The sequence below is a fragment of the Leguminivora glycinivorella genome, chromosome 8, assembly GCF_023078275.1.
Source record: "Leguminivora glycinivorella isolate SPB_JAAS2020 chromosome 8, LegGlyc_1.1, whole genome shotgun sequence".
Taxonomy (NCBI): Eukaryota; Metazoa; Arthropoda; class Insecta; order Lepidoptera; family Tortricidae; genus Leguminivora; species Leguminivora glycinivorella.
In genome coordinates this window covers 14,791,378-15,274,520 of record NC_062978.1, presented here as the reverse complement: position 1 = coordinate 15,274,520, position 483,143 = coordinate 14,791,378, and the positions used below count along the sequence as shown (strand labels likewise).

Here is a 483,143-nt window from a genome sequence, read left to right as displayed (position 1 = left end):
TTTGGAATCAGCACCCCCTAAAACCTATTTTACGACACCCATGACGACTTTTGTGTCAAAGTGACAGTCAGAAATGTCAGATTGAACATTGGTCATTAATTTTGGAATCAGCACCCCCTAAAACCTATTTTACGACACCCATGACGACTTTTGTGTCAGAGTGACAGTCAGCAATGTCAGATTGAACATTGGTCATTAATTTTGGAATCAGCACCCCCTAAAACCTATTTTACGACACCCATGACGACTTTTGTGTCAAAGTGACAGTCAGCAATGTCAGATTCCAGATTGGTCATTAATTTTGGAATCAGCACCCCCTAAAACCTATTTTACGACACCCATGACGACTTTTGTGTCAAAGTGACAGTCAGCAATGTCAGATTCCAAATTGGTCATTAATTTTGGAATCAGCACCCCCTAAAACCTATTTTACGACACCCATGACGACTTTTGTGTCAGAGTGACAGTCAGCAATGTCAGATTGAACATTGGTCATTAATTTTGGAATCAGCACCTCCTAAAACCTATTTTACGACACCCATGACGACTTTTGTGTCAAAGTGACAGTCAGCAATGTCAGATTCCACATTGGTCATTAATTTTGGAATCAGCACCCCTAAAACCTATTTTACGACACCCATGACGACTTTTGTGTCAAAGTGACAGTCAGCACTGTCAGATTCCAAATTGGTCATTCATTTTGTAATCAGCACCCCTAAAACCTATTTTACGACACCCATGACGACTTTTGTGTCAGAGTGACAGTCAGCAATGTCAGATTGAACATTGGTCATTAATTTTGGAATCAGCACCCCTAAAACCTATTTTACGACACCCATGACGACTTTTGTGTCAAAGTGACAGTCAGCAATGTCAGATTCCACATTGGTCATTAATTTTGGAATCAGCACCCCCTAAAACCTATTTTACGACACCCATGATGACTTTTGTGTCAAAGTGACAGTCGGCAATCTGAGGTACTACATATTCGTAATCTGAAAGTAATCAAGTCAATAATTTCAGTTATTTTGAATCGACTATGATTCCGAGTTATTGGTAATAGTAATGATTGTATAGATGATTAGTGATTCCTTTACATGTAATGGTAATTTACCGTTTCACTTGATTACATTACAAGTAATCTGACACCCAGTAGTGTCAGATTACAAAGTAAAATCAAGTAATCGTGTAATCCGGAATCGATTACGATTTCCCCATCTCTGGGTTTAGTTATATGGTTCATTGGTACTGGTGACCACCATCTGGCTCCATCATCAGACCCTGAGTACCACCTCTTGTCAAAGGTCTTGTTGAGACGAACCCAACGAGCCTAAACACGAAGTCGTTTACTTACATGGTTCACTGGTACTGGTGACCACCTTCTGGCTCCATCATCAGATCCCGAGTACCATCTTGATGTGTCTTATCATCTTGACCGTATTGTAATTTTCACATTTTTATCATCACAACGTTGTAATACTTTAACATTCAAACATAACAAATTATTACAAAAGCAAATATTTACGGATCTAGGATCAAATTCGTTGGTCGCTGTTTACACACACACAATGCGAGGATAGCCCGTGTAGAAACAAGGCGTCCGACCCACACAATAATAAATATTCTCGACGTTTGCGATGAAAACTCGGAGACCAAAGCGACATACGTCTTACCTGCTCGAGCTCCGGCGCGGCACTGAAATCGCAGGCGTCCGTCGCCGGTAAAATAGCGACAGGAAGGCTAGTTTTCAAAAAATTGGCAAAAAATCATGATAAAATATTATAACGACAAATGGATAACAGCAGTTTAAGCACATTGTGCAGATTATTTATATACTAAAATAACTTCGATAACATGTAGATTTTCGGAGAAATGATCACTTGTTTCGATGTATTTTCAAGACAAAATTGAGTTCGTTTTACTTTCAATTTCTCAATTTCAAAGGATTAAATGATAAATATTGTTTAATGGGCCTTAAGTACAAGATATTTGGAACTTAAATTTACCTCATTTATGAGAGTGATCTTATCAAATTGTACATAATAAGAGCTCCGAATTCTGTGCTTCACGCGGTTTTTCCTAAACGAGCATCAGAAAAACAATCATTACTAATTGAAAAAGCTTTTTTTTTTCATATGTTTTTTATTTAACCGACAGTTAATAAGATGTTCTAACTGAAACAAGTACTTTCACTGTCTTTTAGTATGAGCAAAGTGTACAATTTTGTCGATAAATATTGTGCATTTTACAATATATCGCCTTTTTTTGTCATAGCGCTCTTAAAAGTGAAATGTAAAATTTCTTATGAGATAATAAATTTCTTTAACCCGATATGTGTTTAAAAAAAACCTACTTCCCATTATTTTTTTTAGTTGCCTCCGCAATTTAAATACTACTTTAAACGATGAGCCAAGTATAATTATTTAGGTGCTAACATCTAGATGACTACAAATATTAAAAATCTTACGCTTTACAATACTAGGTGCCAATTATTATTTTAGTCGCCAAAGTATTGTTTAATGTTCCTCGGCAATATTTTTGTCGCTTGAAATTTGCTGCCGTTTTTTCAATAATAATGATGCTTAATATTTGAGGCTCATATATTTTTTTTGTCGCCACAATATTAAAACACAGCCAAATTATATTATTGTATGCCCGACTTCACTTCCCGTTTAATATTTTAGTTGCCCGGTTAATTATATGCCTTTTAAAATTAGCACAAAAATCGATCAAGCACATTTTATCGTGGGAAGCTTAGTAAGTAAAGGTCGCGTACAGGTTTAAGGACGTCTCTAAATACATTTCAGAGAATCTACCTACTCTATGCTTGGCATCGATTCACATGAAAGCCCGTTTTAGCTGCATCCTGTTATTGATGAAAAAGGAATAGGATGTCTTAGGTCACGGCTTTATTTGACGTTCATATGCGCATTGTAATATGCCTACTTGAAAAATAAATATTTCATTTTCAATTCATTTTTCATTTCACGGTGCAAGGACGTTCCCCTTGGGATTTATTAAATTGGGTTCTTACTACGCTCGCGTTTTCAGTTTCACACTAGAATTTAAATAGTACATTACGATACAAGTGCGGAAAAAAAGAAGTTCGAAACGAGTGGCGAATATAGTACATTACGAGAGTTTTTCAGTACAGATGGTCCTTTCAGTTTCAATCTGACAAGAAATAAACCACTTCTCTCTGTACTGACAAATTTAAACCGATACGAGTTACGAATTTCCTTTTCGAACGTGTATCGTACGACGTTTTTCAGTACAAATGGCCCTCAGAAGTTTCGACCTGACAAAAAAAGAACCAATTTGCGCACTAGTGCGGGCAAAAAGCGCCATCTGTAGTGAAAACTCATTAACGCACATAATAGATACAAGACAAGATCAGAGAAAATAACATGTAAGTATGCAAGAACAACAACTAATAGTAGGTACATTCCGTTACTGGCGCAGCGCAGGAAGCTTGTATGTCATTGCTTCACGAGTCCGGAGACATCTACTGATTAAGGGCGTTCCCTGCACCAATGACCTTCGATTTGAATCCATTGATATTATGATAGTTTCTAAAGCCTATCATATTAGCAGCACCGTCTTTAAACAAAATAGTATCTCATAATTACTTCACAGCTCATTGTTTCTAGTGATATTTGGCATCAAAGTTGAACAATTTTAGGGTCAAAAACTGGGTTTTTGGTCGTAACTTTTTTTTTTTTTATTTATTATCAGAAAAAGGTACATTTATGCAGTAACACGTGTCCCACAAAACGGTTTACACAGTTTGACTGTGGGATCAGAGTCTGCCCATATAACCATAATCGGTCGCCGTTCCTACGCAAATCCTCCTATTTTGTGTACACACAGGTCTTCGGGTCTCAATGCTTAGTCGCAGTACGGTCGACGTTTAGTCGCGGCGACCCAAATGGGGACGATTGGTAACAGGCACAAATGGTCACAGAAGTGACAGAAGTGTGCACTACGCGTGCACACACTGTTACCGTTTGGCGACTACTTTCCCAAAATCATTCGTTCATTTCATTCTTTTCAAATGGCGACTGTCAGAGACGTCAAAGTAAAAAAGAAATAAAACAATTTGACATTAAAATGTAATGGCGTAAGAATTTGTTAAAGATAAATATTGTTTGCATTTGTAATATAATGTGGGCTGACTACCATGGCCAAATAAATTGCTCGAGTGATTTCATAAAATAAGTCTAAATTTATCAACGCGCCATCAATTTACCTCAGTTTAACCAGTAATAATATTATTGACTACTCGGTGTTTGCGTGTTATTTATATTGATTGGTGAAGTTTTAGTGCTCCGGTGCATATACTATACTGAAATAATAAAAATAATGCCTAGAAAACCCTTAAAGTTGTTAAAATATGGATTAAGACGGTAATATTCCATGTAAAAAACAGTCGCCAAACGGTCACCAAACGGTCGACAAACGGTCGCAAAATGGTCGCAGCGTACACGCGTGACCGAAAGCAGTGAATATTTATTGGATTTTCAAAATGGCTAATATATTCATTTTTTCCAGGTATCCTCAAACTTTATAAACAATTAAATATGCCGTCGTACTCAGTTGTCCTCACTAAAGAAGATTTAAAAAAAATTGTAACGTGCGTACCGAGCTGCTGGGTTGTAAAGGATCGGGGATCATATTATTATGGTCTTCTATAGAGCAACTAGTATTTTGCGGCATTTCACAATTGACACTTGACTTGTTGAAGTAGTCGTCATTAATATTACTATCAACATTAATTTCAGCGATCTGTACTTCTTTTGTCAAGATTTTTGTATAGATAAGTGTCCACAAATTTGTAATGTTAAAGAGACATAAATAAAACGTAGTAGAGTAAATAATGTGTTTTTTTTGTAACCCAAACAAAATACTTGTAGATACGAGTGCGGAAAAGAGGAAAATCGATACAAGTAGCGATAAATTAATACACGAACGAAGGGAGTGTTTTAAATCGACACGAGTTGTGAATGTCCATTTCGCACGTGTATCGTACGACGATTTTCAGTACCTAAATCTAAGCTAAGAGTTTCGACCAGACAAGAAATGAATCATTGCTTGATTTGCTCGCACTACTGCGTTAAAAAAAGCAGCATCTGTACTGAAAAAAACTATCATTGCGCAACAGAAATTCTATTAATATCACAGTAAATACTCTATTTCATTTGATTCCTACTTTTATTGTGTAAAGCAACACTACACTTCATTTTTATCAATAAGAATTAAAAATTATATATTTAATACATTAAGTAACTAAGTATAAAGTGCTTATCTATTTGTATAATCATTCTGCACTTTTCTTAACTTTCCCGCATTTCTATAAAATGTCGAAGAGTGCTTAAATGGTCGTCGTTGTTTATTATTATTTAATTCGCTCATATTTAAATGATTCAAAGCAACCAGTCCACAACTTCACAAGACAGTTTGAGAAACCTTCGTATTTCAGATTGTCATTTGCGGATACAGTGGTTTAGGAGCAGTTCGGTAATCAGACCTACACATGTGTGTACAAATTCTGTCAATGTCACTGTCAGAAACCGTTCTGACAGTGACAATGACAGCCACAAATTCGTCCACATGTTGTTACCGTTATGTGTGCAAACGTCGACTAATAAAGTGTCGTTAAAAGTCATTCTGACAGTGACATTGACAGCCACAAATTCGTACACATTTTGTTACCGTAACGAGTGCACACGACGACTACATTTTGTTATTGTATCAATACGGTCGCATTGTTTGCACGACGTTACCACGCGTTATGTCACATTTGACAGTTAGTTACTGATTTGAAGATTTTGCGACTGAAATGGTTGTATGGGTGTTCGCTAATAACTAAGAATAAAATAACACTTACAAAGTATCAATTAGAAACTTAAATAGTCTTCTTTTGAATATATTTCTATTGGCCTCCGACCTGATATCTGCAGGCAGACTGTTTAAGATGTAGGGTAGACGATTAGCCAGACACCTATCACCATAGTGGTTAGTCACTCTTGGCACATTGTACTTGCCTGCAGTTACTGATCTGGTGCCGTATGTATAATTTACAAGTGATAAACTATGATCATGACTTCCATGGTGACTAAGTGCTAATGTAAATTTATGCTTAAGGTGGTAGAATCTTACATATCTTAAATAACTGATTATAATCTGACTTACATTTATTTTTAGTCTTTCTGTTGACTAGAAGTTTTAAAAATCTTAACTGTAGTTTTTCAATTTTACTTATGGCAGTTTTAAAAGTTAATCCGTAGCAATTTAGGGCGTATCCTATAATAGACTCTACTAAAGATTTGTACAGATGTTTTAATGTATTTAAAGGAACTTTGAAGCTAAGGTGGTAGAACTTGCCTAGTAATACTCTAAGTTTATCACAAATATAATCAACATGATGGGACCAAGAAAAGTATTCATCTACTTTGACTCCAAGGTAGGTTACACAGTTAACTTGTAAAATAGGTTTACAGTGGCAGAGGGTTTGGTAATTATGTATACAATGGAAGTTATTATTATTTTAATTAGTTTAAAATTAAAATCTCTCTTGAATTTTTAGAAAAGTCAAAAGTAAATTTAAACATGTCGATTTCATGTAGGTATGTAAACACCCTTCACTAAAATCACATTTCGATTGACATTTTGAAAAATTATAAAAAAATTAGTATGATTTTCTTTCAAAATATGGCTCTTACGAATAGAGATAAAAAATTGAAGAACCGATGGCCGTTGGTCTTTATAATTCTATCTGTTGTACAAATTTAGGAGTTTCAACTCAAAATTGTCAAAAATCGATGAAAATCGTGTGGAGCGCCTTAAGAAACGACGTCTACCACGAATGTTCTCTTTCCAAACAGTCTAAGTACATACATTCAAAGAAGTTTGGGGTCATTTATGTGGCCCTGGATTACAGATTAATAGATTTTATTTACATTTACATAGGTACCTATGTTTTTAAATTTCTAAAAATAAAGACTATGACACTTGCCCACCAAGAGCGAGTAAGCGATTAGCTGTCGGCGAAAGATGAGCATTTCTTTTTTTTTTGCCACTTTTATGAAGTGTGATATTTTTGATAAAAAAATGCTATTTCTACTCAGAATTACTAGGTTTTTCAATCCTAGTAATTAAAAAAAATTGTCCCATACGATTTTTTCTTATTTTGTTACCATTTGCCGTACATGTTGTATGGGGTAACAAAAGAGGAAAGTAACAAAAATGTATGGAAATTTTGGGACACCTTTTGTCTCTCAGTGAGATTGAAAGTACTCGTGATTCTGAGTACAATTGACCTAAAATTCCCTAAAACAATCAATTTTTTTTTATTGGCAAAAAAAAAAGAAATGCTCAGATAAGGATTCTGTGTAAGTAAAAGAAACACATATATTAATAGTTCATCGCGAGCTGTTCACACTGCTGACGAGAACACACGGTCTACTGGTTTGTCGTATATATTTGAGAATTTATGTGCAAGGTATAGGTAAGGCTCAAAATTGTCTTTTTTGGAGCTTACTAGTTTTTTGATGCTGAGTAAGATACTATAGTTGTGGATATTGAGTACTATTTATCAATCCTGTGGACGCAGTAATGACGTGAATCTAAAGAACTGGACTTTCTAGGGCACGTCCCACTAGTAAGCTATGAGCTACCGGCTATAAAAACGAACAAAAGATAAGCACCCCGTGTAAATAAAAGAGACACGGCGATGTTTGTAGTTACTCGCCCAGCGGTGAGGCTATCAAAACCGCCGTGTCTCTTTTATTTGCACGGGAGTGCTTATCTTTTGTTCGTTTTTATAGCCGATAGCTCATAGTCATAGCTTACTAGCTCGCGGTGGGACCAGTGCGTAAAGCTGATGGTAATTTTGACATTAAAAGGTTGCAAAAAACAATATATTTATAGTAATCTAAGAGTTTTTAAATGTTTTATCATGAGAAAACAACTGTCTTCCAGCGCCAAGGTATCAAACTATAGATACTACATTGTGCACAACTTTCAATAGTGCGACGCCCTATCAAACAAACAAGTGCAGTCATAGATTGGATAGGATTAAAAAAAAATGATTGAGTAAATAAATACTTCTGCGTGCGTATCTGAATGCACAAACGCTCACGAAACGAAACGCTCCTAGATATCTATCTCTATAGCTGTTGCGTGTTGGCGCGACAGAGCCAGACTACCTTTCGCGGCGTTTCGTTTTCGTTTCGCGTCGTTGAAATGCTATTCGGCTACGGCGCCTGGAGATAATTGCTCTCAAAGCCGAAAAAATGTGAAACTATCACCATATTCACCATCGCTGGCGCGATCAAAGAATTTTAATTAGGTACTAGGTACTACGAATCTTTGAGATGGTCGGCAGCTACGTTATTATTACCTATTCAATAGGTAGTAAATAAAATTGTACAAGGGTGCACATATTATTTACAGCGAGGGCGTACATTGAATCCTGAACGAAGCCGAGGATTATATAATTGAATCCTGAGAGTAGTGGGGAATTCAAGTGACACAATGTACATTCATTTTTATACAGTTCATTTTTTTTAATTACTGAGCTATGTAGCTAATACTTATAAAGATCTACACATACGGAAGCCTCCCATATGCGTATCAAACACGAGATTTTTTTCTCTTTGATGACACTGTTAGAAGTTAGGATTAAGTAGTGGGTACATATACAAAAACTTATTAGGCATCATGTAGCATTCAGCTAATCCAATTAACAACCAAATATTGATATTTTAATGGTGTATTTTGTTATCGCACTACGTACCAGCGAGACACAGATAACAGGAAAAATTGACACCCGAGGAAGCGAAATATTCCAATATTAAACCGCGAGGGTAGCGAGTGATTCAAAAAGATAAACTTTGACACCGAGTGAAATACAACATTTTTCCCCACATCGACACGAACAAAATACTGACTATCAATTTATTCAATATTTATGATTCAAAATCATCATTTATATACCTATACATAAAATCTACAAGCTAGCTTAAGACCTCAAGTTAAAATTTGTATGAAATTACTTTGCACTCTTGTGGATAAAATACAATTTTGCTATCTGTTTTCGAATAGCAAAGAGATACTTTACCTACCAGTTGGTGTCATGAAAAACTATTTATTCAATTGAATGCTTTTCTTTCAGTGGCAGCCGGTGCTACGCCGTAGAATGTCGTAGCAGATCGACAGACAAAAGCAGAGCGGCGCGAAAAGACTGTAGCTTATGCGAGACCTCGGTGCGCAACGTACGCCCGCAGGGACATCGCAACGTAACCGATTTGACGTACCTATATAAAGGCCCTTATATACTTAACAAATACAATAAAATGGGATAATTAATAAAATGTTTTTTATTGGATTCTGGATATTGCATGTAAAAGCTTGAATTAATTTTTTTTTAATATATAGTTTTTGGATATAATCCAGAAATATCTATATATAATAATCTGCCCAAACTGCAGCGGGCTAAGTGCTCACAACACAAATACTGGGACACGCACTTACGCTAACGCTTTAACGCTTACGTTAACGCTTTAGTAATAGAGGCGTTTTCCAAAATTTGTCAGCATTTTGGCCGATTATCAAATGGCGACTGTACTTATCAATGCCGTGAAGTCGATCAACTCTTTTAAGTGTAACTATAAAAAGTATTTCAATAGTACTAAGCGTGTAAGCGGCCACATCTATAGCAGTCTCTCTCTGTTTCTTAAAAAATAAGTCGCCGTAGCTATATGTGTTCTAATCTGTTCCTGTTTATTTACTTTTTTGCTTCTCTCTCTTTGTTCTAGTTCTGTATGTTCATTACCTATTGTGTTTTTGTTCTTGTTTTAGTGTTAAGTTTAATTATAATTATAGTGCCGTGTCTCTTAGATACGGTCTACGCTGAGTGGCATCCTATTTGGTATAACAGTACCTGATGATTCACCTGCATCTATGTATCTTGTTATATGTTTTATACTAAATAAATATTGTTTCTTTCTTTCTTCTTTCTTCCTTTATATATTAATGTATCTATCAAATCAATATCAGAATACTGCTCCAGGATCAGCTCCTATTTACAATCGGAAAGGACATGACTATATTGATTAGTGTGTACAGGTGCCAGCAAAGTATGTTAAGGTATAGAGCGGGGCAAATCTCGACTGAGGGGCAATTGTAACTAATCCATTTTTTTTCAATTATTACACTATGATATTGAGTTCTACATATATCAACTGAATACGCCTACCATATATAACCGATGGACACTATTCAATAAAATAAAACTTGGAAAAAATGGACCAGTTATATTTTTGTCCCCCAGTCGAGTTTTACCCCGCTGTACCTTACTCTTCTAAGGCCGATAAAATACCTTTTTTGTATCTTATTTTGTTGTGCAATAAAGATTAAATAAAATATTAAAATATGTGATACTACAAATGATATCGTGCCAGATATTTTTGCGCCCCACGTGAGTTGTGTACGAGTAACATATCTTGAAATCACTTTCAGCAGCAGTGCAGTCACCTGCACGTAGGTACCTATGTAGATTCCAGATGCAGCCAGTGATTTGTTACATACCATTACCAACGCGATATAATCAACATACATACATATTAATACATAATTTATAGATCTGGTTTTAGCGCCTGTAATTTTAAATTTGGCATTTAAGGAACTCCAGTCAGGGCACCGATTTTTGAACTCTAAACGAACTCGAAATTAAATTCTACTAATAAAACTGAAATAGAGTGGTCAAAACCACTAGTTTTTTCAGTGACGAAATCTTAAACTCAAATTGAAATTCTAAAATCGCTCCCGTGGTGCCGTAGCCGAATGGCATTTCTGCGACGCGAAACGAAAACGAAACGCCGCGAAAGGTGGTCTGGCTCTGTCGCGCCAATACGCAAGAGAGATAGAGATAGATATCTACGAGCGTTTCGTTTCGTGAGCGTTTGTGCCATTCGACTACGTACTCTGTTCAAATAAAGCCAATAGTAACACTTGATGAAATTTTGTCGTCGTCTTCGATCGGTGTTTATGAAGCACCCACAATAACTGTTGGAACACGCACAAGAGTATAATACGTTACTAGTCATGTGCAGTGACCAATAGTTGTTTTGGGCTTCTGGGTTTTTTCTACGAGGATGCGGCTGTTGATCTGAAACAGGACACGAGCAAATAGTACGGGAAATACAAACAGAAAAACCCGTCAAAAGAAAAATAACTTTATTAAAAAAATACAAGGAAGATTGAGTTTTTATGAAACACGTTGTTAAATAAAATTACACTTGTATGTTGTACCTACAGAAAATACATTGATTATGCATGATTGTAAAATGAGTGAATGATGTCATATTAATAAAATGATTTTCAAAACAAACTACAATATCCGCAACACGCTTCGTCAACACACAAAAACTAACATATTATCTACAATATATTTCCATCCTCTCTCTGCAACTTGCTAAACAATTATTCTATTATAAGTATTCTTTCTTTTGTGTAGTCAGCACGCTAAAAACGCCGTTATAAGTATTTGGGACCAAACCGTTTAAAAACCAACTGTACAATCCTAATAATTCAAATTCATAGAAAGCCACGTTTCATCATCTCCAAAAAAATACCTGTAGTAATGAGGAGGCACACTCAAAGGTTATGACAGATGGCGCCACCTTATTAGTCCATTGTACAGATAAAGAATTTCATTCGTGAGAGCGAAAATCTATAAATGGCAGTGTATGAATGACAGTGATATGCCTAGGCACTTGCACAGGCGCCGCCTGGCGGGATAAAATGTCAGTGTGCCTCCTCATTCACACGCATTGCTCTTTTTTTACAAATTACCTACTAAGTACATACATTTGTAATGTACCTACTATTTCAGTACATAATTATGGCACTATTTTCTCTCACTAGTGCATGAAATATACTCGTACCTTAACTATGAAACTTTGATAATACATTTATGTAATGTAAAACAGTGTCCCATACACGTCGTGCTTAGTACGGCTTCTTAACTGCGTGCGTAGCCGAATGGCATTTCTCCGACGCCAAACGAAAACGAAACGCCGCGCCAGTTTGTCCGGCTCTGTCGCGCCAATATGCACGAGCGATAGAGATAGATATCTACTAGCGTTTCGTTTCGTGAGCGTTTCGTGAGCGTTAGTGCCATTCGGCTACGCACCCTGGAACTACAGTCCGGTGTGGCAGAAATCATGAAATTTGGCATGCATATAGCTTATAGGTTTATATGTAACTATACTATCTTCTTTACAAATTATCACTCTATTTTTTAAAACTAGACTTACCATTACGCCTGTCTGATTCACTCAGGAAGCTTAATCCTGTAAAATCTAAGGACCAATTTACACAGTGCGAGAACTCGCAAGTGAGTTTCATAATTGAATGTGTTTGATTGGTGTGCTGAATTTTAAGTTCTCAACTGTAACGTTCGCGTTAGAGTTCGCGCGCTATGTAAATGGGCCCTAACACTGTACACACCACTTTTGTAAAAAAAAGAAACCATTATTACAGGACTACGAAAATTTTATCGTATAATAATATTTTCAATGCAGTAATTTGTTTCATTTGCATGATTAGGTACATCGAATTCATAAACTGTAAAACATATTACAGAAAAAAACTTACAACAATATTTTTTTCTTTTTATTCATAATTTCAGCCACATTTCAACACAAATATAAGGAAAATTTTCTTAATGATTCTTCTTCTTCGGTCCCTCAACAGTCTCAACACTGATCGTCGCAACCACATAGGGTCCTTAATTTGTTCATCAAGGCTCTCCATTCTGTGCGATTCATTTTGATTGCTACCGAGGATGCTGTTGTAGTTGTAAATGTAAATATAAGTATACTAGTAAGCCACCTAAGGCTGACCATTATGTTCGAGAAAGTAAGTACCTAGTTGACTGAAATACGGAATACAAACCACACCAAGCAGGCAAGCATGGTCGCGCGATAAATAATAAAATAATTAGGTACTATTTGTAAGTTCGATAGGGACGGCCTGGGTGCGTAGCCGAATGGCATTTCTCCGACGCCAAACGAAAACGAAACGCCACGCCAGTTAGTCCGGCTCTGTCGCGCCAATACGCACGAGCGATAGAGATAGATATCTACTAGCGTTTCGTTTCGTGAGCGTTAGTGCCATTCGGCTACGCACCCTGATGTTTTATCGTTTATCGCGCGACCATGATGCCTGCCAAGAGCAAGGTGCATTAGGGTAATTCCGAATTACAAAAATGCTCTGGTAATTCCGAGACGGGAATCTTGATATGACGGAAATAATGGTGATTTTTGTGCGACTTTCGAAATTAGACGACTTTCGGAATTACCCTAATGCACCTTACTTAAAAGTTGTCTAGAGTCTATAGGTACATACAAGGCTTTGATACTGACTACTGGTGTCTTTAACATAGCTACAGTTATTATTTAAAAGTTGAAAAAAAAAATTGAAACTTAGGGTGGCCTTGTACACCGTTACCTATTTTGTTATTGAGGTTATGAAAGTACTGATTATATTCTTGAGCTTAATTTGTATTGCTCAATGCGGTGCATTCGTAGGTAATATACGATTTGAGTGTACACTGAAACTCAAAAAAAATCTACCATGTGCGAGTCGGTTTCCACCACAAAAAAAAATATAAAAAATATTACATTTTGATATGTAGAGGTATAGTTTGAGCTATATCTAACGATACTCCACTTGGCATTAACAGTTTGCCCCTCTTTCATTTTGGTTATTTTTTATAATTAATCACTTAATAAATTAAATAAATTAAAAAATACTTTAATAAAATAAAAAATACTTTAAATTTACAGAGGTTAACAATGTTCATAAGTATACCTCGAGATATTTAAATCAGAGAAAACCCATCTCACTTGAACATTCTTCAAATAAACAATCGTTCACGTTACAATATTAAGTATGTACATATTTACACACTAGACTAAGGTAATTTTACTAATTTTATTAAAACTTCTTGAAGACAGATGCATTTAATGAAGAGTCAAAAATTACTTTCGAGTAGCGAAAATATTTACATACTGACTTTTTTAGGGTTCCGTAGTCAACTAGGAACCCTTATAGTTTCGCCATGTCTGTCTGTCCGTCCGTCCGTCCGTCCGTCCGTCCGTCCGTCCGTCCGTCCGTCCGTCCGTCCGCGGATAATCTCAGTAACCGTAAGCAGTAGAAAGCTGAAATTTGGTACCAATATGTATATCAATCACGCCAACAAAGTGCAAAAATAAAAAATGGAAAAAAATGTTTTATTAGGGTACCCCCCTACATGTAAAGTGGGGGCTGATATTTTTTTTTCATACCAACCCCAACGTGTGATATATTGTTGGATAGGTATTTAAAAATGAATAAGGGTTTACTAAGATCGTTTCTTGATAATATTAATATTTTCGGAAATAATCGCTCCTAAAGGAAAAAAAAGTGCGTCCCCCCCCTCTAACTTTTGAACCATATGTTTAAAAAATATGAAAAAAATCACAAAAGTAGAACTTTATAAACACTTTCTAGGAAAATTGTTTTGAACTTGATAGGTTCAGTAGTTTTTGAGAAAAATACGAAAAACTACGGAACCCTACACTGAGCGTGGCCCGACACGCTCTTGGCCGGTTTTTTAGCAAAGTCTTCTGCCGCGCTACCATTGTACCAAGCCTCGGTGTTCGAATCCTACCCACATCCCCTGTGGTTAAATAGGCACAGATGTCATATATACCATAGATCAAGCAAACGTATCTACTTAGCGTGTCAAATGAACTCAGTGAAATCCACTGAGTTGTTCGTCTTTAATCGCAGCTTGCAGCGGGCGTCAATTTTTGTAAGTTGAAGTCAATCAAAACATAAAAAACCGGCCAAGAGCGTGTCGGGCCACGCTCAGTGTAGGGTTCCGTAGTTTTCCGTATTTTTCTCAAAAACTACTAAACCTATCAAGTTTAAAACAATTTTCCTAGAAAGTATTTATAAAGTTCTACTTTTGTGATTTTTTTCATATTTTTTAAACATATGGTTCAAAAGTTAGAGGGGGGGGACGCACTTTTTTTTCCTTTAGGAGCGATTATTTCCGAAAATATTAATATTATCAAAAAACGATCTTAGTAAACCCTTATTCATTTTTAAATACCTATCCAACAATATATCACACGTTGGGGTTGGAATGAAAAAAAATATCAGCCCCCACTTTACATGTAGGGGGGCTACCCTAATAAAACATTTTTTTCCATTTTTTATTTTTGCACTTTGTTGGCGTGATTGATATACATATTGGTACCAAATTTCAGCTTTCTAGTGCTAACCGTTACTGAGATTATCCGCGGACGGACGGACGGACGGACGGACGGACGGACGGACGGACGGACAGACAGACATGGCGAAACTATAAGGGTTCCTAGTTGACTACGGAACCCTAAAAATGCCTCGTTACGTGATATTCAATTGCAACAACACAAAAATTATGAACAATCAAGAGCCTGAGACATATTTAAAATTACAGGCAAGAAACAACTTCAGTACAAAATTTGACACGCTCGGCCCCTATACAAATAGATGAACTTGTTTCTTCTATATAAATAAAGTTCTGTGTAAATAGGTATATTTTACAAAACTGATAGCATAGAACCTATTTGAGCGTTTTACAAAAAAATATTGAAAACCTGATTTTAACAAATCGGGACTTTTTGGAGTCAGTCTACTCAGAACTCTCTGTAATTCCATTAAAATGTCCCTATACAAAGTGTCCCTTTTATCACCTACTTACGTTATGTTTTAGAAGTTTTTTGACTTGTATGCGCAAAACGTCGATAGTGGAGACTACAATTTCCACAATTACTTTTGGGACATTTGTTTATCATCAGAAATAAATGTGCTAATGAATCTGGGATCCAATAACCTAAAATTATCAACATCTGTGAGATTCAGGTAATTTTTCGTCGTATATTGTAGAAAATATCCATCGAAACCCAATTAAAAACCATGACATGACTATAGCATTTTTTTACAAACAGAAAATAAATTTAAATAAGGCAAGTACACATACTCGTAGTGGCACTTATGAAATAAAAATAAACGATTGATTATCTCCAAAATACACCCTTGAAATAAATGGACTTAGAAAAACGTTGTATATAATTACAATTTAGATTGCTTTCGTTTATATCAAAACCCGTATTATATTACTTGGAACAATTATGGGATCTTTGAGGTATTAAGAAACGTCTCAAATTTTGAAGGCTAGTATTTTTTGCACTTTAATGAACAAATCAAAAATTTACAAATAATGAAGTGGAACTGCTGATGATGATCAGAATGGAACTCTTCATCACAGTCTGGAAATACACCATGGCGTGTTTCCCTCTCCTGGCGTCTTTTTGCTATGAAACTTTATCGAATCTGAAAAAGCTATGTTATGTAACAGGGGACAAATGTGTACGTAAATACATAAAAAACTGATAACGATAGTATTCTACAATTACAAAGGATAGATATTGTAACTACTGGATTAATATTACAAGTACAAAAAATATATAGACACCTGCAGGGTTAGCACATGTTTGCCGCGAGAGTATGTCGACGCGAAATATACTACACGTCCTTACGTCATCAATACAGTTAGAAGAAGACGTGTCATCTATCTCGTGGACACACTCTCGTGGCAATCATGTGCATATTAGATTTTGATACGATATGGATTGGATATGTCAGTATTGTCAGTATCAAAACTGATGTTTTTGTTTGGAAGCTTCAATACCTACTTAACTTTGTTGTCAGACACACAATGTGAATTTGTCACTTTTGACACTGGAACAGTGTAGTGATATAAACAGAATATAAATATAGAAAGCCCTTTAGTTGAAATTCTCTCAACAACGCATGCGTAACATTTCGCTACATTTGATTTTTATGCGCGCTATTTTTACAAATTGTAAACTGTGATACTAGCTATCAAAAACGAGCTTACATAATATTACCATATTTTATTATGACTTAAAAACAGCAAAAAATATTTTTAAAGTACTTTTACGTAATCAGACGAAAACAACACAGTCATGTTAATCTATAGATTTTCTGTGCATCAGAAGACAATAATTAAATTTATTGTGCCGAATTCGATATGAGTCTAGTAGCCTGTTATAGTTTTCGATTTTTGTTTTGATAAAATTAACTAATAAATATCCTTAGATGAATAACTCAATAGGCACGACATTTGAATTAAGAGTAATACCGAGCACAAGTAACATTTTATTAAGGTATACGGGTATTAATTTAATTTGCATTTATAAGAAATAAATAATCAAAAATAACATTTGATATTTTGATTATATTGTAACATAGACAAATAATATTAAATTATACATTACCATTTCTAAATTCCAACCCTTCTTAGATTCCCTTTTTCAATTTCTAATTTATCAATACTTAATAAATATCAGCATTTCCTTAATTCCTTTTTCTGTTATTTTGTATTTGTGATGTGATTCAAATACTGATCAATATGGTGTATCCCCATTCTCCAGACTTCTTATGTACATCATAAAAGCACATAATGTAATTTCTATTTCAGTATTTTTTAATTCACGCTGATCTCCTGCGAGGCTTCTTCTTTACACTGGCGCCCAACGTGGGGCACGAAACTAAGGCGACCACTAAAAGTCTCATGTTCTACCGACCATTCAGTTTTAATCCATGTGGTTATTGGGGTTATATATTTCGTGGAAGCCAATAAGAAACTGGATTTTTACTTGACTTATACAATTTACTATTATTAAAGTAATTGATAAAGAAGCACACAGGAACTTAAAACATATTTCTTGCCGACAAATAAAGGTGACGTGTTTCGAACTGATCTTTTACGCCTTACGGTAACATTGTTCTAGAAATAAATAAAAGAAAATATAACAGTAGAGCAGAGTACGCCACTAAAGGCTAAATCTATATAGTTTGTGTCACTAAAAACAATGTTCTTTTCCGTAGAAATGTGCCAAGGAGAAAAAAATATCTTCGGCGAATTAATACTACATAGCATTCATAGAAATCTGTAAAAATAACTGTATAAAAAATAAGGCACGCACAGAGGAAAATAAGAAAATAGTACAACAGGAACGGAGTGATCGGACAGAGCGAATAATTTTAAATTACTAACTACTTTAAATAAGTTAAAATGATCCGTATATATTTGTGAAATAAAAAGGATTTATAGATTCAAAGATGTAGGCAAATTAAAGTTTATCACGGGTTTCCTTATACGTCATAATTATGCTTACACATAATTGTAAAATATGTACATTAAAGCGCTGGTAGCCTAACGGTAAGTGCGTGCGACTTTCGTTCCGGAGGTCGCGGGTTCGAACCCCGGCTCGCACCAATGAGTTTTTCGGAACTTATGTACGAAATGTCATTTGATATTTGCCAGTCGCTTTTCGGTGAAGGAAAACATCGTGAGGAAACCGGACTAATTCCAATAAGGTCTAGTTACCCTTCGGGTTGAGAGGTTAGATGGCAGTCGCTTTCGTAAAACTAGAGCCTACGCCAAATCTTGGGATTAGATGTCAAAGCGGACCCCAGGCTCCCATGAGCCTGGATAACATTAGGAGGATAATGATGTACGAAACGAAATTTCATTGACATACATGTTTAAATTTTATTGAACATAATTATGTTTTACACATTGGAGTGAAATTATTTGTTTATATTTATTATAGTCCGATTCCCCATTCCATGTTCATAATGATATAGTTATGTGCAAAGACACAGCTGAAAGTTAATAAACATAATCGTAGACCTGTTAAAATAACAAAATACACACAAAGCCATAAAATAAAAGTTCATAGAAAATTATAAAAAATAAATGATTACACAAGCAAAACATTTTAACATAACATATACATAGTATGAAGCTGAAATAAGTATTTCTATAAAAATATGTGAAATGATAATGAACCAGTAATAGTGGCTATGTGTAACTTTATATTATCTATATACGTATAAGCAAGACTGACTCAATATTTATTTAGGGAAATTCCCAAAAATATTATAGTTATAATAATATAGAAGTAACTGCATGAAAACTCGATTTACTATCCAATTAACAAATCTAAAAACTTTATGTATATAATTAGGTAGGTACTTTATTGAACCAAAAAAAAATCGGCATGCGAGTTAATTTTTAACATAACCACATTTATTAAATTCTGTTACCCAAAGCACATTATTTTAAGTTACCCCACAAATGTACTAATCGTACGTATCCCAACTTAACTTATTTGAATATACGTAAAAAAACACGTCAGTAAAATTGGCAGTAACACCGTCGTCGGCTGCACCGTAAATTCTTCGCTCGCAGATCATGAACCGCCCGCAATAGCCGCTGTCACACGCACAAGAGTATAGCTGTTACTAATCTTGTGCAGTGGCCAGCAGCTGCTTTGGGCTTCATTCGGATCCTCTTCGGCTCAAAGCATGCTCCGATAACGCTCAAACAAATAAAGCTAACACAAAATAACACTAGAGCCCTTCCAACATAAGTAGGCAATGATTTTGACAGCCTCGTCGATGCAAACGTTTATTTTAAACGTCAAAATTCGATGAAATTAAGACGTTTACTTAACCGTCGCTCGCATAGGCGGGGTCTATCAAATTTATTGCCAACTTTTCTTGGCCTAACTCTAATACCAAGCGCGTACTGACAACAATGTATACGGCTAGAGTAGGGTTTGTTTCGAAAAATAGTTGACATTGCTAGAAAAGTGTTGCCAATAATCGCTGATTCCTAACAATAAAGTTTTAAGCGTAAGCTGTGGGTAATAGGTATAGGAGGTAAATAGTAGGTATCTTAATACGGTAATATTTCCTACCTGTAACCTATACATATTTTTAAGGAGCGCCCGTTTAATGTACCTTACATTTATATCTAAAAAAACCGTTTGATGACATACCGTTCTAATTGCAGTACTGGCTTTATATAGGTAGTACCTCCTAAGAGAAGAATGGGAATATAGTACTTAGCTATTCGCAATAAAGAAACACTTTGTTCCACGTCAATCCTGTACCTACCAGACTATATTTTGGCAAAACAAAAGTAAAAACTAAATAAAAAAATGGCAACACTTGTATTGTCCCTTTCAAATGAACATGCGTGACAATGTTGCCACGTTTTAGTTACCTTCTCCTATTTTACTATTGTACATCTACAAAATATCTACATCTATAGTTTTTATTCTTTTTTTTAACAGGCCGCGTATGTGTACCGAGCCGTTAACAAACCTGCCAGTGTCGGGTGGCGCGAAGCCCCGCTCGGAAACCCTACTACCGGCTTACTGATGCACGCAACACTCGATACTAATGCCATTTGGAGCGGACTAAACTCTGTTGAGGACGAATTAAAAATATCCGGTTATAAAAACGGTATCGACCCGCCAGTCAATAACCACTATAAAACATTTTATATTGAAAAAAACTTCCGACACTGTGGACCGATTTTTATCAAACATAGCTAAGAACAATCCCGACTAATTTAGCTTTCAAACCAAAAAAAACGTAATCTAAATCGGTTCATCCGGTCGAAAACTGTGAGGCCATAATACAGACACATACTCAGAACACAGTATAATAAAGAGTACTATCGTATCGTGCTCAGAGGGTTAAAAAAACGTATCTATTTAAAAAAATCGGCGCAGTATCCACAAGAGGATAAATTTAGCATAACATGATATTCGGAAATAATTTTATATTGTAACACCACGGTTATGAAAATGGATATTTTATAAAAAGGTTGTTTTCATTTTGCCTGGGAGATTTTTTTTTATACTACGTCGGTGGCAAACAAGTATACGGCCCGCCTGATGTAAAGCGGTCACCGTAACCTATGGACGCCTGCAACTCAAACAGTGTCACATGCGCGTTGCCACCCCATTAGAAACACATTGGATTTTAATTTAGATTTTTAATAAAAAAAAACTTATTTCGTATTCTTAAAGAAATCATTAACTAAGTAAAAAACCACCATTTCAAATTAGGAAAGAATATCAAGAATAACTAACTTATAATAAATACAATGGTGATTTAGTATCTGAAAACATATTTAAGAAAAAAAACTGGAAATCCACTAGAAAAGCAGCAAAATGGAGACCTATATTTTCATAATTACGAGTATTGATGAGTATCCATGCTCCATGCCCCACGGTTCACGATGTGACTATGCCTAAGCATATGAAGTCTTACTAACCGTGGTTATATATGGTTTGTCATATCATATCAACCATCATCTTACGTAATATTTGATATTTAAAAACGAAAACCGACATTTTTTTAAATGTATGGTGAGTTTATGCAATGGTGCAAAATTGACAGTTGACGCGAAAGTTAACTGGAAAATGTAATATTTCTTTCTTCTTCTTTTCTTCTCGTACGCTGAAACTGGCTGTCCTCCCTCATCGCACTGGATTCTTGTCCAACTCGTTTAGCTGTCAGGCAATTCGTCTATGGAATGCCCTCCCTCTGCCTGTCAGGCAAGCTCAGAGTAAACTCTCTTTTAAAAGCAAGTTGCGTAAGCACTTATTTGCAAACATTCGAGATTAAAGTCTACTTGATGTCTCGCACTAGGTAGGTACATTTATTTATTTATGTATATGTGTATTTTATTCATATATATGTATTATTCTAATATATATGTAGGTTTACTTATTGTATTTGTGTATGTTTATTTTATAATAGTAGGTATCGACTTGTATTTAATCGTTACAATCTCATACTGGCTTTATAATCTTGTGCACCAAACTAACTATTTCTGTTTTGCCCAATGGTTGACTGGTAGAGAATGCCTTAAGGCGTTAAGTCCGCCATTTGTACTTTTTATTGATAATTTGTGCAATAAAGTTTAAATAAATAAATAAATAAATATTTGAAGTAAATTATTTTTGTACTATTTCATACATTTCTGTAGGACCTAAGGTACTTTAATTAGTTTTTCATTGTAAAATTTCGTATCTTTTATCTTCACTCTGCCTTATACATAGGTACCCACTTGCCTAGCCGGTTGAAAAATCCTTACAATATTGAAGTTATTCGCTGTCTTAATTTTAAACTATGACGTCTCATTTTTACCAGAAAATTACGAGAACACTGGAAAAAGTTATACTTATGAATAAATGACTTCCGAATCCGAGTGTGGGCTAAATCCGAAAATAGATTTAGGTGGGATAGGAATAACTACGTAGGAAATAAACAAAGTGCTACCCCATAATTGATGTATCAATAATATGACTCACACCCACATTCGAACAAGAGTTATAAGTTATCAATACGATACCGAACTGTCAGTGCCAAAAATTACATTGATCAACTCAATTTTTATTGTATGATTGGTCCCATCTTTACCAAAACCTAGATCTGGTAATAGGATCCTCGAGGAATAGAAGGAAACTCCTGTCTTGAAGGGTTACGAGTACATAGTTATAAACAAATACAAAAGTATTTGTAACTGTTTCTTAGCTATGGAAATTTGGTAGGTAGCTATAGGTAATTAAAATGATTTATCTAGCCTAATTATTTGAACGCGCAATCAAAAAAGGCGCAGGTTTCATCAATCACATGAATGAATGAAATCTGTAATTCAGTATTTCCTAAAAAAAAAAAAACATTTTGATGAAATAGAACTGTTGATAATGATGACCACGAAACTGTCTAATATCTCATGTACTTGGTTCATATACAGGGTGAATTAACGAACGTATACAAAATAAGTGGTTCCGGCTCTATTAACGACGAAGAATATAATGCACATACTCAGGTCTTTAAATTCTACGTAATTACATTTTGATAATTTTCTAATAAAGTAAATAAATAAAATTCTCGAAGTGTGGTCACTCATTGTTAGGTACGTCATAGCATGTATTGAATACGTCAGTAGTGTCTTGTCAGTTATCAACAATTTTAAATGAATTGTGACAAGTAACACGTCAGAATGCATTTTATTCATAAAATATCAGCCTAGACAAACAAAAAGGTGAGTTTATACTACAAAACCATGTAAGTATGTTTGAATTTTTTCTCTTAACAACCTAGGTAGGGTAACCATGTTGTGACCAAAATAACAAGATTTTAGGAAAACAATGATACTAATGATTATTATCTAATTTAACAACACGCGACCTAACATACCGTTTTAGCAATAGGAAGACGAATTTAAAGAACATGTTTTGTATTACGTTCATTGAAACACTCTGTATAGTGATTTACCCTTTTTATTATTTTTGTTACGCACTTCAGATTTTAAATCAGTAGGTAATTGATTATCTTTTGATAACGCGTCAGTGAAGCCAGTTATCTTATCATATCACGTGATGCAACGCAAACAAGAGTTTAGAGATTTTATTTCAAATTATTCAAGATTAAGTAGCAAATCGTAGAATGCTTCACAACTAAAAAGCTCACTTTTTACAAAAAAAAAATGCTATACGATAATATTACTATCCAGTATCAAAAGCATGTATATGGCTTTTCTTACCGATAATAGCTATAAAATGACTTTTTATTAGCAGATTTTTCCAAATTTTGTATACGCAAATGTTTATTTATTTGATATCGGGAAGACTTGTAAGACCATTTTAGTTTAGCAGCACAGCATATGCTTAGCTGTCCTCATTGCCAGAGCTTACCGTAGAAATTAGTCAATCTGTCCTATAAGTTTATTTTAAACTAGCTTTCGCCCGCGGCTTCACTCGCGTTAGAAAGAGACAAAGAGTAGCCTATATCACTCTCCATCCTTTCAACTTTCTCCGCTTAAAAAAACACGACAATTCGTCACTCCGTTTGGCCGTGAAGGACGGACAAACAAACAGACACCCGCACTTTCCCATTTATAATATTAGTATGGATTGTGCTATTGGTAATAAGGAACTGAGGCAAATTATAATTTTGGCACAGCGGCTGTTATCATTAGCAATTAGATGGGAATTATCAGAATTTGGGACCCCCCAATTAGCGCAAGTTATTAACAAAAATTAACTCACTGTCAGTTTTGTGACGATAATTAAGCATGAAATTTCAATAACAATATTGTTTTTTATTTGTTAATTATATAAACTTTAGGCGATAATCTACATTCAGAATGGGAAAAAAGAAAATTTTTAGACAGATTTTCTGCTTAATTGTCGCCACAAAACTGACAGTGAGCTAATTTTTGTTAACAACTTACGCTAATTGGGGGAACCAAATTCTGAAAATGCCCAGATACCTAATAAAATGGCACAGATTCTTTTTTTTTATTCATGTATTTATCTCTTTTCTTTATTATTATTATAAATGGGCTTACTCTTGGCCACAGACTAGCCAAAGGCAAAGACGTGGCATACGATGGAGTGAGCTCGCCCAGAAGATGCCTGTTCACTTTTGATTTGAAGGATTGATTACATAATAAATGAATATAGTAACATGTATGTATTATGTACCTATTCATTTTGAAATATTTGGACACGTTGATTTGAGTTGAAAATTACTTCTTCTAGTACGTATGAATGAGCTTCCAGCCGATGTTCTGTCTACATTAATATTATGGAGTTCTTCAAAATAGGAGTGTACCTACAGATTTCTAAAGGGTTGCCAATGCGTGCGTAAGTAAATACCTCTGGAGTTGCAAGCGCCAATAGGCTACGGTGGCTGCTTACCACCAGGCGGGCCGTAATATTATTATGTTTTTTAGTACAATGTGGTATACGAAAAATGTATACTACTAGTATGTGTATATTTTTATAATTTTTAAACTACTTAGTTGGATTGGTTCATCGGTTGGACCAAACTTCGCAAAAATTTTGAATAAAAATATCTTTATGATTTTATTTAAACCCTGTCATTTGTGATCATCATAAAAATTTCCAATTTAATTATTTGTATTACACAGCGTTGTATTTAATTATAAATTTATCAAATAATCAATAATTGTTTCAAAGTTTTTTGTAAACATATTCCAATAGTTTTTCATAATCAATATCTCTAAATACTCACTTGAAATAAACACAAAAAGGAAAACACTAGCGGACTGTCACAACTACGTGAAACACAGGTACTATATGAAAGTTCGGACGTGTGTGCGCGGGGTGGGCCGGGGCGCGAGTGCGGCAGGTCGAAGGCTGCGGCCTACCCCGCGAGTACAGCCGAGGTGCTATTATGTCCTGCAAGTGACCTATCCGTTTGAGTAACAAGTTACAAGCGACAAGCGTGACCAAGCCCGGCCGCAGATGAAAAGATGTCTCCAGTGTTGAGCTTACCGAAAACGTAAGGTGATGAACTGAAATATACAAAAAGCTGTTTGCTAAATAAACTGAACACTTCTATACAACCACATATTTTTTTCTGAATTTATTTTATCCAATGGCAGTTCACCATTGAAAGCTTTGGCTATATTTATATTATTTGATATTTGTATAGTTATCTATTATGTATTTATTCGTATATATTGCATGTTAGTGTAAGTTATAAGTTATTAGTTAGTTATTGAAATCATTCCAATTGTTGCCGCGCATTTGATATTTTAACAGGCAATCTTGTACGTGTGAGTCAGACATAACTTTGCTCATTTTTTATTGTCTTTTACTACATACTTTGTTGGAGTTCGTGATTGATACGGTGGTTAAAAACATCAAAAGGGCCTTGTCGAGCTTCGCAACCAAATTAGTACCTACCCGAGCTGTTGGTGTCAAAAAACAACGTCGTTGTTAGTTGTGAAACTTATAATTGATTGAATTATTACATACATAGAAGCATTCGATTTGCGCAATCGATGTATGTAGGTAAGTAGTGGATTTGTTTTCTAAGTTATCGCTTATGACTTGTGCCGCAGTGCAGCGTCGCGACGTTTCCGCTTCCACACGGGCCATTCTCCTAGCTCATTATAGTACTTCGTTAATTTAGTCATTTAGACCAGTTACATAATTCCCGATCGATGTCAGTGGCGGTCTGTGCAAGCCCTTACTTGAAACATGATAACGTATTCCAATTAAGTACTATTGCTGTAGGGATGTCATGGAGTTGGGAGTGAAGGATTTCAAAAATTGCAATAAATGTTCTGTATGCGATCATAATAAAATCTATGGATGCGTTCACGGGTTTGTAAATAGTGCGAAAAGTGCCTGACGTGATAGGCTTTATCGCGCGAGCGTACTTGCCTGCTAGGTTTGAATGATCTGCAAATCGCAATTCTGAATTAAGTACTTAGTACATTTCTTGAGTAGGTTTGAAATTAGGCAGGGTAATCGTATTATTGTTTTTTTAAATATTCAATATGTCGGATATTTGGCAAAAAAATAAGGAGAGGTTAAGGATTGGGTTGTACTTATGTTACCTACCCACGCCACGACATTTTAAGTTTGCTGTAAAATCATTGCGAATACATTAAGAAAGTTGTACGTTGTAAGTATGTGTGTATAAAGTACTATATAGTACTATACATATGTTTTACCGTGGAAATTGCAGCTCACATAGCCACTAGGGCATAAATAAGATAATTTAAAAAATCTTGGCATGGAATAACCCGTAATAAGTGTTGCCACGTCTGTGCACTGTAATTTGTTCTTTAAATATTAAATATCTGGGCAACCGAGCTTCGCTCGGTTCTGTTTCGTATCCTTGACATGTGTCGCCATCTAGTTCAAAAATGAATAGTACCTACATCGAGCGAAAGAATTCTCAGCCTTAACAACACAACTACTCCACACGAGATGGCGCGCATTTCGCCACAAAAACTCAAATAGTGTATGTTCTATTCGTTTTAGCCTTGACCTGTGTCGCCATCTAGTGTTTGCAATAAATAGTACTTACATCGACCGAAAGAATTATGTCTTAACAGTACAACTACTGCACACGAGATGGCGCGCGAAGAAAAACGCATGAAAACTCGAAAATTCGCGTTTTCCGGGACCTAAGGATAAGTTAGACCGATTTTTCACCCCAAAAACCCCCACATAACAAATTTCTGCGAAATCGTTAGAGCGGTTTCCGAGATCGTCAGTGTAAATAAATATATAAATAAATAAATAAATAAATAAATAAATATACAAGAATTGCTCGTTTAAAAGTATAATAATAAGTTAATAAATTAACAGTTATAGATAAATGGTAATAACGAATAAATTAAACCAAAATAAAAATAAAATAAATATTGGGGGACACCTTACACAGATCAACTTAGCTCCAAACTAAGCATAGCTTGTACTATGGTTGCTAAGCGACGATATACATACTTAAATAGATAAATACATACTTATATACATAGAAAACGTCCATGACTCAGGAACAAATATCTGTGCTCATCACACAAATAAATGCCCTTACCGGGATTCGAACCTGGGACCGCGGCTCAGCAGGCAGGGTCACTACCGACTGAGCCAGACCGGTCGTCAATTATGACTGTTATTTACTTAGTTCAAACTTAAAATATTGAAACTTCAACAATAAAGCTTAATTAATTAAAAAAATGTAAGTAATTACTAATAATCTATGTAAGTGAGATGTTTGTAAACAATGTTTCGCTATACCCTTTTAAGGGTCCATTATGTGTCTACCCATGTAACATATTGGTATGCTAATCTTATACTTTTAAACGAGCAATTCTTGTATATTTATTTATTTATTTATATATACCGACGATCTCGGAAACCGCTCTAACGATTTCGCTGAAATTTGTTATGTGGGGGTTTTCGGGGGTGAAAAATCGATCTAGCGTAGCCTTAGATCCCGGAAAACGCGAATTTTCGAGTTTTCATGAGTTTTTCTTTCGAGTTAGTAAACGTAAAATATGGTCGTTAATTTCGCCGCGCGCGCATCGATTCCGCTTAGCTCAGTCGTACGAGGTCGGTCTAATGTACGCAGATAGATCGTAGGTGTCAGGGTTTCGAATCCCGGCCAGAAATTAAGTTTTTGTTTTTTGTCTTTTTTTTTGTTTTTGTATTTATAAGAGTATTTTTTTATCTAAAGACGTGATATATTAAAATAGAACCGAGCGAAGCTCGGTCGCCCAGATATTAAAGATCTATATATCTACTATTTTAAAAACATACGAGTGTGATAATCTCTTTACGGATATAACTTTAACCCGACAACGGCGCGATATATGGGTTATGGTTTTAGCACGTAGGTAAGGTTTTTATAATAGGTCTTGGAATGCTCGACGCTAGGAAACCTTAGTAAAGAGGCCGGCGCCTCCCCCTTACAGGATTACGGACAAGCCGGCACAATGATTTAAACCTAGCGCACGTGTCCACTCTCCCGCGGCAATTATAATTATATAAAAGCCGAAGTACATTCCACGACAATTTATTTTTTGATAAATGATACGTAGGTGCGAGTAAGCTCTGAGCTATCGTCTATAAAAACGAACAAAAAATAGTCGCTCCCGTGTAAAGAAAAGAGACGCGATGATAGCGCGGGCGAGTTACAGCTCGTAGTCGAGGTATGAACTATAAATCGCTCGCTTTCTCTTTTATTTACACGGGACTTAATAACACATATCGTCACTACTTTAAAAAAAACTTGTATCTTCGTCGGTCGATGAAAAGAAAATTGTAGTAAGTATGTATGGAATGCATATAGACTTACTGCGTTTTAACTTTGAGGAGCAGCGTGAGATACGAGATTTTTTCAAAGTAGTGACGATATATAATTTATAACTAAAATGTATGTAATTTTTGGTTCTAATACGTAACCGTTTGGGGATAACTTTTCTGTTTCGTACTTAACGCATTAGAAGCTCGTGGTAGCAACACTAGTTATCGCCCCTGTTTAGCGTCTTCAATCTCGTGCCGTCAAGAACTATGGACACATTCGCAACAGATAGCAACGAGCGCTGCGACTACGAGTACTTACAAATGTTTGCGCCGGGACTTAGACCTACGATTCAATGCCTAAAACAAGGTAAGCTTATTATATCGTTACCACAGGCCACTTAATGTTGACAACCGGTCTGGCCTAGCGCGTAGTGATAAAAGTAAAGTAAAGTAAAAGGTATTTATTGTACACACAAAAAAAAACTTAAACAGAAATTGAGTTATGGTCTTACAACTAAGTGACAGTTATATAGGTACATTTAGGCATTATCATTAGGATTTTCTGGTTCCTACACTAGGCAAAGCCTGTCTCGTAGGTAACCGTTTCAGACATGATATTCCATTGACATGATTTGTGCGAAGGCCAATAAGACACTAATGAATGAAGTGATAACCACAAAATTAAAATTTTGAAAAAACCCCCGACCACGACCTAGTGGACCGATTTTCATGAAACATGGCTAAGAACACTCCCGACTAACACAGCTTTCAAATAAAAAAAAACTAGATCGAAATCGGTTCATCCGTTCAGGAGCTACGATGCCACAGACAGACACACACACAGACAGACAAACAGACAGACAGACAGACAGACAGACACGTCAAACTTATAACACCCCGTCGTTTTTGCGTCGGGGGTTAAAAATAGAAATGAAAGTTAAGCCGCCGTCCTGGGTTCAAATCCCAGTAAGGTTATTTATTTGTGTGACGAGTAGATACAGATATTTTGTTCCTGAGTCAAGGATGTTTTCTAGAAATATAAGTATTTGTGTATTATTTATATCGTTGTCTGAGTACCTATATCACAAGCCTTCTTGAGATTACCGTGGCACTCAGTCAATCTGTGTAGGAATGTCCTATAATATTTATATTTATTAAAACAATTAATGAATCTACGGTTGTACTAGATAGAAGAAACAAGTCCATCTATTTGTATAGGGGCCGAGCGTGTCAAATTTTGTACTGAAGTTGTTTCTTGCCTGTAATTTTAAATATGTTTCAGGCTCTTGATTGTTCATAATTTTTGTGTTGTTGCAATTTAATATCACGTAACGAGGCATTTTTTATGTTTTGATTGACTTCAACTTACAAAAATTGACGCCCGAAAGCTGCAAGCTGCGATTAAAGACGAACAACTCAGTGGATTTCACTGAGTTCATTTGACACGCTAAGTAGATACGTTTGCTTGATCTATGGTATATATGACATCTGTGGTTGTACTCACGTTATTATATCGCTATTGCTGCGACATGCTTTGGGCCAATGTTGATTAATTAATTATTTGAATATGTCTCACGAAAATTTAACGTGTATATTTATTGTTTATATCATTGTCTGAGTACCCACAACACAGGTACAGTCAGCAGCAGAAGTTGCGTAGCGGGCAAGGTGTTCAAAATGAACTTGACACGATCTTATTTTTAAGACAATAAGAGCGTATTAGGATCATTGTGAACACCTTGCCCGCTACGGCACTTCTGCTGCTGACTGTACCATCTCGAGCTTGCCGTGGGACTCAATCTATGCTGTGTAAGAATGCCCTAATTGATTTGATTTATTTTTTCTTTGTTTTGATTTATTGGTTTGAATGATAATTAAAATTACTTCGACTATTAACCTACAATCTCTATAGTGTTCCAGCTTGCCATCTCACTTACATATTCAAGATATCATAGTGAATACAACGCAACCATATACATAATATATCCGAAATGACTTTAATGTACAGTAACCTAAAACCTGAATTTATACTATCTACTAGGATGTATAAGGTGCTGACCAATGCTTAAAAAATAGTTGTCATATATAATTGTTTCCATTGGGTTAAAAACCCCTCGTAAGCGAGGAGCCGAGAGATTAGTCATCGGAGCCCGAAGCCCTGCGGATGCGGCACCCGACACCGCTCGCGGGCGCGGTAGTGCACGCCAAGTCTCTCAATATCAATAGAGTTTTTAAATAGTACTAGTAAATTTTTTTCGTACTTTCAGAAACGTCACGGTCAAGTAACTTACGTAGTTTGATACAATTGATAAAATAAACATTATACTTAGATACTTGAAAATATTAATTTTAAAGTGTTGATTTTAATTTTCAGGTGCTTCACTTATGTTTTGTCTGACATAATTACTTTATTTTCAATGCAATCAATGGAATCAAATCATTGGAATCATTAATACTAGGGGACACTTTACACAGATAAACCAAGTCCCAAAGCGTGTACTATTTATGGGTAGTAGACGACAATTTATTTATATAAATAAGTATGTTTGTAACTACCATTGACGCAGTATAGATAGTTTTCCTAACGAAATTAAATTCAATCAATTATCAGTTTTAAGTTACTTTCAAACCGGAGACAATTTTCTTAAGGAAGTTACATACATTTAGTGACGCAATGAAGTAAAACATTTTTGAGGATTTTTCTCTCTTCTTGCACGTTCGCCTTGTGCCGCGATCGACCGGGCGAGTGAAGTGACAGACGAGCGGAGGCTATGGCAGTTCCGGCGAGGTTTACACTTAATGTAGGCCAGCACAGCACGCCGCACAGAAAGTGTTGGCTATTGGGGTTTTTGGGTTCCGTAATATATTTAATGAGGGCGTGGTTGGTTACAGCAGCAATACTCACTGTCTTAGCAGACATAATGTAAATATCTAGTTTCCGCTACCTTAAGGTTGTCTTAAAGAAATCGCTCTTTAGCGATAAGACCGCTTGTTGTTTACCTTTGTGTTGCTTCTTTATTTTGTATTGTTGTATTTTATCGAGGTGTGCAATAAAGAGTATTTGTATTGTATTGTATGTCGCGAGAACTTGGCCCGGACACTTCGTGCACGTTCGCCTTGTGCCGCGATCGACCGGGCGAGTGACAGACGTGCAGAGGCTATGGCAGTTCCGGCGAGGCATACACTTCCGGTAGGGACAGCATAGCCACAGCACGCCGCACAGGACGTATTCGGTTTAGGGTTTTAGGGTTCCTTAACATATTCCATTATTTAAAGTAAAATACCTAAACCAGTATGATATTATTTTTTCTTTTCTCAAAAATAATGGAAAACGAGGATGGACTCATGAAATAAGTAATTATGTTGGGCTTGAAACTGTGTGTGATGTTCATTAAGTAGGCAGTTGGGATTACCTCAATTTATATTTCATTATTTGTATTAATCTATTAAAAAGGACATTTTATGCTGATAATTATTGTCATGTTAGTTTAGTCAGGTATTGTTTACTTTTTTAATCATACGTTATTTAGCATTAATTAATTACTCCCAATTTCTCTACCTATTCTTAAAAACTATGTTTGTTTACAGTTTCTACCCTGCTAGTTTGTAAAATGACTTATGTTATGGTTTATGAAGAGTCTCTTTGTTGTTAATGTTATGAGAAAGTTACTACAGCACCACAATTTACTTACAAGAGTGGCAAGTTAATTTTATACGAATTTTACACATACATACATACATACAATGACGCTTGTATCCCATGAAGGGGTAGGCAGAGCACATTAAACTACTCAAGTTTCAGTGCCACTCTTGGCAAATAAGGGGTTGAAAGAAAACGAAACTGTGACATTGTGATACGAATTTTGATATAGGTAATTCCTTATGTCAGCTTATAGCATTAATTTTCAATTGAACTTTATCTGTTACTATTAAATATATTTTAATTCGTTCGATTAGACGTGTAATATTAATCATACTTAGTTGTGGTAAAAAAAAAAATATCCTTACTCACTTTTAGAATTAATTGCTACGCTTTTTTTTGCACTTTTTTATCTACCTCTCAAAAAGTATTTTTTAAATAATAACATGTCTCATTGAATCCATTAAGTAAAACAACGCCAAGTAATCTGAAATAATTGTAACGACAACAAACGGGCGCGGGCAGACGCAGCGTGCCACCTTCCTCTATAAATACTCCGACCTTCAGATTAAAAATAGACGCCGAACCTCCGACCGAGGTCGGGAAACTAGGCCAGCGTCTGTCTCGCTCTAACGTACCGGGGCGAACGGGGGAGACAAGGACGCGGCACCCTGCAGCACCCGTGACGTAGCAAGCCGTTCATTGAATTTTACAGACGCTTAGGTAGGTTGGTGCATTGAGGTTTATTTTAACGTTTTGCTATTTTTAGTATGGATTATTTTAACATTATTTTAAAATAAGCCTTAAAGTATACATAGGTACAGCGTTTAGTTCTTTTTTATGATAATTTAGTTTAGTTTTTTTTAGCTCCGAAATAACACTTTATATTTTAATTCTATACCTTCGTACTAGGTACCAATTTTAAAAGGTTTTTTAAAGAATTTGAGCTCGAGATTCCATTTGTTCGGTGAGAGGGCCGACTTCTGGTCTCGTTGGCAGGGTTTTCATGGCTCCTGTAAACTTTAACCTACAGAATGTAGGTTTTAGCGGCACTATGACGTCAAGCGGGTGTGGCAGGGCCGCATGACGTCACGGGAGCGCTCTGACGTCAAGCCAGGCCCCTCCACCCTCCTTTGGAATAGGAATTGCTCCTACAGTTTTATAGATACTGTTTCTTTGTGGTGTTTTAGATAATACAGTATATTTCAGATAATATATAGATATCTACTTAACAATGCATTTGTTCATAGGTTTGTTTCAAATATATTTTTTTTAAATAAAATGTTGATTTACTCGTACGCCGTAAATAACGAGAAGTGCAAAAACAATCAATCAACCACTACACTAATTTCGCGCTTGACGAGGTTTTCTAATAGTTACTGTAACCAACGGTTTTTTGTGCTATTTACATTGTGACTAAACAACTCAGATATATGTTACACCCTATAGGACACAGAAACTTTGCAGGCCTCACTTGGATCCCTAAATCTTAAATTAGTTAAAACGACAGATTAAAACAAACGCAATTGTGAATGAGAGCAAGTAGAGGTACCTATGTATTTATGGAACCTATATAAAAGTTACAATATCGCCAATCATATTAGTAACCTATTTTATAAATGCAAGAATAACGCACTTACGTGATGTCACTGCCACTTGATTTCCATGTTTCATCTAATCAATTCATGTTAGATAATTCAGAATTTATAAGATGTGTAATTCAGTTTTTTTTTATCTTACGTAAAATAATTCTAAAATTTACCTAACTCTATCTTTATAATCTTTTTTTCTATAATTTACCAAGTATGTAATATTAGAGTTGTCGTTATTTCTATTCAACCAATTGTAACAAAACTGTTGTGGTTGTAACCAAATATAATGTAATATTATTGTAATACGCATAAAATACATTTCGGTATTATTACCTACTAGCTTTTGCCCGCGGCTTCGCTCACATTAGAAAGAGACAAAAATTAGCCTATGGCACTCTCCATCCCTACAAATACCCCACTTAAAAAATCACGTCATTTGTCGCTGCGTTTTGCCGTGAAAGACGGACAAACTAACAGACACACATACTTTCCCATTTATATATTAGTATGGATTTATTAAAAATAAAGTTACTACTCGTAGGAAGAGAATCAGAGATTTTTCAATGATGCAGGATGCCTACGTGACGAACGTCACAAGCTTGTGAAAGGTGTCCTTGCGGTGTTTGCTACAATTCTATAAAGGAAATCTTTTAGCACAATCAAAAATTCCTAAATGTATAATACACATATTTAAGGTCAAGAAGACAATCATGGTTTGAATTGAAATAATTAAAAAACATCCTGCAAGTAGGCCACGAGGGCTCTTTAGTCAATATAGGTTACAAAAAAATCTTTGGTCGTGATTAATATTTTACAACAGCGAAATATCATTTTAGACATACATCATACCAAACATTTAATATTGATGTTGTTCTTGGAATTGGAATAAAATGTTTTTATTTCAATGCACTGGAAATATTTTGGTATTCCAAAAATTATTGCCTGTTATTAATATTGTATGCTAACAATTTTGAATCGAAGTCGAAAATTGTTTTAAAAAAATATTTAAAATGCTATAACAGCTTACAATATAATTCTGAATATGACCGGTTTAACCATTATTTGTTTGTAGAAATACTGTAGGTATGTTTTTAGAGTTTACTATTTTGTGTAGATATCAAATAAATAAAACTTAAGGGTTTTGTAATTCGTATAGGCTAATTGGCCCTTATGATCAGTAAGTGTAAGCAAGACGGGTTAGGTCTTTCCCATCACGAAATCCATTGGGACCAACACGCAGAGGCCCTTTTGACACATTGAGTGGATGCTGCCATTATCACGTTATGGGATGCACGCAGAGTGCAGAGGCAGCAACCGTAAGTTATTTGGTTAGTTGTGTAATTTATACTATTTATGACAAGTAGTATTTTCAGTATTATGGTTGCGCAAATTATAAATAATGTGTACTTATGTAATAAATGAATGTTTATTTTGTGTCGGACATTTTTACAAAGATATTTGAAAACGTAAGTATGGCAAGTTTGTTACGAAAACATTTTTTTTCAGTTAAACATGTCACAGGACATTTCGAATGACAGAAATGCTCGGGTAATTTCGGAAGGGGAATCTTGATATTATGGAAATAATGATGATTTTATGTGACTTTCGAAATTACCCTAATGCACCTTACCTAATAAAAAGAAGAGGGAGGAGTTTTGCTAATACCAAAGAGATAGATCTGATGACCAAAGCATCAAGTTTCATATTGGTTTTGATTTTAGCTTTTCTGCATTAAAATAGTAATTTTGCTCCATCGAAAATTATAGATTGTGTTGTGGTCAGGCTCTCAGACTTTTGGTCGGTAATATTGCAAAATGATTATTGTTGTTTTAATTTATTAAAAAATTGAAATAAATGTCGTCACAGGACAATTTTCAAAAATATGCTTTTAATTTAAGATTGCGTTTAAGTGAAGTGGCAAAACTCTTAGGAACAAAGTGATTAAAGGTCTTATGATAATATGTGAATGAATAACCCGATGTGCTAAATCACGTGTTGTAAGATATCTCAGAGAAAGATAAAGAGTGTGTTGGTTTCAAAGAAAAGAAATACCAATATTCCTTTATGTAGGTACCATTATAAAAATTCTGACTGATTTAATTTTTCTCTTTGGACAAAACTAAACCAATTGTGAAAAAATCGGGTGATTAATTTTCAGTTATGAAGTGGGAATTTCAGCATCTATTTATAGAAATTAAGCGAGGAATGCCCGCGTGGGCGAATCTACGGAGCTACGAGCCAGACGGCGCGTAGGCGGCCTACGGCGTAGCGTGGCCCGTAGCTCTCACGTGCTAGTTCTAGCTTGCAACTTAGTGCGTGTGGAAAAGCTACAGGCTTGACTTTTGTGGCAGTTTGTGACATCAAACTTTCATAAGCTTAAAAGTTACAGTATTATTATAATGCTTTAAATTTTTAAGTAGAGAAGTGATTTCAGTATAAACTTAGTGACAATGTTTGTAATGTCACAAGCTGTCATGAATAAAGTAATCGCTTGTTTTACTTACCCCTCATCATCCGCCAATCAACTGATCCTCTATATCATGCCAATAATATTTCACATACGATCCTACTTACAAAGAATTTGGGGAACTTGTACATCCTTACGATGCATCCGCGTAGGCGGGCGTCAGGCGACTGCTACAGCCAGCGCAACGAATTCCCTTCAGCAGTTAGGCTTGAATGGGTCCGCGCCACCATTGGTCGGGCCGGCGTGACGTCATTACGAAAATCACAATGGTGTGGCCTCATCTGCACAGACGCGCGTGTGTGCGTGCGGGGCATGAATGGGTCGCAGCCTGCCGCGCCCGCGCCGCGCCTCCCGATGACGTCACGGCTCAGCCTCTAAATTATGCAACGGATATCTCGCGCCTATGATAACTTCTCTGTACCTGGGCGGCTTGTGTTCGCGGACGCGAATTAAGATATGCTTCGAGTGGACTTGTTTGAAAATGCATGGGCATGTTATTTACTACAGTTAAGAAATCTAGGATACTTAGTATTACTTACTTCGTAATTATTTTAAAATACATATTTTGTAAATATTTGTTAAAGGTTATCTTTGACCCCGGCTGCTAATACTGGTCCTGGGTTCGAATCTGACACACAATTCTGATATACAATGATCACGGATATTTCTTATCACTTTAAATATTTATTTATCGCTTATCTGTAGCATACTAACCATAGTACAAACTATGCTTAGTTTGGAGCTAGACAGATCTATTTAAGGTGTCCTCTAATAGTTAACGGTTGAGACATTTTTTATAAAATTATTATTTAAGTATACAAAATACAAATAATTTATTAATAAAAACATAATTGTACAGTGATTGTTCTTAAAGGCTAAGAATTGTTATACATAAGAGATGTTTTATACAGATGCCTGAGCTAGGATAGTTCCTGTGTTCCTGTGTATGAATGCAGCAGCGGCTAAAGTTTCTTTTTTTAACTTCAAGTAATGTATGAAAAACCAAAAAAAAAAATAGGCAATCCATTAATCCATTACAATAAAAAAATGTATCAAATACAGCCTCCTCTTAGTATTATCTTTTCTACCCAATCTTACGGCCCAGCCACGACATTGGTCTAAGCGCGACAGCGGTGAGCGGCAGCCATACGTGCGAATGAAAAGTCCCATCGCTGTGTCTCGCTCCAATGTATGGACGCCGCTCACCGCTGTCGCACTTAGACCATTGTCGTGGCTGAGACGTTATGCTACCCATATAGTGTACTAAGAATATCTAGGGGCACGCCAGTGTTGATAGTGCTCGCCATGTAGAGCAAAAAACAGAGGCGCAGCCGTACCATACTATCCTTCTCTGTAAAAGCTCGGAGTTTCGTTAATTTATATGAATTTTGAATTAAACGCCTCTCTTTATAGCAATAATTGTACCATTTTTGTCCTTGATTGAAAAGCTCTAGACGGCCATTAAAATATCAAAGTCTACATACCTACTATAATACGTAGGTATAATGTATCTTCTTCAGTCGGTCCCTCAATGCTGAGGATCGTGACATCATGTCATTCTGTTGAAGACTAGGTCCCTCCATAGGCATCTATTCCTCGCCAAGCGCATGGCCTCGTGCAGTTTTAATTTCATGGGTGCAGTAATTTGAGCACACCATCTAGTAGGGGGAGGAGCCTGAGGTCTCGTGCCTTCAACTTTGCCCGTCATAATGATTCTCTCCAGGCTATCTGGCGGGCGACGGGAGATGTGACCGAAATAACGATGGATTTGGTCCTGGCATATTGTTGTATAATATACATACATATTATAGATTGATACATACATATACCTAATACGTACACTAGTATGTTGGCAGTGGCTTCGGCTGTAACATGTGTAACATGTGTATTACGTCGTGGCATTACAAAAAAGGCATTTATGTATTAAACAATTGGACGAGCATTAACATAGAGATGGCCACAAAAATACCTGATACAATCTTTTTTCTAGATTCATAAGAGCGGGTCAGATATATATCAATTACAGAAGATTTCTTAAGCCTCATATGAAAGAGTAAAACAGATTAGAAGACAAAGAGGCTATTCTTCTAGGCATATAATAAAAACACCTTTGCAAAGAAAGGAATATTGCAAGGGCGCAATACAGAACATTTTAATTGTAGGCCAAATCATGTACATTGTCTTCCTACTCGTATGAGGTACCTATTAAGAAATTATCAACAGTATTTATATTTTAACATCCGAACTTATGTCTTATTTTTGACGTCCAGTCTCATCCAGTTGGTAGAGACTCTGGCCGTAAAGTCGATGAATTAGTTATGAATATTTTCTTTGTATATATATTTATATAATTGTCTATTGTCTAAGTACGTACTCAGAACACAAGCCTTCTTGAGCACAGTGAGACTTGTCAATTTATGTACTAATAATCTATATATATAGAAACTCTCGCTAGGTGGCTGGATCAGAGGCCAGATGCAGAAGGTTTGAGGCCAGATGATCTTGGACACGGCGTGGATAGTCCGACGGTTCCTCTCTCTGCAGCCCGAACCACCGGCAGCTTGGGCCCTGCCCCGCTGCTGGCGGCACCCTAGGTTAGGTTTTTTATAATGTGTTTATATATTTTGTATTGTTTTGTAAGTGGTTTTGTATTTTACTTTTATAGTCATATTATAAACTAGCCTAACTTAAGAAGAAAGATAAACAAAGATTATAATATATATTAGTAGTAATAATATTTACTACTTATAACATTTATTAGGCATAAAGGTGTTAGTAAGCCCCAAAAGACAATAATACTTCAAACTGACCTTCGAACTTTCAGAATGCAAGTATCAGCGGGGATGCGTCGGGTCGTTGCCCTCCCCCGCGCCCCGCCCCGCGCCGCGCCGCGCCCTGACCCGGTCACGCCGCAACAAGTGCCGGTGTATCGACTCTGCCCGTTTGACATTTAGGCGCTGAAGGCTGAGCTGAGCCCGTGCGATTTTGGTTTCTTAAGGCCCTGTTACACGCGAACGCATGCGATTTTAGATACATCGAGAATTATTAGAGGTATAACTAACTGTACATTCAATTCAGCTGATCGATCAAATGCCGCAGTGTAATGAAACTCGCAAGAATTAATTCTAGCTCTCACCCTATAAGTTCAGCCACAGAATCACATTTTGTTACTACGTTATGCTATCTTTTGCTGAAAATGTAAACTAAATTTGCACGGATTTAATGATGCATTCAAGTTAATCAATAAAAGCATTTTGGTGCAGCGCAAGAAATTTTTGTAACATATTGTTTTGCTTATGCCGATCCCGTGTAGGGTTGTACACTGCACAGCCATGAAAGACGTTGTCCCTCACGTATGTACAGTCAGACAAAAAAGTGGTTTATCACTTTTCGACCTTATGTGTTTAAAAATAGAGTCGAAAAGTGGTGAACCACTTTCTTGGCTGACCGTACTACAGACGCTGTTTAAATCATCTGAAATAAATGAAATGAATTGCTTTGTTCTCTCTCCCATCTTCCGAAAATGTCTGGTCTTAAGGAACAATCTTTTGTAAATTTTCGAGAAAGAAAAAAATGTTGGCTCCAAAATCCGGCCCGGGAAAGATGTTTTCCGGCTCTCCACTGATATCTTTCAAAATAGTGAGTGACATAAGTCCGTTTTCACATTATCCGATCCGACATCGGAAGTCGGAAGGATTTCAATGGAAAAAATCCAAGATGGCGCCAGTAATGTGTGGGATATCGGTCCGATATCCGATATCCATTATTATGATTATTATGATTATGATTATGATTATCGGATCGGATAATGTGAAAACGCACTAAGCAGCACGCAGTGTAGTACCTAAGAATGCATTCCTTCCTTTAAAATTCCTTTGGAAAAAGTTTGCGCACCACTGCCTTACAACTTCAATATACAGAGTGGGACCTGTAACAAAGGCGAATAATTGAACTGTAGGCTATTCTCCTTATACTGATCAACATTTGTTCAGTGACTTTTAAAAATTATGAAGTCTCTAAATTTTTAATTTTTCATACAAAATAAATATTAGCTTCAATGTACGCCATTATTGTTGTCATTGACGTTGTCTGTCACACTTTAGACTTAACAGAATTCGCAATACATTACCTCTTAGAAAAAACTTTCAAGGGTGATAAAAATCAAAATACAAGTTATTTTTAAAAGTCGCCGAACAAATGTTGATCAGTATAAGGAGAATAGCCTAGAGTTCAATTATTCGCCTTTGTTACAGGCCCCACCCTGTATACGTTAATAATTATTTTATTAGATAACCTCGTGGGAGTTAGTATACAATAAAATGTAGTACATATCAATTCAATGTTCAGATTATGAAATGTAACACAATGTACGGTCCTATGAGTATGAGTCAGTGTAAAAGTGACATTTTTGATTGAATTTTTGTTTATTTATATTTTTAAATAAATAAATTATAGTCTTCTTAATGTTCGTATCGGGCAGATACGATCAAGGTAATTAAAGAAGTTATCATATAATAATAATTATATTCGGTTTGTCGCTATGTATTTTGTGAACACCTTCCTTTCAAGGCGACCTCCGACGTCACAGGGTACAGCCTTGGAACCCTGTAACGTAGCCTAGTCAATAAAGACGTGTTTGAGCTGTTGTGGTGAACCAGCTCTTTAGAAACCCTTTCCGTTTTTATGCTGAAAATATTAATTGTTGTTGAGTAACAAATTAATATTAAGCTCCGCGCCGGGGAAACGGAGGTCGCGGGTTCGAACCCCGGCTGTACCAATGAGTCTTTCGGAACGTATGTGCGAAATGTCATTTGATATTTGCCAGTCGATTTTCGGTGAAGGAAAACATCGGGAGGAAACCGGACTAATCCCAATAAGTCCTAGTTACCCTTCGGGTTGGAAAGTCAAAGTCGCTTTGGTAAAAACTAGTGCCTACGCCAAATCTTGGGATTAGTTGTCAAAGCGGACCCCAGGTTCCCATGAGCCGTGGCTAATGCCGGGATAACGCATTTAATTTGAGTTTTATTCGAGCTTCCTCCCATGCGATGTCCTTGTGTGGCGTGTTAAGAATTTCACCACCCCCTTTCCTCCCATACGGACCATAAAAATCGACTATGGGTTCAATTATGGTTTGGGCGATGGATTAGCAACCTGTCACTGCAATACCACAATTTTGTTTCATTTTCTCTATCCTTGCTAAAGTGGCACTGAAACTGACCAACTTCATGTGCTTTGCCTACCCTTTTTGGGAATACATGTGTGATTTTATGTACGAGTATTTCTGTCGCAATTTGCGCCCTCTTTCATCACATCGAATACTTACACCTACAGCATCTTTCAAGTATTAATATTTACCTACCTATCCTTCGTTAACTGGTTTATACATACTTACACCAAAACTACCAAATATTTCCAGTCTGTCGGTGTTTTACAGGTTGCACTTCGGAGAGTGTGCTCGAGCTACACGACCTCATTCCACCTTCCCCAGTCTACCATCGGACTCTTAGACGAACGGCCGGTTTCCATCCTTTCTTGGTAGATATTCCGCGAATTCGCACGAATCGCTTTGCTTCTTCTTTTCTTATGCGCACTGCCAAGGAGTAGAATTCCTTGCCGGCGGCTAAATTTCCGAGCTCATATAACCCGGCAACCTTCAAATCAAGGGTGAACAGGCATCTTCTGGGCGAGCTCACTCCATCGTAGGCCACGTCTTTGCCTTTGGCTAGTCTGTGGTCAAGAGTAAGCCCATTCCCATTAATAAATATATGATATATATACAGTATGTAAACTAACGAAAACCATTTACTGTAACCCGTAAATGTCCAGGTGATACTGAGAAACTTTTACTATGGGACCAACACCCAAAACGCGAAATAAAAATTTACTCTCCCATAGGAAATACTTACTATAAAATAAAACTACCTATGAAACTGTCAGAAGATATTTTCGTGATTTCGGGGTTGATCCCATAGTAAAAGTTTCTCAGTATCACCTGGACATTTACGGGCTCCAGTAAATGGTTTTCGTTAGTTTACATACTGTATATACATATATATATATTTGGTCAGCGTATTTTAAGCGGGCCCTATAAATGTAGACCTGACACTGTCAAGCTCATTTGAAAATTATGAAATGAAATTATTAGGCGTAGGTTCATTTAGATTTAAAAATTTCGGTAAATATTGCATAGACATAAAAACTCCTCTTAAGTTCGTCAGCGTAGTAGGTAAGCTTTTTGATTAATTAATTTATTTTCGAAGACCCACTTGCACCAAACACTTAACTCAGGGTTAGTGGGCTGTCATCTGTCAAATTCCATAAAAAATGGTGGGTTAATAATTTGTGGGTGGGTTTGTTGGTGCAAGTGGCCCTTATTGGTATTAAATAAAACAGAAGAAATTAGGTACATGAATATTTTGAAACGGAGACAAAAATATCATAAAATGTAACAGTGCACTAGGAAAAATCATTAAACTATTTCTGCAGCATAATATGCTATTGTATAAGTATATAGGGTCAGTAACGCAGGCTCTCATCTATTTTTAACGCGTCAACCATTAAGCCTGCTAAGGTAACGAACCCAATCATGGACAGTTTAAGAAAAAATTTCGTCTGTTTTTGATATTTCACTGATAAGTGTAAAAATTCTACCGCTAACCGTGTTTGTCTTGAATGTCCTATCCTTCTTTCACATTTCAAGCGTATTGCAGAATAGATTTTCCTATTGGTTTCTTCATAGTTAACAAATTAAAACTAGGTGTTTTTTCTCCAATTATGGACGGCAGTTCTCCAGTAATGGATCCCCCATTATGGACAGTGAAATAAGTTTAAAATTTTACTTTTAAAGCCAATTGATACTCAATGGGTAATTTTATATAACATAAATAAGATTAGTTTGGGTTATTTTAACATAGGATTGTTTATTTTAAATTTTGGTTTTGTAAATTGTTCCTTGTCCATCATAGGAGGTACGCAGTTTTTCGGTTCCAGTAATGGACACTCGCAAAATAACGCTATTTCTTTATATCTTTGGAGCAACAAACAAGTATGTTTTATACCTTATCTCATGCTTAATGCAACAAGTAAAACTTATTCAAGTTTACACCAAGTATAATTTTTTTATTATTTTATACATGAACTCAACTCTCTTAGCAACATTACTAAGAATTATTCTTGATATTTTTTTCAGTAAACTGATGAATTTTATCTTGTCGGCAAATCCTTCAGAAATAACCGAATTAATTGAAACTTCAAAATGAAACAGCTCTACAGCTCTAGTTTATGGTACATAGCCGTCAGTTTTTAGAAACTAATTTTAGATACTTATTTTTAAGGATTTGTGTTTTTTTGTCCATAATGGCATCACCGTCCATTATGGGGTATTTCACCTTACAGCAAAATAGCACAAGTTCTGCGTCAGATCCACGCAGGTGGAGCGCTGTTCGATTAACAACACCGGCCAAGAATGAACGGTGCGCGTCAGCCTGCGTGCTTCGATTCATGAATAGAGGCTTGCAACCCGGCATGACCCAGTTTTTGACTTTATCCCTCGCTGCTCAGAACCAAACAGTACCAACCACCTTTAGTCCAACCCGCTGTTTGCACCCGTATTCCTTGCTCCTTATTCGTTGCTTTAGCTTGATGGTTACCCATGGGATGCGCTGGTATGAATTTGGTGTGCTAGCTATGACGTCAGTCGGTGCGGGGCGGGGGGGATGCATCGGAGGAATTGGGTCAGTTTCATTCTGAAACGGGCGAAGGGCGCGGGGTGCGGGCAAAGCCTTGCTCGATCAGATATTTATCTGATAATAATTATATAAGTAACGATCGCCCTGTAGATGCAAAGACAACTGCTATAAATAGGCGATATTTTACTCGTAATACTTTTTAAAAATAATATGGTAGAAAACAGAGTACAAATTGTGCCAATTTTTTCAGGTTTCAGGCATTTCTTAGTTTGAATTTTCAGGCATTTACATAATTATGTAAAATAACCGATAGTAATTTTATTCGAGGCAAAACTGTGGGGTTAAAATGAATTTTAACAAAGATCATAACTGCTACAAAGGGCCATTTTGCTTTTTCATACATGTAGATTTATTAATCCATCCATATACTTATACTATACTATATACTATATATACTATATATACTTACTATATAATATTATAAATGCGAAAGTAACTCTGTCTGTCTGTCTGTCTGTCTGTCTGTCTGTCTGTCTGTCTGTCTGTCTGTTACGCTTTCCCGCTTAAACCACGCATCCGATTTTGATGAAATTTGGAACAGACAATCTTTAGACCCTGAGACAGAACATAGGCTACTTTTTATTTCGAAAAAAAGGGATGAAGGGGTTGAAAAAGAGGTTGAAAGTTTGTATGGGATTTCTTAATTTTAAATGATAAAACCATGAAACTTTATATTTTAGCACTTGATAAGAAATCATTAAACATATATTTAAAGTCACATACAGGTCGAACGCGATTAATTAACATTATTTTTACCTTTAAAATAAACATGGTGGGAAATAAACATTAACTAAAAGCGGGTAGATTATATTTATTTGTCTACCCCGAACATTTATATAAATTAATATCGGGTAGTTTTGTGTTGTTTACATCTCCGGTGACATTTTGCTGGGACGTCAGTCTTCCGCGACCACGGCCAGTGCAACCTGGCCGAAACGTTGGGAAAAAAGGTAAAAATAATGTTAATTAATCGCGTTCGACCTGTATGTGACTTTAAATATGTGTACAAAGCGCGAGAACTTAAAGTGTTATATCATTAAACATCTTGATAAGGGATAGCGATAGGGAAAGCGATAGGGATAGCGATAGGGATAGCGATAGGGATAGCGATAGGGATAGCGATAGCGATAGCGATAGCGATAGCGATAGCGTTAGCGATAGCGATACGGATACGGATACGGATAATATGGGTATCGTTAGAGGGATACGGATAATCGGTCGGCGGTCTCTTACAATCAATGTGCTCTAAGACGATCGTTGTTTGCTTGCTTGAAGATTACGTTTGCGATAAGTATAAGCAAAATGTAAAAAATTGTAAGGGATAATAGAAAAAAGTACTTTTTACCCACCGATCATAGTGTCGAAATACGGGCTATGTGGGATGTTTATAAAGGTTTCCCCAGCGTATATAGAATTACCTACGCTGTGGTTGATGTGTAATATTTCTACAATCATTGCAAGCAAAAGTATTATGTGCAATCGAAATAATCGCAGATAAATATACCTACTGAGAAACCTACGGTCCCTACGGATCCAAATGAAAATCTTAATGAATACTTTTATTACGCGGGCGAAGCCGCGGGTAAAAGCTAGTTATCACATAAATAGGATAATGAATGTTGATTCAGTGTAGGAAAAATGTAATGATGGAAATGGAAATGTTTGGACTGACTCCACGAGACAGGCCTAGCCTAGTGTCACAGTATAACTAGTGTGGTGATCAAAGTTAATACACACACATGTAACTTTTTGGCAAATAAACTATTTTTTTAAATGTTGTAATAAAAAACTTCCTATAATGCGGTCATACACGCATGTATGGCAAACTCATTTGCGTCTATCCTGTAGAGATATCAAAATTAGTGACCTTACAAACACGGTATGCTAAATCTGATCCTTGTAGGCGGGATACATGTTTTCACTACAGTAAGTACCTGATTCATAAGAAAATCGTACATCCACCAGAATCGGTATCTTTTATAATATTATAGACAAAATGACTCTTTCAGTACAGATGGTGTTTTTTTTACGCACTAGTGCGAGAAGTGGTTCATTATATGCCAGGTCGAAACTTCGGAGGCTCATCTGTACTGTAAAACGTCGTACAAGTGCGAAAAAAAGGAAGTTCGAAACGACTGGCGATAAATTAAAACAGGACCGAAGGGAGTGTTTGAAATCGACACTAGTAACGAATTTCCTTTTCTGGTCCAAGAGCTGGCAGGATTTTGGAGTAGGTCCTTGAGGCAACCTGGAAAGGCGTTCAGATGCTTCTCTGATCATAGCCAACATCAGGTCTGCAAGTCTGGCAGCTGGGGAGCGGGGCTTTATCGAGCTATGAATTTTTAAAGATTTAATTTTTTGAGGCCCAAAAAAGGTGTTTGAGGCAACCCGGAATTATTAAAAAGTGAAAATAGAGTTCCTCAGAAGTCGCATAGTATTTATGCCAGATCATTTGGCCGGGTCCTTCACCGTGCCAGAATGGTACAAAGTGGTAAAAAAAAAAAATTCCAAAAAAGGTTCTTGAGGCAGTCTGTCATTTTTACCAGTGAAAGATGAGGGTCTAAATAGCCATGGAAAAATAATGCCATGACATGAGGTGGGGTCCGTACCCTGCCATTCGATCTTGAAAGTCAATTTTTTAGATTTTCGTAAATAACTCGTAAACGGTGGCCCACAGCAAAAAAATATGTTAAACAGAAAATATCTACATAAAATTTCCTACAAGAAAGGTTATGTACGTTTTTTCGATAGGATCAATATATAAACGGATAATTTAGTAAGAAAGTTTTTTTTAATCGATTACATGCTCCGTTTTTCGTCAATACCTCGTAAACGGTGGCCCACAGCAAAAAATTATGTTAAACAGAAAATATTTACATAAAATTTCCTATAAGAAAGGTTATATAACTTTTTCGCTAGGATCAATTTTTTAGTTGGAAAGTATTTTTAAATAGATATTTGGGCCGTTTTTTGTTGATAACTCAAAAACGGTGGCTCACAGCCAAAAATAATGTTAGACAGAATTAATCTACATAATATTTCCTACAAGAAAGGTTCTATACGTTTTTTCGCTAGAATCAATATTTTAGTTGAAAAGTACTTTTAAATACATTTCATGGGCAGTTTTTAGGGTTCCGTAGCCAAAATGGCAAAAACGGAACCCTTATAGTTTCGTCATGTCCGTCTGTCCGTCTGTCCGTCTGTCCGTCTGTCCGTCTGTCACAGCCGATTTACTCGGAAACTATAAGTACTACAGTGATGAAATTTGATGGGAATATGTGTTGTATGAACCGCTACAAAATTATGACACTAAATAGTAAAAAAAAGAATTGGGGGTGGGGCCCCCCATACATGTAACTGAGGGATGAATTTTTTTTTTTTCGATGTACATACCCGTGTGGGGTATCAATGGAAAGGTCTTTTAAAATGATATAAAGTTTTCTAAAAAACATTTTTCTTAAAGTGAACGGTTTTTGAGATATCAGCTCTCAAAGTCGTAAAAAGTATGTCACCCCCCCCCCTCTATTTTTATAACTACGGGGTATAAAATTCTAAAAAAAATAGAGGTGATGCATGCTAATTAACTCTTTCAACGATTTTTGGTTTGATCAAAGTATCTCTTATAGTTTTTGAGATAGGTTGATTTAACTGTAATTTTGGTTTGCTGCTACGGAACCCTTTGTGCGCGAGCCCGACTCGCACTTGGCCGGTTTTTTGTTAATAACTCGAAATCGGTGGCTCACAGCCAAAAATAATGTTATACAGAATTAATCTACATAATATTTCCCACAAGAAAGGTTCTATAACATTTTTCGCTAGAATCAATATTTTAGTTGGAAAGTATTTTTAAATAGATTACATGGGCCATTTTTTGTTAATAACTCGAAATCGGTGGCTCACAGTCAAAACTAATGTTACACAAAATTAATCTACATAATATTTCCTACAAGAAGGGTTCTATAACATTTTTCGCTAGAATCAATATTTTAGTTGGAAATTATTTTTAAATAAATTTCATGGGCCGTTTTTTGTTAATAACTCGAAATCGGTGGCTCACAGCCAAAACTAATGTTACACAGAATTAATCTTCATAATATTTCCTACAAGAAAGGTTCTATAATATTTTTCGCTAGGATCAATATATTAGTTGGGAAGTATTTTTAAATAGATTTCATGGGCCGTTTTTTGTAAATACCTCGTAAAAGGTGGCCTACAGCTAAATAAAATGTTCACGAGAAAAAAATCTACATAAGATGTCCTACAAGAAAGGTTCTAAGTATACGTTTTTTCGCTAGAATCAATATTTTAGTTGGAAAGTATTTTAAAATGGGCCGCTTTTTGTTGATAACTCAAAAATGGTGGCTCACAGCAAAAAATAACGGTATACAGAATTAATCGTCATAATATTTCCTACAAGAAAGGTTCTATAAGATTTTTCGCTAGGATCAATATTTTAGTTGAAAAATATTTTTAAATATTTCATGGGCCGTTTTTTGTAAATACCTCGTAAACGGTGGCCCACAGCTAAATAAAATGTTCACGTGAATAAAATCTACATAAAATTTCCTATAAGAAAGGTTCTATACGTTTTTTCGCTAGGATCAATATTTTAGTTGGAAAGTATTTTGAAATAGATTACATGGGCCGCTTTTTGTTAATAACATCAAAAACGGTGCCCCATTACCAGAAATAATATTAAACAGAAATAATCTATATAATATTTGCTACAAGAAACGTTATGTAAGATTTTTCGTTAGGATCAATATTTTAGTAGGACAGTATTTTAAATAGATTACACGAGCCGTTTTTTGCAAATAACTCGAAAACGGTGGTCCACAGCTAAATCAATCTTCAACGGGAATAACAAATATAAAATTTGCTACAATAAAAGTTTTGTACGTTTTTTCGCTAGGATCAATAATAATTAAATAGATTTATTTACACAAAGAAAATTACACAGTATGACAGTATACAAAACTAAAGCACCGTGAATTTTAAATAAACATTACAAGTAACACAAAATTAAATATTAAATAAACAGCAAAATCAAAACATGACGCTCAACATGGGTTCCATATAGCCCGGTCTACTGCCACGAACCATATCTGTTTTTTTGATTACATGTTGGAAAAGATGGACTCGCACCACCAAGTAGATGCGATATACTTCGATTTCAAAAAGGCATTCGACTTGGTCGACAATGACGTACTACTGTAGAAATTTGCAGCACTCGGTTTCACCCCAAAGCTCTTGTCGTTTTTTGCTAATTACTTGAAAGATCGTAGCCAATACGTGCAAATGTCGAACTTCCGGTCTAGAGAATATTATACGCGTTCGGGAGTTAGCCAGGGGAGCAACTTGGGTCCGACACAGTTTCTTATTATGGTAAACGACCTTTGCAGTAGTATTGTTGGGGCGCATTTTCTCCTCTTTGCTGACGATCTCAAGTTAATGTTGCCAATAGATAGTTCCTTGGACTGGGACTTTCTCCAGGAGATGGTGGATACAGTGTCACGGTGGAGCGCTAAGAACAAGCTGGAGCTTAACGCTAAGAAATGTAAAGCCATCACATTTACTAGGTCAAAAAACCCGATCACAGCGAGCTACCATCTTTCTGGCGTTCCGCTGGAGCACGTTTCCGCCATCCAAGATCTTGGTATTGGGTTGGATACTAAGCTCAACATGCACGATCACATCATAAGCATTTGCAAGAAGGCTAACAAGACGTTAGGTTTTATCATGAGAACAGCCGCACAATTCAGTGACGTGAAAATTGCCCTACTATTGTATAATGCGTATGTCAGAAGCAAATTAGAGTATAATGCGATACAAACGCGTATAAACGCCCATCTGCTCGCAAGAATATCAACATTAGGTGCCACGTCTAAAAACTCATTCACTATTTGCAGTGCACGAACTAGCGGTTACTTGCGGCAAAACACGGTTCGAGCGGCCGGCACCGCCAGTAGGGGTGCCTATATTCACGAAAAGCATAATTATTTCGTCACAGAGAGAACAAATAGACGGACCAGCTGGGATACTAAAACCGGGCAATCTGACTCCCCTTCAAAATACCACATACAACAGACATCAGCACGACATTACGCCTAACTTCTAACGAGAAGAAACCCAACGTCCCCAAAAGGAATTTTGTTGGGTACAAGAATCGGTAATACCCGTACATTTTTTTATAAAAGAAACGCAAAAATGTTTTTGGACCTTTTCGAGCAGCAGGATGTAGGGCGCTTCATGGGGATTCCAAACGGCTGAGGCTGTCTCAAGCTTACTTCTCACCAGGGCAGTATAAAGAAGCTTTATGTCCCTGGGATTGTCAAATTCTTTGGCGTTGCGGACAACAAACCCAAGCCTGCGGTAACAGTCTGCAGCAAGCATTGTCATGTGCTCATGAAAGTTAAGGTGGGAATCTAAAACATAACCGCACAGTTGTCAACATTGAACTGAAGTTTCAGAAGTTTGTTTACAAGACTCAATTCATAAACCCGATCAATATCACTTTGTAAAGATTGTAAGTCAGAATCTTCCTGGACCCTATAAATTAGTTTCAGGTCATCAGCATAGAGTAGGCATTGCGCATGCTTAGGCACCAAGGCCAGATCATTGACCATAACACCAAAGAGCAGAGGACCCAGAATAGAGCCCTGACTGACCCCGAAACGGGTGGGGTAGGCACTCGACACAAAGCATCCGTGCTGCACATATTGCCGTCTATCACGTAGATAACTAGCAAAAAGGCAAAGCAGTTTAGGCGAGAAACCAATGCTGCATAATTTGCTTAAGAGTACGTCGTTATCTACGCGATCAAAGGCTTTTTTGAAATCAAAGTACAGCACGTCCACCTGCATCCCTCTATCTAAGTAGCGCGAAACGGAATCAACCAAGGTTAAGAGGCCTTATTCCTAAAGAAGAGCGTTTTTTGCAAAATGTAACATTTTTCATTCAAAACTATAATGAAACTATACTTAAGTGATTATTAAAAAACTGATAATGTTTCTAAAAGAACATATCTTAAGCTAGTTAATCATAATATAATATTTTAAAATATGTCTTTTTATACTTAAAACAAATCAGTTTTTTCGGTAGACGTTTTCAAATTTCGTAGTGGGATCACTCGTTTAGAATCGTGATTGTGCTGTTAAATATGTTATTTGGGGTAATAAATGATCACAAATCACAATCCTATTTGTTATATCCAGCACGGGAAGCATGGTCGCGCGATAGACGAAAAAATATCAGGCCGCGGCCGTCCGGATATCGCACTTACAAATAGTGCGATTATCGTCTACCGCGCGACCATGCTCCCCGTGCTGTACGAGGTAATCATCGTTTGACATTTTAAGACATACATACATACTAAAGTAAAATTCATAATCCTACGGACTAAATTGACAAATGACTGACAGGTAAAATGATACCAGGAACAGCAAAATTAAAATAGGGAAGAGTATATGTCGATAACAATATATCGACAAGTTGTAAAGTACATACAACAGACAAGTTTAAATCAAGAATAAGTATATTAGTTTCAAATAAGAGGTACACATTTTGGTTTGTTCTATGTATCTTCGAGGTAGTGGATGGATACCATGCATTTTTACCCACTAGTTTTAAAACATAAAAAGGTTTCCGAGCCTGTAGGTAAAAAATAAAATACCATGTCCGACGATAATAAATTATCTGTCACGCTATGGCAAGTATATCATAAATATCTATATAATTTTCGAATAATATTATTGCTGCTTCGAAATATAAAAAATATCTCTAATTAGCGGTCTACAGACCTTTTGATCTGTCGAAATCACAGAAAAAGTTGGTATATTGATTAGCCGATCAAATTGCCAATTTCATTGTCCCGTCTGGGTGCACCTTAAATCTACGATGTAATAATAATTTGAATATCGATAAGAACGACACTGGCCAAACTGTGGCAACATTCGTTCCCACTTACTTGTCAATTTGGTCCGTAGGATTATGGATTTTACAAGTAAAATTCATAATCCTACGGACTAAATTGACAAATGACTGACAGGTAAAATGATACCAGGAACAGCAAAATTAAAATAGGGAAGGGTATATGTCGATAACAATATATCGACAAGTTGTAAAGTACATACAACAGACAAGTTTAAATCAAGAATAAGTATATTGGTTTCAAATAAGAGGTACACATTTTGGTTTGTTCTATGTATCTTCGAGGTAGTGGATGGATGCCACGCATTTTTACCCACTACTTTTAAAACATAAAAAGGTTTCCGAGCCTGTAGGTAAAAAATAAAATACCATGTCCGACGATAATCAATTATCTGTCACGCTATGGCAAGTATGTCATAAATATCTATATAATTTTCGAATAATATTATTGCTGCTTCGAAATAAAAAAAATATCTCTAATTAGCGGTCTACAGACCTTTTGATCTGTCGAAATCACAGAAAAAGTTGGTATATTGATTAGCCGATCAAATTGCCAATTTCATTGTCCCGTCTGGGTGCACCTTAAATCTACGATGTAATCATAATTTTAATATCGATAAGAACGACACTGGCCAAACTGTGGCAACATTCGTTCACACTTACTTGTCAATTTGGTCCGTAGGTTTATGGATTTTACTTTAGGAGGACCCTGGGTAGTTTTTGAAGCCGCCATTTTTTTTCAAAATGGCCGACTTTTTTTTTTTTTGTCGATTTTTCAAGTTTATCCTAGAGTGCTCAAATTTTGGTCATAGAATCTCTGTAGGGTCTAGATTAGAATGATATAAATTTTTTTTGAAAAATGCTACAAATGTGAAAAAATTTTCCACTTTTTTGTATGGCAACTTTTAAACCGTAAGAGATAGCCGGGGGGTGCTCGATCAAATGTCAGACCCCGACAGAAGCCCGAGTAGAAAAAAGTTGCATCAAAAAAATTCAAAATGGCCGACTTTTTTTTTTTCAAGTTGGTCCGAGCGCGCTGAAATTTTGCATGCGGAGAGGTATGGGCCCCTAGAATACAAATGTCAAAAAATTTTTTTCGAAAATCCAAGATGGCCGCCGTTATGGCAAAATAAATTTTTCAAGTATTTTCGCGAGCCCGAAAGGCGAGCTTCAGGGTGGGAGGCCGAAGGCCGACCCCGCGGAGGGCCGCAGGAACGGAGCTCACCTTTAGGCTCCCACCCGGGCCAAATCCAAGTAATTTCACTGCGGGCATAAAGTGCTCCCATACAATTTGCTTACAAAAGTGTCTTAAACAAGCGTAACCGGCGGGCCGAAGGCCCGACGGTGGAGCTTCGGAGCCGAGCGAAGGCCGAAGGCCGAGCTCCGCGTAGGGCCTAAGGCCCGGAGCGTCCCTGATCGACTCGCCGGCGGTCCGGGAAGTTGGAAAAATACTTTCCAACTAAAATATTGATCCTAGCGAAAAATATTATAGAATCTTTCTTGTAGGAAATATTATGAAGATTAATTCTGTGAAACATTAGTTTTGGCTGTGAGCCACCGATTTCGAGTTATTAACAAAAAACGGCCCATGAAATCTATTCAAAAATACTTTCCAACTAAAATATTGATTCTAGCGAAAAATGTTATAGAACCTTTCTTGTAGGAAATATTATGTAGATTAATTCTGTATAACATTATTTTTGGCTGTGAGCCACCGATTTCGAGTTATTAACAAAAAACGGCCCATGAAATCTATTCAAAAATACTTTCCAACTAAAATATTGATCCTAGCGAAAAATCTTATAGAACCTTTCTTGTAGAAATTATTATGTAGATTAATTCTGTCTAACATTATTTTTGACTGTGAGCCACCGTTTTTGAGTTATTAACAAAAAACGGCTCAAATATCTATTTAAAAATACTTTCCAACTAAAAAATTGATCCTAGCGAAAAAAGTTATATAACCTTTCTTATAGGAAATTTTATGTAGATATTTTCTGTTTAACATAATTTTTTGCTGTGGGCCACCGTTTACGAGGTATTGACGAAAAATGGAGCATGTAATCGATTAAAAAAAACTTTCTTACTAAATTATCCGTTTATATATTGATCCTATCGAAAAAACGTACATAACCTTTCTTGTAGGAAATTTTATGTAGATATTTTCTGTTTAACATATTTCTTTGCTGTGGGCCACCGTTTACGAGTTATTTACGAAAAACTAAAAAAATTACTTTCAAGATCGAATGGCAGGGTACGGACCCCACCTCATGTCATGGCATTATTTTTCCATGGCTATTTAGACCCTCATCTTTCACTGGTAAAAATGACAGACTGCCTCAAGAACCTTTTTGGAATTTTTTTACCACTTTGTACCGTTCTGGCACGGTGAAGGACCCGGCCAAATGATCTGGCATAAATACTATGCGACTTCTGAAGAACTCTTTTTTCACTTTTTAATAATTCCAGGTTGCCTCAAACACCTTTTTTGGGCCTCAAAAAATTAAATCTTTAAAAAATCATAGCTCGATAAAGCCCCGCTCCCCAGCTGCCAGACTTGCAGACCTGATGTTGGCTATGATCAGAGAAGCATCTGAGCACCTTTCCAGGTTGCCTCAAGGACCTACTCCAAAATCCTGCCAGCTCTCCGTCTATTATGTGGTGACGTTGCTATAATAGGCGAGACGACTAAAAAAAACGAATTAGTCCGTCAGTTATATTATCATAGAATTTTAGACACGTATTTTTTCTTTTTCTCGTAAACGAACGTACAGTGCGTTGAAGTTTCGCGTGACGTCACGCCTAGGTACAATTTTTACTTAGAAGTGACGTCACAAGCCCCCACTCCGGAACTTTGATGCTCTATATCTTTGTATTTTTTCATTAATTAGAAAAAGCGAAAAATATGTGTTCAGTATTTTTGGACGATCTGACGGACTAAACAGAATGCCATTTTTTTATGTAGTTGTCATCCCTATAAGACGATATGACTATAGACTCATAGATGATAATGATATGACTATAGACTACAGACTCATAGACAGTACAGATAGCAGAGAGCGTTAAAAGCGTGACCTGCGTGACAGTCTAAAAACTGTTGTCGTAACACAAACTATTGTAATTTTGGTTACTTATAGTTACACCATGGCATAGCCGTCGTCGCATTTTTAATAGTTATTTGTTATACAAGGGGGCAAAGTTGTATTTTAACGCCGAGTGTGGAATTGAAAAACGAGCAAGTGAAAGGATTTTATAGTTGAACCACGAGTGAAGCGAGTGGTTCGAGAATAGAATCCTGAACTTGCGAGTTTTTTAACACACGAGAAGTAAAATACATTTGCACCCGAGTGTAACACAAAACTTTTCCCCTCACTATAGCGAGGAAACTACAACGCAAAAAATGTGTTTATCACTGCTTCCAGTAGTTCCACAGGTGGTAAATCATCTTTATTACTAGATTCACCTACTTTTATCAATTTTAAAGCAGTTAATTTGACTTTATTCAAGGTCAAATTACTTTACCCACTAGTGGATAAAATGCGTTTTTACCCGCTGGTATTAGAGGACAAAACACGTGTTTCCGAGCTAGTGAGGGGAAAACAAATAAACTTTATGAATACGCCCTCTAGCCAAGCATACAAACGTTGACGCTCTGTATCATTCCGTAGTTTTCTCTCTATCGCTCTTGGCATAACAAAGCCAATTGCGTATAAATCTTCCTTAACCAGATCTCGAGACTTCCTCCGAAAACGATTGTACGTTTGGCTATAGTAGAGGCACAGATGGAAATACTAAGTTTAGTTCGCGAACAAGAGCTATGATTGAGCCTTTTGATTTTTTATGAATTGAAATATAGGTATAAGTATGACAAGAAATTACCGTCGGGCACATTTGCAACACCAGGGGGGTCACAACTTCACAAGTGCGTAACCCGCTTTTAAGACAGGAGTAGAATTATCTTTTCTTGAATTCAGAATTTCTGATCCAAAGTTCGCGAGATACTTTGATGCAGTCGAGTACGTTATTATCTACACAATGACGCATACAAAATTGTATTAAATATTTAACCCACCCCACGGGGGGTATCCCTTGTGGTGACGGGTTAAGAATTTCACCACCCCCTTTCTTCCCGTGGGTGTCGTAGTAGTCGACTGTGGGATATGGGTTAAATTGTGGCGTAGGCGAGAGGCTGGCAACCTGTCACTGCAATGTTATAATTTGGATTTCTTTCAACCTCTTTTTGCCAAGAGTGGCACTGTAACTTAATAGTTCATGTGCTCTGCCTACCCCTTTATGGGACACAGGTCACAGGCGTGACTATTATGTATGTATGTATGTAAAATATTTAAACATGACTGAGCACAAAATAGGTGTTTAGATATTTATGTTTGTGTAGTGTGTAGATGTAAATGAAGACTGTACTGCGTGATCTCTTACTAAACTCGCCACAGCAGATAAATTGCTAGTCGCGCCATCTTTTCGAAGAGAATGTAAGCAATAAGCCAACCATCTATTTTAAACTCGCTACTGCTCAGCTTTTGCCGACTGTACAAATTAGTATCGTGTAGATTCGGGAGATGGCGTTGTATCGTTGGAAAGTTGACTGTAATATACGCTGAAAGCATGAAGACAATCTTATTTATAAAAGAACATAGATGGCGCTGGGTGTATCGTAATTGGAAAATAAATTGTATAAAAATTGTAGGGTGCATTAATTATTGTTGTAATGTGGTTGGGGTAATTTCGAAATTCGTCTAATTTCGAAAGTGACATAAAAACCACCATTATTTCCATCATATCAAGATTCCCCTTTCGAAATTACCCGAGCATTTCTGTGTTTCTAAATTACCCCAAAGCACCCTATCTACTAAAAGTTGTTTAGTCTGTAATTTAAAATCTGAAATATGACTCATACCATTCTTTTATCTGAAAAAATTACTAGACAGAAGTATTTTTCTACGATTTTTAGAATTTTAACTATGTACCATACCTGTCAAGTTATGATTGTATTATAGTGATGGACAAAGATATAATGCGATAAGCCTTTAAACATTGTAGGGCTAGGTACCCTGTGTGCGTAGCCGAATGCTCACGAATCGTGAGTGAATCGTGAATGAATCGTGAGCGAATCGTGAATGAATCGTGAGCGAATCGTGAGCGAATCGTGAAGCTTTGGGCATTCGGCTACGCACACTGAACAGAAAACCTGGCGTCTTCGAACGTGCGAGGCCGACCCCAAATAAGGGGACAGTCATTGAGAGAAAAAGAAGAAGAGACTTTACTAAATCTTCCGAAAATGGTCTACAGGACGGAAGGCTAATTGTTTTTCCCCGATTATATCCCCTTTCCTCGTTCCGTCGTTATCTTTTATTGTTACTGCTTGTATGAGTAAGGCCGTTAGTGGCTCGCGGTTCACTGCACAGGTGCGGGTCTTGCCAACAAAACAATACAATTGAGTCGAAAAGTCCAATTTCCTCTTGCGATGTGGGCCCAAAATCAAGATTGTGATACTTTAATGTAAACCACGTGGTAAAGTATAAAGTGTATAAGCGCTACACATTCGTCCTAAATACAACTTTCACACTTTTCCGAATCTTCTCACCATCCTCTTTGCGTTATCCAGGCGTTCGTCAGCGCTTCTATTTATAGTTTTCGCGTTTAATTCGATAGCGTAACCGTCATGCAAAAAAAAAATTTGTAACTGTTGGGTCTAGACGACGTTTCCATACAATGAGTCTTTTTCCGTGACGTTTAACTTTAAATTTAAAAATGTACTGTCAATTGTCCATTCCAAAGTAATACATCAATAACTTTGTGCTAACGATAAAACTGCATATAAAATATTTTTAGTTGCTAACTAAAGATAGAAGGGCCATTACCTAGTTTTCAGCACAATTTAGAACGACAATTATAAAACTAGGCTTAGAATAAATTTAAAAGTGGAAAATGTCTGCCTTGGGTGAGACTTGAACTAACGGAATAGATACTCCAGTGCTCTGCCAACTGAGCCACCAAGACTTCAACCAAACCAGCGAATTTTTCCACCACTAAGGTCAATGGGACCCGTAGCGACATCTACCGTAAGAGTGTTAAACTTCTTAAACGGCAAACGGAGTTCCAAGTCATATTGGAAATTCACCAGTTACGATGCGCTAACCATGCTAAATTATTAACTTCTGATTAGCAGAAACGTCTGCAATCGATGCCACTGAGTTCAAGTCTCATCCAAGGCAGACATTTTCCATTTTTAAATTTATTCTAAGCCTAGTGGCATCGCAGTAGGCGCGCAGTGGCATTGCAGACGTTTCTGCTAATTAGAAGTTAACAATTTAACAATTAAACTGAACGGATTGAACTCAAATTTTATTCCACTCAGAACCACTACATGTCAAGCCCAACATTAAGTAAGCAAGTTTCGGTGACAGGAATTGACATGTAACTTTTGGACAAAGGATCCCTGTTGAAATATGGCCCACTTACGGAAAGCAAAAGGTTGCCGCTATTCGTCTGTTGCGAGAAAAAGAAAAAGAGGTGCGGTTTGTCAAGCGGAAACCTATTGCCATCTGAAATAATACGGTATCAATTGTTTATGTTACTTCTATCGTTTATATTACAAAATGGAGTCCTTTTCGTTTTAAATATAGCTTTGGCGCCTCATTTTATGAACAAAATAATGATAGATGAAAAAACTAAAAATTCAAGAAAAAATACATTTTAGTCAATAAATGATTTCAAACTTGTGTTGACTATTATATTAATTTTATTTTCCGAATACAAAATAAATCCAAAGTACCTACTATACCTATTTGTATTTTTCTAATTCCTTACTTAAAAATAATTTAATCTAATAATTGCTTAATATTATAAATGCAATCAAATCATCGTTTAATTACAGGTAAACTTTATTGTTGGATTTCAATACGTAATTTTCAAAATGCGCGTGCACCAGTTTCGTATGTCTACGCCATGAACACTCGTAAGTTGGCCGATCGCACTGAATTGAATCAGCAAAGTTCAACACAAGTCGAGCCTAACCTTAACCGCTGAAGTACGAACTGCTTTCAACTCCTAATCACTTATTAAACATCGCCGGAACTTCCCGACATTATACTAACTAACAAAGAAGTTACGGCTTGCACAACACTGAACATGAGAAGCATTGTAATTTATAGATAGTTAGTTATTCAAAAGTTGGAGTTTATTTTTGCTTTGAACTCCTACTCTGGTTCTCTTATAGCCGAAAATTGTATGGCCCAATATCACTTCCCAACTCACGTTTCGCGGAATTTTATTCCCCCGAATGTTCATTCTCCAAGCTCAATGTTAATTGAATTTAATTTAAACTCAAATCAATGGCAATCAAAAACTCAGACTTCACGATTTCCAACCACCAATAAAAAGGTATATTATTTATTATACTGTTTCAGTTTCTTAAAGTTCCATCCGCACTATTTGTTAATTCGTTGTTCAAAGCGAATCATAATACATTTAAAATGTTAGCTTAACTAGCAATTAGCGTTCAGTGGCAGAGGTCCAACTATCTGAGTACATAGATAATTTGAGGAGACTACTGTTTGTCTAGTTAATAGCTAAATAAGATACTTGAATAAGTTGTGTCCCAAATTATAGAAATGTAATCCATACTATCCATAGTCAATAATTGTCTCGTTCTTAAGAATAAAGACTGCGTGCACCAGTTACTTATATCTCGAGTCATAATCAGTATATCACATACACCATTGTTCCTGAGGATGCAATGTTCAATTTATATTTTGGGGCAAGTGCCAAGGAAATTATAATGATGTGAGCCCGCGCGGAATTTTAAATGAGACGCAATGTCGTTGAATTACCTACTTCAGGCATGAGATGCGCTAATGATTTCTTCTGTTTCAAATTACCTATGTAATACTTACTGTTTTAGCTTGGGTCTGTGACCTTGCTTGCTTTAAACCTACCGCCGTATTCAATGTTTATAAGATGTAAATGTCACTGATGATAAGTTTCTCTACATAATACAGAGAACAAACACATTCTGTGCCATAAAACATGTGCTTAGACCAGCTCTGCTCTGTGAAATCACTGTTCTTAACAGTTTTAAGCTACTTCGTATTGAATTTCAAAAACTTTTTGTTTTAAATTTATTCACTAACCCTTGTCATAAAGCAACCGTAAATCACAGACTTAAGGTGATCTCTTTCGCGTTCAACTTTGTCCCGAATTAATTTCCGAGTTGCCAGGTACGGTCCGCGGAAGTTTGTTGAATTACCTGCGACGAAGTGGCTGAGCTGGCTTTATGTAGTGTGTATTCCCATCGATTTCTATCGAGGCCAATGCTCAATTGAATTTAGATCCATTACTTCGCGAAAGTCACAATCGCTTACGCGTCGTAAACCTTTCGCAGCTAGCTCTCCCTATTGCTCTTCTGTAGTGGCGCACAGAGATAGACTGCGTTAGGCCGTCTGATATCCATTAATTTCTGAGACTCTAGCTGTGCTGTACGTGACGTACATAACCTAACCTATCATAACATACTTAACATGACCTTGCGAGTCAAAGCGGGCGTCTTCAATAATGCCCCGTTCTACATTGGTTAGTCTGAGCATTCGACTTGCTTTGTGAGAAAATATATTACTCGTAACATAACCATTTTCTCGAGCGAAAAGTTATGGGTGGTATAAAATGTCACAATACGTAACAATCAGATATACAAATAAAATACTTAATCGTTAGAAGGAATATTACCTACTATAGTTGCGTACAAACAGCGTGTATGTTGAATATTATCGCAAACATTCAACAAATTTCTACAAATTGTAATTTTTTCATGTTTGACATAATTAACTAGAGTGCCCTACTCAAAATGCCTGCCATGTGTCTAATGTAGTAATGATAGAAATAGAAAATATTTAGACTAGTTTTTACCCTTCCGTCGAGATTTCACCTCGCGTGGGATTTAAGTAAGTCACCAGCATCAGCAGCTATAATATGGTTGCACCGGCAACGCAGTCGGTCGTGGGTTCGAGTTCTGCCTTTTTCATTTTCCCTCTAATTAAAAAATATGTAGTATTGCTTGCAGACGTTTCTGCTTGATAAAAAAATAAAATTAATTAGTTACATTACCTATTTCCCGAACTTCATATTGATATGACAATTTCAACCGTTTTTGACTCTGACCTGATATTACGGAGAAAAATCTCGTCGATTTGATATATACGTGGCGGTATTTTAATAATGCTGCGGGCGACATATGTGATTGTCAGCTCCCATAACTTCCAGCTGAGTAATGACGCTATATCTGTTAGAAATCTTTCTTGTGATATCTTTCGAGTCCTTAGAACTCCGGTATTTCGGGACGAAAAACGTTTCGAAATTGCCTGTCTAACACTTACTTATGTATATGGCACAAGGGATGCGTGAAACCCCCTGAAACATAACTGCAGCATATATTTTATTGTAACATATTACTTCAACCAAAGTTATGGCGTTAGCTAAAACTATACAATAATGGAAATCTAATGCTAAAGCACTTTAGAATTTGGCGAGCTTTAGCATTCTTACTTCGTGATTAAGTAGCTAAGAATTCTTCATTTTTGAAAGAACAGCCCCTTTAGCACAACTTGCCTTGTCGTGCGCAAGTCCATACTTGAAGTCGCGCTTGATGTATGGACTCGCGCGCGACAAGGCGAGTTGTGCTAAAGGGGCAGAAGTGATATAGCATAGGGGTAAAGATTAGGGCATTAAGATATCAAAATAAATGTATCTTAATTAGTAGAAATATTTTACCAACACATCAGTGTTCACAGCTCATCAAGTAAATAACTCTGCACCGTATAAGCATTTATTATTTTATTACTTATGTAAGTAAATTTAATAATAGTTATAGAGACAAAACTACCTCCAAAATGATATTTTGTTCAGAAATAATTCAAAATCCCTTTACTCTAGGCAACCATGGATAAGCTATAAAATACGACTTTATTTAATGATTAAAATACACGGTTAAATAACAAAAAATAAAAAAAAATGCCATCTGTACGCAATTTATCAAAGAAACCTACTTATGTGCAATGTGTCTATACGAGCATAGAAATATTACACATAGAATGATAGTTTCCATACAACTCATCTGCCAACAATGAAGCCAAAACCCGATCGATGTGTGCGTGGAACGCTCCTGTTTTACGCTCACCCCACGCACACATGCATATTTTTACAAAGTCGTTTATACATCATTTGGCGGAAAAAAAATCATTGGACTGGCAACATTTATAAGAAATGGCGGACTGAAATGTAGGTAGTACCGGAGGTAAATAACACGACAAGACTGTGGTGAACTCTGTATATTTGACTGAAGATACATCGTGTTTATATAGTAGGATATTATCTAATTATCTATTAATGTGGGAGTTATCATGGTATCTATTCCATGATACTATGTGCTCATATTTCAAAGGTTAATTGGTACTTGATACTTGATACTTTATTATCTTATTGTTAATCTAATGTTCTCTAAAGGTTATCTATTTAAGATGTGTGAGTGTATGACGCTGCTATGACTGTGACCTCACTACAGCTTTCCCCTTTTTTTTCAAGACAAAAATAGTTCAGTACTTAACTATTTTTGACTTACGTTTATGTACTTAATTCTATCGATTATACATTTTTGGTTAACATATTAAAATAATTCTTATTACTTAATTCTATTAGTTATACATTTATATAATAAGTATTAAAAGAAACCTTAATGCTAATTGAATACACAAGTCGCTTACAAAGTCTATTTATAATATTTAATTCATAACATAAGATAGTGAATGAATACCTACAATGCTACCTGAACAGATGTTTACTTTTCTGACATCTCAGCAATAATATGATACCTGTATCAACCTGTATATTTGTTGCGCATTTTGCGATTCTTTATTTAGATGGTGGCATCTGATCTTGAGATAAATTTATTAGTATCACTGAGGAGAAGTTTAGAACGTATGTATTTAGCATATATTTGAATGTATAGCAGTAAACAAAATTTTTTTTTTCAGAATATGTACATGCTCACCCTTTTTTTTTTAATAATTATTATCTAGGGTGCCTACATTCTGAAACCAGGTAAGGCATTATAGCTAAGTTTATACACTAAAAAAAACACACTTAAAATTAAAGAAATAGTTAATGTTGTTTGCATTTTACATAATTATTAAAGTCATGTCCAAGATTAAATTACATGATAAATACTTGTGTTTATCATAATATTCGTCATAATTTGATGTTGCTTAGGTACCTATTTATATTGTCATTTCTCTGTCATAAATCATAAAAGAGTCAGTGCTCTAGTATATTATTGGTCATGTCCGTATTTTGCTTGCAAGTCTTTCCATATTTCTCATACGTTTATTTTAAACGTATCTAGTATATTTATTTATTTACTAGTCTATATATAACACTTCATTCATAAGATGGTAAATGATTACATTGTTGCATGACAGGTGTTTACTTATACTGAGATGTGTAATATGATATGTAATTGCTGCGCTTTAGCGATTCCTTATCTGGATGGCGTCATCTGTTGATATGTTTTAATTACTAGTAGCATTATTCAGAAATGCTTTATAAATCTCAGTTAGATAATAATATTTTGTTATTATCTATCAATCTATTTTCTTTTTTTTTTCAATTATCTATTTGTGCTAAGGGGATAAAATACCATCGGTAAGTGTGCTGGAGTCCAAGTGCATCATTAACGATAAGGGTACCGAAATAAAATATTTATTTGTCGCTGACGCTGGCAATTACAACATATTATATAATATTTCATGCATTGTGGCATCACTTTTAAAGCATCACACAATTTCACTAATAATTTCGTGTTTGTTTCGCGTTATGCTTTAGGTATATTTTTTTTTTAAGTATTTTCTATTCATAATTATTTAGTTTTTTTTTCTTCTAGCTGCGTTGTGTTTGTGATTTTAGTTTTACTACTACACGCTATAAAAGAAAGGATGTAGTTGCGTACAATTACACTTTTGGTTTTGGGTATTTATATTGTGGTGAAAGTAGTTCGACTTCAAAAAATTTTTTTTGAATTTTTGATACCGATTAATTTGAAATTTATTGTTGGCTGCTTTTTATTTGTATTAAGTTGGTTGTTTTTTTTTTTTTAACGTGTTTGTAAGTGGGTTGTATTCGAGTTATGTATATTTTTGTCATTTTATTTTAGTAAGGTCTGATTGTTTGTGGTATTTTTATAGATGATTTAAACTATTTTGTATAGCGTAATCAGGCTATAGTATTTTTTTAGAATAATTTTACAAGAGAATGCCAAGAGATGTTAATTTATTTGGTAGTTCAGTTTTTTTTTTGTGCTCGAGATAAAATATAATACTTACATTAGTTAGTTTATTTGAACTTTCTAATTTTGAGGTAATAATATATATTAACCCAATGGTTGACTGGTAGAGAATGCCTCAAGGCGTTAAGTCCGCCATTTGTACTCTTTTTTGTAAATTTGTGCAATAAAGTTTAAATAAATAAATAAATATATGATATTTGTATTCTAGTTACTTTTGTGTGTTGTGTATGCAGCAATTCTGACTTGTGATTTGAGTTAAAAAAAAATGTTGTACGTATAGCGATTTATGTAGTGAGTATTGTGGTTATTTTTATTTTTCATATTCTTATCCCCTCTTTTTTTATAGTGTTTTTTTTTTTAGATTTGTATTCCTATTTTAATAAATTTTTATACCTATGTCGTTTTGTGATATCAATTTTGTTTGGGGTAAAAGTATTTGTTTTTAGTACCTACACCTCTTTTTCGCAGATAAAACCTGCTTACTAAACTTGTTAGAGGTGTTTTTTTTTTTTTTACTACTGGCGATTACAATTATACTTTTAGTATTGTTCATACATTCAGGAATTGCTTTTAAGCATCACACTATTTTGTGTGTCCAAGAGTCTCCACGATTGATTCTCGATCGAATCATGGTCAGCCGTCAAGGATTTCATACCTGCTTGTATTATATAGAAATCAATTCCCATGAGCCATAGTACCTTAATGTCTGCATTGGGAAATAATGTAAGCTTCTTCGTGATACATAAAGTTCACTTTTCTTTTAAAGAGTACACTGCGCATTTTAGCGCATCCGGTCGGCCGACCCTACATTACAATATATAAATATTAAGGATACAAAAAAAATATATTTATTATAGCGCGCTGATACATACTCAATAAATGTAGTATGTTTTTCCAGACATATGCTTTCACACATTAGAACGCAATAGCTTTGCGTGTGCCCAAGGACCTTCACAATTGAGAGCTCGCTCGAATTGGTTTTGGTTTCAAGGGGCCTGTGTCTGGTTTGTATCCTGGTGTACTCTGCTTACATTATTATTTACTAGCTACCCAGTATTGTTAATAATGTCGGTTTGAAAACATAAAAGCATTTAAGAGTCACAATAACTTTTAGGTGATCAGGCTAATCGTTGGTTGCGACACTTAACTGATTTTGCTTTCCCGACAGTCTTGTATAAGTTACAAAAAAAAAATCTAATTCAAAATTAATTTTGAGATACTTAGGGTATGAACGAGAAGGAAGTGTTTCATTCACAAATTAAAATTAGCCAAAATATTTAACTATGTTTTTATAGAAAAATCCGCTATGTTACATTGGCTTCAGCTCTGCGCACGCCTCCCAAGTTCCCAACCCATTATCTGCGATGGGAGACTGTTTAAAAATATATTCTTATCTTTTTTATTTAGCAGTTTTAAAGAACCTTGAAGCTATAATATTAAATCGATGAGGGGTAAGAACATACTGAAAGGTTAAAGATAATAGCGACCCCTTTAAATGATAGTGTCGTTAGTCCTGCTCGTTAAGAGCGTTATAACATTTCGGCGTCGGGCGAAATTAGGTATTTTACCCGCCGCGCGAGCCCAATATGCCGACCCTTTCTAGCACGTCTTATCACTCGCTCGCACTACAATAATGGACAAAACAATCTTGATCCTTTCTATGGAATTTTGATAACAACCACAATCTACTATCTCGATATAAACTTTTGGTTTCTAATAAACATTATTTTGTACGAAAATACGAGAATATAGCGCGAAATAATATCAATTATGTTAAAATTTATTTAAAAAATTAAAGTAATAATTATAAAAGTAGATCCCATCCCAAATATTTGCTTTTGTTATATGATAAGTATTAGAGTAAAGTATATATTAATATGATGATAAAATAAGACAAATACAATTCTAATTACTTCAAGGTGGTGCTCAGGGTCTGATGATAGAGCCAGATGGTGGTCACCAATACCAATGAACAATATGACTATACAACTTCGTGGTTTACATGTCATTCTAGCATTTTCACTTTCACATTTCAAGTGCATATACCACGAGTATAGGTTTTCGGGTGTGCTGATTTAAAAATTAATGACCGATTTGGAATCTGACATTGCTGACTGTCACTTTGACACAAAAGTCATCATGGGTGTCGTAAAATAGGTTTTAGGGGTGCTGATTCCAAAATTAATGACCAATGTGGAATCTGACATTGCTGACTGTCACTTTGACGCAAAAGTCGTCATGGGTGTCGTCAAATAGGTTTGCGGGGGTGCTGATTCCAAAATTAATGAACAATGTGGAATCTGACATTGCTGACTGTCACTTTGACACAAAAGTCGTCATGGGTGTCGTAAAATTGGTTTTAGGGGGTGCTGATTCCAAAATTAATGACCAATGTGGAATCTGACATTGCTGACTGTCACTTTGACACAAAAGTCGTCATGGGTGTCGTCAAATAGGTTTGCGGGGGTGCTGATTCCAAAATTAATGAACAATGTGGAATCTGACATTGCTGACTGTCACTTTGACACAAAAGTCGTCATGGGTGTCGTAAAATAGGTTTTAGGGGTGCTGATTCCAAAATTAATGAACAATGTGGAATCTGACATTGCTGACTGTCACTTTGACACAAAAGTCGTCATGGGTGTCGTAAAATTGGTTTTAGGGGGTGCTGATTCCAAAATTAATGACCAATGTGGAATCTGACATTGCTGACTGTCACTTTAACACAAAAGTCGTCATGGGTGTCGTCAAATAGGTTTGCGGGGGTGCTGATTCCAAAATTAATGAACAATGTGGAATCTGACATTGCTGACTGTCACTTTGACACAAAAGTCGTCATGGGTGTCGTAAAATTGGTTTTAGGGGTGCTGATTCCAAAAATAATGACCAATGTGGAATCTAACATTGCTGACTGCCACTTTGACACAAAAGTCATCATGGGTGTCGTAAAATAGGTTTTAGGGGTGCTGATTCCAAAAATAATGACTAATGTGGAATCTAACATTGCTGACTGTCACTTTGACACAAAAGTCATCATGGGTGTCGTCAAATAGGTTTCGGAGGTGCTGATTTGAAAATTAATGACCGATTTGGAATCTTGACATTGCTGACTGTCACTTTGACACAAAAGTCGTCATGGGTGTCGTCAAAAAGGTTTCCGGGGGTGCTGATTCCAAAATTAACGACTATTTTGGAATCTCACAGTGCTAATTGTCATTTTGACACAAAAGGAATCATGGGTGTAGTCAAATAGTTTTTAGGGGTACTGATTCCAAAATTAATGAAATGATTTAAAAAGTTATGACCGATTTGGAACCTGACATTGCACAGTACCCCTGGAAACCTATTTGACGACACCCATAACGACTTTTATGTCAAAGTGACAGTCAGCAATGTCAGATTCCAAATTGATCATTAATATTGAGATCAGTACCCATGAAAACCTATTTGAAGACACCCATGATCACTTTTGTGTCAAAGTGACAGTCAACAGTGTCAGATTCCAAATTGGTCATTAGTTTTCAAACACCTCCGGATACCTATTTGACGACACCCATGACGACTTTTGTGTCAAAGTGACAGTCAGCAATGTCAGATTCCAAATTGGTCACTAATTTTGGAATCAGCACCCCTAAAACCTATTTTACGACACCCATGACGACTTTTGTGTCAAAGTGACAGTCAGAAATGTCAGATTGAACATTGGTCATTAATTTTGGAATCAGCACCCCCTAAAACCTATTTTACGACACCCATGACGACTTTTGTGTCAGAGTGACAGTCAGCAATGTCAGATTGAACATTGGTCATTAATTTTGGAATCAGCACCCCTAAAACCTATTTTACGACACCCATGACGACTTTTGTGTCAAAGTGACAGTCAGCAATGTCAGATTCCACATTGGTCATTAATTTTGGAATCAGCACCCCTAAAACCTATTTTACGACACCCATGACGACTTTTGTGTCAAAGTGACAGTCAGCAATGTCAGATTCCAAATTGGTCATTAATTTTGGAATCAGCACCCCTAAAACCTATTTTACGACACCCATGACGACTTTTGTGTCAGAGTGACAGTCAGCAATGTCAGATTGAACATTGGTCATTAATTTTGGAATCAGCACCTCCTAAAACCTATTTTACGACACCCATGACGACTTTTGTGTCAAAGTGACAGTCAGCAATGTCAGATTCCACATTGGTCATTAATTTTGGAATCAGCACCCCTAAAACCTATTTTACGACACCCATGACGACTTTTGTGTCAAAGTGACAGTCAGCACTGTCAGATTCCAAATTGGTCATTCATTTTGTAATCAGCACCCCTAAAACCTATTTTACGACACCCATGACGACTTTTGTGTCAGAGTGACAGTCAGCAATGTCAGATTGAACATTGGTCATTAATTTTGGAATCAGCACCCCCTAAAACCTATTTTACGACACCCATGACGACTTTTGTGTCAAAGTGACAGTCAGCATGTGAGATTCCACATTGGTCATTAATTTTGGAATCAGCACCCCCTAAAACCTATTTTACGACACCCATGATGACTTTTGTGTCAAAGTGACAGTCGGCAATCTGAGGTACTACATATTCGTAATCTGAAAGTAATCAAGTCAATAATTTCAGTTATTTTGAATCGACTATGATTCCGAGTTATTGGTAATAGTAATGATTGTATAGATGATTAGTGATTCCTTTACATGTAATGGTAATTTACCGTTTCACTTGATTACATTACAAGTAATCTGACACCCAGTAGTGTCAGATTACAAAGTAAAATCAAGTAATCGTGTAATCCGGAATCGATTACGATTTCCCCATCTCTGGGTTTAGTTATATGGTTCATTGGTACTGGTGACCACCATCTGGCTCCATCATCAGACCCTGAGTACCACCTCTTGTCAAAGGTCTTGTTGAGACGAACCCAACGAGCCTAAACACGAAGTCGTTTACTTACATGGTTCACTGGTACTGGTGACCACCTTCTGGCTCCATCATCAGATCCCGAGTACCATCTTGATGTGTCTTATCATCTTGACCGTATTGTAATTTTCACATTTTTATCATCACAACGTTGTAATACTTTAACATTCAAACATAACAAAGTATTACAAAAGCAAATATTTACGGATCTAGGATCAAATTCGTTGGTCGCTGTTTACACACACACAATGCGAGGATAGCCCGTGTAGAAACAAGGCGTCCGACCCACACAACAATAAATATTCTCGACGTTTGCGATGAAAACTCGGAGACCAAAGTGACATACGTCTTACCTGCTCGAGCTCCGGCGCGGCACTGAAATCGCAGGCGTCCGTCGCCGGTAAAATAGCGACAGGAAGGCTAGTTTTCAAAAAATTGGCAAAAAATCATGATAAAATATTATAACGACAAATGGATAACAGCAGTTTAAGACGCTACGATACCCCTCATTTCTCCATACAAACGCTCTCGCCTGTTTCCTCTCTGGTTTTTGAAGCTAGATCAATGGTTTTTTCAACACAGACTTTTATTATCAATATCTGTGTCGGACCGTTTTGCTTTTTTTGATATTTTTGTTTTAAAAGGAATTAGAGCCTCTCAAAGTTGGCCAAAACGGCTTAATTGAATTTGCCAGAAAGAAAGGCGTGGTATTCAAAACTGAGATCAATTATCCAAAAAAACGAAACGGTCCGACACAGATAATTTCCTTGTCATTCTGATTTCCAAATTTCGTAACGATTGGTTAAGTTTTGGAGGAGGAAACAGTCGAGAGCGGAACCTCGATTTTTGCAGTTTTTACGCGGGATTTCGCGCCTGAGCTGCAGTTGTCCCTATCGCACCAAATTTAGGGGCGGGGCTAAGTTTTTATATACGTACACTAAAATAAAGTGATGGGAAATACTCGTGTGTGTGTGGATTGAGTGAGCACCTTCCGAAAATAAAAAAAAATATGCTGATCATTTAGTAAAAGTTCTAAAACAATTGTAAAACGAATCTCTGAATTTGTAAAAAGATAAATCAAAAGATACAGCCATTAACATGTGCTCACTCAGTTCTCACAAACTACCAACGAAAACAGTGAATATATTCATTTAACATATAATATTTATATACTAACATTTAGTAAAAAATAGGCCAACCTACCTCTATAAATATTAGATCACCTAGTGACGTATTAAATTTTTTACAAATAGTTTCTTATGCTCACTCAATCCACACACTTTTGAAAAGCCGAATTTTGATAAAAAACATAAGATTTAGACCGCTATTATATGTGTATAGTTTAGTAAAAGTGAAATGGGAATTTGTAAAATACAAAACGAACCACTAACGTGTCAGGTTTTTTTATAATAAATTTTTGTAAGTGCTCACTCAGTCCACACGTTTTGAGAAAGTTAAAAATGTAAATATCTTACGATTTGTAGCACCTAAGACACTCGAAAGTACTTCAACATTTAGTAAAAATTTTTACTAAATATCCACCATCTAATATTTTATATTCGTTGTCTGCCCATACAACCATTTCAGTCGCAAAATCTTCAAATCAGTAACTAACTGTCAAATGTGACATAACGCGTGGTAACGTCGTGCAAACAATGCGACCGTATTGTTACAATAACAAAGTGTAGTCGTCGTGTGCACTCGTTACGGTAACAAAATGTGTACGAATTTGTGGCTGTCAATGTCACTGTCAGAATGACTTTTAAGGACACTTTATTAGTCGACGTTTGCACACATAACGGTAACAACATGTGGACGAATTTGTGGCTGTCATTGTCACTGTCAGAACGGTTTCTGACAGTGACATTGACAGAATTTGTACACACATGTGTAGGTCTGATTACCGAACTGCTCCTAAACCACTGTAACCGCAAATGACAATCTGAAATACGAAGGTTTCTCAAACTTTCTTGTGAAGTTGTGGACTGGTTGCTTTGAATCATTTAAATATGAGCGAATTAAATAATAATAAACGACGACGACCATTTAAGCACTCTTCGACATTTTATAGAAATGTGGGAAAGTTAAGAAAAGTGCAGAATGATAATACAAATAGATAAGCACTTTATAGTTACTTAATGTATTAAATATATAATTTTTAATTCTTATTGATAAAAATGAAGTGCAGTGTTGCTTTACACAATAAAAGTAGGAATCAAATGAAATAGAGTATTTACTGTGATATTAATAGAATTTCTGTTGCGCAATGATAGTTTTTTTCAGTACAGGTGCTGCTTTTTACACGCAGTAGTGCGAGCAAATCAAGCAATGATTCATTTCTTGTCTGGTCGAAACTCTTAGCTTAGATTTAGGTACTGAAAATCGTCATACGATACACGTGCGAAAAGGACATTCACAACTCGTGTCGATTTAAAACACTCCCTTCGTTCGTGTATTAATTTATCGCTACTCGTATCGATTTTCCTCTTTTCCGCACTCGTATCTACAAGTATTTTGTTTGGGTTACAAAAAAAAAACACATTATTTACTCTACTACGTTTTATTTATGTCTCTTTAACATTACAAATTTGTAGACACTTATCTATACAAAAATCTTGACAAAAGAAGTACAGATCGCTGAAATTAATGTTGATAGTAATATTATTGACGACTACTTCAACAAGTGTCAATTGTGAAATGCCGCAAAATACTAGTTGCTCTATAGAAGACCATAATAATATGATCCCCGATCCTTTACAACCCAGCAGCTCGGTACGCACGTTACATTTTTTTTAATCTTCTTTAGTGAGGGCAACTGAGTACGACGGCATATTTAATTGTTTATAAAGTTTGAGGATACCTGGAAAAAATTAATACAAGAATTAAGCCATTTTGAAAATAGCTTTCGGTCACGCGTGTACGCTGCGACCATTTTGCGACCGTTTGTCGACCGTTTGGTGACCGTTTGGCGACTGTTTTTTACATGGAATATTACCGTCTTAATCCATATTTTAACAACTTTATTGGTTTTCTAGGCATTATTTTTAATATTTCAGTATAGTATATGCACCGGAGCACTAAAACTTCACCAATGAATATACATAACACGCAAACACCGAGTAGTCAATAATATTATTACTGGTTAAACTGAGGTAAATTGATGGCGCGTTGATAAATTTAGACTTATTTTATGAAATCACTCGAGCAATTTAATTGGCCATGGTAATTAGCCCACATTATATTACAAATGCAAACAATATTTATCTTTAACAAATTCTTACGCCATTACATTTTAATGTCAAATGGTTTTATTTCTTTTTTACTTTGACGTCTCTGACAGTCGCCATTTGAAAAGAATGAAATGAACGAATGATGTTGGGAAAGTAGTCGCCAAACGGTAACAATGTGTGCACGCGTAGTGCACACTTCTGTCACTTCTGTGACCATTTGTGCCTGTTACCAATCGTCCCCATTTGGGTCGCCGCGACTAAACGTCGACCGTACTGCGACTAAACATTGAGACCCGAAGACCTGTGTGTACACAAAATAGGAGGATTTGCGTAGGAACGGCGACCGATTATGGTTATATGGGTGGTTTTAAAGATATGGTGGCGTAGGCGAGAGGCTGGCAACCTGTCACTGCAATGTCACAGTTTCGTTTTCTTTCAACCCCTTATTTGCCAAGAGTGGCACTGAAGCTTTAGTAGTTTCATGTGTTCTGCCTACCCCTTTATGGGATACAGGCGTGATTGTATGTATGTATGTATGTTTAAAGATATTCAGACATAACTTTTCTCATACAAATGTATCAAGCAGGGTGACCACACTATGTCGGCTCCTGATTTTCCCCACCTTCCCATTGTCATATTGAGATTGGGGAGTTTCGTTCAATTTTGATAATAGTTTACCGGATTTGTAAGTGGGAGCGAGAAAAGAATAACTATTTCTCGCTCCCACTTACAAATCCGGTACGCTCATCTGTTAGCGCGATTAGATTACCAGGTTCTGGTTTCTTACTAGTGAAGTATTATATTCTTTGTTTCTTACCAATTATCATTCATGTCCTTTTTAATGCATGCATGTCGATATGGTTATTATCCTGACGTCGATAAAAATTACACAATACACATCATCACTAGGCCAAGAACATAACCTAAAAACAGTTTGCAGATGGATAATTAATATGGTATTAGTTTAATATTATCAAAATTAAACGAACGAAACTCCCCAATCTCAATATGACAATGGGAAGGTGGGGAAAATCAGGAGCCGACATAGTGTGGTCACCCTACTTGATACATTTGTATGAGAAAAGTTATGTCTGAATATCTTTAAAACTAGACAACGAATATAAAATATTAGATGGTGGATATTTAGTAAAAATTTTTACTAAATGTTGAAGTACTTTCGAGTGTCTTAGGTGCTACAAATCGTAAGATATTTACATTTTTAACTTTCTCAAAACGTGTGGACTGAGTGAGCACTTACAAAAATTTATTATAAAAAAACCTGACACGTTAGTGGTTCGTTTTGTATTTTACAAATTCCCATTTCACTTTTACTAAACTATACACATATAATAGCGGTCTAAATCTTATGTTTTTCATCAAAATTCGGCTTTTCAAAAGTGTGTGGATTGAGTGAGCATAAGAAACTATTTGTAAAAAATTTAATACGTCACTAGGTGATCTAATATTTATAGAGGTAGGTTGGCCTATTTTTTACTAAATGTTAGTATATAAATATTATATGTTAAATGAATATATTCACTGTTTTCGTTGGTAGTTTGTGAGAACTGAGTGAGCACATGTTAATGGCTGTATCTTTTGATTTATCTTTTTACAAATTCAGAGATTCGTTTTACAATTGTTTTAGAACTTTTACTAAATGATCAGCATATTTTTTTTTATTTTCGGAAGGTGCTCACTCAATCCACACACACACAAATACTCGACATCTAATGTCGATAATCTAGTGATGTGAAAAGTTATCGATATACTACGTCGAAATATCGACATACCGTGTTTGACGAACTTTTTAGTTAGAAATACGTACTATTATATGTTCATATTTAAAATTGGTGGTCCAAAAAAGACCAGTCTGCTCCGAGACCACGGGGACAATGCCGTCCTTGAAACGTCGGAGGTTAGTGTTTAAAACATAGTAAATACGCGATTAAGTCCGGTTTGCAATTTTAAATATGTGTAAAAATCGTGAAAGTTTGAATCTGTATTATATATTCTGTGGAAATACTAAGTCCATATTTTTATAAGTATAGGTACGTAACAATTGCATACAGGTATAGGTTTATTTTATACATGCATAACTTTTCTCGTCATTGGTTTACTAGTAACAATTTTAAAGTTATGCTGTATTTTACGATAGATTCCACGAATATTAGGCAACTATTTGGTATTCGGTCTTTTCAGCCATTTTGCCGAAAATTTGGTATTCGGTCATCATTGTTTATTTATTACTATTCTGCCGAACACCAATTAGGTAAGTAGTTATATTAGTCATATTATATGTACTTATTTACACACAATAAAAACAGACATAATATTAATTATAACAGACATAATATTGGGTTAAATTGTGGCGTAGGCGAGAGGCTGGCAACCTGTCACTGCAATGTCACAGTTTCGTTTTCTTTCAACCCCTTATTTGCCAAGAGTGGCACTGAAGCTTTAGTAGTTTCATGTGTTCTGCCTACCCCTTTATGGGATACAGGCGTGATTGTATGTATGTATGTATGTATGTATAATATTAATAATTTAAGTCATGTTTTAAAATATTTAAAAAAACGATGGGCCTTATTTAGTAATACATAGTTTGTTCAGGTTGGTACCAGTACCTGCCCTTAATAAGGCCCAGTGCTTATATTTCTTCTAAGTTTTATCAATCATGCCGTTTTGTATATTTTTTTCGCAGACATAGAATCAAAAAATGCCCTAAATAGTTACTTCTCTAAATAAGGCCCATCGCTCGCTTCTTAAGTTTTATAACTTTGTGTAAACATTGTGTTCATGAATTCAATCATCAATTTTTGTGATAAGTATTTATACTACGGTCTGTCGTCTAAAACACATTTATTCAGGACTAGCTTTTACCCGCGGCTTCGCCCGCGTAATAAAAGTATTCTTATTGAAACGTTTACAAAAATAAGATTTTCATTTGGATCCGTAGGTTTCTTTGTAGGTACATCTGTCCGCGATTATTTCGATTAAGGTAAAGCGGGGCAATTCTCGACTGGGGGGGCCATTGTAACTGATCTATTTGCTGTACGGTCAGCCATGAAAGTGGTTTCCCACTTTTCGACTCTATTGATCAAAAAGTGGTAAACCACTTTTTTGGCTGACTGTACCTTACACATATTACTATTGTTTTAAAAGAAATTCTTGCAATGATTGTAGAATTGTTACACAGCGACCACAGCGTAGGTAGTAGGTACGAATATGTATGTATTTTACCTATATAAATATTTATACTGGGGAAACTTCATACAACCCACATAGCCAGTATCTCGACGCTATGGTCGGTAGGGTAAAAAGTACTTCCTTGCATTATCGCTTACAATTTTTTCCATTTTGCTTATACTTATTGCAAACGTAAACTTATAGAAGGCAAGCAAACAACGATCTTCTTACAGCACATTGAATGTAATAGTTATTACGGATGCAGGATACTCGCCGATGCATACTTACTAATCCCTTCCCACTGAGCCACCTGCATTTTACACTGCCTAGATATCGATTGCCGACCGATTATTCCGACCCCAATCCCTATTCTTATCCCCGTCCCTATCTCTATCCTTGTCCCCGTCCCCGTCCCGTCCCTGCCCCTGTCCCTCCCCTATCCCTATCCCCGTCCCCTATCCCTATCCCTATCCCTATCCCTATCCCTATCCGCATCCGCATCCGCATCCGCATCCCTATCCCTATCCCTATCCCTATCCCTATCCCTATCCCTATCCCTACCCCTACCCCTTCCCTACCCCTACCCCTACCCCTTCCCTACCCCTACCCCTACCCCCTACCCCCTACCCCTACCCCTATCCCTTCCCTATCCCTAACCCTAACCCTATCCCGTTCCTGTCCCTGACCCTGTCCCTGTACCTGTCCCTGTCCCTGTCCCTGTCCCTGTCCTTGCCCCTGTCAAATTATCATGCTAGGAGGTGAACTTTGAAAAATCCTTTCTTAGTGCTCCTCTAAGGAACTTCCGTGTCAATTTGAAATCTCTTGAACCAGAAGTAAAGATAAAAACTAAACCTATACTTATGGCTATTTTGGATATTTTAACCCCATTGCACAACAACAGGGGAGAAAATTTCTTTTCCACCTCATTCGATTTTAAATATTTATCGTGATCAGCGACCCGATAAACCATAAAAACGATACCCATATTGTGTTTTTGACTTTACCCCCTTTGCACCCCTTTAGGGGTCAAATTTTCAAAAAACCTGAAACATGTCTTTAGGAATCCTCCTGTGAAGTTTCTAATAAAATAGTCAAACTAAACTTGTTTCCCGATACAAACTTTGAACCCCCATTTCACCCTTTTAAGAGGAGAATTTTGAAAAATCCTTTCTTAGTGCTCCTCTACGCCATATAAGGAACCTATGTGCCAAATTTGAAATCTCTAGGACCAGCGGTTTCGGCTGTGTGTTGATATGTCAGTTAGTCAGTCAGTTTCTTCTTTTATATATTTTTTGATATTTAAACCCCATTGCACTACAACAGGGGAGAAGGTATTTCACTTCCGCCTCGTTAGATTTTAAAAGCGTTGTATTTATCGTGATCAGCGACCCGATTAATCATAAAAACGATACCCATATTGTTTTTTTTGACTTTATCACCCCCTTTTCACCCTTTTAGGGATTAAACTTTCAATAATCCTGAAACATGTATTTAATCTATGTCTTTGGGAATCTTCCTGTGAAGTTTCGAATAAAATAATCAAACTAATCTTGTTTCCACATACAAAATTTGAACCCCCATTTCACCCCCTTAGGAGAGGAATTTTGAAAAATCCTTTCTTAATGCTCCTCTACACTATATGAGGAACATATGTGCCAAATTTGAAATCTCTAGGACCAGCAGTTTCGGCTGTGCGTTGATATGTCAGTCAGTCAGTCAGTCAGTTTCTTCTTTTACATATTTTTTTGATATTTAAACCCCATTGCACCACAACAGGGGAGAAGGTATTTCACTTCCGCCTCTTGTACTTGTACTATGGGTGCTAGGCGACGATATAGCGCAGGACACCATCGCGAGCGCAGACTTCTGGCCGAAAGGTGTGGTTTTTCGGCGATTCCGGGGCAACTTGCCGAAGCCTACACCGGGGCAAACGATGCAACGGAGCCACGCTGTTACGTCATCGCCCAAATAAATTGTTTGGTTTTAAACTTTATTGTTTGTTTTTTTTTCATGTTCTTACTTACTGTTTTTTTTTCTTTTTTGTTATCTAAGTTTCGTGACGCATTGGTTTTACTGTAATGTCATGTAAACATGTTTTTACTAATAAATAAATAAATAATAAATACTTAAATAGATACATACAATCACGCCTGTATCCCATAAAGGGGTAGGCAGAACACATGAAACTACTAAAGCTTCAGTGCCACTCTTGGCAAATAAGGGGTTGAAAGAAAACGAAACTGTGACATTGCAGTGACAGGTTGCCAGCCTCTCGCCTACGCCACAATTTAACCCATATCCCATAGATAAATACAAAACCATACTTAAATAGATAAATACATACTTATATACATAGAAAACATCCATGACTCAGGAACAAATATCTGTGCTCATTACACAAATAAATACCCTTATCGGAATTCGACGAACGACGAACGACGACGGGAATCGAAGACAACATTAAAATTAGGTAGTTAATTAAAGTACTTTGAAGTAACCTGCTGTCCTACGGGATAATAGTACATTACGATACAAGTGCGTAAAAAAGGAAGTTCGAAACGAGTGGCGATAAATTAAAACACGACCGAAGGGAGTGTTTTAAATCGACACGAGTTACGAATTTCCTTTTCGCACGTGTATCGTACGACGTTTTTCAGTACAGATGAGTACAGTACATATAATGAACCACTTCTCGCACTAGTGCGTAAAAAAACACCATCTGTACTGAAAATATTATAATATATATAGGTATCCATATATTTTTATTCTTTTCCTTCTGGCTACCGTCCTTTGTCACCCATGTTTCACAACTAAAGAGTAAGACGAAAATGACGAGTGAAGATTCTCTGACTGAAACAATTACTTTTCATATTAGGTATTAATGTTTACCATTACACACAGAGCACAATCTCATCGGTAAATATTGACAATTTTACTTTATTTCGACGTGCGTTTATCATAGCGCTCTTGAATAATACGATTTTGTAAAGAAAATATCTCCTAGATACATACTATCAATTGTGTCGCTTAGTTTCAAACTTGGGTACTTAAATCCATTCTGCTTTAAGACGATACGGTAGGGGCCAATTCTCCATACAAACGCTCTCGACTATTTCCTCCCTGGTTTTTGAAGATAGAGCAATGATTTTTTCAACACAGATTGTTATTATTTTTATCTATGTCGGACCGTTTTGATTTTTTTGATATTCTGCTTTTTAAAGACTCTAGAGCCAATCAAAAATTTCCAAAAACGGCCTTTTTCATTGTGGCGCAAAAAAAGGTGTGATACTCAAGATTGGTAATAACTAACCAAAAAAGCTAAACGGTCCGACATAGACTCTTTCATTGTTATTCAGATTCTCAAATTTCGTTCCGATTGATTAAGTTTTTAAGGAGGAAAGAGTCGAGAGCGGAACCTCGATTTTAAAGATTTTTTTGAAATATCTTTTGACTGAGTTGTTCTTAATGGACAATTTTTTTTCGATAAATCTAGTTAATAACACTTGTATATTTAACTAAAATTCCCAAATTGAAAGGGAGGCTCCTTTCCATTTTAGCTTTTTCGCTACCGTATTCTCTTAAGATTGAATATATTAAAAATATATATTAACCTTGTAGCAGAATGGATTTATCCAGGTTTGAAGTTAAGCGACACAATTACGCTTAATTCGGTATGTAAGAAATACCTTATTTTTTGTTAAGTTACTGATGGGCCTTATTTCATACATGCAGCAATTTGGGAAAAGTGCACCTACTTAATGCACAATTGCACATGGACCCAATTTTTGACCCATTTACACTTATCTAATTATAAAATGTACATAACATTTCGAGACTTTTAACCGGGCCTTATTTGTATGTAGATTACAGATGCCCTTAGTTGGTAGATGAAATGAGTGTTATATACGTTTTAATTCTATGGTAACAGAAATGCTGATATGTAAGTATAAATAAGTTTTAAATAATAAAAATATCAAAAGTATCTATACGTTTAAGTACCGATACCTAGGTTTAAATTTAGCTGGCAAATTAGTTAAGCATTTTTATGGTTGGTCTTGTTCTGTGCTAAGCCTTGTATTTCTAATGCTAGGTAGGTAATATGTATACACAACCCTAGAAAATTAGAAATATAAGATGCATATGTAGCTTTCCATCTGAAAAAGGTCCTTATGCTTCATATGCAATAAGATTTTGTTTGGCAGATTTTTTGTTAGAATTCTGCTAAAAAGTTCTAATTACCTTGGAACATAATCCGGTGTCTGGTAATATAATAGGTACCAAATTGTTACCTAGTTAAATTTTCCTACGCTGTCACTTCTGTCAAACATGTGCAAAAAAAAGAATAAGATTCACATACATTTTTGGTAGGTAGATACTGTCAACCAATTATGTAGAATCCTAGGCCACTCTAGAACCCTGTCGTATTGACACCGTCATTTATTTGCTACAGAAGTCAGTTTTACTTTTACTGTGAAAGGGTCTAGATTGGCCAATGACCTAGGATTCAGATTAATTGGTTGATTGTACGTACCTACTCCTATAATATGGCTTCTCTTTGAAATCGAAAAGGTTTTAGCTTTTTACATACCGAATAACTTTATTTCGCTAACAATGTGACTCTTAAAAGAAATCATCTTTTAAGATAATCACATTATGTATAAGATAAGGAATTGTATCTACCATTCCTTAAAACATTACAAATTTGCATTTTAGTCAAATCAGTACACTTAATATCTTCACGGAGTCCAAAACATTATGCGTAAACACTTGTGCCGGCGCGCGGCGGTGGACGCGGGTGTGTGCGTGCGCCACGCGCACGCACACAGGGCCTCTCTGTGGGTGCCGCCCCCGTCAGCGCGACGGCGATAAAGACCTAAAAATCTCAAATTTGAATTCGTGCTTCGGTATCGTATCCTCTTAAGCACATTGTGCAGATTATTTATATACTAAAATAACTTCGATAACATGTAGATTTTCGGAGAAATGATCACTTGTTTCGATGTATTTTCAAGACAAAATTGAGTTCGTTTTACTTTCAATTTCTCAATTTCAAAGGATTAAATGATAAATATTGTTTAATGGGCCTTAATTACAAGATATTTGGAACTTAAATTTACCTCATTTATGAGAGTGATCTTATCAAATTGTACATAATAAGAGCTCCGAATTCTGTGCTTCACGCGGTTTTTCCTAAACGAGCATCAGAAAAACAATCATTACTAATTGAAAAAGCTTTTTTTTCATATGTTTTTTATTTAACCGACAGTTAATAAGATGTTCTAACTGAAACAAGTACTTTCACTGTCTTTTAGTATGAGTAAAGTGTACAATTTTGTCGATAAATATTGTGCATTTTACAATATATCGCCTTTTTTTGTCATAGCGCTCTTAAGGGTCGTTTGGAAAAATATCCATGTTTTATAAAGAAGTCGATAAGGTCTTGATAAACGTAGGGGAAAACGGTGCTATATTATTTAAGTATAACAAGTAGGGGAACGTACTTGAAATAATTTTGTCGGGCTAACGCAGCACCATTAAATCAACACTTCGTGGCTTCACTGCATCACTTATTTATTTTGATATAATATATTGCAAACATAGTAGTCAACCAATTGGAACCCTAGGCCACTATACAACCATGTCAAAATGACAAGCAGTAAGAGATTTGTTCTTATCTGATTACGTCACTATGACATAGGTAGTTCTACAGTGGCCGAGGGTTCCAATTGGTTGACTGTACCATCTAGCTATGACGGATCTTATTTTCACGGATTCGGATCGGACGTAGTGCGAAATCGCTCTAAGCTGAAGTTTATTCCGACCCGATTTTAGAGTAGTACCTATAATTTATTCGATGCTTCTTTCGGCCAAACAACACGCAATATTTCTTCCGCCCAGGGGAAATGTTTAAACCGTCTACAGTCAATTTCGCGAGCCCATTACTTACTGCAAACAATTACCATGGCTGAATTGGCTGGAACTGGCTGGCTCGCGTTACTTATGGAGTGCGGGTTCGGAACGACCGTGTTCTTTGGTGAAATTTCGAGATACATATTTTAGAACAATTTCTCGAAACATAACAAGGCACACCCAGGGGAATCAGGATGAATCCTACCTTTATATCTAGGGTGACGTTATTCATAGTTAAATAAAGCCTAATATAAACAAGAAAATAGGTAGTAGAAATGGGTTGTGGGGAAAAACAGGCATTCAAATTTTTACACAAATATTTTCACATGTGGTCGTTGAATGTACGAACAAACGTGTCATGCTATTTCAGTCAGTCTAATAACAGAAAGGCGAACAATTTCGAGAAATAACGACGGCAAACTATTATGCACTGCATATCGTCACTACTTTAAAAAAATCTCGTATCTCACGCTGTTCCTCAAAGTTAAAACGCAGTAAGTCTATATGCATTCCATACATACTTACTACAATTTTCTTTTCATTGTCAGACGGAGATACAAGTTTTTTTAAAAGTAGTGACAAAAGTACCTATTGTACATTGTACATAACTGATATGGAATCCGATTTCACTATAATATCGCTTTGACGTCGGTGTGAGTTCGGATTTGCTCTCAATATTGTCTGTGTTAGTTGAATTTTTCTGTGTTACATGATGATTTTATATGCAAAAAACTTTTAAATTCATTTTACATATTTTTGCTGGTGTTTTTTTTACGTAATTAATTATTGTATTACGGACGTCAAAACAGGACTATTTTTTTTACTTAGGTACCAGAGTTTGTCAATTACATTTCTTAATTCTTTTATAGCCTATAATGTGTCCCACTGCTGGGCAAAGGCCTCCCCAGTTTTCCGCCACTCGTCACGGCTCTGTCTGTGCATGCTCTCGCCAGCCGCCACAAAATGAGTCCAGGTCTTTCCGCCATCTCATCTTTGGTCTACCTCGGCCTCTGGTAATTTGTGGCGCCCATTCGGTCGCTACCTTGGCCCATCTCTCCGGATGCATCCGACACACGTGTGTCGGATGCAATTACATTATACTACTACTACTAGAATGAATGTGTAGATTTTAATTTTGTATTTTTTTAGTATTAGTTATATATTTTGTATAATTAATAAATTTAATACTTAGTTTTAAGAAACATTTGCATGTCGTCATGACGATGACTGAATTCTTTTACTTGTCTTCTTACACGAACATCTGTACCTTAGTTATAAGTATTCTAGCAAATAAATTTTTTATTCTTATTCTTATTCTACATAATATATTTTTAACTTCACCTGTAGATATGTATATTCTTTGTATGTATATTCAGCATTATTTAGATCAAAATTCCAAGATTTCGCGCATGTTTAAATTAGACGGACGGGTAACGGACATAAAATATTCAGTGATCTGTAAATAGATGCCGACACGGCAACGTCGGTGGATCAGAATGTTTACGTCATGCGGTTAAATACACATAAGACAGCTAGTCTTAGCGGCTATGTAAGGGGCATTTTCTTTGAATTTTCAAAATTTTCATTTTCGAAAAAAATTGAGTATGTTCGGAGTAAAAATAGTGGAATTAAAACCCTTTTCTTTTTGCTCCAAAATTTTCGTTATTACAATAATTATTCTTGCAGACGACTGGTTTAGCCTAGCGGATAGTGGCTCTGCCTGCTAAGCGGCGGCCCCGGAAAGGGAATTTATTTGTGAGATACATTTTGATGAGTTTTTGACAAACAACAGGTTCAAACAGAGTTACGACGATTAGTGAGCTGTAATTGAAACGTAGGTTCGGGTTCTTTTTTCTCTCTTTTCTTTCTCATTGAAAGTAAATGTTGTTTTCATAAAAAAATTGTGTTGAATTCTGAGGCAAGAATGGACTAAACCAAGCAAGCTATTTTAATATTTTTAGTATTCTTGAAAACATTGTTTAAATTTATTGAACTGTGTTTTCAGATCGGACATACGTTCGCGTTTTTCCTCGGAGTGCCACAATGGAAACCATATCCCACAGTCGACATCCACGGGAGGATATATCTAGTGGAAAATTCTTCTGTCAAAAAGTTAGGATAACAAAAACTTTTATTTTTACTTTATTCAAGTATAAGATTCCAACATGAGTTAATAATAGTACTTAATGTGTCTTTGCCCGTATCCTTCCAGCTAATGCGAGTCGGAAGTTTGATCACGATAACTCAAGGAAAACATATAAAACTTATTCTCCGGGTCCTTTAGATGCGTGACTAATGGGTAGCTACTTCATTCCGATAACACGAAAACCAGTGAAAGTACGCAAGCAAGTCATTTGCCGCTTCTTACCACCATCGCCTTACGAGACAACATTTCCATCTCCATCATTTCAGATGGCTAGCAGTTCTCAACTGTACGTTCCTCCAGAAACATCCTGCCCCGCACAGCTAAAATCTGAAATGAACTGTCGCTTGCGGCATTTCCGGACCGATACGACCTTCAAACCTTCAATAAAAAGCGTGGGTGGGTGGGCTTAAGCCTTAAAGGCTGGCAACGCACCTCCACGACTTCTGGTGTTTCGGGTGTCCGTGGGCAGCACTTATTGCTTACCATCTGGCGACCTATCTGCTCATAAAAATGAGATCGTGAAATATTTAGGCTTGAAATATATAAAGACTCCAGGCAGGCAATTATGGTCGCGCGATAAATCATAAAACATCAGGCCGTCCCTATCGCACTAATTGTAAGTGCGATAGAGACGGCACGATGTTTTTATCATTTATCGCGCGACCATAATTGCCCTGTAGGGATGTTTACGAAGTTATCACACTTTTACGACTCTTTCGATAAAGACATTATTGTATTTATATCTTTTAGCCCGGTCGATACCGAAGGCAGTAAAAGATTAGTCGCTTTGCGTTACAAAAAGCAGGGTTTGCACGTCAACATCGTGACCTAAAAATGCGAAGTTGAGCATTTTCAGAATTTGGGACCCCCCAATTAGCGTAAGTTGTTAACAAAAATTAACTCGCTGTCAGTTTTGTGAGAACAATTATAAAAAAATGTCTGCCTGCTGTCTAACAATTTACTTTTTTCACATTAGGAATGTAGATTATCGCTTAAATTTTATGTAATTAACACAAAAATAATATTTTTATAGAAATGTCATGCTCAAAAATTATCGTCATAAAACTGACAGTGAGTTAATTTTTGTTAACAACTTACGCTAATTGGGGGGCCCCAAATTTTGAAAATGCCCTTAACTACTTAAATCAATTGTACAAAGCATCTCAAGAAGTCTTAATAGAGAAATGTTTTTAAGAGGGTGAGTGCTTGGAACTGAGGTATATATTTTATTCAACTTGTGTCATTATGCTCGCCTTCGCTTTAGTGAAGTGTTATTTTTTAAATGATACCAAGTCCTCGTAAGCATTCCTCATGACAACGGATGTCATTGACGTTTAATTGTATAAAGATATGAAAACTTTGATAAGACTCGTAAAATTAGATGTTGCCATAAAATGAGGAGTGTCTTTTCAAAAGGACTTATTTCTATATTTTTTATTTCTCTAGGAAGACATAGATAAAAATAACCTCTGTTGACTTATAGAAATAAATCCTTTTGAAAAACACTCCTCAAATATATTGAAAATCAGGCCACCCCCTAGGTAATCCAGTCCAGTAATCAACAACATTTTTAATTTTTGTTCAAGTATCTATAAAAAATCTAAAATTAACTAGTGTACGATATTATAATGTAAATGTACTTCGGTTTGCTTGAAATCCGGCTTCAGTCAGTTACTTAATTGTAAGCGGAAACCGTCTTATATTTAACTATGAAGTTTCCTTAAACACCAAGCTGCAATATTTTAATTATTTAATGTAAGACGATGGTATAAGGTTTAATTAATTTACGGTTTTAATTAAGTCGCTTCGAAACAAAACAAAACCCACGAGTTTTAAATATAAAATAGGTAAGTAATACATTGTGAAAGTGTACGTAGCTTAGTAAGAAAAATAAAAAGACAAAATAAAATAGTTATGATTTTTTATTTCGTAACACCTACTCTTTTTGATTAGGTATGTTTTTTTATTTAAGCTATCCAAAGGTTATCTGGTATAGATCGCTCTTTAGCGATAAGACCGCCTGTTGTCTGCCTCTATTTATAATTATTTGTTTTGTCTCCACTGTATCTTTTTTCTGTAGGTATCTTTTGCTGAGGTGTGCCAATAAATAGTATTCTATCTATCTATTCTGTCTTATAAAGGGCAGGAAGCTAAAATGATTTGTTAAATCGTGTTTGTGCTTAGACAAACGACATGAGATTAGTGTTCTCGATATCGAAACCGTCATGAAAAATGACGTTCATTATGGAGAAAGTGAACAGCCCCCAAGACGGTTACTTAACTAGAACTAAGAATAGAGTAGACTACAACGTACAACGGCCAGTAAAGTAAGAAATGTCTCAGTTGTCGACCGAGGTGGAGCCAAGAACAACAAACATGTGATCTGAGGCTTTCTTTTTTACTGACCGAGGTGTGTATACAATTTTTCTGTTCGATGAAGCTGGGAAGTGGTAACTTCGTTTAGCGCAAATATAATTTTAACGTATTGAAAACTCACGGTAGCAGCACTGCTAGTTTGTATGTGTATCAGCCGCTAAACCTGCCAATTTAGTTTGTGTTGCATATCATCAGAACTGGTACTGAATCACTCACAGTGTTCCAGTAAGAACAGGCGTCTGCTCTGCGGAAATGAAAATGTACATAAGACTTTCTGAGCGAAAATGAACTACCGCTAGTTCCTGGGAAGTTGTTCCGAGTTAATTCCTAGAACTAGGTCCTAACTTTAATTAAAGCACTAATCGCTTTCATTAGGGGACAGTTGATAACGAAGCTCTGCTCGTGACCTCGGGGTGTGGGCGGTTGGTTATCTGTTTTAGCAGCTTGTACTTAAAATAATTAAACTTTGTCAGCACAAGGACTCTGCGCTGCGGTAAAATTTTCAACATTGACACTGTTCTGCTGTTTATGACAATTATGACGTTTTTGTTGTTAGTTTTAGGTTTCCGTACCAAAAAGGTACAAAAAGAACCCCTATGATCCGGTTCTGTCCGTCTGTTTGTCTTACGCTATCGATTTGATATTTCGAATAGTTATAACATTGTCAACCTCTTCTACATACTAAAAGTGTTATTTTTTTTAAGCTGTCTTCAATTACCTACCTGCAGAAAACTAAACAAAATCGGTATGATCATGGGCATAAATACAATAGCTGATATGTAACTAAAATGAATTAGCAGGTACTTTTTGTATTTGTCTTATTAATACGTTTTCACCAGTAATAAATGTATTCCAAATAAATGTAAATAAAACTGTGAACAGGTGCTACTTATGCATAAGTGTACTAAATCCGTTCGTATAACGAGCAATCTATTTAGTTACATAGCATATATCTGATGTTATTTCGGTGATGGTGTCAAAACGACACTGCTCTAAAAATGTCTGTAACGAAAGCTGGGTAGCGGGTAGAGAAGGGAAGTCCTCATATTGCCATAGCTTACAACACCACCCACAAACTGTTACTAATAACCAGTATAAGTGGGATTTCGGTATTTGTATAGTGTGTGAATGTTGAGATCTTGTTTAACTGGGGTGTTATGTTATGATTTGTCTTCAGTAGGTAGGTGTTTGATATAGCAGCCAAGGATGCGCGGGAGTTTGGGAGAAGCTGTTCGGAAAAGTGCGCGGGGGCCGGGGCGCGCCCACGCACTGCGCGCCGCACCTTACCGCCCGCCTCGCGCCAGTCAGCAGCTGTGGCTCGTGTTGGCTGAACCATCTGTAGGGCCATCCTCTTTTTCTTACCGTAGGTGAGTCATAGTGACGTTTAATATCTGTACTAACTGCAAATCGCGTCGGCAAATAAGTGAGTTTAATCGAAGTGAAGTGATAAATCAACTATGTGGTGTTGGATCTACTGATGCATCGCTACAGTGTGTGAATAAATATGATTTGTGCGAGCTCCGAAACAAGCCGGTGTGAATAGCTCTCAAAACGTGGATTGTTAAACCGTGCACACTGCCAAACTAACTGTTAAAACACTAGTTGTTAATGTTCTTGTAACATGAATAACTGTCATAAAATGTTATACATAAATACCTGCCATTTCATGCGCCCATTACATATTTGAAAGTTCCTTGAATGGTCCTTCAAGACAAATTGAAAAAAGTACATATACGATAAGGAATTAATTCAAAAAGAAAGCAATGTCAACAATATATTTTATTCTTAATTTTAATCCGATGTATTACAATTGTTTCAAATACCAAACTTCTAATTTAAAATCTTAGTACGTTAACAAAAAACAAGCATAGATCTAATTACAATTTTGAGAGGTTTGTAACCAAAGTAGCGCAGCATACCACCAAATTAGGTTTGGTGGGAATGTGAGCCGACCTATTTCCGTCGCGCGCGCAGCGGCCGCGCGGGCGCCCGACGCTCGGCCGGCCCGACGAGCGCCGACCGCCCCCGAGCTCCGATCTAATAATGGAATTTTCTTTCAGCAACATTTTATTTCGAGAAAAATAGGATTTTCGTGCCGTCCCAAATAGTTTGATGCGACCTATATACTGATTGAATGGTTTATTATTAATTTAGTCTTGAAAATAACTCCAATAATATTAATATGTAGGTTATGGCAAAGTTGCTATTGGTTTTAAAAGTTTTTTAAACAATGAAACCCTATACTATCTTGATTATATTATTAATTTAATTCTTTTTTGACATAAATTGGATACAATATTGTTGAAAAGATTTTTTTTTCTACAAAATATAACGTTTTGACATCGCGTATCAAGTGACAGATTCTGTATCCGTGACACTTGGCTCGGCGCCAAATATTAGGTTTCAATTAACAACTTTATTGTTCCGCGGTGAAATTGCCAAATACGCATTTTACAATAGCCATTATTATTAATTAACTAGAACATCCTCGCAGTTCAATACAAATTATTGTATTGAACTGCGAACTGCTTATATTACAAGATAGGAAAATTATTTTATCAGTTTACACATAAGATGACACGAGTCACGAATTTATGCAGAAAATATAATAAATATTTAAATAAGTGGACAAATGAAACGTTTTTTAAGGGACTGTTATTTATAGGTATGTCCCATTTTTTCAATATATTTTTTAATAAATTATAACTTATAACGTGAGACATCAATCTCATAGTTACATAGGCACAACGCACATAAATATAGTAGGTAACTTTGTTGATGTGAAAGACAACGCCTATAGCACTGTCGTCAATGTCAATGGTTAAAAGGCTCCTAGGCTAGTATTAAACCATAGTTAAGCGCCCTATTTTGAAGAAAAGCAGTTCAAGTTAAATATTTTTAAATAGAACCAGTGTCAATACATAATACGGGAATTATCTACTCAAGCTACTTTTGAAAGAAAATTGAGTAACGTAAAGTTGAGATTAATTGTTTGTTAAAATTAATAAAATTCATCAGTCTCCTTCCCTTATCCTAGTCATATGTTCGGCGCAGCATATCCTTCTCTAAATTAATTATTTTACTTAATTTTTATTGCCTTTTCAGGACACCTAATTCAACACATACACAATGGCGGATGATGATGTAAGGTATGTAAAAAGCGTGCTCGTGATATGTACTTACTGACTTTTAAGTATATAACTTTCAGGCAAACTTATTTCATATTAGATAGTAGTTTTAGAATCGTATTTGAATTACTCTTAGATATGGATATGGTCTGTCCGTTTGACATTGATATGTCAGGTCCCAACATTATTCAGAATACGCCTGTATATGATCTCCAATGCCACTGACCTGTCAGAATTCCTGCGTTTCCTGATAGCGATACGACGGGCAATTTGGACAGGTATAAAGACACTATCACGCAATTTATCATTCTACCTACAGTTTACAAATGTGAGCTGTATTATATCATAGGAATTTTACAAATGAAGTCCAATCAGAAGTTTACTTTTAGTACCTACTTACTAGTTAAATGTTACTTAATGCATTTACCTTTTAGATTTAGATGCACAATTGCACACACATATATCAGCGTGAAAAACTGCATCAAATTTTATTCAAATACAGCGTGTGGATTCCATACGGGCGAATAATGTATCCAGTTATTGTAACTGATCATAGGAATCGTATGGGATAATCATTTTGTTAAAAAGGGTTATTAATTAAGAGTATTTAATTTTTTTTATCTGACCAAGCAGCAATGTACGCCGTCCAACTTAATTTTAAATAACATAAACGTCATGTCGTAGTCGTAATGACGTTTAGGTATAGGCACGCTAATTGATATGGACATAATACACTGCGTGCTAAATTATTGTATTTGAAAAAAAATATCTCTTCTATTCAAAAAAAACATGTAATTAGGCTCCTTATAGGTACGATACTAATCTTTATTAAGATATTCGCCCATATGGAATACACTATCAAAATTATACACTATCAAAATTGATTGTATCAATAACGAAATTGTTTGTTGAAACGGAAAACGATCTGGCATATTTTTTTTAATAACCACGATTTTTTGTCAAATAAAAAACAGATTGTTTATGATTCCAAATAGAAACAACTTTAATAGTGGCCTGTATGTTTTTGTCACTAATGTTTCTTTTTTTTTCTTTTCTTTTCCATTATTTGCGGCTGTCCCGTCGATTCCGTCGTGTTCCTGAACTGAATGCTGCAGTATTGAATGCGATGTCCCCTCGAGACCCAGGTACTTATTGTTGTTATAACACAATAACACTCGGCGACTCTACACAACTACACATCAGATGATACATAATATTATTTTCTTTATAGATTGAACATCCTAGTACATACTATAATAATTTAATGGGTATATTCAAATTGTAATCAAGTGATGTATAATTACACCATTTTTGTTATATACCCAAGTGAAAGCTTTTACATCAAGGAATTTACTATATTCATTTTATTACCGCGAAAAAACCTAAGGTGCAGTGAAATGACCTATCCGCAGGGAGAAGAAGATATTGTTACTACCATAAAAAAATCTAAATACATACTTTAGACAATTATTGAGATATACATAAGTATTCATCATTTGCTCACGATTGTACAAAAATGTTTACAAAAACTAAATTACAAAACCCACAGGGACACTTCTAAAACTGACGATAATATTCTATTGACGATATAATTAAATCGTTAATCGTTGAAAACCGGTCAGAATTTTCAAGCACTGAGGTTATGATTACACATGAATTTCTGTTACAGCATTTATCTATTACGTTCATTTTATTATGACGTTTGTAAGTCTGTGTTATTGTGTCTATGGTCGTAAAGGAGGCTAATTTACTCGTACGTGTTGTACCTAATATCAACCAACCGAACAATTATGCTAACACACATAATTTAATAGTACTTTTTGTAACAACATGTCATGGATGTTTTTTTACATGAGATATTTAACATGCTACGATTGTAAAAGCTATACATATGTTAATAGCGTATCTATATATAGCATTTACAATTATAATTAGAATAACTAAAACTCTTGGAATGAATATTTACGCAATTCATGACACGATGTTAAATAAAACACACTAAACACCACTATTGCACACGTTTTCACTAATGCACACACGCACTACTTTACCCGCACATCCATAAATATTGCACCAATTTGTTAATAAACACTATTATAATTATGTCGCACAAATGGCTAATTTACATATACGCCAATTTGAGATATTTCCAATTAGGAGATATATTATGTATGTAAATAGAAAATAATGGAGCTATTCTAGCAGGCAGTGTGTAGATTCTGGTTGTTCCGAATCTCATCAGTAAATAACTGCCTGAGAACATTTTGCTGACAATATAACGTGATGTCAAAATCGAACAATTTAACTATTGGAAATCCACGCATTCACATTTTCATACTGACTAATATTTTAAAAAGAAATAAGTTCAATTGCTCTTTATCTCAAGTTGGTGTATTTATTATATATAAAGTTTTCTGTTTACCTACATATATGTAGGTTTATTTGTATCTATTGCAAATGTCGTTTTCGTATGTGATGTACGTAATCAAGACCTACATTTTTGTGTTATATATAAAGATCGGCCGACGAATGCCAATTATATACCTACGTTGTTAATGTAAAGTTTAATAAGTATTCAACATTATTGTACCCTTATTTGTGTTTACGTTACCTTCTGTTCGTTTACCCCTTTCAATGTCACCTCTGTTGTAATTATAATTTGGGTACGTACCAAATAAGTTTGGTATATTTTGTCTGTAATTTATGTTGTAAATTCTAATAGATTTTTTTGTATATTTTTTCGTAAATCAGCCATATCGAAAGCAAACATAAAATGCACCATGAATGTGTAAGCTTTATTCTTATTTATGAAATAGTTGTTCATTAGTTACCATTATTCGTAATGCATTTTATGTACCTATTAAATGTTAAAACTAACTTTGTTAGTTGTAATTTGACCTGGTTTTAAGAATTCTTTTATTTCTTTTTCAGAAAAAGCGTCTCGAGGAGGTAATGTACTAGAAACAACGGAACACTCAAACACTACTTTTTCAGTTACTTTCCTACACTTTTTCTAAACATTCCCCAACACTCAGCAACACGCTACACAATACTCAGCCCTACGGACCCATTCGAATTGTATATTCTTTAAATATTAGATCTGGCTACGATATGATTCATTTTTGTTTGAAAAAGGTCACATTTGATTCTCAACTGACCAATCGGTGTCATTGCGGTGTCATCTTAGAAGATGTGCAGCAGTATTCGAATACGGCAGTTGGTTTATTTTTCAACCTAAACCAGTAAAAGTAAATATTTGTATAATATACCAAAATGGTATGTAACGAGTTTGATATAGGTTAATCACCAATAACTAAATTATTACATAGATCAGAGGATATATATGTTACTGTTATCTACACTATGTTTAAAGGATGCTGACATGCTATAATGTGTTATTCCACATAAATTTTGCAATAAAATGTCAACTTTAATCGTCAAATTTTTGAGATGACATCTAATTGCAAAATGCATGTGAGATGACAAATTATTGCGTATTTAGCATCCTATTAATGTGATACTTATAATATGTTGTTTACTCAAATGAGAACATGAAAACAATACTTAAAACTGTAACCTTTCATACCTAAATTACTCACACACTCACACAGCAATATCGCAGCAATACATACCGTTCCCCATAAAACACCTAATTTCTCGATATTATTCCACATTTGACTTGTGCAGGCGAAGAAGGCCAAACAGGCCGAGATCGACCGCAAGCGCGCGGAGGTGCGCAAGCGCATGGAGGAAGCTTCCAAGGCCAAGAAGGCGAAGAAGGGTTTCATGACCCCCGAGAGGAAGAAGAAACTCAGGGTGAGTATCGCTAACACTAACCTCGCACTTCACTACTGATTACAGTGTTTTTTGGCACTTTAGCTAACCAATAATTTATATGTGGTTCTTTAATAGTTGCTGCTGCGTAAAAAAGCCGCTGAGGAACTGAAGAAGGAACAGGAGCGCAAAGCGGCCGAGAGGAGGCGCATCATCGAGGAGAGGTGTGGTAAACCCAAGAACATTGAAGATGCTAACGAAGGTAAATATACCTCGGCCTTTTAAACTATCTATTACTCATATTCTCAATTATTAAGTAGCATTATAGCAAATACATATTTTAAACACATTTTCCCAACGTATATAAAGTTAAGCACTCAAATCTATCTTTATTTTGTCATATGCTTCACATCCCCACTATTTTGTGTATCTCTATCACCAGTTACCCATGTGCATACATGTATGTGTCACGTTATAGATGATCTTAGGAGGATTTGCAAAGAACATCACGAACGCATCAATCGCCTTGAAGATCAAAAGTATGACCTGGAATACATCGTTAAAAGAAAAGATGTTGAGGTAGTGAGACAAGTCCAATTTTGTCTCAACTCTTTTGAACAACTCACCAAACTGACATCTCTTCTCTTTCATATTTAACGTTATTTGTGATGTCGAAGTGGCGTGTTTTTCTCAGTCTGGTTAACAGATTAAACGTTCCTTCTAGGCCACCGGGAGTCTCCCGCGCCGCCATCTTGTCTATCCTAACGCGTATCTTATCTCTTCTAAGCTCCATGTGAAGTACTGTTTTGATTGTTGTGCGTATGCTGACTACTTTCTATTTCCAATTTTATTAAAATCTTCTTTTCATCAAACCTTAACCGATACGTTGTCGGTGTAAGCTGTCGGTGGTTAGGATGTATGGGGAGATTGGCGCGGCTAGCGAACACTTGGTAATACTTAAGTTATTTTGTAGCGGCTCTAACGAGCATCATAACCGGGTACCATCAGCGTATCGGCAAGCTCGAGGAGGAGAAGTACGATGCGGAAGTCGAAGTGGCCCGCAAACAGCTCGAGGTCTGATCTGGTTTGGGCTCTACGCAGTACATAATATGCAATTAATTCAGAGTAGTTCATGCCGATAATGTGACTAGTATTAAATTTGTTTGTTTTCGCAGTCCACTCATAATGATCACTTGCGGAGCTGAAAGTAAAAATACCAACATCCCTAACAGTGTGGATAACAAGTATAAGTAAAATGCTGAAATAACATTGAGCCGTTGTAGTCGCCAGTCTGTCGCAGACAGTGCCTAAGTTAGAGATCATCGAGAGCCTGCGCGTGCGCGGCGCCATGTAGCTTCGCTTTCGCTTGGTCCTCCGGCCGTAGTCCCAGCGTCGCATCCCACACTACACCACGAATATTGTAATGTTCACCTGAAAATGTGATTGTATTTTTCTATAGCGGAACTGCAGACGATATGTCAAATGTACTGGCACAGACTATACAACCTTGAGGGGGATAAATATGAACTAGAACGAGCCATTCAAATTAGGAAAATGGAGGTAATCTGGATATTAGGATTGGGAATGCATTATGATATGATTTGATACTGATTTAGTTGTTACGACATGACATGATAGTTGTACGGCTCGACGCACACATGCACACGTCGCTCCACGTCGACAGACGCTGGTCACTCACACCGATGTCCATGCTCATTCTGCTGGCTCAATAATCTGTCTTTCCTTTTTCTTTAGCAATGCTCAAGAGAATAATACAGGAGTATTATGACCGCATGTATGTGTGTGAGGGCCAGAAGTGGGATTTGGAACATGAAGTCAGGAAAAGAGATTATGAGGTATTGACCAATACTTTATAACCATTGTGAATATCACAGTCATCGATTAAGTAACAAACGTGCGCGTGTGACAAATCGTGTACATTGTTAACGCTTTGTAAGTTTTCGGTTGTTTGTTGTTGAATTGTAAATAATAGTCGGGGCCGTCGGTAGTGCTGTATAGAGCAGATATGTAACGTAGAGGTCCTCGGGCGCACGGGCGCAGGCGCAGCCCAGCCACGGTAAGGCGTGCGGTGCAAAATCGATCACGGCGCGTCATCCGACAGGAGCTTACACCGCTAACTACACTAACGACAGTAACCGCCCGCTCGGCGAAACGTAACAGTAACCACACACTCACCACTCAACCACGCGGCGCCCCGGGCTCCGCTGCATGCCCGCGTAACTTCATCTCACTCGTCGCTCATCTCATCTCCATGTGACGCGTCATCTCGATACGAACGTGTCGTAGGAGCCAGCCGTCCTCGACGCAAGGTAGCTCTTCTTAAGCTTCCTGTTATCTGTAAGCTTTGCCTGTTGCATGACATAATCGTATACTTAATATGTAATAACAATCGCCGCATCCGAATCCTTATTAACCGTCCCCTAAAATAGTATGGCACTTGAATAATATCTTAAACAGTGTGACAGCTATAATAATAACCGATCTTCGACGTTTCAGCCGCTAGTGTGACGCTTCGCGTGTGTTGCCGAGCTTAGTGGCCTTACTGAATTTTCTCTTTTTGATGATAACAATTAGAATTTACGTTAAAGTACTGTTGGAACGCTGGACTGGTTCCTCTATTGGCACACGCAAGTGCATAGTGTAAGTGAAACTTCTTGTTCCAAATCTCCAACTTTTCATGTATGTGCCAACATTTCCGCGCGAAATGTTTTTGCGTGTTCGGTTGTTGATATATATGCCCCATATACCTTATTCCATACCCTTTGTTATATTTTAGACACGGATTGTGTTTAAATAGAAAGTGCCATGCTCTGGTCGATGTTGCCCTTCCTTCCCTGACCAGCCGAGTGCCCAGCGCTCGAGCACTCGCCCGGGACACAGAGTGGTGTATACTATGCTCACTTGCGAGTCCAGAGACACACATACATATCTCAATTACTATCCACATTCGCAAGTCAGGATCGATTTTGCACCGTCACTCCATAATACACATTATACGACGTCTTACTCATACATTAAATGTCGATGTTTAGTGATTGTTGTAATGAAACGTTCTGTTTTGAGTAGAAAGACTCACAGTAAAATACAGTGCTCAATATGCTGCACCTTCGACTAGCGGAGGCACCTACTGCCGTCCGCTGTTCAGTATGCTAACTATATAAAGTCGAAGAATAGTATATTGATGGCGCCGTATTTCATATGTAAAATATTGCACTTGATGTTAATGTACATTAGATGTGGAGACAGGTGCTGCTGGAGACCAGCTACCGATGACGAGGCACGATGAGTAGATTTTCTGCACGAAATTAGTAAAATGTGGAATAGTTTAGTTGGTAAATCATAGTAGGCAAAGAGCACAGGTTAAAGATATAAAGGCATAGTGTATTGGGATATGGGACTGACCTATACCGATTATTCTACATACAGACAACAGAAGTAAATATCTCTGTATACAGCTCGCTAATAACACTGCCTAATCTTCGCTCAGCTATATCTTGTTCTGTGCTTTGTTGTATCATTGACCGAGCGTAACAGCCGGCCTAACAAATGCTCTCCAACGCGATGTGTTGAGTTTTTCTGATTTCTTCTGTAAATGTGTTGCATGTTTTGTATTCATGTAATCTTTCTTTTGTACAACATTTGCACACAGTTCCACAGGTTTGAAAAATTTGTATCATCTACATTTTAAGAAAAAGGCCTTCAGCTTCACCTCGAATTATTTTAAACATTTAATATTTCAAACTCACTTTCAAACTTGTGGAATGTAATTCGGCATGTTTTTGTTATTTGTTCTTTAATACTAAATATGTTACCTACTGTAATTTTGATTCTTAATCTTAATTTCATTGTGCTGTAAATGTTTTCATCTATTATGTTTTTCTTTTTAATACAAATATATTATAGTTTCATGTAGTTTCTTATGTTACAACATCTGTTCTTCTAATTTAAAGTTTACATAAGTCTTTAACGATGAGTTCTATTTTCTTCATTATTTTCATTATATCGTGAAAACTTTTGAAATAATAAATATTATTCCGGCAGATCTCCGACCTGAACTCCCAAGTCAATGACCTCAGAGGAAAATTGTAAGTATCAAACTCATCACTTGCACAATGCGTAATTATGTTCCATTGCCTCCGTCCCATCAAAACAATAGTTATTTGTTATACAACGGGGCAAAGTTGTATTTTAACGCCGAGTGTAGAATTGAAAAACGAGCAAGTGAAAGGATCCTATAGTTGAACCACGAGCGAAGCGAGTCGTTCGAGAATAGAATCCTGAACTTGCGAGTTTTTTAACACACGAGAAGTAAAATACATTTGCACCCGAGTGTAACACAAAACTTTTCCCCTCACTATAGCGAGGAAACTACAACGCAAAAAATGCGTTTATCACTGCTTCCAGTAGTTCCACAGGTGGTAAATCATCTTTATTACTAGATTCACCTATTTTTATCAATTTTAAAACAGTTAATTTGACTTTATTCAAGGTCAAATTACTTTACCCATTAGTGGATAAAATGTGTTTTTACCCGCTGGTATTAAATGACAAAACACGTGTGTCCGAGCTAGTGAGGGGAAAATAAATGTTTCACTTTTGGATACCTATTTTTATACAGATATTTTTATTTACTCATAATTTTGCTGCTTACGACTTTTCTGCTTTGCCTAAAGGTTGATTGGTAGACAATGCCTTATGAGATTAAGATCACTTATTGTACGTTGCACTTTTAAGATTCATAAAGCATCTAAAGCAAAACTTACGATATATTTTCCAAATACAAGGATAATAAATGTAGATAACGTGAGTCGCGTTGTCTGCGACAGCGGATGTGCCTCTGAATACGATCCGCTGTAATGATATTCGCGCCGGAGAGTGCGGATTCAGGGGCTCTTGTCTGCTCTTCACTCTCTTTGTAGACGCGTACGCGTCACATGCGACTATGAGAGAGGGTAAATAAAGTATCTTTGGATGTATCGTTAGCTATAGAATGGTATCTGATAGCCACTAAGGATTTTGGTATTTATAACATAAGATGTGGCTTAGCTATATTTTGTTCGGATGCCTAATATTGATTCCAAATTCAGATTTTAAAGCGTTAAATCAATCCATGTAGTGAAGAGCAAAACAAAATAACCAATTTAAGGGAGGGATCATATAGACTTAAGAATTTATATCTAGATAGAAAAGAATTGATACCTATTTAGTATACTTTTATTTTAATACATCGGAAAGTACTTTGGCATATAAGCTTTCTTAATAATTGTTATCTCACAATATATTACATATGTAGGGTGCATTAGGGTAATTTTGAAAGTAGTCTAATTTCGAAAGTCACATAAAAATCACCATCATATCAAGATTCCCCTTTCGAAGTTTCTGTGATTCGAAAGTACCCCAATGCTTATAACACAACTAGACTAAGATAAAAAAAAAACAGTAAATAACATTGCTTGTTCTTCCAGCGTCAAACCTACACTCAAGAAGGTGTCCAAATACGAGAACAAATTCGCCAAGCTCCAGAAGAAGGCCGCCGAATTCAACTTCCGTAACCAGTTGAAGGTCGTCAAAAAGAAGGAGTTCACCCTTGAAGAAGAAGACAAAGAGGTAATTTATTCCTTTTTTTATTTATCCTTTTTGATCGTTAGCAGAAGCGCGATCGACAATAAATGGTACGGGTAAATGTGTCTGGCCTTTTTACTCGTTGTCACAGGTCTGGTGTTTTTGGGAGTTCATATTTTTGCTATCATCATTGATTAAACAGGCCAAACGTGAAGGCCAGACTCTCTTTAACGTATGACACACTTACCCGTATTGATCTTAGCAAAGTCATCATAGACAATTTTAGACGAGACTTAAAGATTCGAATGGTTATGAGATTTCGAAAAAATGAACAGACTTGAGATTGTTTCTTATTTTACGAATCACGGCATACATACCCGGTACAGACCAGGTTCACTAGTAATATACGACTACTTAATATAGTATTTATTTAAGTATTTCTATAAAAACAAGAAAAAGTTCTAAACACTGAAAAAGAGTGCTCAATCAGTGGTTATTGTTTTCTATTAAACGTTGCTATTTTAGTATATATCAAAGGTATATTTTTACGTGAAAGACATCTAAGTATTTAATTTTTTTGGAATAAAATATATGTTTTTATATTACGAAGGTATAATTTACTTACTTTACTCAGACATAAAATATAATGAACTCATTTCTAAAACACTTACAAACTATAAAACTCACATAACAATATAACCGATAGGTAGCTAGTAACTTTTCACATCTTACGATATTACACTTCCACCTATTATCGGCCCTATTCCAACTTTATGATAGGTACGAGTACTTTAAATATTAGCTCAATATATCTCAGTGTCAAAAATGACATTTCCGTTAAAGAAATTTTATTTTTTGCACTGACATATCCAATCCATATAGTATTTAGAGCTAATATTTGACGTATTTTCAAGTTCGAATCGGGTCGTATTTCCCGGTCGGATAACAACTTTATCGACTCGAAGTAAACTTATTTATCTTCTTAGAAATAAACTTTTCTCTACTAATATTCAACAGGCTAAGAAAGCGGAGAAGGCTGATTGGGCTATCGGCAAGAAGTAAACACTGTAACAAGTCTTCACAAACTTAACCCATCTAAATAACACCCCAAATCAACTATGATGGAATTTATTTATTACATATTAATATAAGAATACATTTCTTTGTATTATTTAAAATAACTTATTTCAAATACCCGAATGATACTTAAAATACTAAGGTGAGAAAAGTTTGGGTGAACTCGGTGTACTTGCTTACGCTTCGAGTCCTCGCACTCAATGTTATATTCTAGTATAAACGAGCCCCTGCTTCGCAAACCCTGAGGTTCCGTTTTTAACTAAATATGTAGAACACTATAGGGTGCTAATATATATTTATTTAGCTTTTGTAACTAACTCTGTACATTATCTTTGGTAGGTAATAATTATTTGACGTAAAAAAAAAAACTTTCAAACCCGAAATCTCTTGAGATGGCCGTATAAAATAATAAAGGTAGCAGTAGCACACAGCACAAAGGTCCAGAACACACGTATACGTACATAACAACATTATACAGTGTTTGATTAGATTACATTGAGCGGTGTGTTAATGTTACCATATTTCACAGGGCGGCGTCGGAGGAAAGGTAAACGCTTATAGAAGGGACACGCCAGCACCACAGTGTAGACACGTTTTACTGCATACGACACACGTGGCACGCTGTAGATCATTCTCACTGGCTTTATATATTAACAGGCTAATTTTAACTTACACTAATGTCATTAGGACGTATACAGAATATCATTTAAATATCGTGCGTTTCGCTGTGCCTTCCCGTGTGCGTAGCGGAATGCCCAAACGCTTCACGATTCGCTCACGATTCGTTCATGATTCGCTCACGATTCGTTCATGATTCGCTCACGATTCGTTCATGATTCGCTCACGATTCGTAAGCGTTTGTGCATTCGGCTACGCACACTGTAGTTGTGATGTCGCGAACGAGACTCACGATAACTAAATGAGATCTTTTAGATATCGTTCCGACGTCAGTGTATGTTTGAATTGGCATGTAAATAAATCAATTTAAGAATGGCAGCTAGTTGCGAAATTAGTTTACTCTTGCACAGGCACATTATCTACACTTTTCTGATATTAAAACCAGTCATCAATTGGTTTTATGCACTTCTCTATCTTGCTTAATCGTTCTTTAAAGCAGTAGTCATATTTTGATGATAGCTAAAATTCTGTTTTATGAGTGATTATATAGGTACAAAGAACAGGTTGCCTATGTTTTATGAGATTACATATGTTACGAAGAGCTTCATGATATGCTTCTGTGTATTAGAAGCATTGTAAAAACTTATAGTGTATGTAAATAAGCTTCAATGATTATGGGTGTGAAATGTAGGTACGATGCTAATTGGAAAGTGTAAGCAATAAATTAAATGAATCTGATGGCATTTAGGGGAGCAAACGTGATGCGTCGACATGCATTACGATACAAATGTAAGGTACAGCTGGGCAAATCTCGACTTGGGGGCAAATGTAACTGGTCCATTTTTTCCATGTTTTACAATGTTTGCATTATTAAATAGTGTCCACCGGTCATATATGGTAGGCGCGTTCAGTGAATACATGTAGATTTCAACATCATAGTGTAATAATGGAAAAAATGGATTAGTTACAATTGTCCCCCAGTCGAGATTTATCCCGCTTTACCTTATTCATATGTTTGTTTTGCTCAATCAATACCTTTTCTTTTATAGCAGTGGAAGGAGCTGATTAACTAGTCGTCTGGAACTGATATTGTCGCCATTGTAAATATGTATATGAACGTGTTTATTTATGTACAGGCTTCGTGTGTGAGCGTGCTAGTGAACAAAGCGCTGTAGCTCTTGATAATTGATTAAAGACAAAAAGCGCTCTCTATTCATGGAGTTTTATTATTGTTTACTAATGCTGTGTTATTTTTTTACAGAAAAAACCAGACTGGTCCAAGGGCAAACCCGGCGATCAGAAGGTAAAAGAGGAAGAGGTTGAGGCATGAAGTGTTAAATCACCTACCAAAAACTATATGTGACCTTTGTCGTATTCCAGCCGACCTTATTGCCATAACTGTCTCAAATTCAATGTGATCACCCATCCCGTTATGTGGCTAGTCCGACCCATTGGGAACTCCTTTCCCAGTTCAGCCTATGGCAATAGTTCCTCCATTATTGTATGTATTGTCTATAAACCAATCATGTCTACCATTTCGAACATGTAATTTTATAATTATTTATTTATTACAATAATGTTTTTATAAGATATGTTTAATAAAAATTAATATTCTGTACTATGTTATGTGTTGTCTTATGAGCCTTTGTTCCCTAGTCCTTTTATCCCCGCAACCAGTGAAGTAGCGTAGATATTATGTGGACTTGTATTTTATCCATGTTTGTGTTGGTATATAACATAATTATGTCAAATAGAACTCCTTACTAATGAAAACACAATTTGTTGATGTAACTTCGTAATAGGTTCCGGTGATGACTGTAATGCGACGGTAGGAAGGTCGCGTAAATGTAAGTATTTATCGTCTGTCAACATATTTGTCAGCATTAAGTATTTCTCGCCTGTCATCATATCTGTAAGATACAAGAACCTATAAATATGCAAGTGCAATAGAGACAGACATAGTGACAGGTGATAAGAATGGAACTAAGTTGCCACCAGGAATTAAAATCAATTATCAATTAGCACCGAAAGCGCTGTGATAAATAATATAGTAATTTTATTTAAGGGTTTATGTTTCGAGATTGAAATTTGTGATTTGCCAAGTATAATAATGACTTATGTTGTCGCATATCTGCAGCATGCCGAATATCTAGATATCATGATCGTGAAATGCTTATCAATAATTTTCAAAGGAATATCAAAATCATATATAATGTGGAAACAGAATTTCTGTACGCACACAATAAGTATTGTATTAGCAGAACAATTTTATTCCTCGTAACATGGAAATGGAACATACAAAATGTATTGAGACTATATTATGAGTTCTTTGTCAGCGAATACACGGAAATAGTTTATTAGAAGTATGTACAGTGAGCATCAATAGTAGCGGATGAAACAACATGCCAAAACTATCAGACATTTTAAATAAATTGTTTAAATAAAAATAAATCTATACAGTTCTCGGCCAGATATGTCGTAATTAAATTAAGTATATAGAAGCATTGTTTGATCTGTCACTTTTGTTGCTGACTGTATACGAGTACAATACAAATGTAGTTTATGTAGCATGGAGCTTGGGCCAGGTCAGTAATATCATTACCATGGAGGGATGGATTTGGAACAATTTAAAGTATTCGTACTTAATACTTACCTACCAAACATATAAATATCTGGATTGAGAATGGAGACTGGCTAAATTGACAAAAAGTTGGCAAATAAATGTACATATTATGGTATTGGGCAATTCCACGTAACTGTAATGTGAGTGACCACTTCATTGCATGTTTTTTTATTTATGATGCAAATTGAAGTCTTAATTTATCTCTAGATAAGCCTACTTTTAATCCTTAGATATATTGATATTTAAATTAGCACCATGAATAAAAAAACATGCAAATAATTGGTCACTTACATTACTCTGTTACATGGAATTACCCTATTTTTGATTTCGACATAATAGAGTATAATTCCCGAAAAGTTTGTACATTTGGATCACGTCTCCGGTTTTGATAAAAATTGGTGGGTATGTAACCTTCCTTTTTTGTTACCAGATTTCTATACATTTTCGATAACTAAAATGGAAAGCTTCATACAAACTACCTGGGACATTTTGGGAAACCTAGTGGATCTTGCTCAGCATCATGGAGTTTATCAGCCTACCAATTTTTATCAAAACCGCAGACGTGATCCAAATGTACAAACTTTTTAGGAATTGCTGATTAAAATATTTATTACAAAATTACAAATATATCCAACTTATATAAAGCATTATTACAAGCATAAGCACTGACCTATTTATCCGTATAAGGCCACCTGGCGTTACCCCACGTGCTCCAAACATTGGCAGGCGCCACCTTCACTGTTGGTGAAACGCCAAGATTTATAAATGATTAGTGTTCACGTTCAGCGGCAGTTGTGCCTATCTAAGGAAACTTGGTGGATACATGCCAAAGCTTTAATATTTACTTTTTCTTAGGTTTAAAAACAAAATAAATATTGCTCGATATTACCTATTGGATAAATGGATATTGGATAAAATATGTTTAAAACTGTCAATAACTATTTTTACGATGTCATGTAGTAAATATAAAATAATTAAAGCCCTGGCCCCGTAGCCGAATGGCATTTCTCCGACGCGAAACAAAAACATAACGCCGCGAAAGGTAGTCTGGCTCTGTCGCGCCAATATGCAAGAGCGATAGAGATAGATATCTACGAGCGTTTCGTTTCGTGAGCGTTTGTGTCATTCGGCTACGTACCCTGAAATATGCAGTCAAGCGTAAGTCGGAAAAAACTTAGGTTACGAATTTCACTAACTGCCACTGCAAGGTGTTACCAAATCTCTTAAATAGTGTGAGCGCGTTTAAAAATTACATATAAATTCACATTTATTTCGATTTTTACTCGTGATAACTGAACGAAGAAAGTAGGTATATTTTATTGTACGGAAACTTTGGAACGCCGGTTTTTGTTAGGAGTACAATACAATACGAGTACAATACAAATATTCTTTATTGCTCACAAATATTAACAAGATGACATCAAAAAAAATGTTAAAGACATAACTTTAACTATGGTAGACAACAGGCGGTCTTATCGCTAAAGAGCGATCACTTCCAGACAACCCTTGAATAGTGGAGACAAGACACAAAAAACAACTGATTTGATTAGGTGATAGTGAGAGTAGTGACTATCGAGAACTTAAAATTCTTAGCCGCAAGTAATTGGTGCACAAACGGCGTAAATAGCAATTTTTTGTAAAAAAAATCTAATGGTAGTAGGTAGGTAAGTAAAGATGGATGGACGGATACGGACAAAGGTTTATTTAGGTATTATATTGCTGTATTGCTGTATCTTCTGTATCTTCATGCCTTAGGAACGTGGCAACAATATAATTATATGCGCGTGCAAATGGTATAGTAAAAGGCGGGTTCAAGAAGCAAAATCCTTGTAAAAGCGTCTGTTCATTAATAGATAATAACAATACTAAGCCGAAAAGCTCGGTAACTACTATTAAAGGTACTAGCGGAACTTACCAGTTTAAACAAAATAAACTTTGAACTTGAAGTAACACTATGGAAACGAATTATAACTATTGCGTATATTGAATAATACAACTCGACGTAACGCTTGCAATAAAGTTTGATTAGCCTCTGGTTCTTGCCAAGGAGAAGCGATACGTACATAGGATGTAGCGCGAAATAATCAAGAAATATCTAAACTTTGATAGGGTAGGCTAGGGCTTGACTGTACCACCAGCTTGGAATCCAGAAATCCATTTGATAATTACTAAATATTTACTACGTACGCCTCAAGCTTACTACTCAGATATGTCCGAGATTTTTTTCTATTAAATGTAATTATCTTTGGCGTATTTCAATCATCCAAGGACCTAATATTGCTTCAGCACAGGTTTATTCTCAGTACACGAAAATAAAAAATGTAATAAATAAAGGTAAATATTTTTCATTTCTTTTTAATGAAATGATTAATGGTGTTATGCGCTCATCCAAGCCGCACTAACTCAGAATGAATTACGAAGCTGATAACTAAACCTGAATTTAATTTAGATTCATCTTATTTAGTACAAAATAAGTAGTTTATTTTGCGGAATAAATAAGATGAACATGAAAAAAAAAAATGAAAAAATATTTATTAAGTAAAGAGTACATTACAAGTTGATTAACATTGGTAACCGCACTAGGCATGCCTGTATCGCGGCAACCAATAACATACGTTATGCCAAAGTACGATTCAACCGGTTGACAGATTTGAATGTTTGGTCAATGTGACTACGCCTACAACTAAGTATAATACTTACAAAATAATGAAAGAAACAAAACAACATACATCAACTATCCTTATGAAATTTCAACTTTTTCGAGTTTGGACAATTCTTTCAGTCTCATCGTAATTTAATTTGGCTAGCCATTCCCGTAAAAGCTGCTTGGTTTTAAAAACTGATACGCGCTGAAACATATACGCGTATCGCATTCAGAATGGGTGGACGTGAAGACGCGGGTTCGATTCCCGCCTCGACCACTTAAGGACTTCGCCACTATTAGTTTAGTGATTTCAGTTTTACCTGGTAGGTACATTTAAAACACAAGAAAGTATTACTGTCAAATTCTACAGAAATGTACTTGCTGTAGTAAAATAATATTATACTCCTATACAACAAAATAATAATATATTATGCAGAAGCTGTTGCAAATTCATTGTCCCTGCATTTCACAGTAAATTGCTTTGAAAAAGAGCATGCTAAACCAATTTAAATCAGTCATTGAGCTGTGAGCGTTTTATCCAAAGCTTCACAAATTGCTTGTGATTATCATAAAGTGAACGTCGTCACCGCCGTGGCGCCTGTGCTTTATTAAATTTTATCTCGCCAATTTGGGGTAAATCCAAATATATAAATACATAGGTATAGGTACAAGGCTTCATTAAGATTTACCGGTATATTAATTAGTAGGTATGTTGTAATTTGTGAAGAATATTTTGAATCATCTTTTCCTCCAGTGACACATCTTAGGTAGGCATTGTAGGTAGTATTCAAGAGTGGCAGAAGAGTGTCATTTATTGGGCCTTCGCGTGTCGAGCACTAATACTTTTGTCGTACAGTATTTATACGTTTAGTAATAATAATGAAATACGTGTTTACCTCTTCTTATACATACGTCGAATTACTCTTGGCAGAGTAGTTGTGGCTACGTTGAACCACTAACGATTCTACGCCAGCTCAACTTGGTATGTGTATTTGGCACATTTTGTGTTAAGTGAGGAGTTGGTAACGTGTTTACCTCAGCAATTCCCGTCAACTTTGTACAATGCCACGTCAGCAAATTTTAATTGATCCTATTTTGTTACCAACATTTAGTAATATAATTCGACTTTCGTAAGATATATACAGGATAATTGTTATAATTAAGAAAATATAGATACTAGAGAACCTTAATGACGAAATAAAACTTAATAAAATCTCAATTAATCAACAAAATCTTGGTAACAAAATAGGAATTAATAAAAACAAATTTAACTTTTCCCTTAATTTTTGTACAAAGTTGACGGGAATTGCTGACCTACGCAAGTGAAATTTGATTAAAAAGTTGATGCTTTGCTTTGAAGCTATTATTAAACAGCTCTTCTACAATTTACATTATAATAAATTTACAATTTATTATAATGTTTGTGTTTACATCTATTTCTCTCAAGGGTAGAAAAACTTCAATTAATTGCCTTCATGAAAATTCTTGAAATAAAGTTCTAGCTTATTCTTTGCGCTTTTAAGCCTGTTGCTTAAATACTTCTGTAGTGTTATGAGACTTGTAATTAACTAAAATAATATACAGGAAGGAGAAGCCGCAGCAGCTCCCGCTGACGGCGCCGCAGCCCCGCCGGCAGAAGGCGCGCCGCCAGCTGAAGGCGCGCCCCCCGCGGAAGGCGCCGCGCCTGCAGAAGGGGCCCCTCCAGCGGAAGGAGCCCCCGCAGCGCCGGCGGAGGGGGCCCCCGCGGCAGAGGGCGCCCCGCCCGCCGAAGGCGCGCCTCCGGCGGAAGGGGCCCCGCCAGCAGAGGGCGCCCCTCCTGCAGAAGGCGCCCCTGCCGCACCACCAGCAGAAGGAGCTCCTCCCGCGGAAGGGGCCCCAGCAGGTAATCCCTTAATTCTATATAGAGGTACATGCCAAAGCAATACAATATTTGAACTCCCAACTCACGTCAATTAGGAAGCTATTCACAAAATAGAAACCTTAATAGGATTAAATCATATATTTACACATAAACACGATGTGTCGTAGGTTTAATGTGTAAGAGTAGGTAACTAGGTATATTCATGCTCTTGGGCAATTACTTAAATATATTATTGTTTTTTAACAGCACCCGCAGAAGGCGCGCCACCGGCAGAGGGAGCGCCCGCTCCACCTGCAGAAGGTAAAATAAAAATTATATTTTATTACATATTTATTTTATGAATTCAAATAATCGCTGAAAGGGCAAGGGTGGCCAAACAAGGCTCACCAATATCAACGTTATGGAGCTAAATGTACAACGTCATTTGTATTTACTACTAATTCATAATTATAATTATTAATTAGAGGAATTAAATATAAAAATAATTTCGTCAACCATACTGGTATTCTTATAAAATTGAATTTCTATCAATGGTGTATTTTTTTCATTACAACTAAAATTAAACCTAAAAATAAAACTAAATAACAAACTAATGTCATGCACAGATTCCTTTCACTGTACGGTCAGCTCATTTTATACTGGACATTTCAGAGTTAAGCATAGTTAAGCTATGACGTTCCAGTATAAAATGAGCTAGAAGTGGATCAACAATTAAAGTCCGTGACTGTACTATGCATGCTGCTTACACATTACCTAGAGCTAAGAGAAAATTGATGTTCATGACATAAATATGGGATTTAAATTAATTAATAAAAAGGAAGGGATGCTTTTCATTAAATGCTATTTTCATGCCGATGTAGTACGATAATGCAAACACGTCAGCAGTTCTCGAAAAGTTTGTACAAAAATTAAGGGAAAAGTTAAATTTGTTTTTATTAATTCCTATTTTGTTACCAAGATTTTGTTGATGAATTGAGATTTTATTAAGTTTTATTTCGTCATTAAGGTTCTCTAGTATCTATATTTTCTTAATTATAACAATTATCCTGTATACTTATATCTTACGAAAGTCGAATTATATTACTAAATGTTGGTAACAAAATAGGATCAATTAAAATTTGCTGACGTGGCATTGTACAAAGTTGACGGGAATTGCTGACGTAATTGAATGTCAATTATAATACATTGGCATTTCTATACTTGCAAACAAATCGTGTAGCCATTGTGCCAACGGTCTACGCTCCATTGAAAACGAATCGTAATCATCACTAAGCGTTCGTTATCTTAGCGCAAGCTATCTGCACCATGGCTGAGCGCAACATGGCTGTGGTTACTTCAATTCACATCAATTTTCTCAGAGATTATCACGTTGGCTAGCACGGATGACTCCACGGCCACGGCGGGTGGTTGTGGGTGGAAAGGAGAGCGTGGGTACATTTTTTCGTTAAAAATATTGCATAACAAATAAATTGTTTTAAGGAGCCCCTGCCGATGCGCCAGCACCAGAAGCCGCATCTGCGGAAGGTACTTTATGTTGTAAACGTGTTGTAACTGTCGTTTGTGTCGAATATGAGTTCTTTATTCAGTCATCTTTATGCAATAATTTATGGGATGGCCATACATCAACTTTTACTATAAGACCAAACCCGAAATCGTCAAGTTCTCGGGATTGTCAAGATTTCGGGTGGGGCAGCATAATTAAAAGATTCTTTCAACATAATGGCTCATATAAATATTCACCCGTAATATAATTGAAGATGACTAAATAAATACGATGTATTTAGAAATTCTGTGTCGTCATAATGTATTTGTCTTTGAAGAACTCAGTCATGTGCCGAGTTTATGTTACCGTGTATCTTTTCTGCACCCAAAAGTTAAGGACACTGGCGATACAAATGCCCTCAATAAAAGTCTGATACACCCGAAAATTACGTCGGGACAAATAACGTGCATTTGTCTTCCTCTGTAAATTCCTTGTACAGTCAGCAGCAGAAGTTCGGTAGCGGGCAAGGTGTTCACAATGATCCTAACACGCTCTTATTTTCTTAAAAATAAGATCGTGTCAAGTTCAATTTGAACACCTTGCTCGCTACGCTACTTCTGCTGCTGACTGTACCCAAAGTACCTATGTTATTCAGTGGATAGGTTACCATTAAAAAAATGTGTATTACACGCATAATAATTGACAGAAAGTCACACATCTCGTTAAAAATACGTGTCTACTTACCATTATAGTCTAGATTATTATTGAGTTCTTGAGCTTTTTTGTCGAATGTCTTCCAGTTTTTAGATTCCCAGAGTAACTGCAGCGCTATCTGGAGACTATGTAAATTATGTATTAGGTATGAATTTCTCACATATTTTTAGTTAAAAATTGACATGGGGAAGCATCATCTAGGTCACGTGTTCAGGAACAGTTCATTCTGGATACGAAGGGACTTTTGTGTCGAGTTATTTTTAACATTAAATACTGGAGTGACACCAGCGTTTTTATATGTCTAATATGTCTTTGTCTTACGGTAACAACAAGTCATTTTATTTGTGCCTTAATATTCCTACGTTCTGTCTAAGTCTAGGCTAATGTACAGTAAGCTTCAAAAGTGCATGGCGAATTTATCAATGAATTAATAATTTTCCAGCCATTTTCGCAGCTTACTGTAGGTGTACATTTCTGTGTTGTGTTGTATGTTTTATATGATTTACTCAAGTTCCTGACTTCGTCTCATTTTGCTTTCGTGATCAATTTTGATGTGTCACTTTCGTTAGTGGACAACAAATATCATCAACTTAGACGACACAGACTACCGACGAAAGTGACGAATAAAAATGGGTGTCGAAAACAGAATGGGAAAAACATTTTTACTTGACAAAAAACGAACGAGCATATTCAACTCAACTTCGGGAATACTTTTCGTTTGTATCCATATTAATATTATAAATCGGAAAGTGTATGTGTCTGTTTGTTTGTCCGTTTTTCACAGCAAAACGGAGCGACAAATTGACGTGATTTTTTAAGCGGAGATAGTTGAAGGGATGGAGAGTGACATAGGCTACTTTGTGTCTCTTTCTAACGCGAGCACAGCCGCGGGCAAAATATAGTTCTTAATAAAGTTATATTATTTCTTACAGCTCCCGCAGAGCCCGCACCCGCACCTGAGGCGGCGCCTGCGCCCGTCGAAGGTGGGTTGAAGTGAAGTGGTTGAAGTATGATTAGGCGACTGAACTGGCACACACGATTCATTACTACTGCGCTTTTATTCGATCTAATGAGCACATTTCATTATGTTTGTTCGTTAGCCAATAATTACTTAGATGTATGTTAGGTAGGTACCTACTCTAAACCAGAATCTATGAGTAAACTGTTGATTCTTAATACAATAGTTGCGATTTTGAAACATTAATAAAATATCGACAATGTAGGTACACGATATTTATTTAAACTTTATTGCACAAAAAAGAAATGTCTAATGGCATTCTCTACCAGTCAACCATCTGGCTAAATAGAACAGATATCGTTCATTATCATTTCGTTTTCGGTATCTTTCATTGCTGTAGCTCTGAAACTTGAGCAGTTCCATGTGCTCCACCTACAAATTTAAATTGTAGTTGTTGAACCTCAAAGTGGATAAGTACCTCAAACTATTCAATGGCATTATTAATTGTTGTTACAAATCATACAAATCATTATTAAACACAATAAGTCTTCTTTATTTCACAATCAGTTGCCAAAAGAGCCATTTTTTGGCAAGTTTTGCGCACTGAATTGGAAATAAATAACGAAATATTTGATTCGAAATCTCGACTTGTATTTTAGGCTATTATTTTGTACGTAGAATCTTAAATCTACCCTGAAATATATTAAGTGTTCTACAACTACTAAACATACTGATTATAATTGTATATACTTTTAATCCTTAATAATTGTATATGTATGTATGTTACAATGTTATTTTATCTTTAAACGCACAGCAAAATAAATAATAGAATTATGAATTGCATGATAATTCTAAAATGCTTTTCATTGCGATTATAAACACTAAGTACCTACTATATTGTATGCCAGCAGGGGATAATTCGTAAAATGTATAAATTGGATGGGTTTCTATGAAAACAAAATAATTCATTAATATTTTTCTAATAAACATGTCCCAAAATATACCTAATCCCAGATAACTTCATACTATTCGTAGTTCATTAGTTTTCGGAAATAACGTTTTAATTTCCATCGATTGTGTTACAAGTACAGCTTCGCAAAAAAGAAGTAGAAATCATTGAGTAATTATTATATTACTCAAAGGTAGAAATTAAAAATTGACAACATGCGTCATAGCATCGTCCCGTTTTCTCACACATATTGATTTGAATGGAGCGACACTACGATGTTGCCAATTTTAAATTTCTACTCTTTTTTGCTAGGCTGTAAAGTAGAAGCCTCCTTTTAAAAATAAACACCTGCTATATTTTTTACTTTCACTCGATCAGGCTGCCATGAAATTAGAACGTTGTTGCCGATTACTAAAAGACTATAAGAAACAAAATCAATAAATAACCTATTCATTTTGTTTACAGCATCCGCCTGAAGCAACTCAGCTACCATCCGATGACATCAGAGACATCACACAAAACGTATTTATTACAAGATAGGATCTTTTCTACCGTACAATCCGTACATCATTGATATTTGTAAATACATTTTCTATAATTAAAAAAATAATATTATGAATACGTTTTTCATTTCTATCTTGATGCTCAAATAAAACTGTGTATAATAAATAATAATAACAATATTTTAGACGAAAAATCAATAAAGATAACAATAATATTTAGTATTTATGATAAATTCATATTTGGCACATATATGTACACCTTGTTTTTATTGATTTTGTTTACTTTAAGTACTTAAAAAATATTTTAAGTCAAATACAATTGATTTATCTAGTATCTTAACTTTCACTGTTATCGTAGAATAAATAACTATTCTATGACTTGAGTTGTCTCTGCTGTCAAATTCAACGTAGAAATACCGTGTACTCGCAGGTACTTACCACAAAAATATGTGAATGATGTCGGTCGAAGGAAAATCACGAGTTTCATGCATACAATTTATGCATGAAATATGCTATTGATATAATTGGCGTAGATACCTACTGTGCAAAACATTGCTTGTGTACACAGAAATACCGAAATAAAAATGTTGCGTTTATGAAAAGAGAGATGGGAATGTGGGTTTTTATTCCCAAAAAGCAAATTTAAAAACTAAATTTATCCATATAGCTCCCCTCAGGTACATAGTCTCGTTTTGTTTGCTTTTTACGAATATCTGTAATAAAATGTAAGCTAAATAATTGGCAACTTATAGTTATGTTTGATGTAACAAGATTATTAATTATTACCTACTTGTAACAAGTCCCGTATTTCGTTTAATATTATTCGATAACTTCGTCAATAGCTATTTCTGGGAAAGGATTATAAATAGCTAATATGTTGGAAATTAAATGTATTGGAATTATTCATTATACTTTTAAGTACAAATAAATCTTGAATTATTTGTATTTATAATGAATACTTTATTTCCAATAGTTATAGAAATAACCATAGAATAAATTGACTTAAGCAATTACATTTCATTCGCAGGCGTTATATTTTTTTTAGTTGGTTTCTCCATAGGAACTATGAGAAATCGAGTTTTGAATGTAAGCTCTTCAAAGGATTCAATTTCAGTAGATACCCAATCTCAGTAACGAGACTAATGAGACATATCAACGCCCTTCAGTTATCGAAAAAAGCTTACGAGGATTATTCAATTATCGGAGGTGATATCGAATGGTTTATAAATTAGACGGAACTCTAACTTGGGCCCTTATGAGTGCGACCCTAATATCTCAGGCCTTATTACAAGGATGGAATCCCAAACAGTTCGGAACTCAGGAACAATTTTGAACCTTTCTGGAACATTGTGAGTCGAAGGGCAATTTAAAGTTTGCGGTTTAAATTGTATGGCCATTATTAATTAATGGATGGTTAATGAAAATAAGACAGAAGGTGAGCTTGAAGGCAGGAAATGTTTGGGAAATGGGTGAGAGCTCCATACCAAATAATTTCATGTTACCTAAATTTTAGGAGATACATAACTGTGTCATGCTTCTGATTTTATCACTTATCTACCTATGTGGATAAATTATCCGTCACGCTTTGACAAGTATGTCAGTGTGAGAGTGACAGATGTCTTATCCACGTGGATAAGTGATAAATTTGGAAGCATGATACGCCTGCAAGTAGCTATTTATTAAGAAGAAATCATACATACTCGTAGACACGCTATACACGCTAGATATACACACTAAAATTCAAGTCATTAATAGGTAAAGTTACTGTGGGGGAAAGGGTGGGGTAGCTCTCTGCAGCATGGCCTGTAGCCAAGAGTACAATCGTTGATGCTCTGGGGCGAAGTCAATTGAGTATCGTTCGACTGTACGTTTCGTGAACTAGAAGGTAGGTATGACAAGGAGGGCTGAGTGGCGAAAATTTCAAGAGATTCGTGTAATTAAGTAATGTTATTAATGTACGCGTCACCTTCGCGTCAGCCGCGTTTACGACGCCGCGTCATTCCTCGAGGACATACAAAATGTAAACAACATACTCAAGTAAATTACCCGAATTAAAAAGGGTTAGAGTGTTCTCGACAGGGATAAGGTAAATTAAATTAGATACCTGCTTGAATACCCTCCTACGAAAACATGTATACATACTCATATAAAATTACCAATTACCGAACTCGCTGGCTTTGTTGATATTTTTTAATTATTGCATAATTTTGTAATCGTAAAAACGTTCAACATATAAGTACTTATTATTGTGTAGGTAGTAGGTAGGTACACGTATTCTTTATTACCTTTCGTATAATATTACTTCAATAGTTTTGGTAATGCAATACATGAAATATCTTTTGAGTAGTACTTGACTTACTTTAAAAATTGCGTTTAAAAAAAACTTGTACAAGCATGGACTGCGCACGGAACAGTCATGACTGTCATCAGCCATTTTTAGGGTTCCGTAGTCAACCCAGTTTCGCCATGTCTGTTTGTCCGTCCGTCCGTCCGTCCGCGGATAATCTCAGTGACCCATAGCACTAGAAAGCTGAAATTTGGTACTAATATGTATTTCAATCACGCCTACAAAGTGGAAAAATAAAAAGTAAAAAAAAAATGTTTTGTTAGGGTACCCCCCCTACATGTAAAGTGGGGACTGATTTTTTTTTTTTCATTCCAACCCCAACATGTGATATATTGTTGGATAGGTATTTAAAAATGAATAACGGTTTATTAAAATTATTTTTCGATAATATTAATATTTTCGGAAATAATCGCTCCTAAAGGAAAAAAAAGTGTGTGTCCCCCCCCCCCCCCCCTCTAACTTTTGGGCCATATGTTTAAAAAATATGAAAAAAATCACAAAAGTAGAACTTTATAAATACTTTCTACGAAAATTATTTTGAACTTGATAGCTTCTGTAGTTTTTGAGAAAAATACAGAAAACTACTGAACCCTACACTGAGCGTGGCCCAACACGGTCTTGGCCGGTTTTTTAAATTAAGATTACGAATACAGTCATTAAGAAAGTCACACTAGATAGGCTCCCCACAGACAGTCTTAAAAATTCATAATCTTAAAAAAAACTTGTATGCAATCTGACAGTTCAAACTGACACTGACAAGACACTGACAGATCTGAACTGTCAGATTGCATACAAGTTTTTTTTAAGATTATGAATTTTTAAGACTGTCTGTGGGGAGCCATAGTCCCTATTTCTCCATAATAAGTCGGATAGGACATACACGATGAATACAATGTATTCATGTATCAATGTATTCATGATGGATGGTGATAAGCAATAATGTGTCAACCCACAAAAACTAAAAAAACGAGATTTTTATGCCATGTTATAGCTGGATTTTTAAACTTCTATTTGCAAAAATGACCTTTTCATTTTGAAAATTTTTACTATCCCAAAAGTAAAAAAATAGGTTAACACAAATCCTTTATCGTGTGTTGCCTGTTTTGCATTAATGTGTCAAGAACCTTAACTTATTATAGTAATTGGCAGAAGACATATTTAAATTACAATAATGTGTTATGAGGGTTGACTCAACGATTTTTTTACACTTGACTCATTCTTGCAAAACGTAAAAAATTACATAGTTACCCACTATGAGACTTGAATGATTATTGCAAAATGATATTTTATTCGTTGTTTTATGCTACGACCCGTGTTATAAAACATAAGTCATTATTGTTAAATTATATTCGGGTCATAAATTGTTCGTTTTTGGTGTAAGTACCATGACACTATATTGTAAAATATAACTATTAATATTAATTTATGTTTGAATAAGTTATGACTTAGTCCATTAGTATATTTTTGCACATGAATGGTAAATTCAGTACGATATTGAACATTTTAAGTCATGAATATACATATTCGTTATTATAATTTGCAAACATTTTTTACAAGTACGTGTTTATATAAAAATCTAATATAAGCTACTATTTTTTTATAATTACTAATTACATTAAGACGTGTTAATGTATGCATAAAAATATTGTTTGATTTTTGAATACTTACTGAATGGTAGTTTATTATTTTGTTAAAGATATTTTATGTTTTGTTCTTGTACAAGTCATGAGTTATTCATAATTTAAATGACTTAGTCTATTTCTTAGCGTAAAAAAATATTTTGTTGTATATTTTAGATAAGTAGTTTTTTTTTAAAAGATGATTATTTGGTTTTTGTAACGATTTTTTGTTGAAAAAGCACAGATAATTTAAATATGTGTCTAGAAATGATCATTACTCTAATAGTTAATTTATAGTATTTTATTCAACAGGCGTTTAAAGGAGGTCAAGAAATATGAGTGGCGTACTTTCCACGAGTATTTTGGAGTCAGTTAAACACCATTGCATACTTTTACAAAGACCATGCACAAGTGCATGTCTAAAACTAAGTTTAGTTTTTAATAGTTTTTTTTTAAATAATTCTCGCGAAATTCACACTGCTTTCTGTATTGCAAAGGTTTGCACTGTCAGCTCAGCTGCCCAAAGCCTTCCCGCGCACGCACGCAGTATCGTTAATGCAATGCGTTGCCATGATTACAGAACCAAACAATGCGTTTTCAGTTTTTTCGATACGCACAATCCTGTAAATGACGAATAACAGTTCGGGAGTAGAAAAATCATTAAAAGGTTTGATTAAAAAATAATGTATTGATTCCTACATACCTAATAACATAAGTGACCATGACTGATATGTTACTTAACACTTATAAAGTGAAAAATATGCATAGGTAGAGTATTTTACAACAACAATTTATGTGCTTTAACATGTTTATTTAAGACTAATAGATATTTTTAAACAATTAGCAAAAGTGGGTTAAGTATCATAACACAGTCTTGAAAAAGTTTGACGTCGTCGAACAATTCGCAATAAAAGAAAAGGGCATTATTTCGTCAAATTGAAGTGTGTTTTGAAATTAAGCTACAATAATCACTACTACTGAACGTATTATAGCTGAAAAACACAACAATCTATATAAAAACAATTTTTATTAAGAGAAACACAAAAAAATGAGAAAAAATCTTTAGACGCCATTTTCTCAAAATGGTTGGCGTGTGGGTTGACACATTGTTGCTTATCAGCATCCGACATAAGAGGCGTCTCGTCGTTAGGCGGCGTGTCACGTCCGCGTTAATTATACGAGAGCCAAAAATTAGGAGTCGGCTTCAGCGTTTCAATTAGAGGTAGGAATTGGCAGGCACGAACGGAATGTCTTGATATACCTGTATTGATCAACCGTCGTTAAAAGTTAGGATATTTTTTATTTGTGTAGGTATTTAGGTACAGTCAAGACTAAAAAATATGGGTCTGCAAAAAATGCTCAAAAATATGGCCCCTGCCTCTTAATTCAAAGACATTAACACTTTCGAAACCGGGCTCTACGCGGCGCTACGACATTTTCGCTACATACGGGGAAACCCATGTAATCGGCTACGCTTCTACGAGCGGTGTGCCCGACAGTCGGGTTCTTGGTAGCGAAAGTGTTAAAAGCCGTGGGTTTCACTAAAGAGTGAAAGCGATTGTCGTTGCACGTTGGCTACTACCCCTACCACAGAATATATAATAGTACAAGTACAGAAGGCCCACTGCTTTGATGTTTACGACATGCCGCCTTTTTAAATGCCTACAAAACTCTTACAAAGAAATGAGCCGCACGTGCGCGGCGCCCGGCGATAGGGTTGCCTATGGACTAAAACGCATTAATACTCAGATAAAATGTTATCCTATTATATTCAAGTCTTGGTTACTTTCTAGGTATATATATATAGTATTTATATATTTTTGTTTGAGTTCCAACATCACAAGCCTTATTGAATCTTTTTGGGGGAGTTAATCAGTAGTAGACCTGTTTAAAAATGTCTATGGTATTTATTTTATTCATGATATCTATTTAACTAAGTATTATTAGCCATTCCACATGCGGACATCGCATATGAACCTTAAAAAAAACTCGGACGTAAAGCAACGTAACAAAGTGCGAACGTGCGTTCCGTGAGCACGCGCGCCACCCCTGATTAGGCCGCGAACTCGCGGCCGCCGGCATGTACTTGTAGCGCGGCGATAGAATCGCGGAGTGAGCCGCCCCTGCCCCTACTAGCGACCCTAACTAGCGACGACAGATCTCTTACCAGCGTTTTAATAATGCCATAAATAAATATTATGTATTTTGTAGTGTATTTTTATTTAGAAATGAAACTTAAGGAGAACAATACAATGAGATAATAATAACTCCGTACAATCGCTCATACCGATTCAGTTTTTTATTAGTTGCTCTGAACCTGGGTACTTAAACTACTCAACGACCAGTGCACGTCATAAATTGGAGATTAAGTGCGCGAGCCACATTCTGCCATAAATCCATATTTATAGTTCCATTTAGAAACGTAAAACTTTAAGTGGTGGGGTTGTGAGAGTCAGAATATTGCCGTGGATGCTATTATTACACACGTAGTTTATAATTTCAGATCCCCGGTTCAAATAGGGTTAATGTTGTTTTAGTTTCATATTTTGACTGGCATTATTTCAATTAAGTGAAGGGAACTTATCATTTTTAGGTTCTAAAAAACATTGAATACAAAACAACCTTAGGGGAACGAAAGTTTGTAGTGTGGGATCACAATTTAATACCCAGATAGTGACTAACTAATTTTTTATGGGAAAGCGGCCGTTTCCTTTGCCTTTCGGCTTAAGGGTATTTTCAAAAATTCGGACCAAAAATTAGTGAAAGTTGTTAGCAAAAATTAACTCGATGTCAGTTTTGTGACGACAATTAAGCTTGAAATTTCAATAAAAATATTGCTTTTGTGTTAATTACATAAACTATAAGCAAGCAAGCATTTTGAACATGATTGAACAAAGTTGGTTTTTAGACAAATTTTGTTCTTAATTGTCGTCACAAAACTGACAACGAGTTAATTTTTGTAAACAAATGTCACTAATTTTGAGTCCCATTTTCTGAAAATGCCTTTAATTATCAATTCAATACAAATATATTCTAATGTTGCAACCACGGTGAAATTTTCTATTTAGTTTAATTTTCAGCATTTCAAGCAAACGTTAAAGTATTCCGCCGCAGTCATAATCCATGTGCCACTTATGCGGATAATCGTTTTGCCTCGAGGTACTACTTAGTCATATATGCTAGGCATAAAGTTTCGAGTATTTATGTTTCAAAGCTTTGTTGAAATATACGGATTTAACTTTAAACTTGCAAGCTCTGTAGGGCTATGCATTGTGTAGTTAATTTAATATTGTAATCCTCTCTTACTATCTAAGCTTTAGCTTGCCACGAACGGAATTTGCCGCCAGTTAAAATTAATCCTGACACACAAAACATGGTGCAGAAATTTGCTTTTAAAATGTTCTTAAATACTTTATCTTTATTAAATTAATTTGAAAAATGCGAGTTCGATTAGACTTCGCTGCCCGTAGGGTACCCAAATTGTCGCACCCAAATTGTGAACTCAAAATCATAAAATCGGCCAAGTGCAAGTCGGCTTCGTCCACCGAGAGAAGTTTTTGAGATGTATATTTTTTTAGTTTTGCCCTGTATCTACGCGTAGTGAAAAACGATATTATTTGATAAATTTCTGAGTCATACCTAACCTAATATCTTTTATATTTCTTTGGAAATGTAGGAATAATTTAGATCTTTCTATCGCGCTAATCTAAAAGGTTTTTTTTCAGCTATAAGATATTGTAGACCTGAGTAAGTGGTTTTATTTTCGACTCAACACATCCCTCCACGCGTTCCCAAGATGAAGGGTTTTGACAGCCAGACGGACTATAAGGGTTCGGATTTTCCTTTTAACGTAGACCGTAAGAAAAAGTTAAAGTATTTCTTGATTATTTTTTAAACTTGGCTTATAAAATAGTTAAGAAATACTTTAATGATAACTTTAGGGGACATTGTTACTTAAGGAATACCGATTTATGACACTGCCATATTTTGACAGATCAGTATTAAAACAATTTTACAGAGCACAAACAGAACAATTAATCAAATCAAATCTTTTGACTATCTTAGCAGATACTTAAGTTATTGGAACGTTACTCTCATTTTTATTATACATCTCGCATCGATCGATGGTATTTTCTTTCAGTTGAACACGATCAATTGAGTTACAATTTTTTTTTTAATTAAGCCCATCTTAAATATATCGGAAGAAACTGTCATAGGGATCATGCTAAAGCAAATTACTATAAATTTATACAAAATTAACCGTTCAAAAAATTATATTAACTTTGATCGCCTCCTGTCCATAAACCTATTAGCCAATTACGTGGTGAAATTCACGATACTCATTAATCAAAGTCGAACGAGTCGAGCGGAGAAAAACCAAACCTAAATAACTTTTAAGAGCTCGTATCACGCTGGTTTAGGTTTTCGGAATACGGACCTTTCTATGTTTATTTAATATACATTCCAAAATTCGTAATCAGCAAAAACTAACTTATGTATTTGAAAAAGCTTAAAGTCGATTCTTGCCTGCGCTTGGCGTCGGGGACGCTTTGACAACTGACAGGCACACCGACAGGCATATTTTTTGATGATATTTATAGAAACATTTTCAAGATATTGACATGAACAGAAAAACACTAAAAACAAATAGGTATATTTTGGGGGTCTCTATTGGTTCCCATAATTTTTTTAGTCCGATTTTTACAATCCATAACGTTGTTAGTCATAATTTTTAATAGTCATATTATCATTAGTCATAAAGTTGAATGTCAGAAATTAGAGGTCAGATTTTTGCAAGTCATCATTATTGTTAGTCATAAACATTGTTTGACATAATAATCAAATTGCATTTTGTATTATGGACATAATGTTGAAAGCAATAGACATGTTTGTCATAATTGTCGTAAAGTATATTTTCGCAAGTAATAATGATTACTGTCCACATTAACTTTAATCATAACATTCGATGGGATCTATATTATTTTTCATTAAGTTTGAAGTCATAATGTTTGTTCGTGTTCACTATCGTTTTTCGTTGGGCTCACTGATTTTCCCGCCATTTCGTCTTTTACATGTTATGTGTTTAATTTTTTCATGTTGCTTTTAAGAATATTAGGCCCGGCCAGCGATTCGACGAAGCCCCGCTACGCGGGGCTCCTATTTCTGCTCTGAATGACACAAGGTAACTAACGAACCTACCCGAGAAATGAAAATTTTCTCTTTGAGCTCACTGATTTTCCCGCAATTTCGTCTTTTACATGTTATGTGTTTTATTTTTTCATGTTGTTTTTAAAAGTATTAGGCCCCGCTAGCGATTCGACGGAGCCTCGCTATGCGGGGCTCCTATTTTTGCTCTGAATGACACAAGGTAACTAGCGAACCTAGCTGAGAAATGACGATTAAAATACTGAATGAGCTCACTGATTTTCCCGCCATTTCTTCCTTTGCATGCTGATTTTTGTAGTATTCGGCTTCGTCAACGAGTAGAAGGGGGGCAGGGGTCCTATTTCCGTTCTAATGGACGCGAGGTAAATGCGGACTACCAATAAAGTCATAAGGTATAATGTATCGATTGTCCACATTTTCGTTAGTCATAATTTGGTTTTTCTCAAAAACGCGTAACTTTTCAGGATTGCCATAAAACAAACCTAACCTAACCTATCTATAGGTGACCCTAATGAAACCGTTTCAGAATTATGACTAATGATAACCTGGCTAACAAAGGGATCCGTTTTAAATGTTATATTCATCAACTTTCTTGATTCTAAGATTATAGTATTCTATAATATGGGTTGTTAACGTTAGAACTATTAAACGTTATTCGTAACAAAGATTATGACTTATGAGGTTTATGCCTTAAAACTGTATGCAGAACAATCAGTAGGGCTTCAAAAAATATGCCTAGTAATATTTCTGGATAATTATTGTTATGCCTTTCAATTTTATACTCATCAACTTTATGACTTTTAAGGTTATGGCATCCAATATTATGGGTTGTTAATGTTAGTACCATTAAGCATTATTTGTAACAAAAATTATGACTAGTGATGTTTATGACCACAAAATATATGAATAACAACTTATGACTAACGAAATTCTGACCAAAAAGTTTATGGGAAAGAAAGGGGTCCCATATTTTGGTTATTTCAAAAACAAACTTTTGTTATCTTAATGAGGCTACGAAATTAGTAAGTATTAAATTCGTGAACAAAATTAAATATTCATTTCAATAAAAAACAAAAGAAAGAGATACGACGCTCCAGGGCACAAAAGTTTCCATTATTAAAGTTAACTTTTCCATCAAAATAACAAAAGAGTTTGAGGTTGTCTACGCAGTGCCGACTGTCAAATGTTATTAGGCTTAGAATAAATTTAAAAGTGGAAAATGTCTGCCTTGGGTGAGACTTGAACTCACGGCCTCTGGATCGATACTCCAGCGCTCTGCCAACTGAGCCACCAAGACTTCAACCAAGCCAGCGAAATTTTCCACTACTAAGGTCAATGGGACCCGTAACGACATCTACCGTAAGAGTGTTAAACTTCTTAAACGGCAACCGGAGTTCCAAGTCATATTGGAAATTCACCAATTACGATGCGCTAACCATGCTAAATTTTAACTTCTGATTAGCAGAAACGTCTGCAATCGATGCCATTAGGCTTAGAATAAATTTAAAAGTGGAAAATGTCTGCCTTGGGTGAGACTTGAACTCACGGCCTCTGGATCGATACTCCAGCGCTCTGCCAACTGAGCCACCAAGACTTCAACCTAGCCAGCGAAATTTTCCACTACTAAGGTCAATGGGACCCGTAGCGACATCTACCGTAAGAGTGTTAAACTTCTTAAACGGCAACCGGAGTTCCAAGTCATATTGGAAATTCACCAGTTACGATGCGCTAACCATGCTAAATTTTAACTTCTGATTAGCAGAAACGTCTGCAATCGATGCCATTAGGCTTAGAATAAATTTAAAAGTGGAAAATGTCTGCCTCCACGCTGTCGCGTAATGGACCCTGTAGTCAGAGACGCAATTCACGTGTCACCAATCACCATGATACAGAGGTTTTTGTCCTAAATTAAATTTCAGGGAAGAATGTTGGAGGAGAAAATTAGATTTTGTGTTTCTTTTCTTTACCTTTATTAAATGGCATTTAGTAGTACCTACGGAAATTCGCTGGACAGCCACTGTTCTCTACAAATAATCACAGTTATTCTCTCAGAATTATGAAAAATTATTTTACATCGATTGATTTCTTATCCATAGATTCTCCTATGTTTGACTTTGTTAGATTTTTTCATTATTGTAAAAATTATAACTTAAGATCAGGGTTTAAACATTTTTCTTAATCTTATGGTTGCCGTTAGATCAATACGATTGTCTACAAGATTAGGGTAATGCATTACGATTGAAGATATTTGTATTACTGTGTCAGTCAAAGAACAACAGTCAACGAAAAAACGAAATCACAGGCATACCAACACTCTAATGAATCTGTCACCAAGGCTTTCGATGCCCTCTGCATTTACTCTTTGTGACTCCTTGTCAATCACAATGACGGAATATCCATACTAAAATGATAAATGGGAAAATGTGTGTGTGTTTGTTTGTCCGTCTTTCACGGCAAAACGGAGCGACGAAGAGACGTGACTTTTTAAGTTGAGATAGTTGAAGGGATGGAGAGTGACATAGGCTACTTTCTGTCTCTTTTTAGGGTTCCGTAGTCAACTAGGAACCCTTATAGTTTCGCCATGTCTGTCTGTCCGTCCGTCCGTCCGTCCGTCCGTCCGTCCGTCCGTCCGCGGATAATCTCAGTAACCGTAAGCACTAGAAAGCTGAAATTTGGTACCAATATGTATATCAATCACGCCAACAAAGTGCAAAAATAAAAAATGGAAAAAAATGTTTTCACCACACCAACTGGTAAAGGCATTCTTTGCTATTCGAAAACAGATAGCAAAATTGCATTTTATCCACAAGGGGGCAAAGTAATTTCATGCAAATTTTAACCCGATGTCTTAATATGTCTGCTAGATTTTACCCTATAAATGATGATTTTGAATCAAAAATATTGAATAAATTGATGAATTTGATTTATTTTGATGTTTTATAGTCGGTATTTTGTTCGTGTTGGTGTGGTGAAAAATTTTGTGTTTCACTCGGTGGCAAAGTTTGTTTAACCTTCGTGCCTTGATACCCTCGCAACGCTCAAGATTCCACTTTTTGAACCACTCGCTACGCTCGCGGTTCAATATTGGAATCTTTCGCTTGCTCAGGTATCAATATTGGCACGTGCGGTTAAACAACTACTTTGCCCCCTTGTAAAACAAATAACTATTTATTAGGGTACCCCTCCTACATGTAAAGTGGAGGCTGATTTTTTTTTTCATTCTAACCCCAACGTGTGATATATTGTTGGATAGGTATTTAAAAATGAATAAGGGTTTACTAAGATCGTTTTTTGACAATGTTAATATTTTCGGAAATAATCGCTCCTAAAGGAAAAAAAAGTGCGTCCCCCCCCTCTAACTTTTAAACCATATGTTTAAAAAATATGAAAAAAATCACAAAAGTAGAACTTTATAAAGACTTTCTAGGAAAATTGTTTTGAACTTGATAGGTTCAGTAGTTTTTGAGAAAAATAAGAAAAACTACGGAACCCTACACTGAGCGTGGCCCGACACGCTCTTGGCCAGTTTTTTTAACCCTTCACCTCCCTAAAATGGGGGTGGAAGTTTGTATGGAGCATTCCACAATTTTCGAATTTAACGCGAACGAAGCCGCGTGCAAAAGCTAGTTTTACACACACCTTTAGAGAAGTAGAATATATATTTTAATAAGTAGAAAACTGACACATTTTAAGCATGTAAGCAATTTAAACTGATGAATAAAAATAAAATCTTATGGAACTTTTCCGAATTGGCCTGAAAGTATTTATGAAATCATGTGATTCCTTATTTTAATTACCTTTTGATTATTCTAAACATACGTAGGTGCAAATTAATACGATATGTTATATGGCTGCCTTCTTACATGAAAGTAAAGTATCGGCATGTAAATCGAGCCTGTTTCATTTCACATCTACGGTAAAATTATGAACGAAACAAGTGCCTTGTAACAGAAATAGAGAAATATTACTCTTACGTTATTTAGTCGCTCATTCATCAAATATTAAGCACTGATTTAAACTTTCACGATTATTACACATAATTATAAGTTGATAATCAAAACCAAGTGCGGGTAGTTCGAAAAACTCGCGCGGCTGTCAGAAGGTGTTGATGTCATTTCAAGCCAGTCTTCCCCGAGACCACGGGGACAACGCCGTCCTTGAAACGTTGGAGGTCAGTTTAATATGTAGTTATACGCGATTAAGTCCCGGTTTTTAAAAATAAATATTAAGCTTCGCTGAACGCAAATAGTACATCCGTCATCACCGATTCTGGTTCAGTTGCGGCACGTTGCGGATTACCTACAGTAAAATTGCAAGATGCTAGGGGGAATAAATGTCTGTAGCATGTTTCAGCTAAGGACAATGACAAAATATCAACTCCCTTGGGCTTGTAGCCAAGAGTACTATGTACTGTTGATGTTTCGGGGAGAATACGCAACTGCACCTGACACTCCAATGCGGAAGTAGCGTATCCCAGTTAGTTCAGAGGGATACGCTACGTAGCGTAAACAATTGTATTCGTGGCTAAAAAGCCGCATTTTACATTGACCGACCTGTGCGGCGTGATATACACATCGGTAACTCGTGGCATTTTTGTGGCACTTGACAGTTGTTAACAGACTAGTGATATGACAATGTTTCTCTTGTACCTACGAGTCGGGAAAAAGAAACCAATTAAAAGAAGGAATGTTTATCATTATATATATTATGACATTCGTGATAAACAATTAATATTTGTTCTAAATGTTTAAAAGTCAGACGAGAGTCAATTAATATTTGTTCTAAGTGTTCATTTGTTGGATATCCGGATAAAACGGATATTTTGAATATGTTTATTTTATTTAACAAAGCCCCACCTTGTAGGGAATAATTATTTATTATTTAATCTTTTCTGAAAAAAAAAACACTAAAACTTGTCACATAACTATTCTGTCAAGTGCCACCTAAATGCCACGAGTTACGGATGTGTAGCTGATATCCTACAAGCATTTTTTGTATCTAGCTGCAAACCATACTTACAGATCTTATAGGCAGAGAGCAGTCCGTGCGTCAGTCAAGTTTGAATATTTACTAAGTGGCGGGCGAGGTACCTTAGAGAGTCAACCAATAAATGGCCTAGAAAACCTGCCGTTGCATAGAAATCACTTGGATCCAGAGGTTCTTCTGATAAGTTTCGCAACTTAACACGTCCTGTGTATGATCAACTCTAACCATTTCCTCATCCCCAAGTTATTATTCCTCATAAGGCATAATAACTTGTTTAAGCGCCCAGAACTAAATCCAGTCTACGTAGCCGAATGCACAAACGCTCACGACAATATCCTTTTCGTAGCTATCTATCTCTATCGCTCTTACGTATTGGCGCGACAGAGCCAGACTACCTTTTTGCCGCGTTTCGGGGGCGTTTCGCGTCGCAGAAATGCTATTCGGCTACGGGGCCTGTTTAGAGTGTTTAGGCTAAACAAATTTAGGTATTTATTAATACCTACCAGAGTTACTAAAGCCTTCAATCTTCATGGTTACTGAAAAACAAAACAGGCGTCTTTACGAGGTCAAGCAACAACGTGGTAATCTAATGCTTTTACTGTATTAGCTTGGCAATATATTCAACTCTGCGCAATTTTATAGGTTTTGAGCATTCCTTCTTCTTGTTTTCTCTTCTTTCAGTTTATGGCATAGGGACCATGTTCTTTATAATTAGGCATTTATCCATACTAATATTATAAATGGGAAAGTGTGCGTGTGTCTGTTCTGGGGCCCGATTTTTGAATCTCACTTTCACTATAATACCGGTTGAAAACGGTGAATTGCCTATTATTTTCAGTGACAATTTTCTGAATTCGAACGCCGTGAGACTCAAAAATCGGCCCCCTGTTTCTCCGTCTTTCACGGCAAAACGGAGCGACGAATTCACGTGATTTTTTTAGATGGAGAGTGATATAGGTTACTTTTGTCTCTTCCTAACCAGACTTCCCTAAAAAGGGGAGTGGAAGCTAGTATCCATGCTCCAGCATTTCGCGCACGAGCACGAGCGAAGCGGCGGGCAAAAGCTAGTACATGTTATAAGTAAAGTTGTGAGTATAACAATCCATACTAATCCATACTAATATTATAAATGGGAAAGTGTGTGTCTGTTTGTTTTTCCGTCTTTCACGGCAAAACGGAGCGACGAATTCACTTGATTTTTTAAGTGGAGATATTTGAAGGGATGGAGAGTGACATAAGCTTTTTGTTCTCTTTTAACCCTGCACTTCCCTAAAATGGGGGATGGAAGTTTGTATGAAGCACTTCGCAATTTTAGAATTTAACGCGAGCGAAGCCGCAGGGAAAAGCTAGTCTAGTACTGTATGTTTACTTGTCTATTTTATGAACATAAATGGGATGCTATTTAGACATGCGTAAAGTCTACTATTTGTTTATGCCTATTCCGTTTTTTCTGGAACTGCCGTAAACAGATCATTTCATTACTTTCTGTGGGCAACAAAGGCAATACTTTTTAAAATACATATTTTACAGAAAAAACCGTTTTAACAAAGAGGATCAAGTATTAAATACAGAGAGTTACTGTCAAAGTAAGATGTGTAATCACAGTGCATAGATTGCCATCTCTCGACACAAGCTTAAAACTTTTAAACCTCAGTTTTGACAATTTGGCCCATATTCTTAGCTTGATAAGTATGTGTTAAAATTTCAATTTATTAATATTAGCGCCATCTAGCCGAGCGTTCCCCAAAGGTGTAACACCATCTAGGCAACCGTACCTATTTCTGTATGGTTATGAGGTACGTTTTTTTCTTAGACTGTAGCTGTCTACTTAATACGGAATTATGTCTTTGGTTTTAAGTAGCACTCTACTTAGCCTACTACTGCGCTAAGTAAGTAAGTAGTACTTTATGTGCCTATATAGAAATTACAAAGGGCCATACCTAAGTATATGTGACGTTATCTGGGTAAAGGGACCTTATTTTCGATGGCACTTACGGCGTTATGCTCATATACAAATATGACGCCGCGGGACGTAAGCACCATAAGGTCCCGTTACCTAGATAATGTCTCAATGTAGGTACCTACTTCAAAATGTCGTATATACAATACACGTGCATGCGAAGAGGGAGTTCGTAATTCGTATTGATTGTAACAACACTCCCTTCGGTTGTGATTTAATTTATATTCCGAATGAATACTTCAACGTTTTTATTTCATCATCATTCCCTTGCCCTTTTCCCATTATTTGGGGTCGGCGCAGCAGATCATCTTCCTCCATTTCTCTCTATCAGCCGTCATTTCCATACTAATACCTTTCACTCTCATATCGTTGTTCACACATTCCATCCATCTTTTCTTAGGCCTTCCACTACCATTGTATCCATCCACTTTCATATTTACCACTCGTTTTATAACATTGCTTTCATCCCTCCGCATTACATGCCCATACCATGCTAATCTACTTCCTCTCAATTTCTCTGTCACTGGCGCTACTTTCAGGCTTCCTCTTATATACTCATTCCGAATCCTATCCAGTCTTGTCACACCACACATCCATCGCAACATTCTCATTTCATTCACATGCAGTCTTCTCTCATCATTCGTCTTGGTGGCCCAGCACTCACTTCCATACAGGACGACAGGTCGGATAACTGATTTATAAATTTTCCCCTTCAGCCTGAGAGGCATTCGGGGATCACAGGTTGTGCCTGTAACCTGTCGCCATTTCATCCATCCTGCATTAATCCTGTGCTGAACTGCTCTGTCGATCTCGCCATCTCCCTGAATGAGAGAACGTTTTTATTTGAACAAAATAATTAATAATGAGATCCAAAGCAACATCATTACATAAGAAGTTGGCTTTGTCTATAGACATTGGACAATAACAGCGACGTCGCGTCGTTAGAGAAAGGGGCTACTCTAAGTTCTAGGCAAGGACTTCAATTTTATTTATACTTTTAATTTGAGGCGTGGATTGCTGCCTTGGAAATAAATATGGTTTGCAGTATGGGCATTTTCGCGAGAAGAATCACAAAAAATTTTTAGGTGAATTTTATGTTTTTCCTACTCAGAATCACGAGCCCTTTAGATCTAGGATAAAAAATGAAAGAGACAAAAAAATGCTCCCAAAATTTTCTGTTATGCTGGTACTTTCCAGTTTGCAACCGCTAAACAAAGTGTTTGAAAAATAGTAACGAAGTGGAAAAATTTGGGACGCTTTTTTCTGCCTACTAGGATCGAGAGGGCTCGTGAACCTGAGTAGGAAAAACATTAAATTTACCTAATTTGGTAAAATAAGTTTTTGAATCTTTTTTCGCGAAAATGCCCGTATCCCATTTTTACTCCTTCTCGTTTTGTAATTTCGTCTTTCTCTTCTTCATTCTCTCTCTTTTGGTCTTACGAGTACCTACACTTTCAGAAACCGTACCTGTTGCACAATATATTCTTATGTAAACGTCGTAAATATACTTAGGATGCAGAAGCACCTGTAAACAATAATCGCATTTTTATTTTATCGTCCTCGTTATGGCCAGAGTGGCATTCAATCTTTACGACTATTTATATTTTATTGCTTATACACCGTGTTTCCGGTATCACTCAAAACCTCAGACACCCCAACTGATTTTTATTTTTTTAAACGTATCTACAATGTTCATTTTTTAATCTGATGATTATTATTTTTTTAAATTGAATTTTTAATTTTCTGTGCAGCTATACTCGGCTTTTAACTCTATACTTAATAAAATAATTGCTAGCTACCATCATAAACCTTCAAACTGTTTAATTGTGTATGTTATTGCATCGACATAAGGCTTACCAATAGACAGCTATGTCACTGTAAAGCACTTTAACCTGTGTCACAGTAAACTTCAAATTGGACAGGTGACGCAGTAAGCAAATTTAAACCTAACATTCAAAATGACAAAGTTGTAATTAGGTACGAGTTCAATTTGTTATGACTTATGATAAACTTTAAAATTAAACTGACGCACAACGTCTATCTCGTAGCGGAAAAAATAATCGTCCAAGTAACCAGCCAGTATTAATACCCTTAAATACTGAAAAAGGTATACAACCTCTAACAATATGATATGCACAATGTTGTATTACGAATTTGTAGAATGGGCACGTAAACAATAACTAATAATACAAATTAAAACAAAAAATATTACCCCCATCAAGATATAGCTCAATCGATTCTACTCTCGATTCTGAACAAACAGTTTTCAGGTTTTTAGTGTTAAGTGAAACACGGTGTATATACATAGAGGTAAATTACTTACGCAATAAAGAGTAGATGAAATGAAACCTTTTGCACCGTAGGCATATAAAATAAAATAAATAAATAAATATTATAGGACATTCTTACACAGATTGACTGAGGCCCACGGTAAGCTCAAGAAGGCTTGTGTTGTGGGTACACAGACAACGATATATATAATATATAAATACTTATATACATAGAAAACATCCATGACTCAGGAACAAATATCTGTGCTCATCACACAAATAAATGCCCTTACCGGGATTCGAACCCGGTAAGGGCATTTATTTATTTTTATACACCGTGTTTTTTTTTTGTTTTCCGTTAAATTCGACACGTAGCAATTGCGTTCAATATTAGGAACCACCTGTATATCACTTTTAGTTAAATTCGCAAAAAAAAATTTTTCAACATTTTCATACATAATAAATTGATTTATTAGTGTGAGAGACCCGTAAGAATAACATTCAAATTAGTGTCAACTTGTCAAGTGATTGACGGCACATGTCAAAACAAAGAACATTAGGAATTGGTAAATGCTTGTCACACACGTGTTCAGTAATTATCTTTATTTTTTTAATAACTCGATAACCGTAAAAGGTAAGACGCTAGTTTCTTAGAGCAATTAATTGTATTTGATCTGAAGAACCTTCCCTTAAAGTTAACAGAATTCAATAAAAACAGGGTGTACATAATAGGAACAGGGTGCGTAGACAAGTAGCCAGTCGTTAACGCTCCGCGGCATGTCATAGTTATCGCCAGGGAGCGTACTTTTCGTGCCGATGACATCAATTTGACGTCACGCTCCATATAGGGTGATCACAAATTGTTTTATTGTAAATTATTAATCATTAGTCATCAATCATTTTAAGTTATGAATTTCTTTGCATGGTTATGAATGCAAGAAGGATGGTGTGCTTTACGTTAGAGAGGAATTCTCTTTTCTACGTATTTATTGTAATGTGTTCTTAACAATACTATTTAATTAAATTTATTTTTTATAAAAACAAATCAAATAGAATTCACGTTTCACATTTCAAGTAGTTATTATTTATGCCACATGTAAATGGACTACTGGCCCCGTAGCCGAATGGTATTTCTCCGACGCCAAACGAAAGCGATACGCCGCTGGCTCTGTCGCGCCAATACACAAGCGCGATAGAGATAGATATCTACTAGCGCTTCGTTTCGTGAGCGTTTCGTGAGCGATTGTGCCATTCGGCTAGCCACCCTGTATTTGAAGTAATTTGTACACGATACAATACAATACAATACAATACAATACAATACTCTTTATTGCACACCTTGATAAAATACAACAATACAAAACAAGGAAGAAACACGAACAAAGGTAAACAACAGGCGGTCTTATCGCTAAAGAGCGATTTCTTCCAGACAACCTTAAGGTAGCGGAAATTGATAAATTTATATAATGTCAGTAGGTGTCAGCAAATTCGAAGAAATAAACTTATCGCACAATATAGGCAAAAAAAAAAATATTATACATAAACATACATATATAAAGATAAATAACTAAATGCATAAATATATAAATAAAATATATATAAATAAATACACATATAACAGTACCAGGTTATTTAGAAGGAGTAGTCAGACAAAAATATTACGGAAGAGATAAAAAATGGAGTTTAAGTAGTCTCTTGAAAGAGTTAGGAGACTGAGCACGTCTTATGTCATGAGGTAGGGAATTCCAAAGTCGCACAGCTTGAAAAGTAAAAGAATGATTATAGAATTTTGAAGTAGAGGAGGGGACAGAAAGAATTAAATTCTGGGCGCACCTTGTAGAACAGAGATAACTAAAGCGATTTTTAAGATAGCGGGGAGTAGCAGGGTTAAATAAGATAGAAGAGACAAAATGTGAAAGTTACGGCGAAGACGGATAGGGAGCCACTTGAGCTGCAAACGGAAGTGAGATACATGGTCATATTTGCGTAACCCAAATATAAACCGAATGCAGACGTTTTGGATACGCTCAAGCTTACTAAAATGATTGACGACTAATGATTAATAATTTACAATCAAACTATTTGGGATCACCCTATACGGAGCGTGACGTTAGATTAATGTCATCGGCATGAAAAGTACGCTCCCTGGTTATCGCTCACTCTCTGTCACATTGGTACGGAATATCGTTAGATAAGTACGATACGAGCGTGAACGATGTGCCCTCCACTTGTACATTATGCAGTATGCACCCAGCCGACCTAGCCGAATGACAATCGTTGATGCTATAGACGCCGATCGAAACGCAGCCGCAGTCTGGCTCTGTCGCCCCAATACGGAAGAGCGATAGAGATAGATAGCTACTAAACAGATATTATCGTGAGCGTTTGTGCATTTGGCTACGTACCCTGGTAAGCTACATTTTAATTGCGACAGCGCTGATGACGACTGCTACTTTATAAAATTATTTTTAGGGTTCCGTACCAAAAAGGTACAAAAGGAACCCTTATGGCGCCGCTCTGTCCGTCTGTCCGTCTGTCACATTGCTAAATATCTCGAGAACTACTTATGCTATCGATTTGAAATTTAGAATATTTATGAACATTGTTAACCTCTACAAATTGAAGGTATAATCTTTTTAAATTTATTAATTATAGAAAATGGCAAACAAAAAAGGAGGGCAAACTGTAAATGTCAAGTTACTAGGTCAAGTGGGATATCGTTAGAAAGAGCTCAAATTGTATATATCAAAACTATTTTTTATAATTTTTTTGTTGTGGAAAAAAAAAGAATTTGAAGGAAAATTTATAAGGAAAGAAGAAGGAAAATATCCCTTATCTCCGAAGTTTACCGACGAAAAATTATGAAAATTTTACGAAACACTCGTTTTGTGCTAAATATTACAGGAAAAATAAAACCATGTCTGTATTTTGGTAACTTTTTTTTAAGTAATTAAAAACTTTTCTGATTTTAACTTTTAATCTACCCAGCCTTGCGGATGTATATCGTTTTTTAAATGAATACGAGATATTACGTAAAATATCTTCTTTCAAATAAAATAAAAACTGTCGAAATCGGTTAACATTATAAAGAATTATCCCTGAAAAACTAACATACTATACAAGTCGCACATAGTTAGCAAATTCACCGAGAGATGGCGCTGTACACGATAATACACATCATTCGAGACATCATCATCTGAGAAACTTGAGATTATTTTAACTATTGAAAGTTTGTACGGAACCCTCGGTGGGCGAGTCTGACTCGCACTTGGCCGGTTTTTTATTTTTATGACACGTTTTTTAGTAACGCAGTTATTCGGTATCCGGTTTCATAATTATATTTCAATAATACCAGGCAGGTTAATTGGAACATCTCTTTTGAAATGCATTAATTACTCACTCTGTCTATAGTATTAACAATTATTTATTTTTGTTATTTTTGTATTAACAATCCAAGCATGCAATATAAACGAATTAACAATGATTCGTCAAAATAACAGTTTGTTTCTTGATTTATGTTCAGAACAAAGGTTTTTATTAATTTAGCGCATCTTTGAATACTAAGTGACTGAATATTCAAAAGTAGATTAGAGTCGTACATGTGCAGTAATAGTGTGCAATGAGCAATAATCATACACTATTGTGTATTATCGTATAGGGTTAAGTAGCCTATTGGCTACTTGACCCTTTTTAGGGTTCCGTAGTCAACTAGGAACCCTTATAGTTTCGCCATGTCTGTCTGTCCGTCCGTCCGTCCGTCCGTCCGCGGATAATCTCAGTAACCGTTAGCACTAGAAAGCTGAAATTTGGTACCAATATGTATATCGTCTCACGTCTCCTTTATAAAACCAAGCGACTTATACAGCGTGTCCAAAACGCTTGTGCCCGTTTTTGTTTTTCTATACCACTGCGGGCCCATGTGTCACCTTTCCTTAATCAGCACTACATGCTGAAAATGCACCACCGCCGTAAGCTTCACCTTGCCTCTTTACTCTTTGGAGTGATAAACTGTCAGTCTCCCATATATCTATACGAGAAGCTGTCCATACGCAGGCCACGAGGGGGCCGGCGGTCTGAGACTCGACTTCTTACTCCTAGGCACGCATCGGCAGCCTTCCGGGGCAGTTATTCCTATTCAGCGAGCCGTTGCTGGAATAATATACCTCCTCCGATCAGGAACCTGCAAAGCATTCATAGTTTCAAGTTAACTTTAAAAAAATCCATGCTTGAACATCAAATGAACGAGGAATGCCTAAGACTCGAGACGAGCTTCATTTAAAACACTCCACACGCTGCGTTACTTACCATAGTTTTTATCCCAGTTAGCAAACGTCCTTTCACATAAATTATTCAAGTGTAGTCCCAATCCAATAAATGTTGTCTTTGTTAATATTTTTCGACTTTTTCTGCCATAAAAGATTGCTTTGCGTGAACTGCGGCCATATTTGTTATTTTTGCTTCTTCAGCTGACAGCTATACGTCATTGGTGTGTTGCCACAGATGCTGTTAGCTGTTGACGTTAAATTATGGTCGCGTTCACACTTAAAAATGTTTGTCATTGTATTGTTCCCTTTATTTTAATGTATAATTTATAAACTCTGGAAATATTGTCTTATTTTAAATTGTGTACTTTTTTGCAACTTTTTATCCTGTTTGTGATGTGTGTGTGCTTTCCGTGTTTTCACTCGCAATGGCCCCGACGGAAGATCAGCGTTGGCCCTCCCAGGCTAACACCATGCTGAGTCGGGACCATTTCGTGGCAATTATTATGTATGTACCTATATTTTTGTGTTGTGTAAATAATTTCTGTTTTCACTTGTCACGAATAAATGATTTCTATTCTATTCTATTCTATTCTATATCAATAACGCCAACAAAGTGCAAAAATAAAAAATGGAAGAAAATGTTTTATTAGGGTACCCCCCCTACATATAAAGTGGGGGCTGATATTTTTTTTCATTCCAACCCCAACGTGTGATATATTGTTGGATAGGTATTTAAAAATGAATAAGGGTTTACTAAGATCGTTTTTTGATAATATCAATATTTTCGGAAATAATCGCTCCTAAAAGAAAAAAAAGTGCGTCCCCCCCCCTCTAACTTTTGAACCATATGTTTAAAAATTATGAAAAAAATCACAAAAGTAGAACTTTATAAAGACTTTCCAGAAAAATTGTTTTGAAGTTGATAGGTTCAGTAGTTTTGGAGAAAAATACGGAAAACTACGGAACCCTACACTGAGCGTGGCCCGACACGCTCTTGGCCGGTTTTTTAAAGTCTATTTTATATTATTTATTACTGTCCAATTAACCGAAAAAAAATACTACCATATTTTATTACGACTTGAAAACCACAAAAAACATTTATAAAGTTTACTTTAACTTAATTAGGCAAAAACATCATTAGCCATGTTAATCTATTAGTGCGGGGCGGAAACGGCTAATTAGTATGAGAGTACAGTCCCTGCTGGCAGAAAGCATGAAACTTGGCATGTATATAGCTTATAGGTTTATAAGAAAATATGGAAGTAGAAACACGCCGAGGTGTCAATGTTTTCCCTCTTTCCCCCCACTTTTGTTTCCCTGATTTCAGTTTTTTAATGTTTCCATGAAAACCGTTAAAGCTACCATCATGATGTCTAGGAGAAATATTTTTTTCATAAAATTCTCTACAATATTGTCTTTGGAAGTATAAAGCTAGAACTTATAATTTTCAAACTATGCTCATTTTCCCCTAATGAAATTTCTCTTTGGTGACCTGAACGATAAGTAAGACTAGCGACTTTGCTCTTTTACCTGTGGCGATGTTGCTTCACAAAATTGTTCCTTGGGTCAAACTGATCAGATTTAGCTTAATAGTCATGAAATCGCACGTCACAACCCCCCCACAAAGACAAAGGGAAAGGGCCGGTTTCCTCGGTGAAAACTATGCATTACTTCTTTTTGCTCTTAGTGACTAGGGCGAATCGTATATCATTTTCGTGTTATATAAGGACGAGTTAATCATTTCTAAAAAAATCGTTGCACCTTTTCATACAAAAATAACGATTTGTCACTGTTCTGAACGTAATAATGCATGCTGTTCTTATAGAAACACAAAAATCACTATATCCTATGCCTTTAATATTTGAGGAGTTCCCTCGACTTCTCCAGGATTCCATCATCAGAACTGGGTTATTGGCTAATCTGTCCTATGTTTTATTTGTTGATAATTGCCGCGATGTAACTGTAAATGCCATAACTTCCATACTTAATGAAATACATACAAATTCATTATATTGCTATAAAATCGTTGTTTATGTATGAAAAGGTGCAACGATTTTTTTTAGAAATGATTAACTCTTCTTATGCTATTATCAGCATAGTTTGAAAATTATAAGTTCTAGCTTTATACTTCCAAAGACAATATTGTAGAGAATTTTATGAAGAATATACTTCTCCTGGACATCGTGATGGTAGCTTTCACGATTTACATGGAAATATTAAAAAACTGAAATCAGGGATACAAAAGTGGGGGGAAAGAGGGGAAACATTGACACCTCGGCGTGTTTCTACTTCCATATTTTCTTATAAACCTATAAGCTATATACATGCCAAGTTTCATGCTTTCTGCTAGACCGGACTGTACATCTGGTTAAGAACTCGTACTAAGGTGGATGTACCACTGCTCGACAGGTTAAGGGAAAATATTTATGTGTTTCGTGATATTACGATAATTTACCCATCTATACAAAACATATCCATCTTTTTTGGGAGATGTGACCTTTAACTTTATTAAATGCAATTAGTTTCATACAGTGATAATATAAAAAAATCTCAAAATTAAATAAAACGTAAGTCAATACGCTTGTCCGAATAACTGACAGGTGCTTTTGCTGGCAGTCCTAATAGATGACATCTAAGTATGATTCAGGAAAAACAGTAAAAAAACAAGTGTTTTGGGTTAAAATTTACTACAAAATTAAATAATTTAATAAAAAAAAACGTATTCTGTTGATAACATTTACTTTTTACGTGTTACATTTATGTAATAAAATAGAATAAGTCGACTCCGCATTTTGAGCAAAATAAATTATGTAATGAACTAAAATAGGATTCCCCAAAATAAAAATTGTATTCCACAGGTTCTGCAATACTTTGCCGGCTCCACTTCTTCGTCGTTTAAATCCACCTCTGTATCTGGAAGCATCACGAAGAACAGATCCAGGAAAATGTTTTGTGAAAAATGACATGTCAAGCACTACCCAAAGAAATTATACAGATTTCACTACATTTAACGAGAAAACATATCAATAAAACCGTAAAAGATATACAAAAAACTGTCTATGTGCATGTAATTTGTTTTTTTCAGTAAAGTTAATGTGACTTACAGAAAAATATGCTGATAATATGAAACTGTAAACGATTCGTTTTGGCTACTTTAATCGTGATATCCTGAAAAAACGGCTCGACAAACATTGGGACTTGGAAAATAACGTAACAGTCCCAATAAATGCCAGCCGTGTCGAGTTTTAGACTTGCGACGGTTTTCAGTCCTAATAAATGACACGCTTGTTTATCACAGTAACAATGAACGAAATCGACATTTAATTACTTAAATATCTTCCCGCACATTCTAGCACCAACACAATTATAGAATATGTTCACAACTTACCGTGAAAGTATTTTAAATAAGTCAGCAAATACGAGCAAAGCTTAACCAAATCGCTAACAAAATTGAGAGATTGATTGCTCATGACAATGTCATCACATATATTATTCATTAATTGAAAAAAGTTTCTATATTTTATAATATGGCGTATGAAATGTGAAGGCTACAAACATTTCTCATCTAATAAATCTAATTGCGATGAATGTAACGGTAATCTTATCTTATTAATCGCTATTTAAACCATGGGTGACGAGTACTAGTACCGCGTCGAGCACTAGTACATCCACCTTATATAGATTGTCTGCGCATGACGTAAATCGAATTGAATTCAAAATTTTCTGACATTTAAGTTATGAGGCATAAAGTTCATCATGTCAGTGATTAACTCGACATTAAGTTAAGTTAGGTTCTATGACGTCACTACACGTCTGACAGCGTTTTCGGTGGCCAAAGTTAAAAAAATATTACACACATTTTTAATCGAAAATACATAGCCACCATACACTTTTAATACCCAAAATCTATAAAAACTGGTTTCTTATGTCAAATACTACAGGAAACAATCATTTCTTGTGCCAAATTCGATAAGAGTCTAGTAGCCTATTGTTTTTGTATTGTATGGAGCTTTGGATACTGTTAATTATTTATTATCACTAATAGATTAACCGCCCTTATTCATAAACGTTCACTAAAGATATATAGCCGATAAAGTTCGTTTGTCCCTTTCCGACGTATTGGTGTGATAGAAAGGGACAAACGAATTTTATCGGCTTGATAACTTTAGTGTATGTTTATGAATAAGGGGGTACGTCTTTTCTTAGATTTCTAGTTATATACCGTATAATTAGGTATAGAAAAAAAATATGTATATATGAAAGGTATCTTCAATATGCAGAAATGTAAAACCACCCTGGGACCGTGAGAGATGACAAATCGTCGTTCCCGAATAATCTATTCTCCTCGCACCTCAAATGTTTCCCCGGGCTAAGGGCGGACATTTGTCAAAAATCTCTCGCGACATCTCAATCTGTAACTTTCAGTTACAAGAGCGCTGTGCAGTATCATTTTCACCACTCCAACTGGTAACGGCTCTCTTGGTACTTCTAAAACAAATGACAAAGTTGCAATTTATCCACAAGAGTGAAAAGTTATTTCATTAATTTTTTTTTTAACTTAATGCCCCTCAGATAAGAAATACTCAAGATTCCACATTCTGAACCACTCGCTACGCTCGCGATTGAATATTAACATCTTTTGCTTGCTCGGGTATCAATATTGGCTCGTGCGGTTAAACAACTTTGCCCCCTTGTAAACCAAATAACTTTTCACAACCTTAGAAAGGGATTTTCTACTTTTAGAAACAGACAGTAAAGTTTCGCTTTTTTGTTATCTTTCGCAGGGTTCGGTCGGGTATTAATACTACCAACATTATCATAAACAGTTAAGTAGAATCAGACTGACCTACTTAAGGAACGATTTGACAGCCTCGCCGGTGAAACTGTTATTAATATAAAACGTATTTTTTTATGACGAATCATGACGATTAGGTACATACATACCCCATGCTGAAACGGAGCTATCAATATTGATGCTTAATACAATACGAGTATGTTGGTCGGAACCTAACAAACTTCATTACATTGTAGGGAACTAGGTACATAACAACAGTTTTATTGAAGCAATACCACATCTTTGATATTCATACTTTCATACTATTCATACTAATATTATAAATGGGAAAGTGTGTGTGTCTGTTTGTTTGTCCGGCTTTCACGGCAAAACGGAGCAACGAATTGACGTGATTTTTTAAGTGGAGATAGTTGAAGGGATGAAAAGTGACATATGCTACATTTTGTCTGTTCCTACGCGAGCGAAGCCGCGGGAAAATGCTAGTTTATTATAAGTTGTTGCTTTACAGATTCATACCTGTTCATACGGTTCCTTGTTTGATAACTATTTTGTATTTCGCCTTGAACACACATCCAAAACTTTAACATCAGCTTGCAACTAATACTGCCAAACTCGTAGTTCTGCAATTGTTTTGATTCAATATTTTGTAAGCTTGAATTATAATTTTGGTCTGATACATCTAATGAAATCCACATTCATTAAGAAACTTATGGTCTCACAACTGGATGAGATTAGCCCAGGACCGGGAGAAGTGTGGCGTACTAGAAGAGAGGCCTATACTCAGCAGTGGGCGATAAAAGGCTGATATGATGATGATGATGATGATGATGGTATTTAGTTTTTTTTGCTCCACCACCTGCAAAAGAAAAAGATAACTTTCAATTTTAAAAAATCTAATATTTTCCAGTATGATGGTACTATTTCCCCGTATCATAACGGCGTTGTTATAATGATTCATTTTGTTTGTTTTGTATGTGGTATTAGCCTGTAGCATACCTTCGCATCCTGATTCACAATTCTAAGTTTTACATTTCAAAGAGCGGTGTTGGTTTTTTGAATAAAATAAAAATCCAGAAATATTTTGACAATCAGCTAATAATTTTGTAATGGTGAACGTAAGTATAAATTCCTTTACTTTGACCTTTTATACTCAGTTTCAAAAAAATTCACGCCATTAAGCAATTTATTTAATATGCTTTCCATGCGTTTTCCCCGAGCTAGTGTTTTATATACTTATGGACACACAAGACTCTCAACTGGCTTAATTTGAAATATAATGAACTAAGTAGTAGGCGAGTTTGTACCTATTCAGAAAGTTCAGGATTAGAATGAATTAGTGTACCAAATTATCAGAGACCAAGCCTGCATTTGCAATAGACACACATACCGTTTTCATACTATGAACAGGAAACTCTTATTATGCGCATAGAAAACATGCTTTGTTGAACGAGCATTTCCACCAACTATAAAACCATTGCGGTGTGTTGAACTCTACGCTATACGCCGTTCGCTTGAAAAGCGGTAATGGATTACAGTTACTCAATATTTTGCTTACTGATTATAAGCGTCTGTGAAGGATTGCTAGTATCGGGGTCCGAGTGGAAATTCTGAGTCAGTACGGCGGCAACGCTGTGATACTAGCAACGTGTTTGCGAGTCCCGAATACTTTTAGGTCGATGTTACGCGATTTTCGCGCGCAATTCGGACTTCAGATTTGACATGAATGTGTCCAGATGTATAACAGTTTATTCCAAGCACTGATATTCAAAGAAAAGTGTAAATATTAGTGATTTAAGTGAATGTGTAATATAATATATTATTGTACATAATAGTGTTTAGTGATTACGGGTGGCCAGAGCGTAATATTGAAAAAATCTTCCACTGAAAAAGGTAAGCGATCTTTTCGGAGCATTAGACTCGGTAATACGCCTAGGGCGGTTTTCAAAGAATTTGGGACGTCTGAAATCTTATAAATGAAGGGGACAAAGCGTTGAAATATTTAAAATGTCCCAGAGTTATTTTCGTGTAAAGACCGTAACGTCCTTTAAGGACGTTTCAGAAAAAAATATCGATAAAGAGTTATTAAAGTTAAAGCATGAATCTTAGGCGTATTATTCTGAATTGTAAGGAATTCTAATTTTAGTAAGTGTCGGCAATAAATAATACTCATAGATCAGTATAGGTAATAAGTAATTTATATACGTAAGATACTTGTAAGATACGTAAGATGTTTCAACAATATATAAACTATTCTTGTTTCGATAATTATTAAGAACTTATCAAACACATAATAATAAAACATAAAAGATTGAATGTGTTATGTACCTCTCCAGATGGACCTACGCTTATACGCTAGTTCAAGGTGCGCCTGCATGTGACTGTTTGTGTTGTCGTTGTACATGTTATGTCACTGCGACGCAAAGTGACTCACATGGCTACATATGGTCAGGTACTGCCTTGTGTTTGACGGCGTAACTGCATTAGTTTACTAATAGATATACGGCTTTTTGTAAGAGAATCTTAGCGGAATCGTGATGTAGGCGTTAACAAACGCGCACGCTAACCTGTGTATAAAGAGTGAAGCGGTATTGTTTTTTTTTTTTATCTAAACCTTATTTGTCATTGTTATCCCTTGTTCCCTAACTAGGCACGACTAAGCGCGTATCAATAATGAGACTCGTGTCGTATATATTTTAGTTAGTAAATAAGTTTCGCGGTAACCGAAGACAATATTCTTTATACTAGTGAGTAATCAGTTTAATAAGTAACGCTGAATTTTTAATTTGAAGTAAATAGAAAATACGCCAGGACTTAGCTGCGAACGATGAAAAAAGTGTATAAAACGAGACATTTAATATTGGTTCTATTCTTGATGAAATAAATTGGTAATATCTTGGTTAGAATTAGACTAAGACGGTTCTGTCTACTTTTTCTAACAGAAGTGATTGATAATGTCTTTATATTAATTGGTCTGCAGTTTTTCGGCATTTTTTTTTCAACGGATAAGGTTCATAATATTATTAACCTACCTAATGTATAGGTACAGATTTTTATCAATGCATTTATTAAATCTTTATTTTAATCTACTTGTTTAATATTAATACCTACATGAAAAACAATGTTTAGGTACATGTTTACACTGACGATGCCATCGTGGCTGATTGGACTTAATTTTTACTTTTAAATGTTTTTGTTTGTCATAGCTACCAAACCTATCAAATATTATTAAACTATCAAACACTAAAATAAATAATATGATATGTTTCCATCTAATCCATCCATGCGAGCCAGTTAATTCGATTAGCCATCGTATAAGCGGCCCTTATTGGGCAATCCGACTACAGTAGATGAGCCCGAGTCGCATGGCTTGTAACATCCTAATCAACATGTTCACGGCCCGGCGGTTCAATCATAGATATAGAAAAAATATAGACCGAGGGTATTAAGCAGGATCTAAATAATGGTGTAGGTGCAATCTGAAGTCTCATGAAGCATACCATATACTCCATATACTCTACTCGATCTTCAATGAGTAGATACCGTGGTATCGATGTTACACTCCAACTTATGAAATTTACAACCTCGTAAGGCCCAATGTATATTACAATGTACAGTATATTGTTGCAATCTAGTTTGAATCTTTTATGAACCAAATAAAGTAGAATTTTCATTGATACTTTGATTTTAGAAACAAAACGAAATTCGTACCAAATTATTTATAGAACAAGGTTCAAATTCAAAATGGGAAAAGTAACTATGGTGGGCCTTACGAGAATAAACTTACATGACTATCAGTCATATATTTTTGTAATATAAAATATCTGACACCATCACACCACTGACACGGGAAGAAGAAATATGGAAAGTGGTGCCATGATGACGTCACACGTGACGTGACTTACATGACTATCAGTCATATATTTTTGTAATATAAAATGTCTGACACCATCACACCACTGACACGGGAAGAAGAAATATGGAAAGTGGTGCCATGATGACGTCTAAGGGTTTCTGCTATCTATTGTTCGCACATTTATGCGAAATTACTTTCACACGCTCCTATATTTAACTAATCTCTGTTTGCAATTCGACCTTTAACATATAGATAACAAGATAATTTCTAGTGATAATACATACCTACTCTGTAATTGACAGTATAATGGAAAGAGATAACAAGATTGATTCTCAAATGTACGATTACGCTTACAACGTGTTTGGTGTCTCGATTGTCAAAGGTCGTGATTTAACTTTGTCGAAGATGTTATCTGCTCGTAGCTACTTACTATTTGTTTGGGGACTTGGGACCGTTCGTTTAGTAAGTATTAAATTATGATGGATTACTTAATTATTGTCAGTTGGTAAACATTTGTGAATATTTCGTAAGCAAGGTGTGACCTCCGACCCGTCGATAAATTATACAAAACAATGGCAACATAGTAAGTAGGTAGGTATAGTATGTATGCTTGGTTGCTTACTATGTAACTAGTGGTTCTGTGAGCTGTAGACCTATGCGATATGCTTAGAAAACGTAAAAGTGAAAAAACACGTATAGTGCATTAGGGTAATTCCGAATGACAGAAATGCTCGGGTAATTTCGAAAGGGGAATCTTGATATGATGGAAATAATGGTGATTTTTATGCGACTTTCGAAATTAGACGACTTTCATTCGGCATTACCCTAATGCACCTTATAGGTAGAAGTCACTACTAAAATTTTATTAGTCGCGCTGATAGACGCTCCTGGTGCCTAATTTTTTTATAACAGTTTTCACATTTTTTAATTTATCCACAAAACACATATTTAATAAGAAATGCGACCTGTGCACGAGAAATTCCAGACATAAAAAAAGAAAATAGTTAAACCTACTGATGTGCCGACGGAAAGTTTCCAAAATTCTGAAATTTTCACATAGGAAAGCTTCGGAAACTTTCCATACTTTGTATGGACAATTGTATGGATGGGAACTTTCCATTTCATAAATTTAAATTGCCTTTATTTTTCGTGAAAGTTTCGTGAATTTTTCAAGAAATTTAAGATTTTTTTGGAAAGTTTCCGCTACTTACACATCACTAGTTAAACCGTAGACCTAATACACTGTCGATTTGATCAACAAAGTACCTATAAATGGATTAGGTACTATCAGCTGCAAAAGTGGATGGCGAATTTCTCCATGCAAATTTTGCAGCTCACTGTACCTACGCTGTTGCTCCAGTCAATAAAATTCTATTTTTTTTAATACGTACTTACATGCCTCCTCATGTACGGGTACATGTACTCCTCAACACTCGAACTGAAAAAACAGCCATGAAACAATCTTCATTATTTTCGTCGAACATAGTCTGATTCGGGAACATTCGCATTCAAATAGCGCGACATTTTAGACAGAATCAAATTAGAATTTGTGTGCTCTAAATCGCTTCAATGTGCAAATGAAATAGTGAACTTAGTTGACAGAGTTGAATCAGCTGAATTATTTACATGGTTAAATCAATTTGTAGCTACGTTTACGTTTCTTAATAAAGCAGTGGGGTTCGTTTCTAAAAACCTTTTTGTTTTTCTCTTTGGCTTCAATTTATTAAAAAATGAAACTTTTATTTTATGGCACCTATAAGCCTATTCCAATCAGTATAAACGATCTGTAAACCATCAAGTCCATCAACTTTTTTTGGACAAACTGTCGGGTTCTGGGTGATGGGAGCGACTACACAAATAAATAATTGGGTGACGCAAATCTCGCAGACGAATTCAGGTATGACTCCTATTTAAATCAGCTTAAAATCGAGGATAGTAATCTACTATTAGGTATAGATTTAATACACAACGCTTTAAATTTGTACTAATAAGCGAAACATAATTGAACAGACGGCGCTAAATTTCAAATCTGGATAATTTTACAGGAACTACTTTTTTTATTATTATTATTATAAATGGGCTTACTCTTGACCACAGACTAGCCAAAGGCAAAGCCGTGGCCTACGATGGAGTGAGCTCGCCCAGAAGATGCCTGTTCACTCTTGATTTGAAGGTTGCCGGGTTATATGAGCTCGGAAATATAGCCGCCGGCAAGGAATTCCACTCCTTGGCAGTACATGATAATTCCAAGAATTATTTACCAATATGAGCCTAAAATTCCTTTGTGCTTACTGACAATAGAAGGTACTGTCGATGTACGTGTAGGTACCGTTACACGTGACAACTTTATCTTCTGTGGCAACTTTACCATAGAAGGTAAAGTTGCCATATTTGATGGGTATATGCGACAGCTTTTTAGAATTAGTCTGAGGTTTGAGATACTGAAAACAAGAGCATAACAGTAGTGCAGCTTACGTTAAATTTACCTACATGCTGCATAATTAACATTGAAATATAGTTGTGAATAATTTATATCAGTAATTCAGCTCCGAAGAATAGCGTCAGAACTACTCAGCTGCTACCCACTCGCATCTTTGTGTTGCTCCGTACTACGCTTGAATGGAAAATGAACGTGAATTCTTTGGACAACTTTATTCCTTCCGTCTTGTTTTAGTTTCAGATTACGTGGCAAGAATTCGTATATTTGGAGAAGAAATATTTTTGTTTACGGGGCCATGCGTATATTCTTCGCGTTTAGAAAAAAGTTGAATTGCAAAACTTTCGTGACGACTTCAGTATATATTAGACGTCATAACAAAACCAACGATATCGTTGTCAGTAATAAGCATTATAAGTACTATACGTATTCCCGTAAATGTATGACAAAAAAAAGTGTAACCCACTCAATTTATAATTTTGTTGTTTTTGTTGTTATCAATGGTTATTTTCTCAATAGTTACTTGGTCACGTTATCACTTCTTAAGTGACCCATTAAGATTAACTTGAGAGCAAATTATTATTGTGAACGCTGACTTATTTTTATAGGTCAGTAAGTTATTTAAATAAATAAATATTATAGCACATTCTTACCTTTGACTAAGTCCCGCGATAAGCTCAAGAAGGCTTGTGTTCTGGGTACTCAGACAACGATATATAGAAATCATCCATGCTCAGGGACAAATATATGTGCTCATTATTACATACATAAATGCCCTTAAATGTATTCGAATCCAGAACGGCGGCTTAGCAAGAAGGGTCAATATTGACTAGGCAAGACCGTCGACCGGTCGTCAATTCAACGAATAAATTCCTTTCACATTAATGGTGTAAACATTAAAAATTACGCACTGTAAGAAAAAAATAGTAAGTATATGCAAGTTCTTTTAAATCTCCATAATTTTATTGTTACTAATAGAATACATACTAAATCGTCTCCAGTTGAAAATGTATTAGTTATATCTTACTTCAGAGAGCTACGTGAACTTATGTCATTGATTTATTAATCATAGGTATAATCATAATACAGCACATCATGGGGCTTTACTCATACACTGGAAAACTCATCAGCTGTGCACATACTCCTCCAACCCTTTAGTTCGGCATCGGATATGACATATATATTCAGTCTATTCGTAATTTCAATCTCAATGCAATTGTCCCAACGTTGATATTCCTTCCAGATCGGTTTTACTGTTAGAACATTTTAATATCAAACCTAAGGAAGTAACGACAACGCAACTGTCGTTGACAAATGATGCCTTGAAACAATTAATGCAATGAAACTCGAGTTTCGTAATCTCCAGTTTATTATAATTGCGATAGAATTTCATAATTTATGACATTTATTGTTCATTCATTTCGTGAAGAGTAAATGTGTCTAAAGGCTAAGTAACTAAAACGTAAATAAAATATAAGTTTAGGCGGACGAACAATGTTTTATCGGCTTTTCTTCCATTTCATATTATGCCTCTTAATTTCCAGAACCTTCAAGCTTCACTCGAGTCAACCTCACGGGTACGACCCTCTTGACAGATAGAGGCGACAGCACCGCCATCTAGTGCAGCGTGACAGCTAATTTAGTGCATTAGAGGATGACTAGGTATTTCTTTGCGTGAAAAGCACAGTGTGGGATCAGACCTCATTTTTGACCATGGTCTTTTTATTGTAAAAACCGGTAGCCTAGACCAAAACAATGCTACGACTAAAACTCCCGAATGTCAAATATGACTAGTTTACGAGAAATTATTTTTTGAAATTTAGGGCAAATGTACCCGAAAATTGACTAAAACTCAAAATATCCTGAGAACGGTATCGATTATCAAAAAACACTTTTAAGAGAACTTATAGAACTACCAATATACTATCGTATGAAATAATCAGCACGGTCCTAACATCATTCATATCGGTATTAGAACCAAATTAGTCATTTTCTATTTTGATTTTTTTTCTCGAAACTTCCTGTATATTAGCATTTCTTTTATTTTTTTACTGAAAGGTGATTAGCTTCCCTATATGCTATAATTTTTGCATTAAGCAATTCCATAGGATCTAGAAATTATGGTGTGTTTAAACGTCCCATATAAAATCCCCATAGAGTAATTAAGCACACCATAATTTCTAGATCCTATACTATAGAATACCGATATGAATGATGTTAGGACCGTGCTGATTATTCCATACGATAGTATATTGGTAGTTCTATAAGTTCTCTTAAAAGTGTTTTTTGATAATCGATACCGTTCTCAGGATATTTTGATTTTAAGTCAATTTTCGGGTACATTTGCCCTAAATTTCAAAAAATAATTTCTCGTTAACTAGTCATATTTGACATTCAGGAATTTTAGTCGTAGCATTGTTTTGGTCTAGGCTACCGGTTTTTACAATAAAAAGACCATGGTCAAAAAAAGACCATGGTCAAAAATGAGGTCTGATCCCACACTGTGAAAAGGGCTCAATTTACAACAATAATGCCTTGTCAACCGAGTCCAATACTTGTGGCTTAAAATGTCAATCATTTTCATTCCAAATGCCAAGGTTGACGGTTGTCCTTCGCAATATAGGGTGAAATAATGAGTGTTGGGCATCTTTGGGATGACAAGTGATGGGATTTTTGATTCATTATGTTGTTTTTTAATCGTAATTGTTTAAATGTGCAATATTTTACTAGCCTTTGACACATCACAACAACACTCCTCAAGCTCCCTAATAAGCACGACGTAATTCGATACGAACTAAGTGCATAATGAAATCGGGCGAGGTCGCGCCGTGATCTCATGATGTTAACAGCTGCGTAATAATTCGCTGTTTGATGCAGCCGCCGCCGCTCGGTGGCGTTTGGCTAGACAGCAATCTCATTCACAACGTTAAATCGATTAAATGGGTACCATATACATATACCACAGTGCAATAAAATATTATACCTACATTAAATAATTTCTTGACGAAATTGTTTCCATGTTTAGGGGGAAGTCCCCTAACCACGGACGGCAGGTAACGCCGGACACTCGCGTATCCTGGCAAATTATAATACGTCTATTTCAGACCTAGGCAAAATAGTGCATACTAATACACGGTCATAAGATACGAATTACCAATAACATAACCACAGCCACAATTGAGTGAACTGAGAAATTATTATTGTGGTGTGAAATGTTAAACAAAACCTTAAATACAAATAATAAATGTGCGATAATGTTTAAGCGGACTGTAAATTTTGGGTTTTTTAATTTTTTGATCGACACAAGGTTATGAACACGAAAAAAAACAGTTATGAGATTACTTCGAAAAAACACCTTGAAATTCAGAGGGAAGGCAACTAACCTGGGCTTGTAGGATGTAGAAGCTCCTGTGTCAGGCGGCGAGGTCCTCAGAGACCAGATCGTACTCACCAATACTCCAAGGTTACCTGCACGCCTGATATACCACAGCTCCAGTGTCTTCTTCTTCTGATCTCAAGGCACAGAATCTATTTCTAGCAACTTTTTGATTAGTTTAAACACAGCTAATACGAAAATTAAATATTCGACGAAAGCGGGCTACAAAATTCAGCTTACCGCGCGGAGCTTTTTCGAGCAAGAGAGCCTTAAAAACCTTATTATTCAAAAGAGATTTAAAAATGAATAACATAAATAACAAACTTTTTATTAAAATAATAAGCAAGAAGAGTAAGGATTGATTCAATGTAGCCAATGTAGGTAATACAAATAAGAAAAAGTAGGTAGGTAAGGTAAGGTAGGTAGTAGGAAAAAGTACTTAAGTTATAAAATTGTTGCAAAAGACAGCTCCGATTTTAAAACCACAATTTTAGTCTTAGTAAAAGAACCGTAAAGTTCTCAGATTTATTTTATCTCTGCATTTGACTGTTCTTTTGGGGCGGAAAGTTGATAATACATATGTGCAATTCCTTCACAAAAGGGGTTATTATGCTTCATCGACCATAAGGACGAATTTCTGTTGTAGTTTCATATGAAAACGTCCTTATTGCAGTAAAAGCATAAGGGCCCATTTTGTCATGGAATCACACATATACTTTTGCATAGTTTCATAGCGCATTTCTACGGATAGTAAAAATACCATAAAATCTGAATCTTTTCTGCGGGAATCTTTTACAAACGTAAAATATCCATTATATCGAACTTTTATAGTTATCTTTTATAGTATCCTGTTTTTCGTTTTTTTTTTATTAAAAATGGAAGAGTTATATAATATGTATTGGTTGCCACTGTTGCCAGCTATGTTATTTTAGAGTAAATACTTAAAAATAAATTCCTAAATAAATAATAAACTTTATCATCTTTAAGTACTGTAGCGGTTTCTTCCAAGTAACCTCATTTTCGATACTAGGGACAATCCAAGGAAGGCGCTCCATTTTTCCAAATTTAATTACGGTAGAAAGGCTTTGGAGCGTAGAGGTCTTTGTGATCTCTAAGAGCTGCCTACTCCCTCCCCAAAGCTTGTGGGCTTCCTCCCTTTGAATTTCTTTAATCTGTTACCTTTCCTTTACGTATAAGGTTAGGTACAACCAAAGATGTTAATTGGGTATTCACCAAACAAAGTATAAGTAAACGGAATGTTATTCCTACCTACACATACATGGGCATTTTCAGAATTTGGGTCCCCCCCAATTAGCATAAGTCGTTAACAAAAATTAACTCGCTGTCAGTTTTGTGACGACAATTAAGCATAAAATATGTCTAAAAATTTACGCTTTTCACATTGTGAATGAAGATTATCGCTTAAAGTTTATGTAACTAACACAAAAACTATATTTTTATTGAAATTTCATGCTTAATTATCGTCACAAAACTGACAGTGAATTAATTTTTGTTAACGACTTACGCTAATTGGGGTGTCCCAAATTTTGAAAATGCCTACATACATGACTAATTATTTATTTCCAGTTTGCAAAACAACACAAACCTGTGATATGAAAGTACATTGCGATACAAGTGCGGAAAAGATAAAGCTCGAAACGAGTGGCGATAATTAAAACACAACGAAAAGAAGTGTTTTCAATCGACACGAGTTACGAATTTCCTTTTTGCACGTAGATCATACAACGTTTTACAGTTAATATGATGGGCCTTACAAGGTAAGAGCGTGCGACTTTCGATCCGGAGGTCGCAGGTTCGAACCCCGGCTCGTACCAATGAGTTTTTCGGAACTTATTCGATTGGATGTCATTTGACATTCGCCAGTCGCTTTTCGGTGAAGGAAAACATCGTGAATAAACCGGACTAATTACAATAACACTCAAATAAATTGGATTCACTATATCCTGATATTGATGGTAAAAAAAAACCAATAAGGCCTAGTTACCCTTCGGATTGGAAGGTCAGATGGCAGTCGCTTTCGTAAAACTAGTGCCTACGCCAAATCTTGGGATTAGTTGTCAGAGCGGATCCCAGGCCGTGGCAAATGCCAGGATAACGCAAGGAGGATGATAATGGGCGTTACAAGTTTCTACACGACAACTTGACAAGTAAACTAGTCTTGCGAAGTACCTCAGGTCCGAAACACCATATCTACGAAAATAGTCATTTGTTTTACAAGGGGGCAAAGTAGTTGTTTAACCGCACGTGCCAATATTGATATCCGAGCAAGCGAAAGATTCCAATATTGAACCGCGAGCGTAGCGAGTGGTTCAAAAAGTGGAATCTTGAGCGTTGCGAGGGTTTCAAGGCACGAAGGTTAAACAAACTTTGCCGCCGAGTGAAACACAAAACTTTTCACCACACCAACACGAACAAAATACTTACATAAAACATCAAAATAAATGAAATCCATCAATTTATTCAATATTTATGATTCAAAATCATCATTTATAGGTAAAATCTAGCAGCCAGATTAAGACATCGAGTTAAAATTTGTATGAAATTACTTTGCCCCCTTGTGGATAAAATGCAATTTTACTATCTGTTTTCGAATAGCAAAGAAAGCCTTTACCAGTTGGTGTGGTGAAAAAATATAAACAAATAGGTATGTTTTTGTTTATGTTTATCAATGACTGTTTATATATATTCGTACTTGACTAGCAATCGGCATGCTAATACAGAATCGCTATTCTTCACATACCTACTCGTATTATACTGAACACATACATATGAATTAGATACATTACATAAGGAGCAACGACGTTGAATGAATAAATGTAATCAAAATGTTCCTTGAATCTTGATGTTCTGAAGATTGTCATAATGTTACCAACTGTAATGTTGGTTTACAATAGAATTGTCGATTTTTCTCTTCTTTAGCGGAGTAATTTTATTCGAATGTATCATATTAAAATTTATTTATTGAAGTGAAACTTCTAATGAGACTTCCAACTGACAGCGCGTAACACAGTCATTGTTACTTTGCGTTAAAATGCCGCTCACTCAGCGCGTAACATTCTGTCTCAACGCGACTCACTCATTCCATTCATTCACTTATTCACTCAGGCAGTGACAGAAAAGAATGCCCAGAATGGTTTTGAATGTCGGAATGGTTGGTTGGAATACTTGGAATGTGGTGTTTTATATTTAGATCGAGTGCAAAATGAGTTAATGTTTGTTTTTTCAATAATTTGAGCAAATAGAAATGTAAAATATTTTAAACAGTAAAAAAATGGACGTAACTAAACGCAAAAAATATATCATATATTCATACGATTGTTACGAATTATCTTACATACTTGATTAATTATAAATATACAAATTATTCATTATATACAGATTATTCATTATAATTATACAGATGTAGTGTGAAAAGCTTTTCCTTCGTATTTTTTCGGAAACGTTCGTATTTGTCATGCTAGTTCAGACAGTGTCAGTACGTCTTGTACTGAGACTGACTGTTCGTTTCCGTAATAATACCACAGTATAATAAAGAGTACTATCGTACAGTATGGCCACTCCCGCTCCCCGCTGAAAGTGCCGCCCACCCCCTCTCGGTTACCTCACAGTTACCACCTGTCAAAAACACGAACAGTCGACCTGTCATATTTCACTCATACAAGCATAGTACGCGTTCACCTACACGAGCTAAGACTGTGTGCTAGCAATGCGCCTCTTTCAATATATTTGATTGCTAGTGTCCGAGGTGTGACAATACGAAGAAAAATCTTTTCGCACTAGCTACATCTGTAAGTACCTATTACTCGAACAATACGTGCAGCTAAAGCTAAACAAGTTTCATTATCGAAACAGGCATCCCGTAACTTAATCAACACAAAACGGAGCTATTTTCAACGCGTCAACTATAAAATACACCGCGATCGCATTTCTCCAGTCCATTGATGCGTGTCCACACCATTCATAATGCGTATCTACACATACGCATGCTGTGCCGTTGTACCGTACCACAGACTACACTTACACAGACACCGGTGTAATTATAATAATAGACAATATTTAAGTAGGTGATTATATATTTGATATATGTAGAACCAAAACACTAAAACAAGCTTAGCGTACCTTAATTTTATCCAAAATTATACTAAATTTACATAAATTATACATCATTATTTTTAAAATCGGGACTTAATCGCGTATAACTACATATTAAACTGACCTCCAACGTTCCAAGGACGGCGTTGTCCCCGTGGTCTCGGAGAAGACCTAATCCTCGGAGAAGAATAATATTCAACATTGATTTTATTCGTTCTCGTTGTAAGGAAAAATATGAAAAGGTAATAATTCTGTAGTCCAGTTATCTAGCTTATAAAATAACATTATTTTAAAACTAAAACACGGTCGTACATATTCAAATTTATGAAGATGCCGACAGGGGCCGACCGCATTTTAGTTACAACTTTAAGTAAGTATGTATCTAAAATTGGAAGTGTTTCCTGATTTGTATTACACACTATTTTGCATACACATACTTAAAGTTTATAATTATCAAGAAAGCCTTTTGTTTGCCTAAAAGGTTTTCGAAGTAATTGCCATTTGATTCGAAGTATTTTTAGACAAATATTGATGTCGTTTAACTTCCATTTACTGTATAAAGTAGCATGATAACACACATGTAAACTACTGAATTTTTAGTTTAGGATATAAGTAATGCGACAACATCAATTTTAGCAGCCTAAAGTATACAAAATTGAGCTCAGCTCACTCAGACGTGAGCACTATTTGCGGGTTTTCTTAAACTAGCGTCAGGAAAAAAATCATAATTAATTCAGGGAGTAACTTTTCCTTGATGTTAACTACTGATTTTGTAGATAAGAATACGCGCTGTTAAAAACAAGTGCTTTTCTTATCAATAAGTATATACTGAAACTAAAACCGGACGTAGAAAACTACCAGTTTTACGATTTTCTCCTTTTTGATATTGACGGCCTCTTAAGTAAAATAACATGATTTGACCAGTGCAATTGAGCAGCATCTTACACTATAACATAGCATAACCGCCTAAGGTTCAACCCTAAAACTATTTTATAAACGTTCCAAAATTATATGAGTACTGGATGTAACGGTTAACAAACCTGGATCAAGCGGCCGCGTTACCACAATAAATTACTACAAGAGATCGTATGTATACTTGTGTAGTGACTTTGAGTTTACTTGAATGCTCCGTCTAGTAGTTATCGTGGTCTGTGTGTACGCATCTGGCAGGGGCACGTGGCCACGTGGTGTAGTAAAAATAGCCGGCAAGGTGCGGTGAGCGCGCGCTCTTGATCGATAACGCTTATAGGACAACGTTACCTTTTAAGACGATACGATACAGATCAATTCTCCATACAAACGCGCTCGACTATTTCCTTCCTGGTTTTTGAAGATAGAGCAATGATTTTTTCAACACAGATTATTATTATTTTTATCTGCGTCGGACCGTTTTGATTTTTTTGCTATTTTTGTTTTAAAAGACGCTAAAGCCAATCAAACATTTCTAAAAACGGCCTTTTTCAATATGGCTCAAAAAAGGTGTGATACTCAAGATCGGTAACAATTAGCCAAAAAATCTAAACGGTCCGACACAGATTATCTCATTGTTATTCAGATTCTCAAATTTCGTTCCGTTTAAATAAGTTTTGAAGGAGGAAAAGTCGAGTGCCGAACCTCGATTTTAAAGATTTTTTCGCAATATCTTTTAACTGAGTTGTTCTTAATGGACATTTTTTTTTGATAAATCTATTTAATAACACTAGTATATTTAACTGAAATTCCCAAATTGAAAGGGGGACTCCTTTCCATTTTCGCTCCCGTAGCGTCTTAAAAGGTTTTTTTAGAAGTCATTTGAAAGTTACCTAGTTTTAAAGCAGGAATTTCTGAAATCAATTAACAGTCCGCCGCACGGAAAAGGTCTATCAGCATTTTGGCACTGTACATTTTTACTTCAAACTGACATGCTTTAACGTAGGGCAGTCTGATCCTCAGTGGGCCCTTTTAGTGAGGTCAGATACCATATAAATGTAGTCTTGTCCCAGTGTTTACCTTATCCCAAATATGCTATATGGACCTTAATGGTTAGCAAGCACATCGGAACTGGTGAATTTTCAATAGGTAAGCCTTGACTCCGGTAACTGTTTAAAGGGATCGACTGACGTGCAGATCTGTCTACCGTGCGGCAAAAGCCCGAGATTTTAGGAAAGGCTGTTGTTGTCTGGAGGACTGATTGTCGGTCTGTAAGCGCCTTAAAAAGGTATAGCGCCAGAACGATTTGAAAGTAATATTGTAATTAAAGAACTAAAATAACAGAATATTATAATAGTATGTATCTAATAGTTGCTAAAATTCCAATCGGGCAAGCATAGTTCTCCATGGTATCTAGCAATAATTGATATATTGTAAAAGAAGTGCGCAACTTATGGCCCATACTTTATTTATATAATTATCTTATTATGCAAAATAACCTTGAGAATTACTCATCACCATCATAATTATATTTAAAACCAAGACGATCCTTCACGTCACATATTTATTTAATCTCGCTATTACGAGGTTGCTGAAATGAGTTAAGGTTTGCATCCTAATAACTACCTATTTACTTATTGTTAAGGATGCATGTTTTCATATTAACGTATGTTTGTAAACACATCATATACACCAGACGTGACGTGACAAAACTCCGTCGCATTACGTCGTAAACAGTCGGGATAAAATGGCTGCAATTTAAACGTCTATCATCTCATGCACTCTCACGATATGTACTCGTTAGAACAGGACAGAGATGACGACGGATGGTAAAGCGTGACCATCATAGGCCTGCTGGTGTTTGCTTTCGATTACCAAGGCATTATCAGTATGTTTAAGATGGATTAACATCGTGATGTTAGAATATACTTCTACTTGTATGTTCAATTAATGATACCTTACAAATATCGAATAATTCTGGGGGTGTTTCGCTAGAAAGAGTGCCGAAGATGGCATCTTCTACGGGTTTATTTAAGAATAACATCTTCAGTTACCCGTAACCATAATGCGTGTACAGATGCGTCGAAATATCGGGAGCTCGACGAACCCTGAAAATAAAAGGTAATCAACTAATCACGGTATATATCAATACAAGTAATATACCTACATGCGTCAACAGCCAAATAACTAAATTCGACTAACACTCTGGGTTATCAAGCAGATTAAGTGCCTTACTCGATCAGCCCTTAAGTGGCACTTAGCGTGCCTGGCTGTCCCTGTGCACAGGCGCTCCCGAGGGGCCAGCCAATAGTTGCACGTCGGACAGCACAGAGGGCGTACCGAGAATGATGTTCGACGTGTTTCCTCTCTGTCGCATTTGTATATTTCGTTATACGTAAGGCCAACACTCCACCACGCATAAGACGGAGGTAGGAAACTCGAGCGAAATCGTCTTTTCAGAAAGTTGTGTACATTTTTTATCGCGATTTTTTCTTATCGGTGTTAATATTGTATATTTCAAAACGTAACATAAAAGCATTTCCCGGTCTGCCAATATCCAGGAAAGAACTAGATATCTACTAGCTACCGTACGTTTGTATGGAGAAGCGGTCGTCTCTTTTCTCTTAACAACCGTAGTTGAAATGGAAAAGCTCAAACTTATTAACAAATTCAAACTGATTTTCGAAATACACTTCTCATTTAGGTCAAACGTACAGAAGTAATAATAAAAAGTATTGTTGTTGAGGTTTAATAAAACGGGCGAAAGTTTGATTGCTCTCAGGAAAACTTCGTCTGCACTTCGTATTAAATAAATTGTACCTGTACCCAATTAAAATCTCACTAAAAAATTATAAATATTAATGCTTACTTTTATTATCTTCCTACTGCAACTTACTGTTTCTATTTTACTGGATTCTAACAGCTATCCTCTAAAAATCTAAGGCATTCATTAAGAAGATAGCATGATTTATTTAAAAGTGCAGAAAGAACACTTGCGAAGAAAGCGTGAGAATAAGGCGCAGTTCTGTTCTTTTAAACTTATAATAGTTTTATAGTTTTGCTTGTACTAAACGTTGGATGTTTTTAGTTCTTATGTTACACTGTAGTAAAATTCAAACGTGGACGATAGATCTGACCGATACTTATTTTATTATGTTAGGAAAGTTGCTTTAAATATTCAATTTCAGAATATAATTACGACGAGTAGCGACAGTGTTTACCTACTTTCAAGTAAGCGAAATTACTTACTTGAGCTGAGCTTGCTGAATTCCAGAATTTTCGTTCTGAATCTAACTATGGATAAAATAACATTCGCTGGGAGGAGAGGACTAGTTTATTTAAAAAAAAAAATCCTGAAAAAAATATTTCTTAATACAGATTTTTTTACACAACGTATTAGATATAAGCGGACAGCGTCTTTGATATATTTTTAATTATCAGAAAACAATGTCAGTACCTATATATATCTCCTTATACGCCGCTGTGGCGGGTATTTATATAAACTGAATAAGTACACCACGCATACGAGACATACAATATTCAAAATTAACTGCATTAAACTGATGTTTCATTAATTTAACAAATTAAATTAAAATCGTATTGGTGAATCCTGGCAATTAATTATATCATCAACGTTGTACGCGTACCTAAATTAAGGCTACATGACGAGTCAATATTTAGTGCTGTCATGTCTACATTACAATATTTACAAGTGGTATAATGAATGTTATGGCACAACAAGCGTATATTAAGAGCATGAAGGTCAGAATACATGTATCATGATCACGGAAAACATGCATATAGCTACGTCAAAATATCGGAAGCTCGACAAAAATCAAAAAGGTAATCATGAACCATTCAAAACTCATTAATTTATTGTTATTGTTTTCTTAATATTTATAAGAATAAACAGAGTTATACTCAAATCAATTCGTTTTGATTTCTTAGTTCGAATCCATTTAAATCAATCGTAAAAGAATTAGAACGTTGAACTTTTTTTAATCCAATTATAACTTATTTAGACCCTGTCTTGTATCCGATTAAAATGTAAACTAAAACAATGATACCTTTTTTAAAACACGAGGTAATTTTGAGCAGTAAATCCGATAAGCCTGAAGCGCTAGATAATTTAATTCGGGAGCACTTAATACATATCGCGACGCACAATCGTACCATCTTATTTACTATTCCTATAGCAGAAAATCCTTCTTGCATTCGAAGTACTTAGTATGAGAAAAGTTAGTCATTCCGTGGACCAACTTCGTCAAGCAGAACTGCGGAACTACTTCGAATAATGCAATTAAGGAACTGCAATAGCATTGTTTTACATACGAATGCAGTTCGTATGTTGGATTTGTAATAAACGTTTTATAAGTAGATCTCATAAACGACGAAAATATGCAACAAAAAAAACTTATACCTAAGGTACAGCGGGGCAATTCTCGACTGGGGGCAATTATAACTGATCCATTTTTCCCATTAGTACACTATGATGTTGAGTTCTACATGTATCCACTGGACACATCTACCATATATAACCGGTGGACAGTCTTTTTAATAATGCAAACATTGTAAAACATGGAAAAAATTGACCAGTTACATTTGCCTCCCTGTCGAGATTTGCCCCGCTGTACCTTACAATTTATTGAGTTAAAGCAGCAGCTACTTTTAGTTTGAATAGTGTACATCTTTCGTCTGTCTTGACTAAATATATTTATATCAAAGTTTATAATGTTTTTTTTTTAAATATCATACGATGAGTAACCAAATTTTATGCTTTAAACCATCGCGTTTTGTACACTAATGTGACTTCCTTTAAACGCGAATATCAGTCATCGTACATTTTTTAGCAAATACGAGTATGGTGCAGCATGGTAAAAACAATGGAGTTTATACCGACATATTTTTCTCGATAATAAAGTTCATATTACTGTTATTAATCCTAATGAACTTTCCAGCTAAATTCCGGCATACATGTGCTCTTAACGCAATACCATACTGTACCGAAATTACAAAAAAAAATTACGGTGCCTGATCATTTTTAAAACATTCCGTGCCTCTATAAACTGGACTAAAAAAAGTGATTTACTGCGCCATCCAGCCTGCTGAAAATTTCCGTCAACGTAATTATTTGCACAATAACGATGTGAATAATTACCCTTTGACATCGCAAGCACTCGGGCTAATTGGTTGTAGGTGTAAGCAAGAGGGAGATTCAAATTGCATAGTTAGCAGCACTGGAATTCAAAATAATGATTTCATTTTTACATTTACATTTTGAACATGGCATGCAACAGTCGTGTTCAGTATATATTATTTATATTCGAAGTTCTTGATTGTAGTTCACTTTTTACCACCACCACCATGGCCAGGCTCCCATACGGTCTTTCGGGCAAAGCGAGTATGGCTTCGATTAATCTACTGTCAATAGCGGTTCGAAAATTTTTACTATTTTACAATAAATAAAATAAAAAATAAAATAAACCAAGGGTCAAAAAACGCCTGTCATTTAGACAATTTTACCCTGCTCTGTCCAAAATATATACTCTTACTAGCTTTTGCCCGCGGCTTCGCTCGCGTTAGAAAGAGACAAAAAGTAGCCTATGTCAGTCTCCATCCATTCAACTATCTCCACCTAAAAAAACCCGTCGATTCGTCGCTCCGTTTTGCCGTGAAAGACGGACAAACAAACAGACACACACACTTTCAAATTTATAATATTAGTATGGATATACCGGTGTCAATCTTTCAATATGTATGTGTGTCCTATAGCTAGAGTGCACACTAAGATTTTGAATTATAAATGGATTCCAAATTATGGCTATGATTTCAAAATGACGAGTGATATTCCAAGCCTTGTTCACAACTGACAATAAATCAAATACAAATCTTAACCATAAACTTTTAATGACATGATTATTTAGTTAGAATCGGCCTCTTTGGTTGATAATTATCTGGTACCATACCAGTTACTTAAACGCATTTCAGCGAGTTTAAATGCGAACTCTTCGTGACGTGACATAACTAAAAGTTACTTTTTGGAGTAGGAAATAATGAGAGAGGCGGAGTATAATGAAGTCATGAAGAACAAAATACACGATATTATCCAGTTTAGTTGGCATAAGAAGTTTCTAACTTGCTACTGCTATACTGAGAGAAAAAATAGCCAGTTTTCATGTTCGTTCAACAAATGTTTTTGTTAAAATAGCGCCTACGTGCTCTTTGGTTCAAACAACAAGTTAGATTTTGTTATGTGTAACTAGTACATTCTACACGTTACTTGTCATTTAAATTAACAATATAATATATTTGAATCAACAAGTCACTTTTATAAAAGCAACATGACACATATTGTTTTAAACATATGTTTGGCTGATTCAATCAAGTAATTATCTTTTGACAAGTTTGACCTCAGTCTAGTGTAAAATCAACTGCTTTAAAAAAGTAAACAGCATTATTATTACTTGTTGCACTACTGTACAAAATAGTACATTACGATACAAGTGCGAAAAAAGGAAGTTCGAAACGAGTGATGATAAATTAAAACACGACCGAAGGGAGTGTTTTAAATCGACACGAGTTACGAATTTCCTTTTCGCACGTGTATCGTACGACGTTTTTCGGTACAGATATCACTCCGAAGTTACGACCTGGCATATAATTAACCACTTCTCGCAGTAGTGCGTAAAAAAAGACCATCTGTACTGAACAATACATTAAAGTACCAAAAAAAATCCAGATTCCCCCTACGAAAATGAACTGTCATACAATGACACGATCTGTCATTCCTCGCATCAAGTAATACTCGTTTAGTAGATATTTTGCTTGGCTTTAAAGTATGTTTGAAAATAATTAAAAGTTGTGGCAGGTAGCTTAATTAAGTAATCACGAAATTAGGACACACCTAATTACCATAGCAGTAATTTTGGGACTAACCTAACAAAGCAACATATTTGATGTTTATGTACAATGTTTTCAGAAGGGATACAAAACTTGACGGCTCAGAATATTACAACAAAGTTCCATAATGGAACGCTCAACTTATAAACTGCCGGCTCCACAAAAGATTTATGTCTGTCTTTGAAATCACGGTTCTTTGGCGTCTTGACATAGCTCCGTGTGCGGGTGTAGCGTATCATAAACGACTTAGCCACTTATTCATAAAATACTAACGGTTTTGATTAGATAAACTGTGATCTATGTGACCTCGGCAAAAATCAAAAATGTAATCACGGTCTATATCCCGGTAAATATAAGTCTAATAAGATATACTCATATAACTTTCTCACAAATATACAAAATGAGTGAGTAACTTGAGAGAAAAACGCAAACAATTTCTAACTAATTCAGCACGGGTAGCATGGTCGCGGGATAGACGATAAAATATCAGGCCGTCCCTATCGCACTATGAGTAAGTGCGATAGGGACGGCCAGATACTTTATCATTTATCGCGCGACCATAATTGCCTACCAGATCTACATAAAAAGCGTTTATGAACAACGCTACTGGACCAAGATCCCTATATAATAATTACTGTCATATTCGAATTTTTGAAACAAACTTAAACAGTGAACTGTTAAAATTATTCATGGGTCAAGATGGAGGGACGTAGTGCTAAAAGATATGGCTGAGTGCAGTGTCCGAAGACGACGTCAAGGATAGGGCGAAGTGGAAGCGGTTGGCAAGGAAAGCTGACCCCACCACCATGTGGGATTAATAGCTTGGAAGAGAGAGAGAAATTAAAAGAATCGATCTTTACAAAACGTTGCAGATAAAATTTGGGGCAATACCTACTCATATGCCCAAGCGGCAGTAAAAAAATAAAAAGAAGTACGTTATCAAGGCGGGTCGCTCACCACCTGCCTTGACATCCATATTAGCATTGCTTAGGCGAATAAAATACTAAAGAGTTAGGATCAATATAACTGTCACCTTGAGATTGTATACCTAAGTAAGTAAACGTTTCGTTTGTTTGAGTATTTATTAAAACGCAGCTCTTGCAAACAAATTAATTAGAAAACGAAACGTAATATTTTCCAATATACGGACACTGGCTTTAATTGTTGAGCCACTTCTAGCTCATTTTATACCAGAAACGTCATACCTTATCTATCAAAAGAAGAGTGACACCTAAATGACTCAACAGTTAAAGTCCTTGGGTGTAAACTAGGGGTTCTGCGCTCTGTTAATAGGTACTATTTTCAATTGAAAAGCACCCTGACACTGTCCGCTTCGACAAAAGTCAGTAAGCAATCGTAATAGCACCCTTTGCGAACGTGGCTCACTGAATACCCTTTTTGAGGCTTTCGTGCATATAATATCATAAGCTTCTGACAATGGAGGCACGGTTCGCTTTTTTGGTACTGGAAACTTGACGACTTTGCGACATACGAATTGAACTTGGATTATTAATTTTGCTAGTATTGTTTTTAGTTAAATACAGGACTTTTAGAACACATACTGACTTGCCTCAAGTATTATCGGTAAAAATCACATGCAAACCGTACGTTTAAAATTAGCGAATACTTATCACATTTGGTAAAATCCTGTACTTCACAGAACTTTTTGACGTTTAAACCTAAAGGTTGTACCTACTTCTTCAGTTTTTCTCGACAGTGAATCCAATAAAAGCCAACGTGAAACAAAAACTTCTCAGAAAAGACTCGATTTAAATTGTGCGCTTCAGTAGAATTCGTTTATTTTCGTGATGGCATTTTTGTGTCAGAATGAAGTGTAGAGAGTAAGAACACTAAGAACGATTTAACTTATTAGATGCAAATGGGTTGAGAATGTTGAGATTCGTATCATGCCAATTGTTAAGGAACGGTTTTTCAAAGAAGTGTTGGTACTTTACAGACATGAGTTCAAAATACTCACTTTTGGGTTCATTTTACGTACCTACATGAAAATTCCATACAAATAGTGACCATTTGGCAAGAAAGTTTTGGTAAACTCTTTATTATGTTTAAGGCCTGATAAATAGTACAAACGATGATAAGTAAAATAAGACCAGAAAGTCAATATTTTGACAACTTTTTCTTCGAAAGGCTTAAAGTTTGGTGCACTACTGGCGATATATTTTTATTATTACGACGTCTTGAAAAATTGGAGCGAATCCACGTTTGTTTGTTGCTTTGAAATAACGAGCCGGGTTGTGTTTGCTCGCAAACAGTCAAACAACGTGACACTCTGCGGAGCTGAAATTGCTGAAAACAAATAACGTAAGCCAGCGTCTGGGATTGCAGGCTCTGGGTACCTACATGGGTATCACGGATATTAAGAATGCAGGTAAGTATATACGATGAAATAAACTAACGGTATTTTGCTATTTATACCTACGTACCTAGAGGTACTTTAGAAAAATGATTTTCATAATATTCTTACTGTCAGTAACAGCGGTTCTATGTGGTAAATATTCAACTAATAGCAAGGATAATTTACATAGGATTTACAATCTTCATATTAAGAATCGTACCTCATTTTTTAGCGCCACCTATTAAACACCATCGTAACTACACTGATGATGCCTACAATTTTCTTTTTTAAATGTGTATTGACATGATATCATGATATTAAAATAAATAAAAATATGTCATTTAAAAAATAAAAACACGGAAAACTATTAGGGGAAAATATTATTTTGGCCACTTCTAGGCTGCGAAACAGCGCCATCTAGTTTTTAGCCTAAAAAGCACTACATTTCAGGGATATGCTTTTTTGTATGGGCTTTGTCAGTCCCGTATTATATCGTTCTTGCTAATAGGTACATAGATATATTAATTACAAGGTTTCCTTACACCTTCAGTGGACTCATTATTGTGTAATTTTATTGTTGCCAGGAAGTTACACCTCAGTAGATAAATACGTATCGTTATAAAATTAGGTTTAAAAAGCAATTTACAATCCTTAGTATGATAATAATGGTGGTCTAGAGGCCCATATTCTTTCAGTCTCTATCTACATTCCGCTATTTCGTTGGCGTGCTGAATTGTATGTAACCTCATCATCATCAGTCCGCAATGTAACTAAAATCCGCGTAAACACTGTGTAAACATCGTCCGCACAAACTTTAAAAATATGAGGACGCGATTCATAGGAGCGGGCAGTTTCATGGGCCTTTATATAAGGTAATTCATAAATACAAATCAAAGACTAGTATACTATACATAGTCCAGTAGTACCTATACCGGCCCTCAGAAATTGTACTGACCTAGTTTATATCTGAAAATTAAAACAGCCCCCTAAATAAAACTGCACGTTTCGACTCTTCCGTATCTGTAGCACAGCCTCAGTGAGCGACTCGTGTAGTGTAGGTACTCAAACATTACACGTGTATCAAAGTTTAACTGTGACGAGTGGCTCTGAATATTCCGTTTAATTAAAAAGCTTTCCGGCAAAGTCAACTTTGATAGGGCCGCCTGTTCCTCGGCGCAGGCATTCTCAGTATTATAGGTACATGTTTCACAACATGCTAAGTACCTACTAACTAAGTATGTACCTGCTGTGCTATCGTTCAATGAAGCCCCTCGCCTTAAAGGGACAGAACTAATTATTTACAAAGAGTCTTTGCTATTATAATGTACAAAAAACGAATGAGCCAAAATAAAAAAGACAAACATCTCAAATGATCAAAGATGACCTTATTCATCTATTATTCATTAGCAATTTTTGTCAGTCATCTTTCCTACTGACAAAAATTACGAATGAATAATAAGTGACCAAAATGAAAGAACGAATAAAACTATCCAAAGTGATTTCACTACAATTTGAGCAAAAAATATAAAAATATTGTGTAGTAAGAATGTACATATCTTTTATATCCAACTCGCGTTATTTACGTACTAAAGCAGACATACATACCCAAACTTTCCACGAGGTCACAAAGTCGCAATTTTTACTAAATCATTTGTAGCTTCGACTTGACTGATTACTTAAATATTTTATTATATATCTATGTTAGGTACTATCCTATAATGTAATAAAATAAGTCCCCTGTCTCCCTTATGTATTTTTGGAAAATAATAAATCGCGTTCCAGCAAAGGATCATCCAACAAATCCAACAATGGAACGCCAAAGGAAATTGACCGATATTGAATTTCATATCGTGACAATATTGATGAATGAAAGTGTCTTTGGAAATATTCTTGGCAAAGGCTAAGTTAGCTTTAAGGTTATTAAATTATGACTGTGCACTAATTAAAAAGTGACCATGTAATTTAATTTATAAAATAATATCAAGAACCATAGTTATGTATAACATTTAAATTCCTGACATATAACAAGTAGATATCGTAAAGTAGTAGATCTAAGTAGGTAATCAAACACAATGCTCTCTCGCTTGAAAAGCGGCTTCTGCGACATCGCTTCGCTATTCCCTCGACCGTCCATGTTACTCTACTTTGAATGTGCTTTGAATGTAGCAAAGCCAATTGAAATGAGAGTGGCAAACGAAAAACAAGAATGCCCATTTGCTAATGCTATGTTTTCCTAAGATAGCTGTGTCGTCCGTCATATAGCGACTGTCTCCATATTCCGTATCGTTGAGTACGGAGTATGTACAATTGTACATGCATCACTAGCCTAGAAGACCCGAGCTTTAGTAAAAACAAGCATCGTACTCATGCATTTTACTATAGAATAGGAAATTTCCTTCTGGCCTCGTTTAAGTTTTCACGCAGATGATACAGATGGATGGACTTTAACCCACCTATTTTTTTTAATATTTTTTATGTAAACTAAAAATGCTTAAAGAAATATTGTTATCAAAATTTGAGTTTATATCCAAGCTTTCGTTAAAACTGATACTAGTAATAGCCCTAATAAGTGTTGGGCAAACATTTATATTATTACAATTGCCCATTTTAGAGAACACCTACAAATGAGTTAATCTACTCCCTATGAAACTTCTGTCTGTTACTACCAAACTTTTTCAATATATTCCCTTTACGTCCGTCATTAGGACCATGAGGAGCAGCCGTTACTGAATGTCGCTTCAATATTCAATGGAATGCTCATCGCACCAGGCTGCGTTGACAAGAGGCCAATCGTTCGCGCTCCGTAGAGTATTAATCTTATCTCATCTCCTTCTATCGGTCTCCCCATTAGTGCGTCAGAGAGATAAGTAACTACAATTCGCTATTCAGCGTGAATGATTGGCCTTATGTCTAGGCAGTAACTCTATGAAGAAGTCTTTAAAAGAAGCCATTTTCAGTTTTGGTGAAAATTGTCAACATACTCGTAAGAATGGTCAATATTAGGACTGCCAAAATTTTATACTTAAAAAATGAATTTTAAGAATTTTTCAAATAATCCTTAATGTTTAACCAATTTAAGAAAAAAATAGGAAAATAATTATCACGTAGATTTTTTAACGTCCATATTGCCAGACAGGAATAATTCCTGCAGAATGCTTAAAACAGAAAAATAAATAACTCTTTAAAAAAGTCGACTTCAAAAGGGATGAAATTAAAACATCATTTTATAGGCCCAACTGGTTTGTTTGAAGTTGATGCTAAGCCAACATTTTTCAGATAAAACGTTTTTATTTTTCCGTATAAAATGACTACATATGACACGGGTGGATTCTAAGCGTACCTCACATTACGGTACCCATTTTAACATTGTCGCAACGAAAGCTAATTTTATGACTTCTTTTGCCTTGCATTATGTTACTAATATTTACTCTCGTATACTAAAATATTGAAAGGGTATCCGTTGATGTTTTTTAAGAAGTTTCACCCATATCCTCAAGCATCGTATGTGGGGAATTTGCTAAATATCAGCACCATCTAACCGAGCTACAACCATAAGTGTGACGCTATTTGAACGAGCATGTTTTTCTTTTTGGGAATCAAGACGGACATCGGTCAACTAATTAGAAATTCGAATCGTCCCACGATAAGTCTGCATAGATTTTAATAGCCCCGCCTCTGCCAGGGTTAAGTAAATGTCATAATTTCATCAAAGTTTGATGTTTAAAATGTCTGCACTGGCGAGGCTGTGAAAATCATTGCAAATTTATCGTGGATTACCTATCTAAGCCACCCTAGAAGCCTGTCTTATCTTATTGACACCGTTTGCCTACTATTTGCCATTAAAATCACATTAACGCTTACTGTGTAAAGGTTCTACTCTACAGTGACCTCTAAGATTCAAATTGGTTGACCATAGGTTTTTTTTAGAGTTTATTTGTCTTATACGGAGTTATAGTCGTTGATTTTAAGGGTTTTATTATACATTTACACTCGCGTAAGCAATAAAAGTAAGACGTGTCGACGAGGCATGTGTAGATATGCAGCTTAGGATTTGCACTCTACGCTAGCTATACGAGCTCTTATCCTGAAGGAGTTAGCTCAGTCGTCCGTGCGCGGAATAAAAGCTAAGTTCCAAGATACATTGTTTTCTTGTATGTATACATGTTGTTTATTCCAAGAGTAGTGATGGGAAATTTAAGAATGCAATGGACACGGAAATGTAATCATTGGAATCATTGTCACCACAGTTTCTCAGTCACTGGAAACTTTGAGAACTTTCACATACCTTTCTAACTACTCGTAATTTACTTTATAACACTCGCCGTATTCCTTTAATATTTACCTTTAATAATAACAATTTTCAACAGTTAGTTATTTAAATTAAAAACTACGAAACTCTAACCAAATTGTATTTTCATCATGTATCTCCTTTTAAAAATATATACACCGAAAAACATGCAGTAACGGATGTAAATCATCTGATATATTCATTGGCTACCGCTTTGAGATAAACGAAGGCAACTAAAAGTAATTTATAGCTGAGGAAACCGAAAACAGGCAAAAACAGATCTACGTCGGTTCACTGACTCGCTACAAATACATAAGATAGGTATGGGTACCCGTGGCAGCGGTTGAATTTTGGCTTCCTAATCTTAGTTTAAGCCTAGTTTTGGCTGTTATCTACTCGTATCTTTTTCTGTATTGATCGTGAACGATTGTCACTAGCTCGGCTAGGCTGGCCGTTGTTTGGTAACAATGGTACGATAATGTATCAAAATGACGTTTCTTCAACAAAAACGCCACTGACATATCCGATCCATAATCATTTCCGAACTCTTACTAATATTTGAATTATATTAAATCGCGTCGTTTTCAGTATTCACAAACTGGTGGTAGGTATAATAGGTACCTACTAATTGATCTGGTTTTGTGGCTTATATTTCATTAATGGTGCCACATCCATTAAAGGGCTGTTTACCTAACGCACACATCGCTTTCCATTCAATGTAACATTAACACTATTGATTTAAGCTTTCACGGTTTTTTACACATACTTTAAATTACAAACTGGACTGTCTAAGTGTCTACTCCTGTTTATGCAGGCCCCTGCAGTCTTACCTACCTGATAAAAGTGATGACAAAGCCGTGCCTATATTATGTACATAATAAAAATAAATAAAATGTTGGTAGTGATACTCTACTTCTGTTACAAAAGCATTCGGTAGCTTAAACATTTTATTTCGATTTCGATTGGCCTCAAAATATTGATATAACTTATGTTCATCTCGTTCGTTGTTCCGTAAAACAGGATACTTACATACATAATATAAATTTCGTATAAAGTCCTTAATTCTTATATGGGGAATGAATATAAGAATTAAGAGCGCTATGACAAAAAAAGGCGATATATTGTAAAATGCACAATATTTATCGACAAAATTGTACACTTTACTCATACTAAAAGACAGTGAAAGTACTTGTTTCAGTTAGAACATCTTATTAACTGTCGGTTAATTAAAAAACATATGGAAAAAAAAGCTTTTTCAATTAGTAATGATTGTTTTCCTGATGCTCGTTTAGGAAAAACCGCGTGAAGCACAGAATTCGGAGCTCTTATTATCTACAATTTGATAAGCTCACTCTCATAAATGAGGTAAATTTAAGTTCCAAATATCTTGTACTTAAGGCCTATTAAACAATATTTATCATTTAATCCTTTGAAATTGAGAAATTGAAAGTAAAACGAACTCAATTTTGTCTTGAAAATACATTGAAACAAGTGATCATTTCTCCGAAAATCTACATGTTATCGAAGTTATTTTAGTATATAAATAATCTGTACAATCTGCTTAAATTGCTGTTATCCATTTGTCGTTATAATATTATATAATGTTTTTTTGCCAATTTTTTGAAAACTAGCCTTCCTGTCGCTATTTGACCGGCGACGGACGCCTGCGATTTCAGTGCCGCGCCGGAGCTCGTATAGGTGAGACGTATGTCACTTCGCTCTCCGAGTTTTGATCGCAAACGTCGAGAATATTTATCGTTGTGTGGGTCGGACGCCTTGTTTATACACGGGCTATCCTCGCATTGTGTGTGTGTAAACAGCGACCAACGAATTTGATCCTAGATCCGTAAATATTTGCTTTTGTAATATTTTGTTATGTTTGAATGTTAAAGTATTACAACGTTATGATGATAAATATGTAAAAATTACAATACGGTCAAGATGATAAGACACATCAAGATGGTACTCGGGATCTGATGATGGAGCCAGAAGGTGGTCACCAGTACCAGTGAACCATGTAAGTAAACGACTTCGTGTTTAGGCTCGTTGGGTTCGTCTCAACAAGACCTTTGACAAGAGGTGGTACTCAGGGTCTGATGATGGAGCCAGATGGTGGTCACCAGTACCAATGAACCATATAACTAAACCCAGAGATGGGGAAATCGTAATCGATTCCGGATTACACGATTACTTGATTTTACTTTGTAATCCACTACTGGGTGTCAGATTACTTGTAATGTAATCAAGTGAAACGGTAAATTACCATTACATGTAAAGGAATCACTAATCATCTATACAATAATTACTATTACCAATAATTCGGAATCATAGTCGATTCAAAATAACTGAAATTATTGACTTGATTACTTTCAGATTACAAATATGTAGTACCTCAGATTGCTGACTGTCACTTTGACACAAAAGTCATCATGGGTGTCGTAAAATAGGTTTTAGGGGGTGCTGATTCCAAAATTAATGACCAATGTGGAATCTGACATTGCTGACTGTCACTTTGACACAAAAGTCGTCATGGGTGTCGTAAAATAGGTTTTAGGGGTGCTGATTCCAAAATTAATGACCAATGTTCAATCTGACGTTGCTGACTGTCACTCTGACACAAAAGTCGTCATGGGTGTCGTAAAATAGGTTTTAGGGTGTGCTGATTCCAAAATTAATGACCAATTTGGAATCTGACATTGCTGACTGTCACTTTGACACAAAAGTCGTCATGGGTGTCGTAAAATAGGTTTTAGGGGGTGCTGATTCCAAAATTAATGACCAATGTGGAATCTGACATTGCTGACTGTCACTTTGACACAAAAGTCGTCATGAGTGTCGTAAAATAGGTTTTAGGGGGTGCTGATTCCAAAATTAATGACCAATGTTCAATCTGACATTGCTGACTGTCACTTTGACACAAAAGTCGTCATGGGTGTCGTAAAATAGGTTTTAGGGGGTGCTGATTCCAAAATTAATGACCAATGTTCAATCTGACGTTGCTGACTGTCACTCTGACACAAAAGTCGTCATGGGTGTCGTAAAATAGGTTTTAGGGGGTGCTGATTCCAAAATTAATGACCAATTTGGAATCTGACATTGCTGACTGTCACTTTGACACAAAAGTCGTCATGGGTGTCGTAAAATAGGTTTTAGGGGGTGCTGATTCCAAAATTAATGACCAATGTGGAATCTGACATTGCTGACTGTCACTTTGACACAAAAGTTGTCATGGGTGTCGTAAAATAGGTTTTCATGGGTACTGATCTCAATATTAATGATCAATTTGGAATCTGATATTGCTGACTGTCACTTTGACATAAAAGTCGTTATGGGTGTTGTCAAATAGGTTTCCAGGGGTACTGTGCAATGTCAGGTTCCAAATCGGTCATGACTTTTTAAATCATTTCATTAATTTTGGAATCAGTACCCCCTAAAACTATTTGACTACACCCATGATTCCTTTTGTGTCAAAATGACAATTAGCACTGTGAGATTCCAAAATAGTTATTAATTTTGGAATCAGCACCCTTGGAAACCTTTTTGACGACACCTATGACGACTTTTGTGTCAAAGTGACAGTCAGCAATGTCAAGATTCCAAATCAGTCATTAATTTTCAAATCAGCACCTCGGGAAACCTATTTGACGACACCCATGACGACTTTTGTGTCAAAGTGACAGTCAGCAATGTTAGATTCCACATTGGTCATTATTTTTGGAATCAGCACTCCCTAAAACCTATTTTACGACACCCATGATGACTTTTGTGTCAAAGTGGCAGTCGGCAATGTTAGATTCCATATTGGTCATTAATTTTGGAATCAGCACCCCTAAAACCAATTTTACGACACCCATGACGACTTTTGTGTCAAAGTGACAGTCAGCAATGTCAGATTCCACATTGTTCATTAATTTTGGAATCAGCACCCCCGCAAACCTATTTGACGACACCCATGACGACTTTTGTGTCAAAGTGACAGTCAGCAATGTCAGATTTCACATTGGTCATTAATTTTGGAATCAGCACCCCTAAAACCTATTTTACGACACCCATGACGACTTTTGTGTCAAAGTGACAGTCAGCAATGTCAGATTCCAAATCGGTCATTAATTTTTAAATCAGCACACCCGAAAACCTATACTCGTGGTATATGCACTTGAAATGTGAAAGTGAAAATGCTAGAATGACATGTAAACCAAAAACAATTTGAGTGACATAAAGAAGTAAAGTAATAAGCCTGGAATCGAAGTAAAGTGGAATTCAGATTACTTAAGTACTTGATTACCGAGGAATCCATATTACAGGAATCTATATTATACCGATTCCAAAGGAATGGATTACAGAGGTAATCATAATACAGCATTACAGTAATTTTCATATAACAAAAGCAAATATTTGGGATGGGATCTACTTTTATAATTAATTTTTTAAATAAATTTTAACATAATTGATATTATTTTGCGCTACATTCTAGTATTTTCGTACAAAATAATGTTTATTAGAAATCAAAAGTTTATATCGAGATAGTAGATTGTGGTTGTTATCAAAATTCCATAGAAAGGATCAAGATTGTTTTGTCCATTATTGTAGTGCGAGCGAGTGATAAGACGTGCTAGAAAGGGTCGGCATATTGGGCTCGCGCGGCGGGTAAAATACCTAATTTCGCCCGACGCCGAAATGTTATAACGCTCTTAAGGACTATAATGCTTGGGTAGGTTACCTGCAAACATTAAGACTTAACTTTCCGAATTCTGTATTAAACTTTCAACATGCCTTTTAACATACTTTTTGCCTCTTCTAAATTAGATTGGTGGTTTAAGTATGCCCGAGCCCATAAAATGTGTTTAATTGATCGGATTTTCCGCTCACCGCACCCTGTGATGCCGATAGGTGCCATTCTGCTTAACTCAATACTCTCAATAGGCATCACCCTGTTGCGGTGACACCGGCTTTCTGAGCACACACGTCCATTCGTTTTCTAAAAGAACTTTCACAGAGTGATTTAGCGCGCGAGGATCGAGCAAATTGAATGTGTATGTGTACCGTCATTCTGGGTGTAGTTAGCTAGCAATATTGCACGAGAGCACGGGACAGACATTCACTGATGAAATTGCAGCGTAGAAAAAAAAAGGAGGACTTTTGTTAGGTACCAAAAACTAACTTTGGCAAGTACCTCTATATTCGTATGAGAGTTTTAATTAGGATTAGGTGCATAAAATGAGTAAATAATGGTAATAATTTTTAAGAAAAAAAAAACCGCCTTCCTTTGGGGTTCTGGTGATAAATACTTTCAAATGTTGGATTATGTTATCAATTCGTCTGTATATTTTTTAATGTTTGTTATTCGTTATCTCCGTCATTTCTGAACCAATTTTGAAATTTGGATGATTCTGAAGTACTTACAGATGAGAATGATTATCAGAACGGAACTCTAACCAGGGGCGGCTCACTCTTCATCAGCAGTTCCACTGCACCAAATGTCACTGTTCTGGACGTAAGTGCATGCTGTTCTTATAAAAATACCAAAGTCACTATAAGTGTGCCGTTCAGATTTGAGGAGTTCCGTTCTGACCATCATCAGCAGTTCCACTGCACCAAATGTCACTGTTCTGGACGTAAGTGCATGCTGTTCTTATAAAAATACCAAAGTCACTATAAGTGTGCCGTTCAGATTTGAGGAGTTCCGTTCTGACCATCATCAGCAGTTCCACTACACCAAATGTCACTGTTCCGTACGAAAATGCATGCTGTTCCTTTAAAAACACAAAAATCACCATATGTATGCCTTTGAGATTTGAGGAGTTCCCTCGATTTCTCCAGGATCCCACCACCATTACTGGGTTCTGAGAAAAATGGGACCAATCTGTATGCATATACATTTAATAAAAATAAAAAAATTCCAAATCGGTCCAGTAACGACGGAGATATCGAGGAACAAACATTAAAAAAATAAAAAATAAAAAAAATACAGACGAATTGAGAACCCCTTCCCTTGAGATTTGGAAGGCGGTTAAAAAGGTTACCCTCATCTGGCAGAATAATTTTGGTCAGAATCACACTTCGCATAACATGTTTCGCAGAAATACTTTTGGTCGAATGTTAATTTTGCAAAAAAAATAGTTGGCATTATTACTATCACGCATACGACACACTTGGCAGAATATTGTTCTGCAGAACATTACATTGGTCGAATTTGATTTAGCAAAATTTTATGTACCAATAATCATATCGAACACAAGAGCAAGATTCTGACACGCTATCAAAAAGGAAATACTGTCCTAGAGCCACCGTTAGGTACGACGACGAGCGAAGCGAGGAGGAGTGTTAGGTATCTTGCATCCCTAATACGTCGGACTGGCTATCAAAAGCCAAATTAAAAGGAGAAGGACAACTATGCCGCCTAAATATTATGCACAAACATTATCTGCGAAAGTACTATTCGACTAGAAGACTATTATGCTCATTAACATTATGCCAATATACCATCCGGTATTATAGAAATCTGCGAAATGTTTTATGCCAAAGCATATTCTGCCTAAAGTGTTTCTGCTAAACGTGACTTCTCAAAAATATTCGAAAAAAGTGTCTGGAAGACAATAGTGAACCTTTGTGTAGGTTGTAGGCAAAGAGCATTGAATCACTACGTTTTAAGAGTCGGCACTCTCGAACGACCCTCGAACCGATTTATGCAGGCGTTTTTTCGACGGTCGTGAGGTCATGTCACTGCTACCAACACAAAGAAAAAATCGCTAGGGCTCGACCAACCCAGTCCCTAATATTTATCGATATCGATAAATTTGCGATATTTTGCAGTATGGCGACTTAACAGTAAATTTATAGTATTTATACATATATTTAAAAAAATGTCTGGAATGGCTGTCAGAGGCGTATTTATTTCAAGGATTTGGCGTTGGCATCCTGAGCCAGTCAGGATTACCGCCCCGTTAAGTGACGATAAAGTATGAAATTTAAGAAAAAACGCTGCTTCGCTATTCTAAAAAGAGCCTGCCGCCTTTAATACGCCCCTGTATAAAATGAATAAAACAAAAGCAAAATATACTATCACTTTTCTTTTACATGAAGTAATTTTTCAACTACTTTACAGTACTTCTCAGTTGAACTAATTTTGAGGCGTTTGCAGAAAATTCCTATTTGGCAATTCATATTTGGCACTGCCTCCTAATTAAGAGTTTTGTTATAAGCCAGTATTTGTTGCTTCAATATTCGTGTTTCTTGCATGTTTACCAGGGAAAGTTAATATTTACTGCAAAAAGCCTTGAAAACCTTTGCCCAACATTATCTTCATACAGGAGATGGATAAATATGCCGATTCTTCGTTACCTGTTAAAATTACCCATAATCGTCATCTGAAATAAAGAGATTATCGATAAGTTGGTCACACTCTATTGCTATTTTAGGTTATTTGTTTGTTTACGAAAAAACTTATTTACAGAATGTTTTCGCTTAAATCGTAGACTGTACATGATAAGTACTACTTTAAATTGATTAAATGAGTAATTGTTAGCAACTCGAAACGAAAATATAATAAAATACTAGTTACCGACCTGCATATATCCAGTGCAAAGCTAGGCAAAAACAAGCCACCATCACAAATTTCACACTTTCTTATTGGTTTGCCCGAAATTTCTATAATAACTTTAGTTATTTTATTATTTACTTACAAAATTCAAACAAGTTACGACAGATTTGACGTTGACGACTTGACGTTTTGAAAAAAAAAACACGTAGGTCAGGCCATAGACTAAGGAAATATTATCTATGTATTTTTGCTACCAAAATTTAATGGACTTTAGTACTATTAATAATAGATGTCATTTTGATTTGATAGCATTTTTTTTGTGTCGTAATGTTGGGAATCATTGCTTGATGATATTATCATACTATGGAGTGACGACGGGCTGGTTGTAGGTATATCATTGGTCGTTTCATTAAATCCGCTATTTTAACAACTTACTTTATTAATTTTATTATATTCACGATCCATCCCAAAAAGCTGCCCGGTTATAAAAGATTTAATAATACGCGGCACTCGAACCGTACAGTTTCACGTCTAGAATATCCAGACGTTGTCTTAGACAATGCTGTTATTGACTTGCCACGGAATGGCTATTGGAATTGGTCGCACAAAATGAAATCTGAAATTTCAGTGCAACATGAAATGAAAATAGCTATTTTCGGGATCCAAAATTAACCTGCTATATTTTTCCTCATTTTTGTATAGTAAATGTAGACTAAATTAATTATTAAAAGCCCAATTTGCTATTCAAATTCAATGCCAATTTACAATCCAATGCCAATTCGACTTTTTTATTATTTATTTGAATACAAAATAAATCTAAAGAATTACACGTACCTACTACGTGTGGTGACCTGAACGAGCGGTCATTATGATGATACAGAAATGCCGAAATGAAGTTATTAAATGTACCTACTTACACTAAATATTTTGTCATAAACTTGTTCAATCACCGGCATAAATATGTGATGATTTCTGTTCCTTGTCACATTAACGTCTAACGTCGACAAGGTACAAAAATCATCACTTATTTATGCCGGTGACTGTTCAAGCCTTATTAAGCTGCTAAAGGCGCTAGGGTCATCAGGGCATATCAAACTTGGCAGTCCTTGTCAAATAGAACCGTTTTTCCCCCGAAGGGTAAAAAACGGATATTTAGGTTCCTGCCGAAGCTTGAACCACTAATGAGATTAACACCTTCATAACTCGGCCCTAATCGAGTGAATTCCTCGACTAGTAGCGCCATCTGGCGCGCCAGTCAAGTACTAGTGTCGCCCGGTTACCAGCGCTCGGCTGCTTTTTCCTCAGTACCTTTAGCCGGCAAGGCCCTTAAGGGTGGTTCAAGCTTCGGCAGGAACCTAAATATCCGTTTTTTACCCTTCGGGGGAAAAACGGTTCTATTTAGGTGTCCGTGCCTTCGCTTGAACCACTAATGAGACGTGTTTAAACCTCTGCCGGCGCTGGTTAGGGCGTACTGTGACTGATATACTTTATTTATACAGAAATATCATAATAAGAAATAGGAAGGTATACAAAGGGATGTTTAAAAATTTAGCCACTAAGGTTTCATGAGTTGAAACTAACTCCACACAGCACAGCACAGTTATCCATTATGACTCTATGATGGTGGTGAATCACTTAATTTATGTATAACATAAAACCGACAGGAAGCCAGTAGTTAATAGATCGGTATTACAATATTTACGGAAATAAAACCTGTTATTTCAATAACATTTTTGTGAGAAAATATCTGTAGCAACCCAAATTCTGAAGAACTTCCCCTTCATCAATGGGTGTTACATCAACGTCGGCAAAATTTGTCTCACGTTTCCCTTACAACAGTCCCTAGTCAGAACAAGTTCATATACATGTTTTTTGTCTTATAAATTCACCAAGATACTAGTCTTCTTCTGCTTAAGATAACTATAATTATATCATGTAACTATAATACACAATTATATCATAGCACTGCCATGAGCATTATGACATTATGTTGAAATTTTTATTTTTAATGTAAATTGATTACTGTACCATAAGTAATGCGCCTATATGTATCTCCGAATATGCACATATTATTGTTAGCATACTGAGTAATAAGCAATATTGACATAGCTTAAACATTGTCTTACATAGCCCACTGCCAAATGTCAACATTTCCCATTGCATAATGTATTATGAATTCTATATATGAAATATACATTTGCCAAAACAATTGAAATGGACGCTTGAGTTGGAAGAAATTGCACGCTATCATATGTTAATTTGTAATGTATACCCACATCACGATAATGTATGCGTTACTGCTGGACTGGTAGCAAAACTGCAAATAAGATGATAATACATTTTCGGCTTCTGACTGAGTTGACAATACCATGGCCATGATTAGCTAACGATCCATATAATAAAAGGTAAGCTCCTACTCAAAGTCTTAACGAGAACGAAAACTATGCAAATTTTTCCTATTAAATTAAAATGGGTCAACTGAGCAAAAAGCTTTGGGATACAAGCGATTGAAACGAATCAATGATCTAATGAGTCACACATACTTAGGCGAAGATCAAATGAAGGCAATCATTTCTAATTAAATTGACTTTGATACTTCCATGAATATACATGAATGTTAATGCGGGAATCCTCTCTACACTGTACGCGTCAACTTTATTTAGTCTTTTACTATGTCCTTTATTTAGTCTTTTAGTCTTTTACTGTGGTGTACTAGTGTACATACTAGCTAGAGTATGCTTTTTTCGATATTTGAAATATTTAATTTGTGTTTGAATAATTATATGTGACGCATATATTTTTAGGCTTATCATTTTTATGACTTATGTGCTGACTAGCCGAATTTATAAAGGCAAAATTGTACGATTCGTGAGCTAGTAATTCTAAAACATTACGACTTATGGCTCTTTAGTCCATTTCGATATTCTAATAAGAATGTAAGACGACAGATAAATCTTCAAATAAGGGTTAATGTCGTTAATGATGTACGATTACCCATTTATAATTAAAATTCAGTCATCAGCTTAAGATAGTAAATAGTTTTCTTTTCGGAACTTTCGTAATTTATCACCAAATTGCAAATCAATATACTCTATATTGTTCTTTTGTGCGAATAATATAAATGTCTCACGTTCTTTATAAACTGATGTATACACATAAACATACGGGTTAATATTTACTGTATTCTTGCTTATTTCCCAAACTCCATATGCAGCGGGACTTCCCATAAACAAGATGCAACTGTTATGTAGGGTAATACCTGATTGTACAATTATACCGAGATGACAATTATTTATTTATCGTATGGCATATAATTAGAATTTTCTTAAAAGTCGTACGTGCGCACGGCTGTAGCATGTAGCGCCACGGACGATGATGGTATTTACACTTGCCTATCATTAGAGACCAATAGGTCAAAATATCGTAGCTATAAGTACTGCGTACCTTAAGCGCTGAGCTTTTATTTTTCATTTAGGTTTCAAGACCTTACTTCTGATAAATATAGTTCATCAATATCTATTTAAACGGCAATAATTTTAAGTTTTCTGTTACCAATAGAAACCCATTTTGCCTAGAATCTGCGCTCCCTTTTATGAGTGTCCTAACATTCTTGTATGTCAGGTATATTAGGAGTCCGAAGTCTCCTAAATTAAGTCATAAGCACAGTAATATTATAAACATCATATTTCTACTTCCTTATACTAAATTCAATTGGGACTGGGACTCGTCCTCTGACCTTACGAACCGTTTTTGAATACGTTGTGGCGTCTCCTCTGTTACTGACAAATATATAAATGGCGCTTAGTAAGCAACTGCGGAAATGTGTATCGATCCTACAACGCGCTAATTGATTTCCAAAAGTTAATTGTAAATATACAACTTCTGTTAATCTCTCTAGGCCCCAGAAACCTATTCACAAAACATTTGTCAAATGAAATAAACGGGAATTTTCTGTTAGTAATACCGCAGTAGCGGGCGATCATTTTAGGATGCGAGCGCCTCTTTATTTGTAAGAGGAAACTGTGGTCTAAAATCGAAAGAGATTCATCCTTCAATTTACGTTTAATTTATTATTTCAGAAACAGGCCTCCACATTCAGTGACTACTTTTCAACATTTTATCCATAAGAGTGCCTTAGCAAATTGTGAAAATCGGCTTCTCTCGGAAAATGTATTGCCCTATTGGTTTTAATGAGCTTAAAGTGTTTTCGATATATCATACACATACAACAAATAAGCACTTTGAATACAATTTACCTACATGGTTTCTTGCTTTGTTTTGTGTAGTTGTTTGAGTTTAGGACCAACTTCATTTACATCGGTCAAGAGATGTAAACCATAGTTCTTCGCTGTAAATAGTTTGAGATTATTGTTCGGTCGTCTCTTTAATATAATTCGTTAGTTATTTATAGAAACATAGGATTCGTAACATTACGCCATCGAACTGGGCAACCGACAAATCCTTTTACGACGAGAGTCCGTCCTGAGTAACAATGCAACAAGGCATACTAAAATGCTACTGTACTAAATAACATATCCTTTAAGTCATTTTGCCAAACTATCCACAAAATATCGTACATATTTGGGAGTCAGATTTCCGGTACGAGTTTGTTGTCTTTGTAATTAACCTCTTCAAGGATTGTCTGTAACCTTGGTCTAGCTAACGTTAGTAATAATGCATGATTGAGTATTCTAACCGTTGGTCGATTAACGGCAGTTTGAGGTCAATTTGTAGTACATATATGTATATATCGTACTTAGAAAACTTTCCGAGCTACAGCTCGGCATTTAGAAATAAAAAGCTACAGCTTTTTATTTCTAAATGAATTGGTTTTTGATTTTTTGATTTTGATTTTGATCTGGAACATTATCCGCCATTAATCCGACTGGATGTTTCAGCCGGACAGCTATAAGTTTGCTGAAATACAGACGAATATCCAGGTTTCACAGAGTAATGAGCCTAGTACAAGAATTTTCCTTTGCGGTAAGTTATTTTGTAGCTAATAGTCAACATTTGCTAAGTACCTGAGTGGTTCTTCTGCATTTCTAAAGGCCGTATCAAGACCCAAGACCATGCGTCAATTATTGACGCCCGTGAGTTGATGAGACTAGAGCTCTAATCGTTCATTTAAAAGAATCTGCACTCTAGGAATAGCGTAAAACAGTGGCATAAATTAATGGATTTTCTTTTTTTTTTTTTTTCCCCATTGGTATCATCGCCGCCCCCTCTCCCTTTCTGATTGGGCAAGAAGGGCTTTGTAATATAAAGTGGTTTTTCATTCTGTTTAGCATCACTATTATGTATATTTCTTAATTCGCTTAGTATCTGGCAACAAAGTGCTAGTTAATTGCTACCGAAGCTCCACCCACACGTTTTTAGATGTGGAAGTGGATTTTTACAACGTCAAACCTGCTAATAAACCTCTATCATGACGAGCATTCTAAAAGTTGACATGACAAATTAGGTTGGCAATAACGGAGCGTTGCTTTACAGTAATTGGATCACACATTCGTCATCATTATGGCCGTTCAGATATTCACGAGTGAGAGAAATTTGGACATTCCTCACAATCATTCATCTGTTGGTTAGGTGACCACGCTGATTATGTATTAGCTAATTAGGCAATTGAGACGACGCCGATGTTATTCACTTTACCTGTCTAAAACGAACCCACTTATGGGAACCCATCACGTGATGATTTTTGTCTAATAAGACAATGACTAAACTGTGTAATTGTGTATGTCTCAGGTTAACACGTACGCTGTGGTTCTGATTCGAAAGACCTTCTACGAAGTACATATGTTTAGAAATACCTTATACAAAGTATGTTTAGTTAAGCGTTGTGCTAATTACCGCAAAGTAGATGTTAAAGCGACATAATCTCATTGAGATTCGAATACAAATACAACATTTTGCCTCGTGATCATAACGCTCGTCTCGTGACACGAAAAGTGAATTAGTGCATAGCATGTAATAACCCAATGGGTTCTCACAGGATGTCGTAAATCATCGCATAGGGCAACGAAATCCAAATTCCAAGTCGCTGCAAAGTTTAATCTTTTACGGGGCGACGCTTGTCAATTTATATGACAGTGTACTTTTTCGCACAGCACAACTTTACTCATGTTGTCTCTAATGACGAATCATGTCAGCATAATGAATGATCTCCTTTGTCATATCACGAGGCGATGCTCTATCGGATCGTGGGCCCTATCTTTTCATAAGCCAGGTTATCTAATGGGACCTCATCTGTCGTTTCAAGACATCTCTTGTGACGAACCTATGTCGTCTCACGGGACGTCGCTCTGTCTCCTCTTACGTGAGCGTAGCATTTGTCCCTAATATTCTTTATGATGGTGCATAGGATTACACTGCGTCCCATCGCTGTCAATTTTCTTCATCGTCTCCATGTCACCACACAGGAACAACCCTGTAGTCTCGCGGGACAATGCAATGTCGTCTCATTGGACGACGCCTGTCGTGTCACGGCACGACGCCATGTCGTCTAACGGGACGACACCTGTCGTCTCACTTGACGACGCTTGTCGTCTCACGGGACTACGCCATGTCATCTCACTGGACGACGTCATGTCGTCTCACGGGACGACGCCTGTCGTCTCACGGGACGACGCCTGTCGTCTCACGGGACGACGTCTTTCGTCTCACGGGACAACGTCTGTTGTCTCACGGGACGACATCTTTCGTCTCACGGGACGACGTCTGTCGTCTCACGGGACGACGTCTGTCGTCTCACAGGACGACGTCTGTCGTCTCATGGGACGACGACGTCTGTCGTCTCACAGGATGACGTCTGTCGTCTCACGGGACGACGTCTGTCGTCTCACGGGACGACGCCATGTCAGTCTCACGTGAGTGAGGCATATGTATCCGCGTACTTATGACGGTGCCTATAGGAGGTCACTGCGTCTCGTCGCTGGGCCAAAGGCACCGAGCGGAATATCACGAAGTTAGAAGTAATCATAATCTTTTCGATGTTGTAAATTTCTCGAACTTTTTAAGATTTGCTTTTGTAAACGTGTTGCTCGGCCGAGTTACAAAAGCGTACTGAGGAAAAAGCAGCCGAGCGCTGGTAACCGGGCGACACTAGTACTTGACTGGCGCGCCAGATGGCGCTACTAGTCGAGGAATTCACTCGATTAGGGCCGAGTTATGAAGGTGTTAATCTCATTAGTGGTTCAAGCGAAGGCACGGACACCTAAATATTGAACTTCTAAACTACAGTTCTTATTTAGTTCGTCCTTTCGACGAATCGCTGGAGACAATAAAACAACTGCTGACTACTATTGTCGCAGAACACACATTCCGAGTCTCAGCAGGCAATGTCCGTATTTCTTTCCGCACTAAAACTAATTTAAAACACTTCCAGCCAATAGCCGTTGTAAAAGTCTAAATCACTCCTGACTTAAACTTTATTCCCTGTGTGAGCATGTGAGAGGGTTTCTCTGTAATAAGTGTTGCAGAAACAATTCGGGCTAGAATATTTAGGACAAAAGAAACAAGGCGGAAGAGCGTTTTTGGTATTTATATTAAAACGACTGCTTAAGTGCTTACTAAATTGTACTAAGTGGCAGCGGTAAAGGAGTATTTGGCACATTTCGATAAAACACTGGTTGACTTTACTGGTAGACTTATTATTGGTCTCTGCACGAGGCCGCAGTTCTAACCTAACCTAATTTTCAAATGTGTGACCTGTTATATAAAAATACCGTGTAATACTGAACAATTAAATTAACTATTAAATAGTTCTGCCGATGAAAGCGAATTGTTGATCAAGTAATACTCACTCTAGAAGTAAGATTTAAATGAATAGCACAGCTGAAACAAAATACCGCAAAACATTTTACTAAAACCAAAGACATATATAACTCCGTATAGACAGATAAAGTCTAAGAAAAAAACGTACCTCAGTACCATACAGAAAAAAAGGAACGGTGGCCTAGACGGCATTATACCTATGGGGTACGCTCAGCTAGATGGCGCTAATATTAATATTTGACATTATAAATTAAAACATATCAAGATAGGAATATGGGCCAAATTGTCAAAACTGAGGTTCAAAAGTTTCAAGCCTGTGTCAAGAGATGGCAGTCTATGCACTGTGATTACACATTTGACTTCGACAGTAACTCTCTATAATACTGGATCCTCTTTGCTAAAACTCAAATCGATTAATGGTTGTCGTTGAAAACTGTTCGATGAAACGTTTGATGGAAAAACAAGGGGATACCAATGTCATGAAATTTTGGCTCCGCCTTTTTACGCTATTACTTATTTTGATTTACATTTATGTTCAATTAAAAAATAGTAGGTGTTTCCGATTGGCAAAGTTTGTCAAGGAGATATGTGTGCGTATAATACCTACCACAAACTGTATTAAATTAAAAATGCGACGCGACATTTCGGTTTTTATTACCCAGTATTTATTTTTCCTTCATTAAATATAGGTACACCATATTCAGCAATAAATTATTTCAATATAAAATAAAAGGAAAAACTGTTTTCACCATTAATTTCTAGTGCAAATGGGGCAAAGGGCATCAGCGCCTAACCTATCTATAACATATGCTACAAACGGAGCAAGGCAAGAAGTGCGAATGTCCCGAATGGCTCCCATCTGACACTTGTGCAGGATATATGAGCGACTTCCCTTTCGGTCCGTCATCGTAGATGAAATACTATTACAGATACGTTACGATAAATATGTTCACGCAGTTTAATTCACGCTTATAATGCTTTATGCATGCGATCGAAAGCAGAAACATATATTGATGAAAATTCATAAGTTTCATAACACACATTAATAAGCGTAGTTTACGTTTTATATTTTATCTGTTTACAAAATTACTAAGCTTAATTTCACCAAAATATCCTCCGTTAGATGCATAAAGATCAAGTGACTGACAAACTGGCAAATATACAAACTTTTACCATAAAAAAATGTGTTATATCTACCATGTAATAAATTCCTCTCGGTCAACGTCGAGATATGTTATATATTGGCACAACACTACTCTGTAGATACGTAGGTACTCAGCTTTTATGGAGGTTGGGAATATTTTGTAACGCGAGAAAGTGTCGATGTTTTTCGTGAAATGCTAAAAATTAGTAACATTTTAGGCACTCAGGTACGTAGCCGAATGGCATAAACGCTCACGAAACGAAACGCTCACAGATTTAAGAAAAAGGAAATTTTTTCATCTGAGGAAACGCTCGTAGACATCTATCTCTATCGCTCTTGCAGACTACCTTTCTCGGCGTTTCGTTTTCGTTTCGCGTCGCAGAAATGCCATTCGGCTACGGCACCAGAACACGTTAAGAGCCTATTACGGACATTGTCGAATATGTTGTCAGTAATTGTCGTTTATAGAGTTCCGTAGCCGAAATGGCTAAAACGGAACCCTTGTGGCTTGTATTTCAACACTTAGATTTGTTAACTTTCTACTTCTACATCTACATGTTATCGTTGATCTTAGTTTATATTGGGTTGGCACAAAAGTAATGAGACACTTTGTTTACGTTTTATATTTTTTATTATTATTACAATACAAAAAGCTTAGTCGATGATGTAATCACCATTAGCATCTATGACTTCTTGCCAACGATCCGGCAAAGTTTGGATGCCTTTCGCCCAGAACTCTGATGGCTGTGCCTCGAAAAAGTTGTTCAAACTCCACCTGTACATCATGGAAATCATTGAATTGTTTACCCCGCAAATGTCGTTTCAGGGCTCTAAACAAATGAAAGTCTGATGGTGCGAGGTCTGGAGAATAAGGTGGGTGGGGTATCGTCTCCCAGCCCAAGTTCTGCAGCTGTTGGCGAACGGTAGATGCGACATGAGGTCGAGCGTTATCATGTAGTAAAATTACAGTGGCTCGTCTTCGTCGTTTTTTCTTGATAGCAGAAGATAGTTCGGTGAGCTGTGTTGAATATTTGTTAGCGTTTACAGTTTCATTGTGTAATAGTTCATGAAACAGCATGCCTTGCGAGTCCCAGAAACAACAAAGCAAAACTTTTAACTTTCTTTTGACTCAGCTTCGGTTGAGTTGGTGGCGTTTCTTCTCGAGGCAGCCAAAAAGCACGACGTGTATCGTTCTCATAATAAATCCATGATTCATCTCCCTGTCAGATCAGTCAAAAACTCTTACGTCGGGGTCGCAGCAAAAGTGATTGACAGATGGCGACACGGACTGCACGACTGGCGTCGGTAAGGATGTGCGGTACCCATCGAGCCAAAACTTTTCGATACCCAAGCTCATGCAGATGGTATTCCACAGCGTGGTGACTGCAGTTAAGTGCTTCCGCTAATTCACGAGTAGTAGCATCAGGATTCGACTGTAGTTCGCGGCGTAAATCGTCATCATTGAATGCAGGTGGTCGCCCTGAGCGTGACTGACTTTCAAGGCTCCTGTCTCCTGATTTAAAACGGTCAAATCATCTGGACACCGTGGCATGGCTTGTACTTCCAGCGCCCAATGCAGTGTTGATATTGTCAGCCGCAGCCCGCGCACTGTGGCCTAACAAGTACTCGTATAAGTAAAGTGTTCGAACTTGTCGCTCGTCCATTTTATTTCAATCTAACTAAACCAATCACGAGGGCGGCTTTATATACCCTCACATTAGAAGTACCTAGAATGTTCTACAACATACTAGAATATTATCGAAAACAATTAACTTAAGAAAGGAAATGTATAGAGTTTTGTAGAGTGTGTCACTTTTGTGCTAACCCAATACATATTCTCCTTTGGAGAAAGGAATTTTAAATTCGCTTAGCAATCCCTATAAAAGTTACGCTACGTTAGGAAAAAATACCTAATAAATACTGTGTTAGTGTAAGAACTAGCTATGGAGTATAATTATAGTGTGATGTGATCAAATTGTTACTTAATACAAAGGCATTTGCAAAGGATGATAATTTCTTACCTATTTCGTTTTACATCGCTGGCTGTTTGCATTTGCAACAAAGCCGTAATGGCGGCAAATTTTATTTCAGAAATAACTTGCACACATTCTATTGCGAATATTGAAATATTCACTAACGTTTTCGTCTTCGTCGCCCCTTGTACTGCCCTCCTTTGATATATTATATCAAAAGGGACTTCTATCCATACTAATATTATAAATTGGAAAGTGTGTGCGTCTGTTTGTTTGTCCGTCTTTCACGGCAAAACGGAGCGACGAATTGACGTGATCTTTTAAGTGGAGATAGTTGAAGGGATGGAGAGTGACATAGGCTACTTTTTGTCTCTTTCTAACGCGAGCGAAGCCGCGGGCAAAAGCTAGTATTAAATAAAACAATTATTTCTCCGGACGGCATTTAGGTACCCGACCTCACACTCAGTTGCTGTCATCGTGGCACCAAGTGTGTGAGGTCGGATAATGCCTTACGTAGAAATTATTATTTATTTAATATAGAAGTCACCTTTGATATAATATATCAAAGGAGGACAGTACAAATACCAATTATAAAATTATCTCTTTGTGGTCAGCTGGGCCCGCAGAGCCCTGAGCCCGCAGGTTCAGTTGCCCACTTCGTTTTTTTCATAGGTGACTCGACCCACGGCTTCAGTCGACTACTAATTTACCGATAAGGGCCCGCTCATCCCACGGGTTCAGTCAACTACTATTCACCAATAAACAACAAAGATCCAAAAAAAATCTCCTAATTATCAAAATGTAATTTATACAATTTTTGAAGAATGGAGATGTAAATGCCAGGCACGTGTATGACTGTATGTGCCTACAGATTTCTCTTAAACATTTTATGTTCAATTTTCTCTTAAACTCTTTACAAATATAACTATGTATGTATAGGTCTAAGGCAACGATAACTGTTATAGTATGAAAATATTGTTATTGTTTAATATGGCATGAAACTCGAGTGAAATGGGAATTGTTTCTCTCATTTTGTGAAACCTTAACGCTCGAGGCGCTATTCAATGTTGCTTTTGAACAGCTCATGATATTAGGTAGGTACTCATTTTGAGCCGTAGTGAAGACGTGTTATGCAAGCTTATAATATTACTTGTTATTTGATATTTGGTAGATTTGCCACCTATCTCAAGCGATTAAGTATAGCAAAGTGCTGAGCGGTGATTTATTTTAGATTTTTTATTCAAATTTGAGATAACGAATTAGTTTCTATATTATAACTATGAACAATTTTTTCCACTTAGTAACGTAGTCCATGTTTACTTTTTTACGTGTCAAAACGTTTTTGATAAACGCTATAAGAAGGCCTGTTCAAATATAGGACTTACAGTTTGTGTAAAACAATCCTATCCACGTCGTGCGGCGAGAAACGAATTAAAATAGTTGAATACAGCTCGGGGCTGTTTCCAGCCAGTTTACCACAAGCATACTCATACAATTTTAAATATAAAACTTATCTAACGTACAAAGAGCACGTAGCAGCAAACAGAGCTCACACTAGCGAACTATGTATAAAATTCATACATTATGGGTGGCATTGTTTACAGTGGTTCGGGTATCGCGGGAGACCCCGCGGTGTGGTTTGCATAAAATGTAAATCCTTGTTTAGTTTGGCCTCCTTGGCTATAAGCGTTGGGATGGACTTCTTAATATTAAAATGAATGGCTGTACCCGCTGATAAGCATAACACTTACCCGCTTCCGTTTATAAATAGAATTATATCAGTGTCTTGAGTTGTTGGATTTTCATCCATAACATTCGCTGTTTTACCTGGAATTAAGAATAGCTTGTTAATGAAGTTCCTTTGTTTTATTCTAAGGTAAGTAGGCAGTTGTATTAATTAGGTACTTTATTTATTTTTCTAGTGATTAACAGTTACGAGTACTGATTCAGAATTGATCAAAAAAAGACAACAACTGATTTATTATTTACGGGAGTTGAACAAAAAATGCCGAATGTAAAAAATAACCGGTAAAATCATTTTTACTAAAAAAGGGCCTCGAGTTTCAAATAAAGAAAATAAAGAAGCTTAGAGCCAAGCCCCTTTCACCATAGAAACACATTAGCTAATTAGATATTTCATCCCGTTGAGTGGGTCCTCGTCTCGCGTTCCGCTCCACAAGTGTTTCGCGCGGTGTTTGTTTACGTTCCACACACAAACATGCAGATGTAGCGTATGAACGTTCCTGTTCCTCGGAATATTTCCCTAATCTCAAACCTAGGTGCCGAACGACTATTGCAGATAGGGCAAAAGGAACTTTAGGGACAGACATAAAGTTCACTTTGCCCATCGGTACGCTAACGAATATCACAGATAGCAGTCCAAATATTACCTACGCGTGAACGTGACGTTCGGATTTCCAGCGAATACTATTTAGTATTTATTGCCGCAGTGCAATACTGAGCGTAAGCTTTAACAAGCAAACGGTAATAATATAGAAATATAAACACAAAACATGGTACAACACTAATTAGTAAAATGCCTAGGTTGATTGTAGATGTAGAATGTTAAACAATAACAAAAAATAACAGTAAACTTAACGTTACATTTAACAAAATAACGTTAACGTTATGCAATTTCCAATTATTTTATTCTTCAGACAAATTTAAATCAACGCGGCATTTAATAAACAGCCTAGGCGTATAATAACCTGCCTCATTTTACCAATTGAATGCGACGTATCCATTGGGTGGGTCCAAGCTGGTGCAATTTATGGCTATGTGGTCGAATCTTCTCATCACACGTTTCCTCCGCATTTTATATTATATCGCAGATTTCCATACATGTCCAGTTGCATTTTATCAGAGACCCGTTCAATTTTTCGCTACGTCAGCGACTTGTTATACATCAACAGCCCTCCCGGATACTGTTTCCAATCGGGGTGTCAGCAACTGAACACCGAACACGGATTACGAGCGGATTTTGTGTCAGAGTCTGCATCTTTTTTATTACATTTTACCTTGCGTTTTTCAGTTTGGAAATTATAAACGGTTTTTTTATTCCGTAAGGTTTTCTTATTCCCTGAGCTTAAAGAAAACTTATATTGTAATAAAATATATGCTTGAGATAATCAATGACTTATTTTTCTCAGATAACCTTCTACCAGCGTGCTTGAGTAAAAGCTAACACCTGCCTTGTTTACGTATTGGATATTTTTTAGTAATGTTTTTATTCCTACATTTGCTCCTAACTAAATATACCGGACGAGCGATATTCGAAAAATCATTGTTGGTCATAGGGTTTAGTATTCATTTCGTTGGTGGGTTTAATCATAATTTAGGTATTATATTTTGTTACTAAAAATTTTTTATGAAAAAATGAATTTGACACTTAGTTTCCTTAACCTACTGATAGTACTGATCCATTACCATGTACCGTGTTTTATAAACAAAACTTTACAATATGTTGCCGTAATGGCTTGAAATATGAAACCATTAAAAGCTTGTTAGAACAATTCCCCGTAGTCAGCAGCAGTTCGAGCAAGCTTTTAAAGATTCTTAACACAACTGTTTAAAATAATTATAACAGCTGTCAAAAAATGGCAGCTAAACCATAACTAAAGATATATGAACCATATCGGAATTTTATTAGTTATGCCTCGTTTGCAGTAATATTAAATGTAATAAAAATTAAAATCATGAAACGAAATAGTATTTTATGCAACAGGCGTTTAAAGGAGGTCAAAAAAGACGAGTGGCGTGGGTAACAATTTGAGGCGAAGCCGAAAATTGTTAATAAGACGCCACGAGTATTTTTTGACTTAGTTAAACACCGTTGCATACAATACTTTTTCTACGACCATGCACTTACTTTTTAATAGTTTTCTAGAATAACTTTCGTAAAATTCGCACTGTTCCCTGTATTTTGACTTGTTCTCTGTAATGATCCTGCACTCACCCTGTCGCTCGCACTCCCCCGCGCCGCCGCAACCCCCGGCGCCCCGCGCACCCACGCTATATCACTTAAAGGCTACCTATAACAATACTTTAAGAGCTATATCGTGTGCGCGGGACGCCGGGCGGGGGCGGGCATCTTTTATATAGGGTTTTAACGATCTATGCTCGACCCTGTAAATGACGAATAACAGTTCAGGAATAGAAAAAAGCTATTTTTACGCGTATACCTGGAAAGACCAATAAAAACATACAAGTCTGTAACACGATGATTTCTTTCAATATAGAATTGTATCCATTATTTTCAATTTAAACTGTATTTATTGAAGTGACATTGTGTAACAGTTATTACATATAAGTAACAAATTTTATTAGGAAGATACAGGTTGCGTAGGTGTTACGTATTCTCAATTATTGGTAACGGTTATTAATTTACATAATTATAAGAATAATTAATGAATATTAAAGGTATAAATTAATAATTATTCTAAATACAAAAATTCCTATACAATAACTGTATTTCAACTGTATTTCATCTGATCTACCCTAAATCTCATTTCAGAAAACATGAAACTTTTGTGCAGTGGAGTTCATAAATAAGTGTACATTTCTTCACTTAACTTTATGCAATAAGGTGAAAAAATATATGTACGACATATTTATGAACTCGACTGTACACGATACACGACTATTTTTTTGCTGAATGTTGTCTATCATTCGGACTTAGCTATTGATCGACTACCTATTACTTGGTTTGATTACTCGCTTGAGATTTTGCTGATAGTGCTGCCCACTACAACAAACCAATGTATATTAAACTTACTTATATTTTTTTTACTGAAGTTAATATGAACACAATGCAGTAAATATAATATTGCACAGTACTGTTCCTTGGATTAATAAATGAATCTTTAATTAATTAATTAATAAAAGTTTGCTGCATTTCTGAGACCATAAGAAGCAAAAAATGTTGTATGAACTTTCCCAAGATAAACTTCAATATAATTTATAATTTATTGAAATAAATTTCCATAGTGTACCTAGTCTGTAAATATTTTTTGATAAATACTTTTGCATGCTAAATTGTATCTTGTTATTTAATACATGTTAATAAAAAGATGTAATATTTTGAAAAGAAGTGGCCCGCCGAGTTTCTTGCCGGTCCCATAGTGGATACCCTCCTCCAACTGAGGGGGACTGAAATCTTCTCGAGGCTGAGGCGTAGGGTTAGAGCCGGCGTAGCTTTATTTGACGTTCATATGCGCATTGTAATATTATGCCTACTTGAAAAATAAATATTTCATATTCATTTAATTTTTTTAATACATTTCGCCAAAATAAGTGCCACCGTCGCGCTTTCATCACCGCACCTCCCGCCAAAGAAACAAAGTTCATCCTCACTTTCTCGACACGTGGCAAACCATGAACAAACGGGCCTCTCGCTCGTTTTTGCCCAGAACGTGCAAGTTGTGGAATGACTACCTTCTGAGGTGTTTTCCTTGCGCTATGATATGGGGTTCTTTTCTTCAAGAATCAGGTATTTAGGGTTCTCAAAGGTCGGCAACGCATAAGTGGCTCCCCTGATGTTGCTTATCCATGGGCGGCGATGACTGCTTCCCATCAGGCGGCTCGTCTGCTCGTTTGCTGCCTATTTCATAAAAATAAAAAAAACCTTGACAATTTTGGACATCTATCAATAAGGATAGTAACATTTGCCCCATAATGTCATTAACGCTATCGTCTATTTTTTTTAATGTTTTTAACTTAGAAATTACGTACTATGCTAAACAATTTTAGATATTGTAGGCTTGAAATGTGGTCAGTAATACGCTGTTAAATTAATTCGGTTTGCTCATGTTACATCGTACTTATAAATTACGAGATGCAAGTATGAAACTTGGCACTATAGGCACGACTAACTTTGCCCCAATCGCATCAAGCAAGGCAAACATTAATATACGCTTATCGGGGAAGCCATTAACGTGTGCCACCTGCGAACCGACTGCGAAAACTAATTTTATTTACATAGGATACTTGTGTAGCGTGAAACCCTCTCGTTGATATTGAGCGTGTGACTTTCAATCCGCAGGCCGGTTCAAACCCCGGATCGCATCAATGATGTTTTAGGAACTTTCATCAAGTCTATGAAATTTCATTTGATATTTACCAGTCCTTTTTCGGCAAAGCAAAATGTCACGTGGCGTGGGGCCTACTTTACCCTCTGGGTTAGTTAGAAAGAAGGCATGCTGTTTTTTGTCAAATTCTGTGATTAGATGCCAAGCTGACCCCAGGCCACAAGCCGTGACAAAATTGCCGGTATAAAGTTGGAAAAAAGAAAACTTAGCATCTAGGTACACTAGCAGAGATTGCAGATAATATAGTGTAAGTAGGTATAAGGGGCCGAATGAATATCAATTGACCAGGCGATATCGGACTATTAGTCGCAAAATTTTACATCTGGCATACGCAAACTTCTATTTCTCTTTGAAATAAGAATAATTACTTAATATTCAATAGCAGTTTCAGAACTTTCTAATAAACAAAAGGTAGGTACTTAATACTTATTCGCAGTTTGACAGTTACTCGTAATGTCAAGCCGTATGATATGAGCCCCTTCGTTTATACTAATTACATTGCTAATGCTCTGAAAAAGGGTTAGTCCCAAAACAGTGAAGTGAAGTGAACCATGGCGGGATGAAATCTGGCCCTTCAAATGACCCTACGCCAAACGGCGTCATTAGACGGGTTCTAATAAAGCTAACACGGGTGCTGGCGCAATACTCTAGCGTTAGATGGAAATCATTACAAGTTTTACCCCATTTTTTTTATAAGGCCGGCAACAGACAGTCTTAAAATTCATAATCTGAAAAAATCATAATCTTATAAAATAAGATCGACTGCCTTGCCACACACATTCTTAAAATTCACATTATTCGCAATCTGTCAGATCAATCTGAAAAAAAATCATAATCTTAAAAAATAAGACTGTGTGGATGGAATAAGACAGTCGCGAAATTGTATGGAAATCCGTGCACTCGATCTGATTTCATAAAATTATGATTTTTTAAGATTATGAAACTTAAGACTGTCTGTTGCCGGCCTAAATCATATCGTAAAAAGTACACGTTCCATTTTACGACTAGGTACTTACCGAGCTGTTTTAATATTAGTCTAGTTTACTAAGACGGAATAAAACTATAAACATACTATTAAGTGATTAATATTTAAAACATTAATATTTCATATGTAATTGTTTACTTTTAGTCATACTAAACATAATTTATAAAATGGTTTATACTTTGAAAAACCGGTCATAGGCCGGCAACAGACAGTCTTAAAAATTCATAATCTTAGAAAAGATTTGTATGCAAACTGACACTGACAGATCTGTCAGTGTCAGTTTGTATACAATATTTTTTTAAGATTATGAATTTTTAAGACTGTCTGTTGCCGGCCGTAATGAGTCGTGTAAACAGAACAAGGTTGGAACGAAACGCGTCTTCTACTGTGAAAGTGAGGCGTTTACCAAGCCTCCCTAATAACAAAATTTGTGAAATGCATATACTCATCCTTGACTTCTTTATGAATTAGATAATGTATTGAAAAGGGATGGATATAAATGCTAGTTATTTCTCTTTTTGGTAGGTGGTCAGTAGTTTCTTGTTTTGCTAGGGATGTTACTTTGTCGATTCTATTATCGATAAAATACACGCTTACTCATGTTCTCACCTTTAAAATAATATAAACTTGATACATATAAAAGTAACGAAAACATACAATATCTATTATAAATATTTCATTAGGATTATTATGGCTTTTTGCCCATGAAAGTCACATATTCATACTGTATTCTTGGCTAACCAATCTAACCATACCTACGGATTGCAAATAAATAGTTTGTTTATGTACTCAATACCTACATAACCGCTCATTATTTTCGCTCATTATATCACATTATCATATATATTTCATCATAGATGTGTATGTCTCCCTTCCTCTTTAACGCGAAGAAAAAAGACGGCATGTTGTCTGTGATCATGTGATTTCTATGATAGTGCAATATCGGCCTAAATAGTATGTGTAAAAAATACGAGTATATGAGAAATCAATACATTCTTCTCTTCTCTTTACGCAAAGACCTAAGTACCTAAAATGATTTTATTTAGCATCTATCTCATGTGAAGTCCACCACTCGGAATCTACTTACCTCAATAATATCTTCTCTACCAAATGGAAAATAAAATAAACGGCAGTGTAGGTGACATAATTTATTATTTCAATAGTTTCAACTATTTTTAGTTTCTTTTAATCATCTATGAGAATATCTGGAAAAACTAAAAAATATTAATGGTTGAGTTCGCTAGACCTGTTACATTACCAGGTCCGTGATGCCTACCAATAAACATTCATGTCCTTTTTATTGAATGAATGTCGATAGGGTTATTATCCCTGACGTCGATAAAAATTATACAATTTACACATCACTATCATATAAACATAACCTAAAATCAGTTTGAAGAAATATCGAAAAAACATGAATAAAACTATGCAGAATTTAATACGGCATTAGTTATATATAAACTATCAATATCGTTTTTAGGGTTCCGTACCAAAAAGGAAAAAACGGAACCCTTATAGGATCACTTTGTTGTCCGTCTGTCCGTCCGTCCGTCCGTCTGTCAAGACCCTTTTTCTCAGGAACGCGTGGAGGTATGAAGCTTAAATTTATATCAATTACTCAGGTCTACTGTCCCTTGAAGCTGTGAAAAAATCAAACTTCTAAGCCAACGCAATCAAAAGATACAGCCGTTTATGCCGCAAATTTTCGACACTTGCAAGGGAATCAAAACCTACAGGGTGCTTCCCGTGAACTCAGAATCTTGAAATTTGGTACGAAGCAACGTCTTATAGCATAGATAAAGGAAAAATTACGAAAACCATAAATTTTTAATTACATCACATAATATATTTTTTTTTAATAATTTTAACCTTACTACCCATTTCCTCATAAACGCGTAGAGGTATTAAATTGAAATTCATACCAAATACTCAGGTCTATAATACCTTTAAGCTGTAACAAAATCAAACTTCTATGTCAACGCAATCAAAAGAAACAGCAATTTAAGCTGCATATTTTGAAACTCGCAAGTACTCGCAAGGGAATCAAAACCTAAAGGGTACTTCCAGTCGACCTAGAATCTTGAAATTTGGCATGAAGCAACGTTTTATAGCACACATAAAGGAAAAATTCCGAAAACCTTAAATTTTTAGTTACATTACAAAATATATATTTTTTAATAAATATAAACTTATTACTTTTTTCCTCATGAACGCGTAGAGCTATCAAGTTGAAATTCATATCAAATACTTAGATCTAATTGCCTTTAACCCGTAAAAAAAAAAAATACTAAGTCAACGCAAAAACGCAAAACGCAAAAGTACAATTGTACGGAACCCTCGGTGCGCGAGTCCGACTCGCACTTGGCCGGTTTTTTATGTTTCGTTTAGATCCTACAAATAATATTATCAATAATTGAACGAAATTCACTAATGAAAGGTTACATGTTCTTGGCAGTTTTCTTTTCACCATGTACGTGAATTACAGTCCTTAATCACACAGGCCACAGTCACATAAGGAACTTGAACACATCACAAATAGTAACATAGCAGGTTAATCAACTATCTATTAGGAATAAACACAATATAATTAAAAATCGGCCAGAGATATTTGACTTAATATAATACGACTATGTACAGTTGTCAAAGGTGGACACCGACTGTGAAAGATAAACACATATTTATTTTGGCCGTATTGTAACTACTGAAAGGCAACCAAAAGGCAACCACTTGGCAATCGTTTAGTGACCACCTTCGGGAAAACGAAAGAAGTTCCGGATTTTTGTCGCATTCGCTCATAAACAAAACGTAATAGTGTGTTGTGAGTAAGATTCATGTCACCATGCTCTTATTTTAGCATGGCTTCCATGCTTTAGTTATACTTCCGTGGCGTTTACCATGTTATAACTTAATGCACGTTCAAAAACCTTAATATGTTACGCGATTTGGCATAATTATTTTACATTGTTTGCAATACATCGGGGCATAAATGGATCGATGAAATTAAAATGTAGTTATACATTAAACAATCGTCCCAAAACTCCCAAATCGCAAATGTTTATGTTTTTATGGCACACAATGAAATAAATAAATTGTGTTGGATGAATAGCAAAATCGAAAGTATGCACGCAAGTTTAAAAGCTTCAAAAATATGCCTTTGTATTGTCAAATAATGCGTCAATATCAATGCGAAAATTTAGAAAGTGAGTTAGAATTGTTTATCGTTTTATTTCGTTGTAGTAGTGTTTTTTCGCAACTGTATTAAAAAACGTGCTTCGTCACACGTGCGAGAATGTCATTCTTCTCGCACTTATAACGAAATTTACTATTTCATTTCAGACGTTTCTATCCATAATTTGTTGTAGCAAATTTTATGTTCGAGAGATTCATTAATTTCATTAATTTATATTGTTTCAATGTGTCACATGGAACATTAATAATAAAAAAAGTTTCACCCTGGCTAGTCCATTGCTTAGACATAAATAATCATAAACTTTTAAGTAAAAAAATCAATGAATAAAATATGAGCCGAAACTCCCAAGCAAGAAAACGTTTTCTTGTTTGAGCCCAGTTAGTTGAATAGAGTGAATAAAATGTTGTCGACCAATTTATTCTTTTACCTGCTGAAGCAACAAGGCCGACGCGTGGGTGGAATTTTAATCGTACCTTTTGAAGTTCACAAACACAACTCAAGACAAACATTGGCATCAATAGAAAGAGTTGAAGGTACGGTTTCAGCTTTCATGAAGTAGGAAGTGCGAACATGATTGAGTGTATTGTTACGCTGTATATATGTATTATAATCTAAGACATATGTAACTCCGTATGGATAAGGTCTAAGAAAAAAACGTACATCAAAGCCATAGAGGAAAAGGTACGGTGGCCTAGATCTTTGACTTTGACTAGACCTTTGGGGAACGCTCGGCTAGATGGCACTAATATTAATATTTGACATTTTAACACATATCAAGCTAACAATATGGGCCAAATTGTCAAAACTGAGGTTCAAAAGTTTTAAGCTTGTGTCGAGAGATGGCCAGTCTATGCACTGTGATTACACATTTTACTTTGACAGTAACTCTCTATAATACTCGATTCTCTTTGATTATAATATATTACATGTCAAACACTACACTGTTAAATAAATCAGTTAAGTTATACACTATAATTTTAAATTTTCTTAGATAGCTAAAAGGAAACCTGTTTCAACAACACGAAAATAATCTAATTACCTCATCAGGTACTTAATACGCGAACACTAGTTCTAATTACCTCATCAGGTACTTAATACGCGAAAACTCAAAGCCTGTTCAAGACATAAAACGAGGAAACTGCCAAAAGTTGTCTCGGCTTAATTTTAACATCCTATTTCAAATGTTGTATTCGCACATGCACAAAACATTATGTTGGAAGTCAAAGCCTAAGTACGTCCAACAAGATACTTATCAAGAAGGAAATTCAAAAAGTTTTGTACGAGTAAGTAAGGTGGTTGGTAAGAAAAGACGAGAAGCCTGCAGGATTTTCTTTTGAGCTTTATCTCAATTTCTCAATATTGGTAGTGCAACTAATTCGTTCTTATATAAATACCTCTATATGATATAATTCTAGTTTCATAAACGGGACTCAATCGCATATAATTAAGTTCTGTTTCGGTCTGTTGGACTCGCCCACCAGGGATTCCGTACAAACTTTCACTATAACCCTTAAACATGACTATGTCTATCTCTCGGCGATAGAGGCTAGGCGAAGGCTAATTGCCTTTATGGTATGAAACCCTAAAAATTACTGTCATGAGTCATTCTAGACATGATGAGACTAATGGGACTCTCAAAAATGTAAAAAAAGTGAAGAGTTCTCACATAAGTGTTACGGGTACCACTTAAAATTATTCAATTTCAATATTTGTGTTAAAGCTCGTCAACAGTATAGATACAATATCCAGGTCCAAGAACACTTAACTAAATACTACTAAACATTCTTAAGCAATTGATCCCACGATAATAACGCCGAGTTCCTGCTTTTTATCAAATACGAAACGTGGTCAAAGGTATATTTATTTAAACCAGGTCATAATTTCTGTTCTTAAGACGTTACAGAAGGTGTCAATTCTCCATACAAACGCTCTCGACTATTTCCTCCCTGGTTTTTGAAGATAGAGCAATGATGTTTTCAACACAGATTGTTATTATTTTTATCTCTGTCGGAGTGTTTTTATTTTTTTGATATTTTTATTTTTAAAGACGCTAGAGCCAATCAAAAATTTCCAAAAACGGCCTTTTTCATTATGGCGCAAAAAAGGTGTGATACTCAAGATCGGTAACAATTAGCCAAAAAAACTAAACGGTCCGACACAGATTACTTCATTGTTATTCAGATTCTCAAATGTTGTTCCGATTGATTAAGTTTTGAAGGAGGAAACAGTCGAGAGCGGAACCTCGATTTTAAAGATTTTTTTGAATTATCTTGTAAATGAATTCTTCTTATTGGACAATTTTTTTTCGATAAATCTAGTTAATAACACTTGTATATTTAACTAAAATTCCCAAGTTAAAAGGGGGGCTTCTTTCCATTTTAGCATTTTCGCTCCTGTATCGTCTCAAGTTTTTGTAACCAATTAATTGAGGTGGAAATTTTGGATTGTCTTTAGATGAGAATACGCAGATGGAATGTGAAAAAATTGTTGAAATTCAAAATTATGTAACGGTATTTTGTTCAGTTCTTCTATTCCGTTGGCTCCACTGTGCATTCGCCTCATTCCGAGCACGAACGCTTGCGTGGCCTTGGGTTTTCGATAAAAGCTTCCTGTAACACAAACTACCAATATACTCTAACCTCCACAGTTCTATCAAGATACCTTTCATCGGTCTCCATTTGCATTCAGAGGGACGCACAGAGAGATCTGCTTAGACTGGCCATCGGTAAAGGGTTACGAGTAATTGTTATGTTATGAGGGACTCATTGTGGGATCAAGTTTCGGAGTAGGTAACTTAATGACTTTGGTAATAGTGGCCCATTGAAGTTGGATGTTATAACAAATTTTGATAGAGGTAAAATATCTTTATATTTACAAAAAAAAGTATGTTAAGAAGAAACGTAGGTATTCAATTTTTTAAATTAGTAGTACAATTTCGCCACTCCCTTTCCTCCCGTGGATGTCAGGCTCGACTCGACTCGAAGTCGACAGTCAGATATGGGTTCAATTATCGAGTGAACGATGGGCTAAAAACTTGTCACTGACATATCACAATTTCGTTTTCTTTCAACCCCTTGTTTTTTTCTTTAAATAAATTAAAATTAAAAAAAAAAAAAAAAACACTTTCATATGCTGTATCTGAATACAGAAGTGAGTTTATGTATGTACATTATCCTCAAAGTAATTCGAATACCTATACGATCGATCAAATATGCTTTATGAATGGAGTAAGCCATGGATAAAATAGTGCCTAAAATTGAACAATGCCTATTCAGTGTTAAAAGGGTCTGAAAGGCTTCCAGTCATGATTGTACGTGTATATTTTATGAACATTTTGTTCTGTTCTTACAACTAAACGCTTTGTTCATATGATTTTAAATACTATTAGGTATACAGCTCAACGTCTAAATGAATTGATTGGGATCAGAATCTACAATAAAATCGGTCATTACAAATGCCAACCTAAGAAAGCCTGAAGCATCGGTCCCAAGTTATGTTGAAAACGAAAAATTTCCCCTTAGGTCGCATGGTCCGATTGACTAGTCCGATCAATCGGAATACGAATATTTTTTTCCTGTTGGCTCGATTGATCGGACTATAAGTCCTACTATCGGAGTAATGGGATTTTAAAAGTTCGTCTCGACCATGCGACCTAAGGGAAAATTTCTTACCATAAATTATTTTTCCGCTAATCCTAATAGAAAGCACCTTAAATACAGATAAAACTTAATTTATGCCAAGAAACCCATATTCGCGATTCGCGACTGGTAGAGAATGCCTTAAGGCATTAGGGCATTAGGTCCGCCATTTTTACTTTTTTCAATTGTGCAATAATGTTTAAATAAATAAATAAGAGTAGATTTATAAGTGTATCCTATAAAATGTGCGTTAGTTTTGGACTCACGTCAGTTGATTCGTTTATTCGTTCCAAGTATTAAGTGGCATAGAATAGTACATTACGATACAAGTGCGAAACGAGTGGCGATAAATTAAAACACGACCGTAGTGTTTTAAATCGACACGAGTTACCAATTTCCTTTTCGCACGTGTATCGTACGACGTTTTTCAGTATAGATGGCCCTCCGAGTCTTCGACCTGGCATCCCAAGTAGCACAGATAGCTGTATAACTGCACACATCAGGGTCTATTCGGAGCTTTACGCGTTTTAGCACTGTTATAAGAGCGTTCAGAGGAACCTTCAGCTGCATAGTAGCATTCAGTGAAATTTAAACAGCTTAAGCAGTTTAAGAGCTGCATTACGGTGGAAAACAGTACCACTAATTTGCCAATAGTGCTGTAATGGTATGTTTGCAACGACCTTATTCGGCTATTAGCATTTTTGACAGCCTAGAACGTAATAAGAGCTGTGTAGTAGATCACACTACGCCAAAAGCGGTATAAGAAGCCACTTGTGACCTTTTAAAACGCTGACTATTTAAGATAGCACATGTGGACGATTAAAAAGCCAAAAAAGGTATAATGGAGAAAATGTGGCGTATAATACTGCTTAGAGCTTTTATACTACATATCAGCCTTTATATCTCCTTTATTATAATCTGCATAGCGGCTGTTTGAAACACTCACTAGACGCCTGGTAGCTATTTTGTGGCTCACTTGTGTACCGTAATAATGGCTATTGCTTTATAGTGGTACACGTGTAGATTATTAACTAGGAATAAGCTGAATAAATGTTATTTTATGGTAACTTGTAACCTCCTCGTCTTTATTATGAATCCACCATTTTTATTGTATATCCTATAAATACATCCTGATTAATTTTCGAGTTTTATGATATTTTGGGTATAAATTATGAATGTATTTGTATCAGTTATTACTTTTTAATACCATAATGCTAACTTTGTATTGTATAAATCTCTCCAAAACACAAAAAAATATTTCGACAATGTTTCATGAGATCTTATTTATTTATCGTAACTAATTAAAAACTGAATATTTTCGTGGCGCATTAAAATTTTGTTAGTAAATATATATATACAATGTCGGTAAACTTTCATTCCCAAACACATTTGCGTAACATATACAAAACAAATCGTAGTTACCAATACCAACAGATTCACCATTAAAGTTTCCTCACTAAAGTTCCAGTGTGTTTACCAAATAGCTAGAATAATAAGTAAAAATTTGTTTGCATTTCATATAAATGTATGAAATATGTGACCCTTTGGCCGAGTAAGTGGCTACTTGTGTTCTCTTATTCTGCCGATATTCAGCCCTTATAACTCTTGCCACCCTTATACCCCCGTTACTTTGCTGCTATACCGCTTTTGCTGAATAAGTGGCTACTTGTGTTCTCTTATTCTGCCGATATTCAGCCCTTATAACTTTTGCGACCCTTATACCCCTGTAACATTGCTGCTATACCACTTTTAAAGCACTATGTACGCTTAAGGCTGTCTACTTTGTGTAATGTATGTGGGTAGATTTAGGTTTCTACAATAGAGGGTAGATTTCTCACATTGTTTGTCGATGGATTAAACGTAATACTGAACGGACGTGTTTTTGTGATCTCCTCATATCCTGGATTCCCTAGACCCTCGGCAGAAACTCTTCACTTTGTGCCCATTTAAGAGTATTAAGGGCTGTATACGCTATTATAGAGCTTTTACATAGCGCTTTATGTACCTTAAGTACAGCCTAAAGCGTTAAAAAATGCCTTTATTCAGCTGTTATACAGCAAATGTGTGTTACTTGGGATATAATTAACCGCTTCTCGTGCGTAAAAAAAACACCATCTGTACTGACTGAAAATAAATAACTAATATTGGTCTAACGGTTACGTCTCTTTATAGAAAACACTAGCCTTAGCCCGCGGCTTCGCTTGCGTTAGAATGAGACAAAAAGTAGCCTATGTCACTCTCCATCCCTTCAACTATCTTCACTTACAAAATCACGTCAATTCATCGCTCCGTTTTGCCGTGAAAGACGGACAAACAAACACACACTTTCCCATATTAGTATGGATTATACAACACATTCATTCGCTCATTGCTCAGGCCATCAATCTCTGACCCACCATACTGCGATAAGGAATTTATTCAACCATGGCCGCTATCAGAACCATTGTATGTATTAAGATATTGTATTATTGTACCCAAGATCGCGGATCAAGTAGGTACAATCGGAATCGGAAGTGGATCTCGGTCGGTACAGACAGACGACCCGCACCTAATTCAGTTTCGCTTTCGACCTTTCAAAATACGGATTATCCACTAGATAGCGAGGATGAGATAGCTCGCAAACACTTCACACAGGGTCATGCAGGGCTACTATGCAATAGGTATTATATTTGAGAGCGCGACCCTTCAAGCTTCGTCCAACCCGAATTTTATTGAAAAACATGTGCTATTGGATAGTGCTTGGTATAGACTACTTTCCTTTTAGTCAAATCAGTTTCTTTCTAAAGATCTGTCACTGTGTGAATTAAGTAATATGAAGACGAGTCACGGTCAACTCATTTATTTTGTATGTACCTATATTTCAAGTCAATTTATTAAATAGAAGTTGGGTTTAAAAAAATAGCTGCCATGTTTTCCTTACATCTATCGGGTGATTTTGTTTCGTGCAAGTACCTACTATTGTAAGTAGGCGACAATATTGTACATTAATATAGGTACACGTAGTTAGTTATACACATAGAATACAACCGTAACTCAGGAACGTAGATCTGTGGTAATCACACAAATACATAAACATCCTTACCGGAATTCTAATTTCCAACCCAGATTCCAGAACCATTGGGTTTGCAAGCAGGTTCACTATCAAAAAAGGTAAAATTAAATGATACCCGTTTTCATTCCAAATTCGCCATATTGCTTCGACATGTAAGGCCGAACGGTCGCGTTGTGGGCAAGCTCTAAATAGCTAACCAAAGGGCCGAGCACGTAATGTTGTGACGTCGCTGGCTCGGTGCCAGTGAAATATCAGTGATTTTGCCTTATTCGCAGCTAGGTGCTGATGCGTTAGATATTTGCGGGGTTAAAACTCTTTTACAACTCTAAAAAGTATTAAAGTTAGTATCTCGGGCCGTTTCTTTCACTCAGTAAATAATTGTACTTATCATAGATATTTTATGTGTTTATGTGCCTGTTAAAGTGGGTAAAGTTCAGTAGATAAATGAATCTCACCTATTATAGTAAGAAGTACATTTTTTTTTGCTTATTCAAATAGTTTAAAATATGAAACCTATGTATAATATCTTTCTGATACTTAGATTGTAATGAGGGACGAAAATAGCTTGCCATACTATATTATTTATTAACAACCTACACATTAAAACATATTAAATAGGTAGCAGTTTCTATTTTTTTAGCTAATTAGATAACGCGCTTGCTGAAAAAGTTGTTTATAAAAGTTGATCCCTTTCGACTCTCTAACCTTTCCTAATTTGAATAAATAAACACACGAAACTTAGTTTATTCAGCACGTTATATGTATACTTGAAGAGGTAGGAAGTAACACACAGGGAAGTTTTCATATCTCGTGAATGAATAGGAAGCAGTTTTTCCCCGCAGCCGGCAAGTGCGGTGAAGCGAACAAGCGTATTGTGATGTAAAACATTGGCGCCGCTCCTGTGGGCTTTACTATTCACACTCAGACAAAGTGGAATATCGACTAAACACATACGCTTATAGCTACTCTAAATCGAGAGTAAACTTCTGATAGAATTCAAATTTGGGAAGTTATGAACGATTTTCATTAAAACAATACTCGTTATAGGCTACGAGCTTTTCATGGTCATCACCAGGCCCCGTAGCCGAATGGCATTTCTACGACGCGAAACGATAACGAAACGCCGCGAAAGGTAGTTTCGCTCTGCCGCGCCAATACGCAAGAGCGATAGAGATAGATATCTACGAGCGTTTCGTTTCGTGAGCGTTTGTGCATTCGGCTACGCACGCTGCACACCAGCCCGGGAAAATGTGAAGCAATGTGTAATGAACCCTCGTGGTCTTCAACTGCTCTTCAACTTTTGGTAAATCAAATAACTGTAACTAACTAAACATAAGGTACAGCGGGGCAAATCTCGACTTGAGGGCAAATGTAACTGGTCCATTTTTTCCATGTTTTACAATGTTTACAATATTAAATAGAGTATATATGGTTGGCGTGTTCAGTGGATTCATGTAGAACTCAACATCATAGTGTAATATTGGAAAAAGTGGATTACTTACAATTGCCCCCCAGTCGAGATTTGCCCCGCTGTACCTTATATCTAAAGATACTTTCTAATTAAAACTGTGTCAAATTATTGTGAATTAAGAAAACGGTTCTGTATGTATAGTGTTCAAAAAATAAGTCGCTGTCAGCTAGACGCATAGAAATGCAAACAAAAAATACAAATTGAATAAATGATGAATTATGGAATAAAGAATGCTTAATGAATTAAAATTATATAAATTAACAGATAATTTATGATATGAGTAATGTCAACTTCGATACAATCTTGAAAATTTGAATTAAAAAATATGAATATGGAATATAAAATTATTTGGCAATTGTTATGAATTAAATTATAATTATTAAATGAAAATGACTGAATTATAAATAATGAATATTTAGAAAAAGTATTAAAAACTTGGGGTCTTCAAACGTTTCTTAACAACCACCTTATCCAATTTGATAAATTAAATACATTCAATGAGCAGGCAAACTGACATTTTTTCACGCCAAGTGGCGCCACTGAAACCGCTCGCCATCACTGTCAAATCACATACGTTTTTTCGAAGATTATTTTTTGATTCCTACCTACATGGTTACAGTAGCGATATCTCGTTATAATCAGGTGCATGTTGCTTTGCGTAAGAAACACATATGCCAGAAAAGTCTTTGTAAACATATTTTTCATGTTGTTTTCAGGTACTTGCCCCGCGGCACTTTCAGCGGATGCGGTGACAGTCGAGAAACAGAACACGGCGTGCTAATTACTCGTAGGACCGGCAAGTTGCATTTCGGTTAAATAATGTTTAGTTTTAGTTTTAGTTTATTTATCTCGTTTATACAAATTTCACACAATTAAAATTTACATTTCAGCTTATATTACTATTCGTATAACTATCGTTACAAAAGAAATAATAAAATTAAAATTACAAATAAAAATGGAAAAAAAGCAGTGTGAACAAAAAAATATTAAAATGTCATATTGGTAAAAATAAAATATATAAATAAATAATTCGGTTAAATGTTAGCAAAAAGAGATTTTAATACCTAACTTCCTATTTTTGTACATGGTGCTTACATGAACACCGAAATATTTCAACTTAATAAATTTATAATCACCTAAAATTAACTTTAAGCATGTAGGTACTTAGGTTATCATGTAAGAGCGGTACTTAGTGATACTCGTATATAGGTTAGTGTTACTAAAATTCAGCATAAATAATTATGTGAATCGGATATATTTTATTCAATAGTGTCTGATGATGGTGACAACAAGGTAAAACAACAAGGCGAATTTAACTAATTCTGTTTATTTTTAACTTCTGATTAGCAGAAACGTCTGCAATCGATGCCACTAGGCTTAGAATAAATTTAAAAGTGGAAAATGTCCCAATGTGGAAGTGTGGAATGTGTGTGTGTAGTGTGTACGGGTCCCATTGACCTTAGTAGTGGAAAATTTCGCTGGCTTGGTTGAAGTCTTGGTGGCTCAGTTGGCAGAGCGCTGGAGTATCGATCCAGAGGCCGTGAGTTCAGGTCTCACCCAAGGCAGACATTTTCCACTTTTAAATTAATTCTGTTTATGTTTATTTCTTAATGTGTGATGTGTGATGTGTGTGAGTGACATTTGTCAGCAATAGAAGCTCATATTAAATTTAAAAAAAAACGTGCATTTTCTATTATCTATTATAGATGTATGTAATGCGGAACCTGTAATTTGTAAATATTTTCTTTTCGCCCCATAAATACATGGCTTAAATGTTTCGATTCTCTTCTCGTGCCCGTGTAAAATATTATGCTTTATTGAAACCCGTCGCCCTTAGACCTTAGAGGTTCAAGTTTTTAATTAAAACCATAAAACAAGGACTTATTCCTACAGTGAAATCGGCGTAGGGGAGAGTGGGTTAAGGTGGATCAAGGGTAACAGTAGAACTAATGCAATAACTTTGCTAATATTCCTTGCACAGAGGTAACTTGTGCCAAGGTAAGCTCACGATGTTACACCGCTGACGAGTATAAGGTATATTCCATTTGGTGTACCTAAATTGTTTAAGTTTTAGAATTGTAATGATAAGCAACGGCAACTATTTTATATTTATTTCAAATCGGTTTATTTTATTATTTCAGGATTCCTATTTAATACTTTCCAACTGATATTTTTTGCATGATGTTTTTAGAGTTCTTAAATACAACTAGAAGTCATTAATTACACACACACATATAACTGAGTGTGTATGTGGCTGTTACCAAGGCACTCAGCTTTTATGTTAACTATTAATTAATTAATTTAATTAGAATAATTAAGTTATTTAAAAATGTATTAGCTCACTGTATGGACTTTGGTCTGAAATAAAGATATTTTTTATTTTTTTTATTAATCATTAAATGTAGCAGTGTAAATAAACTAAATAATAGTACACATAAAGGCTAAAACAACCAAAATAGCTATGATCGCAGCGACATAACAACTTGTGCTGAATGTATGTGTCCAATGAATAAGGAAGAATTGCATGCGTACACTTGGCTAGACTCCCCAGCAAAATAAAACAATATACTACATATGCTTCTATACCGACGACCATGCTCTTGACGACCGGTCTGGCGTAGCCGGTAGTGACCCTGACCGCTATGCCCCGGTCCTGGGTTCGAATCCCGGTAAAGGCACTTATTTATGTGATGAACACAGATATTTTTTCCTGAGTCATGGATGTTTTCTATGTGTATAAGCATGTATTTATCTATATAATTATGTATACTGTCGTCGTCGCCTAGCACTAATAGTACAAGCTTTGCTTAGTTTGGGGCTGGGTTGATCTGTGAAAGGTGTTCCCCAATATTTATTTATTTATTTATTTCTACCCTACATTTTTAGTAATGGCTCCAAAAGCAACAAATCTTCACACAATCAGTATACGTTCCTCTAAACCACTGACTATTGAATATGGGGCCCGTTCAACAAAGTCAATTAAGACCAGCCAATTTTGTGAACCTTCGCATTTCCAAGCAAAATCATATTATAGACGGCTTCGTAATAGGTCCCGAAACAATTAGGCACCTTAATTAAGTTAATATGTACCTATGGAGTGTTTCACTGATAAAACAACGAGTAAGAGGGGGAAACGTTGAGCCCGTGGCTTGTTAGTGGCATGGTTGGCTTTGAGGCTAATGTCAGTTTGCTATTAAATATCATATTCATCCGAAAAATATTATCTAACAAAGCTTAACAAGTACTCTTTACGAATATTATTTTGGGTTGGATTGCGATTTAGCCGTTAAAGAATTATGAAAAATAACTGATTTTCATCGTATTAAGTAGAATGTATTTATTACAGATTAGTTTTTCGCTGGTACAGTCAACCAATTGGAACCCTAGGCACTGTAGAACTATGTCATAGTGACGTTATAAATCAGATTGTAAGAAATTTCTTACTGCTTGTCATTTTGACATGGTTGTAGAGTGGCCTAGTTCCAATTGGTTGACTAAACAGTCAAGGTACCAAATGTGTATAAAATGCCAAAAATGGCACTTTGTTCGTATCTATATGTATTGCCTTGTCTGTACAAGTATCTACAGCTTTTTGTATGGTATTTACGCCACCACGCCCTGCATTATGCGAGGTCCAACACGAATTGTTGGGTTAATTTTATTTGTGATGTATTTTTCATTCCGTCTAAAGATGTAACAGCGCGCTCAAAGTAATGGGACGTCTTTGAATGAAGAATCTTGCGACTAACGTCAAACTTTTAATAGCTCTTTGCCAGTTTAACCTCTCTTATACTTCCGTGCCGAGTTTACGGCTTGAATAAAATGTTTTAGTTGACACTAGCTTGGCATCGTTAAATTATACATTTTATACAAGCGTCGAGTTACGCCGTGGCTTGCGTGGACGACGGTCGCGCGATGGTCGCACGACGGCGATACGACGCATACGAAATCAAACCTTATCGATATGGAAGTAGACGATGCGATGAGACGCGACGGCGACGGTCGCGCGACCGTCGCCCACGCAAGACACGGCGTTAGGGTTATGGATTTTTAAGTAAGATTAGTTTATTTTGATTATAGTTTTATTTATATAAATAAATTACTAATGTTTGACCCTTCTACAACAATTATATTCAACTCTACTCGTATCCATACTAATATTATAAATGGGAAAGTGTGTGTGTCTGTTTTTTTGTTCGTTTTTCACGGCAAAACGGAGCGACGAATTGAGGTGTTTTATTAAGTGGAGATAGTTGAAGGGATGGAGAGTGACATAGGCTCCTTTTAGTCTCTTTCTAACTCCACACTTTCCTTAAATAAGTAGTGGAAGTTTGTATGGAACATTTCACAATTTTCGAATTTAACGCGTGCGAAGCCGCGGGCAAAAGCTAGTAATAAAGTCAACGGCGTCAACGCAAATTTTTAACAAAGATTATTTTCATCACATTTGCTGTTTAAAGGTATCATTGCGTCTACGTGTACTGAAGCATAATGTAATATTTTATTCCCAAGGGAATAATGGATTTAGTTTTAAAAATTAATACAATCCGTACAATACTTCAGGCAAAGGATGTTCCAATCTGCCAAGGATTTTATTGCACAACCAAAATTTGACTATTAAGCTATAAAATATATTGTACGGTATGAAAAATGCATTTTATTTATGTTTTACAATTATTTCAGACATTTCAGTGTGTTTTGCATTTATTTCGTAAATTTAACTCAGACAAATTGCTATAATTTACAATCAGACAATATGCTCTCTACGCACTTGACCGCGTGCGTACGCGAGGCACCCGCCGTTGCCTAGCAACGGAGAGTACAACAGATCAAAATATTTAAATGAATGAAAAATAAGTAAAATTTTAGTTTAATTATATGATTTATATGCTTTTTATTAACCGTCGCCTCATATCTCAAGAAGGACGGTTATCAAGTCGTCTGTATGTTTTTTTTTTTATTTTTTATGTTTGTTCCTCAATATCTCCGTCGTTCCTGGACCGATTTTGAAAATTTTTTTTTTGATTGAATGTATATATATACAGATTGGTCCCATTTTTCTCAGAACCCAGTTCTGATGATGGGATCCTGGAGAAATCGAGGGAACTCCTCAAATCTGAAAGGCATACATATGGTGATTTTTGTGTTAATAAAGGAACAGCATGCATTTAGGTACGGAACAGTGACATTTGGTGCAGTGGAACTGCTGATGATGGCCAGAACGGAACTCTTCAAATCTGAACGGCACGCTTATAGTGACTTGGGTATTTTTATACGAACAGCATGCACTTTCGTACAGAACAGTGACATTTGGTGCAGTGGAATTTCTGATGATGGTCAGAACCGAACTCCTCAAATCTGAACGGCACGCTTATAGTGACTTTGGTATTTTTATAAGAACAGCATGCACTTTCGTCCAGAACAGTGACATTTGGTGCAGTGGAACTGCTGATGATGGCCAGAACCAAACTCCTCAAATCTGAACGGCACGCTTATAGTGACTTTGCCATTTTTATAAGAACAGCATGCACTTTCGTCCAGAACAGTGACATTTGGTGCAGTGGAATTTCTGATGATGGTCAGAACCGAACTCCTCAAATCTGAACGGCACGCTTATAGTGACTTTGGTATTTTTATAAGAACATCATGCACTTTCGTTCAGAACAGTGACATTTGGTGCAGTGGAACTGCTGATGATGGCCAGAACCAAACTCCTCAAATCTGAACGGCACGCTTATAGTGACTTTGCCATTTTTATAAGAACAGCATGCACTTTCATTCAGAACAGTGACATTTGGTGCAGTGGAATTTATGATGATGGTCAGAACCGAACTCCTCAAATCTGAACGGCATACTTATAGTGACTTTGGTATTTTTATAAGAACAGCATGCACTTTCGTCCAGAACAGTGACATTTGGTGCAGTGGAACTGCTGATGATGGCCAGAACCAAACTCCTCAAACCTGAACGGCACACTCATAGTGACTTTGGTATTTTTGTAAGAAAAGCATGCATTTAAGTTCAGAACAGTGACATTTATTTAGTTATGTTTGTTAAGCATATGTTTTGAAGTCAAAGTTTGTCAAGCTTCGATTTCTTATAATATAATCGGATTCATGAGGAATTGAGGAAACTCCTCAAACCTTAACGTTATACGTATATTCATTTGTGTTTCCATCTAATAATTAAAGCATTAAAAGCAGTTTTAAAAAATACTTACACATTTCTACATAATCCAACATTCGCAAGTAGCTTTCACCAGAACCCGAAAGGCGACGGTTTTTATTTTCTTAAAAATTATTTGAACGTTGCATTTAACTTTATATGCAGTATTTTCGTATTTGCTTTCGTTCAAAAAGTGTTTGTTATCAAAAACAATGGATTTAATATGAATAATTTGATGTAGATGATGATACACTACTGGTCGCAAAGCCGCCGGTTGAAGGTTTTGCCTTATGACTGTTTCTTCTGTATTTTTCTCTCAAATGTGATGAAAAACATTGTGTGTAACTCAGGAGGTAAGGGCATTAAAGACTTGTGTCTATTATTCACTCCTGCCTGCGGAGTCGAGAATAATAACACGCGTCTTTAATGTCCCCCTTACCTCCCTTGTTGCACAATGTACTATTATAATGCATTGCCATGCATCGTACGACTTATCTCACAATATCACCGAATCTATTATGTGAAAATTTTAGGAAAGTAGGTGCAATGAATATTTTCAATAACTTACATATGCTTACTGATTCTTATTTTTCCTACCATCATTTAATTTTTTTGACAATCTTTGTGACGTCACATAGTTTAACGATAGTAAAGTTTACTATAATCATTTTTATCTTATCATAATTCAGTTTAATACAACTAATGAAGCAAAACTTTTTTAAAAGAAAAATAACAACAAACATAATTTTCTGTAAAATGATTTTCGCGTCTATTTGGAAAGTTACGGGCCCGGCTTGTTATCGCTTTGAGCAATCTACACTGAAAACCCTAATTTCCGGTAAACGAGACTCAACATCCCAACTTTGTGAGATCCTGTTTCATGAAAAACCTTTTTTACCCTCATAATGACTGAGTTCCCGAAAAGATTTTCTATGGCTGTTTTTACTCTCTAAAAATTGTTTTACACGTACAAAATAATAAAATGAAATACGACGAACGAAAGACAAATGCGCCAAACGTATAAAATTCCTGGAAAGCCGACCATTTCTTGTTAAATATTTTGAGGAAAAGAAAAATCCCGAAAGGTGCTCTGAAAATATGAACCAAATATTTACAGTAACAATATTCGACTTAAAGTAGATTAAAGGCTTAAAAAGAGTGCTGCAAATTTATTATCTTTGACTATACAAGCTGGGAGTATTTTTATTATCTATTTTATGAAACTGGTACGCTTAACGGTATAATTTTACCTAGGCGTAGGTATGTATCTAATGTTTTCGTAAAAAAATCTTGTTGTTATAACATTGAATAGTATCACGACAAAATTATAAGTAAAAACCACAGAACTTAATTTAGATAGAAGAAACAAATTCATATATTTGTATAGGGGCCGAGCGTGTCAAATTTTGTACTGAAGTTGATTCTTGCCTGTAATTTTAAATATGTCTCAGGCTCTTGATTGTTCATAATTTTTGTGTTGTTGCAATTGAATATCACGTAACGAGGCATTTTTTATGTTTTGGTTGACTTCAACTTACAAAAATTGACGCCCGAAAGCTGCAAGCTGCGAGTAAAGACGGACAACTCAGTGGATTTCACTGAGTTCATTTGACACGCTAAGTAGATACGTTTGCTTGATCTATGGTATATATGACATCTGTGGTAAAAACACATTGCATCCAATAAAACTAATTAGGTATACGTCTCAGACACGGCAGTGCCTCAGCCAAGACGAGATAACTGAAATGCAAGGGCACTTCATAGATTTGCTCGGAGCGTTTCGTCATTTTGTGAACGCTCACAACTTAACTTGGAATTATGTAGGTACCTATATCAGATAAATGAAATTCTTGGGAAAATGTCAGTTGTGACAACTTGTAAACAACGGCAGTAACGTGGCATCTCTGTGTCACCCCATAATAGCCTAGGAACCATCCGGTCTTGCTACTACTGGGAAAATAACTTAATTCTATAACAGTACTTTTTATGTCACCAAAAATTAAGTTTGGTAATTTGAAATAGTTTTTTTAGTTAATCCACCAAAATTTGTGACAAAAAACGTATAATAGAAAAAAAAAATATTATTTTAATTCACTAAAAATCAGGCGAAAATGGAATCAGGACTTTTGTTTTAAATTCGACTACTTTAATTTATGACCTTTATAACACATTAAGAAACCACCTATTTTTGTGAATGATACTTCGTAGTAGCAAAAAGCGGACTAATTAAATCAGTTATGACACAAGCAATAAAAGGACAAGTGAAGTTATGGTTGTTTTGTATATACATTATGTGTTGAAACACTATGAAAACTGAAACCACCCCAAAAACAAGACGGATGTTCAATATTTTACTAGCTCGGAATAACATTCACGGCAAAAATTACATAAGCAAAAAAATTGGAACAGACTTTTCGTTAGGATCATAATAAAGAAGAATAAAAATTAATCCACCTTTAAATGCTCGCCAAGAAGCGCTAAAACCACATACGTACGTACTGAAATAAGTATTTTCATATTCTTCTTACCTACAAACTCTCTACCATTGACGATGTAATTTCCTACATTATTTCAAAAGTGACTTATGTGTTCAACCGCATTTTCATTACATCATGGTATAATAATATATTTCGTCGCCACTACTATCGCTTAAATAGCTCAGGTTGTACAGGGTTCGATCCCCGGCAGTCGAAATGAACTTTTTTTGGTTTTTATTTTTATTTTATTTTTCTTTTACCCCCTTTATTTAAAATATTGTTTTTTTTTTTGTTGTATATAACATTTTATTTAATGCTGTGAGTAATTTAGGTACAGTCAAGATATTTAATTCCCTAGCCATTTTAAAATGTTATTAGACACATGTAATGCAATAAGGTCGAAAACTGTATTTCAGTATTAGTATTGATTGAAGGTAACCTAAGGTTCAACATCGTTCCTCCCCGCAACCGCAATACTCTGTCTTAGCACAGATCAAATAATACTAGTCTTAGCTAACCATTGCTAGACGTTATGCCATTGAAATAAGGATTACAAATGTACAGTGACAGTTGTCCGGTATGACTCATAGATTTATATATTATTAAGCTAGATTGAGTTGTTAGGCCAAAAAGTGTGTCCACATGAGAGGGTAAAGTTGGGGCTGGTGTCCCTCTCGCACTTATTGCCACTGTCAAAATTATTTGAATGACGTCATCACTGTCATTATTTGGGGATACCAGTCAATATTCAAAGTTACTACCAAATCTACTAATACCGAATTAAAGGTTTTTTTTAATTGCGCAAATCTTTGGTTTTATGGCTTCATAATAATGACTTACCAATTCGCTACAAGGTATTAATATCCTTGCCTCGATATAATACAAAAATCATTTAAGAAGTTTATTAACTTAGTTGTCATACAGGTAAAAACACTACTACTATAGTAATCTCTTTAACACTGGTCACACGTGCGAGAGGGACACCAGCCCCAACTTAGACCCTCTCATGTGGATACACTTTTACTATCCTAACGTTTTTCTGCACCGGTGATAAAGTTCAATTTATTATGGCAAAAAAAGTGTGAGCTCAGTCCCTAGTCCCTATTGAAAGTCCATGGTATGACTCAATGAAAAATTGGCTAAATAGTAATCGGAAAACAAGCAAAAAGGGTAGAATATATTTCTATAAGTTATTTCGTTGGATTATATTACAAAATGAATGTATAATACATTATAATACTCGTTGTAATTGTATAGATTTAAATAAATAATTTTATTAGTTCAAATTAATGACCGTCAAGGAACAAAAACTAATTGAGTCGCTATTAGACCGTTTTCACATTATCCGATACGATAACGGATGTCGGAAGGATATCAATAGATGAATCCAAGATTCCGCCTGTAATGTATGGGATATCGGTCCGACATCCGATATCGGATCGGATAATGCGAAAAAGGTCTACATTTTACACTTTTGAAAACCAAGATTAATTAGAGTCAGTTGTATGGTCGGTATGTAGTGTAAATAAAAAGTCGAAAAGTAGTAGGTTCTTTCTATACTTTTTGCTATGTATTTTATATTTCAATAGGCAGGCTTCTGTACCCATATTACAGTACTTTCAATATGTGCTATCCTATAATTAAATTCGGACACTCGCGTAGACACTTCTAATATTATTTGAATGGCATTACCAACATTAAATCTCCTTTTGAAAATAAATTTTAAAGAATATCCCACTATCAGATCAGAGCCACTGGTATTTAATTTAAAACAAATGCCTATAATAAATAAATCCGATTAACCTTTGGGTTGTCTGCTGTCGAATTTAATTATTTTCATAGAAAATATTTTAATTTGTATCCTTCCAGCTCGAGATTCTTGAAAGCCCTGTAAATTTTTCTTTGTGATAACAAGATATGACATGTCAGGAAATTTACACATACATACATTACATACATTTATTGTAATAAACGTAGTACAAGTGACCAAGATAAAGATGATACAGTAGGGTATTTTTAAAGTTTATGTAATGAAGAAGTAAAATTGCGGCCTTTTTTAGGTATTTCTATTTATGGAATAAATTGGAAATATCTAATACCTACATACTTATTATATATTGGTAGCGGCTCCATTCGTTCAATATTCGTTCGCAATTCATTTTGACATTTAAGTCATTTGAGCATATTATGACAAAAGGTATTTTGATAAAGAGTTTTTAGTGTGTCGCAGTTCCATTTGCAATTTTGATACTTAGGTCTTTATACACTAAGTTGGTTATGGCATGAACGATTTTTTTCCTAAGCAGATAAGAAGTTAACGTTATTAGCATGAACAAGAATGTTATAAATGCAATTATTTAGACCCAGATTTTTAAAACATTTTTGTTATGAATTGTGCGTCCTTGTATTTAATGTATTTGCAGTAACTTGTACTTATCAACTTATAATATAAATAAAACATAAAAAAATGAATTAAAAAAGCTGTAATATCTACGACCTACGTATGCGACGACTGAGATTTGAACCCGTGACCTGTGGCTTGTAAGTCTAACGATAATCGCCGGGGCTATACCTGGCCGTGACATATGGGTCGAAATTAGACTTTGCATAGCTTTCGCGTTTGTAACAAGCGTTGCTTCAACGATTCTGAAGAATGGAAGAATACATTTCACAAGATGACGGAGATCTGTCAAATGGTAGAAGAGAAAAACGTGAGATAGATGTATGTACTGACAAGTATATACTCTTTTCGACGACTGTCAAATTGCATGCCTAAAATAAATATGTAATTTTTTAAATTACTTTGGACTTTATTATCGGTGGGAAACGTCTGTTTTTAATCTACCTAAAATATTACTTATGTAGAAATAGGCATGTAATGAGGAGGAACACTCAAAGGATACGACAGATGGCGCCACCCTATTAGTCCGTGAGACGTGAGAGCGAGAAGCTGATAATTATGTTTTTTTTCTCTCTCTCACATATGAATGACAGTGACATGCCTAGACTCTTGCATAGGCGCCGCCTGGCGGGGTAAAATGTCAGTGTGCCTCCTCATTTACGTTAATGTGTAATAGAAGAACAGAATAAAAAGCATGCGACACGGCTCATCACCTACTCTCGGCCCAGCTCCACTGGCGTGGTGGTTTGCCATATGGATTCCTAAATGTAAGACACTAAGGTCCAAACCAAACCACGCAAAAAATGTAAATATATTATTAAATTAAAGTATTAAATAAAGGTCAAACTTATTGGGTGGATTATCATGCTGTTAATATTGTTAAATAGGGACAGTAAAAGTCAACCTCGTACTATTATCTGTTCCTAATTTGCCCGGTCAAATATTTAGATTTTTTTTATTTCCATATAAATATATTGGTGGTTTTTATATGCTAAATATCTGAAATATTATGTGCTATTCATTTCTGCTTAAAAATATCTGTTGTTATATTTGCTCTAGAGCACGTTAGACCAAATTTAAAAATTCTATATCATTAAAAAAAGTCTTATTTCCCGTCATATATTTAGGTGGCTTTGGGTTGTAAACCTTAAAACTGATTTTTTTTACATGTGTCCACCATTAAATTACTGTGAGGTATTTTGCTGAAAGAAAACGCTTATTTTTTGGGCGTAGTTTTTTTTAATATCTTCTATTCTAAACTATTGGTGGATTCGAAAATATAGGTTTTTTAAATTGCGATTAAACGCTGTATATGAAAAAAAACTACTGTTGTAGAATTATTTTCAAAAATATCGCACCGTTCTTAGGCTATAAAGCTACTATCTACAGAGTTCTGCGATAGAAACATAACTGCAATAAAAAAGGTAGCGGCGTATAAAAAATCCGTTTATAAAGTAGCAAAAGTTGCGTGAAGTTGGCAGCGCGCCATGAAGACATAAGACGGTAGTATGTACGTACGCGTTCATGTGGATACTTTCTAGGTTACCAATGCCTATTACAGAAAAATCATCAGCCTTTTGCGTCGCCGTAGATGCGTGAAAGGGTAAAATGTAAAGCGTGGCACGATCATGTGGTGCGGAGTGATGAAAGTCATGTTGCGAGAAAGGTATCATGAATGAATATGAGGAAAAAGGAAACCCAAATAAAAGGTGAATGGGATGTGTGAGAGATGATATGAAACTTACGCAACTGACATGAAAGAAAAACATGCTGCGCCGAGTCCAAGTAAATAAAACAATGGCAAGCGAATAATGATGGTACTTAATGACCAATGCATATTTTACGGGTAAGTTGATAAAGTCAATACGAGGAAGTCTGTATACACGGTGAATCTGAGTAACCCGACAACTACAGGGTGAGGCTAGATATCCTTTAACCGTATCTTAGACCATTATGGATTTATCTTCTGTGTACATACCAAATTTAGATTAAACTCTAAGGGAAATCTGGGAGGCTGACAGCAACACACTCACACTTGCCTACAATCTCGGGACGTTGTCATAAATACGTGTCACTCATAAATAGGAAATGACTGAGAAATTACAAATTTGGGGACGACAAGAAATCTTTACTATATCGTTTCTCCGTTTAAATAAAAAAATAAGTATAATGCAATACTTTGAAGATTGAAGAATGACGACGTTAAAGCTGAACCGTCATTATTTAGGCCTAAACTAAACTGTGGCTGTGATTTTCAGTTTAATTAACAGTAGAACTACGTCAGTTCCCTTTTTGAAAAAAAGCACCGACTGCTATTTTGAGATATTTAACAAATACTGTATTTCCATCACGAATGTCAGAGGCTAATAACGCATCCCCTCTAGCCGAGATATACCCTGAAACCTGCAAAGCTTATGCCAGTATTTGGTAGACACATCATGAAAAAGAAATTTTCAGTTCTGACCTGATCTTTTCCCTAAATAAAATATTTGGATGCACATAATCCCGGAGCGTTCTCTGTGGAATTAAGGCTTCTGTGGGGAAGTGGGGCGTAATTCGAGAGAATGGGAAAAATTCCCTCGGCTAATACTGCCCTGCCAAGAAGAAAGAATAGATGATCTCTAAAAACCCTACTAAAGCAATATTCCACATTATTTTCGGATAGAACATACTGGGAATTAAAACTTCCACGTTGATAATTTGTAGGTGAGTGGTGTACACTTTACACAGACGCCTTTACCTCATAGCCATATTCTGCAGGGCTAACATGATGTCATTCATGACATTAATTTTTCGTACGCTGTCAAAAATTTGGCATTTATTTATCAATCATAATATGTACGTACATTCATGTTAAACTTGAAACCGTATGGACTGTGCGACTTTAAGCATACGAGAGGTTAATATAATAAGACAAATATGTGTATCTATGTCAAGATACTGTCGCGCCACTTGTGGTGAGCTATCAAATTTTAATAAACAAAAGAATAATTCTTTTTCATTCTTTATTTATTTATTCCTTTGATTAACATTAACAGTCTAGCTAAACATGTCAACCGTACAGGAGGGTATAAACATGATAAGTCACAATTATAATATTTGAGTCGGGAAAAGAAATATACTGCACGGCTTCTTAATGGAGACGGATTCCCAAATTAGGACACATTGTGGAAGTAATTTGGTGGCGAGCCCCCGATTCTCCTATAATTGGGTTACCTCGATAATAAGATAAATAATGCTTGTCAGTGTCCGGTTTCTTATTAACTATTTAAGTTGTGGTTTAGCTTAATGAAACATAATTAAATCAGTTAATTTAGGGGTTGTATTAATTTACGGAGATACTTTCAGTAGATATACTCCGCTTGTAATGCGGATTTGGGGAGTATCTCCCTGATTTTAATTTTAATTAGCGTGAAAAGTAAGGGATACGTTTATTGTGTCAGATACGAATTGGATCGGATCTGTCAAGTCAAGAAAGACATTTTGGTTTGAAGAAACGACTACATAGGGTACATAGGTAAGGTATTTTATATACTTTGGGGATCTTGGAAATGGCTCTTACGATTTCAATGACATATGCTACATGTAGGGATATAGAAGGCGTAAAATCTATTTACATTACTTAGCTAGGTCGTATCTCTGGAAACGCGCATTTTTTAGTTATTAGGCATCTTGTTTTCTGACCAACGCTCGGTCTTCCAGATATTTAATAAATATATAAGAGAAAATCTTATAAATGATAAAATTAACCAATCGACTTACGACAGCGGATCTAGTTTCCAATTTCGCGAAACCGAGAGAAAACTATCTCTACGAATATAGAGACGGCTTAAGAGAGCCATAGACGAGCACCGTATTAACTTTAAAATGAATTTTCTAATTTTACGGAGTCTGCACGACAGCAAGACATCCGCCTCGCCGAGTGTTACGTCGACAGTTTTGTCCAGTGTCTGGTCTACTTATACGAGTAGCTGTTCAAATACCTTGTTTTGCTACTACTGGTTCCTATTACCTACATTAAGTATACGTAGGTAAGGTAGGACCTACTTAATCAAGGCGCGAGTGTGTGTCTGTTTGTTTGTCCGTTTCACGTCAGTTTTGCCGTGAACGGAGTGACGAATTGCCGTGATTATTTAAGTGGAGATCGTTGAAGGAATGGAGAGAGTCATAGGCTACTTTTTGTCTCTTTATAACCCCCCACTCCCCTGAAGAGGGGGGTGGAAGTTGGTATGGAGCATTCCGCAATTATGGAATTTAACGCGAGCGTAGCCGCGGGCAAAAGCTAGTTATTTATTTATTTATTTATTTAACCTTTATTGCACAACATAAAGTACAAATGGCGAACTTAATGCCTTAAGGCATTCTCTACCAGTCAACCATTGGACCAAACAGAAACTTACAATTGGTGCGGAAAATAAAACAGAAATTTAAATATATAACACTCGTGGCCTCTTCATCAGGCAAAGACCTCTCGAGGCTCTTAGCTGTATCCAAACCGGAATCCGGACAATGGCTCCACGCCTATCCCTCACCCAACACCGGTACTTTGATAGACGCAAGTACCTTGCGCATAGCCGTCGGTCTCCGGCTTGGAGTAGCAATATGCACAGACCACTCGTGTGCTTCCTGTAGGGCCCCAGTAGACCGGCTGGGCCACCACGGCCTCTCCTGCTCCTCGGGCGCGGGCCGCCTTTCTCGCCATGCCGCCCTCAACGACATCCTCAGAAGGGCTCTCGTCAGCGCCAACGTCCCCGCAGCTCTGGAGCCCCAGATCGCACGGGACGATGGCAAGCGCCCGGACGGGATGTCGTTAATCCCTTGGCGAAAGGGCCGCGCGCTGGTGTGGGACGCTACCTGCGCTGACACGTTGGCAGCGTCCTACATCCAAGTGACCCGCAAAAAGGGTGGGGCGGCAGCTGACGCCCGGGAGCGGTTTAAGGCCAACAAATACAGCTGTCTCGGCGCCAACTACGAGTTCGTAGCGTTTGGCGTCGAGACACTCGGACCGTGGGGTAAGGGAGCGCGTGGGCTTGTAAGGGATTTGGGGAAACGGTTAAGGGAGGCAACAGGTGACCCTCGCGCCGGCAGCTTTCTCGCGCAAAGAATTGCTATTGCAATACAGCGCGGGAATGCTGCTTGCGTGATGGGCACCCTGCCGAGGGGCCAGGGCCTGGAGGGTAGTTTTTAGTTTTTATATTTATTTTTATTTTTATTTTTTATATAAGTTATAGTTTAAGTTTTTTTTGTCCACTATCTGTACTAATGTATAATCATAATCATGTTAAATCACATAAATTGTTGTTGTAAAATACTCTACCTATGCATATTTTTAACTTTATAAGTGTTAAGTTACATATCAGTCATGGTCACTTATGTTATTAGGTATGTAGGAATCAATACATTATTTATGAAATTTAAATAGATATAAGTCACTATCTAAATACTATATGCATCATCAATATACATACATTAAATAAGTACAATCATATACATACATAAACTAACTAAAATATATAATATACATATATATACAAATATATACATATATATAGTACCCATTTAACCATTACTGTCTAACAACGTTGGTGTACCTGCGAGAAGTGCTTACGTAATTGACGTTTGAAGGAAAACTTGCACTAGTTTACATATTTTTAAAGTCAACACTTATAGTTTCACCATGCTTGTTTGTCTTTTCGTCATCAAATTTGCCCAGTGGACGTTAGTGCTAGAAGCTGCAAATCAGCATGGGAACATAAATAGAACATGGCAATGAAAAGAAAAATACAAAAAAAAATGTTATAGAGTAGTTTTCTTCACAGTTATTTTTCGTTTTAACCATGTGTCATAGGTAGGTATATTAAAACGAATGAGGGTGTGTAACAAAATGTTTTTTTTTTTTTTTGGAAATAATGATCCAAAAGAAAAAAGTGTTACTTACTGAGGCTTCCTAGAAGTACAAAATTAGCCCGATAAAGAGATAAGTAAATATGGTTACACTTAATATGTGTTTCATGCTACCTCTTATAATTCTTTAGTGCAGAAAATAGTTATTATTTAAAGCAATGTTTTTCTTTCAGTCATTGAAATTTCAGAGAACGATATAATGATACTTCCAACCCGAAACACATTAATTCCTGCTAACCAAAATATGAGCGTTAGTTATTCTCATAACGTCATTTGCGGCAATTCTTGCCATCTGGAACTGGCCAAATGAGGCACTCTCGTGTATGCGTAAGTAGTGTCCCCCGTTGCGGGCACTAGTGGGCGAAACTACCGCAAAAAAATATAAATCCCTTGTAAGGGCGTAATAAATTGGTGTAACGAGCGGCGGGAATCTTGTTAGGGTCGAGGCGGGCCATAAAGTGAGCGGCGCGCGACGCTACACGAGCCACTCGTCCGCCCTGTGGGACCCGCTCCTCGCGGACGCCGTAAATGTTAAAGGTTGGGACACGTGCGTGCCACGACGACACTTAAGTTACATATAAATCTTTATGCCTACATATTTTGTTCTTACCAAACATATTCGAATTTTCAGAGCCTGTCAACGTATGCTACGACAAATGGCACGCAGCGTTGAGTTATGCTTGTGTGAAACTAAAGATACGAATAAAAACGAAATATTTGTTGCAACATCTGTTACGCGAAACTTAAACACGAGTTTGTAAAGGAGGACTGTTTTATTAAAACTTTCCTAAGTTTCTTTTTGGAAGATTTCCTATTGTATCTACATCGAATGAAAAAGGGCTTTCAAGTTTTCTTTCCTTAACCCTCAATTTCTCTATTATGAAATGCTTTTATGCTTCGAATTAATAAATATATATTTTATGAGTATTAGTTTATTTATTATTATATATGTATATATTGGTGTATATGTATATATTTGTTACCATGTGTATACAAAATTTGCATTTAATTCTTTTAGTGGTTGTACCTTTTTAAATTGGTCACTCATTGTGAATTCGCTTCTATTCATTTCCTCAAAGGTTGACTGGAAGAGATACCATTAAGGGATAAGTCCGCCTACATTGTATATTACCTACTGACTCTGTAACTGTGTCTCTTTTGTTTCCTTTATGTACAATAAAGCTTATACATACATACATACATACTTGAAAAAAAAAGACTTAGAGGAAGTAAACTTTATAAATCAAAGGCGATTATGTATGCGCTTATAATGTTTTTGAAAACCCTGAAGAAAGTGTTTTTTATACCTTAAAATAAACTTAGAGGACCTAAAGTCGAAAAGAGAAACAGAAATATCAAAATAAAATAAAAAAAAACCGGTCAAGTGCGAGTCAGGCTCGCTCACCCAGGGTTCCGTACAAACTTTCAATAGTTGAATCATCAAAATGTTATTCATAGAACTCTACAGATTTGACTAAATCCCTCAAGACTCAATTTCCCACATAACAAGTAGGTAATATTTTAATATACAATTTTATTGTTAGACAACGTCCAAATAAAATCAAGACTATTCGACCTCAATAGTTTACGACTTACGACATGTCGCAAGGACGCTCCTAAACCGACCTCATTATATCAGGAAAAACGCGATGTAGGAATGAGCGTTCAACGTACAGCGACATCTATCGGCAAATTAAGTAAACTAATGCGCGCGAGAAGATGATTTTTATGGAATAACTGTTTATTGCGTGAACCGATTTTAACCATTGTGGCTCTATTTGAAAGCAGGTAATTTCATTGTTATTTTGTTAAAAATTACAGGTACAATAAACACCCGCAAGGGTGTTGAAATTGAAATTGTAAATATAAAAGGTTTTTAAAAATTTTAAAAAAAGTTTTCAAGATACGTGTACCACCACGAAATTATAAAAAATAGTTTTGATATGTACAGTTTTGAGGTCTTTTTAACGATACCCCACTTGAAATTTTCAGCTTGCCCCCCATTCATTTTGGCCATTTTCTGCAGTTAATATTAATAAATTAAAAAAAAATATATTTTCAATTTGTAGAGGTTAACAATGTTCATAAGTATTCAAAATTTCAAAGCGATAGCATAAGTAGTTCTTGAGATATTTAATAATGTGACAGACAGACAGACAGACAGATGGACAGAGCGGCGCCATAAGGGTTCCTTTTGTACCTTTTTGGTACGGAACCCTAAAAACAGAAATATTACAGAAATAAAAACCAATTTCGTGATAGGTAATTACACCTACAATCAAAACATCAAAAAACAAACTCAAATGGCGCCCATATATCCAAAGTCAGACAGTGAGTGGTAAGTTCTGAATCATCCACAGATATATTGATTACAAAGCCTCGATGTTGTTTTGTCTCTATTGTGAAAGTTTTGTGCGATGTTAAAACAAAAGCGGACCGAGATTGAAATATTGATGAAAACAACCAGGCGTAGGCATACAAAGAAACCAATTATTCTTTGACCCACGGCCATTCATAATGCTGAGATTTCGCTCACTCTCGCTCCCTACGCTACGTCTACGTGATACTCGTAACTTCCTGAATCATTAAACATCACGCCTTCATTTCAACAAAAATATCCTCCTTTCCGTTGTTGTTTCCTTACAAAAAGGGTGTAGGTATTATTACTTATTAAGAAGTAATTTTCATGCTGCAATAATCAACAAATCCGTGTGGTGACGGGTTAAGAATTTCACCACACTCTTTCTTCCCGTGGGTGCCGTAAAAGTCGACTGTGGGATATGGGTTAATTTGTGACGTAGGCGAGAGGCTGTCAACCCCTTTTTGCCAAGAGTGGTACTGAAACTTTAGTACCTAGTTCATGTGCTCTGCCTACCCCTTTATGGGATACAGGCGTGATTATATGTATGTATGTATGTAATAATCAAACAAAATTGACTCTAAACATACCATATCATAGTATAGGAATCTTCTTCTTCCTCCTACCCTTATCCCACGTTATGTGGGGTCGGTACAACATGTCTTCCTCTTCCATTCTCCCCTATCTTTCGTCATCTCAACACTCACATCTTTCTTTCTCATGTCCTCTTTCACACAATTCATCCATCGTTGTTTGGGTATCATAGTATAGGAATATATACAATATATTTAAGGCCTTTTTATTGAAATGTTATTAGAATACCATTTCACAGAATACAATTACAAAAAGTACTGTATGATTTCCTCTAGGTACACCATTGAATCTCTCTATTAACAAAGGCTTCTAGACAATTATTACTGACATTACAAAGATAAGGTAAGGTTGTCTGGTAGAGATCGCTTTTAAGCGATAAGACCGCCTGTTGTTACCTAGTTTTAATCGTTTTATTAATGTAATCTCCTTTTAATAAGTGGTGCACAAAAAAGTATATATTATTATTATCAGTATTTATTTTCTTTCTTAGACTAGGCTGTTTATAATATGAATATAAAAGTAAAATACAAAAACACATACAAAACAATATAAAACACATATAAACACATTATAAAAAAACCTAACCTAGGGTGCCGCCAGCAGCGGGGCAGGGCCCAAGCTGCCGGTGGTTAGGGCTGCAGAGAGAGGAACCGTCGAACTATCCGCGCTGTGTCCAAGATCACCGCCTTCTGCATCTGGCCCTTGATCCAGCCACCTAGCGAGAGTCTCTTAAGATGTTGGTCGAGACTCTTCGCTATGAGACCGTTCGCTGAAACGACTATCGGAACAATGATCGTTGATTCAACATCCACATGGCGGTTATCTCGTGAGCCAAGTCTAGGTACTTACTGGACTTGTCCTTCTCGGCTTTCACGAGATTCTCATCATGGGGGATGGTGATGTCAACGAGCACTGCCCGGCGTTGCAGTCGATCTATTATCACAATGTCAGGCTTATTGGCTACAATAGTCCTGTCTGTGATAATAGATCGATCCCAATAGAGCGTGACCATTTTCGAGAACTGGCGCAGGTAAGTACTTGTAGTACGGTACTTCGCGGTCCACAAGGCCGTATTGAAGAGCAAGTTGCTGGTGAATAATCCTGGCTACGAGATTATGTCTGTGCAAGTACTCGCCGTTAGCAAGATGAGAACAACCAGAAATAATATGCCTGAGTGACTCTCCGGGACGGCGGCATGCCCGACAAATGTCGACCGTACCGTCCTTCAGGATATATTTCCGGTAGTTGTTCGTCATCATAACTTCGTCCGCAATTGCACAGGCAAAACCCTCGGTTTCTCCGAAGAGGTCCCCGAATCGTAACCAGTTCACCGATGCGAGCAGATCTACATCGGGTCCTTGTAGAACCGCCCGTGTAGCTGCTTGCTCACCCATACCGCCTTGCGGTCCGCAGTATTTAGTACCACAGGTTTGCGCCAGTTCTCTTTCGCCAAGGAGAGCGGCGTGAGGTTTCCGTCCACTGCCACCACATCACGATGCATCCCGCACTCGTTGTTAAAGAAGTAATTCCTGAGATTGTACACCTCACGGTTGTGGAGATCTTAGGCGTTTAGGAAGCCTCGACCTCCGCACTTCCGTGAGATGTACAATCTCATAACAGACGAGCGCGGGTGTAACATACGGTGTGTGGTAAGCAGTGAGCGGACCCTCCGATCCAGGGCGTCCAGCTCAGTCTGGGTCCACCGTAGTATGCCAAAGGAGTATGTGAGTAGAGGCATTACCCAGGCGTTAAAGGCGCGCACTTTGTTGCCTCCTGACAAAAGACTGTTAAGGACTTTTGCCAGCCGACTGAAAAAGCGCTCCTTCACCGACCGTCTAATGCCAACATCCTCAATACCCAACGACTGTGACATACCAAGGTACTTATAGGTTTCTGATTCAGAGATAGATCTGAACGATATCGTCTCAGAAAGTTGTAAATTTTCTGAATTTACAACCTCCCCCCGCTGTACATGCATGACCGCACACTTATCGACACCAAACTCCATTCTGATGGCGGTACTGAAAACTTCTGTGGTTTTCAATAGCACCATCAGGTCTTGGGTGTTCGGTGCAAATAGTTTGAGATCGTCCATGTACAGAAAGTGAGAGATGACTTCACCCTCTCTCCGAAGCCGGCAACCTAGCCCAGAATCCTTCAGCAGCGTGCTGAGGGGATTCAGAGCTAGGCAGAACCATAATGGACTCACACTGTCACCCTGGAATATTCCTCGCTCAATCCTTATGAAGTCCTGCGGGCCAGGGGGGCCATCCCTGCCTCCTGGTTGACGAAGGACTGTGGTCCACTGCCTCATACATGCAGCCAGGAAGGATATTAAAGCTGCATCAAGTTTATACAGCTCCAATACCCTTCTCAGCCATGAATGAGGCACCGAATCATAGGTCTTCTTATAGTCAATCCAAGCGGCCGAAATGGCCCCCTTGTTCCGCCGAACTTGTAGGCAGATGGTCATGTCTATGAGGAGGAGCTCTTTAGTACCACGGGACCCAACCCTACATCCATTTTGAGCGGGAGCCAGAATGTTGTTAGCGACAATATGCGCGTTAATTTTTGCTCTCAAAATGCATGTAAGGAGCTTGTAAAGTGTAGGCAAGCACGTGATGGGTCTGTAGTTTTTTGCTTCCATGGTACTACCGGACTTATAGAGCAGGAAAGTAACACCAGTTGTTAGGGAAGGTGGGAGAGAACCAAGATCGAGGGCTTGTTGAAATTATTATTTGTATGTCTTTCCCATCACGGAACAATGGTATTCCGGACCTTTGGGAGGCGTGCGCGGGGCCGAAGCCAACACGTAGAGGCCCTTTCGACACTTTAATGAAATGTAAGGGGTACACCGAGCGGATGTTGCCCTTGCCCGTATCATGGGACACACGCAGAGGCAACACCCGCCAGGGTGTAAGGACTATTTGAGAGTTAATGGAATCTAAAATGAACTGGTCTATTTTGATGAAAGTGATGGACTAAATACTGGGCTATGGATAAAAAACCGGACGCCTGCCTAATAAAACGGTATCCAATTTTATTTCCGGCAGACGGTGACTCGTCCCCACAAGATGGGCCCCCACAAAAAGCGACATCCAAGATGGCTCAAGGGCAACACCGGTGTGAGAACTCAAGGGTGTCGAGAGGTGTACACCGCTTTCTGCCCAGTGACTGTGAAGCCACTGCACCAACTCGCGTCTTATGCAAATTTTCACTTCCACCCCTGGAGCATGTAGCCCTAACGACTCCACTCTGGACGGCCAGCCAAGGCAAGCCAGAGGTAGAGAGTACTGTCCCACCCACCCGCCTTACGGGTAACAGAACTCCCCAGGAGCACTCGGGTACGTGGGGTCGCTGTTCCCCAACAGCTCGCCACAAGCTGCCCTGCGTTGACTGATTGCACTGGTGAAACCAATGGGCGATGGGGTCGTCACATCCCTACGCCTAAAAAATTATTATTATTATTATAAGGCACGGCGACACAAATATTGAGTTTTATGATTTAAATATTGAGTTTTAGTTAATTTACTAAAAATTGGAAATACAATTCTCAAAGATATATTTCGGGGTTGATTCTGCTCAGTCTGGCCTATGTATATATTATATATTACAGCACAGGAAGCATGGTCGCATTGGTCGCGCGATAGACGATAAAATATCAGGCCGTCCCTATCGCACTTACAAATAGTGCGATAGGGACGACCTGCTATTTTATCACTTATCGCGCGACCATAATTGCCTGCCAGGGTGTAAATCTAAATAGCCTACCCGTATATAAACATGAGTATGTAAGCAAAGTTAACTCGTGTGAGCCTATAAAAATGTTTGATTAGTCCATTACAATTCTAATCATTTTATTTTAGGGTTTTATCTCAAACAAAATTTTTTTATTACCTACGAAGAGTACAAAATTGACGCGTCGTCGCGATTGGATGCCGTCGTCAAAAACCCCGACCCTGTAACCCGAAGCCTTCATCATTACCCGACAAAGTTGCCCGCACTTGATCATGCTCAGATGACAGCAACCAATATTAACTTTTCCCATACATTATTGAGATTCACCGTGTTTCGACTTTTTCGAATATAAATTTCGCGCTCCAAGTGTGAGGTTATCAGTGGAAATTTAAAAGTCCCTGGGGTTCATTACAGTGGTGTTGTTGCCGGGTTGTTTATATTTAACCTTTAGCATAATGTTTACTTGTGTTTCAGCTCAAGTCCCCGACATTATTAATTATGTGGTTTTCTATCTCAGTATGCTCTAAGTTAAATTAGTTCACATGATGAATCATAAGGACCCTTTTGAAACAGATCGCCACACATAGTAACGTTTTTAATTTTAAATAATGATAAAAAAAGCAAGGAAAGACTGTGCCTTGAGCCAGGCGTTCTTGGACCTAGCTAAAGAAATAATAAGCATAGAGACGCGTCATAAGCTCCAAACAGATCCAACAGCAAACAAGCATACGGCTCGCCTTATGGTTAGCTGCCACCGTAGTCTATGGACGGCTGCATCCAGAGTTATTAACTGTTTCATGCGTGTTGTAGACCCTATACACACTTCATAAATACACTCCTTTTTTGAAGAACTCTATACTTTAGACTCTCGACAGCTTATTCCACAGTCGATGATGATTTTTTAATTGACCCCTAAAATAAATAACTAGGACATATTTTATCTACCAACTGCCCAAATATACATTTAATATCATATTTCATACTGTATGATTGAGAGATTCATTCTAATATTAGATATTAGTAACACACATTATAAATTATATATATATATATATTTGTTATATTTAACTTTCAGTGTCATAAGTAAATTCTTGTTGGAAAACATGTATACGTTCCACATATAGATCAACTATCTTTTATTACAATTGGATTACGCCTCTGGCTCTACCTACGCAAGTGTAATTAATCGAGTTACGTAACAACTATATTACAGGTTTAACCCGCCCGTATTATTAGATATGGTATTAGAATTTGTAACGAGTAATGACCTGGATATTGTAAATATAGGCGATACGCCAACGTTTGTAACTAGGGTCAGACGAGAGGTGCTGGACATAACCATGGCATCAAGAGAAATAAGCGGCAAGATAAGGAACTGGAGGGTGGACGAGGAGGACAGTATGTCCGACCACCGTAGGATACTCTACAGTATTGAATGTCGCATAGAAAAGATGAAAATAAGAAATCCACGCAAAACAGACTGGACAAAGTACGAAGAGAAGCTGAGAGAATTGGCTGTCTCGGGGATAAGATACAAGACCGCTGCGGAGCTCGAAAACGGGGCGCAGAGGATGAAAGAAAGGATAACAGAAGCTTACCATAAGGCTTGCCCGGAGAAAGTGGTACAAGCCGGGAGAGGGCAACCATGGTGGAATAACGAGCTGCATAAGGAAAGAAAGAAAGTGCGGAAAGCGATGAGGAGAGCCGTAAAGAGGAATGACCCTCAAAGCTGGGATGCATACAGAGCAATCAGGAACAACTACACGAGACTAAGAGAGAAAGCCAGACAAGAGGGCTGTAGAAGGTATACGGGAGATATAAACAGCTACTCAGAGGGGGCACGGGTGGTAAAAGTACTCTCGGGGGAAAGAGCGTGTCAACTAGGTAGTTTGAGAGAAAACGGAGTCCTGATCACGGAACCGGAGGAGATATTAGGTGTCATGCTGGAATCACACTTTCCGGGATGCGAGGAAGTGTGTGAGAGAATAGTACAGGCAGGACTGGGGAGCCTGATTGGGCGGCGGCCCTGGAGGTGGTGGAGGAAGATAGGGTAGAGTGGGCGATTAGCTCCTTTGCACCCTTCAGGGCTGCGGGACCGGACGGGGTCCTACCGGTCCTACTACAAAAGGGATATGATCACATAAAAGAAGACCTAAGGGAATTGTACAGGGCGAGCATAGCACTAAGATACGTCCCAAAGGTGTGGAGGGAAGTAAGGGCAGTATTTCTGCCAAAACCAGGGAAGAAAACGTACCAGGAGGCTAAGTCCTTTAGAAGTATAAGCCTATCATCTTTTATACTAAAGACGCTTGAGAAGGTAATAGACAGGCATATAAGAGAGAAGATTGAATGCAGCGGGAACCCGATACACGGGAATCAGCACGCATATATGGCAGGTAAATCCACAGAAACAGCTCTACACAATCTCACAGTGAGGGCGGAAAGAGCAATAGAAGCCAAACAATATGCATTAGGTTGCTTCTTCGATGTTGAAGGAGCCTTTGACAGGGCTACCTTTGAGGCGGTAGAAGAAAGTCTAAAAAGAGAATGCATCAAGACTACGATTGCTCTTTTCCGCAGGGGGGATGTTTGTCGCCCCTAATGTGGTGCCTATTGCTGGACTCCTTGATCAAAGAGCTCAACAGGGGGGGCGTGTACATGCAGGCCTACTCTGACGATGGAGTGCTATTAGTGAGAGGGACGGTTCTTAGTGTCATGAGAAACACGATGACCAGAGGCCTAAAACAGATAGTTAGTTGGTGTAGAGAGAGGGGACTAGATCTAAATCCGTCGAAAACAAAGCTAGTACTTTTCACAAACAAGAGGATGAGAGAGCTAGAACCCATAAAAATACAAGGTACAGAAATAGAAATAGTTGAGGAACTGAAATACTTGGGGGTGACCCTAGACAGTACACTCAGATATAAGACTCATATCAAACAGCAAGCGTCAAAGGCTATGAGGACACTGTTTCAATGCAAAAAGGCAGTAGGAAGGAACTGGGGGCTAAAGCCTGGAGTGATCCACTGGATATACAAGACGATCATACTTCCGAGGGTGCTTTATGGTGCAGTGGTATGGTGGCACAGAGCCCAAGTCAAAGAATACAGGAAAGAGTTAAACAAAGTACAGAGAATCGCATGCCTCATGATGACGGGAGCAATGAGAACCACCCCGACAAGTGCCATGGAGGTGCTGATGGGTCTAAAACCTCTGTGGATTGAGGTTGAGAAAAGAGCCACGGAACAATGGTATAGAATGAAGGCATGCAAGGAGTGGAGAGGAAGCTGCGTGGACAAGAGACATGCACTGATACAAAGAGAGGCTCTATCAAAACTTGAGTTGGTGATGGGCTGCAATGACCTAATAAAAAGGAAAGAGATTTTTGATAAAAAGTATAGAATACATATAGGTGAAAGGGAGAGCTGGAAAGTGGAAATCAGACACCCAACAATGGTCTGTTTCACGGATGGCTCGAGGAGAAGCTCGACAAAACTAGCAGGAGCGGGGATAGTCGTACCCAAAACAGGAGATAAGGTTTCAATACCGCTGGGAAGATATGCAAGCGTGTTCCAAGCAGAGATACATGCAATAACACACTGTGCAAGGCTAATCAAAGAAAATCGACAAGAAGGTGATGTAGTGATATACACAGACAGCCAGGCCGCACTTAAAGCTTTAAACAGAACATCGGTTACGTCCTCGCTTGTAAAAGAGTGCAGGGAGGAGCTAAATGCGGTAGGGGAACAGAGAGTAGTCACGGTTGCTTGGGTGCCGGGACATCAGGGAGTTGTGGGCAACGAGAAGGCTGATGAACTGGCAAGGGCGGGGGCGGGAATGGAATTTGTAGGACCTGAACCGGCACTGCCCATGTCAGCGGATGTCACGAAAGGAGTAATAGACAAGGTCAATGAAGCTAAGGCACAAAGGGAATGGGAGAACGAGACTGGATGCAGACAGTCGAAGATGATGATCAAAGGCATGGACCAAAGAAGAACCAGGTATCTGCTGAATCTAGGTAAGAGCAGTCTGAGAATGTTGACAGGTATAATTACTGGGCACAACACTCTCAATAGACACCTCAAGGTAATAGGAATAAGTGATGACGAATCCTGTCCACATTGTGGAATGGAGGAAACAAGCCTACATTTGTTAGCGGAATGTAGTATGTATGCGGCACCGCGATACAATACATTTGGTAGAGACAGACTAAAAGCAGAAGAACTCAAGGATGTCGAACTAAAAGATGTCCTTTTGTTCTGCAGGAAAACAAGAAGATTTGAAGAAGGAAGTGTGGGAATGCTGCCGGAACAGTAACCTGCAGCTCCAACTCCAGGGAATTGGGCTGAATGAACACAGCAAGTGATCGACAGCCCGCCTGTCTCCGGCCGGGCGTCCCTACACTACATCTACATCTACATCTAGGATAAGGCAATTTATATAATTTCGACTGAAGATGCTGGTTTTGATGGGTAGAGCGCTATTTCCTTGATAAGTTTGCGTCACTGTCACTATATCATATTCGTCGTATAACCTGTATGCTAGTCTATTGACACCATCAGCACAGTATAATAAAGAGTACTATCGTACAGTATGGCCACTCCCGCTACCCGCTGAAAGTGCCGCCAACCCCCTCTCGGTAACCTCACAGTTACCACCTGTCAAAAACGCGAACAGTCGACCTGTCACATCTTACTCATACAAGCATAGTACGTGTTTACCTACACGAGCTTAGACTGTGTGCTAGGAACGCGCCTCTTTCATATATTTGATCGCCAGTGTCCGAGGTGTGCCATCAGTGCCTGTATGCCATGTCCTTACGAAGTAATATATAATTCGATGCTAGGTTAGGTTAGTGTCTGTCTCTACGGGTGTCTGTAAGACTTTAATATAGTTTTCTGGTGTAACAGCAGCGCCGAGGAAACAGTATGATTTTACGCAACAGGAACGAAAATGCTAAAATGGCGAGGTGCCGCACTCGACTGTTCCTCCTCCAAAACTTGATCAGTCGGAACGAAATAATCTGTGTCGGACGGTCTAGTTTTGTTGGCTACTTGTTACCAAGTTTGAATATTACACCTTTTTTAGCGCCGTAATGAAAAAGACCGTTTTTGGAATTTGGTGGTCTCTAAAATCGTCTTTTAAAGGCGTCTTTAAAAATCTAAATATCTAAAAAATCAAAACGGTACGACACAGATAAAAAATATTTTATGTTGAACAAATCATTGCTCTACCTTCAAAAACCAGGGAGGAAATAGTCGAGAGCGTTTGTATGGAAAATAGACCCCTCCTGTTGCATCTTAACACGCCTAATAAAAACTTTTTGTTTATACATGTATGCATATGCTATCGCGTGTCAAAATTCAGAATGTAGGGCATACGTAAAATAAACTCAAAAAATAACTAACAAAGCAAAATAAATTACATGAAAATCGTTTTCCATCGTGCAAATTGAAGCATCTACCCCTTTAGAGTGTAACTGGCCCTAAAACGAATTGCGAAATAAACAATTGTGTAGAGAGTTATCACGCTGTGCACGTTTTATTGTGTTTTTATTCATCCCTCACTGTGTGGGCCGAGTGTGCTGGATTTCCTTTAAGACGGCGGAGGTTGCTGCCATAAAATATGAGACAACGTGTCTACTCTCTGGACTTGACGGAGATCCCTAAGAGTTCCTTCTCGTGAATGCTCTGATATGTTTTTAATTACATGAAAAATAGATTCAAGGAGTCGTTAATAAATAAGTATAATAACATTAATAACTCAAACATTAAAGTGACACCAGTGACATGAAATTACTTTAAATTACCTTTTAAATCAGTATTACATTTTAAATCAGTAGTTTCTCTGTTAATACTATTGCGATCTCAATGAGTTATTTATTATAAATAAGTTACAAACACCCTAATCGACGTGTTCATATCCAATATCCATATCCATCCATGCGTTGTATACAACTTATTTTAAGCCAAAAAATCATGTCAAGAATTGAAGTTGTTTACAATCTGGGGATTCTGGAAATCGTTATTCACCAATCGTTAATTAATTAATTATTCTATATTTTTTGGCTGTCCTCGAACAGTTATTTATGTAAGAAGTCCCGTATTATTTCTGTAAGAAGCTTTCGGATAATTTAAGCACTCCTTAATTTAAGGAGAGTGAAATTATAATTAGCATAGGTAACTAAACTACGTAACAAATTTAAGTCTTCTATTAAGAGTATTTTTATTCAATTATCACGCTCCGAGCGCCTAATTAATTTAGGGTGGCAATTTTCCATTAAACAGCTCGTAAAGTTCAAGTATATTCGGATTAATAGCGGATGAATGTCCGAAAACAATGGAATTTCATTCGATCGATTCCCGACTCATTGTCTAGTCTAACTTCGGATTTGAATTGAAAATGAGAAAAATTCCGCTTCTCAGTACGGTACCAAAAGTACGGTTTGCAAATTGTTTTGTCGTCTTGCGAACAATGGCTCTGGTTTATGAATAAAAGTGAATAAGTATTAGAATATTATTAATATAAAGTAATTTTTCAACTTGTACTTTTGTAGAAAATATTCTGAACTTAAAAAATAATCCCAAGGCTTTTTTCACTTATACATATCGTCACTACTTTGAAAAAATCTTGTATCTTCTTCTGTCAATGAAAAGAAAATTGTAGTAAGTATTATGTATAGAATGCGCATAGACTTACTGCGTTTTAACTTTGAGGACAAGCATGAGATACGAGATTCTTTCAAAGTAGTGACGATATATGGAATTCATCCTCACATAACATAGGTTTGACAGTTATTAAAAAGTCTAAGCGAAACTGAATGTCTTTGATATTCTCTATAAATTTCAATAATGGGAAATTGTTTTTGTGTGATCTCTATTTTCTATGTAACGGAAACATCATCATCCTCCTTGCGTTATTCCGGCATTTGTCAAGACTCATAGGAGCCTGGGGTCAGCTTTGACAACTTTACGAAAAACCTTTACGAAAGCGGCTACATGCCATTGACCTTCCAACTCGAATTATTGGAATTAGTCCGGTTTCCTCACAATGTTTTCTTTAACCGAAAAGCGACTCGAACATATCAAATGAAACGACATTTCGCACATAAGTATATTTATTTATTTAAACTTTATTGCACAATTGATAAAAGTACAAATGGTACGAGCCGGGGTTCGATCCCGCGACCTCCGGATTGAAATTCGCACAGTCTTACCGCTAGGCCCCCAGCCCGTCGTTTCGATGTAACGGAAACACTAATATAATGTAAAACTCTCTTTTCTGTCCATACGAGTGAACGAGATCTCGTTCACACGCAGCTAAATTTCCCTAGAGATGTATATGAAACCGTCTGTATTCTATATTTAAATGGTTTTCTAGTTCAATTAAATTGGGTCAAAGAGTGGCAGATTCAATAAAATCATTCCATCCTTGGCATAAAATCACAACATCTCTGGGTGAGCAAGCGAAGTAGCTTTTGTTAGTGCAATGTTGCTATTGCAAAAATATGTTAATATTTGCTATTTCCTGAGTAAATGTATTTATCTTAAAGGTCCTTTCGTCCATATCCATTAGGATCCTTCCACACTTTTGGAAAACCACAAGTACGTTTTTTGTTATATGACCATTTAGTATTTCAATGATTTATTAAACCATGGTTTGATATGGTTTCGTTTGGGCTAAAATATAATGATCAATGATTTAAAAACAACCATTGAACAAATGATACCAAGGTTCAAAGAACACCCTCAAATCAAAGCACCAAGCCAACAAACAAACTAACCGGGTCCAAGTTCGTCCTGTCAAGCTTACGCTTTGTTCCATCTACAAACAAAGCGTTACAACTGTTAATGTCTCGCCTCTGTGCTTACGAGTCAAATATACACTGCGTTTGTATGTTGCCTCTCAAGAAACCCTTTTCTAGGCCGATCGCAACCTCAAGCTTTGTCAAAAAAATGCAAATATCTATACTAATAATCCATACTAATATTATATCCATACTATAATATTATAAATGGGAAAGTGTGTGTGTGTCTGTTTGTTTGTCCGTCTCTCGCGGCAACACGGAGAAACACAGTGACGTGATTTTTTAAGTAGAGATAGTTGAAGGGATGGAGAGATTGGAGAGTGACATAGGCTACTTTTTGTCTCTTTCTAACCCCCCACTTCCCTGTAATGGGGGTGGAAGTTTGTATGGAGCATTCCGCAATTTTCAAATTTAACTACATAGTCACTTGTCTGGAAACTCCGATCAAATATAAACCTTAATCCGAAGTCTTAAGTGATCGCTAGGCTATCCCTGGAAAAGGGTTAAATTGTTCTCTCGGAAGATTTAATTCAATTTGTTCAAAGAGCGTTACAAGATGTAGTCGTGTATTTCCATTAGAGTTTTTTTTCTCAAGAAAGTATTATAACATATCTAAGTATATGGCACTGGTAACATTTTCATGGCACTATTCCATCACTTAAATACAGGTGTATACATATAAGTAGCTGCAGACATATGTCTCGTTTTAGATGTTTGTATGGTAGTGCAGATATAATGCATTATATTTTTCTATCGTATATTATTCTATAAAAAATTCTCAGAAATGTTCATATTTATGGTCAACGTTAATACGTCTTGAACAGGCAGACTGAAAATACGAAGGAAAAACATTTCGCACGACATCTATTCTGTACCATTATTTCAGTAAATCTCGTTTAATATGCCCGTAAATATGTTGTAAAGATACGTTTTTGTGTTCTGCAGCGTTGGCAATCGAAGCCTGAATCTTGAAGAAATGTTATATCAATAGACAAACAAGTTTTGGGCAGATACTACACCAGTCATAACAAAAATAGTGCCACGCGGGACAGCCATCAAAAAATTTTTAACACGTCTAATAAAAAAAGCATTAATAAAATATATGGGTTCTGAAGTCAATAATAATGGTAACTATGTACGGACGGAGTAAAAGAGTACCTAGGTTAAATTTTTCCCCTCACTAGCTCGGAAATACGTGTTTTAACCTTGAATACCAGCGGGTAAAAACGCATTTTATCCACTAAAGGATAAAGTAATTTGACCTTGAATACAGTCAAGTTGATAAAAGTGAGTGAATCTAGTGACGAAGATGATTTACCACCTGTAAAACTACTAGACGCAGTGATAAACGCGTTTTTTGCGTTGTACTTTCCTCGCTATAGTTAGGAGAAAAATTTTGTGTTCTCGCTTCGCTCGTGGTTCAACTATAGCATCCTGTCACTTGCTCGTTTTTCAAATCCACACTCAGCGTTAAAATACAACTTTTCACACTTGTATAACAATAGTTATTTGTTATACAAGGGGGCAAAGTTGTATTTTAACGCCGAGTGTGGAATTGAAAAACGAGTAAGCGAAAGGATTCTATAGTTGAACCACGAGCGAAGCGAGTGGTTCAAGAATAGAATCCTGAACTTGCGAGTTTTTTAACACGCGAGAAGTAAAATACATTTGCACCCGAGTGTAACACAAAACTTTTCCCCTCACTATAGCGAGGAAACTACAACGCAAAAAATGCGTTTATCACTGCTTCCAGTAGTTCCACAGGTGGTAAATCATCTTTATTACTAGGTTCACCTACTTTTATCAATTTTAAAGCAGTTAATTTTACTTTATTCAAGGTCAAATTACTTTACCCACTAGTGGATAAAATGCGTTTTTACACGCTGGTATTAAAGGACAAAACACGTGTTTCCGAGCTAGTGAGGGGAAAACGACTATTATTAGTTTATAATTGCAGTCTAAACTATTTTCATAGCAGTATTATAATTAAGTAAATATTAATACCTAAATAATTAAATAGTAATACCTGATATGTGTATTATTAGCAATTACAAGCACGTTTTCTCAATTACTCACTCCACCCTAACGAAGTCGCATACATCTAGATGTATAAATGATTCATAATGCTTAAAGCGACCAATCGACTCAGACCTTCGAACTTCGGGGTGCTTGAGCTTAAAGACTTACCTACACTTAAGATCTCATTAAAAGCTTGAGTTGTCCGAACCCTTTTTGAACTCAAGCCTTTAACCCTCAAGTCTTAAAACGTGAACGTTCAATATTTGGGAGTTTATAAGGTTCTAAAGTACAACCAATTCATAGCTAGGCCACCTTAGAATCCTGTCGTATTGACATCATGTTCTATTTGCCATGACTTGACGATTGATTGAGGTTCTACAGCGGTCTAGGATTCAAAGTGGTTGACTGTACATGATAAATCTTCTAACAACACTATATTAAGTACTGACCTTTTAAAGTCTCAGGCACGGACAACACCAGGCGGCGTGGAAGCACCAAATCTCGCGATTGAACACAACTGTCACATTTCTAAACCATTCCGTTAGATAGTTACACTGGTACCTACCGAAATACACCCAGCAACAGTTCCGCATATTCAAGTAGTTGCTTACTGGAAAGTAAAACACTTCACTAAAATTACACATAAATAAGAACAGAAAATAAGAACCTTTTTCTGACGTACCGTATACGTTTTTGTCCTGTCACTGTCACTCCATTGTCACTATTTTTGGCCGGTAGTCCACTATCATATCAGTATCATATGTTTATCATAGAAATAGGCAACATGCCGTCCTTTTTCTTCACGTTGGAGAAAAAGGGAGGCATACAGACCATAAAGACCATGGATACAGGCATGGATAAACATATGATAGTGGACCATTGGCCTTAGATACGTTTCGTTTCTCATAAAAGTAGGTATGTAAAGTAGTTTGTATGCACCAAATTCTCATTGTCATTTCCATTTGCTAGAGTTTGGTAGTTTTTATCTATAGACAGTTGTTGACAACTGCAAACGGCCGCAACATTTCCGCAGCGTAAACAGTAAATAAATACGTATAATAAATAATACGAGTATTTGGACCGCCGCACCCCAAAGCTATTCTATTTCTTCGTCCAACTTTCAATGGTTCAGCAAGTTTAGCAGTCTTATAATAACCTAATTTCGCTACGACTTCTTGCAAACTTGGTTTCTATTTGAACATGAGTTGTGCACATTCAGCGTTGCTGGGATTTTACTATAAGATTGCGGATTTCAAGGACGTACTTAGAGCGTTGTATTTTAAGCGAGGCGTTTTCTTACGCGCCGTAAACTGATAAAGGAAAAGTGCCATGGATAGCCCAGTGTGTCAAGCATGTAAGTATTGAGTCTTTGACGTATTATCTTATACGAGTAGCATTTTCGAATTTTCCGTACACGTAGTCAGGAAGAAAAACAAACAAGTTAGGCTCCAACGGGGAAGTTAATGGAGCGAGTCAATTGGAGACGCCTACCTAATTCTTTTAAACGTCCATTGCCTATCTAAAACCATTCATTGTCAGACTTTACAGTCAACTATTATTAGAGTTCGTTCAAAATATGCAAATCAAAACTTATTTTCAGACTTATCGCCATAAACGATTACTTCCGCCCATAGGCACCGGCAACACCAGAGGGTGGGTTGAGAATGATCTTTTTTTTAACAAAAAAGACAATGTACACATGCATATTATTAAAGTTTCGCCAAACTGTAAAACAGTTTGTTGGAGATGCGCTCCATCTTATCTAAAAATAACAATTTACCTACTAAATACACTACCTACAGACAGTAAATCTGTTCCCAATAATGAACCCTATTTCGACGCCACACGAGAAATTATGCCGGTAAATACATTCTAATTTCACAATTCTAATTTCACGTGCATTGGGCAGCACCTGTTATTTTAAAAAGCAAGATATGAAAACAAATGAACTAGGTATGTAAAAAAATAGTAGGTAGTAGGTCCCTACATTGAACACAATCTATTTCGTTGCAAGAACAGAAACGGGCCCTTAATACACAACTGCTACAACAGTATTATTTGCTTACAGTGTACCTAAACTGTAGATTTTATGTATGAACTACTTAGAATACTAACAGGAAGTTCTGTTCTTTGTTAAAGTTTATTCATAACTAATAAGTACTGCTCTCTTCATGTTGAAACCAGCAGCACAATACCGCGGTAATTAAACTTAAACAACAGAGGTTTAAATTATTCAAGCAGAAATTCTTAAATCAAACAATCAGCAACTCCAGGGTAACCCGAACTACAAGTAATGCAAAACTATTCATTAAAGACTCATCGAGCACTGCTAAGAAACATTTTGAGATCAAAGTAAGTACCGCCAAACGTGGCAACTTTGCCTTTTGTGGCAACTTTACCACACAAGGTAACATTGCAATAGTTAAAGGAAAATGGCTCATAGAAACATAAAAATATACATTTATAATATAATATTTTGATCTTTTAATGTCAAACTTTACTTAATATGAACTTCTTCCATTACTTAAGTAATAACTAAAGCTAAAAGTTACCACAGTTGCCACAGTTGACTGTATACTTAGTGAAAAAATATACCTACACATCTTACTCAAAAATATGTTTTTGTCTGATAATAAGAGCGTAATAAGTATCATATTTATGAGACCTTTTTAGGGTTCCATAATCAACTAGGAGTTGTCTTTTAGTTTCGCCATGTCTGTCTGTCTGTCTGTCTGTCTGTCTGTCTGTCTGTCTGTCCGTCCGTCCGTCCGTCCGTCCGTCCGTCCGTCCGTCCGTCCGTCCGTCCGTCCGTCCGCGGATAATCTCAGTAACCGTAAGCACTAGAAAGCTGAAATTTGGTACCAATATGTATATCAATTACGCCAACAAAGTGCAAAAATAAAAAATGGAAAAAAATGTTTTATTAGGGCCCCCCTACATGTAAAATGGGGGCTGATATTTTTTTTCATTCCAACCTCAACGTATGATATATTGTTGGATAGGTATTTAAAAATGAATAAGGGTTTACTAAGATCGTTTTTTATAATATTAATATTTTCGGAAATAATCGCTCCTAAAGGAAAAAAAAGTGCGTCCACCCCCCCCCTCAAACTTTTGAACCATATGTTCAAAAAATATGAAAAAAATCACAAAAGTAGAACTTAATAAAAAAAATTCTAGGAAAATGATGTGACATGACGACCGGTCTGGCGCAGTCGGTAGTGTCCCTGCCTGCTACGCCGCGGTCCCGGGTTCGAATCCCGGTAAGGGCATTTATTTGTGTGATGAGCACAGATATTTGTTCCTGAGTCATGGATGTTTTCTATGTATATAAGTATTTATAATTATATTATATATATCGTTGTCTGAGTACCCACAATACAAGCCTTCTTGAGCTTACCGTGGGGCTCAGTCAATCTGTGTAAAAATGTCCAATAATATTTATTTATTTATTATTTATTTATTTAATTGTTTTGAACTTGATAGGTTCAGTAGTTTTTGAGAAAAATACGGAAAACTACGGAACCCTACACTGAGCGTGACCCGACATGCTCTTGGCCGGTTTTTCGACACGTATTTTTACACTCGACTCGACCTAATTTGTAAAATATGTACGATCACTGATTTATACGAAAGCAACTGTTATCTGATCTTGTAGCCCGGATGAGAAAACAGACCTGATTGGAAGTCGCCCCTCTTCACTAAATTATTTATTACCATGTTTTTATCACCAAAATATAATCGTGAAATATAAAATCACAATTTATGTAAAGGCTGCAATTTTGAAGCTCTTACCCAATTAGTCTTTTTATTTATAATTTTTTTGATATTATACTAAAGGTGATTTATTATTATCTAGTAGAGAAGACTGATCAGGGAAGCTGACCATGGCGCTAGGCCGGGAAATCGTTAGATTGAAGAAGAAGAAGATTATAGGTACTGAAGTTATTTTAACAACAATATGAGACTTCGTGTCGCATGGTGTAATACGAATATTAAATTACAAACTTATAGATAAAACTTCATCAATGCCCAATAACTATCAAGCAATGCTATCAAGTTATCAATTCTGAGTTAGTCCATAGTGGATCATACCAACTCAGAACCATTTCTAAGATCGTAGCTTTTTAATTTACGAATCTACAAAAGGTGTAAATCTTGGAGAATATATATTTATATTTTCTGTTAACTGGACTGTTCTGTTATTTAGATAACTATTTAAATAATTTACTAATACTAGATCTTAGCTAATGGCTTGTACGAGTAAGGAGTACCTCAAAAAGTCATTAGCTAAGTTCCATTACACAAGCTGTAAGCAGTTTAAATAAACTCATCCACTAATTAGATAAAGTAATTGTAGGACTACGTATTCATTTGTTATTTTTTATCATAAAGATAGGTTTCAATTTATTTTCAGGTTTATTTCAAAGAAATTATGACGTTTAAAAATAACACTTGCACTCGATGCCAACTGCATAATTAGCTTAGACGGGTTCTTGTTACAACTGTTATATAACGTGTGTATTTTACTTACTACTAATTTCGCGGTTTGATGACATACCTAATTAATTAGTCTCCTGTCTCCTGGCAAAAAATATCAAAATTATTGTTGACTAGCATCTGTTTTTATGTCATTTTGTTAATCACTTTTATTTGGTCCAGGATAGTATATGCAACAACAAATATTTTTAATTAACATTTTGATTGGTTTGAAAATGATAATAAGTGATTTATTTTTATATTTTTGCAGGTACGTGTAAAATCCAGATCCAGAACATGTAAGCTGTTGTTTAATATAAAAAAAAACTATTCCTTAGGTGTAGCTAGCATAAATATGATAGAAAATTTATGTGATTTTCGGCTCTAGTAAGACCCTTTCTTGCCGCTGTTCACTTCCTCCATATTATGAATGTCATTCTCCGCGACCTTTGATAAGCTATTGAATATCGTATAGAAAACTTATGCTAGCCATGAGTATTTGTTACAGTCCCGCGAAAAAAGATATGACAAAAGCCTGTATTTCTAAGCTTACAAGAAAATTTAAATTAATAATTTCCGTTGATCTTAAACTATGAAATTCAAGCAACAATATCGTCATACACATGTGGGAAAAAATCTAAAAACTATAATTTTTTAAAGATAATAAATAAATACGCTCACTTCGTACGTAACCCTGGGAGGGCATTTCCAATTCTCATATAGCCGGTTTTTAATAAATATAATGACTTGGCAGTCGCCACACACGAAACCTTTCGTAAATTAAATAAATCTACCAACTGTGCCGCCTTTGTTTGTTTTTCTCAGCTTGGCACTACTGCCGTGCCCCTAGGTTAATTTAACCACCTTGACCTTTATTTTATTATGTATCTACGAGTTAGGTAATTTATGTGTTTGCAGTAGAAATTTAGTTGCAGTGGCTTATGTACTTCAAATCAAATTTAAAGTGAAATCGAAATTTAAAACTGCCTTGAAAGCAAAACAGATAAAAGCTAATATGATTCATTTAGAGGAAGAACCGCCCCATTATGAGGTCATGAAAAAGCACTCAACCCTCAATGTTATTGACTTAGCCACAATTCATTATAAATTCTTTTACATCATCCTCTTTGACGTCGCTTTAAGAGCTTTATTTCATTGTTTCTGTAAAAGTGAAATCCATTTTAAAACGCGGCTTCAACGCAGCCGACTGGCGGGTGCAAAATGGCACAAAGTGCAACATTACACATTACAGAGACAAATGAATATTACAGACTGAATATTGCGTATTCATACCTTTTCCTATTACGTATCGTGCCTCCTGTTTTATTCCTCAAATAGCTTCCTAATGTTAAGAATCTCATAACTTCACAAATTATTTATATAATATTTTTAAGACAATGTTAAATATCTTATAATTTTGCCCAAAGATTGATATATTTTTGGTATGTTGGCAACCCCGGCGGCGCGAGCGCGGGCTGTCAGTTAGTTTTTCGGCGTAAAGAAGTGAACTTTGTTTTCTGTGACGATTCGTAAAATAATAATAAATAGCACGAAGGACCCCTTTTGGAATCTTAATTACTATGTTGGTAAAAATTCAGAAGTGACATAAGTTCTCAAACCCACAAATTGTGTTTTGTAAGTAATGGATCAAGGACAACTTGGTATGTAAGAATTGTTTTTCTTTTCAATCTGAGCCGACTTGCTACTCATACGATTTCGTACTTAATTATCGATCGTAGTTATCGGGGGTTACTGATATACTGAACAATTAACATAAATAACATGTTTTGTGCCCTGAAAGCAAACAGAAAATGTCGTAATATTTGAGGTTATTTGCAAGAAAATAGTTATGTTCTACTACTAGCTCGGACAAACTCGAGCCTCGATTCAACATAAGGTGGATCAAGTAACTTGTGTTATTGTTTACGGGTTAAGATATTCTCGTAGCATAGTAACTAAATTACGTAGAAAAGTCACCCACGAATATCGATAATATGTGAGCAAACTGAGTGTGCTCTACCTATTCATTATGTTGAGAAACATGGTGAATACAACAATAATCATGTCACTATTAGCAATGATTTATGTTTAACTTTATTTTCATTAGCACACTTGGTAATAACCGGCTTTGTCAAAAAGTTCTTTCCTTTCATATTGTTGTTCGGTAGTAGCCTACTTTTCAGTTACGGCCTTGTAGTCAGTGTTACATACCAAAGCTTATTTGTTATTAAACCATAATTGTAATATTCTTACACACTGATTTACTTTAAAATGGTTAATAATATCATTGAGGAATGTTGGATGATTGTAATTACAGCCATACAATTTATCAATGAATAAAACACAACAGGAATGTAAAATGCTCTAAATAATTCAAATGAAATTATATCGAGTAAATAAATCACAACATGAAGTCCTCTGAGTTGTAATAGATAATAAAAACTGTATCTGCATAGTAGCCTGCACAATGTGCCAAGCCTACATTATCTACTTAACTGTCATTACAAAAACTTTAGAGCTGCATATAGAGCTCATATTTATAGGGTTTTAGCATATATTTCGGTTAAATTGTTATGATTTCATAATAAAAATACAATAATGATAAATAAGTTCTTATGAAATCCGGTTATTCAACGGGCCAATTTGGGCTAATGAAATTTTGCTTGCAATTGCTACCTCAAGATGCTAGTGTACAATTTTTCAAATCCTAAATAGTATTTGAGATGAAGGAATATAATTTAATCATCAACGCAAGACGATCCGTTACAAACAGTAGCATAGCGGGAAAGTGGCTTACTCGTTGGTTATTGATTTGGTTTTGTTAATGGTGGCTTCACACAGTTTCAATTAAGTGATTCTGCCAAAATCTTATGACATTATCATGTAATATATACGGATCAGTTTGACAGTCCAGCGAGGTAATGTAGCCAGCGCCTGCGACACCTTACCGCAGGGACTTTTAGTTTTAGTTTTTATTTATTTACTTATTTCTATATATAGGAATTTTTACATCTAACGTTTATATAGAACTAAAATAAAAGTGACTAGTTATACTTACGAATTAATCATCAGAATATTTTAGTGGATTAAACTGATCAAGTACTTATTATACTAACTACATTCAATAACTAGTGCTTATTGGGTTTTATCATCCTCAACTCAAAACAATAACAAAAAATAATATATTTTACATTCTGACATTAAGATTCTAATAAAACAAAGACAGAACAATTTCACTTATACATAATGTTTTTATTAAATTCTCAAAACTGCATTAAAAAAATATATATATATATAAATGTATAATGATAAACAAACTATTGCATGCGGTACCTATACCCGTCAAATAAAATTTTAGTACAACCAAACAATCTGATACAAATTGTTAATCACACATATACGGGGTACCATAATGCGTTTATACATGGTGACCCATATAGTTCCCATGACTATAATAAATAAGGTTTTTCTTTAATCATGTATTTAATCATGTATATACAGGGTGGGCCATGATGCGTTTGCACGTGGTGACCCACTTAGTGCCATGTTTATACCTGATACGAATATTTTTTTATCGCACGTATACAGGGTGGGCCATAATGCGTTCATACATGGTGACCTACACAGTGCAAATGGTTATACTGAATACAATTCTTTTTATCGCACGTATACAGGGTGGGCCATAATAATACGTGAAAACAAGTAGAGATCGTTCAAGTTCGTCTGAGCGCTATGGTCGAAGGAGAAGTAATTCTCGATAGCATTTATCTAGTAGTAGTGAGAGTAGTAGTGACTTTCATGATAAATGTCATAAATATCGACACCGTCATATAGTTCACAATGTGTTTTAATTTGAGGAAATTGATTGTTCTTTTTTATATTGTTATATTGTTTTGAATATTGAACTGCTTAAGTTTATGTGAAGCTGTGAAGTTGTTATGTTTGTGTCTACTTATAATTGTTGAAATTTATCTCAGATAACACCACTACAGTTGTACTGGATGAGGCCGAAGCCCTTTTGTGGCAAGCGGTAGCCAGTCATTTCATCATAACGCTGGACGAGGCCGGAGCCCTTGTGTGGCAAACGGTAGCTAGATATTTCATTATAATTCTGGACGAGGCCGGAGCCCTTGTGTGGCAAACGGTAGCCAGACATTTCATCATAATGCTGGACGAGGCCGGAGCCCTTGTGTGGCAAACGGTAGTCAGTCATTTCATCATAATACTGGACGAGGCCGAAGCACCTGGTGTGTGCAAGCGGTAGCCAGATTATTTAGCTTATACTGGACGAGGCCGAAGCACCTGGTGTGTGCAAGCGGTAGCCAGATTATTTAGCTTATACTGGACGAGGCCAAAGCACCTGGTGTGTGCAAGCGTTAGCCAGATCATTTAGATCATACTGGATGAGACCGAAGCATGCGCAAACGGTAGCCAGTCATCTCACCGTAACACAGGACTGAGGCCACAGCACCACCGGTTGTGTAAGTGGTAGTCTGACATTCTATCGTTAACGTTGAACGACACCTAAAGGTTTATACATGTGAGGTGATGGTAAACGGTAAGCAGACTAATCAGTATTATATTCAAGAATGAAATTTCAGAGTTCATATCGTCTTGAAATTCTTGAAGAATTTAACATCTTTATGGATAACTTGATGATGTTTCTTTTAATAATATAAATGTTCATTTTAGAACTTGATCTGAACCAAGTGACATGTTCTCGCTTAATTAGGTATTCATCTTGTTTGATTTTTGGACATTTTGACATTATACACCACGAATATGTTATTATTTTATTTAGTAGGTAATTCTATTTTGCAACATTTGTTATTCTATCCTAAAATAGGCACACAAGAGTACCTTACTTCAGAGAAATTTAACTAACGAAGAGGTTAGATAAATTTCCTTAAATTCGTGTTTTAACTGGACGGAGACTGAAGTAGCTGGTTACAAGCGGTAGCCAGATTGTTATTTTTCTAGAAATAAGTTCGAACACTGCTTGCGCAAGAGCACTCGTGGTGCCCAGCCCTGAAAGTTGTTACTTACTAATGTTGATCATGTCATGACGAGACGTTCGTTGCACAGAACATAATGTCTCTGATTTGTTATATGATTATTTTGTGTCTTTCTTCTTTCTTACAAGCCGGCAAGATATTTCCTTAAACAAGCGGATACGATGGGCTATTGTGTTTCTACCATTATTCATTTTGGATGGATCCTTGAGGTGGACAAGAATTCAGCGTTCAGTTGTATAAGTTGCTGGCTGAAGGGGGGTGAAGAAAAAAAAAACATTGGTCGTAAACGCTGAGACTGCAGGTTGGCTTAGCGCAGGACGTTTTCGTACTATTTTATGTATGATAATCTACAATTTTAATTTTGCGTCCATAACAAGCTTAAGTTCTATGATATTGAAATATCGACTAATAATACAATATTTAGGAATATCGACTGAGTCGCAGTTTTAAGTCTTTCCCTTATAATTCGAATGCTGCATACTGTATGGTCATTTTTCACTGTAAGTTAGCATATGAAACAAACTATTTTCAGAATTATTTGGAGGTACACCTCCTAAAGTAAATTTAATTTTATGTCAAATTTAGATACTCAATTTGTTTTTTTTTTGTCCGATATTTTATTAGGTTAATTTTAAATTGCGGTTTTCGTATTTGGGATTTCCTTTAAAAACCTCGTATTACTAGTAAATTTAAAGAACAAAGATAAAACACTTTTACATAGTCATGAAGTAGTGACGAAATGATAATAGTTTATATGAGATGCGAAATGCAAAAAAAAAAAAAACTACAACGGAAATAAAGTTTTGGGCATTATAACGAGGCGTTAGATCTATATAATATCGGAGATCTGACTTTTGGTACTTAAATATAACTTGAAATTTACAGGACATTTGTTATTCGCAAAATTTTTATTATTTACGTACATTACAAAACCATTACATAGAATAGCTTCTGTCTCCTTGTAATTAAGTGATTGAAAAGTATAGGTGAGCTTTTTGGGCTCGTTGATTGATTTGCCTTTCAGATGACAATGCTTTAGCATTGCATTCTAGGCGTAATTCACTATAAGTAAGCATAAAACTGCTCTAGTATCAGCTAGCTTAGCCCGTATTTTTATACAAATTACCTATGATTAAGCGATAATGTGGTACCTTTTGTTTGAGAGTGGCACATTTGAACCACACTTGAAGAACCACATCTACGGGACATACTGGTATGGCCGCATTAACCTTACATAAATATATTAATACTAGTATTAACTGTGACCATTTTAATTAACTCCATAGTTATTATAATATACAGTGATTTTGCGTATCTGCACGTAATTATGGCACTGATGTAGTTTTAGTTTATTTATAGTGTATTCATAAAACATAAGTGACTTGAGTCATATATGACATCTTAAACAATTATTTATTTTATGTTGATTATTGATACGATTCGGGCTGCCACGTGACAGGTTTAGCCAAGTGTGGAGCCGTACGATATTGATATCATGGTTTTTCAAAATATTTCCTATTAATAAATTATTCTTATCTTTACAATAATATTTCACAAAAAAAAAAAACTTCCTAATTTACCCATCTATAAAGATCTTGATCTAGAATCTATTTTGTATAAAGGACTCTAAACTGTTTGAGAACACTCTGAGGTTCCCAGAATCGTAGATATTATCTGGTGGACGGTGCAATAATTTAGTTGCTGTATGATTTATTATCTGGAACTAATCAAAATTTAGCAGTTGATTCAGATGAGCTGTATCCTGTTATAGAATTATAATGTATTTATTTACTTACAATTATGATTTTGTTTACACTAGTGCTTAGTGTTTACTTGCATAGAGGTTGATAAAACTTACTATTTATTTAAAAAAAAAGTGTATAAGCTACGTAGATTTTAATGAACAAACGTTGGGTTTGTGCTACGAATGGCTGTACTAGGTACGGTTCTAACTCGTGACAACCTCGTTAAAACAAATGGAGTCTGTTTTAGCTATAGGTAAAAGCGTCGAGACTTCATTCCCATTATAGTCGTTGAAAATTAGGAACAACATCTTATAGACTGATTCCGTATGTTGTAACATTCTAATTTTCAATAATAATATCTGGTAATCTACACAATTTTACATCCCACTATGATCACTGAATCGGAATGAAGACTTAGGCTATGATACTTGAGCTATGGCAGATATTAACGACCCATGCATGTAATTATTCACTATGGATGAGAATACACGCAGCTTGTTCTGTATACTTTAGCACGTTGGAAGATGTCAAGAAAGATACCGATTTTGATATGCTTATTGCACATGTGAAAACCATTTATGGAGCGGTAATCTCTATCGGCATCACGGTACATTTGACGTACAACGATCGTACTTTTTCATTATTTTTATTCAAAGCTGAAGACAGACGCCTATCCGTTAGACTACTTCTCTTATTGTATTTTTTTTGTAGTCGAGGTGACGAATGTAAATTGGATGCATATTTCACGATATTGTAGTACGTTTATAAGACTAAAAGCACATCTCTTTAACTGCAAAGCGCAAGATTAAATAGAAATTATATTAAATAAGCTATAATGAAGCAAAAATAAGATCACATAATTAAATAAGTATGTGATAGATTTAAATGCACGGTTTCTAAATTTATTACAACTTATTTGAGTTATAAAACTTATTTTAGCTGTCAAAGTAACGGTCCGTGCAATACAACTCGTTTGTTTATTATGATTATTATATATGTTGTTGTGTGTTCTTTGTAAATTGAGTCTATTTCGTTTTAGTAATAATTATAGGAGAGATATTGTTTTTGGCACAAAATTATATAGGAATGTAACGTCTGGGAATGAACAGTTGCGACTAGAATCTATTTTAAAGTTATAGGTTTATATTATATGCACAATGAGGAATTACAATGAGTGATTAATTTAATATTATGCCATAACCTACTTTAAGATTGGGATATGTAAATCTGATGTTATATATGCAATATAAATATCTGTGTATGTAAAACAAGATGTAGACTATATGAAATTCAAAATAATTTAGCTGTTACCATAACGGGCGTAAGAAACTATGAGATTCATTTAGCAAGAAATTCCATCTTGTGTTTTTCTCTTATTTGTGTATCGTCAGAATAATTTCATATTCAATTTAATGTTGTTCCATTGTTTCAATGTATGTTTTTAAATGTAGTTCCAGCGTTCCAACTCTATTTAGCAAGAGAGAAAACGGGAAATAGTCGTGTATTAATTATCTGCTAAATTAGATGGAATACTGAGTGCTCTTTCTCGTTTTAGAATAAATTTACCTAATATGTTCCAAATAAGTTTGTAAAATGTGGATTCAGCGCAGCTCAGCAAAAGAAGGTCGTTATACTGCTATCGCGCAGGTATAAATACGCCATAGGCTACAAAATGTCCAACGAATGAGGACATTCTAACAAAGCAGGATGGCCGAGAGGGCCAGAGGTACTTACAGTTGAGTGGCACTGGATGTACAGATATATACATATATATATATATATACAAATATTTTTTCTCTTTCTATTCACTGTATTGAGTCATTTATGTAGCGGTTCGTCGCTACCTACTAACTTATCCTGATTGAATTACTAACCTGACATAATGGATTTGTGAATAGCTGATACTAGACCGATTGTAGAACATTTTAATCCAGCTGGGTTCGAGTGATCTCAACTAGTTTTTTTTTATATATTAGTTTTGTTCAAGGGTACGTTCATCCCAAGTTTTCGGGTAGATTACAACGTACAAGTTAATTTAAGTTAATTTTAAAAAATAATTGTTAAAGCTTGTTTGATTCCTTTTATCCATGTGTTGTGCCTGGGACAGGCACTGGGTCAGGATGGTCGACTGTTAAGAATCTCATAACTTCACAAATTATTTATATAATATTTTTAAGACAATGTTAAATATCTTATAATTTTGCCCAAAGATTGATATATTTTTGGTATGTTGGCAACCCCGGCGGCGCGAGCGCGGGCTGTCAGTTAGTTTTTCGGCGTAAAGAAGTGAACTTTGTTTTCTGTGACGATTCGTAAAATAATAATAAATAGCACGAAGGACCCCTTTTGGAATCTTAATTACTATGTTGGTAAAACTAAATAGAACATCTAATCGAGAGCAGTACCGTCAAAAGTGGCAATTTTACCTTGTGTATTAAAGTTGCCACCGCGCCGTTGAAGGTAGGTAAGTGTCTCGTAAAACCATAAAAATATTGATTTAGACCATAACTAAGTTAATTTGAGTTATTTTGATTGTCTCGGTGAATTTGTACTACATATATCTATTAAGTACCTACCACCTTAAGGCAAAGTTACCACAGTCAGCAAAGTTGTTTTAGACGGTATTCTGTAACGCGCGAGTCGTCTTGATAATTATCAACGATTGATGTTAATGATATCACAAATATTAAATTGAAACGTGAGATTCAACGCCGATAACTAAGTCACTGTACACAGTATACATACATACATACATACATACAATCACGCCTGTTTCCCAGAGGGGTAGGCAGAGATCACGGATTTCCATTTACTACGATCCTGACACAGAACACCCCACTAGAAGCCAAATGCAAGCGATATTGTTCGAGACGCAAATCACCAATCCTTGCGGGGTGAGGCGGGCGCGCACGGTGCTGCCATTGGTCGTTTCAAATAATGGCGCGCCTTTATGATTAGCAGTAGGGATGGGAATGGGACATGTCTATTATAGACAATGGTACCGGTACCAGTACTGTGGTGAATTTGTTTTGCAAAAAATTATAATATTATAATTAAATTATAATAAGGCCTAGTTACCCTTCGGGTTGGAAGGTCAGATGGCAGTCGCTTTCATAAAACTAGTGCCTACGCCAAATCTTGGTAGTAGTTTCCAAAGCGGACCCCAGGCTCCCATGAGCCGTGGCGAATGCCGATGCCGGGATAACGCAAGGAGGATGATAATTGTGATAGCATCTCAATAAAAATCATTCTAGTAACTAATAACTAAACTGTGCATTTTTACTTACGTTTACTAAGTTAAATAACCAACTAAATATTCTAAACTAATCAATGAACTAAATACCACTACAGACTCTACAGATTCTAGATAATTATTCACTATTACAAATCTGCTTTCTTTTATATTTCATAAAATGGTAGCACATGGTACACGGCAGTACGAAGTTCCCGCAACAGACATAAACTAACATGGCCCCATGCCTAGTCGTTTACGTGAAAGGGATAGCATATCACATTGTTAACTCGGTAAAGAGGGATGGACGCGCCTCGGCGCCGCTCAGCACAACCATATTGACCAGTATAAATGAACTCCGCGGACAATAAACAATATTCAACAAAATAATTAATTTGACTTAACTGTGGAATGTTGTTCCATCTTTTACATGTAGAAGTGTTAGAAGACTTGCCACACCACTTTATGCTGTAAGAGACCATTGTTTGCAACCAAAATTGATTATTTAAGATTTTTTCCCGAGCGGACACGGACACTGTTAGCGGGTCGTATACTTGGGCGCTACTGATCGGTGTCGCACGCGTTCAAACTTTTATAAACCTGATTTGTCGTATGCTTGGTGACCGCGAGTCGCCCTGTAAGGGCCATCTTGTTGTATTGATCTGTGGATCCTGACAAACCACTTTCGCTTCACACACTTTCATAACGTTTCTCATACACGCTCGTCGGTTTCGAGTACTTCTGACCTGGTCTTTTTGCAATATTTCCCCGATTTGATCAAGAAAAGTTCGCCTAGGTCTTCCACTACCAACTGACCCTTCCACTCCTTTTTCATACACTTTCTTCGTTAATCTCCTCTCATCCATCCTCTCTACATGTCCAAACCACCTTAACATACCCATCTCAATCTTACACAGTATATTAAATACATATTATTACACGACAGTGAGAGACTATAGAGAGACACGATACCTAACCTACCTACTTATAGCAATGACGCGAAACTATGTTTTTTTTTTATTATTAAAGTTTTTTTACAGTCTTAATTATTTTATCTCTGGACTTATCGTAATGTGCTGCTTAAATAACTGCAGGCGAACATTTTCGTTCTAGTGTTAAAGTAGGTAGTCCTGATATTCTTGTTTCGCGGAGGCTGAATAATGTAAGAGTGCATTTACACAAAGCTGTGGGAAGCAAAGTTGTTTTATTTTTGAGGCACAACATTAAGAACAGGTTCCATCGGCTGTGGAGTACCTACGCTTAACTTTAACCACTCTTAACACATTTACCGTTAAACAACGAACAACTGTCGTAGCACTACATCGTAGCCGATAACATGGATTTCCCAGTATGTAGCGAAAATGTATCGTAGAGTCGGAATGACTTTCGTAGGAATAATTTCAGTGTAAAGGGCGAATTTAGGTAATTTCAGTGTCAATCAATCAATCATTGTTTATTTGCAATAGAACATATTTAAATGCATGCAAATACAATTATAAAATGTCACATAAATGAAATAAATGTAGCCTACACAGTCACAGTCAGAAATGTCAGAATCACAAAAACGATACAATACAGATGACAGGTACAGATTTCATGCTTACTACTACAATTAATATTAGAAATTTACAAGTCGCATTCTTATTAATTTAATTTGAAAGTTAACATAATATTCTTTGATCGAATAATAAGGTTTATTTATAAAATAGTATTTTAATTAAGATTCAAATATTTTATAATCTTCACATGATTTTATGTTAATGTCCAAATTATTGAAAACTTTAACTGCTGTGTAGGCTTAAAAAAATTGCTTTGTAAAAGTATAGTATACTATACTTTAGGTTTCGTAACATTCCTGCTAACATAACCTAATAGGTATAACACCTAATAACACCCATGACTCAAAAATTGAATATTTTCTCATAACACAAATGAAATACCTATATAATTTTAATATTATATGTAATTTAATATAAAAGCTCCTTTAGACCCAAATACGTGCTAATATATTTATGGAGATACAAAGAAGAAATACACGGAGAATTACCGAATTTGAAATACATAAAGATATTACGTCGGGAATTTTGGAACCATTTATCAAGACTTGGTTAATTCATCATATCTTCAATGACTTATAAATAAGTAGTATATAATATTTAATAATTTATTACCGTCAAAACAATACCTAGGGAAATATATTCTATACATTTCAACAATTTTATTAACGCTAGATTCTGCAATATCAGCTTTTGAATTATGTCGTTCTCTACCTAGAGTTATTTGTCAGCTGGGGTCGTAACTTGTCCGTGCCAGTAAAATATTGCTGCTTGGAGTTCAAAAATAATTATGTGATAGGACTCCAGCCATTTGTAGAGTACCTAATTTGTATTCGGATAGAATAAAATAAACAAATAAATATTGTGGGGACACCTTACACAGCCTCAAACTAAGCAAAGCTTTGTACTATGGTTGCAAGGTGACGATATAGGTACTAATGTAGATTAATACATACATAACGTACATAGATAATTTTTAAGAAAAAAAAACCGCCGCTTTTGGGGTTCTGGTGAAAGGTACTTGCGAATGTTGGATTATGTAGAAATGTGTAGGTAATTTTTAAAACTGCTTTTAATATAAATCTTTCATTATTTGATGGAAACACAAATTTAATGAATATACGTATACCGTTAAGGTTTGAGGAGATTCCTCAAATCCTCATGAATTCGATATCCGATTACATCTAAGAAATCGAGCTTGACAGAATTTGATTTGAAAACTCAATATGTAAGCATAACAAAGAGAACAAATCTCCTAACAAACAAATGCATGCTGTTATTATAAAAATACGAAAGTCACTATAGGAGTTCCGTTCTGATCTTCATCAGCAGTTCCACTGCACCAAATTTCACTGTTCTGGACGTAAGTGCATGCTGTTCTTATAAAAATACCAGTCACTATACGTGTGCCGTTCAGATTTGAGGAGTTCCCTCAATTTCTCCAGAATCCCATCATCAGAACTGGGTTCTGATAAAAATGGGACCAATCTGTATGCAAATACATTCGATAAAAAACAATTTCAAAATCGGTCCAGTCTCGACGGAGATATCGTGGAATAAACATAAAGAAATACAGACGAATTGAGAACTACCTTCCTTGAGATTTGGGTGCGGCGGTTAAAAACATCCATAACTCAGGAGCAAATATCTGCGTTAACCACACCCTTACCGGGATGTCCAGGATTCGAACCCAGGACCATCAGCTTAGCAGGCAGGGTCACTACCGACTACGGCATATCGGTCGTCAGAATAAGCTTGATAACCATGAAAAACCCGAAAGCTTTTTCCATTGACATTTATATCGTTTCAAAGCTATTATTAACGACAATTGCAAACTCTAAAGTTTAAATCTCTACAGTCGTAAAGTAGGACGGCCCCGTCACTTGCAGGGCTCTGCATAGACACGAAGTGCCGTAATTAATTACAACTCCATCCCCGCTCACTGAATAAGACATCTAGATTTAACCAAAGGCTTTTATTATGTACTTTTTGTAGATTTTTGAAGTTAAGTATGCAATCTCTACTTTAATTTAAATGTACGGTAAGGTACAGCGGGACTATTTCGATGCATTTGTGGATGCGTCTTATGGAGACCCATCGTCAGACATGAGTGCTCGAAGGAGACACGGAATCTAGACGCCGTGAGCACTCATGATGCTGGGTCTCTATATGACTCGAAACATGTCGCCGATATAATAATGTATAATTACACTAACACGGGTAGACTGCCCGTGACCACGAACATAATGTGATGTTCGAAACGTCGGGCCAAATATAAATGTAAGTGTTTACGCGATTAAGTCCCGTTTTGTTCTAAAATTATAATGTATAATTACATCGTATAATAATATATAATTATAATGTACATCCGTATAATTTAAATATATCTAAAGAAAGTTTAATGCAGAATAAAATGGGATAAATAGGTATAGCTCCAAATCTGTACTTCTGTATTTTTGGAATCTCTACTTTTGTTACCATTTTTATTAGTTCTTAACTTACTTATTTTTATCATGCAGCAAAAATAACAGAGGAGCAGAATCTGCTGTGATGGGTTCTGTGAATAAAATTACTAAGAAATCCGTAGTAAAGTGACCTATATTTTCTAAAAGAAATAAGAATTTTCATTTTTTTAATTATTCTTATTGAAAGAGTGAAAAGTTATTCACTATAGGTAAAACCAGAAAATGCTGAAATGTAATCACGTTGTATTACTTGTATTCGAAAACCGGAACGACAGCTTGGCTTTGAGAAAAGGGAACGAAAATAAATGAAATCGTGCGAAGCGACCGAGTAATAGTACTCGTTCTGTATTTATAGGTATTTAATTAACGCAGTTTTGTTGAATCTCTTACAGTGTTTTAATGGAATTAGTATTTGAATTTTTAATGAAATATACCGGATGTCCATGTCCCTAAAACCAACGCCAATATAAAAAGGAGTGGAAGGACGAAGGCCGACGCTCCAGGGGTGTAATACCGATAAGGTGAGCTGACACCGTGAAGAAAGCTTGTGGTTCCATGCAGATGGCAGTCCATACGGCCCTAGACCTCGTCAAGTGGAAAGAAATCACTGGTGGTCACGATCCTCAGCCCTGATGGGAACGACTGAGAAGAGAAGATAAGACATCTCATTAGCTATCTCATTAAACGAATTCGACCTTAATGAAAATGTCCAAGTTTTTGAGATATTGGCCGTTTAATAAAACTCGTGGTTAATAAAACGTGTAGAAAAAGTTAATTAGTTTTTAGGGTTCCGTACCTCAAAGAGGAGAAACGGAACCCTTATAGGATCACTCGTGTGTCTGTCTGTCCCTCTGTTACAGCCGATTTCTCCGAAACTACTGGACCGATTTACTTGAAATTTGGTACACATATGTAAACCTGTGGCCCAAAGACGGACATGTAATTTAATTAAATGAAATTTAATCATAGGGGTCACTTTTGGGGGGTAAACTTGAAAATTAAAAATCAAAGTTATTAAAACTATATTATGTTATATATCAAATGAAAGAGCATTTTATGAGCATTTGAAATATATTTTTTTTTTTAATTTTTAATTTTGGTACTTTAGAAGTAATTTAAGAAAATAGACAAAAAATGACCATTCCCCCCCCCTTATCTCCGAAATTACTTAGCGTAAAATTTTCAAAAAAATACACGAGATAGCCCTCTACCTATAGATTACAGGAAAACCTATTAGAAATCTACAGTCAAGCGTAAGTCGGACTTACGAGAAAAAAACTCAAATTAAGATTTTCACTCACTGACGCTGCAAGCAGTTACTAAACGTCTTAAAATTTTGTAAGCGTGATGGACAGGTAGAAAGAAATTCATTTCTGTCTTTTTCTTTTTAGAAATTGTTCAATATTTTTTTTTCATTTGCCAAAATGACTTAAGTTCCTACTAAAAAGGAGGCGCTTAAGACCGTTTGTAAGTGGACTGAGCAAAATTTTGTTCAAATCGGTCCAAAAAAAGGTCTCTGTTGACGAAAACATAGAATTTGTGGCAACGACAGCCCAAATCTGAAGTCCATTTTGCTCTATCTCTTATCGTTTCCGAGATATATACGTAAAGTCTTGAAAGTGCGAAAAGTTAACTTTGCCATCACAGTCGTTCAGGCGCTCATGAGTTCTTTGTATGGAAAAGTCGAAAACCGACTCGCACTTGACCAATGTTCATAGAACGTGTTGTGGTTTTTTACGCGGGTCCGCGACTGACGACGTTCGAATGTTTTGTTCGGAAATGTTTGAGGGTGGTTTCTTTGAAACGTCCCCGGTGGCGGGTGGTTCGACGGGCGAAGGTCACACGCCGCACGCGACGGTCTGTATTCGTTTTGTACAATAGCAACGGACGGCGGGTGGCGTCTTGATATGGAAAATGACTGACTTCACTAAAGATAATGATGAACTCATTGAGGTAATACTAGAGAGGACACTGCGAGCAAAACGTTTGCGCTACAAACATAAGTCCATTGGACTTATGTTTCTGCCTGCACACAAATAAAATGTAAAAATGCCTTCCTGCGCAACAAGATGCTGTTTAAGCCATACGAGAAAATCGAATAAAACTGACGTGTCACATTTCATCGGTTAGTATACACGCTATGTTAATCGATCTTTATTTAAGTAATTATTTCAATGAAGGGACGCGCTCCTCAAACGCGAAGCTATCGCTGCCATTTTGTTGAACGAAATCATAGATTAATCGCATCATAATCGCACAGACTTGACATGTAGGTAATGAAGTATAGTAATTGTGATTATATTCTGTTTGTAATATATAAAAGAGAAATGTTAAATTTATTTCACGTTATACTTATGAATACTACACAGTTCTAACACGAGTTGTAATCGATATTTTCATACAATAATAACCTATGATTTTCTTCAAGGGCAATTAAAGTAGGTATATGAAAAAAATCAATAATGTATTTTTGTTTCACTTAGTAGAACTTAAACATAGCACAATTTATGATAGTGCTAAAATTAAACTGCTTGCCCCCTTATTCATAAACGTTCACTAAAGTTATCAAGCCGATAAAGTTCGTTTGTCCCTTTCTATCACACCAATACGCCGAAAAGGGACAAACGAACTTTATCGGCTTGATAACTTTTTAGTGTGCGTTTATGAATAAGGGGGCTAGTATTTTACAAAAAGTATAAAAAAGGTCTACACTAAGAGTGTCGCGTCTAGGTGGTCATTGGTCAAGTCTTAGGCCGTTTTCACATTATCCGATCCGATATCGGATGTCGGAAGGATTTCAATAGAAAAAATCCAAGATGGCGCCTGTAATGTATGGGATATCAGTCCGACATCCGATATCGGATCGGATAATGTGAAAACGCACTTACTCTATGACACGGTACCTCCCCACGCATGCGCCGCGCGCTGCCGGCCGGAGCACAGACTTTGTTTGGGGTGTAATTTCTAGTATGTTAGTAACTTAGTACATAGTAATTCAATGGATGAATTGTACTTCTGTGAACTGTTTTCGATATACTAAATCGAATATATGATGTAAATTTTTCTTTACTACAATGAAAGTGTTTGAGTACCAAGTTAAAAATTTCACTTTCTTTTTGCCGGTTTCATACAAAAATATCGTTTGACTGTCTCTTTTTTTGGATAATATCAATATTTATATGGAAACGGATTAAGTCGCGTATAATCTTCTTCCTCTAAGAATTACAATGTAAGTATTTTTGCATTCATTTTGATCAGAGCACAACACAACAGTTCAAAAATCAGTCTACCAGAGCTTCTGAGTTCCGTCGCCGACGACGGGTGACCAAGGGTCAGAAAACCCACGCACCCGCGACCGACAGCGTGTGGCACAGCGGCACATGCGGCTCACATGCAAACATTCCAAACGCCGCCGGGCGCGTGTGACGGGCCAGAGAAACCAGGGTGGCTAGCCGAATGGCACAATCGCTCACGAAACGCTCACGAAACGAAGCGCTAGTAGATATCTATCTCTATCGCGCTTGCGTATTGGCGCGACAGAGCCAGCGGCGTATCGCTTTCGTTTGGCGTCGGAGAAATGCCATTCGGCTACGGGGCCAGGGCCTTAGGGCTAGGTGATTATCGCCGCGCCGCAGAGGACGCGCTGAGGGGGGGGGGGGGGCGGTGCCTACAGCAGTTGTAGTTGTATGCATACCTAGCTCACGCACACAGACGCGCCCGCTGGCGCCGCCAGGGGCGGCTCACTCCGCTATCCTATCGCCGCGCTACAAGTATATCCTGGCGGCCGCGAGCTGTGGCCGCGAGTTCGCGGCCTACTCAGGGGTGGCGCACATTCTCACGGAATGCACGTTCGCACTTTCTATTGTTACTTTACGTCGCGAGGTTTTTTAAGCGATGTCCGCGGGTGGAATGGCTAATAATACTTAATTAAATAGACATATTGAATAAAATAAAATAAATACCAAAAGATATTCTTATACAGATCTACTACTGATTAAGTCCCACGGAAAAGTTCAATAAGGCTTGTGATGTTGGAACCTTGAACAAAAATATATAAATACAGCGTATATACCTAGAAAGTACTCAAGACTTGAATATAATAATATAACATTTAATGTGAGTATTAATTCGTTTGGATCCATTGGTAACCCTATCACCGGACGCCGCGCACGTGCGGCTCGTTTCTTTGTAAGAATGTTGTAGGTATTTAAAAAGGCGACATTTCGGAAACATCAAAGCAGTGGGCCTTCTTTACTTGTGCTATTATATATTCTGTGGCGCCGCGCCGGTGTCCACGTGCGCTCTCTGCAGTGTGCGCTGCCGCTGCCACGAAACGTTTACCTACTCCGTGTAATACTGATAAAAGAAAGTATTGACATGAATTCACACGTTTCGGAAATGACTGTAGGTATTTTAAATATTTAACACAATATGTTTTTTACCTCTTATTGCCTATTATACAATATAGGTATACATACCTACTATGGCAACTCTATCACAGCGCAGAATATGCAGAAGCCACATGGTGGTCTGCGACAGAAACTCAATAGACATTTTCAGAGTTTTTAAAATAAGTACCTAAGTAGGTACGTGAAGTAACATGGTAAATTAAAAAAATATCATTAGATACTTATTGCGAAAGTGTAAACAATTTCCTTCGTTTTGCCACATATCAATAATTACCTATCTATATTAAATTCATTAATCCGTATACAACTATACATTACATTTTTACAGTACGGTGTTTGGTGTTTCGGGTGTCCATGGGCGGCGGTGATCGCTTACCATCATGCGACCTGTCTGCTCGTTTGCCTCCTATCCCATAAAAAAAAAAAAGTACGGTAATACTCACCCCGTTATTCATAAACGTACACTAAGTTATCAAGCCGATAAAGTTCGGTTGTCCCTTTCCGACGTATTGGTGTGATAGAAAGGGATAAACGAACTTTATCGGCTGGATAACTTTAGTCTACGTTTATGAATAAAGGTGTTAAAATTTATAGCTACGAAATGTTACATAAAACACCTACTTTAAAATAAAATAAAAAATGTTGAATTTGGTTAACATTATACTTTCCTCACGCAAGCTGTGCTAATTAGTTCGCGAATTCGTCGAGAGATGGCGCTAAACACAATTATGCTCATTAGAGAACCTATACTTCTAGCCTAGCCCAGTCTTTAGACTTATGTGAGTAACGTAAAAGTACCTAATAGTTTTGTAGGTACGGAACCCTCGGTGGGCGAGTCCGACTCGCACTTGGCCGGTTTTTAGGCCTAGGCCTGCAAAGTAACTTTTTTTTATAAAATATTGTCCTTTAGAGTATTTTTTTTTTATTTCATTGTATGTTTGAGAAAAGCACTATACATGCCTCGGCGTGAAAACGGATTCCCGGCCTCGTATCCCTATCCGGCCTCGCTCGCACGCTCGCTCGGCCGTATATACCCACTTGGCCGGAAATCCTCATTTTCCCGGCCTCTGATGTAATGTACTATTTTGCACTTGTATCGTACGACGTTTTTCAGTGTACTATTATTTTGTACGATATTCTCGCGCAACAAATTTTATAGGGCGGTAGGTAATCAACATTGTGTTATTTATTAAGCACAACATAGCCCCCTGTAGTTTATGGCATAATAACGCTTAGTGTTCCGTGGCGCTGCGGGATCTTAACTACTACCTTCAAAGATCATTTATATCTACTTATATCCGATGTTTTGGAAATATCGAAGGGACAAATATCTTATTTCTGTTTCCTAAGTAGGTACTTAAATAGGCCGTGAAAACAATCGATTGCTTTTATGTCAACTACGTTATTTAACCTACATCAATTTTGTGAAAGCAAATTGATATCAATGGAAAAACTAAAACTTCGCTGGCCAGCCCCTGATAGCTCGGAGATAAAGCCAGGATAGGTGAAGATCGTGCAGTTTAGAAGTATTACTGCTGGAGTGACGAAAACGTACCTAATAAACAATATAATAGGTACTAACTAATAAACAGTCTCACAGAATAAAACAGCAAAACAAGCAAAGTTTTCCTATTTAGGTTTTATCTGCAATCTGTTACAAATTATCACTGTCCGTACTCACGTATAGAATCGTTCCTACATCGATACTAATTTCAAAGCTATGCATTCTGCGACGTGAACGCCAGCTAGATCGTTATCTATGTGATTTACAACATCAGGAGTGTCAGGACCCGTGCAAATTCAAATAAATCGATAACGATTATCTACCGCCAGCAGCTGCCATAAGCGTAACAATCCTCCCGGTCATCCCCAGTCATCTCACTAATTATACGTTGGTAAACGAAAATCACGCATTTCTACCTTCTCTCATGTGAGTAAAACATTTTGACCCGATCACTCGTACAACTTGTACCTAGGTGTGTCAAATCGGTTCAGATTATATTATTTCGTTTAAATAACGAAGATGCTATCGCGAACGTCGTGATGCTGTTTTAAGGATCTCAAACTTCCGGATTCAAAATGTTACAGATTGTTAAAAATAACTATTATAAAAATCTACACAGTTTGATGCCAATGTTAACCGTCACTGTTTCAAATTACCACAATTACACTTATTCTCCCCTTATAAAGTTATAATACAAGTATATTTTGTTATTATGACCTAGTCCTAATAAGACTAAATGCATTATTTGTAATAAAGTACTAAAAAAATGGGCTTTTAGGTTAACAAAATAGTTATTACGTTCTATAATATCTTGGGTAGGTACCTAATTATTTTAGACTTCTTAAAAATGAGAGTGAACAGTGTAACAATATTCTTAAAATAAATACATATTAGGTACTATTCTTGAAAACAGACCTTAATGATGTTAAGAAAACAGACATCGCAGACGACATAACTTTATTATTACAACATTATACAATACACAGCACAAAAGGAGGTGCTTTTATCCTTATTCAAATCCGAAAGTCTTTTGGAAAAGGAAGAAAATACGCATAGGAAGTATTTATACACCGTTCACGATGTGTGTTGAAAGGAGTTAATGTAAGGTGGAATACTTTCGGTTAAAAATGTCTGATTAGGTATATGAAACAGGTATTGTTCAAGACGTACTTAGGTATATAATAAAGAGGATCGAGTATTATAGAGAGTTACTGTCAAAGTAAAATGTGTAATCACAGTGCTTAAACTGATCTCTCGACACAAGCTCAAAACTTTCGAACCTCAGTTTTGACAATTTGGCCCATATTTTTAGCTTGATATGTGTTAAAATGTCAAATATTAGCATGAGCGCCATCTAGCTGAGTGTTCTGGAAAGGTGTAACGCCATCTAGGCCACCGTACCTTCTTCTTTCTCTTTCTCTATGGCTTTGAGGTATGTTTTTTTCTTAGACTATCAGTCTATACGCAGTTACATATGTCTTTGGTATATAAGAATTACGAATCTTAACTCTGGTTATCAAACACTTCTGATTATACTTTTAAAGAATATTCAACAATAATAGCAAATGAAACAACGCTTCAAAAGTATCTGACATCCTGAATTACTTTTCTAAATATGTATAAGGTACATACAGACATACTTCTTACCGCGAATCGACAGATTTATTTAAGGTACAACGGGTCAAATCTCGACTGGGGGGCAATTGTAACTGATCCATTTTTTGCATTATTACACTATGATGTTGAGTTCTACATGTATCCACTGAACATGCCTACCATATATAACCGGTGGACATTCTATTTAATAATGCAAACATGGTAAAACATGGAAAAAATGGACCAGTTACATTTGCCCCCCAGACGAGACTTGTCCCGCTGTACCTTAGATAAATATCTCAAGTCGCGGTAAGAAGTATGTCTAATATTCTATATTTATTAATTATTATACTTACATAGTAAACGTCTCTTTGTTTAGCTGTTACAGAATGAGCACAATAACTAGACACTTCTCAAGTGTTGTTTGATCTGTGCTTTTTGATGCTGATTGCAGGTACAGTAGGTACTACATCCACGTATACTCCGTTATTACACTAACATTTTTATAAGAAGTAAAGGCCACGCCTGAAGTCATACCTTAAAACATAATCGTCTACTACAGATTAATCACCAACCCATGTAAAATCTACAATTCTAGGAAATCGGATGTTGGACGGATATCCCATACATTACAGGCGCCATGTTAATTTTTTTTTATTGAAATCTTTCTGACATTCGATATCGGTTCGGATAATGTGAAAACAAACTAACTCGTTAAAGTGTTAGAAGCCACAGCCTGCACTTTCTGAACATAATTTATATCATAATATTGTCTTCGATTACCGCGATAGTTACTCATGAAATAAAACTATGGAGACGGATTAAATCGCGTATAATGAATTTACAATTCATCCCGACGTTTCGAACACTTTACAGTGTTCATAATTTATATTGTTTGTCACATGTTAAAGGCCGAGACTGATTTAATAAATGCCTTAAAAATTAATCATCTACAATCTTACAATTGTTCTATCTTGTTTCCAATATATTCACGAACAGATGAAAGTAGCAGACGGGAAAGTAAATTACTTTCCCGTCTGCTACTTTCATCTGTTGTACAACTGTTGTATGAAATCATTCACTGCCAGGAACCCGTTGCATGCGGCTAACGTCATACCTACAAGTTTGTTCCTAGGCCACGCTCTCTCGGTGAGTTCGTTAAAGGGTGAAATGCCGCAGCAGCACAGTTTCTGAACATTATTAAATTAGTTACTAAACGGGACGATGGACGCAATTTAACTCAGTATATCCAGTGTTTAATTTTAAACACTGTATTTTGTTCAGTCGGTAACGTTACATATTTTACATACAGACAAATTATCTAATTAAGATTAAATCGAATTGAATTAGTCTAAATTGAGTATTTTACTAAATTGTTCCTTATTAACATGAGCTAAAAGAAGAATATCGCAGTACTTATGTAACTGGACCATTTTCTTTTTCAAAGTTGTCCACCCCACTTTTTTTGGATTTGGAATTTTTTATGTGGTTTCCACTCAGAATCGCGAGCTCTTTCAATCCTAATAGGAGAAAAAAAGTGTCCCAAGGTTTTTTTCCCATTCCGTTAGCATTTTTTCATACCTTTTGTATGGCGTTGACGGTAACGGATTGGAAAGTATGAAAAATGTATGGAAATCTTGGGACATTTTTTTCTCCTATTAGGATCGAAAGACCTCGCGATTCTGAGTATGAATCGCGAACAATAGTTATTTGTTTTACAAGGGGGCAAAGTAGTTGTTTAACCGCACGTGCCAATATTGATACCTGAGCAAGCGAAAGATTCCAATATTGAACCGCGAGCGTAGCGAGTGGTTCAAAAAGTGGAATCTTGAGCGTTGCGAGGGTATCAAGGCACGAAGGTTAAACAAACTTTGCCACCGAGTGAAACACAAAATTTTTCACCACACCAACACGAACAAAATACTGACTATAAAACATCAAAATAAATCAAATTCATCAATTTATTCAATATTTTTGATTCAAAATCATCATTTATAGGGTAAAATCTAGCAGACATATTAAGACATCGGGTTAAAATTTGCATGAAATTACTTTGCCCCCTTGTGGATAAAATGCAATTTTGCTATCTGTTTTCGAATAGCAAAGAATGCCTTTACCAGTTGGTGTGGTTAAAAATAATATATCCATGTTACAAAAAAAGTGGGGTGGACAACTTTGATAAATATGGCCCAACTGTATCACAAACAAATTGGAATTTAAATAACGTACCTTCATTTTTCAATTTCAAAAGACAAACCAAAAGAAACTGCCGGTTTATTTTCCAATGTCTTTGCAACAGAGTCGGGTAAGGTATTGTTTTACCAACAAATCCAGGAAATGAATTCCGCAGCAATAAGGCATTTCTGATTGCGCGCGCCCAATAAACTTGGCCGCGTAGAAAACTGGTCAATCGTCCTTGCTCCGTAGCAAATCACCGTTATCTCTCTCTATCGCTCTTCCATATAAGTGCAATAGAGAGAGGTAACTACGATACGCTACGGAGAGGGAACCACTGGCCGCTTGTTTACGGGCCTGCGAACTATTACGTCGTCCTTAACGGCAAATTTGTTCGAACAGTTCCTATTGTCTATTTAACGGATCATTGCTTGGAACGCTGTTGCTGTAACGTTACGAACTTCGTCCCTAAATTAGCATTTTAGATATATTACTCACGTATAAGTACTTCCCTACTTTTATGTTTCATAAGTATGTCTCTGTCCTGATATTTAGTCACAACAAGTACCTGATGCATGTTACGACTAAAATTGATAAAATCGCCAAGCGTTTTTTTTAAACTGACGAATGTTTTTAGCTTTCCCATATGCTCAGAAGTGCCCACATCAAATATTCGTAAACCGCACAAAGGTATCGCAGACAAAGAGTTCGATTCCCGTATTGATAGCGAGCCTCCTGCACGTCAAAGCAATTTTGCGGAGGCTTGTCTCCCCTTGACACTCAATTTGCTCCGAATCTCCGTTTGGATAGACTCGGGACGTAGGAATTTGAGACAAGGTATCTTTTAAAGGTGAGGGAAATGGGCCACTGCCTGTTTGCTGCCTATTGCCGTGACACCGGTGGAACAAATAAAGATAAACACAATCTTAAGTAAGGTGTATCGGGAAAAGTTCGAACGTTCTTTGTTTTTGGATTTCTTGGGAAAAGGAAACTATCAACTTTTTAAGTGATGCACTTTCTAAATATTGTAAGCAAAAATGCGTTAACTAGTAAGCAATTTTTCAATGTAAATAATAGTGTCCGACAGAACATCCGACGTTTCGTTTACGGCACATTTAGAAGAGAGAACTACATAATACTTACCTTAGATTGGCACTATTAGCTTAGCACAAACTGTTACCTACTTGTGCATGGTTCAATTTTCTCTACAGCTGCACATTGCACGATATTTAGTGGAAATAAAATCAAAAAACATTGGATTGCCGGTACGTGAGCCTTGCCAGCTGTTTCTCACAATTCAAGTCGATTTTGTTATTAGTTTTGTTCGTTAGTTCGACAATGAGATAATCTTAGAAATTCAATTATCTATGAATTTCACTACCAAAGCACATCGTCTCCGTTGGTTAGGTCACCTTGAAAGAATGGGAGAAGATCGGGCAGTCAAAAGGGCCTACTTGGGGAGACCGAATAGACGCCGTCCTGCTGGACACCCAAAATATCGTTGAGCGGATAGAGTGGAGGTATACCTCCGTGAGCTCGGCGTCGGCGAAAGCTGGCGCGATACCGCTCAAGACCGAGTCAAATGGCGTGCTCTTGTGTTGGACGCCAAAACTCATTTTTGGTTACCGCGCCAGCCAAGTAAGTAAGTACACTAAGAGAAAATACGACCAGTTTTCATGTTCGTTAAACAAGTTTTTTGGTTAAAATTAGGGATGTTACGAATATTTGCATTCGCATTCGCATAATATGCGAATGATTCGCATTCTTTTAAACATTTGCATTGACATTCGCATTCGCTTAAAACGATGCGAATGTTTTGCGAATGCGCATGTGTGCAAGTCGCAGCTTGTTCCTCGCCCGCGCCGGCCGCTCCAATTGCTACTTGTCGACTGTCGACTCGCGCATGCGCAGATAGGTCAAATTCGTACGGCGTGAAGTTCGTACTCGGCATTTTGACCAATAGTAAGCATTTTAAATTTTTTACCTAGCGGGTTGTTGGTGATTGCTTGGTTTTTATTTTGGTTTTTTATGAAATTCAGCGATATTCGCATTCGCACATTCGCATTCTGAATATTCGCATTCGCATTCGCATTCGCGAATGTGACACATGCGACATTCGTGACATCCCTAGTTAAAATAGCGCCTACGTGCTCTTTGGTTCAAACAACAAGCTACTTGTCATTTGAATCGGCAATATATTTGAATCAACAAGTCGATTTTATAAAAACAACCTGACACATATTGTTTTAAACATACGTTTGGCTGATTCAAACGGATAAACCGCAACAAGTCGAACTTGTTAAATTAACAATGCAAATTTCTCTGTGTAAGTATGAATTTTACTAAATAAAAAAACGTTAGCATAAATATTCCAGGTAAACCTTATATTAGTAGCACTAACTTTGAAACAGTAAACAAATTATTGTCAGCTATCTGTTTGCGCAGGCCGGCAAAGTATATAGTTGATGGTGGGATTTGTGTAAGCTGGGCATTAATAAAACAATCCATGTAAATTAAAGTGTAAATAAAACTTTTCTTGTAATCAGAATAGTAGATAGTATAATCCTCGTGAAGGTGTATCAGATCCTTTGGCTTTATTTGTAGCAAAATATTAAATAGAATTACATTTTAACTGACTGGACTATAATTCACTTAGAAATAAGCGGAACTTTCTTTCGGTATAAGTTGAATTCCCGCGAATACTCCGGCTGTAGAATAAGCTCCGTGCCAAGGTTTTCCAGGGAGTCTACCTCTACAGTATAGGCGTCTTCAAAAAAGCAATGTAAGTTACAAGAATATAGGTTATTAAAAAGTTGATGTCGCTAACGCACAGATAACACCTCTGGAGTTGCGGGAGTCCTCAGACTATGAGCATGGCACCTCCTGATGGCACTACTTACCATCGGGCGTGTCACATGCATGTTTGCCATCAACGCGAAATAAATCGACTTTTAAAATGTGAGGTCGCCATTGAACCGTCATATTTACATGTGCCTTATTTTGCGGGTGCGGCGGCGACGCGTGAAATACCGCCGGCAGCGTTTCCCGTGCCGTCGCCTCCGCTCCGCCATCGAGCTCCGGTGTCACGGGTACAGTACAACTCTGTTAGAATAGGTTTTTAAAAAAGATACGGGAACTTTCGTAGAAAAGGAATTGGTGGATAACTTCACTATTCTTATATCTTGTGGCATTTACCAACATTTCCTTTCCTCCTCCTCCTCGCCTATGACTTTTTTTGTAAAATGAAATATTTGCTCTTAATTCAAAGATTGCCATAATAAATGCAACTTTATTTGCCAACAAAAACTAACAATAAAATAGGAGGTTTTTATAATATGTAGACTGGGTGGCGCCAGGAAAACATTTTAGATAAATATTTTCAATCAGATGACTCAATATTAAAGAACTGCACTACCTATTTTAAACAAAATCAAGACAACAACACTGGAAAACAGCAACAAAAATTTGTTTCAATATCCGGTGAAGTGTACCTAAGCCCTGCAATATCATATTACATTTGCATCACGTCCTCAGAGAAAACACGAAAGCATACCTGGGAAACACTATCGCGAATTCCCCGTACCTATTGCAGAATTCACGGCTGTCTTCACAAATCTAATTGAATTGTTATTTTACTATAAACAGGTTTCGAATTTTAGAGAAATACGAAATGCACTAAACGAAACCACATATGGATAAAAATTAAAATGAAATAAAATTAGGGTGAATTGGGGTAATTTCGAAGCACAGAAATGCTCGGGTAATTTCGAAAGGGGAATCTTGATGATCATGGAAATATGTAATGGTGATTTTTAAGTGACTTTCGAAATTACCCCAATGCACCATAGTACATACTTATAGACTGGGGAATAGAACCAAACTGATAAATTTAATAAAATTAACCGCCGATGCTTTGCGCAAAAAATAGCCATAAACAGAGGCTCCAATTTACAGAGTGGTCTCTTTTAATGTACCTACGTAATTAATAGCAAAAAGCTATACCTATAAAGAATTAATCAGACTTACATTTTTTAGTGAAAATAAATGCGTGCGCGTATTTTCCGATTCACCGATTTGTTGGGACATATCTGGATTTTTAGGTCAAATCTGGATTCCACCGGGACACTGAAATTGAATTTTTGATTATATCAAAAGGAAGCTATTTTATTTGGAACAATACACGCGTGAAATGCCAAAGGGATGTTTGGAAACGTTTATAAAAGGTGACCATCAGAGGACCGAGATCGTTTGCTAATGAAATCGGCTAGATATGAGCATAGCCAATGAACAGATAAGATAGGTAAATATAGTTACTGATTTTTGGTACTGAAATAAACCATACACCAAAGAAAAAGCGACTAAGTCCACTGGTGACGAAGCCGTGAATCGAATTCAGGTCTTCAGTTTACGCGGCTAAAGTGCTCACCTGTACATACACCACCACGGGTGTTATTTTTTATTTTATTTTTGACAACTCGGCATTCGGCAGTCATACAACTCACAGAATAGTTGATTGACATATGAAGATATAGGTATACAATTCAATACAAAATCCGTAAAAATATCCGACACGTTTTTAGTTGTAGAGCCATATATTCAATATTAAGAGCATGACAGATGTTTTTGCGGCGTTCTGACAGTAACATGTCATTGTAGGTGACTGTACTTCTTATAATCGTATTATTTTATCTGTGTGCGTGTTATTTCGTGAAGCTAGAACTTAGCTCAAGACAGATATTCAATTACTTATAGCAAACGTGACCACTTACCTAAGACATTTTTGAGTTTTACGCAAGAAAACCTTTTTAGTAAAAAAAAATATACCTAGGTACGAAGCGCTGAAAATGCCTTCGATTTCCTTTTACTTAATAATCTTATTATGTACCTGATAGATACACATTCTAGTGTAAGTTTAACATTTACCTATTTAAAATTGTTACAACAACATCAAGCAAAACCCAACGAAGGGAATCATAGGGACTTTTAATTTTATTTTTCCATTAACTCTCTGTAGGTTGTAATAAAGAACAATATTGGTACTTAATTAATGTACCTAAAGCTAAATTAAAGTCCGTTGTCGGTTGTCAGCCTAGCCAGCCGACGGCGGTTCCTGAAACAAGGAAATGCAATTAGGTTGTGATTAAAAAAACAAAGGATCACATTAAAGCTTTGTCATCCACTTTCAAGTTGTTTCTTGGCGTGTCTAATACTGAAATAGGATATAAAGTAAGGCAACGGGAGGCAATCTCGCTCGGCTGGCGGATTATTTCAGCTTATCTAAATATTTTCCATTTTTTATATTACTATCGACACATATTCATTGTCACAATTGCTTACGCTTCGTAAGCGTTTCGTAGCCAGGGTACGCCGAATGACACAAACGCTCACGAAACGATACGCTCGTAGATATCTATCTCTATCGCTCTTGCGTATTGGCGCGACAGAGCCAGACTACCTTTCGCGGCGTTTTATTTTCGTTTCGCGTCGCAGAAATGCCATTCGGCTACGGCACCAGTTCTCTCTCGCTCTTCTGTAGCTACGGCGTCTGGATCGCCACGTAACGTCAACGACTGTCACTTCGACTAGGCTGGCTAAAGTACCGTATGTCCACTGAAGACTTACCCCCTTATTGATAAATGTTCACTAAAGGTATCAAGCCAATAAAGTTCGTTTGTCCCTTTCTATCACACCGATACGTCGGAAAGGGACAAACGAACTTTATCGACTTGATAACTTTAGTGAACGTTTATGAATAAAGGGGTAATGCCAGCATATGACCACGACTCATATGGCAAAATGTGTCCTGTGGACTCATATGGCACTCCAGTTACTATAATTTAATTTAATGTTCTTTATTGTTTCTGTGTTGACGTGACCTGATCTGAGCCCGGCAGAATATCAGTGCTACTCCCTCAGGGTGTAGCGTAATAGTGATCCGTAACCCCTTTGTCTAGCTGCGACACAGTTTTTTTTTTAAATAAATATAGACTGTTTCCTTCAGTGTCTAAAATGTTTGTGTCTATTTTTTTATTTATTTTTCATTTGTTTTTTGGTGTGGCAAACAAATAAACAGATACGAGTAACTATGTATCTATATATCTACCTATTCATGTATTTGGTATTTAGAGATATCGTAATTTTATGTAAAAAGTAATATGTAATTTTCAGAACGACTCCGTTAAAATATTAAACTAGTCGTCATACTAAATAGCGCATGAAAGTCGTTGCAGGAAATGGGTCACAGTTCATTTGCTGAAATTCATTAACTTGAAACGTGAATTACGTGAAGATAAATAAAAGTTTATTGAGTAATATATAGTGATCGGTAATAAAATAACGGTCTAATATCATGACAGCATCCTTGAGTTAAATTAATTTGTAAAGTAAATTTCACATGAAAATATTACGTAGTATCAACCTAAATTTATCATCTGCGACATAATAACTACCTAGTCACATTCCTTTACTGCAACTGGACCTCGCTGTCATAAAATTAAACCATTGTTATCGATCAGTAATAATCAAAGTTACCTTATTGCGCAATTTATGTTTAGTTACCTGTGTGGTGACGGGTTAAGAATTTCACCACCCCCTTTCTTCCCGTGGGTGTCGTAGAAGGCGACTATGGGATATGGGTTAAATGTTGGTGTAGGCGAGAGGCTGGCAACCTGTCACTGCAATGTCACAGTTTCGTTTTCTTTTAACCCCTCATTTGCCAAGAGTGGCCCTGAAGCTTTAGTAGTTTCATGTGCTCTGCCTACCCCTTTATGGGATACAGGCGTGATTGTATGTATGTATGTATGTTATGTTTAGTTTTGTCACATAGTCATATATTAAATATATGTGATGTAGATAGACAGATGAACTTGGCACCCAGTTATGTACAATTGTACATATTAGACCTCAATTCGTTTGCCGGCGAAGTTGACAACGCCGCATCATCTTTATAATTATTGAATTTGGATCTCATATTGAAAGGCACTGGTCGAAGGTAATTAAATAACATTATTTTACCTTTTTATCCGAAGTTTCGGCCAGGGGGCCGATTTTTGAATATTCGGCCATTCGATTTCGTGAAATTCGTTCAATAATATCTCGACTACTAGCGATTTAAATTCTACTAACAGAATCGAAAACGAGTGGCCATTACCACTAGTTTTAAAATTACTAGCCGTCCTTTTTCAAAAACAGCATTACGTCGTTTTCCACAAACTTTCGAAAGTCGAATTCTTGCGTTCTAAATTCACAAATCGATCCCCAGGTTGTACTGTTCACGGACTGTACGAGTATGTGTACAAGACGCGAGAACTTAAAGTGTTATCTTGGATCTCATGTCACATGTCATGTTTTAATGGGTTACAGTTCTACTTTAACAGTTCCAGTTGAGCACAAGCTGTTGCTGTTAAAGTTTTGTGACGCCCCGAGCGCTTATAGGTCAGATGCGAACTTGGTGTGTCCAAACTTTTATTGGCTAACCGTACAGCTGGGGAACTTCAGATCTATTATTTGGTCGCTTTACGTGTTGCTAAGTATTTCAACATTTATGTTAAAATATTGTTTTTTTTTATTGGCAGTTAACGTATATTGTCTTGTTCAAATTTGACAACGATCAGTTAAAGGTAAGTGTTGATTTTCGCTTATGAAAGTTATTATATGTACCGTTTTCGAGAAAAAGGTTATTTTATCTTAAGCAATTAAGGCTGCTTTCAAGAAAAACGTCAAAATAATGTAAAATTGATGGTTTTAGTCGGTGAAATACTACACTTTCCGTTATCTAATAGATATATTTAATTCAAATTTCAATTAGAGCATCTTATTATCTTGATACTTATCAGACTGGATTTTAGAAAAGTAACTCATTAAATTAATTATGAATTTTTCTCTGATGCATGTTTAGGAAAACTCGCGTATAGTGCTGGATTAGTCGATCTTATTTGTAAAATTTGGACAATTTGGAATACTGAAACTGGTAAATTTATAATACGTATATATCCAGTACTACAAACTTCTCAGACTACATTTTTATTATAAGGTTTTTAAAAAGAGTAAACTAGGCTAAGACGAATTCAATTTTTTTCAGAAATTACTTACCTAAAATTATGTGACAATTTCTTTGAAAACCTACAACACATCGGAGTTATTTTCGTACAAAATTAATCTGCAACGTTTACTGAAATTGCTCTTATGCCTTAGTGATTATAAATTTCTATTATTTTTGGCAATTTTTTGAAAACGAGCCTGCTCCGTCACAATTATTGCCACTTCTGGACATTTTCTCATATTTTTTAGACCAAGTAGAAAAAGTCCTATAATATGTTATATATTTGTAAACTACTCAGAACGCTCTTTAATATACACACACGGTATGATTAAGCGCTCGGTTACGATTTCACTATTTTTCACATGAAAGCCCTCTTAAGCAATACGGACGTTCTATTTGTCTAAAATTGCGAGCAACTTTCGTTCTTAAGGTAAGCGACAGTGTGGTACATTTTTTTTTTTGAGAACGTCCTACACGATATACCTACATATCTACAGGATCTAGATTGGTTGGTAGAGATATACTAATTTCTCAAATCGTTTCACCCATTTCCACGTATCTCGCATAAATCAGTTAAATCGCCCACCAACCTGCGGCAACAGGCTGCCGTAATGCACGCTCTTACAAGTTAGTACATAACCTTGAAAATTACATTAATTCCACATGAATATCGATGACTGTGGATTATTGAATTATTCATAAAGGCCCCTTCGTTTGTATTCAGATCGCAGTGAGCCGAAGAACGGACAAGTCGCAGAGCCCGGACCGCCTGAAGCCAGACGTACCCTATTTACATTGATTTCATTTCAGCGGCCGATACACGATTGACACACTATCGTTCGTTATTTCGCCGTAAACAAGAAAATGGAGATGTTATTTGTGTCTATAATACAGAAGCTATTGGTCAAAAACCTTTTACAAAACACCATGTATTAGTGTAGCTATACATACGAGACCTACAATATTTTATGAAATAACTAATAGGTACTGTATCAAATTTGATACATTTTTATTTGGGATGCACCGGTCTACTACGCATTATTATTTCACTCAAAATGTTGTTTTTGTAACTACAAAATAGTCATAGTGCTAATTACAGTGTGATAGTGGGCGTGGGTATCATAACATGGCATGATTGCGCGAACTAGCAACCCGTCTCGCAAAAAAGGTAATTAATAAAGGGACATAGGCTTGGCGGTGTTTGCAGTGAATAATGGTTAGCCAACATGAAACAATTACCAGGTGGAATCATGATTATGCACGCTCTCCGTGGCTAAATATAGACTAGATATCTATGTTCGGACAAACTCGATGCACAAATGGCAATAATGAACGGGTTACGCGGGGTGAAATTCGAAAACGACGAATTTTCAGTGTAAGTAATGTATTAAATTTCTCTTTTTTATTTTAAAGGGCATGTTAAAAAAAATTAAACGTTGACAAATTTTTGTTAGTGCGTTTTCACATTAACCATTATCATTATCGGATGTAGGACCGATATCCCACACATTGAAACCGCCATCTTTGATTTTTGCCTTTGAAATCCTTCCGACATCTGATATCGGATTGGATAATGTGAAAACGCACTTACATGTACCTATACGTAATTGTATTGAAAATATATGTTACTAATAAAACTTTGCCAAACTTTAAATCAAAATAATTTATTTACGACTGAACTCAACAGTCAGCCTAATAATTAATCACGAAGACATAAGACTAAGAATGACACGTATAGCAACCGTGGCCAAATTTTCTGGTTGAACCCTTCCTGAGCATGGGCTTAAATTATTTAACACGCTATGGAAAATTTCTACGCATTTCACGTCGTACGTGAACCCACCTAACAGTATGCATAACAGCAAGCGACACAAATTCTTTCGCCCCTTGAAGTCTCACTTATCCAGGTTTCACTGTACATTTAAAATTAGGAAGGAATAATTTATTAAATAAACTGTGAAAATCATTAAATAGTCAGAATTCCTATTTTTTTCATCGAAATTAGAAATCTACTTCGAATCGGATTTATTATTATTTTCCAGTAAATAATTAATATAATTATGGTGCTTTTTTCTCGCACTCGTTCACCAAGTAGTACTTTATGGGCCTACGTCGAAACTTCAAACGGTGCTCGTGCACGTGCGAAGACGGAATTCGGCTCGTTTATAGCCACTCACTGAGAGAAATTTGCATTGTGAATTTAACAAGTTCGACTTGTTGCGGTTTATCCGTTTGAATCAGCCAAACGTAATATGTTTAAAACAATATGTGTCAGGTTGTTTTTATAAAATCGACTTGTTGATTCAAATATATTGCCGATTCAAATGACAAGTAGCTTGTTGTTTGAACCAAAGAGCACGTAGGCGCTATTTTAACCAAAAAACTTGTTGAACGAACATGAAAACTGGTTGTATTTTCTCTCAGTGCTCGTTTAGAATTTCCTCTTTTCCGCACTTGTAATGTACCTACTTAATGTGTATGAATTGTGTGCGTAGCCGAATGCCCAAACCCTTCACGATTCGCTCACTATTCGTGAGCGTGTCGTGAAGCGTTTGTGCATTCGGTTACACACACTGTAATAACTAACTATGTTTTCGGAATAGGTAAACTGGTAATTTATAGTCGTCAAGCTTCGTGACAGCAAAGACATATATAACTCCGTATAGACAGATAAAGTCTAAGAAAAAAACGTCAGTACCATACAGAAAAAGGTACGGTGACCTAGATGGCATTACACCTTATGTCTATAACACTCGATCCTCTTTGGTGACTTTCCAAACTTTTACCAAATTTGACTTTGGTTAGTGTAGCGTTTATTTTGTTTGTAAGTTAGTTAGTAAACAGTATCTGTTTGTTTGGACGCCCAGTTTTGGGCAAAGGCCTCCTCCATGTCACGCCATTTTTGTCAGTCTCTAGCCGTTCTCTGCCATTTTGTGCCTGCCAGTTTTTGTATGTCGTCTTTCCAGCGCGTCTTCTGGTGACCACTGTTTTTTGTACTTTTCTTTGTAGCGTCTCTAGGGTACCATTGTATGATGCGCTCGCTCCAACGCCCGTCGTTTGCTCTAGCGATGTGTCCTGCCCATCTCCATTTCAGTTGGCATACTGTTTGTACTATATCCTTTATTTTCGTAATACTTCTTATTTTCGAGCTTCTGATATGATCTATTAGTTTTATGCCCATCATTGACCTTTCAGCTGCTCTCTGGAATGTTCTCAGTTTGTGTACAATTTTTGATGTGAGAGGCCAGCATTGACATCCATACGTTACTGTCGGCAGAATAGTGTTGTCCATAATTTTCTTTAGATGTATGGGTAATTTACTTTTAAATACGTCTTTCTTTGACCAATATCTTTTCCATCCCATAGATATTCTTCTTTCAATTTCTTTTTCTATAGAGTCTTGAAACGTAATTAAGCGCCCTAGATAAATATACTCATTCACATGTACAATCTGCCTGTCCTGTATCTTTATCGGTTTTTTCTCTCCATTAGTCATTATTTTTGTTTTTTCTATATTCATCTGTAGCCCAGCTCTACGGCTCTCCTGGTCCAATGTTTGTAGCATAGTTTTTAGGCCTTCGTGGCTTTCTGACATAAGGACTATGTCATCTGCGAATCGCAGATGTGTAAGTGTTTCTCCATTTATATTTATACCTTGCTCTGTCCAGTCTAATCGCCTAAATATCGATTCCAGTAGAGCGTTAAATAGTTTTGGTGATAGAGGATCTCCTTGTTTCACTCCTCGGCTCATTGGAAAGGTTTCCCCCACTCTTTCTAATTTGATTTTTGCTGATCCTTTTTGATATATTTTAATAATTATGTTTATATACTTTGAGTGGACTCCTTGCTCTTTAAGACTAGACCATAGATAGGAATGTGAGATAGAGTCGAATGCCTTCATGTAATCCACAAACCCTATATATACAACTTTATTGTATTCATTAAATCTTTCTATTATCTGCGTAATTGTAAATATGTGGTCCGCGGTAGAGTAGCCTTTTCTGAATCCTGCTTGCTCTCTCGGTTGCTGTTCATCTAGTTGTTTTGATATTCTATTTAATATTATAGTTGAAAACAATTTGTAGAGAGTTGGGAGTAGACTGATTGGTCTGTAGTTGTCTATTAATTTCGGATCTCCTTTTTTATATAGAAGGGTTATGATGGCGCATTTCCAATCCTCCGGTATTTCTTCCCGCTGTATAATTTGGTCGTACATTTGACTTAGATGTTTAGACAGTGGTTCAGTCATGGCGATTATTACGTCATTTGTTATATTGTCTTCGCCTGGGCTCTTATCTTTTTTCATTCTTGAAATGGCATACTCTACTTCGCTTTTTAATAGGGATGGTACCTGTGTTTCATGAAATGTAGAGCTTGACTGAGTTATTTCATTACTGGAGTAAAGTTGCTTGTAGAAATTGGTAGCTGCTTTTACTATATCAATCCTGTTTGTTGTTTCAGTTTCTTCCGGAGTATCAACAGCAACACTTTGTATCCATTCTTTGCGGCTTTCAAACAATTTTTCTGTGCGCTTTGTAGAGCTTCTCAATTCTATTTCCTTTTCAAGGGATGTTATTTTAAGTTTTTGTCTACTTTCTTTTATCTTCCTCTTTATTTTCTTGTAGAGGCTTTTAAGTTGTTTACGTTGGTCAGCGGTTCTGTGAGTAGTGTTTTTTATTTCATTTCTTTTAACTATTAGGGACTCTATTTCTTCAGTAATATAAGTTGCCTTGTCGCCCTTTTCTCTGTTCGGTAGATTCTCAACGCAATTTTTTATAGCTAGGATCGTGTTTGGTACCTTAGCTGACCGTTGTCACTTTGCTCTACATTTATTATTTGGTCTTCTATCATATTTTTAAGTGATTCCGATTCTAGTGGAGTAAAATGTTTATATCTGACCCCATAATGGAATCTAATTTTCTTTGTATTCATTTTTATGTTATATGTGAGTCTTATGAGTCTATGGTCAGAGGAGAATGATGTGTTAATGACTTCGTTGTTTTGTACGTTCTTATTGCTCTTAACCAATATGAAATCGACTTCGTTGCGTGTATGATACTATTTATATTAAATTTGTTTTTTATCATGCAGAAACGTCTGCGAGCGATATTACATATTTTTAAATTAAAGGAAAAATGGAAAAATTCATTTTTTTTTTTGGCCTTGCCGGGGCCAAAGGTCGCAGGTTCGAGTCCTGCCGGAGGTGTGAATTTTTTCCATTTTTCCTTTAATTTAAAAATATGTACTATTTATATTGCCATATTTATATAGGTACTTAAATATATCAATGACCGGCTGATACAGGTTATTTTAATTAATGTTCATTAGTATAATTAATTGTACAGTATATGTGAGTATTAGTGGTAATTCACAATTTGCCACGCCTCGGCCGGACCCGCCCATGTGGCGTTCGTGTTGCCTGTCGACCGTCACTGCAAGGTCCACTTCGATCTAGTTTACATACCCTCTATCCACCCACCATACCAGGCCCCGTAGCCGAATGGCATCTCTGCGATGCGAAACGCCGCAAAAATGTAGTCTGGCTCTGTCACGCTAATACGCAAGAGCGATAGAGATAGATAGCTACGAAAGAGATATTATCGTGAGCGTTTGTGCATTCGGCTACGCACACAGGAAATTTAAATGGTGCATACCACGATAATTTCCATTACGAAATGCGTTTTCCTAGAACAGCAGCTACTTCAATCAAATTATTAAATTAAAACGGGACTTATTAATCGCGTAAAACTTACGTATATATTTAACCCGATGTTTGGGACATGACATTATGTCCGAAACGTCGGGTTAAATATAAACTTAAGTTTTACGCGAGTAAGTCCCGTTTTAATTTAATAATACTTCAATCAAATCCGTAAAGCCCGAAAAAATACTGTCAATTTGTTAACCAAGTCTTAAAAGATTTCAGAGACAAAATCGTGTTTTTAGAAGTATTAGAAGAATTTCATTTTGTAAAGAAATAGGCAAAGGTAGTTGAACTTGTTGCTAAATCGAACAAGCTTTTGCATAAAATTTAAATTTTATAAGACTTATTTTGTAGAAAGATGATTAGGACATGAATCCGACCGGTCTGGCGCAGTCGGTAGTGACCCTGCCTGCTACGCCGCGGTCCTGGGTTCGAATCCCGGTAAGGCCATTTATTTGTGTGATGAGCACAGACATTTGTTCCTGAGTCATGGATGTTTTCTATGTATATAAGTATTTATATATTATATATATCATTGTCTGAGTACCCACAACACAAGCCTTCTTGAGCTTACCGTGTGGGCCTCAGTCAATCTGTGTAAGAATGTCATATAATATTTATTTATTTATTTATAAATCTTAAATCAAATTAATTAATTACTTCTTCTTCTAAACATATATAATAAATAAACGACACGATCTGATATTGATTATACTCAAAGACTTTCATATCATTTTCAAAAGGAACTACTCGTGGAATTCTCAAGACAGGAGATAGCTAATCAGTTCGCAAGCCGTTCTCTTGCAGTTGGGAGCTCTCCAAGTCTGTGGACAAGCATTATGCAAATTGCACTACACCGATAAATTTACAGTTTAATTTAGCCTCAAGTATGCTACGGTTACGAGTATACTCCCAAAACATATTTTACATTATATTTTACAACTTACTCGCTGGACACGAGCGTCGAGCTTACTTCACTTGAAGAATAAGAGAGGAATGAAAATATTAAAAATTATAATAGAATTTAGTACCTATGTTACGGACTAAGGTACAGCGGGACAAATCTCGACTGGGGGGCTAAAACATGGAAAAAATGGACCAGTTACATTTGCCCCCTAGTCGAGGTTTTCCCCGCTATACCTTATACAGTGAAACCTGGTTAAGTGGGACCTGGATAAGTGAGAAACCTCTTTAGCTGGGACCCAAGGTGCGATCCCGACACTTTCGCACCTATTTACCTCTGTTAGTGAGACAAAACAGACATCTATAACTGAGATTAGCCTTTTCGATTTTTTAGTCACATACTCTATTAGTGAGACAGAGTGTGTATTTTACCTCTGTTACTGAAACTATATTTGAAATGTATATTCACTTAATTGTTTGTTTAGAATTTTATAGAACTTTACCTCTGTATCTGAGATACAGTCAATCTATGACCTCTGTAACTTGGACTTTATTGAAAATCTATTTTCATATTTTTAATAATTCTTAGCTCATCTGTAAATTACGCGATTGATTCATTGTGTTTAGGTGAGTTTAAGGGTTTTCTTGGTTATTTTAAGTAATTCAAACTAAAATTTCGATTTGTAATATAAAAATTATAAAAAAATATAACTTTCATAATACAAAATTTCTATGACACAATGACATAAAGTCTTATGTATTATTTAAAGGCAAGGCTTATTTACCTTTTCTTTTAGCATGCAACTAATAATAACTATATGAAAAACACCTTATCACCTCTATAACTGACACATCCCTCTATTCTGACCTCTATTAGTGATACCCTCTGTAAGTGAGACAAACTTTGTATTATACCTATCTAACTGAGACCCTGAATAAGTGGAATACCTCTTTAAGTGAGATAAATTTTGTCGTCCCTTGAAGTCTCACTTATCCAGGTTTCACTGTACTATATTAATACTAACTAGAACACTGAAATAGGTAAACACAGCTCTTAATAAGCGAGCTGCAGTTGAATATTTTAGTAAAGCGAGGTGCGCGTTTCCTGATTCAAGCTATTTACAGCGCACGCTACTTCACGTTTATTTCTGACGATGCGCCTTAAAATGAAATTAAGGGCAAATTCAATTTTTAGGTTCTTTTTTTAACGTTTTTTTATTAATTATCATGCAGAAACGTCTGCGAGCGATACTACATATTTTAAAATTAAAGGAAAAATTATAAAAATCACACCTCCGGCAGGACTCAAACCTGCGACCTTCTGCTTTGACGCTGCAGGTGCTAGTGTACTTTATTTTCAATTTTGTATTCAAACAAAAACATCAGCCCCTGACATATCCGATTCACATATCGTATTTAGAGCTAATATTTGACATATGTTAAAATTAAATTCTGTCTATTACTAAACTCGGGCACACCCGCTCTTGATGCCCGAAACGAATATCCTACGATATATCAAGTACCTATCTGGTGAATCAAAGTCTAAAAAAAATATAATTATTTTACAATTTATATTTCTTTACTACTAGCGTTGTCAGCTATTTGTAAAATAAACTTGAATATATTTTGTAGCAAACAAGGCCAACGATATTAAAACTGCATCACGAAGGTTAAGCAACCACCTCAGTAATGGTTCGCTCGTTAAGATTGCCGGCATTTGCTTTGAACGGTCCATTAGCGGCAAACCCTCATGCCAGCTTTTTTCACACCCGCAGACCGTTTTCGGCAATTTTAAAAGAATTGTTAAAGTTTTGGCCCAATTATTTTGAGAACATAATATGTTGACATATTTAATATACCTAACAATAAAATTAGTTTTTCATTTTATTTTCCCCTTACTTGTTAGGTATTTACCAGTGGCCCTATAACTTCAGAGTTGAAATTTGAAAAAATTGTTTAACCTTTGTGCTTTGAAACCCTCGCAACGTGCAACGCTCAAAATTCCACTTTTCGAACTACGCTCGTAGCCACGCGTGTAGCGAACCAGTAGCGTAATATTGGAATACTTCGCTTGCTCGTGCTGCTCATAACTGAATCAACAAAAGCACGAGTGGTTTAACAACAGCTTTGCCCTCTTGCAAATTTAAAGAACATTCCCAATATTCCTACCCTTGCCCTTCAAACATGAGGTAGGTATTTTATTAGCAACGAAACATGCAAGTATTCATGATTAAAAAGCTCCTGTTTTCATTATCCCTGTTTACATTACAAAGCCTATACAAACACCCGTAATATATTCATCTCATCATCTTAAGCAAAAAGCAATGTAGAGATATTTGCAGTTTGTATCCGGGCCTTAAATCGAATTTGTTATTAAATCCTACTTTACGAAGGGGAGATATGATGTCGACTAGAGACTCATTTGTATTTATGATCCATAAAGTTCCGAAGTCGCCTTAAATTTCCCTCATACAGAGTAATATAATTTAACAATGAATATTTTCTTTTTTTGACGGCCTGTGTGGTGACGGGTTAAGAATTTCACCACCCCCTTTCTTCCCGTGGGTGTCGTAGAAGGCGACTGTGGGATATGGGTTAAATTGTGGCGTAGGCGAGAGGCTGGCAACCTGTCACTGCAATGTCACAATTTAGATTTCTTTCAATCCCTTACTTGCCAAGAGTGGCACTGAAGCTTTAGTAGTTTCATGTGCTCTGCCTACCCCTTTATGGGACACAGGCGTGATTGTATGTATGTATGTATGTATGTATTTTCTTTTTTTAGGTAAGGCAGTTCTGGGAAATCCATTAATTTAAAGGTAAGATTATAATAATCAGTTAGAGGTAGGTAAGGTGACGAACTCAATCATGGACAGTTTAAGATTAAATTTTGCCTATTTTTGATATTTCACTGATACATGTAAAAATTCTAACTCTAAGCGTGTTAAAACTTGAATGTCCTATTCTTCTTTTACATTTCAAGCGTATTTCAGAATAGATACTGCTATTGGTTTCCTCATAGAAATGGTCTCCAGTAATGGATGCCCCATTATGGACAGTAAGATAAGTTTAAAATTTTACTTTAAAAGCCAACTGATACAAAATGAGTAATTTTTAAATAAGTACCCCAAGTAAAATTAGTTTGCGTTTATTTTACCATAGGATTGTTTCTTGCAAATTTTGGTTTCGTAAATTGTTCCTTGTCCATCATAAGAGGTATACAGGTTTCCGGTTCCAGATATGGACACTCGCAAAATAGCACTATTTCTTTATATCTGTGGAGTAACAAACTAGTATACATTTTATACCTTATCTCAAGGTTAACGCAGTATGTAAAACTTATTCAAATGTACACCGACTTTTATTTATTTAGTTGTTTTATTTATTTATTTATTGAGTTGAGTTCATGTATAAAATACATGAACTCAACTCTCTTAGCAACATTACTAAAAATTCATCCTGATATTTTTTTAAGTAAAAGTTTTTTAGAAACTAATTTTATATAGGTACCTACTTATTTTCAAAGATTTGTGTTTTTTGTCCATAATGGCATTACCGTCCATTATAGTATATATAAGTTCTTGTTACCCGTAACAAAACAAGAATTCTTAAGAAGTGATGTTAAGGGTATTTTTTCTTGATTCAAAAATGTTCATACTTCAGTCCATTGTTAGGCAAAACAAGCTCCTCAAAGACTGATTAAGGTCGCCTGACATTTTGCCTCGGGACGTCTTAAAATAATACTTGTTTATGCATAAAAATAAGTCAAGCCCATCGGCTTACATTATCATGTAAGTGTTTTATTTTGTGTCTGATATTTATTTAGCATGTACTTACTGATAAACAATTATAAAGAAATAAACAGTTTAATTTTTTTTCTCACTTAGGGTTTGATGTTCTGTAGGTATACTATTAAATTTAAGGTATTTATATTGTCTTTATTAATTGTAATAAATAATGCGAATGGTGAAAATCACACAATGTAATAATTATAAAATACGTAGCAAATTGTTCAGCATATGTACTCGTATTAATGTTATATATTTTAATAATTTACAGTAGCTTTTCTGGCTTTTATCATTTTGATATTATTTTTTATACTTATGTATTATTTTTCCACAAATTAAGTTCTGTAATAAAACGTTGCAACATTACCTTCTCTGATCATTCGATCACTTTACTTAATAATTATTAGATACTTATAGCTCATACTAAATAAAACTTAATATAAATAGGCAAGAAGTGGGTAACCTAATTATGTTATAAATGTCCGCGTGTCCACTCTCCAGCCAGGTTTACAATTATATTTTAAGCATTCTATGAGCTAATATTAATAACCTTCCTGTGGCAACTTTGCTTTCCGTAGTAAAGTTTCCATGTTTGACAATAAAACAGCAGTTCTCGAAAAGTTTGTACAAAAATTAAGGAAAAAGTTAAATTTGTTTTTATTAATTCCTATTTTGTTACCAAGATTTTGTTGATGAATTGAGATTTTATTAAGTTTTATTTCGTCATTAAGGTTCCCTAGTATCTATATTTTCTTAATTATAACAATTAACCTGTATATATCTTACGACAGTCGACTTATATTACTAAATGTTGGTAACAAAATAGGATCAATTAAAATTTGCTGACGTGGCTATGTACAAAGTTGCCGGGAATTGCTCAAAAACGGCAGACAGAATCATTGCAGTAATAAATACGAAAACTTACAATTTTATCCTGACTCCAGTATTTCATATACTTAAAACTGATTATCGCGGCTTAACTATTTCTCTCGCCAATATCATTCTATCTATCTCGGAAAAAAGACGCTAGCTAAGAAATTTCTTCGAAAGCGCCACCCTTTAGAAGTAACAAAAAAATATGTTCTACAAAAAATCCGCAATGTCATAAGCTCATAAGTTTTTATTTTAAGGAAAACTTACTATGTATATTTTATGCTTCCCGTGCGACGCCGGTTCGGGTCGCTAGTTCACAATAATAATGAAGCACAATCGAATTGGTCCTGATTTGGTATCTGGCTGATTGGCTTTTAATACGCGTTCGACGCTTTGCGGTTTTCGCTATGCCAGTAATATGACGAAATGAATTATCCATGAACCGAAAATGAATAAATTCTGTTAACGGCTCTTTAGTTACTTTACACAATACACAGAGTGGCGAGGACGTCGACTAGTACGAATATATTATATTGACTGAAATAAATGTGACCTACGTTACATTTTTATTGGTTATTGAAGATGTGTAACATTTATATCGTCTATTAGACTTAATATTATACAAGACAAGCAATTCGTCTGAATTGTAGAATGGAATGGAAAATGGAAGACCTTTTTAGGGTTCCGTACCAAAAAGGTACCTACAATAGGAACCCTTATGGTGCGACTCTGTCCGTCTGTCTGTCCGTCTGTCACATTCCTAAATATCTCGAGAACTACTAATGCCATCAACTTGAAATTTGGAATAGTTGTTTACATTGTAAACCTTTACAAATAGAAAGTAGAATATTTTTAAATGTATTCATTTTTGTTGTAGAAAATGGCCAACATGAAAGGTGGGCAAACTGTAAATTTCAAGTTACTAGGTCAAGTGGGGTATCGTTAGAAAGAAGCGCAAATTGAAGGTAAATAAACTATTTTTGAAGGGTAATATAAAAAAAATAGTCAAGTCATTAGAGATATATGAAAGGCATGAGATTATTTTAACTAGGTAGAAAAAAAGTTTGTACGGAACCCTCGAGTCCGACTCGTACTTGGCCGGTTTTTTTTTAACTTCTGACGTACCATCTATAGATGGTAATAGGATTAAAACAACTTGTGCAGATAAGCCTCAATGAACAAATGAATGCTATGAAACGGGTTTGTGTCTAAAATATAAACAATAAAATGAATAGTAAACCTCTGACCGCGAACTGTACCTATTTATCATACATACATACATACATATAATCACGCCTGTATCCCATAAAGGGGTAGGCAGAGCACATGAACTACTAAGTTTCAGTGCCACTCTCGGCAAAAAGGGGTTGAAAGAAATCCAAATTGTGACATTGCAGTGACAGGTTGCCAGCCTCTCGCCTACGCCACAATTTAACCCATATCCCACAGTCGACTTCTACGATACCCACGGGTAGAAAGGGGGTGGTGAAATTCTTAACCCGTTACCACACGGGGCACATTTATCATTATTAAGAAACGTTATTCAGGATGTCAGATACTTTGATGTGCTTCGTCCGCTATTACTGATGCAAACTGTACGCTGTAATCGTGTAAAATGCGCGGGTGCGGACAGGGAGCGTGTGTGGCAAACCCATTAACTCATTACTTACTTCCTCGTCACAAAATTGTGCCCTTACTGACATGAATTATTCGAACTTGACCGCATTTGGACATAAAGTAAGGACAAAGGATACCTTTTAACCCAGAAATAATCCCATAAGAGGGTATAAGTTAACTTCCACCCCAAAAGTGACAAAAAAATCATGCAGCGTCTGTTCATTTGATGTTTCAATGTTATTGCCTTATTTTTTCAGGCACTCTCCAAATTAGTAATTCCACGCAGACGAAGTAGTAACATGATTTTTTTTACGTTTTGATACAAATATTATTCTTCTAATAAATTCTTACTTAGTCTGCATGACATTTAATCATATTTCAATATAAAAGTACGGAATTTACGTTTTAAATTTTAATAATAGCATTGCCCGGAAGATAATAAAAATACTTACAGTTAAATGAACTTGCAACTTGTGCAGTGCACGCTCAAACAAAATGCAACTACAAAGACAATATACCGTTGATTGCGTGCATTTTATCCACGGCGACTAACACAATCTGCCAACTCACTATGTAGCCTTTTCTAGGTATTTAATTGAAAAATATGAATGCGATAGTATAGTATTTTATACAATCGTGATATAATACAAAGCTTTTCAGTCGAATACCATGTTTAGGCCACGAAGCTTGCTGAGTAGCCTAATAGTACGGTACGAGAGCGAAAAGCTTAATTATAAAATATCACTATTGTATACAATACTTTTTCTACGAGTCATCATCTTCATCATCAATGGACGGAAATATCATCATTCATGCAAGTTAAAATTAATGTTAATAGAGTCGTTCACCGTTGTAACTATCAACATCGAATTACCTAGCAACCAATTGTTTGTAATAACCGTCTCTGATTGACCGATAACGCGAAAGATAAAAAAAAATGTGTTTCAGATGCAGGAAAATTTGCCAGGTATCGCAAATTATACTCTGTCAAACAAGTCTGTCAGTAAATAAGAACAAAGAAAACTATAGGTATCCTTTTCTCTACCACCCTAAAGAAAAGGATGCATATAGTTTTCTTTGTTCTTATTTACTGACAGACTTGTTTGACAGAGTATTGTATAGAAATTGTATGAAGTTCTATTTTTGAAATTATTACAGTTAACTAAAGTCAACTATAATGAGCTTATTATAATTGAGTCGGAACTGCTATAGAGTATCCAACACTGAAAAGTTTGCACTTATAGTTTAGTCTGTGGTGTCCTAATTGACAGATTACTGTCGACAAGTAGAAAAAATCTATTTTATACAGTTTTTTCAGTTGTGACTATAAAATGTAGTCAATGTAGTCATTCATAATGAGTGATTGAGGTTTTGGTATATCAAGTTGAAAAAGTAACATTGAACAGGGGCGGCTCACTCCGTGATTCTATCGCCGCGCTACAAGTACATCCTGGCGGCCGCGAGTTCGCGGCCTACTCAGGGTGGCGCGCGTTCTCACGGAATGCACGTTCGCACTTTCTATTGTTACTTTACGTCGTCAGGTTTTTTAAGCGATGTCCGCGTGTGGAATGGCTAATAATACTTACTTAAATAGACATATATTAAATAAGATAGACCATACCAAACCATAAGACATTCTTACACAGATCTACTTCCCACGGAAAAGTTCAATAAGGCTTGTGATGTTGGAACTTGAACAAAAATATATAAATACAGTATAATTATATAACTAGAAAATACCCAAGACTTGAATATAATAGTATAACATTTTATGTGAGTATTAATTCGTTTGGATCCATTGGTAACCCTATCACCGGACGCCGCGCACGTGCGGCTCGTTTCTTTGTAAGAATTTTGTAGGTATTTAAAAAGGCGGCATTTCGTGAACATCAATGCAGTGGGCCTTCTGTACTTGTACTATTATATATTCTGTGCATTGATACAATTTTAAGCCCGTGTTGCCTTTAAAACTTCTAGAAACAATTTTATTTAAAAGTAGACATTTTATAGCATAGAAGATAGGTATATGTATCTACAATCCGAATAATGATTTTCATATAGTAGCCTGGTGTCCTTACCACGAGTATATTTATAAAGCCTTACAATGGCATACCTACTTATGTATTTGGAAATGCGTGCGCAACATATTATGTATATACTTACGACGTCAGCGAATACATAACTCAGTGTCAAAAATATGATGCTATTTTTTTATCTTTTTTATATGTTGTAAATTACCGCAGCAACGTAGTTTTATGTTTACAATTCAAAAGTGTAAAAAGCAGTAAATAACAGCGGCCACTCGACATGTTTAAAGTAAGCGCGACCTGACACTGTTTTATCTTCAGTACAATTTACTTACATTTGTAGAAAAATACGATAAAGCACTTTTTTTAAGACAGAGGACTATAAAAAGTATTCTTTTATGCGCAGGAAAGTGATGAGATCTAATTTAAAAACTTAGAAACTAGCAAGTGAAACTTTTCTTATAAAAGACGGTAGCTGTCTTACTCATTTATTCAACTTTTATTATTAATGTGTTGCGTTTAAACGGCAGCTGCATTGCATTGCTGTTTCAAAATAACTGCTTCCTCGATATTACTTACCTTTGTAAAATTAGTTACTTTTACATATAATATTTACTTTCAATAATCATCATCAATAATTTTCCACTTTATTTTTTTATTTGGTTGCTTTTTAGTACATTACCGAAGTTGACCCCTAGGAAACTATTGATACTAGATAGGAATCGATATACTGATTCCTCGATTTGTGTTTTTCCTAGGGAGAGGAAGGCAATCTTCTTAGACAGTTTTTTCGTAGCACCATTTAACCAAAAAGAAAATCCACCATATTATTAGAGTTGAAATCAGAATCTCATTCGTAAAATGCCAAGAGCCAAAGGTTACGCAAATATTCCCTTAAAGTGGCAAAAGCTTTGAATGTTTTTCCAGCGCTTCAATGAAAGATGATTATTTTGAAACATTACGAGTGAAACCAAATAGACATCAGAATATTAAAGTAAATATTTTCTTGGGTTCTGTATCCAATTACATAAAATAAATTAACCAAATAAATTAACCAATATTTTTACTTTTCAGTCCAGTTTGTATATAAGACCCAAAATTTGATATGAACAAAGCAGGTATTTCGCCGGTATTTCAGGTGCCAGGCTCAAAAATTTGTGAGTAAATGATAATTAATTTTCTGTGACAACGAACTTAATGGTAATTAAACCGAGACACCTTCCCAAATATGTAATTTGACGGCGTTCTAAATTTTTTTAACGTCGGTAGCAAACAAACAAAGACCTCGCGTATTGATAAGCAGTATCCATTACCTGTAGACATCTTCAACTCCAGTGTTGTGAGGTGTACATTAGTGTTGCCGAAACTTCGCACCCTCATGAGCTCTGGCAACCTTACTCACTGACATTATTATGCTGCGGTTTTGTGCAAGTATTGGGACCTTATTCCTTAATGGGCTCTGCTTTGGAATACTCATATTTGAAATTATATTCACTGTTACGTGCTGTGCCCTACCACACAAGGTGAGACTTTCAATATATCATATCTCTATTTTGGACGTACGTTAAAGACATACTCAGGATCTTTGTATTGCAATTTATCTTTCAAAATAATCAAATAAATCAATACCGACAATCTTGCACAAGAATAGAAATAAAATGATGTTAGCGGGTATTGACACGAGCACGAGTGACACGATTCTCGTCGAGAAAACAAACATAATGTGTTAACGAGCTGTTGACGATTTGGCGATGATGGATGGTGCAACGCTTTGCGAACCATCTTGTTATTTTGTTATCTACTTGGTTATTTTTTGCTTAAGGGAAAAGGGGACGGCCGTTTTTTATAAACATCTTAGTCTTCCATTCTTTTTGTACCTATAATAAGACTGTAAAAAATATTTTCACAAAGTTTTACATTAACCATAGTTCGACTACCAACCTTTTATTGTTACCGACATGTGAAATTGTAATTTCACAAATATCTTCCCAACCAACTAGCAACAAGGAAAGTATACATTCACATATTGGCAGTCCACTGATACCATTTTTTAGACTAAACTTCAACGATGTGGGATATTTTCGTTTAGTTTTATAGGTCGAACTCTTCCGCTTTAATCCTTTATGCAGCTTAAAGCCACACCGTTAATGGTCCATTACAAAGCTGGCTTGCTGCGTCCGATTTGCCACCTCGCCACCTCTTTTATCACCGACGAAAGCCGCAAAACCGCTATTTTTATGCGCAGCTTAAGAACACAATTATAATGCAGCTACTTAATTAGACTTCATCTCAATATTGTCTTCAGTTAGCGCGATAGTTACTCATAAAACAAAAATATTGAAAACGGATTGTCTATATATCGTGTATAATGAATTTATATAACATCCTGCGGGCGTAGCACACTAGTTGGATACATTTTGTCACATCGGTGCGTCCCTATCGCACTTATTAATAGTGCGAGAAGGACGGCCTGATGTTACATCGTTAATCACGCGACCATACTTGCTTGCCTGTCGTTTGCAATACACTCGATAAAATCCATTTCCCTAGTTTTAGACTCCATCTCCTTATTCAAAATGACCGTCACTTCCCAGCACATTTGGGTGTTTTAAAGCTCTATTCATATAACATTTCACTCAATACACCAAGCAAAATGATACCTTCCTGAGACAAATCGTTATTTTCATGAATTTATGCTCTCCTAATTCAAGGCAAGTTACTGAGGTATCGGTCCATAGTCCAGCCGCCTCTCTAAACATACGTGCCTGGAAATGTAAGCAAAAGGGCAGCCCGCCGTTTTATTGTGCAACTTTGCGAGAACTTGGCCCGTTGGAGCCGCGCACTTATTCACTGTGACCGGAATATCTTCACTCGGTGGAATGACTTTTTGAAAAACTTTTCCCATATTAAACAGTTGATAAGAAAGAGACTTTTAAAGTGGTGTTTGTACAGTCGCTATCGGATACATATATCGATGCAGCTGTTAACTTTCTACTCATAGAGCCTTCGGATATTAGTGTACGTTTGGCCGCATTTTGCTGACGAAATAAACCGTTTGTCGTACTTCTTCCCAGATTTAGTTACCTAATTGTAATATTTGTAATGAATTAATAGTTACTTCATAATATTAGAAAAGTTAGGTAATAACTTCAGTAAACGTTAGACATGCATGAAATCATCTAATCTGAAGAGAGAAAAAAAGTATAAATTATACAGACCGGGGTAAAACTCATTGAAACGTCCAAAGCCTAATAGTAAACATAACACAAACAAAATTTTAAGCAAATTACATAATTGCTTTTCATAGAAATCAACGTAATACGTGTGAACATTCCGTTAGTTTCCCCAATAGTAAAGGGTTCCACGAAAATATAGCCATCTACAAACATGTCACCCGCGATCTGATCAAAGCTACGTTTTATCTGGCTGACCCATGTCCTGAGCCTTGTCATGTAAATTGGACTTTGGCCCAACACAAAGCTATGTGATTAATTTGCCGCCCACGCCATGTCCTGCCAACGACTTCGATAACAATAAATCGTACCGCAATTACCATAAGATCGCGACTTCGTAACCAGTTTTAGGGAAAGTTCTGGAATGACCAGGAAATGCTTGATTTAATGAATGAATGGAGCGTGGAAATGCAGTTTCCAGCTTGTTGGCACGGTAGGAAAATTACTAGTATTAACGACGTAGGAATTTTAAGAATTTATTGTGTGTAAACTTCCTATTACTACCTTTTCTAATACTTTTCTCTAAGATTGACTGGTAGAAAATGTCTGGTAGATAAGGTTGAATTGAATCACTTTTAATTATACAGGGTGGCCCATTCAAATCGGTCAGTATGGGAAAGTCTGAAACTATAAGACATACGAAGATTTGTTCTTAGGAACCATGTCACCGATTTTGATAAAAAGAAAAACTGCATTCATACAATTAAAAAAAAAAGTGTACCCAGCTGGGGAATCGAACCCGGTTGTTTTGAAAAAATAAACTTACACTATTTCTATTCAGATATCGTTTGTGTAGGTCTTAAGCAGTAAATATCTCTAAGAAACATAATGTCTAAAATGAATAAAATGCATTTTTTTCACATACTTTATCATACTAGGTGTTCAAAGTTGCAGCGCTGCACGCCGGACGAATTAAAGCGACTCAATAAAATGCCGTATTTTTGTGGTGGCTGTAAAGAAGAAATAAAGCGACTGCGTGTAGCTTGTCCTAAATGCAAAAACAGCTTTCATCAATCGTGTGTAGGATACAAAGGACCGCTAACTCCACCTGCGAGTAAAATTTCAGCCGACTGGCTCTGTCCTGATTGCACCATAAAAATTCCTCGCGTAGGCGACAACTCTAGCACCCCGACACGAGGGTCGGCGTCTGATACCAACGCTACTAACCCGCTGATGAGCGAGACGAACACAGAAACGTACATTGACTCAGAGATCGAGAACGAGGAATCTTCTGTGAACCCCGATGCCCGGAGTACCGTTTATCTCGACGAAAAGGTTACTAGTGCAATACGGCTCGAAATAAGAAACGCTCTAAAGACTGAAGTTTCCATTTTGATCAAAGGCATCCTGAAAGCTGAACTGGCGCCAATTCGTCAGGACTTGAACGAACTAAAGCAATCAGTAGACTTTAATGGCAACAGGCAAGACGAGTTTGAAAAATCTCTGAACTCGCTAAACTTGAATGTTAAAACAATAGACTCTACTGTCAATCGAATTCAGCCTACAATTCTGGGCCTCGAGGAACGCGTCAACGACCTTGAACAGCAGCTGCGCGAATCAAATTTGGAGTTTCACGGAATAACCGAGTACAATAACGAAAAATTAAGCAACGTGATTTTAAGGGTAGCTGAAACAGTTTCATATCCGCTTTCTGAACCGGACATTGTTCACTGTACTCGTGTAGCAAAACTGAACCGGGAGAGCAAGCAGCCGCGCACAGTTATATTAAAACTAAAAAACCGACTTAGCCGAGACGGGTTCTACTCGGCTGTTTCAAGGTTCAACAAGGCCCACCCTTCGGAAAAGTTAAACACATCCCACCTTGGGCTGGCTGGGGAGAGGTCCCCAGTATACGTGTCGGAGCATCTGTCGCCAGCAAATAAGAGATTGCACGCAGCAACTCGCATTAAATGTAAAGAGGCCCAGTATAAATTTGTGTGGGTACGAAACGCCAGAATTTACGTCAGGAAAGACGAATCATCGCCGCCAATAGTCATTAAACACTTGTCAAATCTAGACTCGCTCTAAGCTTAAGTTAATATTTATTTTATAGGTATTAGGTATAATATATTTGTATCTTCTCTTTCATTCATTAAACTGGCTTTATCTGTGTACTATCAGAACGTACGTGGACTTAGAACGAAATGTTTGGATCTGTATAATTCTGTTTTAATAAATAACTATGATGTAATATGAGTTGGAAATATCCGTGGACACAGTAAATAAAATACTAGATAGTTTTCCAATGTATATTTGTGCGGCCGGCCGACCGCACAGGCAAACGAACTGAACCAAACTGACATGTTTACATTGTGTGACATTGTCTAGAAGACGATTCTATTCAACCAGTAGAGTTTATAATGGTGCACATACGAACTTCATAGTTAATAAACTTACGTAGGTTCTAACATTGGCCCTTGAACCAATATAAACTCATGTACATCACATACATTAAACACATAGTAATCTAAGCAAATACATTAGACACATCCGCTGTCTAAAAACAAAACATTACCTACAACACAAAAATAGGCATAGCAAAGGTATCAGTAAATTTCGTAAAGTATCCGTAACATATAAAACTACAAATAGTCAAAACATACATGAAACGGATCTAAAACAAACTATACCTTCACAAATATATAGTATATTCCTTAGAGCCAAGTCACTTATTTAATGATACAAATAAATGACTAACAAACTTATCATGTTTTTCTTTTGCCAATGGTTTCGTTAAAACATCGGCCACCATTTCATCAGTTGATAGGTATTTCAAAACGACAGTACCTTCCTCAACGATTTCCCTGATGAAGTGATGCCGTACATCGATGTGCTTCGTTCTGGCGTGGTACATAGAATTAGCGCACAATTTCAGTGCAGACTGATTGTCATTAAACAAAGTAATCCTATACTGTACCCCGTAAATTTCGAACAGAAACTTGCGTAGAAAGAGAGCCTCTTTACAAGCATCTGACAGACACATGTACTCACTCTCCGTGCTTGAAAGAGCGACTGTCTTTTGTCTCCTACTCTCCCATGAGATAGTAGAATTTCCGATTTTGAACACAAAACCGGTATAAGATCGGCGATCGATCTCATTTGACGCAAAATCAGCATCAGCATATGCGACGATGTCTAAACCTGACTTCTGAAAAGTTAAACAATGATTAAGCGTACCTTTCAGATAGCGAAGAACGCGTTTCGCTGCCTTCCAGTGAGTCTCGTCGTACGTGTCGTTGAACTGGCTGAGTGAGCTGACAGCATGCGCAATATCTGGTCGCGTACATACCGCTATGTACATTAGACATCCTATCAGGCCTCTGTAGTCGTGCGTACAATCTTTCTTTGTAGATTTCACGAGCTTCAGACCTGTTTCCATAGGTGTTCGTGCAGGTTTGCAGTCCGACATATGAAATCGTTCTAGCACTTTCTTAATATAGCTTGACTGGTCTAGAGTAATCTCGTCATTCTGTCTGCAAAGCCTCATTCCAAGAATGTGATGAGCTGGCCCTAAGTCTTTGATTTCAAAGGCCTTCTTTAATTCTTCTTTGATTCCAGCCGTATCTCGGCAATCAGCTGAAGAAAACAACATTATGTCATCAACATAGAGCGCAATTATAATAATGGATTTCCCGCTCGTTTATTTATTTACAAAAATGCGCAGGTAGCTAAGATTCTCCTTTTTACCTGTCCACTTTTCTTCTGGTGTACTGCCCATCACAGCCTTAGTCGGAGAGCGATTCTTAAGGTAGACGGCGGTGTTGACCGCTTCTGCCCAGAATTCCTTCTTCAAGCCTGCTTCCTGAAGCATGCACCTGGCTTTCTCCGTAACGCTTCTAATCGCGCGCTCCGCGACTCCGTTCTGAGCTGATGACCTTGGAACCGTGGTCTGATGTCGAATTCCATGCGCCTTCAGGAACTTCTGAAATTTAGAATTGACATATTCACCACCATTGTCACTACGAAGAACTTTTATTTTCTTATTGGTTTGGTTTTCCACGAGAGCTTTGAATTCTTTAAACATCTCAAAAACCTCATCCTTCCGCCTAAGAAAATAAACAAATGTTTTTCTTGACAAGTCATCAATGAACAACAGGAAATATCTTTTCCCACCTATGGACGGACACGGTAGTGGTCCCATGACGTCACTATGAACTATCCCAAGGATTTCCTTAGCCCTGGTCTCAGATTTCTTCGGAAATGGCAACTTAGTCTGTTTACCTAAAATACAGGAAACACACGACTCAAAATTATTGTTGTCATAAGAAATACCAGTGACCATACCTTTTCTCAGTAACTCCATACTGCGGGCGTTCAGATGAGATAGACGTCGATGCCAAACTTGTTGCGTTGACTGGCTTCCAGTAGCAGGGATCTGTGGCGCTTGCTTCACGCTCACGGCAGCAGTCGGCACCGCTACGCTGTCACCTGTACCCAAAGACAAAGACATAGCCTGCGAAGATGGCTCGCTACACACAGCAGAAAGAGTTTCGATGGCATCGAGTTGATAAATACCATCCCTTAAAGTAGCTGTAGCTAAAACCTGCCCTTTGTCTAAAACTTTACACACGCCAGAACGAAACACAATTTCGTAACCTTTCCTGTCCATAGCACTAACAGATAATAAATTTGCAGACAATTTAGGTACTAAGTATACATTACTTATAGATCTCACACTATTGTCCTTTAACAAAGCTTGAGCAGTTCCTTTCCCAGCTGTCAATAAGGCTTCACCATTCGCGATGTATACCTTCTTTGGTTTATCAGTAGTAAAATCTGATAAAAAACTGCGATCGTTGCAGAAATGCTGTGCCGCACCACTGTCGACGTACCAAACGTCACGGTTGGCTCCTGCGGCCAATGCAGTAAGCATCGTCTGGCTTTTCATGCCACTCTTCTTGCCGTCAGAGTTTTCTGGACAATCCTTCTTGGTATGTCCACTCTTTTTGCATCTGAAGCATTTAATTGGGTTGCGTGCTTTCCGAGTTGCAAAAGCCGTAGCATCTTCACTTTTCTCATTGCGTCTTGAATTTTCTAGAAGCAATTTGGCTTTGACATTTTCGCTTGACAGTGACGTGTTCGAATTTTCTAGAGCCATTATCAACGGGTCGTAATCGCTTGTCAAGCCACTGAGTAAAATCACGGCCACGAAGTTATCTTCCAATGCCTTCCCGATGTCGCTCAGCTGTTGCGATATATCCATGACCTTGTTGACGTAAACCTCCATGCTACCACATTCGCTCAGTTTGATGGCGAACAATGTGCGTAGCAGTCCGAGCCGTCGTGACAAGCCTCGGTCCTCGTATGCCTTTTGCAGGTTGCTCCACGCTTCGCGAGCCGTCTTGGCATTTCTAATTTGTGGAAACACACAAGGCTGTACGTTTAATGCGATTTTCGCGAGCGCCTTCTCCTGCTTCTTCGCGTCTTCATTTTTATTTTCAGGCGTGCTTATACATTCCCAAAGATCATCGTGGATAAGCACCATCCGCATCATAAACTTCCAAGATGAATAATTCTGTATTCCAGACAGTTTTTCGATGAAACCATTCTGACTGGCAGATGCCATCTTTTGTTTTTGTTGCGAAAATTTTTGAAAATAATTTGATGAAATTTCTCGCGAACACTTCGGAAAATTAATACTATCGTAGCAAATTTACTGCATGATCTGCTACCAAGTTGGAAATATCCGTGGACACAGTAAATAAAATACTAGATAGTTTTCCAATGTATATTTGTGCGGCCGGCCGACCGCACAGGCAAACGAACTGAACCAAACTGACATGTTTACATTGTGTGACATTGTCTAGAAGACGATTCTATTCAACCAGTAGAGTTTATAATGGTGCACATACGAACTTCATAGTTAATAAACTTACGTAGGTTCTAACAATATGTTTAACTGAGACTTGGTTGGATAACTCTATTAACTCTAGTGAATTGTTTGATGACAGATATGTGGTATATCGTCAAGACCGTTGTGCTGATTTTAAAAATAACTTCTCGAAGGGACATGGTGGGGGAGTTCTTATGGCGGTATCCACTAAATTTGCTTCTGAACTTAAACAACAATGGCAAACATCAATAGAGGATTTGTGGGTTACAGTTAACAATAATGGTATGAAGGTAAACATTTGTGTAGCATATCTTCCATCTTACATCCCTCGACCTGTTTGAAAACTTCCTGAACAACTGCGAAAAGAATATGATCGCATCTCATAATAATTCTAAGACAATTGTATTAGGAGATTTTAATTTTCCGAGTATAGCATGGCTCGATGGTTCTATTGATGATGTTAATATACATCTAACAAATGATCCGAAGTGTCTGGCATTGAGGGATTTTATGGCAGCAACTGAACTGGTTCAAATTAACACTTTAAAAAACATGAATAATCGTATTCTTGATCTGGCTCTGGTTAACTTGGATATCGATATCAGAGTCAGTCAGACAAACCCCCTAAGTCGTATTGATTCTCATCATCCGCCTTTCGAAATGGTTGTTCCGGTCTTACAGCAACGCACACTTAAGGCAAGTGCGTCAAACCCTCGGTATCTGTTTCGCAAAGCTGACTTTACTAAATGCTTGAAGGATCTAAATAGCATCGATTGGGATAGCCATTCGAATTTAAGCTGTGACAATTTCTTGCAGTTACTTTATATGGTCAACCATAGAGAATAATGTTCCCAAGGCCAGGGTGGCTAGCCGAATGGCACAAACGCTCACGAAACGCTCACGAAACGAAGCGCTAGTAGATATCTATCTCTATCGCGCTTGCGTATTGGCGCGACAGAGCCAGCGGCGTATCGCTTTCGTTTGGCGTCGGAGAAATGCCATTCGGCTACGGGGCCAGGGTGGCTAGCCGAATGGCACAATCGCTCACGAAACGCTCACGAAACGAAGCGCTAGTAGATATCTATCTCTATCGCGCTTGCGTATTGGCGCGACAGAGCCAGCGGCGTATCGCTTTCGTTTGGCGTCGGAGAAATGCCATTCGGCTACGGGGCCTGGACTCGTGATGCACGGTATCCAGATTGGTTTACAAAAGATCTGGTGAGACTGTTTAAAGAAAAATATAGGTTGCATAAAAAGTATACGAAATATAAAAATCCAAGAGACTATGATGCATTTTCTGTACTGAGACAACGAGCTAAGGTGCTAGTCACTGTCTGTTTTAATTCGTACATATTCTTACGATATCTTTCTATTAAAAATAAAACACGACAAGCGCTTCCTGGATATATTGATAGACTCTCAGCTTATAACATACAATCCCTAGCCTCCCGACGGGATGTTGTCGATCTGGTTACACTATATAAAATCGTGCATGGCGGTCTCGACAGTAACCTCATGGATTATGTCCATTTTAGAGCCAACAATAAGAGAACACGAAATCTAGAAATGTTTGCCTTGCCCATGGTAGCTAATAATAATATATCTAACAATGCGCCTATCCTTAGAATGTGTCGTTTGTACAATGACTTAGATATGGACATTGATATTTTGAATAGTTCTTTGACTAAGTTCAAAAATGTTTTATTATCCCGAAATTTACAAGTGATTAACATTTGATTGTATTTTTTGTTTTAAACTCAACTATTGTCGACCTTTTCATTTGTGAAAAATGTATTTAGCGCTAAAATGTTTTTTATTATAATGCTGTGTACAATTGTAATCGTAATGTAAGTTGCTAATGTAAGGAATAATTTACAATGTTAGCCTGCATTATGTTATTGTACCTATTCATAAAAATAAAATAAAAATAAAAAAAATATAAATTCAATATTCTGCATTCAAATTCAGTTCACCCGCTCACAAGTTTCGATAGCGTTTTAATCTTATTAGGTCTATCACAAGTATGCAAGATACACTGAAGTTAGTCGGTCAGATCAGATATCACCTGGAGCTGGAACCCTCCTATTGAGTTAACTTAATGCAAATTGCGAACTCCAACCCGCCGACTATATTGACGGATTTCAAGGCAGTGCGAGTTAAATTTTGATACCAGAATATAATAATAACCGCTCCGAAATTAAATTTTCTTGAATTTTGTCTACGAAAATTGAATTCAATTTGACATCAAAACGCTTTGGGCTCACTTAATTTGCATCTATTTTATACTAATTCGATGACAGATTAGCATTTGCCTTTGTAACAAGACAAAGGACCTTTATACTGTTACAACAATATTTTTGTTAAAAAAATTCAACAATTTTAATTTGCGATATAAATTCATCCTAATTCGCTAGCTCATCTAATTTACTGAATAAAAGGTTTTTATTTAAAATTAAGAAGGCACTTTGGACGAAGCTTTGGCAATTTGTTTTTGACAACAACGTCAGAATTGCCGGCGGACTCTAATCTCGGAGAGTTATTCCGTAACTTTTCTAATTTCGATATAACTCCCTCGCATTTAGTGCAGGGATTTAACTTACTTGTTATACGCGATGTTGAACAATGAATTTATTAGCGGCTAAAATAGTTTGTGCATTTATATTATGTACGAGTATGTATTTGAATTTACCCCATATTCTGGCGCTCTTCACGATACTTCTTAGCTTTTTCTAATGCGGAAAATTAGACATTAAACGTTTAAGCCACTAGACATTCCCACAGCATACCAACTCCGCTCAATTGCTGCATAGATAACTACACCCACGAGCAATAAAAGGTTCACTTTGTTTGTTCCCCTTTTTCATTGTTTTCGGGGAACAAACGAAACGGTTCTAAATCATTATTCAGCAAATGCTTTATTATACGAGCGCACAATCTAACTTATGACTTATCTGTGTTAAAAATACGAAAGTAAGTCTCGCTTAATTGATTGCTAATGAGCTACTTGTAATGGAATTGTAGTTAAAGTAAAAGGACGGCTAAGTTATTCACGGAATCCAACTCGAAACTTTTATCACAGGATATTTTTGACTTGCTTCTGCATCATAAATATTTAGGAGCTCCTCAAAGTAATCGACGTCTCAATTACACAGTTTGCTAAGTAACATTGAGATTTCTAATTTATTTCTGGAAGACAGAAAGAGAACACGAGTCGAGTAGACCCGGATACTCCTCCTGGCCGACATCAGCCTGCCGGCCTAGCCGAAGTTAAAATTGTTGACGATACGTGGAAATCGAAACGCAACTGGTTCTGACCCGCCAATCAAATACGGATGAGCGATTGAGAGCGTGATTGTGGCTTTGGCTACACACCCTGGGCGGACTTTATAATTCCATACCAGACACCTCTGACTGACAGTCTGCAGGTCTGTACCGCCGTTCCGGTGCGTGCATTCGAGCAAGCTCGAGGAGCGTCTCCGCCCCTTCCTCCCCTTTATAACTAAAGCCTCAGTGTCTTTGCAGCAAGAACTGCTGGCTGGTGTGGACACAGAACAGAAGTGTCGCCGCAGTGAGATACATAATTAACCGGTAATTATTTCATAAATAATACCACTAAATCGCCATCAATAGAATTTGCGGACGATTGAAACAAACCTTATCAAAAGCCTAAAGCCATTGGATAGTTCTGTTTACGTTGATTTCAATCTCTATTACTGTGATTTTAGAGTTGAGGACAAATTGGGACCCATCAATATAAACCGGTAATAATGCCAATTCGAAAGTGCATTGACACCAATCAATATTAAAATTACATTGGAATTGGAACCATATCGGTCAGCTCCGGTTATATCAGGGTGGCTAGCCGAATGGCACAATCGCTCACGAAACGCTCACGAAACGAAGCGCTAGTAGATATCTATCTCTATCGCGCTTGCGTATTGGCGCGACAGAGCCAGCGGCGTATCGCTTTCGTTTGGCGTCGGAGAAATGCCATTCGGCTACGGGGCCAGAACGTACATTGTTATCAAAGTGATAGGTATTATCAGATGTAGTGCGAAAAGTATCGGTAAATCTTGTACTGAGACTGACTGAAATAGCATGACTCGTTCGTACGTTTCCGTAACAATACGAAGGAAAATCTTTTCGCACTACAACTGCAATATGATATACCTACTCGTAAGATCAGTTAATATAGGTACATATGTGAAAGATTTTCAGGTATTACACGAAGCAGACACTTTTAAATAAATAATTTTAACAATCATCTAAATGCGGCGCACACTTTGTCGATAGCATAGTTTGAATAGTAATTAAGTTAGGGTACCTAATCTTATACCTTTAAACGAGCAATTCTTGTATATTTATTTATTTATTTATATATATATATATGTATATATTTTAAAAGTCGCCGAACAAATGTTGATCACTTGATCAGTATAAGGAGAATAGCCTAGAGTTCAGTTCTTCGCCTTTGTTACAGGCTGAACTCTAGGCTATTCTCCTTATACTGATCAAGTGATCAACATTTGTTCGGCGACTTTTAAAAGTAACTTGTATTTTGATTTTTATTACCATTGAAAGTTTTTTCTAAGAGGTAATGTATTGCGAATTCTGTCAAGTCTAAAGTGTGACAGACAACGTCAATGACAACAATAATGGCGTACATTGAAGCTAATATTTATTTTGTATGAAAAATTAAAAATTTACAGACTTCATAATTTTTAAAAGTCACTGAACAAATGTTGATCAGTGTAAGGAGATCAGCCTACAGTTCAATTCTTCGCCTTTGTTACAGGCCCCACTCTGTATATTATATCTACCGACGATTTCGGACACCGCTCTAACGATTTCGCTGAAATTTGTTATGTGGGTGTTTTCGAGGGTGAATAATCGATCTAGCTTAGCCTTAGATCCCGGAAAACGCGAATTTTCGAGTCTTCAAACGCAAAATATGATCGTTAATTTTGCCGACCGCGCAATGGCTCAGCGTAGCTCAGTCGTAAGAGGTCGGTCTAATGTTCGCAGACATATCGCGGGTGTCAGGATTTCGAATCCCGGCCAGAAATAAAGTTTTTGTTTGTTTTTTGTATTTATAAAGTTTTTATTTAAAGTTATGATATAATCAAAATAGAACCGAGCCGAGCGAAGCTCGGTCACCCAGATATTAAGTGTCATAGTTCATGGAAGTACAATTGACTACATAGTAAGCTAGGACTAGCCACGTAATAATAAGAGACGACACTTTCTTTATAAAAATGCCCGCCTGTTAATTTACCAAATTCACTAAAAACAATGTTTAAGTACCTACTTACCTTAATTGCCGGGCTGGAGGAGTTCTTATAAACTGAGACCTAACATAAATTCGTTGAATAAAGTCTGAAAAGCTTATAATTGTAACTGACATTGAACTCGTTTGTTCACTCTTCTTTATTTTACCTATAACTGCCAAGCAGAATTAGGCTTGGAAATACCTCCAGACAGACGAATCGGGCCGCGAAACGGATTTAAATAATTCCCCTCGACATGAGCGAGTCAATTTGTCAACTTCGCTGATACATTCCATGAGATCTGAATTGGCTTTGCATTTATATTGGTTTAAGGGATATGATGAGTATAAATTAAGTCTTTTGTATTCAGCCAGCTATATTAAAACCAACATTCGTGAATTCCGCCAATTCATTATAATTATAACAATGCAATTAAAATTTCTGTTAAATTGGTCATTTTTGATACAAGATTCAACGCTCTAATTTAAATGATGAGTAACTCTAAAGGCTACAGTTGTACTTCAACACTCTTAGTTTTCGTGAAAACTGCTTTATTAAATTAAAAGTACATTTTAAATATACCTATTTAAAAATATTTTAATGGGGTTACTCACGTGTTAAGTCGATATAGCGGTCGACATGTTCGTGTTTTGAGCCTCACGGGAGTTTTATAGTTAAAATTGCATTTTAAATCTTCATTATTAATGCTTCTCACTATAATAATGGTCACATAACTTCATAATATTAGAATATAACGAAAAGATTTCCTAAAATAAAATTGAACTAATCTTACAAAACGTAACAATCAATAAAAAATATGTATATGAATATAAAACGTGTCCTTAAATATTGCGTACCACCTATTTCGAGTACAGTCTCTAATTAATTTTAAAATGAACGAAGCCATCTAAAATCTACTTATTCACGTGCTTAGCTTCAAAGTACTTCCAATATATTTTCTAAGGACATTACCTACTTCGTGAAATTTTGGGGGTTTTTGATAAGCCATAAATAACGTACACAGTGGCATCCAACTGGCCTAGCCGAAGTGATCGTTGACGCTACGTGGCGATCTAAACGCAGTCTGGCTCTGTCGCGCCAATACAGAAGAGCGATAAGGAAAGCTAGCTGCGGGGATACCCCCATTTGCCAGAATTTCATTTGCCATAATTTTATTTGCCATCCTATTCAACAATCATAATATTGTTTCTCACAACATCTTATGCCATAATCATTGTTTACTATATTAATCTAGTGCCAGAAACTTTGTTTCCCATAAAGTCAGTTTCCATAATGTCATTTGTCAGAATCATCGATATCCGTAATTACCACATTCCATACCATCATTTTGTCATACAAATTAGCGTCCAGAAAAGTCAATTTCCATAATGTGCTTTGGCAGAATCGAAAACTACTATAATAGGTACTAGAAGGACTATATAGAGAATGAAACTGCTATCAGAAAGTAGGTTAGGTTAGGTTAGAACTGTGACCCCCTGGAAAATGAAACTGCTATCAGAAAGTAGGTTAGGTTAGAACTGTGAACCTCTGGAAAAGGAAACTGCTTGAAAAGTAGGTTAGGTTAGGTTAGAACTGTGACCCCCCGGAAAATGAAAATACTATCAGACAGTAGTAGGTTAGGTTAGGTGAGAACTGTGACCCCCTGGAAAATGAAACTGCTATCAGAAAGTAGGTTAGGTTAGGTTAGAACTGTGACCCCCTGGAGAATGAAACTGCTGGAAAAGTAGGTTAGGTTAGGTTAGAACTGTGACCCCTAGAAAATGAAACTGCTATCAGAAAGTAGGTTAGGTTAGGTAATAATATGGGCAACAATTGACGACCGGTCTGGCTCAGTCGGTAGTGACCCTGCCTGCTGAGCCACGGTCCCAGGTTCGAATCCCGGTAAGGGCATTTATTTGTGTGATGAGCACAGATATTTGTTCCTGAGTCATGGATGTTTTCTATGTATATAAGTATGTATTTATCTATTTAAGTATGTATATCGTCACTTAGCACCTATAGTACAAGCTTTGCTTAGTTTGGGGCTAAGTTGATCTGTGTAAGATGTCCCCCAATATTTATTTTTTATTTATTTATAATTAATATGGCAATAATTGCTTATGGTGTTTAAATATTATATGAAACCATATTATTGCACTTAATAATATGGCTAACAAATAGTATGGCATTGTATGATTATGGAAGGTAATATTCGGATAAACAACGAGTATGTCATATGATTTTTATGGTAAACAAATCATTCGGGCAAATGAAATTCAGGCAAGTTAGATTCGGGCAAATGAATATTATGTTAAATGACTGTCGAGCAAACAAAACCCTAGCTACGAAAAGCTTCGGAAGAGTAAGCCAAGTGGTCGGAAGCCATTTAAGACGATACGTTACAGGTCAATTCTCCATACAAACGCTCTCGACTATTTCCTCCCTGGTTTTTGATAATAGAGCAATGATTTTTTCAACACAGATTATAATTATTTTTATCTGTGCCGGACCGTTTTGATTTTTTTGCTATTTTTATTTTAAAAGACGCTAGAACCAATTAAAAAATTATATAAACGGCCTTTTTCAATATTGCTCAAAAAAAGGTGTGATACTCAAGGTCGGTAACAATTAGCAAAAAAAGTCTAAACGGTCCGAAACAGATTATTTCATTGTTATTCAGATTCTCAAATTTCGTTCCGTTTAAATAAGTTTTGAAGGAGGAAACAGTCGAGAGCGGAACCTCGATTTTAAAGATTTAGCAATATCTTTTAACTGAGTTGTTCTTAATGGACATTTTTTTTTCGATAAATCTAGTTAATAACACTAGTATATTTAACTGAACTTCCCAAATTGAAAGGGGGACTCCTTTCCATTTTAGCATTTTCGCTCCCGTAGCGTCTTAAGAACAAAATACTAAACTTTACCGTATAGCTGTGTCCGCTGTGATATCTTTTAAGTGTTGTTAGAATACGACCGAAAGTAAGTACATATTACTTATAAATCGGTGCCCGGAAGGCAATCCAGCACGTTCAGGAATGCAACCCAAATACCAAAATAGAGATTTATGGTATGGAACTATAATGTTTGTAATACATAAATACTGTTTTGGAATCAATAATAAGGAATTGTAACTATAGTGGGGTAAAGCATATGGACTTATTGTAATTTTAATTACAAAATCTTTAATTGAAAGCTCAATTTACCAGGCAAAGTGAGAAATCAACTCAAAAAGTGAATCAATTTATTTTGCCTCTTGAGTATAAACCAACTTTGCTCTCTGTAATTGAAGAATGACGGGACCTTTACCTTTCCGAGCTGATTTCGTGAATAAAGTATATATTCCCAAAAGAACTTTATCCGCTGAAATTGATTGATTGTAGCAAGATTGAAAGCAAAGTCATGTAACATTTCCATATTTTGTAATTAAGGTTAGGTAAGCTTAGTAAGAAGCGTTGTATTCCATTGCGGCTCTTACGGGCAATATAATTGCCAGCAAGCTACATACCATTGCCGCGTTTATTCAATACGCACCATGTAACTATGGAGAATCAGAATCAGAATCAGAATCAGAATATTTATTGGTAAAAACAATTTTACATGTCAACATCTTAGAACAAGGTAGATATTATTAAATATTTACACATTATATAAGTAATTATTATGTATCAGAAGGTACAGTGATTTTATTATTATTATTTTATACCTACTTATGTGGATCAATGAATTCCTGATATGTATTCGTCAATCGAGTAGTAAGCCATCTTTATTAAGAAAAGTTTTATTAAGAAAAGGAGCAAACGCGGCAATGGTATGTAAATTACTTGGAATTGCGTTGCCCGTGTAAGAGCACCATTACGACTGAAACAGTGTTGGTAGTGCAGCGAAAGAGCGTTTTCATATTATCCGATCCGATATTGGATGTAGGAAGGATGATGGGAAAAATCAAATATGGCGCCTTTAATAATAGGATATATATTCTACATCCGATATCGGCTCGAATAGTGTAAAAACGCCCTAATAGGCTTAAAAAAAAATCAAGCAGTGGGTGAAGTCATTACAATGACTTCACCCACTGCTTCCATAACTGACACTTGATAAATGGAGTGACGGATTATTGCATTATAAAATGCGACAACAAAACGGCACTGACGGTGACTCAATTAACCTTTTAGCATCGCCTATTCAGAAAGGAAACTTTTCTCCCTGCTATGAGGATCAAAGTGGCACTTTTCTGTTCAAGCACTGTATGGTGTCACCATAAAATTCTATTTTAGAAGGACGAATACTTTGGATTTGGAACGAGCGAAATACACGATATCTAAATGACATCAGTGTGCGTAGTCCGAATGCACAAACGTTCACGATAATATCTCTTTCGTAGCTATCTACCTTTTTATTTTATACTACGTCGGTGGCAAACAAGCATAAGGCCCGCCTGATGTAAAGCGGTCACCGTAACCTATGGACGCCTACAACTCAAACAGTGTCACAAGCGAGTTGCCACCCTATTAGAAACTTGTACACTCCCTTTTGCTGTGTTAAGTACACAGCAAAAAGGAATGTACTAGTTCTGAGGGTTCGGGTTGCCGACGACTCAAAGGACAATAGACGGAACAAGTTAGTTCCGTAAGTCCTCCCGTCATCAGCACACCGCACCCTCGTTGAGCTCTGGCAGCCTTACTCACCGGCAGGAACACAACACTATGAGTAGTGAGTGTACCTCTATCGCTCTTGCGTATTGGCGCGACAGAACCAGACTACGTTTCTGCGACGTTTCGCGTCGCAAATTGACATTCGGCTACGGGGCCAGAGATCCTAATCAAAGTGCCAACTATTTCAGCCGTAGCCGTAGCCAACAAAACAGTAATCTCTCTCTATAACACTACGACATTAGTGCAACAGAGTCAGTAGCGTGTCGGCCGCTAACGACGACGATTGGCATCGAGGCTGGGCATCTAGTCAGTCCAATTATAATCATCATGTTACGAAAGGTAATGAATTTATTTAACACGTTTTATTAGTGTTATGACAAAGATTCATCAAACAGTGCTTAGTATGTACACAAACAGAGTGCTATGTGCAATTACGATATTACGATAACATAACATTAGATTTTGCAGAAATATGTTTTCAATAATGAAAGACTTCTTCAATTTTTACTTAGTAAAATAAATCTTCTGAAAGCATCGTGATCAATCTTTCAGCAGATTCTTGCTCAGCCTGAACTTTACAAGAAAATTCTTCAATTCTTTGTTAGCGGAAAATTTGCATCGAAAACAGGTCTTGTAATAAAACAAACTAGCAACCAGAGGGCCTACCGCGAACCATTTTTAACGTATTTCCTCTCAGTTGCACTTGTATATTCGTACGTAAGTGTTACAGGGAAGCAATATGTCGATAGTGGTTCGCGGTAGGCCCTCAAAGTTCGGAATATCGGCAATCTGTTCGAGTTTGTCGTCACTTTAATAGGATTTTCTTGACTTCAGCAGTCATGTTCGACGAGTTGAATTTCATCAAAAACGCCTTTGGCTTCATTAAGAAGTTCGCTTGTTATTTATTGCCTCTCGATTGTGTTAGCTCACTTAGCTCCACAACCGTTTATTGTTAAATTGTATTTCATAACGAGTTGTCATTCATTCGACAAAATTTGATGACCGGGAGTTATAAATAAGACTTTGTAGCCTTTCATAATTATTAATTATTTTGTTATTGAAGTTAAGCTATTAACTAGTAGGCTATGCGTTGGTTATTGATGCCGATAATTAAACTTCACACATAGCAGCTTCGCAGTAGCAATAGTTCTTTTTATTAGGTGTTTTAAAAGTTACATTAATCTATATTTGATACATTTGGGCATATTTTAATATACTGTACAGTCACCATCAGATATATCTAAGCGGCCAGGGCGTGCAAAAATATCTGAACACGCCTTATCGCCTTGACAATAGAGGTGTATTCAGATATTTGTGAGCACCTTGACCGCTCCGATATTTCTGATGGCGACTGTACCTACTTAATTAATTTTTTACCCGGTTAACGCGAGTCATGGAAAGTTAGCCGTTGTAACCGCTGACATTTATTGAGATAATTTCTGCGTCTTTAGACCGAGAGGTACTACATATAGTGTGACCTTTAGGTCATCATCACCTTTGACATCCTTCCTACATCCGATATCGGAAATCCCCCGGCTGTCCTCCGTGACCGTTAGTGCTAGAAAGCTACTGGATACCTTTTTTACCTTTTAATTACATCTCTCTATATGTGCCTTTCATAACTTGTACAATTTTATCATAAGTAATGTTTCCAAATGCCTTTTTCTCTACAGGCTATTGTTACGTTCAAATACTGAAGATGTAACATTACAAAAGAAAGTAGCTGCAAACAAATGTAACGGTTATTTGTCAAATCGTTACTGTCCCTCGTTCGTTGTGTTTGTTTGCTTGTCCGCACAATATTCGAGTGATCAAAAAGCGGGATACAAAGGCGTCACAGTGGCGGTGGCGGCAGAACGTCTGCTTTTTCTCTATTGTAAACAACGAAAACTGTTATGTCAACCAACAAAATGTTCAGTTTCCTAAACTAAACGCTTTGTGGCTCAGTGTAAACGAAGACGATGTTTTCGCTGTCTTTTTTCGATATAAAAGTACATATTAGTAGTGGGCGATTCTCAGAGATGACGTTCGGTGCCTGATTTCGGTGCTGATTTTTATTTACTACTTTTTTGATATGTCAATCTATTTACTAAAATCTAGCCTAAATATAAAAAATATTGGTGGTGGAGGCCTCCATTAGAACCTTATAGTTTGTAAGAAATCTGACATTTTAAAACCACCGAAATTATGTATGGGCACTGTAATCAATTTGCACCACCGAATTCAATTTTTCACACATTATTCCACATTTCAACTTTATATATCATTTATTATTCAATTTATTGGTATTTTTCATTTTAATTTGATGAAAGGTCATGTAAAAAGGCTCATAATCGCGCAATTTTACTAAATTTAACATGGTAATATACTAGTCATTATTGAGTAGTGAATTTTGTACCCATACTATGGCTTAATTTGCTTACAAACATAGTTTTATGTTTATACAAAGTATATCCTACTATTTAAGTATGAAATGTTAGAAAATAATAAACAAAACCCAATTTACAACGCGGCAACCGAAGTCGGTGGTCACTTTTTTTGATATCGGTGGTCAAAAAATCCACCGAAACCACGGAAATCAACACCACTGATATCAAATTTTATAGCTTTTTTGGAGATAACTGAAATAGCATGCATGATACAGAGGAGATATCATAATGACGAAATAACATCCTTTCAAGGATTTATTAGTACCTTACATAACGACAAATGCACTAAAACTGTGAGAGTAAATTGACCCACCGAATCTTAAAAAACATGGGACCAAACCCACCGAATGACTGAGAAACCTTTAAAAAGTCCCCTTTATGAAACGCTACTGCATCTCCTCTACACTGAATGGTTAAAACATAGCTAAAACATACTATATTTGTGCCACTGTGTCCCTGATCTACTAATATGTAAGAGTACTGTCATGTTTAACAAATTACACCGAAATCAGTCACTAGCCCGGGACACATCGTAAATTTGTCTTTACTCGATGAGTTTAGCTAACATATTATTTTTATATAGAAAATATTATAGGTTAACTAACACCTTATACGTGAATATCTAATCAACTGCGATCAATAACTCCATCTTGAGTTATGATTTTTTGTTTTGCAAATTCTGGGTGCGGGACACGCCCACCGAAGGTCATTTTTCGCGTTTAATATTTTATTACTTATATTACACAAATAATAAATAAATAATTTTATAGTGTACCAAGTAGAACAAAGGCTAAAGATTATGCCTGAATTAATTCAGATTTTTAGAACAGTCCGTTCTGACGTTTTTTGTCCCGGACACGTAAAAACGCGCCTCCTAAGAAATGCCCTAGTGTATTTCATTGGCAGCTTGATTGATCTCATTCTGCTCGGTGGTTCTTTACTTATTTAATATTTTAGTAGGTACATTAGGGTTATGAATGCAAAGTTATTGCATTTATAACCGATCCGTTGTAATTTATGAGTGACAGGTTGGCTTAAACAATTTTTTTTTTCGAATACATTAAAAATCAAACAAATCTTGTAAAATAAAAAAGTAAGTAATATTAAATCAGCCCTAGATTTAGAAGGCACGCGAATTCATACGATTTTAGCTATGTAAGTTGCCGACTATTGAGGTTATATCCACATATTTCAATTAACTAATGGTTATAGTTGGTGAACTTAGGCAACTTGATAACTTCTTCACAAGCCAGCTTTATTGATATTGTCTTGGAAACATTTGACATGAAAATGTTTTAGTGGGTTAGCTTTTATACGCATGTAACAATAATAGCAACAGAGGTGTGTACGAAAATCCTAATCCAAAAAGGTCTTTCATTTACATAAAAAATACCTACTTTTTCATGGAGTAGACTCGAACAAGACTATTCTATTAAAATAGGTTCTTATAAGTAGATAAAATCAAATTTCAACTATCGACTTTAATATCGTTACCTACAAGGGAATTTGATCCTTTAAATATTGTTTAGATATTTCCCTTTGAACTCATATCAACTCGAAGGAATGTTTGGTTTACGCGTAAAGGGCCGAGAAGGACGGCCATGTGGCTTGTATTTATGAACGTCATAGCTGGCCTTAAACATTTCATTATAAAGTAACGGGTTAGACGCCCGAATATTAGGAGCTGAAATATTTACATGTGGTTTTCCGACTGAAAAAGGGTCCTTTTGCTTCAATTTCAATAAGAAAGTTTTTATATGAATTAACCAACATAAATTCACCCATTTTGCAGATGAAGCATAATGATCCTTATAGCATGGAACGCCACATTGTTGAATGATGTTATACAGATCGCGAACCGTAAACAGATAATCAGGTAATTAATTATAAGTCAGGTCAGGAATACATTAAACAGGAACATGTAATATCACTGTAATATCGTTAGATAATTATTTGCTGATGAAAAATATGACATGTTATCTTGTGTTTTTTAATACAATTTCGATTGTCTTATGATTGCCAATATCAATTTTTTACTCGACTTTACCCTACCTAAAATAATCCCATTTAATTATGTTGTTCGTTCAGTGTGCGTTAAAATAGGTTCACAGATAAATAAGCTCAAAGCTCGCTAACTAGCGTTAATGAAACAACAAACGTATTGAAATGAGTAGATAAACTAGCTTCGTTTAATCCGCCCGGATCGAACTAACCGATTAGGCCACAGATGGTTCCTGCGATTCACAGGTCAATTCAAGCATCACATTATGACATTTGGAGGATATCATTCGAATATCGTATATTTCACTCGTGCTTGACCGTAACTATATTGGTGTGAGGCAGACAAACGACAACTAAATTTTTTTTTATTTTTTATGTGTCAGTGTTTGATTTGAATTGGCCTACAGTCGCAATGCAACTGTCGCAATGCAACTGTCGCAATGCAACTGTCGCAATGCAATAAGTAAGTACTGAGCGCTGCTGCAAACGTGCACCTCACTGTATTTACGCCAATACACCCTCTGTTTATTACAGCTCACTTTTTTAAATATGATAATTTTACTATTCATGTATAACTGTTTTGAAAATTAGTATAGGTATTTTTTTAATTTTTAATATTTTTTAATTTTTATTGATGATCTTTTAATGTTTAAATTCTGTGCTTTTAGTGTAATGTAGTATTCTTTTACTATGGGTCATTTACCTGAAATAAAATTGTTGAATTGAATTGAATTATGAAGACCGGCTAAAAATAAGAACAAACAATAGAATAAATTTAACTTGTAAAATAAAATGTAACTTGTCACAGAACTGCGTTAAAAAGTCACTGAAAAGGTCACTCAGCTTGATATGAGGTACCTTTTAGATACCTTGACGCTGGACTTCTGTTGTCACTCAAATGAAACTTCCTGAATTTTGGTAAAAGAAATATGATTAGTGTACACTTACTTTAAATTAGACGCATCGCAAATTCCACCTACAACAACTATAATATTAATGAAGTAACATACCAGCACCGATTTTGATTTATATACACCGTACGTGTTTTTTTGTTTTCCGTTAAATTCGACACGTAGCTAGGTTCATTATCAGGAACCACTCTGTATATTACTTTTAGTTAAATTCGCAAAAAAAAATTGTTCATCATTTTCATACATAATAAATTAATTTTAATAACTCGATAACCGTAAGAGTTAAGACGCTAGTTTCTTAGATAAATTAATTGTATTTGATCTAAAGAACCTTCCCTTAAAGTTAACGGAGTTCAATAAAAGCAGGGTGTATATTAAATTGGTATAAAATAAATTCGCGAAATTTAGTAGTTACAGTTATATAAAAGTAGCCGGACTTTATTTGCACTGCGATTTGAATTTGAAACTAGTTTCAGCTATATAAAAGATGTTTTATCATTTTCCCCTCACTAGCTCGGAAACACGTGTTTTGTCCTTTAATACCAGCGGGTAAAAACGCATTTTATCCACTAGTGGGTAAAGTAATTTGACCTTGAATACAGTCAAATTAACTGCTTTAAAATTGATAAAAGTAAGTGAATCTAGTAATAAAGATGATTTATCACCTGTGGAAATAGTGGAAGCAGTGATAAACGCATTTTTTGCGTTGTAGTTTCCTCGCTATAGTGAGGGGAAAAGTTTTGTGTTACACTCGGGGGCAAATGTATTTTACTTCTCGTGTGTTAAAAAACTCGCAAGTTCAGGATTCTATTCTCGAACCACTCGCTTCGCTCGTGGTTCAACTATAGAATCCTTTCACTTGCTCGTTTTTCAATTCCACACTCGGCGTTAAAATACAACTTTGCCCCCTTGTATAACAATAGTTATTTGTTATACAAGGGGGCAAAGTTGTATTTTAACGCCGAGTGTGTAATTGAAAAACGAGCAAGTGAAAGGATTCTATAGTTGAACCACGAGCGAAGCGAGTGGTTCGAGAATAGAATCCTGAACTTGCGAGTTTTTTAACACTCGAGAAGTAAAATACATTTGCACCCGAGTGTAACACAAAACTTTTCCCCTCACTATAGCGAGGAAACTACAACGCAAAAAAATGCGTTTATCACTGCTTCCAGTAGTTCCCCAGGTGGTAAATCATCTTTATTACTAGATTCACCTACTTTTATCAATTTTAAAGCAGTTAATTTGACTTTATTCAAAGTCAAATTACTTTACCCACTAGTGGATAAAATGCGTTTTTACCCGCTGGTATTAAAGGACAAAACACATGTTTCCGAGCTAGTGAGGGGAAAATAACTATTATCGCGCGACCATGCTTGCCTACCAGTTGCACTTAAGCAGTCACTGTCTATATGAAGTATTAAGTCCAGGAGAAATATAAGTCGGTCAATCTACAAAGTTTCACCTTCAACAATATTCCAGTTCGTAGGACCTTTTCAAGGTAAATCGAATAGGTAGACATAAATTTTGTTTTATGCACTTCTGCGCTCTGGGTTTCAGCAACATAGATGCGTGGCTTTTAGTGATATATATACTGTACTTGTATGAGTTTATTTTACTAAAATTATAGTCCTTTGTTAGGGTCACTATCAAGTTTACCTTATCGCTAAACGACTATTTCGGCTAGATGTCAGAAAATTTAAATATACAGTCAGTATAAAGTCAATTCAGCTGGGATGACATGAAAGTAGAATACTCAATCAGCAAAAAGTAAATTTAACTGGATGGCTAAGACTTAGAATGAATGAGTAGCCAAACGTCTGGAAATATACATAGTCCGTATGATTACCATATCTAAAAAGCCAAAAGTGTAGTTAGTTAATTGACGTCAACACAGAACTATTCAGTAGCAAAACGTCCGGAAATATAATGTGTCATCGCCATGGTTTATAAATATGTAACAGAACAGTTCTTATTAACAGTGCGAGAAGGTTTGAATTCTCAAGACACTTAAGCATTTTAAAACCAGACGTTTTGCTAACGGGTCGTTTGGCGTTTATTCTATTTAGCAATAAAAACATTAAACAATCCAGATTTTTTGCTCCTTGACCGTTTAGCGTTCATGTCTGTTTTGTACACAGACCAACCCCTATAGACATCCATTACAAGACGACTCGCGGTCGCCAGCCTTCCTAGTATTTGCACTGATATAAGCGCGGGCGCTCGCCGTGCCCGATCAGTATCGACCAAGTAACAGACCCGAAAGCAGCGCGTGTTTTTCGCACTAAAAAATTGGAAAAGGGTATTTTGATGCCTTAAAGACGTCCACCTGTAGTGTGAAATGGTGTGGAAAGGTAACAAGAAGCTCAAATTTAAAAACAGACGGCATTACATTCCACAAATAAGTCATATTTATAATTTATTCAGAGCCGGCATAGGTCAACTTACATTGGCTACTTACGCGTCAGTAGAGGGACAGTCATACTTCTGTCCCTTTTCATCTGGCGCGACTGCCCGCCGTCCTTGAAACGGCCAATCACAGCGCGCTTAACACATTCCCCGCCCGCTCCTCGCACCCCAAACACTGGTGACTCGTATCGCGAACAAAATATACAAGATTTCTACTCTATAGGAGGTTCTCTGTGGTTTTGTAATACAGACATTCGAAGATGAAGATGTTTTGCAGTTAGATCATTTTAAATTGTTACGTTTTAAGATCCAGACGTTTTGCTAAAGACACATTTAGCATTCATGTCTACGTAGCCACAAAGACATAACACAATCCAGACGTATCAGCTATATAGTCTTTTAGCGATAAGGTAAATTTGATAGTGACCCCTTTGTTATTATGTATCATATGTAGCTCGCAGTTTACAGGTGGATATTAATAAACTGTATATTCGAGCAACACACTCACGGATCAAATAATTTTAGGGAATAATAATGCCGTAATAACAGCTTTCGGGAACCCAGTGCTAATAGATATTTGATGTGATGTACTCGAACTCACACCAAACTACAACATTATTACAAAATGCAACATTCCTGCATGATAGCTTGATGGCAAGATGACAAATTAACATTTTGACAAACGACAATTTAATAAGGAAAATGATATGTAAGATACTAAATAAAGAAAATTTATTTCCCAGATCACCAAAAAACGAGAACTTTTCTTCCCCTATGTAAGGGATAAAGTGACACTTTTCTTTTCTGGTAATAGGGAAGAAAAGTGTGCACTATGCGCTACTCTGTTCAAGGACCCTATATTTTTCTTTTAAAGTTTTATTGGATCAATAATATTTCAGAACATAGCAATTTCCTCATAAGTGATATGATCTGAAATTTCCACCTTGGGCGTTAACACTTGAATCTCTCACTCACTACGATCACGATTTTATTTTAGGATTCCTCGCTATGCTCATTTCAATTATTGCATGTCAGGTGTCGAAGAAGTTCACATCGACGTCAGTGACAACAAAGGCGCGAGCAAACGAAGGGAACGTGCTACAACCAAATGCCAATTCGTGCTTGCCCAAAAGTAGGTATGTAAGTATTATAGGTCGATGTAATTTGAAACGTAGTGTAAATCGCTGTTGGTTCCCGGCACCCACAGTTATAAAACATCCACAATTTTATTTAGCAAGAATTGAAATGAACGTGTTGCTAATTATCAATATATACTATATAATTATGTGTATTTTAGAAATTGGCAAAAAAAGGTCTTCAAGTAAAAACTTGACGACTTTTTTGCCAATTTATCGCGTAATTACCTGGTAATTAGTATCTTAGTAGGTACAAATGTACTACCTTCTCACAAATACATGTTCGAAGTAATGCGTCTGTCACATCTCCCGCACCGTTACCCCAAATGCGTAAAAGTGTCAACTCCGGTATTTCAAATCATTCATGTACATCGAAGTATTCAGTGCGAGAGCCGCGAGCATCCAGCGTACGTCGCCAATCATGCAAGAATTCGGAGCTCGCCTGAAGAATTTTTCGATTAAGCCAGCTTCCACTGAGCACCATTGTATTATAGGACCCACACCTACCGAATCCTCGGGTGTGGGGAAATTAAAATGTAGGATGGGACTTGAACGGGCTATCGTGGGCAGCAGTGGGTGGCGGCCACAAGTTTAAGTAGTCTTTATAATAAGTATAAGACACAGTGAAAAGCATGATTTGTAAACTAGTTTGTTGAAATTTCCTGGAAAATTATATTATTTTTTCAGAAGCAGAATTTACAGAATGATATTGTTTCATGAGATACTTGAGACTTCGTAAAAGTATTCAATTTCTAACAAGGAAAATAAGGAAAGGAAAACAAGGTTCGTGTAAAATACAAAAGTAACATTGAATCATTTGAAACTACTGCATAATTTGCAAGAGGAATTACAAGGACCTTAGTAACATGATTCAAATATCATTCTAGTGTCAGTTTAAGTTCGAATAGACCTGCTTGTCTAACTTATGCATTTCCCTATTATTATCAATTGTATGAATAACATCATTTTCCTTATATGAGGTTGTTTGTAACAAACACTTCATAATAGAAACGGCATTTTCGCTCGAAAAGTCAGAGGGCAAGAATTATTACTATTTTCAGCGCGGTCCGATGGAAAAGCTCGGCGGTGGTTTTCCGGAATGTTCGTTCGCCAAACGTTTTATTTCAACGAGTTTTTCGCGTATCTATATTTCGTTCCCCCTGTTCGTTGCGACTGTGTACAATCTGTGGTCGGACTTATACTGGCCTGCCTGCAGTGACCAGCTTTGCGAATGACGGTTGGAAAAGAGCCAAATGAGACCTCGCGCCGAATTAAATACCCAAATAAATCTATTGCGGTCGGATGTTTTACTACCCTATTAGGAGAAACTTAAATAATACATTGGGACCTACTTACATATATTTGTAACTGGTACAAATCAGCTCATGGGTTTACATACTTACAAAAAAAATATTTATTTGCGTCTAGCTAAGCGTCTACCGTGAGTTTTGACATTTTAGAATACGTTACTCGGTAGCGTAAACGTCACAGAAAGATTATGTAATTGTTATAAATAAATGAATATTATAGGACATTCTTACACAGATTGACTGAGTCCCACGGTACAGTAACCTCAAGAAGGCTTGTGCTGCGTGTACTCATACAACGATATATATAATATACAAATACATACATGAAACACATCTACGACTCCGGAACAAATATCTGTGCTCATCACACAAATATATGCCCTTACCGGGATTCGAACCCAGGACCGCGGCTAAGCAGGCAGTATCACTACGCGCTAGGCCAGACCGGTACTATGTCACATATGTAATTTTAAAATTTTAGTAAGTCCCAATTAAATAAATATTTATGTAAACTATGTATTAGTCGAAATATTTAAGGTATATATATATATATATCGTTAATAATTGTTAACCTCAAAATACCTATTCTTTATTGTTGCTATGTAATATCATACAAAACACACACTTAATACACTAAAGAGTAAAAGCAGCCATAAAATGTAAAAGGAATTACGATATTGAAATATTAAACCGAGGAACAAAAGGATACATGTAGATATTAAGTCCGTACATCTATACGAAACTAGACATAAATAAGGTTGCTTTGGAACAAAGCCTTAGGAGCGCCTCATCCGTTCCTGTGGGAATTTGCAAAGTAGGTAAGTTATAGCGTTCCTTTATTATCTCAGCTGGAACCCTAGGCCGGGTTCGGTAGCGTGATGCATGAAATCCTGAACGCTCGCGTCAGACACACGAAAAGTGATAAATAATGTTCCTGTATAAAATACTAGCCTTTGCCCGCGGCTTCGCTCGCATTAGAAAGAGACAAAAAGTAGCCTATGTCACTTTCCATCCCTTCAACTATCTCCACCTAAAAAATCACGTCAATTCGTCGCTCCGTTTTGCCGTGAAAGACGGACAAACAAACAGACACACACACTTTCCCATTTATAATATTAGTATGGATATGGATACAGCAGACGTAGGTTGTTATTTATTTTAAGGGTTATTTTCTCAATAACCCCTTTAATTTATTTTATATATATTATTATTTTTTATAATCAGCCTTTTCGTCGCTACCTGATAATAAAGTCAGCAGCACATTTGCGTGTCCCGTACGGTACGGTACGACTGAAGATTAGAACAGGTTTCCTACGTGCAATTTTTGACACACAGGACATACCTCTATAATAACATGATGACACTTTATTACTTCATTCGACGTAGCGGCGAGAAGGTAAATTCCAATCGCTTTTTTAATTTTAGAGATTTTACAAAATATACTACAACAACGGCACAGCCTGTGCATGCGAAATACCGATTATTCGGATATATTTGCTCAGTCACTGTGTGTTTTAGGGGTGGGACCAGACAGAGCAGTACAAAACAGATTGGGGCCTGAGCCGTGACGCGTTTGTCATTTCTCACTGTCGCACACAGTGCTACATAAATATCATTCTAAGAACAATACGTAATATTTTAAGAGCAAGTCGCATTCGTTGACAAACGAGGCGGGCACTAACGGGCTCACTCGTTCCCGACAGTACTCATTGCTGGAGCATTGAACAAAAGGGAATAGAATGGAATTTGGTGCCACTTTGACAGTTCCAATTTCAAATTGAAACGGATTTTATGTAGACCGCTTTGCAGAATACTGTGCAGCTGGTGACTAAAAATAGCGATTGCTTGAAACGTAGAATGGAGTGTAATGTTTTTCGAGAATATGTGTTGTATTTAATTTAATTTAATATAAATGGTATTTTTTTATGAAATAATTCCTAAATTCCAAAGAAAAACGACGCAGGTACAAAGGGACAGCGCTGCCTTCGCTTCGGCAATTTGGTCACCTACGCACTCATTTACAAGCGGCGCAAGTAAATCGGCTGTCTCAATTCGTCTCCATCTGGTCACCGGAGACAAAGCAATGTGATTACATTAGCACAACAATGAGGTTTCCGGAAAATAATCGACGGTTTGCGGGTCTTTGTGACTCTTTGTCCATTTGTTTCTACGCAGCTTTTATTAGAAGTATACATATAGCTTATTCTGAACTGAATGCTTGGGTACCATGGGCGTATATGGAGGATAATACACCTATTGTAAATATTAGGTAGATATTTAAATATTTTAAACCTAATAATTACCCACAGGGACAAAACTAAATTAATTAACCACAGGGACAAAATACTTTCAATTAAATTAATTGGTACCTATTCAATTTCAGTATCTCAGTAGTTCATAAATATTTTCGCATTCCAATTGATAACTTATTTAGATTTTCAGTTATACCGGTAGTGATTCCTGGCTTCAGGAAAATGGCCGCTGGCTAAATGTACGTACGTACTGATGACAGTCCCTTCAAAAAAAAAAACTCTCAATCCTACATAGAAGCTCTCTATCCTTGTAAGTCCCAGCGTACTTGTATGAGTACAAATTATATTCGAGTTTAGAACTGTTAGGCCCACTTGCACCAACCACTTAACTCAGGGTAAGTGGGCAGCCAACTGTCAAATTCCATATAAAATGGTGGGTTAACCCTCCATTTTCGTTGGTGGCCCTTATAGAAATAAAAGAAAGTTCCAAATTCGAAATCGGAAAAATTGGCGTGGGTCTTGAGAACCTAAACAAATGAAGGAATTATTTTTAAGTCAAAACAATAAAGATTACAATATAATAGAAACAATGCTGAAGACAATTTATTAAGAAATATAAGCCATGTCTTTGTATGGCTATCTGAAGAAGATTAATGACCGGAATAGTTCCGCTGGGATGCGTTGCGATATCGGAGGACGAGAAAAAAGGTTCACTGGCAGAACTGGATAAAGGACAACTTGCGTTTCGGAGATAATAAACAGTCTTAAATCCCATTCAATCTTGTTAGCAAGCAAGAAATAGCCAAGAATAAAAATTATCATACCGGCTGAAAGAACCCTTCCCACGCAACCTGCGGTGCGAAGGTGCCCATTACACTCGCTGCGTTGAATAAAACCAAGCGTATTCAGATTTTAATTATTCGCTATGGATATAAGACGGTTTCTAAAGTTTTACCTAGAATTTATCAATAATAGTACATTGTGCAACAAGGGAGGTAAGAGGGACATTAAAGACGCGTGTTATTATTTACGACTGCCGCAGGCAGGAGTGAATAATAGACACAAGTCTTTAATGTCCTTACCTCCTGAGTTACACACAATGTTTTTCATCACATTTGAAAAAAAAATACAGAGGAAACAGTCATAAGGCAAAACCTTCAACCGGCGGCGTTGCGACCAGTAGTGTATCTTGATCTACATCAGATTATTCATATTTAATCCATTGTTTTTGATAACAAACACTTTTTGAACAAAAACAAACACGAAAATACTGCATATAAATTAAATTTAACGTGCAAAAAAGCATATAAATCATATAATTGAACTAAAATTTTACTTATTTTTCATTAATTTAAATATTTTGATCTGTTGTACTCTCCGTTGCTAGGCAACGGCGGGTGCCTCGCGTACGCACGCGGTCAAGCGCGAGTAGAGAGCATATTGTCAGATTGTAAATTATAACAATTTATCTGAGTTAAATTTACGAAATAAATGAAAAACACACTGAAATAATTGTAAAACATAAAAAAATGCATTTTTAATTCCGTATAATATATTTTACAGCTTAATAGTCAAATTTTGGTTGTGCAATAAAAATCCTTGGCAGATTGAAACATCCTTTGCCTGAAGTATTGTACGGATTGTATTAATTTTTAAAACTAAATCCATTACTCCCTTGGGAATAAAATAGTACATTATGCTTCAGTACACGTAGACGCAATGAGACCTTTAAACAGATGAAAAACAATTTCTTACACTGGCTTATCAGTGAACCGTCTTACAGTTTTAAAAAGCAATATTTATTCAGCGAAGCGCTTGCCTTTTCTGCGCCCGTTGAAAAACCGGAACTGTTTATTTTCAGTCTCCAAGACATCGTCGAGTCGACAATATAAATTACTGTTGAAATCTGCACGATTTGGGCCACTTTTTAAAAAGATTTTTTTTATTTCACATAACTAAAATGTATAACTAACTACACCTACACTGATTACTGATGCTTAGTAATGTTGTTCTTTATCAGTCTTTCTGGTTTATGGTATCTATCTGATCTATAAATCACACGAAATGATAATAGTATTTTATGCAACTGGCGTTTAAGTGAGGTCAAAAAAGACGAGTGGCGTGAGTAACAATTTGAGGCGAAGCCGAAAATTGTTAATAAAGACGCCACGAGTATTTTTTGACTCAGTTAAACACCGTTGCATACAATACTTTTTCTACGACCATGCACTTACTTTTTAATAGTTTTCTAGAATAACTTTCGTGAAATTCGCACTATTTCCTGTATTTTGACGCGTCGGCCTCCCCTCTGTTCTTGCACTCACCCTGTCGCTCGCGCGCCGCCGCCACCGCCAGCCCCCGGCGCCCCGCGCACACACGCTATATCCCTTAAAGGCTTCCTAACAATGCTTTAAGAGCTATATCGTATGCGTGGGTGCGCGGGGCGCCGGGCGGGGGCGGGCATCTTTTATGTAAGGGTTTTAACGATCTATGCACGACACTGTAAATGACGAATAACAACACGGGAGTAGAAAAATAACACTAAATACTTGAATTGACAACATTACATTTGTCCTACACAAAACTTGAGGAAAATAAAAGCCAAGTACTCGATTGAGCTCGAGATATAAATAGCTGTCACTGTCAATATTTGAACAAGTGAATAAAGGCTCTTTAATCACAGTTTAGTAACTAAACTGTTTGTTTGTCAACAAGGAACGATGTTAATCTAATCAATTGTGATTTGCCGTTGCAAATCGTTTGAAACAATGTAAATATGGTGCCTTACCTACTAACTAGACGGTAGTTACTTTATATTTATTTTAGGCATATACAATTGTATACAGGGTGAAATAAAAGGGACCGTTCAAACTTTGAAAGAAAGAAAAGACATTTATTCAGTACAGCACACATACACAGGACAAAATGGTGAAATTAAAAAATAAGAAACAAATAAAAAAAAAACAAATACACAAAAATATCCTAAGAAAATTATATACACACAAACAGAAAATTACACTCGTGTGTCCAGCAATGTGTGCAGTAGGGGAAAGGGGACTTTGCATAGAGTGACTTTTGAGGTCATATTGAATAACTTTTATTATAGGACCAATGCTGAAATTGCAAAAAAAATTTGGCTGTTTCATACATTTCAACTGTCCTGATGCCGCTCATTTCTATGGAACAGCAAAATTTTTTTTCGCGATTTCAGCACCGGTCCCATAACAAAAGTTTTTCATATGACGTCAAAAATCAGTATCTAAAGTTTGAACGGCCTTTTTTATTCCACAGTGTTTTTTAGACGAATATACTAGGAAGGTAGGTAACCAACGGAGCAAAAGGAGTAATGTGCTGGCAAAAATAGTAGAAATTAAAAAGTAGGTAGTCCTGTTTTCTTATTGATTTGAAAATTCTATTTTTTATTTCTATTCTTTTTTTAAATTACTTATTATTTATAGGTAGGTATAGCCAATGGCAGTTAATTAACAAGCCTTACCTGAACGGCCTTGAAACTGTTCTTTAATATACTGTTTTTTTTTTTGGCAACACTAAAAACTTTATTTAGGTAATAAAACTTAAATAACAAGCTAACTCTAAAAGAATAATAAGAAAACTTAAAATTAAATTAAAAACTAATCTAAATCCGCGGCATTCTTTCTTGCCAAGCTGTACGTGATGTACACAAGTGTTCGACACTGAAGTGATCGGTGCCTACATGGCGATCTCCGGGGCGCCATAAATTGCTTTAACAAGAGGATCCAGTGGCAGCCTGCGTGAGCTATAAAAGGGACTAAACGCACCATGACGCAGTCTACAGATTTATGAAATAAGGGAGCCTATAAATATGTATTAGCAACAACAAAAAAAGCTATTTTTCTTTCTATTTATAGGCAATATTACGGCAATATTCTGCCGACCAGATAGAGAAACTTTTGCATACTATGCCTTAAACAGTTTTCTGAGAAATTTTGATTAAGACATTGATTCATCAAAATGGTTTGTTTACCTACTGCGAACCACATTTCTGTGGGCCTTGTGAAAAAGGGTATAACTCAAATTGACTCGGTGAAAAAGGGCACAAGTCCCACCTCGGACTTGTGACCTTTTTCACCGAGTCAATTTGAGTTATACCCTTTTTCATTAGGCCCACAGATTTATCATATTGCTTTTGAATATACCTACAAGCAACAAAGGGGCAAGATGCCGAACATCTACATCGACTGTGCATGCTAGCAGCGCCCTCCGTGCAGAGTTTTGCTTAACACTTTCGAAACCGGGCTCTACGCGGCGCTACGACATTTTCGCTACATACGGGGAAACCCATGTAATCGGCTACGCTTCTACGAGCGGTGTGCCCGACAGTCGGGTTCTTGGTAGCGAAAGTGTTAATATCCCTAATTAGTTTCATAATTTTGTGAATTTTTTGAAAGATAACAATTTAATCTGCTTTCTGCCAGATTCAAATGTTTTTAATAAACGGGTGATTCTAAGTTAAGAGGTAATACGTTGTATGGAGAGACGGCGCGAACTTTTTTGTTGTTTTTTACCTATTTGTTTATTTGTATTAGTTAAAACTGCCAATTTGAAGTGTTTACAAAGAGGACCAGTCAATTTATTTGTTTTATCGTGTTTTATCAGCGACCAGGGGAAATACTCAGTCCAGGGGAGATACTGTTGCACAGGGGAGGATACTTTGTGACCAGGGAAGAGACAGTTGTATGAAAAATTTAGTTTTATTTTTTAAGAATTAACTCTATTTATTGTTTTTATTATAATTATTGATTATTTATACTTAGACTTTACATTTCATAACATTCTTACAGCAAGAAAAGTGATAATTCCTTAATGAGTTGTCTTATTTTTCACTTCTCCATATTATCCATTAAAACAAAAATAATTTTAATGTACAATCAATAGGCAACAAGTAAACAAAAACCTATCCTATTAATATCAGTATTAAACCTTTTTATTAAACAGCTTCACGAAAATTTCATATGAAGTTGAATGTGAATGTGTCCTCTTTTTTTCTTAATAGTTGCGTTTTTCTGGAAAGAAAACCTTCTATCGTAAAGCTAAAATAAAAATAGGCACAACGCTAAACAAAGGTTAAGAGAAAACGGAAATAAAAATAATCAAAACTAGTACAAAAGTATCTCCCCTGGCTTTTTTGATACGCCAGGGGAGATACATTTTCGATGAAAATCAAAAATAGCTGTAAAAGTGTTGCTCGTACGCAATTCATAAATAAATGTAACAATATATTCAACATTTACAGTGGATATTGTTATATATATTAGTATTTAAACAAATGATTGTGAAATAAAAGTGACCAGAGGAAAGACTGCATTCACTCAACATTTCTGTACCCAGCGAGTGCCGTGGCCGAAATAATCAACAAAACGGATGCATAGTTGCCTTACGCGCCTCTTGACGGTAACTTCACATAACACCCTGTGTATTAGAGGACAGAACCTCCACAGATTAACAAATTAAACCGACTTTTGAACGAAAACTAAAAAGCCAGGGGACGAGACACGAAACACGTAGGACAAAGTTTGGAGTTCATAATTGTTGTTAAATACAGTAATATAAGAAATTCCACTCATAAAATACTGTTCATTAGTTATTTGTGTTTGTAAAATTAAGGCTATTAAAATAATAAGTGAATTTTAACAAAGTCATAATTACTTGTTGACAAATAAATTCGGTTGGGGGACAGGCCAGGGGAGAGACATTTTTCCTACATTAGAACTGATTGTGACTAATTTATATGAATTTCTGTAATAATTTTGAGTGCCCAGGTAGAAAACATTTAGTTTTATAAAATAAATATGTTATTATGAAAATGAATGAATATGTTATTATCTTGAAAAAATATATTTTTTTGTCAGTGCCGTCGAAAGTACCTCTTAACTTAGAATCACCCAAACCTGATTTTTATTAGACTCCAGAAACTTACAAATTGCAAAAGTAAATTTAATGTAACGCGTGCGTCGTGCTTGGAAACGCTGTTATATTAAAATCGCTCTTTGTGACGATATTAAAGAGAATCATAAGCTTTTCGCTTCAACTATAGGTATTTACCATAAAAATGCGTTTACGTATGTATATAATATACTACACCTATTGTGTTTTGTCCACCCATTTTGTATTGTCATGTTTAATGTACTTAAGGGGCGGTAGATTTTTTTTTTTTTTAATTTTAAAGTCGAATATTACAAAAACGTTTGTGTGCTATTTAAAAAGTTCGGTTTTATCTCGAATATTACTTTCGTGTCCTTGAACATAATTACTAAATAAAAATTACGTAATGCTCTTTATCATGATTTAGCATGAAATCCATTTAATGGTGTCATATGCAAACTTTTTCAATAGTTTTTACATAATTTGATATACCTAAGTTTTCGTTGTAATTTTCTTTATTTGTGAATATGTGTACCTATGAACTAAAGTTGCCTGAAATAAATGATAACATTACATATAATGCTACTTTTAATTGAATTACTACTGTCTGTCTTGTCTTCTCCAGTATCAAGTTTATTTTCTGTACCTACGATTGTAAATAAACGCAACTTTAATTAAAGCTGCTCGGCCCGGGGCATTTCCAAGACCCCGTCTAGGCAAATTTCAAGGAGTTTTACTGACTTAAGTTTTCCACGCCAACAACATCTTCAACAAAATAGAGGTCATAAAAGTTTCGAGACAGGTCCAGAATACTAGTTTGAGTTGTGGATTCGGGTAGGTAAATTAATTCAGAAGTACGGGGTCTTTTTCCAGAAAACAATACATATATATTATTTCAGCAGCTCGAACAGGGGTACCAAAATGTATATTGCTCGCAATAATTATATTCAATATAAGGTTTATGTTCAAATGTATCCGAATAGTGGATCAAAATCGACATAGTGTCAGCTATTAAGAACCAGAAACGAATGTTTATCCACCACACCAGCCGGTCTATCATGCTTCCAATTTTATCACTTATCCACGCGGATAAGACAACTGTCACTCTCACACTGACATAGTTGCCAAAGCGTGACGGATGCTTTATCCACGTGGATAAGTGATAAAATTGGAAGCATGATACGCCGGCTGGCTCTTGAGAAAATTGAAAATTGATTATCAATTTATCCAGGCTGAAAGTTTAAACTTAGGAGTATATGTAATTTTAAGTGATTATGTGTGTATTATAACATCTAAAATTTATTTTTCTCAAACATGCAATGAAATATTGTCTTTACGTTCCTTAAAATGGGCTGGGAAGTATCGCTTTTTGGGCGCAACAACTCGAGAGGACTGTAAAGGGATTTCATATTATTTTTTAGGCCTAGGCCTGCAAAGCAACTTTTTTTTATAAAATATTGTCCTTTAGAGCATTTTTTTTATTTCATTGTATGTTTGAGAAAAGCACTATACATGCCTCGGCGTGAAAACGGATTCCCGGCCTCGTATCCCTATCCGGCCTCGCTCGCACGCTCGCTCGGCCGTATATACCCACTTGGCCGGAAATCCTCATTTTCCCGGCCTCTGATGTAATGTACTATTATGCAGCACCAGTATTTAAGAATATTATTTTGTACACCTTAGTACATACAATTAAAAACGAAATGAAGGTAAAACTTTCAAAGTTCACTGAAACTCAAGAGTAAAACAAACTTAATAGACGATGGGTCGGCGCAGATAGATATTTAATTTTAATTTACTAAAAATACATTTAATAAAACAACATTATGCCCTACCAATTGAGTCTTCAGACACCGCTACAGAATAATTGAGTGTTTCATTTGAAGCGTTTACGTAACCGTAAAACTAATTTAATTTAGTCCAAGATAAAGTTAAACAAAGAAGCGGAAGCTGTCGGGACGGGTTTCCCAAGCCGTGACCGGACCGTAATAGTCCCTCGCAATTGTACCTATCTAAGTACGAATAAATACAGCTGCGTGTAGCCAAATGTACAAACGCTCATGAAACGAAACGCTCGTAGATATCTACCGCTATCGCTCTTGCGTATTAGCGCGACAGAGCCAGACTACCTTTCGCGGCGTTTCGTTTTCGTTTCGCGTCGTAGAAATGCCATTCGGCTACGGGCCTGCGTGCGTAGCCGAATGGCATTTCTCCGACGCCAAACGAAAACGAAACGCCGCGCCAGTTTGTCCGGCTCTGTCGCGCCAATACGCACGAGCGATAGAGATAGATATCTACTAGCGTTTCGTTTCGTTAGCGTTTCGTGAGCGTTAGTGCCATTCGGCTACGCACCCTGGCTACAAAAGACCGATTGCTACGATAGGCTTGCGAAGCGTAGGCGCTTGTGACGTCCGGTAGGACCCAGGACGTTTACGGTTATCCTTTATAGTCTAGCTAGGTGTCCTAAGTAAAACCCCACTTTGAATACATCTGGGTTAACCTTATTCATAACAATTTATTCCAAGTTTCAAACCGATAAATAGTGTAAATAGTTACTTAAGACGGACAAAATTGCAAGAAGTGTCCCTTTTGTTACGAAACCCTACAAATTAAAACAAAACAGATGTCATGTTAACCTGACAAGGACCTTAACAAAACCTGAAAGATATATTTTTTTTTTTAATATTTCAACTCCGTCAGCCACTAGACACTTTTATAAATATTTTGGCAACGCTTCTGAAAATGTTCCGCGATGCCAAATCTGTGCTTAAAGCGAGCGCTGTTAGCGGTCGGACAGCCAACTTAGCACCAAACCCAAATTTAGAACAGGCTAATCGGCTTAACAGATGCATGCTTCTCTCACGGCTCGCCAGGAAATACTAATGTTTGGTGATTCTTGTGACAGCAGCGGTGAGGTTAAATTATATTTTTGTGTCTTGTACTTACTCTAACTTATGGAATACTTCTCGTTACACCAAGTAGTAGTAGGCAAATTTTCTATCGTAATCACAAGATTCGCATGCAAGGAATATTTTTTTGCACTTGTTGCCAATATCATTTTGTACCCTTAGCACAAGTTGCACCGCTACGATGATGCCTCGTATGAAAGCAAAACAAGTTGTTTTTTTTGTGACAAACTTGTCTATTTAAGTAGATATTGAGCGTTGGGAGGTCTCAAGTTGTAACATCAGCAGGCCTCGGATTATTTTTCGCATGGTAAGATGAAAGAAAACTATGGAGTCGATATTAAAACTAAACTTTAATTCATATTCATACTCATACTCACTAATTTTCTTAGTCCCGTAATACTTTTGTCCCTTGTGCAGGTTGACAGATCGAAAATGTTAATCGAAAATTAATCTTACTGAATGTAATTAAAATTATTTATGTGGTGTGATTTGGGAAGCCTTTTGCTTGGTAAAGGGTTACATTTACCCTGTAACTATATCAAATTAGTTACTATTTTGTTTGGTTCAGACTACTTTGTTGCGGTAAACGTAATGCTAATAACTAGTAACACATTTCTCATGCAGTTGCGCGCGGACGCCAGGTAGCACCAGACGCGTCGATTTATCTATTAATATCTGGGCAACCGAGCTTCGCTCGGTTCTGTTTCGTATCCTTGACATGTGTCGCCATCTAGTTCAAAAATGAATAGTACCTACATCGAGCGAAAGAATTCTCAGCCTTAACAACACAACTACTCCACACGAGATGGCGCGCATTTCGCCACAAAAACTCAAATAGTGTATTTTCTATTCGTTTTAGCCTTGACCTGTGTCGCCATCTAGTGTTTGCAATAAATAGTACTTACATCGACCGAAAGAATTCTGTCTTAACAGTACAACTACTGCACACGAGATGGCGCGCGAAGAAAAACGCATGAAAACTCGAAAATTCGCGTTTTCCGGGACGTAAGGATAAGTTAGACCGATTTTTCACCCCCAAAAACCCCCACATAACAAATTTCTGCGAAATCGTTAGAGCGGTTTCCGAGATCGTCAGTGTAAATAAATAAATATATAAATAAATAAATAAATATACAAGAATTGCTCGTTTAAAAGTATAAGATTTTTCCGGGAAGTCACGGTCAAAGGTCACACGTGCGCACTTTTGTTTACGAACGTTATGGTTTTACAGCCATTATTATTTTATAATGGCTAGTAGTGATAATTCGGACGCTGATCAAACAGAGGAGAAAGGCGAGAGTGAAGTAAATATGGAGTGCAGTGATGAGCAATTAATGGTGTTTAGGGGAGGGGATAACACGTATGACTTGGATTTGGATCGACCAACAAAAAGAGGGAGGGAGGTGAACGAGGAAGAAATTTGGAACAGGGTAGGGAGAAAGGCTAAAAGATTTGTCAAAACAGGCCCTAGAAATGACGGAACCACAATACCAGAAGATAAAATTGAAGTGAGTTTGACTTGTACCGAAAAATTACCTAAACAATTTGGTTTAGCTAAGATGCTCAAGGCGGAAAAAATACAATGTATTACTCGGATCAAGTTTATTAATGCCTACAAAGTATTAATACATTTTAATGATGAGATTAGCGCTGACTCATTGATACAGTCCAAAAAGTTTAACGAGAACGGTTTTAAATGTCAGAGAACACTTGATATGAATCAGTCGTACGGTGTCATTTTTGATGTCGATTTGTCGCTGTCTGAGAGTGAAATAATGCAAGATCTCATTAGTGAAACTGTGATCTTGGCGGTCAAGCGCTTGAATCGTCGAAATACCAGCAATGGGTAGTGGGAACCCAGTGAAGCAGTAAGAGTCACCTTCAAGGGGGCTTCGCTGCCACAATATGTAAAAATCTACGATGTAAGAACCAAGGTCACTCCTTACAAGTATCCGGTAACTCAGTGCTCCCGTTGTTGGCGATTTGGTCACACAATCAAAGTGTGTCCTTCTAGTAAGGTGATCTGTCCTAAGTGTTCGGAAAGTCATCCCAACTGTACAACGACAAACTTTTGTTGCAACAACTGCTCGGGTCGTCATATGGCAATGGCGAAAGTGTGCCCGGTATATCTTAAGGAACGTAGGCTGAGAGAGCTTATGACTGAGTTCAACTGTTCGTACAAGAGAGCCATTACGATGTATGTCCCTCCATCACCTACCCCGATCAAGGGAAGTTCTCAAGTGTCACTACTAGATACACCTGCAACAAATACACAAGTCATGGACACGCAGGACCCTCAAGAAGAGCGAGCCACTGAAAATCTTGATTCCATTAATGTGGCAAGAGGTAAACAATCTACTACAAATAAGAAAGCGACAAAGAAAAAGAAAACTAAAAAACACGCCAAAGAAAGAGAAGAAATGTTGTGTGATAACATACCGGCTACAAGCGATGATGAGGATAAGCATGAAAAACATTTAAGCCAAGATGAAAGGTCGCAGTACAAAGAGAAGATCTCATGGCAATTGCTGTTTCGTAAGCTTAAGAAGGAACTATTTGAAGAGGAAGGTCATACATGGAGTGACAAGATTAAGAGTTGTATAAGTATAATCTTAGATGGAGCTAAAGCACTGATACTGCAATATATGACAGACTGGCCATGCTTTGACTATATAAAACAATTATGGATAGCAACAACTCACGCATAATCTTAAACGTGTTACAATGGAACGCCCAGAGCATTCGGCCTAAGAGACTAGAATTAGAAACATTGTTATACCAAGAAAAGATACATCTAGCTTTAGTATGCGAGACCTGGCTGGAACCGGAGAGTCAATTTCATATAACCGGATACAATACCTTTAGGTCGGATCGAGGTGACGGATATGGGGGTGTAGCGGTTCTATGTCATAAGTCAGTTAGAGTGCAGAAATGCAACGTTCAACTTTCTAACCCACGTATTGAGGTGATACATATAAAGCTTCTTAATTGCCGTCATATAGAACACATATTATCTTTATACTGCCCACCATCAGTCAATACATCTCAAAGAGACTGGGATGAGGTATTTGGATTAGTTAACCAAAGGACACTAATAGCAGGAGATATGAATGGTCATCATCCCAATTGGTCGACAAAGTTAAATCCAAGAGGTAACCAAATTTTTGATTCTAGCTTAGAAAACAACTACATTACATTGAATAACGGTGCTCACACGAGAATGAAATTAGTTAACGGTTTGATACAGAAATCTTCCCCTGACCTCACTTTAGCCTCGGCAGATATTGCATTGAAATTTAATTGGATGGTCTTAAACGAAAACCTGGGGAGCGATCACTTTATGATCAAAGTTAAAATTGAAATCGGTAACTCTGTTAATTGTACAAAGAAACGGAACTTCAAAAAGGCTGACTGGGGCAAGTATACTGCTGCTGTGGAGAACGAGCTTAAAAACTTTACACTATCAGAGGATCCACAAGTAGCTTACGATAGTTTCATTAGCATAATGGATAACGCTGCAAAGGAATCGATTCCATTAATTAAAATATGTGAAGACCCGGTTCGGCAGCAAAACTTTACTCCAAGGCCGTATTGGAGCCAGGACATATCCAAGGCTGTGGCTGAAAGACGTCGAGCACTAGCAATTTTTAGGCGAAACCCTACACCTGATAATTTAACTTTTCTGCAAAATAAAATCGGTGAGGCACAAACAGTGATTCGCAAGGAAAGAGCTAAGTCATGGCAAAACTTTTGTGACAGTATTGATAGTGCTACGTCTTCGTCCGAAATGTGGAACAAGATGAGATGGTTAAAAGGATATAAAGTACCTAGAACTACTATCACCCCCACAAAAGCTGAAGAGCTGCTGTGTAGTTTAGCGCCAGATTATACGTCTCCTCCACAACCTACCTGTATTAGTAATAACTCGCATTTATCTTCTTTGATTTCTGTACAGGAACTTAAAAATGCTATTAAGCAGTCAGATACAGCACCAGGCATAGACGACATATCTTACTCTATGATTAAATTCCTTCCACAATCAGCAAAACAAGTTATGGTCAATATATTTAACATCTTCATTTTGAGAAGTTTCGTGCCAAGTCAGTGGCGAAACGTTAGAATAATCCCTATACCTAAGTTAGGCACTGGTAACAGATCAGATGTGAGCTACAGACCAATCTCTTTGTTATCTTGTCCTTGCAAAATATTCCACACAATCATCACTCGTAGATTAGAATGGTACATGGAGAAAGGTGGCTATTTTTCAGAAGAAACAGTGGGCTTCAGGAGATCCCGTTCTTGCATGGACAATTTAACTAGGTTAGTTTCAAGAATACAAGACGCATATACTAACGGATTTGTCACAGTTGGTTGTTTTATCGACATAGACAGTGCCTATAATAATGTTAACTTAACTATCCTTCTAAATACTCTGGATAACTTAGGAGTAGGCAGTCTGATCTGTAAATATTTATGGGAATTTCTTCACTCACGTAAATTGACTATTGAGATGACAGGCCAAGATCCGTTAACTCGAGTTACGGGAACTGGTTTGGCACAGGGGGACCCATTGTCCTCGTTGCTTTTTAATATAGCTACGATAAACGTCTGTAAAGAAATAAGAAAGGGATTTGTGTCACAATACGCGGATGACTTTGTACTCTATGCTAGCGACAAATGTGTGACTGATGCAGCTAACATTGTTCAGAATTCGTTAACCTTATTAAATAACACCGTAAAAAAATTAGGCTTGAATATTTCGCATAGGAAAACAAAGGTTTGTGTGTTTACAAGAGGTCATCCTAGAAATATAGATAAATATACAGTTAACTTACACATAGATAATAACAGGGTACAACAAGTAGACAGCGTGAAATATTTAGGTATGTGGTTAGACCGGAGCTTAAAGTGGGGCAGACATATAAATGAAACACGTGATAAAACTCAAAAATTTCTTAATATCTTTAAGGTCTTAGCGGGGTCAAAATGGGGTATTCACCCTACACACCTCAGGCGTTTATATATATCAATTATACGCAGTAGATTTGACTACGGATGTTTTCTTTACGATGTAAGCATTAAAAGTCACCTATGTAAGCTGAACAGAGTACAAAATCAGGCTATGCGGGTAATTGGGGGCTTTATACGCAGTACTCCAATCCATGTCATGGAAAGTGAACTATGCCTGGTGCCACTTACACTTCGTAGGAAATATCTGGCTGCCAAATTTTATCTAAGAGCTAAATCATTCGAAAATAATGTCACTTTGCAGGTTATAGAAGAATTAAGTCGGTCTTGCCAAAATATGTACTGGAGAAGGAAAAAAATACCGTTGCTGATTGAAATCAGTCTTCAATATTGTAAATATCCAATTCAATCTCACAATAAATTACATATGTACTTGTTAACTGATTGGATTAGCAAATATGATTTGTCGGCTAATATCAATGTGTTTGTTGACGGTTTAGAGTCTGCAAAAAAACAATTAAGTAGGACAAATATATATGATTTATGTGGTAAATTCTTGTCAAGTAGGTATGACTCACATTATACTATTTTTACTGATGGATCCAAGGAGAAGAAGGGATGCGGGGCGGCTTTCTATGACTCTCAGGCCAATGTAAATGTTAGGTTTCATATAAACACTGATATATCAATAATGCACTGTGAACTTGTCGCTATAGCAGAAGCCTTATCATATTTAGAAACTATAAGCCACGACAAATTCGTAATTTTATCAGATGCCAAAAGTGCCCTGTCACATTTGGCTCGGTTACCCTCGACTGGTCGAGGGCATCCGATAGCCTTCACTATCCTTGAATCAATCTGTAAATTTCGAGCACTAAACAGAGACGTAGCCATCCAATGGATACCCTCTCACGTCGGTATTACGGGGAACGAGGAAGCTGACCGGGCGGCGAAGCTAGCGATTACTGATGGTATACCGTATAACTGCTTACCGATCCATAGTGAAATATTACACGAAGTCAAAATTAGGTGTACACAAATTTGGAAAGAATATTTTGATGAAATATCTCTCACAAAAGGTATTTGGTATAAAACAATACAATGTCAGCCTCCACGATCCCCGTGGTTCGAGAAGGGTCGTCTTAATAGAAGAGATGTGATCTCACTCCTCAGGCTTCGTTCCGGACACATTCCAACGAACAAATTCAAATACCTAATGGGTTTGACTAATTCACCAAATTGTCCAGAATGTGATTGTATAGAAGATGTTCAACATGTGCTAATGGAATGTGTCCGCAACGAGACCGAGCGACGCGGGTTGACTAGTCTAATTTCAAGGAATGTAGGTAGTTGTAACAGCGTTTTGGCGTCGCCGCTGTCCGATGACGCCAGGGCACTGTGCAAACTTTATTTAAAAATATAGTTATAATTTAGCATAAGGTAGATTTAAACGGGGGTGACATAATCACTGCGTGATAAAACCCCTTTCAAATTAAATAAAGATTTAAAAAAAAAAAAAACATTTCTCATGATCGTATTTTAGATCTTTGTAAGGTTCTATCCAGTATAAAATTGCAGAAACTTGCGGATCGGACATAATTGTTTACGTAATTATTGCACGCACCGATTGCAATAAATAATTAAGTGACACATCGCGTCGTGAATGATTGACATGACATTGACATGCAAATGATTTTTGATAAATCAGCTAGTACTTAGCATTACGTTTACCGCAACAAAGTAGTCTGAACCAAACAAAATAGTAACTAATTTGATATAGTTACAGGGTAAATGTAACCCTTTACCAAGCAAAAGGCTTCCCAAATCACACCACATAAATAATTTTAATTACATTCAGTAAGATTAATTTTCGATTAACATTTTCGATCTGTCAACCTGCACAAGGGACAAAAGTATTACGGGACTAAGAAAGTTAGTGAGTATGAGTATGAATATGAATTGAAGTTTAGGTTTAATATCGACTCCATAGTTTTCTTTCATCTTACCATGCGAAAAATAATCCGAGGCCTGAACATCAGTTGCTTGCAAAAAAAATACAGAAAATAGCTAAATACGTCTTGAATGTTATTATTTCACGAATTAGCATAGTAATATTCTTTTAAGAAAGTTCATATTGATCTCCAAGTTGAGGGTTCGATTCATAACCTTATATTATTCGCTATTAAGCATAGATTGTAGAAACCCTTAGATATTCTAATGAACACAAGTTAAATTATAATCTATTGAAAATATTTCAACTTGTGCTGTCTTAGAGTAGTCACACTACTATGTATATATTGTATATAAATTAAAACCGAAATAAATTACATATATGAAAGAAAAAGTGACCAAGTCCTCTGGTGCCTGAGGCTGGAAACCCAGTTTTAACCCTTAGATATGACGTAAACATGGTACCTACCGTTTTTCCATTACGGCAATATTAATGTAGATGTTAAAATTGAAAGGAAACAAGATTGAAGATTGACTACAGTAGCTATATCTGTTTCTTTCAATATACGGCGTGCTTCATAAGAGTATGCACAATGACATAAGGTTATTTAGATCCGGCTAAAAACCTTCCTTCTATTATTTTCTATATATATATGGCTATTTGGCTATAAGTATAGCCTTGTTTGCTGCTTTTAACCCTTTGTTCCTTTGCAAATAGTCGGGCGCTCTGCAATTCCTGAAAATAAAAATGTTCGCATGTATTTGTACATTGTGCTGAAGCAACTTTTTAGTGGGCTATTTATTTTGTAGAATATTGTACTTACTACGATAATTACGAGTAACTAATAGCTCTCTACGCTCACTAAGGCTTCTATCATAGGAACTTAAACGTTGATATATAAAATATAATTTTATCTACATAATATAGGATATATTTAAATACATACAATTCGTAAAAATACACTGACCCCCATTGCATAAATAGGACCATAATATGTTCTTAACCCTTAACAAGACCACGTTCAAGAAAAGGTACTACTGCTTAGCTCAAACAGGTCCACAAACTTATTGCCTACCCCTTGGTCTAAGGTATTTGATCGTTGAACTTGTTGTCGTATGTACTCGTGGGTCAGTTTGATAATTCATATAATATATGTATGTGGTATATTACTGTGCACTTTGTCACAGACGACGCTTGCCATTGCCAAGCTCTAACAACGTGGCTGTAGTATGGAAACGTAGATATAGAGGTATTTTAGTCCCTTTTGAACTTGGCTTGACACGCAACCGAGTAAGAAATACCGGTTTACATTCGTTGCACACCCCTTTGACCCCTGGCTACCCCCAAATACGTAGGTGGGAAGTACGACTCCAGCAGTCCAGTCTGTTTCGGTATGTATGCAACACCGTAAAGTTTTTTATCGTTTTCCACCAAGGAAAAGTCGCGTCAAGCACTTATCGCCTGCGACTCAATAAAAGCATAAATTAAATATAACAAGATCATACCATCCCATACATTAAAATGCGACCGCCTAAGACCGCACTTACACTCCACCACACATAGATGGCGCCACAAAAAAAATGTCTTGTAGCTTTCGATTATAATTGTAGATGGCGTTAAGTGTCACTTTTGACATAGATTTACGGCTCGGAATTGACACTTAATACCAATCTACAAATACTCGGTGGCAACAAGGCATTTTTGTGGCGCCATCTATGTGTGATGGAGTGTAAGCGCGTTCGTAGGCGGGCGCATTTTAGTGTATGGGATTTTATGATCTTGTTATATTTAATTTATGATGAAAGATAATTACATACAAATGTTTCCAGACGACTTGAGAAAAATAATTGTAGCACTTAATCTATTTAAAAAAGTACCTAATTATATTCTCTTTTAGAAGCTATTTATTATTTCACAGTTCAGCTTGGCACCACAGAAGTAAATATCAAGAAAAGCGGTCACAACAAAAGGATAATATACACATACTTATACCTGTATCAGGCAGGAAGAGCTCATGAAACTGGTCAAGAAAACTAATTTGTGATTTTTTTTATGAAATAGGCATCAAACGAGCAGACGAGCCACCTGATGGGAAGCAGTCATCGCCGCCCATGGAAATAAGCAACATCAGGGGAGCCCACAGATGTCATATATACCATAGATCAAGCAAACGTATCTACTTAGCGTGTCAAATGAACTCAGTGAAATCCACTGAGTTGTCCGTCTTTAATCGCAGCTTGCAGCTTTCGGGCGTCAATTTTTGTAAGTTGAAGTCAATCAAAACATAAAAATGCCTCGTTACGTGATATTCAATTGCAACAACACAAAAATTGTGAACAATCAAGAGCCTGAGACATATTTAAAATTACAGGCAAGAAACAACTTCAGTACAAAGTTTGACACGCTCGGCCCCTATAAAATAGATGAACTTGTTTCTTCTATATAAATAAAGTTCTGTGGGGGAGCCACTTATGCATTGCCGACCTTTAAGAATACCTTTTGGTGACAGACTGTTATTCTATCGCCTACACCACAATTGAACCGATATCTCACAGTTGACTTCTACGATACCTTCGGGAAGAGGGTGGTAAAGTTCACCACCACACGGCACGGGAGAGAATCGCAAAGAAATCCGGCAAATTTCCCAATTAGATGGCTTACCCTTCTTTATGCTAGTGAAGCCTGAAACTAGAGCCGGAGCAATTGGCTGTCGGCGTCTGACCGCACGCTAATTATAGGCTTGCCCGCCGCCGGCGACGGGCGCGGAATATTAGGGGACATTCATTAGCGACAATTCTGCCCGGACGAGAGATTGTCTGCGACCGGTTACAGCAAATACAGCAGTACCTCGATCTCAACTAGGACATGAAGTGATATGTATAACTACCTACTTTATTAGATTTTGTAACAGATAACCTAACCACAAAATTAACATTTTGAAAAAACCCCCGACTGCGACATAGTAGACCGATTTTCATGAAACATGGCTAAGAACACTCCCGACTAACTCAGCTTTCAGACAAAAAAAACTAAATCTAAATCGGTTCATCCATTCGGGAGCTACGATGCCACAGACAGACACACACACAGACAGACAAACAGACAGACAGACAGACAGACAGACAGACAGACAGACAGACGGACAGACAGACAGATAGACACGTCAAACTTATAACACCCCTTCGTTTTTGCGTCGGGGGTTAAAAAATATGACATATTAAATACGTTTTATACAAACAAATCATACCAATCGATCTTTATAAATTAAAGGAAAAATGAAAAATCGAACCGAACTTTTGACGTTCTGCATTACTGTGGGGTGTGAATTTTTGCACGCAGACGGTTTCTTCATAATAAAAAATTAATGTACACGAATCAATCGAATTTTCAGTTATCAGAGATACCTATGAGTTTAGCATCATAGCTATTTACAGAAACGAACACACACAGAATAATCAGTGTGGTGAGCCGAGTGTAAATTGTGTAATTATCTTAAATAGAATAGAATTATATTGTCTTAGAATGAATGAAATGAATAAACTGAATGAGCATTATTCGAAACCGTTACAGTGATAACTGGGTTATTCATATTCTTGTATTGTAAATGTTTAAATGGGGAAACCCACCTTTTGTGGAGTGTATTTTTAAACGGGTTTATGTTTGTGTGATTTCAATAGAGAAAATAGCTCTTTTTTTAAGACACTGTATTCGTCATAACTATCGATTAGTCTACAATAAATGATCGTTATGATTTCGAAATTCCCCTTTAGATTTGTAGTTTAAAAAAATAGTACTGATGCCAATTGGGGTTGGGTTGCCAAACACCGATGGCTCTTTGAAGCTCCTTGCTTAAGAAAAACTTCTGAAGTGATGAAAAAAGAGCAAAAGTATCAGGTAAAGCCCTCAGCATTAATAAATAAGACAACAGGGTAGGCACGGGTCCGATAACCGCAACCGCAGGCTTCCCCACACGCCCCTATATAAATACTGAGGGAATCTTGCCGCAATTCCTGGATCTTATCGGGGTTCAGGAGTTATTTATGCAACTACCCTTCTACCTATTACCTTTGAACTTAAACCAATTTCTTTTTTTTTTTCAAACTAATTATTTGAAAGTTACTTTGACGACGACGCGCGAGGGCGAAGCGAATTTTTAAAATTAGTTTTCTTTTTTCAAATTTATAAGTTGCTCCAAATTATCAATAAGTTTGCCATGGCGCATACGACCAACAAACGATAGCCTCCTTGGAAATGGCGCGTGCGCTACGGGTGCTACGAATTTCGTAGCTTCTCGCTACGCAATGCATATTGTATGATGACATAGTTTAGTTTAGTTAATGTATTTTCTTTATTGTATATATTTCTTACCTTTTAGTATTTTATAATTTTATGTTATTATGTTTAAGGTTGAATATGTGTATATTTAGGTATTTTTTGGACGTTGTCTAACAATAAAATTCTTAAAAAGTTGTATGCATAAACATCAGGGTTAGACAATTTCGTTATAAGTTTGAATGCGTCATAAGTAAGAAAATATCTACATACATATAAAACATACATATAACCACGCCTGTATCCCATAAAGGGGTAGGCAGAGCACATGAACTTCAGTGCCACTTGGCAAAAAGGGGTTGAAAGAAATCCAAATTGTGGCATTGCAGTGACAGGTTGCATATTTTCTACCACTATAAAACCTGTTTTATCTTATTAGTATCTTATTGATATTATCTGCCTGTATGAATAGTAAACCAGAAACGTCACTCTTGACACAGTTCAAATGAGCAACGAAAGTATCATTATGTAGGTAGGTATGTTGACTTAACCGTATCTGCAAAGTTTTTAATCTTAAAGCTTGAATTAAATTCACATCAAGGTTGAAACGTTACGACGTAGGGAGGATGTAATATCAAATTCATACTCCTATATAAAGCCCCGCATGAAAGGGTTTTAACTCTTAAATATATAATTTTATATTATATTCTGTAGATTTATTAAGGTAATATAACTTAAATAACAAATAAATAATAAGCTAACTCTAAAATAATAAAACAACTTAAAATGAAATTAAAAAGTAATCTTAATTAAAATACATCTAAATAGGGCGGGGCCCCGCGGCATTGTGCCAAAGATGCTGGCAGCATTCCTTCGCTGAATAGCAATGCTTATGCGTTGCGAGAGAAAGCTGCCAGCTCTCTGGTCACCGGTAGTTTCTATGAGCTTTGCGCTCAGCTCTTTAAAAATTACATGGGTGCTTGGACCCCATGGCCCTAGGGTCTCGACACCAACCGCCATAAAGTGGTATTGGGGTCCGAGACCCCGATATTTTGCCACCTTTTTGCTTTCAGCCGCCTCCGCAGCTGCCCCAGCCCTTGAGGTTCTTGGTAGATGGGAAGGTGCCTGTGTATCGACTTGTATATTCTGTTGAATTTTATAGATAGATTGGTAAACTATCTTAAGGGTATGCGAAAAATGGTTCGCTTTAATGGTTATTTGATGGCATGCGATAGAAAAGGGTCGTATTGAATTTTATGACCTTTGAACCGCTTTATTGCAGGTTATATTTGACGACGACGGCGAGTTTTTAACCTCCGACGCAAAAACGACGGGGTGTTATTGACGTGTCTGTCTGTCAGTCTTCCTGTCTGTCTGTCTGTCTGTGGCATCGTAGCTCCCGAACGGATGAACCGATTTAGATTTCAGTCCAATATGTCGCGGGGGTTTTTTCAAAATTTTAATTTTGTGGTTAGGTCATATCTTAAATTTTGTTCTTTTAAGTTAGGTACATATACAATACAAGTGACTATAGGTATAGTCTCGAATACAATTTAGAAAATCGAACCCTGAAACCCTATAATGTAAACCAAATATGAAAGTTTGTAAATAACTTAAGGGCATTTATTGTATCTATCGAAACCTTTTTCTCCCCCAAGGATGCCTTCCTGTTTAAACACACGAACATGACATTCGCATCACAATTTTAATTCTGATTAAATGTAATGTGAAATATTTTTCTTAAAGTGTAGTTTTTCCTAATAATTTGTTTTCTTTTCAGATTCACTGCATTAAAGGCTGCCCTGCTTCAGGTCAGTAGTACAAAATCCTTTCAACAAATGAAGCATTAGGCCATCGCTATTCTCTCGGTGTACAACCGGCAACAACCTTTCAATCTCTTTATAGGAGAAAAGTGCTCTTTTTGTAGGAGGAGTGGAGGACACAAGTGAATGCCCTGGAGACGTATAAGTAAATACACTTTGTAATCCTATTCTCGCTGAGTTTCTTTGAAACTACTTTGGAATTGTAAATTCTATATTTAACCGATTATTTTCTACACCGTGTTTCACTTAACACTAAAAACCTGAAAACCGTTTGTTCAGAATCGAGAGTAGAATCGATTGAGCTATATCTTGATGGGGGTAATATTTTTTGTTTTAATTTGTATTATTAGTTATTGTTTACGTGCCCATTCTACAAATTCGTAATACAACATTGTGCATATCATATTGCTAGAGGCTGTATACATTTTTCAGTATTTAGGGGTATTAATACTGGCTGGTTACTTGGACGATTATTTTTTCCGCTACGAGTTTGACGTTGTGCGTCACTTTAATTTTAAAGTTTATCATAAGTCATAACAAATTGAACTCTTACCTAATTACAACCTTGTCATTTTGGATGTTAGGTTTAAATTTGCTTACTGCGTCACCTGGCCAATTTGAAGTTTACTGTAACACAGTTTAACGTGCTTTACAGTGACATAGCTGTCTATTGGTAAACCTTATGTCGTTGCAGTAACGTACACAATTAATCAGTTTTAAGGTTTACGATGGTAGCTAGCAATTATTTTATTGAGTGTAGAGTTTAAAAGTCGAGTAGAGCTGCACAGAAAATTAAATATTCAATTTAAAAAAATAATAATCATCAAATTAAAAAATGAATATTCTAGATACGTTTAAAAAAATAAAAATCAGTTGGGGTGTCTGAGGTTTTGAGTGATACCGGAAACACGGTGTATAGTATCTGTTAAAAAATGAACGGGCTCCTCTTCTAATTTGTATAATTATAATGATTCTTTTAAATACTTCATTATTATGCTTATCGTCATCCAAAACAAAGGTTTAGACCATGATACTCTACAAAACTAAATAATCCTATAAACCAATACATGCTGCAAGTTACTTAAGTTGCTTTAAATTTAACTCACAGTAAACTCAATCATAGAAGTAAAAAAAAAAGAAACAACAAAATAAATATTTAGGTACAAACAAATGTGTATACAGATGATTACACTCTGCTGTCAATGTTTATGGTTGTATTGCTTAGGATAAATATAAAACAATCAAGTTTTCCGTTATTTTATTATACGAAACATGGGTTTTAAAAAAACAAGAAAATTTCAGTGAGCCTAGTTCAACATCATTTTTCTCTTGTTAGCGTAGCTGCGCCGAAATGAGCAAAATTCATTGTTATCGCGGCCCACTATTCGCCTGGTACTCGGCATAATGGGTCGAAGTTTAGCTATAGTATTCAGACTTACACGGAAAGTCTCTCTAAAGGTCATGCTTTAAATGAGGTGAATACGGCCCACCCAGGATACCTAGCCAACTTCGCAATCGCTTACGCTTTGTTGCTAGCTCTCCCTATCGCTCTTCTGTAGTGGCGCGACAGAGCCAGCCTGCGTTACGATCGTCACGTAGCGTCAACGATTGTCACTTCGGCTAGGCTGGCAGATAAGCCTTCACAGCCGTACCGCTCTGAATGCTCTGCCTTTTACTGTACCCGTCTTTTGTACCTCCAGTCGTAGTATTCAATTCATTTCTATTGACCTTTTGCCCCTGTATCGATAAAACCCTTATATCTTTTGTTGCCTTACTTTGATTTCAAAATTGAAAAGAAAAGTTTTGCACTAAATTCATTGTAACGTTTTAGATCGAGGAGATTTAAAGCTTATTATTATGCATGTAATTGACTTTACCTTTTAGTCATACATATTTAATATAAGTACGTAACTTTATTTTTAAGTAGGTATATTGAATTATAATTTTATTTTTATATAGGTACAGTGGTTATTTTTATGTAGGTGCCAAGAAATTTTAGTAAAAATGTTTACTTTTTGTACTTTTTTTTGTAGCAATCGGTAACACGAGCCTTCAAGGAATAGGCTACTTGACCTTTTTTAAAGTCTGTCTTATATGATTAAGTACCGTCCAATTAACCGAAATAAAATATTGTCATATTTTATTATGACTTAAAAACAGCAAAAAATATTTTTAAAGTATACTTTTACGTAACCAGGCGAAAACAACATAGTCCTGTTAATCTATAGATTATCTGTGTATCAGGTAATTTTATTCGAAAACAACATTTTCTAACTTTTTAAGTATGAAGGCATAAAGTTCAATATATCAGTGATTGTTCTGACATGCAGTAAGGTTCGAATTCGATGACGTCACTACATCGCTGATAGCGTTTTCGGTGGCCAAAGTAAATAAAAAAAAATTACACACATTTTTAATCCATACTAATATTATAAATGCGAAAGTAACTCTGTCTGTCTGTCTGTCTGTCTGTCTGTCTGTTACGCTTTCCCGCTTAAACCACGCAACCGATTTTGATGAAATTTGGAACAGACAATCTTTAGATCCTGAGACAGAACATAGGCTACTTTTTATTTCGAAAAAAAGGGATGAAGGGGATGAAAAAGAGGTTGAAAGTTTGATGTATGGGATTTCTTAATTATAAAAGACTAGCTTTTACCCGCGGCTTCGCCCGCGTAATAAAAGTATTCATTAAGATTTTCATTTGGATCCTTAGGTTTCTCTGTAGGTATATTTATCTGCGATTATTTCGATTGCACATAATACTTTTGCTTGCAATGATTGTAGAAATATTACAGATAGACCACAGCGTAGGTAATTCTATATACGCTGGGGAAACCTTTATAAACATCCCACATAGCCCGTATTTCGACACTATGATCGGTGGGTAAAAAGTACTTTTTTCAATTATCCCTTACAATTTTTTACATTTTGCTTATACTTATCGCAAACGTAATCTTCAAGCAAGCAAACAACGATCGTCTTAGAGCACATTGATTGTAAGAGACCGCCGACCGATTATCCGTATCCCTCTAACGATACCCATATTATCCGTATCCGTATCCGTATCCGTATCGCTATCGCTATCGCTATCGCTATCGCTAACGCTATCGCTAACGCTATCGCTATCGCTATCGCTATCGCTATCGCTATCGCTATCGCTATCCCTATCGCTATCCCTATCCCTATCCCTATCGCTATCCCTATCGCTATCCCTATCCCTATCCCTATCCCTATCCCTATCCCTTATCAAGATGTTTAATGATATAACACTTTAAGTTCTCGCGCTTTGTACACATATTTAAAGTCACATACAGGTCGAACGCGATTAATTAACATTATTTTTACCTTTTTTCCCAACGTTCAGGCCAGGTTGCACTGGCCGTGGTCGCGGAAGACTGACGTCCCAGCAAAATGTCACCGGAGATGTAAACAACACAAAACTACCCGATACTAATTTATATAAATGTTCGGGGTAGACAAATAAATGTAATCTACCCGCTTTTAGTTAATGTTTATTTCACACCATGTTTATTTTAAAGGTAAAAATAATTTTAATTAATCGCGTTCGACCTGTATGTGACTTTAAATATATGTTTAATGATTTCTTATCAAGTGCTAAAATATAAAGTTTCATGGTTTTATCTTTTATAATTAAGAAATCCCATACATCAAACTTTCAACCTCTTTTTCATCCCCTTCATCCCTTTTTTTCGAAATAAAAAGTAGCCTATGTTCTGTCTCAGGATCTAAAGATTGTCTGTTCCAAATTTCATCAAAATCGGTTGCGTGGTTTAAGCGGGAAAGCGTAACAGACAGACAGACAGACAGACAGACAGACAGAGTTACTTTCGCATTTATAATATTAGTATGGATAAAACCATGAAACTTTATATTTTAGCACTTGATAAGAAATCATTAAACATATATTTAAAGTCACATACAGGTCGAACGCGATTAATTAAAATTATTTTTACCTTTAAAATAAACATGGTGTGAAATAAACATTAACTAAAAGCGGGTAGATTACATTTATTTGTCTACCCCGAACATTTATATAAATTAGTATCGGGTAGTTTTGTGTTGTTTACATCTCCGGTGACATTTTGCTGGGACGTCAGTCTTCCGCGACCACGGCCAGTGCAACCTGGCCTGAACGTTGGGAAAAAAGGTAAAAATAATGTTAATTAATCGCGTTCGACCTGTATGTGACTTTAAATATGTGTACAAAGCGCGAGAACTTAAAGTGTTATATCATTAAACATCTTGATAAGGGATAGGGATAGGGATAGGGATAGGGATAGGGATAGGGATAGCGATAGGGATAGCGATAGGGATAGGGATAGGGATAGCGATAGGGATAGCGATAGCGATAGCGATAGCGATAGCGATAGCGATAGCGATAGCGATAGCGATAGCGATAGCGTTAGCGATAGCGTTAGCGATAGCGATAGCGATAGCGATAGCGATACGGATACGGATACGGATACGGATAATATGGGTATCGTTAGAGGGATACGGATAATCGGTCGGCGGTCTCTTACAATCAATGTGCTCTAAGACGATCGTTGTTTGCTTGCTTGAAGATTACGTTTGCGATAAGTATAAGCAAAATGTAAAAAATTGTAAGGGATAATTGAAAAAAGTACTTTTTACCCACCGATCATAGTGTCGAAATACGGGCTATGTGGGATGTTTATAAAGGTTTCCCCAGCGTATATAGAATTACCTACGCTGTGGTCTATCTGTAATATTTCTACAATCATTGCAAGCAAAAGTATTATGTGCAATCGAAATAATCGCAGATAAATATACCTACAGAGAAACCTAAGGATCCAAATGAAAATCTTAATGAATACTTTTATTACGCGGGCGAAGCCGCGGGTAAAAGCTAGTCGAAAATACGTAGTCATCAATGTCATCATACATTTTATGTCAAATTCTACAGAAGACAATCATTTATTGGGCCAAATTCGATATGAGTCTAGTAGCCTATTCTTTCAATTTCCAAAGAATAAATTGCCTAGCGCCATTAATTTTTTAAGTATATGCATTCGATATAGAAAGTATACTTCATGTTTTAAACTACTTGTCGTGCGTGGACGAAATTTGTACCACTAGATGTCTCTGGTGTCGCAGCCAAGCCGTGATCCGGCGGGATTACACGTCAAGTCCGCAATGCTCGGACTCCGCGGGCGGAACACAATGCATGCAAAACGGGTTGCAATGCAACTTGCACTGCAATCTGAATAATTGTGCAAAGTTTAGGCCGTTTCTATGAATTTCATTTTGATGACGACACGCTTTAACGCAAGGCGTACATGTTTGTATAAGATATATTTTAACATTTTTAACGTTTAAGATCGAGAAGATTTTTTAAGGCTTACTATGTATCTAATTAACTTTATTCATATCTTTTGATAAAAAAGTAGGTATTATATTTGACTATAATTTTGTTTTTATACATATAAGTAGTGATTTTTATGTAGATTCCAAAAAGTAATAAAGTGTTTACTTTGTGTACATTTTTAATTAGCAATCCTTAACACGAGCCTTCAAGGAATTTCTTAAATTTCCAAATAATAAATTGGCTTACTCCATTAATCCTCCTTTCTGGATTCGGGCATTCGATGTAGAAGGAGAAGGTATACTTTATGTTTTAAACTACCCGTCGTATAGGGATGAAGTTTGTACCACTAGATGTCTCTGGTGTCGCAGCCAAGCCGTGATCCGGCGGGATTACACGTCAAGGCAATGCTCGGAATCCGCGGGCGGAACACAATGCATGCAAAACGGGTTGCAATGCAACTTGCACTTGAATCTGAATTACCATTGCATTGAGGCAGTTTCTATACATTTCATTTTGATGACGAACAGTTTTGTTGTTTGTGGAAGATAATTATATTCTAAATACCCAGTATCTTTTAACAATATATTAAAGTATGTATTTACATACTTTAATGAAACTACTTGAATGAAAAATCATCAGTCAGAATTAATATGTAGTAGAAAATATCTATCTACCATTCTCTGACAAATAGATACTTAATTTTTGTTTTTTACCATAATGGTGGTCCATGCTACAGTATATTTATAGTATAGGTACTTCTTCGTGACCCCGCTTATGAAAGGTGCTGCTCCATATTTACATCTAATAGTAACCATATTAAACAAAACATAAATCTTATAGAATCTCAAGCTTTTGTTATCAAACGAAGTTTTTCTCAAACCACTTAAAACTAAAGGTTTCAAGAACCATCATCCATCCATAAATTATGCCGAAGATCCAGTTTGAAGGCTTGCAGCGATTATTATAAAATCAATTAGCAGAGCTTCATCAAACTCCGTATTATTAGTTATAAGACAATCACGAAATGATTATTTTTCTCATCAATCTCCGTCCGAGAGCCGAGGGCTGAGTGCCCGAATAAGGGCTCGAAGAAACTCGGGCCCGTCGAGAGTGCCGACTGATTTTTTTAAAGCGATTTATTGAACGTTCCTGGCATAACAATGCCCGGAGATTGCGCCTCTTGACGCTTCAATTTAAATAACAGATTATTAATGGAAACTTTTTTTTAATTAATTTATTAAAACTGTAGATGTATAGGTATACTCTTACCTACAGTCGGTTACATCCATAACTCGGTTCAGTTCAGTCACAAAACAACTATAGGTGCTGTACTCCATTTAGATTTATTGCCTTGGAAACACGTCCGAGATAAATTAAATCGACACAAAAGAAAAATCTATGGTTTAAGATATTTTATTCTCATAAGATTTACATAATAAATCACTTACTGAGAAAACATAATATTATTGCTTATATCTAGGTAAGAGAGGGTAGCATGCAAAACTGCGAGTGACTACTTTACTTACAAACAATCATGGTAACATGCTCAGTGCAACAAACAAGTATTGGGCCAGTTAAACTGGGACTTTAAACATTAGTTAATTAGCGGTCGTGCATGCTTTATTTCATAATTCATTTTTATATTAAAATATTTGTAATATTATGTATTTTTATATAATTATATGATGTATTGATATATTCACCGAGTACAGCTACTACTATTTTAAATATTCGAATTGACTAGGTCTTACAAAAATGTTATTAATCATGCTAAGTATGATTGGGGAATGGGGACTAAATCAATCCGTATTAATAGTTATATTATATTCAAATATTAATTTATATTCGATATATTTATATTTTATTTGGCATTTATTTATCAATTTATTTATTATTCATTAATAATTTATAATATATTTGGTGTACCTTTTATTTATTTCATTAATATATAATGTTTTAATGTTTTTTTAAAAACCTTTAATGATTTAGCGTCTTTAATGTCCTTAGGCAATTTATTGTAGAGCTGAGCCCCTTCGTAAATTATATTCTTTTTTCCATACATTGTTCGAGGTGGACGTAAAATAATATTATTTGCTTGCCTAGTGAGTCTCTTTTGCACTTCTGATCGTTTTGTGAAGGTTATGTGACTATGTATATTTTTATTTATTATTTTTCTTATTAATATGCACGTTTTATAAATATATGTTTGCGAAAGGTTTAATATTTTAGTTTCTTTGTATATGGTACTACTTGGTGTAAGATGCTTATAATTGAATAATAATTTCACAATTTTATTTTGAGCGTGTTGTAGGGTTTTTAAGTTGGATTTAGCTGCAGATCCCCATATTTCTATTAGATAGTCCAAGTGAGGTTTTACAAGAGAGTTATATATGGTAAAGCGTGCTTTATTTGGCAGACAACATACAATTTGTCGTAGTGCACCGGTTAGTGAGACGATTTTAGAGCGCAGGGTCTCGATATGTGATTTCCATGTAAGCTTGTCGTCGAGCGTTAAGCCAAGGTATTTTTCTTGTTCAACTTTTTGCAGTGTTACATTATTTATAATTAACGGGTTGTAATCTGATATCACTTTATTTTTTGCAGAGAATATGACGTATTTAGTTTTCGATTCGTTTATAGTTAATAGGTTACTAAGAAGCCAGTTTTGTAGTATATTTAAGTCATTTTGCGCTTGTTCAATTAGTGTATTTATATTGGGACCAAAGTAAAATAAGCAAGTGTCATCAGCAAATAATGTTAAATGGGCCTTTAGTCCTATGTTATGCATGTCGTTTACGTAGATGAGGAAGAGCAATGGCCCTAAGATGGATCCCTGCGGAATGCCATATTTTATTTCTTGGGCTCCGCTCTTCATTTGGCTTATTTTGGTGATTTGTTTTCGATTGGTCAGATACGATTGCAGGATTTTAAAGGCATTTCCAATAATACCAATCGAATTTAGCTTTGACAGGAGACGAGAGTGACTAACCGTATCAAAAGCCTTTTTGAGGTCAACGAAAATGCCGAGGGCTATATTTTTACTGTCAATGTTAACTTTTATTTCTGTTAGTAGGTCTGTAGTTGCCGATAGTGTGTTTGATTTTGATCGAAAACCGTATTGTTTGCTGGAAAGGAAATTATTAGAGTCTAGGTGTTCTGTCAATCGCTGATGGATGATCTTTTCGAAGATTTTTGATATTATTGGTAGGACAGATATTGGTCTGTAATTTCCAGGATCCAATTTGTCACCAGATTTAAATATGGGTCGAACTTTAGCTACTTTAAGAGAATCAGGAAATACGCCTTTATCGAAAGATTGATTAATATATTTCTCAAGGCTCCCAAGAATTAGAGTTTTTATGCACTTTAGAGTTTTTGTGGTGAGACCGTCGATACCTGAACTTGTGTTTGGATTTAATTTGTCAATAATAGTTGAAATTTCGTTTACAGATGTATGTTTCAGATTTGTGAGCTTTTTATTGGGGATCGTGAGACCGCAAATTTCTTTATTTTGATATTCGCTAGGTATTTGATTTGCTAAAATAGTGCCTATATTGGCAAAGTAATTATTAAAACATTCGCATATTTTAGTAGTGTCTGAAATTGTTTCCGATCCCGTTTTCAATTTTAGGATTGTATTTTCAGATTTTGTTTTGTTATTTGATAGGTTATTGATCAAGTCCCACATTTTCAACGGCTTTCCCTTACATAACTTAAATTCTTTATGATAATATTTACATTTCGTTGATTGTATCAGGTTTGAGACCTTGTTTCTTTCGATGCGTAATTCTTCTTTTAGGTTTTCATCATTTGGCTCATTATTGCTTTTCTTCCAGAAGGTATTACGATGGTTTATTGCTTCTATAACATTCTTATTTATCCAATCATTCCTTGGTGGGTTTAGTATTTTTACTTTTGTTGATTTGTTTCTGTTGATCTCTGTAAGGATATACTCCTCAAAATCCTCGTAGTTATCATGGGTTCCTATTTTGTTACCATTTTCTATAGATTTATACAAGTTACTGTAATTTACTGACTCAAATTCTACCTTTTGGGCTTGAACTGATGGACATCCTTTAATTTCAAGAAAGATTTGTTTATGGTCAGACATATTAGACTCAATTATAGCCATATGATAGCTATGACCTTTAATGTTTGACCATACGTGGTCGAGAATAGATTTAGTTTCCGATGTTTCACGTGTGCAGTGGGTTTGGGTCAGTTTATTAAGTATAGTGTATCCATATTCTTTAAATAGTATTTTATATTCTCTTACGGTTTTGGACGCCTCTAGTATATTATAATTGAAGTCTCCAAGAACTAAGGTTCTCTTTTTATTTTCTAGTTGTTTAGAGAGTAATTCTAAAAAGTGGTCAGTGTTCGTTCGCCCAGGTTTGTAGATGATACCGATGTGCAAGCTAAATTTTTCGATGTGTACCCACAAAAAGTGATTATCTTCTTCACATGTCTCTTCAACTATATTTTGTTTTATATCATTATGCACGAATAATGAAACACCTCCTCCTCTTGAATGATGACGAAAATTATAATAATGTGTATAGTTGGGTATATTTAGTGCTTTTGCTTCTGTTACCGATTTAATCCATGTTTCGGTTAATGCTACAATATGTACTTTGCCTATGGCTTGTAAAATGCATTTTATCTCATCTAGTCTTCCCGGATACACTAGGCTACGTACATTCATGTATAGAATTGAAAGTGATTTCTTGTTTCTGTGTAAGTCATCATAATTTTGCACAACTTGGTAAGATATTTCCGTGGACTCATTGTTCAAGATTTTTTCGCTATTGTTACTCAGTTTTTTGACAAAGGCTCGACTATTTTAGGTACTCCTCTAACATACTTTATGACTAGATTTGTTTCTCCGCTATTGATACGCGCTTGCAGTTCTTCTTTTAAGTTCTTCATTAGCTTCTGTTGGTATGGTGTCTTGTCTGAGAAGATTTTTACTTCTCTGTTTTCAATTTTCCCTCGATTTTTAAGGATTTTTTTCACAGTTGCGGCAGTATCAAAAGTGGCTTTTATCGGCCTTACCTTTCCTGGCACATATTTACCCAAACGAGAGCAGGTTATTGGATCCGGGCAGTTGACATCTGTCATTTTAATCAGTTTTATGACTTCTTCAGCGTCCAAGGCAGATCGCTCATTGTGATCATTTGACTGTGGTTCAGGTGACCCCATAATAATAATATTTTTCTCACGTACACAGCGCTCACTGATTTCTTGCATTAGATCTTCACCGATGAGTGCCATCTGTGGTGCAGGTGATGCACTTTTGGTTGTTGATGCCTTTATCTCTTGCACGTCTGTTTCTAATGAAACGACTCTACGCGTTGCTTCTTCAGCGTTATTTCTGATCTCAGCAACTTCTGTTTTAAGTTTATCATGATCTAAGACGAGCTGGTCCGTTTTGAACTGGATGCTATTTATTTGATCTTTTATGGTTGAGATGTCTCTTGCAATATTTTCCATTTTGGTGTTTTGCTTGACAGAAAAATCTTCTAGGAGTAAGCGCATTTCTTCGCGAAAATCTTTTAAGTCTGCTCTCAGGTCATCATTCTTCTCAATCCGTTTCCTCTTGCGGGCAGCTTTTTGGTCCAGGGATGTCTCACTATCACTTATTTTTAATCGATTCTGTTGTGATTGCGACGCCCCATCGATGTCTTGATACTCCTGGTCACTCATTATGTATCAACTGTGAGTCGTTAGTTAACGGTTAGTTTAACGGAACGCTCCACTGGGCTTAACTAGTTGCGCGTTGATAAGCCGCCTGCGCTGGCTCAGATGCAAAATGAATTAACACTCACTTGTTTAGCAATGTGACACAGAATCTATGTAAAGAGACTTAAGTTCTAGTTTTGATCGCAACAGCAAAAAATATTTTTGAAATAAATCGTGAACGCGTCTGCACTGTTCGCTCTCTCACCGGTCAAAAGCCCCTCGGTGCCACGGAGGGTAAAAGTACAGCTTAAGGGGTGAATTGCAGAAAATATGTACCTTTTGGATTTAGTAACTAAACTGAGAAAAAACGAAACTGATAATTGCTGTAACGAAACTGATAACATAAGGCGTGGAATACATGGGAATAAAAATGTTCCCGGTTCTATATAAAACAGAATTATCAATGAAACATTATAATTCTAATCAACAATATTTATTATAAATTTTTGACATACATAATCGCAGTGAAAATAGTTTCGTTACGTAACGAAAAATAACGAAACTGAGAAAGATATATGAGAAATCATAAGCTCAAAAAATATTTATCGTCAAACATGTCACATATTGCTTTAAAATCTTGTAAATTTGTAGAAAACATTGTAAAAACAATCATTTATGAATAAAACTGTGTACGATAATCAAACTATTTACCTTGGAAACTCACCGTTAATCACCCTGAGATTTTATAGCAATAAACACCACGCGTCCATCCATGAGCCACTACGTTGAAAAACAAAATGGATGCCGCTGTGTTCAACAATTTGACAGTTGTTCCCTATGTGTAATAATAATAATGAGAAGTAATTCTACTAATATTTTCAAACTAATCTTTGGGATATTCCTCCGTAACTAACCCTGAGTAACGAAAGTTCTATAAGTTGGGACAATATGTAATATTACCAAAATAATATATTATTCCTAATTTAAGTAAATATTTTCGTACTGAACATAAAGAAGAACATGTAAAGACTGAATAATTTACAATTAAACTTTTAAGAAACTAATATGAGTCGTAACAACCTTCCTCGAGAGAAGTACGGTCAACATTGGGACATGATTATACTGCTGTGAAGTTACTGCATGCATCACCGAAAAAATAAAATAAAAAAAAAGAAAAGCTACAATTGTCTTAAGATTAATTTTTAAATGAATCAAAAGATTCGCTTTTATTAAATTAACGTAACTCCGGTGTGCCTTATTTCTCAAAATATATTTTTAAACCCTCCTTGTTTTCACGGGACACTAAATTAGCTAAAAGGTACACATTTTCTGCAATTCACCCTAAGATCATAATTATTATATTTTCTTACCCTACATCCTTGATTCTGCCGCAAAGCAATGTTACGAGATTCCAAATACCTAAATTAAATGGCGATGGTGGCCCGGCTGTGAACTCTCAGGTCAATTTATAAACTTCGGTTCGGAGTGCACTCAATTAAAGGCGCGAGTCGGCGCTCAATGCTGTAGAAACTTATGTTGCAATGAAAGACGTGTTACACATACGATAATAAAAAGGAAAGGAGGTTTTCCTGACGTAAATAAGTAGGTTAGTTATGTACTTTTGTTCGCCCCTGAAAAAGTTTCAATGTTGTGTCTGGCGTGCGTACGTGTAGGTATACCGTAAATACCGTTAGTTAATCCTGGCCAACTAGGTAATTGGTTCAAGCTAATATAGGTTAATAATACAAAATTATCGACAAAAAAAAACACAAAATAAAAAAGAATGAAAATAAAAATTGTAGGTATCGTCTTTCAAAAGAGTTCTATTGTTGTTAGAGTAATAAAAACAAGTAAATGGATGTTGTCTGCCAATCAATTGCAATAGCACCGCCGGCTTCGTAAACCATATAGTGCATATAGGCTTCTAACTACAAAAGTATTGAAAAGCTTTCAGTTATTCAACATGATAGGTTTTACGTTACAAAAAACCGACCCGTTTTACAAAACCTATCTGACATATAAAATCACGATCGCAGCAGTGAAAAAAGCTTCATGAAATCAAATACGAGTACTATGGTAACAATTTATATGCAAAAATCTCTTTCATTTGTCAAATTGGAATACGACAAAAATTTTAAAGTAAACGGGTATATTAATGAGCGGGATGGAATTCGTCATTGAATAATTCATAAAATCCTTCCGCTTAGCATTGGGACTTGGGACTCAAGCTGTCAAAAACAAAATGGAAATCAACGTCAATCTGTATTAGCCTTTTAAATCTGCGGCTGAGTTACAAAACCGATAATAACTCCAATAGCGATCAAACCATCGATGTTCATAATATTTTATGTGCCTAATTTATATCTGGTTTGTCACTAAGAAACAGGCTAAAATTAAAAATTTCTACGAGACGATACACGCCAAATTTTTTAAGTCTGCGTGCGATACTACATATTTTAAATTAAAGGAAAAATTCACACCTCCGGAGGGACTCTAACCTACCATCTACTGCATTGCCGGTGCAGCCGCCGCTATGATCAACTAATTAATATATAATTTATACTTCAAAATACAACATTTCAAATCAATTGGTCAAAGATATCTGCTTCAAAATTGAGTCGCAAGATTTCAACCGTACATGCATACCTTCGTACATTGCAAGTTAAATAAAAAGCTTGTAAAATAAAAACAAAACTGTCTTCAAACTACCATGTTTACAGATAGAGCATGACTTTTCTCTTTGTTTTATCTGTCTCCGGTTTCCTTTAATCGACATGGATGCTGAGTCGATAGCGTTTCGGCATTTTCCAAGAGATGGTCGTTTACCAAAGATATACATAATTACGTATATTAACAATATAATAAATAAATTAAAAAAAAAAATATATATATATATATATATATATATATAAAGTTTATGAGAAAACGTACTTCGGAAAATTTTAAAACGAATTGATGATCGTTTAGATCGCGCCACGCCCTTGATTGAGACTCGATTAGATGGCGACACTTATTAATATTTAACAATACTAACATATTATACTATCTACTGAAGAATATAGGCCTTCAACTGAAGTTCTAAAAGTTTTGATCCTTTGCCGGGAGATAGCAGCAAATGTACCGTGAGTAATAAAACTTACTTTGACAATGAGTCTCTATAATAGCTACCTACTCCATTGTCTTTGCCTTTACATAAAATAATGCATTTAACAATCGAGAAACTTTGCTAGTTCAAAACGGGCAACTGAAGTGGAAAGAGTCAACTGCGCGAGTTCAGATACATTTATGAAGAAAGTTACCGGCATAACAGTCCTCTTGTCCGAATTACCTAAATCTTGCAAGTTAAATTTAGCCTTCTCTTGCATTTTCTCGCAGTTTCCGATTAAGCTGAAAATTGGCATGTACAGTCAGTCACCTTCCTATGTACCTACAGTCACCTGCAATAATAAATATGTTTCACGACGAAAACTGCAATACTATATGACACGATCTTATTTTGTAGACCCATACGGAAGGATTTCAATGGAAAAAATCCAAGATGGCGCCTGTAATTGTATGGGATATCGGTCCGACATCCGATATCGGATCGGATTATGTGAAAACGCACTAAGACAACATAATTTTGCGAACATCAAAGAGCAAAATGTTTGCCGGGGACTGTAAGTAAGTCGAGTAACATTGTAATTTTATGGTAGGTACGTATACCACCGAGAAGATACAAATTATCGAATGATGGAGACCTATCTCCATCATTCGATAATTTGTATCTTCTCGGTGGTATAGGTACCTACCATAAAATTACCTCCTAAGGTATCCGAGGTATATATAGAAACTGTGATAAAAAAATAAAACCAAAAGTAAGTAGGTAAGCGATAAAAACTTGTACAGTCGCTGTCAAATGAGCGCCGGAAGTGCTCACAAATATCTGAACACGCCTCTATTGCAAACGTGTTAGAAGTGAAATTTAATTTTTTTATGAATTATCATTGAACATTCTGCAAAAACTTATATTTAAAAGGTATGGGTACCGTTGGAGATAAAGGGACAGACAGACAGCAAAGCGATTCTATACAGGTTTCGTTTTTTCTTTCAGTCAAGGAATCCTAAAAAATGCAAATCAAATTCATAATCTTTTTGTAAACTTAATCAGAATAATTCACAAAGACACTAACCGGGCACGAAATAAAAAAATCAATTAGGATTCCATCATCCAGATCGGAACCGTGGCCGCGGCATCATTTACCATAAAATGCCTTTTGTTGATTAAGCTACTTATGCAAATTAAACCTCTCGAGGAAATCTTGGCTTTTCATTTCGAGATGTTTTACTTTGGCCAATTTGCCATTAGGTGAGAAGCAAAAAGGTTGATGATATTTTAATCTCCATGGTTAGGTATTTTATTTTATGAAATAATTCCTGAAATTCGTAGTTTGTTAGTGCGTTGCTGGATCACTCTTTTTTATTAGCCGAATGGGTAAATGGGCCGAACTCGATTACAAATAAAAAAGTGGTATTTTTCATGCGGCATTAAAGTACTAGGTATCATTTGGAGGGGATACCCCCATTTGCCAGAATTTCATTTGCCATAATTTTATTTGCCATCCTATTCAACAATCATAATTTTGTTTCTCATAACATCTTATGCCATAATCATTGTTTACTATATTAATCTAGTGCCAGAAACTTTGTTTCCCATAAAGTCAGTTTCCATAATGTCATTTGTCAGAATCATCGAAATCCGTAATTACCACATTCCATACCATCATTTGTCATACAAATTAGCGTCCAGAAAAGTCAATTTCCATAATGTACTTTGGCAGAATCGAAAACTACTATAATAGGTACTAGAAGGACTAGAGAATGAAACTGGTATCAGAAAGTAGGTTAGGTTAGGTTAGAACTGACCCCCTGGAAAATGAAACTGCTATCAGAAAGTAGGTTAGGTTAGGTTAGAACTGTGAACCTCTGGAAAAGGAAACTGCTTGAAAAGTAGGTTAGGTTAGGTTAGAACTGCGACCCCCTGGAAAATGAAACTGCTATCAGAAAGTAGGTTAGGTTAGCTTAGAACTGTGACCCCTGGAAAATGAAACTGCTATCAGAAAGTAGGTTAGGTTAGGTAATAATATGGGCAACAATTAATATGGCAATAATTGCTTATGGCGTTTGAATATTCTATGAAACCATATTATTGCACTTAATAATATGGCTAACAAATAGTATGGCATTGTATGATTATGGAAGGTAATATTCGGATAAACAACGAGTATGTCATATGATTTTTATGGTAAACAAATCATTCGGGCAAATGAAATTCAGGCAAGTTAGATTCGGGCAAATGAATATTATGTTAAATGACTGTCGGGCAAACAATAGACAACCCATTTGGAGGGCGACTGAAAAGTCCAAATTTTTGGGCAAGTCCTCAAACTCACTCGAAGTGGACGACCGCTCTACGAAACCGATTTTCCATACAAATGTGGTCCTTATTTTTTTGGATATTGACAGTATTTGAAATTTCCTCAATAATTCAAATTACCTATTGAGATTTTTTTTATTTATATGTAATTATGTTTGCCCCTACGTTTGATTTTTTATTAGGTAGGTACCTTGGTTATTGTAAAAATTAGAAGCGATAAACAGATTTAATACAATTTTGTAAATGATTCTATTTCTCATAATAGTCAATTTAAAAAAACCGGCCAAGAGCGTGTCGGGCCACGCTCAGTGTAGGGTTCCGTAGTTTTTCGTATTTTTCTCAAAAACTGCTGAACCTATCAAGTTCAAAATAATTTTCCTAGAAAGTCTTTACAAAGTTCTACTTTGGTGATTTTTTTTATATTTTTTAAACATATGGTTCAAAAGTTAGAGGGGGGGGGACGCACTTTTTTTTCCTTTAGGAGCGATTATTTCCGAAAATATTAATATTATCAAAAAACGATCTTAGAAAACCCTTATTCATTTTTAAATACCTATCCAACAATATATCACACGTTGGGGTTGGAATGAAAAAAAATATCAGCACTTGTAGCTACTTTACATGTAGGGGGGGTACCCTAATAAAACATTTTTTTCCATTTTTTATTTTTGCACTTTGTCGGCGTGATTGATATACATATTGGTACCAAATTTCAGCTTTCTAGTGCTTACGGTTACTGAGATTGTCCGCGGACGGACGGACGGACGGACGGACGGACGGACAGACAGACATGGCGAAACTATAAGGGTTCCTAGTTGACTACGGAACCCTAAAAATGACAATAATTCAAATAATGTAAAAAGTCTTCTATAATATCCACACATCTAAGGAAGAAAATCAGGACTCCTCATCCTCCTATTAATATGATGACTGCTGAAGGTCGAGACTCGAGAGTGAGGATATGAGTTCAACTAGATCTACATAAATCTTTATTGAAAACACCCTGAAAGTATTTTTCAGAACTGTATGGGTAGCAATGGTGACGATAACTTACTGGGCCATATGTCAAAGTCTGCGGCATCATTCATTAATCATTTTGATAACTGCAGAGCGGAAAAGGGTCAAATCGTTTATACATATATGCCTATGCTACCTACACAATTCTCCTAAAAATGTTCTCTAAACTAGAAACTATTTTCTCTGCTTCCCAATATCTAGAATTTCTTGAGTAAACTCTTTGAATACACTTTGCTGAACTTAAAATAACTGAACAGTCATAAGGATTTCGTAAATGCGCTCTGGAGGCAGGCGGAGCCTCTCTGGTGCAGACATTTCGAAGTTTATCTTTTTAGAGTGCGGCTTTACGGGTATTAATATTAAAGCAGATTGTTAACCATGGGATGAAATGAATTCATTTTGAGGTAGTTTGGCATTCGGAGGCATTGAGGGCGACAATAGTCCGAGACTAAAATTGTGCCTTTCATTTAACAATCTATTTAATACAAGGAAACTTAAATAAAATAAGAATAAGCCTTCATTGTATACCTTGAGGTTACCTAATAGGTAGTTAAAAAATAGTATTGTATATAATCGTGATATAATACAAAGCTTTTCAGTCGAGTACCATGTTTAGGCCACGAAGCTTGCTGAGTGGCCTAATAGTACGGTACGAAAATGAAAAGCTTAATTATATCACTATTGTATACAATACTTTTTCTACGAGTCATCATCTTCATCATCAATGGACGGAAATATCATCATTCATGCAAGTTAAAGTAATGTTATTAACATAACTAAAGTCAACTATAATGAGCTTATTATAATTGAGTCGGAACTGCCATAGAGTATCCAACACTGAAAAGTTAGCACTTATAGTTTAGTCTGTGGTGTCCTAATTGACAGATTACAGTCGACAAGTAAAAAAATATATGAACTTGGAAAGGAAAATGCTCTAGTGCAAAAACGTATCACTTTAGAACTTTCAGCTTGAGAGAGAAATGAAAAGTAAATTTTTACAATATTACTAGGTAAACCTATGTAATATTACTGCATGGGTAGGTAGGTTACAATATTACTAGGTAAACCTATGTAATATATACTAATAGTGTAGAGCAGGAAAAGCAACTAAATACTGTGCGAGCTTTTTTTAGTTAAAAGTATTTTTCTCATTTGCCTAATTTTTAAAGCGCTAACGAACGAATGTCTAATGAGGGACCGCCTAATGAGAGCATGAATAATTTATTATCAGTGTAGAAACATCCAAATTACTTACTTGCACAAAGTATAATGAATCGAATGAGTGAATTTGAGTAGATACATTAAATGCGACAATTAAAATTACATTGACATTATTATAAAGTCAGGTGGGGCAATAATTAATTTATTTTGCTTTGGAACTCGGGGAATAATCTTGATACCTACGCAAATGTTCTAAGTTGTTTTTTTAATGAATTTGGTACTTATCTTAAATCTGCTGGGGCCCTTACGGATACGCTTCGGCCCATCGGGATCTTTTGTGTAATTACCCCTATGATCCTAAGATCCTTCAGCTATTCAGGAGCTTCTCGACCATTTCCACGTATCTGAATATGAGGCTCATGGGTAGGTGTGAAGTCCTTTGGTACCAGGTAACCTGCTCCAAAGTTTTTCATTCTTTATCTGACGCGGGCATCACATTCACACATTAGATGCCTGACGGAGTGAGTTTTTCCTCTTCACCACAATCAGTGTTGTCAGAGTGTCCCATCTTGGCCAAAATCCCTTTGACCCCGTAATGGTCCGTGAACACCCCCGTTATCATTTGGAGCTGTATTTTGCTTAGTTTCACTAGCTTCCTGCTTCACGCAGAGTCTACCCTCTGCATAGAGAGCTTTGCATGCTTCAGACCTACCAGGGCAGTGGGATGCCTCTTTTTGGTGTTTAGCCTTTGTTTGGTCTTTCATAGCCATTTTAATGGTTCCCTGTGAATGGCCCACAAATGGTTCCGGACCTTGTCTTCAGATCCGGCCTTACGACTACCGACAATTAGGTACTTAATTTTATTTTAAGTTGTTATATTTATTTATTTATTAAGGGTTGCCAACAGGTGTAATACCAAAAAAACATGACGTAGTATTCACCCAATTACAGGCAAACACAGGTTGTTACAATTATAAAAATATATAGCCAAAACACAATAATAAAATTACAATTAAACAACGACATGCAGATCATGCAGATACGAGTAGGTAACCAAATCAAGTTAAATAAAATTTAAACAGATGTGAACATAACTATCCCAGAACATTACTACAGTTTTTAATACCTATTTATCTAATTTACAATTTACCTCCAAAACCCTCCTTACTCCTCGTTTTACAAAAACTCTCGTTCGACGGTAGGTAATACCTCCTCAACAAAAAGACAAGTACCTAAATTAAACGTAGATTTCGGCACCCCAGGGAAAATTAACCCATCCGAGAATCACGCGAGATTCGCCTTCATTCCCGACATCGTATACACTGTTCGGTGACCATAAAGAAGTGGAATTTCAAAGCCGCGGAGAACCCTCAGCGAAGCCGTTATACGCCTCGAGCGGGCTCAGTCGAGAGCCCCGAGCGACGCGTCGAATAACTCTCGCGGCCAAGATTTACGCGGCACACTAAACCCTCTGCTCATTTAAAATTCACACAAAGGCCAGACTTTAATTAGTTTCCTAAATAAGCAGAACTGAAATTAGATTCTGACCAACTTTATATTTATTATCTCAACGAAGGAGTTTTTAAAGCGGAACTGCAAACGCATCGGCACAAATTTAATCTCCGATAGAAATTGAGATTTTCATTCAACGTTTCCCTTCAGCCGGGGATATGCGGGAAAATCTCCGTGAGCGGTCATAAATATTTTCACAGGAGATTTGTGGATGTTGACGTTGAAATTTCTAACACCAGCCGAAAGCGTTTGGTCTAAATGGAGCTGGTGTAATGGGCCATTAGGTTGGAGCGTCCGCATTTGGCAGCTGCTGTCTTTTAAATGTAGTTCCTCGAAAATTTTATCAAAATTATATTTTATAATCTGCATTAATGCGCAGTGAGTTTAGATCCTTCTACTCGTATAAACGCAGTTCACTGAGCATCGAGAATATGGATGCTTAATGTGGAGGCATAATGTGTTTTATAACAAACTTGACCTTATGTTCATTTCTGCTGTGGTCAATCAGGAATGAATATAGGTACCTACTTTCAGATCGATAGTTTACTTACACTGCTATCAGAACTAGGTATTTAAGTACCTACCTACTTAGTTCTCGAGATGATAGATCGCACCGTAACGGTTACTTTTGTACCTTTTTGATGTGGAACCGTTAATAGTTATTTGTTATACAAGGGGGCAAAGTTGTATTTTAACGCTGAGTGTGGAATTGAAAAACGAGCAAGTGAAAGGATTCTATAGTTGAACCAAGAGCGAAGCGAGTGGTTCGAGAATAGAATCCTGAACTTGCGAGTTTTTTAACACACGAGAAGTAAAATACATTTGCACCCGAGTGTAACACAAAACTTTTCCCCTCACTATAGCGAGGAAACTACAACGCAAAAAATGCGTTTATCACTGCTTCCAGTAGTTCTACAGGTGGTAAATCGTCTTTATTACTAGATTCACCTACTTTTATCAATTTTAAAGCAGTTAATTTGACTTTATTCAAGGTCAAATTACTTTACCCACTAGTGGATAAAATGCGTTTTTACCCGCTGGTATTAAAGGACAAAACACGTGTTTCCGAGCTAGTGTGGGGAAAAGGTCTATTACTTGTTTATTTTTAGAAACGATAGCAATATTTACGAAACGGTGACAAGAAAATCCAGGATTTATTTATTGTTTCAATCCGAACAAGGTAACATGGACACTTTAATTGGTTTCCTTCGAAAAGTATAACTTTCTGCCAACAGGGCTACCTAGATCTGTAAATATCACCAAACTCCGTTCGGCGATGACACATTAAGCCGAGTAAAAATTTATCACTTTGTTACGAAGAGATATGGCGAGATTATATAATTTGAATTTTCAATTCACTCTTATAGTCTCTCTTGGGGATTTAGGTAATCGAGTCACGATTTCAACTGAAAAAAAAGCAACAAATCTTTAGCAATTTCGAGGTCCACTCTGCAGTTTTGCCCACACGTTGTAGTTGTAGGTAGGCATCACGTAAGTACTATAAATATCTAATCTAGTAAACAAAATTCATCCAAGTAAACGAAAACGACGTCACTTCCGCTAACACCAGTAAGCTGTAATTACCTAGTGATTACCTATTTACCAATTTTTCTACTCGTCGACTTTAATCTGTCAATTAGGACACCTCAGACTAAACTATATAAGTGCTGACTTTTTAGTGTTGGATAGTGTTTGACACTTAAGACCCACTTGTACCAACCACTTAACTCAGAGTTATGGTTTCATTACAGACCTTCTACATTTCTAATTAATTGTAGTAGAGTTATACTTTAGTTAGAACTTAGAATTAGTATAGTATCAATTGTAATTTCAATTCAATTTTAAATATTTTCTAAATATGTACATGTGACGTGTAAAAGTGCCCCTGTGGCCTATTTGCTGAATTAATTATTTTGATATTTTGATTTTTGATTTTGTTCACTTTAGTTAACTGTAATAATGTCAAAAATAGAACTTCATACAAGCTATATACTAATTTGCGATAAGGTCTAAGGCCGTTTTCACATTATCCGATCCGATATCGGATGTCGGACCGACATCCTACATCCGATAAAAGCTTCTGATAGTGTCGGATGTAGGTCCGTTAAAACGCATTGTTCTAAATCAATGAAGTATGATTTTGTATCAAAAAATATTAAAAAAATGTTTTATATTTAATAATTATAAGCACTATATTCCAAATATTATATTGTAAAATTAAAATAACGAGCATAAAAAATACTCAGAGTGTCAGTCAGTATCCGCAATTCGGACATCTTACATTTTACATCCTTCCTACATCCGATATCGGATCGGATAATGTGAAAACGGCCTAAATCTCGACTGGGCGGCAATTCGTCACTACTTTTAAAAAATCTCGTATCTCACGCTGTTCCTCAAAGTTAAAACGCAGTAAGGATATATGCATTCTATACATACTTACTACAATTTTCTTTTCATTGACAGACGAAGATACAAGTGTTTTTTAAAGTAGTGACGAATTGTAACTAATCCATTTTTTCCATTATTATAGGTATACTATGATGTTGAGTTTTAGATGTACCCACTGAACACGCCTACCATATATGTATATAACCGGTGGACACTCTATTTAATAATGCAAACATGGAAAAAATGGACCAGTTACATTTGTCCCACAGTCGAGATTTGCCCCGCTGTACCTTACCTGGCAAATTTTTCTGCTTCTCTGAAACACATTTTTTTTTCTCGCGTTATCGACCAATCAGAGACAGTTATTACTAACAATTGGTTGCCAAGAAATTCGATGTTGATACAACGATGAACAACGCTATTAACATTAATTTTAACTCGAATGATGATATTGTTCGTCCATTGATGATGAAGATGATGACCCATAGATCAAGTATTGTATACAATAGGAATACAGTGAATCCTGGATAAGTGAGACTTCAAGGGACGACAAAATGTATCTCACTTAAAGAGGTATTCCACTTATTCAGGGTCTCAGTTAGATAGGTATAATACAATGTTTGTCTCACGTACAGAGGGTATCACTAATAGAGGCCAGAATAGGGGGATGTGTCAGTTATAGAGGTGATAGGGTGTTTTTCATATAGTTATTATTAGTTGCATACTAAAAGAAAAGGAAAATAAGCCTTGTCTTTAAATAAAATATAAGACTTTTAATGTAATTGTGTCATAGAAATTTTATATTATGAAAGTTATATTTTTTTATAATTTTTATGTTACAAATCGAAATTTTAGTTTTAATTACTTAAAGTAACCAAGAAAATCCTTAAACTCACCTAAACACAAATAATCAATCGCGTAATTTACAGATGGGCTAAGAATTATTAAAAATATGGAAATAGATTTTCAATAAAGTTCAAGTTACAGAGGTCATAGATTGACTGTATCTCAGATACAGAGGTAAATTTCTATAAAATTCTTAACAAACAATTAAGTGAATATACATTTCAAATATAGTCTCAGTAATAGAGGTAAAATACACACTCTGTCTCACTAATAGAGGGAAATGTGTCTAAAAAATCGAAAAGGCTAATCTCAGTTATAGTCTGTTTTGTCTCACTGAGGTAAATCGGTGCGAAAGTGTCGGGACCGCACCTTGGGTCCCATCTAAAGAGGTTTCTCACTTATCCAGGTCCCACTTAACCAGGTTTCACTGTATAATTAAGCTTTTCACTCTCGTACCGTACATGGTATTCCACATGGTACTCGACTGAAAAGCTCTGTATTATATCACGATTGTATAAAATACTATTAAAACTCCATGACTGTCCATATTACCAGCAAAATCTGGACCGAACAGCTATTGTCCGTCCTTTGACGCTCTTGCAATAACGATTCGATTAATTTTCACTCGACCGTGTGCCCCGCTCAGAGGCTTTCGTATTACCCACGTATTACCTATAGTGCTGTTGCTGTACGCTGGCGCGGCGGCGGTAGACTTGTCTATCGTCTTTATGATTGGCTAGAACCAATCTGTAATCAAACTTACACCTTGTACCTATAATATATCGAATAGAAGTTAAAATCATTATTTTTAAAATCGGGACTTAATCGCGTATAACTACATATTAAACTAACCTCCAACGTTTCAAGGACGGCGTTGTCCCCGTGGTCTCGGAGAAGACTGGCTTGAAATTTAATTTAGAAGTTAAAATATCTCGTTATAAATGTGTAGCTTTGTTTAACCTTCTAAGATGCTTCCACAAACTACTAAGAAGATACTACGGATGCTTCTAAGCACTTACTTATGTAATGTAAGTAATGAATAGGTACCTACGACACTTAACGTTAAGTATGTTTCTATTTCACAAATAATTGAAAATTACTTTATCTATTTCTTCTATCTCAATTACTTAGTGTATTTTACTTCATAAAATCATAACCATTTACAAATTGCAAGTAAGCATTCATTGATTGCTAAAACGTGGCTGAGGTCGCGGTTGGAAAGAAGCAGCGCGGACATGGCGATTTCCAAAAAACATAATATAATTACCTACTAATACTCGTAATGAGTGATCAAGTGCATAAAATAAACAATATATGTATAACAACTGGGGCACATATCCCCTTGTAACCGTGTATCTCTCGCTTTGTGCCCTAAGTTGCATAATTTACCTATAAGTACCTTCTATATTATGACTTTTACTAACTCATATTTGCTCGTGTAATCTCCTGCAAAGCCGCACAGAAACCTGCCTGGCTAGCTTAGATACCAATATAGTTTACCAGTGAAAAATTGGGCAAGTCAAGCCCTTAGGCACCCAAGGGTCAGACCCCGGATCAACTGCGGCCTAACTTACCTACAGGCCGGGAAAAGTTTGTGGTTGAAGAGTTGGCACAGTACCTACAGCAGTTGTTGGGTACCTATTAAGTATACAAAACGCAATTGGCCCTTTTATATGAGACAGGTAGGTATAATAGTTATTTATTTCAATGCGTGTCGCATCACATCACAGGAAATATGTAAAACATTTTTTTTTAAATACTTAATAAAAATATACCTAAACAAAATAAATTAAACATCTTGAAATATTAGATAGCTACAGGGGTAAAGTAATTAAAGTAAATGTAACACATATAATAAATAAATCAAATTAAAACTATTCTAAACTAATAGTTGACAAGCTAAACTAATCACCTAAATCAAAAGAGCCAAAAATGCTAGCAGCATTTCCGCGATACACAGCCAGCGAAGTTTGTTGGACCAGGTAAGAGCCGGAACAGGGGGAAATATTATGTTTAAAATATTAATTCACACTTATGCTACGAGTAGCATAAAAGCAAAAGCCGCTTTACGAAATGGGGCTGTAAAATACCTAGTTATTTGTTTTGCAGGGGGGCAAAGTTTATGTTTAACTGTAGGTTCCAATCTTCCAATATTATAGCCGCGATACATTCCAATATTGAACAGCGATCGTATTGAGTCACGGAAATGGTCAGGGCATAGCGATTATCAATTCCTAACAGTATTTTCTAACACGTATGATATAAAGCCTTATGAATTAAACGAAAGTTAGATTTAAAAAAAAACCTGTAGCAAAAAAATTGCCGTCGGGCTGAACTAGCTAATATGCAGGTATTAATCGTCTAAAGTATACTAACTCTGCATTATCCCAAAGTTTCATCCTTGAGAAAACTATGAAGGTCTTAACGGCTCTGGGCTCTCAGTCTATTACGGGGCAGTCCCCTTTCAGTGACATAGCAGAGCCATCTATAATTCTATAATATAACTAATGTTCATTGCATAAAGCGCCATCTCACGGTTATATTTTGAACTCCTATGTTTCCAACGTTTCCAACCAACTAAGTTGGTTCTCATTGCTCACAATATGCTTTCTTAATTTAGTTTTGTTATTTGGCAAATCGAGTTAAACCTAATTAGAGTCGTTTTATTAAATTAAATTATCCTTACGTCAAATTGCCATTAATAAACGTAATGAATATGACAGTTATTACGAAATCTCTCATGCAATTGGTTTTTGAAATTAAAGCAAAGAATCCACCAATAAGAACCTTACCTGTCGACCTGCTACACCACATAATAGACAATAGAAAACGACTTACGTTACGTCAAAAACAAGTTCTTCGGAATCTGTCAGTCCGATGACTGTACATTCAGTGTATCCGCCTTAAAATTAATCAGTTTATAGTTATTAAAAAGTAAGTAAAAGAGTTTATTATTGGTGTAAATATACGTGTGAATGTGACTATGTATTGTTCGCATCGTGAGGAACTATTGATTACATTCCGTACTGATCCTTAGTTATTCATCACGTCATTGATTTTCATTACAAAATACGTTATCTTGCTTTGTTCTATTTCTTTTCTAAAGATATTACAATAATAGGTGATATATAAGCGCAATGACTTCTTTTTACGCAGTAGCATAGTTAATGCTACGATTAATGTCACGCATTGACAATCGCAATAAGGTTAAACTTAACGCTTTATTTGGTGGTTTCCTCTGTTATTGTGTTTATATACATAAAAGAAAGTATTTTAGAATGTCATTAGCCCACTTCTCTAAGTCATAGTTTAGTTGTGTTTTATTGGGTGTAGTAGATTTGGTCAATTGCTATTATTTGATCTGCTTAATTGGGAGAGTTATGAAAATGTGTCAGGCCGCTGCGCCGCCGCGCGCACAGCGACGCCCTAATTTATACTTCCAGCTCGCTCCCACTTCCACCATGTCCATGCTAAGATATGTTTATCACAATATATACTTCCTACCTTTCTAGATAACACTGATAAGATAGTGTATGTGTATGTAGTGTAGTGTATCTGACTAAGCATATGAGTCTCAACTGTTTGAGGTACTTGGATTTGATGCAATAATCTCTTTTGAAATTGTTGTAGGTAAAGCAGATTCAACATGGCCCAAGTACAAGCTTTATATGACTTTACTGGTGAACCAGGCACCACTGAGATGTCAATCACAACAGGAGAAGTGCTGACACTGTTGAACACTGAAATTGGCGAAGGTTGGTGGGAAGGCCAGAATGCTCAAGGTCAAACTGGGCTTTTTCCTGCCGCTTATGTGAAAAAGGTGGATGAACCAATATCTACACAAACTAAAACAGCCCCAGCTGCACCAAGATATGACCAAGCAAATGATGACTGGGGTGACACTAACTACCAACGCAACCCTTCACAAGAAGACGGTTGGGATGACGACTGGGATGATGATACTTACTCTGAAATTGGTCCTAGTGCTCAGCAACAGAAACAGTATAACCATCAGACACCCTTAGCACCGCTGCCTGGAATGCCCATTAATGAGTACAATCAGAATATTGATGACACTGCATCTACTTTCAGCTCAACGGTAGGAACTGTAAGAAAAAATAAATTTGCCCCATCTTCCAAAGTAAGCGGAGAAAGCTACCTCCTGGCAACCCTTAATGTGGAAGTGCCCGACTCAGAAAAAGTATACATAGTACAAAACGAAGAAGGTTATGTGTGGTCTCCCATCACTCAACCCTATTATGTCACTGTGGCTTCTCCTAAGAAAGAGTCAAAATTCAAGGGTATAAAAAGCTTCATTGCATATCAATTGACTCCTTCATTTAATAATATTCAAGTGTCCAGAAGGTACAAACACTTTGACTGGCTTCATGAAAGATTGCAAGAGAAGTTCACACTGATCCCCATCCCGCCTCTTCCAGACAAACAGATCTCTGGTAGATATGATGAACAGCTAATTGAGCGCAGAAGAGTACAACTGCAAGAGTTTGTAGACTGGATGTGCAAGCATCCTGTGCTCTCAAAATGTGAAGTCTGGCAACACTTCCTCACATGCACTGATGAGAAGCGCTGGAAAGCCGGCAAGCGACAGGCAGAGAAAGATATTTTGATAGGCCTCAATTACTGCATATCTCTGGTCGTTCCAGAAAAAGCTTTGTTGCAATCCCATGTAGACCAGATAACAGAACAGTCCCACACTTTTTTTGCTAGCATGGATTCCTCTGTCAAATTCCTTACAAACATGAGTGTTGCACAAAGCAAAAAGTTCCAGAGTCAGTATAAGATTGATTGTCAGAAAGTGGGTGAAGCATTTTACAATTTGGGTAATGCTCTCAGTCTGGATGAAGGATCAGTAGTTTCCACCTCCAAACTGACATCTGCTATTAAGATGACTGGCGGAGCTTACATAGAGATTGGTAGAATGTATGATGAACAACCTAAATATGATTGGGACCCATTGGGTGATAAATTCCATCTATATAAAGGTATTGTAGGCAGCTTCCCGATGCGTTAGCCAATCACAAAGGAGCCGTTGCAAAGAAACGAGAATGTGAAAAACTTACTGCGGAACACAAAATGGAAGTTGCACAGCTCAATGAAGTATTAAGAAGGACTGATGTTATTTCGTATGCGCTTCTTGCCGAGATTAATCATTTTAAAGCAGAACGGACAATTGACTTGAAGGCCACAATGCAAAAATTCTTGACGCAACAGATCACATTTTACAAAAAGATTGTTGACAAGTTAGAGAGCACATTGCACCAGTTTGATGACTAGGATTTGACTTCGGTTGAATGTGAGAAACATTGCGTACATAATGTTCTAAGAACTTTTTAATCATGTTAATAATATTAAACACGAACTACAAGTATTAAATGTTTGTAGAGATGCATTTGTTATAGAAAATCCAAAGGAAGGGTGCGAGACTACAATTAAGTGAATAAATGAATTTATAATGTATTGAATGTGATGCAATTGTGGACTGAACTAACTATAATAATATCTGTATGGTAAATCAATTGAGTTCTTTGTACATATAACTATTAAAGTTAATTATTTTATATCAATAATTTGTGATATGATATTTTTTATCAATTTATGTATACCGATTTCATACTGTACTGAATTGCTACGAATCAATTATTTTGAGACATATTTTGTATCTAATTTAGAATAAGTATTGTATTATATCCCATTCCATTTGTAAGATAATATAGGGTTCTAATAAAAATGTAATTTGTTCACTCTTGTTTAAATGTCTCGTTCAATAGGCTTACTTTACAGAGGCCATAGAAACTCTTGTACCTACCTCGTTTTACTTAATATCATTAAGCCTCGGCGTTTGATCGCCGAAACATATTCTAGTAAGTATGTTAAAGTAAAACGCTAAAATTAAATACTTGGTTAATAATGAATAGTAATTATGTTTTCCTCTTTGCAGGAGAGAGGAGGAGAGGATGTGCAGCAGAAGGTGAGGGCGCCGTGAGTGACCGGTGACCATGGCAGAAGAGAAGAAGAAGGACGGAACCCAACTCCTGAGCAAAAAGAAGAAAGTCAAACCGCGAAAATCTAGAGACGCAGACTGCTGCAGTGTAAACTTTCTAAAATGTGTTCTGCACATATTCAATGTGGTGTTTATGGTAAGTTCACATAATATACTCGTACATACAGATATTGTAACTTAACTCATGTAAGATAGTGCATCCTAATGATGTCTAGTCTAGAATGTTAACGTGACGGTGGATAGCGTACCGCATGAACGCGCTGTCCAACGTTATCTCACGCAGAAATTACATACTCATTGCCCAACACCTTACCACATTGTGAAGTTATCTTAATGAACTCTGTCATTGTCTGTCGTAAAGAACATTTGCCTAATATTGTTATACACTCATGATCTGATAATAGAATACGTAATCAAAAACGTTATGCGTAAAGAGACGAGCAAAGTAGGTAGGTACGTAATAATTAGGTACATGTGATTTTTTATTCGTTTCTTGATCGTTTTCATAATTTGGACCTATTCCTGCTTTATTGATGAGTTCATATTCTTGACTAGCTTTTGCCCGCGGCTTCGCACGCGTTAGAAAGAGACAAAATGTAGTCTATGTCACTTTCCATCCCTTCAACTATCTCCATTTAAAAAATCACGTCAGTTTGTCGCTCCGTTTTGCCGTGAAAGACGGACAAACAAACAGACACACACACTTTCCCATTTATAATATTAGTATGGATTTAAAGTTAAATAGTGAAAAGTACTATTTTTATATACAAATTCGCTGGATGATATAAAAGACTGACATGAATGTAAAGGATTTGATACAGTTTAATACTGAAATCGATCTGGCTAATCAGTTACGCTGGGAACGATAAGCAACTCTATCGCTTTTCTGTTGCAAATCGTTTGCAACGGATCTTAACGACTGGCTATTGTTATTGTCTAAGAGCTCAGTCCAGTGATCGAACCCAGGACTAACCTAGGCTTGTAGCCAGGAGTTAAAGCGCATGGTTATCTCTCACTATCGCTCGATTGAATTGTTGCGTCAAAGCTAGCTTGTCTGTTGGCCACAGGCCCTGGATAGAATTGCTTGGAAAAGTTACCAGAACAGATGTAAGCTAGGCGTAAGTGCGTTTTCAGATTAGGTACTTTTGCATCCTTCCTACATCCTATATCGGATGGGATAATGTAAAAGTGGTCTAACATCTTGATGTACAGTTTGCAGGCATAGGCGTGCTATGCGTCGGTGCGTGGACGGTGTCGTCGCGGCACCGCTACGTGCCGCTGCTGCCATCGCCGACGTATCCGGCCATCGCGTACCTGCTGATCGCCGCCGGCGCCGCCGGCCTGCCGCTGGCCGCGCTCGGCTGCTGCGGCCTCAAGACTGAGAACAGAACCAGTTTACTCTGTGTAAGTAGTTCACAATCATAGCAAACCGGTGTGCGTAGCCGAATGCACACGCTCACGATAATATCTCTTTCGTAGCTATCTATCTCTATCGCGCTAGCGGATTGGCGCGACAGAGCCAGACTAAATTTTTGCAGCGTTTCGGTGGCGTTTCGCGTAGCAAAAATGCCATTCGGATACGGGCCAGGGTGCCTTTCGAAGTCGAACGACAGAGCTGCTGTACCACCCCACCACGGCTAGCACATGATTGACGTGACAGTACCTAGTCGTGACATAGACCACACCTATTTTTGTAATTGTATTAATGACATAAGCGGTTAGTCTATCTAACGGCGAGATAATGTCACAACAGTCATGTGCTAGCTCTGGGAGTCGAGACGAGACATATTTTGTGATCGAGGAACAGGCAACAAAACGTTGATTGGTAATTGGCTTATACAGCAGACGCAGTAGATGTAGGGTGTAGACTATCGTATCAAAATACCTCCTTAATGGTTGCAGCTGTCATCTGCAAAGATGCTGTGGCCATCTATAATAGCGAAGCTGACCATCGCTTCTGCTACAACAACAGCAAATTGACGTTTTTGACATGCGACTAAATAAAACATTAATTACTAATCAGCCATATCTTCAAATTTAATGACATTATTCATTCTATATGACAGTTTATTTCTAACGGTTTAAAGCCGATCTTTAAAACTCGGCTCCAAATGAAGCTTGCAATATTTATTTTATTTACAACATCAAGGTAGGTAAATAAAATACTATTAAAATTGAATCTGTCAATTGATCATTTAAGATGACACACTTTCGAGTTTACGATGAGTCAAATCATACCGTAATTCATTTCTCGACCTTAGCAGTTGTGAACCTGACCTCTGACTCACTTGATAATCAATTGACCTTCGACTTCGTCCTTTGTTTTAGGCGGTGATATGTTAACATTGTTAACAAAACGCCGCGTAAACAACAACTAAACGATGATGTAATTTGAAATCGTGCCAAATCTTGGTAAAATTAACTATTGCCCTAGTTATACAGATTGATGTTGTAGGTATAGAGTAAAGATACCTACTGTAGACTGGTATGATCGCTGTGATCACATTACTCATGGCTAATTATAGTATTTCACAGGTGATGGATACTTCCATAAACACAGCCTATTAAAAATAAGTTTTGATCTGATGAATTTGGAAGAATTATTCCAGTTCCTTCTATCACATCGTCGGGTGACACGCATAAGTCACTAATTAAAATAAAACTATTTATCAAAAATCAATATTGTTTTTAAGGTGCATTAGGGCCCCATTAGGGTAATTCCGAATGACAGAAATTCTCTGGTAATTCCGAAAGGCGAACCTTGATATGATGGAAATAATGCCGGTTTTTGTGCGACTTTCGAAATTAGACGACTTTCGGAATTACCCTAATTACTTTAGATCACAAAGGCTCCGAATTTATGGTAGGTAGTACTTCGTGATCTTTGCTTTGCTCAGTGGTAGATACCCATAACCCATTGTGTGCACGGCGTCATCGTATATTGATATTGGGCTGTTTATATACATATTGTGATGTGGGGACTAAAGGAGAACTCACTTGTATGAGATATAGGTTTATTGTGCATAAGATTACAGTGTGCGACAACTTATATAGCATGGTTAGGAGTAGTAGTGTGAGTGTGGCCTGTCACACTACATCTCCCTCCTCATGGAAAAAAAAATAATTATCGGTTGAAATTAATCTTTTTTTTTTTACTGTAATTCTAGTATCGATCTTATTAATGAAAAGACAGAAAAATGCCATTTAAAACATTTAACATAAAACGCAATAAAAAATCATAAGTATCTATAAATATAGTTCATGGACATTCTCAACAGGCATAAGCATCACATCCTGGCAGGGTCGCCATGTGATGTGGGGACTAAAGGAGAACTCACTTGTATGAGATATAGGTTTATTGTGCATAAGATTACAGTGTGCGACAACTTATATAGCATGGTTAGGAGTAGTAGTGTGAGTGTGGCCTGTCACACTACAATATTTCGTGAGCGTCAGGACCCCTGGACCACTACAGATATTTGATGTTTAGTACATACTAAAATTTAGTACCTATTTGATACTATTTGGTACCTGAATATACTTCAACGGCACGGCCGGGCTCACAACTTTAAATTCCGTCATAACTTTTTTTGGTATGCCAAAAAAATTTGAAAAAAATATATTGACAGGTACCAAATAGGTAGTAAATATTGACTAAGATATCAATTAGTAGTGTTGTCTAGAACTATGTAAACCAAAAATGGTCCAGACATCCTGACGTCAGAATGTCTGGCCACTTTATTCGCTCGATTTTTCGATATCAGTGGAGGTACCAAATATATGTACTCAGGTACCAAATAGTATCAAATAGGTACTAAATTTTAGTATGTACTAAACATCAAATATCTGTAGTGGTCCAGGGGTCCTGACGCTCACCATATTTCGATATATGTGAGATGTTCTAGAAGACAGTACCTACGTAGGGTAACGGTAGGTAGATAATTACTTCAGCCGTTTGCTTTCACCCGACGACATATTAGGCTACCGTGGAACTCGACTTTCCTTAATGAAGCCCAATTCAGCCCTACTTTTGTCAATTTGTCTGCCAGATTTCAGGATTTTGTTATGATTTCAGTACACATACTTCCTTCTCATAACGTTCTTCCTGGAGGCGGGCGCGGGCGCGCTGGCGTACTACTACGAGGTGGAAGTGGAGCCCGAGCTCAAGGCCGGCCTCAACTCCACCTTCGTCAGCAACTACGCGCTCGACACCGTCGTCACCGCCGCCGTGGACCACATGCAGACTGAAGTAAGCTCGATTATGTCGGCTACGTTACATATAGGGATTGCAATCCGGTCCGGCGGATCCGGTAATCCGGCCGGATCCGGTGCTTTTTTCATGCCACCGGATCCGGTGTAAATCGCCGGATCCGGTAATGTAACACGATATGTTAAAATAGTGCAAAAATAATAATTTTAAGGCAACATTTGAACGTCGCTCAACAGGTGATTGCAATCCGGTCTGATTTCCAATCAAAAAATATTTTAGTACGTATGTTCTTTGCATTAGAAGGCCGTTTGGAAGTCAAATAATGTGCTCAAGCAACGCGTTACACTTTCCGTTTTGGAACTGTGTTATTGTTTGTTGGGATGCATAATGTGGAGTGGTGGAGAGTGACAAATAACCATGGTCTGAGGTCGATCCTTCGCGTTTTCTGGCCAGACACTATCCGAAATGGAGACCAATGGAGTATATAGCAGCTAACCGCGACACAAAAAGGAACATGGATGGCACACTATTCAAAGAGGGAAACGAAATAACGCAACCATTGCTTTTGGCTGAAAACCGCAAAATGCAAGTCGTGGCTCCGAGCGCCCTGGAAACTCATGGAAACGGTCCGTTGAGGATGGACTACGAGCGACCGGATCGAGCTGGAGCGAGACTACGAGGGTAGCTGAAGATAGGAAAGCGTGGCGCGAGCTCGTGAAGGCCCTTTGCACCTCTGTGGTGACGTAGGACTTCAAGATCAACAATGTTTTCAGCATAATATGAGAAGTATGAGAGCATATTGCTACGAGAATAATAAAATTCAAAGCTTAAAAATGAACATTTTTAAAAGGTAACCAGTAAGATTGTTGATTCAGCAATAGCAAATAATACTTACTAAGGTCAATTACTCTTGCTGGCTTTAATTTAGTTACTGTAGTTTTTCTTAACCGATACTGGATATTTTTATACAGACTGAGGAAAGGTTAACGCTGACTTTTAATAGTTATGCTTACTTAATATGATTGTGATACTTTTTTTGTTCTTCTTTTCATGTGAGTAAAGTTAACTGTAAAATAACACAATACAGGTTTTTTTAAAATACTGATCTATCTCATAACGCATGTATGTTTGTAGGTATGTTATAATGTCCGCTCTTTATCGTATCTTAAAAGCTCTATAGGTATTACTGTAAAACGTTACACTAATAATAATTTTGTTATCCTATCAAAGTTTCAAAAGAACGAAATAATTTGATTTGAGACTGATTATAATAGCAAAATTTACTTGTTAACTGGTAAACAAGTTGATTTCTAAGCCTTTAAACTGTTGGTTTATTAATCGTGATGCAAAATATCATCATACTTGTCATATTATGGTGAAAACATGCAAAAAAGGCACTATTTGGGTACTTTTAGTCCTCAAGGCCAATCCGGATCCGCCGGATTGGGGCCGAAATCCGGCCGGATCCGGCCGGATTGCAATCCCTAGTTACATAACGCTGGCGTACTACTACGAGGTGGAGCTCAAAGCTGGCCTCAACTGGACCTTGGTCAGCAACTACGCGCTCGACACCGGCGTCACAGCCGCCGTGGACCACATGCAGACTGAAGTAAGCTCGATTATGTCGGCTACGTTACATAACGCTAGTGTATTGCTACGAGGTGGAGCTCAAGGTTGGCCTGAAACGACCTTCGTCAGAAACTACGCGCTCGACACCGTCGTCACCGCCGCCGTGGACCACATGCAGACTGAAGTAAGCTCGGTTATCTTGGCTACGTTACATAATGCTAGTGTATTGCTACGAGGAGGAGCTCAAGGCCGGCCTCAACTCCACCTTCGTCAGCAACTACGCGCTCGACACCGTCGTCACAGCCGCCGTGGACCACATGCAGACTGAAGTAAGCTCGGTTATCTTGGCTACGTTACATAATGCTAGTGTATTGCTACGAGGTGGAGCTCAAGGCCGGCTTCAACTCCACCTTGGTCAGCAACTACGCGCTCGACACCGTCGTCACCGCCGCCGTGGACCACATGCAAACTGAAGTAAGCTCGGTTGTATGTTGGTTACGATACATAACGCTAGTGTATTGCTACGAGGTGGAGCTCAGGGCCGACCTTAACTCGACCTTCGTCAGCAACTACGCGCTCGACACCGTCGTCACAGCCGCCGTGGACCACATGCAGACTGAAGTAAGCTCGGTTGTATGTTGGTTACGTTACATAACGCTAGTGTATTGCTACGAGGTGGAGCTCAGGGCCGACCTTAACTCGACCTTCGTCAACAACAACGCGCTCGACACCGTCGTTACACCCGCCGTGGACCACATGCAGACTGGAAGTAAGCTCGGTTATCTTGGCTACGTTACATAACGCTGGTGAGATGTCAACTGAACATCCGTTGTAACATTTGAAAATCAAGAACATTGCTATCTTGACGGCTTAATATTACATTTGTATATCTTGGCCATGTTATTCATCTAAATGAATACGTAATATGTAGCACCATTTCAATTAGTCATTAGATATCTCTTTGTCTTCAACAGTTTAAATGCTGTGGCGCAGTGGACTACAAAGACTGGCGGCGGAGCATATGGCACGAGTACGACCCTGAGCTCCTAGTCCCGGACTCATGCTGCAAGACCGTCACGCCGCGCTGCGGGGCGCGCGACCATCCTTCCAACATTTACTATACGGTGAGACATAGCTGTAGCCCTTACATTCCAGTGGTTAAAGTAAATTCAGTAAATGCTGCGGCGCCGCGGACTACAGACTGGCGGCGAAGTATATGGCACGAGTACGACACTGAACTTCTAGTCCCGGACTCATGCTGCAAGACCGTCATGCCGCGCTGCGGGGCGCGCGACCATCCTTCCAACATTTACTATACGGTGAGACATAGCTGCAGCCCTTACATTCCAGTGGTTAAAGTAAATTCAGTAAATGCTGCGGCGCCGCGGACTACAGACTGGCGGCGAAGTATGTGGCACGAGTACGACACTGAACTCCTAGTCCCAGACTCGTGCTGCAAGACCGTCACGCCGCGCTGCGGGGCGCGCAACCATCCTTCCAACATTTAGAGATTTTGAGACATTTCTAGTCCTTACATACCACCCCATACGTGGTACGGGTAAATTTCACGGACAGAAAGTCTGGTTCACGTCTGGTTCTGCTCAGAGTTCGAATGATTTTTCTAAGATTGTTCTCTATAACGGCTTGACTACGACCACGACATTAGTCTAAATCGACCAGCGGGGCGGCGAGCAGCGCGAAAATCAGGCGCGGCCGCTAGCCATGCCACGTATACTTTTACATAGTCTAATTGTGTTTCACATTGGCTTCACTTACTAGTATGTCGCATACCGCATGTCTCGCGTGGCAGTGCCGCAGGCAGGAAATCGTCCGTGCTCGGTCAGCTGTTCAAAATAGTTCTGCGGCCAGTGTGGACCCGGCTAGTTAAATACTAAACGAAGAACCCCAACTTGCAGGGCTGCGTCCGCCACTTCATAATCCACATCCGCGAGCACCTGATCATCCTAGCCGCGGTGGGCGTGGGCATGTCCGTGATCCCGCTGTTCGGGTTCCTGTTCGCTTGTGTCCTGTACGTCAAGATCAAGCACGTGGTCGACTGACCGAGGCCTAAGCCCTCGTCCGCCAACACCCGCAAGGTGAGCTGCAAAACAATTGTACTTTTTCAATCTTCGTCCTCGAAGAATTGACATAGGTTATGTGTACATAAAATTGCTAATGCCCTTCAATGACTTGTATTAAAATTCAAAATCTGCCATACAACCTAACGTTGCGGTCATTGTTGTTTGGCAAGAGTACGATTTTCTTGTGGGCTATGGCTTTATACAAGTAACTAAAACTATTTCGTGTGTTTCGCTCACAACTGAAAGGAGTCGCTCTGTGACTGTTCGATTTTATCTTGGATTCATATCGTAAAAACTGCCTCGAATCAATCGGGCTCGAGCATGCCCTCTATCTATTGAAACGGTTTTCTAAAGTCGACTTAGTCTAGAATATCTAGCTGAAATATTACTTATACGCGTCTGCCATTTTCGTAGAGTAACGTTTCCAAGTGGCAGGTGTTCGACAAGTCGGCCTCCGTGGGCGACCTGTCCCGCGCCGGACGAGGCCCGCGCCCGCTGCCGCGGCCGCGCGCGCGCGCGCGCCCCCTGCGCCCGCCGCCACCACGAGGCCCCGCGCACGCAGCCTGCGCCGCGCGCCCTGCCCGCTGCACCCCGACCGCCAGAAGGACGACTTGCCGCCCGTGCCCATAGCCACTATAAGCGACAACGTTAGTATATAGACGTAGCCGTTAAACTCGGGAACCGGACGTCGCTCCGTCGCCCTCGAGAAGAACCGCCCGCCGCTATTAGCTCCGTATGTGGGTAGTACGCTAATGCCATAGGAACGGATGACGGCGAGCTAAATTAATAGGTACTGTGGAAACAAAACTACGAAAGTTTATTTTTTCACCTGGGTGGAGTCCGTTGCGAAAAAAAAATGTTAAACTATTAGTAGTTATGTATGCGTATATTGCATATTACCTATTCAAATACATAGATAAAGATAACCAAACGCACCGCAATCTTCTAAGTGGCCGCCTCGTAAGTTACCTGTTATATTCTATTAATTTTATACTATGTTCGTTTACGTTACGTTTTATGTTACGTTTTGTTTTATATACGACTATACCTGGAAGGATTAAAGTTTATTCTTTCTATTTATGATTTTTCATAAATCTTAACAGATCTGAGTAATAGAATAAGTACTTGTAGTAAGTATATTTTCTTTTTTTTTTCTAAATCTATGGCGAATATGATACTAAAGCTCAACCGTCAGGATTGGGCACCACGGCATTATGATAACCACCTAGGACTGAAAGTTCAACGACCACATTATGATAGATGGAAATTGAAATACCATAATGTTCATAATATTGTTCAATAGTGTAGCGTAGGTAGAATACATCGATGACTTATAGCGAAAATATTGCACTCCAAAGATCTATTACCTACAAGAATTTGTATATAAGACCTACTAGTCAAATGAGATCGGATCTCCTTTTTATCGTATCGTAACCACATTGTTACCTTAGTTACTATCAGCATTGTGGGAATATTACCTACTCCCAGCAGTAATTATTTCGTCTTCTACCTTACCCTGGAGTAACTTTAATGGACACAGAACATTTTGATAATTTTATTGGTTGTCTACATTTTCTCTAATTCCTACAGTTGCACCAGACCCTTTAGCGCAACTTTCCTTGTCGCGCGCGAGTCCATAGTGTCCATACATCAAGCGCGACTTCAAGTATGGACTCGCGCGCGACAGGGCAAGTTGTGCTAGAGGGGCAGGTTCCCAACATTAGCCAATAATACCAAAAGGCAAACGTGCTATATTTTTGCTTGAAGCCATCGACTTGACCGAATTTATATGTACATGTATCGAAATCGTAAATAGTTTTAGGATAATTATTGAACATGTTTGATATTTATAAAATGGTGCTATATTTTTGTTATCAGTGATGATAGGCATCAACAATGATAAACTGAATGTGTTTCATGTAAATGTATGTAAATTGTAAAGTGTTGTTCTGTTATGAAGACAAGATGTCGGGCTACGCTAGCTAGAAAACAGGCATACAATAGGGCGCATATACAAGAGGCCAATCGTTCACACTCCGTAGCGTATCATATCATCACGTTATCTCTATATAAAGAGTATCATGTGAAGAGTGATGTGATGGGCTGTTTTCAGCATTAGTGCGACAAAGAGAGATAAGACACCTTACAGAACGTTAGCGATTGGCCTCTTGTTCTACGCTGCCTGGCACAGATCCAAGTAAAGCTTATGTGGTAATGCTGATAGTTGAAAATAAGTCAATGACCCCTTGCAGAGATAGTCATAATCATGTTATATCTATAATTTTTATGATTGCATTTGCATTATAGACTATTTCCACTTGCTTGCAATTTGTATGGAATTATATAGTTTATAATGAATTGATGTTCTGGACGGGCTCTGTCCATCGTAGGCCACGTTTTTTTTAGGTAAGCCCATTAATAAAAAAAAAACTTATAGCAGAAATGAAATAAGTAACCCATGACATGATAAATAAAGGATAAGTCCTGTGGCTAGTCTCGTGCCGTTCACCGATACGATACTCTGCTTGAATTTCATTCACAGACCAACCCCTATAGACATCCATTATAAGACGACTCGCGGTCACCAGCCTTACTAGTATTTGCACTGATATACGCGCGGGCGCTCGCCGTGCTCGTTCAATTGCGACCAAGTAACAAACCCGAAAGCAGCGCGTGTTTTTCGCAATAAATAAATTGAAAAAGCCTATTTTGATGCCTTAAAGATGTTCACCTGTAGTGTGGAATGGTGTGGAAAGGTAACAAGAAGCTCAAATTTAAAAACAGACGGCATTACATTCCACAAATAAGTCATATTTATAATTTATTCAGAGCCGGCATAGGTCAACTTACACTGGCCACTTCGCGACAGTAGAGAGACAGTCATACTTCTGGCGCGACTGTCCGCCGTCCTTAAAACGACCAATCGCAGCGCGCTTAACACATTCCCCTCCCGCTCCTCGCGCCCCAATCATTGGTGATTCGCACCGCGAACAAAATTCACAATATTGGTACTCTATAGGAGGTTCTCTGTGATTTCATTTATTCAAATTGTATACTAATTAATTAAATGATAATATATTGGTTTTCACGGAATTTGAAATTTAATCGAACCATAAAGTACTTTTGATTGCACACATACTGGACAGCACGAGGCTTTTATGAAAATCCAGCACCACATCAACACATACACAATATATATATATATATGTACCTATAACACCTAACATCACATAGATATATCGATTATAATAAAATTACACCTAAGAAAACAGTGCCTTACTAAAAATAAGATTATAGATGTTGTTTAGTTTGTAAATTATATGGCATAGATTTGTGGAGAACCTATGCTTTGATTAATTTATTTATATATTATTTATTTTATTTACCAATACATGAAACCAAAAAAAATAACCAGTCATTAGTTTATGTTATGGGTATGTACTTAATGTTAAGTTTTTAAAGGCGTTTGACAACATTGCAATTAATTTTGGTATTGGAATTTAAAATGTTCAATACCACAAGGGGTGGTATTGGGTTATTTCACCAGTGTGATTTGAAGTTTTGAACGGGACAGCGGGTGGTTATGGTGGCGCCATCTCACTTCATGAAATAAAAATTTGCCTCCTTATTAAAAGTTACTTAGGGCCATTAAGTATGGACTGGACATAAAAACAAACTCCAACTTGCCGAATCTCTGCAATGTTGTCGAATGTAGACTTAGGGCCTATTTACACGACGCGCAAACTCATATACGAGTTCTCGCCCGTTGTAAATAGGCCCTAACTATACGCTTATTCATTGTTCTAACAATGCACTGTTCAATTTCGATCTTTAATATTGACCACTTTAAATTTCTATCACTTTTAAAAGTTCATGTTGTGTTAATACAATATTAACAAAGAATTAACGACTTTTATTTGTGACAATTGTGACCTATATGATATGACGTTTTTCCATCAAGATTTTCAGATACCTTTCCTAATTTCCGCAGTAATGAAGGAATTGTACCTGCTTAAATAGGACGTAGCGTAGTTACGCGAAAACGTTCGAAGCTACAATCCACAAGCTTAATAATTAATAAAACATCATTCAATTCTGTTGTTTTTTTCGATGGCAGTTTCATGTGGATACAAATGTTTTTGCGTAACTACGTCAATTATGGGATTATGAGATGCAAAATGCTGAGAAAAACCCGTACCTACCTCTAACACCTAAAGTAAACGTCGCTGTATGGCCACGTATAGGTATCTACAGATGTAGTGCGAAAAGCTTTTCCTTGGTATTTTTCCGGAAACGTTCGTATTTGTCATGTTGTAGGGGAGGCTGGGGTCAATTGGAACGTTTTCGACAAAATCGAGTATTCTACCTTATTTTTTTACTGGATTGGTAACTTGAGTGGTCACAGTTATAGTCAAGTTATCTGGCAATATGGTGAAATGTATTATTTGGCTTCATAAGCGACAAATAAATAGTTAGAAGATTTTTAGTAAGCCTCGGAAAATGTTTCAAACGTCCCTATGCCTGGGTCAAATGAAACAAAGGTGGGGGGTAGTTGAAACATCAAGAACAATCAATGGATATATTATTATAATCTTTACTTTCAATTATTTTACATTAGAATCATATCACCCAAACACAGTCTTCGAATTTAGCATTATCCAATGCCACCTGAATATAGGTCCTTCCATGGTCCTTCATCCTCCGAAGAAAGTGTCATTTCGGTCTGATTCGTTTTTTTACCTTTGCCCTTATTTGTTTTATCGATTTTTTTTTTTTTTTTCTCCGTCGTTTGTTCATTTTTCTTACTTATTTCTTCTTTTTTCGGCGTATCCGAGTAGATGGTCAACTTTATTTTTTCCTACCCCTTTTTGGCTTTACCCTCGGTGGAGCAGGGAATGGCCTGGTCGTTTCGGGCGTAAAAATATTTAAGCGGCTTGTGGATGGCTGATTTGGATCATAAAAAGTTCCACAAGCTTGGTTTACAGGAATTGGAGGTGTGGTAGGCATTGGTATGCAATGGCATTGGTATTGTCTCCTTCAGTTGACTCTGTATCTAAACCTGCAACTTGGCTGTCTGCTGTCTGTCACATTAGTTGGTGTCTCAATAGATGTCTGAGTTTTATCTCGAGTTACGCAACTTGGTTAGTGTTGTTAGTTAGTGCCTCAGTAGATGGTGAAACAAAAAATCACGTACTAAAACTCAAAATCACGTACTAGGGTCAATTGAAACATGTTTCTAATGCCACCAAGAATTTTGTTTCTATTGCTTCATTAAGCTATTTGTAAACTTTAAATTAAATACAAAAATAACAGAACACTGTAGGCATACACAAATCACGCTATTTCAAGTAGAATACATACAAATTGTAGTAGTTTAGTACAATGCAGCATATTGCCAGTGGTTATTAATCAAGAAACAAAACAAAAACATGAAAAATACTTCTACTGCCAAAAAAGTAATACGGTCACTTAAAAATGTTCGACGGGCTCGCAGCCGCGGCATGCACTACTCGACAGGTTCGGACGGGTTTGGCGGTCCTTTCCCCCCTTGGACCGCCTCCGCTGTGACTATCCGTCTCGGAGTTATTTGACTTGTTTCTAATGACCCACGTTCCTATTGACCCCAGGCTCCCCTACATCTTGTACTGAGACTGACTGAAATAGCATGACTCGTTCGTACGTTTCCGTAAAAATACGAAGGAAATTAAATTATATTGGCACTACAACTGTATACAGTGCTTCCGGTTACAAAATATACCTAATAAAAACAAATTCTTGTCCTCCTCGTCGCTACCAAATATTTGACACTCAAGAATTCGGAAGTAGGGATGTGGAAAAAACTAAAGTAAACACATCTAGATATAGGTTAATCGTTAATATAGGTACCTATTCGATTTTTAATAACATTAAAATCTACTTTACTAATCGATCGTTAACTACCGGCTTAATGTGAAATATCTATCCAATATCAATAATTCGTTTTAGTATCTCACAATATTGTGTGGTAACCAGACCTTTTCAATTCAACAATAATGTCTTTAAAAATAAATAGTGTTGTGTTGCTATGTGTATCGTTGGGTCAGTTTTGTGATTCGCAAAGACCGGTTATAGAGTCTAGCGATAACATTCCACACCAGCGACCTGAGCGACCGGTCGCGCAGCTGCGAACTTTTCTACCCGAAATAAATAGCGCTTTTAACAACGACTTGAAAAATATCATAACAGGACTAACTGGATCCTACGGACCGTTAAGTTTCGGTCCACAGTGGGCCCCGAACTCCGCGCAACCATTAGGCAACATTAACATCCCTAACTCCAGCAATTTTCAGCCTAATTTCAACAACTTCGCACCTTTAAACTTCTTTCCGTTGGGAATGGGCAACCTTTTAAACCCGGTGAATCAAGTTACGAATTGGCCGAGTCGACCTCTCGAGACGGCGGCGGCGCGACCTCCAACAACCCAAGGTGATTTCCGCCACAACCGGCCATTTCATCAAACAACTAGGATTCCCGATACGACACCGAACATTGGAAATGCTAACAGACGAACAACAATAAAACCTGCGAACGGAGATGATTGGCACGATGCCGATGACTATGATATCGATGTTCGAACTTTTGAAAAGTCCTAGATATCTTTGAAGCAATTCGAGCGCAATATGATTGTTATATTAGCTAACACTGAATGCATTTACCCACACAATTAAGTATTTAGGAGTACGCCGTGATATGAAGAACGTTATATGCATGTATTGTACCTACTTAGGTAGTTTAGGTACTCTCCTATTATTAAAGTGCTTAACTCGGGTAAAAGGCACCATTTCAGTTCGGAACCCTTTAGGGTTATTTGTAATAACCAATAATAAGAGAAAATAATACGATTTTTACATGTTGCGTTGGCATTGGTGCCTCTTTACGAATACCTATACAACACAGGATTATTTTGATCGTGTCGTTTTGCGTCAGTGCTGCGCGAAATCGGTGTTGGAAGACCTACCCTCAGTTTCAAATTAATGAACATTGGCGTTTACAAAGTTTGGAAAAAAACTCACAGGTCAGTGTCACTATAATTAATATGAAAAAACATCCTGTATATATATGTGCGTTAACAAAAAATGTTTCACTGTAATCAATATAATATAAACATATCATAGGTAATTATTATGAACAGGAAAAAACAATCTTCGGTGAACTACCGATCCTAAACCGGTTTTCGCAAACGGATGAACAGACGAAGCTCCTTCCCGCCAGTAAGAAGCGGAATGTGGAAGTAGTCATATGTGCATTTGTTTTAAAGTGTCGTTCAATCATGAAATACTATTTATTAATCTTTTTAATACCATCGTTATGTTCGTGTCATGGCGGGCTGGGTAAATTGCTTATAGGAGCGCATCAGCAGATTCACAACAAGGTGCACGACGTGGCTGATGCAGTGTTAGGCGGGCTCGATGGCCTCGTGCACCACGGCCACCGCCATCAGCCAGCCCCGCCGCCCAACCGAGGAGGCGAGACCATCGTAGTCATCGTAGAAGAGAACACTCACGGGGGCCACGGAAACCCTAGCCCGTACGACACACCTCAACAAGGCCATTACCCTCCTAATGGACATCATCCCCACCAGGGGTACAACCCAGGCAATCAAGGACACCATAACAATGGACATCATTTAAATCATAATCAAGGATATGGTCCCAATCATGGGAATGCTCCTCGTCCCAATTATCCAACTAACCCGGGACATAACCCATATGAAAACGGTAACAACGGCAACGGATACGATGGACAGCAACAAAACATGCCGATTTACCCCAATCAACAAGGGCAACATAACAATTATCAAGGTCATAACCAAAACAACAACGATATAAATTATGTGAATCCGACTGGAAATCCCATCAATGAAATAATAAATCCAAACCCAACTGCAAACGATGCGAAAAACCCGGAACCAACCAGACCAAACTCAAATGACCATTATAAACCAACGGAAACGTACAATAATAATGACAGTCATCAAGCAGAAAATAATAAAAAAAATAGTGGGTCGAACAAAAAACCTGAGGACGGACCGCTGCTCGTGCCTCTCAACGACTACACATACGGCGGGGACAAGATCGTCATCAACGCGCCCAAACGAGAAACCGACAGCAGCCACAAGAACGAAGACAGTGATGACGATTTTCCAATAGACATAAGGATCAAAGACGAATGATTTTGTGTACTAGAGATGGGCTATGCCGATGTTCGGCCGATTATTCGGTTGCGCCATATTTTTAAAGTGTGTCCACATTTTTCTCTTTTGGTAGTTCCTTAGAATGCTGAAATAGGGTGATTCAATAAATTACGAAACAATTTACGCTATTTTTATTTAATGTGTTTATGCGGCAACTATTCGGCAATGTAACCGAACTATTCGGCCGAATACGAACATTGAAAAACTTGAATGTGCCTAATATCGAATATTCGTTCCATCTCTGTGTTTATTAAGTTGTTAATTAGGTACTGTAAAATTGTAAGTAATAGGTTTATTGAATAAAAAAAATCATGAAAACTTAATCCAAACCTAACTAGTCATTTTGAGAAACGCTCATATTGGGCGTGCAGCGGGGTGGGGTGTGCGGCGTGAATGTCAAACGATTGCAGCTCATACAATAGGTACATACTATACAAGTGTCCTGAGTGGACGTTGCATTGCATTAAGCTAGGAACATACTACGCGGACGTCCGTCGTAAATCGACCGCGACCGCGACCGATCAGTGTGCACGGAACAAAACATCCAGCGAGCCAGATTTCGATCGGACGTCCACGCGCTCAAGGCCACGTCCACGTCCGTCGACCGATAGTTTGCACGGTTATGTCTATTTCCATTGTCCAGATTCCCGTCCGCGGTCGATTTACGACGGACGTCCGCGTAGTATGTTCCTAGCTTAAAGTGCCGGTGGACGCCCGCTCGCCCGCCCCAGCGCACCGCTCCGAGCGTCTATGCATTCCTTACCTTACCTACACATTAGTACAAAGCATACCCACACGTTGACTTCGAAGTTCGCGGGCTCGATCAGACCTTAGTCCAGATGTGGCGTGGCCTAGTTGGTTGTTAGCCGCATCCGCATCATTACTAAAAAAAACTCTAGTTCTTATTCTCATGTAAATTCTTGGCAATAAAATCGCAAGACAACTTACTTTTTTCATTTTTCGGCATCCGCCGGTAAGGATGCTAATTATCGCCCTAGTGCGGTAAAATAACACCCTATTATATACTTACTGAAAAAGTGGTCAACGAAGAAAATGTCAACTTTCGGGACGCTGAAAGAAGTTGCCGACTTACAGTGGCCTCAGTCCTTCAGGATAACATGTTTGTAGAAGTTCATCTAATTACCTAAGAGAGAATTTTCAAGTTCATCTATTTCAAAGAGACTCAGGGATACAACTGGCGACCGCAGAGCTGGCAGTTACCTCGCTCAACGAATCAGTTTGGCAGTCCAGCGAGGTAACGCAGCCAGCATCTGCGGCACCTTGCCGCGGGGACCTTTTTTAGATTTAGTTTAGGTTTAGTTTTTTATTCTTTCTATGTATAGGAATTTTTGTATTTAGAATAATTATTAATTTATACCTTTGATTATAAGTACATTACCTAAGTACCTACTTACTTATACCATCTTAATAAATATGAGACATGCTACTTCAGTACCTACCGCCTAGTTATTAATTCCTTTATTTATACCTAAACAACTACACGAGAGCAATAAAATGCTTTTGACTTTGAGGTAAATACCTATGAACATAATAATATGTGTTTAATAATTATCTTGTGTTATAGACGTGTTTGTTCCTATCTACGGAAATATATTAACCGGGTTCGCATAAAAACCATAATAAAACAAAGTGATTTACGGAGTAGGTACCTATTATCATAAAATTGTCGTTTCGTAACTAAGTAGATCCAAGAGATAATAATCGTATAAAGCAATTAATTACACAGGTACCTACAATGTTGAGAAAATTATGAGTTGAGGACGCATCAGCAATTAGTATTCTATAGAGAGCTGCAATTGAAAGAGGATGATGACTCACATCAGGTGGTACCTAGAATACATTTAGGAATAAGAATAATAATCTAACCAAAGATTTAAGTAAGGACTATGCAATTCATATAATTTCGACTGAAACATACCACTACTAGTAAGTTGTTGCATTTTGTACTACTATACTGATTAAATAATACAAAACGTGACCTAAAACACAATATCATGTTCAGTTATAGTTAAGAGACGTTTTCTGGATTGTGCGAATTGTGCAGTTCAATCCAGTAACTTTTTCCGTCGTAAGCAAGTACTCGGCCATTGCGATAATTAATAAACATAGATAGGTGACGAGGATTTCCTCACGGCGCACAGTTTGGGAACCCTTCATTTAGGTACTATGTGATTAAGACATTTGAGACTTACCTCTTGCAGTATTACCTCTAGATATCTTGCACCTTGGACAAAACCGACGTGACACTGAAAGAAATCGCTATTGAGTTGGATCTAGGTATTTCGTTCTAAAAGTTCGATTTACATAGTACTTAAGTATTCGGTTTACGATGTACCTATTGTCACATTGTCAGGTCGTCCTTTTCGCACTACTTGTAATTAATGTGATAGGGACGCACGGACGTGATAAGGTTTAGTTAAAATCACACTATAGCAGGTATTACGTGCGCTGTTTCATATTTCATAACCTTACACAATACACATACCTATACCTATATTTTACCTTCATTTCCTACCACAACAACCACAATGTGGAGACCAGAATTTGATATTCAATCTATCCTATTACCTCCTATCCTTATGAACCACATTACCTCGAGGTAGATCTGATTGAAATTCTAACGGTTCCAAGTTTCGGTAGCTTCAGCAGCGGCTGGTCCATACAAGCCGATTCCCACCGGCTTGCCTAAAATTGATTACTAGTAAAGTACCTAAATGTTAAGGTAGGTTTCTTTTTGCTTTGGTGTTGCCTAGCAGAAATTTTCACCAGCCGCCACTGGTAGCTTAGTTAAAAATAACTTCTAGGGAGGAACAAGTTGGTAACTAACAAATTGTATTCAAATAGCGGTCGGTTTAGGAGATTAAATAGGTACGTGAAGAATTCTGCCCCGCTTCGGTCCACTGCGCGATGGCGCGTAGACGGTGAATAAAGATGCGAATAAAAACTGCTAGTACGTGACGACGGTTTTGTGGAAACCCACAATCTCAGCGGACATCAACTAGCTATTTATTCCATTGTTTACGGAGGAACGTTTACTCGTCTTGACCTTAAACGTATAAAGCGAGATCGCGTTCACTCGTCGGTCCCTTATTACACGGCTGACTGTTTCTGTGTGAACAATTTCCGCATCTAAGTTCCAGTGAAACAGATAATTTAATAGGAAAAGTGAATTTCAACCGAGAAAGAAACAAGTGTCATGTTTGTATTACTCACTACTCCATTTATATTGGCATTAGGGAAAATACTCTGCCTAACACAGTTGAATCAAGAGGTCAAATACTCGCCGTCGCCTTTTCTGTCTGGACGTACCCCTAGCCCTGGAAATAGTGGAAACCTGCAACCTGTGATACATACAGTTCAGCCATATCAAACAACGGAACAGTTTCTTATTTTAGTCAATAAAAATAACGGCAGTGCAACATCACAACAGACGACTACGAAGCAAAAGAAAACAAAACTATTGATATCACGATCTCAATCAAGAAGAATGAACCAAAAACAACCTGTTACAGTGACTACTAATAACATCACAAGTTCAACCAGTGCTCAAAATAATACCTACAATCCAACACCAGTGAGCACCAATAACTCATGCAGTGAAAATAAAGACAAAGTAGTTTTCGAGGAGGAAGGAGCTTTTAAGGAGATTTCTTTAAAGTCTGTTGACCCAATATTTCCTAATGAATCCACATCAAATAATTCAACACCGCCCGTGACAGAAGCACCGCCTCCAGCAAATGTGACTCTGGAAGACCGAGGAGCGTTCGATGGGGACGCGTGCCCCACCGGGTACGTCAGAGTGAACGGAGTGTGTGTGATGCCGGACTAGACCATAAAAAGGAAGATAGGTTGTACTTGTGCCACCAGTACCACTTAATATATACTTATAAAGCAGAGGCGGATACCTATTAAGTATGGTGCATTGGAGTAATTTCGAAAGTTACATAAAAATCACCATTATTTTCTATCATATCAAGATTACCCTTTCGAAATTACCCGAGCATTTCTGTGCTTCGAAATTATCCCATGCACCATAGATACATAATTTTAACCATAAATTGTGTCAAATCGTTCAACGCAGATACTTCCCTATACCTTGTAGGTGCTACTTACATATAAATATATTCCATCATTTTGTTCTTTTGCTACGAATACACGCCACATATTATGTATACCTACTTAGCTAGATAATTAAGACCAAAATTGTCATGTAAGATTCCAATAAGGCTATTAAACATCGAACCAAAATACTCTCGGTACCTATAAAAGAAATAATTTAAGTCGTGACTTGTTTTTAATTCTTAGTTTTGTGTGATGTGTGGTTCTACTTACCTATAGGGGCTATAGGTTACCTATAGGTACTTATACAATATCCCACTCCGCAGTCGTTGGCTAGTGGCGTATCATAATTGTACTTAGTAGTAATTTTTGGCCTTTGGAAAAACTTAATGAACCAGTGATTAAGTATTTAAGAAGGTAATTAGGTACAATCATCAAGTCGCTTAGAACCTTTGCATGCAAGCTTCGAAGCCAGGAGGAACACTTTTCTCTGCAGCTAACTTTAAATTTGATTAATCAATATTTATACAAAATATTCATTACAATAGGCAGAAGATTTTTTTTTCATTGCGTAACTTATGCCTGCGACTTCATCTACGTACAAAAAGTTAATTCTTGAATATCCCTTTCATAGTAAACAGTCGGGTATACAGGGTATACTATACTTAAGTATATAAAATGCTTGCAGAAATGGGTAAATACCCGAGAGTGGGTATTAACCTGGTATTCACGTACCTACTCCCAGATAAATACACGGATATTTTCATTTTTCTCCCAAATTTGATGGTTTTTAATAGTGTGTAGGCTTTTTAGATATGTATGAGGTAAAATTAGATTTTAGCGTATCAGTAATTACCTATAATAAAAGTCTCTGACCTTTAGAAATGTTGTCGTTGACAAAAAAAATCACGACACATAGGCAAAGATCACATCAATACCGCATGAATATTTTGGAATTTAATAGGTCTGTGTGGCGTGGTCGGACACTTGATTGTTGTTTATTGCAGCGATAAGTCATTACTAGATATTAATTGAAAATAAATCAATTTCACAGATCTTCGTTACAGAATCCAGTCAGTTAAGCCACATTTAGTGCGGCCGTCCTTACTTTGTCACCTAGGTACGTTTTAAGTGAAACAAATTCCAAAAAAAACTATGAATAAAATTATATTTTTCCTGCTATGGACAGTGGCGATGCTATGCCTCGCGTTAGCTTCCCAGAACAAGCTGAGTCCAGGCTCACATAAGACAACCAGACCAATTCGGGCCTGGTTTAACTGGTACCTTTGGTAAGCAGGTTAAAAGCAGTAATATGAGGACGATAATCCTGCTACCAAATATTAAAATTAATAAAAGGATACTTTTAGTGTTTTTTTCCTGTGTCCTGTGTCGTCTTTGTACGGCAGGGAATGTATTTCCCACCTAATTTGAACAATTTTACAGTGATAGCCTTCAATTTTTCATAATTCTTTACAAGTTTAATGCTCTATTGATAAAGAGCGCTAACACTAACTTAACTAATAGTAAATTACGATACAAGTGCGAAAAAGACAAAATTCAAAACTAGTGTCGATAAATTAAAACTGCGATGTTTAATTAAAATCGACACCAGTTACGAATTCCCACTTCATGTGTGTACAATACATAATGTGTGTTTTACAATACATATGGCCCATTGCAATTCTGACATGCACAATTGCACATAAAGCAGGGGCGGTTCACTCCGCGATTCTATCGCCGCGCTACAAGTACATGTCGGTGGCCGCGAGTTCGCGGCCCATGCAGTGGTGACGACCTTCGCGCGACGCAATAAAATTCAATATCGGCTGCTCGCGTGCGGTCCGTTTGTTAATGTAGGTAAGAAATTAGAATGGCGGCATTTTGTGAACATCAAAGGAGTGAGCCTTCTGTACTTGTACTATTATATATTCTGTGCATAAAGTACTACTTTCCACACTGGTGCAGGGAACTTGACTGTTCTTAAAATAAAGTATTTTAAACCATACACGGAATAAAGCATTAGATAATTATTAGAAAAACATGGACATAAGTTATTTTTAAATCGAATTTCCATTTAATAAGTCAGGTAGAAATAAAGTAATTGAATTGACCGTGACGTCACTCAATTCGATTTCATATTAATTCCATATAAGCATTAAGCAAGTCGTTCAAAATTCGTTTTGACAGTTTTTAAAAAGAAGCTGATTGGACTATGAGAGGCAAGTAGTGTGATACTATACAGCACGACCACGGATGATTTTATTAATTCTGATGCGGTACAAATTCACGAAAAAAATGTACTTTTTTGTACTGACGTTTAAAAAAAATGTACCCTTATGATTTTGGAGTTTCGACATAGGGCCCGTGGTCGTGCTAGGTAGGTAGGTAGGTACTCCCTGGCACGACCACACTATATTTAATGAGATTTTAAATTTCTGTTGCAGTACAAATTCACGAAAAAAAATGTACTTTTTTGTACTTAGGTACCTTTTAAAAAAAAATACCCTCATGGTTTCAGAGTTTTCACATGGGGTGTGGTCGTGCTAGATAGGTGGTACTTCCTGGCACGACCACACTATATTTAAGCTAGGAACATACTACGCGGACGTCCGTCGTAAATCGACCGCGACCGCGACCGATCAGTGTGCACGGTCACAAAACATCCAGCGAGCCAGATTTCGATCGGACGTCCATGCGCTCAAGGCCACGTCCACGTCCGTCGACCGATAGTTTGCACGGTCAAGCTAGGAACACACTACGCGGACGTCCGTCGTAAATCGACCGCGGACGGGAATCTGGACAATGGAAATACACATAACCGTGCAAACTATCGGTCGACGGACGCGGACGTGGCCTTGAGCGCACGGACGTCCGATCGAAATCTGGCTCTCTGGATGTTTTGTTCCGTGCACACTGATAGGTCGCGGTCGCGGTCGTTTTACGACGGACGTCCGCGTAGTGTGTTCCTAGCTTTATGTGTATTTCCATTGTCCAGATTCCCGTCCGCGGTCGATTTACGACGGACGTCCGCGTAGTATGTTCCTAGCTTTATATAATGATTTTTTTTATTTCTGTAGTGGTACAAATTCACGAAAAAAAATGTACTTTTCTGTACTTACCTTTTTATAAAAAGTACCCTCATGGTTTCGGAGTTTCGACATGGGTTGTGGTCGTGCTAGATAGGTACTCCCTGGCACGACCGCACTAAGTTTTTGAAGTAATTTACATAGTACAATTTCAAAACACTTGTTTAGTATTCATTTGACCATCAAATTAAACATAAATATAGTGTGGTCGTGCCAGGAAGTACCACCTATCTAGCACGACCACACCCCATGTCAAAACTCCGAAACCATGAGGGTATTTTTTTTTAAAAGGTAAGTACAAAAAAGTACATTTTTTTTCGTGAATTTGTACTGCAACAGAAATTTAAAATCTCATTAAATATAGTGTGGTCGTGCCAGGGAGTACCTACCTAGCACGACCCCGGGCCCTATGTCGAAACTTCAAAATCATAAGGGTACATTTTTTTTAAACGTCAGTACAAAAAAGTACATTTTTTTTTCGTAAATTTGTACCGCATCAGAATTAATAAAATCATCCGTGGTCGTGCTGTATAGTATCACACGGCAAGTAGCCTACATCGTCACTACTTTTAAAAAATCTCGTATCTCACGCTGTTCCTCAAAGTTAAAACGCTTACAGAAACGGTACAGAAGCTTAATATGTAAAATAATATTTTTTTGCACTCAACTTTATTTCACATTTAAAATAACTCTACTGTTAATTGTTAACGATATTTTGCTATTTTAGTCAGTTCTATTAACTCGGCTCCACGGCTCGGACACGAAATCGAGCGCGTTTGAGTGTCTGTGGATCCCTTAACAAATAACCGCTTGGCAACACTTTGGGACATATGTGGAACAACTAGCAATATTGCTTCCCTTACTATCTGTCATTTTGCCAAAGAAGCCGGCAGGGAATGTCGTGCTTTTTTCGTATAAGAAATTAAAATTCCGAAAAATATATTTTTACTACACGACGTTTTAATGTATAGTAAAATTCGGGAACTACTACTGAAGTACAAATAAATCTAAAAATAAGTTATTTCTACCAACAAGTGTCAAAATTATACTGTGCATACCACGTGTCGTGTACACACATATTCGCCCCATTGTTTTTAATCGGAAACACATTGTAACCTTAAAATTCGTGATAAGGTTTTGACCTAATTTTACTGTGGTTCAAGATCAGCAACGGACATGGCTACAAAGGCAGAAGGTGATCTTCGTGATGGGTTATCAGCCCGTGAAATGTTCGTCAACAGCGAAGGGCTCACCTATAATGACTTCTTGCTGCTCCCCGGCTACATCTACTTTACGGCCGAGGAAGTCGACTTGACATCTCCTCTCACGAAGAAAATCAATCTCAAGGCACCGCTTGTGTCCACTCCTATGGATACTGTAACAGAAGCAGACATGGCGATCGCGATGGCGCTGTGCGGAGGAATCGGCATCATCCACCACAACTGTACCCCCGAGTACCAAGCCAACGAAGTGCACAAAGTCAAGAAGTACAAACATGGTTTTATTAGGGACCCTGTCTGTATGGGCCCTCAACATACGGTAGCTGATGTCATCAACGCAAAAAAGGAAAATGGTTTTACAGGCTACCCTATAACAGAGAATGGTAAACTAGGGGGCCGTCTTATTGGTATTGTTACTTCAAGAGATGTGGACTTCAGGGAGGGAGACCCACACCTGAGCCTTAAAGAGGTAATGACTCCGATAGAAGATATGATAACAGCACAGTCTGGTGTCACATTGCAAGATGCTAATTACATATTGGAAAAGAGTAAGAAAGGGAAACTGCCAATAATAAATGGTGCAGGTGAGTTAGTAGCACTAATTGCTAGAACAGATTTAAAGAAAGCTCGCAGCTACCCAAATGCATCTAAAGATTCCAACAAGCAGCTGCTAGTGGGAGCCGCAATAGGTACTCGTGAAGCTGACAGAGATCGCCTGAAGTTGCTAGTCAGTAACGGAGTAGATGTGATTGTTTTAGATTCATCACAGGGAAACTCTATTTATCAGATAGAAATGGTTAAATTCATAAAAAGTACTTATCCTGATATTCAAGTCATTGGTGGTAATGTCGTCACGCGAATGCAGGCCAAGAATCTCATTGACGCCGGAGTTGATGCCTTGAGGGTTGGTATGGGCAGCGGTTCTATCTGCATCACCCAAGAAGTCATGGCCTGTGGTTGTCCTCAGGCAACTGCAGTCTACCAAGTTGCATCTTATGCCAGTCAATTTAATGTGCCAGTAATTGCTGATGGAGGTATACAATCAGTAGGCCATATTGTCAAATCCTTAGCTTTAGGAGCCTCAACTGTAATGATGGGATCCCTGCTAGCTGGCACTTCTGAAGCTCCAGGAGAGTACTTCTTTTCTGATGGAGTTAGGCTTAAAAAGTACAGGGGCATGGGAAGTTTGGAAGCTATGGAAAACAAGGACGGTAAAGGTGCTGCCATGAGTCGGTATTTCCACAAGGAGTCTGATAAGCATCGGGTGGCTCAGGGGGTGAGTGGAAGTATTGTGGACAAAGGATCGGTGCTGCGCTTCCTCCCATACTTACAGGCTGGCATGCAGCACAGCTGCCAGGACATTGGCGCGCGCTCTGTGTCCCGACTGCGCGAGATGAGTGTCTCAGGAGATCTGAGATTTATGAAGAGAACATACTCTGCCCAACTGGAGGGCAATGTCCATGGCTTGTTTTCTTATGAAAAGAGATTGTTCTAAGATTGGTTCCAATATTTTATACCTTTGTGATATATATTATTTCCTGCAAGTCAATAGATCTAAGAAAAGTGAAACAAAGTATTGTACTAATGTAAGCCAAAAGCCAATAAAATATATTTTGTTTTGTATATTATGAAATGTTATAAAAACAAGTCGAAGACTATTCCATTTACAGAAATTTAGCAAGTTATTGCATTTTGGAGATGTTCTGCTTTATGTTTATATTCTATTGTTAACTGCTGTAATTATCACGTTGGTGTAATCTTCGTGTCGAATAATGTAAAGGACCAGAAGCTACGGAATATTTACCATTAAAGTGTGAATTAGATTATACGTTTTATTCTCCTGATCCTGATTCTGGAGTTTATCCCTGTACCCTTCTTAGAGAGAACTTATAATTGATAGCAGTGTGTAATGAAAATATCCCACGTTACTCAATGCAATTGAACTCTTGGACAGAATGTGTTTCATGCGCATATACAGAAAAACGTATTTATTTTTTTATAACACACTGGAATCGAAAATTCTTTAGCACATTAAATTAATGAGACGGGCGTAGTTTAAAAAAAAAAGTACACGTATAGAAAGGCGATTCCGAACTCCTACCATAAAATTGGACTCGGACATGCTATGTAATGTGCAGGCAATTATACTTATCGAAAGATAAAACATTCTTGCAATAAAGTAAATTCAAAGTCGTCTCAGAAATAGTCTTAATTATTGTATGACATAATTTTTATTAACAATGAAATAATTTCTCATGTTTAATATATGTAGGATTGTATAGATACCTACTTCAATAGATTTATTGATTAAATAGTGGACTAAGTGGACGTTTCCTTCCGATGAAAAGCGAAGATACGAGCCAGGGTTCAAATACTTCAAATCAAAACCTCCGATTTACGGATCAAATTCTACTTTAGAGACCTTGAGAATAGGTAAGTCCCGTCACTCTGTTTAAGAATTGAGGACAACCAGGCAGGCAAGTATGGTCGCGCGATAAATGATAAAACATCTGGCCGTCCCTATTATATTTGTGTGTGTGTGGATTGAGTGAGCACCTTCCGAAAATAAAAAAAAATATGCTGATCATTTAGTAAAAGTTCTAAAACAATTGTAAAACGAATCTCTGAATTTGTAAAAAGATAAATCAAAAGATACAGCCATTAACATGTGCTCACTCAGTTCTCACAAACTACCAACGAAAACAGTGAATATATTCATTTAACATATAATATTTATATACTAACATTTAGTAAAAAATAGGCCAACCTACCTCTATAAATATTAGATCACCTAGTGACGTATTACATTTTTTACAAATAGTTTCTTATGCTCACTCAATCCACACACTTTTGAAAAGCCGAATTTTGATGAAAAACATAAGATTTAGACCGCTATTATATGTGTATAGTTTAGTAAAAGTGAAATGGGAATTTGTAAAATACAAAACGAACCACTAACGTGTCAGGTTTTTTTATAATAAATTTTTGTAAGTGCTCACTCAGTCCACACGTTTTGAGAAAGTTAAAAATGTAAATATCTTACGATTTGTAGCACCTAAGACACTCGAAAGTACTTCAACATTTAGTAAAAATTTTTACTAAATATCCACTATCTAATATTTTATATTCGTTGTCTGGTTTTAAAGATATTCAGACATAACTTTTCTCATACAAATGTATCAAGTAGGGTGACCACACTATGTCGGCTCCTGATTTTCCCCACCTTCCCATTGTCATATTGAGATTGGGGAGTTTCGTTCGTTCAATTTTGATAATATTAAACTAATACCATATTAATTATCCATCTGCAAACTGTTTTTAGGTTATGTTCTTGGCCTAGTGATGATGTGTATTGTGTAATTTTATCGACGTCAGGATAATAACCATATCGACATGCATGCATTAAAAAGGACATGAATGATAATTGGTAAGAAACAAAGAATATAATACTTCACTAGTAAGAAACCAGAACCTGGTAATCTAATCGCGCTAACAGATGAGCGTACCGGATTTGTAAGTGGGAGCGAGAAATAGTTATTCTTTTCTCGCTCCCACTTACAAATCCGGTAAACTATTATCAAAATTGAACGAAACTCCCCAATCTCAATATGACAATGGGAAGGTGGGGAAAATCAGGAGCCGACATAGTGTGGTCACCCTACTTGATACATTTGTATGAGAAAAGTTATGTCTGAATATCTTTAAAACCAGACAACGAATATAAAATATTAGATGGTGGATATTTAGTAAAAATTTTTACTAAATGTTGAAGTACTTTCGAGTGTCTTAGGTGCTACAAATCGTAAGATATTTACATTTTTAACTTTCTCAAAACGTGTGGACTGAGTGAGCACTTACAAAAATTTATTATAAAAAAACCTGACACGTTAGTGGTTCGTTTTGTATTTTACAAATTCCCATTTCACTTTTACTAAACTATACACATATAATAGCGGTCTAAATCTTATGTTTTTCATCAAAATTCGGCTTTTCAAAAGTGTGTGGATTGAGTGAGCATAAGAAACTATTTGTAAAAAATTTAATACGTCACTAGGTGATCTAATATTTATAGAGGTAGGTTGGCCTATTTTTTACTAAATGTTAGTATATAAATATTATATGTTAAATGAATATATTCACTGTTTTCGTTGGTAGTTTGTGAGAACTGAGTGAGCACATGTTAATGGGTGTATCTTTTGATTTATCTTTTTACAAATTCAGAGATTCGTTTTACAATTGTTTTAGAACTTTTACTAAATGATCAGCATATTTTTTTTTATTTTCGGAAGGTGCTCACTCAATCCACACACACACATTATATTTTATCGTCTATCGCGCGACCATGCCTCCCGTGCAGGGCACAGAAACCGGTATACAGGGTGGAAAAATCGAATGCCACATGGATGGCAACTACCTTAAATATTGTAAATAGCACATTTTGTGTAAGGGAGACTTTCCTTTGTTTTTAAAAACAATAAATTCTGCATTTAAGGATTTATGAAAAATCGCTTGCCTCAGTCGGGACTCGAACCGGTCAAATGTGACAAAAAATAACGTGCCAAATTTTCATGGCCTTCCGTTATTCTGATTGTATTTGTTATTTAGAGAAAAATGAACCTTATCAGTAACCCTTTCAATCTGCATCATAAAATACGGCACGTTATTTTTTGTCACATTTGACCGGTTCGAGTCCCGACTGAGGGAAGCGATTTTTCATAAATCCTTAAATGCAGAATTTATTATTTTTAAAAACAAAGGAAAGTCTCCCTTACACAAAATGTGCTATTTACAATATTTAAGGTAGTTGCCATTGATGTGGCATTCGATTTTTCCACACTGTATATCTACTCCATAAAAATACCGATATTTTTTTTTCTTAGGTTTTTATAAATGGATTATCTGATAAAACGTTATTACTCATACATATTTCTACATAAAATGCATTAAACAATTCAAAATATTATAAGGTTTCGGGGGTTTAAAAAAACTAGAAGAGCCCTGTGAGGGCAACACATTTTCCTGACCTTAACCAAATGTATAGGACAGCTAGCATCCAGCTGTCGTCTATTTACACTTACCTACCTAGTTTCAAATATTTTATTATTATTCTCTCACTTTAAAAAACACAGAGTGTATAGATAATAGGATTTAAACCAATCTTATTACTTAGATAGCAAAGACTACGCTACAAAAGATCCGGCTTCTAAGCCCTTATCCTGTTATGCATTGCATTATAAGAAACGTGGGCCGCCGGCCGGTTGACGACGGCCCAGAAGGACCTAAAAGACATAGAAGTGGACAACACCGTAGCCCAGAACAGGGAACAGTGGAAACGACAGACAAGGAGAGCAGACCCTAGATGACGGGATAAGGCTTAGGACAAGAAGTGGGCCGCCGGCCGATAAAGACTGTTGCGATTCAAATGGAATCCACATACCGCACCGTTCCATACAAATTGCAGTCCGTAAGTATTGGCCGTAATGTAGTGCGTAACAAATTATCAAAACGAAATGAAATATAGGAAGCGAAATATATGATATGTTATTGGAGGAATAGGAAAAATCGCTCAAAACACAGTAAAATACTATTAATCACAATTTATTTGAATTATAAATGCACAAGCAGCGAAGGCATGGTTACGCTCGTTTGACAATAAAATATCGATTAAACGTGCTTTTAATTTTAAATAATAATAAATCAGTAGTGATCTATTTTTAAGACTGGTGCATGCGTTCAAAATGTTAACAGTTAACATTTCAGAACTGCCTAGTCCTTATAACTACGATACCTAATTGCACAGTTTAACCTCGCGACAGTACGATTACGCTTCCTTGAACTTTCAATTCTGATTATCAATTTAAATAATAAAAATCTGAGTTTGGTGATAAACTTAAATAAGAAATACTTCAAATTAAACAGAAGTGTATGAATCGCCAAAATGATGATGTTGTCAACGGTAGATATCAATATTGATAAGACTAATTCACAAATAAACACTTTTGAAATATTTATAATAAATAACGCTTAAAATAATATCTTAAATTAATATTTGATTATTTCGTTAGCGCGCACCAGTAAAGTCAGCGTCAAAATCAGCTAAGTGGATGTATAAAATTGGTCACAATGTACTGCACGAGCTCTTATAATCCTTGATTTGTGTCAGAAAGTGTGTAATTCGAACCCTGTCACTTTATAGATAAAATCGTTAAAATCACGAAATAAGTATAATTCCTCTTCCTTATAAGTTATAACGGGTTACCTACAATATTCTTAGTAAATCTTTATTTCAGTACCAGTACCCGTAGCAGATTTTGATGCTGATTATACCATGTCATGACTGCGATCGACATTATGAATAATTTTATTTGCTACATGTTCATCTTGCTATTTCGTATCAAGATAACCTAGCCAGCTTCCCGCTTGACCCTGCGTCGCCACTTTAAATACTATGTTTCATTTACCAAGTCAGCTCTAAACATAACTAAAGTCTCCGCTAAACCTACTGTTTCAGAGTCACGGCGAGTTTTGACGCCATTCTCGTTTTTTGCATTAAGTACGACTCACGCAAATCCTAGTCTTGTTGACGCAATGAGTCCAGCGGAGTTTTAACATTTTCCTAATGCGATAAAAAGACGATAACCTATCATGCGCAGCAAAATAATTTTATCTAATTTTTTGTCGCAGTAAACTTGGTAAATCAGTCTACAATCATTCTATCAACTCAACGCGGCGCGCAACTCACTGGAAATCTCACTATTGTGCCATGTATTCGTGTTGCACATAAACAAAATAGCTAACGAAAATAATTATACTTCAATTTCTAAGTTTTCTTAAAATGCTGATCTTCCCAGCGTGCCTTGCGCGTCGTGTCGACCTAACGCACCAGTCGGAATGCATCAAGAAAAGCGTTGAAAGCCTCAAAGTCTTACTGAGATTATTTATACCTTAACTATAGTCAGCACCCTCGAGCGTATCAATACTATCAATGTATTGAAAATACTAAAATTGGAACCGAACTGGGTTACGCTCAAACGTACTGCGAACCCGCTGTTGTGTTTATGTCGTTTAACAAATAAAACTTTTGATATGAATGTTTTTTGTGGACACAACCATCGAGACCAAATATCGAGTCGAATTTAAATGTATCGAATAGTGTTTCTAGTGAAAGTCTAATAACTCCCTCCTAGAACGTATAGGAACAATCAATTGGTACCAATGGGCGTTCCCTTCCCTGGAAGGAGCTACACTTTAAAATCGTTAATTCTAGTTTATAACTTGAAAGAACTAAAGGCCTATTGAAATACCTACCCTTCTTTAGAACACATGCTTTAGCCTCTTTAAATTTAAGAATAAATAAGTCCACTGGTTAGTTAAGTAAAAAAATAGTCAGAGATCTTTTTTTATTAAGAAATTTTAAATTTCTTATATGATGTCAAAAATAAAATTGAGCTACGCTACGTATAAATTATGTTAAAGTTGAAATTGACATCAATAATTGAAAAAAATGTTATAAGTCCATTCAATTTGTGAGATGTCAGACAGTACTTTGGTTTAGAATAATTTTCGTAAGTGTGAGACTGTTCTGCGGCATCATTTATGTCACCTTGCAGAATTTATATTTCGTAGATAACTTGGAATTGTCGATAGCTAGTGATGACCCAAATTAATTTTTAAAATGTGCACAGCTTCCTACGAAATAAAAATCCCGCAAAACGCTTTATCGATCGAGATTATTTATAACATGAATACACCTACAGTCTTCTAATGTGCGTAATGGAGTACGCGTACAAAATAAAAAACCGAAGACAGTTCGCACATCTCACTGATGGTCACACGACTTAAACACGACAACGGGTTAGAGTCGCACCGTTCTCAAGAACGTTCTCCGCTCCGCGGAACTCCGGAGAACGCCATCTGGAAAGATGCTGTGGCCAATGATGATCTCCGCTTAGCACGAGAAATCTGGAACGTGAGTTGACAGCAATAACGGAGAACATTCTCGAGAGCGGCTGGATTAAAAGCGGAAGTCGACCGGGCGACGGGCCTCGCGCCTACTGCTTGTCGTCGTCGCCGGCCTGGAACTCGGGCCCGTGCGTCACGTCGTCCTCGAACACGATCTCCTCGGGGTCGGGCGCGCGCGGCAGGAACTCCGACTCCGGGCAGATCTGCTTGAAGATTTGCTCCGCCTGGGGGAGAGGATACATCGGTTAAACGGTTTTATAATGCTAACGTCGACCGACCACCATACGTTCATGTGTCCGTTAAACCGACGTGGCGGTGGGCATACAGCCACCGGCTATAATATCGCACAAAAATAAATCAATATATCTGACACAATCCTATTTCTAGAGGCATAAGAGCGTGCTAGATATTTGGGCACTGATCCCAACAAAAGCGAATAGCGATGAGCTATCGGCGATAGACACGAATAAAAAAAGGTCGCTCCCGTTTAAACAAAAGAGAGAGCCATCGATTAGTTACGATCAAAGATATATATAACTCCGTATAGACAGATAAAGTCTAAGGAAAAAACCGTACCTCAGTACCATACAGAAAAAGGTACGGTGGCCTAGATGGCATTACACCTTTGGGGTACGCTCAGCTAGATGGCGTTAATATTAATATTTGACATTTTAATTAACAATACATATCAAGCTAAGAATATGGGCCCAATTGTCAAAACTGAGGTTCAAAAGTTTTAAGCCTGTGTCGAGAGATGGCAGTCTATGCACTGTGATTACATATTTTACTTTAACAGTAACTCTCTATAATACTCGATCCTCTTTGGTTACGATGTATCAATCACGGAAGTATAACTAAAGCATGGAAGCCATGCCAGGGGCGGCTCACTCCGCGATTCTATCGCCGCGATACAAGTACATCCTGGCGGCCGCGAGTTCGCGGCCTACTCAGGGGTGGCGCGCGTTCTCACGGAATGCACGTTCGCACTTTCTACTGTTACTTTACGTTGCGAGTTTTTTTAAGGTTCAGATGCGATGTACGCGTGTGGAATGGCTAATAATACATTACAGACATCAAAAATAAATTAAATACCATAGGACATTCTTACACAGATCTACTACTGATTAAGTCCCACGGAAAAGTTCAATAAGGCTTGTAATGTTGGAACTTGAACAATAATATATGAATACAGTATTTATACCTAGAAAGTACCCAAGACTTGAATATAATAGTATGTATAAGATTTTATGTGAGTGTTAATTCGTTTTAATCCATAGGTAACCCTATCACCGGACGCCACGCACGTGCGGCTCGTTTCTTTGTAAGAATTTTGTAGGTATTTAATAAGGCGGCATTACGAGAACATCAAAGCAGTGGGCCTTCTGTACTTGTACTATTATATATTCTGTGGCCATGCTAAAATAAGAGCTTGATGACATGTATCTTACTCACAACATACTATTACTTTTTGTACATGAGCGAATGAGTCAAAAGTCCGGAAATTTTTTCGTTTTCCCGAAGGTGGTCACTAAACGATGGTCAAATGGATCCCTTTTGGTTGCCTTTCAAGGTTTATAATACGGCTAAATTGAATATGTGTTTCTCATTTGACAGTCGATGTCTACCTTTGACAATTGTACATAGTCGTATTATATTGCACTGTTTATTTCGCACGACTTCAGTTTTCGTCTTGACGATAATTTTTAATTTTCTGAGAATTCCTGAAAGATCGTGAAAAATTTTGCTGAATGTACATTTGTGATAGTTGCAAGTTCCGTTCCTCATTATGGCTTGTGTGATAAAGGAGTGCAGATCACATACAGAACGGAAAGAAAATACGCAAGAGGTTATAAAATTCCATCGGTAAGTTTCCTTAAATTTTGATAATATTTATTGGTGGACCCGAACGAAATATAAATGTATATATTGGTAGTTTACACAACTAAAACTATATTCAATTCTGTATGGATTTATGCATGTTTTTTCAAAGTTTTCTCAAACTGAGAAAGGTTATGTTGTTGACATAGTGATGTGGTGTAGTTCTATCGACCTCACAATAATAACCTATCGATATTCATTTCATACCTTATGAGGGCTTTCATGTGAAAAATAGTGAAATCGCAACCGAGCGCTTAATCATACCGTGTGTCGTATGAAATTAAAGAGCTTTGCGAGTAGATTACAATTATACACCCTGTTTTTATTAAATTCCGCTAACCTTAAGGGAAGGTTCTTTAGATCAAATACTATTAATTTCGCTACGAAACAAGCGTCCTAACTTTTACGGTTATTGAGTTATTAAAAAAAATTAAGATAATTACTGAGCCCGTGTGTGACAGCATTTACCAATTCCTAGTGTTATTTGTTTTGACCATAGATTTAGAGATATTAAGCTAGATTGAGTAGTTAGGCCAAAAAGTGTATCTGCATGAGAGGGCATTGTTTGGGCTGGTGTCCCTCTCGCACTTACTGACAATGTCAACATTATTCAGTGACGTCATAACTGTCATAAATTGAGGATACCAGTCAATATTCAAAGTTACTACCAAACCTACTAATACCCAATTGAAGGTTTTTTTTTTTAATTAAGCAAATATTTGATTTATTGGCATCAAAATAATTTCATTGTAATTATTTGCCAATTCTTTAAAATATATCGACACCCTAGTCTGAATATAACACTTAAATAATATAAGAAGTTATAAAGTTAGGTAATATAGAGATAAAAATAATACTACTATGGTAACCGCATTAACACTGACCACACGTGCGAGAGAGACACCAGCCCAAACAATACCCTATCATGTGGACCGTTTTCGCTAGTCTGATACGGTCGCCTTTCTGTCTCAGTGAGTAGAAGTTAAAAAGTCGCAATATCGTTGTGTCTCGTTTCTTCACACATAAACGTGTTGATAAGAAAGGGATTTCACGACGATGTTGCCACTTTTTAATTTCTAGGTATTGTTTTTTGGCAAGCTGTTATTGTGATAAAAAAGTGAAAATTGCGACTAATCTTGGCTATATATTTTTTTTTCATGTGCTGAAAGACAGAAGAAAAAACGAAATTAAACTAAAAAGCGAAGATGAAGAAGAACACTGGAAACACAAAGTTCAAGGTGCGATGGTCGCGCTTCCTTTACTCCCTGGATCCCACCAAAAAGGAGGCCAAAAAGCTAAAACAGAGCCTGCCCTCAGGTCTCCATATGAGGGAAGTGAAGTAATGAGTAATGTACGACTAAGTGTAGTGAAAAGCCATAATAAACGCAATCAAACAATATGTACCTACATTACCTTCCATAGTTTTTAATATTAATAAAAGTAATTTAATTAATTTTTACTATTATTATTTACGTATCAAGTTCATATTATTTTTAAGGTGATAACAATGATAACATAAGCAAGTGCATAATTTATCGATAATTAAATCGACACAGTAACATCCCTGGCTAAACACGAAACCTCACAAAACCACTGACCACCTACCAAAAAGAGAAATAACTAGCATTTATCCGTCTCTTTTCAATACATTATCTAATTCATAAGGAAGTCAAGGATGAGTATACGCGTTTTCCAAGTTTTTTTTATTAGGGAGGCTTGGTATCAATTGATTAGTTGAGATTAGAACGATAGTTCATCGCTCGCTCGCGCTATACGGGAGCGACTACCTTTTGTTTGTGTACACGTTTGGAGGGCGTTAAGTGCCTCTAGGGAACCGTGCGAGTGCGACTAGCCCGGTATACACACCTGGTGCACGGCGCGGTCGAAGTCGAGCCCGGCGTCGGGCCCCGCGCACACGTGCACGCCGGCCGCGCGGCACACGGCGCCCGCGCTGGTGTCCGCCACGTTGTACAGCAGCGACCACAGGCACTGCAAAACCATACACATGTAATACGCGTCAGAAACAAAACATACACAATGCCCCGAAATTAAAAAAAAAATAGATTCCCTACAACCAATCTTGGAAGCTAATTTTGATCCACTTCTCTATTCAACAGCGTGCGTAAGCTAATTCTTCATATGTAAATCGAATTACAATGGATGTTGCATGTAGGTGATATAGATCTGATCTGATGATGGAGACAGGAGGTAGCCATAGGAAGTCTGTGATAAAACGACGCAAAGTAACTGAGTCCACTAACCGAGTCCAGCTATTGGTAAATTGTTAGAATGACCTATCATGAGTATAAAATGCTTGTGAATTAGCTGTAACCTATACTACATATTAGTCCGCAATGTATCATAATCGAATGCCACCTAAATGAGTCCTTAAACTTCTTACCGAGGGGCTCAGTCAATCTATATAAGAATGTCCAGAACATTTAAAAAGTGGAACTGGAAGAGATCGCTTTTACGCGATAAGACCGCCTGTTGTTATTTAGTTATACTCTCACTTAATATTCTGTATATTCTTACATGTAAATAAATACTGCAATAATAAATATTTACTTACTTACTATTTATTTATATATTGCAGTACGGCGGTCAAATATTTAAAAAACGTTACCTTAGGTCTTTCGTCGGGGGAGTCGCCGGCGCCCATGTGGAAGATCTTCTCGGCGTACGGCATGAGGTCGCTTTCCGCGTCGTTCACCTTGTTCGTGATGAAGTACACCACGACTGGAATCAAACACAGACACCATTATAAACAAGAACATTTTAGCTTCGTGGGCTGATCAACATCGCTCCAGCGTAGATCTGTTTGTGACATCTACATGTGGGAAATATAGTCTTTAAGAATCGTCCATGTGAAAGGCCCAACATGGCCAAGAATCTAATTTATATTAGGTAAGTACTGAGTAACTGATTTATTTGACATATTTATATGAGACAGCAAAATATAATGTAAGTAGGTGCCTGTATATTTTTTATTATTTGGTAAATGCATTACTTGGTGTAGTTGGTGAGAATGCATTGATGTAAATGTCTTTTGTAAAAGATAACTTCGGAATGGAACAGTATAACTAATAATATATAGCCATTTTAAAAGGTTGGTAACCTTACATTAAACATAGTGGGTTGCAATAATTTCAAAATTACCTGCGTAAAAATACGTATCTATAAAAGACGCATTACCTCAGTTGACCTTATTTCATTCCTGTATGCGGCAATATGCCAAAGATAACGGAGTTCAAGTAAAGGACCATGTGTCATGCGAAAGAGGAATTCGAAATTACCGTTAGTTAGTTTAAGGCAATAAAAAGCTCGTGGCGGCCGGGCGTACCTATAATTTACCTATTTAGCTGGACAAAGTCAGTGAGTCATGCGTGGAGCAAAAACAGGGCGCGTGAAAAACGTCGGCAGATAGCAAAAACACGTCGTAAAAAGTGGCTAACAGAGAATGCCCCACGTAGTTTGGAATCCTAAATACAAATCTATACTTTTAGCAAATTAAACATTCGCTAGTTAATTGGTTTTAGCATAACATGACCATTAGACGAATTAAATTAAGTATGTGGCAACGTTAATTTGTTGATAGTATTTCGTTCTTGAACTTCTCGACAGTATTTCGTTCAGATGTAGACTTCATTATTTAATTAATCAGGTATGTTGAGGAAGAGTTTCAATATTCACAACTAAACAAGATACTAATATTAATATGGTACTACACATTTGACTACATATTTGACGTTAACACTTTAGTGACCAGCTACTCCAGCCAGGCAAGTATGGTCGCGCGATAAAAGATAAAACATCTGGCCGTCCCTGTCCCTACCGCACCTACAAAGATGTTTTATCATTTATCGCGCGACCATACTTGCCTGCCAGAAAACTGAATGGTACAGTATAGCACACTTTTCATCGCATACTTCTACCTCTCTTCTCTATTAGAGTCAATAAAAAGGTCGCAGTCACATAAGGTAGTCCGACAAAATCACTCACAGCAAGGTCAGTCAATTTGTCTCTTCTAAGCTATCCCACATGGTAGTGGGGTCCGCTAGGAGAACAGTTAATAAGTATCTCAAAGAGTACTCACACAGGCCCTTGGGGCAGGAGCCGGTGGCGGGCCCCACCTCCAGCACGGTGACGGCGTGGCCCGAGTCGCCGAGCGGCGGGAAGCGCAGCAGCGTCAGGGGTTCCTTCTCGCTCGCAAGGATGGACGAGTTGGTTATAAACACGCCCTGTGGAAAAACAGGTCATGTGTCAAGGCTTGGAGTTAGACTGCCGACTATCAAAAGTTTGCCTGCCTCTAATTTGGTACTATGAGCCACCAAATTCTCAATAATAACCTAACCACAAAATTAACATTTGAAAAAACCCCCGACATAGTGGACCGATTTTCATTAACATGGCTAAGAACACTCCCGACAAATTTAGCTTTCAAACAAAAAAAACTAAATCTAAATTGGTCCATCCGAACCAGATCTACGATGCCACAGACAGACACACACACAAACAGACAGACACGTCAAACTTATAACACCCCGTCGTTTTTGCGTCGGGGGTTAAAAAAATAGCACACTTCTTAGGGCTGAGAGGTAAAACAATATGCTTGCGCTATAAGTATTTAATACTACTTTGACCATTGGAAGTGACCATTGAGTAATTATTACTTCGTATAGAGGAGCTATAGCAAACAACGAACGTGTCACAGCCTGTAAGCTGAAGGCGGGGCGAGGGGGCGGGGTGTGAACGAATGGCTTGCTTCCGTAACGTCGCAAGCGCTACGATTTTACTCGGCGCTTACGACCTTTCGGTCGCGATGATGAGCCCTGCATAGAGTGCATAGATTAGAAGTCGTAGTATAGAAGTGACATGGGTTTACATGGGCATTTTTTAAATTTATGACTCTCAATTAGCGTGAGTTGTTAACAAAAAACATAAATCGCTGTTAGTTCTGTAATGATAATCAAGCTTGAAATCTGTATTTAAAACTTTTTTCACGTTCTAAATTTAGATTATAGCTTAGTATAATTCACGATGTTTTTATTGAAATTCCATGCTTAATTATCGTTGCAAAACTGACAGCGATTTAACTTTTTTTTAACAACTCTGTGAGACCCAATTTTTTTAAATGCCCACATTTTTTAAAGCTGCATACGGACTGAGCGTACATGTGTACACGTAGCCGCAACTGGATATTAGTTATTTATGTGACATTTGCATAATGGTAGGCATTAAAACATGAGTGTTGTTTTTGTTGTGTTAATAAGATAACATGAGTGTTTTAATGCCTAATTATGTATAGTCGCACACATAACTTTATCTACATCCATGTATGTATGGGCGCGGGTTTATCGTCCCATATAAAATTTGAATTCTGCGCGTTTTTATACTCTCATAATTTGCTTGACCTCTACCTACCCAAATTCATTCAGGCATGTTAGGTACTGCACTTACATTTACATACTCACATGAAATTCGACACGCGTATTGAGAATCTGTTATAGACCGACATGTCGGAAAACTGCAATTCTGACAATAATAATTAAATAACTTTTTTTGCGTCGATAAATGTATATAATTTAATGTATGATAGGAAACTTGAACTAACTTGCGATATTGTCACGTCTGCTTTTGTTGCATTTTTTACTCTTTGGTTTCAACGAAACATGGCCGCCGCAACATGGCGCTTCGGCATGAGTTTATATTGATACATTTAAAAAGTAAGCGTGTTTAAACAAAAATGCAGTAAACCTACGTATGAAAAGTCACTCCTTGGCTTTTGTTACATTTTCCTGAGTTTGTACAGTACCTCACTACACATGACGGCATTATTTAGACGAAATATTTTTCATTGCGATACGTCAATCTACCACAGCCGTTCGGCACAGACTAAGCGCGTTTGTGCTGATCAGCTCTAAGTGTTGTTACACAAAATCAAGTTGAGGTGCCCTCTCTAGTTAACATAATTACTCAAAGGAAGTGACAGAATTTTCGATAAGGAAGTCGTGAAAACATAAATAATGTATAAATGGAAGTACCTAACAAGGTTACAAGTTACAAGGTCACCATAAAACGTTTATAAGAGTGTTTTTCACAGCTGAGTATGTTTAAGGGTGCGCGCACACGGGCGACAAAGTTGCTCGGCGACTTTTTTGTCTCTGACGTCGCTCCTCGCGACAATTTGCAAGGTGCACCCGTGGTGCGCCCACGGGAACGACAGCGACACAACTTTTTCTTTTTTAATGAAATTGAGAGCCTATCCAAAAAATAACTTTTTGGTACTTCAGAATGAGTGTTTATAAGTTTTGATGAACTGGTTAGAATTTTACAACCCGGCATCGTTTTTCTCAATATTGTCGGAATATTCTTTTAAATTCGTGTCATATAAAATCGGTCTTTCCTCTACTTCTTCAATTAAACGACAGATATCAATGTCGTCTTCAACAATCGGCATTTAATATTATATTTTTTTTCGAATTCGACGTTCGCCCAGGCGGTTGAGTGATTAACTGTCAAAATGACAACCGACCGGCGACTAGAGTGATTACGTGGTGATTACTGTCAAAATGATAACCGACCGGCGACTATTTTGTTGCCGTGTGCGCACTTGCATTGAAATCAATAGGGAAGGGCAGTTGCGTCGCCGGCTTGTTGCCGAACCCGCAGACAAAAAAGTTGCGTCGCAACGTCTGCGCACTTTCATACTAGCCCATAGACCGATGATGTGAGCGACAAAAAAGTCGCTGGCATAAGTTGCCCGTATGCGCGCTCTCTTAATCGATTACTTTGTATTTGGACCGGTGATATTTTCCAGCGCCAGTATACGACTGTCTAAAATGATACCTAGTTTAAACTGATTTAAGCCATTATGCGTATAAATTTACGCCAGTATTTATAAACGTTTACTAAAGTTGAAAAAGCCGATAACAATCCTTTTTACGTCGGAAAGGGACAAACGATTATTATCGGGGTTAGACAATTGTCTAGGTTATTACCTTGGAGATATCGCAGCGCTCCGCCGGCTCGTCGGACAGCAGTTCCTTCGGGCAGTCGTTGATGCCGATGACGAGGTGGTCGCAGTTGAGCGTTTTGGACTTGCTGGCGATGGTCACTTGGGTCTTGCCCTCGTCCACCGTCTTGGATTCCACCTTGTCGATGGGCCGGTTAAGGCAGTACACGCCGCCGAATACAGCGCAAAGTCTGTGCAACAGTTTAAAAGTTATATAATAATTTCTGACATGGGTAGGCAACAAATGCATAACTTACAGGCTGACATGCGTACATACATATACAATAGTATATATCGTGGAAATAAAAATGTTGCTTATACAGCAGCTTTTTGTTATGGTTCGGTAACATCGACAATTTTTTTTTTTCTATTAACCCCTTCTTTTCTAGAAGTGCCACTGAAACTTGATCAGTTTCATGTGCTCTGTCTACCTCTTATGGCAATACAGGTGTGATATTTCTGTATGTATATGTTGTGATATGAAAAACCAAATTCCTATGTTAGAATAGGTAGGTATTTTGAAATAGAGATCGGGATAGTCAGTTCACTCGGTCAATCAATCACTCAGTAGGTCAGTACGGTGTGATTTCAAATTACCATTAAGTAGTAATTCGTCCATCCAAATGTTTGTTATGACGTCACCGCGCGGCATGCAATTTTAGAAAGTCACCTCAATTGCTTGCGACTTCGTGCACATTTGGGTCATTGAACCGCAGGTTTATTTACGTCCATAAATATCTATACTTTTAATTACATACCGTAAAGACATAAGGTTTAAAATTGTACACATATTTAATATCCTCACTACCCATAATTTTCGTGATGCAGTTTTCGCAAATCGTAAGTAGGTAATTGCAATCTTTTATTATAAATAAGTAAGTATTTTATATACCTTTGAATGCATTTTTAACAATATTTAATTTATAGGTCTTTAAACTTTTTAACCTGACGGGTCCTCCCGAGTCCTTTTCGCAGGCCGGATTGTACAGAATATTAGACTATTTCGTGGTCTCAAAATTTACGTTTGTAACTCGGGATCAATGTTACGTATATGTCAATTTGTCATTTCATTGGCTAAATTATTCATATACACCCGACAAGGCACATAAGTAAATATAAATTGTTATTATTACCAAACAACATTAGCCGATAGGCAAACCGCGACAAGGACTTAACCACATTACCTGCAGAAGCACTGAGGCAGCTCCCCGCTGCCGTACATGGGCCAGAGGAAGGGCGTGTTCCCGTAGCGGCCCAGGCTCATGAGGAACTTCTTGCACTCCCGCACGCCCTCGAGACACGGCATGTTGTTGTCTCCGCCCGCGATCGCGAACAGCACGTAGTGGATCAGGGTGGGCGTCAGACCCTTGTGGGTCAGGTACTCCTTGAACGTCTTGTCGTTCCAGTCTGGAAGAATGTCTTGTGATAAGTTGTGTCTCTATTTTTAACCCCCGACACAAAAACGACGGGGTGTTATAAGTTTGACGTATGTGTCTGCCTGTCTCTCTGTCCGTCTGTCTGTCTGTCTGTGTGTGTGTCTGTTTGTGGCATCGTAGCTCCCGAACGGATGAACCGATTTAGATTTTTTTTTGTTGTTTGAAAGCTGAGTTAGTCGGAAGTGTTCTTAGCCATGTTTCATGAAAATCGGTCCAGTACGTCGGGGGTTTTTTCAAAATTTTAATTATGTGGTTAGGTTATATAACTAATAGTTTAAATAATATGGAGAGTCAAAATATAGCTTAGAATCGTAAGATTCTTAGATCAACAGAGCCCCTGTTCCTCAATATCTTCATATAAAATTTATACAGTAAAAAATATATGAGATTAATGAGAGAAAATTATATGAGATAATACGAAACTATAACATCCTTGAATAGAGCCAGCTAAGTTGAACGAAATGTTCAGAATGCCTAGGCCAAAACTAATACGCAGCATGTGTAATCTAGGCTAGAATTACCTATTCTCAGTCTAATGCAATAGCTTCAAGGTCGTTTTAGCTCATTAAAGTAATAAAAATGCTTCGACTGTATGTGTTAACTGTTAAAATGTTTCACAATTAAGTCTTATTTTCGTAAAAAATATATACATTAGTAGACATAGAGATATCAAATCATATTATTTAAAGAAGTCAAAAAACGTCATCATCATCATCGTTGTTAATAGACATTTCAGTTCCTTAGTTCAAAATCATGTGGAATGGGCCTAAAATAAGAGTAAGCGTATTAAGCGATAAATAAAAATAGGCAACATTATGTGGTAAGATTAAGTAAACTCACCCTTAAATTCGTTGTTCATCTCCTCCTCATTATACCCGACGATGGATGTGAGCATCTTCATGAGCTGCCGCTTCTCGACGATGCCGACGGCCTCGGTGGCGAAGACGTCGGCGCGCGAGCACGGCACGGGCGCCAGCTTGCCGTCCAGCCACGTCAGCACGCGGGTCACGCAGCGGAACTCCGCGTAGCGCGCGATGTTCGACGAGATGAGGAGCTCCACCAGCGGCCCGCGGGAGAACAGCAGCTGCGGGTGCGGGGAGCTCGCTTAGCTAGGTTATCATGCGAATCCGTGACATAGCACCCATGTGCAAGCGAGACCGATAGCTAGCGATATTACCCCCCCACATAGGAGTGGCGTACGAATCCGCATCCAGATTGAAGACTACTTCACATAGATATAATTACATGTCAACAGAGCCCTATCTGTACTCCTACATAATCATGGGTTCATTAAAACGATGTTTTATAAAAAAATTGAACTTAACTTGTTTCTAATTTAAAACAAAACAACAAGGTGTGGGGTTACATTGGTCCAAAATACATATACATATTATCCCATTAATATATCTTGGACCAACAATTCAAAGCTGAGAGGGACATTATAAGATGACGGATACTTTCAATTAACAGACAGAAAATAAGTAGCATGAGGCCAAAAAGATTAAAGAAACATACCTTAGGAGTCATGTCAATGTTGAACTTCCTGTATTCAGCTGCGAAGCTTGCTTGGGTCCAAACTTTTTTGGTGGGGTCCTTTGATTCTTCCCCTCCTTCTTTCTTTTCTTCTTCTTGTGGTGCATCCCTTAGTAAATAATAAAAACCTTACACTGATATTCAACACAGACAATTACACTGACATGATAATTAATATGCTTAACTATGTATGATATTCATTGTAATGAATTATAATTTTAAAAAGAATGCTTATCAAATAAGACTTGCACTGTTAAGAAATTTAGTTAAAAATATAGACTTTTTAAATCCTTCTTAGTTCTTTGTTCAAGCATAGAACAAAGAATATGAGTCAGTGACATTGGATCACCTGCCATTATTAGGGTATACCCAACTTGCAGTAGTATAAAGTTCACTTACTTTTCAATATACCAGTTTTCGGAGACATTGTAGACCTGTTGCTGACGCTTAGGATCAGCATTGACTTCTTTGATGAACTTCTGAAGCCCATCAAAGTTGTAGGATGCCCAGAGCCCACCATAATGGTCGCTAGAATCTAAGTGAAGAACATTCTTCCCTATTCTGCTGCAGGCTGCTGCCACAATTGACTCCACCATACCTTAATAAATATAATAAGGACTTGTAGACCTATCGTTCAGTTACCTAAATAAACTATAAATTGGAGAACATATTACTAAATTTAACGCTAGGTTTCTTTAGTCCTTCTTAGCTTAAAGCATAGATCTTATGAAAATAAAATTTTGTAAATTCAACACTTTTAGTACAAGGCTGTTTTTACAATGTGTATTTATTCCACACTCAAATAAAATTGAGAAAAAGCAAGATTTTTCTGCTGAGTCCACATATAAAAAAAAACTTTAGTCTTCCTTTAGCTTTAATAGTTGTCAATTATAACTTGGAAATAAGTTATTGGGATATTGTATGACAAGTAGGAGATCAAACAATAAACAAATAAAAATTGCTTTAATGCGATCATAATTTATTGATAAGATAATGCACCTATATGCACATTTTACTTTTTTTTATGCCATTACAATAATAATCAAGTAAAACATGCATCTGGTTGTCTTCAGGTATTTGGAGTGGCATACATAGACAATGATTGTTCAACAGCCAACTCTACAAATATTTAATTAATTTTGCCAGTGAAGTACATTTAAACTGTCATGTATTGCTCCGCTAGTTACGCTTCTCACAGTAATTACTAATTACTGTTGAACAAAGAAAACGTTGTCAATTAAACAGTCAAAATACATTTTGAAGCCACTGAAAAAACTCAGATCGATAAGTAGGCTGCTGTTACTGCCGTCACGCCCGGTATCGTTTTATAAAAAATATAGAGCATACCCGTTCCAACAACGATGACCTGGAAGTCGGTAGGTAAATCGTCGTCCATTTTTACTTATGTTTGTTCACAAAAGGGTTTTAAATAATAAAACTTTAAAACAAACTATAAAGCCAATTGTTCGTAAAACAGCCCGTACTGCTACACAATTACTAGTAGTAGCTACCAATCGTCTTGACAGCGACTTGAAAGATGACATGTCAAGCAGTCCAGTTAGTTCAAGCTACTGTTTAAAACGCTGGTCGTAAACTAACTACACAAGGATGGTTTTTTCCCCTAGCAACCCTAATTGTTAGTATACAAGAAACGAAAATCATCAACCAGAACCCGCGAATCAAAGAATAATTCTAATTAATCTTAAAACGTAAAATAATTATTTAAACAAATATGACACTAAAAAACGTATATAAATGAGTGATACCGACCGGGTACCGACTAGTGACATACGCATTACATACCCAAAATAAAACATACGAATGAGCGGAATAAGTATTTTAAAATAATATTTTTTTAAATATAGTATGCTTTGGTATTATGACGATAAATTAGTATTAATAGTGCCGTAAATACCTAAATACTTATGCATGTCGCTTACGTTTCGCTGCCGCGCTAAGCTTTTGATATACGATAACTTCAGACCTAAAATAAAAGTAACGGAACCGGAAGCAGATGTGTAAAATCAACCGGAAGTTCCGACTTAGCGGTTCCTCCTAAATCGGACTCACATCGGACTGTTCCGCTTTGGTACTGTTAAGTCATCTGCAAGTCATCTGGTCCCGGATCAGATAAAACCACATCCATTACTATATATGATCAAACGAGCTTCGCAAGCGAAGTTCGATCGATATTATATGACTCGCTTCATTGGAAGATATAATTATTAAGTTTACATTATTGTAGTTTATTTAATCTACTGGCAACATATTGCACGCTTATTTTAGAGATTTATAAAAAATAAGTATTTCAATTGCCTCTAAACCTTCCCCCCCACCCTCAGGTCGGTGTCAACCGGCGGTGGCAGCCTCATTATTTTCAGAGATTATTCCAAGCAAAACTTTGGAATCTGGGTGTATCGGGAGGGAGGGTAATTATATCTTCCAATGAAGCGAGTCATATAATATCGATCGAACTTCGCTTGCGAAGCTCGTTTGATCATATATTATATTTCCTCGCTTCATTGTTCGATATAATTATTAAGTTTACATTATTGTAGTTGTTTAGAGACAAAGTTTTGCGGATGGCAATTGTGAAAACAAAATTAAATATTTATCATTCAATTTTGTTACATAATTATTACTAAACAACTAGCAATTACATAATAATGTAATTTATACACAAGATTAGTCTTATTCAGTAACACAGTTCATAATTAATTATAGCAAACTGATCTTGCAAATAGGTCTTCGTCAACTATTTGACGATGGCAGAATTTAGGAAATATTTGCGAGGTTGAGGTCCAACCCGCAGTTTTTCTGATAATGTCAAACATTGACCCCTGCCGAAACGGCAGTAGACGTGGTAGCATGGCGAGTGCCTGTGTGCACTAAATGTTGCCACGTCCATCCCGATCTCCGCTAGTACTTGTTTTATCCACCTGCTTATTGACTGTGCCATCGCGTCCCTGTGAGGGCGCTTCGCAGTTAATAAGAGGTGTTCTGAGTTCGGAGGCCCTTTTATCGCTTGTTAGAGTGAGATACTCGCGAAGGACCGAAGTCGCGCGACACGTTTCTTTTAGGTACGAAAGGAACAGTATAAGTATGTCGGGGCAGATGGTTATATCTGACACGATAATTTTTACCCCATTTGGGTAGTGTATATTCACTCATTTAATCAGTAAGAATGTTGGCACGCGATGGGTAGTGCATAATGCCAATAATACGACAAGCTTTTTAGTACCTAGACTACCTAGGTAATCTGCTCTATAGTCGTATTTGGATACCATTCATCAATGTAATCCAATACTATTTTTGGATCCCAAGAGTGAGTAAGTATATTTTGGAAAATTAGGTCTCATTTTAAATGTGCGTTTTAACAAACGTTTAACATACTGTTCTTTTTTTTTTTTTTTTTTGGTCCTGAGAAACAGGGATAATGCTGACCTAGATTGTTTATGGATCCATCCGTTAAAAATCTTAGAATCAACTTAATCGAACTACTAAAAACGTTTTGATCGAGTTGTGATCAAAATGTCCACCATAGTTTAAACCACGTTTAAACGAAACGTTATATTGCTAAATGGTGTTTTTAGAAATAGATGCGATCACATGAAGTTTCCTCAGATAACCTTTACCGGAGAGCACCGCTGCACCCAGGAGAAGGCGCTTGTGGAACGGATTCCTGGTGCTGTGATCAGAACAGACCTTATGTTCTTCGGGGCTCATGTAAATAATATCGGATTTTACTAGTGACATTAACAAAGGAAACTACGCTTGGGATTGCCAGACGGGGAAGCTAAACTTCCTGTTACTTTGTCATAAATTATCTTTTTTAAAGATTTTAAAATGATCGGCAATGGAGGGAAACTATAAAAGTCTAGTGTAAAAGCATCTACAGCTGATGCATCTGGGTCTTTCCACCATGATAAGTAAGTGTACATTTGGCATTGGAGCGAGAAGAGAAAAGATCAATATCAGGCTCACCAGCAGTATACATTATGCGTAGCAGTATAAACGCTTCATGAGATAGTTCCCATTCAGTATCGAGATTCACATTTCGTGATACCCGGTCTACTTCTATATTGTCTTTCGTATTTAATATTTATATACGATGCAAAAAAAACCAAAGGTTTCGCTTCTTCGCACCACTGCCAAATCCGTCTGAAAGGGTCGTTCAAATTTCGAAATTAAACGCTGCCCATGCGATTTTCATCGCTTATATCAGTTATAGCTTTCGTATTGTCTATACGAATTAATGTAAAACAGTCACAACGACGGTCATTAAAGAAATATTAAGAGGTAAACATACCTACTGCTAACATTTCCAATTGGTTTATGTGGAAAGCTTTTTCCTCGGATCTCGACGCTCCGTGTGCAAGAGAATATAATATTCATCCCCCAGTTCGGGTCATTTAATATTAGTTTCGGTAATTTAATTTTCTTACTATAGTTTGGGTCGCGTTGCAAGGCTAGAAATTTTTGGCGTTCTAGAATTTTAGTATATAGCTACCCAAATTTAGCTGCAGGGCATGCGTCAATAAGTACTCCGATCAGTTGAGATAATTCTCTAACGGAACAAGAGTGTAGTGACAGAGATTTTCTAACCATCACGTTGATTTTCTCTCATTTTTCCCGTAGGTAAAAAAAATCGACTGAGTTGAACATAAAACCTAAGTCTCGACAAACCTGTCGCGGTTTTAATGTCCTATTAGTATAGTTTATGACAAAGCACAAGCATTCTAGTAGGTTAACGTTTACGTTTCGTAAACACTCTACATAAGAGTACCCGACACATGAAATACCGCGCTAAAAAAGACCATAAGACAAAGCCGTAAATTCGTTTTAGTTAATAAACTAGGGTTTTCATCTTCAAAATGGACGCTCAGATATTTTTGCGGCAATGTCTCGCAATAAGAATCAGTGGGTAAGCTTCCTTCAAATCAACTGTAGCCATGAAGCTACCTGTTGGTAAGTATAAGCTTAACAGTTGGTCTGTGGTTTTCCATTTTGAAATGTTCTCTAGGAATAAATTTGTTCAGCTTTTCGAGATTTGGAATAAAACGTTTGGTGTCATTAGATTTTTGTGACAAAAACGTTCTCGAAATAAACTGGTCATGCTGTGGGATGCAAGGGACAACTGCATCCAGCTGAATTAAATTTTGGACGTACCTCCATAACGGCTTTTTCACTACTTGCCCAATTTATTTGGAGTACAACGTCTTGAAAAACCAGACGTTCAAAAGTTACCGAGCAACCGTTTTTAAGCGAATCTAAAATAACTTCATTTGATGTTATTTTTGACCAGCAATCATAAAAAATATTTTATTTTACCAGCGTGAGGTAACTGACTCATTGTTGAGGAGTGGCACGGGGCTTGCCCTGGCCCGCTGGTCTGGCTGGAGGGTTCGGGGTTGGTTGACTGCCCCCCCCCCCCCCCCCCCATCCCACCGTCATGGGGTCTCATCCGGAACAGTGCAAAATTATTTCCAAATAGAAGTCATAGATGGCGCTAAGTGTCACGATTGACGATTATTATTTTTTTATCAACTAGATTTAAAGGTATTTGAAGCGTCATAAATTAAGTACATTATAAATTAAATACAAACATCGATGACAACACAAATTTAATGCATTATTTTAGAAATTTTCAAAGAAATAATATCACGTAATATATTGCTACTGACTATGACGCAACAACGTGAACAACCTGCGCGCGACAGTATCGAGCTACCTAAATTTTATTGCATATTGTCACTAGATGGAGCTGCCACTATCTACAGTGTACTGCCAACGAAACGGTGCGATTGTGTGCGTTCCGTTCATTGAGTTATATGTACTACGTACTATAGGCGACGTTGCCAGACGGAAACTCTGCACAAGCTGACAGATGCGCGGAGTGCGCGAAGCGGTAATTTACGCGTAGAGTAGTAAGTCCACCATCAGATGTGACACATTATTATATTCCGCCTGTCAAAATTATTTATTTATTTATTTACAACTTAAAAAATACAAAGTAAGCGATCACTGCCGCCCATGGACACCCGAAACACCAGGGGTGTTGGAGGTGCGTTGCCGGCCTTTAAGATGGGTGTACGCTCTTTTCTTGAAGATTTATCTTCTTCTTTAAAATACAAATATATACTTATATATAATATATATATATATATATAGTGCGGTCAGTTTTTTTGGACAAAGCGTATCCATTGTTCTCTTTTTTCATGACCAGGCCAAAGAAAACAGCAAAAAGTGAGCGTGCTAAAAATACAATTTTACTCAATAACTATTAACAATCAATAAACAAATTAACTTTTTTTATATTATAGTAACATAATTCATAAAGTAGTAAGTAGTTACCTAATAATTTTCCAAATTGAAATAAATATATTTCGCAAATCTATTAGAGGTGAAACACATTAGTAGGAACAATGAAAATGGCACATCTGCGTGGTTAACTTTTTAGTCTATGATTGCGTCACCAAAATCGCGGAAGCCTCGCTCCCGCTCGCGTGTTCGTAGAATATTCAGCTGTCGTGTCGGCCGATAATATTTGTTTGTGTGCGTTAATAATGTAGGTATACGTTTGTAGTAGTGTGCGTGACAAAAATGTCGTCTATTAAACAGCTGCCAATGATCGAAATTCAAATTAGTTGAACAATTTCCATTGAAAAAAAAAGTTTGTAATGCATCGGTCCGAATTGCGGATACTAGTTTTATCATCTTTTAGTAGATATAATTGAATGTAAAATTATTTATTTTGCCTGACACTCTTGAGTATTTTTTTATGCCGTTATTTTAATTTTACAATATAATATTTGGAATATAGTGCTTTATAATTATTAAATATAAAACATTTTTTAAATACTTTTTGATACAAAATCATACTTCATTGATTTGGAACAACGCTTTTTATCGGACCTACATCCGACACTATCGGAAGCGTTTATCGGATGTAGGATGTCGATCTGACACCCGATATCGGATCGGATAATGTGAAAACGGCCTAAGCATTCACAGTTAGTGCGTTTTCACATTATCCGATCCGATATCGGATGTAGGACCGATATCCCATACACTGAAGCCGCCATCTTTGATTTTTGCCTTTGAAATCCTTCCGACATTTGCCACATGCACGACCGATGCGATGCATGCGAAATCAAACCTTATCGATATGGAAGTATGAGACGCGACGATTGCCGACTGGCTAGGATTTCCGAACGCACACGAATGCGCGCTCGGTCGCCGATCTGCGGCGGAGTGGGCCAAGACCTCGACGCGACGCCGTCAGCAACTAAGTACTACCTAGGTACTTATAAATAGTCAAGAGCGTTTGTATGGAGAATTAACTCCTCCTGTATCGTCTTAAGGATGAAATGTAATAATATTCATTTCTATATTTCTAAGTAACTACGCGCCTGCTTTCGAGTGCTTTAAATTTTAACAAATCAATGCATCCTTTGGTCGGGGGCTGGGGCCTCTCAACTCAAGGTCGCCGGCGCGCGGCGCCGTGGTCGCGGGGCGCGGGGCGTGGGGTGCGGGGTGGGGCGCCGCGGATCTCGTTCATTCAATTCCGCTTGCATGTGTTGCGGACAGAGCGAGTATATTATACGTACGCGGCGAGCACACATACAAGCCGCACGGCAACGCCATCTAGTAATGTTCGACTTTAAACGTCCATGTGACGTTATAGGTTTAGTGCGTGATAGCTAAAACAGATGTCGCAAGATGTTGCAGTTTGATGACTATTTCGACGTAGGATACTGATAAGAGTTTTGTTGGCCACGCGTGGCTACTAGCGCCATCTAGCTCTTTGAATGTGGATTAAATTTAGCCTACAGGTCTAGAATACTTAGGACGGCGCCCATTTTTAGTATGGGATTAGGTATCTGTACTAGTATTATTTGATCTGTGCCACCGTTTTCGACTGGTAACGAGGAGGGCCTGACCCGTTTCCCTGAAACTGGTATTGGTTGCGCGCCGACGTTGATGTCGAAGTTGATGGAGCCGTGTTGCTCTTTCCCGAATATACAGACTTTTTTATCTGTAGGCATTGTTTCTCAATTACTTTTGAGGCTTTTATTTTTTCCGGGAGTTTACTTCCATAGAGTAAATCGCCCGCATCTTGAATTATGGTCAAGAAGGGTTTTTATAACCTGGGTGTGACAAGCCTTGTACGTGCTTGGGTTTTGCAATAATGCAAGTCTGATAAGATGCGACAACTGTCGCTTAACAGCTGGTAGCAGTGATCTTATATAACATCAGACGTCAATAGAACAGTAATAGCTCGGTTTATGGCTGTAATGCCTACACCCAACTGGCAGCTGCCACAAACAGCATGGCTGTAATGGCCGCAGAAATTTCTGCATGAAGCATCTAAATGCTTAAAAAAGCGTACAATTTTCGGAGATAAGGTATTCTTTTAATATCTTATCCTTCAAATCTTTGGTAAACCCTTGCGGACTAATGATAACCAAGGGGAGGCTAAGTTACCGTACATTTTTCCCCAAATATGGGTGTATGGTCGGTATATTCACCTAAACACGGTAACCAGGTCTGGGTCCAAATCAGGTACTTTTGGAGCTGGATTTTCAGGAATTGAGCCTGGCGCCGTACCCGCAGGGTGTTGCGTCTTCAGGTAAGATCTCCGGAACATTCTCGATGTATGGAGAATTCGAGTCCTGGTAATCGAGTTGGTTGTCCGGAATGTACCATTTCGGTCTCCGTGACTTCTTGTTCGAGAAAGCAACGATGCTTTCTGAACAGAACAAAAACCAAGCCATAATTTAGTTTTATAAAAACTAAAATAAAAATAGTACCAAAATTGAGGGTACACTGAGAGAAGATACAACCAGTTTCATTTTTGGTTAAAATAGCACCTACGTGCTCTTTGGTTCAAACAACAAGCTACTTGTCATTTGAATCGGCAATATATTTGAATCAACAAGTCGATTTTATAAAAACAACCTGACACATATAGTTTTAAACATACGTTTGGCTGATTCAAACGGATAAACCGCAACAAGTCGAACTTGTTAAATTCACAATGCAAATTTCTCTCAGTGTAGATTTCACCCATATGCGCGAATGCGCGTCTTACTTAGTGTTATCTCGCGGATAACATTCAGTAACTAATGTTCATATCAACATGTGTTCGTAATAGAATCACCATGTCTTACATGAGTTATGCCTTCGTGTTGACTCACGGTCAACCCCCAGGCTCGCGTCTTGTTAAAAGTACGCGTTGTGTGATCATCCGTAGATGATGATAAAAATACTAGTCCACTGTTTTTCTTGGTTAGTGCGTTTTACGCTTTGGCATTGCCAACAACCAAGATAAACTTAGTATCAAAAGATAGTGCAGTGGACGCGTGCGTCTGTTGCCGTGCACGAAAAAATAATGAGGCTGCCACCGCCGGTTGACACCGACCTGAGGGTGGGGGGGAAGGTTTAGAGGCAATTGAAATACTTATTTTTTATAAATCTCTAAAATAAGCGTGCAATATGTTGCCAGTAGATTAAATAAACTACAATAATGTAAACTTAATAATTATATCGAACAATGAAGCGAGGAAATATAATTCCATTACCAAGTATCTTCTTACTAGCCTGTGTCCGTTACATTGCTACCACAGATCAAATAATACTAGTACAGATACCTAATCCCATACTAAAAATGGGCGCCGTCCTAAGTATTCTAGACCTGTAGGCTAAATTTAATCCACATTCAAAGAGCTAGATGGCGCTAGTAGCCACGCGTGGCCAACAAAACTCTTATCAGTATCCTACGTCGAAATAGTCATCAAACTGCAACATCTTGCGACATCTGTTTTAGCTATCACGCACTAAACCTATAACGTCACATGGACGTTTAAAGTCGAACATTACTAGATGGCGTTGCCGTGCGGCTTGTATGTGTGCTCGCCGCGTACGTATAATATACTCGCTCTGTCCGCAACACATGCAAGCGGAATTGAATGAACGAGATCCGCGGCGCCCCACCCCGCACCCCACGCCCCGCGCCCCGCGACCACGGCGCCGCGCGCCGGCGACCTTGAGTTGAGAGGCCCCAGCCCCCGACCAAAGGATGCATTGATTTGTTAAAATTTAAAGCACTCGAAAGCAGGCGCGTAGTTACTTAGAAATATAGAAATGAATATTATTACATTTCATCCTTAAGACGATACAGGAGGAGTTAATTCTCCATACAAACGCTCTTGACTATTTATAAGTACCTAGGTAGTACTTAGTTGCTGACGGCGTCGCGTCGAGGTCTTGGCCCACTCCGCCGCAGATCGGCGACCGAGCGCGCATTCGTGTGCGTTCGGAAATCCTAGCCAGTCGGCAATCGTCGCGTCTCATACTTCCATATCGATAAGGTTTGATTTCGCATGCATCGCATCGGTCGTGCATGTGGCAAATGTCGGAAGGATTTCAAAGGCAAAAATCAAAGATGGCGGCTTCAGTGTATGGGATATCGGTCCTACATCCGATATCGGATCGGATAATGTGAAAACGCACTAACTGTGAATGCTTAGGCCGTTTTCACATTATCCGATCCGATATCGGGTGTCAGATCGACATCCTACATCCGATAAACGCTTCCGATAGTGTCGGATGTAGGTCCGATAAAAAGCGTTGTTCCAAATCAATGAAGTATGATTTTGTATCAAAAAGTATTTAAAAAATGTTTTATATTTAATAATTATAAAGCACTATATTCCAAATATTATATTGTAAAATTAAAATAACGGCATAAAAAAATACTCAAGAGTGTCAGGCAAAATAAATAATTTTACATTCAATTATATCTACTAAAAGATGATAAAACTAGTATCCGCAATTCGGACCGATGCATTACAAACTTTTTTTTCAATGGAAATTGTTCAACTAATTTGAATTTCGATCATTGGCAGCTGTTTAATAGACGACATTTTTGTCACGCACACTACTACAAACGTATACCTACATTATTAACGCACACAAACAAATATTATCGGCCGACACGACAGCTGAATATTCTACGAACACGCGAGCGGGAGCGAGGCTTCCGCGATTTTGGTGACGCAATCATAGACTAAAAAGTTAACCACGCAGATGTGCCATTTTCATTGTTCCTACTAATGTGTTTCACCTCTAATAGATTTGCGAAATATATTTATTTCAATTTGGAAAATTATTAGGTAACTACTTACTACTTTATGAATTATGTTACTATAATATAAAAAAAGTTAATTTGTTTATTGATTGTTAATAGTTATTGAGTAAAATTGTATTTTTAGCACGCTCACTTTTTGCTGTTTTCTTTGGCCTGGTCATGAAAAAAGAGAACAATGGATACGCTTTGTCCAAAAAAACTGACCGCACTATATATATATATATATATTATATATAAGTATATATTTGTATTTTAAAGAAGAAGATAAATCTTCAAGAAAAGAGCGTACACCCATCTTAAAGGCCGGCAACGCACCTCCAACACCCCTGGTGTTTCGGGTGTCCATGGGCGGCAGTGATCGCTTACTTTGTATTTTTTAAGTTGTAAATAAATAAATAAATAATTTTGACAGGCGGAATATAATAATGTGTCACATCTGATGGTGGACTTACTACTCTACGCGTAAATTACCGCTTCGCGCACTCCGCGCATCTGTCAGCTTGTGCAGAGTTTCCGTCTGGCAACGTCGCCTATAGTACGTAGTACATATAACTCAATGAACGGAACGCACACAATCGCACCGTTTCGTTGGCAGTACACTGTAGATAGTGGCAGCTCCATCTAGTGACAATATGCAATAAAATTTAGGTAGCTCGATACTGTCGCGCGCAGGTTGTTCACGTTGTTGCGTCATAGTCAGTAGCAATATATTACGTGATATTATTTCTTTGAAAATTTCTAAAATAATGCATTAAATTTGTGTTGTCATCGATGTTTGTATTTAATTTATAATGTACTTAATTTATGACGCTTCAAATACCTTTAAATCTAGTTGATAAAAAAATAATAATCGTCAATCGTGACACTTAGCGCCATCTATGACTTCTATTTGGAAATAATTTTGCACTGTTCCGGATGAGACCCCATGATTGCTACTATGTACGCCCATTGTGGCACGCAATTTTACACAATTTGTCGACAGATGCAGCTGTATACGATTTTACCATATATCCATATACTTAATACTGGACCTTCGTGAAAGTCCGAAAGGGGGTTTTGCGGGCCATCTTCTACTAGGCCAGACTCTTGACCATATTTTTTTAAAGAGGTATCTGCAAATTATCTTTTCTTCTAATAATGCAAAGTCTTCAAACATAGGTAGGTACATATGTGTCACGCTAATTGGCAACGTCCGACGTCCGTGAAGGAGATGTGCTGATTGTCACAATACGGACTGCATATTAGAACGAATTATATCCCAGATTTAAACACAGAATAGACTGCAAAGTGCAAAGGCACCCAATCCTACAACACCATAGTTAATACTCTATACAAATAGTTTCAGACTTTTTGCGGTTTTTGTTGTGTAACACATTATTGTCGTTAATTGCAATACCTACTAAACTAATAAGTAGGCCTATTTATAGGCAATAAAAACAAATATAATGACGTCGACAGCTAGGAACAATCAGAAAAGGGGTAGTGGACTAGTAACATTAATGAAGCAGCTTCAGCAAGTGTATTTAATTACGTATCTCCACGTCTGTGTTGTCCGTTAATCTGTAGTTTAGTTTTATGAGGCGTTAATAAACCGGCCAATGTTTACTTGGGTAACCAACAATGTGATCATGAAAATGAAACAACAGATGACTTGCGTTTTATATTTACATTTTTTTACATACATTTCAACATTTTACAGGCTACCGGGAGCTCTTTTTAATTCGAGCAACGAACAGTTACATAAACTAACACGTAAATCTAAATTGTAATAAAAACGACTTAGTGTGTAGGTAATCTACCTCAAATCGAACCGCGCGTGGCGATGTCAGCAGTACACTAGAATCAATAAAACTCTAGTGTCCGCTAACATTTGTTACTAAACAAGAATAGTGGCAGTTTATCTGGAAATGTGAGATTGGTTCGAGCAAATTTTAGGCCGCTTCTAGCGTTTTTATTGTTCAAAGGACGAATTGGTCTTATAAGCCCTTTAAATTTTAAGGGTAGTTACGAACAATACTAAATATAATACAATTACACATTTTCAAATTGACTTTTTTACTGACAACTATCCTAACAAGTTAGTATCTATCTAAGTACATTTTATTACAGACATGTTCAATCAAAAATGTGCCACTTACGGCAATGTCACTGCCTCCTTATTTTTATTTTAATAATATCCCAAATTAATTCAGCGTGTGCTTACGTCGGCTGTAGCCGAGAGATTGGTTTCTTATAACGTGTTTGGGCAATTAGGAAAGAGTAATATCTCACGGAGTTGGGCTTGGCAGGTAGTAGTACACTGACAATCATTAAAATGCATGTAATTTGAAGATTTATATCTTTTAAAAGACTTTGTGGAATAGCGCATGAAATAGTGCTGAATTTCTAACAATTCAATATTTAAATGCAAAGTCCGTCATGAACCCAATTTACAAAATATTTAACGACCTACCACAAAAGGGGCGGGTCGCAGCAGTGACATTTGACAACGACACGTCTACTCTTGGCACACAGTAGCAATGCAGAATTAGTAAAGATAAAACAGTCGAGTCGTTCTGAGTAGCCCGACGAAGAATTGAAAATATTGTAAATAGATTGGCCAATATCAGACAAATCTTCGAAAACTATTTAACGACTAGTCATGGTAAGTAAATAAGTACATTAAAGTGCCTATAAACGACTAATTCGGCAGATCTTTACCTTACCTAGGTACGTATCATACACTTACAAGGAACACTAAATGGTGACTAAGTCAGTTTCGTTACTCGTGTAATCTTTATACAGGTAGGTCAACTAGCAACTGGCACCGATACCGATAAACCGTTAGGTAGCGAAACAATACATGAGCAAAAATATATTTGGTCAGCTACTTGCATTAATGAAAATTCGTAACTGTATCATGGTCTGAAAACATCAACGTGAAACATCAATTAATAACAAAAACAAACTATTTACATTCTATGTTACATATTAAAATATCGACAATTTCACAAGGAAGTTCTTCTGGGTGTGCCTTTCTTAAGTAAATTTCATAAACCTAACGAAATAAATAAGTTACATAGTTACAAATGTTACAATCATGTCAGACCCGTTAGGTTAGGTACATAAACACACACTAATTGTAATAGTTTCCATATAAATAAATGTGTCAATTTGGTCAATTTAAAATGATATGTCATAATTTGCAAGGTCTTTGTGATATGTTACAAAACCACATTTATAATAAAAATCATTAACCTTTATTGAAAAGTCGATATTTTAATGTGCGAGTAACATCAACGGCCAACGAGTTACGACGGCGACTAAAACAACGTTTCCCGCGATTGTGACACTCGGTCAATGCGAAGCGGTGGCGCAGGCCGGCTTGAGAGCTCAGTGCTCTCGCCACCCACCCCGTGCTCACCTCCACCGCTGTCAGTCGAAAACTGTTCCACCTCATCATCGGTGGAGTCATCGTCCTCAGCGAACACAGAGTCCGCACCAACAGACACTAATTCACATTCCACAGCGAAGGACGTTCCTACGCTACCAACTGAAGCCAATGGAGCTAGACGCTCACTTGGGCAAGGAGACAAACGCCTTTCTGGCAATGCACAGACCACTGAAGACCCTCGTCGTTCTAGATATGAACTTCCGGAACTGGAGCAAGTGGCGGAACTCAGCCGACGGTCGCGTGGTCCTCCAGATGCGCGACGCTCTGCGAATCGCAGCGCAGATCCAGGAAGAGACTCACCACGGGCTGTAGAAAGCCGTCGTGGAGGTGTCAATAGGCTACCGTAACCACCGCCATACGATGCAAAACGAGAGGTCCGTGGCCATGGTGGTTCTTCGCCAATCGAAGGACGCGATCGCGCTCGCTCCGATAGCGCTTCTTCCAGAGCAGCTGCAAGTTGTTTTTCTTCTTCAACTGCTTGTTCCTCGGCTACAACGGCTTCTGCTAGTTCGACAAGTTTTGGATCGTTCAAAGCCTTCACCGATTTACTTCGGCTTTTGTAGACGATCAAAAAAACCATTAACGCGAAAAAGCCGCCGAGCGTGGCGGCTATGCGCACACCCGTCATGACGTCGTAGGTGGCATAAAACTCCTTCCGTACTCGATCGTGATCCACCTGCGAATCATCTGTAAGATTTCCAGCAGCACCTGATACGCCATCACCCCATCCACCACGATTCTCCATGGTTTGGTCAGGTATTCATCGCCTGCGGACAAAATAAATAATGCGATAGTGTTTAAAATTGTAAATCATGTTGAAGGTAATTATAATGACGTTACAAGGGTTTGATTGTCCAAAATTCCAGATCGAAACACTCGACCAAAAACATTAGTAACAAAAAATGTGCGTTTAATTTGCTTTGCTAGTATAGTATTATAATTTTCAACTACTATTATGTTGAAGAAATGTATACGTTAGCTTCTCAGCAGTTTACGTTACTTTGGACATTTCTTAACATGTACAATTAAATTTACTTTGACCGCAAATTGCCAAACAATCATATTTATTAAAAACATTATTCACACTAACAGAGTGCCTAAACTCATAATAACTTTTACTCTTGATTGAATTCCTAGAATCGTCCCACGATAAGTTTGCAACGATTTTCACACCCTCGCCAGTGCAGATGTTATTTTAAACGTCAAACTTTGATGAAATTATGACGTTTACTTAACCCTTGCAGAGGCGGGGCTATTAAAATCTATGCAGACTTATCGTGGGACGATTCTATGTCAAAAGAAGAAAAGGTAAATAAATTTAAATATAACACTATAAAATAAAATAAAAAGTTTACAAACGGAACTACATCGTCTGCATGCGCGGATCCAGGGGGGGGGTCATGGGGGTCATGACCCCCCCCTGGAGCCTAGGTTGGCCATACAAATAGACCACGTGACCCCCCTGAGGCCTGGGCCTTTACCACGTGACCCCCCCCTGGGCACGAAGCTGGATCCGCGCTTGATCGTCTGACCGTCCTAATCCTACAACCCTTTTTCTACTCCAGCACTTAAATCTGTCAATTAGATTATTGTCAGCGGTATCCAAATTAAGTTCATAGGAGTTCTGTTAATTTTTTTTTAAAAGCACAACTTCCATTTATCAGGTATGTTTTCATTTACAGTAATAAGTAACTTTTAATAATTAATATAATATTTAGGTTCATAATTTAAATCAAGATGAAAAAATAAACTTAAATGCGTTTTACATATTAGATATTGCAAAACAAAGGTAAAAATCATAAGTTTATCCAATAATTTTACATTCGACATTTAAATATTCTTGAACGCAACCACATTTTTCGTAATTGAAAACCGGCTTATTTTCTATTTCTCTTGTCTATGGTATGTTTGACATTTGTAAACTTATCACGAAACTATTTGAACTATTTCGGTGGTGTGTAGTTTGTTTTAATTCGACGTTATTGTGCAAAAACATAAGTAATTATGAGTGATTCTGGTGAAAAATGCACTTCCGAAGAAATCAAGGCTATGGGCGCTCAAAGTGACTGACAATTTGTTACATGAAAAGTCAGATAAAGCGTACCAAAAATGTTATGATTGTTTTGACATGGAAATTGCAAAAAAATGTTTCAACTTTCTCTGAAACGGCGTTGTTGGCATATTTTGAAGAATTGTGCAACAAGTTCTCGCCATCAACATTGTGGACAGAATACTCAATGCTACGACGATCCACACAAATATTCCCATTCATTACATGAAGTAAGTAACTAACCCATTTTATTATTCTCGAATAGGTATGTATGTGGCTGTCGTAGAAAAAGTATAGTATACAATCGTAACATTATGAAGGCTATAAAAGTCTCGTACCTTACTTAGGCCACTCGGCAAGCCTTCGTGGCCTAACCGCGGTACTCAACTTTTATAGCCTTCATAACGTTACCGTTATATAATATACTATTAGTAGCGACGAGGGAGTAGTTTACTGATAACTATTATAATATCTGGGCGACCGAGCTTCGCTCGGTTCTATTTTAATATATCACGTCTTTAGATAAAAAAAAAACTCTTATAAATACAAAAACAAAAAAAAAGACAAAAAACAAAAACTTAATTTCTGACCGGGATTCGAAACCCTGACACCTACGATCTATCTGCGTACATTAGACCGACCTCGTGCGACTGAGCTAAGCGGAATCGATGCGCGCGCGGCGAAATTAAGGACCATATTTTAAGTTTACAAATGCGAAAGAAAAACTCATGAAAACTCGAAAATTCGCGTTTTCCGGGATCTAAGGCTACGCTAGATCGATTTTTCACCCCCGAAAACCCCCACAAAACAAATTTCAGCGAAATCGTTAGAGCGGTTTCCAAGATCGTCGGTATATATAAATAAATAAATAAATAAATAAATAAATAAATAAATAAATAAATATACAAGAATTGCTCGTTTAATAGTATAAGATTAATCTATAGATTAAATATTTAGGTTTATCAAGTGTTACTAAACTGCCAAAGCTTTTAAGATAACCAAATTGGGAATAGCTCAGGCCGAGAAGCTTTTAAGCAGCTTCATTTTAATCATATAGGCGTATTTCATATAAAATTGAATAAAAGCTAGGGTTCCTAGTATAGAAAGATCGAACAACAATGTTGTCGCTAGGCCATTTCCGTTTAGCAGAGAGCGCAGCGCAGCTCGACGTATCTGGGACGCGGCCACGTATCGTACTAGTCTGTGGCTTAGCCATATATTATACCTTAAGTCCATGCCTTTGCCTAGATTAAATTTCCCTTTTCATATAAATAATACAAGAGCAATTCAGCTTGAATGTAACCTACTGCTGGGTACAAGGCTCCCCTTAACGCTGCCATCTGTTTTTTTAGCCCCATGCTGCTGGCTCAGAAAGGGTTGAGGAATCCACAATTCCACATATCTTTTAATTTCTTGCGGATGTACGCAGGTTTCCTCACGGACTCACATTGTTTTGCTCATAAATAATACAATAGCGGCAAATAATCTATCATATCATATTTAAGACACAGTACATTATGAAAAGAACAATTATTTATTTATTACCTAGGGTTCATATTATAATTACCTAGGGTTCATTTTATAAAGTAAGTCGTTTGCCCAAGTTTTCAGGGTAGCCCATTGCATTGCAGCCCAAAGGCATGAAAGAGTAATAATGTGGTTGTGGAGTAATTTAAAACCAAAAATTGACGAGGACGACGCCAATAGTGTGTATGACCTTAAACCATCGTATCTTGAGTTCTTGACTGTGGTCTGTGATAATAAATAACATCAAAAACTAAGGATTTTAACTTTTACGTTTTCGAAGCACAGACCACAGAGTCACTAGTATTTTTAATAATTACTAAAAAACAAGGTACGAACTAATCTAATCCCAATAAGGCCTAGTTACCCTTCGGGTTGAAAGGTCAGATGGCAGTCGCTTTCGTAAAACTAGTGCCATGGCATGAGATTTAGTGGTCAAAGCGGACCCCAGGCTCCCATAAGCTGTGGCGGATGCCGGGATAATACTAGAAGGATGACAACGACTAATCAAGGTACTAGATTTTATGTTTTGTGCCCAAAATTACAACAGACGGGCGATCGAATTTCATTTACTACTTATCAGTAATAGCTTCCAATATGACTTCCGTACCGTTACCCACAAAATACTTTTTAAACTTTACCTAATGGTACCTAATTTTGGTCTTTTTGATAACTAGTAGGTACTTACAATACATTGATTATAAGTCATTACTATAGTTTATGTGTCCTTTAATATTTAGCTTTAGTCAGCATATAATTTCTATAAATTGTTTTTATGTTTACCAAAGCATAAACTATTCTTGTTTGGGACAAGTGGTCCTAAAATAACCTACAGGTTCGACGTGTATAGTGGATAGCCGGATACTTCCAAAAATATTTAGATATTATGCAATGAGGTGATTGGTACCGTCGCCTTTTACATAGTAATTATATTTTTACTACTAGCAGTCAAACAATACAAATTAGTTACACGATGGCCAACCTTCAACTACAATAATATCCCCTGTTTTATCAACTGTCTAATTTAAAGACTAGACAACAGCATTATTTAAGCAGAGTTATGCAAAGAGTTTAGTTATAGTGTAATTATAACACCATGCCTCGGCGTGGCATGCGGGCTTAAAGTTGATTGATATTTATCGCATAACAGCATAACACACAATGAGTCTAAATATAGGGGCGCAGGTGAAGTACACTTATTAATAAAGGAATAACGTGCTAGCATTGGTAGCAGCTTATTCTTATTTCAACGGATTCCCTGATCACCTATCAAGTTTATATTGCTTACACCTGCACTCACTTGTAACGGAATGGAAAATAGAATTTGGCACTGTTTTTTATTTCAAAGTTTCATTATGGGTTAACAATTCACGAGGTAAAAGTAATGGCAATACTAGTAGTAAAAGCAATGTTAACTAATTGTGGGCAACTGGGCACACAGGACATTATTTTTACAAATGTTAATGTTGAATTCTAATGTTTTCCAAAGCAGCTAGAGCAGCGCCACTTTTATATATTCTGAGGAAGCGGAGGCGACGGCCCTTTTGTTCCCGAGGCCAAGGTCCTTGTGCTACTACTTGCAGAGCGGAGGCCAGCTTGAGTTCCCGATTTATTCTAATCTATCGTGAGTATAAATGCAGTGTAAAATGAAAAATAAAAGATTTATTGTGTTTCATTCATGCAGTTGACTTCATATAGGATCAAATAGAAATAGAAATATGGTCTGATGGTTATAATCAAAGATATAATATGTATACATAATAACAAATAATACAAACTATCCTAATCCAATGAGGTGATAACTACAAAACATGAATAATGTGACATAAAATTCAAACCTATACATAGTAGCAAACGTTTCGTGAGTTCGTGACGTCATCAAGTGTACTCTGGGGAATAATATAGAAGGGTTAAGTCGCGTTCTAAGCCGTTGACTACGACTGTTAAAAGAAAAGTAGGTACTGAATAAGAAAGATACTTTTCTGAGATAAGATAACCCTAGTCGTGCAAAACTTTTAATTTTTTTTAAACGTTGTAATTATGTTATAGATCTGTATACAAGATCACCGTATTCACCGTCACCGCACCAATGCCGTGCACCGATTCGAGTACGAAATGTACATCGATGTCTATATATAGGTAACCTAGTGCGTATCCCGTATACGTTGTACTGTACGCCTGTACGCGGTACAAATGAGTATGACTGACTCGCATTCGCGGGGTAAGCGCCAAGAAACAAAAGAAACTTAATTGAAGAACCGCGCTTCGACTTACTTGCCGTATTAACGCCAATTCCTATTACATACAGATATATCATTAAGGCAAGTGTAACGAGGCAGTAAACGTATATAAAACTATTTTGTGTTATGTTGCGGTACTTGTATCTCATGATAAAAATATATTTTATACATAACATACCTACTTTAGGTATTAGCATGTGAATGACAAAATTACGGGTGATATGGAAGTATGGAAGAGGAAGTCATCTCAGCCTATCTCAGCACTCACTTATTTGTTTCTCATATCCTCTTTCACACAATCCATCCATTGTTTGGGTTTACCCCTCCTCTCCATCCATCAACATTCATTTAAGTAAAATTATTTTGCCTGTATGAGATTCATCCCTCTCCCTCCAGTTCCACATTACATGCCCGTACCACGATAACCTGCTAGGCTTTATAGGCGCTACTTTCAAACTTCCCCTAATCTAGTTCATTCCTAATCCGATTCCAATCTGGTCACTCTACACATCCATCCCACATTCTCATTTCCGCTACATGAACTCTTCTTACAACCTCCTCCTACATCGCCCAGCATTCGGATCCAGACATTACAGGTCTCACGATGTCTTCTAGATTTTCCCCTTAAGTTTAAGAGGCATTGTCTCTTAAGACCTTCGCCATTTCATCCATCCCGCATTTATCTAATTTTAACGTCGCGGTCGATTTATCCGCGGCCGGAGCAGACTGGTAGGTATCCAGTTATCCACCATCTAAGGCAATAAGATAAAAACTGAATAGACCACTCTGGACCTCAAGAGCATTTTCACCAACAAGAACATAGACCAAGGAACTTTCTGTTACGCATCGATTCGATATACAAGAGGAACAAGCCGTGTGTGCAACTGTGCATAGTTCTCTGGCACTCCTGTCTATCCTATCTATCTCATACACCACCACAGAACCGATGAACTCTATAGTATGCCTTTTCCAAATTCACGTCACGTGAAAGTTAATTTTTGCTTGTCTGTACTTTTCGTAAAGTTACCACTCTTTCCTATATGTTCATTTCATACTATGTGAGCTTTATTTCCCGATAGTTATTGCAATCCTGTACATCATCCTTTTTCCTAATAAAAACGGACACCAATGAACTGTTGCACCATTCATCAGAAATAGCTTTCATTTTTTTATCGGAAACAGGTAAACCATTTGACTACAATACAATCTCACCTGATGGAAAGTGCTGATTTATATAGTTTGTTACCTATTTAAATTCGTAAAAACCGGCCAAGAGCGTGTCGGGCCACGCTCAGTGTAGGATTCCGTTTTTTCAACAACTGTTTAACCTATCAAGATCAAAATAATTTTCTTAGAAAGTCTATATAAAGTTCTACTTTTGTGATTTTTTCATATTTTTAAAGTTAGAGCCCCCCCCCCCTTTTTTTACTTTAGGAGCGATTATTTCCGAAAATATTAATTTTATTAAATAACGATTTTAATAATCCCCTATCAATAGTATCAATATTTAAATACCTATCCAACAATATATCCCCCGGGGAGACCCTAACAAAACATTTTTTTCCACTTTTTATTTTACCACTTTGTCGGCGTGATTTATATACACATTGGTACCAATTTTCAGCTTCTTAGTGCTAATGCTAACGGTCACTGAGATTATCCGCGGACGGACGGACGGACAGATATGGCGAATAAAGGTTCGGGTTAAACTATAAGGGTTCCTAGTTGACTATGGAACCCTAAAAAGATGATAGTTAGATTTTTTTTTACATTTATTGTATGTATTTCTTTTGACCCAACTAAGTTTCCATCAAATATTTATTTTTTATTGCACAGTAAAAAAATGTACAAAAGGCGCACTTAATGCCAGAAGGCATTCTCTACCAGCTAACCTTTGGGCCAAACAGAGAACAATAAGAGCTTAATAGGTGCAGGAAATATCACAATGACGAGGAATGGAATACCTACTAAATAACGATAAATGATTATGTAACTTAAATTGCAATAGAAAAGTGCGGCAAACAAGGTTTAGAAACCGAAATAAGATACATGGGAACAATTTCGACTGGCGTTCAACCCTTTAACGGGCAAGATTCAGAAAACCGTGAATTGAAACCTCATCTCCACCCTCTATTTCTAAAAATTCTGTGAGAAAAAATATGAAAAGATAGTCTAAGGCCGGCAACAGACAGTCTTAATTTTCATAATCTTAAAAAATCTTATAAAATAAGATTGACTGCCTTGCCACACACATTCTTAAAATTCAAATTATTCGCAATCTGTCAGATCAATCTGCGCAGCCAATCTTATTTTATAAGATTATGATTTTTTAAGATTATGAAACTGTCTGTTGCCGGCCTTACTGGGTGGTCTTTTTTGAAACCAGTGCCTCATACAGGGTTTCAACTAATCGAAATATTTTCCATGCTTTACATTGTCAACTAGAGTGCCATATGTGTACCTACATTGAAAGAGGGTGTCACGTGTGTCCAGGAGATAGTACAGACAGTGATTTAGTTAATAGTATAAAACATGGGAAATATTTGGATTAAGTAGTTGAGTAAAAGTTGAGAGTTGAGACACTAGTTATTTAGAGAAATGCATTATATTAAAGTTAATGGAAATCAAACAAAAATCGGTTGTTTTAATAATTTTGTGAAATGGACGCAAACTAGCGCTAGACGGAAACTAACACAGTAACCCTAGGCACACATGTTTACTATTTTAGATTATTAATAAAATTAATGAGAGGGTTAGACCAAGCTAAGTAAACTTCTATGAAATTATAAATCAAAATAAAATAAATATTTACTTGCATAAAAAATGAATCAAATTGTTGTTTTTTTTTTTCTTTTAAGTTAAATCAGATTGTGAATCGAATAAAATAAAACTTGCACTGACATGATTATCAAAAGTACTGCCAACTTAGCAAGGTTAGGTTAACTCCACCCCGAACTTCTGAAGATTAATCTACCGAAAACATTCATCATATCCAACATTCCTTATAAAATATATATTTTTTGTCGTGATACGTTTTATAGTGCATATTTATAAAAAAAACTAGCGATTATAAGCAAAGATTGCATGCAGATAGGACATTGCAATACATTTTTCAATCATGCAAAGCTGAACGTGCACGAATATATAAACAAACATTTAGTCATAAGAAAAACTTATTAGAAAAATATTTACCAGCAGGAGAGCATGTTCTGGAGCTTACAGATATTGACGAATGGCGTGAGTGACGATGATTTATTATGTACATGTCCTTGGTCAAATGTAATAAAAGTCAACCACCCGTTCAGTAAAAACTTCTAGGGTTTAACTACATTATGCACTGTTTCCTTGGACAATTGGCATTACTTTAATCATAAAAACGAAAATACTTGACAGGTTTGCATGAGTGGAAATATTTACACATTGTTTTCATTTCAATATCAAAAGAAACTATTTCGAATCAATATTCATCCATCAACGAGGCATTAGAATATTCAAACACATAAAACTGATTTTTTTTCAAGGCTATCTCACAAAATCTGTAGAAGAAATTGCGAACCTCAAATGACACTGACAAAAATCTGAGCACTGAAAATTCATGAACCAAATGTCTGTCAATAGTGAGGTGACGTACGGCTACGGAAAATGGGTCTATGGTATGTAAATATACTGGCAACACCAGGTCAGCACCGTTTGAGATCATGATAAACACGCTTTTATTTTATCACTACCCGCAAGAGTCAATGTCTGCTGTCACTGTCAACAGCTGACAGCTGACTCCATCCCACACGGCTCCATCCCTATGACACGGCGGGGTCCTTGGAACTGAAACGGAACATCGGGAATAAACTGAAACGTTTTGAGACACTTTAGAGCATAATTTACAAAGTGAAAACATGTCGGACGAGTGGCAGGCTTATGTTCAAGACCCTAGATCAATCTGTAAGTACGGGGAAAAATGTTATCAGCAAAATCCAGACCATCACAACAAATATAAACATCCGCCTTCTAATCAGAAACACAAAGTGGACACAAACAAAGGTGCAAACAAAAGATTCTCGCCTTATACAAGGGAAACTACGAAAGCTGATTCTGGTGAGGATACTCCTCGAAACCCTATGAAACACGGCAAACGTTTTAAAGTATCCGAAGATGAGACAAGTGGTACTAGACCAGATAAGAGCGACCTTAATAAGACGGAGGAACCGACTCAGTGTGAAAATGAAACTAAACTATGTTCTGTAGATGATAGCTTTACAGATATTATCAACCAAATTCCGAAAGACCTCACCTATCATGAAAGTACAATAGAACAAAGTAAGTTCAAGGAGCTTTTCTTGGTTGAGATGCCAGACTGTTTCTTCAAATTCTTCGAGTGTTTGAAAGAAGAGAATGATATGGAGAAATTATTATCAAGTGTTAATTTACAGTTAATTGGCCCATTTGAGTTGCTGTTAGGGAAGTTACCAGTCTTAGATAATAAAGACCTATACTTGTTACATTGGAGATTCTTCTATGATCCACCAGAATTTCAGGTAATTATAAAATATGTTTTTAAATGTTTAAGATTAGGTATGATTGAATATAGTAGTAGCGACTCGTAAGTTTAGCGCTGACCGGTATTGCGCTGAAGTAAAAAAACAGGTCTCTCAGGGGATTACAGGGGGCGAAGGGTATGCATCCCATGCGCAGCTATCTCCTCCACATTTCACTCAGTGCTAAACTTACGTGCAGCTGTAACTAATTATGTGTAAGTAATTTAAATACTAATACATATATTCATCCATATAATCCATTTTGTTGAATATTAATATATATGTAGTTACATATTTTTAAAAGATAGGAAAAATGGAAAAATTCACACCTCCGGCAGGACTTGAACCTGCGACCTCTGACTTCCCCAAAAGCAAAGCCAGTAATATCGCTTGCAGATGTTTCTGCATGATAAAAAACAAATTTATTAATATAGTTCTCATACTCTGGTATATTACAGGCAGTCTTAAAATCTAAGGACAAGAGCGAGTTTCACATTGGTTACTTCCGGGATGACCCATCTGCTAAACCAGTGTTCCTTGCTCACAATGACTCCTCTAAGGGTTGTCATATTACACCCTATGCCAGTAATATCTTCGGGGCCGTGTAGTAAGTAGCACTTCATATTTATATTTATTTACAAACTCTTACAGAAATTTATAGTAAAGAGCTAAGGGGAAGTTATAAACAAATTGACCCTAAAATTTACTTAATCATTTCCATATAAGAAAGAACACAGAATCTGGCTGTGAATGCAAAACAAACTTTTTTTGAATGTGGATTTGTTTTGTAAAGTATAGCACTTTAGGGCTTCTATTCCATTTAATCCTTTTTGCTCATAAAAAAAAAGCAATATATTATTATTATTATTATTATTTAGCTTTGTTCTCACACATCCCATATTTATTTTGTTATATTATTTTTGTTTATTATATATTGATGTGTGATCCCTTGAGGGTAAAAGCCTCCTCCATCTTCTTCCATTTGTTTTTGTTTTCCGCAATATGCTCCCAATTATTTCCTGCGGTTTCTATGATGTCATCATTCCATCTTTTTCTTTGTTTCCCTCTGTTTCTTTTTCCAAGAGGACCTTTCCATTTGGTTGCCAGAACAGTCCACCTATTATCTTTGTACCTTGCCAAATGTCCGGCCCATCTCCATTTTTGCCTTAAGCTATACTGCAGTGCGTCTGTTACCTTTGTTTGTGATCTAATAACAGTGTTTCTGACTTTATTTATTCTTTTTAGGTTTAAAAGGCTTCTCTCCATCCCATGTTGGCAAGATAAGATTTTTCCTCGTACTTTCTCGGTGAAAACCCATGTCTGGCATCCATATGTCAAACTGGGTAGTATGCAGGAATCCATGACTATTTTCTTTATTTTTAAACTGTAATTTCCTTTTAGGATTTCTTTATGTGACCAGTATTTTCTCCAAGCTATGTTTATCCTCCTATCTACCTCGTTTTCGTTGCTGTTAGGGTCAAATGAAATCATTTTTCCTAAGTATACATAGTTGTTCACATATTCTATTGCTTTTCCTTCTACAGTTATACATGTTTTGTGACTGTTAGTTAAAATTTTTGTTTTAGACGCGTTCATGTGGAGGCCTACTTTTTGACTCTCTGCGTTTAGGCTCGTTAGCATTGTTTCCATACCCTTGGCTGTTTCACTAAATAGAACGACATCGTCCGCAAACCTCAAATGCGTGAGTTTTTTGTTTGATATCCATATACCTTTCTTTTCCCATTGAAGTTTTTGAAATATTTCTTCCAGCACCGCTATAAATAGTTTTGGAGAGAGGGGGTCCCCTTGTCTGACACCTTTAGCAATTTTAAATTCCTCTCCTAGTCTCTCCAGTTTCACTCTACTGACGCTGTTGGAGTAAATGTTCTTGATGATGTTAATATATTTCTCATTAATGTTGTTGCTATTCAGCGCTTTCCATATTGATGTGTGTATTAAGCTGTCGAACGCTTTTGAGTAGTCTACAAACGCCACATACAGCGGTCTTTTAAACTCTTTGAATTTTTCTATAATTTGTTCGGTGGCATGTATGTGGTCAATCGTAGAGAATTGAGGTCTGAAGCCGGCTTGTTCAATAGGCTGGTTTCTGTCGATCCTCGGTGCTATTCTGCTCAGTAATATTGACGAGAAAAGCTTGTATACTGAGGAAAGTAGGCTGATGGGCCTGTAGTTGCCGATGTCAAGTGGGTTTCCCTTTTTATAGAGCAGTATGATGTTGGATTGACACCATTGAGTTGGAACTTTTTCTTCTACTAGTACTTTGTTAAAAATCTTGGCTAAGGGTTCTGCTAGTATAGGAGCTCCCGTTTTCAAGGCATCATTTGTAAGTTGATCTGGGCCCGGGCTCTTGTCAGGTTTTAGCCTTTTAATGTGTTCCATCACTTCTTTTGCATCTATTGGATTTACTGTTGTTAACTGTGTTTCTTGTTGGGCAGAGTTATTTTGTTCTTGTTGTGTTGTATCTTCCGGTTGTTTGTACAGTTCGGAGTAGAAAGCTGTTGCATGTTTTATTATAAAATTTCTATCTCTTGATTTGTACTCTTCATCGTTTAGTCCTTGTATCCAGTTTTTGTACGTTGAGAGTTCCTTGTATGCTCTCTTGGTGCTACGGAATTTTGACATATTTCTCTCTACTACTGATTTTCGGTAGACCTCGTAGTCTTCTCTGAGTGCTCTGCTGGTTTTCTTGAAGAGTTCCCCGAGTTCCTTCTTCATTTCTTTTGTCCTATTTCTTGTAGCTAGCAGCTCTGTCCTTCTCTCTATTAACTTGAGTGTTTGTTCGCTAATAATTTTGTTACTTTTATTGCTATTATCACTTATTTTATCTGTATTCATACTTTTTGATATTGTTTCTTCTAATGTGTTGCTAATGGTTTGTATATTTTCCTCATTATCGATGGTTGCTTCTAGAATTTTTATGTTTGTTTTTAAGTTTTGTATATATTTTTCTTTGTCTTGAGCAGTCTGCAGCTTGTTTGTTAGGCATGTAAAGTTACGTCTACTAGTTTTAGGTTGTTGCATTTTTAGGGAGCATCGCAGCATCCTATGGTCTGATGGGAAATTTATTTTGTTGAGGACCTCTAGGTTAGTTGCTTGTTCGGGATTTGGGCTAAGTATGAAGTCAATTTCATTTGTAGTTTTGTTATTTGGGGCTCTCCAGGTCCATTTTCTCGATTCTTTCTTTTTGAAATGTGTGTTCAGTATAGACAGTTTATTCGCCTGGGCGAATGCTATCAGTCGTTCGCCCCTTGTGTTTCGTTCTCCATACCCATAGCTGCCCATTATTGGTTTCTCATGAGGTCTCGGTTGGCCAATTTTCGCATTGAAGTCGCCCATGATTAAAAAGTGAGTGTCTGCCATCTCGAGTGCTTTTTCCAGATCCTGATAAAATTTCTTCATCTTTCCTTCGTTTGCGCTTTCTGTTGGAGCATATACTTGTATTAATGACAGTGGTCCATTCTCGAAATTCATTTTTAGCAAGGCAACCCTCTCAGATATGCCTATGAAGCTTGTTATTTGGTTTTTATAAAATTTCTTCACAATAAATCCTACGCCATGATGGCCTTTAGTCTCACCGATGTAGTAAAGGATGTAGTCACTATATTCCTCTATGGCGCTTCCCATTTTTCTCACTTCGGCTAGGCCTATGATATCCCAGTTTAGTTTTTTAATGGCGTTGTTTAATTCTAGTAGCCTTGTAGTTGTTGCAAGGGATCTTACATTATATGTGCATATGTTAATTTTTTTGATTGACTTTTGTTTGTGTTCTTTGGATATAGTTGGGTTATTTCCTTTCGATGGAGGGTGTTGGTCTGACGTCCCACGGAGACCAGCCGGGTTGGGACCTAATTTAGTTGTTGTTTGTTGATTTAGTTGCTATGCTGATTCTTCCAGTCCTTTTGCTGACAGTTGCTGCCTCATGTGTTCTGAAGAGTTTGAGTTAGATCTAGGTCTAAACAGATTGTACGTGTTTGTTTTGTGGTTATTAGATGAGGTAGTAATTTGTTGCTTTTTTGTCTGTGTGTTTGATGTTGACGGGGAAATTGACAATTCCCTTTTTCTGCTGTCTCTTGTGTTTGTGTTTTCATGTTCTTGAACTATCAATTTATCGTATTTGATGTAGGCTATTTTTCCTTTTTCCCTTTCCTCAATTAATTGTGGTATTAGAGCCTTCCTCTTTTCTAAAATTTCTTTGGAATAATCCTCCGTGAGGAAACAAACTTTTTTTGAATGTGGATTTGTTTTGTAAAGTATAGCACTTTAGGGCTTCTATTCCATTTAATCCTTTTTGCTCATAAAAAAAAAGCAATATAGCTAATTTATAATGTTCATACTTTTAAAACTTGTTTTAGCTCTAACCTTATTATAGATAGTACTTTAAATGAATAAGTAACATTATCATCTAATGACTAGGAAAAATTTCAACAAATAAAAATTTAAGATGACATTAGAAAATAAAATTTATTTATAAAATAAAAGGATGTTCCATTTAATTAAGATTTAATTTTCATTAGACATCATTTATGCCAGAATTATAACATTTATTTAATATAAGAGTTTTGAATGATTCACGGTTATTTTCATTAGACTTATATTGACCGGGGTATAGACCGTGATTACCTTTTTGATTTTTGTCGAGCTCCCGATATTTCGACGCAGTTGCATGCATCATGATCACGGAAAATATACTGGATTTATTTAATATACTGTACATGAATTGTATTTGCAGTTTATATCTTGAGCATCAGAAGAAAAGTCCCTTCACTGCCATGACATACAAGAAGACAATGGATAAGGTCAAGTCCTGGGCAGAAAAGCATAACTACTCAATAGAAGAGTATAATGCCAAAAGAAGAACTAACCTGAGCATAGCCAAGACACTGCATGGTGCTGGCATCATGGTGCCATATGACAAAAAGACACAGTTGGGCTACAGACGTTTGGTGGAATCAGATGGTAAGTGATTTTTGCGGTAGGTAAATTGAACACCTCCATATTGTACATGTGCGGATCCAGGGGGGGGGTCATGGGGGTCATGACCCCCCCCTGGAGCCTAAGTTGGCCATACAAATAGACCACGTGATCCCCCCCTGGGGCCCCGGACCTTTACCACGTGACCCCCCCCTGGGCATGAAGCTGGATCCGCGCTTGATATTGTATGCCACTCTGTGGCAGGAGGCCAGTTGTATATTAGGGTGGATCAAAAAAACACTTTTTTGGAATTAGCAAACCTAATAGTTATCAATCAATGACCCTTAGTCTATGAAGCTCTTGTGCAAAATTTCAGCTTTTTTAATCAACATCTTCAGCCCCCGCATTAGGTTTGAAATTTTGAAAATCTCATACAAACCTGAAAATTCAACTTTCAGATTAAAAAAAAATTTCGGCTGTATTATGTTAAGTATATGTTATTGATACATATCAATATAAGAAACTACCAAAAGTTGCGAAAATAGCATAAAAAATCGCCAAAGTTCGCCTACTTTTGGTACATTTGCCGAAATAGCCGCTAAAATACCGAAAATTTGCGATTTCTAACTCTATTTTCGTAACTTTTGGTAGTTTTATGTAATACTATGTATCAATAATGTATACTGAACATAATACTGCCGAAAGTTTTTTTTTATCTGAAAGTTGAATTTTCAGGTTTGTATGAGATTTTCAAAATTTCAAACCTAATGCGGGGGCTGAAGATGTTGATTAAAAAAGCTGAAATTTTGCACAAGAGCTTCATAGACTAAGGGTCATTGATTTATAACTATTAGGTTTGCTAATTCCAAAAAAGTGTTTTTTTGATCCACCCTATTGTATATTCGGCCCACACCGGAATGGCAGCGACGTGGCGAGCACTCTTAGGCAGCGTTCCCACTTAAGCGTCGCGTGTTTCGGGGCGCGCAACGGACGTTTCCGCCACGCCGCCTGAATGTAATTCAAAAAACGTCTCCTCAGTACATTTTGTATAGGAAGGACGTAAGAGACCGGCCACACTTAAGAGACGCCTATGTCCTGAGGTGCGGAACGGACGTCCGCGCCACGCCGCCTGAATGTAATTCAAAAAACGTCTCCTCAGTACATTTTGCCGCCGCCACGCCACCTGGGGCGCGTCTTACGTCCTTCCTATACAAAATGTACTGAGGAGACGTTTTTTGAATTACATTCAGGCGGCGTGGCGGAGACGTCCGTTGCGCGCCACAATCGGTCCCTAAGACGCTCCCCAGGCGGCGTAGCGGTGGCGTGGCGCTCGCCGCGCCGCCTGGGGGCGCGTCTTCTATCTATTAAGCCCCTTTTTTCTGAATTAGAGAATGTCTCTTAGTTCAGTGTGCCGCTTGGCAAAGGCCTCCTCTAGCTCTTTCCATTGACGTCTATCCTGGGCCACTCTTCTCCACTTCGAGCCCACTGTAAGCTTCAGTTCGTCCTCCCATCTCATTCGGGGTTTTTTCTGGCCCCTAGTACAGTCTAGGCGCGTCTTACGTCCTTCCTATACAAAATGTACTGAGGAGACGTTTTTTGAATTGAATTACATTCAGGCGGCGTGGCGCGGACGTCCGTTCCGCACCTCAGGACATGCGTCTCTTAGATGTGGCCGGTTCCTTATGAGTGTGGATGGTAGCTTAGTGTGAAATGGCGCCGCGGGCGCTCGCGCGACCTGTTTGAGTTAGTCAAGTGATATTGGTCTTTTTAAATATGTATAGGGTTCGAAAATATCCGATATTTATAATAAATATAAAATATCAATCACGCCTGTATCCCATGAAGGGGTAGGCAGAGCACATGAAACTACTCAAGTTTCAGTGCCACTCTTGGCAAATAAGGGGTTGAAAGAAAACGAAACTGTGACATTGCAGTGACAGGTTGCCAGCCTCTCGCCTACGCCACAATTTAACCCATATCCCACAGTCGCCTTCTACGACACCCACGGGAAGAAAGGGGTGGTGAAATTCTTAACCCGTCACCACACGGGCAACCGCACGGGCGGGATTGTATGTATGTATAAAATATATATGTAGATATTAAGACTGATGTATGTGTGATTATGTTTGATTTAATGTGTATTCCGTATTTTTTTTTTCAACATAATACACTTCAGAAATATCGGATATATATCATCTGAGAGGGCTCGGAACGAGTTTTGTGAATAGAATTTAGTTTTATAGTCTTGTTAGTTTTAATAGAGTAGTATTATATTAATTAGTATTTTTAAGTTAGTTTTACATGTACCGATGACTTTTGAATAAATGCTTTTTCCCACTTTGATATATATCCATTTTGTATGGAACGCATATTATTATTTTGTTGCATTATTTATGAATACTACTTTAGATAAGGAAAAATCTACTAATAAACATAACATTTAGTAGAAAAACAGTAACAAACATATAATAGTATTTTATACAATCGTGATATAATACAAAGCTTTTCAGTCGAGTACCATGTTTAGGCCACGAAGCTTGCTGAGTGGCCTAATAGTACGGTACGAGAGTGAAAAGTATATTTTTAACAATGTTACATTTTTTAACCATTTTTGTATTATAAAATTATTATAAATTAAAATTTTGAAAAAACCTCCGACATAGTAGACCGATTTTCATGAAACATGGCTAAGGGACCGACCATATCAGAGCGTCGCGTGTCTCGGGGCGCGCAACGGACGTCCGCGCCACGCCATCTGGGTGTAATTGAAAAAACGTCTCCTCAGTACATTTTGTATAGGAAGGACGTAAGACGCGCCCCAGGTGGCGCCCGTGACGTCCGTTGCGCGCCCCGAGACACGCGACGCTTAAGTGGGAACGCTGGCTAAGAACACTCCCGACTAACTCGGCTTTCAAACAAAAAAAACTAAATCTAAATCGGTACACCCGTTCCGGAGCTACGATGCCACAGACAGACAGACACGTCAAACTTTTAACACCCCGTTGTTTTTGCGTCGGGGGTTAAAAATGATATATATCGGATATTTATATCCATTGATATTTATATCGTCGAACCCATCAGCTGGATATAATTATATCCGATATATATCCTCGAACCCTGAAATAAAATTTAAAATTAGCGCCGGGCGCTACCGACTGCTTTGAATACGCTCGCATTCCGATATTTCCGATCCGCTATCAAAACGCCCTATTTGGTTTGGCCGACGCTTTAATGTGCAAGTTGCGTCCTTGAGTAGAGTTTCACGTAATATCCCCTATTGTTATGCAATTGCTTTATTTAATAAGTTAAATGCATGTAGCACTTTAATTTATTTCAGCAAATCTCAAGAAACTTTTTTCAAAACTGGCAGAAGCTAAGTCTCAAACCGAAAAGGACAAAATACTATCAGAGTTACAGCCAGTTATAACATATGCCAACATAGCTGTGGACGAGTGCGACTTCGGTACCGGTCTGGAAGTCGGGATTGACATGTTCTGTTCAGGGCTGAAGGAGCTGGAAGCCAGTGCGATGAACAGCCTCTGCTCAGTATACTCATTGCTGAACCGCGCTGAGTTTGGGACGATAATCCAGGTAGGTTATACGATAATTACAAACTGATAAATGGTTGGCAGCTGTTGAAAAATAATTATAGATGTCGCTCTTTTTCTACTTTTCTCTCTATGGTATTTATTTTAAATTCAGGGCACCATACCAAAAGAATATGATGGGTATACATATTTTGATTGATGATAGGTATCTAAATCTCTATTAGCGCCATCCATCCCCAAGGGGAGGGAGAAAGGCATTAAATTTATTTAGTTAAAATTTATGTCACTAGGTGGTGGTAACTGACTCCTCCGCCAACACTCTTGATTCATTGTATTAATCTTGGTTACAGGCTCACCTAAAATGTCGTCGCAAAGGACCCGACATGTCTATTCTTAGTATTAGCAAAATATAGCAACACAATTGGATGCTCAGGTATTGTTTTTTAATATAAATTAAGTGATTTTTTTGAGTATTGCTGTTTTTAAAGTAAAAAAAGTGTTAATCATATCGAAACATTTTATTTTGTCCAAACATCCTTTAGTTAGGTACATAACAAAAAACCAACCAAAAAAAAAACAAAAATTTCAAAAAATAAGATACATGACTTGGCTGAATCAACTTGTTTTAGTTCTTTTGGGTCACCTTTAAACTCCTAGTTTCATGAGTGAAAATGACTAAACGTACATAATTATGGCACTTCTTAGCTCTTTCCAGACATCTACTTAGCTTATTAGTAGAATTCAACAAACTATAGTGTAGCACAGTCATTGAAAACAACAAAGAAAGTTGATTCACCCACTTAATATCGGGAGTTTTTATTCTTTAGGTTTGTCAGCACTGGTCATGTGCAGAAAGAGAGTGATGGGGCAGTGGTCGCTGCCGTACATTTGGCTCCGTATGACGCTGTCGCACAGAGATGGCACCAGCCTTTCCGATAGCAAGAAGTAGTCCAATCGCCTGTAAAAATAATACAATAACTTAGAACGTGGATCAAGCCGTATGTATGGCTTTGATTGGCTGGCCGTGCAGTGCACTGTTTGTGCCCCGTTTGCGGCCTTAGATATTTTTAACCTGCACTAAGCTCCACTAGTTCCACGATGAGCTACTAGAGCAACAAAATAATTGAGATTGTTTTTGATGAATAAGAAAAGAAAAAATGAGGTCATCACTCATCATAAAATCATAACACACTGTTGCAGATACGATTCTTAATAGCCCTCACATGGCTCTTCATTTTCCTACGGCGTTTACGCGCGGTCTTAATCGGATGTTTAGGGAGATGAGAGTGAACTCAAGTACAACGGCCGCGACGCTCTATCGGCACCCATCTAGAAGTCCTACAATATTCATCGACGTGGAACGAATGTGTTTAATTTTAAGCATAGGTAATTCTCCTAGTGAGTTGTTGATCAAGAAGTTAGGCTGGTTTCAGAAGGATAAGTGAGTATTCCACATTTAAACCTCAGTTGTAAGTAATCATTGCGCACTCACCATCCAACATTCTTCGCCCTGGCATTAGACATATAAGTCCAGAAGGTGTACGCGCCGGTGTCGTCGGGCCGCAGGTGGCGGTAGGAGTCGACGAACCCCTCGCCGAGCAGGTTGGTCATGCCGGCGCGCTCCTCCGGCGTGAAACCGGCATTCTTCTTGTTTGCCTTGGGATTCGCGAGATCTGAAACGGGTAAAACGGGTTCGCAAAAATTGCATTACTATAGCAGACTGTACTTTTCTTACAACAGTCATCTACTGCTCTCTGAAACATTTCTAAAAACCCCTTACTCGATGAAGATGATGCGACATTTAATTACAGAGTTCCTACGGCCACCTTTCTGCACCTCATCAGATCAGCTCCATGATACCATTGTCACGTGATTTACATGTGTGCGAAATTTCAGCTCAACCGGTTAAAGATATGTGCTTCAAAATTGAATCGCAAAATTTCACCCGGACATATATTACAAGTTAAGTAAAAGCTTGTAAAATTAATTCTCTTAACATAAAACATGTGAGGCATATGTATCCGCGTATTTATGACGGTGCCTACAGGAGGTCACTGCGTCTCGTCGCTGGGCCAATGGCACCGAGCGGAATATCACGAAGTTAGAAGTAATCATAATCTTTTCGATGCTTTAAATTTCTCGAACTTTTTAATACTTGCTTTTGTAAACGTGTTGCTCGGCCGAGTTACAAAAGCGTACTGAGGAAAAAGCAGCCGAGCGCTGGTAACCGGGCGACACTAGTACTTGACTGGCGCGCCAGATGGCGCTACTAGTCGAGGAATTCACTCGATTAGGGCCGAGTTATGAAGGTGTTAATCTCATTAGTGGTTCAAGCGAAGGCACGGACACCTAAATAGAGTCTATTTTTACATAAAATTTCTAATACTGGCTACCTCTTATTAACTGGCCAGGTTATGGTATTATTTTTTGTTAAAAAGTTAATTTATTTGTTGATTTTTAGTGGTTCCTAGTGATATTATATGTATCAGTCCGAATATATGTACAGTAGTGAAAGAATTGTCCTTTAACTCCTAACCGTTGAGGAGTTGACCTTCCATCATCAGCTCAGCCACATAAAATTATTACCACCAGGCGCAAATACTGGTGCACCTTTGAAAAATACACAAAAAACATTACATGTGCCTATAACATTTGAAGAGTTCCCTCGATTTCTCCAAGATCCCATCATCAGACCACGACTTGGTGCCAATGGGACCATCTCGGGGTTATACCCGTTCGATCAAAAAAAAAATTTTGAAAATCGGTCTACGATTCTCGGAGATATCGAGTAACATACATACAAAAAAAAAAAAAAAAAAACATTCAGTCGAATTGAGAACCTCCTCCTTTTTTGAAGTCGGTTAAAAAATAGATTCTGTTTGCCAATATAAAGGGTTCAAAACACTTATTCATACGTTAGACTGGCAAATAAATTACCGTGAACATGGTAGTGCTGAGGAAGTTTCTTCCACTCCGTAGTCTCAATTTACTTTAGTCATCAGACCAGAAAATTATTCTTTAAAATTATAAGATTGAGTTAAGTAACTTACCAATTTCATTGTGTGCGACGTTCATGTCACCGCAAATTATCACAGGTTTTTTCTCATTGAGCCCCTTAACATACTTGAGGAACTCCTCGTTCCACTGCAGTCTCTTGGGTAAGGTGACCAATTTCCGGCCCGCGTTGGGCACGTACGTGCAGATGAGGTAGAACTGCTCGTACTCGGCTGTGATCATGCGCCCGTCGGCGTCCAGTTCTTCATTGCCCAGTCCGTATTGGACGCTTATAGCCAGCTTCGTCGTGTAGATCCCCACCCCCGCGTAACCTTCCGTATCACTCCCCAGCCAATAGGCGTGGTATCCAGGCAAGTTGGCTATCTCATCTGGGAGCTTGTCTTTGGCACACTTAGTCTCTTGCAAACACAGTATATCGGGCTTCTCGTATTTTATGTAGTCGAGACCCCCTTTATTCATCCATGCTCGTATCCCGTCGACGTTCCAGCTGGATATTTTTAGATTCCACTCTTTACCTTGTGCGGTCTTTGAGGAATTCGTAAAATCTATAGCCTCGTAATTGGTTGAAGCTTTGTTTTTGAGTGGTGCTTTACTTTTTTTGTCTTCGGAAGATACTGGAAAATCAATATGAAACCTAGGTCAAGCGATTTCTTTCAATAAAAAAATATTTTGTTTGTAATGAACTGGGAGTCAAGAGCTCTTTGTTATATTCCATGACAGCGTAATATTCTTTTCCCCTCACTAGCTCGGAAACACGTGTTTTGTCCTTTAATACCAGCGGGTAAAAACGCATTTTATCCACTAGTGGGTAAAGTAATTTGACCTTGAATAAAGTCAAATTAACAGCTGTAAAGTTGATAAAAGTAGGTGAATCTAGTAATAAAGATGATTTACCACCTGTGGAACTACTGGAAGCAGTGATAAACGCATTTTTTGCGTTGTAGTTTCCTCGCTACAGTGAGGGGAAAAGTTTTGTGTTACACTCGGGTGCAAATGTATTTTACTTCTCGTGTGTTAAAAAACTCGCAAGTTCAGGATTCTTTTCTCGAACCACTCGCTTCGCTCGTGGTTCAACTATAGAATCCTTTCACTTGCTCGTTTTTCAATTCCACACTCGGCGTTAAAATACAACTTTGCCCCCTTGTATAACAAATAACTATTGGCGTGCGCGCCAGCAAAATTTGCATAGGTCCCTATAGCATTTATCATTTAAAAACTATGTTGTTTAAACCAATGGATCACCAGCTACTCGTTGATTAATGGTTCTAAACCGATTTACCGGTGGCATAAGACTGACTATTCATAATAAGGCGTTTAACAGCTTCCTATGAATATTATGTGACCCCAACATATCATGTTTAATAATTTTTCAAACCAATAACCATATTAAATTTATATGTACAAGATGCAATATGTAAGATCTAAATACTTAGCAAGACCACAGTGACCAGTCCATTGGTTAGTAATTAACTACAGGCCTTAATTAAAGTTATGAAAATAAAGCGTCCCTTATGTCATTCTGGCATGGTGGTTTTCAACAAGTTATTTGAAAGAAAAGGGGATGATAGATAAATAAAAGCATACAACATAATAATATTTGAAAAACCATTTATTAATAAAAACATGTTCCAGGGTAATATTAAACACAAAATAATTGAATCAGCCATAATGAATTAACAACGGATGGTATCTAGTTACCCTTTTCGTCAGCAGCCTTGCGGCGGCGTTTGTTGGCCGTGTCGCCGGCCTCGGCGCCATCGTCGGCCTCGGCGGAGGCCTCCTTCTTCTGCCCGCGCTTGCCCTTTGCTGGTTTTGCCTCGGCCACTGCATCTTCAGGCTCCTCGTCTTTCACGTCATCTGATATAAAAATGTTAATTTTAGTATTTACATTATTTCCAGACATCAATTTTCAATGGGTTCGAATAGGCGACAATTTAGAATATAAATACTAAACAAATTACAGTAATGTCACTATGTGACAATAAATGGCTGCAATCATAGACAAAGTAATTTTTTGTAATTTTTTTACACAAAAAATAAGCTACTAATGTTGCTAGAATTCCAACTTAACTATGGATTGTATCAGATTATGAACAAGTAATATACAAAGCACTTTTTGTATGCCAATAACATACACAGTAATAAAATTTTGAATTGTATCACTTTTGTGCTATATTTATTATTATATTATAATAACTATAAATAAAACATTACCTTTTTCATCTTTTTTTGCAACTTTTCTTTTTTTAGGAGCAGGTTCTGGTTTAGTCTCCTCATCTTCATCTTCTGTTTTGGCTGCCTGTTTTGCATTATTTTTTCTACCTTTAGGTTCTTTTTTCTTGGGTTCCTCAGCAGGTTTGTCTTCAACATCCTGCTCACCTTGCTCACTTTCTGGAGTGTTTTCTTTAGCAGGTTTTGTCTGTCCTCTCTTTCTTACTTCTTTTTTGGGGGACTCTTTGACCTCATCCTCTGGTTCACCCTTTTCCTGTGATTCAGATTCTTTGTGTGATTTTTGTGCACCTTTGCGGCCTCTGCTTTTTGCCGCGGGCTTGACTAGATCTTCACTTCCTTCTTCTTTATCTTCACTTTCAATCTCTTGCTTTGTATCTTTTTTACCTTTTGCTGATTTTGGTTCTGCTTTGGGTTTGGTAGCCACCTCCTTTTTTGCAGGCTTCTTTTTTCCCTTTCCCCCAGATGCGGGCACTTCTTCAGCTTGCCCATTACTCTCTGTGAGTGCTTCAGTGCCATTGTTAGAGTGAGATGTTTTATCCTCATCAGCATCTACACCATTACTTTCTTCCGGAGTGTCAGCCTTCTTCTTTCTGCCCTTTTTGGCTGGAGGGGCTTTGTCCTCAGACACACCATTTGTTTCCTCTTGTCCGTTAGTCTCACCCTTTTTGGTGCGTTTTGTTTTCTTATCTAAGACAGGAGCATCACCCACTGCATTTTCTACAGCTTCAGTTTCTGGCTCTTCAACAGTTTTTGTTTTTCCTCTTCCTTTTTTAGGGACCTCATTTTCTGCAATTTTTGTGCTTGCTGTTTTCTGCAATTATTTGAATTGTCTGTTTATCAGTCTGTCCATAGATATTAAATATTGGGCAATACCTACACAGATTATTGCTTAGATAACTGTTATTTAAAGAATGAATGACAATTTTAAACCAACTCAATTGAAGGGAAGCAATACTTATTTATTTATTTATTTATTTAATCTTTATTGCACAAAGAAAATACAATTGTACACAAGGCGGACTTAATGCTATAAGGCATTCTCTACCAGTCAACCTTCGGGCAAAACAGAGAAATTGTAGGCGGTGCAACATTAAATTATATTAAGAACAAAATAGTTAAGTTATTTGCACAATATTATTAAGCTAACCTATATGTAATATATAAAAGAATAAACATACTTACACACAGATAATAATATACATACATACACTATATTTAAATACATAAAAAAATACATACATACATATGACATCAGATGAAACTTACAAAAATGAAATACTAAGGATTTGTCATTCGCATATCTGAGCATAAAGAGACATGGTTGCTGACCTTCTGGATGGAGATAATGTGAGAGGATATGAAGCATATGTCTTCAATGTCAAATTTTGTACTGTTCCTAATATTAGAACTCAGCTCTGATTGCAAACTATTCGTACAAATTCAATGATACGAGATGTAAAACCTAAAAACGCGTCTAAACTCATAAGATATAAGAACAATGAAAACGCGCTGAGGATGACTCAATGCATCTCTTGTCAGTTGAGAGCAAAAGTTCAAATTTGTATTCATTTTTATTATGCATGCTTTGTTGTAAGAGGCGCTAAGGGTGTTTACACCAACACGCGGCAAACTCATTATCAGTTAAATTACTACATTAATTGAGTGGATCACTCGCCAAAAATGCGTTAAAAGACTTCATCCTGCGATGAAGATAAAAACCGGCGCTTAAAATACTGAAATTTTTACAGAAAACGAGCAGGACAATGATGGTCACTAACAAAGCGAACCAGTTTGTAAAAGTGTAATCCATCGAATCAACAGAATAAAAAATCACTGCTAATACTGTACCTTGGATTTTGCAGTCCTAGGTGCCATTGTATTCTTAATTTATAATGAAGAAGCACTTATTTCAACCGCTAAGCGTACTGAATATAGAAAACGGCGGGACCTGCGCGTCTTTCCTAATGGCCGCTGTACACACATGGCCAACAGTTCCACCAACCCCCTTGGCCATGTGTGTAGAGGGCTACTTGGCCGTAAGTTGGCAGTTGGCGCTTGCGCTTGCCGGCCAACCGATTCGTGTCGGTTTTTTGTCCACACATCAAAGGATCTTGGCGCCAATGGCCAACTGCGTTTACACGTTGGCGCTTCATTCAGTTGGTCGTCAGCCGTCAGAGAGGACAGTAGTGATATATTTACGAAAATAATAAGTTTATCTATGCCAATAATAGTGTAGATTTTAGGAAATAAAATAACCTTGCAAATGTTTAATGTATTTCCTAAAAAAGATAAATGTTCTTATCAGAATATTCAAAAAATTGTTAATATTGCAAATAATTTAATTTTACTACGGGGTTATTATTTTTTAATATTTTTTTTCTGACAACGTCTATGACCAAGAATTTCCTAGATTTTTTCATTCCACGTCCATCTTTCATGAAGAGCCAATGCCAAGTGATTGGTTCGCCAATGTGTAAACAGCGGCTCTTATCTTGGCCAAGGGGTTTCACAAAGGGCTGGTGGAACCGTTGGCCATGTGTGTACAGGGGCCATTAGGATGGATTTGGATGGCGGCCGGCGGGTGGCGGGCGAAATATCCGGTAAAAATGACAGAAGGGTGTCTGCGCTTAGTGATGTGCTGATAAGTGTTTAGAGAAAATATATCGATTCGATTTTTTGTTGCTTGCACATGAAGCCTCACAAGGATAAAGCTAGGAACACACTACGCGGACGTCCGTCGTAAAACGACCGCGACCGCGACCTATCAGTGTGCACGGAACAAAACATCCAGAGAGCCAGATTTCGATCGGACGTCCGTGCACTCAAGGCCACGTCCGCGTCCGTCGACCGATAGTTTGCACGGTTATATGTATTTCCATTGTCCAGATTCCCGTCCGCGGTCGATTCACGACGGACGTCCGCGTAGTGTGTTCCTAGCTTTAAGCTAGGAACAAATTATGTGACGCGTCACACGGACGCGGCTGATGACCTCGACTGATAACTTGATAAGTGAAAAGTTGAAAACATCCAGCGCGCCAGATGTCATCCGTGTGCTCAAGGCCACGTCCACGGCTTACGTCCGATAGTTTGTACAATCTAGTGTAAATTCATTAAGCTAGGAACATACTACGCGGACGTCCGTCGTAAATCGACCGCGACCGATCAGTGTGCACGGAACAAAACATCCAGCGAGCCAGATTTCGATCGGACGTCCATGCGCTCAAGGCCACGTCCACGTCCGTCGACCGATAGTTTGCACGGTTAAAGCTAGGAACACACTACGCGGACGTCCGTCGTGAATCGACCGCGGACGGGAATCTGGACAATGAAATTACACATAACCGTGCAAACTATCGGTCGACGGACGTGGACGTGGCCCTGAGCGCACGGACGTCCGATCGAAATCTGGCTCTCTGGATGTTTTGTTCCGTGCACACTGATAGGTCGCGGTCGCGGTCGTTTTACGACGAACGTCCGCGTAGTATGTTCCTAGCTTAAATCGACCGCGACCGCGACCGATCAGTGTGCACGGAACAAAACATCCAGCGAGCCAGATTTCGATCGGACGTCCATGCGCTCAAGGCCACGGCCACGTCCGTCGACCGATAGTTTGCACGGTTATGTGTTTTTCCATTGTCCAGATTCCCGTCCGCGGTCGATTCACGACGGACGTCCGCGTAGTGTGTTCCTTGCTTTACGTGTATATTCATAGTCCAGATCCCCGTCCGCGGTCGATTTACGACGGACGTCCGCGTAGTATGTTCCTAGCTTTATCTAGATCACGGCAGTGGTCTCGCGTCCGCGGACGAGTCCCATAATTTGTTTCTAGCTTAACAAGCAGTAAAAACTGCACATTTTTTTAACCGACTTCAAAAAAGGAGGAGGTTCTCAATTCGACTGAATGTTTTTAACCGACTTCAAAAAAAGGAGGAGGTTCTCAATTCGGCTGAATTTTTTTTTTTTTTTTATGTATGTTAGGCTCCCCACAGACAGTCTTAAAAATTCATAATCTTAAAAAAAATTTGTATGCAATTGACACTGACAGATCTGTCAGTGTCTTGTCAGTGTCAGTTTGAACTGTCAGATTGCATACAAGTTTTTTTTAAGATTATGAATTTTTAAGACTGTCTGTGGGGAACCTTACTCGATATCTTCGAGAATCGTGGACCGATTTTCAAAATTTTTTTTTTGATCGCACGGGTATAACCCCGAGATGGTCCCATTGACACCAAGTCGGGATCTGATGATGGGATCTTGGAGAAATCGAGGGAACTCTTCAAATGTTATAGGCACATGTAAGGTTTTTAGTGTATTTTTCAAAGGTACACCAGTATTTACGCCTGATGGTAATGATTTTATGTGGCTGAGCTGATGATGGAAGGTCATCTCCTCAACGGTTAGGAGTTGAAGGATAATTATTTCACTACTGTACATATATTCGGACTGATACATATAATATCACTAGGAACCACTAAAAATCAACAAATAAATAAACTTTTTAACAAAAAATAAGTATAATTTTTTTTTCTGCTTCGGGCGTTCGAGTGGTGCACGCGCGGGAAAACTAAATTTTAAGGAGTTTTTTGACCGAAAAAGCGGTCGTCAATTTTCAAAAACGTTTGGTAATACCTGTTTTTGTCTGTGTTTTGTTTTGTTATTATTGTATTGTATAATATTAGTTTTAGTGTTAATAGTGTAGTTATTTAAGTTATCGGGAGAAGACGGCAACTTCTCGGATGTGAGGCAGTTGCCCTCTTCTTTCCTCTCTCCAAAATGGAGTCAGATCAGTTTGACCCAGGGATCCTTGGGATTATTGTAAACCCGCCTTCACCGGCATGTCATATGGAGGTGGAAGAAACTCAGGCTGTCGTTTCGTTAGGTAAGATAATTAAATCATCCTCCTCTCCTAACATTACTCACACCAACAAGGACCATAGATCTAAAAAAAGGGATATGAAAACTATCATTTCTAACTCGGACGAACATGACGATTCATGTAAGATTCCTCGTACCGACCAACATCCGCCTTCTGAAATAGTTGCTCAGTCGAACATCCCAATTTCTTCTGATAGTGAGCCTGTTAGAGAAAACTCGGAAAAAAATCTTCGGACAGATCTGTTCCTCAGTTTCAGACCAGAAACCTATACAATGACTCAGATAAAGGTCCATACATCGTGCATGTGGCTCGCGAGGCTTCGGAGGCGGACTCCGGTGCCTACATGCATCCGGTGAAATTTGGCCAATTTCTGTACACAAATGGCATATCTAACCTGAAGGATGGTGGAATTAAAAAAATTGGAAGAAATAGGCTGAGTGTAGAATTTTTATCCGCTGCCGGGGCTAATCAGTTTTTGTCGTGCTCATTGGCCAGTAATAATTGCAAGAAATTCATTCCTTCATACCACGTCACCAAAACGGGTATTGCACGTAACATCCCGACTGACTTATCGAACGAGGACCTACCAAATTTAATTTCCACTCCTTTCGGTTGTGGTAAGGTTGTAAAGGCGAGACGATTAAACTTTAAAAAAAGGAATCCTTCCGACAATTCCACTCAATGGGCCCCATCAGAAACTGTAGTTCTGACGTTTGACGGCCAAATTCTCCCGGACAAAGTGTTTTTATTCAGCTGTGCATTGGACGTGGTTCAATATTATTTCCCTACTGTGCAATGTTTCAAGTGTTGTCGCTTCGGCCATGTTCGGGCGCAATGCCGGTCTCGTCCTCGTTGTTCCAAATGTGCTCAGCCTCATGAAGGCAGTACCTGTTCGGCTGTCCCATCCTGCCTTAACTGCTTAGGTAAACATTGTGCTACGGACAAGGTTTGTTCCGAATTCATCAGGCAACAACAGATAAAAAGAATAATGGGAGATGAAAGTTTATCCTATCAGGAGGCGGATAGAAAGATTCCTAAAGCTCGCAGACCGTACAATGAAGCTGCTCAAACGAAGTCTTATAAAAAAACTGTTTTAATTCAAAAAAAAACTCCTGCCCTATCTAACCCTCATGGGTATGATGAGAAATCTCACAGGGCCTTAGTAGCAGACTACAATGCTCCTCAACCTGCTAATGGGGTTATGTTTAGGAATGGTCCATTTAGTAGCCAATGTTCTTCTCCAGTTGCACCAGCGCCGACTGAACTGTTTTCTTTGGTCCATATTTTACCTATGCTCTATTCGGTGATCTCGTCTCTTGTATCTACTCTTCAGCAAAATGCTATCTCTCTACCGTCCAACGTTGCCAGTAGTTTAAAGGATTTATCTCCCTTCCTTTCCAGTGGCCCTGTCTGTGGGCCTTATGAAAATGGCGGTCAATTTTATCCAGTGGAACATCAGGAGCATCAGTCGTAACAAGACTGATCTTCTGTATGTCATTCGGAAATACAATCCTGTCTGTTTAGCTATTTCTGAAACCTGGTTAAAACCTGATTCTCATTTTAACTGTCCAAATTATGTATGTCTAAGACAGGATAATCCAAAAGGTCACGATGGCTGTGCCCTTTTGATTCGGAAAGATATTGACTTCTCCCTCTTTAACATCCCATCTCACCCTTCTCTTTATATCGTTGCATGTAAAATTTTCAACTTTACAGTAATATCTGTATATATTCCTCACCCCTCTGCTACTATTATTAATGACTTTTGGTCTCTCTTGGATAATGTCCCTGGTCCTTATCTTATGTTAGGTGATTTCAATTGCCACCACTCTCTTTGGGGTTCTCATCTCACCAATGCATCAGGTCGAAAAATGCTCCAGTTTATGGACTCGTTTAATTTGTGTGTTCTAAACGATGGTCGTCCTACTCGACGCACCGCTCCGTCTCAGAATCCCTCAGCAGTTGACATCTCTATTTGTTCACCTTCCCTGTCTTCTCTTCTTTCCTGGGATGTTCTGCCTTTTAGTTTTGGGAGTGACCACTTTCCTTTGCTTATTACTTATTCTTCTAGCTTCCAACCTCCTTCGGCTCCCCCTCCTCTTCAAAAGTTTAAGTTAGCCATGGCTGACTGGCCCCTTTTCTCTATTCTTACAGAAAATAAAATGAAGTCTTTGCCGCCTGTCTCTCGATCCAACTGTCTACATTGCTATAACCTTTTTTGCCAGGTTTTATTGGATTCAGCTGAAGTGGCCATACCCCTCAAGAATGTTTCTTCTAATCGTCGCCCTTCTCCTCCCTGGTGGGATTCCGAGTGTACCTCTCTGGTTAAGGATAGAAAATCTGCAGAAAGGGCTTTCTCGTCTGAGATGACCATGGAAAATTATCTGAACTTAAAAAGGGTGCAAGCCAAAACTAAAAAAATACTGCTTTCGAAAAAAAGAGATGGTTGGACAAAGTTCTGCGAATCTTTATCTCCAGCCACTCATCCTTCAGTTGTATGGCGCAGTATTAAATCTTTCAGAAATGCCTGCTCCTCGTCGTCTCCGCCCTCGTCCTTTTCTAACTGTCCTTCTTGGCTGTATGAATTTTCCGATAAACTGGCTCCTCCTTATGTGCCTAACTGGTCTGAACTTCCATCTAAGAATACTGAACTCCCTAATTATGATGACTTCTTATCTTCTCCTTTTCATCTTTCCGAATTACAACTTGTCATGGACTCCCTTTCTGATTCTTCTCCCGGCCCCGATGGTCTCTCATATTCCTTTTTAACCAGATCTAGTATGACGGCTGTCTCTTATTACTTAGATCTTATTAACACCTTCTTTAGCTCTGGACTTGTCCCCGACTCCTGGAAGGAACAATTTGTCATCCCGATTCCTAAACCCGGCAAGGACTCCAATCTTGGTTCATCTTACCGCCCTATTGCCCTTTCGTCCACTCTTTGTAAGATTATGGAGCATCTGTTGAAAAACCGTCTGGATTGGTTTTTGGAAAGTCGAGGTATTCTTCCTCGTTTCCAGTTTGGTTTTAGGAAGGGAAAAAGTATCACTGATAGTCACAGTATATTATCTACTGACATTCGGTTATCATTCTCTAGGGGTGAGTCTATGGCTGCAGTTTTTCTTGACATCTCATCCGCGTATGATAATGTTCTTCTATCTGTACTTAGAGATAAATTGTCCCAACTGAATATCTCTCCTAAGGTAGTCAATTTTATTTGTAATTTGCTGATGTTCAGAATTATCAACGTGAGATGGCAGGGTGAAGTTAAGGCTGTACGTCACACATGGAAAGGCCTACCTCAGGGCTCAGTCCTGAGCCCGATTCTTTTAATATTTATTCGTTTGACCTTGATAAGTCGGTAAATTGGGCTTGCAGATTGTTACAATATGCAGATGATGTAGTCCTCTACTGCTCAGATAAAAGTCCACTTCGTGCTGTGGAAATGGTTAATGGGGCTTTAGTATCATTAGGTTCATGGTTAAATATGCATGGTCTCTCCTTATCTTCAGCTAAAAGTTCGGCCATTGTGTTCTCTAGAAGTCTGATTACTCCAGCCTGTCGTTTTGTTTTTAATGAGGAGCCTATCCCCTTAGTAGATTCTGTTAAATTTCTTGGAGTGTTCTTTGATCGGAGATTTGTGGGCTCTTCTCATCTTTCTTATATAGCTAAAAAATGCGAAAGGAATATTAACATTCTTAAGGCCCTATCAGGTGCTTGGTGGGGAGCCCACCCATATTCTCAAAAATTGTTATATAACGCTTTAATCCGCAGCCTTTTAGATTTTGGTACTTTTATATTCGAACCCTGTAATAAATCAGCTCTCACTGTGCTAGAACGTATTCATATGAGGGCTCTCAGAATTGTTACGGGTGCCATGAAGCCTTCCCCAAACAGAGCTATCCAGGTTGAATGTGTGGATCCTCCGTTGGATTTAAGACGGCAACTTCTTGCAGACCGCTTTTTATTTGGTATCTCTGCACTATCTTCTCATCCTCTTCTCCCAAAACTGCGTCTTCTTCAATTATATGGGTCAAGCAAAGCATACTGGCGTAATAAAGATCAACCCAATTTGGTTAATAGTCTAGTGAAAATAGCAGCTCTTAAACCCCCTATTATGAAATCTTCTACTCTACCTATTTATTCTGTTCCTTTCGAGGCTCTTACGCATGTACCCAAAGTCGTAACTAATATTGGCATAGATAAAGGGTCTCCTTCTGCTAATTCGACTTTCTCTAAGTTTGTTCACTCATACTATTCAGGTCATCGGCTCTTTTTTACTGATGCATCTAAATTATCGGATCAGGGTTGTGTAGGGGCAGCTTTTCTCATATCAAACTCGGATATCTTAGCAAAATTTAAACTTCCTCCTGAAGCGTCAGTATTTTCTGGTGAATGCTTGGCCCTCTTAAAAGCTCTAGAATATATCTTTGTCCATAAGTTGCCAAAATGCGTAATTTTTTCTGACTGTCTCAGTGCAATTCAGTCTATTATGTTACGCCCTTTCAAGAATTTCGCACGTAGCTATCTTATTTGTCAACTAAAAAACAAAATTTTTGAATGCCATTCTGCTGGCTTAGAGATAGTATTTGTTTGGATCCCTAGTCACTCGGGCATAGTAGGTAATGAGAAGGCGGACATAGCCGCCAAAGAAGCTGTTCTTGATGGGGATGACTCCTTTTTTAAAATATATTCGCCTGATATCCTGAACATCCCCTTCGAGTTCATGAAGAAAAAATGGGCTACCCGATGGACCCGTGCTAAGAAATGCTTCTTTTCTGAAATTCAGCCATCTATCCCATCCCGTCCATGGTTTTTCAAAAATAGATCTCTTTCTAAAAGACACACTAGCATTATTATTAGACTCAGATTAGGTCGTGTTTGTTCGTCCGAGCAATTACATAGTTTTAAAATGAAAGATTCTCCTATATGCGACTGTGGTACTGAAGTTGGTAATATTGATCATATTTTCTTTAACTGTCCGCTAAACAACAAATCTCCTGATCTTTATTCCTACCTTCCAAATATTAATGTACCTTTACCTACTAATATGTCTTCATTGTTGTACCTAACTAGTAATAATAAAGTGGTGTATGCTATAAGTAAATTTATGTCAAAAAACAATATTGTCCTTTAAAAGGCACCTTTTTTACTTAGTGTTGAACATAAATGTTTGTTTTTGTATTAAATTATAATAATATAATAATCAAAAGAATGTTTGTTTAGAATAAGTAATTTTTGTTTGTCATTTTCTTATATTGTTCTGCAGGTATTACCCAGTCTATCTTTTTGCTCTATGTTTATTTTCTATCCTCATGCCGTGTGAAGTTCGATACTCGTTTTTGGCAGAATTGTGCTTAACTGCGCGGTAGCCATAGACTAAAAAAAGTGAAGTGAAGTGGTTTGAGGTGATAGTTCGTTCGAAAAGCGCAACGTGTGTTCTGGGAAATATAAAAGAAAATTTAGTTTTATCTGCCTAAAATATACAGAGAAAATGGTAATAATTATAAAATTCGAATTCATATTTCACTTTTTTTTACTTTATGAATTCATTTTAACTTATAATAAAGGTTATGCCAACACATATTATTCGTACCATATTTTGTTTGTAACTTGACAGAAAAATGTATAAAATATATTTTATAAATAATCAGGCCAATAGGTTTCAATTAAATCATGAACCTATCCTCAGTGTTATCTGTTCTAGTTAAATTAATAGTAGAATAAAGTATAATCCTAATTCAAACTTTGATCTAAAATTCTAAAATTCTAAAAGTCTGATGTAAGAGGATGTAATTTTTTTTAAATGATCTCTGTATAGCATGCTCTACAGAGAGACAATTGTAATTTTTCTCATGGTGGATTTTGTACAGCCTCTTTTCTCAAATATTTCCTCCATTACATTTTCTTGAATAGTTGAAAAGTATAAATATTCAATGTAACCATGTGAACATCATTTCAGGCAACACTGGATCGGAAAGGGACCTTTAAGGTGGAATACCTTCAGGAAATAGAGAAGCAGGTTCAAGAAAGATGGGAAGCAGAGAAAATCTTTGAGGTTGAGGCGCCTACTGATGGTCAGCCTCACGAGAAGTTTATGTGCACTTTCCCCTTCCCATATATGAATGGCAGACTGCATTTAGGGCATACTTTTTCACTTTCCAAATGCGAGGTAAAATGTTTTTAATAATATTGTAGCCAGTGCATTATTAAATTATATGTCTTGGAGACCCCTGTCCTAGAGTTACTAAATATAAGTTTTTTAAAGCAGTGTTTCATAATTATATATGATCAAACGAGCTTCGTAAGCGAAGTTCGATCGATATTATATGACTCGCTTCATTGGAAGATATAATTATTAAGTTTACATTATTGTAGTTTATTTAATCTACTGGCAACATATTGCACGCTTATTTTAGAGATTTATAAAAAATAAGTATTTCAATTGGCTCTAAACCTTCCCCCCCCACCCTCAGGTCGGTGTCAACCGGCGGTGGGATCCTCATTATTTTCAGAGATTATTCTAAGCAAAACTTTGGAATCTGGGTGTATCGGGAGGGAGGGTAATTATATCTTCCAATGAAGCGAGTCATATAATATCGATCGAACTTCGCTTGCGAAGCTCGTTTGATCATATATTATATTTCCTCGCTTCATTGTTCGATATAATTATTAAGTTTACATTATTGTAGTTGTTTAGAGACAAAGTTTTGCGGATGCCAATTGTGAAAACAAAATTAAATATTTATCATTAAATTTTGTTACATAATTATTACTAAACAACTAGCAATTACATAATTATGTAATTTATACACAAGATCAGTCTTATTCAGTAACACAGTTCATAATTAATTATAGCAAACTGATCTTGCAAATAGGTCTTCGTCAACTATTTGACGATGGCAGAATTTAGGAAATATTTGCGAGGTTGAGGTCCAACCCGCAGTTTTTCTGATAATGTCAAACATTGACCCATGCCGAAACGGCAGTAGACGTGGTAGTATGGCGAGTGCCTGTGTGCACTAAATGTTGCCACGTCCATCCCGATCTCCGCTAGTACTTGTTTTATCCACCTGCTTATTGACTGTGCCATCGCGTCCCTGTGAGGGCGCTTCGCAGTTAATAAGAGGTGTTCTGAGTTCGGAGGCCTTTTATCGCTTGTTAGAGTGAGATACTCGCGAAGGACCGAAGTCGCGCGACACGTTTTTTTTAAGGTACGAAAGGAACAGTATAAGTATGTCGGGGCAGATGGTTATATCTGACACGATAATTTTTACCCCATTTGGGTAGTGTATATTCACTCATTTAATCAGTAAGAATGTTGGCACGCGATGGGCAGTGCATAATGCCAATAATACGACAAGCTTTTTAGTACCTAGGTAATCTGCTCTAAAGATATAGTCGTATTTGGATACCATTCATCAATGTAATCCAATACTATTTTTGGATCCCAAGAGTAAGTATATTTTGGAAAATTAGGTCTCATTTTAAATATGCGTTTTAACAAACGTTTAACATGTTCTGTTTTTTTTTTTTTTTTTTTTTTTGTCCTGAGAAACAGGGATAATGCTGACCTTATGATTGTTTATGGATCCATAATATGACGATCCTGCTGTGATCAAAATGTCCACCATAGTTTAAATCACGTTTAAACGAAACGTTATATTGCTGAATGGTATTTTTAGAAATAGATGCGATCACATGAAGTTTCCTCAGATAACCTTTACCGGAGAGCACCGCTGCACCCAGGAAAAGGCGCTCGTGGAACGGATTCCTGGTGCTGTGATCAGAACAGACCTTATGTTCTTCGGGGCTCATGTAAATAATATCGGATTTTACTAGTGACATTAACAAAGGAAACTACGCTTGGGATTGCCAGACGGGGAAGCTAAACTTCCTGTTACTTTGTCATAGATTATCTTTTTTAAAGATTTTAAAATGATCGGCAATGGAGGGAAACTATAAAAGTCTAGTGTAAAAGCATCTATACAGCTGATGCATGGTATTTCCACCATGATAAGTAAGTGTACATTTGACATTGGAGCGAGAAGAGAAAAGATCAACATCAGGCTCACCAGCAGTATACCTACATTATGCGTAGCAGTATAAACGCTTCATGAGATAGTTCCCATGCAGTATCGAGATTCACATTTCATGATACAGACCGGGTATCACTTCTATAATATATAATGTCTTTCGTATATTTAATATTTATATACGATGCAAAAAAACCAAAGGTTTCGCTTCTTCGCACCACTGCCAAATCCGTCTGAAAGGGTCGTTCAAATTTCGAAATTGAACGCTGCCCATGCGATTTTCATCGCTTATATCAGTTATAGCTTTCGTATTGTCTATACGAATTAATATAAAACAGTCACAACGACGGTCATTAGAGAAATATTAAGAGGTAAACATACTGCTAACATTTCCAAATGGTTTATGTGGAAAGCTTTTTCCTCGGATCTCGACGCTCCGTGTGCAAGAGAATATAATATTCATCCCCCAGTTCGGATCATTTAATATTAGTTTCGGTAATTTAATTTTCTTACTATAGTTTGGGTCGCGTTGCAAGGCTAGAAATTTTTGGCGTTCTAGAATTTTAGTATATAGCCACCCAAATTTAGCTGCAGGGCATGCGTCAATAAGTACTCCGATCAGTTGAGATAATTCTCTAACGGAACAAGAGTGTAGTGACAGAGATTTTCTAACCATCACGTTGATTTTCTTACGTTTTTCCCGTAGGTAAAAAAAAATCGACTGAGTTTGAACATAAAACCTAAGTCTCGACAAACCTGTCGCGGTTTTAATGTCCTATTAGTATAGTTTATGACAAAGCACAAGCATTCTAGTAGGTTAACGTTTACGTTTCGTAAACACTCTACATAAGAGTACCCGACACATAAAATACCGCGCTAAAAAAGACCATAAGACAAAGCCGTAAATTCATTTAAGTTAATAAACTAGGGTTTTCATCTTCAAAATGGACGCTCAGATATTTGCGGCAATGTCTCGCAATAAGAATCAGTGGGTAAGCTTCCTTCAAATCAACTGTAGCCATGAATCTACCTGTTGGTAAGTATAAGCTTAACAGTTGGTCTGTGGTTTTCCATTTTGAAATGTTCTCTAGGAATAAATTTGTTCAGCTTTTCGAGATTTGGAATAAAACGTTTGGTGTCATAGATTTTTGTGACAAAAACGTTCTCGAAATAAACTGGTCATGCTGTGGGATGCAAGGGACAACTGCATCCAGCTGAATTAAATTTTGGACGTACCTCCATAACGGCTTTTCCACTACTCCAATTTATTTTTGGGGTACAACGTCTTGAAAAAACCGGACGTTCAAAAGTTACAGAGCAACCGTTTTTAAGCGAATCTAAAATAACTTCATTTGATGTTATTTTTGACCAGCAATCATAATATTTTATTTTACCAGCGTGAGGTAACTGACTCATTGTTGAGGAGTGGCACGGGGCTTGCCCTGGCCCGCTGGTCTAGCTGGAGGGTTCGGGGTTGGTTGACTGCTGTCCTTTCTCTGGGCTCCCCCCCGCCGTTTTCGACTGGTAACGAGGAGGGCCTGACCCGTTTCCCTGAAACTGGTATTGGTTGCGCGCCGACGTTGTTGTCGAAGTTGATGGAGCCGTGTCGCTCTTTCCCGAATATACAGACTTTTTTATCTGTAGCCATTGTTTCTCAATTACTTTTGAGGCTTTTATGTTTTCCGGGAGTTTACTCCATAGAGTAAATCGCCCGCATCTTGAATTATGGTCAAAAAGGGTTTTTATAACCTGGGTGTGACAAGCCTTGTACGTGCTTGGGTTTTGCAATAATGCAAGTCTGATAAGATGCGACAACTGTCGCTTAACAGCTTGATAGCAGTGATCTTATATATCATCAGACGTCAATAGAACAGTAATAGCTCGGTTTATGGCTGTAATGCCTACACCCAACTGGCAGCTGCCACAAACAGCATGGCTGTAATGGCCGCAGAAATGTCTGCATGAAGCATCTAAATGCGTACAATTTTCGGAGATAAGGTATTCTTTTAATATCTTATCCTTCAAATATTTGGTAAACCCTTGCGGACTAATGATAGCCAAGGGGAGGCTAAGTTACCGTGAATTTTTCCCCAAGTATGGGTGTATGTTCGGTATATAGCCTCACCTAAACACGGTAACCAGGTCTGGGTCCAAATCAGGTACTTTTGGAGCTGAATTTTCAGGAGTTGAGCCTGGCGCCGTACCCGCAGGGTGTTGCGTCTTCAGGTAAGATCTCCGGAACATTCTCGATGTATGGAGAATTAGAGTCCTGGTAATCGAGTTGGTTGTCCGGAATGTACCATTTCGGTCTCCGTGACTTCTTGTTCGAGAAAGCAACGATGCTTTCTGAACAGAACAAAAAGCAAGCCATAATTTAGTTTTATAAAAACTAAAATAAAAATAGTACCAAAATTGTGGGTACACTGAGAGAAAATACAACCAGTTTCATGTTCGTTCAACAAATTTTTTGGTTAAAATAGCACCTACGTGCTTTTTGGTTCAAATAACAAGCTACTTGTCATTTGAATCAACAAGTCGATTTTATAAAAACAACCTGACACATATTGTTTTAAACATACGTTTGGCTGATTCAAACGGATAAACCGCAACAAGTCGAACTTGTTAAATTCACAATGCAAATTTCTCTCAGTGTTTCACCCATATGCGCGAATGCGCGTCTTACTTAGTGTTATCTCGCGGATAACATTCAGTAACTAATGTTCATATCAACATGTGTTCGTAATAGAATCACCATGTCTTACATGAGTTATGCCTTCGTGTTGACTCACGGTCAACCCCCGGCTGCCTTCGTGTTGACTCACGGTCAACCCCAGGCTCGCGTCTTGTTAAAAGTACGCGTTGTGTGATCATCCGTAGATGATGATAAAAATACTAGTCCACTGTTTTTCTTGGTTAGTGCGTTTTACGCTTTGGCATTGCCAACAACCAAGATAAACTTAGTATCAAAAGATAGTGCAGTGGACGCGTGCGTCTGTTGCCGTGCACGAAAAAATAATGAGGATCCCACCGCCGGTTGACACCGACCTGAGGGTGGGGGGGGAAGGTTTAGAGCCAATTGAAATACTTATTTTTTATAAATCTCTAAAATAAGCGTGCAATATGTTGCCAGTAGATTAAATAAACTACAATAATGTAAACTTAATAATTATATCGAACAATGAAGCGAGGAAATATAATGCTGGATTGAATATAGTACGAAACTGTAGGTACCTGCAATTAGTCATATCTACCCACATTACCTTATCTTTGAAGATTTCCAGAAGATTAATAACCCATTCACTTATAGGCTACTAGACTCATATCTAATTTGGCACAATAAATGATTGTCTTCAGTAAAACCTTGACATAAGAAACCAATATATAATGATTTTGGGTATTAAATGTGTATGATGACTACATATTTTTAATTCAAAAATGTGAGTATTTTTTTTTAATTTTGCCCACCGAAAACGCTGTCGGCCATGTAGTGACATCATAGAATTAATTTCAAATCAACCACTGACATAATGACCTTTATGCCTTGTACTTAAATTGTCAGAAAGTGTTGTTTTCGCACTGATGACTTTATTTACAGAAAATCTATAAATGACATGGCTGATGTTGTGTTTGCCTGATTACGTAATAGTATTCTTTAAAAATATTTTTTGCTGTTTATAGGTCATAATAAAATATAGTGATTTTTTTTCCGGTTAATTGGACAGTAATAATATAAGACAAACTTTAAAAAGGGTCAAGTAGCCTATTGATTGAATTCAATATTTCCTCAGTGACACATGTTATGTTATTATTGGCTATTTGGATAAAATGTATTTCATCCCATTCTCAAATCATTATGGTTTTTCTAATTCTAATCAGAACCAGAATAATTTTTTATCCACAATGACACGCATTCTAGTAAGTATCCCAAAATGTTCAGATATTTTTCCACCTTTATTCCTATTACTACTATCATACAATTTTTATATTAGAATGATTGATTTAAATTTTTAATAATCATATTAAAAATGCACACTTCAATCATAGGACAGCATTTCAATACTCGTCATTTTACACCTTTATATTTCAACAGTTTGCAACAAGATACTACAGACTGAAAGGAAAAATGGTGCTATTCCCTTTTGGCTTCCACTGCACTGGCATGCCAATCAAAGCATGTGCTGATAAGCTGAAGAGAGAGATGGAACTATTCGGCTGTCCTCCTGTTTTCCCAGAGGAGGAAGAGGTCACTGTGAAAGAGGAGACTGATTTAGTACCAAAAGACAAGAGCAAAGGAAAAAAAAGTAAGGCTGTAGCTAAAACTGGCTCTGCCAAGTATCAGTGGCAAATCATGAGGAGTCTGGGGGTGCCAGAGGACGAGATCAAGCTGTTTGCTGATGAACATTACTGGCTGGATTATTTCCCGCCGCGGGCTGTGAACGATCTGAAGAGGATGGGTATACATGTAATTATTGATTAAATTTTTATAGAAATTATTTGCTAAATATCACTTTAATAAAGGTGCACAGGCATAATATTTAAAACATTGTCTGAGTTGAATTTAATTGTGCTAAGTAAACTATCCACTCTGTAAGCTGTATAAAAAATTTGAAAAAAAATTATATTGCATTGAACTTGCTCAGTAAATTTCACAACAATCATACTGATTGCAATCTAAGAACAGCAGATTTATATTTAGCCTATTAGCTGACACAGGGATCACTGCTAACGCTCAGACAGCATTTAATTTACCCAGAAGGATTTTCTATATTCGGGTTCGTGTTTTTGTTTATTGTTTTACACATGTGATCAACAGGTGGACTGGCGCCGCAAGTTCATCACGACGGACGCGAATCCGTTCTTCGACTCATTCGTCCAATGGCAGTTCCACCACCTGCGCGAACGGAACAAGATCAAGTACGGCAAGCGGCACACGATCTTCTCGCCGCTGGACAAGCAGCCGTGCATGGACCACGACCGCAGCGCGGGCGAGGGCGCCGGCCCGCAGGAGTACACGCTCGTTAAAATGGAGGTGCTCGAACCGCTGCCGGAGATCTTTAAGTAAGCGGGTTTTCTAGGGCAGTTAAAATGATCTTAGTAACATTCAAATTCTTTTCGTTTTATGAATTTATGAGATGTATGACTTACACCTTTTAGTTTTTTTTTTACCAGAGTTCTTGAGCCTCGCATGTAAAAATAAATATAAAAAGTTTAGTTTCTTTTTAGGTCTTTCAAGGGTAAGAAAGTTAGCTTAGTAGCGGCAACTCTACGGCCAGAGACCATGTACGGGCAGACAAACTGCTGGGTTCATCCCGACATCAAGTACATAGCGTTCGAGACCGTCAAGGACGGTGTATTCGTGTGCACGCGCCGCGCCGCCAGGAACATGGCCTACCAGGGCTTCACCAAGAAAGATGGAGATTTCCAGGTCCTTAAGGAAATCGCCGGTCAGGAGCTACTCGGTGTAGCCCTCAAATCACCGTTGACGAACTATAACAAGATCTACGCTCTGCCGATGTTGACGATCAAAGAGGACAAAGGTACCGGCATCGTCACGAGCGTGCCCTCAGACTCTCCTGACGATTACGCCGCTTTAGTCGACCTGCAGAAAAAACCCGCCTTCCGGGAAAAATACGGTATCGCAGACGACATGGTCCTTCCCTTCAAGCCGGTGCCGATCCTCGAAATCCCGGAAATCGGTAATCTAGCCGCCGTGACTATGTATGAGAAGCTCAAAATCCAAAGTCAAAACGACAAAGATAAGCTTGCAGAGGCTAAGGAGTTGGTGTACCTGAAAGGTTTCTATGATGGTGTTTTGCTTGTTGGGGATTACGCCGGACAAAAAATTCAGGATGTGAAAAAACTTCTGCAGAATAAGCTTGTAGAGGAAAAGGGCGCGGTAGTTTATTTCGAGCCTGAGAAAACTATAATATCTCGGTCGGGAGACGAGTGCGTGGTGGCTCTGTGCGACCAGTGGTACTTAGACTACGGGAACGAGGAGTGGAAGGCGCAGGCAGAGCGCGCGCTGACCGGCGTCAACACCTACCACGATGAAGTGCGCAAGAACTTCCAGGCCACGCTGAGGTGGCTACACGAGTATGCCTGCTCAAGGACGTACGGACTGGGTACGTATTCAATGAGTTATATTCTTCTATACTAACTCCCCCAGTTTGTTTTTCTAATAATCACCCCGGACTTTACAATTTAGCTAGTTTCGATATATCATAATTTAGGTATAAGCCTCAGTAATGACCCCCATTGCATGCTTTTCCGTTAGGTACAAAACTGCCATGGGACCAGCAATGGCTGATCGAGTCCCTATCCGACTCGACGATCTACAACGCGTACTACACAGTAGCGCACTACCTGCAAGGCGGCTCGTTCCGCGGCGACGCGCCCAACGCGCTGCAGATCGCGCCGGAGCAGATGACGATCGAGGTCTGGAACTACATCTTCTTTAAGGACGCTCCGTTCCCTAAGCACTCTAAAATACCGAAGAAGTCGCTGGATCTGATGAAGCAGTCTTTCAACTTTTGGTAAGTTAACTGAAGTATTTTTAAGTATACTGCTGAGTGATTACTAGAATTTACTTTCATTGTAATAAATTAAATTTTGAATGAACCTTTCAATTGGGCGATTATTCTATAATTGTTGGATGTTTTTACGAGCTCAATACGTAGGTACTTTTTATTATGGTGCCATAGACAAATAAGAAGTTGTACAACTTTCAAGAAATTGTAATGCAGATGCTCATAATTTTTATGATGCTGCAATCCCAATATTCTGTAGTTAACTTTCTCTGATTCTATCGTTGCTTTTTAGGTACCCAGTCGACGTAAGAGTATCTGGCAAAGACTTGATCCAAAACCACTTAACCTACTACATCTACAACCACTGCGCGATCTGGCCAAGCGAGGAGGACAAGTGGCCTAAAGGCATCCGAGCCAACGGCCATTTAATGTTGAACTCCGCTAAGATGTCCAAGAGCGATGGGAACTTCTTAACTCTGTCGGAGAGTATTGAGAAGTTTAGCGCGGACGGCATGAGACTGACCCTGGCGGACTCTGGGGATTCCGTGGAGGATGCCAACTTTGTGGAGAGCACGGCGGACGCCGCCATTTTGAGACTGTACACGTTTATTGAGTGGGTGAAGGAAATGATGGCTGCGAAATCGACATTGAGAACAGGCAAGACCATAAAATCAATTTGCATTTACAGTTAATTTTGATTTTTCTTGAAACAATTCATTCTTATTTCCACAGCATTCAATGTTGTCATTGCTGTAGATTTGGACACTTTAGACTAACATGATAAATGTTTCAGGGGAATACAATTTCCACGATAAAGTGTTTATAAGCGAGATGAACACTAAAATCAAGCAGACTGATGAAAGCTACGACAAGATGTTGTTCAAGGTTAGTTAACCCCATCTTACTTCCTTCCGATATGAGGCCACAACCCTTTGTGGGTCTTGGCCTCCTCCACTATCTTCCTCCAGTTGTCGCGATCTCTGGCAACCCTCCTCCAGTTGGTATATTTCCTCATTCGAAAGGCCCATCCCTATCTCTAAAGCTCTCGCTAGTACTTTATGATAGAATTTTGTTTTGTGACACAGGAAGCGCTGAAGACAGGCGTGTTCGAGCTGCAGGCGGCGCGTGACAAGTACCGCGAGCTGTGCGCGGACTGCAGCTTGCACGCGGAGCTGGTCACCCGCTACATCGACACACAGGCGCGCCTGCTCGCGCCCGTGTGCCCGCACGTGGCCGAGCACGTGTGGCGGCTGCTGGGGCACGTGAGTAACGAGCTTTAACAAATACAGGAGATGGAAATCTATATCTAAGTTTTCATTATCTCATCGCTGTCGCTGAGAAAGTCTTCAACTGTTTCAAAACAATTAGGTAGGTAAATTTTTTTGAAGATAGGCAAATGTATATTTTTTCTGATAGAATACGTTATAACGATCACGAACACATGGCTCTTTTAGTATTATTTCGTTTTTTTTATTGACCGAAATGACGTTTGTGAAATTTAATAGCAGATGAGGTGTCAATGCCTTTGCGCGTGCAGAATGTATGAAATTAGGCAATATAAACTATTTTAAAAGAAAACATTATGTTAACAGACAACCAGCATCCTGCACGCCCGCTGGCCGGTGGCCGGCGATGTGGACGAGGCGGCCGTGAAGGCGAGCAACTACCTCATGGAGGCCACGCACTCCTTCCGCGTCTACCTGAAGAACCACTGCGCTGTCAAGAAACCGAAGAAGGGAGAAGCGCCCAAGCCTGAGCGGAAACCGGACACTGCTGTTATCTGGGTCGCTAAAGAGTACCCGCGGTGGCAACACATCATTCTAACTACGCTGAAGGAGCTATATGGGGTGAGTAGTTTTACAATGACATCATGTAAGGTACTGTCTTATGTATTCCCACATTTGTTCCTGAAGGATCCACTCGAACAGTCTTAGTGCGACCAAACCTAGAAACAAGATATGGCCGTCATCTGGGTCGGTACGTGCGGTAGTAGTGCGTCATTCTCTTCAAGAAAGTTTATGGAAGTACTCAGTATCTTGTTATTACATAAAATCTTCTATGTTATCTTGGCAATGAACTTGTAACAATCTTCTCAGTCGTTCCCTCATGGCCGAGGATCGTGACCAACAGTGATTTCTCTCCACTTTGACGCGGTCTAGGACCATATGGACCAATATGGGCCCATGGGGCCATAGGGACATATGACCCCTAGACTTGTAACGATACGTGACGTGTCCCAATTTCAGTGTCTACATTAATCTCACCGTATTGTTTTCCTCAGCCCTCAGGCCTCCCGGACAACAAGGTGATCTCCAGCAAGCTCGGTGCCCTCCCTGAGCTGAAGAAGTACATGAAGCGGGTGATGCCCTTCGTGCAGATGACGCGCGAGCACGTGGAGCGCATCGGGCTGGACGCGCTGTCCGTCGGCCTGCCGTTCGACGAGATGGCCGTGCTCAAGGACAACCGGCAGTATCTGCTCAACACTTTAGATGTAAGTTTAACGCCCGCTATCTTTCAATCCATACTAATATTATAAAAGGGAAAGTGTGTGTGTCTGTTTGTTTATCCGTCTTTCACGGCAAAACGGAGCGACGAATTGACGTGATTTTTTAAGTGGAGATAGTTGAAGGGATGGAGAGTGACATAGGCTACTTTTTGTCTCTTTGTAATCGCCCCAAATACCTAAAATGAGTGGTGGAAGTTTGTATGGAGCATTCCACAATTTTCGAGTATAAAGCGAAGCCGCGGGCAAAGGCTAGTACTTTATAAATCTCGAATGTTCGTGTACTTCGACGAGATGGTCATGCTCAAGGACAACAGTCAGTATCTGCTCAACACATTAGATGTAAGTCTAGTGTCCACCATCTTTGAATACAGTAAGGTAATCTCCAGGGTTAATTGATTTGAATCGTTTAATTTCAATATGAACTCTATCGACAACCAAGAGGTTTAGTGTCAGAGTAAGGTTAAAATTACTAACCTAAAGTTGTTGCCTGAGCATAGCAGTGTCACTTTACCTAGCAGTGGGACACTAAAATAGGCTGATATATATAAAAAAAACTCTGATACTTAAGGCCTAACAAAGTCTCGCTACTCCATTGACCTTCAGATAAAACCACTTATCTGTAACAATAAATAATTCGATACGTAACTGCTCTTAGTTACGACATCGCCATAACATTTGATTATATCATAAACAATAATAAAATCGACCCCGAAATCTGTTTCATTGTTTTTAAAATTAACGAAAAATAAACTTATTTTATAGCGGCTCCTTAGGCTTGGTTTTTGCCACAAAGCCAAACACAAACACGGCACCCTCAGTGGGCCTCTCACGCATTGGGAACATGTCTGTTTTTCGAACACTCCTTTGATATGTGAGAAAAAAAACCGACACCGATCACCACCAAACAGATCAGGCAAACACCACTCCACACGTTCGTGTTCCTTGTTTGCCAAGCACGAGGGTCCTTCTTATTTCATCGAAATAACTACGAAATCTTGTGTTTTTCAGCTGGATAACCTCGAAGTAAAGTACACCGAGGACCCGAGCGCGCCGGAGAAGACGCGCGAGGACTGCGCGCCCGGCTTGCCTCATATATCGTTCAGTGCCACACCAGCAGTGCCCGTGACCGTTGTCAACCCGCAGCCAATGAGCGGCCTCTTCACGGCGCACGTGGCGCTCGCGGATCAGGACACGGTTGACAAGATCAAGGCGAAGCTTGCCAAGGAAGTCAAGGCTATCAAAGGTTAGTGGCGCCAACTTTTTGATATTACTTTAGACTGCGCGCCCGACTTGCCTTACCTCTCGTTCAGCACCGCGCCGTCTCTGGCGGTGTGTAAAGAAACTTCCTACAAAGCCCAAGTTTGACAGTCATTCTGGATCAAAGCGAGACACGCTTTATAATGTACATGGCAGTGTCAGTGTCTCCGTCCAGCGTCACAGATCAATACAACAAGATGGCCCTTACAGGGCGACTCGCGGTCACCAAGCATACGACAAATCAGGTTTATAAAAAGTTTGAACGCGTGCGACACCGATCAGTAGCGCCCAAGTATACGACCCGCTAACAGTGTCCGTGTCCGCTCGGGAAAAAATCTTAAATAATCAATTTTGGTTGCAAACAATGGTCTCTTACAGCATAAAGTGGTGTGGCAAGTCTTCTAACACTTCTACATGTAAAAAAGATGGAACAACATTCCACAGTTAAGTCAAATTAATTATTTTGTTGAATATTGTTTATTGTCCGCGGAGTTCATTTATACTGGTCAATATGGTTGTGCTGAGCGGCGCCGAGGCGCGTCCATCCCTCTTTACCGAGTTAACAATGTGATATGCTATCCCTTTCACGTAAACGACTAGGCATGGGGCCATGTTAGTTTATGTCTGTTGCGGGAACTTCGTACTGCCGTTCGTACCATGTGCTACCATTTTATGAAATATAAAAGAAAGCAGATTTGTAATAGTGAATAATTATCTAGAATCTGTAGAGTCTGTAGTGGTATTTAGTTCATTGATTAGTTTAGAATATTTAGTTGGTTATTTAACTTAGTAAACGTAAGTAAAAATGCACAGTTTAGTTATTAGTTACTAGAATGATTTTTATTGAGATGCTATCACAATTATCATCCTCCTTGCGTTATCCCGGCATCGGCATTCGCCACGGCTCATGGGAGCCTGGGGTCCGCTTTGGAAACTACTACCAAGATTTGGCGTAGGCACTAGTTTTATGAAAGCGACTGCCATCTGACCTTCCAACCCGAAGGGTAACTAGGCCTTATTATAATTTAATTATAATATTATAATTTGTTGCAAAACAAATTCACCACAGTACTGGTACCGGTACCATTGTCTATAATAGACATGTCCCATTCCCATCCCTACTGCTAATCATAAAGGCGCGCCATTATTTGAAACGACCAATGGCAGCACCGTGCGCGCCCGCCGCAAGGATTGGTGATTTGCCTCGAACAACCCCGCAAGGATTGGTGATTTGTAATCGTCTCAAAAGAACAATATCACATTGCTACCAGACATTTGGCTGAGTTTGCCCACCAGGCGGGTAGTGGGGTGTTCTGTGAGAGGTCCGACGCACGCGGTCCTAAGGGTTAAAGTGGCGGGCGAAGCCCGACGCACGTGGTCCTAAGCATATTCGCGGAAAAGATTTATAGCGAAAGATTGGGCCAAATTCATAAAACCATAGGCTCTATCTATTGTCAAGCAATTTGCGTCACAAAATTCGCGGAGATTTATAGAATTGACGGCGTTAATGTTTATCGTAAGATCGCAATGTCCTCTCCTACACTGCAATGCTGCAATCTAATCTACTCTCCCACTATATTTTTTAATTTTTACTTTTTTGCCAAACTGAATGGCTCTAGGTATTTTACGCGCCTTTTTTCTGCTGAAAAGTATGAACACTGTACCTATGGCCCCTGTACACATATGGCCAACGGTTTCACCAACCCCTTGGCCAAGCGTGTAGAGGGCTACTTGTTATAGCTACTTGGCCGTAAATTGGCAGTTGGCGCTTGCGCTTGCCGGCCAACCGATTGGTGTCGGTTTTTTGTCCACACATCAAAGGATCTTGGCGCCAATGGCCAACTGCGTTTACACGTTGGCGCTTCATTCAGTTGGTCGTCAGCCGTCAGAGAGGACAGTAGTGAAATATTTACGAAAATAATAAGTTTATCTATGCCAATAATAGTGTAGGTTTTAGGAAATAAAATAACCTTGCAAATGTTTAATGTATTTCCTAAAAAAGATAAATGTTCTTATCAGAATATTCAAAAAATTGTTAATATATCAAATAATTTAATTTTACTACGGGGTTATTATTTTTTAATCAAATTTTGCTGACAACGTAAAAGACCTAGAATTTCCTAGCCTTTTCCATTCCACGTCCATCTTTCATGAAGAGCCAATGCCAAGTGATTGGTTCGCCAATGTGTAAACAGCGGCTCTTATCTTGGCCAAGGGGTTTCACAAAGGGTTGGTGGAACCGTTGGCCATATGTGTACAGCGGCCACTACCTATGGTAAAAAAGTTGTCACTGGTCACTATGTCAGTCAGAATTAGTAAGTACATCACTATTTGGCGCGAAAATTTTTTTTTCGTGTTTCACCGTTGTACTGGAAACTTCACGAAGAACATTTTCGTAATTACAACTAAATAGAAATAACTAATTGGCCTTGATAAAAATACATTAAATATGGATAGACCGAGCTTCACGCGATACTCTTGCCGTCTTTGTTTAACTGAAAGTGAATTTAATGTATCCCTATTCGGCAATTATGCCATGAAAACACACATAGTAGAAAAAATCCTTGCTAGCTTAAAAGTTGTTGTAGAAGACACCGATACGCTCACAACCATCTGCTACAAGTGCGCAGGTAACGTAGAAAGATATTACGACTTTGTAACAGTCATTAGGAAGAGTCAGAATCGTCTGAACTACAACAAACACGAGCGTCAAAGTCTATTGAACGAATCCTTCAGTCGCCGTCGCTTGACTTGCATGGTAGAAGAGTTTGATGCTGCCGGTGATTGTACTTTCTCTTTTCTCGAATTACCGGAGGAGAAAAAGAAAAAGCTAATCTTTTATCTTCTTTTCTATCGCCATCATCACCGAAACCATCGCTCAAGGAAGAGGATGACGTTTGGAAAATTCCTCGAGAAGTCGGCCATAAAAAAATTAAGCCTCGTGATAATCCGAGTGAAAAGTTCTCTAATCCTTTTCTCCCGTATAAGTCACAACAAAAGCTGCCCGTTACAAACGTTTGGAAGATGCCCCGAGAAGTCGGAAAAAACGAAAAGATCGAGCGTGAAGAGAAGTTTAATGAGAAATGGCAGCAAAAAGAAATGTCTAAGCCTTTGTTTATGTGTATACCGTCACAAAAACAGTGTTTAAAGGAAACAGACATTGTAGAAACACCCCGAGAAGTCGGTCAAAACAAAAAAATGGAATATGAGGAGAACATTGGATGGAAAAAGAACAGCTCGAGGGACTTGTTCGGCACTCAGTCGCAAGAAGAGCAGCCAAATGGTTCGGATTCTGGTTCCTGGAAACTGACCCCCGAGGACAATATCATAAAAAGGGTTCGAGCAAAATTTGGCTGGAATTAGTGTCTATTATTTAATGTTAAAAATGATTATAACTTTACTTATTCCGTACCTTAATATTTTTTATAATAATGTAGTTTCATTGTAGCCAATACGATACCTGTGTGAAGTACTTGTTAGTAGTTATTTTCAGTACAGATGGTGTTTTTTTTACGCACTAAGTAGTGCGAGAAGTGGTTCATTATATGCCAGGTCGAAACTTTGAAGGCTCATCTGTACTGAAAAACGTCGTACGATACACGTGCAAAAAGGAAATTCGTAACTCGTGTCGATTTAAAACACTCCCTCGGTCGTGTTTTAATTTATCGCCACTCGTTTCGAACTTCCTTTTTTACGCACTTGTATCGTAATGTACTATTGTTTTACAAGGGGGCAAAGTTGTTGTTTATATTGTATATATTAAACCGCGAGCCTAGCGAGTGGTTAAAAAAGTGGAATCTTGAGCGTTGCGAGGGTTCAAGGCACGAAAGTTAAACAACAAACTTTGCCACCGAGTAAACACAGAATTTTCGCCACACCAATAAAATGCTGACTATAAAACATGAAACGAAATCAAATCCATCAATCTATTCAATATTTATGGTTCAAAATCATCATTTATAGGTAAAATCTACCTGCCCGCTTAAGACATCCAAGTTAAAATTTGTATGAAATTACTTTGCACGCTTGTAGATAAAATGCAATTTTGCTACCCGTTTTCGTGTGTGTGTGGATTGAGTGAGCACCTTCCGAAAATAAAAAAAAATATGCTGATCATTTAGTAAAAGTTCTAAAACAATTGTAAAACGAATCTCTGAATTTGTAAAAAGATAAATCAAAAGATACAGCCATTAACATGTGCTCACTCAGTTCTCACAAACTACCAACGAAAACAGTGAATATATTCATTTAACATATAATATTTATATACTAACATTTAGTAAAAAATAGGCCAACCTACCTCTATAAATATTAGATCACCTAGTGACGTATTAAATTTTTTACAATTAGTTTCTTATGCTCACTCAATCCACACACTTTTGAAAAGCCGAATTTTGATGAAAAACATAAGATTCAGACCGCTATTATATGTGTATAGTTTAGTAAAAGTGAAATGGGAATTTGTAAAATACAAAACGAACCACTAACGTGTCAGGTTTTTTTATAATAGATTTTTGTAAGTGCTCACTCAGTCCACACGTTTTGAGAAAGTTAAAAATGTAAATATCTTACGATTTGTAGCACCTAAGACACTCGAAAGTACTTCAACATTTAGTAAAAATTTTTACTAAATATCCACCATCTAATATTTTATATTCGTTGTCAGGTTTTAAAGATATTCAGACATAACTTTTCTCATACAAATGTATCAAGTAGGGTGACCACACTATGTCGGCTCCTGATTTTCCCCACCTTCCCATTGTCATATTGAGATTGGGGAGTTTCGTTCGTTCAATTTTGATAATATTAAACTAATACCATATTAATTCTCCATCTGCAAACTGTTTTTAGGTTATGTTCTTGGCCTAGTGATGATGTGTATTGTTTAATTTTTATCGACGTCAAGATAATAACCATATCGACATTCATGCATTAAAAAGGACATGAATGATAATTGGTAAGAAACAAAGAATATAATACTTCACTAGTAAGAAACCAGAACCTGACCCTCTAGCACAACTTGCCTTGTCGCGTGCTAGTCCATACTTGAAGTCGCGCTTGATGTATGGACTCGCGCGCGACAAGGCAAGTTGTGCTAAAGGGTCTGGTAATCTAATCGCGCTAACAGATGAGCGTACCGGATTTGTAAGTGGGAGCGAGAAAATAATAACTATTTCTAAATTGAACTATTATCAAAATTGAACGAAACTCCCCAATCTCAATATGACAATGGGAAGGTGGGGAAAAT

At 37.0% G+C, this 483,143-nt stretch overlaps 13 protein-coding genes and 1 long non-coding RNA gene across 37 annotated transcripts; 10 read left to right on the top strand and 4 right to left on the bottom strand.

Moving 5' to 3' along the window:
• The first annotated feature begins 87,319 nt into the window (after positions 1-87,319).
• On the top strand, positions 87,320-101,879 carry LOC125228496 (troponin I). 16 transcript variants are annotated; one of them, XM_048133066.1, is made up of 10 exons: positions 87,324-87,445; positions 89,184-89,222; positions 92,138-92,155; positions 92,894-93,022; positions 93,119-93,242; positions 94,736-94,836; positions 97,043-97,086; positions 98,467-98,608; positions 100,170-100,187; positions 101,520-101,879. In XM_048133066.1, exons 2-10 carry the CDS (start codon positions 89,208-89,210, stop codon positions 101,586-101,588), a joined length of 660 nt encoding a protein of 219 aa, XP_047989023.1. In that variant the 5' UTR covers positions 87,324-87,445; positions 89,184-89,207; the 3' UTR covers positions 101,589-101,879. The 16 variants fall into 16 exon arrangements, with proteins under 16 accessions (XP_047989030.1, XP_047989038.1, XP_047989037.1 ...); XM_048133068.1 differs by lacking the exon at positions 94,736-94,836 and adding an exon at positions 94,440-94,540; XM_048133067.1 differs by lacking the exon at positions 94,736-94,836 and adding an exon at positions 93,954-94,054.
• Positions 101,880-141,025: 39,146 nt separating this feature from the next.
• LOC125228849 (CD151 antigen-like) lies at positions 141,026-380,668 on the top strand. 8 transcript variants are annotated; one of them, XM_048133544.1, is made up of 9 exons: positions 141,026-141,291; positions 342,293-342,323; positions 371,670-371,868; positions 372,945-373,136; positions 375,808-375,900; positions 377,760-377,840; positions 378,486-378,635; positions 379,428-379,607; positions 380,028-380,668. In XM_048133544.1, the coding sequence occupies exons 3-8, from the start codon at positions 371,728-371,730 to the stop codon at positions 379,569-379,571; spliced, it is 801 nt and encodes a 266-aa protein (XP_047989501.1). In that variant the 5' UTR covers positions 141,026-141,291; positions 342,293-342,323; positions 371,670-371,727; the 3' UTR covers positions 379,572-379,607; positions 380,028-380,668. The 8 variants fall into 8 exon arrangements, with proteins under 8 accessions (XP_047989501.1, XP_047989499.1, XP_047989495.1 ...); XM_048133542.1 differs by lacking the exon at positions 377,760-377,840 and having other exon boundaries at positions 371,673-371,868; positions 375,808-375,981; XM_048133538.1 differs by lacking the exon at positions 377,760-377,840 and having other exon boundaries at positions 375,808-375,981.
• On the top strand, positions 293,242-294,339 carry LOC125228735. Its single transcript, XM_048133396.1, has one exon. It carries the CDS (start codon positions 293,242-293,244, stop codon positions 294,337-294,339), a length of 1,098 nt encoding a protein of 365 aa, XP_047989353.1.
• Positions 330,569-331,171, top strand: LOC125228734. The gene has a single exon (XM_048133395.1). The coding sequence runs from the start codon at positions 330,569-330,571 to the stop codon at positions 331,169-331,171; it is 603 nt and encodes a 200-aa protein (XP_047989352.1).
• On the top strand, positions 368,520-371,430 carry LOC125228847 (sorting nexin lst-4-like). Its single transcript, XM_048133536.1, is given in 3 exon segments — positions 368,520-368,644; positions 369,341-370,722; positions 370,725-371,430. Coding segments are annotated over 2 exon segments (1,647 nt in total). The 5' UTR covers positions 368,520-368,644; positions 369,341-369,356; the 3' UTR covers positions 371,006-371,430.
• Positions 380,669-386,819: 6,151 nt separating the features above from the next.
• LOC125228848 (putative uncharacterized protein DDB_G0279653) lies at positions 386,820-388,148 on the top strand. Its single transcript, XM_048133537.1, has one exon. The coding sequence runs from the start codon at positions 386,902-386,904 to the stop codon at positions 387,802-387,804; it is 903 nt and encodes a 300-aa protein (XP_047989494.1). The 5' UTR covers positions 386,820-386,901; the 3' UTR covers positions 387,805-388,148.
• A 376-nt stretch (positions 388,149-388,524) lies between these two features.
• Positions 388,525-393,632, bottom strand: LOC125228850. The gene is made up of 4 exons (XR_007177335.1): positions 392,762-393,632; positions 390,039-390,092; positions 389,665-389,676; positions 388,525-388,708 (listed from the first exon to the last, which is right to left on the bottom strand). It is a non-coding gene; the product is annotated as an uncharacterized LOC125228850 (long non-coding RNA).
• A 2,219-nt stretch (positions 393,633-395,851) lies between these two features.
• Positions 395,852-398,032, top strand: LOC125229049 (inosine-5'-monophosphate dehydrogenase). Its single transcript, XM_048133823.1, has one exon. The coding sequence runs from the start codon at positions 396,168-396,170 to the stop codon at positions 397,704-397,706; it is 1,539 nt and encodes a 512-aa protein (XP_047989780.1). The 5' UTR covers positions 395,852-396,167; the 3' UTR covers positions 397,707-398,032.
• Positions 398,033-401,793: 3,761 nt separating this feature from the next.
• LOC125228777 (rab proteins geranylgeranyltransferase component A 1) lies at positions 401,794-417,553 on the bottom strand. Its single transcript, XM_048133453.1, has 10 exons — positions 417,383-417,553; positions 416,435-416,633; positions 416,018-416,144; positions 415,343-415,586; positions 414,251-414,473; positions 413,053-413,257; positions 410,148-410,292; positions 408,678-408,790; positions 407,918-408,040; positions 401,794-404,397 (listed from the first exon to the last, which is right to left on the bottom strand). Exons 1-10 carry the CDS (start codon positions 417,429-417,431, stop codon positions 404,263-404,265), a joined length of 1,563 nt encoding a protein of 520 aa, XP_047989410.1. The 5' UTR covers positions 417,432-417,553; the 3' UTR covers positions 401,794-404,262.
• An 11,281-nt stretch (positions 417,554-428,834) lies between these two features.
• Positions 428,835-440,007, bottom strand: LOC125229018. The gene is made up of 2 exons (XM_048133778.1): positions 439,627-440,007; positions 428,835-431,387 (listed from the first exon to the last, which is right to left on the bottom strand). Exon 2 carries the CDS (start codon positions 431,363-431,365, stop codon positions 430,490-430,492), a length of 876 nt encoding a protein of 291 aa, XP_047989735.1. The 5' UTR covers positions 431,366-431,387; positions 439,627-440,007; the 3' UTR covers positions 428,835-430,489.
• Positions 440,008-440,226: 219 nt separating this feature from the next.
• LOC125228732 (histone PARylation factor 1) lies at positions 440,227-449,954 on the top strand. Its single transcript, XM_048133393.1, has 5 exons — positions 440,227-440,966; positions 441,425-441,573; positions 445,717-445,943; positions 449,236-449,489; positions 449,797-449,954. The coding sequence occupies exons 1-5, from the start codon at positions 440,328-440,330 to the stop codon at positions 449,857-449,859; spliced, it is 1,332 nt and encodes a 443-aa protein (XP_047989350.1). The 5' UTR covers positions 440,227-440,327; the 3' UTR covers positions 449,860-449,954.
• Positions 449,946-457,319, bottom strand: LOC125228731 (DNA-(apurinic or apyrimidinic site) endonuclease). The gene is made up of 7 exons (XM_048133392.1): positions 457,249-457,319; positions 456,542-456,658; positions 454,676-455,504; positions 454,160-454,318; positions 452,497-453,075; positions 450,939-451,119; positions 449,946-450,404 (listed from the first exon to the last, which is right to left on the bottom strand). Exons 2-7 carry the CDS (start codon positions 456,566-456,568, stop codon positions 450,263-450,265), a joined length of 1,917 nt encoding a protein of 638 aa, XP_047989349.1. The 5' UTR covers positions 456,569-456,658; positions 457,249-457,319; the 3' UTR covers positions 449,946-450,262.
• A 6,108-nt stretch (positions 457,320-463,427) lies between these two features.
• LOC125229187 lies at positions 463,428-464,954 on the top strand. 2 transcript variants are annotated; one of them, XM_048133980.1, is made up of 2 exons: positions 463,428-464,517; positions 464,839-464,954. In XM_048133980.1, exons 1-2 carry the CDS (start codon positions 463,447-463,449, stop codon positions 464,893-464,895), a joined length of 1,128 nt encoding a protein of 375 aa, XP_047989937.1. In that variant the 5' UTR covers positions 463,428-463,446; the 3' UTR covers positions 464,896-464,954. The 2 variants fall into 2 exon arrangements, with proteins under 2 accessions (XP_047989937.1, XP_047989936.1); XM_048133979.1 differs by having other exon boundaries at positions 463,428-464,521; positions 464,839-464,935.
• A 30-nt stretch (positions 464,955-464,984) lies between these two features.
• LOC125228801 (leucine--tRNA ligase, cytoplasmic) lies at positions 464,985-477,901 on the top strand. Its single transcript, XM_048133485.1, has 12 exons — positions 464,985-465,066; positions 465,532-465,741; positions 471,696-472,067; positions 472,419-472,663; positions 472,829-473,727; positions 473,880-474,138; positions 474,425-474,789; positions 474,926-475,017; positions 475,218-475,394; positions 475,725-475,979; positions 476,414-476,623; positions 477,647-477,901. The coding sequence occupies exons 1-12, from the start codon at positions 465,064-465,066 to the stop codon at positions 477,884-477,886; spliced, it is 3,327 nt and encodes a 1,108-aa protein (XP_047989442.1). The 5' UTR covers positions 464,985-465,063; the 3' UTR covers positions 477,887-477,901.
• Positions 477,902-483,143: the final 5,242 nt, after the last annotated feature.

What these genes read in the sequence shown, in the direction of transcription:
- LOC125228849 (XM_048133541.1), top strand. Translation starts at nt 371,728, where the DNA reads ATGGCAGAAGAGAAGAAGAAGGACGGAACCCAACTCCTGAGCAAAAAG. An exon ending in TATTCAATGTGGTGTTTATG is followed by an intron (nt 371,869 to 372,944) that starts GTAAGTTCACAT and finishes CTTGATGTACAG; the next exon opens with TTTGCAGGCATAGGCGTGCT. An exon ending in ACAGAACCAGTTTACTCTGT is followed by an intron (nt 373,137 to 375,807) that starts GTAAGTAGTTCA and finishes TTATGATTTCAG; the next exon opens with TACACATACTTCCTTCTCAT.
- LOC125228732 (XM_048133393.1), top strand. Translation starts at nt 440,328, where the DNA reads ATGTCGGACGAGTGGCAGGCTTATGTTCAAGACCCTAGATCAATCTGT. An exon ending in ATGATCCACCAGAATTTCAG is followed by an intron (nt 440,967 to 441,424) that starts GTAATTATAAAA and finishes GGTATATTACAG; the next exon opens with GCAGTCTTAAAATCTAAGGA. An exon ending in ACGTTTGGTGGAATCAGATG is followed by an intron (nt 445,944 to 449,235) that starts GTAAGTGATTTT and finishes AATTTATTTCAG; the next exon opens with CAAATCTCAAGAAACTTTTT.
- LOC125229018 (XM_048133778.1), bottom strand. Translation starts at nt 431,365, where the DNA reads ATGGAGAATCGTGGTGGATGGGGTGATGGCGTATCAGGTGCTGCTGGA.
- LOC125228777 (XM_048133453.1), bottom strand. Translation starts at nt 417,431, where the DNA reads ATGGACGACGATTTACCTACCGACTTCCAGGTCATCGTTGTTGGAACG. An exon ending in GGTCATCGTTGTTGGAACGG is followed by an intron (nt 416,634 to 417,382) that starts GTATGCTCTATA and finishes ATATTTATTAAG; the next exon opens with GTATGGTGGAGTCAATTGTG. An exon ending in CCCCCGACGAAAGACCTAAG is followed by an intron (nt 408,041 to 408,677) that starts GTAACGTTTTTT and finishes ATGGTTTTGCAG; the next exon opens with TGCCTGTGGTCGCTGCTGTA.
- LOC125228848 (XM_048133537.1), top strand. Translation starts at nt 386,902, where the DNA reads ATGAAATACTATTTATTAATCTTTTTAATACCATCGTTATGTTCGTGT.
- LOC125228496 (XM_048133066.1), top strand. An exon ending in AGAGGAAGAAGAAACTCAGG is followed by an intron (nt 93,023 to 93,118) that starts GTGAGTATCGCT and finishes GTTCTTTAATAG; the next exon opens with TTGCTGCTGCGTAAAAAAGC. An exon ending in AATGACCTCAGAGGAAAATT is followed by an intron (nt 97,087 to 98,466) that starts GTAAGTATCAAA and finishes TTGTTCTTCCAG; the next exon opens with CGTCAAACCTACACTCAAGA.
- LOC125229049 (XM_048133823.1), top strand. Translation starts at nt 396,168, where the DNA reads ATGGCTACAAAGGCAGAAGGTGATCTTCGTGATGGGTTATCAGCCCGT.
- LOC125228734 (XM_048133395.1), top strand. Translation starts at nt 330,569, where the DNA reads ATGGCTAGTAGTGATAATTCGGACGCTGATCAAACAGAGGAGAAAGGC.
- LOC125228735 (XM_048133396.1), top strand. Translation starts at nt 293,242, where the DNA reads ATGCCGTATTTTTGTGGTGGCTGTAAAGAAGAAATAAAGCGACTGCGT.
- LOC125228801 (XM_048133485.1), top strand. An exon ending in TTTCACTTTCCAAATGCGAG is followed by an intron (nt 465,742 to 471,695) that starts GTAAAATGTTTT and finishes ATATTTCAACAG; the next exon opens with TTTGCAACAAGATACTACAG. An exon ending in CTCAAGGACGTACGGACTGG is followed by an intron (nt 473,728 to 473,879) that starts GTACGTATTCAA and finishes CTTTTCCGTTAG; the next exon opens with GTACAAAACTGCCATGGGAC.
- LOC125229187 (XM_048133979.1), top strand. Translation starts at nt 463,447, where the DNA reads ATGAAGCCTTCCCCAAACAGAGCTATCCAGGTTGAATGTGTGGATCCT. An exon ending in CGACTGTGGTACTGAAGTTG is followed by an intron (nt 464,522 to 464,838) that starts GTAATATTGATC and finishes ATTGTTCTGCAG; the next exon opens with GTATTACCCAGTCTATCTTT.
- LOC125228731 (XM_048133392.1), bottom strand. Translation starts at nt 456,568, where the DNA reads ATGGCACCTAGGACTGCAAAATCCAAG. An exon ending in CTAGGACTGCAAAATCCAAG is followed by an intron (nt 455,505 to 456,541) that starts GTACAGTATTAG and finishes AAATAATTGCAG; the next exon opens with AAAACAGCAAGCACAAAAAT. An exon ending in CAAGGCTGCTGACGAAAAGG is followed by an intron (nt 453,076 to 454,159) that starts GTAACTAGATAC and finishes TTGATTTTCCAG; the next exon opens with TATCTTCCGAAGACAAAAAA.